Source organism: Orcinus orca, chromosome 4 (genome assembly GCF_937001465.1).
Source record: "Orcinus orca chromosome 4, mOrcOrc1.1, whole genome shotgun sequence".
Lineage (NCBI taxonomy): Eukaryota > Metazoa > Chordata > Mammalia > Artiodactyla > Delphinidae > Orcinus > Orcinus orca.
In genome coordinates this window covers 86,627,947-87,204,662 of record NC_064562.1, presented here as the reverse complement: position 1 = coordinate 87,204,662, position 576,716 = coordinate 86,627,947, and the positions used below count along the sequence as shown (strand labels likewise).

Below are 576,716 nucleotides of genomic sequence, written 5' to 3'. Positions count from 1 at the left end.
ACATCTAAAACATAATATGAAAGTTTTAAAGAGATGGGGAAATATGTGGCATAGAAATACTAGCCAGAAGAAATACCATGTGGCACATTAAGATTAGACAGTTTACATTTAAGATGTAAATAATTAATAAAGTAAGAAAACAATGTTTAAAGATATGTCTTCAATTTGAAGTGGTCCCACCACACTCTGAACAATGATGGAAAAAGACAAATCCTAATGATATTTAGGGTTTGTACAAACACTATGGAAACTTAGTGAGTTGGATCAATATTCAGCTAAACTATCAATTAAAGGGGCTCGATTAAAGGGGTTCAATAAAGCACGTGTTCACATACGTCTTTATTAAAATGTTATGTTAAAATATGTTCTAGTAAATTGAGGATAAACAGGAAAGAAGAAACGTGGGATCTAGGAAGTAATAGATCCAAGTATGAATACATACATATGAAACATTCACCCATGATATTAAAAATACATAGATACACACAAAGGAACGAAAGTTGAAAGCAGTGAATAAAAGAGAAGTGGAGGGATACAAGTGCTCACCATATATTTTCAAAATATGAGGAGTCAAGAGATGCTCTCTCAGGAATTCCCTGGTGGTCCAATGGTTAGGACTCTGTGCTTTCACTGCAGTGGGCTGGGGTTCGATCCCTGGTCTGGTCTGGGAACTAAGATCCCACAAGTCACGTAACATGGCCATAAAAGAAAAGAATGCTGTCTCAAGATTATGGCGGAATACACTTTGAATAAGTGTATTCTTCAAAATGAGAGAAGTATGCAATAAAGAAATTAAAATAATGGTACGTATTGTCGGAAGGGGAGAGGAAGAGTGTAGAAGTGTGCTTAATCTTAACCTACCAGAATAAAAAATCAGGAATCAAAAATAAAATAAAATAAAAATCAGGAATCGCTAAAGTTAATAAATCAAGAAAGAGCAATATCAGCATATTATTTAGAGGAATGCCAGTGAAAAAATAAGAATTAAAAGGATTAAAAGTGTTTGTTTAGTGTATGGGATTGGCGTAAGGGAGGAAACTGAAACTTTTCATCATAAACCTTCTGTGACCCTCTGAAAAAACTGAAAACAAAATCATTTTTTTAAAATCCCTCTCTATCAAAAATCTGTTTACAGTGTAAGACGGACACTTAGGATTCTTCTTGAAACTTATTTTTTTATATTATTTGAAATATGAAATTTTTTTCTTCTCAGCTAAATTACAGGATGATAATTTCTCAGAAAGAGAGATAAAATGATGTTTCTGGGAAGCACTAAACTTCCAGTCTTGGGTCAATAAAATGGCAGAGAAGGCAGCTACAATCAGAGGTTACGCTTGGAGAATGGAAGAGTGAAACTGCTCAAATGCTCCAGGGAAGATTAAAACAAATCGACTACTCTGGGAGCAAAAAAAAAAGGTAATTTTTAAGTTCTGGATAATGTGTCTGAAAAATGAAACCATGAACATGGAAATTAATAATACTTATAAGTTGTACTCTATTATTGTATGAGTAACGCTGAGAACATCATTGAAGAGTCAACAGAGGTAAGAAAAATTTCAGGACATCATCCCAAGAACGGGATCCAGGGAGAATCTCCAATGCGCTGGCTGGAGAAAGCTAACTTTAACAGAAAGGCATATGTGGGAATCTCTTGGATGACTATTGCATTGCAATGGTGAAAAGTTCTAGCCATCACACAGGTGCCATCTAGGATTTTTTTGAACATATTTTGTATTACTGATAAACACACGATACTTTCAATTTCACATTCCTAATAATATATGGTTGTTAACTGAATCTGGTATCCTCTGATATAATTCTACTATGCTATATTCTTCAGAGCAATGCTTTTATACAGGTAGCATAGTGTTATCAGCTTTGACTGAAATTGGATCTGAATTCAATGAGTATGGTGACTTTATGTCAAATAGTTAGTGTTTTGTCTTTGAGAAGGGAATGTGATCATTTTTATAGTATGTACTGGGAGACAATAAATTATGGAAGTGTGTAGCAATGCTGTGACCTTTTCAGTATTCAGTAGTTTGAATAGCTGATCTTTCTATCCTACTTGATTAAAGCTCCACAGATCATCAAGAAAGTTAATGCAAGATAAAACATTTTTTTAATGGCACAGCATTAATCCTTTCATATGGCAGAAGTTGGAATGGTAACAGTTAAGACAGTTGTAACAAATTTCAATGTCTCTGCTGTAGCAGCAAATCTTTAGACAGCAGCCATTGATTTTGGATGATGAAATTGTGACCTGGTAAAACCTCTATCCAGCACTTTTTAGAGTTATGGTATATTAAAAACGTGTTTGCCATACATAGAGAGTAGACACGACCTTGGAAATAACATAGATGTCTCCCTCTCCTGAGCATCACATACAAACTATCTCCTGAGAATCCTACTTGTAATTATATCCAATGACATCAATTTTATAATACCTTTCAGTAACCCACTGCAAATCATAAACCTCAGTGAAAGAGAGTTATTATTTACACTCAATGAAATACTTATAACAGATATAAATCTGTGTTTTACTGATAGGTAGTTTTTGCTGGCTATTCCATAAATTTATTAATTGAGGAGTAGCTAATGAAGAACAAAAATCTAATGTTGTAAGTATTGTAGGTTTTCATATATAGTCTTTTTTTAGGATTGTAGAAATTAATTCACTGACCAGTTTTATCCAAAATATTCAGAATTAAAGTAAGTTCATTTATACTTCAACACATTGGGAAAGAGTACAGTGTAAACAGATATTCCCTCCTTATTTTAGAGTATACTGTTTTATTTTAATTATCAATATGTAGGATTTGGGATTTTGTTACAGGATATACTCATTATATTTATTGCTTATAGCAAACTTTTAAATGACTGACACAGAGCAGGCACTCAACAAATGTATGGACAATATGTGACTGAAAGATGAATGAGAACATAAAGATAATTACATATGTTAAAATGTATTCACTGTTTTCATGATACTATTAAGTTAGTATGAAATTGCTTTTAGCTGTGTTATAGACTTGGGAAGTAGAAGGACCAATATTTACTGTTAAGAGATTATACAGATATATACATATAAACAATTATTCATAGGAGAGTTAGTTCATTAGTTAGTTTGCTAATGAGGTGAATGTTAATTACCTGTGGTTTTAATGAATGACCAGAGTTTGAAATGAATTGAAAGTAAACCAGATATCTCAGCTGAAAGTGTTGTTTTTCTTTACTTTAAGGTAGACGTAGTCCTTTTTCAAAGATTGGAGGTCATAACATTCCATTTTCTTAGTGAGATTTTTATCATTTTTAAGTATTTCAAAGAAATAGTTTTATCATTGTTTCTTAAAGCTATCTATAGTTAAAAAAATATTTTCCATTCTGTTTAAAATTTCTCAAATCAGAATTAATACTAGATTATCTAGCACTAACACTTGTTGCTTTTCCTGATCTCTATCGATTTTTAAATAAAAAATCTAAACGCTAATCCAAGTAAAATAAGTCTCACTATGGTTGAAAACTAAGCCTATATATCTGATATTTTTCTGCATGTCTATTGCAAGATAACAAAATTTTTCATAAGAGTACTTTCCATCTAATAGGTGCAAATACGTGTTTATTTAATGAAAAAATATTTTATGTATCTAGAATGTAGTATAATTCATTATCCACTGTTTTATTCAAAAAACATTTATGAGGTGTATAGTATGTGTCAAAGTTTCAGTAGATGCTAGAGACACTCTGTTAAAGAGAGCAGAAAACTGACCTGTTAATTTACATTCCAGTTGGTAAAATCAGAATGTAAACAAATACAAAAGTAATAAATAAGACAAACAATCTCAACAGATGAAAAGTTTATGAGGGCAACAAATGTAGACAATATTCAAGAAAATAATTGGGGTTTACTTTATTTCTGTCTTTTTTTCTGTACTTTATTTCTGCCTTTTTATTTAGCAAATTAAAAATAACTTTACTGTTCTTATTCTATAGATAAGGAAAATAATTGTAACAGAGTGTAAATCAGCAAGAGTTCATAAAAATGGCTTGCAATTGGATTTGCTGAAACTGGCATGTCCTCAACTGTTGGTCTTGTTAGATGTAATTTAGTGGTGCTCTTTGAGCATTGCTTTATACTTACAAATAATAATCCAATTTGCATTATAAATATTAAAGAAAAACACCAAGCTAGTGACTTCTCTGTCCAGAAGTAGGTTAATAATTTTATATGTATCCAGCCAGCAACGTTAGTTCAATCATAAAGGGTCTCTTCAATTTTATATTTTCTTCTCTTCTATTGATATACCAACAGATGTGATGTACCCATTTAAAATAGTTGAAGTGTGGATTAAAATTCCAGCCCAACGTGCCCTCCTCTAGATATCCATAATTACACTATCTGAAAAATATGGCTAAAAATATTAAATTCTAATAAAATTGCACAAATTTGGTAGTTAGCAGGATTCATCCATTTAAAGAGAAGGAAATAGTTATATTTTAAGAGAAATTCAAAATCCCCCAACAGATTTTTCTGTTTGTTCCAGATAGGGGTCATATGTAAAGTAAGGTGCTAGAGAATCTGCTATCCCTTTTTTCCTTGGACACCCTAGCATTCTGCTGAATCAAAATAGGGCTGAGGCAAAACTGGATTTTACTGTGAAAGTATTTGTGCAGAATTCACGTTAGAAAAACTCCTTTCTATCCCACGGATGCCAAATCACACTCATTATGGAGATCAGTTCCCAAGGGATCAACTCTAAACCAGAGATGGGGCTCTGATTAATTGTAAATAGGGAGATAACTGAATCCATATATTGGGATCACCCTCTTATTTCTATTGAATTCAGGATTATCTTGAGTGTTTTTCCTCAGGTGCACATTTATGAAAGCTGACAAAATTTAGAAGAGAATATTCCATAGTTAATGGCATTAGAAATGAGGGAGAGAAGAAGAAAAAGAGAGAAAGAAGAAGAGAGGGAGAAAGAGAGAGAGAGAGAGGAAACAGCTCTGTTATTCTCAAGATCGTTTTAGAAAGTTAATGAATCCATTCCTACTTACTTTTTATGTCTCTGATTAAGATTTTCTCTGGAAATGTAGGAATTTTCCCAGTTGGGAACTCAGTCTAAGTGGATGTTGTTGTCTTAAGTTGTGAAAACTGTCACTGAAAAGTTGAAAGAAATTTCTGTTTACTAAGAAACTCAAATTTATCTTTGTGCCATTTCCTCTTGGACAGTGAAAGATAAATCAGTCTGTAGAACCTTGTGAGTTAGGCAAGACCTTAATGCAGGGAATCAACTGAAAGGAAGAATTTATGACTTAAACATTTAAGAGTTATACTTAGTAATGTAAATTTACTGTTTGTTGTAGCAGATTTATATTCCTGCATAGGCTTCACTTAGATTAATGTTTTTCTCTAAAGAAGAATTTAAACTATCCTATGGCTTGTTCTTACAGAGTTGGGCATTCTGCTGTTCAAAGAGTTGCTCCTGGGGGATTTGAAATGCAGACCCTTAAAACAATAGGATTTCCAGAACTGATATGCTCTTCACCTTCTCTCATAGAGGAGTTGATGTAAACAAACAGGAACTAAGGATGCCAAGCACAGCCTGGCTCAGAATGACAACTTAGTAGGCTCAGAGGACACTGGTGCTATTATTTCTGACTGAATTTCTTACATAGTGGGAAAATGTACTATGTTGAATTATTGTTTTGATAACTCTGGCAAAACCATACCCATGCTGCTATGCACAGCTGTGCAATTCGTGCACCTTGAAAAAGCAGCCTGTCTTGGAACAGATGGAGATTGAAATGAAGCCTAGCACAGAACTGGTTCCCAACAGAAGAAGGAGCATTCTTGTTTTGTTTGTTTGTTTTTGTTTTGTATTGCTTACACAGAGTAGAATCTGCTCACAGAGCTGTGAACCATGTGGCTCTGATCCTCTGAGGGGCACATTTTCTCTTTGGCTGAACAAGATGCCTTTTTCCAATTCAAACATGAACCCTGGATATACTTGCAGAAGCCCTGACTGCAGTCTTGTGGGAGGTGAGATTTCTTTAAAAAGATTAGATTTCTCCATTGCAAATTAGCTGGGAAATCATCCAGGAAGTAAAGACTCAGGAGGTTGGGCTTCAACTAAAGTGAAAGTGCTTCATTTCTAAGTATTGGAGTCATTTTTTTTTTTTTTCTGGATTCTGAAACATGGCAACGTATAGATCCCTCCCAATGCCACATAGTTATGGTACAGGAGCAAGGCAGGGAGGTGACACATTAAGGATCTCTAAAAGCAGACAGTCTGCAGTAGTTACAAGATGTATTTACTTCCCCTTTAGAATTCTAGACCTGCATGAAATTCTTGTCAAATGTGATGACTAGAATTGACTGTCCTGTGAAGAATTAAGGAGACTGTGAATCCCTTGCTGGGAGTAAGGTTGAAAAAAAATCAACATTTCCTTCCTCTATAAATAAAATTGATTAATGCTTACTAGCTGAAATTAGTTTTTACATTTTTTTCTCTTCTATTAAGGTATTCAATTGCTCCTTTTGAATTATGGTGCATATTCAAACAATACAAAATTTTTTATCTCTTTTGAGATGTATCTTGGAAAGGATCATCAAGAAAATACACGATAATCTCAAAAGAGGAGTCAGAAGTTTTATTGATAGTTACAAAGAAATAGCTGAATTTAGAGCTGATAAATAATCAAGCAGAAGGCATTTGGAAAATGCTTTTTATATAAACTTTATATATGTGGAAGGTCATGTGTATGTAAAAAACACAAATTGTGAATAATTGCTTGTGGTAGCTATGGTTTTTGTGGGCCCTTTGTATAATTTTTTCTTCTCCTAGTTTTATTAATACACCTTGTTCTTTTGGACACAAAAATGAGTTTATACCTCTGTGAGCTAAACACAACTAATCTGTCTCCCACAGTGATTGGCTCAGAGAAGTATATACACTCAAGCAGGGACCCTCAGAGGCCTTGTATGATGTTACGTATACATGTTTCTGGGGGGAAATGCTGTCTTTCACTGGATTGGTTACTAACCTGGAATCTTACAGAATAGGGTGAGCATAGGTCTTATCTCCAGCCACATTAAAGAAAGCTTATCTCAAGTTAGAGAAACTAAGACCAACACACTGAGAGAAGCAGAGAAGAGATGGATATAGAGAGAAAAAGCATGCACAACTGTGTATGAGGTCTAGGCTCACAAAAAGACTAAAGTCAGCACTCTCTTCCTCTTGTGTGGTAAGCAAATTCCCTTTGCTTGAGTTGGGTTTCTAACATTAAGAATTCTCATTAAACAAGAGAAAGCTGTAGAAATACTGCTAGGTTGGCAAATTGGTAAATTTAAGTCCTGGACTTAGTTCTCCTATAGATCATTCTGTCTTTAAATGAGGCATTTATTCATTCTGAACTTATCTGATAATCTATTAAGTGAAGAAATACTACAAAATAATCTCATAATTTCTATTTTTATTCTAACAATCTCCATTTTAATGGCATATATTATCTGGCCTTCATTTTTACATTAAATGTAGAACTCTAACTCCAAGATAAGATATTAGAGAAACCATTTGCTCTCCTTATGTCACTGTTTTCCAAGCAGAAAAATCAGTGAAGTAGGGTTGCCTTGTATGAATGTTGAAAAATTGCTTGTGGTTGTCAATAATGCAGTACAGTTATACAACTCACTCATTCATTCAGTGACTATTTTATTGAGATATAAAATTGACATATAACATTTTATAATTGTAAGATGTAAACCATGTTGACTTGATGCAGTTATATATGACAGTATGATTACCAACACAGTGTAAGCATCACATATTTACCATTTTTTCATGTGGTGAGAACATTTAAGATCCAGTCTCTTAGCAACTTTCAAGTATATTATATGGTATTGGTAACTATAATCACGATGCTGTTAATTAGATCCTCTGAACATATTTACCTTCTAGTTGCATATTTGTATCCTTTGACCAACACCTCTACAGTTTCACCCCGCAGCCCCTGGTAACCACCATTCTACTCTCTGTTTCTATGAGTTTGGCTTTTTTAGATTCCACATACAAGGAATATCATACAGTAATTGTCTTTTTCTGACTTATTTCATTTAGCATAATGCCCTAAAGATCCATCCATGTTGTCCCAAACACCAGGATGTCCTTTCTCATGCATGAATTTGATATATATATATGACATGTACATATATATAGATATATAGATACAATTATAGATATAGATCATATCTTCTTTATCCAGTCATCTGTTGGTGAACCCTTAGGTTGTTTCTGAATCTTAGCTATGTGAATAATGCTGCAATAAACGTGGGAGTGCAAATATCTTTTCAATATATGTTTTTCATTTTCTTTGGATATATACCCAGTAGTGGAATTGCTGGATCATATGGTAATTCTATTTAAAAATTTTTGAGGAACCCCCACTGTTCTTCACAATGGCTGAACAAATTTACATTCCCAGCAACAGTGCACAAGCGTTCCCTTTTCTTCACATCCTTGCCAGCCCTTGTTATTTCTTGGCTTTTTGATCATAGCCCTTCTATTGTGAGGTGATAATCCCATTGCAGTTTTGATTTGCATTTCCCTGATGATTAGTGATGTTAAGCATCTTTTCATATACCAGTCATCCATTTGGATATCTTCTTTGGAAAATTATCTATTCAGTTCCTCTGCCCATTTTTAAATTGGATTATCTGTTTCTGTTGTTGTTGTTCTTATTGAGTTGTATGAGTTCTTCATATATTTTGGATATTAACCCCTTACCTGATATATGGCTTGAAAATAACTCTTCATTCCATACATTGCCATTTTATTTTGTTGATTGTTTTCTTTTACTGTGCAGAAACTTTTTATTTTGATGTAATCCCACTTGCTGATTTTTACTTTGTTGCTGGTGCTTTTGGTGTCATATCCAAAGACTTGTTGCCAATACCAATGTGAAAGAATGTTTCCCCATCTTTTCTTTCATGAGTTTTATAGTTTCAGATCCTATGTTTAAGACTTTAATCCAATTTCATTTTCCTGCATGTGGTTATCCAGTTTTCCCAATACCATTTATTAAAGAGACTATCCTTTCTCCCTTGAGTAATCTTGGTTCTCTTGCCAAATATTAGTTGCCCATATATGTGGGGGCTTATTTCTGGGTTTTCTAATTTGTTCCATCAACCTATGTGTCTATGCTTATGCCAGTACCATATTGTTTTAATTACTATAGATTTGTAGTATAGTTTGAAATAAGAAAGTGATGCCTTTAGGTTTGTTCTCTTTCTCAGGATTGCTTTGGCTATTTGGAATCTTTTGTGGTTCCACACCAATTTTAGGACTTTTTTCTTTTCTTTTTTTCTATATCTGTGAAAAATGCCATTGGAATTTTGATAGGGACTGCTTTGAGTATATAGATAGATGGCTTTGTGTGGTATTGATATTTTAACAATGTTAATTATTCTTATTCATGAACATGTAATTTCTTTCTATTTTTTGTGTCTTTTTCAATTTCTTTCATCATAGTCTTGAGGTTTTCATTATACAGATCTTTCATCTTCTTGGTTAAATTTATTACTAAATATTTTATTGCTATTAATGCTAATGAGCAGGATCATTTTCTTTATTTCTTTTTCACAGGAAATCAGTGTTAGTATATTAGAGATACAACTGATTTCTAACTGTTGAATTTATATCCTGCAACTTTACTGAATTGGATGCTTAGTTCTAATATTTTTTTATTCGGTCTTATGCCACCATAATGTTGACATCACTTTCCTCAATAACAATTTTTAAGAGAATTATTATGAATCAGATCAATTCTAGTTATAGGAATGCAACAATGAACAATAGAGACAGATCTCCCATGAAACTTAATTTCTCATGGGATTTTTATAATTAACATATAAACAAATAAATAAATTAGACAACTTCTAGTTAATACAAAGAAAGAAAGTTAACAAGGTAATGGAGTTTGACCCAAATAGGATATGGAATGAAGGTGCCCATTTAGCTAGATTGTTCAGGAAAAATACTTCAACACAGGGAATTTGGATATGAGACCTGAATGATATAAGAAAGCAATCATGTGATGATCTTGGGAAGAATAGAACAAGAAAGATTCCAGGAGTTTGAATGAAAAAGTATGCTAGATTTGGAATGACTACATAGTAATCATTAAGGAAATGAATTATTTATGCAGATTCTTGGTTCCCTACTCTTGAATATTCTGATTGAATAAATCTCAAGAAGTGAGAATCATTTATACTTCATTTCTACCCTCCTAATTTGTGTGTGTGTGTGTGGGTCTGCAGAGATAATAGAGTGGACATTCAAAATGGAGGCTTCTTTTTTATATAACTAAGATAGAGCAATTGGGTAATTAGGAGGAAAAATTATGGAAAGATGAAAAAGCTGTACCACCTTCAAATACCTACCTCTATCAATAGAAACAATTAGAATCAGTCATAGATGGAGCTGCCTTTTTAATTCATTCCAAAACAAATACTGCAGTTCTACAACTTTTCACATGTACCTGAGTACATAAAATATTTAGAAAATTCTATCTCAGCAAATTTGGAAAACCCAGTCAATCTTAACTATCTTCCTTTACTTTCAAACATTTAGAGTGCTTTTGAGAGACAGGAAAAAAGCTATAACTATATTCTAGATCAAGACAGGACCATTGAAATACCTGTCACCTTTATGATAAAAACAAAGATGAGCACAAACTGCTTATGTAGCTGAGAAACTATTGATTAGCACATTGACAGTATATTTAGATGCCTGATATTTCAAAAGACAAAAATTTTCCTAGAGAAAATATAAATACCTGTTTCCATTGCACTTATCTTAAATCCTTTCTGTCAGAACGTGAATGTTAACTGATAAAACAAACAGCAACATAAATTTCATCAATATCTTCTTAAGAAAGGTGTTATATTAGTTGGTTCATTTATTAAAATTGATATGAATAACATTTTCTTTCTCCCAATAATGTTCCTTCTCCCAATTTGCACCTATGTCCCATCACATATACAAATATAACTAAAAGCTACAACATGGATGGGGTACCTAATGGATCTAATATATTTCAACAAACCAGCCAATAAGTGTTCAAAGCCAGATGAGGCAAAGGCTGCCTGCTGGAAGAAAAAAGGCATCATTCATGAAACTGAAAAGTAACATCTACTTCTGACACTTTCAATAAGTAATTGTCAAGAAGTCACAAGTGCAATATATATTTTGTGCCTAGTGAGTTTTATTATGTCAAAGCACAGAGGCTGCTTTGCTAACAGGGGTCAACAGTTACTGATGACAAGAATGTAAAGAGCATGCATTTTGCTATGAAGAGCATGCCTTTGGAGTAAATTCAAAAGCCAGAATCTATGAACCATTTGTCCAGGGCTCTCTATCCTAAGACCTCAAATCTCAGGCCCGCTCCATGAAAATGTTAAACTTTAAGAAGGCCACTGTACAAATAGGCTTCAACATAGAAAGGCAGTTACTATGGTAGAAAATATAAAAATCTGAAATAAAATAATCAGGTTTAGTGTTGTGGATAGGATCAGCTTCAAGTACATGTGACCTTCCCAGGAACACATGCTCAGAAACCTGGGAGTTGATGCTCTGCAGTAGCTGTCTTGAAATTCTTAATAATTTTATCTTTGAATCTGTGTTTTGCAAGTGAAGTCTGATGAGACAATGGAGCATGTATGCCTTGGTGCCCACGTCCTACCTCCATGGCCACCCCACCCCCTTGCTTCTCCTGAGTAGGTTTTCTGCCACCTGCTACCACCACCCAGCAACTGCTGACACCCGCCACCCATGGAGTCGGGGAGGAGTGAGCGTGTCTAGACGTGTGACCTCCACACACTGTTACAGGGCGGGTGGCACTTTAAAGGTCTCCTGAACTTGCCTCATGAATATCCCCATGCCCTAAGGAGCTTGATATCAAATAGCAAATAAAAACCATCATGACAGCTGGAGAGACAAACTGGAAGAAAGGAAAAATCTTTTCTTTCTGATTTTTGAATAAGGGGCCTCACATTTTTATTTTCCACTGGGCCCCTCAAATTATTTCACAGCTGGCCCAGACCCCGGATCTACCGTTTTACTAGCTCTATGATCCTTGGCAAATCACTTCATCACTCTGTGTTTATTTCTTCATCTGTAAACTGTGGGTTATGTTTTCTGTTACACAATGGTGCCAACAGAAAGTACCATCATCTTGACTGGAACACACGGTAGCAGGAGGAAACAATGACATGCCTTTGAGTTGATTCATTCATGGTTACTTTTGGTTCTAAATCACTTTAAACATACAAATCTATAGATCATACAAATCTGTAGATCACCCACTGGAACTACCAATTCTAGATGTCTCACTGCCAAGTCAGGAGAAAAGATATGTTTTTCAAAGATCAGGTTAGAAATTGAGAATACATTTCATGGAATTAATTTTATAAATCTTAGGTTCTATAGTACTCTTTAGCCCCACTATTAAACTATATAGCAGATAAATTAGATTACGCTGCCTGGCTTAGAAAATTAATTGTCATTTTAACATTATAATGTTATTATATTTTCATAGGAAAATATATTTTGCATTTCAAAACACCCAGACAAACCAAAATGCACTTTGATAATCTAGCCTGTTTGTAGGCTGGAGGTGGACTGACAGTAATACATTTTGAAGAGATTTCAGTAGTGGCTGTTAGGGATGGACAAATTAAATAGTACTTACTCTACCCCTCTAGCTCTTCTCTGACCCATATTATTAATTAAAAACTCACAACCTAGAAGGAGAGTTAGAGCTAAGTTACCTTGAAGTCATGTACTGTATCTTCTCTCGTTCCCTTTCGGCCATTTGTCTCTGTGTGTTTTTCTTCACCAGTTCCATATCTTCACCTGTTGAAATTTAAATGCACCAATGCCGATGTCAATTTTCAAGTTAATAATGAAAAGGGGACTAAAGATTCATACGAAAATATTCTAGGACTGTTGGCAGTTTCCTATCTGGCTGTGTTACTGAGAAATACAGTACTTTAAATACTTAATACTCAGGAAATATTTAGCCCAGGATACAGAAAGATTATCTTCTTACGTAGAGTCAAAATAAGTACATATTGGAATCATGTTTCGAAAGCCTAATTTCACCGTGAAGTCAGAGTTATTAGAAGCACATCTTCCCTGCAAGGAGAATTTAAAATTTATAAACATACCAGATAACAGACTTGGTGGCACAGCAGCAACAAATACATAATTTAGTATTTGGGCTTATTCTGATTGCCCTACACACATCAATTATCTTTACTCCCAGACTGTGTATTAGGTTGACAGGCAGTATTTAAATTTAGGTCTGTAGTCACTGTTCCACTTTCTCATCACATGGGCTATTACAGATATGTCAAGTATATTGGGAAAATAAGGCACACATCTGACTGGGTAAGAATATTCTAAATTAAGTGTTTAAAAATTTACTGAAGATGATATAATTTTAACAGCAAAAGGGAAATTTTGCAGTTTTTCTCTCATGTATGAATATCATTTCAAGCTAAAATAATCAGATTATATATAGCAAAAATTGTTTTTAAATATTGAAGAAAACTAACAGGGAGTATATGGTTGAAAGGAGGAGACTTGAACACTATTTACATATAAATGGAGGCTCTAAAGGTCTTTGAGGCTTTCACTTTGAGAATATGAAGTAAGAAGATGTGTATATTTCACTGGGCTAAAAATAGACACCATTTCTTAACTAGGGCTCTGTAGTTAAATCTATGAGGCACTGATTTGATCTGCTCAGTCCTTTTATGAAATTTTCTCATCACATATTTACATATTCAAAATTCACTGTAAATCTTACATTGAGAATGACATAAATCACATCACTCAGTCTCCTAATCACTAAAGCTCTAATTGTTTTTTACTCCATAAACCCCTTCTCCAAACATTGTAACATTAATCATAACACAATTTTGGCATAGATTTGTTGCATTTTCCCTGATTCTACTTCCCTTTTCTTTCCCCAGATGTTCTTAAGCTTTTTTACTTAGATTTTTCTCTATTTTTAAATTTTCTCCCACTTAAAAAAATCATTTAATTCTTTCTTTAATTTAGTCACATTTATGTTAAATGTCTTAAAATTAGTCCATAGAAATACATGTCCTTAATAAATATATGTGCATTTGGAATGACATAAAATCATATTGTAGATATGTGAAGTCATATGCACACAACAGACAAACACTCATATTCTATTTCAACTCTTGTAAAGTTAACGAAATTCCATATGGTGATAATGCTTCAATCTTTTCCTACTGCTACATTTTGACTAGATAGAAGGTAATACATAATGATTTATATAATACAAAATTAATGTCCTGAGACAAAGATGACCTTCTAAAATTTTGTTATAAACTTATTTATTCTTAAAGTATTCAAAATATATTATACACCTTAAATAACATATATTAAGTGAATTGGCAGGTCTGTTTACTCTCAATTTGGTTTAAGAAATGTAATCACTAGCACTAGCCTGTTTTCACTGTTAAGTACAGCCTATTAAATATCCATCAATTCTGTTCACAGTGGACATGATACACTGAAAGCTAAACTTGTGGATTCTTTCTGCAATTTTACAAAACAAATATATATGTATAGCTTGTCATTAATGTGTTTTAGAAGGATAAATCATGCAAGTCACAGCATGCAGATACAAGATAATGTCATGATAAAATCCCAAGTTAAAAATGAACTTAATAAATACCCTCTAGCAACTGTCACAAGAAAGCAATTTCGGTGATTATTGCCAATGTTATTTTTCTGTTTTGTCATTTTATGAGTTTCACCTCAGGTAATGGTGATAGGGTACAGCTTGGGAAAGAATTGTTGATAGGAATTCTAAGTGTGCTTTTGGAAAAAAGAATGGGAATTATTCGATACTCGTATAGCTTCTGTCATAGGAGGAAAATACAGAGGCTAGCACTTAGCAGTCACTGACAATAATAAATGATATTGTACAGCACTTTCTCTTCCAAGACATTTCTCTAATTGATATATATCTATATCCATACCCACATCTCTATCTATGTGTATCCCTATCTATGTGTATCCTCATTTAAACCTCACAACTATTCTAAAAGGTACTCAAATTGTTGTCATTTAATAGTTGATGATAACAAGACCCAGAAAGGGTAAGTAACATGCCTAATTTTCTCTCCGGTAAATGGAAAAGATAGGATTTTATTCATGATTCTATGCCAGAATCTGGATTAATAACAATTGTTATTTAGATGGTCATTAAGCTTCTCAAACACATTATACACACACACACACACACAAGCACAGTTTATTTGTATGCATGTGTATTTACTTGAAAGTGTACGTGTTTGTGTATGATTTCCTACCTTCCTTGTGGGATTTCTTTTGGACCTGTAGATTGATGATCACTTATATGAAACAGAGGACCACTTAGTTGGGCTATCACTCAACTTAGTTAACCAGAAAGTCTCTACTTGTTTCTCCTTAGTTATGACCATTTGTTAGCTTTATGAAATATCACCTAATAAGATGTTTGAAATTTCTGCTGCATAAAGATTAAGCAGATTAGTCAGGAGAATGTTGATTGTTGACTGCAAGTAACAGAAACTGAACTCAACCTAGCATAGGGAATAAAGAGAAGCTATTGCATTACAGAGATCATGGAAGGGAAGGACAAACAAACTGTAAGGGTGGCAGAGAAGCAGTTGGGCTGTGGGAATAACTAGAGACAGGGACCAGAACCTTGACAGGACAACCTCTCTCTCCCAAGCACTCTCTCTCTCCATCTCTCTCTCTCTTTCTCCCTCCTTCCCTTTCTCTCTCTCTAAATGATGTCATTTTGGTTCTCCACATAGTGGGAAACACAGGTCCAAACAGTTTGAGAACCTCACATCCCATGGTTTCTGCCATCAGAAGGCTGACTCCTTTTTCTAGCTCCCAGCTTCACAGCCCCAGAGAGCAGCCATAATTGGTTTTTGGTAACTATACACCTCAGTCCCAGTCAAATGTGGCCAGAAAGTGGGTTGTGTGCATATTTGACGGTTTCCACTGGAGCAGCTGGGGAAAAAAAAGGAACAGCCCCTAAATGAAGAGGAAGGAGGGAAGACAAGAGAAAGAAAGTAACGCTGATCAGACAGAAACTGCATAAATATTTAAATGCCATAAAAATAATTCAAGGGCTACACAACAATAAATGGAAGGAAGCTGAACTTTTTTTTTTGCTTGTTTGCTTTAAAAGAAGAGGACAGTGGATTTTATGTTAATCAGAATAATAAATTACTATTATTATGAACCATTAACAATTTAGAGATACCCTTTGTTAATTCTAGTCCACAGATTGGGTGGTCTAATTGTTAATAACTTTATTCTACATTTATATTCTATACTAGCATTATGTAAGTGGTTCTAATACTTACAAAGATTCACGTTGCATGAAAAAAATCAATGTTGGATACAAGAGTGATAGGATTATAATTTCACTACTTGCCACAGAAATTTCCTCTCCCAGTGAACAGTAGATAAAGCCTGGCTTCCTGTGCACCCTCCTCTACCCATACATATATTCATATGTGTATTATATATATGTGACAAGTAGCTGATGGGTTTCCTAGGAAAGGCCCTGTCATATTCTGTCCAAATTTTTATTTTCTTTCCATTTTATTCATTAAGGGTACCATAATATGTTTAAACTGAAATTTTAATTAAAATACATTTGTAAATGAAAGTTCTAAGCACCTACCCTCATTCCACTAATAGCACATGTCATCTTACATGCATATTCTGGAATATGTTCCTGTATTTCTTGCTTAAATCCAAAGTATACTTCTAATTAAGAAATTTAGGATGTGAGAGATATTATTTTATTTATTTACTGGTTTGTTCATTTATATGCTAGTTTAAAGTCTTCGAATACCTCTCAAATACCTTTTTTTAGAGCGACCTCATAGATTGCCAGCGTTGGGAGGATGGTAAATTAGCACAAGATACAAGTTCTATTATTTAGGCTGATCCTTGAGATACAACAGAAGAAAACATGCCCAGGGTAAGGGACCAAAATAAAGTAAAGTGTTCTAAAACATCTATCTGTTTTTGTCTAAAGATCAAGATGTTGATAATTTTAAGAAACAAACAAGATAACGTGAACATGACTATGTGTCTTAGTAAGTGATAGATAATCTCACACACACACACACAATTTAATTTGACGGTATTATCTTTAAAACAGAAGAGAAAATTTTAGTCTAGCCAATGGGAGGAAAGATAGGACTAAAAACGATTTTTTAGTATAGTAAATAGAAATGAAATAAGACAGATGAAATATCCCAATATAATGTATTTGCAATATATATAAGTGGATTAAATACACTTACCAAACAGAGATGCTCAGGTTAATAGAAAACTTTTAAAACAGATCCAGCAATGTGTGCTATAGAAAGCATATAAAATGGTGAAGAAAGGATGAAAATAATGAGCAGAAAAAGATAACCAGGCAATTGTGAATCACAAGAAAGATAAAACTTTCACATCACATCAAATAAAATTTCAGGTAAAAGTATTATAAAGTATAAAAAATATTATATACTAGTAAAAGAACATAAAGCTTCATAGAATGTAGTGATCATACTATATGCACGTAACTACAGAACTTCAAAGTTAACAAATCAGCAACATATAGAACCTTTGGGAGAAATAGACAAATTAACATTTGTATTTAGATTTTTTAATGCATTCCTCTTAGAAGCTGAAAGATCATGCAGAAAAAATACTAAACAAAATTATACCAGACTTAGACATCACAATTAATAAACTCACTGTATACATGCATCTACTTTATGTGTGTGAATATATGTATATAAGCTTTACATACAGTTGATTAGGAAAGAACTCCAGATACATGTGTAACATAAGCAAAAATCATTGATGATCTAGTCCAAAAAGAAACTTTCATAAATGCTGAAATTTTAACAGAACACAGACATTGTATTCCAACCCTGTGTAATAAAACTTAAAATCAAAAATATTAACTAAAGAAATAAGTACACACTTTGCAAACTAATCAATAAACTTTTTATTGAATAGGAAATCAAAAGAAAATTACAAAACGCTCAGAAATGTATTAAAGCAAAAATACTCAAATTAAATGTATGGGATACATCTGAAGTAATCCTTACAGGTGTATTTACAGCTTTAAATTCATTTACCAGAAGACAAAGAAATAACAGAAAAGAAATGAATATTCAAGATGACAGTGAGAGAGCAACAAAGAAAAGCAGAAGAGTAGAAAGGAAATATTAGATGAGAGCAGAAATTAATTACATATATATTATATATTTTTATTTTGTTTATTGTTTTTTTGTCCACACCACACAGCTTGCGGGATCTTAGTTCCCTGACCGAGGATTGAACCCGCGCCCTTCGCAGTGAAAGCACGGAGTCCTAACCACTGGACCGCCAGGGAATTCCCAATTACGTATATTTTTAAACGAGGATAAAAAGGAAAATCTTTGGAAAAATCAATAACATAGAAAATCTTCTGGGAAAGAATAAAAATAAGAAGATGGAAGAAGAAAAAACAAATGAAAACCAGAAATAATACAGACTTTTAAGATGAAAAGAATTATGAATTGACATATTAATATTATACATCAGTGAGTTTATTAACATAGACCAGAGGAATGACTACTGGAGTCACTGTAAAATGCCAAACTTGAAAAAGTGGGAATCTTGAACAGACCAGCATTCTTAGTAAATTCAAATGATAGAAAACAGCATGAAGAAAACTACATACTCTATAAGGTTGGATACATATTTCAGAAAATACACTTTATAATACATTTATATATAATATGCATATTAAATAGAGTGTTATTGCACAGAGAAAATTAAAGGAGACCAGGGAAAAAGGAAAAATAACACAATACAATAATAAAATACAGTATATACAAAGAGAAATAGAATAAAGATTCTTTAGATAGATGATAACACTGTCCTAATTACTGGGGAGAAAAATAAATTGAGAAAGAAATGTCGTATTCTGGAGAGAATATTTTTATGTAACCAGGGGAGGAAGTAAACATGCACAACTGTTTACCAACCCTATGAAAAATGTTTCAGGGATGACAAATATAGATTCATCAATGCCGTACACTGACAGCAATTCTGTACACAGTATCAAGTGTCATATCTGAATACCCAAGTAAATGCCAAAGGTAAATGTACCATTGGTTAGTGTAGCATGGTGAATTTTACCTCTGCCTCACTCTAAAATGTTTTAGTTTGATCAGTTTTGGTTATGAAACCATTATAAAATAACATAAATAATGTATAGGTCCTCTCTATTTTGAGGAAATAGTCCAAAGAAAAACTTCTGCAAAGCGCTGTTCTGCTTGCAGTATGAACAGTGACTACTGCTGACCAAGAAGGCTGAGATGCCCCAACTTTTCTGAACGTAGATTTTCAAGGTTAGCTCAAATGTGGTTTCTTACTTCTCCTCCACTCTTGTTATATAAGCACACATGGCTAGGAATCTGGCCCTATGACTAACGTCTATATTTATGCGTGTTTATCTATAAACATGAGGGAAATATTCCTAGTAAAACTACTTACTACTGTAAACTAGGAAATGTAAACATTCTTCTATTATTTTCTACTTCTTTATAAGTATTTGACAAAGCTCTTAGAGTCATTTTAATAGTTGACTTTTCATTGGACTTAATTAAAGATGTCCTATATTTATTTTGAAAGCAAGACACTAGATCAGTGAAAACCACCTGTGAATGTTGTTTTCATCTTAGCAAACTGTCCACACTCACATACTTGCCAAATCACAGCAATTACCCATTTTAAATGATGCAATATAAGCAATTACCCATCCTAAATGATGAGGTGTTGTAATGACTTTGTAAATGAAGGCACTTTAGTTCATTAGTACCTTCAAATTGATTGTTATAAGATTATTATTTCTAAATCATTTATACTTAGTTCCAAGCCTCTCATACATCAAGTTAAAACATATAAAAAATTACAACTTCTACTGTATCAGATTGAATCAATACATTCTATTCAAGTTTCCTCAGTAATGCCTGTTTTAATGTTTTTGCTAAGAGTTATTTTGGAAACTTACTCATTTATTTGTTTATAATTCACACTCAGAAGAGGGCAATTGCTTGAAATATTTGTAATATTTGTATAACTTGTACATAAATCAAAAATAATACTGAGAATAATCCTGCTCTACAATTGGCAGAATTTTCTTTCTATAAAGCCAGATATAGTCAGAAGGCTATATTCCTAGATCATAACCCTCTGTAAGTCTCTAACACCATTTCTAAGACACAACACACACACACAACACACACAAACACAACCCACCCAACCATAATCCACCCATTTCTGCCACCCTTTCACCTTTTTCTCAGGCCTTTTCCTAGTGTATTTTCTCCCTTCTTTGCTTGCTATGATTTAACAATTTTACTAGTGAGCAAAGAAATGAACAGATGGCTGCAAGTGTGAAATGGAATATTATATCCTGAGTTTTTTACCTGGACTCATACAAAATATACCCTCATACTCTCTAGGCTAAATTATTTTTTCACCGTTTATGTATCTATGATGTGTAGAGTAATGTCTCCTTGCTCTACCAAACATGCCTTAAGACCCCAAATCTTTAAATACTTTAAATATACCTTATATGGCAAAAGGAACTTTGCAAATATGATTAAGTTCGAAAACTTCAGCTATGGAGATTATCCTGGATTGTTGAGTGGATCCAGTATAATCACAAGGGTCCTTCTAAGTGGAAGAAGAAGGTCAGAGTCAGAGAGACAAATTGAAGATATTACCTTGCAGCTTTGAAGATGATGAAGCCACAATCTAAGGAATGTAGGTGGCCTCTGGAACCTGAAAAGCACAAGGAAACAGATTCTTTCCTGAAGCTTCCAGAAGAAATGCAGCTTAATTTTAGGACCTCTGACCTCTAGAACATTGAGATAACGAATTTGTGTTAAGCCCCTACACTTGCAGTAATTTGTTACAGCATCAATGGAAAACTAATATGTCTATGAGCTCTTTTTATATCCTTCAAAATCATTTGTTTCTCCTTCTTCCCCATAAGATTTTCGTGAGTATCATGCTTCCTTGACAGGGAAATGAGAGCTTGCTATATTAGTTTTCCTCAAAAAGAGGTATTATGCTGTCAGTCAGATGTTTTTTCCCACCTATTTATTATCTGTTTTGAATTTTACCCTATATGTATAGATAGAGTAAATAAATATATCTGCATTTTTAATATGTTATCTAGAACTATTTTGGAGGAAGCAAGTGTATTATAATTGAAATATATGCATTACTTGACTAGAAAGTAGGACAACATTAGTTCAATCTCAGCAAAGTCACATAAAAAGAAATGTAAATATTACTCTAAGTATCTTGAAGAACACTGAAAATCACTCCTGTTGGTTAATTAAAAAGGCAATCCTGGGACACCAAATAGGAAATTTTACATCTAAAACATCACAGAAATTATCTGTAAACACTGACCTGCACCCTCGCTCAAATGTCCCCACTCATGACAACTGTTAAAATTTCACTCAACTTTTTCTGATCTCTCAAGTTGCTTCACTCTCTGTTCTCTCTTGTCCTGCTGCTCACCTCTCTCATCCAAGTTCTGGTGTATTCCCCGCCCCAAGAGACTTCATTGCCTCTTTTTTTTTTTTTTTGACAAGAATGAGACTTTAATCAGTTTTAAGTGGAGATTATAACACTAAGAGATAAAGGGTTGTAACAAATGGACATCTGATTGGTATGAGGCATTATCTTTTACATATATAATTTTTTGTGTATCCTCAGTGCATAGCGTTTACACACAGAGCCACTGCTGCACGGCACAAGATTATATGAAGAGGCTGAATCAGAGTAAGGCTGTTTTAACAGACCGAAATTTTTTAGTATATATAGTCTATATGAAAACCAATTGAACTTTTGAACTGACAGGGTAGAAGGCAACTCTGCCAAACACTGCAGTTAAAGCCCCCAATTTAGTGCACAGTTCCATCCCTTCCATCTGCATGCGTGACACATTAACAGTATTGAAAGGTAAACTAGCCACTTTGTGGCAACCACAGCCACTGTTATGAACATATTGCACAAATTTTCTAGAACTAAACAGTAAGTTGTACCCTACTTTTATTTTTTAAAGCTGAAACATTTGATGCTGCTGGTAAACTCCACTTAAGTCTATAACCTGTGCCACAGCAAAGAATGGTGATGCTATTTATTCAACTACCCTTTAATAATAATGGCAAAAAATGTTCAAGAGGAGCTACAATGTAGCTTCCAATAATTGGCAGCACAACCTCACTCTGGGATAGCTGCAGGACCAGACATCTCCATGCTCTCTCTCCTCCCTTTTACTGATGGCATTTTAAAAACTTATTATAAACCATAACTGGAGAATAGTATTTTCAAGCCCATTATATCAATATGAAGATAAAACCTAGCTAACTAAAGATAGGAGATTTTACACATGCATTTACCTTCACCTGTTCCAAAAGCTCCACTAAAGTAACAATAAATGGATGTTTAAAGTCATATATCCCCTAAGATCAAGAACATATAGCAACAATATTTTAGAATCTAGAAACAAAGGAAGCTGGTTGATATAACTAAGAAAAAGTTGAATTCTAAGCCAGTTTGGGAGAAATGAAAGAAAAAAGAAAAGTAACTTGATTCACAACTCAAAACCAGCAAGAGGCTCAGGATTCCAGAAGCCAGTTGTCCTTGAAAGCAGGGATGAAGGTAGATCTAACAATAGGTCTGATTGATATTTGCTTAATAGTTAAATTCACAGGCATCTGAGTTCTAAATAAGAGATGGGGAAAGGCCGGCAGGGAGAAGCAGCTGGACCCCCAGATCTCATTCGCTTCCTGCAAAGCAGGGGAAAAACTCTCTATACTAGAGACAGCGCAGCTGAAGCCTGAGGACTGGAGTCTCATAGGCTTTAATGAAAACCTGGCAGTAGACCAAAGGCTGAGTCATCCCCACACCCAGCTACCTCCATCCTCAACCTCCTCAATACTCAGTTCAGAAACTCACTAAACTGGTAGCTAAAATTTACTTATACCCTCTAAGGAGGAGATTGTAAATGTATTTTTGACTACGAAAGCAGACCATCCCAAAGTGTTAACATTTAAACAAACAAAAAGAACTAATGATACTGATATACCTACTCAGGTAACCCATAACAGTGAAGCCCATAGTCAATAAACCTCAACCCCACACACAAAGCTTATAACTTTTAGTTTTTCTCCCCAACTCTTACTTATTAGAAAACAGCCAAGGATCACCATATTTAAAGGAAAGCCTCAATGTTTAAAAATAGAGAACTAAAAGAAAAAAGCAGATAAGACAAAGATTATGCAGGAGGATATGAAAAGTCTCCCATACAAAAGTCATCCTCATAATTTTTGTAAATACACACCCATAAGGGCATAGTGTTATGAAATGAATGTTTGTGTCACCCCACCCCCCAAATTCATATGTTGACATCCTAATCCCAATGTGATGAAATATGGAGGTGGGGTTTTAGGGAGGTGATAAGATCATGAGGGTGAATCTTTCATGAATGGGATTAGTGCCCTTATGAGAAGAAGCCAGAGAGCTAGTTAGTTCTTTTTCTGCCACAAGAGAATACAATGAGAAGTTGGCAGTCTGCAACCTGAAAGAGGGCTCTCACCAGAACCTGATCATCTTAATACACTGATCTCTGACTTCCAGCCTCCAGAATCATGAGAAGTATGTTTCTGTTGTTGCTTAAGTCACGTAGGCTATGGTAATTTATCAGCATTAAGTGACTAAAACAGGTGGAGTAACTCCTTACTCCGTAAGTGTGAACTGTGCATAGTGACATCCTTCAATGAGTACAGTATGGAAAAAGGAGAAAAGAGTAACTTTACAATGGCAAAACCTCAGACTCAATCTCAGCACCTGACCACTACATAAATAAAAGATAAGGTGTCAGTGTTCCTATCTTAAAAACCTGTGAAAATCCTTTCAATCTTCTTTCTATGCTGCATTTTTTCCCAGAAAGTGTATTGACATAATTTTGGATAATATTTTAATTAAGAAGGCTTTTCTTTAAGCTGAAAAGAAAGGGCGATAATTAGTGACAAGAATACATAGAAAAGAACAAATGCCACTGGAAAGGTAAATGTATAGCAAAGGTAGTGGATTAATCACTTAAAAAGCTAATATGAGGTTAAAAGACAAAAGTAGTAAAAGTAACTATGATTACAATAACTATTGTTAAGGAATACACAAGATAAAAAGATGTAAGATGTGGCATCAAAAACATAAAACATTGGGTGGGGGGAGTAATAATATTGAACTTTACAGTGGAATCAAATTTAAGATGTTATCAACTTAAAATGACTGTTATAATTCGTTATGGGTAATCCGCATGGTAACCCAAATCAAAAACCTATGGTAAGTACACAAAAGTTAAAGAGAAAGAACATATAAGCATTCCACTAAAGGGTCATCAAACCACAAAGGAAGAGAGCAAGGGAAGAAGAAAGGAACAGAGAGAAACTACAAAAACATTCAGAAAACAATTAACAAAATGACAATAAGCACCTACTTATCAATAATTACTTTAAATGTAAAGAAATAAGTTCTCCAATTAAAAGACATAGATTGAGAACAGACTGATGGTTGCCAGAGGCAGGAGGTGGTAGGTGGGAGAATGGGTGAACTGTGGGGTTTTTTGAGTTTAAGTAAATTGAATTTTTAAAAAATATAGCAAATATTTTATAATAACTATAAATGGAGTATAACCTTTAAAAACTGTGAATCACTATATTGTACATGTGTAACATATAATATTGTATATCAACTATGCCTCAATAAAAAATATAAAAGCAAATAAAAAAATTTTGTAAGTAGTTGACAAAGTCAGAAATGCACATTAATCACAATATGTAAAATTTATATTCATAACACTACCTTGAATTTTAAATACCTTTCAATGAAAGCATGCCAAACTTAGGACATCTTAGAAAATTTACATATTCATCCAGTCTTCATCCAACATATATCCCAAAGGCGATGGAATATAATTTGTAAACCTAATCATAAAAATATATGGATTCAACTGATACCTGACCTTCAGTAAATATTGATTGAGCACTGAGTCACTACTCTAGATGTCAGAAATACAGCAGGGAACAAATCTTACCAAATGCCAGGCCTCAGACTGTTTACATTCCATTGGCATCATTTAATGTTTTAGGCCAATAGATTTCTTGATGAAATATAAAAATAGTGAAAGAAAGAATAAAAAGAGAAAAAGGTAGGTAAAGAAAGGAAAGCACACCAAAGCATAGAATATCTGTCCATGTCAACACAATGATTCACTTTACATTGTTTTGACATCTGAGTAGTAGGGGAACTCACAACAGGCATCCTTCACTGGGGAGAAAATACCCAGAGTTTAGTTTTGGACTGTTAAGTATGAGATGCCAGTGAGACATGCCAGAGGAGATGTAGAGTATCTCCTATATATGGGTATATGAGTCTAGAATTCATGAGAAACATTCCAGTTGGAGATAAATGTGGAGTCAACAGCATATAGATGATACAACATATAGCAAGTCTGATATGTATCACAATGAGATTTAAAAGTTTAAGCACCACTAATTTTTCAATCCTTCCTTCCTCCCCTTTTCCTCCTACCCCCTACTTCTTCCTCTTTCTCCTTCTTCTTCTTAATCTTTATAATTTTTTTGTATGTGTCTATCAGATGGGCCAGAGTTAAAGTGTAAATATATTCTTCTTTCTTTCCCTGTAGCTTCCTTTATAGCTGTTTAGCAAATAAGGCGAAGGCTAAGGAAGCTTAGTTCCTCCCACAGTTCAGCTGTATCCTCTGTTTTCACCCACCTACTACAACTGAAGCAGAATACATGTTTATATTTCTCCAGAGAATGTCCGGTTTAAGGGTAAAGTAGGCCAGGTCACAAAGGCAGGTTCAGATTTGATGCTCTTGGAGAGAGATGACTTAGATTTGACTCATTACTTTCACTTTGTCAAAAGCAATTCAAAATGTCTACAGTTAAGAATAAAAAGAGTACACAGAGCCCCTTAATGCCTCTTAATGTTTGTTAGGGAGGCACACCAATAATTGGACAGGCTTAGTATGGGCATAGAAGGGGGAATTGGCCCCATCACAGAAAAACAGGAATTTTATGCCACTTAACTAGAGTGCTGGAGCACATCAGCATTTAAAGACTCATGCTGTTTCCACAGAAGAAAATTCTTATCTGACCACAGTTACACATTTCTTTAATTCTATTTGTAATTTGTCTATTTGTAATTTCAATGCAACAGCCCTGGCCATGGCCTACCTGTGTGACAGAAAACAATTTATGTTTTACTATAGGTTTTCTAGAGGAAACCATGGAGGAGTATTACCATATGCACATATAATCTCATTTGATGTCCCTTTTCTCAAGCCCCTGCTGTCATTTATTTCATAACTTCCCCTCCCAAACCACTGGTAATTTTTCTCATTTGTTGTACAGAGTTGTTTCGGCTGTGCCCCACACACATCATACCATTCAGCAGAGTCCTTTGGAGTACACTATGATGAGAAAGGTTTCTGGGATTATAAATAACAGTATTTCCCAGCATTTAGTTGTTCAGGCAAAACACTGAGAACCAATCATGTGGTTCAATGGAGAAGTCTCCTCTGGCCTTTAAGATTATACCTGTAATGCTGTAAGAACCTTGTGTCTTAAAAACCTTCAAACAATCCAATTAGTAGTATTGAAGCATTTACTGGAAAACAATTTAAAGATTGTGGATATGCAGCACCTACATCGTGTGCAAGAGTTAAGGCATAATTAGAATTTTGCTTTTACATCTGTACTTAAAATAATCATTGCTCCTTTACTAATATTATGAACATTTTATGAACATAATTTATCTCTATTGCCCTTCGCTTAGTCTGTTTCTGTTGATGTATGACACACTTCAAATTGCTAGAAATAAGTTATTACAGTGAGAAATTCCTAATTATTTCCTCTGATTAAAGTTCAGATATGCCAAGGAACCTGATCCCACATGTTGCTGTTTGATGGAAGAAACTACTTTATAATTTATCTGAGCCATTTAAAAAATATATGAATAGGAGCTTACATTAATGCTTGTGAAATGCTTTAATATTTTTTATTTCTCATTTTCTTCTGATTTATTGGGGGATAAGTTACCAAAGCCATCATATCTTAGAAAAAAATAAAGTATTAGTATGATGAATATGAGTATCATATGCTCTATTTAGTATAAGGGTGAACACAGTTAAGCATCTGTCAGAAAAGTTTATAATCAGATGCAAACCTACATATTGGGCTTTCACTCATCCTTCCAGTTAGGCTTTTCTGCAGAAAAAAATTATTATTTCTCTGAGGCACTTATTTTTCCAACTATATTCTCCTATGAGCAAGGGTTTGATAGAGAGCTTTTTTTTTTTTTTTGCGGTACGCGGGCCTCTCACTGTGGTGGCCCCCGAGAGCTTAATTTTAACCACACTGAGAATTTTTAAAATTAATTTAAAAGATTGATAACTCATTAAAGTCTGACCAGAGCAGAAAAACAACCAGGAAGGGAAAATAATGGTTAATAATGTCTCCTAAAATATTACCAAAAGACAGTTTGGGATTTGAAATTAGTTGAAATGAACTTAAACTTTTTATTCTTCCTCTCTTTAGTAGTATAACCTTGGGGAAGTGGTTTAATTCATCAGAGACTGTTCATTTAGAGACAGTTTGGAGAGAACATCACTGATTACCAAGTGGTAATGTCAAGAACAAGTTCAATAATGTTTGTGACTATTCTTTGTAAACTTAAAAACATTATAGAACTGATAGAACTTCTTTTTCAATTATAATAAAAGGACACTAATTTTCCATGTATTTAACAGCTCATTGTCAAGAAGATACTTGATAGATTTATAAACTGTCAAGGAGAAACCAAATGTCCAGAGCCCTTGGGGAACAAATCTGTATCACTATAAAAATGATTTATTCAATAGGAAGAAAATATTAAGAAGTAAACCTCAGGGCTTCCCTGATGGCGCAGTGGTTGAGAGTCCACCTGCTGATGCAGGGGACACAGGTTCGTGCCCCAGTCCGGGAAGATCCCACATGCCACGGAGCAGCTGGGCCCGTGAGCCATGGCCACTGGGCCTGCGCGTCCAGAGCCTGTGCTCCACAACGGGAGAGGCCACAACAGTGAGAGGCCCGCGTATCGCCAAAAAAAAAAAAAAGTAAACCTCAAATAAATGGCTGTGTCATAAACATAACGGAATTGTAATAAATATTTAGTGATGCTAAACATTCCATCAATTAATGAGCATGTCAAATTAACTTAATTTAAAATAGTATTAGATGCAAAAATATTGCAATAAATATATAAAGCAAATATCACCAGACATAAAGGAAGAAACTGACAGTAACACAATAGTAGTAGGGCACTATATCACCCCATTTACACCAATGGACAGATCATTCAGACAGAAAGTCATTAAGAAAACACTGGCCTTAAATAACACATTAAACCAAATGGACTTTATATAGACTGATAAATAGATACATAGGGAGATAGAAGATAGATAGCTATAGATATAGATTTTATAGATAGATATTGTATATATAAAATCCATCCAAAAGCAGCAAAACACACATTCTTTTCAAGTCACATGGAACATTCTCCAGGATAGGTCACATGCTAGGTTACAAAACAAGTCTCAGTAAGTTTAAGAAGAATGAAACTGTATCTAGCATATTTTGCAACCACAACACTATGAGACTAGAAATCAACTAATGAAAAAAACTGCAAAAAATCACAAACACTTGAAGGCTAAGAAATATGCTACTAAACAACTGATGGATCACTGAAAAAGTCAAAGAAGAAATCAAAAAATACCTGGAGATAAAAGAAAACAAATACACAATGATCAAAAATCTTTGAGATACAGCAAAAGCGGTTCGAAGAGGAAAGCTTAAACTGATACAGACTTACCTGGAGAAATAAGAAAAATGTCAAATAAACAAATTAACTTTACACTAAAAGGAACTAGAAAAAAGAAGAAACATAACCCAAAGTTAGTAGCTGGAAAGAAATCATAAAGCTCACAGGATAAATAAATAAAATAGAGACTAAAAAAAATAGAAAAGATAATGAAACTAAGAGCAAATTCTTTGAAAAGATATAAAATTGATAAAGCTTTAGCCAAACTCATCACGAAAAAAAGGGAGAGAGGCCAAATCCATAAAATCAGAAATGAAAAAGAAGTTACAACCCACACCACAGAAATACAAAGAATCGTAACTATGAATAGTTATAAGCCAATAAACTGGACAACCTAGAAGAAATGGACAAATTCCTAGAAATGTACAACACCCCAAGACTGAAACAGGAAGAAAATTTGAACAGACCAATTACCAGTAATGAAATTCAATCAATAATATTAAAAAAACTCCCAACAAACAAAAGTCCAGGGCCAGATGGCTTCACAGGTGAATTCTACCAAACATTTAAAGAAGAGTTAACACCTATTCTTCTCAAACTATTCCAAAATATTGCAGAGAAAGAAATGCTTCACAAAAAAAGAATATTATAGGCCAATTTCAGTTATGAACATAGATACAAAATCCTCAACAAAATATTAGCAAACCAAGTTCAACATTACATCAAAATGATCTTACACCATGAACAAGTGGGATTTATCCCAGAGATGCAAGGATGGTTCAAAATCCACAACTCAATCAATGTGATAAACCATATTAACAAATTGAAGAATAAAAATTATATGATAATCTCAATAGATGCAGAGAAAGCTTTTAACAAAATTCAACATCCATTTATGATAAAAAACTCTCAACAAATTTGGTATAGAAGAAACATACCTCAACATAATAAAGGTCATATATAATAAACCCATAGCTAACATTATACTCAACAGTGAAAAGAAGAAAACTTTTCCTCTAAGATCACTAAAAGGACAAGGGTGCCCACCCTGACCACTTTTATTCAACATAATATTGGAAGTCTTAACCACAACAATAAGACAAGAACAATAAATTTAAAAGATCCAAATTGGAAAGGAAGAAGTAAAACTGTTTGCAGATGACATGATACATAAAAATACATACATACGTAAAAAATCCTAAAGACACCACCAAAAAACTATCAGAGTTCATCAATGAATTCAGTAAGATTGCAGGATACAATATTAATAAGTATAAATCTGTTACATTTCTATACATTAATAATGAACTATCAGAAAGAAAGGCAACCCTTGTGCACTGTTGATAGGAATGTAATTTCATACAGCCACTATGGAAAACAGTATGGAAATTACTCAAAAAATTAAAAATAGAGCTACCATATGGTCTAGCAATTCTACTTCCGGGTATTTATTCAAAGAAAACAAAAATACTAATTAGAAAGGAAATATGCACCCCTATGTTCATTGCAGCATTATTTACACTAGCTAAGGTTTGGAGGCAACTTAAGTGCCCATCAAGAAATAGACGAATGGAGAAGATGTGGCACATATATACAATGGAATATTACTCAGACTTGAAAAAGAATGAAATCTTTTGTGACAACATGGAATGGACCTAGAGTGTATAATGCTAAGTGAAGTAAGTCAGGCAGAGAAAGACAAATACTGCATGATTCCACTTATATGTGGCATCTTAATAAACAAAACAAACATAACAAAACGGAAAGAGAGTTATAGATACAGAGAACAAACGGCTTGTTGCCAAAGTTGTGAGGCATGGTGGAGAGTAAAGGAATAGGTGATGATATTTAGAGGAACAAACTTCCAGTTGCAAAATAAATGAGTCATAGGTATGAAATGAACAGTGTGGAGAATACATAGTCATTAAGTAATATCTTTGTATGGTGACATATCATAACTAGACTTAACGTGGTGATCAGTTTGAAATGTACAAAAATATTGAATCACTATGTTGTGTACCTGGAACTAATATAATGTTATAGATCCTTTATACTTCCAAAACAAACTCATAGGAAAGAGATCAGATTCATCACTACCAGAGGGAGGGCAGAGGGATTGGATGAAGGCAGTCAAAAGGTACAAATTTCCAGTTATAAGTACTAGGGACATAATGTACAACATTAATATAATGAGCACTGCTGTATGTTATATATGAAAGTTGGTAAGATAGTAAATCCTAAGAGTTCTCATCACAAGGAAAAAGGTTTGTTTCTATGTCTTTAATTTTATATCTATATGAAATGATGAATGTTCACCACACTTATTGTGATAATCACTTCATGATATATTTAAATTAAATCATGCTGTACACCTTAAACTTATACAGTGCTGTATGTCAATTATATCTCAATAAAACTGGAAGAAGAAAAATTTATTGACCACAGTCAAATGTACCTCGGTCAGGGCTTCCCTGGTGGCTCAGTGGTTGAGAGTCCGCCTGCCGATGCAGAGGACACGGGTTCGTGCCCCGGTCCGGGAAGATCCCACATGCCGTGGAGCGGCTGGGCCCGTGAGCCATGGCCGCTGAGCCTGCGCGTCCAGAGCCTGTGCTCCGCAATGGGAGAGGCCACAACAGTGAGAGGCCCGCGTACCGCAAAAAAAAAAAATGTACCTCGGTCAGCTCTGAGGACTACGAATTTGAACAAAACACATCATCTTCATTTTGGTATTTGTGCAGGTACCAAGTTCTAAACTTTAAAAGACAACGTACAGGGCTTCCCTGGTGGCACAGTGGTTGAGAGTCCGCCTGCCGATGCAGGGGACACGGGTTAGTGCCCCGGTCCGGGAAGATCCCATGTGCCGCGGAGCAGCTGGGCCCGTGAGCCATGGCCACTGAGCCTGCACGTCCAGAGCCTATGCTCCACAATGGGAGAGGCCACAGCAGTGAGGGGCTCGCGTACCACAAAAGAAAAAAAAAAAAGACAATGGACACGGAGAGAGTAAAAACAAAGTATCAGTCTTAAAACACTGATAATAACAATAGATTCCTCCTTTGTTTACTTCACCCTATAACTGCGATGAAGACATAGACTTATGTTCAGCATAAGTGGAAAGGGAAAATAAAATAATAAAGGACAACCATTTGGAAACAAAATTATTATAACTAAAGCTATGTTTTTGTTTAGGAAACTGTTATCCTTATTTAAATTATTCTGTTTTTCACTTCCTGGGATCAATATATTATTCAACCAGAAACTACAGTTTCAGACTAAAAATAATTTCTTCCTTGGAGTTATAATCATTCTTTAATGTTAAATATTTGACAACCAAAAGGAGAGCAAAGTTCAGGTGATAAGTCTGTGGGAATTTAGGAGTGACAGTGACTCAGAGTAAGCAAGTAAAAATTAATGGTCCTTTTTTAAAGAGGGGATTAAATTGTGTGCTAAGGTCTGTATACTCAAGAGGAGGCTGGCTCAGAGAAAAGAGTTAAAGGAGAGGAGGAGCTTCAAGATGGCAGAAGAGTAAGAAGCGGAGATCACCTTCCTCCCCACAAATACATCAGAAATACATCTACATGTGGAACAGCTCCTACAGAACACCTACTGAACGCTGGCAGAAGACCTCAGACCTCCCAAAAGGCAAGAAACTCCCCACGTACCTGGGTAGGGCAAAAGAAAAAAGAAAAAAACCGAGACAAAGAATAGGGACGGTACCTGCACCAGTGGGAGGGAGCTGTGAAGGAGGAAAGATTTCCACACATTAGGAAGCCCCTTTGTGGGCGGAGACTGTGGGTGGTGGAGAGGGGAAGCTTCGGAGCCACGGAGGAGAGAGCAGCAACAGGGGTGCGGAGGGCAAAGCGGGGAGAGATTCCCGCACAGAGGATCCGGGCCGACCAGCACTCATTAGCCCGAGAGGCTTGTCTGCTCACCTGCCGGGACGGGCGGGGGCTGGGAGCTGAGGCTCGGGCTTCGGTTGGATCCCAGGGAGCGGACTGGGGTTAGCGGTGTGAACACAGCCTGAAGGGGGCTAGTGCACCACGTCTAGCCGGGAGGGAGTCCAGGGAAAAGTCCGGAACTGCCGAAGAGGCAACAGACATTTTCTTGCCTCTTTGTTTCCTCGTGCACGAGGAGAGGGGATTAAGAGCACTGCTTAAAGGAGCTCCAGAGACGGGCGTGAGCTTGCGGCTAACAGCGCGGACCCCAGAGACGGGCATGAGACACTAAGGCTGCTGCGGTCACCACCAAGAAGCCTGTGTGCAAGCACAGGTCACTCTCCACACCTCCACTCCCGGGAGCCTGTGCAGCCCGCCACTGCCAGCGTCCCGGGATCCAGGGACAACTTCCCCGTGAGAATGCACGGTGCGCCTCAGGCTGGTGCAATGTCACACTGGCCTCTGCCGCCGCAGGCGCGCCCGGCATCCGTACCCCTCCCTCCCCCTGGCCTGAGTGAGCCAGAGCCCCCGAAGCAGCTGCTCCTTTAACCCCGTTCTGTCTGGGCGGGGAACAGATGCCCTCAGGTGACCTACACGCAGAGGCGGGGACAAATCCAAAGCTGAGCCCCTGGGAGCTGTGAGAACAAAGAAGAGAAAGGGAAATTTCTCCCAGCAGCCTCAGGGGCAGCATATTAAATTTCCACAGTCAATTTGATGTACGCTGCATGGGTGGAATACCTGAATGGACAACGAATCATCCCAAATTGAGGAGGTGGACGTTGGGAGCAATGATATATATATTTTTTTCCCTTTTTCTCTTTTTGTGAGTGTGTATGTATATGCTTCTGCGTTTGATTTTGTCTGTATAGCTTTGCTTTTACCATTTGTCCTAGGGTTCTGTCTGTCCGTTTTTGTTTTATTACATAAAAAAATTTTTTTTCTTAATTTTTTATTTTAATAACTTTATTTTATTTTATCTCCTTCTTTCTTTCTTTCTTTGCTCCCTTTTATTCTGAGCCATGTGGAGGACAGGCTATTGATGCTCAAGCAAGGCATCAGGGATGTGCCACTGAGGTGGGAGAGCCAAGTTCAGGACACTGGTACATAAGAGACCTCCCAGCTCCACATAATATCAAATCGCGAAAATATCCCAGAGATCTCCATCTCAATGCCAAGACCCAGCTCCACTCAACGACCAGCAAGCTACAGTGCAGGACACCCTATGCCAAACAACTAGCAAGACAGGAGCACAACCCCATCCATTAGCACAGAGGCAGCCTAAAATTATAATACGGCCACAAACACCCCAAAACACACCACCAGAAAGACAAGATCCAGCCTCATCCACCAGAACACAGGCACTAGTCCCCTCCACAAGGAGGCCTGCACAACTGACTGAACCAACTTTAGTCATTGAGGACAGACACCAAAAACAACAGAAACTACGAACCTGCAGCCTGTGAAAAGGAGACCCAAAACACAGTAAGTTAAGCAAAATGAGAAGGCAGAGAAACACACAGCAGATGAAGGAGCAAGGCAAAAACACACCAGACCTAACAAATGAAGAGGAAATAGGCCATCTACCTGCAAAAGAATTCAGAATAAGGATAGTAAAGCTATCCAAAATCTTGGAAATAGAATGGAGAAAATACAAGAAACGTTTAACAGGAACCTAGAAGAACTAAAGAGCAAACAAACAGTGATGAACAACACAATAAATGAAATTAAAAATTCTCTAGAAGGGAATAGCAGAATAACTGAGGCAGAAGAACGGATAAGTGACCTGGAAGATAAAATAGTAGAAATAAAAACTGCAGAGCAGAATAAAGAAAAAAGAATGAAAAGAATGCAGGACAGTCTCAGAGACCTCTGGGACAACATTAAACCTAACAACATTCGAATTATAGGGGTTCCAGAAGAAGAGGAGAAAAAGAAAGGGACTGAGAAAATATTTGAAGAGATTATAGATGAAAACTTCCCTAATAAGGGAAAGGAAATAGTTAATCAAGTCCAGGAAGCACAGAGAGTCTCATACAGGATAAATCCAAGGAGAAACATGCCAAGACACATATTAATCAAACTATCAAAAATTAAATACAAAGAACAAATATTAAAAGCAGCAAGGGAAAAACAGCAAATAACACATAAGGGAATCCCCATAAGGTGAACAGCTGATCTTTCAGCAGAAACTCTGCAAGCCAGAAGGGAGTGGCAGGACATATTTAAAGTGAAGAAGGAGAAAAACCTACAATCAAGATTACTCTACCCAGCAAGGATCTCATTCAGATTTGATGGAGAAATTAAAAGCTTTACAGACAAGCAAAAACTAAGAGAATTCAGCACCACCAAACCAGCTTTACAACAAATGCTGAAGGAAATTCTCTAGGCAGGAAACACAAGAAAAGGAAAAGACCTAAATAATAAGCCCAAAACAATTAAGAAAATGGTAATAGGAACATACATATTGATAATTACCATAAATGTAAATGGATTAAATGCTCCAACCAAAAGACATAGACTGGCTGAATGGGTCCAAAAACAAGACCCGTATATATGCTGTCTACAAGAGACCCACTTCAGACCTAGGGACACATACAGACTGAAAGTGAGGAAATGGAAAAAGATATTCCATGCAAGTGGAAATCAAAAGAAAGCTGGAGTAGCAATTCTCATATCAGACAAAATAGACTTTAAAACAAAGACTACTACAAGAGACAGAGAAGGACACTACATAATGATCAAGGGATCAATCCAAGAAGAAGATATAACAATTGTAAATATTTATGCACCCAACATAGGAGCACCTCAATATATAAGGCAAATATTAACAGCCTTAAAAGGGGAAATTGACAGTAACACAATCATAATAGGGGACTTTAACACCCCACTTTCACCAATGGACAGATCATCCAAAATGAAAATAAGTAAGGAAAAACAAGCTTTAAATGATACATTAAACAAAATGGACTTATTTGATATTTATAGGACATTACATCCAGAAACAACAGAATACACATTCTTCTCAAGTGCTCATGGAACATTCTCAGGATAGATCATATCTTGGGTCACAAATCAAGCCTTGGTAAATTTAAGAAAATTGAAATCGTATCAAGTATCTTTTCTGACCACAACGCTGTGAGACTAGATACCAATTACACGAAAAAATCTGTAAGAAATACAAACACATGGAGGCTAAACAACACAGTACTTAATAACCAAGAGATCACTCAAGAAATCAAAAAGGAAATCAAAAAATACCTAGAAACAAATGACAATGAAAACACAATGACCCAAAACCTATGGGATGCAGCAAAAGCAGTTCTCAGAGGGAAGTTTATAGCAAAACAATCCTACCTTAAGAAACAAGAAACATCTCAAATAAACAACCTAACCTTACACCTAAAGCAATCAGAGAAAGAATAAAAGAACCCCAAAGTTAGTAGAAGGAAAGAAATCATAAAGATCTGATCAAAAAATAAATGAAAAAGAAGTGAAGAAAACAATAGCAAAGATAAATAAAACTAAAAGTTGGTTCTTTGAGAAGATAAAGAAAACTGATAAACCATTAACAAGACTTATCAAGAAAAAAAGGAGAAGATTCAAATCAGTAGAAATAGAAATGAAAACGGAGAAGTAACAACTGACACTGCAGAAATACAAAGGATCGTGAGAGATTACTACAAGCAACTATATGTCAATAAAATGGACAACCTGGAAGAAATGGACAAATTCTTAGGAATGCACAACCTTCTGAGACTGAACCAGGAAGAAATAGAAAATATGAACAGACCAATCACAAGCACTGAAATTGAAACTGTGATTAAAATGTTCCAACAAACAAAAGCCCAGGACCAGATGGCTTCACAAGCGAATTCTATGAAACATTTAGAGAAGAGCTAACACCTATCCTTCTCAAACTCTTCCAAAATATAGCAGAGGGAGGAACACTCCCAAACTCATTCTACGATGCCACCATCTCTCTGATAAGAAAACCAAAGATGTCACAAAGAAAGAAATCTACAGGCCAACATCACTGATGAACATAGATGTAAAAATCCTCAACAAAATACTAGCAAACAGAATCCAACAGCATATTAAAAGGATCATACACTATGACCAAGTGGGGTTTAACCCAGGAATGCAAGGATTCTTCAATATACACAAATCAATCAATGTGATATACCATATTAACAAATTGAAGGAGAAAAACCATATGATCATCTCAATAGATGCAGACAAAGTTTTCGACAAAATTCAACACCCATTTATGATAAAAACCCTCCAGAAAGTAGGCATAGAGGGAACTTTCCTCAACATAATAAAGGCCATATATGACAAACCCACAGTCAACATTGTCCTCAATGTTGAAAAACTGAAACCATTTCTACAAAGATCAGGAACAAGACAAGGCTGCCCACTCTCACCACTATTATTCAACATAGTTTTGGAAGTTTTAGCCACAGCAATCAGAGAAGAAAAAGGAATAAAAGGAATCCAAATTGGAAAAGAAGAAGTAAAGCTGTCACTGTTTGCAGATGACATGATATTATACATAGAGAATCCTAAAGATGCTACCAGAGAACTACTAGAGCTAATCAATGAATTTGGTAAAGTAGCAGGATACAAAATTAATGCACAGAAATCTCTTGCATTCCTATACATTAATGATGAAAAATCTGAAAGTGAAATTAAGAAAACACTCCCATTTACCACTGCAACAAAAAGAATAAAATATTTAGGAATAAACCTACATAAGGAGACAAAAGACCTGTATGCAGAAAATTATAAGGCACTGATGAAAATAATTAAAGATGATACAAATAGATGGAGAGATATACCATGTTCTTGGGTTGGAAGAATTAACATTGTGAAAATGACTCTACTACCCAAAGCAATCTACAGATTCAATGCAATCCCTATCAAACTACCACTGGCATTTTTCACAGAACTAGAACAAAAAAATTGCACAATTTGTATGGAAACACAAAAGACCCCGAATAGCCAAAGCAATCTTGAGAAAGAAAAACGTAGCTGGAGGAATCAGGCTCCCTGACTTCAGACTATACTACAAAACTACAGTAATCAAGAGAGTATGGCACTGGCTCAAAAACAGAAATATAGATCAATGGAACAGGGTAGAAAACCCAGAGGTAAACCCATGCACATATGGTTACCTTATGTTTGATAAAGGAGGCAAGAATATACAGTGGAGAAAAGACAGCCTCTTCAATAAGTGGTGCTGGGAAAACTGGACAGCTACATGTAAAGAATGAAATTAGAACACTCCCTAACACCATACACAAAAATAAATTCAAAATGGATTAAAGACCTAAGTGTAAGGCCAGACACCATCAACTTCTTAGAGCAAAACATAGGCATAACACTCTATGACATAAATCACAGCGAGATCCTTTCTTGACCCACCTCCTAGAGAAATGGAAATAAAAACAAAAATAAACAAATGGGACCTAATGAAACTTTAAAGCTTTTGCACAGCAAAGGAAACCATAAACAAGGTGTAAAGACACCCTCAGAATTGGAGAAAATATTTGAAAATGAAGCAACTGACAAAGGATTAATCTCCAAAGCATACAAGCAACTCACGCAGCTCAATATCTGAAAAACAAACAACCCAATCCAAAAATGGGAAGAAGACCTAAATAGATATTTCTCTAAAGAAGTTATACAAATCGCCAACAAACACATGAAAGGATGTTCAACATCATTAATCATTAGAGAAATGCAAATCAAAACTACAATGAGATATCATCTCACACCAATCAGAATGGCCATCATCAAAAAATCTACAAACAACAAATGCTGGAGAGAGTGTGGAGAAAAGGGAACCCTCTTTCACTGTTGGTGGGAATGTACATTGATACAGTCACTAGGGAGAACAGTATGGAGGTTCCTTAAAAAACTAAAAACAGAACTACCATATGACCTAGCAATCCCAATACTGGGCATATACCCTAAGAAAACCATAATTCAAAAAGAGTCATGTACCAAAATGTTCACTGCAGCTCTATTTACAGTAGCCAGGACATGGAAGCAACCTAAGTGTCCATCAACAGATGAATGGATAAAGAAGATGTGGCACATATATACAATGGAATATTACTCAGCTATAAAAGGAATGAAACTGAGTTATTTGTAGTGAGGTGGATGGACCTAGAGACTGTCATACAGAGTGAAGTAAGTCAGAAAAAGAAAAACAAATACCGTATGCTAGCACATATATATGGAATCTAAAAAAAAAGAAAAAAAATGGTCAGAAGAACTTAGGGGCAATACGGGAATAAAGATGCAGACCTACTGGACAATGGACTTGAGGATACGGGGAGGGGGAAGGGTAAACTGGGACAAAGTGAGAGAGTGGCATGGACATATATACACTACCAAATGTAAAATAGCTAATGGGAAGCAGCCGCATAGCAGAGGGAGATCAGCTCGGTGCTTTGTGACCATCTAGAGGGGTGGGATAGGGAGGGTGGGAGGGAGGGAGATGCAAGAGGGAAGATGTATGGGGACATATGTATATGTATAACTGATTCACTTTGTTATAAGGCAGAAACTAACACACCATTGTAAAGCAATTATACTCCAATAAAGATGTTAAAAAAAAAGAGCTAAAGGAAATTTTACTTATTTATTTAGTAAATAATGTTTGACCATTTACTATTTGCCAGGCTGTGATTGAGGCACAAAGACAGTGGGAAACAAGAACAAGAATTTGTACTTATGGAACTTACATTCTATTTAAGGAGAATGACAAGTAATCACATTTGCAAACAAAAAATACACATATAAAATATAAAATTCTTCCTAAAGAGGAATTTCTAAGAGTTATGAAGACAAAGAAAGCAGAATAAGAGACAGAGTATATATGTTTCCTATGCTATTTAGATGGGATTATCAGGTATAGTCTCTTAGAAAAGATGGCACTAGAGAAGAAAAGCAAATGTAAATTCTACAAAGCAGGCTTAGTGCTCAAGAAACAGCTAAACATTCAGTGAGTTTGGGAGTGAGTGAACCAAGAGAATTCAGAGGAGACCAGGTCTCTCAAATAGTCACAGTTCAGATGACAGAGGATCTTTTAGGCTGGGAAAAAGACTTTCAATTATCCCAAATGCTATAGAAATCATTGGAGGGATTTGAGTTTAATGTGCTCTGATGAACATTTTTAACCTATGTGGAGAATGGACTTGAGGGTGAGGGTGGTTGGGAGGGCGCGTGTGAGGAGGGGAGGGATGGAAGGAATGAGACCAGTTGGGAGATGTCACAGTGCTCTCAGTAGACATCATGGTCACTTGAACAAAGTAGCAGTGATGGAGGCAGTGAAAAGTGATTCGATTCTGGATATATTTTGAAGTACCCTAGCAGGACTTGTTGACAGATTGGACTTGGGGTATTAAAGAAAAAGAAAAACAAACATGAGCCTAGACTTTTGACCAGAGCTCCTGGTGAAAAGTAATGGTGAAGACTCAGGGGAAGGAAGTGAGTTTGGTGATACAGATCAGGAGTTCTGTTTTGAACATGTTAAAATGTCTGTGACATGATAAGTAGGTAATCAAATAGAGGAGTTTAGAACCAAGGGAGAATCTGGGTTGGCAATATTTATTTGGTGATCATAGGATAAGGATGGTATTTATGGCCATAGGCATAATTAAAATTATCCAAAGTACAAGTATGGATGAAGAAGAGATGAAACACAAGAAGTGAGCTCTGAGAAATGCTGATAGCTCAGTGTCAAAAGGAAGGGGAAGGGCCAAAAGAAGAGAATGAGCAGTGTGCAGAGTAGGAGGAAACACAGATCTCGTAGGAAATAATACATTCAGAGTTTCGGGAAATCGATTCCCGCTATCACATCAAGGGTTGGATGTGGGTTGTTAATATTGGAATAAAATGTGACAGTAGTCTGTATTTTAGCTAAAAATGAAATATATACAGTCACATCATGGATTAGGTACAAAAGACTGACAGAGATATTGACCGTGTAGAGATTCAACTAAACCCACCCACCTATCTTAGAATCTGTGTAATTCTATGTATGATATATGATTTTCTGAGACTCCGATCAGTGACCATCAGGGCCTCAGTGGTTCCATTCAAAACACAGACATGGTTTTTCTCTGGTCTATAATGGAACTTTAGTTTTGAATCTTTGAAGTGTCTCTGTTTTTCAGAAGCTAATCAGGGTGGGCTAATCCTGACAGCATTTGTCTTTCTTGTAAACGATTCTATATAAAAATTATATTTTGCCTTCTCTCAGCAGACAGTTGCAATCATTGTCAGAGGAAATCAAGACAAACAAAATGGGGCTGCCGTGCACAAGGCTGTGTGAAAGAATTCCCACAATAGCTGTTTGCTAAGGGCAATGTTTTATAGTTTTAATTATAACACTGCTGGAAAATCATGGAATGTATATACGAATTCATTTACCTCATTTGTTTTTTACCCTTAGGTGCAATATTTTAAACAACTGCATTTGAAATCCGAAACAGAGATTCATTTCCCATCAGTGTTTATTTATTCCCAGTAAAATGGACTTCCTTCAAGCAGCATGTCATTTTGTATAATACTCTGGCAAGCCAGAGTTTTAATTTCATTAAATGGCACATTTTTATGGCTCCAAATGCTTTTTTGCCATCATTTATTGTGAAGAACTTAGTAATTATTTTAAAATATGAACTCCTGCTTATTGAGAAGATATTTTTGTTAAGTAATTCACTAATTACAACCACCATAAAAATTAACACAAATGAACAGAAAACAAGTTTTCAGGAATGCTATCACATTTTTTTTAATCACTAAGTGAGATCTAGTCATCTCTGAGAAGTAGATCTTCCATTATTTTGAGTGGAGCAAAAGAAAGTAAATAAAGCATCTTATGATGGATATAATGAAGTCTAACTAGAAAACTAGACTGATTAATATATTTTTCCTTCCTGACTTTCCTATCTCTGGAAATTTTAAACAATCCCATCATTACATATTAAATTCCTCATTGCCCATATTCCAAATGAAGATGTAATAGCAGAAGGGATATGAATGTGTTGGTAAAAGATAGCTTTGGGTGATCCAGGTTCAAAGTCACAGAGAGGATGGTGATTCCACTAACTACTTGAGTGGGTCTGGAAAAGTTTGTTCTGTTCTACATCCCTTCTTTGTCTTGCATCTGTAAGGAAGTTATGGTTCAGCTAAAGCCAAACTCTTCTGGGAGAAGAGATCTAACTGGCTGCCTCTCCAAGGGTGTGTCCATTCTTCAAACTGAACTGCCTACACTTTGTTGGTTTCCATAATTCATTTTTAGGAGACAGATGAAATTGTCTGGTGAGATTATTTTATCAGTTAGTGTTCTACACAGTAAATAGGAAACACAAAAGCACCCTGCATTCATTTAGAAAGGGATTTAAGTGCCCATAAAATCATTGGAAGGGTTGGAGAAGTGCAATTTAGTCTGGGAAATCAGGAGTAATTTCCAAACCATGAGAACTTGCCAGCCAGGGGAGCTCCTACCATTAAAATGAAAGCTCCACCACTGAAACAATTGAGATGAAGATGACACAGCTGCCATGGTTGTATTCCAGACATCAGGAAGCCAACACTATCACAAATGTCTCCCAACACACAAAACTGGTGCTTGGATCCTGGAAAATGATAACAACTTCTATAACCAGGAAGCTGGCAAAGAGAAACTGGAACACTGCTGCAAAAAACTTTCATATCTCCATGACCCTGCCTACCAGCAGAAAATAGTCAAAAGGGCAAGAAGATGTCTTTATTCCCACTTGGGATTTCCAACTCTCACATGGATGGCTCTTCTTGGTGGGAATCAATTAGCATCCAGAACCTTAGCAACAAAGGAATATTGAAAACGTAATTTTTAATTCTCCAACATCTGCATTAGAAGGATACTAGAAGATTGATGGAATGAAGGAGGAGCTAAGCAAACAGCAACACTTACCACAAGTGCGATTTTAGAACAAATATTATTAATTTCAAATAAAGGTAATATAAGAAAAGCCTTTTAATTTTAGATTGTGTAGTGCTCATATGCTGAAAATGTTTGTCAAACCTTTCCAGATCCCCATACTTCTCTAAGGTTTACCAGAAATGTATGCTACAGCAGAGTTGCAGTAAAGTAACATGACATCATAGTGTGTTTCTTCCAATTCATAAATCTTTGATAAATGTAATGTATGCTACACTGGTGACTTATTTTCACATACTACGTGACAAGCATAAAGACAAGCCATTCAGTCATGTGTATTTAAACTTCAAGCAGTGACAGCATAAGTTATGAAAATTGATTTTTTTATTTGGTTAATAAGTTTCTTTTGGGTACTTCCAGCAACAGCAATTAATCTGACTTTCCCAGACAATAAGGAATTGTCATAGTCCATCAATATGCCTTCATCTCATGTGATCTATTAAACTCAATTTAGCATTTTCGTTTTTGATCTATCAGTAAATTTCCTTTGAAATAATGTAATGAATTTACATTTAAAGTGGGTTTTTTCATTCACTTAATTTCCTTATATAACAATATCAAGGCCTTGAGTTTTATTAATATTGTACCTAATATTTTTGCATGTAGATAAATAAAACTTTCATTTTCGTTAAAATTATCAGTTACCTGAGTTTAATTCTGAATACGACACTGGCAAAGATACCATAATGCTTACTTATGGGCAAAGGTCTCTTGGGGATAAACAAAAAGGCAAACATACTATTGTTCTAAGTATTTCATAAATTGTCATTAGTGAGATGCAAGGAACAACTATTACCGTTCATCTTTTTTTCTACTAGAAAAATACGTATTTGAATAACAGAACCTAATGCAACTTTTCCCACCTTCTAACTATGACTATTATGTCAAATTTTGACAGAGTCTAGAAGGAATTTCTTCTTCCTACAGAGTCAATGGAACTGGCCTTAGATAAATACTACAATGCACATTTGTGAGGTTTTTTGCTTGGTTTTGTTTCAGTTTATTTTTATTTTGCCTCCCCACCTCAGACCTCCTTTCTATGATTGTGAAAGTCTTCATCCATTACTGAGGACAGATGCTTGCAAGTTCAGCATCTCGTTTGCCTTTCTGCATATTACGTCATGGAAAAGTGATCTGGGCTAGGTTAATCCAACATGACCCCTTAAGACTGAATTTGCATGTCATGATGCCAAGAACCAGGGAGAGAGACTTCATCATGGCTGTGGCAGAAGCATCTACAGTGTCCAGGAGCCAGGAAGCAGGGGCAGCAGGAGTAGTGGTGTTATGCAGGGTCCAGGGCAGCTGAAGAGGGACATATCTTCAGTCTGGTGCCCAATAGCTGTGGCAGCTCGGGGCCCTGATTTGGACTGTTTTTGACTGACCAGACTGCCACTCATTTTCTATCCATTTTCTGAGCTTCATCCCCAAGCCTTCACAGGGATCCCGTGAGTGTTCTACATCTTCAATAAATTACTGCTTTTTTTAAATTCAGAAAGAAGCAGTTTTGCATTTTTTTCTTCCAACTAAAATTCCTGACTTGTACAGAAATAGATAAAATCAGAATAGTGCACATAACTCTGGCAAATAAAGAAAATTGTAATTTGTAACTGTATTAGTTTCTTAGGGCTGCTGTAACAAATTATCACAGAGTTGGTGGCTTAAAACAACAAAACTTTATTCTCTCACAGTTCCGGAGGCCAGAAGGCTGAAATCAAGGTACGGCAGAGTCATACTCCCTCCAACGGCTCTATGGGAGAATCTTTCCTTGCTTCTTCCAGTTTCTGCTGGCTCCTGGTATTTCTTGGCTTGTGGCAACAAAACTCCAATGCCTGCCTCTATCTTCACATGACCTCTGTATCTCTGTGTGTCCTTTTCTCTCTCTTATAAGGACACTCTCACTGGATTCAGGCTCATTCTAATTTAGTATGATCTAATCTCTATCATTCCTTAATTACATCTGTAAAGGCCCTATTTCCAAATAAGGTCACATTCTGAGGTTCCAGGTGGATGTGAATTTCTGGGGGACATTATTCAACCAACTACAGTGATTGTATTTAATTTGCTGAAGTGTTAGAGTGAAAATCCACTAACGGGGTATAGTAACCTGAAACCCCATGGTGTATGATGATAAAACAGTTAAATTATCTCCCTAAAATGATGGCCAGGCTTTAGGGTTTGCATTGCTACTTCTAAATATAAAGTCTATTAGGAAATCAAAGACTGTGGGATGAGGTAGCTGCCTTTACAGCACTGAGTGGCTTAAGAAAAGAGAATGACAAAATAGCTATAATTTTGGTTCAAGGCACAGATGGAAGCCTTGAGAGTATAATGATGTTAAAAGAATTGCCACACTTTCGATATCAAAGATGACTATATCGCAAAATTAAAAAGCACACTTTTTTATCCTACAGATTGACAAAGTTTGACATCAAGTGAATTCACAGTTATTTCAGGATTATTGTTTGAAGACTCTGACACCACTAGGGAAGGAAGAAGCCAGAATTGGGATAAATTTGTATGGGAGAATTCCGAGGATTCAGCATGTCATGTACCCACAAACCCAATCAGCCAAAAGAGTCGTTTCTCTTGTTTCCTCTGAAGTATTCTTATACGCAGCTGACCCTGTCATCATATAAGAGGAAGCCACTTCTCTCTGGGCTCCATCCTTGCCTTCCCTATTATCACCAGATCCATAATCACAGTCATATCACAGCTGAATCCTTGAATGATAAGGAAGCAGTTGAAAAGCCAGCCCGCCAAAACTAAGAGGTGCATGCCAAAATTTTTTAAACTTTTCCAATTTTATATCAGCAAGAATTTGGGTAATCAGAAGGGGAATTAATTTAAAGACTCTAGAAAGAGGGGGGGAATAAAATGTCAGCTGAGGTATAATTTTAATGAGGGCAACTGAAATCTTTACTAAAGAGTCGTCCTGGCTAAACTGAGTTGAGATGCCAAAGAAACATCTTGGTATGATTTAAAGAAGGAATCCAAATGCTCTGTGAAATAGGAAGGTTAGAGTGGATTTGTCAGTTATCGCCCACTCAGCTATCTTCTATTTCCCAGAAAGCAAAGTATGCCTTAATTATATTGAGAAATGCATTGTTGCCAGAGTACTATAGCTTTCAAAGTCTTTGAGAGAATGTGTGATTTTTGTTGAGCTAGGATGCTGAGTAGAGATGCTTCCATGCTATGGTTGAAATGGACTCCCTGATTCCTACGGGCAGAAAGTTACCAAGTGGGTGAGTCAAAGGAGTAACATAAATACCACAAGCAGATTTTCAGTGATAACCATTCCAGGCAGCCGAACATCATTATTATCAAAATCACTTAATCCCCAGTGACCTCTGTGGCAAGCTTTGACCACAACATTAATATAGAATGTGCACTATGACCATACTTGATTTATACAAATGGAAAAAAATCTCCAAATGAGATGGGCAGAAGTCCACAGCTAGTCATTTCAGTGGAGAGTCATAACTTCTCATTGAACTTTCAGAACTAAATCCCTTAACAGACCCAGTATCCTTGAATTCAGAGGATGTTAGGTATTTATGATGAAACATCTTATAATGAAAATCATAAACAGATACTAATATATACCTCCTGGCTTTCTCCAAAAGATCCTGCAAAACTTAATATTGATCACTGACTGAATTGATGCTACTTCATGGGCAAACACACAAAGGTGTTGTTGAGGATCAAATTTAAAAATGCAATTTTGGCCTATATCCACTTCACTGTATACCCAGTAGGACACGTGTGTTTGGCTCTCCCAGTTCCAGGGTTTCTGGTTTGTGGAAATAATGTAAGCAGTTGGCAGGATCCTGAGTAAGAGTTATTATAGAAGGAGGAGCCAAGCTATTATAGTTCATCCTGTCTAAGAAAATAGTAAATAAAAAGCAATAATTGTATCACTAGAAAATTCAAAGAAATAAGTACTACAACCAAGGACTCTAAAGATGCTAATGATTTATATCACAGCCCATTTAACTCTAGATTTGACTACTTTCAAAGACAGATGGGTCTTTGAGAATGACTGAATTATTGTAAGCTTAGTTAGGTGGGGTATCTGATTGCAGCTGCTATTCCAGATGTGGAACTGTAGCAAATCAGTAGAGTAGAAAAGGGCAGGTAAAAGTTGATATTTACCCACTACAATGAAGTTCTTCTAGTATATCCTGTTGTCTCTTTTACAAGATGGAGGGATATGCTGAAGTAAAAATATGCACTAATTTCTGGTCAGTTGCTAACAGATTATCTGGGTTTTTTGGAACTCGGCAGGAGCAAGATTGAAGTTCTGGGGGCAAGAAGTTTTGACAGAATTGTAGAAAGATATATAGCTTAGGAATGAGTCCAAACTATGGGAATAATTATTTCCCACATGAACACTTACTAAGGATCTCACTGCAGAGAAAGCTGTCAATATTCAGGTGTTCAAAAAGACTCAGTCAGAGTTAGTGTGGCTATCCTCTGCCACTCCAGCGCTTATTTGCTGGCTTAAAAATACAGTCCCAGGCTTCCCTGGTGGTGCAGTGGTTGAGAGTCCGCCTGCTGATGCAGGGGATACGGGTTCGTGCCCCGGTCCGGGAAGATCCCACATGCCGCGGAGCGGCTGGGCCCGTGAGCCGTGGCCGCTGAGCCTGCGCGTCCGGAGCCTGTGCTCTGCAACGGGAGAGGCCACAACAGTGAGAGGCCCACGTACCGCAAAAAGAAAAAAAAAAAAAAAACAATACCTATGGGAGAGTATCTAGACCCTGAATGACAGATTTTAATTCATTTAAAATCTTCCTTGCATTCCCTGCCCTGATCCTAAAAATTATATTTTCTAAGATTCCCTGATAATTAGCTTCCAGTTAGAGCTGATCAATGGGAAGCACTGTGGGATATTGGAGGCCAGGAGGAAAGGAAAAACTGGAGTATTTCTCTCTTTCTCCACTTCCAGTGGAATCAACATTAACAGATTCTTCTCTACAGTGGTTTCAGCTCCTGCCAGGCAGCCCCAGTTCCTAAAGTCTAATAGCCACTTTTTCCCTATGTCCCCCCTTTCCTAAGGATGGTGGTGACTAACTCCTGGTTTCCTCACTAATAACCCTGTCCGGCTTTCAGGCTCTTCCAAATCCTTCATACGGGCTCTCTGTTTTGCTATATGGTTCCTAATTGACACACCCGGCTTCTAGGAACCATAGTGGAACTAGGTGCTGACTTCAGTCTCAATAGTTTCAATTTCAATGGTTCCTCTTTACTCACTGGACCATATCTGTGTTTGAAATATTAACTTCCCATCTTCACTTTTTAAAGATATTTTCTGAACCTTGTTCTCCAACTCAGTACCACATCCATCTTGTTGAAATTCTGTTGGCTCAAAATCTATCCTTAAACGTTGTATATTCAAAACCTGATTTGTCAGCACACCAAGAATGCATCTGCTTCTTAAGTCTAGGCTTAAATCAAAAGCTCATAAGAATGATATACAAATAGAGAAAGTTAACTAATTAGGTTACATTGATGCTAACTTCTGAAGCTACCATGCTTGTGTCCACTTTTCTGCCTTAAGAAAGATTCTCATGGGAACTCAAACCAAAGAACCCTTATTTTCTACTTGAATGTGTTCCCTTTTCACAGTGCTCAGATAAATCATTATAGTTCCTTAACTTTAACCAGCTTTTTTTTTTTTTTTTACATGGGTAGCTATAGAATAACTACATAAGGTAGCATTTGACTCTGTTCAAATCCTGGTTTATAACATTATAAGGGCAACCATAGTCAATGTCATTAACTCTTGCTTTGTAATCTGAGACATGGCAACAGTTCCTATTTTTTCTAAAAAAATTATATATCTTGGGAGGAGGTGGAATTAATTTTGTTACTTTTGAAATAAAATTATTTAGAACTTCCTCCATTACATGATTTTTAAGATTGATTTACATCTTCTCCATCCCAAAAACCTACTAAATTACAAAGAAGGATAAACCCCACAAAGATAAGGAGAAAAAAGTGAGAAAAGTAAAGCAGATGGGTAAATGATAACTAATGTGCCAACCCTGATAAAGCTGAAATTCAGTTATGCGATGTGCTAAGCAAAAACAAGCTGATATCCTTTAGAAATCCAGAAGGATTAAGAAATTGGAAGAACCTCATAACTCTGAAAGTAGGAGTAGAAGTAAGGCTAAAAATAAGAGGAGTGGTTGGAAGTCTATATAAATAGTTATTAGATTTCAGGATTCCCTTTCTGGAGATATTAAGCTAGAAGAACTAGGCCTTGGAGGAAACCAGGCACAGGTGAGAGTAGATCAGACACATCTAGCTCTCTTCTCTTAGCTTCAGAAATGTTGTCAGCCAGATATATATTTCCCAGCTAGCAGACAAGGTGATTTCATTTTCAAGAAAAATGGTCCCAAGAGAACAGACCCTGAGTTATGTGGCTCTCCAATAGGCTGAGATCACTTTACTATGAATCCTATCAGGTAACAAGTCTCCTTTCCCCAAAAACACATACAAAGATTCTGAAGATTTAGTGTATCAGTACTAAATAGAAACATTTAACCAAGGATCAATAGACAATTCAAAAAAGGCTTTGAAGTGAGAGACTAAAACAGACAGTAAAAAGAAAGTTAGAGGAACCAGGGAGAGCAAAGAGGATGGGAAGACTCCAAAAAGCTTTATTTGATATCCTAAGGTACAAAAAATATATATTGCAACTCTGAAACAAGCACAGACAACTACTAATAGAGGAACATGAAAAGAAGAAAAGAGATTTAAGAAATTAAAAATATAATAGTAAAACGAAAATCCTTTACAAGGATAAAAAGATGAATTTGAAGACATCGTCTAGAAAATAGATAAAAAGACAAAGTAGGAAAGAAAAGTTTGGAAGATTAGCACAAAGTCTATACAAAAATCATACCGATTTTAAAATAGAAGAACAAAGAGAAAGGAGTTATCAAATAAATAATACATCAAAACATTATGGACCCAAAGGAACCAGCATCCAGCTGTATAGTTTTGCTGCCCAGCACAATGGATGGAGAAAGACCCACATCAAAGCAATTACTAGAATTTAAGAATACCACGTTCAAAAGGAGATATCAAAAAATAAATAAATAAAAGCACACCAATGTTCAGAAATCAGACTAGCTTTAGATTTCTCAATGATGGCACTGGTAGTTAGAAAACAATAGAGCATCAAATTTGGGGGAAAAACTAATTCCATCATCTAACTCTGAAGTTTGATAGTAAAAAAAATATACTTCCAGACAATCAAAAATCCCTTCTCAGATAGTGACTTGAAGATGTGCTGCAGCTAAATGAGAAATTAAACCAAGAAAAATGGAAATGTGGGACCTCCAACATAAGAGGGATGACACCAAGAAAAGAGGTGAAGTAATCGACAGGCTGATGGTGTATGCAGCTTCCAGTGCCAGGACAGTGTTGCCCAGTGGACCCAGACAACAGCCAGATTGGAACTAATGAAGGGAAGATTCCAGCAGTGAGATTAAAGAAGATAAAATTAATAGTGTACTTGATTTTTTTTTTTAATACACTAAGATGAGACGTACTTGGGAGAACAGTTGTGGTAGATACATTAAAATGGCTGAATAATTAAAAAAGAAAGTGAGAAGTAAATTCATTAATGAAATAACCTCCAAGAAAAAGACCGTAGAAGAAAGGAAATTGCATCACTATCCTGCAGAGTGAATGCTGAGGAAGGAAGAGTTTGTTGTTGCTGTTGCTATTGTTATAGTACATTTCTCAGCTGTTAATATTTTCATATCATAATAACAACTGAATAGTGATATACAAACAAAATCATAATATAACTGTACTGGAGGATAAGTGCCTGTGGTATGGTTAGGTATGGAGAGCTAAATCAACAACATCAATAGGAAGTTAACATATAACATACCAAGATGAAAATAAGAAATAGCAATGTAAACTAATGTGGATATAAATGCCAAAAGAACCAGCAAGAAAGTCAGATGAAGAGGGGTGCAGAGTTAGGATTTGCTGGAAGCTGGATGAAAGGAAGATGGTAAAAATGCTACTGCCTTTTGTAAAATGCTCTGCATAGATATCTGGCTTTGAAGTAGCACTTTTCTCCTAAATCATATAATCTCTCTTTAGATATATTAATACATTAATCCTGTTACAGAAAATATTCCAGGTGAGGAAGTCACTCTGTCTCTAAGGGGTAATTTTTTGCAAGTGTGTGCTCTAATCCCTATGTGACGATTACCATACTTTAACTTTCTCATTTTATTTACTTAACTTCAACTTCCTGAAATATGTTTAACCCTACCCCCTCAAAACAGAAAGTTTGCCAACCCTGATTCAAATGCTATATCCTTATTTATCATTATGATTACTTATTAACACCCTGTTTTAAACACATTAATTCATGTTTAGAGGTCTATACTCTTTGGAGGTATGTGTCACAATGCACTGAACTTCTATTCAGAGTAGAAGCTAATTGACAATTTTTAAGTATATTTTTATGGGCATCTGCTTAATGATTAATACATTAATGATTAATGATTAACACATTAAATTGGCAGCAGACAGTATTAAATAGCGTTGGGGTTTATTATCTACAAATATCATTTCCCTTATACCATTAAGCGTGTAAAACATTATTAGCTAGGCGCTCTATTGAAATGTACTCTTTAAGAATTAAATGGATTTTTAAAATAATGTTGATAAAAATTTGACCTTAGAGCTCAATTAATTTTAATCTTATTTCAAGGGCAATAAACACAATCATATGAAGATATAGTAAGACAGATTTTGTATTTCTTGCTAGCTCAGTCAGTTCTGAAGGTACCAACAGGAAAAAGCTTACACAAATCAATGATTTCACCCTTTGTGGAATTGGACACTCCGTATTTCTTTTCAGCACTAATGCTCACACTGTAGAATTTCTTGACAAATGCTGAACAAATCTATTAGCAGTAAGTTTATCTATGAACAGACTTCAAGATCAACACTAATATAACATTCCCCCCCGCCCCCAAATTGAGATACATGTGCTTTTACCAAGATTTTAGGACAGTTTTGAGACCACACAAAGGATACGTTCGTTGGATAGCACATATTTTTAATAATATAAAATTACTCCACATGAAAACAGGGCATGTTTCAGATCCTTTTCATCAATAAATCAAAATATCTATTTAGTGTTTTTATTAAATAAAAAAATTCACAATGTATATAGTTTTTGTTTGGACTCTTGCTTTGGATTTAGAGATTATCTTCCAGAGTGAATTGGGAAGGTCACAATTTGATTCTTTAGGTCAAACAATCCTAAATTACCTAGTAATTAGCCATAAAATATGGTTGCTTTTATTGTTTTTTTAAGTGTTAACATAGGGATCCTGGGTTATTTACCAATGAGAGTGATTGTGAGACAGGCTGGGACCTAGCACCCTTTGCTGCAATGTTGCAATGCTTGCACCTGGACAAACATCTCCTCGAGCTACAAAATACAAAGAAACTATAAGGGACTAAAAATAACTGCATACATGCACAATTGGGGCAAATTCTGGACAAAAGATATAAAAAGACCAAAAAAGCCCAACTGCCACTTTCTGAAGAGCCAGGAGCAAAAGCAGGGTGTCAGGAGGAAAAGCAGGGTATTGCACATGCTCCCTGCGCACAACACCACAAAGGGGTGGGCAAACCACCAAGCCACCCCTCCAGTGCGACCCCCTGGACACACTCCTACCCTTGTGCCCATATAAGAAACGAGCTCGCATCCCCTTCCCGGGAGTGATCAAGGAAACCTGTTAATTGTTCTCGCTCCCCCCCTCCTACAGCAGGGGCCCCAGTAAAGCCTTGTCTGAATTTCTTGTCTGGCCTCTGATCAATTTCTATTGATTAAGGAGACCAAGAACCTTGGTCAGTAAAAAAATGGAAGAAATAAAAAGCTAAAAGAAAGTACCAAGATTATTCAAAAAGGGAGAAACACTAGATATATCTAATGAATTCCCTACAAAATGAGAAGTCCTCTTGAAAGATGTTTTCAGGTCTCTGCCTGAATAATTTCAGGGAAATGACAACCACAAGTCAGTATATATGTGATTTGACCAAATCCAATCTTTTCTTTAGGTAACACTGCAGTATTGAGTCTATGATATTGTTTCTACCTTCTGCTTCTAAAGGAAAACACAGTATTTGAAGACTGATATTATGATCCTTGCTGGTCTAGTCTTCCACAGTATAAATATTCCCAATTTCTCATTTGTTTTCTTTTGAGGCATGGTCTCTTAATCCTTTGCCAAATGGAGGTCTAATTCTAAATGGATCCGGGGTCAATAGCGAGTCTCTTAATATGCATTTTCAAGAATAGAAGAGAGTATTCTGAAAGTGGGACTCTGCTTATCTAAACCAATGATCTCAAGATTTAAAGCCTCTCTCTCCCATGAAAGGTTTGGAGTTGATAGATTGATTGATTGATTTACTTATACTGAATTATAATTAACATACAATATTACATTTCAGGTGTACAACATTGTGATACTGTATTTTAATACATTATGAAACAATCACTTCAATAAGACCAGTTACCAACAGTTACCATAAAAAGTTTTTAAAAACTTATTGACTATATTCACAATGCTGTAGATTATATCCCCATGACTTATTTATTTTAGAGTTGGAAGTTTGTACTTAATCCCCTTCACCCATTTCATCCTTCCCTCGACCTCTCTGCCTTCTGGTGATACCAGTTTGTTCTCTGCATCTGATTCCATTTCTATTTCGTTTTGCTTATTGATTTCCTTTTTTTTAAGATTGCACATATAAGTGAAATCATGCAGTATTTGTTTTTCTGTCTGACTTACTTCACTTAGCATTGGAACACTTACTTTAAATACATTTCCCCAGAAATTGGTAGATCTGGATTGAATATGAATATTTAAGAAAAATTGCAAAGAATTCTGAGCTGAATTGTCTATAAACCATGCTTGGAGAAGCCCTAATCTAGACTTTTTAGCAAAAAAATAATATCATATCATTCCCTATTTTCTATTGGTACCCATTTAGCTTAAAGTAAACTCAATCTGAGTTTTTGTTAAGCCAGGTGTCCCAGTCCTGTAATTCTGCAATTGATATTTTCATTGTATATTTGGAATTTCTATTTTTTTTCTAAGATTCTTGTTAATTTGGGTCTACCAGTTAATTCTGTTGGGTAAAACAGTTGAACCTTGATTCTATCACCTGAAACATTTGCTTCCCTTGCCAACACTGTGTCATTAACAAATCTGATAAACTTCCTTTCATTCAAGTCACTGATGAAAATTTATAAGGCTAAATAGAGAATCTTATGACATGCCACAAGATACCTCCCTCCAAGGTGACAATCACTTACTAAACAATACATTTGGGGGTAGCTATGCATTTATTGAGCTGCTCTATCACTTAACATATTTCTCTATTTTATCTACAAGGGTGTCATACCCAAGAGAATTTACAAAGTGCTTTACTGGAATTCTGATAAACTGTGTCAACATTTTTCTCTACTCTCAAAGATCTAGTAGAGACAGTTCTGGCGGGGAAAGCAGTGGACATTTATTGAGCATTTAAGCCTTCAAACTGCATCATCTCATTTATGACCACTGTCTAGGATTACCTTTTTAATCTCCCACAGATAAAGGCACAAAGGCCTAGGGAAGTTATGTAAGTACATGATGTCACAAAAGGAAAGAAGTTCAAGGGCTTTTTTGTATCTCATCATTTATTAGCCCCGTGGCATTAAGCAAGTTTCTTAATATCTCTGCAGTACACCTATTTCAAGATGTATATTCAGGGCTTCCCTGGTGGCGCAGTGGTTGGGAGTCCTCCTACCGATGCGGGGGGACACGGGTGCGTGCCCCGGTCCGGGAGGATCCCACATGCCGCAGAGCAGCTGGGCCTGTGGGCCATGGCTGCTGGGCCTGCGCATCTGGAGCCTGTGCTCCGCAGTGGGAGAGGCCACAACAGAGAGAGGCCCACGTACTGCTAAAAAAAAATAAATAAATAAAAAATGTATATTCAGCTTTGAAAAAATGGTTATGCCCTAAATTCTGTCAACTAATTCACAGTATATGCAACAGAGAACCAGAATAAAAATGCTTAAAATATAATAGAAAGTTATGTCACTTAAAAGTTCAAGAAAGGAAGTCTAAAGCTAGTATGGTTGCTCTGTTTCATGCAATTCTCAAGATCCCAGGTTCTTTCTATCTTGTTTCTTCCTTGTGCATAGCCTCTAATCTCAAGATCAACTAATTATTCATGATAGCTGCTGCAAGCTCCAACTATTACACCCACATTTCAGGCAGCAGAAAAGAGGAAGGGCAAAGAAAAATAGATAATGCAAATTCATCTTAGGAAAGGATTCTGGCAGCTGCTACGTGAAATTCCATGTATATCTCATTGTCCAAAAGTTAGTCAGATAGTCATATCTTGCTGCAAGGAAAGCTAGAAAGTGCATTTTAAAAAATTCTGTGTGCTCATGTGCCCAATAAAAATTAGGTATTCTATTACTATGGAATAAGGAAAATGGATTTGGGAGACAGCTATGTCTCTGTGACATTTATGCTATAAATATAAATTAGTTCAAATTCATATACTTGTTTTTAGTGAACCCCACTGATTCCTCAAATGTGAACTTTTTGTATTGCTTTTAATTTGTTCCAGAAATGTCCTAAGATTTACACATTTGTTTATTAATTTATTCATTCAGTCAACAGACATTACTAAAGGGGCCCAGGCACCACACGAGACATTGGAGTCTCAAGAATCAATACAAGACACAGTCCCTGTCCTCAAGGAATAAAAATTGTATTTTTTTGTGAAAAAATATTGTGAAGGATATAGACTTTTAAAGAAGTGTCATAACTTTCATAACAGAATTATATACAGAGGAACTCAGGAGAAGAGTAAGATTAAATTAACCAAACCTTGAAGATTTGAGAAAGGCTTCAAAAAAGTAATAATTAAACTGGATTTTGAAGAACAAATGAATTTTTTATCAGAAAAAAAAGAGTGAGAAAAGTATTCTGGTCAAAATAATAATATATGCTAAGGCATAAAGAAGCAAAAAAAAAAAAAAAGAACCATGCTGTTAGAGCAACATGCATAATTGCATGTAAGTACAATGAACAACTGACAGGAGTGGGGTAGAAGGAAATGACGCTGGAAATGTAAATTGGGTGCAATTTGGTAAAAGTCATGCATCCCATTCCAAATCTATTCTATAAGAATGAAGGTCATTAAAGACTTTAAATAGAGAGTGACATAATACCATCTGTGGAGTTTCTTATTGGGTGAGTGTTGGCAGCATGAATGGAACATTGGAACCAGTGGCAGACCACCTGCCTGGTGGTTATTGCACCAATCAATAATTCTAATGAGAGACAGTGAGACCCTAATATGGCAAAGGGAGAAGATGACCCTCAGAGGTCATTGATCCTCCTATTAGCTCCTCATTTATCACTGGCATCAAAGTTCTCTTTACTATTTACTTTGTTCCTTCCAGTTTTGAAATCATTCTTTTTTTGAGAGGACAGAGACTAAATAGAAGTTATGTATTCTTCCAATGTTTCTATCATTTGTTACTCCACTTGCTCAAAAAAAAAAAAATTAGCATTGTCCCCCCAGTCTTTATTTATTTATTTATTTATTTTGCTTATAACAATAGCTTCAACTACTGGAAATTATCAAAGCTAATTATATGCAAGGCATTATGTCAAGAGCTACATATAAATTATATAGCCTTACCTATAAATACCATCTATGAGGCAGGTACTATTACTAAGAGAGATTAAGTAACTTTTCCAAGAGCACCCAGTTGGTAAGTAGTAGAGCTTAGATATAAAACCAACTCTATCCATCAACAACTGATAACAAGTCAATCTATCAACATGCAGATAGTTTGATTATTTACTAATGGATAACAAACAGACATCAGCCCATTCTATTTATGAGCTTTTGGGGTAAGCCTATCATTCATCTGTGATTCCCTTCATGTGTGTGTTTATGTGTATTTGTGTATGTGTGTGCGCACGTGTGGTTGTTTCTATTGGACCACGTGTCCCTTCTTCCACTTCTCTTGTACATCAAGAGGATTCACCAAGAGGAAATTCCTTGTCTCAGAGAATGGAAGCTTACATTCACTCACACAAAGTTTGTTTCTTCTTAAATAAGACATTAGCATAACTTATAAAGAAGACAATTTGTCTTGTACACAGAAAACCAGCCAACCTGAATCAGAGCATTTTTAATAAAGACCACTTTCTGAATTTTGTTAAGATTTATGGAATTTACTACATTTTTAGTTGAAATATATTTGAAATATAACATTGTGTAAATTTAATGTATTAAATTAATTAATGCTTTGATGTATTAAATTAATTAGTATGGTTGCCATTGTTGTGATAATTAGCATCTCTATCACCTCCCATAATTATAATTTCTTTTTAGTGGTTAGAATAATTAAGATCTAGTCTCTTAGCAAGCTTGATGATTATAACACAGTATTGTTGTCTATACTCACTATACCATACATTAGATCTCTAAGATCTCTAAGACTTACTACCCATTGCAAGTTTGTACACTTTAACAACTGTCCTATACACCATTACCCACATTCCCTGGTAACCACCATTTTATTCACTGTTTTTATGAGTTTGGCTTTTTTAGATTCTACATATAAGTGATATCATACAGTATTTGTCTTTGACTTATCTCAGTTAGGATAATGTCTTTGAGATCCATCCATGTTGTTGGAAATGGCAAGATATCCCTCACTCTCATGACTGAATAACATTCCGTTTTGTGACATATATATGTATGCCCCATCTTTTATCTCTCCTTCTTTTGACAAGCACTTAGGTTGTTTCCATATCTTGGGTATTGTGAATAATGCTGCAAAAAAACGTTGAGTGTGCATATATCTCTTCAATATACTGTCTTTATTTCCTTTGCGTATATACCCAGAAGTGGAATTGCTGGATCTACACCATCTTTTATATTCCTTTGCTATCTTAATCTTCCCTGTACCAGCTTCCAACTTCACCCCCAAATGCAAAGCTTAGTATTAACTAATGGTTTTATAGTTATTCTTAATTTCATTCAGCTTTCTTGAGAGTAGTTTGTTAGCAGTAAATAAAATTGGGTTTTCTAGGACAGATTACTATAGAACATAATTTTTAAATTCTGTCAAAATTATAATTATACCACTGATATTAATTTATAGCATATAAAAAGGTTTAAAAAATCAATCATTTAGCTAATAAGTACAATTCTTTTTAGAAAATATTAGTTCTCCAATTTTTATGACTGGATCAGACACTTTACTTGATCTTCTGACATTCATTTCTCTCCCTTAGGAGCACTATGGTAATAGTAGATAGAAACAAAAACATTTGGAGTCAGGAAGACCCAGTTACACGTTGAAAACCCTACTACTTACATACTAGCTGTATTTCCCTGTGCAAGTCACTTAACTTCACTGATCTTTAGTTTCCTATCTGTAAAATACAGATAATACCACCTATATATGAGATTGAATATTAAATGTGGTCTCATATATGAAATGTCTAGTACAATGCCTAAAACAAAGGCAGTTAAGACTGTTAGCCTCATTACAGATTCAAGTGGAACAAAATTTGATCTGCCAGAAAACTCTTGGAGATAATCTAATTCAACTTAATTATTTAACAGATAATGTCATTGAATCCCAAGGAGGTGAAGTGATTTGCTCCAAGTTACATAGCAAATTGAGACAGAGCAGAGATCATATCAATCTTATATCACCTTTTTCCAGTTAAGCCTTTACCCACTACTTCATATCATTTCATCCAGAGGAAAAACTATCTTCAAATCCAATACAAAAGCATTTGTGTATTTTTCATCAAGTAGAAAAGGAAAGAATTAACACAAAATAATATGTGAAAGACCATTACTGTAGAAATCAAATGTACTACCATGTTGATAAGAAGAAAACTGGGCTTTTGAAATCTACTTAACTGTCCTGACCATAAGAGCATAGTTTTCAGAAAATGGAATGAGAATAAGAGAAAGACGTTAATAGAAAAGAAATTGAGTTCAAGGAAATCTACTTACCTCTGATTCATGATAATAGAAAAATATAGACTTTAAAACAGTAAAGTGAGGACATTAGAAATAGCATTTTAAAGTTATAGAAACCAAAGTAGATTTAAGTAGAAAAAATAGTAAAAGCTACTTCGTATAACAAATAGTTCTGATGTAATAACGATAATAGCAACCATTTATAACACAAAGAATGTATGTTAAACACTGTTTTAATAATTTATGTATAATCCTAAAGGTAAATATTTTTTGTAACCTTTCAGTAGGTTCAAATATAGGAAAATGTGACAAAGACTTTTAAAAATGACAAATTCATCTGACTCTGAAACCCATCACTCTTCTATTACAGAGTTCTTGCTGCCAAATACAAAACCAATACCTCCTCCCCAATTCCTAACTTGTGAATGAGTATGGAGCAACATTACAATATTGCTGTGGCTTTTCAATCCTGATATTCTTTTTGTTTCCAGGGGAGCTTCTCCTACCTTCCGTTGATTCAGAGATAGCCACTGTCCCAAGGAAGGAGTAATACAGCATAGCTGGAAAACAATGACATCACATTTTTACATTTATATTCAAGAGCCTCAATTTATGTTAAGAGACAGAAAAGTGAGACTTGTACTGGACTCTACTAGACTTGTCTACTAATGTAGACTAGGCTAGATGTACTGGATTTTACTAGACTTGTCTACCCAACCCCACTCCAGATTAAATAAGATTCTTTGAGAAAAGGAAGAAAGGAGTTGTGAAGTCGGCCACAAGAAACGTGAAAGTAGTGGAGGGCCATGCATTCTGACCCTAAATCAAGGTTTCATCTGGAATCCCTTTAAGATATGTATGCATCTGGGAGAACAGAAAACTTCTGCCTAGCTTCTTCTGTTAAGGCCAAGGAAATATCAAATGCTGGAACTTATATATTGCTGGAACTCTGGGGAGATAGCTTGTCTCATGCTAACCTGAACTCCAACCTCTGCCCTCTGAATAAGAGGTGAGAAGGCTCTGTGAGGAAGGGAAGAAAGCCTGATGAAAGCTGCAAGCCCCGGAAGGTTCCAGCCAAGTGGCACAGAGCAGGGGAAACTTCCTCCTGCCTTCTGGGCATCCCAGATGTGACTTAGTTTAAACCAAAAACGATTTATAAAACCCAAACTGACTTATAAAATTTGACATTTGCTAGATTACTTTTTCTGCCAGCATGCAGAATGTGATCTTGAGACAGAAATTACATTCAGCTTTATAGAAATGAAGCAAGTCTCCCTTCTTGGGATACCTTTGTTTGCAACTTTGAAAATACATTTCAATAAATGGTAAAATTAAAGGACAAATATTACAAATAAAATAACCTAATAGAGGTCTTAAACACAGGGCTCTCTTAACTGGCCATTGTTTTCTGTTTTTAAAGAACTGAATTATTGGCACACGGCAGCCCATTTGTATGGAAAAGAGCATAATAATTAAATCATATGGAAATCAGTACCATAAGAAAGCCAAGGCTATTTGTCCTACATGTGAAATAATGAACGTGTCTTTCTGCAGCCTTTGTCGTTATAATGTTATTATACAACCATTTAACTGAAGCTCTTATTTCACTGCCAAAACAACTGATCAATGTCAATTTCCATCCTCTGATGATTGGAGTCAAATGATATTATTGTAAACGAGCCACAGACAGGTAATGATCCTTTTGCACTGATATTTTTAAGGCAATTTCCTGAAGCTTCTAATTTCCTTAAGGAATGGGACAAATTATCAAATTTCTCCCTGCAGGTGAGAAAATGTGCTTTAACATCCTCTGTCCTCTGTAGCAATATATTAACATTTGAGACAGAACACTGAGAGAACAAATTCTCCTACTGAATTGCTCCTTACTACTCTCTCTGGAACGAACCCCACTGAGGAAGTTCCATTTCATTTCTAAGTTGAGGAAAAACGCATTCTAATGAGCGAGATGATACATGAGCCCTGTAAGGCTGATTTACTGATAGTTCCTGGGTTTTGAGCTCATTCTGAAATAAATATATTTCTTGTTATCAATGACATGTGATTTACATGGAAAGTTTAAGTTCCATTCTTTAAAAGAGGTGATAATAGGAGGACAGAAACACAGCATTGGAGGGAAAAAAACAGATATTACAGCACTTTTACTTCAAAGGGGGGAATCTTTGAAGATTTTACTTCAAAAGGGGGAATCTGCTGATCTTTCAGCAGAAACTCTGCAAGTCAGAAGGGAGTGGCAGGACATATTTTAAGTGATGAAAGGGGAAAACCTACAATCAAGATTACTCTATCCAGCAAGGATTTCACTCAGATTTGATGGAGAAATTAAAACCTTTAAAGATAAACAAAAGTTAAGAGAATTCAGCACCACAATTCCAGCTTTACAACAAATGCTGAAGGAAATTCTCTAGGCAGGAAACACAAGAGAAGGAAAAGACCTACAATAACAAACCCAAAATAATTAAGAAAATGGTAATAGGAACATACATATCGATAATTACCTTAAATGTAAATGGATTAAATGCTCCAACCAAAAGACACAGACTCACTGAATGTATACAAAAAGAAAACCCATATATATGCTGTCTACAAGAGACCCACTTCAGACCTAGGGACACATACAGGCTGAAAATGAGGGGATGGAACGAGACATTCCATGCAAAAGGAAATCAAAAGAAAACTGGAGTAGCAATTCTCATATCAGACAAAACAGACTTTAAAATAAAGACTATTACGCGAGAGAAAGGACACTACATGTGATCAAGGGATCATCCAAGAAAAAGATAAAACAATTGTAAATATTTATGCACCCAACATAGGACCACCTCAATACATAAGGCAAATGCTAACAGCTATAAAAGGGAAAATTGACAGTAACACAATCAAGGTAGGGGACATTAACACCCCACTTTCACCAATGGACAGATCCTCCAAAATGAAAATAAATAAGGAAACACAAGCTTTAAATGATACATTAAACAAGATGGACTTAATTGATATTTATAGGACATTCCATCCAAAAAGAACAGAATACACTTTCTTCTCAAGTGCTCATGGAACATTCTCCAGGATAGATCATATCTTGGGTCACAAATCAAGCCTTGGTAAATTTAAGAAAATTGAAATCGCATCAAGTATCTTTTCCGACCACAACGCCATGAGACTAGATATCAATTACAGGAAAAAATCTGTAAGAAATACAAACACATGGAGCTAAACAACACACTACTTAATAACCAAGAGATCACTGAAGAAATCAAAGAGGAAATCAAAAAATTCCTAGAAACAAATGACAATGAAACACAACGACCCAGAACCTATGGGATGCAGCAAAAGCAGTTCTAAGAGGGAAGTTTATAGCAATACAATACTACCTTAAGAAACAAGAAACATCTCAAATAAACAACCTAACCTTACACCTAAAGCAATTAGAGAAAGAAGAACAAAAAAGCCCCAAAGTTAGCAGAAGGAAAGAAATCATCAAGATCACATCAGAAATAAATGGAAAAGAAATGAAGGAAACAATAGAAAAGATCAATAAAACTAAAAGCTGGTTCTTTGAGAAGATAAACAAAATTGATAAACCATTAGCCAGACTCATCAAGAAAAAAAGGAGAAGAATCAAATGAATAGAATTTGAAATGGAAAAGGGGAAGTAACAACTGACACTGCAGAAATACAAAAGATCATGAGAGATTACTACAAGCAACTATAGGCCAATAAAATGGACAACCTGGAAGAAATGGACAAAACCTTAGAAAAGCACAATCTTCCAAGACTGAACAAGGAAGAAATAGAAAATATAAACTGACCAATCACAAACACTGAAATTGAAACTGTGATTAAAAATCTTCCAACAAACAAAAGCCCAGGACCACATGGATTCACAGGTGAATTCTTTCAAACATTTAGAGAAGAGCTAACACCTATCCTTCTCAAACTCTTCCAAACTATAGCAGAGGGAGGAACACTCCCAAAATCATTCTACAAGGCCAACACTACCCTGATACCAAAACCAGACAATGATGTCACAAAAAAAGAAAACGACACACCAATATCACTGATGAACATAGATGCAAATATCCTCAACAAAATACTAGTAAACTGAATCCAACAGCACATTAAAAGAATCATACACCATGATCAAATGTGGTTTATCCCAGGAATTCAAGGATTCATCAATATACGCAAATAAATCAATGTGATACACCATATTAGCAAATTGAAGGAGAAAAAACATTTGATTATCTCAATAGATACACAGAAAGCTATCAACAAAATTCAGCACCCATTTATGATAAAAACTCTCCAGAAAGTAGGCATAGAGGGAACTTACCTCAACATAATAAAGGCCATATATGACAAACCCACAGTAAACATCATTCTCAATGGTGAAAATCTGAAACCATTTCCTCTAAGATCAGGAGCAAGACAAGATTGTCCACTCTCACCACTATTATTCAACACAGTTTTGGAAGTTTTAGCCACAGCAATCAGAAAAGAAAAGGAAATAAACGGAATCCAAATGGGAAAAGAAGAAGTAAAGCTGTCACTGTTTGCAGATGACATGATACTATATATAGAATATCCGAAAGATGCTACCAGAAAACTACTACAGTTAACCAATGAATGGGGTAAAGTAGCAGGGTACAAAATTAATGCACAGAAATCTCTCGCATTCCCATACACTAATGAGGAAAAATCTGAAAGAGAAATTAAAGAAACACTCCCATTTACCACTGCAACAAAAAGAATAAAATACCTAGGAATAAACCTACCTAAGGACACCAAAGACCTGCATGCAACAAATTATAAGACACTGATGAAAGAAATTAAAGATGATACAAACACATGGAGAGATATACCATGTTCTTGGATTGGAAGAATCAACAGTGTGACAATGAGTCTACTACCCAAAGCAATCTACAGATTCAATGCAATCCCTATCAAACTACCACTGGCATTTTTCACAGAACTAGAACAAAAAATTTCACAATTTTTATGGAAACACAAAAGACCGCAAATAACCAAAGCAATCTTGAGAAAGAAAAACGGAGCTGGAGGAATCAGGCTCCCGGACTTCAGACAATAGTACAAAGCTAGTAATCAAGACAGTATGGTACTGGCACAAAATCAGAAATAAAGATCAATGGAACAGGATAGAAAGCCCAGAGATAAACCCACGCACATATGGTTACCTTATCTTTGATAAAGGAGGCAAGAATATACAACGGAGAAAAGACAGCCTCTTTAATAAGTGGTCCTGGGAAAACTGGACAGCTACATGAAAAAGAATGAAATTATAACACTCCCTAACACCATACACAAAAACAAACTCAAAATGGTTTAAAGATCTAAATGTAAGGCCGGACACTTTCAAACTCTTAGAGGAAAACATAGGTAGAACATTCTATGATCTAAATCAGAGCAAGATCCTTTTTGACCCACCTCCTAGAGAAATGGAAATAAAAACAAAAATAAACAAATGGGACCTAATGAAATTTAAAAGCTTTTGCACAGCAAAGGAAACCATAAACAAGACGAAAAGACAACCCTTAGAATGGGAGAAAATATTTGCAAATGAAGCAACTGACAAAGGATTAATCACCAAAATTTATAAGCAGCTCATGCAGCTCAGTATCAAAAAAACAAACAACCCAATCCAAAAATGGGCAGAAGACCTAAACAGACATTTCTCCAAAGAAGATATACAGATTGCCACCAAACACATGAAAGAATGCTCAACATCATTAATCATTAGAGAAATGGAAATCAAAACTGCCATGCGATATCATCTCACACCGGTCAGAATGGCCATCACCAAAAAATCTACAAACAATAAATGCTGAAGAGGGTGTGGAGCAAAGGGAACCCTCATACAGTGCTGGTGGGAATGTAAATTGATACAGCCACTATGGAGAACTGTATGGAGGTTCCTTAAAAAACTAAAAATAGAACTATCATAGGACCCAGCAATTCCACTACTGGGCATATACCCTAAGAACACCATAATTCAAATATACTCATGTACCACAATGTTCATTGTAACACTATTTACAGTAGCCAGGACATGGAAGCAACCTAAGTGTCCATCAACAGATGAATGGATAAAGAAGATGTGGCACACATATACAATGGAATATTGCTCAGCCATAAAAAGAAACGAAATTGAGTTACTTGTAGTGAGGTAGATGGACCTAGAGTCTGTTATACAGAATGAAGTAAGTCAGAAAGAGAAAAATAAATACCATATGCTAACACATATATATGGAATCTAAAAAAAAAAAAAAAGTTCATGAAGAACCTGGGGCAAGACAGGAATAAAGACTCAGACCTACTAGCAAATGAACTTGAGGACACGGGGAGGAGGAAGGGTAAGCTGGGACAAAGTGAGAGAGTGGTAGTGTATATATGGACATATATACACTACCAAATGGAAAATATATAGCTAGTGGGAAGCAGTCGCTTAGCACAGGGAGATCAGCTCAGTGCTTTGTGACCAGCTGTGAGGGTGGGAGAGAGGGAGACACAAGAGGGAAGAGATATGGGAATATATGTATATGTCTAACTGATTCACTTTGTTATAAAGCAGAAACTAACAGAACAATGTAACGCAATTATAGTCCAATAAAGATGTTAAAAAAAAAATGTAGTACTTCATCACCATATTTGTGTCCCTTTCCCCAAAACTATAAAATGAATCATTTAAAAAAATTTTTATTGTATAGTATAAGCAGTTAAAATAGAAGCTTTGAAATTTCAACTTATAAAGAAAAATTAAATATGCTTGCTATTATCTCATTTCTATAAACATAATTTATCCAAAAGTATGGAGAAATGTTTTTATTTCTATTTCATCTCTGATCTGCCATTAGACCGATGTGGCTCCTAGTGGCATCTGACTGCTTCACAAGCTAAGTTTTAATTAATTCAATTTGATAAAGGTTTACTTAGTCTCTAGATGTTTAAGTTCTGTGCTAGACCAGAACACCCCTCTTCCCCAAAAAAAAGATGAAAACTAGGCCTGTGAAGAGCAAACTTATTAAGTTAAATTATAAACCTCTTTGCACTTCTAGACATGCAGCAGTTATATAATGACTGAGAATATAATTAATTATTTTCCATAATATGAGATTAATCAAAGGATAAAAATTTCAAAGGGCATGGCTAACAATGGATAGAATTATATGTTCATATTTAGAGTAAGGAGCTTGGTTAAACATACAGTTTAAAATTGATTGAGCTACAATGAAGATTTTTCATAATGAATTTCACCCTGTCTTGGAAATACCTAAATTAAAGATGAAAACTAACTATTGCTTTATATAGGCAATACCCTGGGGGACCAGCCAGATTGTTCTTTACAATTTAATGTCTTTGATTTTGTACAGTCTAACTCCATATGTTTCTGACAGTGGGGTTTCCACAATGTCCTTTGCAAAAGGCAATCTTGGCACAATTGATCTTACTTTCAGGAAATCTTTGAAGATATTCTGAATAATTTCCTCATTCTCTTAATCATATACCCATGACAATTCACAATTTAGAGTCACGCAGTAAATAAATAATGGTAATAACAAAAGACCACCATGTTCTTTTTTTAATAGTCAGTGGACTAAAACGTTATTAACAGGTGAACCCACCATAAGCACCATTGCCTCTATCTGTCATCAGAGAGTTAAGAGAGAAATTCACTCCTATAAATTACATTCATTCCATTTAATTAAGATTTGTTTGTCTTAAAGAAACAACTCACTTAGCAGTGTTCTGGATTGTCCTCAATTCAGAACTAATTACACAGTTTAAACTGTGGCAACTAAATTATTTAGATCAGGGTTAGAAAACCACAGTCCATAAACAATATCTACCCTGACATACATGTTTTGTGTGGCCTCCCAGTGTTTCTTTTTTTATAGTTAATTGACATCATTGAAAATTGGGAGACTATGAATAAAATCTGACTTAATAACTTCTTTCCAAAAAATGGAAACAAAAAAGAAAAGAAAAAGAGGAAAAAGTAGGAGAGGGTAAGGGGAGAATTGAGAGAAGAGAAGAGGAAAGAGAGCAAAGGATCAGAGAGAAGAGAAGAGAGAAGGGGAGAGGAGAGGACAGCAGAGATGAGAAGACAGTAAGGGAGAAAAATAGTACCACCTCTGGGCCAACGTTGCCTCTTTGTAACCATAGGCTCCTTCTGAGTAGCGAATATTCTCTTAAGAAGGCATCTCTACTCCTTAAGTTTGCTATAATCCTCTATTTTCTCTATTCTTTAACATTTTACTTTTTTAAAAACCTACTCTAGCGCCTGTTGTCTTTACTTTGTGGCCCTTAAATTAGATTTCAAGCTCTTTAAGGCAAACCCAGTGCCTAATATGGTGTTACATGCACAATACGAGTTATTTGGGCTGATATGAATTGTGTACAGAGTGGAAGTCTTATCATATCACATTGATTTCCATATCAATTTCCATTAGATATAGTACTTAATGTCTTTTTATTCATTTTTCTTTCATTTCCCATTGTCAGTATCAAATAGCATCTTTATTTTGCACCCATGCTCCTAGCCTCATCTCCACCTACCAATGATTGTAGTTGTCTCCTTTCAAGGATGCCATATCCTCTGAGGTCCCTTCCTGATGCCAGTAGCTGTCAGTCTCCCAAACCAGAATATGGTTCATCCTAAATGAGAAATAGAAAAGAAATAATATCATCATAAAGTAACTCTGGATGCAAATCTGCTGTTCTCCGTCATTACTTAAGGCAGACAAGTTTTACCCCAAAAGTTGCATTATGAAATCTTTATTAAAGAGTTGTGAACCAACACTTATCTATCATTCTGCTAAGTAAGACTTAGTCTCATCCAAATTAATCAGTTCTAAGCAATTTGAGGCCTTAAAATATAATTAGACTCTTCTCTCATTACTTTATTTTAAACTTACAACCTTCAACCATGTTTAGAACTTATGTTGTAATCCTCATTAAACTTAAAATAAAATGTCCTAGCTTCTCATATCCAAATAGTATTATAAATCAAAATATTGTGTATTATAAATCAAAACACTATGAATGTGTTACTGTCGATTTCCCCTTTTATGGCTGTTAGTATTTGCCTTATGTATTGAGGTGCTCCTATGTTGGGTGCATAAATATTTACAATTGTTATATCTTCTTCTTGGATTGATCCCTTGATCATTATGTAGTGTCCTTCTTTGTCTCTTCTAATAGTCTTTATTTTAAAGTCTATTTTGTCTGATATGAGAACTGCTACTCCAGCTTTCTTTTGGTTTCCATTTGCATGAAATATCTTTTTCCATCCCCTTACTTTCAGTCTGTATCTCTAGGTCTGAAGTGGGTCTCTTGTAGACAGCAAATATATGGGTCTTGTTTTTGTATCTATTCAGCCAATCTGTGTCTTTTGGAGGAAGCATTTAGTCCACTTACATTTAAGGTAATTATCGATATGTATGTTCCTATTCCCATTTTCTTAATTGTTTTGGGTTCGTTATTGTAGGTCTTTTCCTTCTCTTGTGTTTCTTGCCTAGAGAAGATCTTTTAGCAGTTGTTGTAAAGCTGGTTTGGTGGTGCTGAACTCTCTCAGCTTTTGCTTGTCTGTAAAGGTTTTAATTTCTCCATCAAATCTGAATGAGATCCTTACTGGGTAGAGTAACCTTGGTTGCAGGTTATTCTCCTTCATCACTTTAAATATGTCCTGCCACTCCGTCTGGCTTGCAGAGTTTCTGCTGAAAGATCAGCTGTTAACCTTATGGGGATTCCCTTGCGTGTTATTTGTTTTTCCCTTGCTGCTTTTAATGTTTTCTTTGTATTTAATTTTTGACAGTTTGATTAATATGTGTCCTGGCGTATTTCTCCTTGGATTTATCCTGTATGGGACTCTCTGTGCTTCCTGGACTTGATTAACTATTTTCTTTTCCCATATTAGGGAAGTTTTCAACTATAATCTCTTCAAATATTTTCTCAGTCCCTTTCTTTTTCTCCTCTTCTTCTGGAATCCTTACAATTCAAATGTTGGTGTGTTTAATGTTGTCCCAGTGGTCTCTGAGACTGTCCTCAGTTCTTTTCATTCTTTTTTCTTTATTCTGCTCTGCAGTAGTTATTTCCACTATTTTATGTTCCAGGTCACTTATCCGTTCTTCTGCCTCAGTTATTCTGCTATTGATCCCATCTAGACTATTTTTCATTTCATTTATTGTGTTGTTCATCGTTGTTTGTTTCATCTTTAGTTCTTCTAGGTCCTTGTTAAATGTTTCTTGCATTTTGTCTATTCTATTTCCAAGATTTTGGATCATCTTTACTATCATTATTCTGAATTCTTTTTCAGGTAGACTGCCTATTTCCTCATTTGTTAGGTCTGGTGGGTTTTTATCTTTCTCCTTCATCTGCTATGTGTTTTTCTGTCTTCTCATTTTGCTTATCTTACTGTGTTTGGGGTCTCCTCTTTGCAGGCTGCAGGTTTGTAGTTCCCATTGTTTTTGGTGTCTGTCCCCAGTGGCTAAGGTTGGTTCAGTGGGTTGTGTAGGCTTCCTGGTGGAGGGGACTAGTGCCTGTGTTCTGGTGGATGAGGCTGGATCTTGTCCTTCTGGTGGGCAGGTCCACATCTGGTGGTGTGTTTTAGAGTGTCTGTGGACTTATTATGATTTTAGGCTGCCTCTCTGCTAATGTGTGGGGTTGTGTTCCTGTCTAGCTAGTTGTTTGGCATAGGATGTCCAGCACTGTAGCTTGCTGGTCGTTGAGTGAAGCTGGGTGCTGGTGTTGAGATGGAGATCTCTGGGAGATTTTCGCCGTTTGATATTATGTGGAGCTGGGAGGTCTCTTGTGGACCAGTGTCCTGAAGTTGGCTCTCCCACCTCAGAGGCACAGCACTGACTCCTAGCTGCAGCAAAAAGAGCCTTTCATCCACACAGCTCAGAATAAAAGGGAGAAAAAGTAGAAAGAAAGAATTAGTAGAAGAAGAAAGAAAGAAGGGAGGAGGGAGGTCAGGAGGGAGGAAGGAAGGAAGGAAGGAGGGAAGGAAGGAAAAAAAGAAAGAAGATAAAGTAAAATAAAGTAATATAAAATATAATAAAGTTATTAAAATAAAAAACTACTAAGAAAAAAAACGGACGGATAGAACTCTAGGACAAATGGCGGAAGCAAAGCTATATAGACAAAATCTCACACAGAAGCATACACATTCACAAAAAGAGGAAAAGGGGAAAAATTCATAAATCTTGCTCTCAAAATCCACCTCCTCAATTTGGGATGATTCGTTGTCTATTCATGTATTCCACAGATGCAGGGTACATCAAGTTGATTGTGGAGCTTTAATCCGCTGCTCCTGAGGCTGCTGGGAGAGATTTCCCTTTCTGTTCTTCGTTCTCACAGCTCCCAGGGGCTCAGCTTTGGATTTGGCCCCACCTCTGCATGTAGGTCGCCAGAGGGCGTCTGTTCTTCGCTCAGACAGGACGGGGTTAAAGGAGCCGCTGATTCGGAGGCTCTGGCTCACTCAGGCCGCGGGGAGGGAGTACGGAGTGCGGGGCGGGCCTGTGCCGGCAGAGGCCGGCGTGACGTTGCACCAGCCTGAGGCGCGCCGTGCGTTCGCCCGGGGTAGTTGTTCCTGGATCCCGGGACCCTGGCAGTGGCGGGCTGCACAGGCTCCCCGGAAGGGGTGTGTGGATAGTGACCTGTGCTCACATACAGGCTTCTTGGTGGCGGCGGCAGCAGCCTTAGCGGCTCACGCCCATCTCTGGGGTCCGCGCTTTTAGCCGCGTCTCGCGCCCGTCTCTGGAGCTCCTTTAAGCAGCGCTCTTAATCCCCTCTCCTCGCGCACCAGGAAACAAAAACGGAAGAAAAAGTCTCTTGCCTCTTCGGCAGTTCCAGACTTTTCCCTGGACTCCCTCCCGGCTAGCCGTGGCGCACTAACCCCTTTAGGCTGTGTTTACACCGCCAGCCCCAGTCCTCTCCCTGCGCTCCGACCGAAACCGAAACCCGAGCCTCAGCTCCCAGCCCCGCCCGCCCCGGCGGGTGAGCAGACAAGCCTCGCGGGCTGGTGAGTGCTGGTCGGCACCGATCCTCTGTGCAGGAATCTCTCCTCTTTGCCCTCCGCACCCCTGTTGCTGTGCTCTCCCCCGTGGCTCCGAAGCTTCCCCCCTCCGCTACCCACAGTCTCCGCCCGCGAAGGGGCTTCCTAGTGTGGGGAAACCTTGCCTCCTTCACAGCTCCCTCCCACTGGTGCAGGCCCCGTCCCTATTCTTTTGTCTCTGTTTATTCTTTTTTCTTTTGCCCTACCCAGGTACGTGGGGGGGTTTCTTGCCTTTTGGGAGGTCTGAGGTCTTCTAACAGCGTTCAGTAGGTGTTCTGTAGGAGTTGTTCCACGTGTAGATGCATTTCTGGTGTATCTGTGGGGAGGAAGGTGATCTCCGCGTCTTACTCTTCCGCCATCTTCCCGGAAGCCTCGACATTCAATTTCTTAAAGTGCATTCGTCCTTTCACTGCTAAGCTTTTATCTTAATTGGATGAACATCAAGATTTATGTGCATTTTCTTTTAAAGCACCTTCTTATTTTTCATATCTCTTTTTATCTTAACATGTTACTTTTTGCCTTAACATGTTACTTTTTGCCGTGATCTCTTCTTAAAATGTATTTTAAAGATAAGTATAAAAGAGAATTAAGCTAGGAGCTATTAGACATTTTAGAACCAATATTATTTTCATGCCTGTCATTTATTTCTTGTCTAGTGTTTCTCTTTGCTTAATATCACTGTAAAAGCCCTACTTATTCTGTATAATTCCCATGGCTACAATTGTTGCTTTTAGTTTTACTTTTGAAAAATCATTTTTTTCCTTGAAAGTTTTAACTCATAAAATATCATGTAGTCTCTAACCCCTAGTTTCCTTTCTAAGCACTGGCTTGATTGGTTTGGAAGCCCATTTTAGCCATGTGTGTATATATATATATATATATATATATATATATATATATATATATATATATATATATATAAAATTTTTTTTTTCTCCTTTACCTTGCCTTTCCAGAACACACATACTGCTGTTTGTCTCATTGATTCAGTTTAAGAGTATTGGATGTTGTCATTAATTTTTTATTCTATTTAGCAAGCTAGAGTTATTTCTGGTTGAGGGAGTAAATGCATTATATAATTATAGTTGATCAAATGTTTTATAATAAAATTGTAAGAAATGCTTAATTAATATAAACTCAACCACCACCCCCACCCCACCCCCATTAGATTGACACTAGTAACATTTCTACCACACATCATTTTCCATTCTGGCAAACAGTGAAAGGACTTAGAATGACTCTGGGTCACCCTAATATATAGAGTAAGATAACATAGAAGGAAAGAGTAGGGGCTACATATTTTCTACTAAGCTATATGATTTACTTTTTAAAAGTAATAATTACATCAAAATTTGTTCTCTAAACCTGAGAAATTTATCAGCTTACTATATAATCTTAACAAACCATTTCTTTATTGTAAACTTTATTTACAATAGACACATTGTTGATAGCTTTGAAACTAAAATTTGGAACAAGTCTAACAAGTCTTACAAATAGAATTGTATTTACAGAGAGATTAAGACAAGATCATTGAAATCGGGGTTGCATCTTAAATCCCAGAATGGAACGGCCCCCACCATAGAGAAAGCTCGCCAAGTAGAGTAGATGAATGTCTCTGGCAGCATGGATGGGCCCAGCTGGCTTGGCTCTTCCTTTCATGCTGATGTGAGCAGGTACCTCTTCTATGCTACTTTAATTTTTTAAAGGATAATGGGGAACAAACATCACACTGTTTCCCCCCCCCCAAAAAAAATGGAACTTCAGACTCTTTATTTTCAAGCTTGGCTAGATACTCCCATACTTGCTTCACGTAACATATACAATACCTCACATAATACTGTATTTGTCAGCTCACAATTAACGCTATTCACTTGAAAGATAAGAAATATGAACACAGGCATATCTCGGAGATATTTTGAGTTTGGTTCCAGACTAATGCAAATAAAGCAGATATCACAATACAGTGAGTGACACAAATTTTTTGATTTCCTAGTGCATGTAAAAGTTATGTTTACATTATACAATAGTTTACTGAATATGCAATCACATTATATTTAAAAAACAATGTACATACCCTAAATAAAAATACTTTATTGCTAAAAAAATGTTAACCATCATCAGAGTCTTCAAAGATGATTTATCAGAAATCTCCATAACAAATATAATAATAATGAAAAAGTTTGAGATATGATCAGAGCTACCAAAATTTGACACAGGGACACAAAGTGCACGAATGCTGCTGGAAAAAATGGCACCAATAGACTTGCTTGATGCAGGGTTGCTAAAAACCTTCAGTTTGTAAAAACCACAGCATCTGTGAAGTGCAGTAAAGTGAAGCAGAATAAAACAAGGTATGTCTATACTCTGTTTCCAAACTCTTTAACCAGTTATTTGCATAAGTTTATTTTTTAAACTATCCACTATTGTAGAAGAGGGCCAATGATAAAACAAATACTTAAAATGTTCAGATGCTTCATCATATTTTGAGGGTTTTTTTTGGGAAACAAGTTTAGAGAATAATATATAAATATCCTTGTGCTTACTACATGAAATAGGCAAATATTAACAATTTCATATATTTGTCTTATATCTTTAAATAAATGAAATAAAATTTACCAATAAAGTTGAAGCCCATTTACTTTATTACTTCATCTCACCTCCACACCAGAGAAAAGTATATCATAAATTGATGTCTATTCTTTAGTGCATATTTTAACAAAAAGAAGAAGGAGGGGAAGGAGGAGGAACAAAAGGAAGATTTTTAAAGTATTGACTTTTTATTTTTGTTAAACATTCACTCTGAAGCAGGGACTCTTCTAAGTGTTTCTAAGTGCTTTTCACATGTTAACTCATTTAATATTGAAACAAATGATTTTATAGATGAGAAAATTAAGGTACAGAGAGTTTAACTAAATTGCACAAGGTCACACAGATTATAAATTCTACAAACAGAATATAAACCTAGCCATTGTACAGCATACACAGGCATATGTATATTTTAATTATGTTTAATATCATTAAATTATGCTCAGTATCATTTTAGTATCATTTTCTATGTTTTAATACTTGTTTGTAATTCCATGTTTTATTTTTGAGGTGCATTCTTTTTTGGTTTTGTTTTGTCAAAACAAGCAAATTGTTGTAAATACTTATAAGAAATTCTTCTTATATATATCTAATAACAGAATTTCTGGATCTAGTGAATACATATTTCTGTTTTTAGCAAAGATTATTAAATTGTTTTCCACTATGGTTATATTTACAGGTCCATCAAATTTCAGAATTTTCTATTTATTCCAGATACTTTCTAGCACTTTATGCTGTCAGACTTATTTCCTTTCCATTCAGATATGTGTGAAATGGTAATTTAAAAAATTTATTTTCCTTGTTGTGAGAGAGATGGAATATTTTGTTTTTTTTCAGAAATTTTCCTAGTTCTCTATTTTTCTCAATTATGTTTAGAGTTATTGGTCTCTTCATTAATATGTAAAACCTGCAATAAATTCTGGATGCAAACCCTTTGTCTATTGCAAATATATTCTCCCAGTTTGTCACAAGTTTTTTAAATCAGTTTTTTATGTTTCTCATATATTTACTATTTTGCTATTTTAATATTAATCTATTAGTCTTGCTTTTATAATTTGTACCTTTTTAAAACCGTTCTCCCACAGGTGATAGAACTACTTTTCTATATTTCAGTAATTTCAGTGTTCTGTGAATTTTGTGTGTGTAGTATGAGATATATCTAATTTTATCAGTTTTCATATTTTAAAAAACCCAAGGGTTTCATTACCATTTAATGAATATCTTATCCTTTTCTTGCTGACTTATAATGCTAACTTGGAGTCAGTGGCTCATGGGGAACAAATGGGAAAGCTATTTTGTGACTAATCTGAACTGCTTGTTACAGCTCTATATAGCATGTTCCAAGAGAGAGTTATTTTAAAAGTAGAAATGAAAGAAAATAAAGTCCAAAAATCTGGGAACTTCAGTGTAGAAAAGCAGTTGTGGAAGATTATATTGGGTTGGCCAAAAACATCGTTCGGGTTTTTCTGTAAGATGTTACAGAAAAACCAGAATGACCTTTATGGCCAACCCAATGTTTTCCAAATATGTCACCAACGATACCTCCCACCTCATATGCTCTTCTGCAGTTTGACTTTGCCACTCCCCATAAAGATGTGGAGATAGTTTCTCCCCCTTCTTGAATCTAGATGAGCCTTCAGACTGTTTTGACCAAGAAAATAAGGCACAAGTGACCTGTGCCATTTTCTGGCTCAGGTTTTAAATAACTCAGCAGCTTTCTCTGTCTTTTGGTAACAACTGTAAGAAGGGCAATTGCCCTGAGACCACCACGTCATCAGAAGCCTGATCCACTTAAGGAAACTTGGAGGCTCATTTGCCACGTGGGAAACAGTGAAAGGATGGAGCACCAAGGTACCAGTTATGTAAGTGAAGAAACTACCTGAGAAGCAAATTTCCTGGCCCTAGACACCTCTACTGACATTATGTGTATCAGAGACAAAATCACCAGCTCAGCCCTTCAGGAATTCCATAGAATTTCCATAGAATTCCATAGATTTCCATAGAATCCTGAGCAAAATAAAATCACGGTCTTAAGGCATTACACTTTGGCATATTTTGTTATACAGGAGTACATAACCTAAGCAGTGCACTACTTGTAGACCTCAAACCATAAGAAATAAGATGGATAAAAAAGCTTAGATTCATCAAGTCACTTACAGGATATTAGCAACTATCTCTACTGCAAAGATCAGCTGAGAATAATTCCTTCTAATCAAGCCCACCCAGATTCTCTAGGCTAATCTTATTTACTTAAAGGAAATTTACTATAGATGTGAATCAATCGGCATAATCCCTTCATAGCAATACCTAGATTAATGTTTGAATTGAATAACTGGGCAAATTGACACATAACACTGACCATCAATCATATCACATAAATCTCTCATTTCAGATGACCTCAAGATACTCATTAAATGTGTTGTAGAAGGGCAAATATGGATCAGTTAGCAAAGAAATAAGGCAGACAGAGGGTTATGTCTAGTAAAGAATTTTGAGTATGGCTACTGACACACCAAAGAGATCAAGGACCTGCTAAGTTTTTGTTGAGGGAAAAACCGTAGGCTTGGTCCAATAACACTTTGTCTGTAACATATGTTGTAAAATAACTCTTAGCACACTCATTTGCCAGGCAGGAATTTTTCCACAAACAAGGAGAAAAGGTTATACTTCAAAAGTCCCCGTCATAAATTCCCAAGGAGAATAATGGATGAAAAACTTTCCAGATGGTAGAACAAACAGCATGGGTGACTATGAACAAGGAAGATTTACCTAAACTGCAGCAAAAAGGAACTTCCTCATTCCAGGTGTTGGTCTTCAAAATGCCTACCCTTGAGGAATGCTTCATTGCTATAAACTATTATCTTTCTTATTATTCCAAGACCCTAAATGGACATTATTTTTTCTACATCTTTGTTTAGTGGATGTGCATGTAAGGAATGAGAAGATAATTAGTATTTTAGTTGACAGACTGCAGCCTATGAGCCATATTCAAAACTGATGGAGAAGACTGCAAATCACCTGGAGATTTTGGTTGCTTCTCTCAGGGATGGATGCATTGGTTCTATGGGCGAAAATAAGAATGTGCATGGATATTTTGTTGGCCAATCAGGAGAACTATAGCAGAATTACAAATCATTCACCAAAATGTGTGGCACTCCCCCTCCTTATTCCATAATACAAAGTTCATTCTTGGATGTGGTTGTGTAGTCATGGAACAAATATTCTCAGTTGCTTATATCTAACTGAGATTGTGTGAGTAGTCATCACCAATGTAAGTAATATGAATAGGTGATGTTGTCATATCCAAGCCACAATAGTTAAGATGTGAATTTACCTATCTCATTGTCTCATTTGCCTTTCCCTCTGATGCAAGGGCACCCATGGCAGTAGAGATAGTGTGGCCAGGCACTAGAGATAGTGTGGCCATAAGAAAGAAAATGCCTGGGCTCCTTTATCAACTCCTATTCTTACAGCAAAAATAGCAACCAACGAGGAAATCAGCATTGAACTGTCGTATGAGTAAGGAAAAACAAACAAACAAACATGTTAATCCATGGAAAGTTTTGGATTTATTGGTTATAGAAGTTAGTTTACCCAGAAAATGCAACCAAAATGCCAGTACAATGATAAATAATAAATAGCTGAGATATCACTATCCTTTAGCGGTAATGCTGCTAAAACCTCCACTTAGTGAACATTCACTTCCAAAGATTCTGCTATAATAAATATTTTGGTCAACCTCCAGCTTATATCTCTCTTCCGGATGCCAGACCAATATGTTCAATTCCCTACTGGATATTTCCTTTTAGATGATCCACAAATTCAATACATTTAAAATTGAAGGAATTATATGCCACCACTCTATTGTCATTTCTATCATACTTGTTCTCTCTCTCTCTCTCTCTCTCTTTCTCACACACACACACACACACACACACACCCCACACACACATCTCTGTCTCTTCTCTAGTTCCATCACTTTACGTTTATCTTATCTTTTAAAATGGCCCCAGCTCCACATCAATCCTTAAGTAAGAATTTTGGGAAGAATTGTTGATTGTTTGTCTCACTCTACTAATCCAATTGCTTTCCAAATCTAGTAAATGCTACCAAGTAAATCTTTCTTTAAAATGTCCTTCTATACATTTTTGCTGCCTTAAAAATTGTAGCAGTGTCATATCTGTAGGAGTAGCTGTTCTTACTATTTATTTGTCTCAAGTTTTGTCTAATCACTTTGTGTAGATTATCACATTTAATTCACACATTAATCTTGTAAAATAGGTTCTGAATTATCTTCACTTTATAGAATGTCATTCATCTAGTACATGGTACAGTCACGATTCTAACTGCAAGCATCCAACACCAGAACCTTTATTCTCAGACACTTCAGGCTGTATGTTTTCTCACCCCAATTTCTTTTTTTTTCTTTTTTTGGCCACCCCGCACAGCATGCAGAGTCTTAGTTCCCCAGCCAGGCATCAAATCTGCCCAGGCAGTGGCAGCATGGAGTCCCAGCCACGGGACCACCAGGGAAGTTCCTCTCACCTCAGTTTCTGTAGTAGCTCTTTAACTGCTTTCTTCCTCCTGCACTGACATCCTCCAAACTTTTGTACATATTGAAGTCAAGTCTAAATCATATTATTCTACTTCCTAAAATCCCACAATGCTTTCACATTTCTTAATGTATAAAATTTATCATCTTTTCTGGGTCAATGGGGTCCATCATGCTCTGGGTCTTCTCAATTCAACCTCTTATCTTGCCATATTTTCCTTCATATTTTCTGCTCCAGTGACAATGAACTACTTGAGTTACCCTCTTCGACAGGAGTGTCTTTCTTAATCCTATAGCATCAATATAGTTGGACCACACTAAACTACTAGAGCAAAGAGATCTAAAAAGATAGTGTCATGGCTCAAACACAATAATAGCTTTTCTTTTTCATGCAATAATCCAGGATAGTACAGGGAGATGGAAGGATGGAGCTATTCTCTGCACAGTTATTCCAAGTCCAAAGCTGATGATGGCTCTGCCATTGACACGTAGCTTCCAAGGTTGCTGACAGCATCACCATTCCAGTCCATGGGACATAGAAGGTTGTGGAAGAGTTTCATGGACAATACCTGGAAGTAGCATGCATGACTTCTGCTCATTCTCCTTTGGCTGGAGCTTAATCATATGATGTCATGTCTCTGTCTGAAGGGCTGAAGTCTATAGTCCTTGACTAGGCAACTGTACACCAGATGCAACTACTTTGCCGTGGAAGAAAATAAATGTAGATAAGGTGAACAGATTTGTCACATATGGTTAACTCTTATTTGTCCTTAAGAACTCATATCATATGCCATCTACCCCAAAACATCTTTCCAGACCCCATTAATTGTGGTGCAGCATCCCTCTCATAGCCTACTGCCTACTGATATATCATCCTCCCAATTATATAGTGAGTTTCTTGATGGGAAAGACCTATTATTGATCTCAATATTCTCAACACATAACAGTTGTTAACCACATAATAATGTAGTTCTCTGGAATATAAATTGGATTGAATTGAATTAAATTAAAATGAAATAATATGGAATATACCAAGATTGAAAAAAAGAGAAAAGAAAAAGACTGAAAACTGTGAGAGGTCGGTGTTACAGAAGCCAAGTGAAGGAACGGCTGTGTCAAATACTTCAGAAAAACTAATTATGCTTGAAAAAAGATTTGTTAGTTTCAGCTGTTGAACAGAGGTAAACACATAGAGGTAGTGAAGAAAAGGTGAGATAAAAAGTGACACTAGGTGACCAAAAAAGTCGAAGGAGGATTTTGTTTTGTTTTGAAGATAGGAAGTCATGAATTTCCCAAAGGGTATCATAGGATATGGAAAATAAACAGCTTGCTCTATAATTGTTCTCGAGTGTCTAGACTTGAGTTCAATTATTTTATACTAAGCACAAATAGCATATGCCCTCAGGCATTCAAGGTTAATGATGTCCAATTTTTGTTTTTTTCAATTGTCAAAGAAGTATACTTTCTAAAATAGCTGAGCAGGTATATAATTAAACAAGCATAGTTTATTACTGGAATCAGGGTATTTTGAGAGACTAGAGTTTTCAAATGTGTTCCAATTCTCAAAAGTTTATTTCCCCAAAAGTTGTATTTCTTTTTGCATTCCTAAGCTAATTGTGAATATATTTCAAAAAGAAAATTTAATTTTTTATCTTTGTTAGAAATTCAATGTATATATCTCTTTGTTAGCATCAGTGCACTATAAACCATATGAGTAATATTTGCCTCTGCTCCAACAAAGTTGTCTTCTCATGTGTCCAAAATAAACACATTATACTTTTTTATAGCTCTTTTGTAACTCAAAAATGAATACCCTCTGCAATACTCTGCATATACTTTCTTCTTTCCCTCTCATTCTGGCCTCCCAAGCTCCCAGGAGTGTACAAGTAAATCCTGCTGAGTAAGATAAGGTCATCAGAAGATTACAAGATTTTGACAAAGTAGAATACCCAGCTCTGGAGTATCTCCCTTCTTACTGTCTAGGTATCACTATATTGAAGAACAGAAACTTCCAGAAAGAGTGAAGAGATTCTTTGAATAGCAGATACTTTGGAGTAAAGAAGACCTTGGAATAGTCCAACACTGCAGATTTTTTTTTTTCTTTCTCCAGTGTTCTTTGAACCTGGTTATGCACTCCCTCAGCCAGGGTTAAGATCCTATAAGATCCTGGGTTATGTATTCCCTCAGCCTGAGTTAATATCCATAGAAACTTGCATTAATCATGAAATATCGCATAATACATTTTACTGGAATTCTCCATGGGACCCCTTTGGCCCAATTTATGTCAGGTGTCTACCCCATGACAGTAAATACATACGGCTGCCTGGGTGGGATTAGAATTCTTAGGAAAAGGTTATCATGGACTAGGGAGGTGTTTACTATAGGGACAGAGTTTTAGTCAGGATTGAAGAACACATATTAGGATTGTGATCTTCACAGATTTTGCTTTCTTTAAGATATGACATCTCAGAGTTATATGAATTGAGGATGGTAAGAGAACACGACACAGCTTGAGAAATGAATTGGGAATACCCTAGAACAGAACCCCCAAGGTGAAAAGTTGTGCTTTCTGTCAACCTAAAAAATGACTCTCTCCCTTTTTTTTTAATGCAGCAAATCTTACTGAAATGAATAGATGTCACTTCAATAAAGCCCCAAACCCAGTTTCTAATTAGCTGTCTATGTTTCAGAGAGATGAGTAAAAGAATTTCATGAATAATAATTAGCAAGAGATAAAATTAAGCTATGAGTTTTTAATTATGAAAAGAGATTTTTCCCATTATTTGTTTACAAAGATGTTGTAGGTTTATAATTATACTTCAAAGTTTTATTACAATCTTTCTTCAAAGTAAATGGCCTCAAACATACCAAGTCAAGTAGTTTTCATTTTTAACAACTTTACTGAAATATAAATCACATACCATAAAACTCGCCTTTATAGGGTCACAATTTACTGGGTTTTAGTATATTCACAAAGTTATGCAAGCCTCACCACTATGTATTTTTAGAACATTTTCATCACTCCCAAAAGAAACTTTGTAACCATTAGCAGTGGTTTCCCTTTTATCATTCTCACATACCTGGACCCAGTTCTAGGCAGCTACTAATGTACTTTATGTCTCTATAGATTTGCCTATTCTGGACATTTCATATAAATGGAATCATACCATATGTGGTCATTTGTGACTGGTTTCTTTCTTGAAAACCTAATGTTTTCAAGGTTCACTTAAGTTGTAACATATGCTAATACTTTATTTTTGTTGCTAAGGAATTTCCCATTGTATGGATATACCACATTCTGTTTACACACTCATTAGTTGATGGATATTTGGCTGTCTCCACTTTTTGGCTATTATGAATAATATTGTTATGAACATTTGTGCGTAAGCTTTTGTGTGGACATAACTTTTTTTTTTCTTTCTTTTTTTTTTGCGGTACACGGGCCTCTCACTGTTGTGGCCTCTCCCATTGCGGTGCACAGGCTCTGGACACGCAGGCTCTGCGGCCATGGCCCTTCAGGAACTGCCAAACTCTTTTCCTAAGCAGCTGCACCATTTGCATTCCTACCAGAGACGTATGAGGGTTCCAGTTTCTCCACATCCTCACTAATACTGTTATTGTACATCTTTTCTTTATTATTATAATCATACTAGTGAGTATGAAGTGAGTTTTATTGTGGTTTTGATTTGCATTTCTCTGATGACTAATTATTTTGAGCAACATTTTTATGTGTTTGCCATTTGTATCTTGGAGAAATGTCTGTTCAGATCCTTTGCCCATTTTTAAACTGGGTTATTTGACTTTGTATTGTTGAGTTATATGAATTCTTTATGTATTCTAGATACAAGTTCCTTAAAAGATATGTTTTGAAAACATTTCCTCCCACTTCGTGAGTTTTTCTCTCTTGATAGTGCCCTGCCCTTTGAAACACAAAAGATTTTAATTTCACAGACATCCAGTTTTCTATTTTTATTTTGGTTACTTGTACTTTTGATAACATGTCTAAGAAACCATTGCCTAAACTAAGGTCACAAAGATTTATGCCTCTTTTCTTCTGAGAGTTTCATAATTTTAGCTTTTACATTTAAGTCTATGATCAATTTAGAGTTAATTTTTGTATATGGTGTGAGATAAGGCTCCAACTTTAATTCTTTGCATGTGAGTATTCAGTTGTCCTGAGACCATTCATTGAAAGAATATTTATCTCTTAGCTGAGATATTTGTGGAAAGAATTTTAAAAATTGACAGAGTTGATAATTAGAGAAACTATTGTTAGAATTCATAGGAAAAGAAAGAAATATCTGGATAAATGTTATTAGACTCTTGTCTGGTAGTCCTCTGGATGCCTAGGTTACTACTCTCCTAAAACAATCAGTCTCACTAATTTTCCTCTGAAATTATTTATGAATTTCATCAGAAACACTATTTGCTTCCAAGAAGGTGGTTATCAGATGCCTCACTAAAATAGTTTACTTTTCAGTTCAAGTTTTAAACATTTTTTAAATAGGTCCTAGCAAAAGGGAGATACCAGAGTTCCAAGAAATCTACATGTTTTTCTAATAAAAGTTCTGATAAAATTTTCTTTTTGCTACAGGAAGATATAGAACTTAATAAATTAATGTAACACTTACACTTAGTCCAGTTTCAAATGCTAAAGGAAAATTTATTATAGCAAACAAGGGTGAATCCTTTTCCAAAAAACTACAAGAAATATTTTCAGTCATTCAAATGATCACTGGCAAAGTTACCAAGGTCCATCTTCCACTTTTTTTGGTAGTCCAGATAGGTTAGAATCCTGGGGTGGCTTAAAGGAACAGACATCAAGCATTTGAAAAATCTGAGAGATTTGTTGTTTTTCTTATTGTTGTTTTGTTTATTATTGTTGCTGTTGTTGTGTATTTTTTCTGAATCAATTGTCACAGTCCAATATAGACTCCATAAACCTGAGTTCACAAGGATTGCATAAACCAAAATATTATAATGTTTAAACAATTCTATATTTTCTAGATCAGACAGACTGATGTTTAACAGACCAATGATGTAAATAACAGGAATATTCTAAATCCATTTACTAGATAAAAAAGGAAAACAGAGAAGCCATTATGCAAATGATGTCCATGCAAAGGCTAGCCAATCTGCCTAGAGGTTATAATATATAAAATGGTGGAAAGGGGAAAACCAAAATGGATTTGGCTCATTTGATTTCAAGTTAATGTTTGTTTTCTGAAGAGATATTAATTAATCATCCTCTTAGTCACCTGTTTGGTATATTTGTACTTCTGATCATTATTCCCATATTTTTAGGAAAAGAATTTTCACTTATTAAAAGAATATAAGTTTCAGGAATGATGAGATGTTTTCAGTTTTGTTTGCAGCTATATTCCACTGTTCTTATTCTAGAACAGTGTCTGGCACATAGGAGATACACAATAGGAATTTTTTACTGAACTTTGAACGAGTCTATTCTACTTAGAAATAATGGGGTCAATTTCCCTGCTACACATTGGGAAATGGCAGGGAGAGAAGAAAAGAGTTTGCAACAAGTTTATGAATGTTTTGTGTATGGAAATCTATGTGATATGCCTTTGTACATTTACAACCTAAAACCTTCCAAGAACAAATACAAAATTATTAAACATAAAAGGTAATAAATATTGTTGATGGAATTGCTTCCAGCAGTCCATTCCCAAAGATGACATATTATAGGATTTTGAGTGCCTTCACTTGTGTACACTCAAAAAATCCAATTCAATGGATAGTTCCTTCATTCCATGTCTTCCTCAAAGGTCTCCAAGAGAGAATAAAACCATTCAAGCAATAGTAGTTTTAGAACAAGTTTTGCTCACTATTTTATAGTCTAGAAAACCAACTAACCCTTCTCCAGAGAAGGAGTCTACTGTAAGAGCCCCACTGCATTTAGGAAATAGATGTTAGTTTGATTATGATTATTCCCCATTAGGAAATAAAGCTTGACTTGACTTTACCTCAGTCACAGAACAGTTCTTGCAAAGCAAAATGATTTAAAATCTTTATTTACTGAATGAATAGCAATGTTAGTAGAGTAAACCTCGCCATAAGAGAATAGGTAGGGGAATTGAGCCGTGAAATTTCATTACACACAATTCAAGGGTCACTTTCATTTGACTTCAAGATATCCATTCTGTATCCTTATTTAATTATAGGCCTACATAAATTTTGTGGCAGTTCGGTGTAGGTGAAAGATTTCTGATGCTAAAGCGTCAATACCTGGGTCCAAAACCTAGGTCTCTCACTTATTAGCTGGATGATTTTGGAAGTTTAGTATCTTATTTGTAAAACTTAAACAACAACAACAGCAACAAAAACCTTCTCCATCTACCTCTCAGGTGTTATTTTAAAAGTCTAGTGAGATGAGATCTCTGTTAAAACAGAGACTTTTAGGTTTAGCAATTTGCATGACACTGGAATAAAAGTCTGAATAAGGTGTGGTCTTGCCCTCACACTACTTTGCCAATAGAGGAAAAAGCCCCATAAATAGGAAAAGTTCTGTAAAAAAGGATAGTCCTCAGCAAGACAATATAGAAACACAATTCCATAGGAGCCTAGAACTGCTCTAAATTTTCTCTTCAACCCCCTTACTCAACAGTTTCTTGAGATCAACTTTCTGAAGTCCTTTTTAACTCTGAGAATGGACAAGTCTATTTTTGAAAGATATTTTCTTTTTAATCCTGTCTAGAGTGAGTAGCATCAGTTCCAAAGGCGTGGCATATCCCTTGAATCGAAGAGAAAATTGAAGATGGAAATATATATGTATATATTATTTTTGGTTGCTATTCTCATTATAAATGGAAAGCAGTTTCACCTGAATCATTTGAATTTTGGAAGTCATGAAAAAGCTATAGCTTATGACTATTCCAAAAGCAACTGAGAGCTTTTATTAAGCCTAAATCACTAATTTCTATGATGCTTTCTTTATTTCTTATCACTCTGTGACCTTAGGCAAGTTATTTAGATTTTCTAAATCTCAGTTATTCCAAATGTGAATTGGAGATAATAATAACAACTGCCTCATAAAGCAGTTGAGAGGGTGCCATTTGAATACTGAACACAGAAGCATATAACAAAGAATCAATACATTTTAGCCCTTATTGTTATTATCACAGAGGTTATAAGGGCAACTTCATAAACGACCTTCCCAGTCATTTATGCTGTGCTCTGAAATTCCAAACCAGTTCCACAAATAGTCAGCTTCCTCTGGCTTTCTTCCAATGGACCAGCAAAGGTGCTGTGGTAGCATTACCTTGGCCAGGCAAAGGACCTGAAGGGGAAAGACAACTTCATTGTGAAAAGATGAAGCTGTTGTTCGAGTTTCCAAGGAAAGCATGTTGAACTAAATAGAAGGAAACACTCTTCAGTGAAGTTCAGTGGGAGATACGAAGTGGGGAATAAGTGATAGCTGAGGGAAGATTCAAAGAGATCTACAGAGCTGAGATTAAAAACTCAGGTTTAATTACTTACTGTTATTTTAACAAGAAGAGTAATAAGTTTCTCAGCAATTCTCCTGGCTTTATTTATTTTATGTTGGCTTCTTCCTGAGACTGGCTTCATTAATTGCAAAATATTTTCCAACAGCTATAACAGAATACAGCTACAGATTTTCCCATTTACACTAATGTGGCAGGAATGTAGCCTTCTGTACCATCAAATAAAAGTTCTGAATTTTAATTCGATTGGACCAACATGGGCCAATAACTGTGACCAGAGCACATACTACATAGTCATTGATTTCGGCTTGGGTTATTGTTTACCCTTCAACCCATGATTGTGCCACCCGGGATTGTGATTGTGTTGATTTGCCCACATCAATCAGTATGCGCCCATGGAGCTAGAGGTGGGGCTAGCACCCACCCATATTATATGACTGCCACACAGAAAAAGAGAAATACTCTAAGAGATGTGAAATTCCCAAGAACAAATCTGCGGTTTGCTAAAAAGAGGTAACGAGGAGGAAATGACTGCTTAGGGAGACAACTGACTAATGATACCCCAGACTCAAACAAAAAGTCACTTTTAGTTCAGTTGGTAAACACCATCTCTTTTATTGAAAAACGGGCAAAAACGGAGAGATAATGGCTACCATGTATTGCCACGCACTCTCTACCTGCAATGTTCAAAATATCTTCTGTAAGCCTTGAAACACATTCGGTACAAAAGCAAAGTTTTAATTTCCTCATTTGACAGATCTCAGAATGATGACTCAGGGAATTTGAGAGACTTGCTCCATGGGCACAAATCTAGCACGTTACAGAACAAGAATTCAAGGCCAGTTGTATTTGACTCCAAAGCTTTTGCTCTCTTTCCACCACTTTTCACTACCTCCTCCTGATCTTGAAAACCCAGCAGTAACAAAGATTTACAGAGCAGAATGTAACATATTTAAGACTCTGCTGGAGGCAGGGATGAAAATCAAGTTGTCATTTAAGATGTAATAAACTTCCATAAAATAAATACAAGTATAAATTAACATGAACGTTTTGGAGGGGAGCATCATAGTATGCACCAAAACTTAAATTACATACACTTTTTTTTTTTTTTTTTTTTTTTTTTTTGCGGTACGCGGACCTCTCACTGTTGTGGCCTCTCCCGTTGCGGAGCACAGGCTCCGGACGCGCAGGCTCAGCGGCCATGGCTCACTGGCCTAGCCGCTCCGCGGCATGTAGGATCTTCCCGAACCGGGTCACGAACCCGTGTCCCCTGCATCGGCAGGCGGACTCTCAACCACTGCGCCACCAGGGAAGCCCTAATTACATATACTTTTTGATCTATCAGTTTAACTGTTAGAGGATACAATTTTAAGTTTGAAAAGATATGGGTACAAGGATATTAATTGCAGTAGTTGGTGGGATAAGATAGGAAATAACCAAAATCATAAGTGTTAGAGGATGGTGGGAGAGAGATGCAGTATTAAAGACAATGGTGAGGAAGGACCTTCCCAGGAAGGAGAGATTTGAAACTTAGAGAAGTAAGGAAGAGCATTCCAGAACGTGGAACAATTTAGAGCAGAATACTTGGAAGGGAATACACTTAGCAAATTTAAGAAATGGCAGGGAGGCCAACACGGCTAGAACAGTATGAACCAGGGTGAAAGTCGGAGATGAAGGCAGAGGTAAGCTCAACGGAAGACCATGTAAGACATTACAGGCCTTGAAGACACCTTTACTCATACACACTGGTGTACCCTGGCCTCTTTCAACATGTGCTGCACACTTAGATTGTGTGTGTATGTATATACTCGATTGTGAGAACAACCCGTCTAAGGATTGAGGAGCTGAAATAGGGGAGAGTGAGTTCAGGAGGCTGAGGAAGTGACAATTTTGAGAAGATGATGAGTTAATTAATTTTATTTATGTCCTTCATTGATGAAGGACAAATGATGGCATAATTTGAGAGAGACAGAGAGCAAGAATGCTGATTCTCCTTCCTGGCTATAGGAGTAGAAGGCTATATTGATTAGAGGGAGGTTGGGGGAAAACTGGTATCTAGTAGCTCAGTTCATATGATGTGATGAGATTGAGGTGATGTTTGAGAAAAATTCTGAAGAAACATAATTACTTGTCACAAAAAAGCAAGGATACAAAAACCACTTTGAAAAGGAGCATAGGAAATGTGATTCTCCAAATAATTTGGAGACTCAATAAAAAATAGATTTTTTTCTTTTTGAGATTTTCTTTTTTAAACATGGATTAATTACTCCCCTAAATTATCCCAAGAAAAATTAAGTATTATACTTAATTAGGCTCTTTCTCCATAAAATCAATGTGCTTATTTTAACATCACTTTAAATTACAGAAATTCCACTGAAATGCATAAGAATAAATTGCTAACAGTGTATATGAATTCTATTTTCTATTTTTATTGCAATATATTTAGCAACTTGGGAAAAGTTGGTTCTTAATCACTTTAGGTAATTGTGTCTGTCCTGATTACATCACCAAATAATTTATTATAGAGAGAATCAAGTGGCTATTGATCACAGCTCTATGAATTTCCTAATTAATTTTAAGATTTTAAAATCTAAATCTTAGTTATGTTTTGGATTTTTTGTCCTATTCTTTTTGCCTTTTATTATATACCACTCCAGTTGCAGCCAAGGTAGTCCTGGAGAATGGCCCAGGGATAAAATGGAAAAACAGAACTGAGTAAGATTAGGACAACATACAACCAAAGAGGACCCGAGAGAAGATGAGGATGGCAGATGGAAGGAAATTCAGAAGACCTTACAAGGGAAATGGAAAGGGAAGCTTTTAAGGCTGCCGGATATTTTAGCCACATCAGAGTCAGGTAAACAAGTAATGTGAGACAAGAATACACAGTTCACATAGTATGATAATCATACTAACTGAAGTAAGTCAGAAAGAGAAAGACAAATACCATATGATATCACTTATATGTGGCATCTAAAATATGACACAAATGAACTTATCTACAAAACAGAAACAGACACAGACATAGAGAACAGACTTGTGGTTGCCGAGGGGTGGGAGAGGGATGGATTGGGAGTTTGGGATTAGCAGGTGCAAACTATTATATATAGAATGGATAAACAACAAGGTCCTACTGTATAGCACAGGGAACAATATTCAATATCCTCTGATAAACAATAATGGAAAATAATGTATATATGTATAACTGAATGACTTTGTTGTACAGTTGAAATTAACACAACATTGTAAATCAACTATACTTCAATAAAATAAATTTTAATTCAGCTTCTACCTGTAAAAAAAAAAATGTATTTTTTGTTTGAATAGATACAACTACCTTATCACTTGAAAAATAAATTTAAAAGTGCTTCCTTCCCAGACATATTAATTTGATACAATTTCTAATTAACCACTGAAGTGGATAATGAAAAAAATCTGCAGCAGTTTGGGGGACGATTGTCTTTAATTTAACTTCATAAAAAGAAATTAATATATGTACACGTAGTTATTTCCCCAATAGAATTATTTTCTTGACATATATGATCAAGAATGAGACACAGCTACTAACATCAGGAGAAGCAGCATTTAAAATATGACAATCTTGCAGATAGGTGATGTAATTCTTTTATAATTATTGCTAATTGGCTGTGGTGACATTCTATTCCTGCATCTAGTTTCTCCTCTTAGCTCACTCTCCATTTCTCCTCAGTCTCCTTGCTCATTCCAACTCTTCAACTTGACTTGACATTTTTTTTGTGTCCTGGAACTTATCCTTGCAACTCCTCTCTTTTCTAACTTCATGGACTTTCTAGGTAAATTATCAGTTCAAGGCCCTAAATACTGTATAAATGCTGATTTCTCCTTTAATCAATTCTCCTATTTAAACTTCAGGTTTATATTTATTTGTATTATAGTTATATTTATTTATATCAGACCCATCAAACCTGAGCTTTTGAATTTCTCCCAGAGCCTTCTCGATCCCCAATATTCTTCATCCTCAGTAATGACAACGTCATCATTTCATTTTCTCACGTCAAAAACATGAGCCAAGGACTTTCCTGGTGGCACAGTGGTTAGGAATCTGCCTGCCAATGCAGGGGACACAGGTTCGAGTCCTGGTCCAAGAAGACCCCACATGCCGCGGAGCAACTGAGCCCGTGTGCCACAACTGCTGAGCCTGTGCTCTGAAGCCCATGAGCCACAACTACTGAGCCGCATGCCACAACTACTGAAACCCGTGCACCTGGAGCCCATGTTCTGCAACAAGAGAAGCAACGGCAATGAGAAGCCTGTGCACCGCAACGAAGAGAAGCCCCCGCTCGCCACAACTAGAGAAAGCCCACGCACAGCAGCGAAGACCCAACACAGCCAAAAATAAATAAATAAATAAATTTATTAAAAAAATCAAAGAGCCATTCTTGACTTCTCTTTTTCCCGCATATCATAAAACAATGTTGGGTCCTTCAAAAGAGATTCAGAATTGGTATTTATCACCATCTTTTATGCGACTATCCTGGTCCTGGCCTCATTCATCCCTCACCAGGTCTTCTGCTCTTACTCTTGACCTTTTAAGTCTATTTTCAAATGTGCAGTGAAAGTGATGGATCCCTTTAACACATAAATGCAATTGTGTCTCTCTTCTGCTTTTAACTCTCCAGTGGGATCTCATCTTACACAGAATTAAATACGTAATTTTTGCAATGAACTACAAGTTTCTCAAAAGATCCTTCACCTTCTTATGTCTCTTCCCTCAAGCACTACCACCGTTGTACATACAATACTTCCCCAGACCCACACTGGATACTTGAATAAACCATGTACGCTTCATGCATACTCTTGTGGTTCGTTCTTCTTAGAACATTCTTCCCCCAGATTTCTGCTTGGCTAGTGTTTTCACCTTCTTCAAGTTACCTTCTCCATGCAGCTTTACATACTCTGAATTTAAAGTTACAACTCTTCCCCCAACATTTCCTTTTCCACTTCCCTGCTTTTTTTCTCTCTGTAGCACTCATTATCATCTGAAATACCATGCAGCTGGCAAAGGTCATTAGACTTTGTACAATTAACACTTTGTTTTCAGTTCAATTTTCTAACTTTAGATTTCATATATGCTACATATAGAAGATGAATTTTAATTTAAATGAGATTAAATATGCATTCTACATTTCTCTTTTCCAAGATTTATAAACATTAGAAAATTTATAAGACTAGGCCACTATATTAGTTTGTCAAGATTCTCATAAAAGTACCACATACTATGTGGCTTAAACAACAGAAATTTATTTTCTCATAGTTCTATAGACCAGAAGTCCAAGACCAAGGTGTAAGCAGGTTTGATTGTTTCTGAAAGAAGGATCTGTTCCAGGCTTCTCTCCTTGGCTTTTAGGTGGCCATCCTCCCCCTGTGTTTTTATACCATCTCTCTTTCTATGTCTATATCCAAACTTCCTCTTCTTATAAAGACACTAATCATATTAGATTAAAACCCATACCACTTACCTCATTTTAACTTGATAACCTCTGTTAAGATCTTATCTCAAAGATGGTCACATTCTGCATTGCTGGGAATTAGAACTTCAACATAAAAATTTGGGCAGGGTTGAGGGTGAAGAGATACAATTCAGCCCACAACATTCATCAAGTTAGATTCAGTATCATGAATCTGAAATTTAACTGACTCTGAATTAAACTACAGATACTGTGAATTAGTTTCTGCCGGTGGGAGGTTAAGGAGAAAACATGAAAGAGTGAATTAATAAACAAAATACGTTAGATTTGGACATTCACTCACCATTCAGGTCCTGGGAGATTTTTCATATCCACTGATATGAAAGCCTGATCCACTGAGTAGAATATTGTTAAAACAAAAGCTTTTGCATACCTCTCCAAAGGATGTCTAACTTGTAACTTAAACCTAGACCTTAGACCTAGAATCATAGAGTTGATTGTTATGCATTGAAAGTTAGAGCCATCCAAGTTGTACCACTTGTAGTTAAGCTCTCAGCCTTGCTATTTTGTAAAATAAATTAGCTTCAAATGCTGAATTGAAAATGTTGTCTTGATTATTCATCTCTTGGGCCTTAGGCTTTTTGATTTTCCCTGACCACTGAAGTCTGAATAAATGCCTGAAAGCATGCACACCCACAAAAAAATTGCTGTCATATTTGTTTATCAACTGATTTTTTTAAAAGGCCACTTAGGAGACTTCAACCTGGTGCACACAGAAAATAGGTTGTTGTTGGGTTTTGTTGGGTTTTGAATCCTCAAATCTCAGCTACAATATTTATCTTAGAAATGAGTTTAGTTCAAATGGTTAATTTTTATAAAAATTCAAGATGAAGAAATGGGCATTTTAAACATTCTGTGTTTGCCAACATTTGCTTCAGTGGGCTTATCTGGAAATTAGACAACTACATTAAAATAAATTATAATCATTTCTAAGCCTGCCTGCGGGGGAATCTGTGTCAGGATAGAATTCAGTTTATGACAGGTTTCTAATATCAAGTTCATGGTGAATGATCCTGGAGCTAATTTGTCCACTCTTTTGCTTCTAACATTTCTCTAATCCTCTGGCTACCAGTTCAGGTACAGAATTCAGGTACAGAATCTGGGGAATTATTCATTCTGACTCCTGAAAAATTTGAGAGGAATGGCTGATCCCCTCAATATGTTAGAACTCACAGAAATATCCTTCTAGAAGTTTATGAAAAATGGGCAGATGATTGTTGAAAACCCCCTCAGGGGTCAACACTAGGCATTTCAAAGAAGTTTAGCAGTACTGTCCACTGACCAAGAGCAGGGTGGTTATAGAAACAATTAATAATAGGTACAAAGTGAACACTGGTCAGTCAGGACTGGGCACCTAGCAATCAGTCACAAATGGCTCTAGTCATAAAAGGACAAAATAACCCTTCTGGTGCATATTAACTACTGGGTTTGTTTATAATTCTAGCAGAAATGGTTTCAAATATTCATCCTGCTGTGTGACTTTTAGAAATTCTTTAAATTCTTTGAACTGTTGTTTTGTTGTCTTTCTGTGTCCTATATCCTGGAAATAATACTACCTACTTCCTGAAATTGTTGTAGGATTAAAATATAAATAGGTAGTTAAACAAGGTAATATCTCTCAAGCTCTCAACACTTAAGCATGCATAAGTGCACATATATGTTTGCAAATATGTACATTAGAAGTTTCCCAAATGTTTTCTCATTTGATTTGGAGTTTGTTATTTCAAAAAGGATATTTAGGGTGACTAAGTATAAAAGAGAATAGATAATTCTAAATGATGTGAAGATATTAAGTATTTTCTTCTTTGAATTATTTTCCCAGATCGTGCTTAATTGCTTAAGAAGAGCCAGGCGTTATGAGATATCACAAGAAAGAAAAATGAAAACCAGAGTTTCATTATTATGACTTAGTGTTTGGCTGACTTAGGGAATACGTATTTTGAAAGCTTTATTTGATAGCGATGATGATAAAAATAACAATATTAGTACTATTAATAACAACCAACTATGTAGTTATTACAATGTTCCAGACATTGTTTTAAGTGATTTCCATACATTAACTGAATTAGTCCTGACTGTGGGGTAGTTATTATCATTGTTCCCATTTTAAAGATAGGAAACCAAGGAACAAAAATCAAGGCATTGAGACAAAGATCATATCTCTCGTAAATGATAAGAGATGGGTCTTGAACCCAAGTAGTCGTCTGATTACAGTCTATGCGCTTGACAACTTCACTTTTCCCTTATGTGTTCCCATGTGCCAGAAACTTTGGCAAGTTCTTTCATTTATCATATAACATTAACACTTAGATGGGATTCCTATCCCAATTATGTGGGATAAGACTCAAAGATGTTTAATGATTTGAAAGTCAAGCTCCTAAGAAGTGACAGATACATCATTTTCACTTAGGACTCCAAATCCCATGTTCTATGCAACAGGTGTCAGTACTGTATTGAACATTTTACAACATTTTGAACTGTCATTGTTTAATTAATTTTAGGTTGGGAAAGGTATTCATTTTCTTTACTCAAGTTAATTTGTCTGGCTGAGGCTGTAAATGTAATCTGAAAGCAGGTCTGGTAGATATAACATCTGAAGCAAACAGCAGAATAAACTGTGATTGTAGTGGTAGGTTCTGATTTACAGTCACTGAAATCAAATTGCACTATTTCAGAGACTGCCAGTTTTCACTTGTGAGGCATCTGATTACTCCTCTAAAACATCTCAAATAATGGCTAATAAAAGATATTGATAATTGAGAACTCCAAATGGAAGGTCTAAATTGTCAAACATGGTAGGGAAAAAAATCCACTGAGTCCACAGTTTTCTACTTTCAAGGTAAAATGTGTTCCCCCCGTAAAGAGAAATGAACATGAGGGTGTCACTATAAAGGGCTGTGATTGATTTCCTGGGTGACTAGTAGTAATCAGTCTCTTCCTTCTGAATCACACCTCATATGTCACAACTCAAAGAGCCTTAATACCGGCTAATGTCTGCACCCAGGAAGAACAAGTAATGAATTCATGGAATGCCTTTCTTTCTATACTTCATTTAAGAAAGCTAATTGTTTAGGGAATAGACTCTCCCTGGCTCATTGGTTTAATAATATAGGAAACTCTTGAAATTCCACAAATCTTGCATTTCACGGTAGGAAGCCAAACTCAGCCTAAATGAACATTTCTCTCTTAAATCATACTTGTGATAAAAGCAGACTGCCTTACTTATTAAAATGTAAATAGATAATGAATGAATTTACTAACTATGCTTTCCTGCTGGGGCATTTAGCCTTTGGGTAGCTTTTAGCTCTAAAATATAAATAAAGTACATCCTCATTAATCTGAAACAAAAGATCACAAATTAAAACATTTTGTTCACCAAAATCGATCTTTTAGCTCAACAGACCTCCACTGCAAGAATGTCTCCAGATCACTCATGAGAAATGTCACCGGTATCTTATTATTTTACTATTTTTTGCATTAATTAACATGGATTCCACGTAGCCTTACAATAATATCATACTCATGAATTTGCTTTCTGTAATGCAAATTCAGAATAAGAGAGAAAGTTTTGAAGTTGTAGGTAACCAGAATTGCTTATAATCCTAGGTATATCCAGGGAAATATGTTTCATTTGTAAATGTCATCAGTTATGTGTTTTCAGAAATAAAATAGTTTGAGAACAACTGATTTAGTTGGTTAATATTTTAAGTTTAAGTTAAAGAAAGTATCAATCCTAATAGTCAAAATTATACATAAGGGGGCTTCTCTGGTGGCGCAGTGGTTGAGAGTCCGCCTGCCGATGCAGGGGACACGGGTTGGGGACACGGGTTGGGGACACGCGGAGCGGCTGGGCCCGTAAGCCATGGCCTCTGAGCCTGCGCGTCCGGAGCCTGTGCTCCGCAACGGGAGAGGCCACAACAGTGAGAGGCCCGCATACCAAAAAAAAAAAAAAAAAATTATACATAAGGAGCACAAACTAACAAATACCCAATCCTTGTGCTCTGAGATTTATGTTACAAGGTAAGACTGCTATCACAGACTAATAAGTAATGTACTCATGTATGACAAAGTAAAATAATAATAATAATAATAGTACTAATAATGTCTATAATACCTGGAGTTTTTGCTATATAACAGATACTATATATTTATATCAGATACTACATTTGGTACCTTATATTCCCCCCAACAGTGCATGAAGATGATGTTATTTCCCCATTTTTAGAGGAGAAATATGAGGCTCAGAGAGGTTAAATAACTTACTACTGTAGCCAATAAATAGTGAAGGCAAGATTTAAACCTAGGGATTACTCAAAATCATGTGTGTATGCTTTTCCCATCTGCCATTAAAATATGTCAACACCCACTATGGGTTAGGTTTCTGTCTGATATTTAGTCAAGGTCAAAGATGAGTGAGATTAGAGTAGAGAAATAGGAAAGGACTGAGGAGGATATTGTTAAAATTCTAAGATGGTTCCCAATGACCCTTGTCCTTGTATAATCTCCTCCCCTTGGGTGTGGGTGGGATAGATGAGTATGATGAGATATCTTAATTCACATGGAAAAACTGGAGGGACTCTTTAGATATAATTAAGGGCTCTAATCAGTGGATTTTGAGTTAATCAAAAGGAAATTCTCCTGGATTTTGAAGGTGAGCACTTCAGTAGGAGACTTATGGGCTCTCCTGCTGACCTTGAAAAAGTAAACTGCCAGGTTGTGAGAGGGAGTGTGAAAGGGGCCACATGGCAAAGACCTAAGGCCACTTCTAACAGCTAACAGTGGTCCCTGACCTAGAGCCATCAAATAACAAAACAAGATGTGTTTCTAATCATTCTGGTTGGAGGAATTCAGAAATCAACACTACATGATGCTCTGATATATATATATATATATATATATATATATATATATATATATATATATATATAACTAGAAGGAAATTTGTAAATGGGCATTTGGAGAAATCTAATTAATAAGTGACACTCAATATAATGCCTAAATGCTAAAATTTCCAAATAGCATTGGCAAAAGAAAGGAAAAAGTAAGTTGAATTCTTTAATAAGAAAATAGTGCCTTGTATATAAAAAATAACACCTCATTTTGACCAAAAATTTACATCTTGAAAATTTATTTCATGTCTAGGCTGAATGCAAAAAACCACCTTTTGCTTGTCTCATTTGTATTTCTGAAGCTTTACAATCTTTCCTTTTCTGATTTCGGAAAGCTTAATCAAGGTCTCCCGAGCAGCATCAGAATTTGAGAGATAGAGATTGTGACATCTGCATTGGCTTTAAATTGTAGAGGGAAATAAGAGATCACACCGAAGCTGGGATCATGGAAAATATATGGCAAGCTGAGTAATTAAATGAAGACAGTACATGATGATGATGTTACATCCATAAAGTGAAATACTATATAGCTATTACAAATTTTGCCTTCAAAATATGTAATGACTTCAGAAAACATTAGTAGTGGATTAAATAGAAAAGTAGGGTCTTAGTCTGAGGACTATTCTGTTAAAAGAAATTTCAGACAGAAGACACGAAAAAATAGACCGATGTTTGAATGAATTTTATTATTTTTAGAATCAGAAAAAGAAATCAAGTTGGGGGAAATTGAGCTTCACAGTAAAGCATTAGAATCTGAAGTGACCTAAGTGGTCTATAAAAAGTGAACAAAATGCAACCATTAAACCCCTTCCAGCTTTCAGATGCCCTGATTCTAAGTTCACATAGGGACATATGCAAAGAGAGGAACATTTTTTGGCATTTAACCAATGTCTATAGTTCACAATGTATTATAAATGAAATATTACTCATTTCCTTAACTATAAAAAAGCGTAGCCAAACCAGATGATGAGTGCCATGATCTTTTCAAGCTATAATATTCTATAGTTCCATATCCTGTGATTCACTGGTACAGAATTCTTACACCTTTTCAGATTTGTGTCGTGTTTAGAAATTTCATTTTGTTTAAAAAAATATAAACTAGGGCTTCCCTGGTGGCGCAGTGGTTGAGAGTCCGCCTGCCAATGCAGAGGATGCGGGTTCGTGCCCCGGTCCGGGAAGATCCCACATGCCGCGGAGCGGCTGGGCCCGTGAGCCATGGCCGCTGAGCCTGCGCGTCCGGAGCCTGTGCTCCGCAGCGGGAGAGGCCACAGCAGTGAGAGGCCCGCGTACCGCAAAAAAAAAAAAATAAAAAAATAAACTGAAAACATGCAGCCTTAGAATCTATTATATCATGAAGAAGCTGGGTGCAAGCAGAGAGACAGTGCAGCATGGCATTGACAAGGCCATGGGCACTGGAGCCAGATTGGCTATGGTTGAATCACGTCACTGACACATATTAGGTGTGTGACTTGAGGCAAGTTACTTAACCTCTCTGTGTTTCAATTTGTTCATCTTGGGTTAAGTGCTGAACTCATAGGGTTGAAGATTAAATTAATTAATAGGTGTCACATGTTTAGAACAGTGTCTGGCACGTGTTAAATACATATTAGTTATTATTATTTTCTCACCTGCTAAAGTAGGAAGAAAAAAATAAGACAAAAATGGAAAACAACCCAAGGGAATTGGAGCAATGTATTCTGTGTTAGAAAAGGGCTGGGGGGACCTCTAAAATTTCTCAGTCAAAGCAACCTTATTAACTTGCATGATTGCTTCTCCTATAAAACCTGGTATTTTACCTTTAGAGGAAGAATTATGTGGGCATATTGCTAAAGATAGTAAAATAACTGAGATTCTAGCTCAGAAGAAATAAGATTCTGAATATAACCTGGTTTGCCAATTTAATTTTTACCTTTCCTCCAAGGCCACTCTCAAATGCCATTTTCTCTGTTAAGTTTTTCTGTTCATCAAAAATAGAAATGCTCCCCATCTCATCTGTTAAAGTCCTTCCTTGTGTCAGCACACACATGACACTTTTTAAAGAATCTTATTTCATAAAGAAGTATAAATATTGTATATTCTCCAGCAAAATGCATTACATTTATTCAATAAACATTTATATAGTGCTTACTGTGTTCCAAGCTCTGCTCTAAGCACTTTGCAAATATTATCTCATTTAATCCTTGTGGGAGATTCCAAAATATGGCCAGGATTCCTCCCATCTGCGTTTGTACACCTGTTTGTAAAGTGACTTTGCCATACCTCCCAAGTGTATTTCTCCATCCCCTTTTTTTTTTTTTTTTTTTTTTTTGCGGTACGCAGGCCTCTCACTGTTGTGGCCTCTCCTGTTGCGGAGGACAGGCTCCGGACGCGCAGGCTCAGCGGTCATGGCTCACGGGCCCAGCCGCTCCGCGGTATGTGGGATCTTCCCGGACCGGGGCACGAACCCGTGTCCCCTGCATCGGCAGGCGGACTCTCAACCACTGCGCCACCAGGGAAGCCCCCTCCATCCCCTTTTGACAGTAGAATGCATCAGAAGTGACATTTTGTGACTTGAGAGATTATACTGAACGAAGTCATACAGCTTTTGCTCTGGCTTTCTTGCTGCCCTGAGATTGCCAGGTAAAGGGACACTAGCCTCTTTGAGGATAAGCAATCACAGGGACAGACATGCAAGACAATGACTAGTACCACCTACTAGACAATGGGTAAAGTTCTTAGATCAACTATCCCCAGTGAAATCACCAGATGACTGTACCTGCATGAGTGACCAAAGCAAGAGCAGCAGAAGAATCACCCAGCTGATTTTGGTTGCTAAATTTGGGGAGATTTGTTTTGCAGCCAAGGCTAACAGATACACTTCCCATAATATTAATATGAACTCAATATAATTCCATTTCCATTTTATAAAGGAGGAAGCTGAGATACTTAAATAAATTGTTCAAGTTTCCAGAGCTAGAATATGGCAAACCTAAGATTCAAACTTAGAATGTGGTCCTAACCATCACACTAAGCTGACTTCCTTAAATTAGTATTCCAGTATATAGCTTCTTCAACTACACAAACATTTATGAAGCATCCTTGCCCTCAGTTAAGCACTACAGTTTCTACTGACATTCTCATTTGCATTATTTTGTTTGAATATCCCAACTATCCTCTGGGGTAGGCAGGCCAAGTGTCAACATTTTCATGCCACAGATTTGACATGGAGACTCCTAGAGGTAAGCATAATGACCAAAGTCATACAAGGAAGAGGGAAGAATATAAAATATGTTCTCTTTTTTACACATATTGCCTAATGCAAAGGAACCAAGTTTTCCTCAAGTTGCACATATTAGAGTGTCTTGTATGGAGTAAGTTCCAATGAACATTTACTGTAATTAAATGCAGTGGAGGTACATCATTTAGCCCTTGCTTAATTTGTTTTCCCTTCTTTTGTAAATGAGGTCATTCATATTTCTTATTTATATTTCTTCATTGCAGATTCTGTATGCCACACAATATGACAAAGAACAGCCCTCATAGCCATCAAGAGTGATGACAATAAAGCAGTAATACCCAGAGAGAAATGAATCTCTCTTATTGCTCTCTTCTACATGTTTCAATTCAGTACCTAGGGACTCCAAGTGACAATCACCTTGAATTGTGACAGCTCGTCAAAGGAGCAGATAGAGCTGGTAAAAAGCATATAGACAGAATGATAGGGCATAGATTCAGGGACAATAGTTTTTTTGCATAAATATATGGCAGAAAAAGGAGGTTATATAATGGCAACCACTCCGTAAAATCGTGGATTTGACCTCTATAGAGCAAAGTTACATGTTCTTCATTCTGTTCTTATAAAAAATTTATAGATATATAATATATATTATAGCTGTTATATATTATGCCTATTTTACTGCCTTTTATGCCTATCTTTTAAGACTATTATATAAAGATATACAAATATACCTTTACTGCTTGAATAGCACATATGGTAGCTATTTTATTTAAGAATGGAAACTTTGGATTACATGTAAACTTCAAATGCTGATAACAGCCCAACCACTTTGATTTATAATTAAATGAATAAATATCACAAATCCTTGGCACACTAAACATCAGGACTCCTGACCTATACAGATGCTAATGTCTCACCGAAGTCCTCTGTCCGTCGCCTTAGGAAAATAGGACTTATGGGAGAATCATTAATGCCATCCCCAGGAGGCTGAACTTTAAGAACTAATGCAAACAACCAACCGGAAAGGCAAGAACTGTTTAAGCAGAGAGGATGTACTGAACGGATAATATAAATATAAATGTGCTGTTCTTCTTTCCTCTTCCCTTTCCTCCCACAGCTGCGTCTTCTGGGAAACTGTAGACAAGAGGAGGCTTGTCAATTTAGTGAAGTGAATTCACTGCCAAACTTGAGAAAAAGTAGGAAGCAAATTAATAGTATAACGAGATAATTTAAAATTTGTCTAGTGCAAGAAAACTTCACACTCCAGACAGAATCTGTGCTACTCTGGGTTGAACTTAATTTTAGATGTTGCACATCTAAACCGTATTAATTTTCACTGGAGTTTATTTTATGCTAAGAAATCCAGAAACCTAAGGGTAGAAGCAGGAGGGGGAGAATAGGAGACAAACAGACAACATATTTTTATAGAAGTTTGAAGCAACATATTTAAGAAAATAGAAGATGTGGTTTGCACCTTTTTTATTATTTCTTTCTTGTCTTTTTCTTTTCCTTTCATTCAAAGGGATCATAATTATAAAAATCTTTAAATTCTAAGATCTGGACTTAGAATTGGAATATATTCAATACTGATACAGTGAGTAAAAGTAATGTACATATGATATATCCAAATCTAGGTATGAAATAATCTGGATATAGAATAGTGCTAATAATTCGCGCAAAGACTGTTCATCTTCTAACTTCCTGCTTTGACAATAGTTTTATTTCTCAAAAAATGCAAGGATTTATTTCAAATTTCAGAGATTTCGCATATTTATGCCTTCTCCCCTATGGTGTTTAACTAATTTAAGAAATCGCACAAAAATTAACATGAAGATTAAAGAATAACATAAGCTTTGTTACTTCAAAATGTGAGACACTGTTTAAGTCTTGACATTGTTAAAGAAATCGTTTGTCTAGATCCAAAGTGGAACTGCTTCTACCTTTCCTTTCCTATACTTCTAAAAATGCCCCTAACCTAGATTCTGAACAAAGTTTAGATCAGGAGGATTTTATGTGCGAGAAGGCTGTTTTCAGAGCAAACTCTGTACCTATATGTAGCCAGTGAAATGAGAGGTTGAGCCTGTTTCACATTCCAAATGCAAGATATGCAACACAAGAAGAGGAAGGAGACAAACCAGCACTGCTTCTTCAAGTAATTATTCACCTTAATGTGTCCCATAGCACCAGTCTGGTGAGACTCCTCTTCCTGCCATGAGCAATGAGTGTGGGGAGTTCAGAAAGGGTTTGCAAATTCTTTAACACTGCTTCCTCTGGGGAGTGGGATGGACATCCCTTAGCAAATTATGAAGATGAGGCAGGAAAAGCCCCCTTCCTCCTAATGAAGAGAAGCAGGAGTTGCTCCTTTCAACTCAAAATGAACCAATAAGGGGCTTCCCTGGTGGCGCAGTGGTTGAGAATCCGCCTGCCAATGCAGGGAACACCAGTTCGAGCCCTGGTCTGGGAAGATCCCACATGCCGCGGAGCAACTAGGCCCGTGAGCCACAATTACTGAGCCTGCGCATCTGGAGCCTGTGCTCCTCAACAAGAGAGGCCACGATAGTGGGAGGCCCGCGTACCGCGATGAAGAGTGGCCCCCGCTTGCTGCAACTAGAGAAAGCCCTCGCACAGAAACGAAGACCCAGCACAGCTATAAATAAATAAATAAATAAATAAAATTTAAAAAAAAAATGAACTGATAAGGCAAATGCCTAAAGTAGATTCATGAAAGACAAGAACTTTACACCCTAGCTCATTACTGCTTTAATAACACAGTTTTGGACAAAGAATAGTAGGGGACTAGATATTCTTTGGCTAAAGGAGGGAAGGAGGAAGAAAGGAGGGAAAGGAAGGAAGAAGGGAGGAAGGGGAAAAGGGGGATAAATCACGAAAAAAAAACCTATTATTATAATTTCATAATGGGAAAACAAGATAGAGAGTAGTCAGAGATTTACCCCATCCACTTAAGAATTAAGAAAGACAAATTATTATTTTTTTTTAAATCAGTAAAACATTTTCAAAGCAAAAATTGCACTGGACAAAGATAAATAAGCAAAGAAGATTTTATTCAAGGCTATTGCAGTAGGGAATAGGGAAGAGGGAAGACAGGCCAGAACTCATTCTGAGCTCAAATCTTATATAAAGGGTGGAGAGTTTTAAGAGCTGGATGGGAGAGATTGTAGACTCTGTGTTTAAGTGTTGTTATCCAAAGAAAAAGTAAACTTAGGAGGTAATTTTACAACTTGGAGTAAGGCTCCCCCTTAAATTAGTCTCTTATTTTCCCACAAAAACTGGAAAATAGGGGTGTAACTTCCTTGATGATTACATTTTGAGGAGATAATTTCCTGGTCCTTGAGAAAGACATTCTTGAGCTGTAACCTGGCAAGAGGCTTTTTAAAAGATTTATAGCTCAAAGAGGTAAAGAAAGAATTTACAATTACAAGTGTTCTAAAGTAAATGCTCTAGGAGAAGGGAGGTCAGAAGCCCACTAAGGTATAAAACCTGTCTAAAGTTTACTCAAGCTGAAGGGAATATTAAAGGTCTGTCTTGGTCAATATCATAAATAAGAATTCTAATAAAAACAGATAGAGGACATTTAAGAAATCTGATTAAACAAATACTAATGATTCAAATAAAGCATAAAAAAGGAGTTGGCTGGCAGGTAATGTGGCTGTTCAGCGAGCTTTGCTGAAGAGCACAGGTTTACAGAAAACATATGAATGAAAAAATTATGAGATATATAGTTAAGACTGAACATTAAAAGGATAATGTTATAAAATAATGTCTAAGATATGAAAACCAACAATGTGCCAATGATTCATAGAGGCTTAACTTGGCACTAATATTTTTGGCTACCTCCAATTTTAGAATAATGAAAACTCGAGATCTATATATATTTTTTAAATGAGATATTAAAATGAAGTGAGAAGACAGCTATTTGAGTCAAGTATTTTACTGTTAGTAGAAAGAAGACAGGGCCATCCAACCTTGGAATTCTTAACCAAGGAGACTGATTTCAAAATGGGATGTGTTAAAACAAACATCATTAAAAAGAAATTAAGCCTCAGTAAAAAAATTTATAGCAAGAGTACTCAGACATTTAGGATAAATGTAAGTCTCCAGGCCCCAAAAAGACTTTAAAGTACCTAGATCCCCAGAAGACAGTTTTCAGCTCAGCTCTTTGACATACTAAGAGGTCTGAATACTCGTGGATGGGAGTGCAAAAACTATTCTAGTAATTTTTGAGAAACCATAGAAAACAAGGAATATGCTGAAAGATGTTTTATTTAAAGGGTACAAAAGGGAACACTTTCTTTAAAATTTCATAAGCCAAACACATATTTGCTGTATGGTTCATCTGCAGCCTTGACATTTATTTTAGTCGACATGTTGAAAGGACTGCTGATTACACATGTATAAAAAGAACCAATTTCTTAGATTTTTTTTTCAATTTAAGATTTATAATGGTTCCAAATATAAGACAATTTTGAAAGGATAAAGATGAGCTAGAGCTATTGTCTGACCTCTCACAGAAAATACCCTTGTGGAAAATCTTTTCATGTAAATATGAAATATGCATGAAATACATAACATATATTACATAACATATAATTTACCAAGACGTAGATTAGAAAATCTTTTTTGTGTGTTTCAAAAAATATTTAAATGTTTTAATAAAATATTATTGATATCCATTTTTACTTAAAAACTCTGGTTTTACATGTAATTGTAAAATGGGAGAAACCACACCCAAATATTCTCTGTCATCTTCATGTTGCTACTAAATTTTACATAATAAGCAAACCTGAGATAGGATTTACTATCAAAGTTTTATCTAATAATTTAGGATTTCTCTCATAAGCAGTATCTAAGAATATTATATAAGTAAAGATTGAATTCAGAATCCCATTGTTTCTTTCATCTTTTTTTTTCCCCATCCTGGTCATTTCTCACTTTCATTATTAAAATATGTCCTCAAGAAAGATTCTGATACTAGTAACTTACATTTGATTATAAATTTAATTTCTTGCCTTCTCCAAAGGTAATTGCATTTAAATAGTTAATTCACCCACACTGTACCCTTTAGGTTTTCCCGTCATTCTCTAAAGCATGAAACAAGTTAGATATCACAACATGGATCCTTAAGGCATTAATTTATTTACTATAATGGTTATCAATCCAGTAGGCAATTCAATAGGTCTGCCTATCTCAAGAAGTTTCATACAATTTCACTGATCCAGTCCAAGACCATCCCAGAATGATCTTATTCTTTAACTTAAAAAAAAAAAATCAATGTAGATTTTCCTGTGTTTTCTGTTATATTAATTTATATATATATTTTCACCATAATATTATTGACCTGTGGTTGGAGTCACTGCAAGTGCAGTAGTGGGCAGTTTGGGCTCAGTCAGACCTGCCCTTTTATTTGCTCAATTTATCACTTTGTTATTGGTTCATCTCATTCTCTTATCACCTAAATGCAAGCATTCTGTTGTCTTCTCCTTTGTAAGCTCCCCTGAGTTTTCATAAGGTTGTGGTGATCTGTGCATGCTCCCCTAAATTCACTGACTTAATGCTTTCCTATTTCTACTAGCTAAACCTCATTACTGTCTTCATCCAGATCAATAGATTTCTATTCCAATAGACTTTCTGGAATGAATTTACTCATCAGATGGTAAAAGTATTGCAGACAAAAGGAAACAGTAAAGCATGTATGTTCCTGAAATATGCCTTCTCAAATGTCTTTGAAAAGGCTTTGATTTGGTATATTTGGTTGTATATTATTATATAGATATAAAGGAGGAAATCTACGGTGTTTTCACAAATGCATCCCCTTCATTCTCTCTCTGCAATTGCTTTAGGTCTTGTCTCACCATTCGTCACTGGCTTACTGCCTCAGCCCCTTAACTGGCCTCTGCATCTCCAATATGTGCCTCCTAGATTCTAGCCACCATGATGTTGCCTATTAAAAATTCAGAACTGATCATGACACTCTCCTGCTTAAAATATTTTAAAGGCTTTCTGTAACAGACAAGTACTTCATGACCTTTACTTTGTCTTCTCAGGCCTCATTATCCCACTCTTTCTGCATTTATCCTATGGTAATTTTTAAAAATCAGATCTACCTTTATTGACATGACTCAGAAGTGTGGTGGGGGGTGGATTGGCAAGGCTCTCCAGGATGCATGTGTAAGGGATGCCCCACCAGGAGCTGCCAGTGCAGAGGAGTCAACCATGACTATGAAAAGTCAACTAACAACTTTTACTTTCCAGAATACACTCACCATTCTCTTTCAATGCCTCCTTGCCTTTGCCATTGCAGTTCTTCTGCTTAGAATACTTGTCATCTTTCTTCTTCTCCAGGCTGAATTCTTACAGGTCTTCACTGGTTATCTCCCTAAGAAAGCTTCCATGTCCCTTTGCCTTTCTGCTGTGCTGTGCTGCTGTAGTAGCTTATGAATAACTCCATAAGAGCACTCCATACAGGATAACAAGTTTTGGTCTGTTTTTATATCTCTTTTACCAAACTATGAGTCCCTTGAACTTAACACACAGAGTCCCTTTAAGTACTGTATACACACAGTTTTTCTCAATGTATTTTAACAAAATTTGTGGGCGGGAGATGATTCTTCTTTATGTGAAATGTTCTTAACATAAAATACTTTGCATTGGTGACCTCAACCAAACGTTTTTAAGTCCCCAGGTCAAATTTCCAAATGCCCATTAAGTGAGTGATGCTATTCTTGGTTAAGAACTATTATTTCATAGCCCTGATATGAGTTATAAAGAAGGCACTCAGAGGGCTTCCCTGGTGGTGTAGTGGTTGAGAGTCTGCCTGCCGATGCAGGGGACACGGGTTTGTGCCCCGGTCTGGGAAGATCCCACATGCCGCGGAGCGGCTGGGCCTGTGAACCATGGCCACTGAGCTTGCGCATCCAGAGCCTGTGCTCCGCAACAGGAGAGGCCACAACAGTGGTGAGAGGCCCGCGTACAGCAAAAAAAAAAAAAAAAAAGACACTCAAATATATGTTGAATAAATAAAAGAATGGGTGAATGAATGGATGAATGAATACCTTTGACTTAAAATGAACAAGAATTTTCTTGTCGTTTCCAACAAATTCTAAATGCTTTAGTTGTTTTCCCTCAAATATCTCCAATTACTCTGAACCAATTTTTCCTTTAGGCAATTTCTAAGTGACAACTTCTTAAGTGAAGTTGATGCTATTAACACAGATAATATCTCAATTATTTTAATTTCATAGTCAGATCATTTAGCTCTTTTGATTTTTCTGCTGGTATTGAATCTTAGCCTAATAAACTCACAACTTTTATAAATAGAAATTGTTTTCCTTTCTTATAACAAATACTGCATAACACAGCTATTATTAAATTATGGCCATTCCATGAAGTACAATATATGCCAGCATTTGTTTCTAGATGTGTGATTATGGTTGAAAAATTATTACAAATTCCAACAGATTCATCCCTAAGATTGGTAAGTATACATTGTTTTGGCAGAATAAAGATAATGCATTATAATTTAGGCTTTTGTCAATATTAGAGCTTCAGACCATGTCTTTTAGATTGCACAAAAATATGTAGCTTTTACATGTGTAGAAATAGTAGTTATCTAGTCAGTAGAAAATTTTTTTCTAGCAGTCTCTCACCATAAAAATAAGAAGTTTATGCATTGTCTGTTATAAGAGAGAAAAAGAATTTCTAACCCTGAAAGTTGTGAGTATGCATAGTCTGCCTTCAAACTTAGAAAACCTATCTAAAATTATACATTATGTGGAAAAGAAATAAACACACACACACACGCACACATATATACTTGCATTGCAAATACAAACTTTACCTCTCCTTAATTGCTTTAAAATATACACTAAAAATACCTGGAAAGTTCCAATAAAGAAACATCCCTAAAAGTCTAGCAAAAGCATTACATAAACAATCAATGCCATTCCCACTCTCCACCTCTGAACTCTATGGGCTTCTACAAGAATATGTTTTCCTCTATAACCACTATGTTAGCTATATTCACTCAAGTTTCTCACCTGTTAACTCTGCCGTGACTCAGAATCCCACACCAAATCTGGAAACTCAAAAATGGAAGTGGGTTACAAGAAAGAGCATAAAAATTTAAAGTCAGAAGACTAATATGTGTCATTTGCTAAATGACAGATCTTTGAGCAGGCTACTTAGCTTCTCTCAGTCTGTTCCTTCATCCATAAAACAAAGATAAATGTAACTTTATCTTAGAAATCTAGAAAACGTTAGTCATGTTCAAATAACTAAACTATGCCTAAAATATTACGTTGTCACAGGAAAGTTTGCAAATTTGCTCTTTGTCTTCCAATATTTTAACACTGAGCTGGACAACAGTCCATGATCAAGATACATTCAGGTTGACTTAGTTATCTCCCTTCTTAGACCTTGACCACCTACCTTCATGTTTCTTCACCATGGGAGGTAAGAAATTTCTACCTTGTTGATATCACAATTTTGGTGGGGGTGGGGGGAGTTTCCATTACATATTCTTCTGAATTTTATTGTACTTCATAGTGAATTTTTTAATTGTAGGTACCTAGACTCCATCTTTTAAAAAAATTAGCTTATTATATTTACCTCCAAACTTGATCATTGTTATGTATTCCTGATCTCAGTTAATAAAACATTCCTGTTTACCAAGTTACCCAGTATGGGAACCCAGAGGTCATCCTGGATTTCTCCATCTTTTCCTTCACTTCGTTGTCCCACTAGAAACTTAAATTAAATATGCTCAAAATTAAACTCATTATTCTGCCCCCCAAATCTACCTTTCCTCTATTGCTTGTTCTGTTCCTCATCTACCCAGTTACCCTTAGTCAGCAACTGACAATGATCCTAAGATCCTTAATCTATTTTAATGACTCATATATAATCAGTGACCAAATCTTAGTACTTCTTTTTTCTTATTCCTTCTTCTCTTAACTCACTAATACAAGTTTTCCTTATACCTCTCAATAGGACTCTCCCAATAGCCTCCACCAATCTAACCCTCATTGTGTTGTATTAACAAAATGACCTTCCTAAAATGTGAATTTAATTATATTTTCAAGTTCTCCTTACTGTCTACAGTATGGACATTTTGTTTACATCCTGATCATGTCCTCTTCCTTCTTCCCCAAATCTCCCAGCTTTGACTCTTCATGTCATCAAATCATACTACCTACTACTCTTTTGTAACATCCCCAGATGTTAAGACAATTTACTTTCATTTTTTGAATATTTAAGTTTTTGGCTCAAGGCTATTTTCCCAGCATAACTGTTGTCTTTGTTCTTGACAATTTCAGTATTCATGTGGATGACACTTCTAATATCCAGGCCCATCATTCCTCCTTAGCATATTGATTAAACTTCTTTTTAAACTTTCAAGTGATTGCCTTAGAGTTTCTTATATATATTTACAACTAATCCTAATCTACTTTTAAATAATACTATACTGCTTCACAGATAGTGCAAGTACCTTATAATAAACAAAGTGTTCCAAATTCCTCCCTCCCTTTAGCTCCAGGAGCTCTACCAGATTTTCACAGTGAAGACTGAAGAAAAATACCCTCATGCTTCTGCAAGAGGGAGAAGAATACTGGCCAGAACATACAATTCTTCAGCAGTCCTGCCCTCAAGAGAAACTATTTTACTGTCATTCATTTTATTTATATATAAACTATAATCATTAAATACATTGTTGTTACTATTATTTTGAATGAACCATTATCTGTTATATCAATTAAGAATAATAAAAATAAGTTTTTATTTTAACTTCACTTATTCTTTCCCTAATGCCCTTTCATTCTTTATATAGATCTGAATTTCTGACCTATATCATTTTCATTCTCTCTGAAGAACTTCATTTCACATTTCTTGGAAGACAGGTCTACTGGCAAAAAATTCTTTCAATTTTTGTTTGTCTGAAAAAGTTTTTATTTCTCCTTCACTTTTAAAAGGTAATTTCACAGCACGTAGATTCTAGACTGGTGGTTTTTTTCCCTCTCAACTCTTTAAATATTTCACTCTACTCTCTTCTTGTTTGCATGGTTTCTGAGAAGTTGATGTAACCCTTAACTTTGCTCCTCTATAAGTAAAATGTCCCCCTGCCTCTGGCTTCTTTCAAGATTTTTTCTTTCTCATTGATTTTTTGCAGTCTGACTATGATATGAGTAGGTGTAGTTTTTTCTTTTTCTTATTTTTTTTTCTTTTTCTTTTTTTAAAATGGCCATTTATCTTGCTGATGTTCTCTGAGCTTCCAGGATCAGTAGTTTGGCATGTGACATTAATTTGAGAAAATTCTCAGTCATTATTGTTTCAAATATTTCTTCTGTTTTCTTCCCTCTTCATCTTCCTTCTAGTTTTCCATTATACACATGCTGCAATTTTTGTAGTTGTTCCACAATTCTTGGATATTCTATTCCATTTTTTCAGTCTTTTTTTCCTCTTTGCTTTTTACTTTTGAAAGTTTCTATTCACATATCTTCATGCTCAGAGGTTCTTTCTTCAGAGGTGTTCAGCCTACTAGTGAGCCCATGAAAGATAGTCTTGATGTTTATTTTAGTCTCACAGTTTATTTTACCTCTGGCATTTCTTTTTGATTCTTTCTTAGAATTTCTGCTTACATTATTCATACATGCTTTCATGTTGTCTACTTTTTCCATTAGAGCCCTTAACGTATTAATCATAGTTTTTTTAACTTGGTACTCTGATCATTCCAACACTCCTGCCATATCTAACTCTGGTTTTGATGCTTGCTGTGTCTCCTCAAACTCTGTTTTTATTGTTTCTGTTTTTGCTTTTGTTTTTGTTCTTTTGCTTTTTAGTATGCCTCATAATTTTTGTTGAAAGTGTACATGATGTACTGGGTAGAAGGATCTGTAATGAATAAGCTTTTAGTAGTGTGGTGGTAAAGTGTTGGGAGAAGGGAAGCATCCTAAAATCCTATGATTAAGTCTCAGCCTTTTAGTGAGCCTGTGCCCATGGATGGTGAAGTTCACAAGTGTTCTCGGATTCCCATTCTCCCTTAGATGGGACAGAATGGCTAGAAGGGGCTGGTAAAACCCCAATAGGTAAACCTCTGGTAAAATCGTTTCTCTTGAGGGTAGTCCTGCTGAAAAGCAGAATGCTCTGGACACTTTTCTGCTCCCTCTGGCAGAAGCATGAGGGTATTTTTCTCTAATCTTCACTGTGAGAATCCAGTAGAGCTCCTGGAGCTAAAACTCACAAAAGTGTAGGCATACCTCCTTAAGACTGGGCCCCACTGGAGTTTTTTAACTCTTAGATTTATCCACACTGAGCTTCAAACAATTCAATTACAGTTCAGATGTTCCTATCCCACTACTGGATCCCATGGAGATTTCTGCTAATGGGTCTCTGGTCTAAGTTGTAGTTCTTTGTACCTGCCTGTGTGTCTCTCCAGTTTGGAGGGCAGCCGTTTGCTCTGTGACCTTAATTCTCTGAGAGATTAAAGAAGAGTTGCTAGTTTTCAGTTTGTTCAGCTTTTTACTTTTTGTTAGGATGGAGTGACAACTTCCAAGCCCCTTACGTGCCAGGCCAAATAACCCCCATCAGTTCTTTGACCTCTTCCATGACTTGTCCTCCATCTCACCTCAGCCAGTTGCCACCATGGCTTGTCTTAGACTTTGTCAATATCAAAACAGAAAACGTTCTAAAAATCTCAATTTAAAGTATTCCACTTCAGATTATTACTTTTTTTCTTTCTAGTACTTTCTCTCTACTACACCAACTCCAAAAATATCTTAACTTTACCAGGGCCTAAAATTAATTGACTATACCATTTTTCTCTGTCTCTCATCACTGACATATACCCAATTTCTGGTTTACTGTTTAATACATGGTCTATCCCTATAATCACACTTTTGCATATCCACACAATATTCATGCCCCTCTCTCATTTCTCCAAGTCATCTGAAAAAATTACAACTCTAATTAAATCTAATTCTTTGTGTTCTCTATTTCTGTACCTAAGTAGTCGGATGTTGTTGAAGAAAGTACTCATCTGTGATGACTGGTCTCATTTCTGCTTATGACCACAAATTTCAAGTGGATCTTTAGTGCACACCTGCATTATTCTATTTTTACTCACTTATACTCCCACTTACTCCTAGATAAGTATTTCATATTTTCTTCCTGGTCTTCAAACTTCCAACTACTTCTACTTCATCCTCAGTGACTTTGCTTCCTGTTTCACTGAAAAAAATAAGAGCAATCAGAAGATAACTCACAAATTTCTACTATAACATTTCTCCATATCGTTGCATCCATCATTGTATATTCTGTATTCCTTCCTGTTACTACTGATAACTGACCATAGCAAAGACCAACTCTTCCGCTTGTGCACTAATAATCTTGAACCTACTCAACGACATCATTTAAGTCATTTTTTCCTCTTCAATCTAAAAAATAAAAAGTCAAATCCTCCCTTGACTCCATATCATTCTACAGCTACTATCTCACTTTTACATTATAGCAAAACTCCTTTGAAATGTTGTGTACCCACAATATCCTTATTTCCTTCAATTCTTATTCTTTCTTGAACTCAATACAATCAGAACTTGTATTGAGTTCAAGTTGATTGAACTCAACTCCATCCCAACACAACTGTAAAACTATCCATGTTCAAGGTCACTGATGGCTTTCATGTAGCTAAAATCAATAGGAAACACCCCATCCCCTCTTTGACCCATCAGCAGCATTTCACATAAATATTTATTCCGTTCTCCTTGGAATAATTTATTTATTTAATTTCTGGAGAACTTGTGACTTTTCTCCTGTCTCATTAGCTCCTTCTGAGTACCTTTTCCTGTTTTTTTCTTTTCTACCTGACCTCTAAATGCTGATATGCCCTATTTAGTGCTTAAATCTCTTTCCTACCTATATACTTCCAGTCTCAGAACTTCAAATACTGACTACACTGGACAACTTCCAAATTTATGTTGCTTGTTAGACTTCTACCTAGAATTGAACATACAAGTGCCTATTCAGTATCTCCATTGTCATGTCTATTAGGTATCTCAAGTTAATCACAATCAAAAGAGAATTCCTTCTCTTGTCATTCAATGTACTGTCTTCACATTTTCCCAATCTTTGTAAAGCTTCACTCTATCCTTCCAGTTGCTCAGGTCAAAAGTACTGGTATAAATGTACAAATAGCCTCCATTTTTCTTCAGGACTATTTCAATAGCCTTTTGACTAGCCTACCCACTTCTACCCTTGTCCTGAACAGTATATTCAGTACTGAATCCAACATGATCCATTTAAAATTTAACACAGTTTATGTCACTCTTCTGCTAAAAATCCTTAATGGCTCCCCATCTCATTCAGAAAAGCCAAGGTCTTCATACCCACCTATGTAATGTGATGCCATTACTGCTCCAACCTCATTTGTTACCAGTCTTTCATTCCCAAACTCTGCTGCAGTCATATTGGCCTCCTCACTCTTTCTTAACATGTTGGCATGTTCCTGCTTCAGGGTCTTTGTATTTGCTTTTCCCTTTGACTAGAACTCTCTTGTCCTAGCTATCCAAATGGTTTTTTCCATAACTTAAAAAAACACTTTATTTTTAGAGCAGTTTTAGGTTTACATAAAAATTGATGACCCCACACTGGCCCAATATTTCCCTCATGTTTTCCCCTGTATCATTAAGACAACTTAAGAATAATTCTATTTTTTTAAATTTTATTAGCTAAATTATCTAAAAACCTGTTAAGTCCTGAGTTTGACATTTTGGTATGCATGTGGCCCCAAATTTGCTACTAAACAAAGACTCTTATGTAATATCAAATTGACACCTGAGGTATTATTCCACTCAAACAAATTCTTCTTCATTTTCAGCTTATAAAAGTAATACAATGTATATATAAAGTTATGCTCATTTCTATATTTTGTTAAAGGAGGAAAAAATAAACAACAAAACATCTATTTTTATAACTGTGGTTCAGAGCATCTCTTAACTCACTGTGCCTTGAGAGTGAAGCAATCACATTATGTTTCATTGTTCAGTGTGCCAGGGCCACTGCAATTTTTCTTTGAGTGAGTTAGTGGCAGGCTTGCAGTCTTAATTCTTAGTTGCCTTTCTTTAATTCATTTGTTACAATATTGCTAGGATTTTTATGTTTTTAATATTTAATAATAGGAAATCTTCCTTTCTTTTTTCTTTTTTTTTTCTGCTCATTCTCTTCAGATAGCTGCCTGGCTCTTCTAAGTAGAGTATATAATAATTGTGCATACTGTTGGTTCATACTACCAAATGCATCCTTGGAGATATCAAGTAAATAAGTCATCCTGTGAAAACCAAAAGAAATGATGCTACAGAATTCTGAAAGCTTAAAAGGAGATCCAGAAGTATTAAATAAAGTGCTTAGTTTAGAATCAATCCACATGATATCTTAGGGCATACCCTCTTACAAAAGCAAAAATAAATAAGTAATATGAAATAAAACAATGATTGTATAGCTTTCTTTAAAAATGATTGTGCCCATTTACAACAAGAATGAAAGTATAATATACATCCCAACTTCAGTGGCCAAGTTAGGGGGATAAGGTAGAAGATATAAGTTCCTTTAGTTTTGAGGTTCATATCACTGTTTATTTTGTAATTTCAGAGCTAGCATCATCACTACTATATAGTGGAGGTCCAATAACCATGAGTTAAGAGGCAATATAACAAAGTAGAGAAGCTTGCAGACTTAGGTTAAAATTCCAGTAATGGAACCTACCAGTTGTGTGACCTTGGACAAATTATGTAACTTCTGAGCTTCATATTTATATCTATAAAATGGGGATACTAACACATCCTTGTTACCTTCATCATATTCATCATCACAATGAGTATCTTTTGAGCTTTGTTCATCCACTATGTGGCAAAGACTGTACTAAGCATTTTCTGTATATCATCTCATACAACCTGAAGAGAAATACCATAAAGTGTGTCTATAGATGAGAACTGAGACCAAGAAATGTTACATCATGTGCTCAAAGGTCACACAGCTAGAAAGAAGCAAAACCTAGGTTGGAACCAGGTGTGTCTGAATTCAAAATCTTTCCACCCATGCAAGCTAGAGATTAAATAAAAAGAATGCATATTAAACTTTTGGCACCAACCAAAGGTCATAGAGTAAATGTTATGCCAGATGTTTCTAGGGCAAGTCCCTAAACTCAGATTTTTATGGAGCCTTCAGAAAAAAGGAGGGGGCAAGAGGAAGCACCCACAACTGGTTCTTCCTTCATTTTCTTTAGTGATTCACACCTTGAGTGACTCCCAGATTGTTTTAGAACTGAGAGACCCCCAAACCACAAATAAGCATATGTTGAGGAGAGAAAAAAATAAACTCTACCTGAGATAAATATTGGATAAGTGAATCAGTGCCCTGGAGGAGCCAACCAAATAACCAAACAAAAACAGAGCACTAAATTTCTCCTTAACCCTAAGGTAATTTTACTGGTCTTTGGAATAGAATGTAATTGTCTGGAAGTGTGAATTCATTCTGAATTGGCTGCAAATAATGCATGGCTCCCCACTTGCTAATCTTCTAAATATTTTCCTTCATTCAACTTGTCCATGCTCCTTTTGGCATTGCTAAAACCTAGCCCACTTTGTTCCATTTATGGACTCAAACCAGACACAGCAAAGTTTTGAGTCATATCTAAACCCTGAATTAAGGTGTTCCTGGATTCCTAAATCAGTGTTCTATTCCCACCATGTTTGTTTTTCTTAACTCACTCTGTGGCATATGTAGCCCTTTTACAAATATTTCCCCACCCACAGTTTCGATGAATGAAAATTTATCCTATTGGTGAAAAAATTGACTGTCAGTTAAACATAGTGTCTGGTCAATACTTCTAAGAAAGATATTGAACAAGAATTTCAGATGTGTAGTTTCCACATGGATTTAGGCATTACAAGGTGTATGAGTTTGTTAGGGCTGCCATATCAGAGTACCGCAGACTGGGTGGCTTCAACAAAAAAATTTATTTTTCTTACAGTGCTGGAGGCTAGAAGTCCTAGATCAAGGTGTAGGCAGAGTTGGTTTCTTCTGAGGTGTCTCCTCTTGGCTTGGAGATGGTCAGGACTCTTGCTGTATCCTCACATTGTCTTCCCTCTCTCACTATCTGTGTCCTTATATCTTCCTATAAGGACAACAGTCACATTGGATTAGGGCTTACAAAGATTGTCTCCTTGACCAAACTCTGCTTAAGCTTACCTGAACTCTCTTCTCAACTAGCCTGTGACTTTTGGGTTTCTGTGTTCCTGCCTGAGTTGTCCAATTTTAGTGAGAATCCTGCATCCGGCTAAGTCAGTTTAGCCCGAATCCCCCAACCTTGATATCTGATCACCCTGGATATCTGATGGTGTTTCTCATTCTCTGTCATCCCCCAGATGGTGCCTGATCATTCTGTCCTGCCTTCAACAAGAATCCTACTAGGTCAGTTTAGCCAGAATCCACCCTTATCCCATATTTTTCCTATTAGTAATTTTTATCTGCTAACACCTTCACCCCAACCCTAATGACATCAGGTTAACTTAATTTCCTCCAAAGACCCTATCAGTCACATTCTGAGATACTGGGGTTAGGACTTCAACATAAGAATTTGAGGGAGAACACAATCTAGCCTATAACAAAGGGTATTGGTGTGCACAAGGCATTTCAGAACTGGTGCCAAAGGCTTAAACTTAGAGTTTCCCTCTCTTCACTTCTTCCTGACTCCCTTTGATCTAGGATTTAGGCCAGTTATTAAGAGTTTCCCCAGGGAAATAGCCAGCTAGCAGGCAAGTAGAGTGGGCTGCATTTCTGAACTACTTTCCTTGGTTTGAAGTTGTCTCATTTTTCAACTGTTCGTGAAAGAATAGTATGACTTACTCAAACCAGTAATTTGCCTTATTTTATGAATTTCCTTTGCCCTGAAAAGATTTTAGAAGTCTACTGAACTATTGATACATTTAAACAGTTAGCAAAGTTAGTATGGTGCTCAGTGAAGTGAGCTATGCTGAACCAACAGGCATAAACTCACTCCCTGCAAATATCTGAGGGACTAAGAAGAGTAAAACAGAAATTAGATTTCTGTTTTCATGGTTCTTCCTTCTGCCCAGCAGCCATTTGCTCCAGCCCAAAGGGGACAGGCAGCCAGCCCTGTGGCGACTGCAGCAGCTGGTTCTTGTGGCAGGCAGAGGAAAAGGATTTGGGCAATCACCTCATCACATATCAACCCACCCTCCATCATTCATAGAGGACCCAGGTGTCTGAGAGGCAGAATTCAAATTTACATGCCTTTGTTCACCAGTCCTGATGGCAGGCACAAGGCCATTCCACATGTAACATCTCCTGTATCAGCACCAGGAGGACTCCATCTGGTTTTACAAGTACTTTTTTCCTGGAAAGTATAGGCTTTTGTGCTTGTTTGTGTATGTGTTTATCTTCCTTACAATTTCCAGTGCTAAGACAGAATAGCTGAGATTCTTTTTAATGGCTTTCAAAAAAATATGTCCTGAGGCTGGGGGAATGAGTGCATTGTGTGAATTCAATAATAAATAAACAGATTTGGCAAAGAGGAAAATGATACGTTGTTCTTTGGAAGTGCTCCTAAGGGCTCAGCTACGGGCACATTTTACAAATCAGTGATTTTGAAAGTGCTTCTGTTGAAATAAATTAAAATCTCGGGTGAGTGTGTGTCAGCAAAGCTTTTCTCCCTTGTTTCTTGTCAGAGGCAACATCCAGAGAGCTGGGCTCCTTCTGGACTTGCTCTAGAGCTACTTTGACAGATTTTGCTTTTATTCTTTGTACAGTCATTGTTTTTGCCTTAATTATTTTTCCACCACTGAGGCTTAGTATTTCTTCTTGCAACACAGAAAACAAGTTTGCAGAAAGAACGGCCCATTAATCACATTGATCCTAAGTCATTAGCAAGTATTAATTATATAACAACAAAAAACCTTAAATGCATCTTATAACTAATCATAAAACCTCTGCAACACTTTCTCTGGCCATTGAAACTTCCTTTGTTTTTGTCATTATAAAGATGTCTTATATGGTATTTGTGAAATAATTTAAGCTCTAGATCCCAGCCTTCACTGAAATAAATGGTTTCTATTTCTCCTGTGGGCTGTGCTCTTTCATGAATCGTTTTGCATTTGACTATTAATATTATAGAGGCTACAGACAGTTATTCCCTGATAAAACAAATTTTAATTTTAATAGCACAGGTTTCACTCTATTGGAAAAACTTAATTAATCATTTAATTGTTTCAAATCAGGCAGGTTTCTCTTTTCAAAACCTCAAACTGTGGAATTGAAATGAATATTAATCTCTGCTTTCTTCTGTGTTAACTCCTTGAGAAAATTCCAATTAAGTAATCATTTTGTCAAATACAAAGAAATAACTAACTACTACTAGTGGAAGCAGCCTTGACTCTATAAATACATATACACATACACACACTATACATGCACACAAATGAAATAGTGGGAGAATCAAGAAAAATGACAATTTTTTCTTCATAAAAAGCATAAGTTGCATAGTTTGCACTTTGTTTATTTTTTCCATATGTAATGTCTTCAAGTATACTGGATCTTTCAGTTTATATATAAATTCAAATAAATAGGATTGGCTATTATATCATTTTTCCATTTGTATCCGGTTAGAACACATTTGATTTGATACACTCAATATTTCATCTGTTCTTTGCTTCTTTTCTCCTTCTTATTTTTCTTCTCTACTTTTTCTATTATTTACTTATTTATTTATTATTTTGGCTGCCACACACAGCATGCGGGATCTTAGTTCCCTGACCAGGGATGGAACCCATGCCCCTTGCAGTGGAAGCATGGAGTCTTAACCACTGAACCACCAGGGAAGGCCCTTACTCTTTCTACTATTTATTTTTTCTGTTTATTTTTCTTTCACTTTTTGTTCTTTTATTTTTTTCTACTCTTCTCATTCTCCTCCTTAAACTATTCTCTTTTGCATTTACCTTTTTTTTTCATTTTTCCCTTTTGCACTTCCTCTGTTGTACTATCTTTTCTTGACAATTTCTTTTTTTCTAGTGCTTTCTACATTTTGCTGACTTCCCCTCTCACTCTTCTGTTTCTATCATCCTATAATATAAAATGGCACCTTGGTTTTCTTTGCTCTAGCCTCACCATAATGCTTTATTATTGTCCCTTCTTTCTTTCTCTCTTTCTCTCTCTCTCTCTCTCTCTCTCTCTCTGCCCTTAAATAATTATTTTTGTACCAGATTTTACAATTCATTGCCTAGGAATATAGAATTCTAATAGGCAGGGATAGTATCATTAGTAAAGTCTGTGTAATGTTCAGAATGTCATGAGTGGAGAATAAGTTGTGAACAGCTTAACAAGGGATCTCCCTGTTGCCACCACCACCAATCAGAGCAAAAGATGAATTTACCAGAAATATTTTTTCTAGGCTTCATTTTATAATTGATGTTCAATTAATTAAATTGATATTAATTCAATGAATTAAATTGAATTTCACCTTGGGACAGGGTCTTCTAAAATTCTTTTGTTTTCAGACTCCTCTTTTCCCTGCTCCATGAACCATGTAGTAACAAAATGAAAGCCATAGAGGAGTCTCTTACAACTCAGGCACCAGCTTTTCTGCAAAACAAGGAAGCCAGTTTTATAAAAGAAAGGAAAGAAAAAATGAAAGAAAGAAAGAAAGAAAGAAAGAAGGAAAGAGAGAAAGAAAAAAGAAAGAGGAAGGAAGAGAAATTAGTGTCTATGAAGTAATGAAGAATTAAACTCTTTGTTAAAATTGAGATATCTATATCTAGAAACCTCTGAATTAGGGAAATAAGTCCACTTCTTATGAATATGAATAGGTATTAAACATTACTGCTAGGTAGATTGTGGCCAACAGGAACCAGGTCAAAATAATGGAATCTGCAGGAAGGCTAAGCCTGTGTTTCCTGCATCTCTCTGAACAGCACATTAGTTTTCTTGGATTTTTTTAGATGTCCATAATCAAGATAGGGTGAAAATAGTAGAAACTGCCAAAACCACTTGCATTAAATACTATTAAAACACACCTCTGGGAAATACAGTGATGGCATTGCATCTTAAGTTCTGCGAAGCCTGGGACTTGTGACGTTGAGGATTCCAAACATGCATGGAAGATGGTGGTCCTATCTATCATAGGAATAAGTGGAATTTTCCTCTAGTGCCAAAATTTTAATGAAGGCTGAAACCTGATGATAAAATGCTCCAAGCATTCCCATATTCTAGGCAGGCAGGTCTTTCTGGGATGCACGAATAGGACAAACACCTCCTCTCCATCTCCACCTATTCAGTTACCCAAAAACAGGACTACAGAGGAGAAGTTTAGGCTATGGAGAAATACAGCATCATAAAGACAATCTATTCTCTTCCCTCTCTCTCTTCTCTCTAGGGCAAAAGTACGTGATGAGGACTTGAAGAGAATCACCCATTAACATCTGGGATCCTGGCAAGAAGGAGACATCAAAACCTCTTTCTCTGGCTGAATACTGACCTATGGTAGCCACACTCTTCTTGTGCCTCTATTTGAAAAGACAAGGAGACAATTGTTGGGAAAGTGGTATAAAAGGCCTAGGGGAGAAGTTTGTGGGTGTACTTGAACACAAAGACTACGATTTCTTATCTAGCTATTTCTCACACTAGGAAGCCTGCTGGATTCTGTTGCCCACAAGAGCCGGGAGAACACCAGTCTGGTGTCATCAGCCTGGAAGGAAGACGGGAACCATCTCACACCAGGCCATTCATAAGAAGTTGTACAGTGTGGATCAAAGGACTTGTGGTACCTGCGGATTCACTGAAAGGGCTCAGAGGTTTACAGAGGAATGGAAGCTGTGGCACTGTCCATCTGAGAACAAGCCATGAAAGTATAAGGGTGAGAGTACGTGTGGAGGAATAGAACTGGAGTATCGAGGAAACTCAAGTAAATCTACCACTTAAGAGGTGGGCAGAAGAGGAGGCCAAGAGAATTGGTCTATGTGGTAGATAGAAAGTAGGAACTAAATCAATGTTTGCAAATCACTTAATTATTACAATTTATTTTGGTCACATGTTCCAGCATAATGTGGCTTTGGATTATGCAGTTCTCTGATGTTAACATTCCACCACAAATGCAATGTTAACAATTATTAAAGTGGAAGAACTTTCAAATTTCTTAAAGACAAGACAAACAATCAAAGAAAATAAAGCATTCCCTGAAATACCCAAGCAGATCATTTAAATGACATAACAAAATTATGTAACAATATCAAAATTAATTAAATATTAGAAATTTCTAGAATGTAAGATATAAACTATAAAAATTTCTAGTTGTTAGGAGAACAAAATTAAAAGTCTACTTGATTAAAGAATGGCTTCTTATTTCTACCTTACATGAGATATAAAAATAAATATTTTCATGGAAGATAAAAATTCCTTTAAGAAAAAAAAAAAAAAAGGAAGGTCAGGTTGAAATAGAAAATCTAAATAAGAGTCCTAAGAGAAAGGGTCAGTGGAAGTAACTGAAGATTTTCAGCTCTAGGTAATTGAAGATTTTCTTTTCAAAGATGAGTTACATGCTTTTGTCTTCTTAAATTCACATGTGCTGGCCAGAAGCATTTCGAAATTCTTTGAAGTTTTATTACATAATCCTGATCTTCTAGCAAGATTTTGCGTGTAAGAGAACTTACTAGAAGTCTTTTTTTTTCTCATTTTCCCCTATTTTCTAAATGTAATTTCAGGTATTAATTACTATTGTATAAGCATTTTAGATGGAAATGATGAATTTTGGTAGCTTAGAATGTGGAAATGATCCAAAAGAGAGAACATAGAAAAAAATTTAGAGAAAACATGTTGTTAAGGAGATGATTTAACATTGTATCTATAAAACCACTCAGTGATTGACAGGATTTTTCACACTTTAACCATGACTGCAATTTTTACATTGTATAGATGCAACCAGGTGTTTTATGCCTCCAGCCAACACCAGTACCAGCATCCATTCCAACTGCTGGGGGCTCATGACAGTGCTTTGCTATCCTCCCTGGACAAAACTTTGATTTTTCTCATAAAATTTATCCTGTCTACATTCACATTCTGTAAAAGTAACTCTAAAAACTAAGATCTATCAGCTGTAGCAGAAAAGAGGAAGAGTTTTAGGAATTTTTGTTAGACAATTTTTAAAGAATACAAGATAATAGAGGTACAATGCTGATTTTAATAGGTAGTGTTCAAAGAAATTATTTTCTTATTTTATATATATCAAATAAAGTCTAATAATCCTGGTGTCAACAAGGGTAAATGAAATCAAGCATGCAATGATAAATAGGTTTTCATTTAATATTACTCAGACGGGGCTTCCCTGGTGGTGCAGTGGTTAAGAATCCACCTGCCGATGCTGGAGACACGGGTTCGATCCCTGGTCTGAGAAGATCCCACATGCCGCGGAGCAACTAAGCCCGTGTGCCACAACTACTGAGCCCGTGCGCCTAGAGCCCATGCTCTGCAACAAGAGAAGCCACCGCAATGAGAAGCCCACATGCAGCAACAAAGACCCAATGAAGCCAAAAGATAAATTAAAAAAAATAAATTATTCAGACACACAAAAGTTGACAGGGCATGTGATGTGGGAGGAAAGAGTTATTGACTCTAAGAGGCAAAGCACAGAAGAAGACAGATTAAAATAAAATTAAATGGAGAGTATTTGTGATATATAATGTGATTGTCTACATTTAATGTATTTGTGCACAAATACTGGAGATAAAATAGAATTACTGTCTAAAACGTGTGATGCTTTAAAGCAACAATGAATGTTTATATTGCTGAATAAATAAATAAATAAATACATGTATATAATTTAAAAATTACAACACAACTAAAAATGAACATATAATTTTATAAAATTTAGGTCATGTAAATACATACATTTCAAATGCAATGTATAAGTGTTTTAGACATGTGCAAAGATTACAATCTTGGAAATTATACTTTGTCAATTATTTATTTTTCTATAACCCTTGACAAATTAGGGCAGAATAGTTGGTATAGAAATAATGATACTCCAAGAGATCATTTTCTAAGTTGGTCAGGTAAACAAGCCTCCAATTTCATAGAAATCATGTACACAGAATTATGCTTTGGACACTGTGATATATAAGAAAAATACAAAGTAAGCACTTCTCCACACCACCATCTCTTTGAAGATGCACAAAATGAAATTATAATGTCACTGATTATGTAAATGCATTTTTTAATTTGAATATTAGGTAAGAGATCATAAAGCCTTAACTCACATAGACATTGCAAAGTATTGAAAAAATAGCGGCTGAGATAGAAAGAATACTACTTATGGCCTGGGGCAAAAAGAGTGGGGAAATGGAAATATGTGTGCTGAGTCACTATGTTAAAGACAAATTTTAATTAATACAGTAATGGACATGAAAATTAAAATGCTATGGAATATATTTACCATCATATTAGAAACAAAATTTTATATATTAGCAATATCACATATTGATAATCAGTAGAGAAACAGATACAATTAAGCAACAATCATAAGCTCCATGAAAATTAATTTAGCAAGATACATTAAAATTGTAATTACATATACCAATTGACCAGAAATCCCACATCTAAGAAACTATCCCAAGAAATAAAATTTGACAATATTGTTACCTACACACAAGGATATTCATATCAGTATTCTTTGCAGCAAATCTGGAGGTAGGCTAGATATTCATCAGTAACCTACGATACAGTACAAATTATAGAATATGACACAGTCATTAAGAACACATTTTTACTTACTGATATAGAGAGATATTCATTAAACTGCTAAAAGAAAAAAGTTACAAACTAATGTATATACGTGATTTCAGTTTAGTAAAAATAAAATATATAAGTGTGCATATGTATGCATCCATAGATATTTATACAAACATAAAATGTGTGGAAAGATGTGCACATAGCAGGAACTCAATAAATGTGTATTGAACTTATTTAAATTTATGTAACCTTAGTTTTCTTCCAAACTTAATTCCTGATACTGTGAATTAAGTCTGCTAGTGGTAGTGATGTATAGTTGCTGCTTTTGCTTTTATTTTTCATTTTAATATCCTCTCAAAGATAATTCATTTACTGAGTTCCTTCTTGTTCATCCTTCACTTCAATTTACTATTTATTAACCGTTCTATTATATCAAGTATAAATATATATACATATGTATACACACAGGCATAGTTGGTGCTAACATGGACACAGAGTCAATAAGGAAGCCCATTATTGGGCTTTTAGAAACATTACATATCAAGAGAGGAATAAGTACATAAATGACTATTAATACAAAGCGTTACTAATCTGTAATTACAGAGTTATAAACCAAGTTCTGTGGGTATTCACATTAGGGACAGATTAGGTCTTGCTTTGTCAATCAGGAGGAAGAATTTGAGACAAATTTGAAAGAACAGTTAACTTTTTATGGGTGCAGAAGGAAATTCCTGGTGGGAAAATAGCTTAAGCAATGACACAACTAGAAAACCTTGGGTTCTTTGTGAAATAATCAATCTTGTTTGGCAATAGTGTGAGGTATATAAAAATGGTAAGTGTGGGAGCTGAAAAAGGACAAGGGGTCATACTGGGAAATAAAGCTGTTCTGTCTAGCCAGAGGTAACTTCAATCAGGAATCCATTAAGCGTCTTATATTAGGAGAAGAATATGTGTTGTCTTTATGCTGAGGCCAACCAAAGTGATTGTTCTATACTGATCAATTGTCAATCTCAGAACCACTAAAATGTGAGGTCTGTGATTCTGCTAGGCAAAAGAGAAAAATTAACATATAAAACCAATAATGTAGAGATTAATACTATCTCTGTGGCTATTTGGATTTTAATTTCTCCAAAGCATGCAAAACTGGAAGGAGAACATTTCATAGGTTTCCTGAGAAAAGAGCAAGTGGTTTTATCTTATGTGTGATAATGGATGTCCTGAGAAATACTCTGTGACAAAACTACTAATGATTAACTAGAGATGAAATGGATCATGCTGTAGAAATATAAAGAAATCGTGTAAATTTCTGAAATAGAGTAGCATACAATTTCTTTAGGTGAAAATTTTGAAAAGAAATAAAGGTATTGAAAGAAATATGAAATAAATGTACTTAGCACATAATAATTATTTTAGGATTTTTTCCCAAGATCAGGGAAGACTTTCTTGTCCTGATGAGGCCTCACATTAATTAGTTTTTAATGAGGCACTGAATGGAAGGTTCACATATCCAAGCCATAGACATCATTTTAAGGAATTTGTCAGAAAATTCCCTTTATTATCTATTTGCAATAACACTAAGTAATGATCAAATATTGCCTATTTTTTTTTCAGAACTCTGCCAGGGAATTCTATTTTAAACAATTACAAAAGCCCAAGCCTACCCTCCACAGGCAAAGTCAAGGGACATGGCTTAGTCACTGTTCTTTCCTTTTCAGTGACTTGCTTCCTTCTTTTATTTCCAGAATAACATTGATAATCTCTAGTTATACTTTTTCTTTTATTATTTGGTGTATGAATATATGGGATCCTTCTATTTGCTAACAGATATTATAGAGCGCAAGCAAACAAAATTGTCTTTTGACAGTGAAAGATGGAAACACTGGATGAAATATCATACTTTATTGTGTTTTTTTCCCCCGTTATAAATTATATAAATTATTTACGGGAAATGGCATGGCCTAGGCCATATATTCAATGGGCTCATAGGAACAGTTTGCTGAGTCCAAGTGTTCACATTGGAAGGAAACATTGTTATGTGGCAAATGTCCAAGAAGCTCTCTCAGCATGCCCAGGATGGATTGTTTGAGGACCCTTTGGCACAATGATTCAAGCTATAAATATAATCTGAAATGAAACAAGGAGAATGCAGGACATGATTTTACTCAACTTTAAGATCATAGGTTAACTGAAGAAGCTATTAAAACTCCACTGGTAGATTGGAGATATTATACAGGGAAGACTAAAATGGCTGTGGTGTCCTCATTGGGATTATTTTTTTTTTTAAAACTTGAGTCCAGACCTAGACTGCTGTCATTGGGATAGGCAATGACATAGGCATTGATAGGCAATCATTTTATGGAAAGGTGATGCAGATTTGAAGTCAGACTGGCACCAGGAAAGACTGTAAAACAGATCAAGTGTCTTTTAGGAGCACTTCAACTCCTATTCTTCATTTCAGCCCTTAACCTCCATAACACATGTCCAGTATTCTATAACTACCCCTTTCCTTTAGAAGGAAAATTGACCCAGGCCACTCACACCTTATGGTAAAACAGTTTAATTCCCTTTACCTACTCGAGAATTATCTACACATTTAAAGAGATAAGAAGCACTAATAAAGTTAAAAGAAATGAGAATGGTTCCTACTAGGAAAATTCCAGACACTGGTAACAGAATAGGTGGCTATTAACATATTATGGTAGTGTGGTCCTCATATCATGCCATACAAAAAAACAAAGTACCTTTGCTCTTCACAGCAGAAGGACTCAAGGTTCATTGTGTGCAAAGAGGACAAAATAGTAACTGTATAAAGACTTTTATGAATACCTATTTGAACTAACAAGGAAAACAGGTAGTAAATTAACCATACTTTTCAATATGTGCCATAAATGTTCAACTGAGTATCCTAGCGTGTCTTATAGATCTATATATGTAGCCAAAATTGTAAGGGTGTTAAAGCTGAAGCAAGATCCTCACTCATGAGAAAGTGGGTCAATCCTGTTCTAACATTCTTGTTGATTCAGAAAAGTAGATACGTATGACTTCTTTAAAAACACCCCCCCCAATTTAGCAATAAAGTTTAAAATGAAAGTTAACTTAGCTCAGTTCATCAATACCTCAAATTCATTGAGAATGCAAGATAATGAAACATTTCCATAAGATAGGTCCCGGAATTCTTTTTTATCTACATGCTATCATTTACTTAGCAAGATTCAGATTTCTTTAGTTCTGATAGTCTGAAGAAAAGTTCTGCAGAAATTGAATAGTTATGGTTGTCTGGAAATAAAACCAGAAATCACATTTAAGGACAAGTCAAATCAGTATAAAGGAGAGCAGATTTAATCAGGGTGTCCAGGAGACAAGGGAGTAAGATTCTACCAAATAGCTTTCATTAGTTGCTCTTTTTTGTTAATTAAAAAAATTTTGTTAACATCTTTATTGGAGTATAATTGCTTTACAATGGTGTGTTAATTTCTGCTCTATAACAAAGTGAATCAGCTATACATATACATATATCCCCAAATCCCCTCCCTCTTGCGTCTCCCTCCCACCCTCCCTATCCCACCCCTCCAGGTGGTCACAAAGCACTGATCTCCCTGTGCTATGTAGCTGCTTCCCACTAGCTATCTATTTTACATTTGGTAGTGTATATACGTCAATGCTACTCTCTCACTTCGTCCCAGCTTACCCTCCCCTCTCCCCAAGGCTTCCAGTCCATTCTCTACATCTGTATCTTTATTCCTGTCAAGCCCCTAGGTTCATCAGAACCTTTTTTTTTTTTTTTTAGATTCCATATATGTGTGTTAGCATATGGTATTTGTTTTTCTCTTTCTGACGTACTTCACTCCGTATGACAGACTCTAGGTCCATCCACCTCACTACAAATAACTCAATTTCATTTCTGTTTATGGCTGAGTAATACTCCATTATATATGTGCCACATCTTCTTTATCCATTCATCTGTCGATGGACACTTAGGTTGCTTCCATGTCCTGGCTATTGTAAATAGAGCTGCAATGAATATTGTGGTATATGAATCTTTTTGAATTTTGGTTTTCTCAGGGTATATGCCCAGTCGTGGGATTGCTGGGTCGTATGGTAGTTCCATTTTTAGTTTTTTTAAGGAACCTCCATACTGTTCTCCATAGTGGCTATATCAATTTACATTCCCACCAACAGTGCAAGAGGGTTCCCTTTCACCCACACCCTCTCCAGCATTTATTGTTTGTAGACATTTTGATGATGGCCATTCTGACCAGTGTGAGGTGATACCTCATTGTCCTTTTGATTTACATTTCAATAATGATTAGTGATGTTGAGCATCCTTTCATGTGTTTCTTGGCAATCTATATATCTTCTTGGAGAAATGTCTATTTAGGTCCTTTGCCCATTTTTGGATTGGGTTGTTTGCTTTTATGATATTGAGCTGCATGAGCTGCTTGTAAATTTTGGAGATTAATCCTTTGTCATTTACTTCACTTGCAAATATTTTCTCCCATTCTGAGGGTTGCTTTTTCATCTTGTTTATGATTTCCTTTGCTCTGCAAAAGCTTTTAAGTTTCATTAGACCCCATTTGTTTATTTTTCTTTTAATTTACATTTCTCTAGGAGGTGGGTCAAAAAGGATCTTGCTGTGATTTATGTCATAAACAGAGTGTTCTGCCTATGTTTTCCTCTAAGAGTTTTATAGTGTCTGTTCTCACATTTAGGTCTTTAATCCATTTTATTTTTGTGTATGGTGTTAGGGAGTGTTCTAATTTCATTCTTTTACATGTAGCTGTCCAGTTTTCCCAGCATCACTTATTGAAGAGGCTGTCTTTTCTCCATTGTATATTCTTGCCTCCATTATCAAAGATAAGGTGACCATGTGTGTGTGGGTTTATCTCTAGGCTTTCTATCCTGTTCCACTGATCTCTATTTCTGTTTTTGTGCCAGTACCATACTGTCTTCATTATTGTAGTTTTGTAGTATAGTCTGAAGTCAGGGAGCCTGATTCCCCCAGCTCCATTTTTCTTTCTCAAGACTGCTTTGGCTGTTTGGGTTCTTCTGTGTTTCCATACAAATTGTGAAATTTTTTGTTCTAGTTCTGTGAAAAATGCCATTGGTTGTTTGATAGGGATTGCATTGAATCTGTAGATTGCTTTGGGTAGTATAGTAATTTTCACAATGTAGATTTTTCCAATCCAAGAACATGGTATATCTCTTTATCTGTTTGTATCATCTTTAATTTCTTTCATCAGTGTCTTATAGTTTTCTGCATACAAGTCTTTTGTCTCCTTAGGTAGGTTTATTCATAGGTATTTTAGTCTTTATGTTTTAATGGTAAATGAGAGTGTTTCCTTAATTTCACTTTCAGATTTTTCATCATCAGTGAATGCAAGAGATTTCTGTGCATTAATTTTGTATCCTGCAGCTTTACCAAATTCATTCATTAGCTCAAGTAGTTTTCTGGTGGCATCTTAGGTTTCTCTATGTATAATATCATGTCATCTGCAAACAGTGACAGTTCTACTTCTTCTTTTCTGATTTGGATTCCTTTTATTTATTTTCTTCTCTGATTGCTGTGGCTAAAACTTCCAAAACTATGTTGAAGAATACTGGTGAGAGTGGGCAACCTTGTCTTGTTCCTGATCTTAATGGAAATGGTTTCAGTTTTTCCCCATTGAGGATGATGTTTGCTGTGGGTTTGTCATATAGGGCCTTTATGATGTTGAGGTAAGCTCCCTCAATGCCCACTCTCTGGAGGGTTTTTATCATAACCAGTTGTTGAATTGTGTTGAAAGCTTTTTCTGCAACTATTGAGATGATCATGTGGTTTTTATCCTTCAATTTGTTATTATGGTGTATCACATTGATTGATTTGCATATATTGAAGAATCCTTGCATTCCTGGAATGTCCTATAAATATCAGTTAAGTCCATCTTGTTTAATGTATCATTTAAAGCTTGTGTTTCCTTATATATTTTCATTTTGGATGATCTGTCCATGAGTGAAAGTGGGGTGTTAATGTCCCCTACTATGATTGTGTTACTGTTGATTTCCCCTTTTATGGCTGTTAGCATTTGCCTTATGCATTGAGGTGCTCCTGTGTTGGGTGCATAAATATTTACAATTGTTATATCTTTTTCTTGGATTGATCCCTTGATCATTATATAGTGTCCTTCTTTGTCTCTTGTAATAGACTTTATTTTAAAGTCTATTTTGTCTGATATGAGAATTGCTACTCCAGCTTTCTTTTGATATCCATTTGCATGGAATGTCTTTTCCCATCCCCTCACTTTCAGTCTGTATGTGTCCCTAGGTCTGAAGAGGGTCTCTGTAGACAGCATATATACGGGTCTTGTTTTTTATTGATTCAGCCAGTCTATGTCTTTTGGTTGGAGCATTTAATCCATTTACATTTAAGGTAATTATCGATATGTATGTTCCTGTTACCATTTTCTTAATTGTTTCGGGTTTGTTATTGTAGGTCTTTTCCTTCTCTTGTGTTTCCTGCCTAGAGAAGTTCCTTTAGCATTTGTTGTAAACCTGGTTTGGTGGTGCTGAATTCTCTCAGCTTTTGCTTGTCTGTAAAGTTTTTTTTCCCCCATCGAATCTGAGATCCTTGCTGGGTAGAGTAATCTTGGTTGTAGGTTTTTCCCCTTCATCACTTTAAATATGTCCTGCCACACCCTTCTGACTTGCAGAGTTTCTGCTGAGAAATCAGTTATTAACCTTATGGGGATTCCCTTGTATGTTATTTGTTGCTTTTCCCTTGCTGCTTTTATTTTTTTTCTTTGTATTTAATTTTTGGTAGTTTGATTAATATATTCTTATCGTGTTCCTCCTTGGATTTATCCTGTGTTTCCTGGACTTGATTGACTATTTTGTTTCCCATATTAGGGAAGTTTTCAACCATAATCTCTTCAAATATTTTCTCAGTCTCTTTCTTTTTCTCTTCTTCTTTTGTGACCCCTATAATTCGAATGTTGTTGTGTTTAATGTTGTCCTAGAAGTCTCTGAGACTGTCCTCAATTCTTTTCATTCTTTTTTCTTTATTCTGCTCTGCGGTAGTTATTTACACTATTTTATCTTCTTGGTTGCTTATCGTTCTTCTGCCTCAGTTATTCTGCTATTGATTCCTTCTAGAGTATTTTTAATTTCATTTATTGTGTTGTTCATTACTGTTTGTTTGCTCTTTAGTTCTTCTAGGTCCTTGTTAAATGTTTATTGTGTTTTCTCCATTCTATTTCTGAGATTTTGGATCATCTTTACTATCATTACCCTGAATTCTTTTTCAGGTAGTCTGCCTATTTCCTCTTCATTTATTTGGTCTGGTGGGTTTTTACCTTGCTCTTTCAACTGCTGCATATTTCTCTGTCTTCTCATTTTGTTTAACTTGCTGTGTTTGGGGTCTCCTTTTCTCAGGCTGCAGGTTCATAGTTCCTGTTGTTTTTGGCATCTGCCCCCCATGGGTGTGGTTGATTCAGTGGCTTGTGTAGGCTTCCTGGTGGAGGGAACTGGTGCCTGTGTTCTGGTGGGCAGGGCCATGTCTGGTGCTGTGTTTTGGAATATCTGTGAACTTAGTATGATTTTAGTCAGCCTCTTTGCTAATGGGTGGGTTTGTGTTCCTGTCTTGCTAGTTGTTTGGTATGGGGTGTCCAGCACTGGAGCTTGCTGTTCGTTTAGTGGAGCTGGGTCTTAGTGTTGAGATGGAGATCTCTGGGAGAGTTTCACCGATTGGTATTACCTGGGGCCAGGAAGTCTCTGGTGGTCCCACATCCTGAATTCAGCTCTCCCACCTCAGAGGCTAAGGCCTGACACCCAGCCTGAGCACCAAGATCCTGTCAGCCACACGACTCCAAACTCTGGAGCGCCACACTCCAGAGGCCCTCCATTCAACGTGCTGCCTCTCCCCTTCTGCCTCATTAGTTGCTTTTTGTGCTAGAGAATGTTAGTCAAACATTGTTAAGCTTGGCAATGATGCCTCATGGATATAGAGCTAGGAATAAAGAGAAAAGTGTTGCCAGATGGACTAAAGGTGACCATGAATAATGTAGCAGAATCAGGCAGGGAAGGAAAAGTAAACACATGGAAAAACTCCTTAACAACTATGTCCAGTGACATTAATTGATACATTTTTAGGATCAAATGCATGTCTGACTTTAGCCTATGACTTAAAGGATTGCTGGCTGAAGCAAATGCACAAGGCTCCAGCCAGAATGATATAAATTTTTGGTGACAAAATAAAGAGTAGCTTCCATGCATAACCTGACACTCCATACCTAACACTACTACTTTTGAAATTTATCCAATGAATAGATTTAATTTATCCAAATCCAGAGAAACACTCCAGCGGTCTTATCTTCTCAAATAATCGGAAGATATTTGTATGTGGCCATTTAGAATTACTCTTGCAGCAAAGAGCAATTTAAATGAGAATATTTAAAGCCAGTTCATAATTATTTAGGTTATTTCCTAATAGGGAACTCAGAAAACATGGATTCATGCCAGGAAATTATAGAGTCATTTAATTTAGAGGCAATTGTTATTTTCTGTCATTATCAAAGTTATATGAACATTGCCAGTAAACAAAAATATGAGACATATGCTTACTAACTAGGAATACTTGGAGCACTGAATGTGCATTTTTATGGCTCTGGAGATATACATGATATAAATGACATATATGCTATAGATACAGCAGCTGGACAGTGCTGGGTCAGCTTTCTGGTGGTCTTCATAGGAGGGGGAAGAAATGTTGTAATGTTCACAAAATATGCAGTAGAAAAAGATATTGGCATTATAGTTGCAAAGCTAGCCCCTAAGCTGTTTTCTGCAGGCTAATTGGATTCCTGCAGATATTTGATGTGACAAATAGATGAAACAGTCAACAGGCTGTGACTTAGAATGTGTAATCGAGTATTAAACTTCTCCTTTCCAAATGTCTCTTTAATAATAATTTATTCCCCATCTCTATGCACTTATCTTGTTCCAGGTACAGAAGTATTGCTGCTAACCTACTTGAATTTAAATTCTGTTAATAATAGCAATATTTCTATTTGTGGTTTATAAAGTACTTTGAGTATGTATTATCTGATAGATATTGTGGGTTTCCACTATATAGCCAACGAAGAGCTAATTCCAAAAGGTTAAGTGACTTGCCAGTCGGTAGTGAATAACTGCAGTGGAATTCCATTTGCATCTGTTGCTCTTTTCACTTAAAGTTTTAATTAACACTAAAAGTTGTTATAATGGATATAAAGCTTTATAAAAGGGTTAAGCCCACTAGACACATTTGTACAGATGTGCAATATATTCGTTACAGCCCTGGGTCTTTCCAATTACTTCACTTCTATCCATATCCAGGATTTACCACCCTGTTTAAATAGATAATCTCTACCCTGGGTTATTGTGATAGAATTCCAACTGGTGGTACATAAACTCTTACCTTCCTTCCTCTGCAACCACAGTGATAGTCTAAGAGCTTTTTGTTCATGGACTCTAAAGTTTCCAAACTTTTATTGGCTTCTCGATGTCCCTAGGAAAAATCTAGAGTCTTCGATATGGCTTAAAAGGCTCAGGTCTCCACTGACATCTGCAGCTTCCTCCCTCTACATTCTGCCTTCTGGGTTTCTTTTCCTTCCCATTCTTGCAAGCCTCTCTCTTGAATTTGAAAATACTATTCCCTCTACAAAATCATGTGTAATCCCCTTCACTTCCTGCCTAGAAAATTCCAACTAATTCTTTAAATGTAGGCCAAATGTCTTCTGGTAGACCTCCCTTTTACTCTCAGATCCCTTGAGATCTACATGTGCTCTTATGGCATCTGTGCTTCTATTTGTCAGCTTTCTTTACACTCAGAATCATTTACTGAGGAAAAATTCTGTGAGTTCACCATGTCTTTGTTACTCATGATTGTAGTGTCAATATTTAACTTGGTTGTCAAATAAAAAAAACAGAAACAAAAGGAAAACAAAAAATCAACAATGGGTGAATGAATGAACAGATATAGAAATAAAATGGTGGGTACAGATAGGAACAAAAAAACTAATGGTTCTTTAGCTAGGTTTCCATTTAGCTTTTTAAAAAGTTACCCAATTAAAAAAACTCCCAAACTTCAAAAACCAATATGACAAGCCAACCTATGGGATATTTTTTACATTAATAGTGGTTAACGGAATGACTATTTAACATAAGAGATACTACATTTTGCAAATAGAGAACAGACAAACCGACATAGTGATGGAGGTAGTGAAAACACACACCATAACAGTGTAGGAAACTTTGCTTGTTTGAATCAAAAGTTCAACGATGCCCTTAACTGTGCTACAAACACATCTGTTTCAGTATTTAGATGCTGACGATAGCACAAGTGAAATGGAAATCTTACCCTAATTTGAAGACAGATCCAGTCTGCTCTCCATCTGCAGGTGATTTCCACTATCAAATGGAAGAATCTAGGAAGAAAAAAAAAAACAATTAAAAAAAAACAGTTTAAGGTTTTTCAGTTAAACATTTACAGCATTAAATGATTTAACAATATTTTGTTCTTTTCAATTCTAGAAACAATAACCTACATATTTCCTTGAGATAATAAATATTCTTTACATAGGACTGTAGTGATGATTATTATAAGCAACATTGCTGCATAGAAAATAATGTATTTATGGCACACTTCGTTTTCTTCATGTCCTTACGTCGCAAGAAATAGCATTTTCAGTGACAATTTATTTGCTATTAGGAAGATTCTAGTTTGAGATGGGATCGATTTAATGTGTGTGTTTTGTGTTATGGGTAGATTCAGAATTTTATGCTGAAATATTGCTAACACAGTTTATGAGCAGTTCTATGTGATTATGAAATGGCTGCTTTATCTCTCTGCTTGTCCTGTCTCCATTTCAAACAGGAAGAAGCCTGAGGTCGTTCAAATTATGAGGGGGTGTGAGAACCTATTAAATACACTGAGTTAATTGGATTGAGGGTTTATTACTGTGATATCAAAAACATTCAGTTTGGCTTTCAAATTGAAAAGGACTATTTAAAAATAAAAAGGTTCTCGGGCTTCCCTGGTGGTGCAGTGGTTAAGATTCCGCCTGCCAATGAGGGGGACACGGGTTCGATCCCTGGTCTGGGAAGATCCCACATGCCGTGGAGCAACTAAGCCCCTGCACCACAGCTACTGAGCCTGTGCTCTAGAGCCCGCGAGCCACAACTACTGAAGTCCATGTGCCTAGAGCCTGTGCTCTGCAACAAGAGAAGCCACAGCAATGAGAAGCCCGTGCACCGAAACCAAGAGTAGCCCCAGTTCACTCTCTAGCAGCAGCTAGAGAAAGCCCACGCACAGCAACGAAGACCAAAAGCAGCCAAAAATAAATAAATAAAATAAATAAGTTTAAAAAATAAATAAATAAAAAGAGCTAGGCTAGGATTGATATAGTTCAAAAAATAAAAAAAAATAAAAAGGTTCTAAAAGGCCATTATACTATCCTGTTACAAGCCAGTCTGTACACAGGCATACACTCCCTGTTCAAGGTGAATCAGGTCCTCATCCATAAACCAAGGCTTTGAATCTGCACCTCCATGGGCAACTGGTGATTTTGTTTCCAATAGAACTTTCCAAGCTACATAATTCCTCCACTGACAAGTGTTTTGAGAAAGGTGACTATTCTAAACAGCAAGCTTTTTACTACAGTCTGATCTAATCAAGACGAAGACATGAGCTCCTTTGAAGTGATTGGATTTATTACACTTGGTAATAAATCCAATCACTTACCAGCTTCTGGCTTGGCCTCTTTTCAAGCAGGCATATGATTTCTAGGTACAGAGGGAAGTGATTATTATGCTGTTTAGAATGCAGGGAACACTAGAACAATGGATATAGTTATGAAAAATTGATTTTTTGTCAATCACTATCATTTAGTGTCCAGGAAAGCAAATCTAGATACAACAGTCAGTGCTTTTATTATCATTAGATCAGAACTGCTAGTATTTTTAGCTATGAGAAATATAACTTTTAACATATCACATATTCTTTGATTTATGTTATTGCACCACAGTCCTAGTTTGCATGGTGCATAATTCATCATAGAATTATAATATAATCTCAGAGTGATAAAATCAAGAAGCAAGAATAAAGGAAAATGCCCTGTGGTCTCTGTTCCATACTCTGCTCCATAAGAGTTGAATTATGTTGAATTTGAACTGGGGATTCTGAGAAGACAATGGAGGGAATAGTTTTACCCAGTAAGATTCTATGCAATACCATTGGATGAGCACAGATTTTCTGTGCCTAGAAAATATTTGATTTCCTATTTGTGAAAAAATTTCCCCAGAAGAGGACAAACATTAAAATTATATTAAATTTCAAAACACTGATAAGACAAGAATGGATAAAAACCTCCAAAAATTCACTCCTCCGTAAAAGCAATGAGACTGGCAACAGTGGTCAAAATCAACGTTTTCAAAAATTCTGGAAATTAACCAAACACTTGCAACAATTTGGGTAGTCTTTATTCAAGACTTTATGGAATCTTAGTTTAAAAAAAGTGAGTTTTATGGCATTTCAATATTTCCTAATATCAGGTCCCTCTCTACTAGTTCTGTGGTAGCCTTGAGAACCAACAGCCCATAGTCAAAGTGAAAACCAGCAACCTAGCATCTTCTGAAAAGAGTGAAATGGAGCTGGTTTCTCCAGGTTTCCTGGAAAATCCCACTGTCAGAACTTGTTTTATTTGACCTGACTCAGACCTCTCACAGGGTGAACAGTCTTTTCCTGAGGGTGTTGTTGAAAATAATCAGTAGCCATTATGTATCATCACAGCTACCTGAAGCAGTAAGAATTGGGGCAAGTAAAAAAACGGACCAAAACAATTTAAATGAAAAGCTGGGGAATGAGACACCCATAGGGGACTTTGAAAGCACCAATGTTTTTCTGGAAATCTACAAGGCCACATGCATGTGTAGAATTGTGTGAAATCCTAGGAGAGGCATGTACAGGGCTGTGTATATGCCTAGGACAGACCTAAGAATGTCCTAAACTGTCACTGCTGGCTGACTTTCAAGCCCTGTGAAAACAGTAAATGAAGGCCAAAATGGTGTAACGATCTATCTCTGTGTTGAAGGCAGGCCCTAACATGCACAAGAAACCTCTTAGCAAAGACTAGGAGACATTGGTGAAAACATTCAAAAACAAAAAACCTTAAAGTCCTTTATCTGATAAGGATTTAGTATTCAGAACATATTAAAAACTCTTACAATCTAACTATAAAAAGACAAACAATCTAATTTAAAAATGAGCAAAGAACTTGATAAACATTTTCCTAAGGAAGATGCACAAATGGCCAAAAACCTCAAAAAAGGGTGCTCAACATCATTAGTCATTAGGGAAATCAAAAGCACAACCACAACAAAATACCACTTCATACCTACAGGATGGCTATAATCAAGACAGACAATATCAAATGTTATCTAGGATGTGGAGATGCGAGCCCTCATAGACTGCTAGTAGGAATGCAGAATGTTGAAACCATTTTGAACATGAGTTGGGGAGCTCCTCAAAAAGTTAAACATAGAGTTACCTTATGACCCAGTAATTCTACTCCTAAGTATATACCCAACAGAACTGAAAATATATATTTACTCAAAAAATGGTATGCAAATGTTTATAGCAGCATTATTTATAATAGCCAAAGATTAAGAACAACCCAATTTCCATCAACTGATGAATGGATAAACAAAATGTCCTATATCCATCTTCAGCCTTGAAAAGAAAAATGAAATACTGATTCATGATGCAACATCCATAGACTTTGAAAATGAAAGTGAAAACTGAAACATGCTAAATGAAAAGAGCTCCATACAAAAGGCGACATATTGTATGATTCCATACACATGAAACGTCCTGAACGGGCAAGTTCATAGAAACTGAAAGAAGATTAGTAAAAAGTAGATTAACCAAGGGGCTGGGATTTGGTGGGGGGGGGAGGGCATTGGGAAGTGACTACTAATGGGTATGGGCTTTCTTTACGGGATGATAAAAATGTTCTTGAATCAGGTAATGGTGATGGTTTTGCCACCTTGTGAATGTATAGATGATCACTCAGTTGTATACTGTAAACGAATGATTTTTATGGTGTTGAATTATATCTTAATAAAAAAACTGATAACATGTATTCACTAATGAAAAAGAGAAGAAATTCACCTTGATGTCAATATTTGTATACATTCAAACTAATCAGATAATGAAATATTGCAATATTAAATCAAAGTTAGGGGAAATATTACTTTTGGAACAACAGCGACCCCCAAAAAGTTCTTTAGCAGAATCTCAAAGTATATTTGCATTCAGATAATTCAGTTTTACTACCTTAATATAGATGGATTTGAATCTTAGATAATTATGGCAAATATTTACATGGATAAGCATCTAAAATATCAACACTAATTTGTGCCCATGTTTAATATATTTCCTTGGTATATAGATGAGATATATGAAGTTTAGCTATATATTTTTTTAAGTTTTCTGAATAGACTTTTTAATTGAAGTATAAGTGATTGAAACCTCTGTAAAATAGCACATTTCCTCAAAAGTTTGTGGAATAAATTAAGTTTACTAACAAACAAGGGGCAACTATAAGGATGAAAAATAGATATGCTTTGGTTTTCTGAATCAGAAAGGTGATGAATAATTAATGGTGGGGCATAACTCAGGAGTCTTAAGGTTGAAGCCTGAGTGAAAAATTAGCATCTTGTAGAACAGGCTGGGAATTTGAGAGCATTCATTTCTCCTGAAGTTTCACTTTGCAAATTCATGCTACTTTGTTTAATCTCTCTTTCATTTATTCACTGATTCATTAATATATTTATTCACTTATTTTATTTAATTTAGATATTTGATATTCAATCATATGCATTTATTAAGTAGCTAATGATGTAAAATATTGCTTAAATGTAATGAATACAAGACTAGTGCAGATTATAAATCATCTTTCATGTAATTACAGAATGAACTTAAGGTCACATGTGGAAATATTTTGAGGTATAACAATTACATATCTCTAATAAAGGAATTGAAACAAGGAAATACCATCATGGCAAGAAGGTCTTTTTATAAGTGTTGAAAAAGTTTTTGAACAATGCTAAACATTGTTTAAAGTGCCTTACATATATTAAGTCCTCACTACAACCCTTAAAGTGGCACTATTGTTATCAACATGTTTAGATGGCTACTATGTGGTGGAGATAGGATCTGAACCCGGGCAACATTTGCTATGATGTGTTTACCTGGACTTTGATGGGATTATCGTTTTGGTATGAAAAATCTTAGGGAGAAAGGGAATTCTAAGTTTGGAGAATAAAAAGAACTGAAAAGAAAAAACAGGAAGAGGATACATCTGATTGGAACTGAGGCTGATGGGAATTAGTGATTGGGAAGGTGAAATGAACAGAGCGTGGATAGTTAAGAGAGAACTGGGAACGACAGACTGAGAATTTTGGAAGTTATCTGGAGAAAGAGAGAGACGGAGAGTTTTGAGTGAAGGAGTGGAATCATGAAAGCAGTGTTTTGTGAACAGTAATCTTGCCTGGGTTGGGTTATTTGCTTGAGATACCTCTGAGGGAGTGGTTAATCAATCATGCAGTAAGGTCAGAATTATGGAAGTCAAATCCTTAGCCAAGAAAGTTGGAATAAGTAGATTCAAGTGATTTGGGCCCTTCTAGATTCTCTTTAAAATTTAAACTGTTAAAATCAATTAAAAGAAGAGCTTTCTGTGACCACACCCTCCATTCCCTCCACTTTGCATATACAACCACTCTTTCTGAGGTCATGCTTTGATTCATGAGATTTCCAGCCTAGTGACCAGTCCATTATCCACCCCCCAATGTACTGCTTTATTTTCCATTCTCTTATTTTTTTTTTACATCTTTATTGAGGTATAATTGCTTTACGTTGTTCTTGGTTGCTACTGTATAACAAAGTGAATCAGCTATATGTATACCTATATCCCCATATCGCCTCCCTCTTGTGTTTCCCTCCCACCCTTCTAGGTGGTCACAAAGCACCCTCCCTGTGCTATGTGGCTACTTCCCACTAGCTATCTATTTTACATTTGGTAGTGTATATATGTCCATGCCACTCTCTCACTTTGTCTAGGCTTACCATTCCCCCTCCCCGTGTCCTCAAGTCCATTCTCTACATCTGCGTATTTATTCCTGTCCTGCTCCTAGGGTCTTCAGAACCTTTTTTTTTTTAAATTCCATATATATGTGTTAGCATACGGTATTTGTTTTTCTCTTTCTGACTTACTTCACTCTGTATGACAGACTCTAGGTCCATCTACCTCACTACAAATAACTCAGTTTCCTTTCTATTTTTGGCTGAGTAATATTCCACTGTATATATGTGCCACATCTTCTTCAGCCATCTGTCGATGGACACTTAGGTTGCTTCCATGTCCTGGCTATTGTAAATGAACATTGTGGTACATGGCTCTTTTGAATTATAGTTTTCTCTGCGTATATGCTCCCTAGTGGGATTGCTGGGTCCTATGGTAGTTCTAGTTTTAGTTTTTTTAAGGAACCTCCATACTGTTCTCCATAGTGGCTGTATCAATTTACATTCCCACCAACAGTGCAAGAGGGTTCCGTTTCACCCACACCCTCTACAGCATTTGTTGTTTGTAGATTTTCTGATGATGCTCATTCTAACTGGTGTGAGGTGATACCTCATTGTAGTTTTGATTTGCATTTCTCTAATGGTTAGTGATGTTGAGCATCTTTTTATGTGTTTGTTGGCAATCTGTATATCTTCTTTGGAGAAATGTCTATTTAGGTCTTCTGCCCATTTTTGGATTGGTTTTTTTTTTTTTTTTTTTTTTTTGCAGTACGTGGGCCTCTCACTGTTGTGGCCTCTCCCGCTGCAGAGCACAGGCTCTGTGCTCACAGGACGTGCAGGCTCAGCAGCCATGGCTCACGGGCCCAGCTGGTCTGCGGCATGTGGGATCTTCCCAGACCGGGACATGAACCTGTGTCCCCTGCATCGGCAGGCAGACTCTCAACCACTACGCCACCAGGGAAGCCCAGGTTGTTTGTTTTTTTGATATTGAGCTGCATAGCTGCTTGTATATTTTGGAGATTAATCCTTTGTCAGTTGCTTTGTTTGCAAATATTTTCTTCCATTCTGAGGGTTGTCTTTTCATCTTGTTTATGGTCTCCTTTGCTGTGCAAAAGCTTTTACGTTTCACTAGGTCCCATTTGTTCATTTTTGTTTTTATTTCCATTTCTCTAGGAGTTGGATCAAAAAGGATCTTGCTGTGATTTATGTCTTACAGTGTTCTGCCTATGTTTTCTTCTAAGAGTTTTATAGTGTCTGGCCTTACATTTAGGTCTTTAATCCATTTTTTTTGTGTGGTGTTAGGGAGTGTTCTAATTTTATTCTTTTACATGTAGCTGTCCAGTTTTCCCAGCACCACTTGTTGAAGAGGCTGTCTTTTCTCCATTGCATTTAATTTTGTAAAATCCAGTTGAGTTTGTAAGGTCCAACTTTTCACTAGGATCCCCACCAATACTCTGATCTCCCTTGCTTCTCTGTATTTCATCATAAAACTCTAATGGATAAAAAACCAAACACATAGATAATTATTTTTGTACAAATTCTCTGTGCTCTCACCCCAATCTCCCACCTAAGAAGTCTAATACTGCTTGAGTCACACAATGGGATAAATTGATGTCACTAAAAATTCTTGTTCACTAACCTCAAAAGTGTTTTCAAACTTTGCCCCAAACTCCTGTTATTCATTGAGTCAACAGTCTCCCACTTCTCAAAATGTTTTTTACAAATTATATTTATTTTTGTTTTATCTTAAAGCATGCATAAAATTGAAGAGAAACCATGACTATCTGTCATTTGCTTCAACAATTATCAGTGCAGCCAAACTTGCTTCATGTAGTTCAACACACAGCTCCTACCCTATGTATTATTTTGAAGGTAAACTTGGACATCTTATTGTTTTATCCATCAATAATTCAGAGACTATCTCTAAAAGATATAAGCATTATTTTCAACATATTCACAATATCACTGTTAAAATAATGATAATTTCTTATCATTAAACATTTATCTTAAAGCTATTTGATGATGATGATGATTTTTACAGTTGGTTTGGTTGGAGTCAGGATAAAAACAATATCCCCACATAGCATGTATAGGATATATCTTTTAATTAAAGGTCCTTCACGCTTCATCTTTGTTTTCCCTTGCCATTTTATTATTGAAGCAGAAACTAACACACCATTGTAAAGCAATTATACTCCAATAAAGATGTTAAAAATAAATAAATAACCAAAAAAAAAGGAATCAGGTAATTTGTTATGTGAAATCTCCATCCTTTTAAAAATTACTAACTGCATCATTTTATTGTCTTTTTTTTTGAGGGGGGGGGGTCAAGCCATTTTGTTGAGGGGCTTCAGGGGAGGGTTGAAGGGCTAGGAGGACAATGAGATCTGACATTCTTTTCCTGGCTGGGATTCTCCAGATTCACAGTCACTGAAAGCTACTGTCTTTTTTTTTTTTTTTTAATTTGATTGGATTATAGTTGATTTACAATATTGTTTTAGCTTCAGGTGTACAGCAAACTGATTCAGTTATACATATACATATATTCATTCTTTTTTCAGATTCTTTTCTCATATAGGTTATCACTGAATGTTGAGTTGGTTATCTATATATAGTAGTGTGTATATGTTAATCCCCAGATCCTGATTTATCCCTCCCCCCAACATCTCCTCTTTGGTAACCATAAGTTTGTTTTTGATATCTGTAAGTCTGTTTCAGTTTTGTAAATAAGTTCATTTGTATCATTTTTAAAATTAGATTCCACATATGAGTGATATCATATGATATTTGTCTGACTTCACTTTGTATAATAATCTCTAGGTCCATCCATGTTGCTGCAAATAGCATTATATCATTCTTTCTTATGGCTGAGTAATACTCCATTGTACATATGTATCACATCTTCTTTTAAAAAGTTTCTTTATCCCCCGTTTTCCCAGCAAACTGGCAGTTAGATCTAGAGACCTGTCAGATTCGGCTCTAATGATTTTGGTAAGAATACATCATAGCTGGTGCTGTGCTGTCTCTGTAAACATTATGATAAGATTTGGATCAGATACTATTAGCCTGATTCACCCATTATACAGTTTTTCATTATCCTTTCATAAATAATTTTAGCAGCCATGGATGACTACTGTTTACATCCATTATTTCATTAAGGTTTGCAAAATGGTGATATTTTATTTTTATTATTTATTCTGCCATGAAAACAAAGCTAGGAGGAAAGAGAAAAAATGTTCTAGGAATGGGGTATGTGCTGTGTTTCTTGTATTCACAATCTCTTTTATTCTATATCACCAAATATGTGTGGACTGAACTGGAAAATCTTCATCTTTGGGAGAGGCAGAGGGAGGAACATTCACACAAGTTAACAAATTTTGTCCCTGCCATAATAAATATTACAATTGTGGGCACAAAGAAAGAAGCGGCAAATTCTTCTTGGGAGTTAGAAGTAGTTAGATGGAAAAAATAATGTGTGTTTGCGTGTGTGTGCATTTATACATGTGGGAACATGATGATAAAACTGGAGAAAAGGAGGAGGCAGAAAATGGTGGACTTTAATAATCATATAAAGTAAATTTTTTTCCTAATAGGCAGAGAGATAAAAAGTTTTAAGTAAGACAATATGAAAAATTTGTGTTGTAGAAAGATCACATTTCTAGCAGCATGAAGAATGGACTGACAGGGAAAGATTGAAGGCAGACCAGTGTAGTCCTTATTCCTGTAGCTGAAATGAAAAGGATGAAGGTGTGAACCTTTAGTTGCAGTAGAGAGAGTCCTTTATACCCCTAGCTCAGCACCTGTTAAACTATACTGTAATTTCTAGTCTGTCTTCTGCATTTAACTGCAATGAATATTAAACAGGTGATGGGAGCAGTTTGCCCCAGGTGCAGGCAATAAAAGTAGATAATTTTAAAATGCCAATAAAACGACTATAAATTAATCTCCTTTTTATTATTACAATGCACTGGCAATGCTAAACAACATTAGTATTAAAATACTCCTCACCGAGGGCTTCCCTGGTGGCACAGTGGTTGAGAGTCCGCCTGCCGATGCAGGGAACACAGGTTCATAACCCTGGTCCGAAAATATCCCACATGCCGCGGAGCGGCTAGGCCCGTGAGCCATGGCCGCTGAGCTTGCGCGTCCGGAGCCTGTGCTCCACAACGGGAGAGGTCACAACAGTGCTCCACAACAGGAGAGGCCACAACAGTGAGAGGCCCGCGTACCGCAAAAAAAAGCCAAAAACTCCTCCCCGATAAAAAACATTTTGTTGGTCTAAGTTCTGATTTTTCTTTTCATTAGTTTTAACTAATCAGTTTCCATTTGGTCTCTTAACAGCATTTTAAAGAAAACTTAATTTGCATCTACCTTAGTGCCTGCGGCTGCAATCGGAGACTAGGGGCCAAAGAGAAAAAGAAAGTAGGTGGGTATAACAAGAATTTACTCATGAGAATATAATCCTGAACAAGGAGATTCTTATTAAAATATTCTTCATTTAATATATTCTTCAACAGAAGAATGAAATATTCATTTTAAAAAGTTGTATTTGGAAGTATCTACAATAATATTTTTATAAATATTTTTCTGGAATATCTTCATCTGCTCCAGTCTTCTTACATATTTAAACTTATAGACGTTTGTCTTTCCTTATACAGTTCCATTTTCAACATCCTTATAGGTACAAATCCAAATTCCTTTTCAAGTCCCAGTTCAAATTCCATTTCTACTGTAAAGCTGTTTCTTTCCTCTAAACTTATGTAGCAATATTTATGCCTTTATGTGTAAAGGCAATATAGCCCACCCACTGCCTACCCTTAATCAAGGGTCATTGTGTACACATTGCAAAATTGAAATTAAATCCATTTTTATTATTGTTTATTCACTGCTGTATATTTAACACATCTGATAAAGTGCTTTGCCCATAGTAGGCCCACTAGAAACAGGCATAGATTACTTTGAATTCATTTAAGATTTTTAAGATTTTTTAAAATCTTAAATTTTAAGATTTTTAAAACTTTTAAGATTCTTTCAACCCTGCAGTTGTGTGATTCTTTTAACCTCTGTATGTTATGCTTCAAAGTGAATACTTTGGGGACTGTAGAATAGAGAGGGAGAAAAAAATTGAAAAAAAATAGATTTATGTTTAAGGGTTTTATAAGAAACTCTTCCAAATTATATCCATTTTTAATGAACATAATACTTTGGTAATATTTGCTTAACTAATCTGTACTAAAAACACTAATATACAAGGTCACAGGTTACGTTTATGGCAAACAGAGGTAAACACTGTGGAGGAGAAGACATAATTTTAAGGCCTGGTGATTGCATCTCTAGCAAGAGATGCTTAAATCACATTCATCCAAATTGGAACAAACTATGAAATATTTTAAAAAATAGTCTTTTGATTCATCTCTCATGAGAGATTAGGAATGTAGGACCAATGAGTGGGATTTGGCCTGAAAACATTGTAAAATAGCTTTTAGCAAGCCTAGTGAGGCAGGAAGAGTACCTACCAAGGACTGTTAAGGAAATTCTTACATTGAAAAGGATGTTTACTTGTTTGCCAAAATCATTCATACCTACTGTGTGCCAGAAGCTGTCTACTTAATTGTGTCCCCTCATACAAAGAAAAGTAAGAGCTTAACGTATATGAAAAATACTTCAGAACAATGGAAAATACAAATGTATATCATTACTCTTATATACTATAGAACATAAATAATATGTAGAGCAAAAGAGGATGTTTTTAAAGTGCTCTGATATTTCTGAGAATGGAATGATTAATAATTCTGTCCTTAAGGATTAAAGAAAGCTTTGGAAAGTAGGTGGTAGTTGAACTGAAACATGCAGTATGGGAAACATTTCAAATGTGAATGAAGAAGTTTGTGTGCATTTTGTGGGGGGATGGTGACTTCCGGGTGCAGTAGAGTCTTAGCAAGTCACTAGTAACTGGTGTGCAGTTTGCTTCTGGTTGTGAATCTGCAAAGGATGGATTGGTTCTATAGTAGATTACAAATGGCCACAAATCCTTTGCTGCTCCTCCCATTAAGAGGTATAGTGTATTTCCATATCCCTTGAATTTGAAATGACTTGCTTTGACCAAAAGAACGCAGGGTAAGTGATGTTGTATGAGTTTGGAGCCAGGCCTCGAGATCCTTGCAACCTCCTGTCTTACATTCTTGGAACAACCAAGTGTGAACAAATCTCAGTCAGATATCTGGAAAGGATATGTAGAGACTTGAGGCACCTTGATTGAAACCTGTCAATGCCAAATATGGAGTGAGACCATTATAGTTTATTTGACCACTGACAAATTATCAGTAGATTGTCCAGATGAGTAAGCCCAGGTGAGATCAGTCCAGATTGCCGATTCTCAGAATCATGAGCTGATAAATGTTTGTTGTTTTTTTAAGCCACTAAGTTTTGGAAGTGGTCTATTGTCACACAAAGGTAAATTGATATGAAGCCACTGTATTGAGGGCCTATAATGTGATACCAAAATTTTTGGATTTTATTTTCAAAAAGTGGGGGACTTTGATATACTATCAATGAACAGGGGAATTTGAAATTAAAAACACACTACCATTAACATTAGCACTCCCTAAAATGAAAAGCTTAGGTATAAATCTAATAGAATATGTACAAGCTCTGTATGAGGAAAACTACAAAACTCTGATGAACTGAATCAAATAAGAACAAAATAAATGGAGAGATATTTCATGCCCATGGATAGGAAGAGTCTACATTGTCAAGATATCAGTTCTTCTCAACTTGTTCTGTAGATTCAATGCAATCCCAATAAAAATCCCAGCAAGTTTTTTTGTGGATATCAACAAACTGTTTCTAAAGTTTATATAAAGAGAGAAAAGACTCAAAATAGCCAACACAATATGGAAAGAGAAGAACAAAGTTAGAGGACTGATGTGATCCAACTTCCAGACTTACCATAAAGCTACAGTAATCAGGAAAATGTGGTATTGTTAAAAAAAAAAAAAGACAAATAGATCAATTAAACAAAATAGAGATCCCCCAAATAGACCCATATAAATATAGTCAGCTGATCTCTGACAAAGAAGAAAAGGCAACACAGTGGAGCAAATGGTTTTAAAACAACTGGATGTCCACATGCGAAAAATGAATCTGAACACAGACCTTACACCCATCACAAAAATTAATTCAAAATTGATCACAGACCTGAATGGAGAATGCAAAACTATAAATCTCCTAGAAGATAACACAGGAGAAATCTTGGGTATGACAATGACTTTTTTAATATAACACCAAAAACGCAATCCATGAAAGAAATAACTGGTGAGCCAGACTTGATTAAATTAAAACCTTCTACCTGTGAAAGACAATGTCAAGAGAATGAGAAAACAAGCTACAGAGTAGGAGAAAACGTTTGCAAAAGAAATATCAGATGAATGACTGTTATGCAAAATACATAAAGAATGCTTAAAATTTAACAATAAGAAAACAAATAACTGGATTAAAAAATGGGTCAAAGACATTAACAGGCATCTCACCAAAGAAGACATATAGGTGAGAGAAAAACATATGAAAAGATGCTCCACATTATGCATCATCAGGGAAGTGTGAATTAAAATGATGAGATACTACTACAAACCAATTAGAATGGCCCAAATCTGGAACATTGACAATACCAAAGGCTGATGAAGATGTGAAGGAACAAGAACTCTCATTCACTGCTGGTGGGAATGCAAAATGGTATAGCCACTTTGGAAGACAGTCTGGCAGTTCTTTACAAAACTAAATATCCACTTACCACATGATCTAGTAATCATACTCTTTGGTATATACCCAAAGGAGTTGAAAACTACATCCAAACAAAAATCTATATATGGATGTTTATGGCAGCTTTATTCATAGCTGCCATAACTTGGAAGGAACCAAGTTGTCCTTCAGTAGGTGAATGGATAAATAAACTGTGATAAATCCAGACAGTGGAATATTATTCAGCACTAAAAAAGAAAAAGAGCTATCAAGCCATGAAAAGACATGGAGGAACCTTAAATGCCTATTACTAAGTGAAAGAAGCCAAATCTGGAAATGCTATGTACTGTATGATTCCAATTATATAACATTCTGAAAAAGACAACCCTATGCAGACAGTAAAAAGAACAGCAGTGGCCAGTGGTTGGGGGAAGAGTGAGGAATGAATAAACAGAGCACAGATGATTAGGGGGGCAGTGAAAATACTCTGTGTGATACTATAACGATGGGTATGTGTCATTATGCATCTATCCAAACCCCCAGAATGTAAAATACTAAGCGTGAACAATAATGTAAACTATGGACTTTGGGTGATAACGATGCATCAGTGTAGGTTCATCAATTATAACCATGTACAATTCTGATGGGGGATGTTGATAATGGAGGAGGCTGTGCATATTGGAGGGTAAGGGGTACACGGGAAATTTCAGTACCTTCCTCTCAATTTTGCTGTGAAACTAAAATTGCTAAGTTCTTTAAAAAAAGTAGGGAGCCTTAAAATGACTATGCAATACAATTATGTCTACCTACCTGCAACCTGACACAGCACAGCAGCTGTTCTATAAATGTTTTCTGTCTTGCTAAGTTGCACCTTTCCTGGTCCTTTGGCTAGAGAGAGCAGGATTTTGTTGGGCCTTGCTTCTTCTGCACCTGTTAGTATTGCTGTGTTACCAGCTTCAGCGATATATAGACAAAAAGAAAACCCAAGAAATTCCGTCACCATGCTGTTTTTTGATCCCAATGCTTCTAGCCAGCTTTCCTTCTTTTATCAGCCTTTCAGAGCCTCTTAAGTGTGTTTGTATATAATGTCCAGGGTTTTCAGTTATACTTAGTGGGAGAAATAAGGAAAAGTATATCTACTCCATTTTTCCAAAATTGAAAATCTCACAATTTCAATTTTGTTTCCTTTTCTCATCTTAGTTAGTACTCAATTTATGTTTCCACTTGAACTAATAATAAAACACCAGGTCACAAGTTAAGTAAATACTGTATATCAAACAAAAGGTATTCTCCAAAAATACTCAACTTCAATGACTTTCCAGCTCTTTTGACTTATGGTGATCCGCCAGATTTTATCTCCTGATTCTTTGGAAAAGAAGTTTTATACAGCAGTTCTAGTCTAACTCATCTTTAAATTTTGGAGTCTCCTTTTCTTCAGGGAAGAGTCCTCATTCTAGCTTCCTCCCTTGATTCTATGGTAAACCCAATTGGGACCAGCCATGATCTAGCCTCTGGTGAATGTGTAATGATTTGGGAGAATCAGACCATAAGCTTCTTCCCAAGGGCAATAGCTAGTAATTTGTATTTCTTGAATATGTTGTTAACCTTTGAGCCAAATATTTGGTGTATGGTAAGTGCTCAATAGACTGATAGACAAATTCTTACCATTGCAATTCTATTTGAAGTTTTGTGTTGGGAAAAAATAGAGTAGGATGTGAAGTGTTCTTCAGATCTATTCCCTGCCTTGCACTGCTAGGCTTTGTATCACAGGAGGATCATCTCTATTAAATTAATTTTCCTAGGCTCCTTTGCGAACTGCTTCTACGTATATTGGGACAATGGAAAGTGTTCGTGGGGAATTGGAATGTGGGAAGGTAGGATAATTTCTCCCCTCTCTCTTTGTTTTGGGAGGTATCTTTGGAAATGATTCTGACTCCTTAGTAGACATAGCTCTTTTTTTTCCTAATCTTTTTTTTTTTTAAATTGGAGTATAATTGCTTTACAATGTTTAGTTTCTGCTGTACAATGAAGTGAATCAGCTATATTTTACATATATCCCCTCCCTCTTGGATCTCCCTCCTAAACCGCCCCCCCAATCCCACCCATCTAGTTCATCTCAGAGCATGGAGCTGAGCTCCCTGTGCTATACCGCAGGTTCCCACTAGCTACCTATTTTACACATGGTAGTGTATATATGTCAATCCTAATCTCCCAGTTCATCCCACCCTCCCCTTCCCACAATGTCCGCATGTCTGTTCTCTATGTCTGCGTCTTTATTCCTGCCCTGCAAATAGGTTCATCTGTACCATTATTTTAGATTCCACATGTATGCATTAATATGTGATATTTGTTTTTCTCTTTCTGACTCACTTCACTCTGTAGGACAGACTCTAGGTCCATCCACATTTCTACAAATGACCCAATTTCATTCCTTTGGATGGCTAATAGTCCATTGTATATATGTATCACATCTTCTTTATCCATTCATCTGTCGATGGACATTTAGTTTGCTTCCATGTCCTGGAAGCAAGTCTCTAGCTTGTCAACATTAAGGTTGAACATATCATTCTCCAGTTTGGGATTTTAAAGGCAAATTGAAGACAATATAACAACTGAATATTTTAAAAGAAGAGTCAATAGAGATCAAGGAATTCTAATATATTTTCCTTTTTTTAAACAAATACATAAAGCTTTTTACCATTTCCCGCAATTATTTTGATTAACATTATAGTCAGATCTTTCAGAGCATCATTATACCAATTTTCACAGCGTGATGTAAGGACTCATTTCACAGAAATAACCATGACTAGCATTAATAGATGAATGTCAGTGTCATAACACAAGATTATAAGGCATATTTACATCATCTTAACATACATACAGAACACCATACACATACACAAAAAAATCACAGATCCAGAACAAATAAGATTCAATCTCCTAGACAGCTTACATTTATAGGCTTTGCCTGAACCTTTCTTTTTTTTTTTTTTTTTTTTGCTATTTTTTCATTATTTTTTCTTTCCAAGCAGCAAACAAATCTTCCCTACGTCTTGTGAATTATTTGTAACCTTGTGCTCATGCAAACATAATACTTGTTTTATTGCATTAACATTTAAACAGTTTTGGATTTGGGTCCCCAAACCATGATCTAACATTTTACTTGATGTGGCTTCATCCATATTGTCACTTTACTTGGAGTGATATGACGATTTTGTTTTTGGTGAGTTACAAGATGACAAACATGACCACAGTTCGAAAATCAAGATTCTAAGCTTCTTGGTCATGCACATTTTGCTTTCATTCTTGCAAAACGGTTTGAATCAGGAACACCATCTGATTCAACAGGTACGAGTTTTCTTTTTTAAAAATCATATTTCTAAAAACAACAACAACAACAAAAAGAATGAAAGAAAATACTGTCCCACATCCACTGTTCACGAAAAGGAAGAGCAGCAAGAATCACACTGACCATTGTTAGTACACAGTCAGGTGGTGACACCGTAGTAAACACTGAACGTCACTGAAGTACTGCAGGAATGTGATAATTACTATAACCCATACTTCTGTAACAGTTCAGACTGCCACTGGCGTTTGCGCTCTGGAAAATAATCTGGGATGTGGATTTTTTTAAAATCCTGAATACACTTTTTCATTTCTTCTTCCACACTTAGCTTCTCACAGACTTTCTTTTTGGAAAGATTGGTTTCCCGGGATTTGCTGATGAGTGTCTGAAAGAGTTCACTGTTTCTGCGTTTGTCTGGTGGGGGCATCCATTGCACAGGTGCTTTTTTGGAAGGACGATCCAATGTTAAGGTGTTAGGTTGGTGAGCTGTCGCCTGCTGGGCACTGGGTGGGTTGTCCTGGGGAGTGCTTGCCTCTGAGTGGCTGTCACAACTGGAAGTGGAGAGCTCATTACAGGAAGTCCCACTCTCACTTCCTTTATCTGTGACTTTGTCATGTTTTCTGTCTTCATGCTCTTGTTTAGGTGACACTATTTTCTGAGATGGTCCTAAAAAGGAAAAAAGGAGTAGGAAAACTGAGTAAGAAGTGGGAAGGTCAAATTAAGCAAGCTTTATATTTTTTATATTAAACCAAGAACATTTAAGAAAAATGCCGTTTGTTGCACTAGTTTATATTTGAAGGATTAAATACAACACCTGGTGTTGTTAATGTATATTGAAACCTGCAACATGGTGATTAATTATTTATAACAATAAAATTCGGGAGTTTTGCTTGATGAGCATTTATGCCATAAAAGATTTTCAGTAACTTTATGCCAAAAGAGATTCTTGTTATTTCAGTTACTAGTTCCTAAAATCTGAAAAAGATATCATATATAAATATTTTGCTAGTCCCATAACTATTTCACTAGACAGTTCAGTTCTGTTTTAGCGAATGGCATTAGTTGTCCTTTGCATATATATTTCACCATTATAAAAGCAGAAAGTGGGCTTCCCTGGTGGCGCAGTGGTTTAGAGTGCGCCTGCCGATGCAGGGAACACGGGTTTGTGCCCCGGTCCGGGAAGATCGCACATGCCGCGGAGCGGCTGGGCCCGTGAGCCATGGCCGCTGAGCCTGCGCGTCCGGAGCCTGTGCTCTGCAACGGGAGAGGCCACAACAGTGAGAGGCCCGCGTACCGCAAAAAAAAAAAAAAAAAAAAAAGCAGCAAGTACCATTGCTCTGTTTTACAAAGTAGCAGCATTCTCCAGGCCCAGAAGTGCAATAGCATCATTTGTGCTTCTAAGAGAGAGGCTGGTTTAAATCTTATCCTCCATCTCTTAATCTTGCTTCCTGTCTATTTCCTTGGAGAGAATTATGAAAGTGATATAAAATATATATGTGCCTAATATTATGCTGAAAAACAGGGTTGAAATATAGTATTCTCTTAAATTAAAAGGCTTACCATTTGAGGTAAATTACCTAGGAGGACAATTTTCAGAAAGTGATAGTTTGCCAAGACAATTATTTCAAATACACAAACAGTTTATTTCCAAGAGGGAGCATATATTATTCTCTTTGACTCTGCTGTGGGATTAGGACCTCCATCTAACATTTATTGAATACCACCACATACCCAGAACTATAATAAAACCTTGATTTAACTGGAGCCCAACCATTCAGAAATATAAGTTACCCAAATCTTATTTTTTTCTTGTAGTCAACTTTTATGAACAAGTTATATAAATCAGAATTGAAGGGAAAAGCATCAATATTTTAAGCAATTGCCTAGGGGATTCTGCTGTGCAGCCAGAATTGAGAACAACTGATCTAATTCAGAGGTTTCAACTTTAGCCACATATGGAATTACTTGGAAAGCTTAGATTATTGATGCCTTGGTCTTAACCCCAGACATCCTGCTTTAATGAAATGCTACCTGACCATCAGGTCATTTAATAAATTCAGGTGATTTCAACACGCAGTCAAGATTATGAGCCTTTCCTCAGTCTAACATACATGAATTGAGTTAATAACCAATATGAATAGTTTATATAAGTCAGAAGGTGGGGAAACAAACCAACAAAAATACTTTTCATAATAGCACTTACTAAGTACTACCCACTGTTGGATGTTATCACCAATTTTCCTATTTAAAATCAGAAGAAAAAAACATTGATACCAGACATTTAGTTGAGTGGGATTAAAGATTTTTAAAAGCTTTAGAACCTTTTGGAGTGATGAAAATATTCTATATCTTGACTGTAGAGTTAAATACAGGACTGTATACATTTGTGAAAACACAGAATTGCAGAGCTAAAATGGATGGGTTTTTCTGTATGTAAACTATATCTGAATTAACCTAACCAAAAACATACAAAAAATCCAAAAAGCTTTAAAGAATGTGTACTTATTTGAGAGACGGTGTTAACCAATATTTCATACTTCCTTTGTCCACAATACAGTAAAAGCAGAACAAATGCAGATGCTTATGAAAGGTTAGTAAGAAAGTGCACTAATACATTTCAGAAGCATTTGCAACCATGGATTAAAGAAAACAGACACAAACAGTTGTTTCCTTTAAGTCTCTGCCATTTTCATTTATGGTAAGAGAGAAAGGGGGTGAATCTGAGGGATGGGGGTGGAGAAGATACACTTCCTAATACTCCTTGCTGACTTACCCACATCCATTCTGTACCCTCCACTGTCTTTAGTGGCTCATATGGGCACAAACCATGTCCTTAGGCTCCCCTGCCTTGCGGTTTTCAGTTGGATTCAGCCAGCGATAAAGACTGGCAAGATCATGCGCTACCTGACCTCACCCCCAGGATTTCTGTGATCTGGTTTCATCTTTGGACCAAAAGGCACAGCCCTGTCTGGCAGCTCTCTCCACTTCTCTCACCTTCCCCCCCTCCCTCTGCCACCCCTCTTTCTGGATTCCATTAAACTAGGCTCACATCTTCAGGCCTACAGGTATCAACCATTTCCACTGTAACTGGCATGAAGGTATTGCCTACACTGTTACAAACTGACAATATTCAACTGTGCTCAAATTACTCAACTGGATATGCCTTCTCTTTCTTCTGGGACCTTGACTGATAGACCCATACCGGTCATTAACCATCCATTGACTAGAAGGGTGTTATTTGTAGGATCAGTTTTTTTTTAGTGGCATCAGGTTTTAGTGGCAATAATATTGAAAAGGGAGTGAGTTTGAAGTCCTACTGAACTGGAATCAAATTCCAGCTCTCTGGCAAATAGTCTTGTGGCCTTGAGCAAGATACTTAGCTTCCCTAAGTCTCAATTTCCTTATCTATAAAATGGTAGTACTAGGACTTCCCTCATAGGGTTATTTTGAGATTAAATAAAATACCATACAAAAGGGCCTAGTACAGTAATTCTCAACATTGAGAGTATATCATTGTAATTTTTTAAGAAATGTACATATGTTCAGTCCCATCTCTGAAGATTTTAAGTTTGCTGAAGGGTTTGTGTGTATGTATTTATATGGAGGTCAGAGTGGTGAAGGAGGTATAGCATCTGCTTATCTAATTATCTTAATGGCAGAATGCGATCCTAAGCTGGCATGATGCCCACAAGCCTAGTAAAATGTAGGATATAAATAAATGGTTTTTACCCTTTCTGTCAATCTTCTGCATTTCTTTAACCAGAAATCTCCATAGAGGAATCTAAGATTTTCATTCCCAATAATGACTAAAGGATTAAATTGCAAATACCTGGGAAAACCAATTTATGTTTAAGGATAAATGATTGATGAGAATTTTTTTCCTGTTAATAGGCAGGGGAATAGAGCATTAGATAAAGATACCCAGGCAGAAAAGTAATAACATCAGAGAGGAAGACAGTACAGAAAGAGGATACTAGGTACCTCCAAAGCAAATGGTTCATTCTGTTTTTATTCACTGGGGAAAAACTGTTTAATGAGCTAGGCTAGCTGTTTATATACAGAGCTATATAAAGTCCATGTGTTAACTAAATAAATTACATATATACAGTTATTATGCCTAATGGCATTATAATTTATTCATGGAAATAAGACTCTTCCCCGTCCCCTCCCCAAAATACACACAAGCAAATGCAGACTCCACAATACAGTAGGATGCAACATATGTATGATGGAAATGGATTGCTCTTGTTTGTAGTATAAGATGGAATCTCAAGGAAGACTTCTTTGAAGAAGGCATTGATCAGTTTAGCCAACAGAATTTTATTGAGCACCACTACGTTCCAGGCACTGTGCTGGGATCTAAAGGAAGCACATAATGGGTGCTCCAGTGAAGTTCACAGACTATTTTATGGTATTTTATAACATAAAGTGTTTAAAATGTATGCTGCACTGTAGAATATCTTCCACTATAGACTTTAAACTCTATGAAAAAAAATGGAGGTGGGAACCCGAATTTTCTATGGTCTTAAAAGCACCTTTTTTTTTTTTCCAAAAAAGAACTTGGAATAGGTACAGATATTAACAAGAATTAATAAATTTACACCTTTATTTCTCAGCCCTCCTACTTCTTAAGTTATCTTTGGCAAGACGGACTCCCAATCAAGAGACCAAATAGGTTCAGATGTTTACTTAAGAGAAAATGCATAACTTAATTTTGTCCACAATTTTTGGTTTGTTTTTGAAGTGTAATTGGTCTACAGAGCTATGTTAGTTCCTGCTACACAACATAGTGATTTAATATTTCTATACATTCCAAAGTAGTCACCACAATAAGTCTATTTATGTCACCATACAAAGATATTACATAGTTATTGACTATATTCCCCACATTGTACATTTCATACCTGTGAGTCATTTATTTTGCAACTGGAAGTTTGTACCTCTTAATCTCCCTCACCTATTTCCTATATATATATAGGATATATATATATATATCACATCTTCTTTAGCCATTCATGTATTGATTGGCACTTAGATTCCTTCCCCATCTTGGCTATTGCAAATAATGCTGCAATGAATATAGAGGTGCATGCATCTTTTCTAGTAAGTATTTTCATTTTCTTTGGGTAAATATCTAGGAGTGGAATTGCTGGATCATATGTTAGTTCTATTTTTAATTTTTTGAAGAACCCACTTTTTTTTTTTTTTTTCGGTACGCGGGCCTCTCACTGTTGTGGCCTCTCCTATTGCGGAGCACAGGCTCCAGACGCGCAGGCTCAGCGGCCATGGCTCACGGGCCCAGCCGCTCCGTGGCATGTGGAATCTTCCCGGACCGGGGCACGAACCCGTGTCCCCCACATCGGCAGGCAGACTCTCAACCACTGCGCCACCAGGGAAGCCCAAGAACCCACTTTTGAATGTATAGAATACTATGATAGTTCTTTGTATAAATCATTAAGGGTAATAGTCTCCTTTTGATTTATGTCAGAATTTTTGATGAGGCATAATATATTATATATTATAAATGCTATTTGATTAAGCATACTTTAAATCATTACTGATAACAGTGGATTGAAATTGGGACAAAGATATAACAATAAAATGATTTATGTGTTTTTTATGACATGAAATGTAAGAAAAATAAATGAATTAAGAGGAAATAATCATTTACTCTGGCTGCTTAGTTTTCTGTGGATGCCTGCTAATTGTAGGCTTCCAGGGATAGTTTAACACTTGACGTCATTCCATTCAATGATCCGAAGCCGCTTGAAATGCCTTAGCACAACATGAATAATAATTTAAATAGCACTAAGTCCTGTATATATGGGAACAGCACGATGGTCAGAAACTTCTCTGTGTTTCTTCCAATAATAATATAATCAAATATATATCTAAGTGATCTTCCTAAAAGCATTTTGCCCTCTGAGTTGCAGCACCAATCAGACAGCATAAGAAAAGAAAATGAAGTATGATTTGGTGGCTTAATCAGCTGGGCTTTCTTCCATCACATAAAGAGACTAATGAATAATTATTAGAATAGGCAACAAATCAGTGAACAAGCAAATCTCACACCTATTTAAGATTTAATTTTAAAAAGGAATTAGTTATTTAAAAGTCCAATATATATGTGCAGCTAGAAACTTTCCAAAAAGTATTTGGAAAATTAAATCTTCCACTTTTCATTTGGCTATGTGCCATTACATAGACTAGGATTTTCATCCAGGAGTTGATTGTCTTTCAGGGGGATTTATAGCCTTACCTAGGAGACCTGCAAGCCAGCTACCTAGGTCATGCTGCTCCACAACTAATTTTTAAAAGAACAGTCAGTACACACATGCACACACACGTAACATACATTCTGTTCCTTTATTATGCTCACACCTTTCTTCACTGTGGGAAAAGCCTTGGAAGAGCTGAGTCTGAGTTTGTCTCAGCCTCTCTAGGCAAGTACTTTGTGCTGGTCATATCACCTCTCTAATATTTGGTCTTGCTGGTTAAAATTTTTGGCTTGGCCCTTAGATTCATGTATGTTATAAAGTTCTATAATTCTAAATTATATAATGAATAGGAAAGACTTTTCCATGTAATAAAATTCTAATCAAATATTAAATATAAAACATGAAAGAGTCTCCGTTAATAGAAATTACCTCTTAGAATGGAGAAACAAATTCAATTTCAACTTAAGTACTTCACAGAATTACAGGGTTCAAGGATAACTTTCTTCCACGTTCATTGATAGGAAGGGTAGTTCTATAAGAGATTATCAACTTACATTTGTTTCATTAAATCTATCCTTGTCACTGAAACGCCAGCAATGAGAATAATGCTTAAGGCAACACAGCGCAGATTGGCTGAGCTCACATCCTAGTTCAAGGACTTACTAGGTGTGCTGTTCTGGCCAGGTTACTTACTTTCTTTGGGCCTCTGTTTTCTCATGTTTAAACTTCACTGAGTTGCAGCAAGGATTCAGTGAGCTAGCACATGTGAAGTACTCAGGATGTGCCCGGCAAGTGTAAATGCTCATTATTATTATTATACAGAATAAACATCCAGTGCTATTTGGCTATAGTATGGAATAGCCGTTTATCTGAATATTGACAGTACTGAATGAGGAATCCAAATATTTCCATTCTAATTTTGGTCCACACGTAGAACCCATGAACATATGAATTTCAGGCAAGTCACTTACTTCTCTAAGCCTGAGTTTTTTTTAGTCTATTAAAAATGAAATAAGAATAGTAATTCCATGGCTTCCCTGGTGGAACAGTGGTTGATAGTCCGCCTGCCGATGCAGGGGACACGGGTTCGTGCCCCGGTCCGGGAGGATCCCACGTGCCCCGGAGCGGCTGGGCCCGTGGGCCATGGCCGCTGGGCCTGAGCGTCCGGGGCCTGTGCTCCGCAACGGGAGAGGCCACAACAGTGAGAGGCCCGTGTACCGCAAAAACAAAAACAAAAACAAAAACAAAAACAAGAATAGTAATTCCTAGTCATATAGCCATATAAGAAAGGAGATAATAGATGTCAAAGCAGTTTTGCTGTAAAATTCTCTATAAGTGATTTGAGAGGCTATTAAGTATTGAATTCTCATGTCCAAAAAGGAACTTATTTGAGAAAATAAAACACAAATGCTCTCTTTTGAGTTATTAAAATGTGTGAATTAAAAGTAATAGTAAAAACATTACATTAAACAAAATATACTACATTGAAGATATCACAGTGGGCCAAAACTTGTAAAACTGGGCAAAATGGGGTTTTCAATTAATTACATTGGGTTTTATTATACTTATAGAAAAAGGAGGAAATGATAGCTTTTCTAAGTCACTTGGGTGAATAGTGTCATACAGAAATTAATCATTAATATTTTTATCTTTAAAAAAGGCATGTGACTACTGGGTAGTGCTGGGTGTAGACACATTCAGTACTAGTACTTCTTTATTTTTTTCTCAGAATACACAGGGATTTCCAAGTAAGGTCTATGTGGATAACTGCACACTTGAAAAAACCTTTTATTTTAATCTCTTTACCTGCCTAGTGATGATAAAAAAGACTGAATATGTAAAATGTGTCTTCCACAGGCACAATTCCCAGAAGGGAAATTACCCTTTAATAGTACTAAACTCAATGGTGTGTGAATGGTTATGTGGTACTTGAACAGAATGAACCAATCTGTCTTAAATATTAGCACCACATGCCTCTAAGTATTAAGCAGTTTAGTCAAAAAGGGAAAAAGTCCATTTCAATTTGATAAACATTTGTTGAGCAGCTACTATGTACCAGGCCTCACAGTGTTAGTTTCAAGAGGAAGGACACACACACACACACCACACCACACACACACACACACACACACACACACACACACACAGAGTCCCTGGAATCAAGTAGTCCAGGCTTAGTGTGACAAGCACAGTAATGCAGCTATATCTAAAGTGTGAATGGGACAGGAAGGAGAGAGCAGGAGTAAATGGTGATTGGAATGAGCTAAGGAAAGGGGATCATTTTTAATTCATCAGTTAAAATCTGCATATAAACTATAGTCAGCCCTCCTCTGTATCTGTGGTTCCCCCCTTAGCTGAAGTATTGAAAACTAAATTGAAATTTAAAGATCATATGGGAGATGCATTCATCTTAGAGTAAAAAGGCTATTTGAATGAATAAAAACTAATTTTTATTTATTTAATTTTTTTTTATTATTTTTTAAGTTTTTTTGTTAGTTATCTATTTAATACATGTGTATATATGTCAATCCCAATCTCCCAGTTCATCCCACCACCACCACCACCCCACCACTTAAAAACTAATTTTTATATGAGAAAAATTAAACTCATTTCTTTATGTTTTTTATAATCTCTACTATCATTACTTGACCACTTCTATGAATGAAAGTGAATAGGAAAGAAAAGTAAAGAAGGGTAATTTGAAAAGAGAAACATTTTGTGGTATTCTTTCTTCCACACTGACATGATTGGCCACTAACCCACTCTTCTGATTCTTCTTGTACCTGTTAACTTTTTACTCTATCTTTTTATTTACAGTGTATCTCCCTGTCCTTAAATTGTAAATGCCTTGAAGACAGAAGCTGTGCCTTTGTAGCCTATCATGAATCCTTCATCAGAGTAATTGCTTAACCAAATTAATAAAATGAAAATGATCTTCACTCCTTTGAATTTCTATAGTACCTACTACTGACTGAATTTCTATAGTATCTACTACTGACTATATCATTTGTTTGGTACTTAGCATTCACTACCTTTTATGTTACTAAATATTCACCTAAATGACCACTGAGTAGTAATGATACTCCCATAATCCACACACAAATGTCCGTTCCAATGTCACATATCCAGTGTCCTATCTTCCTCAAAAAGGTTATACAGTTGACCCTTGAACAACATGGAGGTTAGGGACACCCTCTGTGCAGTGAACAATCTGAGTATAAGTTACAGTCAGCCCTCCATACCTGTGGCTCCTCCGTATTTATGGTTCTGTATCCTCAGATTCAACCAACCGTGGATCGTGTAGTACTGTAGTATTTACTATTGAAAAAATTTGCATATAAGTGGACCCACACAGTTGGAACCCATGTTGTTCAAGGGTCAACTGTAATTTCCATGAGGTCAGAGACTGTGTCTTAAGTTTCCTTGTATCACTCAGTTCAAGAGGATGATTTGTTTTATCATTGAATCAAAGATACTAATAAGTGAATAAGAAAAAGTAATGTAGCACTAGGAAAAAATATACGAGAAAATATACATTTAATGGAACGTATTTTGGAGGAAGTTTTAAAAGTAATCTTATTGCCTTCCTCCCATTCTATAAATCTGTATCTTCCTGTTAGTTATTTCTATAGATTATACCCAAGTCACCTTTGACTACCCAATGGATTCCTCTTTTATTTCCAATTATTTTCCAAGTGTTTTTAATTCTACTCTTACACTGGCACTTGAATCTACCCCTTCATTTCTATTCCCATTTTCACCGCTTATAACTGGTTTCTCATTATTTCCTACTGTCTCTTAACCAGTTCTCTGACTCCATTTTAGTTTGATTTCAAACTATTCCCTACATCATTGCTAAATAAATATTCCTAAAGTCTAATTCCATGTACAGAAACCTTCTAAATAGTTCCTTTGCACATAGAATGAAAACTCTGTGCCACATTTTGGCACTGAAAACTGTCCTCAGTGTGACCCAAATGATTATTGCAGCCTATCTTGTAATGTTCCCCATATATCAGCCAAAATACACTTATTGTTCCTGGTAAATGCCTTGCTTTATCCATGCTATTTCCCTCCTTCTGGATTGTATACCTTCCTTGCTCCAAAGGACAGTAACACTTTCAAAGCCTGCTCCAAATGGTGCTTTCAGCATCAAACCATCCATTCTCACATTTGGATGTGATTTCTTGCTCTCTAATGACCCACTGCACTTTGTTTGAGTCTACCAAGTATTGAGCTTATCTTGTCTCAAATAATAGTTATTTTTATACTAACTTTAACTTGCATCCCTGAGTTCTGCCCCACAAGACACACACACAAACACTCATACAATCTCTGTTAGTCATTATTGAACAGAGATTTTATTTTATCTTTGTATTTCCTGGAGCTCCACCCTCATGACAAGGCTCATAATTATTTAGTAACTATTGAACTGAATAAAGTGAAATTAGTATAATCTACAAAAGAATGTCTAAGCACATAGGGAATTTTTTATCCCCAAAGAAGTTTTGTTTTGTTTTGTTTTAACTAAAAGATATAAACCCAACTATAACTAAGCTCATAGGGTATAACAAAAACAAACAAAAAATAAGGGTGAAGATATGAACTTTCAGCAGTGATCTATAAGAAGGACCTCACAGTCTCTCTAGTAAGTGAAAATATTCTTTCGAGAAAGTCCCTATGTTATCTCCTTCAGGTTACAAAAGAGAAGTGAAAAGTTTTGGGGAACCACATATAGTAATGAAAGACATTTTTCTTTGTTGTACAGAGAATTCTACATCACTTATGTGATTGTACCTGATGCTTGCACATAAATATGCCTAGGAGAAAAGGTATTAAGTGTTCACTTGTCCATTCAGAATCCCTGTCACATGCAAAATGTTTACCAACACCTTGCAAGAAGTCTACATTTAAAACTGGTCTTCATATTCACTCACGGGAGCTAAGATTCTGTGGCACATGTACCCATTTTGTATTAAAAAATAAAAATAATAAACAAGAACTCCAGAAAGATGCCCTGGCTTCTTTTGAATCTTGAAATTAAGATCTGCTCATTCCTAGGTTCCCAGATTTGAATTCACCACACCTTATTATTGATGGATGTCTGACATTTTCCCCATGTGCCTAAGTAGCCATCTTCTAATGACCTCCTTTATCACAGGCACATACTGTATAAGAGGGATAATTTACCCGGCTTTCAAATTTGTGAACACAAGCCCACTCATGCTTGTTCCATATCTGTAACTTGTGGATCTTAATACCTACATGGTGCTTGGCAAGGATTGAGAGGTTGTATCCACAGCACATCTGATGGCCGTGGGAGGATAAAAAGGAGCCCTGTAACTATAGGTTGGGGTGCACTTAGGGTGTGCTGTGTATAACAAATTGAAATGAACAAAAACCCATGCTGGTTGTAAATTATCCTTGCCTGTTACAAACTGCTAAAAGAAAAAACCTGATGACAACAGAGGAAGCAGAGTTTGTGAGGAGGCAAAAATAAAACAAAACAAAAGGAAACAAACAAACAAAACCAGGCTAATACTCTTGGGTCCCAGGAGCAGCAGTGATTGCCGGCAGAAAGTCATAGCTAAGGGGATTTGCTTGTCAGATCTCTTCAGAATCTGAGTGCCTTCCTACCAATAAACATTTCCAAGTACTTCCAACAATGGCCAGCGAGATGACACTTCTTACAGCTGCCATACTGTTTAATGTGAGTGCCACCTCTTTTCCCTTTGAGATGTATAAAAGTGTACCTGTTATAGAAGCAGCTATACAGTGAATGGAAAAAGGAAACATAAATGTTTACAGCAAGGTTTAATTTCATGTTGTGTGACAACGAAAAACTGCTCAGCCTTTGAAAACAGCAAGACAGTGTTTGAAGTAAAGTTCTGAAACCTACTAGCTATGTGCCAAAATGTTTCTTTGAGATTCATTTTCCAATTTTGCTTAAGAAGGATTAAAACTATGGTACCTCCCTCCTAGAACTGCTTTAAGGAAGGCTATGTAAGAGGAAGAGCCTAACAGTAGGCTGCAAAGTGGCCCCAGAAAAGACATCCCGTCCTAATCCTTGGAACCTGTAAATGTCACCTCATATGACAAAGTCTTAGCAGTTGTGATGAAGGATTTGGGGTTGGTGAAATTATTCTGGATTTTCCGGTTGGACTCTAAATTAATTACAGGTATCCTAGCAAGAAGGAGTTAGAGGGAGATTTCATACACATACAGGAGGAGGATGCAATGTGGTCACAGAGTCAGAGATTGGAGTGATTTGGCTGGATCAAGGAATGCTGGCAACCACCAGAAGCTGGAAGGGGCAATTTTCCCCTGGAACCTCTGGAGGCAGTGTGGCACTGCTGTCACCTTGATTTCAGCCTGGTGAAAATGATTTTGCCCTTCACCCTTCTGGAACTATGAGACAATAAATTTCTGTTGTTTTAAGCCACCAAATTTATGGTAATTTGTTACAACAGCCATTGGAAACTAACACAAGTCTATTTAGTCTAATGTCTGGCCCTTGGTCAATGCTGAGTTATGGCATTTATATAAGTGAACATGGTATTATCCTTAATAATGGATGATATTGGATCTGAATTATAGGATCTTAGTTTCTCGACTAAAACACAATCTCTTGCAATCTCTGCCAAAATGCCATCCTGTATCTTTTCCAAATAATAGCCCTTAAGATTTTGGAAAACAGTTATCATGTCTAGTGTAAGTTTTCCCCAATTATGTAAATCAACTATTATTTGCATAATGAATTTTACAGTTCCCTAACGATGTCACATCTGTTCCCACAATACACTCTTCTCTTTCTACACACACACACACACACACACACACACACACACACACTCACCTTCCCCACCCTACATACACACATTATATATATACATATATCACAAACTGTCTCTCATCTATAACTGATTCCATACACATCTCTAGCGCCCGACCATTCTTTGACATACTAGCAACTAGATTTTACTGCTTTCTGGACATCTAAACTTCAAACACCATATGCCAAAAAATGACGAATGACCTCACTATTCTTTCCCCTATAAACCAGTTCCTCCTCTAACGTTTTCTATTTTTCTTTTTTATAAAAGCACAACAATCTTCTGAATCTCATAGGTTTGAAATCTTAGTCATCTTCATTATTCCTGTTCCTACCCCTCTATTGATCCCTTCCTCATATGAACAGTTACCTAACCCTATTGAGTGCACTTTGATAGCATCTCAATCATTTCCCTCATTCCAGTTGTCACCCTCAGAATTATGATCCTCGTTAATCTTTTGTAATGACCTTTTAACCTCTTACTGAATCTACTGAAATGACATTCTAGAGATTTTTTCATCTCTAATATCTACCTCCTGTTATCCACGCTGAGAACCTAGATACATATCACTGAAACATAGCTCTTCTTATAGTATCTGTTCTCTGAGAATGACAATGGCTTTCAAAACAAATCCAAATTTCTTACCACACAAACAAGACTTCCCATGACATGGTCCCAGTTTAAACTCCAAAACTCATTTTCTATTACCAACCTATTCAAGCCAAATTAGAGATAATTAGTATTATCCTAAACACCATATGTATTTTTGTCTTTAATTCTTCACCTATGCAAATGATAGGTTGATCTCTGTTTTGTATCATACTTATACATATGGAGTAAATTCTTTATTGCCTGTGTGTGTATGTGTGTCTGAAAATATATGTGGCGCCCCTAACCATCTATGTAATAGACTCTGAGCCCAAGAAGTATATTTATAACCTAGACTGGGACAACCATAATACCTTACCTACTCAGCCCCATATTCTAAGGCGAAGATGACAGATAGAAGGCAAGCAACCTGGGTAGTTCAATAGCAGGAAATCCCTGGGATATTTTAAACTGTTGATGGGGGGAAAGAAAGAGAAGACCTTTACATGTCTGGTGAAATGCTCTTGGATGTGACTTCAGATGACTAAGTGCCCAGCCCGCAACTAGAGTAGAAGAGAATGAGAGAGGAAAGGAAGCCTTAACAGTGTTGGGGGTGTCTGACTCAGTGATCCCTCTAGCCAGTTCCACCTGTTGGACAAGTATTTTAGACAGAATAAAATATTAATCTCACCAGAAAAATCATTTTTATAAACCTGTTTAGATATTTTATTAGATGCAAACAGCCTTGAAATATAACTGAAATCTCTCTTCTTGAAGCAAGTTGAGTGACATGGTTGTATTCGTCATTGGAAAACTCTGATGCTTAATGCTTAATGCATAAACAAATATTTTATGTTACTGGTCAGAAAAGTTGGGGAAATTTAGAATGAGTTAGGCAGAAATAAATATATAATCAGTGTGTATTTATGAACAAATCATTTCAAAAGTAATACATACAACTGAAAGCCTGTCAAGGACTTACTTTTATTCTACTAACGGGACCATGGGCCCCCCATCCCTGTGTTAAAACCTGTGACCAGGGTGGGGAAGCCACTGCTATTGTTCCAGACCTATCCTCATCCATTCCTTAGTCCTGGGGGAAAAGGTCTGTTTCAAGAAGGAGACTGGGGTGCAAAGTAAACACAAAGATATACACACACACAAAGTTGATATTGCTTTATTATGTAAATGTGCTTAAATTAAAAAATCATGACGTTTTGGAGTAAAGTAACTGTATCGCACCATCCCATAGCAACACATCACCGTGTGTCATGTTTTTCTGTGTGTCACTAGTAAAGGAGATGAGCTGAAGCAAACATAATAATACAAGCAGGGCAGTTTTATACTTAGTTCATATTTTACCAAGTGAGTCAAAGGTTGTACTGATACTGAACATTTATTGAATGCTTACTATGGACCAGGCACCATGCTAAGTGCAATATGCTAGCATTGTACCTACAACTCACAATAACTTTATAAAGGAAGCACCTATTATGACTATTTTACACATGAGGAAAGCGAGGCATAGAGAGGTTATATTACCTGATGGGTCACATTTGGAAGTGGCAGAAACAGGAGTCAGAGGCAGATGTCTGACTTCAGAGCTTATGCTGAGTTAGGCTCTGAGATGCATTGCCTCAAAAACCCTGAAAACATTGTTAAAGCCATGAAATCCTAAACTAGATCTACAACTAGTCATGAATTTCAAGCCCTGAAAAGATTAAACTCAGATGCACATCTGTGAAAATTTTGGGATAAAAGTGTCTAACTCTACTTGACTATGATAATTTCTGTAGATCATTTGTAATATTCAATTATGTTATAACATGTCTATTTAAAAAAAAACAATTAAAAAGTCTAAATGTGTAAAAATGCAGATTGTGCTTTCTAACTCAGTTCCTTGAGATTATTACTGGGACCAAAACACTTTAACCAGGAAATCTGTAACAAATGTAAGATTTTCCCATTTTGAAACAAATGCTTATGTTGTTATATCTTCTGAAACACATATTTTTGTAAATTTAGACCTATAAAAAAGGCTCTTTTACATTAACTGGATAGGCACAGATCAAGAAACCAGTACGGTTTAAATGAAAATTATATATTTAAATGTGAATTCCACTTTAAACTTTACAGAGTGAAAATAATTAAGAAAGAGATAAGAAGATGTAGAATTATAGCAGAAAAGAAACAGAGAGGATGAGGGAATTATCTCAGGACTCATGATTTGCCAAATTCTATAATATATTCCAAAATATCAGAATTAGATTTGTATAATACGGCATCTTTAAGACTGAACCTTTCAATGATGTGTGTCTCTTGATCAGGAAAGGTTCTGACAAAGGCCAGATGTGTTTGCTAAGAGCTTTTGGAGCCTAATTAAATAATGAGTAGATTCTGTCAGGGTTGAGATGCCTTGAACTTTTCATGTCACTTCATAGTGCACTTTAGTCTAAACCTAATATTTCAATAACAGCAGTAACATCAATCTTCCTTTCTGACATTAAAGCCTTACAGATGAAAAGATTGTGAGGTGGTACTTGTGAAACTATTACAAGATAAAAAGGTGTACTGGTAGCGCCTTCTATGTAGATCAATCAATATGGTTATGTAAAGGGAGAATTTGCACTGGGAATACATTGGGAAAACCATGTTTAATTACAAGATATATTAATGATTATTCATTAAAAGCTTGAAGATAGCACTTTTTAAATATAGGCAGCATAACTAAAAGAGTATGCCCCCAGTGTGATGCATATTGAATAACTCTTCATGAAGTGCTGAGAACACAGGATTCACAGAAATGAGTAGTCTGCTTTGACTTTATGTAGTTCAGTGAAAGTGATCTGGGGTGGTCATTCTTTGTTCACGTTATAAAACTTACTTAAACAAACTATGTACAATTTGAATGAAAAATTCAAATATATGCATTCCTTTTAGGGTAAAAATTTCCATAACAAGGAGCTAAACTAGAGCTACAATTACTCAATAATAAGAACTATATGTAAAGATCATTACTTAGTTAGAAATTATGATTTACATTATAATTGATTTTAGTACAACTATGACTGTATGTCAGCATTAGAGAAGTACAAAAAAAAAAGTGAAATCAATGATTAAAGACTCACAGCTCCTTTGCTTGAATGACTGGGTGCTCCATGTGCCTTTAATAAACAGTGAAATACTTTGCAAGCAACACTGCAAAGGCTAAAGGTCACATAGAACACAGAAGATTCTGATTTTGTAGATCAAAGAGCAAATGAGAATGGTTAATGTTTGTCTTTATTGGTTTAATTCTATCAATTTCTATCATTTTTGTTTACAACAGCAAAAACATGCATATAATTAGAAAAAAAACTTTATAATGGAAATCTCAAATAAACAACCTAACTTTAAACCTAAATCAATTAGAGAAAGAAGAACAAAAAACCCCCAAATTTAGCAGAAGGAAAGAAATCGTAAAGATCAGAACAGAAATAAATGAGAAAGAAATGAAGGAAACGATAGCAAAGATCAATAAATGGTACATAGACCAGGCTGAGATGATCACGCTTGACCTATTTGGTGACATAAGAAGTTCAGGTAGAATTCAAGAAACCAGTATTGAAAGAAGCCCCAGGAAATGGTGATAGGCTAAGAAATCCTGTGGCCATTACAGAGTTTTACTCTTTGAGTATAAAAGGTGAACACAGCCTTTAAGAAGAGGTTCCACTCAGCTTTCTTAGAAAGAAAATTTCTCAATTACCCCAGCAATTATCCCTGTACTATTCACTCATATTCTCTGTGAAAACAGTTCCTAATCATTGCCATAACTGTAATACAGTAATTGCATTCAGTGTTTAACCAAAGGCACTGTTGCTAATTATTTTTACAACGGTTTTACTGAGTCAATACCGATCAGTGTCATCTCTCATATTTGCCCTGTGTTTCCTGCCAGCTGCTAGCAGGGGAAGTAATTACCTGGGAGCAGAGCCACAGGGATCTTCAGAGAACTGCACCACCACCAGAATACATCTTAATGAGTAGCCTTTGAATCTGTACTTCCACCTCTTATTCCTACTTCCATAAAATGATGCATTCCTTAAGTAGGATCATCATATCAGGTCTCAAGATAGAATTACAAAGTATATTGAAAACTGTAAAGTAACCCTAAATAAGAAGTTTGGTATGCTCCAAAAATACAATGTATGCAAATTTTTCATCCGAAAAGACAAAAATCTTGTCTAGGATTGGAATAATTGGGCTGCAGTTATTGTAGCCTTGTGTCTCTCAACTCTAACTGATATATTGTCCTGCCCTTTCACTCATTTATCCTCATAAAATTCAACTGGAGTCTCCCCCACTTATAGATACTGCAACTACTGAGGAAAGCAAAGCCTACATCATCATATTAGAAATTAGAAATAAAACTAGGGAGGATATGTTTATTTTTACTGCGCTTGCCAGCTCTGACTTGATAACTTATGTCAAGATATAAAATTTCAAATTAGGTGAAGGTCCACCTCTAATCCACCAGCTAAATCTCTAGGCCATATGGGAAGGATTTTATTCATTTGTTTGTTTATTTGTCTGTTTATTAAGAGGTATTCAGTTTCCTTGCATGTGGATTTTATTTGGGGGGGGTGGTTATTTTAGAAATAGCATGCACTTTCTGTTTAAGTATCCTAATAGAAAAATTAAAACAAAAGAATAAAAATGTGTTTGTTCTGGAATCTTGGATTTTTACTCCCTCACAAACAATAATATTTAATGATCTGTTAAAAAGGGATTTTTCTAAAGGGTTTTTATTATGCATACACAGCAGGGTTTGTTTTTAAAATGGCTTGCTTTTATTGCAATGAGAAACAGAGAAAAGAGACGTGATGGGCCAGAGAACTTAATAAAAGAATATGAGATTCAGAATTCCTGTTCAAAGACAAGATACCAACTAGGGAATATAGGTTCAAATATGATTTTCATCTTTTTGAGTTCACTCTTTAAGCTAGTAAACATTTTATTTAACAGACTTTAGGAAAAGGGTTGTCCTTCCTTCTTTCACCTACGTAAAATAAAAACATATGATTATGTATGAAAAGCAAAAAATAAATGTATGAGCACAGGCACATTAAAGAGCCTGGACAGACTGGGCCGTAAAAATATCAAGTTGGATGGTGACAGAAAATTTACACTACAGAAACCAAGGAGATTATGCAATTCTAGCTAAATAAATAACTCCAAGAGTTGAAAGCAGCAGTGAGTTCTAGAGTGAAGGAATTGTACAAAAAACCCCAGTGAAAACAGAAAGACCAGAAGGCAAATTGACCTCTCTAAGCTCAGTCTGAGACCTATTGGAATGCCCAACATATATTTTTTTCTCAGCATTGTATCAATACTGCAACAATCAGATAGCTGTTATCTCTTATCTTTTCTTCACAATTCTTTCCTTGAGACTGCTTTCCTCCCTCTATAAAACGTTAAAGCATCCTCAGTGAATCTGAATCCTTTAAGAGTTTTGAGAATGGGGAGTTGCTGTTCAATGGGTATAAAGTTTAGTTACATAAGATGACTAAGTTTTGGAGGTCTGCTGTACACACAATGATTATAGTGAACCATCTATACTGTACACTTAAACATTTGTAAGAGGTTGGATCTCATGTTATCTGTTCATACAACAATTTTTTTTATTTTTATTTTGGCTCCCAGGTCTGTGGCTGTGTTATCCAGGGACCTCCCTCTGCTCTGGTCCTGGGAATTCCTTTTGCCCTTCTGTGATTTACATTCCCTATTTCTAGGATTTTTCATCTTCTTCTTTTTTTAAAAGAGGGGTTTTAGGGCTTCCCTGGTGGCGCAGTGGTTGAGAGTCCGCCTGCTGATGCAGGGGACACGGGATCGTGCCCCGGTCCGGGAAGATCCCACATGCCGCGGAGCGGCTGGGCCCGTGAGCCATAGTCGCTGAGCCTGCACGTCCGGAGCCTGTGCTCCGCAATGGGAGAGGCCACAACAGTGAGAGGCCCACGTACCGCAAAAAAAAAAAAAAAAAAAAAAGAGGGGTTATAGGCCCTCCTACACTGTTGGTAGGAATGTAAATTGGCACAGCCACTATGGAGAACAGTATGGCGGTTCCTTAAAAAATGAAAAATAGAACTACCATATGATCCAGCAATCCCACTCCTGGACATATATCCAGACAAAATTCTAATTAGAAAAGATACATGCACCCCAATGTCCATAGTAGCACTATTCACAATAGCCAAGGCATGGACACAACCTAAATGTCCATTGATAGATGAATGGATAAAGAAGATGTGGTACATATATACAATGGAATATTAGTCAGCCATAAAAAGGAATGAAATAATGCCATTTGCAGCTACATGGATGGACCTAGAGATTATCATATTAAGCAAAGTAAGTCAGAAAAAGAAAGAAAAATACCATATGATATCACTCATATATGAAATCTAAAATGTGACACAAATGAACTTATCTACAAAACAGAAACAGACTATCAGACATAGAGAAGAGACCTGTGGTTGCCAAGGTAGGGGGAGGGGGAGGAGGAGGAGGGATGGGAGTTTGGGATTAGCAGATGCCAATGATTATATATAGGATGGATGAATGACAAGGTCCTATTGTATAGTACAGGGAATTATATTGAATATCCTGTGATAAACCATAATGGAAAAGAAAAAAAAGAAGTTTTAGGAAGTCAGATGACCACCGTAATGAGCCTTCCCAATTCTCTAATTCTCTGGGTGTACTTGTGGCAATGAAAAAAACTGCTGGAGCATTTTTCTTTATCTTATATATTTATCCCCTATTAGTCATAGTAATTTTTTTAATAAATCTTTATTGGAGTCTAATTGCTTCACAACACTGTGTTAGTTTCTGTTGCACAACAAAGAGAATCAGCCATATGCATACACATGTCCCCATATCCCCTCCCTCTTGTGTCTCCCTCCTACCCTCCCTATCCCACCCCTCTAGGTGGTCACAAAGCACCGAGCTGATCTCCCTGTGCTATGCGGCTGCTTCCCACTAGTTATCTATTTTACATTTGGTAGTGTATATATGTCAATGCTACTCTCACTTTGCCCCAGCTTCTCCCTCCCGCCCCATGTCCTCAAGGCCATTCTCTAAGTCTACCTCTTTATTCCTGCCCTGCAACTAGGTTCATCAGTACCATTTTTTTTTAGATTCCATACATATGCGTTAGCATATGGTATTTGTTTTTCTCTTTCGGACTTACTTCACTCTGTGTGACAGACTCTAGGTCCATCCACCTGATTACAAATAACTCAATTTCATTTTTTCTTATGGCTGAGTAATATTCCATTGTATATATTGCCACAACTTCTTTATCCATTCATCTGTTGATGGACATTTAGGTAGATTCCATGTCCTGGCTATTGTAAATAGTGCTGAAATGAACATTGTGGTACATGGCTCTTTTTGAATTATGGTTTTCTCAGGGTATATGCCCAGTAGTGGGATTGCTGGGTCATATGGAAGTTCTATTTTTAGTTTTTTAAGGAACCTCCATACTGTTTTCCATAGTGGTTGTATCAATTTACATTCCCACCAACAGTGCAGGAAGGTTCCCCTTTCACCACACCCTTTCCAGCATTTATTGTTTCTAGATTTTTTGATGATGGTCATTCTGACTGGTGTGAGGTGATACCTCATTGTAGTTTTGATTTGCATGTCTCTAATAATTAGTGATGTTGAGCAACTTTTCATGTGCCTCTTGGCCATCTGTATGTCTTCCTTGGTGAAATGACTATTTAGGCTTTCCGCCCATAACTGGATTGTTTGTTTTTTTGATATTGAGCTCTATGAGCTGTTTGTATATTTTGGAGATTAAACCTTTGTTTGTTGTTTCATTTGCAAATATCTTCTCCCATTCTGAGGGTTGTCTTTTTGTATTGTTTATGGTTTCCTTTGCTGTGCAAAAGCTTTAAGTTTAATTAACTCCCATTTGTTTATTTTTGTTTTTATTTCCGTTACTCTAGGAGGTGGGTCAAAAAAGATCCTGCTGTGGTTTAAGGTCAAAGAGTGTTTTTCCTATGTTTTCCTCTGAGTTGTATAGTGTCTGGTCTTACGTTTAAGTCTTTAATCCATCTGGAATTTATTTTTGTGTATGGTGTTATGTAGTGTTCTAATTTCATTCTTTTACATGTAGCTGTCCAGTTTTCCCAGCACCACTTATTGAAGAGGCTGTCTTTTCTCCAGGGAGGCAAGTAATTTTGTTTTGAAAACAAGAAGATGATATGGAAAATGTTTTTATAAAATAATCAAGAAAAAAGTCTCATCAAATGAGGACATATATGTAAGTGATTAGGAAATTTTAAAGCAGTTCGCTATAAAAACAAGTGCTTCTCTGCTGGTGGGAATGTGAATTGGTACAGCCACTATGGAGAACAGTATGGAGGTTCCTTAAAAAACTACAAGTAGAACTACCATATGACCCAGCAATCCCACTACTGGGCATATACCCTGAGAAAACCATAATTCGAAAAGAGTCATGTACCACAATGTTCATTGCAGCTCTATATACAATAGCCTGGAGATGGAAACAACCTAAGTGTCTATCATCAGATGAATGGATAAAGAAGATGTGGCACATATATACAATGGAATATTACTCAGCCATAAAAGGAAATGAAATTGAGCTATTTGTAATGAGGTGGATGGACCTAGAGTCTGTCATACAGAGTGAAGTAAGTCAGAAAGAGAAAGACAAATACCGTGTGCTAACACATATATGTGGAATTTAAGAAAAAAAAATGTCATGAAGAACCTAGGGGTAAGACAGGAATAAAGACACAGACCTACTAGAGAACGGACTTGAGGATATGGGGAGGGGGAAGGGTAAGCTGTGACAAAGCGAGAGAGTGGCATGGACATATATACACTACCAAACGTAAAATAGATAGCTAGTGGGAAGCAGCCGCATAGCACAGGGAGATCAGCTCAGTGTTTGTGACCACCTAGAAGGGTGGGATTGTGGGGTGGTGGGGTGGGAGGGAGGGAGACGCAAGAGGGAAGAGATATGGGAACATATGTATATATATAACTGATTCACTTTGTTATAAAGCAGAAACTAACACACCATTTTAAAGCAATTATACTCCAATAAAGATGTAAAAAAAAAAAAACAAGTGCTTCTTTTATTACTGTTATTTCATTATTATTATCTGCCTCAAAGAGCATCTATCCACTGTTTGTTCTGGTAATCACATAGGAAAAAATTTTTCCTAAAAGCCATTGGGTTTCAATTAAATCTGATAAACAAATGCTGGAAGGAGGGCATACATTCAATTAGGGGATAAAATAAATTTGTTATAGGAATATGGAGATGGGGCTCAACCCATCTCTGATAGGAAGACAGGAAGGAGGGGGAAAACTTTTCCTCTTTTAAGATGTGCCCGGAGGCTGGGATCTGCAGCTGGGCATTAAGCAGTTCAGTTTCTAGGAGAGTTTCCATTTCCAGTTAAAGGAGAAAAGTAGGGAAGCTTGCTCTCTGGAGGTGGGTAGAGAGTCAGTGTCACCATCAATGGAACTAACAGCAGGACTAGGCAAGCGGCAAGTTGGGACTGTAGCAGAGACACAGCTCACCAGTCATCTAGTGGCAGAAATGCATTTATTATGATTTTGCCTAATGTTTGTAAATAATAATATTATATTTGACCAGGAGATCTCTCCTTTCACTAGATTTATCCTTAACATATCTTTAAAATACCATTATAATAAGGAAAATAATATTAGGCTCATTGTAATTTTTTTTGGATTACTAACATCTTACTTCTTAATTTTTATTTTGTTCTCATTTTTCCTTTTCATCTATATTTCTTTTTTCTTTTTTTATTGACTGAAAGTTTTAATTTATACTTTTATTCTGTTTCATATTTTTCCACAACTAATTTGAGATCTATAAACTTTTGTTTTTATTCTTTTAGTAGGTATGAAAACTTACTATGGAATTTAATATTTTTAGACCTCAAGCCTAGGTTAATCAAAAGGTTAATCAATATTTTAGCCATCCTCTTGAAAAAAAAAATACAAGAAACTAGGTACTTGAACTCTGACCACCACCCTCTTTAGTTATATGCTATTTGTTGGCCAGTATTGACTTCTGTTTTATTTTAAATTTTTTGTAGTTGCATAATTTAGACACTATCATTATTATTATATTTGGAAAATATATCATTTTTTGTGTAGGTATATTAATTTCTGTTTCTGAGTTTTTCTGCTAGAGTGACTGTCATTTGAATATTTATTTTATAGAATGTTTCTGAGGATCTGTTGATGGTGAATTTTCTGCTTTTGCTTATCTATTTTTTTATTTTTTTGCGGTACGCGGGCCTCTCACTGCTGTGGTCTCTCCCACTGCGGAGCACAGGCTCCGGATGCACAGGCTCAGCAGCCATGGCTCACGGGCCCAGCCGCTCGGTGGCATGCGGGATCCTCCTGGACCGGGGCGCGAACCCATGTCCCCTGCATCGGCAGGCGGACTCACAACCACTGCACCACCAGGGAAGCCCTTGCTTATCTATTTTTAAAAGTTTGTTCTTATTCCAAAAAGACAATATTGCTGAGGACATACTGTAAACTTTTCTTAGCAATTTAAAGATATTTGTCCAATGTTTTCTGACTCCATTATAGCTATTGAGAAATTTGTTGTCATTTAGGTGATCTTTCTTTTGTTTCTAGGTCCTTTTAACAGAGATTGGGAAACTACACCTAATGGCCTGTCTCCTGTTCTTATATGGCTCTCAAGCTAAGAATGGTTCTTATATTTTTAAAGGATGAAAAAAGAATAATATGAGACAGTAATCCTACATGGCACACAACGCCTAAAACATTTACTCTCTGGCCCTTTTCAGAAAAAGTTTGCTGAACCTTGTCCCTGTTTGCCTATTATAAGGATATTTTCGTTTTATCTTTCTCTCATTAAATTTAATCATTCATTTTTCTTCCTTCTTTCCTTCCTTCCTTTCTTCCTACCTTCCTTCTTTCCGTTCTTTCCCTTCCTCCCTCCCTCCCTTCGTTCCTTCCCTCCCTCCCTCCATTCTTTTTCCCTTCCTTCCTCCCATTTCCTCTTCCTCTTCCGTCCTTTCATGAGCTCTCTCTCTCTCTCCTTTCTTCCTCTTTTTTCTTTTTGTTTGCTTCTTTTGCAGTTTCTCTACAATATTGTAGGTGCCAATTTATTTTTGTTTGTTCTACTTTATATAACTTGTAAACTGTGTGCCGGTGAACTCATAGGTTTGGTTTACTTAAAAATAAATACTAACATTGTCTTTCATGTATTATCTCTCTCATACTTTTTCTACTGATGAAACTTGTCACTCTGTGTTCCACGTCTATTAAACTCTTTCATAATTTCCATCTCCTTTTTCTTAAGAAGCAACTCATGAGTCATTTTTCCAGCTCTATTTTCACTTTCATGAATTCTCTTTTCATCTGTGTCTAAACTGCTATATATATATATATATATATGTATATGTATATATATATATATATGTATATATATATATATATAACTCATATCTTGAATTTGTCTTGCCGATGATTATGTTTTTAATTTTTAAAAGTTGTACTTTGATTTCTAAAAGTTATACTTTGTTCTAATTTTATTTCTAAGCATTATATTTTGTTCTTTGCCAACAAGTTTTTGGCAATTTTTTGTCATTCCTGATTTTTAAAATTTTGCATTTTACTTATGCATATTTATTTTATCTTCTGAATCTGATAATTAGCAAATCTTAAGTATTTATGTGTTAAGTATATTTTTTATATTAATTCTCACTCATGGTGTTTAACATACTTAAATGTTAGCTTTTTTTTTTTATTGTAGCCACATATTTGGTTTAGGTTAATATATGAGGATCCTTAGGACTTAAATCCTCTTGTAAAGAGGATTTGGATCTACTTGTACTTGGGTCAAGACTGCCACCGAATTAAAACTCCTCACTTTAATTGCTCTAGAATAATGCGGAACATCAGGTTGGCTTCTCCACCTTGTGACAATGCAGGCTTACCTTTCCTATCTGATCTCAGCTATCTCAACTCCCTTATTGATGTTTGCTTCCATATAGGCCTTAGTTACACTTGGGGGTACTATTCAAATTCTCTTCTTCATCTTCTACTGCTCCTTCTCATCCTTCTTTTTCTGACCCTTGGGGATTTCCCTGGAAGCTCAAGACTCTTTAAATATAATTTATGGTAGTTTATCAATGATCTGCTTGTAGACAGATTATTCTTTAGACCATATAGTCATTTTTGCTGCTGTAAAAAAGGAGTCCTCTAACTTACAGATAAGAAAACTAGAAATTGGAAAGAGTATGCAATTTTTCTCAAGCAACATAGGTAAAAAGTGGCAGAGGTAGCATTATAACTTATAATTTCTAGTTCTTATGCCAATAATTCTTCCATTTTTTACAATATTACAACTGACTCTCAGGGATGAAGTCCATCATTACTGACTCCTTTGAATTCAAAGGAACATATAGGGCTTCCCTGGTGGCGCAGTGGTTGAGAGTCCGCCTGCCGATACAGGGGATGCGGGTTCGTGCCCCAGTCTGGGAAGATCCCACATGCTGCGGAGTGGCTGGGCCCGTGAGCCATGGCCGCTGGGCCTGTGCGTCCGGAGCCTGTGCTCGGCAATGGGAGAGGCCACAACAGTGAGAGGCCCGCGTACCGCAAAACAAAACAAAACAAAGTGACATATAATATGAACTACCCAATTCATCATCTCTTACTTTATACTCATTTATATGGTTCATTTATTTTAATGTATATCAGTTTTGTCTCCATATGTAGACTGAAAAATCCCTGATGTCAGGCAACATATCTGTCCTCATACCTTTATCCCTTTATCCTTTGAATATCTAAGTGAATATCTAAATTCTAAGCACCAACACTTGTTTACTGATTGTTTATGAATTAATATAATCCATGTAACATTTTAGCTCCTACTTTCTTTACTTTGTCTCTCCTTCTCTCTTTCTGTTTTATTTCAAGTATACGAAAATGCAATCTTCTTCATATCAAAGGTCTTGTCAATTCTGCTTAAAAGGGAAATCATGCATATTAATGACCTGTACACATAGTAACATGAGCAATGCTATATAGCTTAGTATTTTACCTGTCTAAAACTGAATCTATAGCAAAGTATTTATCAAATAAAATAATAAAACAATATAACCCAGAAAGAAAATTAAGTTTTATTTTAATAATTTTTAATTAAAAATATAGATAAGTGGTAATTCAATTTTAAATAAAATGTATGTGAAGTCATATAATTCTTCATTTACTTAAATTTTAATAACACTTTTAAATAGTTTATAATTTTTATATGGAAACAATTAATTTTAATTGAATACTAAGGACAATAAATTTTACATTTCTATATTCTGATTATGATATTTAATTAGGAGATCAATAAATTAAACTTTAATTCAGAAGTTACTTCTCCTTAGAGAAGTAACAGAAAATGATGCATGGAACTGATGATAAATTTCAGCTAAGATCTGTTTTAGGATCTCGTTACATTCTCAAGTTGCAATGCTTCATTAACTTTATATAGAGATTTAATGACTCCAGAATTATATAATACAAAAGGGGGTTTTGAAAAGGAGTGGACCAATATTAAGCTGTCTAGTTCTCCTGAAAGGAAAGAACCCACAAATGGGAAAAGAGCGGGGTTTCTGCCTAAACTGATATGTCTTTCTGAGAATACAAAACCAGAAACAGGGTCCCTGTTCAGGGTCATGTCTTATTAGCAGCTTAAAAAAGTCCTCAAAGCCTGATAATATGGGAGTGTACAGACAGAGGCAACTGTTAACGTTCACTGCAGCCAAAAGCACTTTCAATTTTTATCTAGATATACTCTGAATGAAAGAAAATGCACAGAACCGGAAATCAGTATTTTTGAAAACTGGCTCTGCTATTAAATTTTTATGAATGGCTATCCTAGAGTTTTTGACAAAATAGAGAATTCCTTACGCTATAAACATTATCAGTTTTGCAATTTCACAATTTAGTTTTCTTATTCTTCTTAGCTAAAGTGGCTTTTAAATTCATAGATATCAGGTCCAATCACCCAAAGCATCATTTCCCCAAGAATCTCTAAGACTTCTGGATTAAAATGAAGCAATCTCTTGGAAAAACAGGCCACAAGGATTATGATTCTTGACCCAAAATTAAAGGAGACTGACTGCGAAAGCATAAGGATTGTTAAATTTATCTACAGGAAAATTTCACTGGCTAAAAGAGGAATACTTGTGGAAGCAACAATGAAGCATTTGCACTGACATGGAAATGTGTAAGAGACATTCAAACTGGTTTCAAAAGATAAGATATATGGAGTGCCACAATATCTGTATTTAGTAATTGTTGCTAAGTCAAGGGCCTTCTCAATATTCCTTCCTCAATCCCATCTTCCACTCTTCCTGGGTCAGTGTAGCTTCATGAAACAAGAGTTAGAGATACACAACATAAAGTGAGATTCTGAGCTAAATAATGATTACAGAATCCTTCTCTGCTTCATAAAACCAGAGCCCCATGGTCACTTATTTTAATAACACTGGGATTGTGTTTTCCTAAGTGTACCCGGAGAAGCAATTTCATTCTCTTCTATTCACAAGGCTGTGGTTTAATGTTTCATATTGTAGGACATGGACTCATGTTTTCTTGGCTCATCCTCTATCAATCATCCTTTCATACACCTAATACAAATTATTTTCGGCCACTACAAAAAGTGTTACAAAGGAACCAAATTTAAAATCTCCTTGATGAATAATGCTATAATATAATGAATTTCAATTTTATTTCTGATTTTAGGCCCAATCCACAATTTTGGCAATTAATTTTATAGACAAATTTTTTAAAATGTTGCATGTTAAATTTTGATCATTTTAAGCAAAAAGAAGACAGTATGAAGCAAAGAACCAACTAACAAATATTAATTTTCAGTTGCTTTATGTTGTGGGTTGAATTGTGTACCCAGAAAGATATGTTCAAGTTCTATTACCCTGTACCTTGAATGTGGCCTTATTTAGAAATAGGGTCTTTGTCAATGTAATCAAGTTAAGATGTGGTCATATTAGATTAGGATGAGTTCTAATCCAATGACCAGTGTCCTTATATGATGGGGGAAATTTGGGAACAGAGACACAAAGGGAAGAATGACATATAAAGATGGAGGCAGAAACTGGAGTTATAACAGCTACAACTCAAGGAATGCCAAAGGTTGAAAGCCACCACCAGAAGCTAAAAAGAGGCAAGGGAAGATTCTACCCAGAGTCTCAGAGGGAGCATGGCTTCTTGATTTCAGATTTCCAGAGTCCAGAACTGTGAAAGAATAAATTTCTGTTAAGTTACCCAGCTGTGGTGATTTGTTATGGCAGCCCTAGGAAACATATCATTTTATTATTAAATATTTGTCATGGTGGTCACTATTAGAAATAATTTTTGGTCACTACATCTGCATATAAATAAAATTTATAATCACTGTTCCAAAGAGTGACTTATATCTGTGAGAATAGTTGGGATAATTTAAACATTTTACCAAAGGCAAATTATCTATAAGATTCAGACCACAACAATGTATAATTTATGAATATAAAAGTGTTAAGTCCTTTATTTTCTGTAAGTGAAAACCATTATTTGAGTGCTTATGTAACCAAAATTCATCAGGACAAAGTGATATGAGAGGTACAAAAAATTGTAAGAACTGGTTTCCATATTCATTTTGAAGGAAGTCACAATTTTTTTACATATATGGATTAAAGCAGCACATCAAAATGTAACCATGAATTATTCCACTGACTTTACTGCCCATTTTTTGATGTTGGGCCTTCAACCTTACTTTTGGATTGAAGGTGATTTAAGAAGTTTATTACTTTAGGTTGAAGGGTTTATTTTCTTTTGACCACATTATCATTCTGAGCCTAGCTCATGAGGGTCCTGGCTCCTACTTATTGTATTTTGGAAGACGTAAGATGGATTTTAGACCTAAAGATCAATAACCAGTTGTACACCCACACACATTTACATATAACTGAATAAACAGAACAAATCCATCACCTTGGTATGAGCTAGCAATGTATATCGTCATCACTGCTTAATACTTGACTTAGAAGGGTACAAATGGGGAAATATCATTGGCAAAAATCCATGATTATCCTTGGAATGCTACTAATACTAAATAAAGAACTCTGTAAAGCAGTTTTCAATTTACTGTCTCCCAGCTCCAAATTCACCCTTCAGTACCTTCTCGGCTTCAATGGACTGGGCTCCTTAAGTATTTCAAGCATTTCTCCTTTACAGTGAGCATGATGTTAAGTACTGACAGCAGAGGGCGGTGGTGGAACACTGCAGGAGGAATGAGGTGGCTCTTGTTCTGCTGTGCTGTGTTTTGCTTTTTCTTTGCTTCTTTTGCATGGTCCATCGTGTGTGTGTGTGTGTGTGTGTGTGTGTGTGGTGTGTGTGTGTGTGTGTGTGTGTGTGTGTGTGTGTGTGTGTGTGTGTGCAGGGACATCCAGTGGTGCTTTGCCTTAGCCATGTGCCAGAGGGGCAGTCCCTTGGGGATCTCGTAGACCTGGCATGGTCCAGTGATGACACTGCTCTTGCCCTCTCAACACAAACACTGTCTGATTCAGGACTCATGCCCCGATCAGTGTCCCAACCTCCTCTCCACTCAGTAGCTTCTGCTCACCTATGCCACAGAGGGCTGTATCCTGAGCAGCTTCTCCATCCTGTGGGCTGCAACTTCACCTTCTCCAGTGAGGTCTGATTTCAGATTTCAGGAGTCTAGTAGTTTCCTAGGGCTACTCTAACAAAGCACCACAAACTGAGTGACTTAAAACAACAGAAATGTATTGTCTCACAATTCTGGAGGCTGGAAATTTGAAATCAAGGTGTTGGCAGGTCAATGCTCCCTCTGAAACCAGTAGGGAAATTCTTCCTTGACTCTTCCTAACTTCTGACGGTTTGGCGTGCCTTGGCTTGCAGCTGCTTCACTCCAATCTCTGCTTTCCTTGTCACATGGCATTCTTCTTGTATATCTCTGTCTTCATATGGTGGTCTTCTTATAAGGACACCGGTCGTGCTAGATTAGGCATCCACTCCAGTTCAGTATGACTTCATCTTAACTGATTATATCTCAGCAACTCTATGCCAGACAAGGTCATCCATTCTGAGATACTGGGGATTAGAACTTCAACATATTGGTGGACACAATTTGCCCCATAACAGGGAGGAAAGTCTTCTTCCAAGTTTGTCCCCCCTCAAACACTCTCCCTCAGCCTTAGGATACGTTTCAGAGTTCTTGTTATGTCTTCATATTTACTCTTCTACCATAGTCTAATCAAACTTTATATTAAACCTCTCTGTTTAAATTGATGTGTGGTTTCTGTCTCTTGATTGGACTCAGACTAATAAAGACTGTGCAGAACACACTACAATTGAAATAATTTTTGGAAGACTTCAGTTTTGGGCTGGATGTTCTGATTGGAGAGTGAGATTTATGTCTCATCAATGAGGAATTTTCCAAAAATCCCTAGCGAAATAACTTGCTGTTTTAAAAATTAAGCCTCAATATAGGCCCATTTTCTTAATAAACTGGAATTCTTTGTAAAGGGGCAAAGAGATAGCATGTTAGAAACACTAGACTATAACTGGGAGACTGGGAAATAAGCAGGACACAAGATATAAAGCATTTTCTAAGAGGAATTGTTAAATCTATATCAGGATATTATTTCAGGTTGGCAAAAAGGGACTGTGAATAGGAACACAGATAAATGAATAGGCATAGAGTGGAGGATTGTTGTCATCTGTGTATAAGCCAGAAAGGTTCATCCTAAGTTATAAGCAAAGATCCTGTGCAGAACTGCCTCATGGGCCTTGATCATGTGTATGTAAGAGAACACAGGTCTTGGGTTTATATTCTAAATTTCTAACCTTGGATCTGTGAAATCTATGCTAGGCTTTCATGTTTGAACTGGAAGATGAGTTATAATATCCTATCCTTCATAGATGGAGCCTAAAGACCTAGAAGCAGGTAAACTGAATTCATAAGGAAGCAATATATAATCAGAAATTAATAAAGATTATCTGACTTCATTTATAATCCAAGAAATCAACCAGAATCTCACTTTAACTCATCTAACAATGACTGAGAAGAAGAGGCAAATAAAACAGGAGAAGAACTGAGTTGATAAGGAAGGAAAATTTAGTAATTCAGAAGTGCTACACATCTGATTCCCCTGCTAGGAAATGGATCTCTGACAGATGAAGTCATAGAAGGTGAAGAAATATGGGTTCTGCAATCCTAGTTAAGGGGAGCTCTTGGCAATGCCTGGTGACATAATTGTTTGGCATAATTATGGTCAGAGGTGCTACCAGCAGCTAGTGGATACAGGCCAAGGATGGAACTAAACATCTGCACTCACAGGACATCCTCTCTCCTTCCCCCACTTCCACAACACACAAAAAGGGATTATATGCCCCAAATCGTCAATAGTGGTAGGTTAAGAAATCTTGATTTAGGCTGACAAGTTACATTATCTAGAATTCCTTTCTCTCCTTCTAAATCTGAGAAGACTGGCACTTGAGGCAAACCTTTGTAACACGTGATACAGCAAGACAAACTCTAGATTAGCATGTTCAACTAGGCAGATCACACTCTATCCAGCCCACTTATCTCCCAGGACATGCTGCTTTCCCAGTAAAGGACCAAGCTGGGTTATACAATGGCCTTAGAATTCCTGAAGCCAATGAAGGTTTCGCACAGGGTGAGGTTCCTAACCAATGGTGGACTTCCAGTCTTGAGTGCTCAAGTAGAAGCTGCCGCCATTTTGACTGCAGCAGGAAAAGAGAAAGGCTTTGTTGAGAGGTTCTACTTAATCTCAGAAAAAAGAGGCCTCACTATCAAGTCCAGAGTATCTGACATTGTGCTTAATATTGTGATTTAGACCAAAGCAGAAGTGACAGGTTGTGAATGAATGTGAGCTGGTCACAGCATGTGATTATCACTATAGACATTTAATGCAGATCCTGTGATGCAGCTGTCCTCAATATACTTATTTACCTCAAGTAAAGTGAAAATTGTAGAAGGGGGGGAGTACAATCTGTTCATATTTACTGCCAAAATAAAATGTATCAAATAGAATGAAGGCCACTAATTGAGTTCCTAAACTGTATTAGCTAATATCTTAAAAATTCAAATGTCTTATTAATGATATCTTTTCTCATTATTATAAATGAAAGCCGATAGATAAATAAGTAGGTAGATGATGAATAAATAGATCAGTAGATACGTAGATAGACAGATATGCTATTTGACGTTGGCAGGGTCTTCACTGATCCTTGGCAACCATTTTATTTATATCTTCATTGAATTACAATGTTTTTGCAAACATTTTTAATTTGTCTCTAGCTCAGATCCCTATTTAATTTCTTACCATTATCCCTACACTCAAAAGATGCCACATTAATTAAACAAATATTTATTAATTGTCTCGGTATACCAGGCAATGTGATACATCCTAGAGATACACTGTTCAACAAGACAAACAAATTACTGGCCTCATAGATCTTGCTTTCTAGTGGGGCAAAGAGAGAGTCAACAATAAAATAAATAACCATAGCTGTGATAGATACTATGAAATAAATGTAATAGAGAGGATCTATTTTAGGTGAGGAATCAGGAGTAACCTCTTTAAAACCTCTTTAAGAATTGATATTTTTGCTAAAATCTAAGTTGGGATTCACTCAGATAACTAGCATTGCTATGAGAGTATAGAATAAGGAATTTATTATAGGATTTAGTCCTCATGGAAATGTGAGAGCCAACGGGAGAGTCTGGGCAGCCTACTGCCTCTGTTTGCAGGGTTGAGCCTGATATTGCTGTAGAATCATGAAGACCAGAAGTCGTGAAGGAAAGGAAAGCTGAATGTGGACAAGAGCAAGGACAAACTGAAGCCTGCAGGGAAAAACTGGAAACCACAAGGACTGATTACTGAAACTGCATCTGTCTTTCAAGAACTCTAACCTTGACCTTGTGGTGACCTGCAGGAATAGCTAGCCCCTTCTCCACAGCTGCACACATGTGTCTCTGACCCAGAGAAGCCAAAGTTGGAGATCTGATCAGAGCTGGAGGAGCTGTGTGTCGGGATGAGCTACCACAACAGTGAGATGCTGTAGTTCCTGGTGCTCTGCATTATCATTCAGAGAGTTTAAAAATGTGACCGCTGCTTCACTTCCACTTTTCAAATCTCATGCAAAATATATCTTGTATTTAAGGCTTACCCCAAACTATACACTGAAGGGAATTCTGGGAACTCTAGGTTCGCACATCAAGCATAAAGCCACCATACCTGCCTAATATGCAAAGAGAAGGGGAAAGAACCAGGCCGAAAGAAGGAAAGCAAAATTACCTGGAAACAAAAAAAAGCTTGAGAATTTTTAGGAAATGACAGCAACAATGACTGGCCGATATTGGTTAAGGTGGAGACTGGCCTTGACACTAGATTGGAGATGTGGATAAGAGACTAATTTTAGATGTCCTTGTAGGTCATGATGTGGAGTATGGATTTATTCCAAATTCAATGGGAAATCATGGAACAGTTTTAACCAGAAAATTAACTGACTTAACAATTATGTAGAGAATCTAAGGAGGGTATCAATACTGGAAGCAGGGATGTTCTGTAGCAGTCCATATGAAAAATGATAATGGAGAGAAATAGATTTTTTAAAAACTTTACTCAAGAGTGGGATCCACAAGCATGTCTGAAAACTTAGATTTTTTTCCCCAAATTGTACTCCTCTAAGGAAGAGAACAAGAATGGCTCATAGGATTTGTTTTTAGTGACTGGATAAATGGTAAAGTCACTGATGAAGATGGAAGCACTGTAAGATTAGATTTTGAGGTGGAGGAGGAAAGGAAATCAAATATGGCATTTTATACCTGCTAATTTTGAGATGCCTTTGGGACATCCAGGTGTGGAAGGGTTAGATAACTTGTTCAAAGTCAAGAATATTTCTAATAATGGCACAACTATTTTCCATTAATTCAAGCTTAACAAACAGTCTGAAACACCTTGGGTCTTTGTTCATTTTTTCTCATTCTCCATATTCAACAAGTTACAAATTTTCCAGTTAGTTAAATATTTCACTGAGTACTTACCATGTTTTCAATATGAAAATGAATACAATTTAGCCTTTCTTTCATGGAGCTCCTAGTCTAGCAGCAGAGAAACATGGACGCTGATATTAGAGTCACCATGGAAAGTGCTACACTATATCAGCAAGTTCTGTTTGATTGATGTCTATGTGTTGCATTCCTTTCCTCCTTTGTCCTTCCACCTTCTACCCACCAGTCTCATAGTTGAAGTCTTGTTGCTCTGCATCTAAACCAGGGGTGGGCAAACTAAAGCCCACAGGCTATTAAACTGTTTTTATAAATAAAGTCTTATCGGAGCATAGCCATGCCTATTCATTTAAGTATAGTCTATGACTGCTTTCATATTATAAAGGCAGAGTTGAGCAGCTGTGGCCTGCAAGCCTGAAATATTATCTGGCCCTTAAGAAACATTTGTAGATCCCTGATTTAGATCGAAGTATCTTTTATATGAGCTCCTTGTTTCCTCTTTCCTTCAATCCAATCCTTCTTATACATCACTACTATATTAATATCTCAAAAGTTGTTATAATCCTTTCTTCAAAGAGACATGGTATACTTAAATAAATATGAAAAAACATGCTAAAAATGCCTTTGAATATATTATAGCCTGCTCATAATCCTTCAAGAGCTCTCCACTGCCTTATGAATTAAATATGAACACTCATTCTGACATTCAAAAGCCTCCATTATATGATCAAGACCTAATTTTTTAGGCTTACCTCCAATTACACACCAGTAGAGGTGCTTCAGCCAAACTGGTTTCCTTCCTATTTCTGTGATTTCTTCTCCTACCATAAAATCCCTCTTTCTACCATTCTCTTAGCAGTTTCAGTGATATCCATCTGCATTTGTTAGGATAATGTTAGCTTCTAAAAGAGACAAACTCCTAAATTCCTGGCTTAATACAATAGAAGTAAATTTTTACCCACACAATAGTTCAATGCCTATGTTCTTGGTCATTAGTGTGAGGTGACATGTGGTGAGTGTGGTAGTCTACTCCACAAAGTCATTCGAGATTGCCATTTTCAACACAAGTCTTTTAAGGTCAACTTGGATTTCTCTTGGATACCTTTAGAGAAAGGATATTGTTTCCTAAGCCCAAAGAAGTCACACACATTGCTTCTGCCTACATTTCATTAATGAGAACTAGTCATATGGCCCCACATAATTCCAAGGGAATTTGAGAAGTTGTGGTCCCTGATGAAGCATCTACTCAGCAACAAGTCTACGTGATCAGTGGGGAGCGTGAATCTGTGATGGGCAGCTAGAATTCTCTGCCAAGCTATCTTTCATTGCACATCTCCATACTACCTTCCTTTTCAGATAAGTTCTGTTCCCTAGTCAACCTTGTAGCACTTCATTTTTATCTATTATTGGGTTCTAACATGGACTATCAGGTATTTCTTATATGTCTATTTATATTACTATTTTGTAACTTGATTTATCTTTGGCATTACTTTCCTGACAATACCCTTTGTATCCACTGTGATGATGAGTGAAAAACTCTTGTGTTGAATTTCATTTTGAATTTGTTGTTCAGGAAATAATTTTTATGAGCAAGGAATTCAGAATTTTTCCTCTCCCTGTACTACCAAGATTGATATTTGAATGATGCAGGAGGTAATAGACTCAGTGAATGTTTCCTGAGAGACAATATCCCTGAGGTGAAAGGGAGATTCATAGATAATCCCTGCTACAAATACATGATAGTTTCAGAAACTAACTGTTACAGGTTGAATTGTGCTCCCCCTCCCCCAGCCAAAAAGAAGAGGTATGTTGAAGTCCTAACCCCCAGTACTTTAGAATGTGACCTTATTTGGGAAGAGGGTGTTTACAGAGATAATCAAATTAAAAAGAGGTCCTTGTAGTGGGCTTTACACCAATATGACTGGTGACATTATAAACAAGGAAAAGTTCAGACACAGACTCGCACAGAGGAAAGATGATGTGAAGACGCACAGGGAGAGTGAAGTGAAAATGGATCAGAGACTGGAGTTATGCTGCCATTAGCCAAGGAACACCTGGAGAAGCAGAATCTGGAAGAGGTTAGGAAGAGTCTTTCCTCTTGGGTTTCAGAGGGAGCATGGCCCTGCTGACATGTTGGGTTTGGACATCTAGCCTCCAGAACTGTGAGACAACATTTTTTTGCTCTTTGCATGTCTGTTTTTTCTCTCTCTTTCATTGTCATTGCCAGCTCCTCAGAGAGGTCTTCTCTGGCCAAAAAATCTAAAGCATGACTACTGCCCACTGTTCTCCCATCATAAACTAACTGAGCATATTTATTGTCTACGTCCCTCCTTGAAATGTACCCTATGGGGCAGGGTACTTGTCTCACTCTTTTGTTGCTTTAATCCCTCTGTGCTTAGCACAGTGACTCAAACATCATAGAGCCTCAATAAACAATTGGTGAATGAATGAATGATTGTTCCTTTTGCTTATATAAAGTAGGAAACTTATTCAGATAAATCATCAAATTTTTTCAAACTTTTGGCCATATTTTGGATTTAAAATACACAGATTCTGAAGCCAAACTTACTGGGTTTAGAACCCAGCCTTGCCATTTCATAGCTCTGACTTAGGGCAAGTTGAATATCCTCTTTGTTATTAATTTTCACATCTGCAAAATGGAGGTAATATCTATACCTAAGGCACTGGATTGTTATTGTGATTGAATGAAAATGCTGTTTCTGGATCACAGACTGAATGAAGCATTTAATACATATTCTACATACATATTAATACATTCTAAATACATAAAGTATTTAGAACTAAACACAGCACATGGTAAATGCTATATTAACATTTGCTGTTATTATTGTTATTACTATAGATATGCAAAGTACAGTTTATTAGTTATAGTTGATAAAAAGAGATTAAGGCCCTTTTTTTTTCTGGCTACAAGGACTTTACTATATAGCCAGGTAAACTGTATAAGTTATTCAAATGAAATTCAACTTACCAATTTAAAGCAAATGATATAATACAAATACAAAATATATAATATTTGAGGTAATAAATATGGTGAAAATGAATATAATTAACATGATTATGCATTATATAGTTATTGCCAAGTGAATTGTATTGCTTAGGACTGATTTTACCATCTCTCATCACCTGGATGACAAAGCTGGGTTCCAAGAAGCATTATTCACAAGGGATTTCACTAGAAGTTACAAATTAACTTCTCCTCAAGAATTTCTAAAGGAAGTTCTTTAATGATGTGAAGATACCCAGTGACTGGCAAAAATCTACAGCAAAATATAGGATGTCTTAGGGTCTCTCACAGCAGGCGCCCCCACATCTGGGATCACTGTGCAGCTTATACGTGAGTGTTCTTTCTCATGGAGGAATGCTTGAGGGACTTTCAGTTCAGCTTGCTATTAAAATCTCTTAATATTCAAAGCTTGTCTTCAGGATCTAGAGATCTTGTTAGTACACACCATTTTCAACAACTGCAAATTGGGAATATCCAGACTCTCGAGCATAATGGACAAAAAAGAGTGTGGTTTCCAAGCCCATCTAGCCATCTGTGCTAGGCAGTTCCAAGCAAACACCCTGAAAAAATTGATTTTGCTTGCAAATTTATAAATTTGGTCATAAATTCTCTGTGTTTGTTTAGTGTTCCTGCACTGGGCAGCAGAGATGCTAAGTGGTAATGACAGACTCAGATATGCACATTTAGGTGATTATCTTGGATTCCAAACACCTGCGCCAAGAGTTGGTCGGTATTCAATAATCCCAGTTATCCTCCAGCTGCCGTGGGACTTGTTTCATACACAGGCTAGGAAAAGATCATACATCTCACCCTACTTCCCCCCACACAGGCCCTATCTCTGATTTTCAGGTCTTTCTATAATTGCTTCAATCAATGCTATAACACATTAAGTGGATATTTATGGAAAATCAATTCAGAACACCATAATTAGCAAGCACTATAAGCCTGGAAATGTTGATGCAAAGCATTCAGCTCCAGGAAGGGATTTATCTATAATAAAATTTGTATAAAATTACCTATGACGTTTACCAATACTGTCTTGGTTAATGCTTAAATCTTGGTTTTTAGCTTATTTATTTGAGATACTACATATCATGGCCTTTATCTTATTTTCTCAAACAATGATGATAAGCTATATTTGAACAAAATGGAATGTTATTTTTGAATATATAGTTTAAGTATTTTCAGAATTGTGTTAGGAGAGGTAAAAAGCCAATTTTGTACTCCACTGATAAAATTATTTTAATGTTCTTAATATATGAAAAAGGCATACTAAAAAATTAACTACATATATTTTTAAATTTAACTTTTCATTAAAAATTTTTCTTGGAATGAATCAACCTCTTCTCTTCTCTTATTTTCTCTTCTCTTCTCTCTCTGATTCTCTGTTTCTCTCTGTCTGTCTGTTGATGGAATAACAAGTTGTTACCTGGTTGATTCTAGCCAGTGACTCCAGAAAGGATATCACAGTGGCTGTTCTAAAGTTAAGTTCCGAAATGCAAACCTTTTCTGTATCTTTAGGTATGTATATAATGAATAAATAGTTCAAAATAGGATAATATTGTCACTATCATTAGTTCCCAGGCTTTTATTTCTACCAGAATCATCTGAGGAAAAGGTGTGCTGGTTAAAATGCAAATTTCTAGGCCCCAACCGTAGAAATTCTGACTTAATAGATCTCTAGTGAGACCTATGTTTTAAAAACACTTAGGTGAGTCTTAAGTGGTCACTTAAGTGATCCAGAAACAGCATTTTCAGAAACAACAATTTCTAGACTAAAAGCCTCTTCCATATTGTTCAAACATTCCTTCCTAGCTTTCTCACTGATTAATTTCTCAAGATCTTATCTTTATTTTTCCCAGGGCCAAAATCTCACCCCTCCTTTATTAACGATTGGAGTGCTTATAGAAGCTGTCAGAAAATTCACTGTTGGAGCAGAGACTCAAACCCATCCTTCTGCCCCACTCTTTTCATCATGCCCCCCTGCTTCATTATAGACCCAGTCTGCCTAGGATGGTGTCTGATTGACTGATGTTTGAAGGTAGCTGCATAGCTAGAGAATGAAGTGGGCCATAACATTCCACTCAATTTACGGATAAAACGGAATTCAACAGTGTTTACCCTTTTATAGCAGAAGAATTGACTTTGTATCAACTTTACCTCCTAAAATGTGATGACTAAATAAATAGATGGAGCTATTACAATAGCTTAATAAAAATAATAAACAACAAATTCAGGATAGTGGTTTCCTTTGGGAAAGGGCAGTCCAACTGTGGCTGGCGTGTTTTCCTTCTAATTTGGGACATAGGTTCATTACATTATTATTTATACCTATTTGATTTAATTAGGTATTTAAATAAAATTGTATTATACATTTATCTAGAAACATGGAGGTAAATGATGAAATAAATAAATAAAGAAATAGAAAATGGTTGCCTCTTAGGAGCTAAAGTTGGGAGTGGGAAAGTGGAGGAAGGTACGGGGACTCGATTATTGTTACAAATTCTATAGTACTAGTTGACCTTTTAAACTATACAGTGCAATATTCAATAAATCCAAAACTTCAATAAAATATTTAAAAGCCAGTAGCTTAACTAGTGTTTTATTTGTTTAGTTTTGCATTTTTAATTTGCTGTTTTGTTGTTTTTTATAAGCAAGCTAATTTAGGTGATTACCTTATGGAACTCTTTCTAGAGATAAAGTAAATAAGAAATGTGTGTTTTCCTTACTATTCATTTTAGTTGTTATAGTACACTATTCTGATCTGAGTTCTTTATTTTGTGAGATTTTGGCTTCCCTGAATATTTTCAGTGTCTTCCAAAGCCTCAAAATATTTCTATTAAAGATCAATTCTTTTACCATTTTTATCTTTCATTTCAATTCAGAGTGTTTCTGTTTCTGTAAATCTAATAGTCACAAAAGTAATTTGTTCTTTTTCAAGTAGCTTCCTAATTTATCTCAATGCTGCACGGCATTCCAGTTCCACTGGGTTTGTTTACCACCTCAGCATTCTGTACAACATTTGAATCTGTCAATCCCTGATTTCATTAAGATTAAACTTGCTTTAACGTAGGAAATACAGTTGCCCCAGGTTTAGGTGCAATGAACTGAAGAATAGAAACCAGGTTGCTGTCATATAGAACTGTCAGGCATATTCTGTTGCTTTGTCCTTGTTCTATTTTTTTTAATATAAATTCTGTATCTCAGGGGAATATCAAAGGTTACCAACATTTAAATTAAGAATGTGATTTATAAGAAGTCTATTCTCTAAAAAAGGAAAAGCATACTTTATATAGTCCCTAAGAAGTTTAAGTATTTTTTCTAAGAATCAGGGTTTCTTTAAAATCATGTATTATTGACACAAACACTATGTAGAACATTCCAATAAAGAGATAGTGCTACTCTCTCACTTCGTCCCAGCTTACCCTTCCCCCTCCCCGTGTGCTCAAGTCCATTCTCTAGGACTGCATCTTTATTCCTGTCCTGCCCCTAGGTTCTTCAGAACCATTTTTTCTTTTTTTTATTTCGTCTGTATGTATGTGTTAGCATATTGACATATATACACTACTAAATGTAAAATAAACAGCTAGTGGGAAGCAGCTGCATCACATGGGGGGTTCAGCTCGGTGCTTTGTGACCACCTAGAGGGGTGGATAGGGAGGCTGGGAGAGAGACGCAAGAGGGAGGAGATATGGGGATATATGTATACATATAGCTGATTCACTTTGTTACACAGCAGAAACTAACACAACATTGTAAAGCAATTATACTCCAATAAAGAGGTTAAAAAAAATAAAGAAATTGTTTGTAAATATGGTGGTTTCAGATATTTTCCCATTCATTTACATATTATTTCCTACTAGCTGCATGACCTTGGGGAAATTGCTTAACCTCTCTGTGCCTTAGTTTTCTCTTCTGTAAAGTACTATCAACATTATAATTTAATAATAAAGTTTATAATAATAATAATTTAATAATAAAGCTAACACGCATATTTACCATATGTCAGGCACTGTTTTAAGCCTCTTATGTGTAATTATTATTTAATCCTCAAAACAACTCATGGGAGAGTTACTCTTATCAACATCTTAATTTTATAGATTAGGAAAGTGATGCTGGGCAATTGAGATAGGACAGTGGTGTCTATGACCTACAACAAGCATGGTTTCTATTCTTAGGGATCTTATATAGAATATAAGCTTTTACAGAATATAGAAGACAGTTAAAATCAAGTGTGATTAGTGTTTAGGCATAAGCACATAGGAGGGGGTAGGAGACAACAGGGGGCTCCAGTATGCTCTAGAGGGTGAAGGAAAACCCTTCAGGACACAGCTCTCCCCATTTGACAAAGTAGTAAAAGCCAAGCTCCATAAGAGTTCTGAAGATGACATCAAGGATGGTCTCAGTAGGTGTCCTTTGGTAGATGGGTATCAAAGGAGAGGACTGAAGAGAGGATTTTTAGGATGAATGGAGGAAAGTTATAGCTATTTTTTTTTCTCTAGTATTATTCATAAGAGCCAACTGGATGGGGAAAGTTACCAGAGAGGAGTCTAGCACTGTCAAGGGCAGTCACCAGGGTGTGACTAGGCTTTGCATCTCTCTGCTTTGACTCTCAGAGGGAGAGAGCAGAATAGAAAACCTCTCTTCTGGCCCGCCCGCCCCACCTCCTTTTAGTCAATGAACACATAAGACATCAGCCCAGGCCCTGCTGAGAAATAGCAGGGATATTGCGGATACAATGTGTGCCCTTAGGGCTTTCACATTGCCATGTGAACCTAACAAAAGTAAAGACTTCACTACTGAAATCATCACTCTCCTACAGGGAAAAAAAAAAATTAAAAAGTAATATTCTAGAATAGGCAGACTCAGGCTCCGTTCTAATTGACATTTCCTTTAATGCCAGGATTGGTAGATGAGCTTAACCTTGAGCAACACTGTAAAGAATAATCAGAATATATGAAGAATTGTGAGGCAGAAGGTGGTGTTTGCTTGTCCAACTCTAATAAGAAATCAAGGTCATAAAATCATTAACTAAACTCATAAATCAACATTGACCACTGTTGAGCAATAATAGTGATAATGACGATAATGATATATTAGTAAAAATAACAGAAAAATGATTGAGTGCTTAAAACTTGTCAGGCAATGTGCTAAATTTTCTGTATTCAGTATCTCACTCAACCCTCAAAACCTTTTGTACATGAGAAACCCGAGACTTGGAAGAGTTAAATGACCTGTCCAAAGTCACCCAGCAAGTGAGAGGCAAAACTGAGATTTAAATCCTTACTTGTTCTGAGTCTTGTTTTGGATGTCATTAAAACTAGGATAAATTGAGAATAGTTTGGGTGAAATCCAATCACTAAGCAGGGACGAAGCAAATAGCTTTCATTCTACCAATAAAATTGTTTTATTTTAGTATTTTATTATGCTATTTTAAGTAGTGCACAGAATTTAATATCATACATCTCTCAATTGTGTGGCACTCTCTGTGTTTATTCAGAGATTCTCCCCCAGAATATACCATAATGCCATAGATATTCTAGGCTTTGATTTTACACACAGTTCATCACTTTTATGACAAGGACTTCCCATACCAATCAAGGTCATGGCAGGAAAAAGAACTCAAAGATGTTGATGGAGTAGAAGTTAAGAAAGGACAAAGGGTGAGTGAGGATGAGGGGAGCCCAACAAGAGATGCTAAACCACCATAGGCCTAGCAACACAGGGGAATCCTTATTGTATCTGCAGAACTGAAGGGCAAGAGGCTACCCCAACCCGGAAAGAGTGTCTACAACCTAGCTGAGAGCTGCCCAGCAGGGGCTTTGGCCCCAGGTCCAGGAACTCAGCCACTGCCACCTGCAGCCATGAAAGAAAGAGCCCAGGAAATCGACATCCCGACCTTATTATTCTCCTGTTCCCGACATCTTGCAGTGCTTCCCACTGCCTGAACCCTATCTGAAGTTCGAGTGTAAGTAAGCATGATTGATGCAGTACAGAAAGCCTCCTGGAGTCTGGAGGGTGAGGTACAGGTAGAAGTCCAGGTAGGTTCCATGGTTTCTGGCTACCCAGTGGACAGTGGCTGTGGCACTCACTCTAAAAGGGATGGAGAAGAGAAAGACGAGTTCATTTTGCAACCAAGTGTGTTACTTTAAAACGAGTTCCATTTTGGAAGAAATGTGCATTTCTTTATTTATTTATCCCTTTTAGAGTTTTTAAAAATTGTGAGTTGATTGTATTTAATGCTTACGTATGTAAGCATGTGATTTTGAAGCTATATTAACAAAAAGAAAAAAGCAAGCATCCTTCTCCACCTGGGACGCTGTGTATTAATTTGCCTGAAATGTACACACAGATATATACATATGTCTACATGGCAGACGAGTAGAAATGGCCAGATCCTTTGGAAAAGATACTGAAGAAACAAAATAAAACAAACAAAAGTGAAAATATAGCTAAATAGCTATGGAGGAGTGTAGACATATATTTACCCTCTCTTGTTTCTATAATAGGGAAGAAATGTCCACTACACTCCTAAGAGGAACAATGTGGGAAGAAGACTTTATGCCTCTTTCTTCATATCTTCTCACCCCTCCCTAGGGAGGGAAGAGTGAAATCTGACAGGTGAATGATTCTAGAGTCTCTCTCCCTCCTCCCTTCTCTCTTTCTTTCCATTTTCCTCTGCAAGATACACAAGAGTTCCTGTTTCTCTGCAGGCTGAGTTTATTAGGACAGAATTTGACTCTGCAGTTTGCTGTTGGGGAAGTGGGAGTCGACCTGATGGGATGGAGTGGCCTATAGTTATGGGTAAAATTAATTCATGGAACACTGCGAGGAAGACCAGTTGTGACCTGGATGTAAGTTGTATTCTCCAACTCAGATTCACCAATAGTAAAGCAAGCATTTTGATCTGCATCTGTCTAACTCACACATCACCTCAACTGGTTTGCAATTCAGGAGGAAAAGAAAGGAATGGTCTTCATACTCCACCCTGTAAAGAAGCCCAGCAGCTACTATCTTGAAGAATGAACTCATATAAGAAATCTCCCTTTCCTGATTCTCTATTTAACCGTGAGCTTATGCACGTTTTGTAAGATCTTTAATATGCCCACTTGGTTTGAATAGGCACATCATAGGAGTGAGATGACTCATTAAATAAATCTCAGGTGTTGGAGGGGAGGAACACTGCTGAAAGATTATGCAGTAACCAAAGAAACAGCTGAGATCCACATGTCACAGTTTTCAGTCGTGTGTATATAACATCCAGATCTGCTTGTCATTCAAAACAACACTAAAAAAATAAACAAAAACAAAAAAACACAGAAACCCTCCAATATCTTCCACTGCTGTCAGGATGAAGTCTGAAATCTGACGGGATCAGAGCTCTGGCCTCTTCTCCCACTCATGATTCCTCTTGTACCACAATCTCCCCAAATCTCTATGCTCTCTACTCCTCAAACCCAACATTCTCCCTTCTGCCACAGGACCTTTGTGTATGCTGTGAGCTCCACTTGGAATGTTCTCTATTCATCATTCGTATTTTAGCTTAAGCTTCTCTTCTTCAGGAAAGCTTCCTTGACCCTCTAGCTTAGGTTATTGATACAGTTATATGCTCTCATAGTTTCAGCTACCCTCAGTCCCTCTGTCTCTGTCTCTCTCTTGATTTATACCTAGTTGTGATGTTTTATTTACTGATGGGATTATTTAACTAATGAACTATTTCAATCCAGACTGTAGCTTCATGAAGGTAGAGACCATGGGTAATTTTGTTCCCCTATCATCTAAAATAGAGCTTAGCAGAGTCTTAATACCTGTGGGTTGAATTAATGAATAAAAGAAAGAATGCAAATTAATAAAAACTATAGTCACCCATGTGTATATATGCAGAAATACTGATTAAATAGATTTTATGGGTCTTAAGATATAAGATCTTAGTGTATCCGAAGAGAATATTCCATACTGAAGAATAAATTGATTTCCACATTAGATTTTAGTAGTTTGTTTTTTGTTTCTTAAAAATATGTTCATTTCATTTTAGTGGCATAAAGTTTTAAAATCTCTGCTGTGATACAGTGAAGTTATTTCTTTATTATTCACACAGTTATCCCATTTTTAAAATCTATATAATTCATATAAATGGTAGCATTATTATGTATTATCTTAACTATCAAGGCACTCCATTGAATTTTCTAAAATTATAAATTGGTCCCAAAAAAATAAATGTTTCACATTCAAGTCTTATATTAGCCTTGATTTATAAAAGAAAATCATAAGATGCTCAGAAGCAGAATAGGAGAAGCTGATTGCTTTGGGGGAAAAAAAGTAGAGCCCTTGGGTTCTAGTTCATCCCACAAATTGCAAGCCATGTGCAGGAGTAAATTTAAACAACCTGAACATCTGTGTGACTGAGGAAAATGCTGCCTGCTCTGTCTTTACCAGGGGAGGATTACACAAAATAATATGGTCTCACCTCTTGGTAAAATCTAAAGTACAATTCAAATCAAAGATAATCATAGGCAATCCCTATGCTGGGAAATTTCAGAGAAAATTTTGATGCTGTTGTGGACTCTGAAGCTATGTCATACTTGTCCAAAGCCTAGAAGTGTTGGGATTAAGAACAAAGAAAAGCCTCAGTGTTCATAGGCAGTAGTTCCTTCATACCAGTCTTGGCACTGATTTTTTTTTAATCTGACACCAAAAAGTAAAAGCAACAAATACAAAAATAAACAAATGGACTACAGCAAAGTAAAAAGCTTCTGCAGAGCAAAGGAAACCATCAACAAAATGAAAAGGCAACCTAAAAAATGGGAGAAATTACTTGCAAATCGTGTATCTGATAAGGGGCTAATATTCAAAATATATAAAGAACTCATATAACTCAACAGCAAAATAATAATAATAATAATCTGATTAAAAAGCAGGCAGAAGATCTGAATAAACAGTTTTCCAAAGAAGACATACAGATGGCCAACAGGTACATGAAAAGATGCTCTACATCATTAATCATAAGGGAAATGAAAATCAAAAGTACAAGGAAATATCACCTCACACCTGTTAAAGTGGCTACTATCAAAAAGATGTTGGCGAGGATGTGAAGAAAAGGGAACCCTCATGCACTGCTGGTGGGAATGTAAATTGATGCAGCCACTGTGGAAAACAGTATAGCGTTTCCTCAAAAAAATTAAAAATGAAACTACCATATGATCCAGCAATTCTAATTCTGAGTACTTATCCAAAGAAAATGAAAACACTAACTTGAAAAAAACATGCACCCCCATTTTCATTGCAGTACTATTTACAATAGCCAAGATAGGAAAATAAGTGTCCATTAATGGATCAATGGATAAAGAAGATGTGAGATATATATATATATATATATATGCACACACATACATACACAATGGAATATTAATCAGCCATAAAAAAGAATGAAATCTTGCCGCTTGCAACAACATGGATGGATTTGAGGGATGGATGTGATATATATATGGATGTGAGATATATATATGGATATATATATGGATGTGAGATATATATATATATATGCACACACATACATACACAATGGAATATTAATCAGCCATAAAAAAGAATGAAATCTTGCCGCTTGCAACAACATGGATGGATTTGAGGGATGGATGTGATATATATATGGATGTGAGATATATATATGGATATATATATGGATGTGAGATATATATATATATATGCACACACATACATACACAATGGAATATTAATCAGCCATAAAAAAGAATGAAATCTTGCCGCTTGCAACAACATGGATGGATTTGGATTATGCTTAGTGAAATAAGTCGGACAGAGAAAGACATGCATTATAATCTCTCTTACATGTGGCATCTAAAAGCAAAAAAAAAAAAAGCTCATAAATACAGAGAACAGATTGGTAGTTGCCAGAGTTAGGGGACTAGGCATGGGAGAAATGGGTAAACGGTTTTTTGTTTCTTTTAGTTTAAATAAATTAAAATATGCTTGGCGTTTTAAAGTCTCAGGCACTTACAAGCTGCTTTCTGGAGCAGTCCCATGGTACTCAATCTTTCAGCTAACATGTGTATTGAACAGCTACTATATTCTCAGCAATGTGAATCAACTTACGTGAACATGTGAACAGCAATATAAATAAGAGAAAAAAGAAAAAAAAAAAAAAAACAGAACACGGCATTTAGAGCCAGAAGGCTGGCCTCAAATTCCAGCTTCCTCACTTACTGGCTATGTGTCCTCAGGCAAGTTACTTAATCTCTATGTGCCTGTTTCCTCAGTAATGTGAAGGCAATAGTAGCATATATCACATGCAGTGCTATCATGCAGATGAAATGAGGTAGTATATGAAAAGTCTGAAGAACAGTGCCCAGCACAATTATTCACAAGGACTGGTGCTATGTAAGAATTCATTGTCTGATCTATGGGTTCCTTATATTGATGGTGTGGGTGGTGGCAGTCTATTAATCCCTTCACCACATGCGTCTGCAGCCTTTTGGGTGGGAAAAAAAAATACTCTGTCCATTTAACACTTTGGAGATATTTTATCAAGGGGGATATAAAGAGATATTTTATCAAGGGGAATATAACTTTGCCAATTGGAATTTAATTGAAAGACATTTATCATTTTTAATTTACTGCTTATCTCTACTGCCTTTGGTTTCACTTATACTCGGTCTTTCCTTCTCCCACAATGGGATGTGTGTTTTCTTTTGATTGGTTTGCACTTTCATCTCTCAGACTAGGCCTCCAAATTTTCCAAAGTAGTTTGGCCTCTAACCTTGCTACCTGGTTTCTCTCTGTCTTGAGGGTTCTTCACTTCAAGATTTGTTAAGCTCCCTTCTCCATTTCATGCCAATTGCCTCCCTACGTAGATTTAACAATAAAGAAATTGCAGAGGCAACCAAATATGAACTCCTGCAGAAACCACTGGAACTTCCCAAAGTGCCTTTTAAGATGACCCCACTGCCAGGCTCAATTATGTGCAGCAGGGTCACTTTGAAGCCCATTTAAATCAATTCTGTAAAACTGCCTGAGACACTAACAAATGATTTACTGAAATTGAGATATAACTCTTGCCTCCTTGGCAGCCACAAATGGTGTCCTTCTACCAAAAGAGCAATCAAGTGAGTTTTGCATGATTTGCTTTTAAGAGAACCACGGCCTTCACTGTTCACGTTCATTTCATCCTCTAGATGCTAGCAGCTCCTTTTCCTATTCCCTTACCTTGTGGAGACTAAAGAGACATTTGAGAGTCGGTGATTGCCGGGGGCAGGCAGTGCAGCTCTCTCCACATGGTCATCACCGTCTTGTATTGCTCCCGTCATATTTTTAATGTATGTCTTTAACCCCACCGATGGATCAGAATTATTATCAGCCACAGGATTTTATTCTAGCTTGTGTTCATGAATGATTTTGTTGTCCTCCCAAGAGCCGTGACAGGAATCCGGTATCTCCAGGAGCCTTGAGCGAAACACATGCCTTACAGTGGCTTTTAAAACATGTCTAAGACTGACATTATTACAGTTCTAAAGATCAGCTGGCCATGGTCAAAATCGTATATTTATCTGTTCTTTAAAAAAGTAAAAAAATACACATATTTATGGATGTGCAGAGTCTACATAGCCCCAGAGGCTGCTGTTCAACTGTAGTGAAATAAACAGGAATTTCTGTTAGTTTACATTACTCACCTGTCAGAAGGCATTCAGAGGAACACGTGCAACAAGGTCTTCACCCTTTACTCCCTCCTCCATGATCTCAGGCAGGACATATCTCTTGAGATCAAAACCCACACCTCATTTTCCTATAGTTTCCACCAACCCAATTCTTTCTTTCCCCCATTTTGAAGCTCAATGTCACCTTGTTCTCATTTTGCCAACTGCAAATCCCTAATCTATATTATGGTTATTTTCTGCTAGGTGAGGTGCCAAGCACTGGTTATGAAATTTGTATGCATTTTCTCTTTTTATCCAGGAAAAGGAAAACTATTCATGTTTATAACACAGGTGCACCTCACGAAAGGTCAAAAATATGTAGGGCTATAGGTGTCTAAAAAATAGATTTATCTTGTGAATTTATATCATAATTCTGAAAGAAAATTAGGAGTTGTATTTAATATGTAACAATAAATAATATGTATATATGTACGTATAATTTATATACACACACACTCACTTTGTCCTTCCCCAAATCTCTATGATTATCCTCATTTCACAAAATGAAACTGTTGCAAAGAACAATTAAGTAACTTCCAAAGGTGAAACAGCTGAATAAATGATAGAGTCAGGTTTTGGACCCAGGTGGTCTGGTTCCAAAACTAATTCAAGAAATACTTAAGGAGTACATACTATGGGCAGGATACAAAGTAAATATTATTTATATAATCTGTTTTGTTTGAAAAACTCCACTCATATAAAAGCAAATAAATATCTTGTATCATACTGAATTCTCAGTTCAATAAAGTAGACAAGAATCACAGGTCATAGCCACCAAGTAACCTATCCCTTGAATGGCAGGTAGACTAACCAGATCCCTGGTGAAAGGTAACCAAACCTCTGAAAGTATAAGCCCAGAAGTCCAGACCATGTAAAGCAACCTGGTTACGAATACTGTTTCTGAGTTATACAAAAGAGGGGGCACAAGATACCTGCCTGCTCTTTATGCCTCTAATGAAAGCACAATGCTGGACTGTGCCGCTCGGTTAAGGTTTTATGATTCTAGAGGTAGGCTTCCACCCAAGGAGATATTGTTATTCTCTGCATTAGTCGGTGCCTTGACTGAATCCCCTGATGCCTCTCAGGTTCGCTTCGGCTGCCAATCTCCAGGCCACTGACTACTCAGTGTGCAGAGGATGGAGAGTACAGGCTTATTTCCTTGTGAAGCAAAACCTGTATTAATACAACATTCAAATGTTTTAACTCTATTATAGTATTTAGTTCTTGTATCAACTCTATGTGATAGGTTCAGCCCAGCCCCCCTTTTCTCATATGAGGATACCAAAACACACGGAAGTTAAATAACTTATCCAGAGTTACCTGACTAGCAGATAAGTGAATAAAGAGCTATTTTAGAGAGTGTAAGATTATATGGTCTTAACTGAACCACAAAGACACAGAGTCACAGGGAAAAGAACAAACAAAGAAGATTGGAAGGGAGCTGATGATTTTAAAGTCAAGAAGGGCAACTTTTATTTTGTAGGTTCAGCAAAATAAAATTGAGAGATGCTAAATCAGCAGTTAAAAATCTTGCTGTCATTTTACATTTAATAAATTAAAACCCATGCACCCATGTGTTCTTACGAGCTGATCCTATTGCTATCTCCAGAATGGTTACGGCTTTTGTATTTACAGGATCATTTCTGTATTAATAAAAATTACAAATTTAGAGTACACTACTACAGAGACTTGAGTTCACAGTTCTAAGACAAATATCTTCCATTAATTCCTCTACCTGTGTGACTATCTGTAAAAAATCTCAGAGACAATTCTCAAAGGCTTAATGCAGGGGCCTTCATAAAAGTGAGGCTTGGCCAGGTGGCCCTTCTGGATTCCCAGTCATGGGTCCTTTTACCTGGGATGGCCCACACCCTGATCCGAGCGCTTTAAGAAATCATTTGATCTTCACAACAACATTTTCATTTTTATAGGCTAGGACAAATGTGACTCAGAGATGTTAATTAACCTAAGGACCGTCAACTTATAAGAAGTGACAGGATTAAAACCTAAATCTGTCTATTTCCAAAGCCACGTACTGCTTTGTCATTCAACAGCAAAAGAATAAGAAGAGAATGAGAATAGTTGGTGGTAGAAACACTCCTGTCTGTCATCTCATTTCATTCCCCTCAGTTCTTTCTCATAGGCTACCATCACTTGCCATCTAACAACAGTCTCCAACAGGACACCTGTCTACTATATGTTTTCCTCCCAAAGAGTCTAGCCTCCCTCCTCCTCCTGGCTTTCAATAATGGGCTTCAGAAGACGGCTTTGCTCTATTCCCCTTTGATCACCCACATTCTGACTATTCCCAGGTAGAGCTGCCAGATAAAATACAAGATGCCCATGCAATATTTGGGACAGCCCGATACTTTAAATCACTCAACATGTTTATCTGGAATTCAAACTTGACTGGACAATCTGTATTTTTTTAATTGAAGTACAGTTGCTGTGCAATATTATGTAAGTTACAGGTGTATAATATAGTGATTCACAATTTTAAAGGTTATACTCCATTTATAGTTATTATAAAATATTGGCTATATCCCTCATGTTGTACAATATATCCTTGTAGCTTATTTTATACCTAATAGATCATATCTCTTAATCCCCTACCCTTTTATTGCCCCTCCCCCCTTCCCTCTCCCCACTGGTAACCACTAGTTTGTTCTCTGTATCTGTGAGTCTGCCTTTTTTTTTTTTTTAATATAAGGGCAATCTGTATTTTTATTTGCTAAATCTGACAACCTTATTACCAGGAGACATTAATTTAGGCAAGATGTTCACATTCTATTATCAACACTTCAGGTCTCAGTACTCTAAACTTTCTTCCTTTTCCTTAGGCTTCCTTTCCATATTCAAACACAAAGGTATTTGTAGAGACTGAGTTTTTATCCTCTTTTCTTGTGATTCTGAAATTTGATTGCAGACAACTTTTTTAGCATCCACATTTTTTTCCAGTTTTTCTTAGAGTAAAATAACATAAACAACCTGTACCTCTTTCCTCTAGCAATTCAGTAAAGTAGCAAAAAAAAGTGCAAACTTTTGAATTCATGACTTCGAGACTCTATAAGACATGTCCAAAAAGGAGGATAATGATAATAAGGAATATTAGAGCCAGCTGGTTTTCTGGGGAAGAAAAGGGAATAGGGAGACTGGAAATGAGTCTAATAGTCCTCAGAACGTCTTAATATATAAAAATATTAGTATCACTGTACTAAGACTGAAAATATAGGATATATCATACTCAAAAGAGGCTAAGAGGGCTTCACTGGTGGCGCAGTGGTTGAGAGTCCGCCTGCCGATGCAGGGGACACGGGTTCGTGCCCCGGTCCAGGAAGATCCCACATGCCGCGGAGCAGCTGGGTCCCGTGAGCCATGGCCGCTGAGCCTGCGCTTCTGGAGCCTGTGTTCCACAACGGGAGAGGCCACAACAGTGAGAGACCCGCGTACCGCAAAAAAAAAAAAGAGGCTAAGATTGGCAGCTAACTATAAAAATGTATGTATTTGTTCAGGTTTGGAAACCTCAGAAAATAATATGACAGAAAAAACCAACAAACTCTTACAGTTAGTTAACAAAATACATAGGGTCTGGGTTAACATTCATGTAGGTTCTTATACGTGTTATGGCTTTTATAGTAGTATGTTAATTTTTTCTTTAATTTTCTTTGGAAGAAAAAAACCATTTTTAATATATCAGTAGAAAAGAAAGATAAGATTAATCTCATAATTCAATAAAGTGATAGACTATCAAGAAAATGAGATTGAGTGTAGTCTATCTGATGTTAAAATGTCAGTATTCCAATAACCGTACGCCAGCACTAAAGTCAAATTAATTAGTATTTTTTTCTTATCAAGCAATAAATCAAGTAGAAGACTGCAGAAAAATCAGCTGACTTATGAAACATTCTGGCATTAGTTTTCTAAAACTAAGATGCCTTCAGATAATCAGAAAATGCTTGAAATGATTTGAATAATTTAAGAATTCAGAAAATAATATGTAACATGTATAATCCTTGTGCTTTTTACATATGCTTCTAATACTTTAGTTTTTCAAACATTTTTAATACTGAGAAGACAGTAAACACTAGAGTGAGCAAACAAAAAACACATTTTCTTGTTAGGGGCAGTATTAGCAAGAAGAATGTGATGATTTCCCCCCAAAATTGATGACTTGGAGTTATAACAGATTCCAATATAGAAAGACATTTGGACAATATACTTATTTTTGTCACATGGGAAATCCTTCTAATCTATCATACCATCCCACTGGCCCAAACTACTTACAAATCAATCCAAACCTTTATAACAATCCTCAAATATACCAACTTCAAAAGCTTTCATTCCTGGCAAATGACTCTGTCTCTTACTTTAAAAGGAATAAGTCATTGGGTATGAACTACTAGTCTCCAAACAATCGAACTCATCTAGCTCTTATCCTATTTTTCTCCCCATCTTTCAGGATGCAGTATCTCTCCTCTTGTTTCAAGAGAGTCAACCCACTTATAATTTTTAACCTTTTGTTTTCCATTTCTTCAAGGAACATGATCTATTGATCATATCTAATTTCTCTGAGATCTTTAATCTACAAACATCCTACTTTCAAAAGAAGCAGGCTTAAGTTTCTCTTATGAAAATCAAAATCCTTCCTTTGGCTTACTTTCTAACTATTTCTCTTCCTCTTTCTCAGTTTCCCCATTTTATCTTCTTTAAAGAGCCATCTACTCTCCATGTTTATAATCCTTCACTTCTCTTTCACTCTTGGTCATCTATTTTACTTCATCCTCCCATCTTTACCCCGCATACCTTCCCCTGGAAATACTGTTACTAAAACCCAACTATGCAGACTGTTGCCAAATCCAGTGGCAATTTCTTAGTCATTATCACATTTCCCTGTGGCCTTTGATATGTTGAACACATATTTGGCCTTCTTGACATCTACTGCTCCTGTTTCTCCTACTCTTTGCTATTCCATGTTGATCACAGTTGCATCTTCTTACTCTGATGTCCTTAAATCATAGCACTCCATAGAATCATACCACAGGCCCCCATTTTTTTTAACTTGACAATTCTCATTATTTGTAGTATTATTTGAGGGTGGTGATTTCCAATTTCTATCTATAGTCCAGACATCTCGCAGGAATTTCAAAACAGTACATATATCTGCCAAGTGGTCATCACCACCTGAGCACCTTGTAAATCACTGAAACCAACCTGCCCAAACTTTACCATCTTATGCCTCCCCCAATGCCTCTGCTTCTCACCTCCCTAAAAATGCCCCCCAATTCTTATTCTTTGCCTCTCTTTATGGTATCAGTGGTTATAAATGGGGACAAAATAGTCTTAGATCCATTTTTAGTGATCCATGCTCCCGTCATTCAATTACTCATTCACTCCTGCGAAGTTATAACTGCGAAGTTATAACTCCAGTTATAACTTCTAATTATTTCCTGATTGTTTTCCTTTTTACTATCAATACTGTTTTGGTCACTATTATTCTCTTTTTTTCCCCTAAAAGCTCTTTAGTGGGCTTTTACAAATTTTTAAAATTAATTAATTAATTTATTTTTTGGCTGCACCACACAGCTTTTGGGATCTTAGTTCCCGGACCAGGGATCAAACCTGTGTCTCCCATGGTGGACGCACGGAGTCTTAACTACTGCACCACCAGGGAAGTCCCCTACTCTTGAAATTTATAAAATTAATTTTTTTGGAGTATAGTTGATTTACAAGGTTGTGTTAGTTCTGCTGTACAGCAAAGTGAATCAGTTATACTTGTATATCTTGTATATATCTTGTATACTTGTATATCCGCTCTTTTATAGATTCCATTCCCATATAGGCCATTACATTGACTGGAGTTCTCTGTGCTATACAGTAGGTCCTTATTAGTTATCTATTTTATGTATAGTAGTGTGTACGTGTCAATCCCAATCTCCCAATTTATCCCTCCCCCCCTTTTCTTCCTTGGTAACCGTAAGTTTGTTTTCTACATCTGTGACTCTATTTCTGTTTTGTAAATAGGTCCATTCATACAATTTTTTTAGATTCTAACTGTAAGCAATATCATATCAGTCTGACTTAGTTCACTCAGTATGACAATCTCTAGGTGCATCCATGTTGCTGCAATGGCATTATTTCATTTTTTTTTAATTACTGAGTAATATTCCATTCTATGTATGTACCACATCTTCTTTATCCATTCCTCTGTTGATGAATATTTAGGTTGCTTCCATGTCCTGGCTATTGTAAATAGTGCTGCAATGAACATTGGGCTACATGTATCTTTTCAAATTATGGTTTTCTCCAGATATGTGCCCAGGAGTGGGATTGTAGGATCATATGGTAGCTCTATTTGTAGTATTTTAAGGAACCTCCATACTGTTCACCGTAGTGGCTGTACCAATTTACGTTCTCACCAACAGTGTAGGAGTGTTCCTTTTTCTCCACACCCTCTCCATCATTTATTGTTTGTAGATATTTTGATGGTGGCCATACTGACCAGTGTGAGGTGATACCTCATTGGCGTTTTGATTTGCATTTCTCTAATAATTAGTGATGTGGAACATCTTTTCATGTGCCTCTTGGCCCTCTGTATGTCTTCTTTGGAGAAATGTCTATTTAGATCTTCCACCCATTTTTTTTGATTGTGTTGTTTGATTTTTGGTGTCAAGCTGCATGAGCTGTTTGTATATTTTGGATATTACTCCCTTGTCAGTTGCTTTGTTTGCAAATATTTTCTCCCATTCTGTGGGTTGTCTTTTCGTTTTGTTTATGGTTTCCTTTGCTGTGCAAAAGCTTTTAAGTTTCATTAGGTCCCATTTGTTTATTTTTGTTTTCATTTCCATTACTCTAGGAGATGGATCCAAAGATACCTGATAAGAACACTTAACAAGAGATCTACGCTTCTAACAAAATTTTCAGTGCACAATACAGTAGTGTTAACTGTAAGCATAATGTTGTACAGCCAATCTCTGGAACTTACTCATCTTGCACAACTGAAACTTTATACCTGTTCCACAGCAATTCCCCATTTCACCCTGCCTCTAACCCCAGGCAACCATCATTTTACTCTCTGCTTCTATGAGTTTGACTACTTTAGATATCTCATATGAGGAGACTCATACAGTATTTGTCCTCCTGTGTCTGGCTTATTTCACATAGCACACTGTCCTCCAGGTTCATCCATGTTGTCACATCTTACAGAATTTACTTCTTTTTAAGGCTCAATATTATTCTATTGTACATATATACCACATCTTCTTTATTCATTCATCCATCAGTGGACATTTAGGTTGTTTCCGTATTCTGACTATTGTGAATAAAGCTGCAATGAACATGGGGGGGGGCGTTCCTCAAAAAATTAAAAGTAGAACTATCATATGATCCAGCAATCCCATTTCTAAGTATACATCCAAAAGAATTGAAACCAGTATCTCAAAGAGATACAATAGTTTTTTTTTTTACAGTTTTTTCCTCTTCCTCTGGAGTTAACTTCTTCAATCTAGATTCCTTTATGCTGTCTGCATGACTTTCATTAATGTTCACATGACCATAACTTTCATATGCTCTACTCAAAACCTTTAAAGGCTCATTATTACCCATCAGAATGAATGTAAGCTTTTTAGCATGGCTTGAAAGAATTTCATGATATGTACCATTACTGGATTTATCAAATTAAATTATTGCACAGGACATACCTTCAGTCAGTATTTACCGAAATTCAATTTGAATCAGGCATGCTGTATTTTTCTGGCAACCCCCATGATAGGAGACTTGATTATTACTGCTCTAGTTCATTCCTTCTGTGCTCTACCCACATGACTACTCCCCACCCTGTACTTGATTATCTAACCCCCCACCCTAAGAAAAAGAAAAACCTACAGGTCTACTTTACTCTTCCTTCTAGTCTTTTGAAACACTATACTTTCTTGCCTGTAATGTCTTATCTTTATCTGTGGTTGCTCTCTTTCTCTTTAATAGCGGTGCATAGGTATGCCCAGCTAGGCCACACTTCTAGAATGCATTTGAAGTTAGATGAGGCCATATGATCAAATTATCTCCAATGAAATGGACTAAATTCGATTTGTGCCTAAATCTAGCCCTGTTTCATAATACCTCCAAAGAGTGCCCGTCAATGCTCTTTGGGATGATGACACAGAGAGGGACCTTAAGTCCATGTATGGATGATAACTAAGCTGCCATCAGCCTGGGTCCCTGAAAAACTGGGTCCTTGAAATGTCTCTCCATCCTCCTGGAGCACCTGCCTCAGTTTTTGTAAATAAAACAAAATGAATCAAAGTTCTATTGTGTTTGAGCCATTACACCCAGGGTCTAATTATCCTATCTTACTAATTCACTACCTTCCCTTATATTCAGGTCTCAGCTAAATAAATATTATCTCATACAGAAATGTTTTTCTGCCTCCCAAATACTGAATTGCAGAAGGATAGGAAGAGTAGATGAAGGAAATTTGATGATTCTGAAGATTAAGAGCTGCAGTGAGAAAAGTATGACTTTCCTTACATTTTATTTGAGACATGAATTATAATACAAGAAGCCTGTATCCTCATTATTTCTTATGAACAAAGAAATATAGGTTAATGATTTTTTTCTTATGACTAAATTTAGGCTTTTCTGACTTTCACCTTTGAAAACATTTAAAACTTACCAAGTTACATTCAACAAGGCTTTGCATAAAATCACTCCAAAAGTCAATTCCCTTTACAAGTCACTACATTCTAATGCATATTTTTTAAAGTTTAAAATACTTTGTATGGGAAAAGCACACATTGTACTCTATACCAAGTGTATTTTTTTCTATAAAGGGTCATATAAGAAATATTTTAGAATTTGTAGACTACACGGTCTCTGTCAGTTATTCACCTCTGCCACTAAAAGGCAAAAGCCGCCATAGATGACATATCAACAAATGAGCATAGTTATATTCCAATAAAACTTTATTTACACAAACAGGTGACAGGCAGGATTTGGTCCATAGGTTGTATTTTGCCAACCCTCTGATCTATACCCAAATACAAAGTACCTATAAAAACAACACAGAAATGATAAGCATATTAATATTTTGCATTATTCTGTCTCTCCAAATTCTACTTTCCTCCTCCTCCTCCTTTCCCTCCGCCTTCTCTCTCTCTCTCTAACAAAGTACCTATAAAAACAACACAGAAATGATAAGCATATTAATATTTTGCATTATTCTGTCTCTCCAAATTCTACTTTCCTCCTCCTCCTTTCCCTCCGCCTTCTCTCTCTCTCTCTTTACTTCTAAATGAAATGTTACAGATACAGCGACCCCCGCTTCCTTCTACCTTGCCACGCAGGTTGTTATCTGACTTATAAATTTTTGTCTATTTGATGAGTATTAAATGAAATTCTCTTATTGTTTTAATAGTAATTGCTTAGATTTAAGAAATGCTTAGGTCAAGCTTGATCAAAATGATTAATATGTCTTAAGACAATCATATGAGGAAAGATTATTTTCATCTCTGTCATACAACTGAGATAACAGAGGCTCAAAAGTGTAAAGTAACTTTCCCGGGGTCACTTGGCTACTCAATGATAAAATCAGAATTTCAACTCAGGTAATGTAAATCCAAAATCCATGTTATTTACCAATGAAACTAATAATTCTCTCTCTAGGTCTGACTTTGCTTTTCTCTGACTGTGAGTAAGCCATGTCTTTTTAGTAAGTCTTCCCATCTAGTGTGGTCAATTTTCTCTCACACCCATGAAAATACTAAGACTTGGGTATTTTCATCCCTTCAGCTTTTCATGTAAATTCTAGGATCAGTTTGACAAATGCAAAAAAAAAAAAAAAAAAAAGAAGAAGAAGAAGAAAGGCCAACTGGTTGGATTGGGAATAACTTGAATATACGGATTAATTTAGGAAGAACTGATATCTTTATTTTACTGAGTCTTTGCAAACATGAGCATGGCAAATCTCTTAATCTATTTGTGTCTTTTTTTATATCTTTCTTTGAGGTTTAATATATTTTTTCCATAAAAGTTCCATATAACTTTTGTTAGATTTATTCTTAAGCACCTTATTTTTGTTGTTATTATAACTAACACTTAAAGATAGATTTTCTAATTATTTATTGCTGACATTTATGAAAGATATACATTTTTGTGATAGTAGTCTTTCTCATTTTGTTCTTCTTTAAAATAAAATGTCTCTAACATTTCTCCATTAAACATAATATATATTATAGGTTTTGGATGATAACTTTTGCGGCGTTAAGGACATTCTTTTCTATTCCTAATTTACCAAGATTTTTTTTCTTTTAAAATCATGACTAGGTGTGGAACTTTTCAAATGCTTTTTTGTATGTGCTGAGAGGTTATTTCCCCTTTATTGTTTACTGTGGAAAATTTCAATAATAGATTTTTCTGATGTTAAACCACTCTTGCTTTACTGAAATAAATCCTATCTTGTCTCAATGTAATTTTTTCAAAGTATACTCCTGGATTGATACTGCTAATATTTTATTTAATATTTTTACCTCTACAACAACATATGGCTTCTGGTTTTCTTTTCATAGAAAGATACTTACAAATTTTATTGAGTTATATAGCAGTCTCACAAATTGAAAAGAGGTACTTTCCCTGTTTTCTGGAATGCTTGCATCTTATAGGCAGTAACAATTTGAAGGTTTATCATAATCTAACCTTTAAAACCTCCTCAGCCTCGTGTTTAGCTTTGTGTTTGAAGGTAGCCTTTAATGTATTGATTCTGTTCATTTAGTGGATAAAAGTTGTTTCAGATATTCCATTTTTGTCTTGCATCAGATTATCAAAGTACCATAAAGAGTAGAATAAAGTTATGCATAATAAAGCATTATGTGTTTTATTTTTAATATTCTTATATTTTAAAATTAATGATTTTTCTTCTTGTTTAATCTCACTAGAGGTTTTATAGTCTTTTCAAAGAATAAGTTTTGCTTTTGTTGACCTTCTTTATTTCTTCTTTCATAAAATCTACCAGTGGAATCATCTAGATCTGTGGTTTTCTTCATGGAAAGGTTTTTTTTATAAATTTAATTTTTTAGTAGATACAGGCTACTCGTATTTTTAATTTGTCCTTTCTTCAGTTTTAATAACTCATACTTTTGAAAGAATGTGTCTCTGGTGGATTAAAAGTGGCCATAAATCATTGTCACTACCCTGTTTAAGTGAAATTTGTGTCCTCTTCTTTAAACGTGGGCTGTTTTTGCCAAATAGAACCCAGAACATGGTGAGAGTGATGTCATGCCAGTTCTAGACCCAGCCTTTAGGAGGGCTCACAGTTTCCACTTAATATCGTTCTTATTCTTGAAGTCCAGATGCTATGTAAAGAAGCTACCCTCAGGCTTCCCTGGTGGCGCAGTGGTTAAGAATCCGCCTGCCGACGCTGGGGACACGGGTTTGATCCCTGTCCCGGGAAGATCCCACATGCTGCAGAGCAACTCAGCCTGTGCACCACAACTACTGAGACCGTATGCTACAACTACTGAAGCCCACGTACCTAGAGCCTGTGCTCCCTAACAAGAGAAGCCACAACAATGAGAAGCCCTTGCATGGCAATGAAGAGTAGGCCCCGCTCACAGCAACTATAGAAAGCCTGTGCACAGCAATGAAGACCCAACACAGCCAAAAATAAAAACAAATAAATAAATAAATTTATTAAAAAAAAAAAAGAAAAAGAAACTACTCATGGTGAGTCCAAAGAGACAGATAGAGGTACCACCCTTTCTTTGTTAGTACCTTCTAGTTCTCCAGTCATACATGTGAGTGAAACCATCTTGGCTCGTTTAGCTCTATATGCCCTCGATTTCAGCCACATGAATGACACCAAGTGAGACCAATGGAATAACTACTTGGTCAAACCAGAAATTCATGAGATAATAAATGGATTATTTTTTTACTTTGTCACTGAGTTTTGGAGTTTTTGTTAGATAGCAATAAGTAGCCAAAACAGGAATGTACAAGTGGGGTGAGACTATAATAAAACCTTAAAATATGTGCTACTGGAGGTGGAGGTGGGCAGAAGCAAGAAGGGCTTGGAGAAAATGGTTAGTGAATAGTGGAAGGACAGTGAAGAAATTTTATTACCAGGATTAAAAAAGACAACCTGTGTTATGCAGTGGTAGAAAATGTGGCAACACTGTCACCTACAGTAACATGAAAAATAGAAAATATATCTAGTGAATTTGTGGATTTGGCTAAGAAGAGTTCCACGCAGAATACTGAAAATACTGTTTCTTTTTGCTGTATATGCTAAGGCATAGAGAGAGATAGATGAACTAAATAACAAATTGTTCCATTATTAAGCAGAATCTAGAGGAAATATTTCCGGCCCAACACTTACAAATATAAAGGTATTTCTGATTCCCAATCTCTCCCAGCAAAAGATTTTCAAAATAAGTAATGGTCTTAGGAAAAAGTCAAATTCAGGTCCTGATAGGAAAACATAGTCTGAGGATCAAGATGCCAATGACTCCTTGTTCTGCTTAGCTCTGATACTTGTATCCAGTTTCCAGCCTGTAGCCTCTAGTCACTACTAGATGTTACAGAAGCTTATCCAGCAGATATACAGCCCAGCCAGAGGCCAAGGGTCTATGGTGAACACAAACATAGACTTCGAGTTTCTCCCAGTGCAAAGTTTCTCTTCTCCAGTTCTCTTCGGAAAAATTCAAACAATTTAGCAACCCTGAATTCTGATCTACATCTCAGCTCCACAGGTCGCCTCTCAACTTGTGCATTTCTCCTCTGCACTGTGGTAAAAAAGTACTCCCATTCAGAGAGCCTGGGTAAATATGAGGCTCACTTCATGTACTTTCTCTGTCTCAAGAACCTCAGCATCTCCGCCTATAGTCCAATGCCTGAAGACAGTTTAGTTAATTATCTTGTACCGTTTTGTAGTTGTTATGGTAGGAGAGGAAGTCTGGTCCCACTCACTCTGTCATGTCTCCATTTAAGAATATTCTATAATTTGGGTGGGTGAAAATCCCCCCCAAGCAATTTCGTACTTGTTTTTGCCAGTATCCTAGAGGTTTCACCATGCCAGAAATAATTTTCATGCTGAGGAGTAAAATTCGAAACTTAAAATCTATATGAGTGCAATAAGTGCACAGAGATTTTTATTTTTTTATTTTATTTTTTTGTAACCCAGAGCCCAGGCACAAAAAATATAACACCATCTTACCTGTGATGGTAAACAGCTTTTTTTTTCCTAAATCACCTTTGCACTATTGCAGCCTTTCTTGGCTAATGGAGAATTTGCAGTTCCAACACCTCAAATCAGGCAGAATCTATGCTATTCCTTCTGTTTGGCTGTAGGTGCTAAAACCTACCAAAGCTCGAAAGCCTAAAATCCTCAATCCCCAGCCGTCTCATTCTTTCCTCAAGGAACCAGCAATATGCCCATTTTGGGCATCTGATCTCCAGACTGTAGATAATAAATTTATATCATTTTAAGCTACTAAGTTTGTGGTAATTTGTTACAGGAACAATATAAAATTCACCCTATGAGAGGCTATTTCTTTCTTCAGTAGACCCTTTACAGGGAATGCATTCATTAAGAGAGGTACTATAATATTCACAGCAGCACTACTTGCAATACTGAAAGCAGCACTACTTGCAATACTGAAAGCTACAAACCAGTGGCCTATCAATAGCAGAATGGACAAATAAATTGTAATATATTCACACAAAGGGATATTATGTAGAGATGAGGATAAACCATCTATAAATACATGAAATGATATGAATAATGTCACAAACAATGTTGACAGATAGAGGCTCAACACATAAAAGTAAATGCTGTATAATCTAATTTGCATAACATTTAAAAATTAATAGAAATGTAAATAGTGGCTACACCTGGGTGCAGCATAGAGTCTACATGGGCACTAAACAGGCATATTTTGGTGCTGTTAATGTCAGTTCCTTAGTCTGGGTGATGGCTGTGAGGGTGTTCAGTTTGTGAAAATCCATCACTTTCTCTACATACACTTTTCTGTAAGTATTTGACATTTTAATAAAAAGTTAAAATGTAAATTTAAAATGTGACCCAGAAATTTCTTTTGATCAACAACAAGGAAGATTAAAATCTATGGAACTTTTAAAACATTTAAAAAAATTAAAATGATTTAAAAAGTCACTTTGGATAAATCCATCAAAAATATTAACCAAGGTCTTTTTGAGGTCTTATCTAAAAATTGAAACATTCTCTCAAGGCTGAAGGCTTAGCCTGAGGCCGGGACTGTCCCTAGAGCACTGTCATGAGGTCATGCACATTTAATTGAATAGTTGATTGAAATATACATAGAAAAAAAATTTTCCCAAATATGACACAATGGCAATGTTTTCCTATCTAGTTATTTGTTCCAATGTCCCGATCGAGACTAAAATCTTAATATAGGCTGCACTTTTAGTTACAGTCACTTCTAGTTAGATGTCTTTCAATTCCTAGTAAGGCTTTTGTACTACTTCTCCTTACTAGACACAGTGCCATTAGTGCCAGGGGCTCTCTGCTTAGAGAGTAGGTGGATGAGGATGCAATGCAACCATGATCCAGGTTTTAAAAGTGAGTTGTGAGTAACGGACAAGGCCCCTACTTTCCCTCTTTACCTTTATATAAAGAAAAAGGATTCCACTGTCAAGGTACAAAAGCCTTGATCCGCTGACCTGAATACCCCGTTTTTAACGATCCAAGTAGCTAGACAGGCTATCGATAGCCATGGGTAAACTCATCTTCAATAGGAAGAAAGCTACTTTCCTTAATCGTGCCTTCCTAAATTCCTTGCAGTTCACTAATTCCTTTCAGTTAAAGTAATATACTTTGAGTTGACTACTGGTACAAAGTGCTGTTTTAAGAAACTGAGGGGGTCACGAGAATGAGTTAGAAAGTCTTTGCCCTCAAATAAACCAGATTCTTATAGGAAAGGTAAGCCATGATTTACGCACACAAGTACATTTATGCACACAAGTATATTAGTATGGTATCTCTCCAATTCATTTCAAGGTTTTAAGTTTAAGGGAATATCTGGAATATTCAGTATAAGAAGATTTGAATTGGGAGTTAAAACACTGAAGAATCAGTAAATTCAGAATATATATTGATATATGTGTATATATATGAAATCTGTTTACTTACAGACACATCATCATTGTACATCATCTATATCATAATGTATAGCATCTATATTAAAGCAACTGTACGATCCTACATGCTAAATGTTAATGCAAACAACCCTTGAGTTGCAACATAGCAGAATCAAACAAAGGTCACTACTCTCTGTAATTTAGCTTGAGATAAATTTCTCAGTTTGAGTTCTGAAGCTAGAGTAGACACTATGTAACCTTTTGTAATTTCTCTATGTCTCCATGATGAAATAAAGCAGTGATGTCCAGGATTCTGCTCTTTGTCCCCTATCCCCCCATTACTGTAGTGCATTCTATGAAGCATTAGGAGTTTGCTTTGCACAGTACCTTTCCTCAAGAAAATTACCCACCCTAGCCTTCGTTCAAGGAGCCATTCTAGACTAGTTCATTCACATAAGCCAACAAATCACCTCAGTGACAGGTGACTGGACCAGAAAGAGGCACCTAGACCTGAGATAGCCAATCTTAGAAACTCTCTTAAGGAATTTGTAAATTTGAGACCTAGAAACTAAAATCAGAAGTCAGGAGCATGTAGGGGAAGACTAGCAGTGACTATGAGGCAGAGGGAACCATGAGAGACATGACCAGAAAGAGGTTATTAATCTGAGGAAGCAGAAATCAACAGATACAAGAAGTAGAGTCTTAGGAGGAGGCAGCTGGAATGGTAGATGTAAAACAAGGATAGGCTGTTACACATTGGAAGCAGAGCGTACTCACAGAATGGGAAACAAATATTTGCGAATCATGTGTCTGAAAGGCACTTGTATCTAGTATATACAGATCTCTATAGTGAAAAGACAAGTACCCCAATTAAAAATGAGTAAAGGATCTGAATAGACATTTCTCCAAAGAAAATATACAAATGGCCAGTAAGCACACGAAAAGATGCTCAACATCATTAGTCATTAGGAGAATGCAAATCAAAATAACAATGAAATACCACTTCACATCCACTAAGATGGCTTTAATCAAAAGCCAGACACTAAATATGTGTTGACAAGGTTGTGGAGAAAGTGGAACACTCATTCATTTCTAGTGGGAATGTAATGTTTAGTCACTTTGAAAAATAGCTCGGCATTTACTAAATTGCTATACATAGATTTACCATACGACCCAGCGATTCCATTCCTAGGTATATATGCAAGTGAGATAAAAACACATCCACCAAAAACTTGTACATAAATGTTCATAGCAGGATTATTCATAATTGCCAAGTGTAAACAACCTATATGTCCATAAAGTGATGAATGTATAAACAAAATATGTATAGTCTTACACTGAAATGTTATTCTGCCATAAAAAGGAATGAAGTACTGATACCTGCTACAACATGGATGGATCTTGAAAACATTAAGCTAAGTAAAAGAAGCCTGTCATAAAAGACTATATATTGTATAATTGCATTAATATGAAATGTCCAGGCAAATCAATAGAGATGTAAAATATAGATTAGTGGTTACCCAGGTAAGGGAGAGGGGAGAACAAGGAGTGAGTGTTAATAGGTACAGGGATTATTTTAGGAGTGATGAAAATGTTCTAAGCTGAGATTGTGCTGAAGGTTGTTTAGCTCTGTCCATATACTTAAAAATATTTAAAATTGTATTCCTTAAATGGGTCAATTTTATTATATGTGGATTGTATCTCAATAAAGACTTTTTTTTAAAGCGAAGGGCTAGGGAAGGAAATTCATGTATCTGGGGAGAGAGGAAGTGAAGGCCAGAACTGAACTGTGTTTCCTCTTTCCAAAGCCCAGCCAGAATATTTGTGAGTGTTCATAATTTTTGGTTGTGTGGCTATTTGTATATTTGCAAATTGAAGTGATTTCACTCCCTTAATGTCACATATGCTTTTATTGTAAAACATCCCAAACTTTAAGTAACCGGAATAAGATTATTTTCCTTAAAACCCAAATAGGATATTTAAAACACTTCCCTGGATAATACCTCACTCCATTTTCATACTGGCTTCACATCCTTTAACCCAAAATGATTATGAGGATTGTCTTTGATATCTATATTGACATATGAGTCAAGTATTTTAAAATGTGGGCTCTCTAGCTATAGCACTTGGATACCAATTTGGTTCCACAACTTACAAACTGTGTGATCTTGGAAAAGTTCTTAAGCTCTTTGTGTCTCAGTTTCTTCATCTGTAAAATGGGAATAATAATGATACCTACAATGTAAAATTGGTGTGACGTACCTGACACATAGTGAGCACTCACAAATATTAACTATTTTGTATCATTTAGAGCCAATATATTTCTAAATATGTGGTTTCCACAATTAATGAACTGAGTTAGGAAACTCTTGGGGGAAGATAAAGCAACCTTTTCAAAATTCCCAAATACCAAATACCAAAAACACTTAAACTTTTAGCTAAAGGCTCTGTACTGGGTTTGGAATAGTGCCTCCAGGAACTTTATTTGTTTTTTAAAAAGGATATTATTTGGTTTAGTTTTGTCTGTGTTGTCCATTTATTTATTTTTTGTTTGTTTTGTTTTCAGAGTGATAGTACATGATTTTCTATATGTAGCAGTTTGAGTAGAGAGATGGTAATTACATGTTTCTTTCCTACACCTTGAGGAAATTATCAAATATCATCAGCAGGTCCCTATTATAAGTCAAGTATAAACATGTCACACTGTATGCAAATATCAAATATTATGTTGAACACCTGAAACTAATATAATGTAATATGTCAATTATACCTCAATTAAAAATAAATTAAATTTAAAAAAAATATGTCACACTAACACTTTGAATCTGGCAAATAAAGTTTCTACTACTTTTTCAAGTATAAAAGGTCATACGATTATAGAAACAGATTCAATAGAGCAGGAATAATTGTAAGATTTATTTTATTCATTCTCCTCTATTCAAGCACCTATTCCCAAAAGTAACAGTTACTTTATTCTCCAAAACCTCTTGAGATGGAAATGTATTTTTCTTGGCAACCTCTTCCAGTGTCTTATAATCTGTACAGCCAAATAGTTCTTTATAAAGCAAGTTCAGAGTAAAGAAAAAAATTGAACACACTTTTATTTCTGATTCTTTCTCTATACATGATTTTTTTCCATAGAAGCTGCCTGAATTTTATTATCACTTTTGTGAGATGTTTGAAGCCATTAATGCTAGAATATTTTAACAGGAGCAAAAAAGTCTAAAGGCAAATTGTTCTTCATGTTTTCATTGAGGTATACTGAGGTTTTCATGGTTTCTCTCACCGCCCCCCTAAAATTCTTAAATGTGTTGCTCTAATTGTTGTAAATCAAACATTTTGAACATATCAATTCCATATCTTAGGTATAAATTTGACAGGAAGGTTCAATACCGTATCTGAGGCACAAATTTGACAGGAAGATAGAAATAGATATAGATAGATATAGAAATTGATTTCTATATATACTTCAGCTTTCCACAAGTTATTTAGTTGTTAGGAAGCCAGCCCAAAAAGAAACAGCATGCATTACTAGTGTCTGAAACTCTGAAAAGGCTAACCTGGTAGCACAAAAATGGAGATACCATCAAATGGAAAATAAACAGTTTACATTAAAATGTAAAAACAATTATTAAACAAATAAGAGAAATGACTGGTAGAAAAGTAACTAGGATAAAATTAGAAAATATCTTGAGTTAAATAGGAAAGTAGGGGGAACATGCAAGTGATATTCATCATTTACTCAGCATATGTGATCTGAGCACGTACTATGTTCCAGGCACTGAAGATTCAGCATTGAGCAAAACAGAAAACACGTTCACCTTCATGGGACTTACCTTCCAAGCAGGAAGATTAAAAACAACAAATTATTAAACAAAGTTATAGAAAACATAATGTCAGGGATTGATAAGCACTTTGAAGAAAAAATAAAGCAGGTTAAAGGAAGAGAGGGAGGAAAGGTAGCGCTCAAGATAGGGTGGTAGGGAATGTCTTTTGAGGTGCTGTAATTTTAGCAAAAGTCAGAATACAGTGAGAGTTGAACCACACAAACATGTGCAAGGAAAGTATTCCAGCTCAGGAACCTCCAAGAGCAAAGAGTCTTGGAGGTCCTGTCCTCATATTTAGAATTTTCAAAGAACAGAAAGACCACTGTGGGGACTTCCCTGGCGGTCCAGGGGTTAAGACTTCACCTTCTAATGCAGGGGGTGTGGGTTCGGTCCCTGGTCGGGTAGCTAACGTCCCACATGCCTTGCGGCCAAAAAACCAAAACATAAAACAGAAGCAACACTGTAACAAATTCAATAAAGACTTTAAAAATGGTTCACATCAAAAAATATCATTAAAAAACAAAGAAAGACCAGTGTGGCAGGAGCTAATGAGTAAGGAGAAGAGTGATGGAAATGAGTTATGAGAAGCTGGATGACACAGGTGATGACATACAGGCCAAGGACTTAGGAAGGTCAAGAACAGGTGCGTAACATGGCATGTATTTTGTTTTACAAAGGATCACTCTTGTTGCCACGGGATGAACAGACTTCAGTGAAGTAAGACTGGAAGCAGACCAGTTAGTGCCTATCAAGTTAAAACATGAAAGAGATTAAAGTGGTTTAGACTAGGTTCTTGGTGGCGAGGATTAGAAGTGGTAAGATTTGGGTCCTCTTTTGAAGACACAGCTAGTAGAATTTCTACTGGTTGTATAGGAGATAGACGAGAAAGAAGGAAGAGGACTCAAGGAAGGTGCCAAGATTTTTGACCTGAGCAATTGATGAATTAATGGTGGTCTTCACTGAGTTGGGGAACACTAGAGAAGGAAAGTGTTTGGAAAGAAAAATCAAATGTTAAGTTTGAAATAAATATGAGATATTGAGAAAAATGTCAGTAAGTTGAACACACAAGTCTAGACTTCAGCAGCAAATGTGGTCCTGTAATTCAAAATTTAGCCATTATCAGAGTACAGATGTTATTTAAAATCATGAGAATGGATGAGGTCACCAAAGAAGTTCATATAAACAGAGAAGAGAAGAGGTCTCAGAATTGAGCCCTAAGCCCTAGAGCACTTGAAAACCTCAACATTGGAAAATAAGCCAGTAACAGAGATTGAGAAAGAGTAATATTGAGACAGAAGGTCTGGGAGAGTACACTCTCCTAGAAACGAAGGGAAGAAAGTACTTAAAAAAGAAAAAAGTGAACAGTTCTGTCAAACGCTTCTAAAAGAATAAGTTGTGAACAAGTATTCACTGGGTTTGACAATGAGAAAGTCATTGGTGACATTGACAAGTTCTTGACTAGACTTTCAGTGGAGTGATGGGGAAGAAGAGAGAATAGAAGATGAGGAAGTACAGATTTCAAAATATTTTTCTCTTTCCATTGCTGCCAAGGGGGATATAAGATCAAATATAAGATCAAGGTACCTATCTATCAATCTATCTATCATCTATCAATCATCTATTAATCAATGATCTAGGAGAGAAGAGAGAATTGATGATAAAGAAGAGAGAGGGAATAGCTGCATGAGTGAAATCTTTGAAAAAGAAATATGGGGTAGAGTTCACATTCATTATATAAAGACATTGTTTACATACATACAAATGTGTCTTACAGTAAGTCACTTGTGCCTTAAGGTATATAAAAAGGCATTTATTCTTTACATTAATGTTAAGGAGTGATTTTATTTTGCTTTTAATGAGAAAACCTCTAGAAAGTGTGTATTAAATTTTATTTGAATCACCGCTTTTGTCAATGTCTTATGGTAGATGAAACAACTGATACAGCCCTAAAAGAAAATGGTTTCTATAATGGTTACACTTTCCCCTCTTGGGTTTTTAAAAAAATATTAAGTAAGTGAGACAAGGGTTGCACACAAGTAGAATGATGAAACATGGCCTGGTACTTTATTCTCAATCAAAAATGTAACAGCTTGTTCAAAAATTAATATTCAATATTCTCAAGGGTTTCTTTCAAACTTCAAAGCAAGACTTTCTGATGTTTTAGTTTGTATGAAAACTTGAGCAAAGTAGAACAGCTGGGTATAACGAAATTCATTCAATTACTGTAATAAGAGATAAGTTTAGGGCAAGAGGCTGCTTGCTATATGAGATTTTTGTGTAGTTGTTTTCACTCTGCCCATGATGATTCTAAATTTCACTCTGACATGTTCTTTCTTCTGCCACTGAAGCAATGGGAAGCACACAGTAGTTTTTCTTTAGGTTGTATTTTGATAATCTTTATTTTGTCACATTTCAGGCATAACAAGTAACATGAAAATCTGCTTCTTTTCCTCTCTCAAACATGAACTTATGCACTGAAAATCTAGGTAGATGAGGAAATGAAGTTGTTTTATTTTTCAAAGCATACAGGTTCACGAACCATGTCTGTATTTCTGGATTCTTTCAAAGAGAATAATGGAACACCAATGTTACCATGACCTCAAATCCATATTAATAGAGTTGACTTTGTGTGAATCCACTGATGTTTTGGACCCTAAACATGGTTAATTCTTAATTGTTTGCTGTAGCTTCAAGCCTTTCAAACCCAGGTATAAACACTGTGCATACTTACTGTCTACAGATAGATTAATATACAATTTATTATTTTATTTTACTTTGGTATTAGAAAGAACAGAGAGTAGTAAAACTAGAAGGAAAGACAAAGGAAAGGGACGAGAAAGAAAGGGAAGAGAAAAGAAGGCAATACCCATTTTGGGGGAAATGGCTTAAAAATACTGAAAAGTGCTATTAAGATTACTGATGTCTTAAAATGTATCCCTGGTCAACAGCCTTCAAATGGCATAAGAAGTTGGATCTGCCACCAAGACAGGAAGTAGAATCATTTATCCATCGACATGTTTGCTTGCAATATCCAAATGTAGCTACACTCATTTCCTTAGTAGAAACTGAAGGCATTCCAAAGAAGGCTCTCTGTGTCCCTGATAGTGTGACATCAACTGACATTATTTTTCTTTTCAAGAAACTGTCTCCAATCTCTCCCACTGTCGGCAAGTGATTGCCACAATTGACTGTTTCCCAAAGACACTAATTCAGAGCAGTGACTTTTCTTCATTTGCCTATATTTTCTCATCTATAAAACTAGAAAAACATCAAACTAAAACTACAATGAGTTATCACCTCACTCCGGTCAGACTGGCCATCATCAAAATGTCTACAAATAATAAATGCTGAAGAGGGTGTGGAGAAAAAGGAACCCTCCTACACTGTTGGTGGGAATGTAAATTGGTACAGCCACTATGGAAAACAGTATGAAGGTTCCTTAAAAAACTAAAAATAGAGTTACCATATGATCCTGCAATTCCACTCCTGGGCTATATCTGGAGAAAACTATAATTCGAAAAGATACATGCATCCCAATGTTCATTGCAGCATTATTTACAATAGCCAAAACATGGAAGCAACCTAGATGTCCATCAACAGATGAATGGATAAAGAAGATGTGGTATAAATATACAATGGAATATTACTCATCCACAAAAAAGAAGGAAATTATGCCACTTGCAGGAATATGGATGGACCTAGAGATCATCATACTAAGTGAGGTAAGCCAGACAGAGAAAGACAAATATCGTGATATCGCTTATATGTGGAATCTAGAAAAATGTTAGATGAACTTATTTACAAAAAACAGAAATAGACCCACAGACATAGAAAACAAACTTATGGTTGTCATAGGGGAAGGGGAAGAGAGATAAATTAGGAGGATGGGATTAACATATACACATACCACTATATATAAAATAGAAAACCAACAACGACCTACTGTACAGCACAGGGAACTATACTCAGTATTTTGTAATAACCTATAAGGGAAGGTAATCTGAAAAAGAATATATATACATATATATGTATCTAACTGAATCACTGTGCTGTACACCTGAAACTAACAGAACATTGTAAATCAACTATACTTCAATATAAAAAAAAATTTAAAAAATAAAACCCTAAAAAACAAAACTGGGATAATATCAATTTCCATCTCAATGGGTTATTATGGAAATTAAGTGAATGAAAAAGGTAAAGTGCTTTAAACTGTATCTACAACATTTTAAACACTAAATAAATGTTATTATTAATATTACTATTAGTCCTAAAATAACGAAGAGCAACTCCTTTTCACTCTTTAAGTTCAAAATTTGAACTTATTCAAAGCTTATCCTAGGATTTGAGCCAGAATTCAGTATTTGGCCCCTTTATTACTTAATCAATATAAAATCTAAACCAATTATTAGTACTTCCATAAGTAGGTGTCAAATTTTCTTATTTTCTTTGGATTAGGGTGTTTGTCAAGCCTCATCACCGTACCTGTATTAAATTATAAAATCTTAGTAGCAGTTTTAGGCCTTTGTTGGAAATTTTCATATACTTATTATGCCCTAGCACTTGGGTTTAACAGATGCTTTGGGACAATGCTGTTGCAGAAAATATAAGTGGTATATTCTACATAGGGAGAAACTTCTGAAAGCACAAACAGTTTGTTGGCAACCATATTTTCATTAATAACTTTGTTTTATAAGAAATGTGTTTATATATACATGAATGCTTGTTTCATTCCACATGATTTCCATGTCAACATTAGACCTTTTTCTTCAAAACTGTGCTACCTTTGAATAAGAAGAGTTCTTTTAAAATCCACTTATTCTCAGAATACAATTTCTCTTTTCCAAAATGTCAATCCCAACCTTTTTCTTCTTTCATTCACACTCTTAAAGTGTGAAAACAGCCCACCTGTTGACTATATGTAATATGAAAGATTGCACACTATAGAACCCCCTCTATTAAAGGCATGAACTTAGGAGCCAAATTGAGGCTAAAATCCATAAAGAATAAGGGCAAGTTATAAAAGTGTTCACCCTGACATTATTGATTAAAATGTTAATTTATTATAACCATTATTGCCTGTCGGAAGAAGTAATGTACTTCAAAGACTTTTCATTTGGAGTTCATCCTCAATCAATATTTACATGGAATTCCAGTCCTCTAGAAGGAATATTCAGCTTAATGAATAGCAATCAATCATTAGAGGAATATATTGAGTACACCAGATAATTAATATGCCAATAATAGTTTCACTGTGGGAGACAGAATGGACTAATAAAGAGTCTACAGGTTTGGATTCCAACTTCTAACGTTCAAATCCCAGAGCCACAGTTTACTGAGTGTGTTAATTCCTGTACCAAATAAAGGTAATACAATTACTTAAACCTCATGGGGGTTGTTGTTGGTATGAAATAAGAAGACACACACTGAGTGCCCATACATAGTTATGTCCATCGATAAACACCCATCATATTACTAACATGGATATATGTTAGGCTGAGCCACAAGTAACTGTAATATTTCGTATCTGTCAAATATTGGAAGGATAATATAGTTCAATCTAAGAAATGCACACACAGAGTGACTCTCCAGAAGCTTCAAAAAAAACCCCACAAAAGTTAACAGCAGGCTTCCCTGGTGGCGCAGTGGTTGAGGGTCCGCCTGCTGATGCAGGGGACGCGGGTTTATGCCCCGGTCCACATGCTGCGGAGCGGCTGGGCCCGTGAGCCGTGGCCGCTGGGCCTGCGCGTCCGGAGCCTGTGCCCCACAACGGGAGAGGCCACAGCAGTGAGAGGCCCACGTAACGCAAAAAAAAAAAAAAAGTTAACAGCAAGAACAGTATTCCCCACAAAGTCTTCCAGAAAGACAAATGAACAAATAATCCAAACTAAAAAGAAATTAAGGCTACTTCTAGAATATGTAGGATCAGCATAAATTTTCCCATCTCTCATTTTCATGTCTAAAGTAACGTACAATGACAACTGAAAATGAAGCCCCTTATGTACTTGAGGAACCTTAAGTCATTAGATGCTTAAAATATGTGTAGAATAAAGTATATTCCCATCTACTTATGTTCTTTAAAAAATGATATTCTATACAGGATCATGTTCTAGATAATCAGTATATGAAACTAACACTTTAAGAATTCTTAAAGGGTTTGTGTTACTATAAGCTCACATACATATGTGGACTGTGTGCATATGAATTGCATTAATGGTAACATATAGCATTACATATGTGTTACATAGCATTGTGCATTTTGATTCATACATTAATCCAACAGATCCATTTTCATGTCAAGCATGCATCAGGCACGTTGTCAGGTACTGGGGACACAATGGTGAGTGAGACAGGCAGAGTCCCTGCTCTCAGCTAGGCACAAATTATTGGAACTGTTGAAATCTAGTTTTTACTGCAGTGCCACCAAAACAGAAAATCAAAAATTCTTCACATACAAAAACTCAAATTCTGGGCTTCCCTGGTGGCGCAGTGGTTGAGAGTCTGCCTGCTGATGCAGGGGACACGGCTTCGTGCCCCGGTCCGGGAAGATCCCACATGCCGCAGAGCGGCTGGGCCCGTGAGCCATGGCCGCTGAGCCTGCGCGTCCAGAGCCTGTGCTCCGGAACGGGAGAGGTCACAGCAGTGAGAGGCCCGTGTATCGCAAAAAAAAAAAAAAAAAAATTCTGTTGGAGTTGGAAAACCCATCACACCCACGTTGATCAACAGAATTCAGGTTGAAATGAAAGGGGCCTGAAATCAGAAATGATGAGAGTTAACAGTGACCTGTTTCAGAGTCAATCCAAGGCCTCATTTCCATTCTGTTCTCATCTTTTCTGACCTCTCAACCATGACTCAAAGCATTGACCACTCTGTCTCCAAGTTTCCTCAGCCGTGCAGACGACAGACTCCACCGGCTACCAAAACCTTCTCCTCACTTTCCCCAACGTTTTCTTTATGGATATGCTGTGGCTCATTCCCAAACTCTCTGATCTCTATTCTTGTTCCTTGAACTCTTAAATTTGGGGAGACTCGCCTCTCAGAATCTGTCGGGTAGGTACTGACTAGTGGAAAGAGCACAGGTTTGGGGATCAAGGACTCTTGGGTCTTAGTCCCCATTACACACATCAGCTGTGTCACCTAGGATGAGTTGTCTATACCTTTAAGCCTTAGTTTTATCTGTGAAATGGAGATGCTGATATCTGTATCTAGGCATATTCATTTTCTCTTGCTGCCATAACAAACTACCACAAACTTACTAGTTTAAAATAGCACCCACTTATTATCTCACAGTTTTCGTGGGTCAGAAGCTTAGATACAATGTGACCGGTGAGGTTCTCTGGTTAGGTCTCATAAGGTTGAAATCAAGGTATGGCAATGCTGTGTGCCATAATGGAGGCTTGAGGGGAAAATACATCCAAGTTCATTCAGGACACTGAAAAATTCAGTTCCTTCCCACGATTTGCATGTGGTCCCCTCTGTCTTAAGGCAGTCCTTAGAATCCTCTCATGCTTCAAATCTCACTGACTTTCTCTTTCTGCCCTCAGCTGAGAGAAAGATCCCCTTTTAAGAGTTCGTGCGATGACATTGGCTACACCAGAATAACACAGATAATCTATCTTATAGTCAATTTATTAATAACTAATTACATCTGGAAAGTCATTTTTGCCCTGTAACATAACATATTTTTGAGTATGATGCCAGGAGGCAAAGGTCACGGGGGTCAAAATTCTGCCTCCTTCAAAGGATTAATGTGAAGATCAAAGAAATAAACACATGCAGGGCGAAGATCTCCATGGTGCAAGATACATAACCTGTTCTAAATAAATATTTTCTCATCTGTGCTCACCCCACACAACACACACACACACACACACACACACACACACACACACACACCTCTTAGCCTTGATATGTTGGCTTCTATCTGTCCTTAAAAGATTAAATAGATGTACGAAGATGAAATGTAACATGTTATCCCAATCTCATTCAAGATGTGGCACATATATACAATGGAATATTACTCAGCCATAAAAAGAAACGAAATTGAGCTATTTGTAATGAGGTGGATAGACCTAGAGTCTGTCTTACAGAGTGAAGTAAGTCAGAAAGAAAAAGACAAATACCGTATGCTAACACATATATATGGAATTTAAGAAAAAAAAATGTCATGAAAAACCTAGGGGTAAGGCAGGAATAAAGACGCAGACCTCCTAGAGAACGGACTTGAGGTTATGGGGAGGGGGAAGGGTGAGCTGTGACAGGGCGAGAGAGAGTCATGGACATATATACACTAACAAACGTAGTAAGGTAGATAGCTAGTGGGAAGCAGCCGCATGGCACAGGGATATTGGCTCGGTGCTTTGTGACAGCCTGGAGGGGTGGGATAGGGAGGGTGGGAGGGAGGGAGACGCAAGAGGGAAGACATATGGGAACATATGTTTATGTATGACTGATTCACTTTGTTATAAAGCAGAAACTAACACACCATTGTAAAGCAATTATACCCCAATAAAGATGTTAAAAAATAAAAAAAATAAAAAACAACCATAAATGTTCATTATTTTTCCTTCGTCTTTTAGGATCAACTTGTGTCTAAACCCTTAGCTCATATTTTTACCTGGGACTGAAAAATGTTTGGAGAATTTTCAATCACCTTGGACAAAACTCTGTGAAACATAAAATTCCTGACCTAGAGAATTGCTAGTGGACAAGAACTGCTGAGGAATCACATTTATTTTATCTTTCTGAGGAACTAAGAAATTTCAAAAAGCATGCTGAGGCCAAAGCACACCTATGTTAGGACTATGTTAAACGGAAGGAGACAGGCTTTTCTTCTCCACTGAAACAGGTAAGAGCCATTGGGCAATAGACAACTGATACTGCCAGCCTTTGGGCATCTTTCTGCTTCACTAATACAAGTTTTAAAGCAACTGAGGCTATCTTCCCCTCTCCCCAAACACTCAACTTGTCCATCACCATTGAGAGTAGCATCCTTTCCTCAGATTTAGGACCACCCAGGTACTCAAACTTCATTGATGACAAGTACTAATCCCACTACTGAGGATCAAGAAGGGGTCAAGGCCTTCATTTTATGCCCTCCCTCACAGCTACCTTGGGCTAGGGCGACTATCACAGGGAGTCAAGTGGTGGAAGGAGACAGATCCATGTGCTACAAGCACTCCTTTCATTATGATCCCATAGCTCCTGCCAAATCTAGATGACATTCTCACCCTTGCTACTGAAATGTTGCCCTTGGTTTTCTTCTTAGGTTCCCCGGGTTCATGGACATCATTTCAGTATGACTTTAAATCAAGATAAAAAGGAATTGTGGTTGCAGTGTTTCGTAAAGGAGTAATGTGGATAGTGAAATGGTATTTCTAGGGGTAGCTTGGAGTATTTCTCCAAGAAAACTGTCATTTTTATAAGGATGATAGAGTTCAGAGCTATGAGACTCAAAATTACCTAATCCAACTATGTTGTTATAAAAATTAGTAAATTGAGGTTCTTCCCCGGAGGTCCAGGGATTAAGACTCCACGCTTTCACTGCAGGGGGCAGTGGGTTCAATCCCTGGTAGGAGAACTAAGATCCCGCAGGCTGCACGGAGTGACCAAAAAAAAAAAAAAAGAAGAAGAAAAAACAGTAGTAAATTGAGGCTAAGAGAAGCTAAGTGATTTGCTTAAAGTCGCACAGTTTAATCAGGGCTAGTGAGGATCTCCACAAGGAGGGTAATCGGATGTGATTCCCACTATGCTACACTCCCTTCAAAATTCCACTAACCTCAGTCAATTTGTGAAACTGTCTCTAGGTATCTGCACCCAAATTAACCAGTGCCGATCACTTTCCCATTCCTGGTTTTTGAAGATTTACTGATTGCAACAGATTTAAAGTTATGGGTTGCTCTTTCATACAGAATGTATCTCAATGGTTTCAATTTCATAAAGTGTATACATTTTCCTACTTAGATTTAGAAGGAATATGTGTCCTGCTCTCTCCCTTCTCTATATTAAATTGTAAATGGTTCAAGTGGCAGAGATACCTGATTTCAGCAACTTCTCCTGGGCACTACTCTGAACAAACTGATGTATACACTCATTAAATACTGGGCTTTGACTGATAAGGATTTTCCATGTGCCTTCTTCTGTCTAATGATATTAAGACAGAGTTCCCAATTTGTACCTGTGGTGATTTACTGTTCCTGCTCCAACACTAATGATGGAAAATGCTTTTCCACTATCATTTAATTAGCCCAGAATCCTAGTAGAAATTAGTCTTTAAAATGTACCAGCAGAGAAAAGACTGAGAGCAGCTGTAAAGAACCTTGCACCAAGACAGGACAACTTTAATAGCACAGCATTGGTATTAAACACTATTAATAATGGGAGCAATCCCTTACCATAAAAGAGTTAGAAGCAGACATCCTTAGCTTTTGGGGACTTGCACTCCGTATCTGTATAAAGAGGCTGGGCTAGCACATTTGAAATATTCGTCCCCAAAATGATGTCCTAAAATAAAGAGGCCCTGAGGATGAATACCATGTTAATAAATATTCTAAAATGAATGAGAAGTAATTCCAAGACAATGAAGTAAATCTGGCTTGCTTAACTACATACGTCGTGTCACACTATAGCTTAATTCTTATAAGTCCTCATGTGCCCAGCAAAGTACTACTACTTTAAGAAATATCTACTCCCTTAAGAAATATCAATTATATTTGTGATTGTTCTCCTGCATTTCAGATAGCAAATATAAACTCATCTGGAATCGTTAAGAAATTATGGTAACAGCTCAGGATTGATATGTCCTTACAACTAAACATGAGTTACAATATTTAAAGTACAATAAAATGCCAAATATTGAGGCCATAGTGAATGAAACAGATACTCTCATAGGCTTTAGAACTGCATAGTGATTTTGAGTTATGTTATACCAAAAAAAAAAAAAACTTGATAAATTATAGTTCTTTGAGCTTTCCAGCTGACTATGTAAGTGAGGATAACCCTAGGAAAAGAATAATGTCAAGAAAATAAAACAGGATTTGCTTTTCTAAGAATCTGGCAGTCAAAATATGTTGACTTCTTTATAAGAAAAAACTGGCTTTTGCTTTTACGTTCTTTAGTTTTCAGTAAAGTGAAAAATTAGAGTCACATCAGATATCACACAAAGGATATGGTGTATCAATTACATCTCTGCTTCTCAGGTATGTAAATGCTAAAATACAAACACATTTCAATACCAGATTCATCATAATGCCTTCAATTTTGATTTCTTAAAAATCTGAAGTCGATCATGATAGATTCAACTATAAGAATGCACAAGCCACATATCTAAAATTATGTGAAAAATCATTTTATCACAGCACATTGAAGTAGAAGGTTTTATATTTTTAACTACATGAATACCTGATTCACAGAGAACTTAAGAAATATAAGTGGTTCATAATGATTTTTTTCCTTTAAAAAACTGCAGAAACTTGAAGAAAGTCTATGGAAAGCAAGGAAAAAGTAAAATGTATTTCTGACTAAATTAAACTTCACATATATACGAAGAGACAAATCAATTTCAAAATTTTATCATAGAGAGGAGTTATTACTCTCTATATCTAGCAAGGCAATAATGCCAGACTTTTAAAATAATAGTTCCAGTGTACTTCGTAAATTTCTTAATTTCAAGAATGAAAGATACTTTTAGTCTGAGAGTATTTTCTAGAAACTGTTATGGAGAGCAATTTTTTTTACTTGTCAATCAATCAAACACCTAAATTTTATAATTTAAGGTATTTTGACATTTGTTCATTTTACAGCAATGGAAGAATATCACAGTGCTTAAAATTTTCCATTTAAAGACATAAGACTAGAAAGAGAATCATTAAAATATATTACCTATAACTGTATAGAAGACTTGAGTTGGCAAAACATTTTCTTACCTTTTCTCATTTAATCCTTTCTGAAATCCTCCCTTTTTACAGAAGAGAAGATTGAGTCAGCAAATGGTTTTGCTTTCTATTTCACTGAAAGAACTAAAAATATATATATATGGAAGAACTCCCATAGAATTCCACATCATTCCATGTCTACCCACCTATAAGTAACTGCACCCACTTTCTCTGCCTTCTTATGAATGAGCCACTCATGGCCTCTCTAAAGACATTCTCTCTACTTGGATAGGAAATCCTGTTCCCTCTCACAAACTCACATACCTTTCTCAAGCACCTGTCAGCTCTCTTCCATATTCAACTTTTTGCTTTCTACATGTACACTTCCATCAACACAAAAATAATACAAATGTGATGTAACTCTTCCATCTAAAACAAAGCAAACAGCACTTGACTTTACTCCATTTCCTGCTCCAGCCACAACCCACATCATTTCTTTACCTGTGCAGAAAAACTCCTTGAAAGAGATATTTATATTTGCTGTCTCCAATTCCTCTCCCCTTATTCTCTCCTAACCTACTTTCACCTCCACCACTCCACTAGAACTGCTCTTGTCAAGGTCATCAAGGAACTACTTGTCAGATCCAATGGTCAATTCTCAGCGCTCATCTTACTTGACTGGTTAGCACCATTTGACATGGCTAATCTTTCCCATTTCTTGTTACGTGTTCTTCACTAGACTTTTTGAACACCACACTCACTGGTCACTCCTTCTCAGTAACCTTTGCAGATTTCTTCTCTTTTTCTAAAACATGTTAATATTCTAGGGCTGTCTAGTTCAGTTCTTTCCCCCTTCTCATTTTTGTCTACATTCAGTCCCTTGGTAAACATAAGAAGTCTCGTGACTTTAACCACCAAGTACATTCCAACAACTCACAGAACTTTAATTTAGCCCAGACCTCCCTTCTCAACTCCAGGCTCCTATATCCAACTCCTAGACATCTCAAATTCAACATCTCCAAAACTGAATTCCTGATCTTCTCTTCCAAATATCCCCTAAACTTAGCCTCTCCCGTTTTAATTGATGGCAACTCTATCCTTCCAGCTGGTCAGGCTGAAAACCTCAGAGTCATCCCTGAATCCTCTGTCACAATATACCTGTCAGGAATTGCTGTTGGTGTTATCTTCAAAATGCATCCATAACTGACTACTCCTCATCTCCAATACTACTACCCTTGTTTTTCACTTATAATAATGCAATAGTCTCCCAACAGATAAAAAGTCCAGTGTGGCTGGAGTGAGGAAAAGAGGGGATGGGATATCAGAGAGAAAGGCCACAGGTAGATTCCTGTAGAGCTTTTTAGGTAAATGCAAGAAGCTTAGATTTTTATGCTACTACGATAGGAAACTGCGGGAGTAGTTTAAGTAGGAAACTGACATGATCTGATCTGTTTTAAGAAAGATGACACTGCGGGCTTCCCTGGTGGCGCAGTGGTTGAGAGTCCGCCTGCCAAGGCAGGGGACACGGGTTCGTGCCCCACTCCGGGAAGATCCCCCGTGCCGCGGAGCGGCTGGGCCCGTGAGCCATGGCCGCTGAGCCTGCGCGTCCGGAGCCTGTGCTCCGCAACGGGAGAGGCCACAGCAGTGAGAGGCCCGCAAAAAGAATAAAAAAGAAGAAAGATGACACTGCTCCTGGAGGGAGAGTAAATGGTATAGGAGCAATGGTAAAAACAAAGGCATCAAGCAGGAGGCATTTCAGTAGAACAGAGAGAGATGATGATGAGAGTGACTATGGAAAGAAGAGGGCAGATTCAGAATTGGGGTAGAGACCACAGGGTGCATTGAAAGACTGGATGAAGGAAGGTGGGAAAGAGAAATGAATGTAACTCCTGGACTTTTAGCTTAAGCAACCTGGTATATGGTAACATTATTTACTAAGGGGAGATTCATTTACTATAGTTTCATGGCATCTTCAAACTTATAACCCAAGAACTGTTTATTCTCACTTTAAATGATATAAACCTGCATAAGTTCGATGAAAACTGAAATTCTAAAAATTATTTCATATATATAATAATGCTTCTCTGCTTTAAAATGAACTCCTTAACCATATCTTGGTCATATGGATAAACTACTTCCTACAAGCTTAGAATCATAAAGCAGAAAGTGTCTATAATGCCTACTATTACTCAAATGTGTGGCTAACTTATGTGCTAAAAATTCCAGGGAAAGGAAATTCATCCATCCCAGGGACTCTAGCACAATTTTTAAACTTATCTAATCATTAAGGCACTTTTCTCTATATTGAGCCAAAATCTACCTCCTAGGATATTTATCTAATAGTCCTTATTCTGGTTACATAAACAGCACCTAATCTAGGATGAACAGTATTTGCCACTTTGGGCGCCCCTTTTTGTTCTCCAATTCAGAGCAGACGTTGTTAATTTGATCAATGTACCCTTTCTTGCTGATCCAACAGTGGCTTCAGAATCACTTTCGACACAGTACTGTTGGCAGCCACTACAAATCAACAGAAGATAAATCGAATTCCTCCAAATCAAAAAATGTTTATTGAGTGATTATTATGTTTCTGCACTTGAGGAATTCACAGTCTAGACTTGTAGGCAGATGATTATAAAACAACCTCATAAATACCGTAGAAAAGGAAATACAGAATACTATGAAAGCACAGAAAAGGTCACCTGTCCCAGATTGAACAGGATAAAGAAGAGCTATCTTCCTGCTAACAGCCCTTTAATTAGATAGATATTACATATCTCTCATTTTCTTTCTCCAGGGTAAATGTCCTTAGCATCCTCAAACTCACGTGCTAAAATAAAATGTTAAAACATATTAGGGAAAGATTTCCAACCCTTTTCTATGTACAAGGCACTAATGACATTAGAAGGCACATTAGAAGGTACAAGGCACATAATTAACATTAGAAGACAGTTGAGAAATGACTGCACAGTTCTAATGTGAAAATATAAATCAAGGATGGTACACTTATCCAAGTGTCCCTTCATCTATAATCAAAAGAGAAGCAAGAGATTAGGTATTTTAGCCCATGGAAGCTCTTCTTTAAAAACACATAGACATACAAACGGACAATGAAATCTAACCAAACAAGAGATTAATCCGGATAGGTCAATAATGGAAAATAATGATAAATTAAAAATATCCAATGGTGAGTACCAAATCTAGTTAAATACAGAAATTAAGCATGTACAAGCTTTGTGAGGTGATAATTTCCTCTTCTTTCCTAGCAGGGAGTCAGTGGATACTTTGCATATTTGAAACAGTACAAAACATATCAATGTCAAGCAACATAGGTGTCTCTTTAGAGGTATACAGGTAACTTTATCTTTTTATGAAGAAACATTCAAGTTTCTTTCAGTTTTACTTCTGTTCTTTTTATTTCAGTTGCGTTGAAGTAAAAATTAAATCAGTGTTTTCTATCTTTAAGTGAAAATGTATTGTATCATCCCATCTCCAAAAATCATTTCTTTCTTAGTAACCATCTAACCTTCCCTCTTCTTTTTTGCGTATATGTTGAGAAATGTAGATGTAGAATATATTCAGAGAAGACGAGTAATGATTATTTGTGGTAAGTCATATTTTGAGCCTTATTCAAATGTCTCTTATAAATATATATCATTTTTATAAAAAATAAAGAATACTTAAAAAAACAATAGTTTAAAAACCTATATTTTAATTTTAGATTTATTTATTGTTCTGAATATCAGAATTCTCATCTGTAAAAAAAGGGATACTGTCGGGGTTTCCCTGGCAGTCCAGTGCTTAAGACTGCACACTCCCAATGCAGGGGGTGTGGGTTCGATCCTTGGTCGGGGAACTAGGATCCCACACGCTGCATGGCGTGGCCAAAAATATAAATAAATAAAATAAAAATAAAGACTTTAAAGAAAAAAGGATACTGTCTACTCACAGATTGTTGTGAGCTTTAAACAAATTGATCTATATAAATGCTCTCTGAACTGTTCAGTGTTTCATAATTATACATACATACAGCATATACAAATATGTATATTATATAATATACAATATAATTATATATTAACAGAAGATTATATATTAATATAGTACTATGTATTAATATAATTATATATTAATATAGCATAGCAATACTATTATATGGGAACTACACCTCAGTAGCAATAATCTCTCACAATATATTAATAATAATTACGTGGGCAAAAATAATCACAGACCAAAGTATAAGAAAAAATTAAATACAAGCCAAAATACAAAATTGGTATAATTGCTTTTAGATAAAACAAAACTGATCCTACTTATCCATCATTGAAATACAGTTGGATGGTGATGTATATTTTTCTTTAGCAACTATCAGGTTTAGGTATATTGGGGGGGAAAATCCAAGAAGTAAGATTTAGTCTTCATTAATAGTTCCCTAGAAGGGCCTACATTTTCCTAATCATTCTATAGCTTTCTACAGGATTAAATTTTATCTCAGAAATACCAGTAGTTCCCAAATAATTTTTTAATTATAATTTTTAATTCTAAAGCACTGCAACTGATTTCGACTATGTGTTTACATAGGGACTAGGAGAAATAATTTTTCTGCATCTTCTATGGTTGAAATCTTTTTCAAGCCTCCTTGAAAACAAATTTCTAATTATTAAGAGACGGTAGATAGTCATTGTAGATCATTAAGAAATGCTAAAAAAATACTGCAAAGAAAATAAAAATTTCAGCTGGTTAAAAAAAAAAAACAATCTAAACAGATGGAAACCTTACTTAAGCACAGGATTATTATGGACACCAACACCTCTGTTTTTCTAATTTGTTTTCCATATAATGTAACTTTCTTTTGAAAACTATTTTAAGAGTTTTTTTCTTCTTAATTGGTGGCCTTTTGCCATTCAGAGTTATTAGATATAATCTACCAAATTATTATCATTATTTTTTTTAGGTTTAAGAAAAAAAATTTAATTATTTTGTTTATATGTTCCTTTTTTGATTGCTCAAAAATAATATAATTAAATATGTCAAATTTAAAATCCCTTTCAACTTCCTTAAATATAATATAAAAACTAAGTGGTAATACACTGTGTAAGGAATTTTTCTATACCTCAGTTTTGATGCTCTTTGGGCTGGTGTGTTATGACTGCCTTTGTTTGTCAAAACTTGCAGTACTAAACATTAAACTAAGTTGTTTCTTTTTAAACAGCTTTATTGGAGTATAATTGCTTCACAATGTTGTGTTAGTTTCTGTTGTGTAACAAAGTGAATCAGCTATACGTATACATATATCCCCAAATCCCCTCCCTCTTGCGTCTTCCTCCCACTCTCCCTATCCCACAGCTCTAGGTGGTGACAAAGTACTGAGCATATCTCCCTATGCTATGCAGCTGCTTCCCACTAGCTATCTATTTTACATTTGGTAGTGTATATATGTCAGTGCTATGCTCTCACTTCGTCCCAGTTTACCCTTCCCCTTCCCCGTGTCCTGAAGTCCATTCTCTATGTCTGCGTCTTTATTACTGTCCTGCCTCTAGGCTTATCAGAACCATTATTTTTGTTTTTTTTAGATTGCATGTATATGTGTTAGAATACGGTATTTGTTTTTCTCTTTCTGATTTACTTCACTCTGTGTGACAGACTCTAGGTCCATCCACCTCAATACAAATAACTCAGTTTCATTTCTTTTTATGGCTGAGTAATATTCCATTGTATATATGTGCCACATCTTCTTTATCCATTCATCTGTCGATGGACACTTAGGTTGCTTCCATATCCTGGCTATTGTAAATAGTGCTGCAATGAACATTGTGGTACATGTCTCTTTTTGAATTATGGTTTTCTCTGGGTATATGCCCAGTAGTGGGATTGCTGGGTCATATGGTAATTCCATTTTTAGTTTTTTAAGGAACCTCCATACTGTTCTCCATGGTGGCTGTATCAATTTACATTCCCACCAACAGTGCAAGAGGGTTCCCTTTTCTCCACACCTCTCTAGCATTTATTGTTTATAGATTTTTTGATGATGGCCATTCTGACTGGTGTGACGTGATACCTCATTGTAGTTTTGATTTGCATTTCTCTAATGAGTAGTGATGTTGAGCATCCTTTCATGTGTTTGTTGGCAATCTGTATATATTCTTTGGAGGATTGTCTATTTAGGTCTTCTGCCCATTTTTGGACTGGGTTTTGTTTTTTTTTTTGATATTGAGCTGCATGAGCTGCTTGTATATTTTGGAGATTAACGCTTTGTTAGTTGCTTCGTTTGCAAATATTTTCTCCCATTCTAAGGGTTGTCTTTTCGTCTTCGTTATGGTTTCCTTTGCTGTGCAAAAGCTTTTAAGTTTCATTAGGTCCCATTTGTTTATTTTTGTTTTTATTTCCATTTCTCTAGGAGGTGGGTCAAAAAGGATCTTGCTGTGATTTATGTCAAAAAGTATTCTTCCTACGTTTTCCTCTAAGAGCTCTACCAAATTATTGAGCTCAAATTATTTCCAAAAGCAAAGTTCAGCTTGCCTAAATTTGAAACCAGATTAATTTATCCCCCATACTGACTGGAGAAAAATAACATTAACTGCTGCCAAGATTCTGAACTCAGTTCTGCATCCTGATTTACGTTTGATGTGGGCAAAAAATCATTAGTAGCTATAGACTGAAGCATGGAAACCATGAAGGTGTAATTGCTAGAAGTAGCACACAAAGGACATAAAGAAATCTGATTCCTAAAAGAAAATTTCAGGGAAAAGCAAATGATATTTATTACTTAATAAGGTAGACTGTCAGTCTCCTAGGAATCTGATGTGGTACGTTTTCCTAGGAAACTGATGTGGTAGCTTGGTTGATAATATTTTACTCAATTGTTTGTTGACTCAAGGGAAAGAAAAAGACCCAAGAACCTTTTTAACACTGGCCCAAAGTGGAGCAAAATGTTGAAGATATTGGAACATAGCTACTTGAAAATTCTTTCAGCATTCCGTAGCTAAAGAACAAGATATAGCATCAAATATTGTCAGACAGCCTATGGAACACCAACCCCAAAGAGAATTCCTTATCTGAAATGTTTTAAAAAAATTATTGCATTGAGAGTGAGATAAGTCTGTTTATTCATTTGTTCAACAATCTTCATGGACATATACTTTTATTAACTTCATCATCAATGCAAAAAATTTCACATGACTAATAATTAAAATTTAAATTAATGCAACCCCATGCATTTTTACCTAAAAACTGACAAAAGATAATGCTCATGGTTAGCAAGGGTTTGATAAAATTAACATTCAAAAAATTAAGACGTAAATGATACCATGTTACTGTAGATCTAAATCACAGAAATGACTTGACACATGTAAGTTCCATATAACTATACAGAAGGAAAAATTAACAATTACATTACTGCTTCCTGAACATCCCTCTTCTTAGTATATCTGGATCCCTGGAGTCCTGTGGTAATGTAGGAAAAATGAAAGCCAATATGACACTTAGAAACTTAGTAGATTTTATGAGTTTCACTTGCCCACTGGTACCCAGGAGCCATCAAAGCACTCTCAAGATCAAAATGTAGGAACACATTCTGACCAAAGTTTTTATAAATCAAAGCCAGATTTTCTCATTGTAATGAGAGAAAATGTTTTCTTTAAAAAAAAATCTACTCTTTTCTCATGCCATCCAGTTCAAATTCATTTCCTTATCACCCTCTAGCACCACAGCAACTGGTAAGATTATCTGGTTTTGATTTACAGTAGGATTGGCTCACTGTGAAACAGACTGCCTATTTATGAATATTGAAAAATTTCCTGATGGAACTTGATTTTCTTGACAACTTATCCCCTAAGATTTCACTTGGGACCTCACCAAATACCATCATCAATAGAATGGAAGAATGCTGATTCTGCACAACATCCTTTATATCAATTTTTGCACAAATTTTCTAACTTAAATTTTAAAGTTGGACTTGTTTTCCTAAGTGAATCTTATGCAGAGCCCAATATACAGAGCAGATGAAAGTGGAGCTGACTTGTTAAAAGAGGGAGAAACCATCACCCTTCATGTTTAAGGTCCCACTTTTCTCTGGTAAAATCCTGAGGCATGTCTATTGAATCTTAAGGCCAAGGAGAACTCAGGGAATACACCACAGAACTAGGGGAAAAGGTAAGACAAATTGTTCTAGGACAAGAGGAGATAAGATGCTATCAGAGACAGAGAAACTAGATTGTGATACAGATGTCCTCCAACGGGGCCTTCTAGAACTAAGATGCTGGGAATCATAGATTTGGCCATGGGCTCAATAGCTTTTAAGTGTAAGACCCAGGAAAGCCCTCCTTTCAGGTCCTTTGATGTCATCCTTATTTAATTGACAGTTTCTGGGGAAGGGAAGGAAAGCAAAGAAAAAAAAAATTTTTATGTTAAATGTTGCAGATAAACATATATTTTATTTGTACCTGAATATATTCATATTCTTTGTTTTCCTATAAGTATTACCTTTTCCTTTATCTTGATATGCAATTATTAATATTAGTGATCCATTAAATATTAATTCAGTTTTAATAGTTTTTCCTTTTGTAACTTAGTCTGGTCATTTGGTAGACAAATTTAAAATTATAAGTCCCTAGATAATTAAAACTACTCTACCCATTCCTCTTTAATCACCTACCATCAATAATGATTTTTCTTGATTTAGGTATTTCCAATTCTTAACCTATCATGTTTGTTATTAAAAGCAATTTTGCAGCAGAACAAGGAATGTTAAGATTCTGTTAACAATAAATGCTGGAGAGGGTGTGGAGAAAAGGGAACTCTCTTGCACTGCTGGTGGGAATGTGAATTGGTACAGCCACTATGGAGAACAGTATGGAGGTTCCTAAAAAAACTACAAATAGAACTACCATATGACCCAGCAATACGACTACTGGGCATATACCCTGAGAAAACCATAATTCAAAAAGAGTCATGTACCAAAATGTTCATTGCAGCTCTATTTACAATAACCCGGAGATGGAAACAACCTAAGGGTCCATCATCGGATGAATGGATAAAGAAGATGTGGCACATATAAACAATGGAATATTACTCAGCCATAAAAAGAAACGAAATTGAGCTATTTGTAATGAGGTGGATAGACCTAGAGTCTGTCGTACAGAGTGAAGTAAGTCAGAAAGTGAAAGACAAATACCGTATGCTAACACATATATATGGAATTTAAGAAAAAAAATGTCATGAAGAACCTAGGGGTAAGACAGGAATAAAGACACAGAACTACTAGAGAATGGACTTGAGGATATGGGGAGGGGGAAGGGTAAGCTGTGACAAAGTGAGAGAGTGGCATTGACATATATACACTACCAAAGGTAAAATAGATAGCTAGTGGGAAGCAGCCACATAGCACAGGGAGATCAGCTCCATGCTTTGTGACCGCCTGGAGGGATGGGATAGGGAGGGTGGGAGGGAGGGAGATGCAGGAGGGAAGAGATATGGGAACATATGTATATGTATAACTGATTCACTTTGTTATAAAGCAGAAACTAACACACCATTGTAAAGCAATTATACTCCAATAAAGATAAAAACATATATAAAATAAATAAATGGCAGCAAATGCAAATAGACATTAGGAAAGCATTTTTTAAATACCTAGATACATATTACATGAAAGGATTAAAATTTTCCTTTGTTGGGCAAGCAAGAGATAAGTCTTCCCTCATTTTTCTGACCTTATGACTAAGTCAATTTCTCTACCTTTCTTCCCATTCTAGCCAAAATGAATTCCCTCCTAGCTGTAATAGCCAATACGAGAAAAGGCTGTGGGAAATCCTAGTTCCCCTCTACTAGAAGACCTGTGTTTGATCTTGGAAATGACTTTCCCATGGAATTAATGACATAAATGGTGTTAGTCTCAACAGTCCCATAACAGTGCCACATAGTTTAACGAGACATTTGTAAGCAAGATTAGGGATCCAACAATCATTTATAATGCTACTATAATATGTTTCAAATTGATATGTTAATGACTTATGAAGCTTTATAATGTACAAATCATTTCTAATTGTTTGTTACGAAAAGAATATCTCAGGCACCAATATAATCTGTAGACTATTTTCTTGAGCTCTAACAAGTTCACAAGATTACTTGACTCCTCTGAGAACACAGTGATAAATGGTTATCACTTAGGTTCCATTAATATTTTTCTCCTGAATTCTCATAAAGACACCAGAAAGCTTTGGGTTTTTTTTCTCAAATATTTAGTTTCTGTGAGTTTTCTGAAAAATTATTTTCAATATTTCCCACCGTGATAACCTAAAATCAAAGGATACAAATTGTCTCTGAAAAAATTCAAGAAGAATGAGAGCCCAAAGTTTATTCTATCCTCAGCGTCACATAGTCCAAGTTACATAGGGATAATCTGAAATCTTCCAGTAGACAGTGGAAAATGATATCTTTCTATTTTCTTTTACTTCAGTAAAAGACATATTATATTAGGCTTCCCACCAATGAAATATACTATACTAAAAAGAAATGAACTATCAAGCTATGAAAAGACATGGTGGAAGCTTAAGTGCATACTACTAAGTGAAAGAAGCCAATCTGAAAAGGCTACGTACTGTGTGACTCCAACTACATGACAGTCTGGAACAGGTAAAACTCTGGAGACGGTAAAAGATGAGTGCTGACTTAATTGATATTTATAGGACACTCCATCCAAAAACAACAGAATACACATTTTTCTCAAGTGCTCATGGAACATTCTCCAGGATAGATCATATCTTAGGTCACAAATCAAGCCTTGGTAAATTTAAGAAAATTGAAATTGTATCAAGTATCTTTTCTGACTGCAACGCCATGAGACTAGATATCAATTACAGGAAAAGATCTGTAAAAAATACAAACACATGGAGGCTAAACAATACACTACTTAATAATGAAGTGATCACTGAAGAAATCAAAGAGGAAATCAAAAAATATCTAGAAACAAATGACAATGGAGACACAACGACCCAAAACCTGTGGGATGCAGCAAAAGCAGTTCTAAGGGGGAAGTTTATAGCAATACAAGCCCACCTTAAGAAGCAGGAAACATCTCAAATAAACAACCTAACCTTGCACCTCAAGCAATTAGAGAAAGAAGAACAAAAAAACCCCAAAGCTAGCAGAAGGAAAGAAATCATAAAACTCAGATCAGAAATAAATGAAAAAGAAATGAAGGAAACAATAGCAAAGATCAATAAAACTAAAAGCTGGTTCTTTGAGAAGATAAACAAAATAGATAAACCACTAGCCAGACTCATCAAGAAAAAAAGGGAGAAGACTCAAATCAATAGAATTAGAAATGAAAAAGGAGAGGTAACAACTGACACTGCAGAAATAAAAGAGATCATGAGAGATTACTACAAGCAACTCTATGCCAATAAAATGGACAATCTGGAAGAAATGGACAAATTCTTAGAAATGCACAACCTGCCAAGACTGAATCAGGAAGAAATAGAAAATATGAACAGACCAATCACAAGCACTGAAATGGAAACTGTGATTAAAAATCTTCCAACAAAGAAAAGCCCAGGACCAGATGGCTTCACAGGCGAATTCTATCAAACATTTAGAGAAGAGCTAACACCTATCCTTCTCAAACTCTTCCACAATATAGCAGAGGGAGGAACACTCCCAAACTCCTTCTACGAGGCCACCATCACCTTGATACCAAAACCAGACAAGGATGTCACAAAGAAAGAAAACTACAGGCCAATATCACTGATGAACATAGATGCAAAAATCCTCAACAAAATACTAGCAAACAGAATCCAACAGCACATTAAAAGGATCATACACCATGATCAAGTGGGGTTTATCCCAGGAATGCAAGGATTCTTCAATATATGCAAATCTACCAATGTGATAAACCATATTAACAAATTGAAGGAGAAAAACCACATGATCATCTCAACAGATGCAGAGAAAGCTTTTGACAAAATTCAACACCCATTTATGATAAAAACCCTGCAGAAAGTAGGCATAGAGGGAACTTTCCTCAACATAATAAAGGCCATATATGACAAGCCCACAGCAAACATCATCCTCAATGGTGAAAAACTGAAAGCATTTCCACTAAGATCAGGAACAAGACAAGGTTGCCCACTCTCACCACTCTTATTCAACATAGTTTTGGAAGTTTTAGCCACAGCAATCAGAGAAGAAAAGGAAATAAAAGGAATCCAAATCGGAAAAGAAGAAGTAAAGCTGTCACTGTTTGCAGATGACATGATCCTATACATAGAGAACCCTAAAGATGCTACCAGAAAACTACTAGAGCTAATCAATGAATTTGGTAAAGTGGCAGGATACAAAATTAATGCACAGAAATCTCTGGCATTCCTATATACTAATGATGAAAAATCTGGAAGTGAAATCAAGAAAACACTCCCATTTACCATTGTAACAAAAAGAATAAAATATCTATGAATAAACGTACCTAAGGAGACAAAAGACCTGTATGCAGAAAATTATAAGACACTGATGAAAGAAATTAAAGATGATACAAATAGATGGAGAGATATACCATGTTCTTGGATTGGAAGAATCAACATTGTGAAAATGACTCTACTACCCAAAGCAATCTATAGATTCAATGCAATCCCTATCAAACTACCACTGGCATTTTTCACAGAACTAGAACAAAAAATTTTGCAATTTGTATGGAAACACAAAAGACCCCGAATAGCCAAAGCAATCTTGAGAACGAAAGAAGGAACCGGAGGAATCAGGCTCCCTGACTTCAGACTATACTACAAAGCTACAGTTATCAAGACGGTATGGTACTGGCACAAAAACAGAAAGATAGATCAATGGAACAGGATAGAAAGCCCAGAGATAAACCCATGCACATATGGACACCTTATCTTTGATAAAGGTGGCAGTAATGTACAGTGGAGAAAGGACAGCCTCTCCAATAAGTGGTGCTGGGAAAACTGGACAGGTACATGTAAAAGTATGAGATTAGATCACTCCCTAACACCATACACAAAAATAAGCTCAAAATGGATTAAAGACCTAAATGTAAGGCCAGAAACTATCAAACTCTTAGAGGAAAACATAGGCAGAACACTCTATGACATAAATCACAGCAAGATCCTTTCTGACCCACCTCCTAGAGTAATGGAAATAAAAACAAAAATAAACAAATGGGACCTAATGAAACTTCAAAGCTTTTGCACAGCAAAGGAAACCATAAACAAGACAAAAAGACAACCCTCAGAATGGGAGAAAATATTTGCAAATGAAGCAACCGACAAAGGATTAATCTCCAAAATTTACAAGCAGCTCATGCAGCTCAATAACAAGAAAACAAACAACCCAATCCAAAAATGGGCAGAAGACCTAAATAGACATTTCTCCAAAGAAGGTATACAGACTGCCAACAAACACATGAAAGAATGCTCAACATCACTAATCATTAGAGAAATGCAAATCAAAACTACAATGAGATATCATCTCACACCAGTCAGAATGGCCATCATCAAAAAATCTAGAAACAATAAATGCTGGAGAGGGTGTGGAGAAAAGGGAACACTTTTGCACTGCTGGTGGGAATGTGAATTGGTTCAGCCACTGTGGAGAACAGTATGGAGGTTCCTTAAAAAACTAAAAATAGAACTACCATATGACCCAGCAATCCCACTACTGGGCATATACCCTTAAAAAAAGCAAAATTCAAAAAGAGTCATGTACCACAATGTTCATTGCAGCTCTATTTACAATAGCCCGGAGATGGAAACAACCTAAGTGCCCATCATCGGATGAATGGATAAAGAAGATGTGGCACATATATACAATGGAATATTACTCAGCCATAAAAAGAAACGAAATTGAGCTATTTTTAATGAGATGGATAGACCTAGAGTCTGTCATACAGAGTGAAGTAAGTCAGAAAGAAAAAGACAAATACCATATGCTAACACATATATATGGAATTTAAGAAAAAAAATGTCATGAAGAACCTAGGGGTAAAGCAGGAATAAAGATGCAGACCTCCTAGAAAACGGACTTGAGGTTATGGGGAGGGGGAAGGGTGAGCTGTGACAGGGCGAGAGAGAGTCATGGGCATATACACACTAACAAACGTAGTAAGGTAGATAGCTAGTGGGAAGCAGCCGCATGGCACAGGGGTATTGGCTCGGTGCTTTGTGACAGCCTGGAGGGGTGGGATAGGGAGGGTGGGAGGGAGCGAGACGCAAGAGGGAAGACATATGGGAACATATGTTTATGTATGACTGATTCACTTTGTTATAAAGCAGAAACTAACACACCATTGTAAAGCAATTATACCCCAATAAAGATGTTAAAAAAAAAAAAAAAAAAGATGAGTGCTGCCAGGGATTTACGAAGGGGAAGAGATGAATAGGTAGAGGATTTTTAGGGAAGTGAAAATATTCTGAATGATGCCGTAATGTTGGCTACGTACCATTATACATTTTTCGAAACCCCTAAAAAGAATCTACAACACCAAGAGTGGACTACGGGTGATTATTATGTGTCACTGTAGGTTCAATTACTACAAATATACCTCTCTGGTGAAGAATGTTGATAATGAGGGAGGCTATGCATGTGTTGGGGCAAGGGTTATATGTGAAATCTCTGTACCCTTCCCTAAATTTTGCTGTGAACCTGAAACTGCTCTAAAATTATAAAGTTTTAATAAAAATAAAAATGACCCTCCTATATGGCTACCATAAAGCATCCTGAATAAAGATCGTATTTATTAATAATGTATAAACAGAACACTATACCTTCTTCTTCCTAGACAAAGTTTTCCAGATTCTAATAGGAATATGGTATGTCTTAGACTCGTTATAGTCCAAGGGAATATATTTATCATATATATGTAAACATAAGAAAAGTCCAATTCTCCACAATGCATTTGAGACTTCCATGGAACACAGCACTTGTGCAATGCCTTTTAAACACATCTGAGTAATTCCAAAGAAAAACCTATGATTGTTTAAGGAATATTTTTTACATCTGGCAATTAGAGGTCGGTCCTGGTAGGTTCAACAGCCCTCATCCCTTTATAATGTAACTGGTGTATCCATATGTGAGCCTGCCATTAGACTGAACTAGTTGCAGTACAGAACCATCTTAAGTTATCTCTTTCCTGTCACAAAGAGCACTGTGTCTGGTATAGAGTACATCAGTGTCAAGAAGACGTGTGGAATGAGAGTTATAATGGAAAATACATACCAGAAGATGTGTATACAAGAAATATACATGAAGATGCTGCAGGAATACTAAAATGACGCTGGGTCTAACATTTCTCATTCTCTGTGCTCAGACGGAGATTTATAGTAGTCCTTCCACAACCACTGACGCTGAAGACCTCTTTGTTTCCCACAAATAGTCTGTCAGGGCTTCTTCTGTTTTGGAATTAGAAGATGATATGTTCAGTCATACATATCACCCAGAGTGGACCCGGATCCCTGCAGGGAAATGGCAAAGTCTCTACCTTTTTTTCACAGAACTCCTTCTCTGATGACCTGCCATCTCCTTTATTTTTTATAAAACAAAATTCACAAAAATAAATTAGGGTAAAAAGCATCACAACCATCACTGACTTTGCCTACATGTTTGTTTTGTTTTAGCAGCAATAAGGTATAAATATATATTAAAATCACCTCAGGGGAAGAACTGACAGCTCCACAGTAGGAAATAGCTCCCTGGAGAATTTCCCTAGAACTTGCTTCCTGACAGTCATCCTGACAGCCCCAATGTGAAACAAACTTCCTCAACTGACTGAACTTTTTTTAAAGTATTGAGAATGACTATCAGTTTGGAGTTCATACCAACTGGGTCTGTATCCAAGTGATAAAATACTACCTTCTTAAAGACAGGTGACATTTCTGGTCTGAATAACCCTCACTGGATCCAGAAGAACACAATACAACACCAAAGTTAGACATGAAATAAATATTTATAAAATGACATCAAATAAAGTAACAAGTGAATGGACCTTTTGAAAAAGGCATTTATCGCATGTAAATGGACAGCCTATTAAGGTGAAAACATGGTAAAGCACATATAATTGTAAAAATTCCAAATTTTGAATGGCAATAAAATCTAACTAATTTACTTATTATTCTAAGCCTCTTTGAAAACTGCCATGCAGCGAGGTTAAAGATGTAAACATCGCTGAAATTTATTTTAACGTACGTTAGTTAGGTGTCATTTTCCCCATTACAGATGTAAATAAACACATGCTTGTGGGCATTTATAAAGACCAGAAAAGTATGAAAGGATATCAAGTGGCTAATAACTGCATCACCTAAAGATGAGCACTGCAAAAATTCTTACCTAACACTGGAACAGATGTTTGCAAAAGGCCTCTCAGTCTCATTTTCCGAGAGAAATTCTTCCTTATTTCTCTTTAAGAACCAAGCATGTCATCATGCTTTGCTGCCCATCAGGTCTTTCATGTAGCAACATTCTCACATGATGATGTGATTATTTCCTCTAAAAGTTTAAAGTGAGACAGCAAACTGGAGTGTGTTCCTTTCTTCTCGCACAAAAATGTAGTGGGTATTTTTTTTTTAAAACAACTGACTCATCTATTTTTAATATGTAACAGAAATTCCGAATTTTCTAAAATGACCTATAGAGGTGTAGAGTAACATTGTTTTACATTATTAGGTCTTCCCACTATGCATAAATTAGAAAAGATTATAGTACTCTGAAGGTCTGGTATTTATTAGAGACATAGTTTCTGTTTCAGTTTCCTATTCATGATTTTTATTGCTAGTAATATAAGATAATAATAAATGTAAAGAACCTTCCAAATTGGATCTAATTGCAATCATGCTATCAGAAAAAAATTATATTCACATATTTTATGAGAAAATTATTTTCTATATTACCATCTCTTTTTTTTTTTGCCATACGCGGGCCTCTCACTGTTGTGGCGTCTCCCGTTGCGGAGCACAGGCTCCGGACACGCAGGCTCAGCGGCCATGGCTCACGGGCCCAGCTGCTCCGCGGCACGTGGGATCTTCCCGGACCGGGGCACGAACCCGTGTCCCCTGCATCGGCAGGCGGACTCTCAACCACTGCACCACCAGGAAAGCCCTACCATCTCTTTTTAAATGAAAACTTTGAAAGAGTCTACTAAAGGATTGCAGAAGAGTAATCAGTTTTACAATCTGATTGCAACAAGGGAAAATACTATCATATGTGATAACTGGGGAAAAAACTATACACTTTTATGGTATGTTTTTTAAATGCTCAGTTCAAACTAATTCTACACTACTAAGATTATCAACAACTCCTAAATGTTTTTAAAATTTTCTTAAATAGGCCAAAAGAATGCAAAAGTTCTTTAAATTAGCAAATTATTAGTAGAAAGAGTATAGTGCTCCAAAATCTTGGCTGCAAGACAAACACAAATTCAGGTTACAAATCAATAATGTAACATGTATGAAGTCACACTGAATCTTAACAAAAGACACTGCTAAACATGTTTCATCTAAACAAACATTGACTATGTAAAACAATATTAACAATATGTTAATTGTAGAGTATAATGAACACTAAAAAAAATTCTAAAAAAATTCTGGAATCAATAGCAAATACACCTGGTGGGAAATGTTTTAAGCTAAAATGTTGTAAGATTATTTTATTGTTTGAGAATAGAATAAAGAAATTGATAGATCACATGCTTTATTCAAGTACATAAATATCATATTAAAATAACTAGAATGTACCCTAAAAGAAGAGAATAAAGTATGTATATTACAGTCTAGAAGAAAAAAAACTGAATTCATAAAAATTAATGCTTACTTACTACAAAGGAAGGAGTAGAAAGAAACTATATGGCATGGATAAAATTAATAAAATATGTGATATAAAATAATCAAAGTATATAAAATATCAAATTAATTATAAATGGAATAAATTCTCAAGTTAAAAGAAAAAAATTATAATTCTGAGTAGTAAAATCTGGTGAATTACTAACCACAAAAAATTCCTAAATTTAATGACACATAAACACAGAAAAGGAATATTTGAAGAAGTGCACCAGATATGTGAAACCAAGAGGGTGCAGCCAAATTCATATTAAATTTTTTAAAAAATAAAAGGCATTATCAAAGATAAATATTGAATAGAATCACTTCATGATAATGAAACAATTAAATTCAGTAGGGTAATCTAAACTCATACACATTTAATAACATAATATCAAAATATATAAACAAAAAAATGAGAGTTACAAACCAATTATCACACTGGGTAATTTTATATTTCCCTAAGCTAAGAAGACATCAAGCAGATGAGAACAATTCAGTGAATCAGCAAGGCTATAGATTTGAATAATACAATTAATATGACTAATTGAATATATTCATGCATGTTTATAGCTCTTTACCGCAAAATGAAAAATATGAATGTTTACGGGCTTCCCTGGTGGTGCAGTGGTTGAGAGTCTGCCTGCTGATGCAGGGGACACGGGTTCGTGCCCTGGTCCGGGAAGATCCCACATGCCGCAGAGCGGCTGGGCCCGTGAGCCATGGCCGCTGAGCCTGCACGTCTGGAGCCTGTACTCCGCAGCGGGAGAGGCCACAACAGTGAGAGGCCCATATACCGCAAAAAAAAAAAAAAAAAAAAAAGAATGTTTTCAAGTATATATTAGACATGTATAAAAACTGACCTTTTATTTATTATATCAAAAACTTTCAAATATTTACTATCAAAAAAAATCCTACCACATTTTCTGACCCTGAAGCAGTGAAATTAGTAATTAATAACAAAAAAATTTTAATGTTTAGAAATTAAAACCAATAAAAACATTTTTAATTAAATCATTTGTCAAATATCTAAGGATAGAAATTAGAAAATACTTAAAGTTGAATAAAAATGTTGCATATCAAAATCATTTAGAGGGAAATTCTAAAATAAAATGTTTATATTAGAAAAGGTAAAAGGTTAAAAATTAATACACTAGGTATTCAACTTAAGTAGTAAAGAATATAAGAATAAACTAAAAGAAAGTGAAAGGAATGAAATAATAAATATAAAACCAAAAAATTGTAAGTAGAAAATGAAGATATAATAGATAAAATGTTAGTTTAAAAGAAGGAGAGGAAATAATAGTTGTTAAGTCTCTAATATGCAATAGGTATCATGCTATCTGCTTCTTAGTATGATACTATTATTTAATATTAAGATAAGCCAAATATTATATCTTCATTTTCCTGTTAAATAACTTGCCAAAGATTACATGAATAATAAGTTAGGTATTAAAATACATGTTTCCCCAGATCCAAAGCCTTTGGCTTTTTCAATATACTTTTATATATAAATAGGGGTATAATTGATGAACAATGTTGTGTTAATTTCAGGTGTACAGCAAAGTGATTCAGTTATATATACATACATGTATCTATTCATTTAAGAGTTAATACCTATCCTTCTGAAACTATTTCAAAAAAATTGCAGAAGAAAAACCCCTGAACTCATTCTATGAGGCCACCATCACCCTGATACCAAAACCAGAAAAAATACCACAAAAAAAAGAAAATTACAGGCCAATATCATTGATGAACATAGATGCAGAACCCCTCAATAAAATACTAGCAAACCAAATCCAACAGTGCATTAAATGGATCATACACCATGACCAAGTGGGATTTATTCCAGGGAGGCAAGGATTTTTCAATATCCACAAATCAATCAGTGTGATACACCACATCAACAAATTGAAGAATAAAAACCATATGATCATCTCAACAGATGCAGAAAAAGCTTTTGACAAAATTCAACACCGATTTATGATAAAAACTCTCCAGAAAGTGGGCATAGAGGGAACATACCTCAACATAGTAAAGGCCATACATGACAAACCTACAGCTAACATCATACTCAATGGTGAAAAGCTGAAAGCATTTCCTCTAAGATCAGCAACAAGACAGGATGTCCACTCTCACCACTTTTATTCAACATAGTTTTGGAAATCCTAGCCATGGCAATCAGAGAAGAAAAAGAAATAAAGAGAATCTAAATTGGAAAAGAAGTAAAACTGTTACTGCTTGCAGATGACATGATACTATATCAGGAAAATCCTAAAGATGCAACAGAAAACTACTAGAGCTCATCAGTGAATTTGGTAAAGTTACAGGATACAAAATTAGTACACAGAAATCTGTTGCATTTCTATACACTAACAACAAGATAACAGAAAGAGAGATTAAAGAAACAACCCCATTTACCATCGCATCAAAAAGAGTAAAATACCTAGGAATAAACTAACGCAAGGAGGCAAAAGACCTGTACTCCGAAAACTGTAAGATGCTGATGAGAGAATACAAAAATGACACAAACAGATGGAGAGATATAACATGTTCTTGGATTGGAAGAATCAATACTGTCAAAATGACTATACTAAGCAAGGCAATCTATAGATTCAATGCAATCCCTATCAAATCACCAACAGTGTTTTTCACAGAAATAGAACAAAAAAAATCTTAAAATTTGTAAGGAGACACAAAAGACCACAAATAGCCAAAGCACTCTTGAGAAAGAAAAATGGAACTGGAGGAATCAGGCTCCCTGACTTCAGACTGTACTACAAAGCTACAGTCATCAAAACAGTATCATACGGGCACAAAAACAGAAATATAGATCAATGGAACAAGATAGAAAGCCCAGAAATAAATCCACCTACCTATGGTCAATTAATCTATGACAAAGGAGGCAAGACTATATGATGGAGAAAACACAGTCTCCTCAATAAATGGTGCTGGGAAAACTGGACAGCCACATGTAAAAAAGTGAAACTAGAACATTCTTTAACACCATACACAAAAATAAACTCAAAATGGATTAAAGACCTAAATGTAAAACCGGATATTATAAATCTCTTAGAGGAAAACATAGGCAGAATACTCTTTGACATAAATCACGACAATATCTTTTTCTATCTATCTGCCAGAGTAATGCAAATAAAAATGAAAATAAACAAATGGGACCCATTAAACTCAAAAGCTTTTGCACAGCAAAGGAAAACATAAGCAAAACAAAAAGACAGCCCACAGAATGGGAGAAAATATTTGCAAATGATGTGACCAACAAGGGATTAATCTCCAAAATTTACAAACAGCTCATGCAGCTCAATATCAGAAAAACAAACAACCCAATCAAAAAATGGGCAAAAGACCTAAATATACATTTCTCCAAAGAAGACATACAGATGGCCAACAGGTACATGGAAAGGTGTTCAACATCACTAATTATTAGAGAAATGCAAATCAAAATTACAGTGAGATATCACCTCACACCAGTCAGAATGACCATCATCAAAAAGTCTACTAACAATAAATGCTGGAGAGGGTGTGGAGAAAAGTGAACCCTCCTACATTGTTGGTGGGAATGTAAATTGATACAGACACTATGGAGAACAGTATGTAGGTTCCTTAAGAATCTAATATACTTTAAACATCTTCATGTTAGTTCATGCTTTGCCAGCTGCACAGATCATATGTCAATATAAAAAATTTTAAAAAATCAGTTTTTGTGTCTTCACAAATTGTAATATGGAGGCCCAAATCATAAAGTTATCCATATTCCTATTATTCAAAGTGTAATCCATGGACCACTATTACCTGGAAGCTTGTTAAAAATGCAGAATCTCAGGTCCACCCTAAACCTATGCATCAGAAACTGCACTTTAACAAGATGACCAGGTAATTCATAGGCACATTAAATTTTACGAACATTGCTATGTATAATTCATTATTCACCTACTGTCATATCTACATGAAGAATCATGTGTAATATTCACATCAAATGATCAGGACATACACTGTTGGGAGAAATTAACATAATAGAGAATGGAATTAAGATTGCCAAAGGTCTGGGTAGGCTGACTCAAGACCTGACTCAAGAACAATAAATGTATGTTTTCTATGAAATGGCCTACTATGTGCTGTTCACAGTACTATGGGTTTTTTTGTTGTTGTTGTGTTTTTTAATCTCACAAAAAGCTAATGAAGTGATGGTTACAACCCTATTTTATAGATGACAAAAAAATGAGGGGCATCTAACCCAATATTGTAAATCATCTATACTTCAATTTAAAAGAAAAATGAAATGAGAGGCAAAGAATTTAAGAAAAATAGGCCCAAAATTTAGTTCTGTTTGACTCCAAGAGCTCTGTGTTTTCCCTCTGTGGTACATCTTGTATTTTAAATTTTAAAAATCATATCTGTATAGTAGAAGACAAAGCTGAATCGTGGTTCATGTAAAAAAAAAAAAAAGTACCTGAGAATTGTAAGGGACAATAAATGTAACCTAAGCACATAGTGTACTGTATCACTTAAAATTATATATGCACCCTTAGAAGTACCATGCCCCCATTTTGGCATGATCACCAAATTAGGCTATGTCTTCAGCATTACCTTAGTTCCAGAGCTATATTTTTTAAAAATGTATTAGACATTGAGTTTGGCTATATGTAACAAAAACCCTAACAGTAGCTTAAACAAGTTAGTGAATTCTTTTTCTCTCACAAGAGCAATTTAGAGATAGGCAATTCAAAGGTGGTATGCCAGTTCTACAATGTCATCTTGTAAATGATGCAACATGGGGTTTGGCTGCTCGCTGCTCAAGGGCCAATAAAGAGGCAAGGTTGGTGGAAAGGAAAGTTTGCTTATCTTGGATGCCAGCAATGGGGGGTGGGGGTGGATGGGAGGGCAGACTCCTGCCCAAAGGCCGACACCCCCCCAACCCGTGGGCAAGAGCTTTTATAGGCAGAGGGAGGGGGGCTACATGCAGAAACAGCACACTCAGCTCTGACAGTCATCTTGAAATTGGTCATGCAGTGGTCTGATCAGCATCTTCTTGATTGTTTTAAGTACAATTAATCTTCAGTTCCAGGGTCGGTTTGTTCCCATATCTTTGAGGCCAATTCTCGGAATTGCGGCAGCTTATGTCATGGCTACAGTTTGGTCATCGTGTACGTAACTTCTTCCACCTGGTGGGTGTTTCAGTATCTACAGGACAGCTCAAAGGATATGGCTCAGAATATTATCTATAGCCCTTGAGAACTAAAGGTCCTTGACTTTGCTTAATGACTAAACTATTATTATTTAGTCTTGTTGGACTGTTATCCTTTGCTTCTATATTTTCTCACTGCTCTGATTAAACTTATTCTTTGGCTAAAGTTTCTCCACAGACAAAAGGCAGGTGGAGGACATGGCGGGGAAGGACCACAGGGCCCTGCTCCATTTCAATCTGAGATCTACTGACCTTCAATATTCCTGTTCAGCCACTCTTAGCGAGTGCTTATTGCCTCATTAGCACAAGATGATGGATCCACCTCTTTTTTACTGACTTACAGTCAGAAAGAAGAAAGGTAAAATAAAAGGTCCATCAATGTGAGTCAATACCCCTGTAAAGGCATTTTTAGGGAGAATATAGCCAACATTTTGTACTTAAATATGATTGGTCAGAAAATATGTGAATGGCCATCTTGGGGAGCTAAGAAATTATGAATTTTTATTGAATGTGTCTCCAATAAAACTGGCGTTCTGTTAGTAAAGAAGAAAAAATGTATTTTAATAGGTAACTAGCACTCTCTGCCACAGATCATTAAAAAAGGAAGAAAAGAAAGAAAAGGAAAAAGACAAGCCTCTAATTAACAAATTGGATTATCTTCAGTAGAAGGCAAGCACCAGAATGCCTAGGGTGTCTGAAAAACCAAAAGATATAAAGAATGGTTAAAGATATCAGAGACATTTCAACTGGAGAGAGTGGCTTGACAGCTGTCTTCAAATACATAATGAATTATTTAACCAAAACAGCCACAAACAGGAACACTAATAAAAAGTTATAAAGGAACAAAATTGAGCTCAATATAAGAAATGATATTTTTATTAAGAGTTATCCAATCAAAGCTAGTGGAGAAGTTCCTCATTCCTAAAGAATTTTACCACAATCTGGTGAATGTTTGTTAGGGATATTGTAGAGGGCTATTAGTCTAAGTGGAAGATCAGATTAGGAGAAACTCAAGAGGCCTTCCAAGCCCATGTTCAGGTTCTAGTAATGATGATCACATACTTTCTTTGCAATAGTGCCCAGAATTAATCAAACTTACAGTTAGAATTAAGCCAGCTCATCTATATCTGTTGTTTAAAACTGATCTGTTATATTATGGGAAATGCCCAAACACTTTCACATTGTGAAGTCATCCTATATTTGTTTATACATTATTATTCTCAAGAGGAATATCATTTTTAGAAAATAGTGCAATACTAGATATATATATTTTCAATGTTTTGTCTAATGACACATATTTATTGAAGGTCAATATACCATCATTGTGATGTCAGATTACAAACACAATGTGAACCTTTATTTAAAAAAATAATAGAACACTGGGTATAACACAGATTATTTCCACTGTAACTTATTTTCCAATTAATTGCATAATTAATTTCTAACCCTAAGAGAAAACATTCTGATTCAAGCTGCTTTTCATTATATCAACTGACATGACGAGCAAAGTAGAAATTATTATTAAATAGGCCACAGAGTGTACATAAATTTTTTCACAATGCAGTCTTATCACTCATAAATCTATATACCTAAATAAAAATCTTTAGTCAAAAATCATAATATTAAAATAGTGTAGAAGTTCAGTGTATAATAGTTTAAAGAGACCCAGACAGAAGACAGATTTATTAATTACAAAAAGGTTAATATCACTTCCTTAAGCAACTTACAAATATGCGAATACAGCCAACTGTTATAGTCACTATTGCTTATTTCTGTATACTGAAATACATCCCTTGTATGTTTTTCATATTTAATTGCTATTATATGTAGATACAAAATTGTCCCATTATATGCAGGTGCTCCTTTATATATAATTCAGTGATCTACATTTATAAATTAAATAAAACCTTCTACAGGTCAAGATGAAAAAGAGAACATTTAAGTGTATGTGATGTCTCATGTCTGGATATGGCAACAAAGTTTTCAAACTGATATTAGTGTAGTACAATCAATCATTTAATCAATCAATCAGTCAATCATTTAATCAATCAATTGACAAGTGCTAGTTAAGCGCTTAATCTATGCCCATGGTAGAGATCAAATTACAACAAAACCTCTTCTTTTCCTCTAAAAAAGTAAAACATGTTCGAAATTCAGACAGTTCATTAAGAAAATTACGTAAATCTCATTTTTCTGGTTTAATAGATTGTATACTAATCATAACCCAGCAGAAAGAGTAATACGTAAATTGAAAAGAAGTAGGAAAAACAATATGGAATTTGATCCATTCTTTGTTTAATGTACATATGATTTGATATTACAATATTTCATTATGTATGTAGTTTAGTTTGAAATTATGGATGCATGTTTTGAGAAGGTTGTGATATTTACAAGGATTAAATATACTATTAAAGGAAAGTAAATATGCTTACATTTATGCCCATATTGTGTGTAATGCTTAGGGCCTCTTCCTTACAAAGTGAAAGATAAAAATAATGAAACGTGGATTGCAATTTAAATGTAAAGTAATATACTAATCAATAAAAAAAATGCAGACTATCAAATAACATTCACTATAACACAGAGTTTTCTTAAATAAAATATGAAGAGATAAATGTTGAATCCTTTATATTATTTTCATATAGGTCTGAATTTCAGGCTTGGAGATTTCTCTTAAGGTAAATAATTTTCTAAGATCCAGTTAGGGCTTCAAATTCTTCCATAAATAATGTTCCAACCAATCTTTTAAATTACAGACATGAATAGCCTTTAGTTCGAATATCCTTTCTCCATCATTTTCCTCCTCCAAAATTTTCAAAAGTATTTTATATTCACATCTTAAATGACAACAAAGACAATATCTACAATAAACTCCCTTTCTCTCCATTACTTTCCTATCTTACATAGTGTTACCAGCAATCTCCAAATAATTTTCCATGTTAATAGGAGGAGCTTCTTTCACCACAAAGGTAGATAATCTTCCTGTCTATACGTTGCATCCAAATCAGTCAAATGAAAATGAAAATTGCTCACTCAACCTCAAACCATATTTACATATAGCAAATAAAGCTACCCACTTTGGCTTTATTTTAAAGCAGTTAGATTTTGAAATCCAAGAGTCACCAACAAATACCATAGTATGTCCATCGCAATGGACACTAGGAACACCATCCCCTTTGCCAGTCAGATGGAAAGCCCGTCATTACAATGCTGGGACCCAGGAGAAAACATACAGTATTTAACATTCAACAAACCATGGCATTACCAAGCAAATCCAAAGGGAGGGGATAAAAAAAACGAATGCGCTTTATGGTATGAAACTGAAATGCAAGTAATTCAGAATCTGCAAAACAAAAGACCAAAATAATTTATTTGCATCTCTAAATCCCTAACTTGAATTTTAAAAGCTGAATACTATATTTTTATTCTTCTCGGTTTCCTCATTGTCATTATGTAATCTCACGTCATCATCGCAAAGGATACTTAACTGGGCTGATCTAAGTGAAGAAACTGAAGGAGACCTGTGGTTATAACCAGAGTGCCCACAGGGATCCTATCAGAGATAAAGGGTCATAATTATTCTCTTATCACTTTCCCCTCTCAGTTCCAAAATCCACTTCTCTTTTGAATTTCAGGTGTCTTGATATGTAATTTTTAAAGTTTGATAAAATGTGACTGTGGGGAGAGGTATATTTTCAGATTTTGAAGTAGTTAAATGTTGGAAAATGTTCTCTAGAGATTTTTCAAATGACATATTTTGCTCTTTGGGAGCTCTTTGAGAGTGGAGGGGGTATTTTATTTATCTTTTTTTTTCAATATACATTTAGGTTCTCAACAAGTGGCGGGGGTGTTCTAAGCCAGATAACTCACTAGACTTTCTAATTGCATTTACAAACAGAAAGGCCATTCAAGTCAGGACTTGAATCACTAGAGATCAATGATTGGTTATTTTTTTAGAGTACAGTAAATACATATGGTTAATATTGATTATGTCTTTTTCTCCTTTTAATGGTTCACTCATTTTTTAATGTAATAGTAAATGAAAATTATCTAAGGTATAAAATCTAAAAAAAAATAGCAATAGAGAAGACACAACTACATATGACTACAGACCTAACTCCTAAGTGCATTTTGATGCACCTAGAAAGTGAAGTTAAACTTAAAACCTTTTGCACAGCAAAGGAAAGCATAAACAAGATGAAAAGACAACCCTCAGAATGGGAGAAAATATTTGCAAATGAAGCAACTGATGAAGGATTAATCTCCAAAATATGCAAACAGCTCATGCAGCTGAATATAAAAAAACAAACAACCCAATCAAAAAATGGGCAGAAGGCATAAATAGACATTTCTCCAAAGAAGACAGATGGCCAAGAGGCACATGAAAAGATGCTCAATATCACTAATTACTAGAGAAATGCAAATCGAAACTACAATGAGGTATCACCTCACACCAGTCAGAATGGCCATCATCAAAATATCTACAAACAATAAATGCTGGAGAGGATGTGGAGAAAAGGGAACCCTCTTGCACTACTGGTGGGAATGTAAATCAACACAGTCAGTATGGCGGTTCCCTAAAAAAACTAAAAATAGAACTACCATATGACCCAGCAATCCCACTACTGGGCATATATCCTGAGAAAACCATAATTCAAAAAGATACATGTACCCAATGTTCATCGCAGCACTATTTACAGTAGCCAGGACATGGAAGCAACCTAAATGTCCATCGACAGAGGAATGGATAAAGAAAATGTGGTATATATATATACAATGGCATATTACTCAGCCTTAAAAAGGAACGAAATTGGGACATTTGCAGATGTGGATGGACCTAGAGTCTGTCATACAGAGTGAAGTCAGAAAGAGAAAAACAAATATCATATATTAACACATTTATGTGGAATCTAGAAAAGTGGTACAGATAAAGCTATTTGCAGGGCAGGAATAGAGATGCAAACATAGAGAATGGACATGTGGACACAGAGGGGGAATGGGAGGGTGGGATGAATTGGGAGATTAGGATTGACATATATACACTACTATGTGTAAAATTGATAGCTAGTGGGAACCTGCTGTATAGCACAGGGAGTACAACTCAGTGCTCTGTGATGACCTAGATGGGTGGGATGTATTGGGGGGTGGGAAGGAAGTCCATGAGGAAGGGGATACAGGTATACATATAGCTGATTCACTTTGTTGTGCAGCAGAAACTAACAGAACACTGTAAAACAATTATACTCCAATAAAAAAATAAAAGAAAAAAATTTACGTAGATGCATGAAGAAAGCATTCTTATACCCTATCCTCTGCCACCTTTAAGACTGAAGTTTGCTATGCATTCCTTCACAGCTTTCTTTATGCATAAATACGTGTTTCTATACACACACAGCATAGAACTCATTATTTGATTCTTTTGCTTATTGTTGCTATTCTGTATATGCAATAATGTTTGTGGGAAGACAAACAGGTTTGTTCAATGAATAATCCAGATACTCTCCTGAATTTGCCTGGTAATGAGCCAGCTGGGATCAGGGTTTTCCTCCTCTCCCAACAAGGGGTGCTGTGCAAAATCTTCATTTTACCCAAAGCCTCCACTTGGCAGGCAGCTGGCATTCTCACTCCCTGATATTCTGTTTCAGACTATATATCCAAACTCAGACTGTTTTCTCCCAGTTTTGAGGTCACTTTCAGATTCATCTCACATAAAATGAGAGCAGCAGGATGGTGGGTCACTTTCTTGTAACACAGTGCTGTGGTGTGCACAGCTATGCCTAGCCCAAGCATACTTTCTGCAGAATTCTAAGAAAACTGGAGACATATGTATCTGTGACCTGCCCATGAGCTCCAATCAGTGAATGGTAACACCTTCTTAGTGTGTGCTCCCCCAATCTCTGTGCATCAGTGGCATCAAATGTGGGGTGAGCACCATTTGGTGCATGTGAGTTAAAAAGCATTTAAGTGAGCACACCAACAGACAGAGATATATCTCTAGAGTTACAGCAGGTCATAATAAACATGATGGCCATGTGGTCATGTGGCCCCTGGGCTACAAATATCCTGAAGCAGGTCAGTCATTTGGCCTTGGTAGGGTACCTATAATCTTAAATGAAATTGGTCTCTAATTTGGTACTTTGTTTAATTTGAAGCAACAGTATTTCCTAGCTCACAATAAACTCAATGAAAATTTTCTCCTCCTTGTTAATCCTTAGCAATGAGTTGGTTTGTCATTTATTTGTTCCATCTGTAAGTCAGATTCTGTCTAGAAGAATGACATATATCATTGATTAATCCATTTAATACAAAATTGTTATTGTTTATAGTTTACCAGGCACTGGTTTAGGTAATGAAGATATGCTAGGAGATGTAGATAAATAAATACCTATGAGACAAAGAGGGATAGACACAGGATCCTTTGGAACAGATATCTAATTTCTGACCTGAAAAGTATATCAGTTGTTTGCCTGGCAGAGATGTGAGGAAAGAAATTCCAATACAAAAACAACACCTGCAAAAGCCTGCAAGGAAACCTGCCAAAGTTAGGGAAATAAAGGTAGCTTCTCCTTCACGAAACAGAACGAACAAGGAAGGAGTCATGATAGATAGATAGGGCTGATGAAATAAACCAATGGCGAGATAAAAATGGTCATGTAAAATATGGTAAGCATTTTGGCCTAAATCAAACTGGGTTGTAGAAGAAAGAAAAATTTATAAATTCAAGAGAGCAGAAGATTAAATGGATAGGATCTAGTGTTTGATTGGATATAGTCAGTCGTGAAGATGGAGAATTAGTGATGTCATCCCAAGGTCTAGCTTGGGCACCCGGTGGGATGGAGTTCTCATTCATAATAAAGAAAGGCAAACTAGACAACAGTACCGGTTGCTTTGGGTTGGTGAGGTAAAGCACAGAGATTGTACATTCTATTTTGGAAATGTGTGTCTCAGATGATGTGAGACATACAAGTAGATGCAGCTGGTGGTAGTTAAGATATATTAGGCTGAAGTTCCAGAAGATATCTGGGTTGTTAATTCAGATTTGTAACCAGCAGAATATAGCTGAGATATGAAGCAGTCTGAGAAAGAATGGACAGAAAAGTAGTAAGAAAAAATGCAATGTCGTGGAAGTCAAGTAATAGGTTTTATTTTCTTAATTACATAAGTTATATGTTCCTTATAATCTGATCCAAGCAGTGAAGTGTGCATTAAGTAAGAAGTAAGTCCCATTTCCTTCACCAATGCAATCTCAATCCTCAGAAGCCTTTGGTGTGCATTACACCAGACGTTCATTACACCAGACATTCACCAGACATTCATATATATATTAGATTGTGCATATATTTCACTATCAGTTCATAGAGATATATGCTATTCTTTTTAATGACATCATATTCCATTGTATGAATATATCATGAGTAAATCATTTAAATTTTATATTTAAATGCTTATAATAGAAATAATTCAAGGACACTATGAAAAAAGTAATAAAAAATAAAACTAAAAACTTAAAATCTTCCTTCTCTACAACAGAATCGACCCCTGTTAGTTTTTTAGGCTATCTGGAGGTTGTTGCCAAGGATTACATTTAAAATTGTATTTTATAATCCACCAACTTTAGATTTCTATTACTCCTCACCTATAAAAGATGAAACATTTAGGAAATTTTTGCAACCTCTCATTTCTCTTCCCCTCTACATCTAAATCTTTGTTAGTTAATAATTTTAATTTCTTCTAGGGTTTGCATTTTTTATTTATTTATGTAACAGATTGTAATCTATTTTTCTTGAGTTACTTATCATTTTTAATATCATTTATTTTCCCTTAAATTACAAAAAGAGAAAATTAGCTACTTAGCTTTTCTTCCATTTCTCAAAAAATTTTGGCATAAATTATTTTAGGTTCCTACCTTTTGCATTCTCTTCTATAAATATAAATTCTAAAAGTAATTTTATTTATTTCTATAGCTTAATACTAAAAATGTTTAACCACTGTACAGAATTTAATATATGATTATGTAAACTTTATATACCATAGACTCAAAATGTGGGATCGAACTCATAGTGATGTAAGATTATGTTATTTTAACTATTGTTTGTAGTTGCCTTTCCAACTTCTTTATAAGTATTTTTGTATTCCATATTGCCCTCCCTGCCCCCATTTTCGGTGGAGGTTTTTCTTTTTATTTCCCGGAATACTTCCTCCAGTGATTTTGTTTTTCACAAAGTAAATATGTATAGTGAAATTTCTGAGTCATTCTACTCCTGCAAAAGTGTGTATTTTAACTTCACATTTGATCAATAATATATTCAGATACAGAACTCTAGGTTCACAACATTTTCCCTCAGACTTGGAAAGCCATTGTTCTAGGTTCTGATGTTTCTCATGAGAAGTCTGATGTCTATCTGAGTGCCAATTCTTTGAAATCAACATATATTAACATAATTGCTTTGTTTCATTTCTTTTTGGATAAGTTTAGGATTTTCTCTTTAACCCTGATATTCTAAAGTTTTGCTCTTTTGGTTCTTTTCATTCATCTCGCTTAGTAATTAAAAACTTGTTTTTACCCATGTATTCAGAACATCAGATAAGGCAAATCAGTGTCTCTCTATTCTCCCTCTAAAATTCCTTTTAGACATGCACTGGGCTTTTCTGATTTACTTTTCTTAATTATCCTCATAATTTTCATCTGTTTCTTTTTTGTCTAAATTCTGTCAGATTTCCTGATTTTTTTTCCTGGATGATTTGTTGCTCTTTTATAAGATAATTTCTTCCACCAGTACACCTTAACTATGTTCATTTTTACCACTCAGACTTTGTCTTTTTTTTATTTCCACAGTCATTTTTATAATTTATAAATAATCATTCGAATAGTTTAATTTACACCTAAATCTTAATAAGGACAATTACATTTAACTTTAAGTTTTCTTTCATTCTCTGAATTATCTCTAATCCTCCAGAGCTGATTTTTCTTTTAGTTTATCTTGGTTCTTGTCTTCTCTTTGGTGATGTTAATTTTTTTTCAGATGTCACATGTTCATTTATAAGTATAAGTGAAATACTATCTTAGCTAGTATAGTGGCTTAAATCTTTTTCTCACCAGTTATATATGTCTCTTCTAGGTGATAGCTCTCTTCAACTGGAAGATCAACTGCAATTGTCAGTATAAATATTTGGGCATGTCAACAGGTAATCTTCCTATAGGCTGCACAGATAAGAAACAGGACGTCAGACATCTACACTGCCAGAGGAAGGAGTAAGCAATTTGGCAGTGGAGACAGTCATTTTACTACTTGATGAAACTATATTTCTTTTCATTTCTCTCCTTGGTCTTTTGTGGATCTAGAGCAGAGGTTGACACAAGTAACACGATTTTAATGGAACTCAGCCGTGCTCATTGGTTTAGGTACTATTTATGGTTGCTTTCATGCCAAGACAGAACTGAGTAGTTGCAACAGATTATATGGCCTGAAAGACTTGACTTACTATCAAGTCTTTTGTTAAGAAAAGTTTGGCAACTCCTTGTCTAGGGTATCCTTAAGCTCCATGATACTTCTTTCTCATCCTCAATGCACACTAGTAACTGTGCTCAGGTAGATCACTTTCTGTGTTTAAGAAAGAAATTCCAGTACTTATCTTTATGTTAAAAATACCAGTTGTTAGATACTTAGTTTACAATAGGAAGGGGGAAGAAAGTCATCTGTCTCAGGTATTCTAAAGGTGTTTACTTAATAAATTATCTGGTTGATTCCCAGTGGTCTTTGAATTTGTTGACTCTGAACCTGGAGCATCTCTGGACTTCCTTGGGAAGTCCTTGCTTATCCCTGATATCTACAGGATATTCTACATTTATCTTATGCTATCTTCTTTCTATATCCCAACTTTATGAAATTTCTGATTCATTACTGACATAAATTATTTCTTGTTATTATTGTAACTGTATTTAACTTCTGTTTTTGTGAAATTTCTGACTGATTTATAAAAGCTTTTGAAATAAGTGAGCTAGATTCTGGTGCTCAAGCTGTCATCTGGTACATGAAACTCCAAAGAAGAAAGTTTTACAAGAAGTAATAATCAATATTGCTAAATACTGCTGAGAATTCAAGTGAGATGTGGGGGAAAAGTGGCTCTAGACATAGAAACAAGGAGGTCATTGGTTACCTTGTAGATAGTAGGTTAAGTAGAATAGTGGGGGAAGAGGGCAGAGAGCAGTAGCTTGGGGAATGATTGAGATTTGAAGAAGTAGATACACATACAACTTCCTGGTGTTTGATTGTAAGGGAGAGGAGAGATATAGGTCAGTGTGTGACCAGGAAAGTATGATTAAATTGTGGACTCAGGTTTGCTTCTTTATGGTTATGGTTTATGTTTATGGCTGCTTTTCCTTTTTAAGATTAAAGTGAATACATCATCTTTAAAATCCAGTGAAAAAAAGTTTGAAACAGAAAAACATTTTATTTGAAGAAAGAAAAAGGAAAGGAGGGGGTTTAATTTATGAAATGTGTCCTTGAACAGGCAGAAAAGAGTAGAATCCTGGGTAGAGATGCAGGAATTCACTTTAGATAAGATGGTAGACAGAAGGAGAGGAGGGAAGAGCAGTGTGATACAGTCTAGAAATCGATAGCAGTAAGTCACAAAGGTTTTCATCCTTATTACTTTTAGTTTCTATGTGAGGAACCAGCTGGGAATGTGTGTTATGTGTTAGCTAGCCCTGGAAATTCAGAGAGGGTTGGAATAGCTGCCATAGATAATGAAGAGAGAAGAACTCAAAGAACACTGAACTACTGAGGAAGCATTAGGATCCAACTGAGGGTGGGCACCACTCTTTTAATACAAGCTTCAGTTTGTAATTTTCTATAACAGCTTTCAGCACTCTGAATAAGGGTGCAGAAGAAGCACACAGCTAGATTTATCCAGAGTCAGGGTTTTACCCAGTAAAGAACCAGGAGATTTGCAAAACACTAACTGAAATTTCACCACGATGCTTAAGATGAATAGGAAGGAAGTAAAAATAGGAGGTGACTGATATGGAGAAAACGTAGAGGATTTAGGGACTGCATACTTTTGTGGTTAAAAATCCATGACAGTGTAAAAACATGGAGTGAGAGAGTTGCAGGGAAAGATGCTGTGACTACAGAGTCAATTTTTAAATTTAAAATAATAGCGGCTACAAAAGACAACGGCTGCAGCGCTCCAGGCGGAACTTTCTAGAACGCTCGGTGAAAAAGCGGAGGAGCGGCGGCTGCCCGAGCTGCGCACGGCAACGCGCTCCTTCCCGCTCCCCCACACCAGCATTGTCCCTCTCACCGGCTGTAGGAAATGGTGAAAGAAACCACTTATTATGATGTTTTGGGGGTCAAACCCAATGCCACCCAAGAAGAATTGAAAAAGGCTTACAGGAAACTGGCCTTGAAGTACCACCCTGATAAGAATCCAAATGAAGGAAAGAAGTTTAAACAGATTTCTCAAGCTTATGAAGTGCTCTCTGATGCAAAGAAAAGGGAATTATATGACAAAGGAGGAGAGTAGGCAATTAAAGAAGGTGGAGCAGGTGGCGGTTTGGGCTCCCCCATGGACATCTTCAATATGTGTTTTGGAGGAGGAGGCAGGATGCAGAGAGAAAGGAGAGCCAAAAATGTTGTGCATCAACTCACAGTAACCTTAGAAGATTTATATAGTTTTATATACAAGAAAACTAGCTCTGCAAAAGAATGTGATTTGTGACAAATGTGAAGGCCGAGGTGGTAAGAAAGGAGCAGTAGAGTGCTGTCCCAATTGCCGAGGTACTGAAATGCAAATAAGAATTCATCAGATAGGACCTGGAATGGTTCAGCAAATTCAGTCTGTCTGCATAGAGTGCCAGGACCATGGGGAGCGGATCAGTCCTAAAGATAGATGTAAAAGCTGCAATGGAAGGAAGATAGTTGGAGAGAAGAAAATTCTAGAAGTTCATATTGACAAAGGCATGAAAGATGGCCAGAAGATAACATTCCATGGTGAAGGAGACCAAGAACCAGGACTGGAGCCAGGAGATATTATCATCGTTTTAGATCAGAAGGACCATGCTGTTTTTACTCGACAAGGAGAAGACATTTTCATGTGTCTGGACATACAGCTGGTTGAGGCATTGTGTGGCTTCCAAAAGCCAATATCTACTCTTGACAACCAAACCATAGTCATCACTTCTCATCCAGGTCAGATTGTCAAGCATGGAGATATCAAGTGTGTGCTAAATGAAGGCATGCCAATTTATCATAGACCAATGAAAAGGGTCGCCTAATCATTGAATTTAAGGTAAACTTTCCTGAGAATGGCTTTCTCTCCCCGGATAAACTCTCTTTGCTGGAAAAACTCCTACCTGAGAGGAAGGAAGTAGAAGAGACTGATGAAATGGACCAGGTAGAACTAGTGGACTTCGATCCAAATCAGGAAAGATGGCACCATTAAAATGGAGAAGCACATGGGGATGGTGAACATCATCCTCGGGGTGGTGTTCAGTGTCAGACCTCCTAATGGGGCCAGTGAATAACACTCACTGCTGGCATTTTATTTGCAGTAGTGACTGAGTGAAGGACTAGAATCATAATATGCTCACTACTTGCTATTGTTTGTTTTAATATTCAACTATAGTAGTGTTTTAAAAGTTAAATGAAGAATAAACTCAAATATAAAAGCTCTGACTTTGCCCTGTATGTATGATGACTTCAGTGTGCAAGATAAGTTTAATACTTGTAAAAACTACTTTAAAAAATTTCCCCTAGCATTTGTTAGGCCATACTTTGTAACTGATTTCAGCTATGTACATGGAATAGCTTAGACTGAAATGCCAGGTATATGTATTGGCTTCAGTGTATGACCCTTAATTGCTAAGCTATGAAGTTAAAATTGTATTTAACTGGCAGTCAGACAAAGAATTTGTAGAAAAGTGTTGGTCTGTATAGTGGTATTAAGTGGGATTCATTGTGATGCCTCTGCATTTATTCTATTGCCTCAACTGTTACTTGAAGATGGCATGCTATATAATTTAGCCTGTGGTATCAGTGATAGAAATGATACCTTTCTAAAGAAGGGGTTTATCACATAACATGCTGCTTCTTGAGGGCTTGCACTTGTAGGATTGCATTCCCTTCTGCTGTGCCATCTTTTTTTTAATATATCTAGCTATTGGTCCTGGTTACTTTTTTTTTTCTTCCTTCTCTTTGGACCACAGTAAGCCTTAGAGTAGTCACTTCTGGAGCAGGGTAACTTAGAGGTTAGAGTAATGAGAAGTAATTTGCATGTATGAGTTAGGAAGGTGTTTTGCAGGTATGTTACAGGCTTACTTTAAACCATTTAACTTATGCTCCAAAGTAAATGTAATTTAATGTTGGTAGAATAGCAAATTATGAATAGCTTTAATTCTATGTTTAAAGTCATATGTTCACAAGCTTAACTCTGGATATCAGAATTTAAGCAATTCTTGAAATGTATGAATGTCTCCTTAATATACTGATTCAAAAGCAAAAAATAAATAAATAAGATAAAATAATAGAGATAATGCACTCCTGTGCCATGATCTTCTTATAGATAAATTTCTAGTTAAATTCTCACTTCAAATTGAAGACCTATTATTTAATTCCTCTCAGAGATGAGAAAATCAAGTATAAGAACAGTAACTTGCAAAGGTTTACACAATGCCAAAAACTGATGGACCTGAAATGTGAAAAGTATAGCTGTTTGTAAAATCAATCCTATATTCTTCACGTTCTCCCTGTGTCTCAATATTTCCAATGAGAAGTGGACCAGTAGAGAATGACACTCCTATGCCCTGTTCCCAAAGAGCATCAAGTCCTGCAGCAAGTTACTCTTATCCGCTCCTATATTTTATGTCTATCCTTTCATATACAATTTCACATAAAGAAAATGATCCCTTTGTGAAAATGTTTGGGCACTCCAGATCTGGAGGGAATTTTTTATTTGCAACTAAGTTTTTTTAAAAGGCACTTAGAAAAGGATATTTCAGAATTTTCTTCAGTAGAAATCCACTTTAGATTCTGGTATTGCCTTAAATTATAAGAATACATGTTATGATTCAGATATATAGCTATGCCTAGTCACTGGTACCTTTTCCCTATAAATATTATGAAATAAGACTTCATACATTTTGGTGGTGTAGAGAGAATCACTGAAAAATAGACCTCACCCAATAAAGTATTTTTATTTTGGAAGCATAATTACAGCCTTAGAAAACTCTGCTAGAATTCATTTTCAGGAAAAGTTTTGCAATTGAAAGACTGGATGCACAACAGTAAAGCAGCAGTTGTGTGTGAGAAAATGGAGCCAAGGTTATTGAATCTATAATAAATCCCTATGCAATGGTGACTAGAAGAATGGAAGAGAGAGAAATGAAACAAAATCCATTATTCCTGATTCTAAGAAAAGCCCATCAATACCTCCTCTTTTCTAATGTACCTTGTTTAAGACATTTTAAGAAGGCAAGCAAAAGGACAAGATTAGAGTGACAGGAGAAGCCTGATAGTGGAAGCAGGGGCCTCACAAAATGGCATTTCCAGATGGATCTGCACATGCTGTTCTTCATGCCTAGAATCTACTCCTTGCAATGCCCATGCTCCATTTCTTCCATTTGTGTTCCAGAAGTGCCATGTGCTCACAGCAGCCTTCATCAACCTCCCTGGGTAAACACTTCCTACCCTGTCTTGCCTATCACTTCACTCTGTACCGATTTCCTTCAAAGTATTTATCATAATACCTGTTTTACTTGTACTTTTTATTCTCACTTTCTGTCCTCTCTTTAACCCCTATTTTTTTACTGTATGAGCGATTAGATCAGGATCAAGGCTGTTTTATGCACAATTTCCCACCATGAACCTTGTATACAGTATGTACTTGATTATCTTTTGCTGATTTAATTAATTAATCTGCCATCCTCATCTTTATGACAACAGTCTTCCAAAGGCTTACTGTAAGATTCACTGCATCACTCAGGTTTGTATTTGAGTGCAGGCAACAGAGACTTTACAGTGGCTTGTCCAAAGGATATAGCTGTTTCACTTTATTTTTTCACATAACAAAGTGCTCAGAGGTAAGTAGTAGTTCAGGAAAGGTGTGACAACTCCATACTACCATTTTCCTAAAATCCTTTGATTTTTCTGTTTTCCCAGCCTTAGCATCCTGCAAGAGGGATTGGAAAATGTGTTTTTTGCTTGTTGGGAATATTGTAAAAAATATCAGTGTTCTGTTCATAAGAAATAAGTCTGAGAGAAGAATTAATAGTCCCTTTATACACACTAGAATGCCTCCTGGTTGATATATAACAACAACAAAAAATCATCATCACATGATCTATATCACCCCAGCAGGCATAATCAGCTATAGAGACTGTTCTATACAGGAAACAAAATCTTTATCAGAGACGGTCTAGAGAATACTGAGTTAAAATGAAGAGAGGTAGATAAATGAGATAACAATGGAATGGAAGGATAAGACAGCCTGATGTATACATATTCACTTTAGGGATGGCTTGTCCAATGAGATAGGAATATTCAAAGTTTGTTGAAAAAGGCACCTTCTTCTCTAGACCATATTCGAATTGACACAGTCAAATCAATTCTGGGACCCTCTCTTTTCTATACTTCATTTTCTGACTAAATCCTTTCTTAAGGGCATATTCTTTCTTTTGATATTTTAGTATATGAAATTAAATTAAATTTAGTCTTATAATTCAAGAAGTTGGTATTTCTCTTTAGGGCAACTTTGTATATCTCTGAGCTGATCTACTATGTGTTGACTTCAAAGTTTAACTCTCAGAAAACAATTTCATTCTCATTTTTTTCCCAAGTGCTCCTGAGACATTTCAGCATAGTCATAAAATATTGACAACGGATATATGTAGTAGACAATACCTAGTGTGCAATCTTAAAATTGAGTAATAAATATTCATCATAAAATATCTTTCAAAGTTTGCTTAATTAACTATTCCTTCAATTGCCCCTTAGGCTGGATAATTGTCCCCAATAGTATTTTAGGAATAAAGATTCTTCTGCTAATGTCCAATATTGATACTGGTTTCCCCTTGGAGACTTTTGGTAAATATATTATTTTCTTAACCTAAGAATTGTTAACATTTCTGAATGTGTGATTGCTTAACAGTTTACCAATTTATTCTCTTTTTAAGTGTAAGGGTTTGGAATCTGAATGGTTCAATTTGAGGCTGGCTTTACAATACTAACTGTGATTTTAGGCAACTCACTTGACATCCCTGAACTTGATTTTCTCCATCCAGTGATACATCTGCCAAGCTATCATACAAAATTGTTTAAAAAATCAGATTACATAGGCATGAGAAAAAAGTAGGATGGAAGGAACGATCTTGGTTAAGGCAAGAATTTCTAAGTGTTGCTTAACTAAATTTCTACAATTCTGGAAGAAAGAACTTTAAATACAATTGTCTGTCTGAATATAGCCAATGCAGATCTCTAGCCACAATTGCCTCTTTGGAGGGTTGCAAAGAGTTTGGATATATAAGCTGAGATACCTCAGATGTGTGTATGTAAGGCCCCTGAAAATACAGAAGGAATTCAAGGTAAAGAGAATAGTTCAAAAACTGTAGGGGGGAGGGTGTGAGGGCAAGCTCTCCTAGCACGGCCATCTTCTAGAATAGAACTCTGAGGCGTCTAATAATTATAAATTGAAACCTGGCATTCTAGTTTTTATGAAAATATATTAGTCAAGGTACAAAGGTAAAACCTGTTTTATTTAATAATTTACTAATTCGATATACAATTTAAAATATTCATACATATAGTATATATTCTTGTCCCATACCTGCAAATGTTATTAGCAGCTGGCTTAAATCTTAATCTCTCCCTATACTTAAGAAATATTTATAAATAGCCCTACAGAAGGAGGTGTATCTTCATCTCCTTAATTCATGCAGTATATAGTCAATCCAGTGTTACATGGCACGAGACATCTAAAACAGGGCAGAAAGAAACTTGCAGAGATATAAGATATACATTTCATCTGCTTCAAACACTGGTGAGGTGGGAAAAATCTAGACTCAAGGCATAACTTCTCAAAATACAATCTCTAAATATACAGGAAAAACAAATGTGAACAAGGCAACCACTGTGCAAATGACCAGGCAGGAGATGTGCTCTAAAGTATTCAGTTTGAAATGCATATCCCTTGTATGCCATTGCTTCCTCTGCTATGTTCACAACTTTATATTGTTCTGGGGTTTTGTGTGTTCGGTTCATTGAGTAAATTGGGCATATTCTATGTGTGATGAGCCTTTTGTATATTTTTAACATTCGACACTTCCTATTTTGGGTCATTTTTACCCTCAGGAACAACAGCATAGCACCAATCACACTACGATTAAACATGATTTTGTATGTGTGTGTGTGCGCACGTGTGTGTGTGTGTGTGTGTGTTTCAGTAGCTGTCTATCACCTAAATTAATTTTTTCTAAAAATACAGGATTCTATTTTGTGCGATATGTCTTTAACCTCTATGGGTTTAGAATTACGATTAAACCAGTCTGATTTGATGAAAGTGATTACTTAAATCCCTCAGAATATAAAAACCTCAGGCCTATTCCCATACATTTTACTTACAGGGTTTGGGACCTGAATTACCGAGATAATTGCCTTCACTCTTCACTGTATTTGTCTAAACAATTTAAAACTTAAGCATCATTTTATTTTTCACATTTTAGTTAATCTTATTTTTTTTTTTGTATAAAACAGGTTGTGTCTTTCTTCCTCAGCTTTATGCCCTATTTGTTTGTCTAGTTACTTTTCTCCCTACTTGTTATTTACTACGGATGGCCATGGATGATACTCCTATCTTTCTAATATCTGAACATTTTAAAGCAGGCTTTTTTCCAGAAAGATTCCCGTGCATGAGTAACAAGTATTCTGACAGTGAAATTAAATACCTCATATTCTTCATCCCTTTATTCTTCCAAATGAGAAAACTAACCTTGTTATGTAAGAAGTCATTACTTCATCTACTCATCAGCTGTTTCTGACATGCTCCAGTTGGCTCTCAGTTTGCAAATAAAATTACACAAGAATGAAAATGAAGACTGTTTCAGAGCATTTTCAAGGAAGATTTGTTCCTTTAATGGGCTCTTTGCTGAAAGATATGGTTTTAATTTGTGAGAAAATAAACGTGCAGTTCAAACAAGTGAAGCATACAAAGTCAGGGGTCAAAAGACTTTCTTATTTTTTATAGGAAGACGTTCAACCTCCATATGAAGTGAAATCACAAGCACAACTTTTGCTGTGATTTATCTCTTAACAGTTCGGGCAATTCATCGAAAAACAATTTAAAATTTAGTCTGGTTTATATCAGTTTTTCATACATATTAGTTTCAGAATCCAATATTTTTTCCAAGTAAAGTATTAAGCACATTAAGTTCAGCCTCACCATTTCTATTTTCTCGTAATTATAGGTCTCTGTTTTACTTTTTCTGGCAAATAAAATATTTCCTAATTAATACGCCAGGTTGATAAAGAATGTTTGCATAATGTGCTCCACAGTAGCTCTGGTTGCAAGAGATTTTACAAATATTTGAGCTGAGAGCAAACCCTAAGGATACAGTGAAATAATCAAGGCTCAGAAAGAACACAAGAGTCTGAGATAAAGTTACTTATTATTATCATTAATATTATAATTAGTATTATTTTATTTAAATACTTACAGAGGTAGGAATTAAGAAAACACAGTCTCCGGAGACAGACTTTCTGTACTCACATGCCAGCTTCACCACTACCCAGCTGTTTAGCTGTGCAATCCTGGGCAGTTACTCAGCATATCTATGCCTTGATAGCCTCATGTGTTGAATGGGGCCAGGGTTGGGGAGCGGTAAATAAAGTAGGTCGTAACTCATATAGGCGTTGTGAAGATTTAATGATTCATTACAAACTGTAATCATTTCCTGAACACTGGCTTTGCTTCAGACGCTATTCTAAGCAATTTATAATCCCCAAAGTTTGTAACTTTAAGTTTTAAAATATTAATTTTGAAAGCTCATTGGCAATTTATACACTCCTTCAGGGATATTTCTTTTATAGGAAAATAAAGTAATGCCACTATCTCATATCAACTAATAATTTAACAGTTTTACTAATATTTAACTGTCCTATGTATTGTCTTCATTTTCAAATACAAATACAAAAAAAATAGATTTATTGGTTGTAGATGGCACTCTGCACAAAGCATCAACATAAAAATAAACCACATAGTTGCTAAATTTGTTGATGACAATGGCAACCATGTTGTAATTGACTTATCTTTAAAGGAGTTTTCCTAACATCTACTAAATGTCTTATTCTGACTCCAGCAAACATATTTGAATTAGAGAGAGATCTTTGCACAACTGAGAATTGCGTGACCACTTTGTTAATATATACTCTGGTAAATCCAATGATATGGTCCTACTACATGATTCTTCTCTTAGCTTCTAGCAATTTTCTCATGGAAGGCATCCATAAAATATATTGATATTATTATGCATAGTAAGAACTCATTAAAAATAAATTTAGATGATTTTCCATTAACTATTCTGTGCTAGCAAAGACCATGAGAATCAAGCTGCTAAATAATCAGTGGCATCCTGAGAGTTGCTTTTAAGCTTCAACAAATAGTAGATGTGGCTGAACTCAGCTAGGGGAAATAGTTCCAGCTTTTATTCAGTCTAATCTTAACTACCCGCAAGTTACTTTGGAAAATCCATTAATCTTCAGAGAGCTCTGAGATTTACTTCATTACTGACTGTCAGTAGAAACTGAGTTCGCCCATCACTCCCTGGCAGCTAAGGAGTAAAGAAAAAAGAGAACTGGGTTCTCGTCCCCATCCTATAGCCACTTAGTTGATATATTGTACAAGTCACTTATGGTCCCAGGGCTTTTGTATTTCCATCTACATATTGACACTGAAATATCTCTCTTAAAATCTTGCTAACTGTTTGGATACTGCGTAGGTACCATAAGAACCAGAGTGTTCCTTTTGGAACATTACATCAGATAAGTAAATATTACTTTAAGGTCTTATGCTAATTAATGGGTTTCAATAGTTTTAAGGATAAATTCTCTACTTTTTGTTTTTCAAGATAGAAAACAATTTTGCTATTTTTTCTTCTAAAATCTGTCTTATTTAAAACATGTGTAGATACCAAAAATGTCATTCACAAATTAATTGCATTTCTGGCAAAGATGAAGTTTTGTAGGTAATATTCTGAAAACTTTGAGAAAAAGTCACCTCTCCCATTTTACATGTTTCTTTCTTTCTTTTTTTTTTTTTTTCGGTACGCGGGCCTCTCACTGTTGTGGCCTCTCCCGTTGCGGAGCACAGGCTCCGGACGCGCAGGCTCAGCGGCCATGGCTCACGGGCCCAGCCGCTCCGCGGCATGTGGGATCTTCTTGGACCGGGGCACGAACCCATGTTCCCTGCATCGGCAGGCGTACTCTCAACCACCGAACCATCAGGGAAGCCCCTCACTGCCATTTTTGAGTAGAAAAATTCACTGTTCATCTTTCATCTTCCTTGTTGATTTGGAGATAGCAATTTACAGAAGCAAACTACAGAAATATATATATATATATATATATATATATATAGAGAGAGAGAGAGAGAGAGAGAGAGAGAGAGAGAGAGAGAAAGACTGACAGACAGAAAGACAGAGACAGAGAGGGGTGGAGAGAGAAAAGGCAACCCTACAAGAATCCATGCAAATAACTTTCATTCTGAGACCGATTTTTCAAAAGCCTGAAATAAGTCACAAATGATAAAGAGTTATTATACAGTTACTCCACAGAAACTAATGGATACCCTCAAGTAAAACAGGCCAAATTTCTCTCAGATCATCATGCTTTGACAGGTATAAAGTTTAATGCAATATGTGAAAAGAAACACTCTAAGGAGTCAGAAGACCTAAATTTCACTGACTGTTCAATTAATTTCTAGCTACACAATCTCCAGTAAGTCACATCTTCTAAATTTCAATATTCTTTTTTTTGGAGTATAATTGCTTTACAATGTTGTGTTAGTTTCTGCTATACAATGAAGTGAATCAGCTATATGTACACCTATATTCCCTCCTTCTTGGACCTCCCTCCCACCCCCTCATCCTGCCCATCTAGGTCATCACAGAGCACCGAGCTGAGCTTCCTGTGCTTTATTGCATGTTTCCGCTAGCTATCTATTTTACGCATGGTAGTGTATATATGTCAATCCTAATCTCCCAATTCGTCCTACCCTCCCCTTCCCACCCTACGTCCACATGTCCGTTCTCTACATCTGCATCTCTATTCCTGCCCTGCAAAAAGGTTGATCTGTACCATTTTTCTAGATTCCACATATATGCATTAATATGTGATATTTGTTTTTCTCTTTCTGACTTACTTTACTCTATGAAAGACTCTAGGTCCATTGACATCTCTACAAATGACCCAATTTCATTCCTTTTTAAGGCTGAGTAATATTCCATTGTATATATGTACCACATCTTCTTTATTCATTCATCTGTCATTGGACATTTAGGTTGTTTGCATGTCCTGGCTATTGTAACTAGTGCTGCAATGAACATTGGGGTACATGTGTTCTTTTGAATTATGGTTTTCTCAGGGTATATGCCCAGTAGTGGGATTGCTGGGTCACATGGTAGTTCTATTTTTAGTTTTTTAAGGAACCTCCATACTGTTCTAGAAGGACTTGGAGTAGATCAACTAGAGTTTTTCGAACTAGTCTTCTTAACAGTCGACTTTTTCAAACACAGTCTGCACAGTACATGTCTAACAGATGACAGTGGATCTGCTCTGTTGGAATGAAGATGAGAGAAACATGGTCCAGTAACTTCAGCCTCATCTGTCACACATGGCTATTATACAAATACCTTAAACATTGTTTCAAATCAATTATCTCCACTTCTAAAAGTTATTCATCACAAGTCTATGAATTTCAGTCTTTGAACACAGAAGAGAATGGAATATTAGTCAATAGTTTTATTCTCAGTGGAATCACACAGCATAGGTGCTTAACAAATGGTTATTGACTTGAATGCCTTTATCTGCAATTCTACCTTATATTTATGTACTATTTTACTTCTTACAAAGAACTTCCACAGTTTCTCATTCTCTCACTTGCTTTTGCCACTTATGAAGTAGGCAAGACAAGTATAAATAAAAGAGGAGATTCTTTCTTACTGTATTCATCTTTCTCTTTAAAAAAATCTCAGTAGTTAGGAAAAGACAAATCCATCATACTAATTCCATCTTGAATGATTATATTTTTATCAGACCACACAGCACACATATCCCATATTCATATCACTCTTTCAAAAATGCCTTTTGTTTTATATGAGAGGCCAGCGATTCTCTTCCTTGGCACTATTGACATTTGGGGTTGGATAATTCTTTGTTGAGGGATGCTATCCTGTGAACTATAGCATGTTTACTGGCATCCCTGGTCTTTACCCTCTACATACTTTTTAAATTTCCCCAGTTGCTACAACTGAAAATGTCTTCAGATGTTGTCAAATATTCCCTAGGAAGCAAAATCATCTCCAGTAGAGAGCCACTTGGTAGACAAACACTGAGACTAAATGTAATGATGGATTCATTTCAATATGCCTGCCATATTTTCAACTATTTGCACAACTGAATAGAGAACAATGCCATTCTTTGTTGTTGTTGTTGTGGTTAAATGGCCCAAATAACCAACTGAATCCACTGAAGCCTTCTCATTTTACCCATATGGAGACAGTGGAATGAGTACCTCATAAGACATGTGGGTAATTTATTAGACCTTGGAAGACACTGTATCTCTTCATTGATATTGAAGATAGAGACAGGAAATTTAATACAGAGACCAGGAAAGATGTGAGTCCTAAAATGAATATTATGACTCTAATTATATAGAACAGCAGACTGTATAGAAAATATCATGTGCTTAAATAAGTCACCAGTAAATTAAGGGAAGCCTTTTATTGGAAATATTCTGAATAAAAACCTGTGCTACTGTATTAAAGACATAACTCAATACTTCTCAAATACTGTGCTTTACCCATATCCTCCCAGGGACGCACAGCAGTAATTCAATTGTCAAAGGTAGAGCTGAGCACAAGCTGGGTGTAACTAAGGTCAAGTGTTCAGTTAATACTTAAGGACAATACATAACTGACAGTCCTTCAAGGAAGACCATGATGACTACTCGAAACTGACCCCATCACTCATCCACTTCTCCACACATTTATTAAATGATCACTTTATCTGATAATATGTAAGAGATTAGAAAATAAAGATAATATAGCAGCTGAGCTAAAGATGTGATGTATGGAGGTGAATGACACTGATGATATGGAGATGGACAGTCGTTTGACAGAAAAGTTTTAAAAATAAAATGCAAAAACATAAGGCAAGTCCAAATGTAAAAAGAGTAGCGGCTATATTATTAATTGCCAAAGAAATTAAAGGAAAGAAGGTCGATCACTTTATATATTTAAAAATTAATATGCATAGAAAGATCTAATATTCATAATCCTTTATACACTAAAAAGATATCATCAAAATATATGGTGCAAAGACTATTAGAAGTATGAGAAAAACTGAAAAAAATGCAACTCTAAATAGCACTACCAATTTATTGTCAATTAAGAAGGCAGAAATTAGGGCAGAATTTGAAGAATAGAATTAATACAGTTGAGTTAACAGCTACAGTGTATTCAACTTAGCACTCTACAGAGAGATATTATACTTTTTATTCCAATAAGCCACTGAACATTTTTAAAAAGTCACTCAATACATTAGGTGTCTACTACCTGCCAGGCACTCTCCTAGTAACTGGAATACAGCAAAGAACAAAAGGAAAAATTCGCTTCATCATGAAGCATACATTTTGTTGCACTAAGCCACCAAGAAACCTTCAATAAATTCCAAAGTAGAAATTGTACAAGACATTTTCTAACCACAGCATAGTATAAGAAGAAATTAAATTCGACATGTTCAAACAAAACCCTCACCAGGCTTTTTGTTCTTTTTTTGTATTAAATGTTCATGTTCATGACAATTTTACCTAGTAATACAAGTTCTAGAAGTTTATCCTAAGAAAATAATGAGATATGGGCACACAGTTTTATTTGCAAGGATATTTGCCAAGGCATTAACTATATTAATGAAAGCCATAGGGTTTGAATTGTAAATTTATGGAAAAAATTTCAATCAACCATATGATGTAATAATATGCAAACTTTTAAAATATAGGTTTGAGGAGAATATACAATAATATGAGAAAATTCTTAAACATAAGAATTTTAAAAATCCAGAATGTACTCTAATGTATACAGTCTGATCACAAAAGAATAAAACATCAAAATGAAAACCATAAATATTTGGAACTGGGGGCATGAAATAAATAAATACACATTGGAAATTTTGAAATACTTTGCTCAATTGCTTTATAATCAAAGTGAAATCCAAATATACAACTGCAGATTACCCAGAATACAACCAAAATGAGGATAACATATATCAAAAATTTTTAAACACTAACACATAATAGGCAAATTAGAAAAATGATTAATTTTTCATCAGCCAAGGGATAATACCATGAAAATAAGGTTTTAGATAACAAAAGTATTCAAATGGACAATTAAATACAATAATTGGTTCTGGCAAAAGATTTTTTAATGCTCTATCTAGAAAGCACAAATAAAGTTCGCAATAAAAATGTACATATAACACATATGAACTATTGATATTTGAAAAATATGATATTATGTACCAGTCTATGCTAACAGAGTTGATTATCTCAATGAAATGGAAAATTATTTTTAAGTGAAATACTTAACAAGAACAAGTAAGCAAACATAAATTCTGAAAACCATGAAAAGACCACTAGTCACAGAAGACATTTTAAAAATAAGAAAGGATCTTCTGCAAGAATGACAGTTCTATTAGTGAATTGAGAATTATTAGTGAATTTGTTATGCTTTCCAGACCAGACAGTACTTGTTACAGGTGCAATGTAGATATAGATACAAGAAAAATGATAGTCTTTTAGAGAATGGAAAAGAAGGAAAGCATCTCCTGATTCAATGAGAAGATTATAACCTCAAAGGACCTCTGAACACAACAGAAGAAATTACTGAAGATTTATAAAACAAAATTTTAAATGTTTGAATAAAGTATTAGTGAATTGAATTGAATATTAAAACAATAATGAAAAATACCAATAAGGATTCATCTCACAAATATGAAATGGCTTAATATTAGACTCTAATAAACTAACATATCAATAAAACAAACAAGAAAAAATATCATCTTCATAGAATTGAAAATTTATCTGGTAATTTTCATTATTACTCAATTACACAATCAGTAACAAAAACATACCTCCTTAAAGTAAAGAAGCATGTCATACTTAAATAAAGAGCATTTTATTTATTTCCATTTATGGTGAGTCAATGAAGGCACACACACCAAAATCAAAACCCCCAAACTGTTGTTGTTTCTGGGCTATAAAACAACAACAAAACATGAAACATAAATAAAAATTATAATTATAAGAGAAAGTATGACTATTTACAAAATATCAACTAAAAATTAGAGATACAACATTCAAATGGCTGAGAAGATAGAAGTGAAAAACTACATTCTGTTACAGCAGGAAAAGAAAATATATAAACAGTCATAACATCATAAAATTAAAATATCCCAAGCAATAAATGTGTGACATCTACTTGGAGAAATCTACATAAGTTAATTAGGAGATATAAAAAGAACTGATGAGCACTTTGCTAAAAAAAAAAGAATAAAATTATATGTCCAAGCCTAAACTTTGCAAGCCAGAAGGGAGTGGCAGGACATATTTAAAGTGATGAAGGGAAAAACTTACAACCAAGATTACTCTACCCAGCAAGGATCTCATTCAAATTCAATGGAGAAATTAAAACCTTTACAGACAAGCAAAAGTTAAGAGACTTCAGCACCACAAAACCAGCTTTACAACAAATGCTAAAGGAATTTCTCTAGGCTGGAAACACAAGAGAAGGAAAAGACCTACAAAAACAAACCCAAAACAATTAAGAAAATGGTAATACGAACATACATATTGTTAATGACCTTAAATGTAAATGGATTAAATGCTCCAATCAAAAGACATAGACTGGCTGAATGGATACAAAAACAAGACCCATACATATGCTGTCTACAAGAGACCCACTTCACAACTATGGGCACATACAGACTGAAAGCGAGGGGATAGAAAAATATATTCCATGCAAATGAGATCACAAGAAAGCTGGGGGGGGGAGCTTCCCTGGTGGCGCAATGGTTGAGATTCCGCCTGCCGATGCAGGGGACGCGGGTTCGTGCCCCAGTCTGGGAGGATCCCACGTGCCACGGAGTGGCTGGTCCTGTGAGCCATGGCCGCTGAGCCTGCGCATCCGGAGCCTGTGCTCCGCAATGGGAGAGACCACAACAGTGAGAGGCCCGCATACAGCAAAAAAAAAAAAGAAAAAGAAAGCTGGAGTAGCAATTCTCCTATCACACAAAATAGACTTTAAAATAAAGACTATTACAAGAGACAAAGAAGGACACTACATAATGATCAAGGGATCAATCCAAGAAGAATATATAATAATTGTAAATATTTATGCTCCCAACATAGGAGCACTTTAACACATAGGGCAAATGCTAACAGCCATAAAAGGAGAAATTGACAGTAACACAATAATAGTAGGGGATTTTAACACCCCACTTTCACCAATGGACAGATCAACCAAAATGAAAATAAATAAGGAAACACAAGCTTTAAATGACACAGTAAACAAGATGGACTTAATTGATATTTATAGGACATTCCATCCAAAAACAACAGAATACACTTTCTTCTCAAGTGCTCATGGAACATTCTCCAGGATAGATCATATCTTGGGCCATAAATCAAGGCTTGGTAAATTTAAGAAAATTGAAATTGTATCAAGTATCTTCTCTGACAACAATGCTATGAGACTAGATATCAATTACAGGAAAAAATCTGTAAAAAATACAAACACATGGAGGCTAAATAATACACTACTAAATAACCAAAATATCACTGAAGAAATGAAAGAGTAAATCAAAAAATACATAGAAACCAATGACAATGAAAACACGACGACCTAAAACCTATGGGATGCAGCAAAAGGGAGTTCTAAGAGGGAAGTTTATAACAATACAATCCTACCTCAATAAACAAGAAACATCTCAAATAAGCAACTTAACCTTACACCTAAAGCAATTAGAGAAAGAAGAACAAACAAACCCCAAAGTTAACAGAAGGAAAGAAATTATAAAGATCAGATCAGAAATAAACAAAAAAGAAATGAAGGAAACAGTAGCAAAGATCAATAAAACTAAAAGCTGGTTCTTTGAGAAGATAAAATTGATAAACCACTACCAGACTCATCAAGAAAAAAAAGGGAGAAGACTCAAATGAATAGAATTAGAAATGAAAAAGGAGAAGTAACAACTGACACTGCAGAAGTACAAAGAATCATGAGGGATTACTACAAGCAACTATATGCCAATAAAATGGAAAGCCTGGAAAACTAGACAAATTCTTAGAAAAGCACAACCTTCTGAGACTGAACCAGGAAGAAACAAAATATAAACAGACCAACCACAAGCACTGAAAATGAGATTGTGATTAAAAATTTTCCAACAAAGAAGAGGCCAGGACCAGATGGCTTAACAGGCAAATTCTATCAAACATTTAGAGAAGAGCTAACACCTATCCTTCTCAAACTCTTCCAAAATATAGCAGAGGGAGGAACACTCCCAAACTCATTCTATGAGGCCACCACCACCCTGATACAAAAACCAGACAAAGATATCACAAAAAAAGAAAACTACAGACCAATATGACTGATGAAATACATGCAAGAATCCTCAATAAAATACTAGCAAACAGAATCTAACAGCACATTAAAAGGATCATACAATCATGATCAAGTGGGGTTTATCCCAGGAATGCAAAGATTCTTCAATATATGCAAATCAATCAATGTGATACACCATATTACCAAACTGAAGGAGAAAAACTACATGATCATCTCAACAGATGCAGAAAAAGCTTTCAACAAAATTCAAAACCCATTTATGATAAAAACTCTCCAGAAAGTAGGCATAGAGGGAACTTACCTCAACATAATAAAGGCCATATATGACAAACCCACAGTAAACATCATTCTCAATGGTGAAAATCTGAAACCATTTCCTCTAAGATCAGGAGCAAGACAAGATTGTCCACTCTCACCACTATTATTCAACACAGTTTTGGAAGTTTTAGCCACAGCAATCAGAAAAGAAAAGGAAATAAACGGAATCCAAATGGGAAAAGAAGAAGTAAAGCTGTCACTGTTTGCAGATGACATGATACTATATATAGAATATCCGAAAGATGCTACCAGAAAACTACTACAGTTAACCAATGAATGGGGTAAAGTAGCAGGGTACAAAATTAATGCACAGAAATCTCTCACATTCCCATACACTAATGAGGAAAAATCTGAAAGAGAAATTAAAGAAACACTCCCATTTACCACTGCAACAAAAAGAATAAAATACCTAGGAATAAACCTACCTAAGGGGGAAAAAGACCTGTAAGCAGCAAACTAAAAGACACTGATGAAAGAAATTAAAGATGATACAAACAGATGGAGAGATATACCATGTTCTTGGATTGGAAGAATCAACATTGTGAAAATGACTATACTACCCAAAGCAATCTACACTTTCAATGCAATCCCTATCAAACTACCAATGGCATTTTTCACAGAACTAGAACAAAAAAATTTCACAATATGTATGGAAAAACAAAAAACCCCGAATAGCCAAAGCAATCTTGAGAAAGAAAAACGGAGCTGGAGGAATCAGACTCCCTCACTTCAGACTATATTACAAAGCTATAGTAATCAAGACAGTATGGTACTGGCACAAAAACAGAACTATAGATCAATGGAACAGGATAGAAAGCCCAGAGATAAACCCACGCACATATGGTCACCTTATCTTTGATAAAGGAGGCAAGAATATACAATGGAGAAAAGGTAGCCTCTTCAATAAGTGGTGCTGGGAAAACTAGACAGCTACATGTAAAAGAATGAAATTAGAACACTTCCTAACATCATACACAAAAATTAACTCAAAATGGATTAAAGACCTAAATGTAAGGCCAGACACTATAAAACCCTTAGAGAAAAGCCTAGGAAGAACACTCTTTGAGAAAAATCACAACAAGATCCTCTTTGACCCACCTCCCAGAGAAATGGAAATAAAAATAAAAGTAAACAAATAGGACCTAATGAAACCTAAAAGCTTTTGCACAGCAAAGGAAACCATAAACAAGACAAAAAGACAACCCTCAGAATGGGAGAAAATATTTGCAAATGAAGCAACTGAGAAAGGATTAATCTCCAAAATATACAAGCAGCTCATGCAGCTCAATATCAAAAAAAAACAAACAACCCAATCCAAAAATGAGCAGAAGACCTAAATAGACAATCCTCCAAAGAAGATATACAGATTGCCAACAAACACATGAAAGGATGCTCAACATCACTACTCATTAGAGAAATGCAAATCAAAACTACAATGAGGTATCACGTCACACCCATCAGAATGGCCGTCATCAAAAAATCTACAAACAATAAATGCTGGAGAGGTGTGGAGAAAATGGAACCCTCTTGCACTGTTGGTGGGAATGTAAATTGATACAGCCACTATGGAGAAAGGTATGGAAGTTCCTTAAAAGACTAAAAATAGAACTACCATGTGACCCAGCAATCCTACTACTGGGCATATACCCTGAGAAAACCATAATTCAAAAAGAGTCATGTACCACAATGTTCATTGCAGCACTATTTACAATAGCTTGGACATGGAAGCAACATAAGTGTCCTTTGATCGATGAATGGACAAAGAGTATGTGGCACATATATACAATGGAATATTACTCAGCCATAAAAAGAAATGAAATTGTTATTTGTTGTGAGGTGGATGGACCTAGAGTCTGTCATACAGAGTGAAGTAAGTCAGAAAGAGAAAAAGAAATATGCTAACACATATACATGGAATCTAAATAAGAAAAAAAATGTTTCCGATGAACCTAGGGGCAGGACAGGAATAAAGATGCAGACGTAGAGAATGGACTTGAGGACTTGGGGAGGGGGAAGGGTAAGCTGGGATGAAGTGAGAGAGTAGCATTGACATATATACACTACCAAACGTAAAATAGATAGCTAGTGGGAAGCAGCTACATTGCACAGGGAGATCAGCTTTGTGCTTTGTGACCACCTAGAGGGGTGGGATAGGGAGGACGGGAGGGAGATGCAAGAGGGAGGGGATATGAGGATATCTGTAGACATATAGCTGATTCACTTTTTTATACAGCAGAAACTAACACAACATTGTAAAGCAATTATACCCCAATAAAGATTAAAAAATATTATATGTCCACTCTGTATATCAAAAGAAACTTAAAAACTTAAAATAAATGGTACATAAATCTCTAAATAAGAAGTGTTTTTATCTTTAAAAAGGATTGAAGAAATGATAATTGAAAACCAATTCAATAAAATGACAAAAGGGAAAATATTTAGAGTAATGATGCCAAAATATGAATTAATTTAGGAAAGGATCTGAACTAAAATGTCATAAAGAAGAAACACACATAAGAAATACAAACTTCTAAAATGTTCAATATAACTAATAATAAATTATAAAGGAAAGCAAATTACAGATTAATTAACCTAACTTTAATGAACTAATCACAGGGATTTTTTAAAGTATACATTTTGAATAGGATTTTTAGTGCAAGGAAACGCAGAGAAGATGGTTAAGCAAATAATTTTTACTTATAATATAAAAATCTCTCTTCATAAGACCTTAAATACTCACAAGAAAACAAAGCAGAGAAATAGCTATCTGAGGCCTTTTTTGAATAAGGAAGCACATTCTGAATTTAAATGAGGAAAAATGGGATTTTTTCCTATTTTTAACTCCCTTGCATGGCAGGGAAATTTAGATTTTGAAGGCAAGGAAACAGGTTAGAATCTTGAATCTATAGTTTAAATGCTGGGTAACATTGAACCTCATTGACTTTATCTCCAAAAGGGAGATATTACCTGCCCAATTTACCTAGCGGGATTGTTTTAAGACCAAGTATAATGTAGAAATGTATAGCTAACGAAGTGATTACTAGTTGTGATACAGTCTTCTTTAAAATTTTCAAAGGTTATTTTTTTTAAATTTGAAGTATATTTACTATAATTCATGTTTTATTTATTGAGGAAAGAAGAAACACAACCTATCAATACATACACAAGAAGAGCTTTGGGGATTCATGTTGGGTGTCTAGTGGAAAGATCCCTCAAATTGAAAAAGGAATTTTAAAGGTTGTATTAATGATTATTCCAGAGTGTTTAGGATCCCTAACAAAATACCCAAACATTTAAGAACAAGAGAAAAAACTCTTTTAAATGTACCAGTATTTCAATCAGGGTGAAAACTGGATCAACTCAAAGAGTATGTGTGTGTATGAATCATTTTACCCAAATCTACAGAAGGAGAAAAAAAGATTAAGTAGCTATAATAAGATCACACACACACAAATCAAATGCTTTGGCATTCTTTACACATATGTCTTCCTTCTTATTTTGTTAGTTCAATCCCATATCTGTTCTTTTTTCTCCCCCACCTCTCACTACACAGTAACAACCGCTCAGCCAACATTTGATATAACAAAGGTCAGAAAATTATTGGTTCCTCTAACGCCTCTAAAGGGCATCAATTAGCACTTCAAATTGTAATGGATATTAAAAAGCAAAGTCTATCATCTTTGAGGTGCTATGCCTTATATGTGGGTCCTGAACTAACAGAGATTTCATAAAGGATTTCTTAGAATCTGTGGTAGGATGAATAATACTTCTCTCCCTGCAAAAAGATTTAAAAAAAGAAAAGTCCTAGACCCACCTAACCCCCAGATCCTGTGGCTATGCTACCTTCAATGAGAACAAGGGACTCTGCTAATAATGATAGGTTTAAGGGCCTAGAGTTGTGGAGATGATGCTGGATTATCTGGGTGGGCCCAATCTAATCAAATGGGTTCTTAAAGTTGAAGACAGTAGGAGAGTAGATCAGAAAGACCCAATGTGAGGACTCAGTCTACTGTTGCAGGCCTTAAACACTGAGAAAGGGGGCTAGAAGCCAATGAATGCCAGCAGTCTCTAGAAGCTGGAAATGGCCCTCAGTTTACAGCCAAAGAGAAAATGAGGTCCTTGGTTCTACAACCATAAGAAACTTAATTCTGCCAAAAACCCAAAGGAGCAATAAATGGATTCTCCTTTAGAGCCACCAGAAAGGACTGCAGGCCTGCCAACACCTTGATTTTAGCTCTGTGAAACCCTTACTGAGCTTCTGATCTGCGGGCCTGTAATATATTTATGTTGTCTAAGCCACTAAATCTGTGATAATTTGTTATGGCAATAATAGAAAACTAATACAGAATCATATACTCAGAGAAAATGTTAAAAGTCATTTGGAAGAAAAAAGGACAATTGTAAAATACTCATGTTCTGTCAAATACTATCAGAGCACTAACTGATCATAAAGCATTTATACTAATTATTTACTAAGTATCATCAACTAATATAATCTAAAAAATATAATTACCACTACTACTAACAATAACTTATGTACACAGAATGTGAAGTGTTATCCTAAATACGTGACTAATATTATCTTACTTAACCCTCAGAAAGCCCTATGGTAGATTTGATTTTTATCCCTATCTTACAGATAAACAAACTGAGGCTTAGAGAAATAAAGTAAATTCCCTAAAGTCACTCAGATAGTAAAAGGGAGAGATGAAACTCAAACCCTAATCTCTGGTAACAAACCTTGTGATTTTAATACTATGATAAATGTTATATATTACCCATTAATGTAGTTGGCAAATTTGGCTTTGTGTCATTTGCATGTTTCGGAGGATCTCTGCTCCAACTATTTTACTGTATTTCTCAAAGACCCAGAAACAGAACTTTCACAGAATAATTAATACCCTCTAAAGTTTGCAAAATATAGCAGCATATGAATTTTTTTAATAAATAAAAATATCACAAAACACTTCAAACATTGACATTTACAAATAAGAATGAAACGATACAAATAAGAAGTCAAATTAAAAATAAATATTCTTCAATTTCTTATAAAAATATTTTTGAGAGCAAGCTATGTGTCACCCACTCTTATAGGTAACTGTGCATATTGCCCAGGTGTTTATCTAAAAGAAATGAAAATTTATATTAACAAAGCAATCTGTACATGAATATCTATAGTCTGCTTATTCATAACCACTAAAAGTTGTTAATAGCCCTACTGTATTTTACCCAAGGGATGACTAAACAAACTCTGATAGTACTCAGCAATAAAAAGGAAGGAGCTATCAATACATACAACAGTATGACTCTCAGATGCATTTTTCAAAGTGAAAGAGTCAGACTCAAAAGGCTATATACTATATATTTCATTTATATCATATTCTGAAAAATTCAGCACTACAGCAATAGAGAACAGATCAATGCTTAACTGGGGATGGGTGTGGGAGGAATGGTTGTTTATAAAGGGAGTTAATAGAGCATTCTATATATGTTCTATATGTTGATTATGGTGATAGACACAATTCCATTCTTTTTTAAAACCTACATAACTGTAAACCAAAAAGAATAAGTTTTACTATGTAAATTAAAAATATATAAAAAGGCAATGTTTACAAAACAGAAATAGAGTCACAGATGTAAAAAAATAAACTTATGGATACGGGGGGAAAGGGGGTGGGAAGGATAAATTGGGAGATTGGGATTGACATATACACACTACTACATATAAAATACATAACTAATAAGGACCTACTGTATGGCACAGGGAACCCTACTCAATACTCTGTAATGACGTATATGGGAAAAGAATCTAAAAAAGAGTGGATATATGTATAACTGTTTCACTTTGCTGTACAGCAGAAGCTAACACAACATGGTAAATCAACTGTACTCCAATAAAAAAAAATTGTTTAAAGTGAAAAAAAAAAAAGCCAACAGAGTATATATTATGGAATGCTGAAAGCTACTCAGGAGACCACAGGATTGAAGGGTCAGAGATACAAAAATCAAATGACACAAGTAGGAAAAAACCCCAGCAAAATAGGCTTACAAACAACTATATCAATCATTACATTAATCATAAACTTATTAATACTTTAATTAAAAGGAACAATTATCAGGGTGGATAAAAAACCAAAAACTAAGTATATGCTATCTTAATCACATATTAAACGTAAACACGTAGATGGCTTAAAAGTAGGTAGATGGCCAAAGATACAGCTTGATAACACTAATCCTTGGAAAATTGTAGTGGTTTATCAGAAAAAGTAATCTCCAGTTAAGGAGTACCATCGAAAATAAACAGATATGACCATTATTATTTATTTATTTTTTTAGCTTTGTGAACACCTAGAAGGGTGGGATAGGGAGGGTAGGAGGGAGGGAGATGCAAGAGGGAAGAGATATGGAGATATATGTATATGTATAACTGACTCAATTTGTTATAAAGCAGAAACTAACACACCATTGTAAAGCAATTATACGCCAATAAAGATGTTAAAAAAAAGAAAGAAAAGAAACAGATATAATTCAAATGATAAAAGGATCAATTCATCAGGAAGATGAAATTCCAAATACATATGCACCTAAAAATGGAGCTTCAAAATACATAAAACAAAATGATACAACTGAAGTGAGAAATAGTTCCACAATTATAGTTGAAGGATGTAAGCCTCCTTGCTCAGTAACTGATAAAACAAGGAGGCAAAAAATCCACAAGGATATATAAGATTTTAAAAACACCATCAATCAACTTAAAGTAACTGACAATTTAGAACATTACAACAAAATACTGAGAGGGAGCATATTCCAAGAGAGACCAGTACTTTGAAAGAATTTAAATCACATAAAATAGAGGGCTCTGATCACAGTATTAAATTAAAAACAAATAACAAATATATTTCAGATAATTGCCAAATACTTGGAAATTAAACATCCAATAATTGTCTCATAATTGCCTGATGAAATATTTGTACAAAATATAAAAGCATTTTTCAAATAAATAAAAGACAAAACCTAATGGAGAAACAACTTGAAAAGACACTTCAAAAGTAAAACACACAGACAGTCAATAATTACATAAAGGGTGTTCAATATCATTAGTCATCAAGGAAATATAAAATAAACCACAGGATACCACACAAACTCACTAAACTAGCTAAATTTAAAGACTGACAGCACCAAAAATTTTGAAAGGACATCGAGAAACTGGAGCTCTCTGTATTGCTGATGAGAGTGAAAATGGTACAGCCACTTTGGAAACTTGTTTTGCACTTTTATAAAATTAAATAACTCAGCATTTGATACAATAATTCTACTTCTAGATTTACAAAAGTGAAATAAAACATGTCTGCATAAAGAAATATATAAGAATGTTAGCAACTTTATTCATAACAAGCAAAAGTTGGAGGCAACCTAAATGTCCACCTAAAAATCGATGTATTAAAAAATTGTGGCAGGGCTTTCCTGGTGGCGCAGTGGTTAAGAATCCACCTGCCAACACAGGGGACACAGGTTCAAGCCCTGGCCCAGGAAGATCCCACATGCCGCGGAGCAAGTAAGCCCGTGCGCTGCAACTACTGAGCCTGCGCTCTAGAGCCCATGAGCCACAACTACTGAGCCCACGTGCTGCAACTACTGAAGCCCGTGCGCCTAGAGCCCGTGCTCCACAACAAGAGAAGCCACCGCAACGAGGAGCCTGCGCACCGCAACGAAGAGTAGCCCCCACTTGCCACAACCAGAGAAAGCCCATGCACAGCAACAAAGACCCAATGCAGCCAAAATAAATAAATTTATTAAAAAAATAAAAATTGTGGCATATTCAAGCAATGGAATACTATTCAGCAATAAAAGAACTGAACTCCAGCAAGTTATTCTGTGGGTACAAACAAATTATTCTAAAGCTTATCAAAAGAGACAAAAGACACAGAATACCCAATAAAATATTGAAAGAGAAGAAAACGTTGGATGTCTGAAACTACCCAACTTCAAGATTACTATAAAGCTACAGTAATCAAGAATGTGGTAATGGCAAAGAATAGACAAATAGATCAACATTATTCCCTTCTTACTTGTTTCTGTGTTCTTTCATTGAGTTCCAAGAAAAAATTTCACTGTCTTTCCTATATCTTTTAGGACACACTGTAATTGAAACTACTTCAGCATGTTTCTCAGGTCTGGATAGTTTAGACAGTTTCTACTTTCTTTACTTTATGTTTTATTCATTTCCAGTAATTCAGGATTTAGTTTGAGAATATTTTATTAAGTACTAAGAACAATAAATTAGCATTTAATTTCTAATTTACAATAGAAATTATTTTTAACATTCAAAAAACCCTATTTTTACTATAAAGAATTTTCATGAATATTAAATGCAAAAGACAAATGAATATCAGATATATTCAAACATAGTAAAGAAAACTGGAAATTTTCTCAAACATGCTCTTGGCAGATTAGAATAAAACGCCCTAAGGAAATGGTTTCAAAAGTACTCTGGTTAGATTTATACAAAGTGAAATAAAGAACTAACAATTAAATGATAAATTCTAGAGGTATATTCAAACAATATGGATAGTTTAAACAAAAACATACCATTGGTCCTAGCTATCTAAGTGACCACTTATATACCCCTAATTTACCATATAGTGTTCACAAAACATTAAATTAGAGACCTAGCATCATCACGATCAGTTTAATTTACTATAAGAAATAGAAAATTTTAGGTATTTAGTGTACATACTGATCAAGTTTTCACCTTTTTATTATGCCCGAAACACAAGCATACTCTCCTATGGTCAAAAGGGTTTCATGTTTTTTGCTTGTTTGGTTTTGGTTTGGGTTTTTGTTGTTTGTTTGCTTCTTTCTTATCACCACAACTAGACTAGACTCTATTCTCAAGTACCAGATTGTCCACAAAGCAGAGGACTGGGGAGAAAACACACTATGTGTTACTAAAATTAAAACTGCTTTATATGTTACCTAGATAAAAAACAAAACAGACTTTTTAGCAATTGTGTATCATGAGTAAACTTTCAAAAATACATTCAAAAGGCTGAATACGGGGAGCCAAGACAAAGACAATGAAAGAAATATAAGAATAATTAGAGATGCTTATATCCTACTAAGTGGAGATGTCAATCAAATTGAGGAGCTCATAAACTATGTGACAGTGCTTTAATATTAACACTTTGCTACCATATTAAAGAAAAGTTATGAACATTAGCTAGATCTGCATTTGAATAGCTGAGCAGAATCAGATCTCGATAAGACCCTACTTGAGAATTCTATGGTAGCTTGCAAGCTCTTTTTCAAATGATTATATACACATTTATATACCTCAAAGATTTGGTTTTGTCAAAATGACTTTAGGATTGCAATATCATTCTGTCCAGGGTCTTAACTGACACCTGTAACCAGAAGCTCTGGTCCTCATTCCAAAGATACTTACTGAGGAGGTGTCAGAGCAAACTACAAGAATGGGCAAATTTTATATCCCTACATCCATTACATTCTGTAGCCATTTTAAATTCCAACTCCCAAACCTCCTTGTGGTGCTAATAAAAGTGACAAATTCAACCAGTCACACACTTTCTCTATATCTTAGGCCCAGCCACTAACTGATTTCATCAGCTTCCTACTGGTGGCTTGTTAGTCACCCAGAGTAACTATATCACATGATTGAACTAATTAATAAACAAGTGACCAGAGGTCATTTTTAGTGATAGACCTCAAGTTCCAGAGAAAGAATGAAAATATGTCAAACCAAAAATGTATACAGATACAAATGTCACACCACCTCCTGGCTGCATGAAATAAACGGGATATTGGAACACAAATGACTGTGTAGGAGTGGCACAAAAAGAAACCTGTAATGCTGGCCAGCCCTCCTTAGTTCTCCAAGTCACCATAAACCGGGACTCTCATTGAGCTTGTGCTCTTCTTAACAAAATATACAACCTTTTAATTAAAAGAAAGAGACCTCTTCACGTTTAGTAGGAGGGATTGGGATTGTAACCTTGGTTTTATAAACACAAAAAGCGAAGAACATATTTGAAGGGAAAGAACAAGATTACTAAAACCTGGACTGAATCTCTCATGAGTTCAGCAGGAAATGGGGAAATAAAACCAGTGTACCAAATTGCTCTCTAGGGTTCTTCAGATTTATATTCCTCAGAACACATTATCTAGGATGATTCTATAGCCCACAACATTAAATACAGCAATGTTGTGATTGGGGATGTCCAAGTGGAGGCTGCTGCTCAAATGCTGTGAATAAAGATGTAGTTCTAGCTCTTCTTAAAGTGAACATAATGTCAACCAGTGGAAATAAGCAATTGTTCATATTATTTTAAAGATTCAATCAAACCTTATTAAACATGGTAACATCATCATTAGGTACATCTAATGAAGGAAGGGCCATCTAAATTCCTCTGATCAAGGCCCATAACAATCATGGCTGGAACAAAGGCTTTGGACCACAGATGGCTCAGGCCAGTTCTTCAATATCACCAATGGCAGCATGAAGCAGAGAGGATGGCAAGTGACTCAGCTTTTTCTCAGTGCTAATTGGTGGCAACTAAAGCACTAGGATCAGAAGGCACTCCTGAAGACAACAGCAGAAGGCTACTGGCCAGTGGAGACTTTCTAACCTCCATCTTCAAGATCTGATCCTGGAGAAATCTCTTTGTTTGCTCCTATTAATTCCCCAATGTTTAATGCAGTATTCCTGAGCTTTTTCAACTAAGCATGCTTAGTTAGCACTAAAATCCTTAGGAAATGACTAATAAGTAAGATATTTTATGTCCCAATTTTTGTATTTGTCCTTAGTAGAATTAATGAGAAAATTATATTAGATAAAAATACATCAGCATTATCAACACTCCGACATTCATGATCAACAAAAGAACTTTATATAAAACTCTTCAGCTATATGATTTTTAAAATTAGTTTTAAATATAATAATATTATGTGTATAAGCCAGAATCATGCTAATGGTAATGCAGGCAACCACATATTTCTCCTGGTACCAGTAAAGAAATAATTAGATCAATACTTTTATTAAAAAAAAAAAAGCCATTATTATCCCTGTAGGGCATAATCTTGGCCTTTCACTTAAGATAAGATGACAAGTTTCCTTCATGATAAATAATGTAATCTTAATATCACAGTTGGAGAACTGTTCTCTGAATACCCACAGCAGGTACAGGAATTACAGCCCAATTTTACTTGGAAATACACCACTTCTTCCTAATGAGTATGTCTAGATTCAAACAAAGTAGAAGGACAGAGTTAAGACCATAATTAAAGTGATTGTATTTCATTAAGAAGCACACAACTTTGCATAATAAAGACTGTAGGTCAGCTGTGAAAATGACTAAAGAAAATGACACAGGAAAACCATTATTCAAAGCCCTATTTTTCTACTTCCCTTTTCTTAACATAGTTTTAACTAACTGCAATAATGCAGATGACATGTGTAACACCAATCTGAAAGACACACTCTAGAAAATAAAGGTGTAAACCAACTAAGGAGATATTATGTTTACTTCCATTTGCTTCAACCAGGGTGGAAAATGAATGCAAACTAGGTAGAACCACGAAGACAAATGCAAATGAAATGTGTGAGTGTGTATCTTCAAAGTTTATTCTTACGATCAATAGTATTCATTCTAATAATGAATATGTGTGTCTTAACAACAGTTGATTATGATTCTTATATCAATTCCTTATCAAAAATACTTATAAAAAATATCTATTGCTTCACTGGGGAAGTGGTATTTCCTTAGGGTTAAGTTCTAGACCTAAGGTTCTAGGAGATTAGTGACCCCTCTTTGTCCTTGTTGCTTATAGACATTTATGCTCACATTGAAGAACAGAGTCACATTTCAGAAACAAAAACCAGGTAACATGACCTTTCTGCTGTGCTGACCCTCCTTGACAGTTTGGCAGTGTTTATGGTATTGATTCCCTTGTCCTCACTGAAACTCCCTTCTCTGTTGGCACAGTTCTCCTCTTACTATCCTTAAGCTTCCTTTTTTTTCTGACTTTTTCTCTCTTTCTTAGATTCCACCTCTTTGGATACATTGGCAGTTCTAGAAACTGCACACTTATAAACTGTATTTCTGGATAAGATGCTAAAAAAATTAAGTGATGCAAAGGTCAAATTATCCTCATCGGGCTTCCCTGGTGGCACAGTGGTTGAGAGTCCGCCTGCCGATGCAGGGGACACGGGTTTGTGCCCCGGTCCCGGAAGATCCCACATGTCGCTGAGCGGCTGGGCCCATGAGCCATGGCAGCTGAGCCTGAGCGTCCGGAGCCTGTGCTCCGCAACGGGAGAGGCCACAACAGTGAGAGGCCCGTGTACCGCAAAAAAAAAAAAAAAAAAAAAATTATCCTCATCATCCAGCATCAGCTCTAGCATTTGTCTTCACTTTCGGATTTTCACACTTTAATTACCCCCAGATGAACATTTTTGAGATAGAGATAGGAGCACATGAGATTTGTTGGGGATGATACCTGTGAAAGATAAAAAAGGTGAAGAAGGAAGATTGGGTGGGGAAATCCTTCAGACCGCGATACAGATCTGAAAAATATTTAAGACAAGGACTTAGGGGAAGGAGAGAAGCAGAATTGGCAGAGAGAGCCTCAAGCCACAGTAAAGATCTAACAAAGTTTTGCCTAACCCAGTGGGGTGCTCTGGAGCAAGGACTTCCCATTACAGGAGTCCTGCATTGGGCAGAAATGGCCAGACTCTAGGGCCCCTGACATGCTCAGTCATCACTGATACAGAAATGCCCAGGAAAAAGCATGACCTCGGTCCAAAACCAATGTGAATCCTGAAAGCACTAAACAGCAGGAATCTGTCCACTAGCTGTACAACTTGCAGCTGACCAGCAGGCTGTTTCTGAAAGGGAGAGCCAAGCAGCGCATCTCTATGGCTGCCATACTCTTAATAACTTCAGCTTACATGAATACATTTGACTTAGGCTTGGTGTGTTCTAATCCTATTTCTCCATACCAATCAGTTCTAGACTCAGCCATCAGATTAATTTTCCAAAGCACAACTCTGATTGTACCAATGTTTATTCAAAAAGACTTTGATATTATTTAATATTATTTATTATGTATTTATTATTCAATAAATGAAGTTGAAATTATTTAACTCAGTATCAAAGGTTAACCAAAATCTGGGCCCAATGATTCTTTACGGACTTACCTAAGAGACAGTGAAGTCCAGTAGAAAAGACACTTCGGAGCAAGAGAGATAAGATTCTATCCACCACTCAGTAGGTATACAACTTGTTTTCCATCTTAATTTCCTCGCTAGTAAAATAGGAATATGTGGGGTAGATTTTTGAAAGTTTATTGAGATAATTTTAGGGCATAAAAAACACAACATGTTTTAATTCCCTTTACTGTTTATTTCTCCTCTCTGTATCCAATTGTATTTTAAGTACCCTATCAGATCATTTACCATGCCTTGAATATGACTCATGCTTTCTTGCCTATGCCTTACCTCTGACCCTTTTTTAAACTCTTTCTCTGCACCATACCATTTCCACAGTACCTTCTCAGCTATTAAAATCCTACCCATCATCTGAAGTCTTACAGTCCAACACTTCTGATCACCCCAGTCAGATGCAGCTCCATAATTTAGACCAAAACAAAAACAAAACAAAACAATGAAATTTGGGGGAACCTGCATGGACTGCAATGTATTCTTTATTTCTACACTCATATGTTTTCATTTATTCCTAGGATAAGTGGATCATGAGGTCAAGGTCAGTATATGCACACATATTATACATAAATACATGCATATACAGCTTTTGCACTAGTAGATTCTCAATAAATATTTCAATACAACATCATCTGGTTGTATGTAGTCTAACAGCTTCATAACAGTATTTAGTAATATTCGAAGGATATCTGCTTACGTATGATGGCACCACAAAAGATGTATGTTGGCAAAGTGAGTAAAAATATTTCATTGTTTAGAAAAAAATTTGATAGCCCCTAATCTATGAAATGTCATCAAGGTAAAATGACATTATAATGAATCAGAAAAACTAGACCATCCTTTCCATCATTTATTTGACAAATATTGATTTTCTGCCCTAATTCGAAGTCCTTGAAAGAACTGTCAATACCTCCTCTCTTCCCATCCTCTTATCCACTGCAATCAAACTTCTGTCACCGTTTCATGAATACAAGCATTATCGCAGTCACCAATGAACTCCATGTTGGCTCTCTGGAACACTCACAGGGTAGATTCTAATTCACCCAATACCTCAATTTCATTCAGATCTCTGTCCAAGTATAGCTCCTCAGCTTCCCTGACCCCCTATTTAAGAAAGAATTTTCCCCCATTTATTTTATTCTCTTTCTGTGCTTTTCCTCACATACTTATAATTACCTGACATAATTTATATATTGACTCTTTAAAATGGTCAAAATTTCTGTCTCCTTTCTGGGAATGCAAATTTAATAAGGACATAGACTTTGTGTTATTCACTGTTTTACCATCAGCACTTAGAAAATCTCCTGGCTATCAGTAAATAACTGTGCCATGCATTAATAAATGATGGTCTGAGAACAGCATTATGGGTTAGATGATCTGATATTTTCACCAGAGGACTGAAATTAGTATGATTTTTAGTTATTAAAGAAAAAGATTTTTGTGCATTAAAAGTACCCAAACACAATTTAGTTAGTATCAAAACCAAGATTTCCATATTATTTTGGCTATATTTCTTTAGAAAAAAATAATATAGATTGCTGAAAAATTATCTTTGTCATTGATTTTCAGGTTGTGTGATTCTGGACCATAAAGTTCAGAGGAAGTCTGGGGATCTCAGCAAGAACCCTAGACCTCTGTGGAATTTTCTGGAGTGAGTGAGACACTGAGTTCTGAGTTTCAAGTGTTTCAGGCTCATACTCCCTCCCATCCAACTGCCTTTTTTCTTTAATTTCATGCATTGAAGGCCCACACAGTATTTCCTTTGGTTAGGGTGGTGTAAAAAATGTGGTTTTATTACTTTAACAATGAGATGATCCAGGAAATATCATTAATGTAAAGTATCAATATGCTATAATAGGACAAAGGGATCATAACATCCTTGAAATCATGAACCTGACCTTTCAGTAACTTTATATTATCTCTCTACCTAGAAAACTACTGAGTACAGAGGGCTGGCACCCATGAGAGCTATTTGAGATGAATATTCATTTATTCTTTATTATTATTCTTTATTCAACATTTTAGCTTCAATTTATTCAGGCAAATTCAAGCTCCAGTAAATGTCCATTCATCTTTGCTTATACAGGCATAGTCTAAATAGAAGAAAACAATAAAATAGTTTACATATTTTAAGGAAGAAAATGGGCCTAGGGATCTGAAAAACTTCTTGCCTGGTCATTACCAAGGACACAGACATTCTCTTTTCATTCCATGAATCCTAAAATTTTTGCTCACTTATCTTGGAATACCACCCTGGATATAGGCCAGGATTCATTAAAATGAAGCCAGCTTCCTAAAAATGAAGGCCTTGTTAGCCTCACTCAACATTTTTTTCAGCTTACACTGACATCTCACACATTTATCAATGAACTCATTACCTCTGAAGCAGCAAGATGCTGACTTGTGGTTAAGTGGGTGACATATGTGATGATGGTTAGAAAAGGCATAGCTCCCTTGAATAGACAGGGACAGGAAATTCTGTAATAAAAAGATTAGAAAGGCATCAGATTAACTGCTATTAATCCAATCCATTGAATTTTCAATTTAGATATTTTATATTTCAGCTGTCGGTCCCATTTAATTCTCTTTCATATCTTCTATTTCTATTATTATTCTGTTCATGGTTTTCTTTAAATCTTCAGCATGTTTATAACAAATGATTTAAACTATTTTCTGCTATTTTCATCATCTCTGTAATTTCTGCATTCATTTTCTATTATCATATTTTTTCCTGAAGAGATTAGGCATTACATTGGTTTTGCATATCTCACTTTTTTTTGGTTTTGGTTTCTGGACATTGTGAATGTTGTTATTGAGTACTGAATTGTGTTGAATTTTTCAAAAAGGTATCTGACTTTTCTTCTGACAAGCAGTCATGTGCAGACCAGCTTGATCCTTTTTAGACTTGTTTTAGGTTTTGTGTGTGTGTTGATTTTTTACTGGGGAGAGGGGGAGGGTCTTGTGTAGCCTTTACTCTAAGCTAAATTTACATCTGTTTCTAAGGTGTGATCTTATGTGGTCTCTTCTCTCTGTGATCACAATCCTGCATTTCTCATTGCCCAATGTTCAAAAACATTTGTTCAACTTATTTTATCCAGTATTCTATTGTTTACTGAGACACAGCTACTTTAGCCCCAGGTATGGTGTCATGGTTGGAAAACCTGCTTTGGGTTATTCCAAAGCATTGTTATTGCTCACCTTGCAACCAACATTAGAAAAACTCTAGTAGATACTCAATTTAAACAAAAGTTAATTTTCTAAAATCCATCCATGACTCCTTCTTTGCCATTCTTATTATCACTAACCTACTTTGTTTGCTAGCTGTTTTTTTTTTTTCAATAACATACAACATGTCTCTTTTCCTCCAATCTCTTTTTAAAAAAACACACTAAATATATTAATTTTCTAAGATAAAATTTTAATCATATCAGCTTCTAGGCTTAATGTATTTTTTTTGTAATTTCTAAATTAAGTAAAAAACTTCTCAGATTGGCCTAGCAGCCCTTCCACTCTCTGACCCCAGCATAATGTTTCTAGATAGTTCGATCCTATTCCTTCATGCTTATTTTCCATACCAGTGAAACTGGATCACTCTTCCCTAAATATGACACACAGTCCCATCTGTGAGCCATGGCTCTCTCCATCTGAAACAGCTGCCTCTTCCAGAGTGTTGCCTTCTCCACTTATCAAAATCACATCTTTCATGTCCATCTCAGATTCTGTATTTTTCATTGAGCCTAAAGAATATAGATGTAACTTCCTTCTTCTGAACCATTATAGTATACTCTTATTTTATCAATTTACTGAGCACTTAGTATGTGCCACTTACTTTTCTAAGTGTTCATGCAAATTAAAATAAGTTGTCTACAAACTACAGTACTTGTAAGCACCATGCTGTGTTGTTTTACTTAGCACATCCTTACAGTATCATAGATATATTCGATATTATGAGCCCCACGAGGGCAGTGGCTTTGCAAATACCCTGAATAGCTCAGGCATAGCACAGTAAGTATTTGTACCTCCTCTGGGAGGCAGGAAGAGTGAAAAGTAATTGCCATGAAATGTAATTCTTTTTTAAAAGTTGATTTAATTTGGGGAAAATGACAAAAGCACAGGAATTAGCAAGTAGGCAATAAATAATAGTTTTAGCTGCCTTGACACTTTATTTGCATAATTGTTCTATTAAAACGAAAAACTGAAGTAGAAAACTTTATGAAAATTGAGTCAATTGAGAAGAATTCAGTAACTACTAGTTCTAATGGAAATTCTGTTTCCAGATAAAGTTTACCCTTTATGTAATAAAATTTTATTTTAAACTTATTATTATTGAGAAAATTCTTGAAACATATATGCTTTCCTCTGTCTTTTAAAACAGGGGATACCAAAGCACTACTTATCCTTTCTCTGATAATATAGTCATCAAAAATATTGATTACTAAAATATGCAGTTATAAGGTCATGCCTTCAGTACTTAAACGAGATCGATGAAGACATTTGCTTTATTGCTGGGCACGTTGCTTCTTGCGTCTTCTTCCTTACTAGGAACCATGATACAGTGTTTCCACTTTAAGTAACCCTAATCCATGCTGTTAGTATTTTGTGATGTCAAATTTACTAAATTAGACAACATAACTTTACACATATTTTTAAAAATATTCTCTGCCATAGTGGGTTTTCTAATTCTATCGTAATCCGCTATGGACTTTGCAGTGTTTTCCCTTAAGAAATTGTTTTCATTTATTTCTTAGTGAATTTGTTTAGATTTTTAGAGTCGTCAAAATATGACTTCTACACAAATAGAGTATCTATATAAATAGAATAAATTACCATCCAGTGTCTTAATGAAACTTATTTGGTCTGCATATTGAGGACATGGACACAATCAATTGAGAAATCCGGATTAGCAAACTTCTCCATTCCATAATATTAATCTCCAGCTAAAAATGCAACTTATTTATCTTTGCTTTCTATATGGTGCAGTGTAGTTACTTAAAATGTTTAGTAAATGAACAAAGCTACTGTAAGAGTAAAATCTAATCATTAAATAAAATTCACAGAAGTATAAAAAGTAATCAATACAATTTACAGCAAAAGTTATACAAAATCTGAGTATTATCATCAGAAATCATTTGCAAAATTATCACTATCTAAACTTGGAACATATTTACACAAACACACGATATGTAGATACACGATACGTAAGTTCTTCATCCTAACTAGGCTTTGCTCCTCATGCTTAAGTAGTATATATACATCCTTCTAACTTAGTCTGAATCTTACATAGTCTTCAGGTTTCAACTACAGCTTAAGAGTGTTTAACTTTGTGTCAAGTCTCTTTTTTTTACTACCTCTCACTCAACTTTAATATTTACCTACTTTACCTAACATTTACTAAGATCCTGAAGATCCCAAGAAGTCTGCTGTGAGTTTAAAATGATGGATGTATCCTTATCCTCTCTCCTTATATTTCTGTGCATTGTTTCTTCTTTTATGGTAAAATAAAAAAGAAAGGAAAGACTAAGCCTTATTAGTTGACAGTTATAAAAAAGTAATTGCTTCTATCCATAGATCTCATCGCATGTTCTTAAAGCCCTGTTTTTTCTACCTCCTATCAGGCGTCTAGATCCTGGGCAAGGTAGTATCAAATGAAAAGAGCAGTGTACTAGAATTTATGTAATCCATATTTCATTCCATCTCAGCTGCTTGCTATTTGTGTACTTGGAATAAAAGACTTAGTTTGTATGAGGATATCAATGACTGTGATAACTCTGACCTAAAACGGTCATAAGACTCAATAATCCATGTTCAGAACAATATTTTGAAAATCTAAGCAGCATAAAATTATTAAATATTCTTTTTGTAGACAATCCTCCTTTGTAAGATGTCATGCCATTTTTCACAGAACTCAATTTAAAGGTAATTATTGCAAAAAGGTATTTAAAACAAAAAATAATCTTCAAAACAAAGATATAAAATAGTCAACGGTTACATTACATGAATTAATCCATACCTCTTCCTCTAACACGCCATTCTGTCCTACTTTTAAAGATGAGGAAAGTGAGAAACAAAGAGATTAAATAATTTGACAAATGTCACACTAGTAAAGTGGTGGAACTCAGGCAGCCTGACCCCAGACACAAAGCTCTGGATTCAACTTTTGTTCTTTCTTCCCCAGTCTACCCTTTCTCCTTCTCTCTCCTCTCCTCCATCATTACCAAACCACTGGCACAGAGAAAGAGGAATACATATTTCAATGAATGAATGCATGCAGCATTCTTCCTCTGTTGATTAAGATTAATCCAAGAGACAGAAAATTCCATAAAATAACTACATTGGCTCTCAATACAGAAAAGCAAACAGCTGAAGTCTATTACAAGAATATTTAAGACTGAGTAGGGGGTCAATTAACACCACTATTTAATGGCAGACTATTTGCCTCCTAAAGCTAATTCCCCAGCAAAAAGTAACAAAGAATATAAGTAACAGTCCATGAGAAACTCTGCTCAAAGGAATCACCAGAGTTGGATATATCATTCAGAGGAAATAAGTAGGAGCACTACATATAATGGTCACCATTCTGTAACTTACCTAAAATTGAAAGAGAAAAAAAAGTCAACTCTGTATATACTTTTAAGTAGATATTTTATTTTATACATTTACTTTCTGTTTGAATAAATGCTATACTCTGGTATTGTCAAAATAAAAGGAAATATGAAGTTAAAGACTAATTATATCCAGCATAAGTCAGATATTTTCTAAATATATAGATATTCTTTAATTAGATGTTCCAGATTTCACCTATTCTATTTGTTTGTTTCTATTTCATAGTATAGTAAAAAAAAAATGTGAGGTAAAAGAAACACTGCTGGAAATATTTTCTTACGGTAACCTTGAATGCTATTAAAGTCTCTAAATATAGAAAGTGAAACTGAGTTGGAAATTTCTACCAAACCCATAGAGGAAGGACTTCACAAGGTCAGGGGAGGGTTTTCTTCCCCTCTCTTGAAGCTATACACTTCTTGCAATTGAATATGAACATAAACATGTTACTTAAAATATCAAGGTAGGGTCACTGCTTAATTAGCAGTTTAAAAATTGTTTCTTTCAAGGCCATTACAGTATAATGGATATGCAGTAGAATAACTGGAGGTAGTGGAAAGTATACTGATTTAGAAGCAGGCGAACTGCGTTCTGTTCCCAGAACCACTACAGAATGACATTTTCACATCACTTTCCTCTATGAATCTCTTTTTCTTCTTTGATAAAAATAAAGTGATTGTTTCAGATGATCCCTATGGTGTGTTAGATTGAGTTGCTGTCTTTTTTCTTAAGAAGAGGTTTTTGTTGTTTTGTTTTTCTATCAAAAACAGAATGACCTCTGTTCCTCCAAAGCTACCCTTCGATTCAACATAGTTTTGATGTTTCAGAGAGAGGTAAGGAGGACTTCCAAAACTAAAATCTTCCTGCTCTAGAACCTGTGAATTTTATCACCAAGAGTTTCTAATTTCTGAACTATACAATTTGTTTTCTACTTGCATGATATAATGGTTTGTTTCCTTTTGCTTTCTCAAGTTAATGTACAACTTCCTTCATTCTGCATTTCATATTAAAGGAAGAAGCACTTAAATTTTACCATATTTGCTACAGACTTCAACACAGTGCTAGAAGTAAAAAGATATTAAAATATCATTCTTAAGTAAACCTATTGGTATTAGTGAATAATTAATTATGGTTTACTGAACAGGTTAAAGAGGCAGACTGTGGAGGGTTGATTCCTGTCTCACAACCTACCTGCTGAGTGACATCTGATAAATTTCTTAATCTCTCTGTGCTTCAGTGCCCTTATCTACCAAATAATAAAAGCCTACTTTATCAGATAGTTTTGAAGATTAAATAAATGAGAAATGTGAAAACCTTAGGAAATTGCTGGCCACAGAGTAAGCACCAAGTAATATATATTAGTAATTATTATGTTGTATTTTTTCCTATTTTTGGCATCCAGTTAAAAAGAAACATTTTCAATAAGAGAAATATTGAATGATAGTTTATATTCATTGGGTAGAAAAGGCTGCTCTAACCATGACAGAAAATGATGAGCTATAAAGATCAAAAGATTAAAAGTAGAAAAAAAATCATTGTATAAAAATAGCTCCATAAACAAAGTTAAAGACTAAATACCACACTGGAATAAGTATTTGCATCATAGGTGATAGACAAAGCATAAGAACCCTAATTTTAAAAGGGTTCCAATAAATCAATAATAAAAAGGCAACCCAATTAAAAATGAGAAAAGGGGTATATAATCAAAATGGTGGCATAGGAAGACCCTGAACTCACCTCTCCCATGAACACACCAAAATTACAACTACTTACAGAGCAACTATTTATGAGAATGACCTGAAGACTAGCAGAAAAGATTTTCCACAACTAAAGATATAAAGAAGGAACCACACAAGGCAGGTAAGAATGGGGGAGATGCAGTATAATCAGGACCCAAATCCTCGAGTCCACAAACCACATACAGGAGGAATATCACAATTGCAGAGGTACTCCCTGAGGAGCAAGAGGTTCAAGCCCCACATTGGGCTTCCAAGCTCAGAGGTCCTGAAATGGAAAGACAAGCTTCTGGAATGTCTGATTTTAAAAAAACAACAGGGCTTACATTTGGTCAAGTTGGAGGGTTATAGGAAACAGACTCCTCTCTTAAAGGGTGTACACAAAATCTCACATGCTGCAAGTCCCAGCAGAAAGGCAGTAATTTGAAAGAAGCCTGGGTCAAACACACTTGCTGACCTGGGAGATCCTCCCAGAGAGGCAGCAGGCAACTGGGACTCTGCTGTGGACAGAGATGCTGGCGACAACCACTGTGGGAGCTAATTCTACCAGGAGGACATTGATGTCGGCAAGTGCCATTTAAAAGTCAGCCCTCCCTCTAGCCTATTAGTATCAAGGGCTTACACATCAACCAGCAGGGCTGCTCCAGCACTGTGGCACCCCAGTCCTCACAACAAGCCATCTGGGGACCCAGTGCTACCTACCAGCAGGCCAGCATCAGCCCCAAAGCTCCTCAGCCTGGGCAGCCAGACACTCAAGGACAGAGTCCTGCCCTCCAGAGGGCCAGCACCAACCTTGCAGCTCCCTGGTCCGCACAGCCAACCATGAGGGGACACAGCCGCACACCCTATAGCAGGCCTGCAGCCACCACAAAAAGAAGGGCCTCACAGATAACCAGGGACCAGCCACACTGACCAGCATGCCCATAGTGGCCAGCAATGTCACAATAGAAGGTGGCACTCTACCCAGATAGGGTGTACCCCTAGAGCATATAGTTCTGTTGACCAGAAGAAAGCATGCTGCTGGGTCTCACAGGACATGTCCTAAACACAGACAGTTCTCCAAGATCAGGAAATGTAACTGACTTACCTAATACATAAAAATAAGCTCAGATAATTAGGTAAAATGAGGATATAGAGAAATACATTCCAAACAAAGGAGCAAAACCTCAGAAAAAGAATTAAACTAAGGGGAGATAAGCAATCTCTCCAATAAAGAGTTCAAGATAATGATCATAAAGATGCTCAACAAATTCAGGAGAAGAATGAATGAACACAGTGAGAATATCAACAAAGAGTTAGAAAATATAATGAAGAACTAAACAGAGAGAAATACAATAACTAAAATTAAATACAATAACTAAAATATAATAACTAAAATACAATAACTAAAATTTAAAAATACACTAAAAGGATTCAGCAGTAAATTAGATGATATAAAGGAACAGATCAGTGATCTGGAAGACAGTCACCCAAGCTGAACAGATAAAAAGAAAAAAAAATGTAAAAGAAATGAGGATAATTTAAGAGATCTCTGGGACAACGTAAAGCATACTAATATTTGCACTATACCAGTCAAGAAGGAGAAAAGAGAGATAAACGAGCAGAGACTTATTTGATAAAATGATAGCTGAAAACTTTCCAAACCTGGGAAAGGAAACAGGCATCCAGATTCAAGTAGCATAAAGAGTTCCAATAAGATGAACCAAAGAGGTCTACATCAAGACACAGTATAATTAAAATAACAAAAATTAAAGATAAAGGAAGTACCATAAAAGCAGCCAGAGAAAAGCAACCAGTTGCATACAAGAAAACTGCCATAGGATAATCAGCTGACTTTTCAGCAGAACATTGCAGGCCAGAAGGGAGAGGCATGATATATTCACTGAAGAAAGGAAATCTACAAGCAAGAATACTCTACCTGGCAAGGATATCATTCAGACTTCAAGAAGAGATAAAGAGTTTTACAGACCAAAAAAAAAAAAAAAAAATGAAAAAAGATAAAAGATTTCAGCACCACTGAACTGGCATTATGAGAAATGTTAGAAGGATTTCTTTAAGCAGAAAAGAAAAAGGCAATAGCTAGAAACATAAAAATTATGAAAGGGAAAATGTCACTGGTAAAGGCAAACATGCAATAAAAGTAGTAGATCAACCAATTATAAAGCTAGTAGAAAGATTAAAAGACAAAAGTAGTAGAATCATCTATATGCACAACAAGTATTTAAGGGATACACAAAACAAAAACATGTAAATATGATGTCAAAAACATTAAATATGGGGATGAGGAATAAAATTGTAGGGTTATAAGAATGTGTTTGAACTTAAGAGATCAACTTAAAACAATCACATAATGCTAAAGATGGTCATCAAATCTCAAGAGAAGAAAAAAGGAACAAAAATGAACTGTAAAACAACCAGAAAACAGTCAACAAAATGGCATAAGCAAATGCCTATCAATAATTACTTTAAATGTTAAGTGGACTAAATGCTCCGATTAAAAGACAAAGAGTAGGGGCTTCCCTGGTGGCGCAGTGGTTGAGAATCCGCCTGCCGATGCAGGGGACACGGGTTCATGCCCCGGTCTGGGAAGATCCCACATGCAGCTGGGCCCGTGAGCCTGGGCCCGTGAGCTATGGCCGCTAAGCCTGTGCGTCCAGAGCCTGTGCTCCTCAATGGGAGAGGCCACAACAGTGAGCGGCCCGCGTATCGCAAAAAAAAAAAAAAAAAAAAAAGACAAAGAGTAGCTGAATGGATGAGAACAAAACCCATCTATATGTTGCCTACAAGAGACACACTTCAGATATAAAGATACACACAGCCTGAAAATGAGGTGATGGAGAAAGGTATTCCATGGAATGGAAACAAAAAGAAAGCTGAGGCAGCAATACTCATGTCAGACAAATTGACTTTAAAATGAAAACTTTAACGAGAGACAAAAAAAGACATTATATAATGATAAAAGGATTTTTCCAACAAGAAGATATAGCAATTGTCAATGTATATGTACCCAGCATAGGAGCATTTAAATATATAAAGCAAATATTAACAACATAATTGGAGAAATTTACAATAATGCAATAATGTTATGGGACTTTAACACCCTACTTACATCAATAGACAGATCAAATATACAGAAAATCAATAAGGCAACACTGGCCTTAAATGACACATTAGACCAATGGACTTAATAGATATATATAGCACATTCTAGCAAAAGCAGCAGAAAACACACTGTTTTCAAATGCACATAAAACATTCTCCAGGATAGATAACATGCTAGGCCACAAAAAAAAGACTCAACAAATTTAAAAAGACTAAAATAATATCAAGCATCTTTTCATAAAGGTATGAGACTAGAAATCAACTACAAGAAAAAAACTACAAAAATCACAAACATGTAGAGGCTAAACAATATGCTACTAAACAACCAATGGGTCACTGAAGAAATCAAAGAGGAAATTTCAAAAAAACACCTGAGACAAATGAGAATAGAAGCACAACCATCCAAAATCTGGGACACAGCAAAAGTGGTTCTAAGAGGAAAGGTTATAGTGATACAAGCTTACCTCAGGGAACAAAAAAACAATCCAACCTTACACCTAAAGGAAGTAAGTAAAGAAGAACAACAACCACACCTGCCCCCCCCAAAAAAACAAAGTCAGTAGAAGAAAAGTAAAGATCAGACTGGAAATAAATGAAACAGAGACTGAAAAAAAAAAAAAAACAGAAAAGATCAACAAAACTAAGAGCTGGATTTTTTAAAAGATAGACAAAATTGATAAACTTTAAGCAGACTCATCAAGAAAAAAAGAGGGTTCAAATTAATAAAATCAGAGTGAAAGAAAAGAAGTTACAACACAGAAACACAAAGAATGCTAAGAGATTACTGTCAGCAATTATATGCCAATAAAGACAGCCTAGAAGAAATGGATAAATTCCTGGGAACATAATCTCCCAAGACTGAATCAGGAAGAAATAGAAAATATGAACAAAACGATTACCCTTAAAGAAATTGAATCAGTAATTTAAAAAAAAAACACCCAAATTCAAAAAATTCAAAAGTCCAGGACCAGATAGCTTCATAGGTGAATTCTATCAAACATTTAATGAAGAGTTAATGCCTATATTTCTCAAACTATTCTGAAAAATTGAACAGGAAGGAAGGAATGCCTCTGAACTGATTCTATGAGGTCATTATCACCTTGACACCAAAACCAGACAAAGACACCACAGAAAAAAAATTACAGGCCAATATCACTGATGAACATAGATGCAAAAAATCCTCAACAAAATACTAGCAAACGAAATTCAACAATATATTAAAAGGATCATACACCAAGTTCGAGTGGGATATATCCCAGTGATGCAAGGATGTGGTACACAACAAATCAATCAATGTGATACGCCACAATAAGAAATAGAAGAATAAAAATCATACAATCACCTCAATAGATATAGAAAAAGCTTTAGAAAAAACTTCAACATTCATTCACGATAAAAACTGTCAACAAAGTGATATAGAGGGAACATACCTCAACATAATAAAGTCCATATATGACAAGCCTACAGCCAACATCATACTCAACAGTGAAAACCTGAAAGCATTTCCTCTAAGATCAAGGAACAAGACAAGAATACCCTCTCACTACTTTTATTCAACATAGTATCGGATGTCCTTGCCACAGCAATCAGATAAGAAAAATAAAAGGAATTCAAACTGGAAAGGAAGAAGTAAAACTGTTTCTATTTGCAGATGACATGATACAATGTAGAGAAAACCTTAAAGATACCACCAAAAGACTACTAGAACTAATAAATGAATTCAGTAAAGTTGCAGAATATAAGATTAATATACAGAAATCTATTGTATTTCTCTACTTTAACAACCAGCAAACAGAAGGAGAAATTAAGAAAACAGTTCCATTTACAACTGCATTGAAAGAAATAAAATACAAGGAATAAATCTAACCAAGGAGATAAAAATACATGTACTCTGAAAAGTATAAGATACTGATGAAATAAACTGAAGATTATATAAACATATGGGAAGATATACTATGTGCATGGATTGAAAGAATTAATATTCTTAAAATGACCATACTCTCCAAGGCAATCTACAGATTCAATGCAAACTGTATCAAAATACCAATGACATTTTTGACAGAAGTAGAACAAATAAATTCTGAAATCTGTACAGAAACACAAAAGACTCCAAATAGCCAAAGCAACCTTGAGAAAGAAGAACAAAGGTGGAGGTATAATGTCCCCTTACTTCAAACTATACTACAAAACTACAGTGTATTACTGGCACAAAAACAGACACATAGATCAATGGAACAGAATAGACAGCCCATAAATAAATTCACACTTATCTGGTCAGTTAATCTGTGACAAAGGAGGCAAGAATATGCAATGAGGAAAAGAGAGCCTCTTCAGTAAATGGTGAAAATGGTGCAAATGCAAAAGAATGTTACTGGACTACTTTTTAACATCATATATAAAAACAAAATCAAAATAGACATCCAATTCTATGTTTAAATACTTAAAAGTAAGGCCTGAAACTAAAAAAATCCTAGAAGAAAACATAAGCAGTATACTCTTTGTCATCAATCTTAGCAATTTTTTTTTCTTTTGGATCTGTCTCCTCAGGCAAGGGAGAAAAAAAGTAAAAATAAACACATGGCACATATCAATCTAAAACACATTTACACAGTAAAGCAAACCATCAATGAAATGAAAAATCAGCCTACTGAATGGGAGAAGATATTTGCAAATGATAAATCTGATAAGGGGTTAATATACAAAGAACGCATAAAACTCAACATCAAAACAAACAATTTAAAAAATGAGCAGAAGACTAGACATTTTTCCAAAGAAGACATACAGATGGCCAAAAGACACATGAAATTATGCTCAACATTACTAATTTTCAAGGATATGCAAATTAAAACCACAATGAGATAGCACCTCACACCTGTCAGAATGGTTATCATCTAAAAGACAACAAATAAGTTTTGGTGAGAATGTGGGTAAAAGGGAATTCTCATGCACTGTTGGTGGAGCCACTATGGAAAACAGCATGTAGGTTCCTCAAAAAATTATAAATATAATTGCCATATGATCCAGAAATTTCATTTCTGTGTATTTACCCAAAGAAAACAAAAGCACCTATTCTAAAAGATATATTCACCCTAAAGTTCGTTGCAGCATTATTTACAATAGTTAAGATATGGAAGAAACCTAAGTGTCCATTGATAGATGAATAGACAAAGAAACTGCAGTACATACATATGCAATGGAATATTCCTCAGCCATAAAAGATGAAATCTTGCCATTTGGGACAACATGGATGGATCTAGAGTGTATTATACTAATTGAAACAAGTCACACACAGAAAAACAAATTTCTTATTATCTCCTTATATATGGAATCTAAAAAACAAAACAAACAAAACAAAACAATCATAGATATAGAAAACAAACATGTGGTTGCCAAAATGAAGGGGGTGGGGTAATGGACAAAGTAGATGAAGATTATTAAAAGGTACAAACCTACAGTTATAAAATAATCCATGGTATGTCATTTACAGCAGAAAGAATATGGTCAATAATATAACTTTGTACCAGAACAGATGGTTATTAGACTTGTGGTGATCATTTCATAATGTATGTAAATGTCAAATAACTATGTAGTACACCAGAAACTAACATAATATTGTACATCAACTATATTTCAATTTTTAAAAAGAGGAAAGGATATTCCCAGGAAGATATATTCAAATGGTCCCAAATTACAACCTACTTAAAAAATTGAAAATTGAAATGAGATGTCATTTTTGGATATCAATTTGTCCAAAAAATAATTGTGATTATTATTTGGTTTTTGAGAGAATGTGAGGTTAGTGCTCCAAAACAACATGCTTGATGTGAGTGGAAATCACATTATTAGACAGCAATTTTACATATTATGTCAAAAATTGAAATCACATACTCTGAACCCAGCAATTCCAGTTAAGGGATCTATTACAGAAATAGTCACATACATTTTCAAAGAAGTTCTTTACAACATTATCTGTTATAAATAATTTAAAAACTTATACACTCATTAAAAGGGGTATGGATAAATTAATTTTTAGAACATCCAAGCTATGAAATAAGTAGTTATTTAAAAAAAAATAGATCTATTAATAAAATATGCATTACTGTTAAAAAAACATTGCTGAGTAATTATATATTATAATCATTTTCTTCCAAATTATACAAGTTGGGGGAGATATTACTAAATATATCTCAATGACACAGCTATGTGCTTAAGTTAATTTTTTTCTGCATTCTATTGCTGTTAAGTCCTCTCAATAAGAACCTCTTTCTTAGAAAACTTGATAATATTAGCAATTCTTTGGATGGAAACTAGCTTACATGCATGTGACCTTGAAATGACACTTTTATTCATTAGCAAGATGATGCACATACTGACATGGGCACTTTAAAAATCTTTCAATGCACTGATTTTACAAATTAATGCTTTCTTTGACTTTTATTTTATCAGAAGGAGGGTTATGATAACCAGTTCCATTATCAAGAAATTCTTAACATTATAGACACATAACATTTCGATGACAAAATGATGTTTCTATCAAATCCCTATTCACAAAACAAAAATGCCATTTCTGTATACTCTCCTGACAGGCATTCATATTGAGGTTTTATGCAAAAATTCAGTAATAGCTAAAACATAATTCAGAATGTCAAGTCCGTAGATTCAGTGTTGCCCTGAATTTTAGAAATAAATTCAAATTGCACAAATGTCATACAAATATTACTATGGAAGCATATTAAGCAATTTCATTTTCTCTTTTAAAGCTGTCTTGTACATACCTAAAACATTTAACAATTGAAAATAGATGGCACAGTAAGACAGAAAAAAAAAAACAAACACTTAACGAGGTCAAGTTAGCTGTTAAGTTAGCTGTTAAACACTTAATGAGGTCAAGTTAGCTGTTAAGACACCTGCAGTGTTGTCACATGAAGAGTAGACAGACACACATTCTCTTGCTCCAGTGGCTGAACTTAGTCAGATGTGTGGAAATAGCATAGAAGAAGAATTACTTTAGCAGTATAAAAAACTTCTAAGCTTTCACTTTTTATTTCATACAATTCTCTCCTACCTGCATGTTTTTTAAAGAATCATGTATTATTTTTAGAATAAAAAACGACATTTAGAAAAAAAAAAAGTAGAGAAAAATAAGTAGAATCATGAATTCTTAAAGAATTGATATAGAAAGGGACTATAGTATTGTCCAATAATGAAGAAGGTTGCCTCAAAGAATACCATTCTTCATCCTGGGAAGCTTTCCAATAGATAGTATGCAATTAAATTCCAGAGATATGTAGGCCAACTTCCTTCTTTAGTTTGAATGAAAAGATCTCTGAAGTCTCTTTGAAATACAATAGATTAACCTAGCATTATAACATTTAGTCCTGCACATATATAAACATTACTCTAAATGTAATTAATCTCCAGAAGCATAACACATCTGGAAACAACTGGAGTACAGGAAGTGACTCATTTTGTGAGTAACACAGTTGAAGTTTGAGGCATCCCTGGAATGAAAAAAGGTTAAATATCAACCCTAACTGAACTTCAGTGCTCTGCCAAAAATAATGTTATACATCTTATTTTAACTCCTGGAAAAATTAAGTTATAGGGTAGATTTCTCTTCACATAATAATACAGTTTCTATGGAAAAATATTAAAAATAGTTATACCAAGACTTGACTCCTAATTCTCTAATCTTCTGTTTCACTAAACCTTTTTTTAATAAATTATCATGTTTTGACAAATTAAAATCAATAAGGGATAATAGAATATACACTATATATATATATTTTTGACAGATTAAAATCAATAAGGGGTAATAGTGGAAAATATATATATGAGAGAGAAAGAAAAGAATATGGTGGCTCCAGAAATCCTATTACAGTATATATCCATATTTAGCAAAGCATTTGCTACTAAACCTTAGAGAGAACTGCCTGATGGGCACCAGGCTGTCATCTATGACCTTCCTCTAAGGAGGAGTTACTATTAGTTTTTCTCTCCAGCATTCATGTCCTCTCTTAAAAGCATTCAGTTTTCCTTAAGGAATTATACCCTGCTCTTTTTCCCATTGTGTGTAGCATTGGTGCAAAGATAATTTTCAGCAACCATTTTCTACTGAAAAAGACCAAAGACACAATTTTCCCTCTCTTTATATAAGGAGAGTCAGGAAGTGATCTAAGTTTGGTAAATTAAATGCTCTGTGCTATGAATAATACACTTGAGGAAAAGATGCAAGAATAAGCAAGAACATAGAAAAGTTGTCACAGAGGAAACATGCTTTCAAACTTCAGTTCATGATCTTAGGACCTTGGCATTGACTTGGTTCTCACTTGTTTTCAAAACAGATTCCCAGAAACCCAGATATCTTTTCTCTCACCTGTATTCTCTTTTAAGTTCTCCTTTGCATAAATTAGCCAAAATCAGTTTCTGTTGCTGGCAACCAAAATCCATAGATTTTCAGAGGGCAATGACAAAGTTATTGTATTGAATTGAGATACACAGCGAGCATTACTAACCCTGATATAAAATAATTTTAGAAAGATTTACACGGATGCCAGAGACATAGTTTTACAAGGGTTCTAGATACATAGTAGCTTGAAAAACATGCTATTTATGACAGTAGGAAAACCAATCAAATACTAGGATTAAATCTCATAAAAGACATGAAGGTCTCTTCACAAAAAAAATATGACATTTTATTGAAAGAAAACACAAAAGATGTAAAAATCTGGAGAGATACATCATGTTCATGGATTTGAAGTGTCAACATTTTAAGATGTTAATTCTCCCTAAATTCCTCTAAGGGTTGAATGAAATACAAAAAAAAAAAAATCACAACTTTGTGTGACATGTGTGTGTTTGTATCCTTGTAACTTGACAAGTTGCTACTAAATGTGGAAGTGCAAAGAGCCAAGAATAGCTAAGACACTACTGAGGAAGAACAAGGTAAAAAGACTTGCTCTATGGGATATCAGGAGTTATTATAAAAATACAATTATTAAAACAACGTTGTATGGGCACAAGGACAGACGAGAAAAACAAATGGAACGAAATGGAGAGTTCATTACCACATGTATGCACATATGGACAATTGATTTTTAACAAAGTTAGCACTTTATACAGTGGGGAAAGGACAGTCTCTTTCAATAAACAATTCTAGGACAATTTAATATCCACATGGAATAAAATGAAACTTATCATCTATCTCACATAATACATGAAGATCAATTCCAGGTAAACTATTTAGCAAAATGTGAGAGGTAAAACAATAAAGCTTCTAGAATACAATGCAAGAAAGTATCTTCATGATAGGGCAGGGAAAGATTTCTTAAACAGGGCACAATAAGCAATAACTATGGAGAAAAAGACAGGCCAACTGGACCACGTAAGAATTAATTATTTTTGTTTCCAGCAGACAGCATTAAGAAAACAAAAAGGTAAACTGCACACTGGGAGAAGATATTTACAACAAATATAACCAACACAGGAATTTTATACTGTGAGTGTGTGTGTGTATTAATCACACAAATCCATAGAGAGGAAAAACAGATAACACAATAGAAAAATATGGCAAGAGATTTAAATAAAACCTTCACAAATGGCCAAACAGAACTCAACTAATTGGTCAGCTATGCAAATTAAAAGTACCCTAAGATACTACAACACATCCATCAGAGTAACTAGAATTTTAAAACCAAAGAAATTACAAAGGTTGGTAAGGACGTGAATTAATGGGGAAATATCAAATGGGAGTGCATAGTTATACCACGTGGGAAACAGTTTAGCAATACCCACTAGACCTGAAGTTACACATTCCTAGCAATTCCACACTTATGTATACACCCAAGAGTCATGAAGATAAAAACTAGAAACGACTCAAATGTCCATGAACAGTAGAATGGATTTTAAAAGTGTAAAAGAGCCACACAAAAAAGACAATACGGCAATGTAAATGAACAAAGTACAGCTACACACAACATGGCTAAATATCACAAATACCAATTTAGGAGAAAGAAGCCAGGCATGAAAGGATGCATAGTGCGTGATTCCATTTCTCCAACAAATGGTGAACTAAACATGGTTAGGGATGTGCATTTCATAGTAAAAACTATTAAAGAAAAGCAAGGCAATTAATAACATTAAATCAGTAACCTTAAAATTAGCATAAAAGTTAACTTGGGAGGCTAAGGCACAGACAGTGAATAAGAGGGCAAAGATCTATTTCCTGTCCTGCATGTGGTTGCACAGGTGTTGGCTTTGCAATAGAAATAAAGCGTATAATTTTGCTTTAGAGGTTTTTCAGAATATATATTGTAGCAATAGAAATTCAAAATTAAAAAAAGAAAAAGAAATAAAAACAAATGTTACTCTCCAAATGATAATTTTTAAAAAGCAAAAGCCCCACATATACTAATAAAAAAGCACTGGGAATTTTGTTTTGTTTTATTAGTTTATTATTTTTTTCCTGCCTGGATTCATGTATTTAGCAAGATTTTAATACATTGTTCCCTCTTCTACTAACTGGCTTTCCCTAACATATCAAATTATATGATTATATTACTCTATTGATATTTTATTGAAATTAATGGCAGGATAAAGTTTGTAATAGGAATAAAATTAGATAAATTTTGAACATATCATTTACAAAATTTATTGATCATCCAAGTCATCAATTATTTGTAGACTGGACAGGTAGCACACCTCAGAGACCGAGAAGGAAATAAAATATGTAGGAAATACTAGTGGAACTGTTTCTTACGTACTTTCTCTTATACTGAGGTAATATAATATTCAAAACCCTCAACACAGTTAATTCATTTTACACAAATATCATTGGTTTCTTTAGTTATTGAACTCTGTTATTTGGCTCTTGCTGCTTGTGAGGCTTAATTAAAAGTTTAAACCCATGTAGAACATTTATCTTTTCTCTAGTTTTAAACAAAATTTCTAGCAACAAAGACCATTTTGAATAAATTCAACATTGATCTGTTTGAGATCAGATAAGACCAGCCTGAGAACAGAGAAGAAATTTATTATTAAAAATCTGTGGGGGCTTCCCTGGTGGCGCAGTGGTTGAGAGTCCGCCTGCCGATACAGGGGACACAGGTTCGTGCCCCGGTCCGGGAAGATCTCACATGCCGTGGAGCGGCTGGGCCCATGAGCCACAGCCGCTGAGCCTGCGCGTCCGGAGCCTGTGCTCCGCAACGGGAGAGGCCACAACAGTGAGAGGCCCGCGTACCGCAAAAAAAAAAAAAAAAAAAAAAAAAAAAAATCTGCATGTAGCTCTCCCCTAAATATTTTTGAGATGGTACAGCTTAACAAAACCATACATTTTTATTCTAATTGTGTTGCACAATGAATAGATGTACATGTGACATTTAAAAAAATAAGGAATAATGCATTATTCCAGCAGGGTTAAAGCACAGTAAATGTTTACATTAAAAGTATATATACAGGAGCAAAACTATTTACCCTTAGCAAACCAACACCTAAATATGTTTTATTTTATAAAAAAATATTTTATTCACAAAAAGGAATGTTTGGAACATATAAATTGTAAATGTAATATAATGAAAAAGTAGATTATCCAGATTGCTTCATACACACCATCCAAATTCTCTAAGAAGCTACAAAATTTTTATATGGTTTATCTATTCCTGGCCTTAAAGAAAAGATAAATTGTTAAAAGCCCTGCTCCCTGTTATGCTTTTCGCACTTACTGCTTGTGACTCTCTTTCTACCAGTGCCATCCAGAACTATACAGTTCTCTTTCATGGACAATTTCATAAAATTCTTAAAGAAAAGTTAGATGCCATCAATAGAATCGAAGCTGCCATAAGGAACACAACAACAATACTCTGGATGGTTTTAATTATCCTTACAGCTGCTGGAAGTCTGAAGAGGTAGACCAACGAACAAGTGTTTTCTTTATTAAATGAATTGAGTATTCTTTTTCAAACAGCCAGGAGTATCAAGGGGACAGAATGGAATGGAAATCCTTGCATTTGTTAAAACTAACCAAAGTGGAAACAGAGATATCCTTGAGGGATCCTTTTAGGAAAGCAATAATAAAAATTTAGTATTTAAAGTCTTAAAATTTTTTTAAAGATTAACAAGTCAGTATTAAATGCAGAGCAAACAGTTTTTTAAACTTCATACTGACAGACATTAAGTATGTCTTAAAGATGCAATCTAGAAAAGCCTCCTATTTGGGGCCCTACTGCGCTTTTTATACTTCATTGACTTATGGGTATATTTCTTTCCACATGGCTTTGTTCCGTTAAATTCCCAATATTTCTTCTTCAGTTTTCTCAAATGCTCTTTTATTTTCCTCTCCCCTTCCATCAAAGTCCATTATCATCTCCTGACTCTCCATCTCAAAGCAGAATTTTCCTTAGAGACATCATTAAAAGCCTTCATATATGCTTTATGCTTACCTGATCTCACGCAAAGTGAGATTTTTCTTCCTTGATTTTACTCATTCCAAGTTTTTCACTGACATAATTCATCTATCACTGCAATAGCTCTAGGGTTCATTTATCACATTCTTTTGTGAAGGTCCTTATTTTATAAGGGAGGCTATGAAATCATCTTCCCTTGGGATAATTAAGACTAGAAGAGTTGTCTTCCTGTCAGAAATGGTTTAGGTAAAACTTGCCTGAAAATACGGAAAATGTATTAGACAGGTTAAGAAGCTTTTTTTAGTCTTATGGTGTATAATGAGATATTATGTGATTATCTGGGGCATTTTTTAACATGCTCTTCTGAACAAAAGGACACTCATTTAGTAATACAATAGAATCTTATGTGTTCTGATGGTTTGGGGTCAGAAATAAACTAGATATTCTAAAAATACAAAGTATCAACTAAAAATGCCTTCAGTTCTCTCCTTAATGGGAATAGATTTGTCAAACTTTGATATATCAGGGGACATTTCTGCTGTTATAGCCAACTTGAGCTAATTTTCTAGATAATAATAAATATACTCAAGGTGATATGCACTCTGCATTGCTGAAATCATCTAAGAAGTCCTCCGGAGCCAACACAGGAAAAAAATTATCCCAAATTTTGTCCATTTTTAATGTTTTAATGAGAAAAAAAATATCTCTATGAGAAATAATCCTGAAATAGTGGGATGATTATAGATATTAAAAAGGTAAATTATACCTTAATTCACCAAATGGTTTTTGTTTTTGTTTTTTTTTTTGTGGTACGCGGGCCTCTCACTGTTGTGGCCTCTCCCGTTGCGGAGCACAGGCTCCGGACGTGCAGGCTCAGCGGCCATGGCTCACGGGCCCAGCCGCTCTGCGGCATGTGGGATTTTCCCGGAACGGGGCACGAACCCGCGTCCCCTGCATCGGCAGGCGGACTCTCAACCACTGTGCCACCAGGGAAGCCCCACCAAATGGTTATTGAAAACTTTGTGTCTGATACAGTTCTAAGTGCCATGAGCTTGCATGACTATAACACTGGCCTTGCTATTGTGTACCTTAAGGTCTCTTAGAAAAGACCTTTATACAAGTAACTACTATTCAAAGCAGTTAAGTGTTAGGTGTCATAAGAAAGTAAAAATCAGTGCCCTACAAATATCAGGGGAAAAGGGGTCATTCATCTTAGTCTGGTTACATTTGATCAGGAATTTGAAGATGCCTTGTCAGGTTGCATTAATGAACTGGGAGCATTTCAATAAGTGATGAAGATAGAGGAAAGAAATTCCAGGCAGCAGAAATATAAAAGAGGTGGAGGTACAGGAAGAGAGAAGCCAAGGATGGAACATAGGGGTTCTGAATGGGCTTTGGCTAAAATGTTGGCCATGTACGGATGAGTTAATGTGTTGAGAGGTGGTCTGAGCTCAAACTCTGGTTGATTTTGTATGCCAAGTTAAGAATTTTGGACTTTCTTCAATAGACAGATGAGAAGTATTAATAAAATAAGCATTAGTTTCATTTAATCATAATTCCAACTTTTACGAGTTTGTTGAAAAAGCCCCATTTTATAATTAAGGACACTGAAACTTAGAGAGATTAAAGACTGCGTCCAAAATTCCAGAAATAGTAAGTGGTCTTTATTGCAAAACCCATACTCTTTTCTACATCACAATGCAGAAGTTACTATAATAATATGAGCAGTATAGTGTTTGTGGAAGATCCAATAGTGGGTAGAGTATGGGACAAAACAGTGAAGGGAAAGACTGAAGTCAGAGACATCATGAAGTTGTTATAAAAATAGTCCAGGTGATTTTCTCAGGGTATATGCCCAGTAGTGGGATTGCTGGGTCGTATGGTAGTTCTATTTTTAGTTTTTTAAGGAACATCCATACTGTTCTCCATAGTGGCTGTATCAATTTACATTCCCACCAACAGTGCAAGAGGGTTCCCTTTTCTCCACACCCTCTGCAGTACTTATTGTTTGTAGATTTTTTGAGATGGTGTGAGATGATACCTCATTGTAGAGTGGCATTGTCATATATACACTACCAGATGTAAAACAGATAGCTAGTGGGAAGCAGCCACATAGCACAGGGAGATCAGCTCCGTCCTTTGTTTCCACATAGAGGAGCGGGATAGGGAGGGTGGGAGGGAGACACAACAGGGAGGAGATAGGTGGATATATATGTATAGCTGATTCACTTTGTTATAAAGCAGAAACTAACACACCATCGTAAAGCAATTATACTCCAATAAATATGTTTAAAAAAAAATACTCCAGGTGAGATGAAATGGAAACCTGCAGTAATTGTAGTAGGAAAGTAATGGAAAAGAAATATTTCAAATGATACTGCAAAGAATTTACACACCTTCTTCACTGAATTGTAAAGGAATACCACAATAACTTCAAGTGATTATTTCTTTCTATGTTAAAGGTGAATTTTTAAAAAAATTCTTTAAAACATTAACCCGGTTAACACCCCCCCAAAATTAAGAAATAGCAGATATTTAAATACTAAGAAATAGCTCATCAATTCCAAACATAATTCTCTAAATACCAAAGTGTTATAAGATGTATTTATAATATTTAAACCATCTGCTTACTTTTTTTGTTTCTATAATTTGGGTTAAAATAATCTGGTAAAACTAGACAAAAATAAGCATGGTGTTATATGGAATAAAATAATTCTTGAAATCGATATTTTCAATTCATTTACGCCAGGAATGAGCTTGTATGCAAGATGGTAATTTAATCAAGAAGCTAGAGGAATTAAAAATACATTCTTTTTTCAAATCAACTGAAAGCATCATTAATTCTAAGTATTTCCTTGATGCCTGTCACCATGGTATCAAATCACAGAACTATTAAAAGAGAAACATTAAAAGGAACTGAAACTTTGACATCTTTTTATTCCATTGTAGGTCATATCAAAGCTTAGGAACTAAAAGAAATAGTTCCAAGTTATTTATTCCGAGGTTAAAGAGGGACATTTAAAAAAATGTGTCTTTGATATATTCCTGCACATTTTAATATTGAGACTAGAGCCAGTCTCCAGGAGTGTGGATCAGGAGCTTGGGCATCTACTGAAAACTCTCTGCCTCTGGCATCAGTGAATGAAGTTCACTGACAAACAACAAAGACAAAGGTTACAGACTTAAGTAAGATGAGAAGCAGTAAGAAGGACCAGGGCGGAGAGGGGAGATGTTAGAAAACATAATTTCTCCTCTAGGCAACACGTATAATTTTGCACCAACTTTTGAATAGTCCTTTGTGTGTTACTAAACAACATACCAGTTCTATTAAAATGGGACATTATGGAAGTGTTTCTGCCAGTGAATTCATCTTAAAGAGTCTTAGAATAAGTAGAAGTCACTTTAATGGCTTCCAAGCAGACCATTCAGAAGTAGCAAATATTCAGATCTATAAATCTATAGCCACATTTATATCTTAGTATCAATAACACAGGGATGTTTCAGGGTTCCAAGCATGGACAAAAAGACATCTGTGGTGCTTGAACAACTGGACATCTACACCAAAAAAAAGTGAATATAAACCCAGCCCTTACACCTTTCACAAAAATCAGCTCAAAATGGATCATAGACCTAAAAGTAAAACACGAAACTATGAAATTCCTAGAAAATAACATAGGAGAAAATTTAGATGACCTTGGTTTTAGAGATGACTTTGTAGATACAAAAATAAAAACACTAATGATGAAAGAAAAATTGATAAACTTGACTTTATTAAAATTAAAAATGTCTGCTCTGTGAAAGACACTGATGAGAGAATGAAAAGTCAAGCCATAGAAAATATTTGCAAAACATATATTGGATAAAAGACTTGTATCTAAAATATACAAAGAACTCTGAAAATTCAACAATAAGAAACAAACAACCCATTTAAAAAACGGTAAAAATTTTGAACAGACACCACATTAAAAAAGATGTGCAGATGGCAAATAAGCAAATGAAAATTTGCTCAACATATATCATAGGAAATTAAAACAATGTGATACTACTGTACATCTATTAGAATGGCAAAATTAGAAAACACTGACAACTACAAATGCTAGTGAGGATGTAGAGCAACAGGAACTCTCATTTATTGGTTGTGAGAAAACAAAATGGTACAGCCATTCTGGAAGACAGTCTAACAGCATCTTACAAAGCTAATCATAGTCTTACCATATGATCCAGCAATTATGCTTTACCCACATGTGTTGAAAACATGTCCACACAAAAGCATGCACATGAATGTTTACAGCAACTTCGTTCATAATTTCCAAAAATTATGGAAGTAGCTATAATAATAGGTAAACAAACTCTGATTTGGAACAGTATTCAGCAATAAGAAAAAGTAAGCTATCACGCCACTGAAAGACATGGAGTAACCTTAAATACACACTGCTAAGTGAAAGAACCCAATCTGCAAAGGCTGCATACTATATGATTCCAACTATATGACATTCTGGAAAAGACAAAACTATAAAGACAGTAAAAATGTCAATAGCTTCCAGGGGTTCAGGCAAAGAAGTGAGGGAAGGGAGGAGAGACGAACAAGTGGAGCACAGGGATGTTTAGGGCAGTAAAACTATTCCACATGCACATTTAATATAGATACATGACATCATACATTTTCCCAAATCCATAGAAAGTATAACACAATATGATTTATGGACTGTAGTTAATAATAATGCATCAATATCGGCTCATCAACTGTGACAAATGTACCACACTCATGCAAGATATTAATAATAGGGGAAACTGCAGGAAGGGTTGTGGGCATATGGGAACTCTGTATTTTCTATACATTTTTTCTGTAAACCTATAACTGTTCTAAAAAATAGAGTCTATTAATTTTTTAAAAAATTAGGAAAAATATCTGTGAACCATTTAGTCTTTAGAAAAATAGGGCTTTGCATAATGGCATCAAGAAAAATGTGTCTTTATAATGTTAATTTTACCTGGTTCCACCAGATACTATCCCTGAACTAAAAGAGATGACTCCAAAGTCTAAAAAGAAAAGGATATGTTATATTAAGCACTAAAATATTTTAAGGACATTTAATGATATCAAAAGAATTCCTAAAAATGAAATTAATACACCAAAACGTGATACAGAGCTGTTGAGAAAAATAACATTAATTTCAAAATAGTCAATGAAAACTGTAAAATGTATCATCTGTAACCTATCAGAAAGGCAAAAAACAATAATCTGAATAAAAACGCATCTATCCAGGCTTGACAAAGACATAGTAAAATGGACATTATTTCCAAAACTGATAAAGATTAAATTGTTTCAAACTTTTTGGAGGGCAGAGAATCCATCAACATATTGAAATTTTAAATGTTTATACCAACTGATCCAGTAATTTCATCTGGAAATTTATCCTAAGAAGATAATCAAAGATAAAAAGATTTATTTCCTAGGATACTCATTCAGTCTTGCATAATAGGAAAAATTGGAAGTAGCACACATGTTCATCAAAAGGAAAATTTTTAAATTCTGGTCACTCCCTACAATAGGTTACTATCAAAGTGGAGCTTCTATATGTCTCATTGACAAGGAAATATCTTGCTTAAAAATTGAGTTTGAAAAGCAGTTTGTAAAATTATACTTCTAATACAATTTATATAAAATTATATACAGGCTGCCTGCATGTATACATTTATATGTGTTTCATTGCGTGTGCGTGTGTGTGTACCAAGAGGGAGGGCTAAGAAGGAATCTTTGTTTTTATTTTTATATCTTAACTTCTTAAAAATGTGGACGTAGAAAAAAAATAATTAAAACAAGTAGGGCTTCCCTGGTGGCGCAGTGGTTGAGAGTCCACCTGCCGATGCAGGGGACACAGGTTCGTGCCCCAGTCCGGGAAGATCCCACATGCCGCGGAGTGGCTGGGCCCGGGAGCCATGGCTGCTGAGTCTGCACGTCCAGAGCCTGTGCTCCGCAACGGGAGAGGCCACAACAGTGAGAGGCCCACGTACCGCCAAAAAAAAACCCAAGTAGGCAAGCAAGCAAACAAACAAAAACAAAACCAGAGAGCTTATTTAGGAACACTTCCATGAGGGGAGACTTGGCTGTATGGATTAGCTTACAACACTGACTAATAGTTATCATCATAATAAACTTGCATCCATAATTCATTGTAATGGGATTTGGAATTACAAACAATCTTGCTCAATTTTTGGAAACCCAATTAAGTAACCCAGTCTTCCTTTTACTGCCCTTTGGTCATTTGTAAAGTCCTAGAAAGCCCTAACCACATGGTGGGTATACACTCCCCATTCTCCATTTCTTTCCACACTCACATTTCTTTCCACCTGAGCGGTCTTTTTAGAATAAGAATTTTTATCATATTATAATGTGTCTTACCCTGCTCTCTGAATCACCTATTTTAAAATCCTTTAATGAATTCCCATTGCTCTTAAGATGAAGATAAAACACTTGAGGACCCTGCTTGATGGCTCTTCCCCCCGTTCCAGCCTCACAGTGAGCTACATTCCATTCTACACTCCAGCCAGCCCTGTCTTCCTTCAGCCCCTCAGACTTGCAGGGCTCCCTTCTACCACAGACACTTTGTCCTCTTCCTCTACTCAACTCTTCCCTTACTTAACTTGTCCCCTTCCCCTCTTTAACTCCTGCTTCTCCTCCACACATCAGTTCAAGCATGGCCCTCACCAAAGGCCTCCTTGACCTCCCTGACTAGGTGAAATCTTCCATTATGCTATCACATAATATCATGTACTTCTTCTGTTGCTTTTATCACAGCTGTAATGTATGATAAGTCTGATTAATGCCTCTCTCCCCTACTTCACAGCAAGCTCCAAGAGTACAGGGGGGAACATGTCTATTTTTGCCTACTATTGCATTGCCAGCCAACAGCTTGATACCCAGAAGGAACTCAATAAATCATTCACTGAATGAATAAATAAATGAATCAATCAATCAATATTAAAGCTAACAGAATTCTTAGAGGTTCATCCCTCATTAGTGAATCCAGTTTAGCACATCAGGCTGCAATGTTTACACTGTACATTAAGTTTACAACAAGGAATCATATGAACAGACTATCACTGACCTTATAAAGAAGTATTTTTAGAATACTCCTAAAAAGAAAAAAAAATTAAGAAATATTTTTAAATACCAGTAAAATATATTTTCTCTCAATATTCAACTTTTTTTGTGTGCGGGGGGAAGGGGCTCAGCATACTTGAAATTAGAAATAATGCTACAATCTATTCAACTAACTAAATTAGCATTACTGAAAATCTCTGAGATGGCTACAGAAAAAAATGATGGTGGTGTTTCTTTTTTACTGGCTGTAAGTTTGATGATCTAAGGCGGATAATCTTTTCAATACCTTTCCAGCTATTGGGTGTATAAAATACAGCAAATGAAATGACAGAAACCATCCAAAGATATTCAAGATTTCATACAATCTTTAAAGCTAATACCGTAGGTTGCTATCTTAAATTATGATAGAGACCCAAGGGAGGAAAATGAACTGACAAAGTAGGAGAAAAATCTTTTCTTCAGAAAATCTTTTGGTTGCTTTATCAAGATTGCTTTGAACTGAAATCCTCTGATATGGGCATTCATGTACAGTCTTTGAGATTAAAGATAAAATCAGGATTTCACAGACATCACCTGGAGTTTCTTGAACAGTTTCATCAGTGTCTGGTTTGTATCTTTCCTAAAGGCAAATCGGATTCTGCGAGCCATACTCTGTAATTTAGCCAATGACTACTAAAACTCAGTGACACTAAAGTAACAGCAGGATGTCTAATCATAAAATTAATTTTTGGTGAGATTAAGTGGAGCACTACCTTTAGTGTATCAAAAAAAACCCTATAAATATGGATAGAACAAGCTATGCTTTAGATCCCTTGACTGTTCAAATTAGCAGCAGAAAGATAAATATGGATTTTGGCACCCAGAAAGGGAACAGGTTTTTTGAGGAGAAGAGCTGTTATGTAAACTAAAAGGTAAAGAGGTAAGCTTAGAGACAGCAAACGATAAACCCTATTAGACGCCTCTTTACCCCAACAGTATTTTCAAAATCACTGGCCCCAGAGAAAGCAACATAAATCCAGAGTCATAGTTAACTATGAAGGGCAAATGATGATATTTTGAGAAAGGATTAAAGCTTCATAATCATTAAGAAAACACACTTTCTAGAAATCTTACCTTCTGGCACATTTCAGTATCTGGGCTGGGCTGCTTCTAACTTGATTTTACACTTGACTGGACTTCAGTGAGTCACCAGCATAGACACTGCTCAGCTCCTTCTGTCCTTTTTTTGCAAAGTTACATGCAAGCTGGTCGTCCAGGTTTTCTACTCAAGTAGTAGCTGAGTGTACACCAGTGTAAGGAAGACATAAAATGAAAATATTCCTTTCTGGTTAAGAGGGGAAAAGTGGGGCATGCACTGGCATAAAAGAACTCTATACTAGAATAGAAATGCATTGAAGAGGGAGAAGTATTTATTCCCTTAGCATAGTCTTCTGTCATTGATTGGAGAGAGATTATTTTTAAGCTCCGTGAAGATTACCTATACTTCTAATTAGGTCATGTTTAGCGTTCAAGAAAACAATTCCAGAAGAAAAGGTTTTTTGCCTTCTATGTAGGAGAGCGGAACATAATGACTAGTTCAATATATGCTCATAGTTCAAAACAAGATAACAGTACATTTAAGAAAGAATAACCATAGCAACCTGCTGGCAGGATTTACATATTTTATGTGAAGGAGTTTGCAAACTGCAGAGCACGTCTACATGTGAAGATGTGAAGTTTTCTGAGTTTTGCTTAACTTAGTAGATAACCACTTCTTTTTTAGTAAAAGGGATAGAGATGATAACAGATGAGCACAGTTACTTTTATGGGCATTTCTTTTCTGAGTACTTGCAGGTTTTTTGTTTGTTTATTTTAATAAACAATATCATACCTACTGACTGGAATTTCCCTGGAATTTACACAAATCCTCAACACATTTTCTGGGTTAAAAATTACCCAGATATTTCAGAATAATGAAGAAAACACAAGTTAGATGAGAACAAGTGTCTCCTGACACTGCAGTTCTTTCTGTTTCTGCATCTTAGAAATAAAGATTGGGTTCTCTTTTCACCTACAGTGTATACACAAGGAAACATTCTCTGTTTTAAAAAGGCTCCTGGGCATTAGTGTTCTACTATTTCTCTCTGAATCCTGCTCTCTCATAGAAAGCTGATGGGTTTATTTTATGCACTCAAATATACCTTTACTATCATTGAAAAGATACAATGAGTTGAAAATGTACAGTTAAGAAATACCAGTCATTTGAATTGGATGCTATCAGATATTTGGGATTATAAAATGTTTTAAACCTTCAAGATGTAAATATGGCCAAAATGCATCCAATGTCATACCCTTATACTCAAAAATTATACATCAAGAAGTTAATCTTATCGGAATAATTAGAAATGGGTTCAATATTTTGCATATGATATTATTTATTATAGCATAATTTGAAAACTGGAAAAAGTGTAAAATAATCTAAAGACACCGAAACAGCAGGTTGGCTGAATAATAGGTAACAATAGGACTCTATGTAGCTGCAAATCACAGAAAATCTGACTTGATAATGCAGACTTGATAATATGAGTTAATTTTCCTCACTTAATAAGTCTATGGTAAGTAGTGGCTCACACTGCTTTTGGTGCTCAACAACACCACTTGGATTTTTCTGTATTTCTGATCTAACCATCCTTAGAATGTTGCCTGCATTCTCATAGTTGAAAGACGTCAGGCATAGCTCAGATATCACCTTTCAAGGTAGAAAGAAGGGGATAGTGGTCAAAAATCTCAACATATCAGTCCTTTTTATCAAAAAAGCAAAACCTTCCCAGAAATCCAGGAAGAGACTTCTCCTTAAATCCTATAGGCCTTACATAGGTTACATGCCTTCCCTAACTGGAAGACAAGTGAGAAAGCCAAGTATTTCTTTTCCAGCCTCAACTCCTGGAAGCAGAGAGAAGGAGGTGTAAATGAAAACTGAGTTAGCCAACCAACAGTAGTGGCCACACAAATTACATCTTTGAAATAGTTACATGAGAACAGGAACTTTATCTCTTGCCTTGTGTAGCCCTGGGGTACAGTCCACTGCTTGGCACACAGTAATATTCAATGAGTGGTTGATGAATGAATGGATTGATAACTGAATGGAATACAGGCGGTCATAAAAGTATATTTTCGAGGGATATTAAGAGAACTGGAGATTGCTCCCAACAAAATATGATATGAAGAAAGCAGAATACAAACCTATATTTTCTGTGATCCCAATCCTGAGCACACACATAACAAACAAGTGTGACTACAAATTCCATACTCTTAAAGTGGTTCTCTCTTGTTAGTATTACTCTGAGTTACAACTCTGCTGTGCCTTAGTAGCTACACTGTAAAACTGGTAACATCCCAAGTTCGTTATGATAATGAAATGAAATGAGTATAATCTAAGTTGTTGTTTATCCAAAAGAATGTGCTTTCTTCCCTTTCCTATTTTTTCATTTCTTGAAATGAATTAAATGTATTAAAATTTTGTTTGAGCTTTGTTTTCCTGCCTGATTTTCTCAATTTCTGCTCCAGATACCTTAGGTGGTGCTTATAGCTACATTCTGCTGATTCTCTATTTGAGATCAATCTTGACAATGAAATGGTTAAAAAAAAAGGACCAACTGGTGAACACTGAGGACAATCTTTGTATTTCTAGGGAGCCACGCATTTCCTTTTTCTGATCGAAATAGCATTATTCCCCACTTGATAATATTTTAGTAGTGTTAGATGATTCAGACTTTTAATAAGTACAATATGTCATGCAGTCCATTAGAATGAATATAATAAAGTCCCTACTCTCCAGGGGCTCACAGTCCAGTGAAAGACAAACAGAGGTACTAAGAATTATAAGTACATGAGGCAGATGCACTGATGATACTAAAGCTACAGTGAGGGTACGGGTACAAGAATGGAGGAAGGTCACAGGATCAACTAGGGCAGGAGGGATGAAGACAGCTTTGTGGAGGAGGTGATACCAGAGCACAGTCATATTACACAAACAGGTGGACTTTGAAGGGGAGGGAAGGGAGGTAAAGCATTCAGGAACAATAAAAAGAGAACATATTTTAAAGGATTATTCATTTCTATGAAAAGAAGCCTGGGGCATTTTTTCCTTCAGTCACTTTACTCACTTCCAGATCCAGTGAGTTTCTGCTTAATAAACATCCTTCATTGTGTCAGAAAGGAAAGGTCTTAAAACCAATAACAGGATGCCTTTCCAGGTACAGATTTGTGTCTTAATGTATGCTTCTCAAAATCAGGCTGCATTTCAGAGACACTGCTTCAATTATTTTAAAAACTTGGGACACTATTACAAGGTTCACGCTTGGTGCAGAGAAATAGCTCCATATTATCTTTCGTTACAGCACAACTATAATTAAAATCCGAGCTTTATCAGTGGTTTTGTAAGTCCATCCATATGATAGGTTTTAGCAGCTCATAAAATATGGAGGGACGCTTCTCTATGCAATAATATAGAATGATGTATCAGTTGCAAATACTATTTATTTTGTATAAAGTAAATTGCAAATACTATTTATTTTGTATAAAGTAAATGCAAAATCTTTCCCTTTACCAATGGAGCTCACCTTCCCTTGAGCTTCCCTCTTCCTCCCCTCATGTGGCTGACCTCCACTATCAGCAGGCATAAACCTCACCTTCTCTGGAATCCTTTGCTAACTCTGGAACCCTGGGAGAGAAGTCTTTCCTGTCGGCTTCCTTATCTTCTTATGTGCTTCATCCCAACACGTCTATTCATTGTCCCTGTCCTTTACCACACTTCCAGTGCCCATGGACTATAGACCCTCAAGAAGGCTCAGTACAAGGTTGTAGTTAAAAGCAAGGGCTCCAGAGTGGGGCGACTTGGGATCAAATCCCAGCTCTGTCACTCAGTAGCTCTATGATTGTATGTACTTAACCTGTTTATTCCTCAGTTTCCTCATTTGTAAAATGGGAAACATAACAATATTTATTTCATAGGGTTGTTATGAAGATAAAATAATATCATATTTTAAAGCATTTATTCTAGGGCTTGACCCATAGTAAGTACTATACAAGTTTAGCTATTATTTTTATTATTTAAATCATTAGTGTTTGCCCAGGACTAACATCATTCCTGGCCCCGAACTGGTAATAAATATGTGTTGAATAAAGGAATGGAAAAACATTATGGACCAGACTTTCTCCTCCCATCTCATTCTTCCTGCTCTTCCTGCCTCCTTCATTCCTTCTTCCCAAGCCCCAGTCTCTTTTCCTTCTCTCTTATTCTTTCTCCCTCTCTCACTCACATTTCAGATACCCAGTCAATAGTCCAAGATATTATAAAACCCTTGGATTAGAAACTATGAAATTTCACACACCTCATTTGCTGCACTGAAAGGTCAGGCTTGATTAAAAATATCTAAATCTATTTCTCCCGAAGTACTATCCTTTAGAAATAACACAAAATAGTTCAGACAGCTATACAACAAGGTAAGTGAAGATTACAGTCTTCTCAGAAGAACTGGGGCAATCCTCAAAACCAGTCTTTCACGTATATAATGCTCAATATGTGTTAGCCTAGAGTATCTATAATGTTCTAGACGATCACAGGGGTTTTTACTATACACGGATGGGGAGGCCCAAATTCTAAGTGAAGACTAATGCAAAAAAGTATACAAAGGTGCTCCTGGAGGAGAAAGGACAGTCAACATGAAAAGGAGTGCTGGCATGCATAGGAAGAATTTTGCGCACTTCCCTGGTGGTCCAGTGGTTAAGACTCCATGCTTCCATTGCAGGGGGCACAGGTTCAATCCCTGGTCTAGGTACTAAGATCCTGCATGCCGCACGGCATGGCCAAAAAATAAATAAGTAAATAAAAATACAAATTGATGCAAAAAAATCCATGAAGAACAAAAAAATCAAAATTAAAAAAAGAAGAAGAATTTTGCGTATATTTTAGCAGAACTTGAGGCTGTAGAAAAAGGTCCAAATGCCTTCACTCCTGAGGTAAGATTGAAGCTCTCCTCTCATATTCCCTGGCATTCTCTAGCTCATCCACTAAAAGGAACAAAAATGAACAAACACTAAAAGGAACAAAGGGAGCACCGATCGGTAAATGGTTCACTGTGACCAGGGGAGGTTGGAAATAACTTTTGTTCTGGGTCTTCAAGAATATGTGTCAGGTTCTTAGATAAAAAAGTTGAAAAGGGTAATTTTGGGAGAGGAGGTAATACATGCAAAAGCATCAAGTAGCATAGAAGGCTGAGAAATCTGTAAGGCACTAGATATGTCTGGAGCACGTGGAATGAGTGAAAAACAGGGGGAAATAATCTTGGAGAAAAGACTTGACACTTACATTTGCAGGACCCAGAGTAAAAATATAAATGAAGCCTGCATACCATATGTCTAAATATTTAAAATGTGTAAGTCAAGATAACCCAATGTTAAATAGAATATGCTAGCCTCCTACGTTTACAAATAGATAGTTTTAACAACATGAAGGCCAGAATGAAATCTAGACTTCTTGTATTTCTTGAGGTTTCACATCAGAGCCTGGTGGTGTGTGGGAGACAGCCACCATACTTTGGTCAGTCCCTCCTCTCTCCCCACCCTTAGCTCTTTCCCTTAATGTGAGGGGATTCTCACACACATGAATTGGGACAAGTTCCATCCATGCTCACTGGAACAGTGGTCATCCCTCATGCCAACAGGAAAGCACATTGACAAAGAGCCTACTCTTGGAAGGGCAGACATATTGAGGAGGCCCAGGGATACCCTGGAAGCAGGCTCAAGGTCAATTTCGAGGGAAATTATGGGGCCCTGAGTACCTCACTCATGGTCTAAAAGAAGGAGGCACAGCTCCAGGGTGGGCACCAATTCTTGGGCCCACAGACAACATATGCTGTGGAGAATTGTCTGGAGAAAGACCACAGGGGGTCCAGCCAAACACAGGACTGACAAGAGTTGCTGCTGCTTGAGTCTCAAGACAGTCCTACCGTAGAAGGAAGGAAGGAGAAAGGTCATAAAGGGTTTTATACCTTTTATCCTCAGCTCATTATCCTATAGGTAATATGGTGACATGGAAGGAAGTCACATGATCAGACAGGCCTTGATGGAAGGAGTGTAGACTTGCTAACTCAAGGACCCATAGCTTTGCCTGTGCTACGTTATGTCTTCTTTTTTCCCTTCCCCCTTCCTCCTATGAAGCTTTTATTGAGCCCCAGGATCAGGAAACTTAAATCACTTCTTACTCTACCTTCCCAGAGAACTCTTCATAATTCTGTTTGGAATATAGAGGCAAGTTAGCTGTATAGATATCTGCTTTCCTCCATAGACTGTGAAATGCTTTATAACTGAGATCTCCTATGTATAAAGTCAACTATTTGTAAGATGGGATTCTCTTTGTGAGCTGAATCTATTACTTGCCATATTATTAAGAAATGATAATATTATTGAAATAAAGTTCATGCCACTGCTCTAGAGCAATAATTAAGAATAAACCTAGTCATATCTATTTCTCCTTGGAATTAAAAAAATACAATGAAACGTATGTGGGAACAGTCTATACTTCACATCTGAGTTATATTAGGGTGTGAGGTCATGGAAGGCCACCTATATATTATCTACTGCTATTTGAAAAATTACCCCACAACACAGTAACTTAAAATAACAACATTTGTTATCTTTTAGTTCTATGGATTAGTAATGCAGGCACAGCTTACATGGATGCTTTAGCTCAAGATCTCTCATAAGGTTACAACCGAACTGTCCGCTGGAGCTGTGACCTCATTTGGAGGCTTGACTAGGAGAAAATATGCTTCTGAGATCACTCACATGGCAGGTTTCTTGATAACTACTGGACCTATAACCTCAGTTCATCATAGCTATAGCTTTGGCCAGAGATTTCCATTTCCATCAGTTCCTTGCCATGTGAGCACCTCCATAGGGCAGCTTACAACATAGCAGTTGGCTTCTCTCAGAGAGAATGAGTAAGAGCTCAAGAGTGAACACGTAAGATGAAAGTCATTGTCCTTTTATAACCTAACCCTAGAAGTGATACCCCGTCACTTTTACTGCATTCCATTCATTTGAAGGGAGTCACTAGGTCCAGCCCACACTCTAGGAAAGGGTATTACACAAGAGCATGAATACCAGGAAGCAGGATCAATGGGGTACCATCTTAGAGGCTTCCTACAACAGACCACATGTAGATAACAATTACAATCTAACACCCTTCTTTATATGTATAACACAGAACACACAGACACACGTGTCTGTGTATACAACAATGAATGAACAAGTGTTAGGATAATAATGTTCATGTATCCTTGATTTAAAATAGTTTTGAATTAACTATTAGTGACTGCAGTGAACAATGTAATGATTATTTTTTTACTAATAGAGCAATCACAAAGAAATTCCCATAAATATTTTGGGGTTGAATTAGCTTCCTACAGCTGCTGTTAATTTCCTCAGACTGCAAATCATCACAAATTTGACAGCTTAAAACAACACAAATTTTTTATCTTATGGTTCTAGAAGCAAGAAGCTCAAAATCAGTTTTTGTGGACTAAAATCAAGGTGTCAGCAAGGTTGGTTCTTTCTAGAAGTTTTAGGGGAGAATCTGTTTCCTTGCCTTTTCTAACTTCTAGGGGCTGCCTGCATTACTTAGCTCATGGCCCCATCTTCCATCTTCACCACCAGCAGCACAGTATTGTCCAATATCTTTTTTAAACTCTGAAACTCTTGCCTCTTACAGGGACCCTTGTGATTACATTGGACCCACCTGGACAATCCAAGATAATCTTCCCATTTCAAAATCCTTAACTTGATCGCATATGCAAACTTCATCCAAAGTAACATACTTTCAGGTCCCTAGGATTAGGACATGGACCATCTTTGAAGGGTTAGGATGTGGACATCTTTGGGAAGGATTAGGACATAGATATCTTGGTGGAAGAGCACTCAATGATTGGTATAAATAACCAAAATAATACTCTTTGTGAATGTAAAAGTCACCTACTCTTTGGCCATGCAATTTAAATGAAAATAAAAAGATCAAATTACATCAAATTGTTTAGAACTGTCCCTAATCTTCTGAAGTGAGCACACCTTGGGATTATACTCGATAAACTGTTGAGACCTACTGTTAGGTTTCACATGAGGACTAAACATTAACACACTTTATATTAGGTCTTTGACAAATCCTGTGATTAGTCCATGAAAACTAAAATAGAAGCTGCAAAGCAGAATAAAAGCAGGTGTGTGTGTGTGTGTGTGTGTGTGTGTGTGTGTGTGTGTGTGGTCTGTCTGCCTTCTGTATATATCTGTGTGCATGCTTACACATGTATTCATGCTAGAGATAAAGGAGTGTTGACACCATGTAATGGATAAATTGGTTAAGAATCAAAACACCATGTTCTTCATATTTTATTGTAAAATGTCCTCTGTGAGATAGCACACTGCAAAGGATATCAACTATCTAATTTGATTAAAACACCATATTAAGCTAGGTAATGGAATTATATATTGTTGCCATGTAAAATTACATTAATTTTTATAGTGCTAAAATTTTTATTGCATGACCATCACATACACTATGGAAATCTAGCATTTACACAGAACTTGACTTAAATTTTAAATTCGAAGTCTAAAATTTTTATTAGTTCATTTTGTAATTCCCTGAGGTAGCTAGGCATTTCCTTTCAATTAAATAAAACCTATTATAATACAGCACAGTTATCTTTTATATCAATGATAAATATAGCATTGTCTGATAAAGGAACAAATTTCCTAGCATATATTGTTTTGTTTCCTAAAGTGTCATACTTGAATGTACTTGAATGTATCAATTGCTGTGAGCCTAAGGACCAGTCCTAGACAAACTGTAAAGTAAATAAAATTTACCTTTTCCCTTTTATTGTTCTATCATGGGACACATCATATACACCATCCTCAACCTTCCTCATAGCACCCCCTTTCTTTTAATGTTCAACAACATCATCAAATTTAGCTACTCTGGCTTCTAGTCTTGGAGCTCACTTCTGTAACACAGTTAAACACACCTATCCACATAAGATAGAAGTAAACCAACTGCAAAATTTGGCCAATGCTGAATGAGGGCTGTTAAAATTCAATATTTGGTCAAGATAAAAAAAGACCAAAATGAATATTTTAACTCTATAGTGAATGTATGTGATACAGTAATAAATCTGAGGTTTTATTAAGCAATTTAGCAATTTAATATAATTTTATTACTAAAATTTTTAATGGTAAATTAAAAGTTCAACATTATAATCCAGGAAGGATAATTTCTTAGCATAGAGAGTTACCACATTGCTCCTGAGATCACCCAATTTCACATCTGTAATCCTAAACAGATTCTCACTTTGCAGTGACAAAAAAATAAATAAATAAATAAAAGATATTTAGAGCATACCTCAATTTTCTCTATAACTGTGTTCTTTTCTTCATACCTTTTTATATTCCTTATAATATCTGGATTGAAGAGAATTAATCACAAATCTTCTATGTGATTTGGAAGGCTTCCCTCCTTGTGAAATGTTGAAGTGCAAATTTGATATTCTTTGTCATATTTGCTTAAAAGAGGTAAAGACTTTCAAAGTGAAATCTTCATGTTTAATTTTTTAAAAATTAGAATTATGAAATCACATATATTGAAATCTCTATATTCTGCCTTTTACTATTTTTAAAATTATATAAACATTTGTGGGCTCAAAAAGAATATAATGTATTCCTAAGCTAATTAATTAATGCAATTACTCCTAATAGACCTGTTATATTTCAATGTACTTCCAAATTTATTTGGAAATTTTTAATAAATATTTTTGTTAATAAAATTAGAAACCTTCACAATTTGCCTTATTGTAGCATTTTATGCTTACACTAATATACATGTATACATCAAAGTATAAATCACATGAGACTTTTCAGTCTAAGTTAGCTCTAAAATATTTACCTGTTTTTAAAAATGAATGTTCAGCTACAAAAAAATCCTCTTAGAACAAATAATGAATTCAGCAATGTTGCATGATACAAAATCAACACTCAAAAAGCAATTGCATTTCTACACACTAGCAATGAATAATCTGAAAGGAAAATTAAGAAAACAATTCAATTTACAATAGACCAAAAAGAATAAAACACTTAGCAATAAGTTTAACCAACAAGGCAAAAGACTTGTACACTGGAAACTACAAAACACTAAAAGAAATTAAAGAAGACACATCATGTGGGCTTCCCTGGTGGCACAGTGGTTGAGAGTCCACCTGCCGATGCAGGGGACATGGGTTTGTGCCCCAGTCCGGGAAGATCCCACATACCACGGAGCGGCTGGGCCCGTGAGCCATGGCCACTGAGCCTGTGCGTCCGGAGCCTGTGCTCTGCAACGGGAGAGGCCACAACAGTGAGAGGCCCACATACCGCAAAAAAAAAAAGACACATCATGTGTGTATGATTGGAAGACTTAATATTATTAAAATGTCAATACTACCCAAAGTGATCTACAGATTAATGCAATCTCTATCAAAATCCCAATGTCATTTTTTGTAGAAATAGACAATTCCATTTTAAATTCATATGGAATCTTAAGAAATTCTGAATAGTCAAAACAGTTTTGAAAAAGAAATAGTTGGAAGTCTCACACATCCCAACTTTAAAACTTATTACAAAGCTACAGTAATCAAAACAGAGTGGTAACGGCATAAAGCAAGATATATAGAATGATGGAATATAATAGAGAGCTCAGAAATAAACCTATATGGTCAAGTGTTTTTTGACAAATGTGCCAAGATTATACAATGGAGAGAGGACAGTCTTTTTAACAAATAGTATTGAGAAAACTAGATATCCATATGCGAAAGAATAAAGAATGAAGAAAACTGGATATCAATATTCATATGCAAAACAATTAATAAAGAATGCAAGAATGAGAATTAAGTTGAACACTTGTATTGCATCATATGCAAAGATTAACACATAATTGATCAAAGACCTAAACATAAGAGTGAAAACTATAAAACTCTTAGAGGAAAACATAGAGGAAAAGCTTCATGACATGGAATTTGGCAATGATTTCATGGATATGACACTAAAATCATAGGCAACAATGAAAACAAAAAATAAATAAGCTGGACTACATCAAACTTTAAAACTTCTGTGCATCAAGAGACACAATCAACAAAATAAAAAGGCAACCCACAGAATGGGAAATAATATTTATATATCATATATCTAATAAGGAGTTAATATCCAGAATATGTAAAGAACTCTTATAAATCAACAACAGAAAAACAATCAACCTGATTAAAAATGGGCAAAGGACTTGAAAAGACATTTCTCCAAAGAAGATAAATAAATGGCCAACAAGCAGAAGAAAAAATGCTCAACATCAATAGTCATTAGAGAAATGCAAATCCAAACTATAATAAGATACTACATCACACACATTAGGATGGCTACTATATTAAAAGAAAAAGAAAACAGAAAATAACAACCATTGGCAAGGATATGGAGAAATTGGAAACTTGTGTATTGTTAGATTAGAATGTAAAATGATGCAGTGGCTACAGAAAACAATATGGCAGTTCATCAAAAATTTAAAAATAGAATTACCATATGATTCAGCAATTCCACTTCTGGGTGTACACCCAAAAGAATTCAAAGCAGTGAGTTTTTCAAAGAGATATTTTTACATGCATGTTCATAGCAGCATTATTCACAACAGCTAAAATGTGAAGCAACCCAAGTGTCCAGCCACAGAAGAATGGATAAATAAAATGTGGTATAAACATATAATGTAATATAATTAAACCTAAAAAAAGGAAGGAAATTCTATCACATGCTACAATATGGATGAACCTTGAGGACATTATGCTAAATGAAATAAGCCATTCAAAAAAAATCCTGCAAATACTGTCATTCTATTTACATGAGGTACCCAGAGTAGTCAAATTCTTTGAGACAAAAGTAGAATGGTGGTTGCCAGAGACAAGAGGAAGAGAAGATAAGGAGTTGTTTAATGAGTATGGAGTTTCAGTTTTGCAAGATGAAAAGCGTTCTGGAGATTGGTTGCTGCTATGATCTGAAATTCCTATGTTGAAACCTGATGCTCAATGTGATAATATTAGGAGGTAGAACTTTGGGAAGCATAATTAGGTCATAAGGGTGGAGGCCATATGAATGGATTAGTGCCCTTCTAAAAGTGGACCAAGAGAGACATCCTGCTCCTTTCACCATGTGAGGACAGAGCACAAAGGCACAAAGGCAGTCTATGAACCAGGAAGTGGGTCCTCATAAGACATTGAATCTGCCTGTGGTTTGATCTTGTACTTCCCAGCCTCCAGAACTGTAAGAAATAAATTTCTGTTGTTTATTAGTCACTCAGCCTATGATATTTTGTTATAGCAGCCCAAATGGACTAAGGTAGTTGTACAACAATGTAAGTGTACTTAACATTACTGAACTGTACACATAATGGTTAAGACAGTAAATTTTATGTTACGTATATTTTACTGCAATTAAAAACTTAAAATAATAAACATATGTTCAGATTTTCATAATCAAAACAAATGGCATACTTTGTATTACTGTTAAATTGATTAGGTGTACCATAATATGATGGTAATCCAAGTAATTCCACACAAGTTCAAGGTTGCCAGAAATGACACAGAAATGGCATTCAGCAAATTAATCTTCCTGAGCCTGATGCTAAAACCAAACAGCAGGTGTAGTCTAAATTTCAAGGCCTATGCCAAATCTCAGTACAAGCTGAAATGAAGACTCTTACAAGAGTCTTGCCAACTGTGAAAATTTCAGAAACTTTGGCAGACAGGTTGAGAACAAATTTTTGGTCAAGCAACCCTATTTGCCTTCCTTCAACCTACATAGATCTTACTATTTAGATGAGTGCTCATTCCCTTAATCACAGAATCAGATCCATAGGTTTGTACTGTCCCTAAAACTTAAATAAACCTCTTCCTTATTTTAAGTTGGTCCTAAGAAAGGCCATTAAGGTTTATGGAAGGAAAGAGAGTTGGTCCTCTGAGTGGGTATATCGTGTGGCCCTTTCCCATCTCGGCAGTGTTAGAGGAGCTTTCTACAGTGTACGTAGTCTTCTGCAAAACAAGGCTTTAAATATATATTAAATAACACATTTATTGACTGTACCTTTTGAATCCTAAAAAATAACAAGTTGAACTTCTGGGCTGGGATTTTAATTGTCATCATATTGTTTCAACTATTACTGAGTCAGATTACTCACAACATCATAGTCAAATCTTAGTTAAATGGTTTGGGTGTGCTTGGAAAGGACTTTGCATTGCTCCAAACCATCTTGGTTTCCCTGCCAATAATCATGAGCATTCAAAGGTTAGAGGCTGATTCACTCATATAAAGTACCATTAAAAAAAGATGCTTACTAAGTATTTTTCATCAAGCTGCTGACGAAAACTTCTGGAGCTAAGAATAGTCAGGTGAGATAATCCCAAATGGTGGATACAACTTCCCCTCCAAGGTTAAATAAGGAAAAGTATAACATGGTGAGATTTGGTTTTCAGGCAGAGAATGGTTTCAATTCATCATAATTTCTTCCTTGAACATTGCAATATAAAGTTTATTATAAACTATAGCTCTGTACAGCTGAAAAACATCTATTTTTACTAAACACCAAAAATATCACCAAATGATATTCATGAGATAAACCTAAATATATCAAATTGTCAGAACAGATAAGGACAAAGAAGCACTTTTCTCCCAGCCTACAAAGCAAGAATACTGATCACTGCTAAGTCATAGTTGGGAAAAGTGCTGACACTAAATTCCAATTCCTGCTGGAAATATTTATGCCCCACAATGTGGGAAAGATGCAATATTGTGACAATGGAAGAATTACACTCCTTCCATATTTAAGCATTGACTGTAGTGAGCACAGTTCTGTGGCTTTAAATGAGTATGGTATTTTTAGGAGCATTATAATAGCAAACTATAGCTTTGCTGGCTTGTCAAAAGGAGGATCAGATTTCAGTAAGACATGGTTGGGACAAAAACAAAGGTTACACTATTTTCCTAAAGTTATAAAGAAAGTTCAAAGAAGAATACAGATTTGGTCTTGCAATAATATATTCCTTATAAATTAGTGTCAAAAAATTTCTAAAACTATACCACGGTTATTCATACACCAGTGTGGCTAGAAGTATGTAATTAAACAAAAGAATTAGGAGATTAAAATTATGCCAATGATGTTAGTAAATGTACTATCTCTTCAAAACAGAGTCGCTACTGATGGTCACTGAAAAAAATACATGAAAAAAAGCCTATTTTAAAACTCAATATAAAAAAATCAGTCATAAAATTCAAATGAGCATTCTTAGAAAACTACCCTTCATCAACAATGGAGTTTCTGGATAGTAACTGGAAGAACATTAAAGTGTCTTAAAGAATTATTAATGTAATGGTATTTCATATGCCAGTATTATGTTTATAGCTCTCCAACTACTTTGAATTTGATAATCTATGTAACATGGTTTTGGTCAATGAGAATATAGAGTTCAAGAGAACATATTTCCCAACCATTCAGTATGTTTAGTTTATTGTCACTTCTTTACTTTCTCTTAAGTCATTAGAAAGTATCAAAAGTAATCTTTATTTAAAAATATGGAACATTCACTCTAAAACATAATTATAAGTAGCAAACACAAATGAATCAGAAGAAAAAGTAACATCTACTGATTGTCCAATAGCATGCCAAGGACTAGGAGTTTTCATGTGCATCGTCTTATTTAGTTGAGGATAAGTGCTACTATGCCCTTTAATGAAGGCAAAGAAACAGAGGGTCAGAAAGATCAAATAACGAGCCCAAGTTCACAATTAATAGAAGTGGGATGTGAGTATTCGTCTTCTTTGAGTTGCCTAATTCCATGATCCCAATGCAAAATGAATGTGTCTCAGAAAACTTAAACTCAGAAAGGAAAAGATAAATCCTGTCTTTGTTGAAGTACTCCAGGAGAAAGCCAAGGTTTGTGTAATATGTAATCCCATATTATGGTATTTAATGTCACAAAATAACCATGATGTAGTCATTATTATTCCTATTTTAAATTTAATTCCTCAAGATTAAATCCTGGCTTCAAACTCAAGTCTCTCTGACAACATAAAACCACACAGAGTTCAAATCAGGTAACCTGAATACACACTTCTATGTATCTCATGCATGGTACAGACAGATGAAGCATTCCCCCTAGGGGCTTTTAATTACAACTCCAAACCAAGCCAAAGTCTCAAAAACAAAAGAACCTTAATTTGAGTCAGTGAAGAAATGGATACTGCATAACTTGAGTGTTTACCAGAAAATAAGGAAAATCTTACAGTGACAAATATTTTCTCATATTAACAAGGCATTTAGGTTCTAACATAGGCCTTGGTCCAGTGACTCAACCATGTTAGGGCTCAGCTCTGTGGTTACCTAGGCTTTTCCTTCATTCATGGTCCCTCGTGTTCTCAAGATGGCTGCTCAGGTTTCCAACATCAGAGCTGTGCTTACGGCAAAATGAGAAAGGAGTTTTCTCTTTTATAGTGAGAAAGCAAAGCTTTCTTGGGCACATTCCTAGCAAACTTCTTCCTATGTCTAGTGGCCAGAACTGTGCAAGCTTTCCAGCCATACCAGCAAGAAAGATGGGGAAACAGTGTTCAGCTTTCCAAACTCTATAGAAAAGACAGAAAGAAGTGTAGGCAGAGGGAAAGAGGCATTGTGTCAACCAACTACAGTGTCTGCCTCAAGAACTACAAGGGAGGTTTTTTAAATGCTTCAGATTAAAAGATACTTGCAATTTTGTTTATCCTCAAAATCAGCTCACAGAAAGCTAAAACAACCTCATCAACTTTTTTTTGTCGATCTGCTCATAACATGAAACTTCTGAAGAAATATATAAAACCAACGAAAAGAATAATTCGATCTCCACCTAAGAAAAAAATCAAGTTGATCTTTGCCAGAAACTACTAGGGAAATATCTGTGGCAGAGTCCACTACTAGCATACTCACTATCTTTTCTCCACTTCTTCTTTACTAAGAGAATCACCTTCCTTAGCATCCAGGAATGACCTCACGACACATTTCAAACCCATGCAATGTAAATTGGTGGAAGGAGTTTTAAAGTTCCTCAAAAGAAAACAACCGATTCAGCTGATGTGTCCCATTTTGCCCTTCGTCTTCCTTTTACTTACAGATTGAAATGCAAACCTGGTGGCTGAACTCCAGCAGACAATTTGCAAACTTGAACAGTACCATACTCTAAGAAGAGAGTTTGAGAAAGCTCAGAGGGGTCTGAATTCTGGGGACACAGTAGGGCCTCCATAACATTCTAGACTGCCTCCATCGAGACACTTTCTCGCAAATGAAAGAGAACCCCTTAATTTGTTTAACCCAGAGTTTTTTCAGTTCTGTTAGTCAGATTATGAACTGCTATTAATTGGAAATAAAATAAAGATAGCATAACAAATCTAAATGAATCAGTTTACATAAAAATGGGAACCACAAAAATGTTAAAAATCAATAGTCCCTTTTATAGATCACATGCCAATTAGTGAAACTATTTTTATTAATTTGTAAGCATCTTGCCCATAAGTAGCACATATGCACATATTAAGCCCATCTCTCTAATATTTTTATATACATTTAAAACACATATACATATATTTATGCACATTGATATATATGTACATAGAAAGTTTGTGTGTGTCTGTGTGTGTGTGTGTGTGTATGCACTCGCACATATGCCTATAAATATAATATATATACACAGAACACAACATTCAGTTGGTAAATAGGAGTTTATGTTATGGCTCAAAATAAGTTAATTCAAGTCTTATATAAAGAGATAACTAGGGCTTCTCTGGTGGCACAGTGGTTGAGAGTCCGCCTGCCAATGCAGGGGACATGGGTTCGCGCCCCGGTCTGGGAAGATCCCACATGCCGCAGGGCGGCTGGGCCCGTGAGCCATGGCCGCTGAGCCTGCACGTTCGGAGCCTGTGCTCTGCAACGGGAGAGGCCACAACAGTGAGAGGCCCGTGTACCGCAAAAGAAAAAAGAGATAACTAGAGGGTCATCTGCATAATATTGGTAATAGTATTTTCTGGGAGATTTTTTTTTTTTTTTTTCTGGTACATGGGTCTCTCACTGTTGTGGCCTCTCCCATTGCAGAGCACAGGCTCCGGACGCGCAGGCTCAGCGGCCATGGCTCACGGGCCCAGCCGCTCCACAGCATGTGGGATCTTCCCGGACCGGGGCACGAACCCGTGTCCCCTGCATCGGCAGGTGGACTCTCAACCACTGTGCCACCAGGGACGCCCTGGGAGGTTACATTTGAATAACTATTTTATTATTATTCTTAAATGTTTCTGTATTGCTTATCTATTCTTTTAATAATGAGCTTGTATCTTTTTCTTACAAAAAGAATGAAATCATTCTTTAGAAAAAAAGAAGTTAGGATTTATTGTTGCTAATTTATTAAAACTAAAATACACTGGCAAATGTTTTTACTATGTGAGGAAATATTATAAGAATTTTGAACTGTTTTTTTTCCCAATAATATAAATTTTATTATTATTGTTTTTAACATCTTTATTGGGGTTGAACTGTTTTTTCAAGCACAATTCTTTGCAGTCATGGTATCTAACATATAGAATTAATTTATTTGTGGTTACAAAGCAGTTGTAGCATAATGAATTACAGTTAAATCTCTATATATATTTTGTTTGTTTGTTCTTTTTTTTTTAACATCTTTATTGGGGTATAATTGCTTTACAATGGTGTGTTAGTTTCTGCTTTATAACAAAGTGAATCAGTTATACATATACATATGTTCCCATATGTCTTCCCTCTTGCGTCTCCCTCCCTCCCACCCTCCCTATCCCACCCCTCCAGGCTGTCACAAAGCACCGAGCCAATATCCCTGTGCCATGCGGCTGCTTCCCACTAGCTATCTACCTTACGTTTGTTAGTGTGTATATGTCCATGACTCTTCCTTTTGCTTAGATGTATTTTTTTAATGCAATGAACTCATTTTACAGCCTGTTCCTGTAGGAAAATCACTGATAGAAAATTGAAATATTTATTCTTGGGTTCAAACAATGAAACTCAGAAATGTATTTTACTTTATTTTATAAGACAGTCATAGAAAATATTTTAAATAACATATGTCAGGTAAATAACTAGAATATATATAGCTATATGCCTTTAGAGGTCAAAGCCTTTTATCTGTTTTCCTTATTGCCTAAAAGTTATTCCTTGGAAGTAAGTTTAAAAAGTCAACTATTGCAGTCCCTTAAATCAGACATGCAAGAAAATGGTGCCCAGTTGTATGAGTTAATGTGTCCTCTTTAACACTTGTTACTTCTGTTCCTGAAAGGATTAGATTCTCTATGTCACTTCTCACCAGAAATAAAAGAGCAAAACTGAAGAACAGACATGAAAGATGAAGTACAAAGAGAGGTGACTTATCCTAAGTCACACAATGATAACTGATTTATTCATTAAGCATCCACTGTGCATCAACTATATTCTAGTTGTCAAGGACACAAAGTTGATGAAGGGAATATTTGAAGGTATTTTGTTCTATGGCCATTAGAGCAGCCTTTCAACTCTATCATCTTAGGTCATTTATGTCTATCACCAAATTAAAGATTCAAAACAACCTCTAGAGGACACCTAGTACAAGCTTATTTTTTTATATAGGTTATTTCACTGGGCAGCAAGAAAGCAGACCTATTTTTTATAAGGCAGTCATTTAAAATTACACCTGAAAAAAGAGTCACACACGTGAAGAGCAAGGTATAGTAAATACTAAGCACACATGGAGGAAACAGCATGTGTGGTTCTTGGAACCGAAGAAAGGCCAGAGTGACTGGAGTATATTGATGCCAAAGAAGAGAAGTATGAGTTGAGGTCAGAAAGTAAGCCAGGACCAGAACAGGCAGATTCCTGGGGTCTACGGTTAGGAGATTGGATTTAATTTTAAATTAACAAACAAATTAGAGAAGAGATGTGATAATAAAACCTTCAGGAATGACTTCATACATTTGGTACAGAGGAGAAGGAAAAGGAATGAGCAAGGTTGGGTACTATGAAGATAACCAAGACAGGACTATGTCACAGAAGCCAAAGACGGAGAGAGTTCTGGGGAGGGTGGGGGGAACTGATCAATATTGCCAAACATTACAGGCACAACATGGAGGTTATTCCATTTGTCCATTAGATGAGAACAGTTTCAATAAAATATTGAAAAGGCAGAAGCCAGATTGTGGGGGAGTAAAAAATAATTGACTACTGAGAGAATTCAGGAAACTCAATTTTGTAAGTGAAGGGAATAAGAGAAGTCAGTGAAGACAGACCACTCATATGGAAGTAATAATGGTGAAAAAAAAATTGTTGGAATGTGGAAATTCTGGTTTCAATGCAGGTAGAGGCAAAGAGCCAGTGGAACTGGGAGAAACTAAGGATGTGAACAAGATCAGAGAGAAGGCAGGAGGGGATGGGATCTGAATCAGAGGTGAAAGAGTTGCCCTAGGCAAAGGGTCAAGCAAAGAAGAGATCAATGGCCATTTTTATTGGATTAGAAAAAGCTAGTACAATCCATAAGTGATGGTCCCTCAGCAGGATAAAGGGTATCAAATAAAGCAACAGTGAGTGTATGGCTTGGGGACTTGAGGAAAAAGTAAAATTGGGAGAACATACTCTGTTAAATGTCAAAGGCATCCTCAAAAGATGAAAAATAGCAATCAAGTCATAGTAAGGGTCTCATTAAGGTTGGAGAGCATTAATCACACAACAGAAGAAAAAGGCCCAAACGTAACTAGGAGTATCTTTACTTCTCTCCAACTGTAATGGAGATAAATCTGTTACTGAGCATCTACTCTAGATGGTATTGAAAATAAATATAGTCTTTTTAGATAAGCCAACTCATCACATTTTCAGCTGGCCTCTGAAACAACCTTGAATTTCCCACTATCATTCTTTAATTTCGCATTATCTTCTGTGATAAAAGGATACCTCACACTAGTTAGAGACTAGATAATTTACAATTGATACCAACTCTACTGTTCACAGTACATTTTAGAATTGTGTACCTGACATTTCAATTGCCTTTCTCTGTTCAAATAAATCTGCATTATTTTATTACTAGGAGAAGGCAGGCTCAGTCATATTTAATTTCTGATAACAAGTCTCTGTAAAGTTCCTTCAAAATTCCTCTGTAAAATAATGGCCTGTATTGCCTCCCCATAGCAAATGTTTAGTGTTTGAAGTATAGAATTTCACCTACTTTCCCACTGCTTCAGTGAGATAGTGATGTCAGGCAAAAACCATGATATTCCTGTCTCCTAGTTTCCATCTTCTCTAGAATGCTGTTACTATGCTCAGACTGGAGAGAAGAGAAAAAAAAAAAAACAGACATCAAAAAGCACCTCTTTTAGCCTGCATGTACCCTTCTTGCTTAAGCACTGCTCCCCTCTGGGGCTAGGGTCATGGTGGAGGGGAGGGGAAAGCACACATTTAAAAGGAACAGAGCCAGCTCAGACCCAACCCTCAGGACCTCTGCCCCAGCAACTTGGGATCTGACCCCACCTCCAAAAGAGCAGTGATGACCAATGAGCAGAGGGGAAGCCCTTCTTCACACCTGGCTCCAGCCCTAGCCCCTCCATCTCCAGTCCACTTCCTACTAAGGTGATAACTGCTAGCATACCCTGAGGAAAGAAGTGACTTGCTTCCATGTCAAATTGGGCTCTCCAACCAAAAGCACTGAGCACACATGGTCCATGCAGGAATGCTTGCACATAAGGACATCACTTCAATACTGCAATAGGTAATTGTTTCACCGAAATTCATAGAGATAAAGACATTAAGCAGACTGAGAAAGCAGAAGAACTGGTCTCAACTGAAAGAGCAAGGGAAAACCCCTGAAAAAATAATGAAACAGAGATAAACAATTTACCAGATAAAAAATTCAAAACATTAGTAAATAAGAATGCTAACTGAATTAGGAAAAGAATAGATGAACACAGTCAGTGAGAATTTTAACAAGGGACAAGAAAATATAAAGGAAACCCAATCAGAAATGAAGATTCAATAACTGACATAAAAAACACACTAGAGGGGCTTCCCTGGTGGCGCAGTGGTTGAGAGTCCACCTGCCGATGCAGGGGACATGGGTTCATGCCCCGGTCCGGGAAGATCTCACATGCCGCAGAGCAGCTGGGCCCATGAGCCATGGCCGCTGAGCCTGCGCATTCGGAGCCTGTGCACCGCAACGGAAGAGGCCACAATGGTGAGAGGCCCGCGTACTGCAAAAAAAAAAAAAAAAAAAAAACACTAGAAGGAATGAATAGCAGACCAAGTGATACCAAAGAACACATAAGTGATCTGGAAGATAGAATAATGAAAATCACTCAATCAGAAGAGCAAAAAGAAAAAATATTTTTTTAAATGAAAACAACTTAAGAGATTTGGGGGATAACATCAAGCATACCAACATCTGCATGATAGGAGTTCCAGAAGGAGAGGAGAAGGATAAGGGGCTTGAAATTGTATTTGATAAAATTGTGGCTGAAAACTTCCAAAACCTAAAGAAGGAAACAGATATCCACGTACAGGAAGCACAGAGTGTCCCAAACAAGATGAACCCAAACAGACCCACACCAAGACATATCATAATTAAAATAGCAAAATTTAAAGATAAAGAGAGAATTCTAAAGGCAGCAAAAGAGAAACAGAGTCATGTATGAGAGAACCTCCATAAAGCTATCAGCTGATTTTTGTGCAGAAACTTTGCAGGCCAGAAGGGATGGAAAGATATATTCAAAGGGCTGAAAGGGAGAAATATGCAACCTAAGATATTCTACCCAACAGAAACTTTGCAGGCCAGAGAGGTGGAAAGATATATTCAAAGGGCTGAAAGGGAAAAATATGCAACCTAAGGTATTCTACCCAACAAGACTATCACTTAGATTCAAAGGATAGATAAAGAACTTCTCAAACAAGCAAAAACCAAAAGAGTTCATCAATACTAAACCACCCCTAAAAGAAATGTTAAAAGGTATTCTCTAAGTGGAAAAGAAGTAAGCATCTACAAGAAAGGTAAAATCCCACTAGAAAATGCAAATATATTGTAAGGGCTAAGGATCAAACCCTTAAATAAGCTAGAACAAAGATTAAAAGACAAAAATTATAAAAGCAACTATAATCACCATAAACACTTAAGGGATAAACATGTATATGTAAAACAGGATGTCAAAAACACAAAAAGTGGAGGAGGAGAGCAATAAATATAGAGCTTTTAGACTGTATTTGAACTTAAATGACTACCAGTTTAAAACAAGAAGATATAGTTATAGGTCAACATATATGAACTCCATGGTAATGACATATAAAAAATCTACAATAGATACACAAAAACTAAAAAGAAAGGAACACAAGCATACTACTAAAGAAAATCATCAAAACACAAAGAAAGAAATATAAAAATAAAAAGAAGAAATGAACAGAGAATAACTATAAAAACAACTGGAAAACAATTAATAAAATGGAAATAAGTACCTACCTATCAATAATTGCTTTAAATGCTAAAAAGCTAAATGCTCTGATCAAAAGACACAGAGTGGTTGATTGGTTAAAAAAATAAGACCCATCTATTTGCTGCCTACAAAAGACTCACTTCAGAGCTAAAGATACACACAGATTGAAAGTTAGAGGATGGGAAAAGATATTTCATGCAAATGGGAATACCAAGAAAGCGGGGGTAGCAATACTCATATCAGACAAAAAAAAAAAGACTTTAAAACAAAGGTTATAACAAAGACAAAGAAGGGCATTACATAATGTAAAGGAAACAGTACAAGAAAAGGACATTATACTCATTAACATATATGCACCCAATACAGGAGCACCTAAATATAGAAAGCAAATATTAACAGACATAAAGGGAGAAACTGACAATAACACATAATAGTATGGGGCTTTAATGCATCACTGACATCAATGGACAGATCATCCAGACACAAAATCAATAAGGCAACAGTATCTTAAATGACACAATAGACCAGTAGGACTTAAAAGAGATCTAGAGGACATTCCATCCAAAAACAGCTGAATCCACATTATTTTCAGATGCACATGGAACATTCTCCAGGACAGATCAAATGCTAGGGCACAAAACAAGTCTCAACAAATTTAAGAGGACAGAAATCATGACAAGCATTTTTTTCAACCACAAAGGTATGAAACTACAAATCAATTACAGAAAGAAAAGTGGGAGAAGCACAAACACATAGAGGCTAAACATGCTACTTAAAAACCAATGGGTCTATAAAGAAGTCAAAGAGGAAATCAGAAAATACCTTGAGACAGATGAAAATGGCAACACAACACACCAAAATCTATGGGATGCAGCAAAAGCAGTTCTAAGAAGGAAGTTTAAAGTGACATAGACCTTCCTCAAGAAACAATAAAAAGGGCTTCCCTGCTGGTGCAGTGGTTGAGAGTCCGCCTGCCTATGCAGGGGACACGGGTTCGTGCCCCGGTCTGGGAAGATCCCACATGCTGCAGAGCGGCTGGGCCCATGAGCCATGGCCGCGAGTCTGTGCATCCGGAACCTGTGTTACGCAACGGGAGAGGACACAGCAGTGAAAGGCCCAAGTACAGAAAAAAAAAAAAAAGAAACAATAAAAATCTCAAAAAAAACCAACCTAAGCTACCAGCTAAAAGAACTAGAAACAGAACAAACAAAGCCCAAAGTCAGCAGAAACATAGGAACAATAGAGATCAGAGAGGAAATAATACAGACCAAAAAAAAAAAAAAAAAAAAAAATCAGTGAAACCAAGAGCTGGTTTTTTGAAAAGATATACAAAACCTTTAGCTAGGTTTATAATGAAGAAAAATTAGAGGACCCACTAAACAAAATAAATGAAAAAAGAGAAACAACAACTGATGCAAGAGAGATATAAAAATTAATAAGCAGGAATACTAGAGACAGTTATATGTGAACAAATTGGACAATCTAGAAGAAATGGACAAATTTATAGAAACATACAACATGCCAAGACTGAATCAGGAAGAAACAGACAATTTGAACAGACTGATCACTAGAAGTAAAATTGAATTTATAATAAAAAAAACTTCCAGCAAACAAAAGTGCAGGACCAGTCAGTTTCACATAGAAATTCTACCAAAAATATAAAGAAGAAAAAATACCTATCCTTCTCAAAATATTTCCAAAACACTGAAGTGGACAGAACACTCCCGAATTCATTTTACAAGGCCACCATTACACTGATGCCAAAACCAGACAAAGACACCACAAAAAAAGAAAATTTCAGGCCAATATCTTGATAAATATAGTTGTAAAAATTCTCAACAAAATATTAGCAAACTGAACTCAACAGTATATGAGAAGGATAATACACTATGATCAAGTGGGATTTACTCCAGGGACACAAGGATGTTTGAATATTTGCAAATCAATCAGTGTGATACACCACATAAACAACAACAACAAAAAAGATAAAAATCACATGATCATACCAATAGATGTAGGAAAAGCAATGGAAAAACTTCAGTATCCGTTTATGATAAAAACTCTCATCAAAGTTGGCATGAAAGGAACACACTGTAAAATAATCAAGCCATTTATGACATACCCACAGCTAACATCATACTCAATGGTGAAAGCTGAAAGCCTTTCCTCTAAAATCAGGAACAAGACAAGGATGCCTGCTCCTCTCTCTACTTCTTTTTAATATATAATAGTATTGGAAGTCCTAGCCACAGTAATCAGACAAGAAAAAGAAAATAATGTATCGAATTTGGAAAGGAAAAATTAAAACAGTCACTATCTGTAGATGACATGATACTCTATATAGAGAACCCTGAAGTCTCCACACAAAACTATTAGAACTATTAAATGATTTCAACAGGGCAGCAGGATACAACATTAATATATAGAAATCTCTTGAATATCTATACACTAATAATGAAATATAAGAAAGCAAAAGTAAAAAAAATAATTATTTAAAATTGTATCAAAAAAAATACTTGGGAATAAACTTAACCAAGGAGGTGAAAGACCTATTCTCTGAAAGCTGTAAAACACTGATGAAAGGTATTTAAGATGATAAAAAGAAAGGGAAGATATCCCATGTTCTTAGATTGGAATAATTAATGTTAAAATGTTCATACTACCCAAAGCAGTCTATATATTTAATGCAATCCCTTTCAAAACACCCACGACATTTTCCACAGAACAGGAACAATCCTAAAATTTATATGGAATCATAAAAAACCCCAAATTGCCAAAGCAATCTTGAGGAAAAACAATGCTGGAGGTACCAAGCTCCCTGACTGTAGACTCTACTACAAAGCTACAGTAATAAAACAGAATGGTACTGCCACAAAAACATACACATAGATGAAAGGAACAGGCTAGAAAGCCTGGAAATAAACCCACACACTGATGGCCAATTAATCTGTGACAAAGGAGGCAAGAATATATAATGGATAAAAGACAGAGAATGCAAAAGAATGAGATTAGAACATTTCCTCACACCATGTACAAAAATAAGCTCAAAATTTTTTAAAGACCTAAATGTAACACCTGAAACCATAAAACTCTTAGAAGAGAACATGCACAGAACACTCTTTGATATAAATCATAGGAATTTTTTTGGATCTGTCTCCTAGGACAAAAGAAATAAAAGTAAAAATAAACAAATGGGACCTAATTAAAAGCTTTTGCACAGCAAAGGAAACTATTGACAAAATGAAAGGACAACCTATGGAAAATATTTGCAAGTGATCTATTTACTATCCAAATATATAATAGTATAATATTTACTATCCAAAATATATAAACAGCTCATACAACTCAACAATAAAAAACAAATAAACTGATTAAAAATTTGACAGAGACCTAAATAGACATTTTTCCAAAGAAGACAAACAGATGGCTAACAGGCACATGAGAAAATGCTCACCTTGTTAATTATTAGAGAAATGCAAATCAAAACCACAATAAGATATCACCTCACACCTGTCAAAATGGCTCACCAAAAAGTCCACAAATAACAAATGTTGGTGAATATGTAGAGAAAAGAGAACCCTAGTGCACTGTTGGTGGGATTGTAAATTAGTGCAGCCACTGTGGAAAACAGTATGGAGGTCCTTCAAAAAATTAAAAATAGAACTACCATATGATCCAGCAATTCCACTGCTGGGTATACATCCAGAAAGAACAAAAACACTAATTCAAAAATATACATGTACCCCAATGTCCATAGCAGCACTATGTACAATAGCCAAGATATGGAAGCAACCCATCAGACAAATGGATAAAAAAGATGTGGTATATATATATATATACAGTGGAATACTAGCCGTAAAAAAGAATGAAATTCTGCCATTTGCAGCAATGTGGATGGACCTTGAGAATATTATGCTTAGTGAAATAAGTCAGAGAAAGACAAATACTGTATGATATCACTTATATGGGGAATCTGAAAAATAAAGCATATGAATGTACATAGCAAAACAAACAGACTCACAGATATAGATAACAAACTAGTGCTTACCAGAGGGGAGACGGAAGAAAGGGCGAAACGGGAGTAGGGGATCAGGAGATAGAAACTACTATGCATAAAATAGATAAAAAAACAAGGATATATTTTTATCCTTGTACAGCACAGGGAATTATAGCCATTGTTCTGTAATGACTTTATATGGAGTATAATATATAAAAATACAGAATCTCTATGCTGTACACCTGAAACTAAAATAATATTGTATATCAACTGTACTTCAAAAACAAGATTTAAAAAGCAGCTCTTTTAGTACCTTCAATTCTGCAGGCTCAATCAATCTCATGGGAATTCACTATACGGCTGTTTTGTTTCAGTTCAATATGGGTAAATTTCATGATTTTGTTTTGATCATGAGTTTCTTAAGATGCAGTTTGGTATGATAAATAAATGCTGCAGACTTACGGTGCTAAGTGCTTTCAAACAAGACTTTACAATTCACACATTCAGTACTTTTCCTCTAATCACCATATCAGAAGCAAGAATCCTTTAGAACTCTCTGAAATGACTGAAGTTTTCAGCCTTGTTTTTTTCAGTGTGTTCCTCTTGTGTGCATCTTCTTATAGCTGTCACTGACTCACTGCCAAAGAAAGTGGGGCAGTACAGGCCAAAGGTTAGGTATTTGGGCTTTCAAGTCAGAATCCTGTGGTATAAGCCACATTTGTGCAAGTTACTTTACCTCTCTGAGCCTTGATCTCCTCATCTATCAAATGAGAAGGAAATATTGCTTATGTTGCAGTTATGTTAAGGAGTAAATGAGTTAAGACATGTAAAACATTTAACACAGGACACAGTACACACTAAATCTTAACTAATGGCATTAGTTACTACTCTATTTAGGCATCCCCTCTTATTGCCATTTCCTTAATATTCTCTCTAAGCCTCAAAATACCTACACTGCTCCCTCCAGAAGCTACAACATTATTATGGTATTGAATAAATGAATCTGTTTTTTACACTGCCAGGAGCAGCATAGCCCTCCCAAAATAATCTTACACAAAGGACCATGAATTTCCACAAACTGAAATATATGATGAAGCATAAGGTAATTCAACAAAGATTCCCTTAGTTATATCAAGCTCTCAAATTAAAAAAAAATCCTAAATTTTTGAATGAAAATCTATTTTCTAGGTCAAAAATTGAATTTACAAAGGTAAAGTACACCTGGCACTTGAATATACAGTGAGAAAGATTTAACCAGAGAACAACAAAATAAAGGCTAATTCAGGGAGTCACATTTTTAACTTCTTAGATTTTAGTCATGCTGCTACCTGCTTTTTCATTTTAGTATCTCTGAATTTAAGCCTGTCAACCTCAAATGCATATTTTCTCTTTTATGCACAGCCCTTAGCTCAACAGAGTAATGAATATGAACAATAATCTATTAATGCAAATATTCTAAGACTCTACTTCCTCTTGGCATTAGAATCCTTAACAGAATATCAGTATTTAATTACTATTTAAGTGAAACTGTCATATGACATTTAAATATATTAGAAAGAATAAAAATGCATAAATCCATGCTTTAGAAAAGAAAAATAAAACTACATAGAGAAACAGACCTCAATAGTGCCACCATTAACCGCTGTGTGAATTTAAGCAAAACTCTTGAGTCACAGAAGCCAGCTTACCCAGAAGCTACTAACGCTTAAGCTTCAAGGATCCCTCCCAGGCCCTAGGAGGAACCCTAGCAATGGATTTACACTTAGATCTTCATAAAATTTGCAAAAGATATCTTAACTGCAATTGATTCTAATTGCTGTCTTTTCCTATGTTGATTTCTGTCACACTGAAGTGTTTGTGAGCACTTCAGGAATCTGGCTAAGGGGAATTTGAATTAGGAATGCATGCTGTCTGATACACTGAAATTTTAAGTAGCTTCCATTATATTACCCATTCCAGAGTACAAATGGCTTCTAAGAACACTTCTACTGTCCACCAGCACAACTTACTCAGCTTTGAAACACAAAGGCATAGACTGAAGATTATATCATGATATAATTGTGTCCTTTGCCACCCACTATTAAAAGTAAGTGGTCAGTGAAGGAGAAACAAGATTGTCAATGAGTGGAGCCAGAAGCTAATCTGTGAGAAATTCTTTCACTTATCGAACATTTTAATGTAAAAATGAAAATGGAAAATTTATCAACACAGTTAAAATGGAAGGTATCTCTTGTCAAGATATTCAACAATGAGCATATGTAAGCATAAAAGCATATTTGGGCAGGTTTCGAGTTGAGCAAAATAGAATTTATCAGAATTACTCTGTTTGCTGATCATAATGTGAGTACATCTGTGTGTAAAGTCACATGGTTTATGCATCTCAATGATAAAAATGTATATTTCAATTTCAGTCATACAAAAGGAAAAGCGGAATTTTCTCTCATTTTTCCTATAGAAAATATTACAAAACCCTTTCAGTAGGTAGAAGGTAGAGGCATTCTATTAGTTTGCTAGGGCTGCTACAGTAAATATCGCAGACTGGGTGGATTAAACAAAAGAAATTTATTTTCTTGTGGTTCTAGAGGCTGGAAGTCCAAAATCAAGGTGTCAGCAGGTTTGGTGTTTCCTTGGGTCTCCCTCCTTGCCTTGCAGATGGCAACCTTGTGATTGAGTCTTCACATGGTCCTTTCTCTGTGAGCACACATTCCTGGTGTCCCTTTGTGTGTCCTAATCTCTTCTTCAAAGGATACCAATCAGATTGGATTACGTCCCACCCTACAGGCCTCATTTTAACTCGAAGGCCCTATCTTCATTCTGAGATAACTAGGGGTGAGGGTCTCAACACACAAATTTTGGGGGAACACAATTCAGCCCATAACAGACACTAAGAGTATGCAGCCATAAAATGTAATTAAAAAGTAACTTTTGTAAACAATTAACAATTTTTTAACATCTTTATTGGAGTATAATTACTTTACAATGGTGTGTTAGTTTCTGCTTTATAACAAAGTGAATCAGCTATACATATACATACATCCCCATATCTCCTCCCTCTTGCTTCTCCCTTCCACCCTCCCTATCCCACCCCTCTAGGTGGTCACAAAGCACCAAGCTGATCTCCCTGTGCTATGCAGCTGGTTCCCACTAGATATCTATTTTACATTTGGTAGTGTAACCACCAATGTTCATGTCACTCTCTCACTTCGGATTTTGGGATGTTTTCAACATTTGTCATCTTTTTTAAATGTGCAATTTGTTGCAATTTATTTTCTCATGTGAAAGATACATTCACTTTTGTACTGAGTTTTTTATTCATAATTTGCTTTGTATTCCTTCAAGAGAGCTGCTTGCCCTCCATATTGCACTGGATTCGGTTGTTACAAAAAGGAGGATCCATTCCCATCTCATAGATTCAATATCTTTATAGGTTCAATTGATTAATCTCTAAAATAGAAATCATTTTATTGATGTTGAAAAATGTGTAGTTTCCATTTCAATACAAGATATCTGCATTTTGCAAAGAAATGGTCATCTCTGAAATGTCATATATTGAAATTGTTTCCTAGAAGGCCATAAATAAAGTGCATTTTTCCTAATATACAACTGTCCTTAAATCCAGACATTAAATTCCTTGCCATGTTATTATATTTCATGTCTTGTTCCTACCTCTCTATATAAAAGTCATAAGTAGAAAAACGTTTCAATACCAATGAAGGAAATGTTGCCTAGTGACACCAGCAGTATCTACATGAGCCTGCCCTTGCCAAGAGGACAAACGTATGAAATTTTACATTTCTATATTATAGTCTATACATCATTCTTTCATGAGGTACTAATTGTGTAAACCTGTATAGAGTTTCTCCTGGATCATCAGCATGCCCTTGAGTATGATCTAAGTTTTGCCTTAGGTCTAAAGAGATAGAATCCAGAAGAGGAAATAGACTGAATGACCTCAAGAGCTGGCCTGTTTGACAGCTAAGCAGGGCAGTAGTGAGAGAGAGAAATTGGGAAGTTGATTCATAAAATCCTCATATTTTGCATTTCAAGAAATCTAACTCACACTCATTCACGATTCTATCATTTTATGTTTAATTTCATGTTTGAAGTCACATAAAAGTAATGAAGCTTGTCAAGCAATCTCACTTTAAACAAGTAAGAAGAATTTAGGTCAGATTTCAGGTGCTAAATGCCTCTCTTGTTGCATAATAATCACGGTTCACCTTCAAGTGGCAAGGTTGGAAGTAAAATATTTTGGGTTTTTTAGGACAAAGCTGCTTTGAAAAGCCTAAAGAAAGTACAGTTCAAAGTAAATAACCACAATTTTATTTTTCAAAATTTAAATTTCATGAGCTTCTTAATTTAGGTCTGGATTTCTACATTCTAGGATCTAAAATTAATGATATTTACCAGCTTTTGTTCCAACCAAAACAATAGCAGAAAAAGGATTTAAAACACTCATGCATGGTCTTAGGTCAAAAAATAATTGCAAAATGTGCTCCTATTAAGGGTAAAAGATCTGATTAGCCAGGTCGTTAAAATCAAGCAAGAGTAGAATAGGGCATGGTCATAATTCGTGTCACTCTTCTACTTGTCTTGTTTCGTCCTCTGGAACTCTACTCAAATAGCCCCACATAGCAAGAAAAAAAGTATTATCCATTCTTCTCTTAACCCAAGCTAAAAACCAAAAAGTTTCTTAATGGTGGTCAGTGTTAACTTGGGGATGAATTAACCAATCATCTCTCTAGTTATGAGTATTTTTTTTAGCTAAAGAACATTTATTTGTTTTTCACTAAGACTTTTTCTTGAGGACATAACTAAACCACATCACCACCCCCCACCCCAATGTGAAGAAGGGCTAGTACAGTGAATGTTATAAAGCAGATAGGAACAGTTTGAAGGACTGGAACCAACATTAACTGGCAAAAACCAACTTCCATCTAAATCATAATAAAAATGTTTAAGTAAAAAAAAGGAGGGGACGGGGGGAAAGGGGGTTTCAGATTGAACAAGATCCTCACATTTCATCTAATACATTCAATCCTGGCTAGAGTGCACCAAAATGGAAACAGGGTTACTATAATACAAAACTTCCACTGCAGCGCACTGTACACAGCTGTGTTCCAAGCCCACCCCGTCCCCCTAATGCTTCCAAACTCAACTCTTTCCTGGCCTGTTGTGCCTGTCGACAAAGGAGCACCTGGATCTTCTCTTTAATCCAGTCTTTGTTATAAGGCTGGTTTGTCTGGGTATCAGCTCAGTAAACAAGGCAGCTGAGGTCTGCCAGGTCATCAACAGAATCAAACAACTGACTGATATCATATGTGATAGAGGGGCTGTTGGATTCATTCTCTTCAGATGTTCTTCATACATTTTACAAACACCTTCCATGCATTCATTTACAGATTCATAGTCAGCATAAGTTCTGCCTTCTGGCCTCTTGGTAGGCTGTTACCAGCAAAATGGTGTGAGACATCGCACCAAACTCTTTCTCTGCAGCCACTCCTGACTCGGCCGCTGCACCTAGTTATGACTATTTTGAAGAGCTTGCCCAGTTTCCTCCAGAGAACAACCAATAGTACAGTTCTTCTCATTCCAAAGCACATCTTTATACTCCGAGCCATTCTGCGCACAAGTTTTAGAGGGAACTAAACAAGAGTAGAAGAGATGGGTGGCTACGCTAGAAAATGAGCATGATATTTTGACAGCCCTGCTTTCTTTGAGATCAACTTATATTTTGCACTTCTTGGTGAGGTTATAGTCAATAGAAAAATATAATACATCTCATCTAGATTGAGACATTTCTGCTTTCTTCATTATATTCTGGATACCCTCTTCCCCTCCCCACACTGGGATAGCATCCAAGGATGAGGAGGTGAAAATACAGTGGATATCAGTTCTGAGATTAAGATAGAAAATGGACAAATATTTGGTAGTCAGCATAGCATGCAAAGGATATACTGGATATCTTTCAAGAGCAAAATATAGTCTGGATAGTTAACTTCAAAGCATAATTTTATGCACTGAAAGATATGGCTCTTCTCTTTACTTAACTCAAACATGATCTATAAAATATCAAATGTAAGAAAAGGATTTAGGAGAATAAATATCTATGGCAATGACAGATTTGACCAAAAAGAAAAAAAGTTGAAGTAAAATTTTTGAAAAAAATTCAAGTGATTCAAGTGCATCCCATCTGTGCTTCTTGTCACATTATTTTTATCCTCAAATTTACATATTGTATTTACAAATGTTTCTGTTCTCAGGTTAATTTTAAGAGCTCAAGTTGGGTATTTAAATGTTTGAATTAAGCATAACAACTAAATAAATATGAGAACACAAATCTTGGATGTTAAATGCATATAGAAGACTATCAAATTTGTCTTCTTAATCCTCAGCCAACACTTGAGTTCAGTTCCATCTAATAATCCACTAGAGATTCCACTGTATTGTCCAACCATCAACCCACAATTCTCTAAATACATTACTTTTTCTTCCTCAGCAAAGTACTGCTTTACATTGTTTCCTTACTTCAATCAATATTATCAACATTCTTTCAATTATTTAAAATACAAATTTCAGCATCTTCATTTTCTCTTTCATCTCTTTCATCTCCAAATAAGTTCTAAAGACACTGCCTTCCAAAATCTCCTCTTTTATTAACTTAGGCAAGGTTTTCATCATTCTCGTCTCAACTACTATAATAAACTCCTAATTCATTTTAATGTTCAAACACTACCTCTTTCTAGTTACCCTGACATAGACATCACATCAATTTTTTTTTAATTCACTATTTTCACCATGACATTCCATCACCCTGGATCAAATCCTTCAATAATTATTTACCACCTACTCTAACAATTTTAAGCTTTCTAGTCTGTTACCTACTTTCTCACACTGCCTACCAAATTCTCATACTTCAAGAGTTAATCTGGTCTTACCTCTTCTCTGATTTTTCTTTACCCTGTGTCATTAGAAGCAGTATGGTAGAGTAGGAAACATTTACTCTGAGGCTTCAGGTGACTGTGAGATGAAATCCCAGCCCTGTCATCTATCCACTGGGAAGAACAAGTTAAACCCTTGAAGCTTGGCTTCATTATATGCAATACACGAGATAATAAAGCCAAATTCCTACGTCCAATGAAAGATTAAATGAAACAGTGTATGTAAAGTACTAGCAAGGACAAATGATTTTACTTGGCAGATTATTAAATACTAATCCATATTGCTAAATATAACTGTAAAGTGTTGTTAACATTATGACCTTGACTCACCAAATGATGCCTAAACATTTATTAAACAAAAAAGAAATATCTGTAGCAAACTCTTATTACTACCATACATTCTTGTTCTATGAGCCCTTTGAAAATTGATAATATATACCTGGTGTATGTCCTTCATTTAACTAGAATTCTTTATTAACAAAAAAATAAATAAATAATAATTCCCTCAAATGACATATCCACAAACAGCCAGACAAAACTTAATATATTTAATGGTTAAGGAATGAGTGTGAAGATTTTTTGAATTTAGAAAGACCTGAATGGAAAATTTCTAACCATCCTTTTAGAATTATGATTCTTCTGAGTGAAATGACTGACGAAGAAGAAAGTGACATTTTTAAATATCCAAGGGAGACCCCAAGCAAAATCTGCAACTCTTCCAAGAAAGAACTGTCATACAATATCAAGTTGTGCTGGCAGAGCAGTCCATATCCTCTAAGAGGCAGGAGGACAAGCTGGTGACTCAAGTGGTCTAGCTGTAAGAAGCATGCTGGTAGCGAGCGGAGAGATTATAAGGAACTGATGGGGTAAGAGGGACATTCAGAAACTAAGAAATAATAGTGAAATGGTAGCTGGGTGCTTATCTTTAGCTTATACAAAAATAATCATTTTAAGGGACATAATTCAGTAACATTTTACCAACTTGGTAGAGATTATGAAGCTAGCAATTTCAACCATGTAGAAAAATATACTCAAAAATCTGTAGAAGAAAAAAAAAAGCTTTCAGCCATCTTTATTATTTTGGAAAGAACTGAATGACTCTCATTATCAGCTTTCCAGTTTATAGTGTATTTTAAAAGAACAAGGGTTGAAATAAGTGATAGAATACAGCACCTAGGAAACAGAAAAAAAGAAATTGGCAACTAAATACCTGACATAAAGGACAAAGGGAGAAAACACACAAAAATCCAAAGCACAGCATTCCGAGGCTTTTATTACAAGTTCTCTCAGCCTTATATTTTTCAATTGCTCCAGGGGCTTCACTTAACTTTTTAACAGTACAGTGACTAGTATTCTGAATGAAGAACCTTCTTAATTTTACTCATCCTCTGAAAAACTCTCCCTAAAATATATTGCATAATTTCCTCCATTATTATACATATTATGTAGATTCTAATATAATATTTTTTCTTGAGATATTGCTGTAAAAAGCTAAAATACTTAAATACTCTGAGAATAAAATATATGTTCTCTTTACTCTGTGAATTATATAGAAATTGTGTTCAAGCTAATAAGTATGGTCCTCTTGTTTGATGGATCTCAACATCACTCTGGATTAATGCCTAGTGACAAATATTGACTAAATATAAGACTAAATCACATTAATGATAAACATGCATTGAATACTTTTTATGGTCCAATACTGGGTCATACTCTTTGCCTGTTTTACCTTACTTAATAGTCTCAATCATTTTTATGCTATAACTGTAATTATTCTTATTTTACAGTTGAGAAAACTGATGCATACAAACGTAAATTAATCTTTCCATATTCCTAATGAAAAGGGACAATAGTATATATGCTGTGATTCCCTGATTTGTCACTTTCCAAAACAGTTGTACAAAGTACTGTGTTAACATAATTAAGAATTTCCGACATCTAACACATTTGGGAAACTTAAGGTTAGGTTCAATATATTTCACACAGGACTTTTGAATGATTTTAATATCTTAAGGGGTACTAGGTCTCCAAGAAGGGTACATAAAATGTAGACTAACATTCAGTTAAACTCACCATTATTTGTTCATGCACTCCACTTTTCTTAGAGCATCTTGAAAAACTAGTTTTTCTTGGGACAAACTTAGAAAACAGCTTATTTATAAAAAGTACAATAATTGTTTTCATACAATCATCAGTTCTTTGATACAAAGTTGAGAATGTAATGCCAAAAAAACACAATTCATAGGGCTTCCCTGGTGGCTCAGTGGTTGAGAGGCCACCTGCCGATGCAGGGGACACGCGTTCATGCCCTGGTCTGGGAAGATCCCACATGCCGTGGAGTGGCTGGGCCCGTGAGCCATGGCCACTGAGCCTGCGAGTCCAGAGCCTATGCTCTGCAACAAGAGAGGCCACAACAGTGAGAGGCCCGCATACCGCAAAAAAAAAAAAAAAAAAAAAAAACCACAATTAATAAAAATAATTCTGTTTTTCCAAATATAGTACACATGGTGTTATGGGTTGAATTGTGTCCCCCAAAGAAGGTATGTTGAAATTCTAACCCCCAGGTCTTCAGAATATTACCTTATTTGAAACTAGAGTTGTAACCCATGTAATTAGTTCAGATGGGGTCATACTGGAGTAGGGTAGGTCCTTATTCTGATATGACTGGTGTCACAGACACACTGGGAAAATGCCATGTGATGACACAGGTGGCGGTTGCAAGCCAAGCAACAGACTGACAGCCACCAACAAACAGGCAAGGAAGGAGTCTACTAAGTGTCTTGGTGGAGCATGGCCCCGCAGATACCTAGATTTTGAACTTCTCCAGAACTGTAAGATAATAAATTTCAATTCTCTTAAGTCACCCAGTATATGGCACTTTCTTACAGCAACCCTAAGGAAACCAATATGCATGGGTTACAAGTACACAAAATATTGATATCTTGAACATGGGATAAAATATAGAATATTTAGCGCTTCCCTAGTGGCGCAGCAGTTGAGAGTCTGCCTGCCGATGCAGGGGACACGGGTTCGTGCCCCAGTCCGGGAAGATCCCACATGTCACGGAACAGCTAGGCCCGTGAACCATGGCCGCTGAGCCTGCGTGTCTGGAGCTTGTGCTCTGCAACGGGTGAGGCCACAACAGCAAGAGGTCCGCGTACCGCAAAAAAAAAAAAAAAAAAAAAGAAAGCTGGAGTAGCAATATTCATATCAGATAAAATAGACTTTAAAATAAAGAATGTTACAAGAGACAAGGAAGAACACTACATAATGATCAAGGAATCAATCCAAGAAGAAGATATTACAATTATAAATATATATGCACCCAACATAGGAGCACCTCAATACATAAGGCAACTGCTAACAGCTATAAAAGAGGAAATCGACAGTAACACAATAATAGTGGGGGACTTTAACACCTCACTTACACCAATGAACAGATGATCCAAACAGAAAATTAAGAAGGAAACAGAAGCTTTAAATGACACAACAGACCAGATACATTTAATTGATATTTATAGGACATTCCATCCAAAAACAGCAGATTACACTTTATTCTCAAGTGCACACGGAACATTCTCCAGGATAGATCACATATTGGGTCACAAATAAAGCCTCAGTACATTTAAGAAAATTGAAATCATATCAAGCATCTTTTCTGACCACAAGGCTATGAGATTAGAAATCAATTACAGGGGAAAAAAACGTAAAAAAACAAACACATGGAGGTTAAACAATACGTTACTAAATAACCAAGAGATCACTGAAGAAATCAAAGAAGTCAAAAAATACCTAGAGACAAATTACAATGAAAACACAATTCAAAACCTATGGGATGCAGCAAAAGCAGTTCTAAGAGGGTAGTTTATAGCAATACATACAAGCCTACCTCAAGAAACAAGAAAAACCTCAAATAAACAATCTAACCTTACACTTAAAGGAACTAGAGAAAGAAGAAAAAGCAAAACCCAAAGTTAGTAGAAGGAAAGAAATCATAAAGATCAGAGCAGAAATAAATGAAATAGAAACAAAGAAAACAATAGCGAAGATCAATAAAACTAAAAGCTGGTTCTTTGAGAAGATAAAAAAATTGATAAATCTTTGGCGAGACTCATCAAGAAAAAGAGGCAGAGGACTCAAACCAATAAAATTAGAAATGAAAAAGAAGAAGTTACAATGGACACTGCAGGAATACAAAGCATCGTAAGAGACTACTAAAAGCAACTCTATGCCAATAAAGTGGACAACCTGGAAGAAATGGACAAATTCTTAGAAAGGTATAACCTTCCAAGACTGAACCAGAAATAAATAGAAAATATGAGCAGACCGATCACAAGTAATGAAATTGAAACTGTGATTAAAAATCTTCCAACAAACAAAAGTCCAGAACAAGATGGCTTCACAGTAGAATTCTATCAAACATTTAGAGAAGAGATAGCACCCATCCTTCTCAAACTCTTCCAAAAAATGGCAGAGGAGGGAACACTCCCAAACTCATTCTAGGAGGCTACCATCACCCTGATACCAAAACCAGAGAGAAATACTACAAAAAAGAAAATTACAGGGCTTCCCTGGAGGCACAGTGGTTGAGAATCTACCCGCTAATGCAGGAGACACAGGTTCAAGCCCTGGTCTGGGAAGATCCCACATGCCATGAAGCACTAAGCCCACATGCCAGAGCTACTGAGCCTGTGCTCTAGAGCCCACGAGCCACAGCTACTGAAGCTCGCACGTCTAGAGTCCATGCTCCGCAACAAGAGAAGCCACCACAATGAGAAGCCCACAAACCGTATGAAAAGTATGCCCAGCTCTCTGCAACTAGAGGAAGCCCACGTGCAACAACGAAGACCCAACGCAGCCAAAATAAATAAATAAATAAATTTTTGAAAATAAAAAAAAGAGAAAATTACAGACCAATATCACTGATGAATATAGATGCAAAAATCCTCAACAAAATACTAGCAAACAGAATCCAACAACACATTAAAAGGATCATACACCATGATCAAGTGGGATTTTCCCAGGGATGCAAGGATTCTTCAACATACGCAAACCAATCAATGTGATACACCACATTAACAAACTGAAGGATAAAAACCATGTGGTATTCTCAATAGATGCTGAAAAAGCTTTTGACAAAATTCAACACCCATGTATGATAAAAACTCTCCAGAAAGTGGGCACAGAGGGAACCTACCTCAACATAATAAAGGCCATATATGACAAACTCACAGCAAACATCATTCTCAATGGTGAAAAACTGAAAGCATTTCCTCTAAGATCAGGAACAAGACAAGGATGTCCACTCTTGCCAGTATTATTCAAAATAGTTTTGGAAGTCCTAGCCATGGCAATCAGAGAAGAAAAAGAAATAAAAGGAATCCAAATTGGGAAAGAAGTAAAACTGTTTGTAGATGACATGATACTATACATAGGTAACCCTAAAGATGTCACCAGAAAGCTACTAGAGCTAATTAATGAATTTGGTAAAGCTGCAGGATACAAAATTAATGCACAGAAATCTCTTGCATTCCTGTACACTAACAACAAAAAGTCTGAAAGAGAAATTAAGGAAACACTCCCATTTACCACTGCAATAAAAAGAATAAAATACCTAGGAATAAACCTAAGGAGACAAAAGCCCTGTATGCAGACAACTATAAGACACTGATGAAAGAAATTAAAGATGATACAAACAGATTGAGAGATATACCACGTTCTTGGATTGGAAGAATCAACATTGTGAAAACGACTATACTACCCAAAGCAATGACTACAGATTCAATGCAATCTCTATCAAACTACTGCTGGCATTTTTCACAGAACTAGAACAAAAAATTTCACAATTTGTATGGAAACACAAAAGACCCCGAATAGCCAAAGCAATCTTGAGAAAGAAAAACAGAGCTGAAGGAATCAGGATCCCAGACTTAAGACTATACTACAAAGCTACAGTAATCAAGACAGTATGGTATTGGCACACAACCAGAAATATAGATCAATGGAACAGTATAGAAAGCCCAGAGATAAACCCAAGCACCTATGGTCAACTAATCTATGACAAAGGAGGCAAGGATATACAATGGAGAAAAGACAGTCTCTTCAATAAGTGGTGCTGGGAAAACTATGCAGCTACCTGTAAAAGAATGAAATTAGAACACTTACTAACACCATACACGAAAATAAACTCCAAATGGATTAAAGACTTAAATGTAAGACAGGACACTATAAAAATCTCAGAGGAAAACATAACATAAATCACAGAAAGATCTTTTTTGACCCACCTCCTAGAGTAATGGAAATAAAAACAAAAATAAATAAATGGGACCTAATGAAACTTATAAGCTTTTGCACAACAAAGGAAACCATAAACAAGATGAAAAGACAACCCTCAGAATGGGAGAAAATATTTGCAAACGAATCAATGGACAAAGGATTAATCTCAAAAATACATAAACAGCTCATGAAGCTCAGTATTAAAAAAACAAACAACCCAATCAAAAAATGGGCAGAAGACCTAAATAGACATCTCTCCAAAGAAGACATACAGATGGCCAAGAGACACATGAAAAGCTTCTCAACATCACTAATTATTAGAGAAATGGAAGTCAAAACTACAATGAGGGGGCTTGCCTGGTGGTGCAGTGGGTGAGAGTCCTCCTGCCGATGCAGGGGACACAGGTTCGTGCCCCGGTCTGGGAAGATCCCACATGCCACGGAGCGGCTAGGCCTGTGATCCATGGCCGCTGAGCCTGCACGTCCAGAGCCTGTGCTCTGCAACGGGAGAGGCCACAACAGTGAGAGGCCCGTGTACCACACACACACACAAAAAAAACTACAATGAGGTATCACCTAACACCAGTTAGAATGGGAATCATCAGCAAATCTACAAACAACAAATGCTGGAGAGGGTGTGGAAAAAAGGGAACCCTCTTGCACTGTTGGTGGGAATGTAAATTGATATAGCCACTACGGAGAACAGTATGGAGGTTTCTTAAAAAACTAAAAATAGAATTACCATATGACCCAGAAATCCCACTACTGGGCATATACCAGAGAAAACCATAATTCAAAAAGACACATGCACCCCAATGTTCATTGCAGCACTGTTTACAATAGCCAGGTCATGGAAGCAACCTAAATGCCCATCAACAGACAAATGGATAAAGAAGATGGTGTACATACATACAATGGAGTACTACTGAGCCATAAAAAGGAACGAAATTGGGTCATTTGTAGAGACGTGGATGGACCTAGAGACTGTCATACAGAGTGAAGTAAGTCAGAAAGAGAAAAACAAATATTGTATATTAACACATATATGTGGAATCTAGAAAATTCGTACAGATGAACTGGTTTGCAAGGCAGAAATAGAGACACAGATGTAGAGAACAAACGTATGGACAGCAAGGGTTTGGAAAGTGGGTGGGGGGTGGTGGTGGGATGAATTGGAAGATTGGGATTGACATATATACACTAATATGTATAAAATAGATAACTAATAAGAACCTGCTATATAAAAAATAAATCTAAAAAAATAAAACTGTTAACATTTTAAAAAGTAGATTGCAAAAAAAATAATCAAATGTATCACATTTATTTTTAAAAAAGGGTACTATAAATAGGTCCCCAAGTTATAATTTTTCAAACTTGGTATCCATAAGATACCAAGTACATTAGCTTAATTGGTTCAGAAGACTTAGTACAACTTCTAAAAGCAATACATATATATTAGAAGACAGCATCAAGACATATACCTTTGAAAATTTGCCTTCTATGAAAGGAATTCCTATAACATTTGCTTTTTTGATAGACTTGGAGGCAGACCTTGGCCTAAGATTACACATTTTTAGAGTATTTAATTGGACAGAATAGCCCCCAGGTACATAACACAATGAAAAAGGAAGCACTTACAACGATGACACTCAAAATACAATTTAAAATTAATGCTATCATTTTTCTAGCCACATTGTCAATTAGTTAAATTATTTAATATGATGTAAAGCTATTTGCCTGAGATTTCATATAGGTAATTTTTATTTATTTGGAGGGCTGGTCCAAAGCACAAGAATACCCTTCTTTCTTCTCAGTCCTTCCTCCCAGTTATTTTCACCTTGTCTGATCATGCTTTCCTGCTACTGCAATTTAGTCATTAGTTCAGAACTTATAAAATGAATAGACAGCACAATAAAATATTGCCTGTATTCCATCTAGAAGTCACTCCCAGGTAAAAGATTCTTATTCTGTCCTTATATTTTGCTGTTTAATACAGTAAATCCTATAATAACAGTACCTATTACATCTCATCAAGTCAATGCAGACATATAGATAGCATCAATATATGGAAGGCCCTCAAAAAGGAAAATTCATTGTATAATTTACCTAAACTGACAGTGAAAAGCATAAGCACATCTAAAAAAGTCAGATTAAAGTAATTATTAAAATTTTTAAAACTACTATTATGATACATTAATATTTAACTGAATTAGCATCCTTAGAAAAACAGCAATTCCATGGAAATAAATTTCCCAAGTAACTGAAACTTTTAACTTCATTTTTCTTTTTTGAAGTATAGTTGATTTACAATATTACATTAGTTTCAGATATACAGCATAGTGATTCAGTATTTTTACAGATTTATACTCCATTGAAAGTTACTACAAGATAATGGCTATAATCCCTTGTGCCATACAATATAACCTCATTGCTTATTTTGTACATAGTTGTTTGTACCTCTTAATCCGCTACCCCTGTAGTTCCCCTCGCCTCTTCCTTCTCCTCAATAATAACCACTAGTTTGTTTTCTATATCTGTGAGAATTTCATTCTTTTTTATAGCTGAGTAATACTTCACTTTATATATATACAACTTCATTACCCATTCATCTATTGATGGACACTGGGTTGCTTCCACATCTTGGCTATTGTAAATAGTGCTTCTATGAACACCTGGGTGTTTGTATCTTTTCAAATTAGTGGTGGGTTTTTTTTCTGGATATATACCCAGCAGTGCAATTGCTGGATCATATGGTAGTTCTATTTTTAGTTTTTGGAGGGATGAAACTTGCAACTTTAAAAGATAAACTTTGGAAAAGAAGTCCTCACCCCTACAGGTAGAAATTTCTAAATATATGACCTACATCCTTGCGACTTCTAGTAGGTAACTAAGAAGTACTTGAACGTCAATTAACATTAGCCTGTAAGAGTTGAACCAGTAAATTTAACACATAAGGAATAAAATGAGCTATTACAGAAACCTGCCTAAAGGACCAGATTTCTCGTAAATCAGTGCTTAAAGAGCAGTCTGGAAATATAACTGCACCATTGTTAAATGTGAAAAATGTAAGTATCTGATCAACAGTGTTACAACACCCACAGAAAGACTATCTAGATGGCTGTGGTAGGCAGAATAATGCCCTGTAAACTGTGCAGCCCCCAATCCTCAGAACCTGTGAGTATGTCACTTTATTTGGCAAAAGAGATCTTGCACATGTGATTAAGTTAAGGATCTTGAGACGGGGAGATAAGTATTACCCAGGTGGACCCTGAGTCATTATAAATGAAAGAGAGTGGCAGGAGAACCAGAGACATAGATTTGAAATATTACTCTGATGGCTTTGAAGATGGAAGGGACCCAGGAACTAAGCAATACAGGCAGGGTTCTAGAAGCTGGAAGAAGCAAGGAAACACATTGTCCACTAGAGCCTCCTGAAGAAACACAGCCCTGTTGACACTTAAATTTTAGCCTGATGGACCCTTTCCAGACTTCTGACCTCCAGAACTGTAAAACGTACGTTGTTTTAAGCCACTAACTTTGTGGTAATTTGTTACAGCAGCTATAGATAACTAATATGGTGGGCTTCATAGAGTACTGAAAACATACTGAAAAAGAACAAAATATCGGAAAGATGTTTTTATTCAGCATTACCAAAGGAGAAAGACTCTGAAGTGCACTAGTTATTGGAAAGGTATACTCTTTTTGGTCAGAAGACTTTAATGGGTTTTTAAGCAACTTGGATAAAAAAATTCCCAAAACAGTGCAATTCTCTTTGATTTGCTTCAGTGCTCCTCATGAAAACTTCTAGTGACCAAATTGGCATCTAGGATATAAAATAAGAAGAAAGTGCTCAGAGTAGTGAATTGTACTATAAAAATGGCATTGTCTCCACTACAAATGAGCCAAAAGTAGGAGCATCTCCTGATCCTTTTGAGTCCATTTAAAAAGATGCATCTCAACAAATTATCTGCCCTCCCGCCCACTGACCATAGCTGAGGATTAGATTGATGACCATTCTTTCAGAGGTCTGGGTGTCTTGCCATGATTCCTTCATTGACATCTTTATCTCACTTTTTAATTTTGACACTTACTTGAATATATATATATACTGTAAATTATATGAAATATTTTAAAATATTCAATATTTAATAATTAGATAATTAAATAAATATTTAAATAATTCTGGGGAATTATTGCAGTAACTACAAATATTATAGTAAATATATTTTGAGGGCTTACTATGTACCAGGCACTATACCATGAACTGTTAAAACCATAATCTCTTTAATCCTCAAAATAATTTCTGAAGCATCGCACAGTGAAGAAATGATACTTAGAATAGCTAAGTAACTTGTCCAAAGTCACATAATAAGGATCCAGAAGTTGAATCCCCGTGTGTCTGACTGCAAAGCCCCAAGCTCTGAACTATAATCACTGTAATATAACAATGCTATCGGGGGTTACTTATGGCTTTTTGCTCACAGCAAATTGTCCCCAAGAGCTAGATTTTTGAAATTCTTGAATGATGTCTCTACTGGTTTTTCCTAGCTTGTTATCAGAATCTAATTCAGATCTCCCACAGAACTTAGAAAGCAAAGCTTATTAAAAACTATGACCAAATTATAGCTCATCGGCTATTACTCTAGGAGAGCACTTTATCTACAAGTTGTCTTTGGTGAAACCTTAGCCTTGAAAATTACTTTAAGATAAAATAATACTATCTATTCTAGTAAATTACTAACTCAAAAGAATTTGTCACACTGTTTTATAATCACTGGCAAAATGTTTTCCTAGTTACAGTATATCCTACCTGGGATAAAGAACCAGGCATTACTTGGATTTGTATCCCTGTCTATGGCAGATCCTTGAGAAAAATCTCCTCCATGAAGCCTGAAAAACACACCACCAACACCCACTCGAAACAAGTCTCCCTTCTTGTGGGAAGCTGGAGGCATTAGCAGACTGTATATATTGTAACTGCTGTCCCAAACAAGCTGCCTTAAGGTCTTTGTGCCATTTTCCAAAACTAGATACTGCATACTGCAATAAGGAAGGAGAACACCAAATACCCTCTAGTTACCTAGAAATTTTTTGCTCCATATTTCTATTTAAAAATAGAGATAAATTTTCTCTGAAGCATCAAAACTGAGGTAAGAAAATTATGCTTGAATGTCATCCAAAGACCCATAAGTTCTCCCCTGAGATGAAGGAGCCAGAAATCACCCCTTTGCAAGAGTTATTTAAAAGAATAATGATAACTTGGAACCTAGACCCACTAGGACAAGTGAATAATTTCACCTTTAGGCAGAGGACCAGAAATAGTTCAACCAACTTCTGAATATTGTTTAAGATTGAATTTGATCAGAAAATAAATGAATAGTAAAACCATTTTTTCTAGTCTATGTCTCTTGATGTCCTGAAATTTCTGTCTCATTGTAATTTAAAAAATCAAAGCAGAGTGTTTTCCAGAAAGGTCCATTACCCCTGACTTGGGCAAATACTAGACCTATCTAGAGATGACAGGTATTAGCTTTGAATATATCTGTGATTTATTAAATGAGTGAATGAATAAATGAATGATGGAAATGTAGGTTGATAAAGCATGTGAGGTTGGAGAAAAAAATCAATCTGAATAAGGTTTTACAAGGGCAGTGTTTAATTTATCTTTAAAATTCTATTTGTTTAAATGAATATAAACCACTAGACCCAAGAACAGGAAAAGCTGATTATAAATGTTAATTAAAAATATTTAATTTTCTGGGCATGATGAGCCACATGAAGAAATACTATTCACACTCAGATAATTCTCAGAGAACTGCCAAGCAAAGAAAAAAATTTTGTGGCAAATATAAGTATAAACAACTGCTGTCTGCCTGTCTAGCCATGCTGATTTAAGTACAGTTTTGAACATATGTTATTAGATAAGTAATAACAGAAAGGCAAAGTAAGTATGCAATTGTTAAGTATTTGTTTTCTAATCAAGAAGTTAGACTTATAACTAGCAATATAAGCTCACGGATACTAATTGGGTTCATCTAATAAAACTGATTTAAGTAACTGCTGTGTTCCAGACACTGTCGAGACTCTGGAGTTACGAAGATGAGTAAAGTATATCCCACTCCTTGGTCAACTCGGAGTCTAGGAGATCAGACAGGTTCACAAAAACTCACCTAAACATGCTCTGAGGAATGAATGTTATGATAAAGATCCTTTCCAATGACTGTGCGAGGACCATTAAGGAACCATAAATTCTGCCTCTGCATTGGTGGAAACTAGGGAACGCTTCATAGAACTGGCCACCTAAGCATCTGGCTTTAAAGGATGGCAATGGAAAAAGGACATCCATGAAGAGATGGCAGCAGTGAGAGTGGATGAAACTAAATGGCAGCACTACAGAAAGTGACCAGATGGATGTGGCTAGTACACAGGATTTGTAATGGGCAGTCATTGGAAGCAGGAAAGAATAAGCATGAACCAATAATGGTGGAATAGTTGAAATTTCTTCTGGGGAATAAAATGTGGACTGTAACATTATCCATTCATTCATATATCTTTATGACCAATGAGAACTTATAATAGATGTTTTAACGTTTTTCATTTTGGATTCTTACAATTAAGCAAGGGATCAGATTGATGTCAGCAGGCAAGGAGGAAGCTGTGCAAGGATCAGGGGAGTATTTTTAGAAGCTTTTACAGAAGATTAAGGCAGGGGGTAAGGAAACGGAAAGAAGAGAAAGGAATAAAAATAGGCCTTGCTGAACAACTCCAAGTGTATTACAGTCTTCCAGGCATGGCCTTTGCACTCAGACTTGCTTTGTTAGAATTCCAGCTCCCCAATTACTAGTTGTGTTACCTTGTGCAAATCATGCTTAACCTCTTCAAGCCTCAGTCCCCTTATCTGTAAAACGGTAAAAACAAATACTACGTATGTCCTAAGGTTAATTCAGACAATGCACACAGAAAATAATCAAAACAGAGCAGTTATCATTATTATAACTTTTAAATGCATGCATTACCAGTTTGCTCACCTGACAACCACCTTGCATATACCCAAATGTGACCCTGTTTAATAAAAACTCAAATTATTTTATTATTATTCTTCTCAAATATTGTAACATACTACATTCAAATAAACTTAACTGATCAAAAAAATTGAGTCAGGAATTCTGCAAAAATGGTGGCAACCATGGAAACATAATTTTGAATCCTCTGAATCTCCATATAAAAACATAAAAAGGCACTACACTGCAAAACTAAGAGCTCACGGACAACATTTACCAGAGACAGGCGACAAGATGCTCTGCACAGCCTCAAGGTAAACGTGAGTGGTTTCAAATCACTAACAGCCACAAGACCTGCTAGGTATCATCACTTTGTGAAAAGAAACAGAGAGAATCAACAGTGCCACTGAAGATCTGAGAACAAAAGAATCCCAAAGTAGCCACTGGGTAGTCGCTGAAAAGTGCCAATGAAAAGTTTTAAGAACTGCAACTGAATAGAAGGGGTTTTCCCCACTCCAATAGTGTCCCATGGTGAGGGCTGACGGAGCTGGACTAGTTTAATGCATATGACTTCTAAACAAGGACCTTCCAAGCTGCCTTCCTGAACAGAACTCCACAGCAAGGAAGAACTATGGGGAATGGCATCAAAATACAGTAGAATAGAGACAAGAGGGAGGAGGAAATGAGAAAACTCAGAAAAGAGAGTTTAGGAACCAAACCAGGAAATCTCAGAAAGTAAGGTGCCATATTATTTAATGCTACACACACACAAAAAAAAAAAAAAAAAAAAAAAAGCAGACTGTGGGAAAATCTACCAAACTACCCAGATTCTTTAAGAGATAAATTAATTGTAAGTGGAAAAAAAAAAAAGGAGGGGAGGGAAGATGACAATTTTGGGGTATCACTTGGAGATATAGAGAGCTGAAAAGCCTTCACTCCCAACTTAAAACAAAAATGATATTATGGATGTCTTAGTTCATTTGGGCTGCAATAATGGAATACCATAGACTGGGTGGCTTATAGCCAACAGAAATTTATTTCTCGCAGGTGTGGAGGCTGGGAAGTCCAAGATCAAGGTTCTGACAGATTCAATATCTGGTAAGGATCTGCTTCCTGGTTCACAGATACCACTGTGTCCTCGCATGCTAGAAGGGGCATGGGAGCTCCCTTGGGTCTCTTTTATAAGGGCACTAATCCCATTCATGAGAGCTCCACCTTTATGACCTAATCACCTCCCAAAGGTCCCCAGCTCCTAATACCATCACATTGTGCATTAGGATTTAATACAAAAATTTTAAGGGCACACAAATATTCAGTCTATAGCAATAAACAAACAGCAAGTTGACAACTTGAACTTAACTGAACTGCTAAGGTCACAGGACAACCAAGGGGCCCAAAATATATAAGAAGAGTCAGGTGCCTGCAAGAAGAGACTAGAGGCGAACAGGGATTTAACTGGCCAAGATACATCTGGACACTGATAAGAAGAGATCAAGGGTCGGCAAAATTTTTCTTCATGGGGCCAGATAGTAAATATTTTCAGCTTTGGAGGCCACACAGACTGGATCACAAATACTCAGCTATGTAAAAAACAGACATAGCTAATAGGTAAATGAATGGGCATGGATGTATCCCAATAGAAGCTTATTTAGAAAAAAATTCACAGCGACCATGGTTTGGTGCCCCTGAGCTGGACGTGTGGGCAGTTGCTTGAGACTGAGTGTGCCCTGGCAAGAGAGTAAAGCCCCCAGGAACTGCAAATACAGAAAGAGTTTGCATTCTCTTCCTGGGCTTCTCCCCAGGTATTCAGAGAAAAGATCAGGAAAATCATGAGAAAGTCTTTCTCATGAAATAAAATAATAATTCCTAACAATCCAGGTAATATCTTAAAGAGTTATAAGGAGAAATTATAAGGCTGTCAGGAACCTAATTAAAAGAAGTCAGAAAATGAAGGCTCTAAAAAACTACAATTAAATAGTTTAAAATAGAGTAAGGTTAGTGGTCTTCAGTCTCTAGGATGACTCAGAGACAAATATAAGCTGCTTTTTAGGAGAGGATGGGGGAAAAAATTATAGGCAGTGAATTTCCAACAGAAAGGCAAGGAACTTATAGAACCCCTTCCTGAAGATGTTTTTAAAATTGTTTTCTTTTTCTTTTTTTTCATTTTATTGTTTTGTTAATTCAGACAACAGATATAGCATAAGTGGGTTTTCCTGAGAGCAAATGTTTTTTCATGCCCTCTGGTTTTATAATATTTACTAAGTACGACATTTAATATATATGTCTTTCCAAAGAATGGAATAAATTTCTCAAGATTAGACTTTGGAGAGCACCTATCCAAGCAGATTCACAGAAGTTTAATACAACATATGCATGATAGGGGTATTAAATGACTTCCTATCCCTCCCTACCTACCATTTGAAATAAATAAAATCCTTGAAAATTATGGAAAAAACATGCAACATCTGTTTCAGATGTTTTGGTGTTTAATGTAGCTACTATTGGGAGAAAGCCCAGAATTCTTATAATATGGGAAAAAATGTCACAATGGCTTGTTCATAATGATGTTTATTGTTTCCAATTTTAACTATGGATCCCCTTTTTTTCTTTATATAAATTATTCTGTGTTTAACAGCAATTACATAATCTGAGCATGGGCATTAATTAACTGTTCCTAAAATATGTGCCATTCATTCTTATTTCTGTTACTTAGCAATATCTTTCTAAATGTCTACGCTTAGTGTAATACACTGTGCTTCTTAGCAATAAAATAGAAATCTCAAACTTGACATTTATATCTTTAACTTAGAATTTTACCCCTCCTTAGTTTTTCTATCTACATGTTAGCCATCTGGTTGGGTTATTAGCCATAACCCCTCTCTCCAAGAAAACAATAAAAGTACTAAAGTTAAGTGTATCAAACTTTGTTATTAGAAAGAAGGTCTTGTAATTTAGGAATTAATGTGCTTGTAATACGAAATGTTTTTCTCCATTATCAATTGTTGGAGTGAATACCTTTGAGATACATGAATCAGTGTGATTTTCAATCTGGGTACATAGAAGGGAGGTGAGAAGACAGGACCAACCTCATGGCCAAGAAAGAATATTCTAATACTTTGGAGAATAGGTACAGTTTAAAGGAGCTCCCTCCAAATTTTTGTTTGGAGATGGGTCTGACTAGGTTTCATCCTAACTGCATCATCTATCAGATATTTGACCCTGGGCAGGTAGCTTAATCACCTTTAGCCTCAATTCACAGGGGAGTAGAATGAGAAAAACAATGTTCTCTTCATAGGGCTTTGAGGAGGAATAAATGAAACAACATAAAGGGCCTAGGATAGTCCTTGGTACTTGGTTTGTATCCAGCAAATGTTCCTTTCCTTCTCCTTAGCCCAAGGGCAGTAGCTGTCGTTGTTATTGTCATCGTTGTTGCTGTTGTTTCTGACTAGGAAAGAGATCGACCCTTCCACAACTCTATTTTACCAACCAGAAAGTTGACTGCTTCAGTTTCTAGGGTAAATTTGAACATTGATCTAAGTCAGTGGTTCTCAGCGAGGGCAATTTTGCCCCCCACCTGAGGATATTTGGCAGTATCTGGGGACATTTTTAATTGTCACAACTGGGAGAGTGGAACAGGTAGGGTACACTAGTGGCATCTATTAGATAGAGGCCAGGAATCTACTAAACAGCCTACACAAGAAGTACTGGACCCAAAATGTCAAAAGTACTAAAGTTGAGAAACCCTGACCTGGATTAGTAAAGTTGGCACACTTACACTGTTTCTTCAGTGAATACCCATTACACAGATCAGGGTACATGCTTTTCCACTCTTTAGCAATATTTGAAGTCTGCTATCACAACACTCTGAACACAAAATATTCCATTAGTAAAACAGCTATGCTGTTAATTATTTTGTGAATTGTCAAGACATCAGTGAAACAAGAGCTTCTCTGCAGTTCATTAACTGACACAGCTGTGATTCCAGAGAATGTCTACAGGTCTTATCTGCTTAATAAAAACTGACCCAATTCCTCTGTTAATTTAAGCTGTAAAAAGTTCTTGAGAATGGTCCACAAGAGACAATGAACTTCATCTCCCTTTAAAGGCAAAACAAGAATTCTAAAGCTAAGAGACACTAGAAAGTTAGCAGGGGAAACAAGTAAATAATACATGTACCATGAGATTATTATTTACATGAGTCAACAGTGATGGAGAAATTATAAGCTTTATAATCCCACTGAGTCATGAACAGAAGGTGAGCTGCTTACAACATAAAAAGAAAAGCACTTTAATCAGCAGATCCATACACCTTCTACACATTCTGAAGTTTCATCCTAAAGAAAAGTTTGATTTCTTCCATAAGTATTTAATGAGATTTCTGAATAATCCTTGTGGCTTAATTTAATAGTTAAATTCATTCAGAGAGAGCTTACACACTTTCAGGTGCTGATGATAAAAATAATATATAAATGATATCATAATGTCATACTGAACTATATCCAATAAAGTAGTACTGAGTAGATAGTCTCTATAGGCTTTTTCTAACACAACCCATCTTTAAACCAGCCAAATGGGTTCTAGTTTGATTTTATGCAATAAACATTGTCCACCTTTCAGATCCAGAAAGACTCTATTAACCAGTATGGGTTGACCAGTCTTTTCTAAAGACATATCTATGGCCTTAAGGAGACTCTCCTGGGTTTCCCACCAACTCCCCCAACACTTTCCCTGGTCATCCACCGGTCTGGCCATTTACCTATACTTGTTTCAACACGTAGTAGAAGCTCCTAGAGTCTTACTTGACTGTCCTCACTCCCAGCCCATCATTCTCAGGGTTCTTTCCACTACATGACCCTGCTTTTCTACATAATTCGATAGATTTCCACATATACACACAATGTAAGTAGCCATTCTCTCTTCTTTGTCAATCAATTTTGCCTATATGCTTACAAGCAAAAATTAGTACAAAAGAATGGGAAATTTGGAACAGAATAACACGTATAAAAAAAGTTAAAGACTCTTAAATACTGTTCAGGAAATATAAGTTGAAAGCAATCCTGTCTGACATAATTGTGTGAGGCTGTCCCTCTGTAATTCAGGTTTGTCCACCAAAAATAAGTTTAGTAATTGCTTCTAACATTAGCCCTGAAAAGCTTAAACACATAGTCGTATTACTTTAAATACTCCGAAAAAATCAACTCCAAAGTTAACTTATGGAAATATCTAGTTCTACTAATTTAATCATAGAGAATATCTACCAGTAACATTTGTTATAATAATATTAAGAAACACTTCATTGTTACATACTTCCCACAGTTATGGACTGAATTGTATCCCCCAAAAATTCATATGATGAAGTCCTAACCAATACCTCAGAATGTAACTATATTTGGAGATAAGGTTTTTGAAGAGATAATTAAAGTCAAAAAAAATAAATAAGGTGTTTATCATATCAGACTGGTGTCCTCATTAGAAGAGGAGATTAGGACACAGACATACCAGGGGGAAGACCATATGAAGAAACTAGAAGCCAGCCATCAACAAGCCAAGGAGAGAGGCCTTGGAAGAAACCAACGCTGCCACCACCTTGATCTCAGAATTCTAGCCTCCAGAATTGAAAATAAATTTCTGTTGTTTAAGCCACCCAGTCTGGTACTTTGCTATGGCAGCCCCAGCAAACAAATACACTCAGGTAGCCTAAACATTCTGATTTTTGAAAAATGTTTAAAATGGAAGAAAAAGTTCCCATGTAACATGGATTATTTCCATAATTAAATGTGATTTACCAATTTTGGCCTATCTGCATCTCACAGAACAAAAGGAAATGGAGCAGATAATGCAGTCAGCCAGTCCTCTGCTTCTCTGGACACTGAGTATCACATATTTATGCTTACATTAAGTCTGACCAATCAGTTAGTTTTGCATTAATAAATGTATAGCTATATTTCATTTTGGCTTGGGAAAAAAAAGGTTTTATCAATAAAAGTGTAAGGGGGTTAGCGTGTCTTTTTCACCACTTAATCCTCAGCACCTAGAACTATTCTGGACATTGTCATTGCTTAATCAATAGTTATTGAATGCTGAAATAGTCAATGAATAGAAAATACTAGTAGCTTCTGGTTCCTGAGAAGATAGCAAACTAGCACAGGCTGCTGCTTCTTCCCCTAAAATTCATCCTTTGGACAAAAGACAGAGAGAACTATAGATCTGAGGAATCAATGTAAAAGCTATGAGAATCCAATAAAGATGTTAAATTTTGAAAAACTAAAACAAAAAAATTAAAAGAAAAATAAAAACTGTGAGAAAACTGTTGTGGCAGAGCATGGCTAGGCACAGAATCAGAGGATAGTTTTGGGAGGGACCCTGCTCTCGCCTCTCCTAACCATTGTCTTAAAAGAATCACTGTCTGTCCCACACTATTTGCCAGATAGGAGTAACAATATATCTATATCAAAGTTATCTGACCCAAAGCAATATAAGCGACCAATAAAAGAAAGGAAATGAAAATATGTGTCTAGAACCAAGTAAAACAATGCTAAATAACATATACTAAAAAAGAAAAGAGAAATGAAAGAATATAAACTGAATAATGCATATAAACATGTATACGACACTTTAAAGTATCATTTAAATGAAGATTTATTTTAAGTACATTCATCAAGAAAGAAAAAGTGTTGGAAAAAATGAGCCAATCCTTGAACTTGGAAAGTGGGAAAAAAGGGCAACATAACAAACCCAGAGAAACAAGGAAGAAGAAAATAATAAAGACACTAACAGAAATTAATACATAGGGAACAAATCCACCCAAAAAATGAGGAAAAACAAGTAAGTAAAAGCTTTTAGGACATTAATAGATAAATAGACTCTGGCAATTAGTTTTGGGAGTGAGAAGGAGGGAGAGAAAGAGAGGAAGAGAGAGACAGAGGGAGAAGAATGGGGAAGACAAACACAGGGACAGGGAGAAGATATAAATAGAAAAACAGAAGTGAGGAAGGAATAACTACAGACACGGAAGGATATTAAATTGGTAAAAGAATATTATGAGCTCCCATATGGTACCAAATTTGCAAACGCAGACAAACATTTATTTCTGGAAAAATACAAAATGTGAAATTAATATGAAAGGAAATAAAAAACTTGAATAGATTAATAAGTACTAAAGAAATTTAAAAGGCAACTTCTCTTCCTCCACAAAATCCCCTGGTCTTGCTGATTTTTAGGTGCACTCCACCAAACTATCAAAGAACAGAGAATTCTTATCTTTCAAGGAAAAGCAGAAAGAAAGAAAGGTGTCCATTTTATGAGGCTGGTGTAATTTTTATTCCAAAATTAGATAAAGGTTGTGCAAAAAGAAAATTATAGGACTACTCAATTACAAATAGTGCAAATGCCAAACATAAATATTAGCCAAATGAAAAGGAATATTAAAAGAAAATTCAATCTGACTAAGTAGGATTTATCCCAGCATTGGGAGAAAATTTTAGTACAAAAAAAAAAAAAAAAAAGCAGCAATATAATTCACCATGTCATTACATAAACATATAATAAAGAAAGCATATAATTATTTCAAGAGATGGAGGAAGATGGATTGGGTAAAACCTAAAACATATTTATAATTAAAAAAGAAATCTACTCCTAGAAAACTAGGAATAGAAGAAAATAGACTAAAATTGATTATGGTTATGAACTAAATACTAAAGCAAATATTATGCTTAAAAACTTCATTTAAGGGAAAATTTTAGACACTTTTTTTACAATCAAGATAGGCATTTATAAAAAATTGTATATTGCATTTTGGGGGACTTACAGAATTGCAAGAGGTCCAAGAAACTGCAAGATTATATATGCTTTAGATAGTACTATAAATCCTGGCAAGTGCTCTAAAAAAAGAGAGATATAAAAGTACTAACATTGGAAGGGGAGCAATAAAACTGTCCTTTAGGTAATATGATGGTCTACAACAGAAAAAATGATAGAATTAGACAAACTATTAAAATGAACAAAAAGAGTTTTATCAAATACAAGATCAATTTCTAAAAATATGAACATTTCTCTACACTAGAAGTAACCAAATAGCCTGCTATATATGAGAAATAAAATACCCTTCATAATAGAAATCATAGAAAAAGAAAATCTAAGGCTTCCCTGGTGGCGCGGTGGTTGAGAGTCTGCCTGCCGATGCAGGGGATATGGGTTCATGCCCCGGTCTGGGAAGATCCCACATGCTGCGGAGCGGCTGGGCCCGTGAGCCATGGCCGCTGAGCCTGCGCGTCTGGAGCCTGTGCTCTGCAACGGGAGAGGCCACAACAGTGAGAGGCCCGCGTACCGCAAAAAAAAAAAAAAAGAGTACTCCAGATGGTTAAAAAAAACCTCAATATAAAAAGTAAAACTGAAGTTAATAAAAGAAATAATCTTGTTTAATGTTTCCCTTGTTATTTTTGACATCCTGTGATAGTAGTACAGGCCTAATTGTTACTCTGAACAGTAAAATAGGCCTAGGGAATTGGGCTGGGTGATATTATAATCATAAGTCAGAGGCAGATCAGGGCACATGAAACGTAATGGAAATTAAGTTGTACAAACAAGTTAAAAAGAAGCTCATTTTATCATACCTTTTTAAAATACAAATATAAAATTTGATGAAAATACCACATGTTTTTATTTTGCATATAAACATAACCTATTTGAGTTTGAAATAAATTATAAACAGGGAATTTTCCTATGCCGATGCGCAGCAAAGAACAAGTATGTTCAGGCTTACATTACTATCAGTGCAGTTTCATTTAGGATAAGAAGTGATGATCTCTACTGAAAATAATTTGATTGTGACCATTAAATGTGTTAATAGGAAAAGAGTAGTGTCTGGCCTGGAAGTCAGGGGCCTGGGTTTGAGTTCCTTCTTTGGCTCTAGCCAGAAGTATGATTCTGCCAAAGTCACTTAACCTCTCTGGGTTTCAGTTTCCTCATTCATGAGCGAGGAAGTTAATCAAAATATTGATTAGTCTTATCAATATTTTCTTGGATTCTGGACCCTTCTGAGAATCTCATGAGTACTAGGTATCTCTCTCCTAAAAATGCTCAGATGATTATGCACAGAAAATTGTGAATCAAACGTTCAAGGATTCACAGATCTGCAAGGGGCCCCTGCACCTCAGATTAAATACTTGTAAACTAGCAAATAGCTAAAATTCCTTTTAACTCTAAAAGAAAAACAAGCAGAGATATATGTCAAGGAAGAATACTAGATTTCTGGCTTCTGTAACAGAATGCATGAAATGGCCATTGACTGAAAAAGACAACACTGAAACTGAAATAAGTATTGGTAGGAGTGGGAGAGGAGAGAGACTATGAATTTTGGACTTGTTAACTCGGACATAATAAGTCAGACATGTCACTCACATATTTGCATGGAAACGTTGAATAGAAGCTGGGTTACCAGTAGGTATGGCACTCAAAGGAAAAGTTTATGCTGTGGACATAAATTTGGGAGCCATTAGCATATACATGAGCATACATCAGCATATACATCATGGTGATGAGAGCCCCCAGTGACAAGGGAATGGTAAGAAAGGACATAGAACAAAACTTAAGTAACTCTAATATTTAAATGCTAGGTAGAGAGTGATGACCCTACAAATGAAACAAAAGGAAGAGCCAAAGAGTTAACCATACTCTGTGTCATAAACTTCAGAACCCTGAAAGTATACCTTATAAATTGGTGAATAGAAAAACATCTCCTCTTTCCTCTGGGTCTGACACTGGCCCATGATTTTGCACAAGGTTTGGATAGAGGGTCAGACATTAGATTTTATTCCCTCAGTCCTTTAAGCATAAGCTGAACGGCCAGATGCACAGAAGCCAAGAGAAGGTGTTCCAAGACAGAACAGTCAACAATGGCAAATGCTGATAAGAAGTGGAAGAAAAGATAGATAGCTACTGAATTGAATGGCATGGATGGAAAACCAGAGACCTTTAAAGGAGCTGTTTTAAAGGCATGTTGAGGACAAAAAGTCTGATTTGGGTGTACTGAGATGTAAGCACAAATTGAAAAAATGGAAATATTGGCATCAAAATACAGACCGTTCTCTCAAAAAGTTCAGTTGTGTAAAGTGGTAATTGGTTAGATATAAGGAATAACTTTCAAAAAATTCAGCTATGTAATGGAGTAGTTGGATAAAAATAAGAAATAACTTTGGGGACATTTCATTATTGTTTTCATGGAAAGAACTCTAGCAAGTTTGAAAGCCAAAGGGAAGGATACAGTTGAGAGAGAGAGGTTGAATGCTAAAAACTAAAGGTAATAATAATGAATGCAATATTCTTAGTAATGGAAGGATGGAATGGAATGGCAGTGATAGGACCCAGAGCATAGAGTGGAAGAACTGTCCCAGGAGAGAAGAGATAGTTCCTCTATCAGCAGGTAAGGTAGATAAGATGGTTTCGGTTGTGGATAGTTGCATGATTGGCAGCAGAAACATGAATGAGCAGGAAGATGAATGAATGTAATGGCTTCCATTTTCTCTATAAAGAAACAGATAAGGACATTTGCTAAGAGTGATGATCAAGAATAGGTGAGGTAATTGGAGGTTTAAAGAAAAGTTATAATAAAAATGTACTGTGACAATTAGAAGGGTTTACCAGAGAAGCATGGGAGATTTGGCAGGCAGTGCTGATGGTTTATTTAAAACTGGTGTTCATGGATTTTTAGTAGAAATGATCTTCTCTGCTGTGTGGTTTTCTCTGGAAGTTCTATGTTACTTGATTATAGCAGGGAAAAGGTGTTAGTTAGGTCCACTCAAAGCCGCCAAAGGGATTAGGAAAAAACAAAAAAAGATGGAAGAACAAGAGTATTTAGGATATTTCCAGGAGAGTCACTGCAATTACAAACCTGTAACCTAAATAGATAATGAGGGCAGTGAACTAAAGAAGGCTAATGAATGGAGGGGAAAAGGTTATAATAGAGAATGATGACACAAGGTGGCAGGAGAGGATGTTATAATGAGATTTTGAATTAATAGTTTTGAAGATGGAGCAACTATGCCTATACAGCATATGGTTTACCTTCGTTGTCCTGAGTTAGCGACCAGAAAAATACAAAATTTGTCCCAAACTTTTTGTCTCCCCCGGTGATCTTTCTATCTAGGAAGTTTACTGGTAATCTTCTTTCCGTGAAGGCACGTTTTGAACAGGGCAGAAGTACAAACTCTTACAGATATGGTTATGACTATAATGACCATCTTGATTAAAATGAACTAGACTCATTATTTTCCTCCTGCCCCTAAATCTGTCCTTCCTCTCATCTTCCATAGTCCTGTGAGTTCTTCTAGGTACCAAGTACTGAAGCATGAGAGTCACCTTTGACTCTACCTCGTACCTCCCTTGGACTCAATAAGCAGTCCACAGCCCGAATAATTATTTCTTCACAATGTGTTTAATATCTATCCCCTCTTCTCCATTCAAGTTATCATCAGCTCCGTTCAAGCTAGGCCCATCTCATGCCTGGACTCTTGCAGTCACCTCCCAAAGGCCTGTGTTGCTATAATTTACGCCCTTCATGCTTTCTTTGGCTTCAATACCTTTAATATTTGCCATTATCTTCAGGATAAAGATCTCATTTGTTTTGTATAAAAATACCACCTATATTGTTAGTCCCTGAAGTTAAGGATATTTATGATTTATATATTTTGATATTCCTCGTTAAACAGTCCAGCCTCTAATAATTACTTAATAAACATTTATGAATTTGACACACTCACTTGGCTCTGACACTACTGTGTATGACACCAGCTTTGTCAAAAACCTAACACACAAAAAATTCCTTGGTTTAAGTCTTCCAAGGAATATACTGCCTTCATGTACTCATTTTCTATCAGGATAGCTGTAGACAGATATATGCCTAGGTGACCAGTAATCTATGGCAGATTTCAGCCACTTCTCTAAGATGACCTTCGAGATTTTCCGAACACAGCTGGATTCATGACTTCGGGCTTCTTTCAGACTGATGTTCCCTCCACATCACTGTACTGATTCTACAAAGTGATCTGTAAGTTTTTTTCCATGACACTTGGACAGTTTAGGTCTTGATCAAAAACGTGGGTAGAAGCTGAGAGTCTGAATATCTGTAATCTTAAGAGTGTTAGAGGATAGGCCACCCTCATCAAAATTATGATGTACATGGAATTTGTTTTTCGCACACAAAGCTCTGCTTTTACTCCATGTTCCTCTCGGTATCTTTCCCTCTATACCTTATTCAGGTATGAAATGTCTTTAATGTTCTTTCTTCCTTCTATCTTTATTAAAACATTTTCTTTAAGACAGTATCCTACCTGTATCTATAATCTAGTACATAGAAATAAATCATTTATTAGCTACCAATTTTTAATAATCGTAATTTATTTTTCATTATAAAAATACAAGCTGAAAATAAAAGGTGTACAAAAATAAAAGTTATTTAAAAATCCTACGATCTAGAAATAACTAAGTTATTTTAAAGCCTTCCAGGCTTTTTAAATGCTTGATCATTGACTTGCATCTTTTTTAATATAATTATCAGCATTCTATGCATACAGATCTCTGTCCTATTTTTTAACTTAATATTCTAGCAAGACCTTAATTATTCTCAGTACCCACTTGTTTATAATTAGGGAAATTCTTAAACATTAATCTGGAAAACTGCTTAAAGAAGAATATGCTCAGGCACCCAGAGATTCTAAGTCAGTATAAAACAAATAATGAAGTTTGAGCAACATCTGAGGTTCTACTACTACAAGTTCCTTAGACTATCACAACTTTACTGATTTCTTTACCCACCCTGGAGGAAGCAACTAGTTGTACCAACTACTCATTTATCAGTATTTTTTCTTTTTTTTTTTTTTGCGGTACGCGGGCCTCTCTCACTGTCGTGGCCTCTCCCGTTGCGGAGCACAGGCTCCGGACGCGCAGGCTCAGCGGCCATGGCTCACGGGCCCAGCCGCTCCGCGGCATGTGGGATCCTCCCGGACCGGGGCACGAACCCGTGTCCCCTGCATGGGCAGGCGGACTCTCAACCACTGTGATACCAGGGAAGCCCTATCAGTATTCTTAAACTAGCTCTGCTCTGCTCTTCAGAGCACCCACACTAAAATCCACAAGCCTGGATGAATCCCATTATCTACCCTCTCTACTTCTGTATCCACATCAGAGACCATCCCCGTCATGCAATTCGTTACCACTACAAATTTATAATTTTCTTTAATTACCTCTAAAATCAGTAATGAGCTCCTAATTGGTAAATCTAATTGATGTTTTCAGTCTTAATCGATGGTCAACCCTGCAGCATTTATACTGTTCTGCTTAAAACTCGCTTCTTTGTGCTTAAAACTTGTTTTTCCCATAAATTCCACAACCACTTCTCTCTTCTGACACTTCCAATGTCCCACGGGCCCTTCTCAGTGTCATTCACGGGCTCCTCTTTGTTCACCTATTCCTTCAACAGCTTCAGCACAGTCTTTCTCTCCATGATCTCTTTCTGATCATTCATGTGATATCCAGTACCTGCATTTTGAGACATATCCACCTGAAAATTACACAGATATCTCAGATTTAACAGATCTAAAACTGACCTTATCATCCTCTCCTTAGGGATGGGGGCAGGGCCTCACTCATCCAGTATGCCTTCTCTCAGTTACAGCCATCACCAACTGGAGTCATCCTCTATATCTCTTTCTCCCTATTCCCTACATTCACTAGGTCAAAATGTTTGAACTAACACACAAGATCAGATGGTCACATTGGACACCCATGAAACAGATCAGAGTATCAAGTGTCACCAACAATTTAAAGAAGAGAGGCACAGATGAAACCAGGAGTGGTCTGGGACATCCCACATGACTCCCTAGTTCCTTCCTTCCCACACAGGACATTCACTCTCTGGCCCAGAATGATCAATGAGGGATTCAAGGGAAGTTTTATGGGGTTCCCCACACAGACAAAGACATATAAGTTATAAAACTTCTACATGTTATATATCCAGAGAAATGAATAGTTCATATGGTATCCTCCAGGGATATGCCTTATAGATTCTTATATGCCTTATAGATTCTGTACTTATTTACTGTAAGTCATCCTTTAACCAGGGTCATTTGGAAAAGACGTTCACTAATTAAGATCTCTTCTTCCTATAAACAGCATTCATCTATTTACTTGGAGAGCCAGTTGACAAGGAGAATAGACCAAGTCACCTGCCTCCTTTTCTTTCTCCCAAGGTATCCTCCTGTGAAGGGAATAAATGAATCATCGGTCAGCTGCCAGATGCTTTAATTCCTTCTTCCCAAAGTTCAACTGACTATACCACCTACATAGCATCAGAATATATCCCTTACTTCCTATCTCTACTGGAGCACATCAGCTCATCTCTGGCCTGAAGCTTTCCCATAACTACCAACTAACCAAGTAACTTCAGTTTCCCCAAGTACATGTCTCACTCTGCTGCCATAGATGCTTCTTGAAAATGCACATGTAACCATATCCTTTTCTGGTTCAAAATCCTTTGGCCAATATAAAATGTACTTCATCAGCTTTCCCCCGCTTACATTTCCAGATTTTTTCCCCCAACACGTTCCCTGATATCCAGCCAGACCAACCTATTCTCTAACACTCCATGCCTAGCAAAGCCCCCAAGGTCTCACACGGATGCCCACGTTCAGCCAATACTTTGCAATGTCATCTTTTCTTGAATGCCTTCCCTGAACCCCCACATTCAGTTCAGGCAATAATCACATCCTCTGTATTGCCACTGTTCCTTGTAAATAATAAGTAAAATAGTTCACTTTAGAAAACATTGACTTTGAATAAGATGTTGTGCCGAGTTTTCTATTTGCCTCATACAATTTAATCCTCAGAGCACCCTCTGAAATATGTACTGTTATTCTGATAATTTACAAAAGAGGAAACCATGGCTTGGATACAATACATGACTTACCCAGAGTCACACAGTTATTAATGAAAAAGGTTAGGATATGAATGTAGCCCTGTTTTACTCCAGAGCCCTCCTCCTTAAACTCAGTCATAGTATGTCTCTACTCACCCATTACACAGCTTCCCTAATTAAATCAACAAACATTTGTTAAATGACAATTTGGTGCCAGGCACAGTGTGAGGCTTCACTGAGTAAGGCATGGAGAGTAAATCTAATTTAAAAAGTCACCCTCTCTAATTAAAGAAATCACCAGTTTTAATTTCACTTAAAAAATCAAACTAGTATATACCACCCCTTACTGCTTCAATCAAGAATTAGAGTGTCAGACACAGTGTGAGATTTCATTCCATAAGGAAGGGAGAGTAGATCCAATGTGAAATTATATCCTTAACTTGATTAGCAAAAAAATCTGCATCAGGTTTAGCAGTGAATTTCTCTGGGGATTTAAAGTTACCTAGAAATTGCTGTCATTCATGGGCTTTTGTGGGATCATTTATTACATTGCACAGGCATTACCGTTGCCGGTACTTTTTTTTACATCTGCCCTATATCTTGCACTTCAGTGACTTAAACTCACATTCCCTTGCCAGACAAAAGATATTCATCTGGCACACAGTTGGGGTAGAACCCTCAGCTTGTATCTCACCTGTGACAGAGAATGAGATAGCATCTTAACCAGCTTCTTCCTCATAGTTTACCTCAAAGCAATTTATATGTTGTTACTATTGGTTCAATTTATATATGACAATTCAACTGAGGCGCTAAAAACACCTGACATGTATCATCTCATCCATGCTCAAATCATTCTTAAGATGAGAGATGGGGAAATAATCTCAAAGTATTTAAGGGATTTTCGTGAAATCAATAAGTAGAAAGTGACAGAAGCAAAAGGTTAGCCAAGATCCTCTGATTTTCTCTAATCTTTGCCACAATCCATATACACTTTAGCATTACTACAACGATAGATGTCTAACAACTTAGCAGATTTTCATTTATCCTAGACTCTAACATGCATATTTTGAAACTACATTCTTCTAGTATATATATACTTCCACTATATACTTCTAGTATATACTACATACTTCTAGTATATACATACTTCCACTACATACTTCTAGTATATACATACTTCCACTATATACATATATGTATGTGTGTGTGTATATATATATATATATATATATATATATATATATATATTCCTCAGGTAATTTTTTTATTATCCAGGCTGAGATCCTACTTCCTACATTGTTCCTCATTGATACCTTGCACTGAAATGATGCCATTAAAATTACTAGTCTCATTTCTACTATACACACATTAGTACATAAAAGAATTCCCATAAAGGGATTTATACAATGATGTCTTTGTAGAAATGAGATGTGTGTGACTATGAATATATTTGCAGGCATTTTAATAAAAATTATTGTCTTTTTGAGATGTTCTTCTTGAAGTTAATTGAGGCACAGGGTGTGCAGAATATAGAGCATGGGCCTGCTGTTTACTAGCAGGAAGAGGCTAGATAGCTGAAAACCAGATTTCCTGATTCCACTGAGATGGGCTTCTGGATGTAACCCGTGTTGCATGAATCAGCTGTCCTCCTACAGACTTTCATTCAGAATTCAGAGGCGGCAGGGAGCATGATGGTTTTGCAGGGGAAGTCCTCTGTGGCTATGCTGGTCGATTCTTATTCTGAGTCCCCTGTTTGTGACAAAGGCAGCAGCCCCATCAGGGGCCAGTTCTCCAGAGTGCTTTAACATCCTCCTTCCTAGGGTCTATTTCTTCATTCCTTCCTATGATTCTATGAGATATGTACATCCTTAATAAATCCCTTTCCGCTTAAACTAACTAGAGTTCGTTTGGTTTTATGCAGCTAATGAATACAACTTAGACTAGAGAATGTGGCTCTTGCTGTGATAACAAACCTAAAGTAGGGCACTGGTTGAATGTAGCAGGGAAGCAGTCCAGTGGTTGGCCACAGGATAAGGATGTCATAGCTGAAAACACAGACAACAATTATTATGTGACAGTGACCATATGGTCAAATTATGATCCTTAGAAGGTAGACATATGCCAACTACCTTAGAAGGTAGACATATGCCAACTAAAGCTATAGCATGAGATAAAATGCTAGGAAATTTCAAAATATTAGTGTGTAGTATTGGTTTCCTGCCTCTTTCAGCATCATCTTATAAGAAAGACCCACCTAGAAAACCTTCCAGAAGAGATAGAAAAGAGCACAGCTCCTCTAAAGGAGGCACTCTTTTCTCCCTTTCCCTGTAAGAGGAGTTGAAGGAGAGTCCTACAATTTGGAAAAGTATGAAGTTGACAAATCCAGCTATTTCTATACCACAAACCAAGGCAGTTAAAAGTTGTAGCTGCATAATACCAAGTAACCTACCAAGGACTTAATAGGCTGTGTCAAAAGAGCACATAGTCTCTCCCTGGTCAAAGACCAAACAGTTTGAACATCCTAAATAATACATGCAATTGACTGAAATGCTGAAACATATAAAATATCCATGATTCCACAGCTACACTTGAGAGAGACAGAGACATTGAGAAAAGCAGCAGCAGCAGAGGGGAGGAAGAGGAGAACAAAGATGATAACTGCCATAAATGACTGCCATAACAGGGAAGTAGGAAGGAAAGCACCAGAATACCAAACAATAGCAGCAACTTACCGAGTACCATTGGAAGTTACAAGGGAACAAACTCCTCACTGTCAAAACGGCAAGAAATAAGATTTATGCATTTGCCCTGTCTTTCCTCAATGAACTATATTTTAAGTAACTCATGAGAGAAAGTTCTTCATTACAAGACTCCACATAACAAATGTGAAAGAAATGATAAAATTGGAAAATCATGATTTTGCAACCCGTAATGTAGTATCTGCATCAGGCAATGGTCATCGATGATAAAACTATTAGGTAAACATTTGATGGGAACTTATAATGAAGAAATAGGACTGAGCCCACTCACCTCTACCATTTAATTATTATAAAAATAGTCTTGCCCTCCAAAAAAGCAGCAGCAGAATCTAATCAAGGTTGACTTAATGTTCACTTACAGAAAATATAAGAACAAAGGAACAATTTAAAAAACATCAGAAGAAAGAAAGCAGGCACAATCAGAACAACAGACCTTATTTCTGTAAACAAATTGATGTCACTACATGTAAAGAGATATAGACAAGGATAGAAAATTAGAATGAGAAATAGGCAGAGGAGGAACTATTCTACATTAAGAGAGAAGGCACATAAAAATAAAATAAACAATCGAGTTAAAAAAGAAACAACTAAAATTTTTTTGAGACAATCTTGGAAATAGGATTATGGATTATGGTTCAGATATTATACAAAATATTATCTGCCTTGTTAGAGTTGATAATGGAGGCTGGTTATATAAGAAAATAGCCATTTTTGTTTTAGATACTAAAATATGTAGGGGTGAAATAATATTTGGGGTTGGCTTTAAGATGCTTTAACAAAAAATTCAGAGATGAAGTGATATTTTGATTATTGTTGAATCTAGGAGATGAATACAGGGGAGGATTTTTTTTTTAACAATTCTTTTGTTTTCATTATGTTGAAAATTTTCGTAATATAAAAAAGTTGTGTTTAAAAGGCAACATCAACAACAAAATCTAACTACAAAATTGCAGCCTTAGCAGGAGCTACTCTTTCACACAAGGGTGCCTGCCCCACTGAAAAAGTTGGCACCATCCACGTAGACCATCAATTTAAGAGAGGGGGAAGCGAGTGATTCACAGAGGCCACAAAATAAAGAGTCTTCAGGCCTAAAAATGACACTACACAAGATTTTTGTTGCTCTTAATTCACGCATGAAACTGACCAGAAGTGCAGTACAATTTTGAAGAAATTCTTCTGCCAAAGAAACTGCAAGACTAGCCATCCGTAGCCTAGGCTATTTAACCCTAAAGCAATCCGCAAGGAAGGGAATTTTACTCAATGACAGAACCAAGTGCTGTCAGGTAGGTTTAACAAGGAATTTTTTCTGTTGCCAGTAAAGGGAGTCTCTGCTGTCTGCAAGGTGGGATTTGCTATAGACCTGTGGTGCTGTATGTTTCCTATTTTCCCATTTTTGGAACAAAATCTTTCACTGAAGTCATCCTGCTCCTATTTGACACTGTTTATTGAATGCACTGAGGGCAAATAACTTACACATTAATATATTAACTCATAGGTGACCATTCCACAAGGAATCACACTTGGACCTCATACAGTGTACTGTACACCACCCTTAGGAGCCCTATTCTATGGTGTCTAGGAGTCATTCCGGGAAGCTCAGACCTCCCAAGTAATCTGTGAGCTATCGACATTATACTTAATAAGTGTTTTCCAGTCTAAATTATCTAGAATGGAATCTGTCGTCTGCAACTAAGACCTCTGAAAAATTCAGGGAGTTTTAAAACCACTGCCTTTCAAGCTTTTCCCAGATTTGTTACAAGATAAAGAGTTTGAAACGACTTTTGTACTTTGCTAGAGCTGCCATAACAAAGTACCAGAAACTGGGTGGCTTAAACAACAAAAATGTATTACCTCACAGTTCTCACAGCTAGACGTCCAAGGTCAAGGTGTTGGAAGGTCTGGTTCTCCCTGAGGGATATGAGAAAAAATCTGTTCCATGCTTCTCTCCTCACTTCTGTCGGTTTGCTGATAATCTTTAGCATTCCTTTTCTTGTAGATGCAGCAGTGTGATCTCCACCTTCATGCTCACGTGGTGTTCTCTTGGTGTGCACATGCATCTACATCTCTACATCCAAAATTTCTCCTTTTTATAAGGACACCAGTCATATCGGATTAGACCCACTCTCATGACCTCATTCTAAATTAATTACCTCTGTAAAGACCCTGTTTCCATATAAGGTCACATTCTGAAGTACTGGGGGTTAGGGCATCAAAATATCTTTGGGGGGGCACAATTTCAGTTCATAAGATATTGTGTACAGTTTAACAAAAATTATAGCCATTAGTCTTTAGACCCTGGTGTTTGTACTAAAACTGTGAAGTAAATCTTTCATCCTTTTTTTTAGTTTTACCAAATACTGGGTAAAACTGAGCTTCACAGTATGAATGCTAAGTACCAAATTATAATAATGATAAATATGGCTTGATAGAGTCAGCTACAAAACATCTTGAAATGACTAAGTTTACTTTACAATCCAAACATGTTAACACAGAAAGCAAAAGCTGAAATATTTTAATGGTTCTTGCATGCCTTAGAAACACATCAGTCCAGCAGAGGAGATGTAAATGATTATATAAAGCTAGAGAAATTTCAATGCTGGACTTCCTAGCATATTTATTCATGGTTCCATTTCCCAGCAACATTAAGAATTGTTAACAAGTTCCATACTTCTTGCTACAGAGCAAATATATATCTTTTTACCACTGTCTGTGAAACATGCTAAATCAACCCATCACATGTCTGCTTAACTGAAATGAAAAGGAATACCTCATAACCACTTCAAATTCAAATTTAATCTCAATTATAGAATACCTATCAAAGGTAGCCAGCAGAAGTCTTCATTTTAATTTGACTTTAGGATTTCTTCATGGAGAATAGGCAACATCTATATAAGCAGTAGAGCAAAATCTAGATTCCTGAATAGACTTCAAGAGATAAAATTTCTCAAAAAGGGAGTGAGGTATGATGTAGAAACCAGAAAAATTTTCATATTCAATACTGAGTTTATATCTAAATAAGCAATTTCAACAAAAGGTCAAGGTTAATAATAGTGTCACATTTTTCTAAAACAAACTGGTCATTATTCAACCACAATTCAGAGGGCAAAAGTTTTTTCATTGCCAGCAGTGGTCATGGAGTCATACTGATGCTCTCCCTAAACACACTCATGTGCACACACACACACAGGCACACACACACACACACACACACACACACTCATGCCTAGATTCCTGTGGTCAGAAGTTAGAGATATAACTAACTAACTTTGGCCATTGGTCTTTAGCCATGAGTAGGACCATTACTCAAAGGCTCACAAGTGGTGCATTGCACATCTACAATACACAACCTATTGTATTGCTATATACCTAGACCCAGTAAATGAAATCTAGAGTTAAGCAATGTACAAACTGCACATCTGTATGTCATGGTCCTGATCATGAAAGGCAGGAAATGTGTTCACCATTGTTTACCACCACATCTTCATCACCTAACAGGCTGTTTTGTATATAATACTGATTATGAATGCATGAATAAATATAAATAAGCTAAATAAGACATATGACTCAGTAGCTTAAAATTAATCTAATCTGGATTTCTCTTAGTTTAGTAGTCTTTATATTTCTGAATGTTTCTTTAAACATCATTAAATTCTTTTCTATTTTGGTTTATCACAGGATATTGAGTATAGTTCCCTGTGCTATACATTAGGACGCTGTTGTTTATCCATTCTAAATGTAATAGTTTGCATCTACCAATCCCACCCTTATTGCTTTTATTTAAAAAAAAAATTTTTAACATCTTTATTGGAGTATAATTGCTTTACACTGTTGTGTTAGTTTCTGCTGTATAATAAAGTGAATCAGCTATACATTAAATAAGATAGTACATGAAAAGGTTTCACCCTAAATAAATGTTTTGTTAACATCAATATACTCAACACATTCTCTTTAAGAAATGACAATCTGACACACTAAAACAAGAACAATATCCTATTTTTATTCAGCACAGATTACTTGGAACATTCTACTTATGGAATTCCATGGAGGTAATATGAAAAAAAAAGATCAACTTCTACCATTTTCTACATGAAAAATGAAGCACAGAAAAGGAAAGTTAGCACAAAATAAAACAAATATGCATATTAATGAAGGTTAAGATGATAGTCCGAAGACTTCTATTGCCAGCTCTTTCTTTTGTCTTCTAAAAGTCAGGATCAACTTTAGAAGATTCATTCCAAAAATCACAATGTAGATTAAACCAATAATTTGTAATCACCATGCTTGCTTCCTCCTGCCACTCACTATAAAGTTGCCACGGTAGCAACTTTTCCTTGACAAAAACAGAAGTCACTTTAGAATTATATGAATGAGTCCTTACCCTCTACCTGCAAAGAGATGCAGTCTTTGCCAACCAGAAGAAAGAGGTCAAAATATTGGAGAATTATCTCTGAATGGCTGCCAGCATCTCCCTTAGATCTCTATGCTTTCTTCAAATATCTGGACTTTTAGCAACTAAAAAACATACTCAAAATGTGTAGAGTAGTTTCAATAGGAGCTGATTGAGTTGAAAGCTAACATAGTTTTCCTAAAATTGTGGAGATAAGTATTTAATCCAAAACCTAGCCTGAAATTTTTTGGCCAAATGCCCAAACTCTAAGCAATGTTTGAGTCCCTGGCCCTGTGACAATGCGTTCTCTTGCATAAAACTGCTGAAAATCAAAGCTAAAAGCCTTCAACAGAAATATAAATATAGAATGTGATTAAGAGGTGCTCTGCCTCAATACACCCCATCGTTAGAAACAATAACTGCTGCATACCAGTATTCCTGTTAATTGTGTCAAAATTGACCAGTGACCAGCGCTAGACCTGGAAGAACGCATTTTTTTCCTAGACAATGAAGAACTAGAATAAACTTATTTTAATAATATGTTACAATTAATTTTATACTTAGTAGGTCAAGTTTTTTTTTAATTTCACTAATTTTAATGGGACCTTTTCAGAGCAATTCTGAATAGGTATTGCTATCAATTTCCTCAAAAAAAAAAATAAAATAAATTTGGTACTATGAATTGATAATGTAGAGAAGTGGGAATATATAGATAGATATATGTTTTGAGGATATTAAGTTAGTAAGTGACACTAACTGACATATATTGAGCAATTAATTTTTACCTGTCTGATAGTCTTCTAAGTGTTTTATATGGATTACTTCATTTAATCCTCATAATAAACCTACAAGATGAGTATTATTGTTTCCCTCACTCTTCCTTCAGGAGGGAGATTAAATTATTTTTCCAAGCTCTCAAAGCTAGAGCCAGAATTTTTCAAGGAATCTGACTAAAAAGTAGAAAATCATTCATAGTGTTCAAGCTTTTTGCTTGTTGGGAGTGGGGACCAAGAGATCCTGGTATTGTCTCTTTCTAAGCACAGTATTCTTCTCCCTAGTCTCCTTGTATCAGAAATTAAACATGTCTAATTATACAAGATGAAAGGAAATGGCAATATACTGTGGATTCCATCTATGCTCAAGGGTTTTGTTATTATAACTGGTGCAAGAAATGGAACTAGCATAACTGAATGGTGAAATCACCATTCTGGTGAGCTGGAAATCAACACTACGTATATATTTTTATTCTTTTGTTGTATTTAACTCATATTCCCCCATGTAAGTAGGATTTAATAAGAGAATGATTAAAATATGGTAGAAATTATATTCCACGTTTACACTGCACCTGCTGAACAAGCATTGAACTAAGTTTAACTGGTGAATGAAGCTATGTGCTGTTATTACCAGCAAAGTTGGTTTGTTTTAATGAACTACCTTGACACAAGGTTAATAAGTAAAATTGATAGTGTAATATGGATCATGAAACAGCAATACCTCTTAAGTGTATTTCAAGATACCTTTTAAAAACTAGGAGTAGAGATAACAAAATAGTTCACTGGATCCTCACATTTGCAAACACCTACCAGTACACCCAGATACTTCCTGAACTTACGTTACACCACAGTAGGCCCTGACCATGTCTGGAGGCAGCAGTCACTACACATTCTAAGATGTTCTGAAAGACAAGTGGTTGCAGGTAGGCTGCAGCTCAGAGCATTTGCCTGACATCTTTCATACATTAAAAAAAAAAAAGGTCAGCTAAATTTTGATGCCTTGTACCTTCTACTCTACCAGTCATTTAAGTATAAATAAATAAATAATTGTGTGTGTGTCTCTGTGTATATTTTTACCATCCTAACAACTTCATTTATAACATTATTTGAAGCTGTCCCGTGTTTTAGTTAACATTTCAGTTATTTTCATTCTTTATAGGTGCCTGTGCAACAGCCTCTCATGCCATTACTCTGTCTCTTGTTAATACACCAAATAACCCCTCTATAACATAATTCAATATTACATAAAGCTTACTGTGATCACCTTAAACGCAAGGTCTCTGTCATTCACATTGGCATGTCTTGTCCCAAGCTATAGCCTGGTAATTGCTCAATAGGTGCAATTTAAATTGAAGTGAAACTAAATCTCAACTCAATAACTACGTTGGTACAACCAGCAAGATCGCTGGTTCATTTGTTAATTTATACTTTCATTCAAAAAAGAAATATTTACTGAGTTCTTAATGTGACAGTAGCCACTGCTCTGGGGGATGAAAAGACAAAAGTGAGACTCGGTGCCAACTCTCAAGGAGAAAGTAGGCCAGTGTGGAAGGTCAATATGAAAAGAGATAATTATATGATCCAGAAATCCCACTTCTGGATATATATCCAAAGGAAATAAAAACAGGATGTCTAAAAGATATCTGTACTCCCATGTTTATTGCAGCATTATCCACAATAGCCAAGATATGGAAACAACCCAAGTGTCTGTCAGCGAATGAATGACTAAAGATGTGGTGTATATATACAATGGACTAATAGCCATAATAAAGAAGGAAGAAGATGGATGGGCCATGGGGCAGTATGCTGGTGAAAAAAAAGTCAGACAGAGAAAGACAAATGCTGTATGATATCACTTATAAGTGGAATCTTAAAAAAAGCCGAACTCATAGAAACAGAGTAAAATGGTAGTTACCAGGGGGCTGAGGGGGGTGGAGGAAATGAGATATTGGTCAAAGGGTACAAACTTCCAGTTATCAGATAAATCAGTTCTGGGGATCTAACTCACCGCATTGTGATTATAGCCAAAAATACTGTACTATATACTTGAAAGTTGCTAAGAGAATAGATCTTAAATGTTCCCACCATAAAAAAAGAACTAGTAATTATGTGAGGAGATGGACGTGTTAGCTGACACTAGAGTGGTAATCAAATTGCAATATACACGTGTATCAAATCAACATGTTAACTTACAAAATGTTATATGTCAATTATATCTCAGTAAAGCTAGGAAAAAAATAGGATACAACAAGAAAAAAGAGAGAGATAGTTACATGCTTAGGAAATGCAATGAAGGCCCTATACGTAGTGTACTAGGAAGAGACAGGGAAGCGTGGAAGCTAAATGCAGAAGGATTCTACAGCAAGAGGTCACTCAGTTACGACATGACTATGGTACCGGGGGTGCACTAAAAAACCAATGAGTCAAGAAAGAAACTTGTAAACAGTATAAACTCAGTATAAAATACTCATATATTTTGCTTTTGAAAGTGCAAAATACAACTAACCTTACAGGATAATTAGGTTTCATGCTCCCTCGCAGAAACAAATGATGAGAAGTATACAGATGCTAGGCACAGGACACCTTAGATTCAAGTCAGCAGCTGGAGGTTCACCATTACCCTTAGAACTTATAGTTAACTTACCTATGGGAGTGACTTTGAAAACCTGTGAATAAAGTTATTCTCATCTTTAGGTAAGTCTTTGCAAAACCTTTTAGAATCATCTCCATTAGAGAAGCTGCCAGCTTGTCTTGCAGGATTGTGGCTGCTAAGTGCTGACAATACCCTGAAGTTAATTCAAAAGAGGCTTTAAAAACGATAAGTGTAATGAAACATAGATTGAAGGGTTACCTGAAACACTACTTTCCAATTACTTCAAATGTATAGATATACTTCACAATACTTTAAGCCTTCAAAAACACCAAAAGCCAATAATTCCAATACCCAGGAGATATTTGATACTTTTTTGGACCTAATTATAGCAAGTATATAATTTAAAGGCATTAACCAATAGTTAAGGCCAATAAACTTTACGTAATTAACAAAATTGATTTCAACCAAAATACCTTCTTCATTTTGTCACCTTCTAAGAACATACATAAAACGTGTTATATTACACAAGGTAAAATGAATTTTCTGCAGAAGACTACCTTAACACTGTTTAAAATTGGTCAGTCTATCAAACCTACAGATACTACTTGTTCCCCCAAAAGACTGGTAAACTGAGTCAAATGGTTTATTTTCTTTAATTTTAAAAATATCCATTAATGTGGTAGCCTTAATCGTTAAAAGTTAACCCTTTCATCAAGTAAAGACATAAAACATATACAATTGACTCTTGAACAATGCAGGGGCTAGGGGGTGCCCACCCCTGCTCAGTAGAAAATCTGCTTATAACTTTATAGTTGGTCCTTGTATTGGAGGTTCTGCATCCTCAGATTCAACAAACCTCAATACATATTATTCGAACCAAAATCTGCTTACAGATAGACCCTCGCAGTTGTTCAAGGGTCAACTGCATTTACTGTATTCTTAAGGAAATTTAAATTAGATTAAGAAAAATTAGGTTCATTCATATACAGCTCACACTACCCATTTTTGCTTAAAGAGCTAAGTTCTAGGTACTCAGTAGACATTGAAATATATTTACAAAATTGATTGCATGAAACAGGGCTTACTTTTAAATATTCAAGAGTAAGGGCTTCGCAGTAAGGCAGAACTATTCTAGTTCCAGCTCAGCCGCATACCAGCTCTGTGAACTAAGGATGTTAACTTAACCTCTCCAAATCATAGTTTTCTAACTGAAGTATTAGGGAACTAATGCCAAGCTAATGGAATGCTAAAAAAGTAAAAGTAATGGCTATAAAACATTGATCACAAATCTAGGTACATAGTAAATGTTCTTTTTATTACACATACTGTACTTTGAAAAAATCAACTATTTTCTAAGCTTACAGGGAAAATATTCAACACCAATATTTATTTACAATACCGTCTGTGGCAAAGGACATGTATTATGCTTTTATCTAAGATGTCAATGAAAAAATTCAATGTCTTGTGGGAAACTTCACTAAATGTATAACTGCATTAAATGTATAAAGCAAAACAAAGTAAAGATGGCATATAAACCATCTACATAGTGTCACCATAACTTTCAAAAAGTATGTCTGTCATCTTCACAGGCTTAGAACAAAGACTGGAAGGAAATGAGTCAAGATTTTTATTAGCAGTTACTGGTGGCAATTTTTTTAAATTTTACTTCTCTTTTATAAAATTCCTAAAACTGCACATATTACTTCCATTATCCAAAAAGGGCTGCATTTGAATAAGCTGACAATCATTTTCACATTTTAAACTAATTGACCCAATAACTTATAACAATAGAATAGATAATAATTGTTGCTAATTTCATACATATTATTTCTCTTTTCCCAAAGAGATTTTTTTTTCTTTTTAACTAAGGCACACAAACACACTCATTGTGAGTTCTTCTACTCTAAGCTACAAAAGAGAAAGAACTTGCCAAATGAGGCTTGGAGTGCCATTGTCTTTTTGCTTTATTATATGCTTCAGGATTGACCCACATAAAGCTGTAGAAAGGGTGGCAGAGAAAACTAAAGCCATAACATAATTTTAAAAGATCAAATTTAGAGACAGTACTATGCCAGACATAAAAGTTTAATGCCCTTAAACAGTAACCAATGCCATGGCATGGCTTCCAAACATTTTGCACTCCAAGGTTTTTGTCATTTTCTGTCTGCTTTATTACTGCAAATATTGTATTTGCATGAAATAAGAATCTTGGTGTTTTACAAAGTTATCTGTTCCCTGTCGATTCAAAAGTCATTCAGCCATGTGGTTGCAGAAGAAATTTTTCCATGATAATTATAAAAATGACTAGTAAGTCTCCAAGAAGAAAAGAACCAACTTTAAAAAAAAAAATAAGAAGGAACAAAGTTATTTTCCATAAAACAGTGTTTGTTGATAAAAGTAGAAGTATTTTTGGACTAGAAAATAATATATAATTTTAAAGGTATGCATCTAAATAGAATGACTTTTTAAAGACGTTTCTTAGAAAGCTTTTAATGCAACAGGCCTGCTAACATAGGATTGAATAGCTGTTTGAATATTTTCAACTTAGCTAGCTTTCTTCAACCAAACACAGTGAAATAAATCAGAATGTATTTGAAAGAGTGTATATAAAAATCCATTAAGACAGATTAGGATTCACAGTCCAGTTCAGTAATAGCATTAGGTCCTATATCGGGCATTCTCATACATCACAACAAAAAAGACTGTACCAAATTTAAGGAATATCAAATGCACCTAGAGGAATGTATACTTTCATACCACGTATTATTCAACCAACACAGAATGCAAAACTCAAAGCACTATAAGAGAAGAGCAGTGAATCAGTACTACCTTTCTGTAAACACACTGTTTATGAGAAATAAAGGATATATATAATGCTCATTTTAATTATGGGTAGTCTACATATCACATTCCAAGCAGATAGCTACTGTCTATGTAATACAATGCCAACACAAAATGCCTTTTTTCGTCTCTGAGATATTGCTAAAAAGAGCCACAATTACACTTAACAGACACCCCCCAAAAAACAGAAAACACAGTAAATCACTGTTTTCCTTCAAGAAAGGACAATCCATCTTTAGTACTAGTAGAGTAATATGGAATTTAATAGTACTAGTATATGTTGCAGAGTCTAAAATCTTGATAAAACTATGAGTTATGACTGATAATAGATCAAAGTGTCCATGTAGCCAAATGAAGCCGATATTAAATCTTTAATAGCCTGTATATAACCTTGAGTATTAGAACCCAGTGATGTGGATACAAGTACTTAAGGAGACATGAATCTAGCTCAGAGTCTGTGAGAAAATACTGCCAAAGTTTCAACTCCTAATGGAGAGTATTAAAACACTTCTTGGCCCTGAATCAGAAAAAGGTTCTGTTGGAGTTGATCCAAAAGAACTAACTGGAGTCTGATTGGCAAACCTACGTGACTCGAACTTGGCCTGAAAAATCCAAGTTCCAGGGAAGAATCTGGTTATTAAATTGGTAGTTTCAAACTTCTGAAAGTTTATTATGCTATCATTTAATTGCAAAATAATTTTCTAATTAACTTTACAAGTAAATCAACTATACTTACTAAAAACAAAATTTAAATTTAATACTGACAAGAAAAAGTCTTTACTATAATTGTAACAGCTAACATTTTTTAAGCTTTTATTATAGGTCAAGCACTGGTCCAAGCACTTTACATGTATTCTCAAATTCAATAAAATTCGTACTATAATAATCTCCATTGCACAGGTGAGGAAACTAAAATAATTTAGTCAAGATCACGCATTTGGCAAATAGCAGTGTCTGGGATTACTGAACCATTTGCCACTCTCCTCCCATCTCTACAGAAACTCAGGGGGAAGTTGGGTGCAAGGGCGGGGGGAGTGAAGAGCTGAAATTGATGTTCAAGTGTATAAACCAATTCTACACTTCTTAGAGCAGCTTCAAACTACTAAGTTCACCTTTAAAAGGTGTTAAAATGACTGATACATGTTATACATTAAAAAAAATGTTTTGAAAGAATTGTGTCAAAGGAGAAATAAAAGATAAGGCCCTCTGCATCTGAAACGGTGGACAAACAAGTTCATCTAATGATTTTGTTTTTATGAGTAACACTGGTAGTCTTTTAAAAATAGAGATTGCTAAACAAGATAACTACACTGAATAGTTAACATTATTACCTTCACTAAATAGGATGGAAATACAGTGAATTTTCATTCACCAATTTAAATGGAATCCCATACAAAATAATTTGTGAAAATGTGCTGCAAGCTATACAAAACATAAAATAAATGTATATATAACAGTGTTCGAGATAAATTTTATATGACAAATAAAAAGCGGCAACCACACTTGGTTGGTCAACTGGAATACCACTTCAAAAGAACCATATTTAATCTGGAATTGTGTATTTTCCCCCGCAGGATAATCAATGAAAAAGGCTTTGAGTTGCTTCCTTAGATTTCTGGGACTTTTATCAATGAATCTCAGAACTCATTTGTTATGTGAATACTCTGCAAGTCATTATTCATAATATAAATATTTTATTTTCTTTCACTTCCTCTAGCTCCAGAAGTGAAATATCCTGAATTCTAAGCATCTCTCAAATCATCTTATGACTTAAATTGGCTGAGTTTCCAACTTCAGTACACTATTTTATGAGCATTTTTCATAATTTAAAGACAACCTGTATTATTTCTTCATAATCAAAGTAACGGGCATTTTCAAGTCCGCAAGTTTCTAGGGGGAAAAGAAAGACCAAAACTGCAAAAGAATCCAAAATTCAAGAACCTTAACTGCAGAACACTTATGCTTACACCTTCTCTAACAAAAATCACTAACCACTAAAAATCACTAGAAGAAGTCAAAAGTTCATTTCTTCTCATCTTCTGAAATGCTTGGAAATATATCTATTATATAAATGACATAAATGTTTAAGGTCTGAAGTGTCAATAAAGGTCCCTTCCTTTGAGTGGCTTTTCTGACTATTGTGATCTTTTTACTGTGTAACAAATAATACTTTCATATAATTAAGAATAAAAAATCTTATTAGTTTTTTTATTGAAATATAATTGATTTACATTATTGTGTTAGTTTCAGGTGCACAGAAAAGTGATTCAGTTATATATATTTTTTTCAGATTATTTTCCATTACAGGTTATTACAAGATATTGAATATAGTTGCCTGTGCTGTACAGTAAATCCTTGTTGCTTATCTACTTTATGTATAGTTATTGGTATCTGTTAATCCCAAACTCCTAATTTATTCCTCCCCCCTTTCCCCTTTGGTAACCATAAGCTTTTTTTTCTATGTCTGTGAGTCTGTTTCTGTTTTGTATATAGATTCATTTGTATTATTTTTTAGATTCCACATACAAGTGATATACTATTTGTCTTTCTCTAAGAAAATTAGATTTTTATCTACCACTTCAATGGACACTTTCTTTGCTTCTCTGTTGAAATGGTTTTCTTAGGAAAACCAGCACTATTAAAAAAGACAATCTAACACTAAGTGTGCTGTGTTTTGTCACCCTTACCTCCAAGGTTACTAGAATACACAATGAACAACTTCCAATCAATGTCACGCCTGTGCAAAGAGAGGTCCTTTCCACTTCCCTAGTCAAAATAAAGTGCAAAAAATTGCCTGGATCCCAAACAGTTAGTGAATTACTTAATAAATAAATGCAATTAAAGCTGGGCTTATACATAGGCTGTCAGTGCTACTCTCCCTAACACTACAGGCAAGTTTTCAATCTTCTTGTGTCTTGAGAAAGAAAAAACATTTGCCAAATGATGTTCCTGCTCCCATCCCAGATGGCTTTCCATTTGTCCACATAGCTCTCTAGTTGCGGTCCTCCTCACTTTATAAACGTCACTGCGAATTGTCCCCGCCCCGGTTCCCCATCCCCCAAGCCTCAGTGCTAGTCAGTGGAGTTCTTGAACTTGACCCACAGAACCCGCCCCCCCACCGCCCCCGCCAAAGTGCACTACAAAAGGCATTGCGCCAGATGCTTTCCAATCCACTCCCTCGTTCTCTCAGTTCAGAAAATCACTACGTTTATTCCCCCTGGGAAAGTGGATTCAATCCCTCATTCGCACTGGAGGCGCCCAGAAAGGAAACACAATCACACACACGCGCGCGCGCACACACACAGGCGCATACACACCACTTCCCTTCCTCATGTCCAACTCTGACAGCACTCAGACCACCAAAGCCCGTTCCCTCCACCCTTCTCTGTTCAAAACCCCTAACAGTTACAGAAGACAACTGGCGCGTGAGAAATCTGAGGTTTTTATGGGTCAATGGAAACCTCTTTCCCCCCGGGCCCTTGAGGGGCTTTGGAGGCACAATCGCCACTTCTCTTGTTGCCCCTTTCCGCAACCACCCATAATTGAATGCTCCAGCGCCGACCCGCACCAACCGGAGGTAAACCCGGCGTGCGCCGCGGTACCTTGATGCCAACCCGCCCTCTGGAGGGACACCACTGGGACCCACTTAAGTTGACCCCCGTGAGTCCCACGGAGACAGAGGGAAGGAAGGGGACCTACGCGCCCAGCCTTGTGCCCCTGTCTTTTCCCGGCCCTCGGTAGTAGAAGGGTGTCCAGAGGCTCCAAGAGCTGGGCGGGGCGAGAGGGCAAGATCAATAAAGTTAAGAAAGAGGACTGCTTGGGAATTGCGTGCTCCTGAGTTCCTGAAGAGAGGAGCCAAAAGGGAGATCGCAAGGCACGAAACCGTAAATCGTGTCTGCCGCGATAGGGGAGGCACACAACGACACCAGACAAGCTGGAACCCGCCGCGGGTCGGCGAGGGGGCGGGAGAACTGGGAAATTCGGAGACCACGAACTTACGGAAGAAGATGTACTCCGTGTAGCTGCTCCAGATCTTGTCTTCGCGGTACTGGTTGACGAAGGCGGCGGTGCCCGAGGAGTTACACGCCACCATGTGGAAGCCGGCCTCAGACAGGCGATCGAACGCCTGCTCCAAGTAGGTGAACTTGAGGTAGAAGCGGGACGTGTACTTCTCGGGCGGCCGGTCAGGGTCGCGGCTCTCGTTGAGCGTGTCTCCGAACACCTCCTTGGCCAGCGCGATGCGTCCACACACCATGATGCGCGCCACGCGCCGGAACTTGGCGTCCGCCTGGTTGTCACGCACCGTGGTGTAGGAGCCTCGGTAGCCGAGCGTGAGGAAGCCGGAGCGCTTGTCCGGTGCGCCGCCACCCCCGTGCGCTCCGGGACCCGAGGGCGCTGCGGCCGCCGCCCCGCGCAGCAGCGCCTCGCTGCTGCCCTGCGAGACGTTGTCCTCCAGGTCGCTCTGGCAGCCCTCGTCGTTGAGCGAGTTCTGCTTGATGACCTTGGGCGACAGCAGCTTGACCAGGTCGGTGAGCTGGAAGTACTCGGCCTCGCGCAGGAGCCGCTCCTTCTCGGGGAAGTGCTCCGGCAGCGCGAGCTGCTTGTCCCGCAGATAATCCAGCACGTATCTGAAGAGGAAGCCGTCCCGGTCGATGAAGAAGCGCGCCCGGCTGTCCCTGGGCAGCTCGCCCCGGCGTCGGGCGCCGCCCCGGGGGCTAGAGGGCGAGAACATACTGGCCAGAGTGCTATCCGGGACGCTGAGCAGCGTCGAGTGCTTGGTCACATAGACCTGGCCCCCTACGTTCAGCTCCACCACCTCGGGGAAGGGCGAGGGCGCGCAGGGCCCCGGGGCGGCGGCTGCCGACGCGCCGGGCGAGCTAGACGAGGAGACCATCTCGCTAATGGGCAGGATGGTGCCGCCGCCGCTGCCCGTGTCCTTCAAAGCCATGGTCCCCCCCCCGCCGCTGGCCAAGTGACCCTGGCTGGAGAGCAGCACTTTCTCCTTCCCGAAACCCGCGCCTTGCACCCCCAGTGGCGTGCCCCTGATGCGCCCTCGGGCCGGGCGGCACGTTTCTCCGGCCGAGGAGGCCCGGTTCAGGGCTCGGGGCAGCGGCGGCGGCGCCCGGGCTCCATCGGGGGAGCGATGTGCAGGAGAGGAGCTCTGCGGACGCGGCGGCGGCGGCGGCGGCGGCGGCGCGAGGAGGAGCGGCTGCTCCTTTGGGGGCGACGGCGGGGAAGTGTGAGAGACTTGCGAGAGGCTCTTAAGCTGCCGCTCGGCTCTCCGCGGGGAGGGCGGGAGGAGGGGCGGGAGCAAAGAAAACTCGCCGCCCCAGCAGCTTGCGAGCGCGCCGCGAGCCCCGAGCGCGGACTGTGGCGCAAACTACTCCTCGTAGCCGGGGAGGCGGCGCTGACGTCAAGCCCGGGACTGGGACCCGAGCCACAGCTGTCATTTAAAGAGATAGGTGCCAGCCTCCGGCTGCGGGGCTCCGACGCTAGGGGGAAGGACCGAGGGCCGAGCCTGGAGGTGATGCTACTTGACAGCGAGCGTGGAGATGGGAAGAAGAGGGCAGGGAACCGAAAACAAACGGGAAAAAGGACAGCATCGCTCCTTCATCCATTTCATTCCCCCCTTCCGTCCGTCCGTCCGTCCCTTCCTTCCTCCCTTGCCCTTGTTCGCCCAGTAAAACTTTTTTTTTTTTTTTAATCTTGCATTAAGGTGGGAAGTGGGGTAGCGGGTTGGGTTATAACAGAAATGCTAGGGTGCCAATCTGAAATTACTACAAATGTTGGCGTGAGGACTTTGATTGCCAAAAAAACTACATAGGGGGTGAATCTCTTGTAGTGGTTTTAGCATAGTTTTTGAAGTGAAGGGCGAAATGCCGGAACCTCAATTACATTCAGACGTCCTGATTGCATATTTAACTGCATGTGCTACAAATAGTTGAAAATTTTTAAAACTGAAATCTGTTTTTCAGTTCAAAAAACTAATAAAAGATTGTGGTAACGTGACGGTTCTCTCCTTTCATCCCTTCAGTATTTGATTCATAGTAGATGCTTAATAGATATTTTTGGAGGAAGGGACAAAGCCAAGGAGGGAACTTACTCTATTTGCTCCTAGTTTCCGATCCTGCTCTAACCTCTGATTAATCTCTTCATTTCCCTTTCAGCTTTCAGGGCAAGAGAAATGGCTTATGTTTTATTAGTAATCTAACCATAAGAGTCAGGGCATAAATGAAAATTATATGAATTTAAGTTCACTTTAATTTCCATTTGTACACAGCACAGGTACAGGCCGTAAGATCAGCATTATTTGTGATAGTGAGGATAGAGATGCAAATGAGGAACTCCGTTCTTGTGGCTATTCATCCTGGGACATCCTTTTGTGTTCAGAAACATAAAGAATCATTGATTTATAAAGTACAAAGGTGAAAAGACTACACTGCTATACAAGTAGTTTGCTTCAAAAATTATCATAGTATTATAGATGAACCTTATCCATTAACAAAATAATGTACAGATTTTCACATCTTTTTAAAAATTCTAAATGCCTACTTAAGATTCCTTCACTCTGAATCAACCACACACATACACACACACACACACACACACACACACACACAAGTACTGGATTTGAGATAACAGTTGTAACCTCTAATTTTTATAAATAATTAATAAATTGTTATTTGGAGTATTAAAAACTATATTTAATTCATTGATCCTTATAAGCCACATCCCCAGAAAATGTTATATCAGTTTTGAAGTTAGATTACCTGAGACTGAAAATGCACAAATGAAAGAATACAATATATTTACCAAAGTTCTAAGACTTAAAACCTGGTGTACATTATGCATCTTCATGCAATCCTCGTATTCAAACCTATTGCCTCCCCCCAAATTTATAAACTGATTAAGAAGTAGAATTGATTTTAGCCTTCTTCACTTAAAAGCTACCATCAGAAAATATCTGAAATGAAAAGTAATAGTTTCTGAAAAATGAATTAATAGATTTATAATCTCTATAGATGAATAAATAATGAAGCCTTGAACCACTACTAATGAAGCCCGTTTATCATGAGGTAAGTGTCCCTAATGATAAGTATGTTATAGACCATAGAATCATAATGAAGTGGATGTATAATACATATGCATTCATATACATATGAATATAAGGTCTCCAATGTTATCAGGTTGAAATCCGTTTTATTCTTTTTAATTACATAAAGTATGCTCATGAGACAAAATGGTCTAAAAGGTGTACTCTAAATGAATCATCTTAGAAATTCTTAGTGAATTTCTCTGTGTGATGTATTGCTTTTTAAAATAATTCTTTCAACAATGATTGAATATTTTTCCTTAATCCCTTCCATCCCCATACTCCTCTTACTCTCACCTCCTCCCCCCACTATACCCTCCAAACTCCAAACTAAAATTGCAGGTCCAGAATGTCTTTACCTGTTGTTCTCTCAGCTAGGAATGCCTTTCCTTTTCCACCAGTCCCCTAATCCTTTCTCCTTGTTTACTGCTTCCCTGATGTTTCAGCTTAAATAGTACTTCCTCTGGAAATCTTTCAGATTTTTACCGGTCCAGGTGTTCCCACAGCACCCTATGCTTATACAAGGGCAGGGTTTGTCACACTAGTATGTCATTGTTTCCCATCAGATTGTAAGTATGGCATACAACCATATGCACTATTCTATCCCCAGCATCGTGCCTAGCCCTTAAAAGATAGTCAATTTCTATTTCTTGAATCTTTACTGCATAGAAATGTGTTCACATCACAAATGGATGACAAAGCATCAACTAACTGCTAGACACTGGGCTAAGCAATGATTGCAGAGATGAATAAGACTCAGTCCTTCACAATTAAAATCAGGAAAAGTGAGAACAGAATCTGATTAAAACAAAATCAGATCTAAAGGAGAAGGGAAAGCAAGAAAGAGATAGACACTATTGGAGCAATCATTTTGGTGAACTGAAGAATTAACACCAAATACTATAATTAGAACCATCTTGTTCTAAGCCACAGACACCATTAATGTTCCCTAGGCCAATGTGATCACAAAGGTGGGTCCTTAAGCTCTTCTGTTGCTGTGCAAAGACAAGACATGAAACTTCTCTGCCTACAAACTACACTAGGTCACTTCACATTCCCAGAAGTTTTAAATAATACAGTCAAAACTGTGTCTCTAAAGGTACAGCAAACTAACCAAAAAGGATAAAGTCCAATTTGTAATAAATAATTTGTAATTTAAAATAACAAATTAAATATTTCTTCACTAGTCTAAGAGTTACTTAAAGGCAGGAACTATATCCTCTTTGACAGGGGAGGACGAGCACAGAAGGTAACAGTGAGCTTTAAAGTCAGGTAGAACTGGCTTAAAAAAATCTACCTTTGTCTCTTCCTGGCTTTGTGATTTGAGCAAGTGACTTAACTGCTCTAAACCTTAGTGTCCTCATGGGTATAGCAGAAATAATAAAGACCAGAGACTTCTCTGGTCAAGAGACTTCTCTGGTCAAGATGGCCTTGACCATCTTCTGCGATCATGCGTCCAGTAACATGGCCATTCCAGTTTGATGGAGTTCATTGTATTTACTGTCTGTTTCACACCGCTGTTCTGAGGACTGAGAGCAGAGCCACACCCTAACTAGAAAGATCTGGGATTCCAAAGCAGATAACTGGTTACAGCAGCTCTACCTACCTTTCTTCCAATCGTCTCACCCCTAGGGTAACATGCAGTAGCCCAGCCCCTCCATCATGAACTTTCCCACACTACCCCCAGCATGTCCTTCCCTGTCTGCAGCCATGGTTGTTCCTCTCTTGTTGCACTTTATCATCCTAGACATTGATATAATTCCATTGATTTCAGTTACCTAGGTCCTGTTCTTTTCTTTCGTTTTTTTAACTTTATTCAGTCTTTTTACTGTGGTCTAATTATCCCTTTTAGCTTGTTTGTGAACAAGGCCAACTGCACTTCTAATTTTCAGGAACCCACCTGGTATCTGTTTATCTTGTTCAAGGCAGTTGAAAGTTTTACACACACACACCCCCAGAAAAAAAATCTTCAAGTATTTGTAATTCTAAGCAAAAAGCCTGAGATTCTTTCCTGTAGAGAAAGAGCCTGGCAGTTTTTAGAGCAGTGATGTCCTATAAAAATATGTGAACCACATTTCTAATTTTAAACGTTCTAATAACCACATTAAAAAAGTGAAAAATGAAATAGGTGAACTTATTCTAATAATATCATTTAGTTAGCCCAATGTATCCAAAATATTATCATTTCCAATGTAATCAATACAAAAATGTATTAATGACATAATTTATATTTTTTCCATCCTAGGTCTTCAAACTATGGCATGTATTTTACACTTATAGCACATCTCATTTTGAACTGTCCATATTTCATCTGCACAATAGCCACACGTGGCTAGTGGTTACTCTAATGTTCAGCACAGCTCTAGAGCATTTGCGACTAATATACTTGCTTGTTTTGAGGATTAGGTAAGATAACATGTCTTCTTAAAGATTTGATTACAGGACCTGTAATGAGATGAGTCTGTAATTCAACACTTGAGTAGAGTCATTAACACTTGGAATGGGGACCGTGAAGCAAAAGCCAAAAAAAAGAGGAAAATCTCTAAAAAAGAAGAAAGAAAATAATATATACTCTATCAGTGGAAGAATTTCGGTTTCCCTTTCACGCCCATCACACTCCCATAAAGGAAAAATATGGGCAAGTTTTGCTATACACATCAATATTGTGAAAAGCAGGCCAACGCAAGGGCCGATGGCTTCTTGCAAGGTAAGAAGTGTAAGCATTGCTGCCAGAACAGGGTCAACATGGGTAGGTACAAAACAATATAAGATGAGAAGGACCATCTTCAAATTCAACAGTTGCTGGGGAAACTTAGAAAGCAGAGTATAAAAACTAGCTCACCCCAAAAATCTCACCTATCGGTTTTGAGAATTTCAATGATGCTGTGAAACAAAAAAACTTTGCAAATGAAGTATTTAGGAAACTCAGGATATCAGTGTTTGATGCATTTGTTATATAGCATATTCCAGCAATTTAGATACCTTACTGTAAATTCATGAGAGTTCTAGGTCTATATTATAAATTATAGGAGCACCACTAAAGGTTAGGGTAACAGTTGGTAAAACTCTATTAAATTAATACCCAAAGATATTAATGAAATTTTGTATAGATCATGATTCAGTATATCTAAGCACTTAATATAATGCCTGTTAAATAAAAAGTGCTCAGTAGATATTTATGAATAAAATAATTTGTCAGCCATTTTCATATTAACTTACATCATGTAAAGGTCATGTTTTTGGATGTGGCTGTGTAATTTAATATATAGTATGTGTGTGGGAATGTATGTGTTGGGAGTAGTTTAGCAACAGATGGCCTTGTATTTCATCTTGCCCAGTTGGCTGCCTGCTTGAAACACTGATTAGCTCCTCAAACCTTGGAGGGAAAAGGCAACATAGCCTTAGGACATTCTGGATAAAAATTTTAGGCTGGGCAGTGGGGATAATATCCTGATCCAGGATGGAATCTGAGCCTCTTCAGATAACATAAACCAGGAGCCTAAAACTGGTTATGCATATATATTATATGCGTAATATAAGTTTTATCAATTCTGTGCTGCAATTAAAAAAAAGCTTCACTGATTAGAAGAAGATTCTGAAACATATGACAGGGTAATGTTAACTTCTGATGTCAGATTTTCCCTTGGAAATGCCCCCAAATTACAAACTTTCCTTATTATTTTAACCAATGACTGGCTATTAACTGATGAGTTTGACTCCATTACTAAAAAAACTAATCATAACAGGAATTCAAGTATTTCCTACACTTTTAAAGTTTTTGTCCTACCTCCTAGGTTTGTTAAGAGAATTATTTAAATAATGACTGTAAGGCACTTGATGCTCCTCAGAGGAAGTTACTATTGAAGCAAAATAGTGTTATTGTAAATTCTTTACCTCTCCTGTGATGCTTTTCTCCAGTGGGGACACAGGCTGAGTTGCATTTGTGAACTTAATCCTTCATTCTAAGGTTTCCAGTTAGTAAAATGCTTGATAACTATCTTAAATCTAAAAAGAAGCAATTAACATTTTAAAATAAATGCCCCCAGGTAATCTACTATTAAAAATTATGAATGCAGTGTGGATGGGATTGCTGTTAGCTTGATATACTACAATACAGTATATATTTTCTAGAAAATTCCTTCTCTTCTCATTGGGATTTTTTAAAAGGACGACTGGAAGGTATGTCAAATGACTAAAGTCCTTGGCAGGGGCTAGGTGCCTGAGCCTGGGACAGTATCTGCACCAAACTGATAGATGAGGGTGAACCACATGAAATAGCCAATTTTGTAAAAACTATCAAAACTCGGCAATTTAATATGGTTCAATTTAATAGTTTTCAGGAACAAGGACAATGAATCTAGCACCATGTCACTCAATGCTTAAATATTTAGAAATGTGTAATTCATAACTTGAGTTTTAAACATGCATATTTAAGTGTGCTAAATCTTTATAATTTTTCAGGAAAAAAGTTCTGTCTACCACTTTACTCTTGGTTCCCTCAGCACTTAAATATAGCTAGTACAAAAGACAGTTTGTTAATATTTGGCTTGAATGTATTCTGAATTATCCTTCATGTGTGTTTGTTTAGCATCTCTACCTAGATAACAAACTCTTTGCAAACAGGGACTATTCTCCAGTTGTTTCATTTCCAATTCAGTGTTCTGCATACAGGATGATTAAAATGATGATGGTGAGTTATTTGTCTACAGCATGACTCATTAGCAGTGAGACTACTCACAGATATTTGTGGTACTGTTTCATTTTTATGTGTACTGCTAAACAGGAAAATATTGATATTTGTATATCTCCAGACTCTATTTTAAGGAGCACATCAGTCAAATTTGACTTTAAAAATACAATTAAAGCACAATGCTTCTATCTGGGAGAACATTCTAATATAAGGTGCAAACTGAACTAATGAACACCTATTATAGAACACTATGTTATTCAGTAAAGAGCTTTCTAAAAATCTAGCTTTAAAGTACATTAAGTGTTATAACTTTTCATGCCAGTGAATGTTATGGTGTATTGTGTTTCCCCTCTCTCATAACTGAAGTGGACCAGAAGTCTGAACAGGAGCCAGAAATTGAATTTTAATCCCAGCCCTACCAATGACAGAGATTTACTAAGTGACCCAGAGCAAGTATCTTTCCTGTTCACTTTCCTAGATGGTCAGATATACACATCCTGATATATTTGGGGAACCTTTCTGATGATCTATTGCTGCACAAAACCACCCCAAAACTTAGTGGCGTAAACAGTAATCACTTTATCCCTATCTTTATGATTCTGGACTCAGCTGGGTGGTTCTTGCTCAGGCCTCTACAGGTTGCAGTCAGACAAGTGGCTGGGACTGGAATCACCCAGTGCCTGAGCTCTGAAGACTCAACCATCCGAGGACTGGAATAGGTGGGGCTTTTTGTTCTCTCTCTTTCTCTCTCTCTCTGTTTCTTTCTATGTGTTCTGTGCATATAGTCTCTCCATCATGGTGGCTCAGGGCTCCAAAGTTGCACAACCTAAGAAGATGGTGCCAAGCAGAAGCTGTATCATGTTTTATAACCTAACCTAAGAAGTCACAAAGTCTCACTTGTATCATATTTGATTAAGCAAGGCAGCCACAAAGGCCTTTCCAGTTTTAAGGGGAGAAAATATGGACTGTACTGCTTGAAGGGAGAGTGAAAACATTCTGGAAGAGCATGTGGGACCAGAAATATCATGGCCATTTCTGCAAAGCAAAATCTGCCACAAAGCTCTAAAAACCACGCATCATTATACCCTTTATGTTATTTATAGAGAGAAAGCTCTGTAAATAGAGCCCTAGCATTTCACTGTAGCACACATTTTATAGACTTTGCATACCTAATTGTGATGTATGGGGACCCACAAACACGAAGAGGCATACACACACGCCCAAGCAGCCAACTTAGTAGTATGGTTGTCTGAAATCTGAAGCCAATATTTAAAAGCATGAAAGGTCAGCCAGGCGTTTCCTTCACTTTTAATAAGAATCTCCATTTTTTTCACTTTGGTCATTTATTCTGCTCTAATAAATTGCTTCAGGCAATTTGCCTTTGCTCTAATTAATCCCGAACCCCACCCCACCGCCTCTTTCTTTTAACATCCTTTACAACATCTGCAAGTCTTCATTCTCCCTCAGTGAATCATCTCTTTTCATCTTTTAGATGCTGACCTAGTAAACACAAATACATCTGTGAACAGTTAAAAATTTACTTCTTATCCAGTTTTTCAACAATTTCCTCTACTCCGATCATTGTACAATGGATACAGCTCCACAGTCTAAATTTCAGTCTCTGTGTTCCAGAGTTTACTCTGCTCCCTACAGAAGTACTGGCTCTTTGTCTGGCTATGCTCACTTTTCTCACTATGCTTACTATGCTCATTTTTTCTATCACCCATGTTACTCTCACTTTATTCCATACTAATCATGTTATTTATTTATTCAAAGATCAGAAAGGCAGTAAATATAATATGGCTTGGTACATGGCCACCTATGAAACCAGAATTTAAAATTTTTCTGCCTAATCTTGGGGAAATTAATAAAAGGAAAACATTATTTTGGGGTCCAAATATCCAAAAATAGATGATATTTATGTTTGGGTTATACACGTAGTTTGAATAAATTTTGAGGTAGCTTTAAAGTCTAAGTTCACATCAAATTCATTTTAATAAAATTCAATGTGTATTTGTTGAATATCAATTACATGCTCTGCTAAGTGCACTGTGGGTTATAGAAATGACTAGAACATGTACCCTTGTCATTAAAAACTTACAACATGGGACAGGAGAATTAGAAAAGACCCAGAATAACCAGAGATTGAATTACACAGAGGAGTAAGATTAATGTTGCCACAGAAGAACACACAAAGTGATGTGAGGGTCAGCAGAAAGAGAGCACTTCTAGTCCAAGGATTAGAAAATGTTAAAAAGAGTAGGTAGAGGGTAGAATAGATTGGCTGTGCAAGATAGACATAATTTTCATAGGTTTGGATGACAGAAGATAGTATTTCAAGTCTAATGAACAAAACCAGGACTAGTTAGTAACAATACTTGTCTCACTGATCTATCTATCTACGCACCTACCTATTCAATTTTTCATCTACAAATCCTTACCCTGACATGTTTCACCAAGTGGCTTGTAGAAAAATATGAATAGAAGAAATCAGGGTAGGGAAAATATAGCATACACTATAGCATACACTATTGAGACCAATAAGAAAATTAGAACATAATTATCTATTTCATAGTATCCTAAGTTAGTAAAGTTGACCCAAATTTGGCTCATAAGGAATAAGAGCTTCCTAGAGGGAGCAAAAGTGATCAGTTATATGACGAAAAAAAAAGAAAAAACCCTTGGGAAAACATATTGATTTGTTAAACTTTTCTATTTGTAAGGCAGCTTGAGTATATAATAATAGTCAATATCACAAATAACATACCTGATATAAATGTAATAGCAGATTAAGGTTTGTAGCAAATTTACTTATCCTCACTAAGAGCTAAGGATGAAACATTAATGCATAACTTAGTAAAAGCAATTCTATAGGGAATGTTGGTAATATTATTCCTATTTTACAAAATAAGAAATAGAGATTCATGCATAGTAAGTTAGTCACCCAAGACTCACAGCTAATAGCTATTAGAGTTTGGATTTGGATTTGAATCCAGGTTTTGTGTCACTCTGGTGTTAAGATTCAAAGCTGATTAGAAAAGGATATAAAGTTGGTCAAGAGAAAGACTATAGGCAGAAATCATTCACAAAACGTGGCTATGATGAAAATAATTGAGATTATATTATCAGGATTAAAATAAAGCTCTTTGGGGACATGGAAAATATGGATGCCTGTTGGCTACAAGAAAGCAGCTTGTGGGAAAAAGTGAGAATGTTAAAGAGAGGCTGCTTAGTGGAACAGAGCCTAAAGAAAGATGGAATCAAGAGAAGTGATGAAGGGTTTAGCCTTGGCAGAGAGGTAGAACTAGTCTTCCTTGAACAAAATGTGAATAAAAGGAATGATATCACCCAAAGAACACAAGAAATGATCCAAGCAGTCTTCCAGCAGGTTTGGAAGCAAACTAGAGTTTGTTTAGATTTCTAGACTAAATTCCAAGTAAAATATCTTATGTTGCCCTTTGACCCCTAAAGGAACCAGCATTCAGGAGCAAAATAATAGGATACACTGTAGACATTTTTCTTATTTCACTCCATTTCCTGCTTATCTGAAATAAGTCATGTCTGGAAATGTGTATACTAGTCTGGGGATAAGAATGAAAAGATTTCCTTATTAGCCATGGACTTGCCACCAATTTAAGATTTGCCTGGCATTTGGAAAAATAAGTCCAGCTTCTAGATTATTCACTTTGGGCTACTTACTCATTCTTTTGGAGCCTCAATATCATCATATAAAAATTGAAATTTTAATATTTGCTATTTGAATTTTATTAAGGATTAAATGTACCCAGGATTATGTCTAGGATACACTAAACAATCAATAAATGTGAGTTTGTCCCTTCCTGTACCTTCAGTGGCACACAGTAAGATCTGACAGCCGGAAAAGATTCTTAATAGAAGAGCAGTAAGTGCTTCCTCATCTGGCGTTCTTTTATTATTTCATTTCCAATTCTTTCAATAAATATTTATGCAATGCCTTCTGTGTGACAAACACTCAGATATCCTTGAAAACAATGCATAATCTCAGGTTTGGTCAGCATTCTTCTTGTGTCTATTCTCTGGTTCTAACTGTTTTTTAGATGATTTGTCATTTTTCTTACATTGGTACTTAAATTCCTGTATCTTAATACAGACCTTGATCCCCTTTAAACTAAGCTGCTGGTTTCTGCTTCCTGCCTCACATCTCTTACTTAGGTTTTACGTCCTGTCTCAAGCTAATACTCTGTTCTGATGCCTGATAGCTCTTGGTCAGGATTAATGAGGTAACATATCAAATATGCTTTAAATGCCTTAAAGAAAAGGAAATGAGTAAGAACAAAATGTAAATTATTTCTTTTATCAGTAAAAGGAAAAGTAATAAAATTCATAATTTATATTCTGAATTATTTCCTATTCAATACTTTCAACCTAGAATTTCTCTCATTTAATCTCCTTTCTCAAAGAGCATTGTAAGCACTGTGTCACATGGGGTCTAAGCACAAAACTGATGGTACACATTCTTCTGTAACTTATAAGAGTTGGTGTGCATAGAGTTTAAGAAATGTGACAGAGGAAGCACTTGGACCATTAAGAACAGAAGGTCATTGCCATGTCTAAGTCTGAAGGGCAAGGGGAAGGAGCAGTTACTGGAACCTCAGAGACAGAGCTATCTGGAGAGGGCTATTTGACAGGGGTTATGACCTTTGGTAGAGAGGCATCAACCCAGAGCAATTCAGCAGGAAGGAAGCAAGGGAAACATAAACACTCCAATCTTATACTTTTTATTATTTTACTTTATTTGTTTGTTTGTTGCCAGTGATTATCACCTAGTTAAACCCAGCCAAAAGCAAAACAGCAAGGGAACCCACTGTTTATTCCATATGGGTCAACATTCTGGAGCCACACAGCAGACTATAGAAGGATGAAAAGTGGACCTGGAAGGACAAAAGGGATCTATCTAGAGCAGACAAATAATCCAATGTGAAAGTGCTAGAATAGCAATGTAAACAAAATGCTAAGGGAACAACAAGCCAAGAAAGAGAACTCTGGCCAGATTTTGATGACACGGAAGGCCAAAGTGGAAGACAAATGGAGGATTTGGGGCAAAAAAAAAAAAAAAGTAATATTCCCAGATGAGGGGTTAGTAAGAAAAGAAATATTTGCTGTTTTTAAAAGAATGTGAGTCAACCCATAGAAATGCGAGGAAAAAAAATAAAATTAAATTAAATTAAAAAAAAAAAAGAAATGCGAGGAAGTGAATGGAAATAACGGGGCCAAAGATAGGCTGGAATGCCAAATTAAGTAGTTTTGTGTTTATTGTGCAAATTATGGGGATGTATCAGAGTATTTTATGGAAAAGAGTTATGTAATCATCCTACTGGTGAAAAGAAGACAGGGGAAGAAACAGGAGGACTTTTCAAGACCATTTAATAAATTTGAAATGATCCAGGCAAGCAGAGAGAAAGACATGAACTAGTTCTGTGCAGAGAGATCTGAGTGTAAGAGACAGATTTGGAAGACCTTCATCAACAAAATCAATAGTCCTTAATGATTCACTGGAGGTAAGGCCTGAGTTAAAGAAAAGAATTGGTGATAATCAGGTAGATTGTGACACCACTTATGCAAGTCTTCCTATACCTGACAGCAACAATTCCTGTACACTTATTCCTGCATACCATGGGCCAGCAATGTTGTAAGCCCTGTTTTATAGTAAACCATTTAGTCCACACAAGAATCCCATGAGATAGGTACTGTATTACCTCTACCATTATTTAGAATTAAATTGAGGCACAGGAAGATTAGATAACTTGCCTACTTTCACATATCTGGCAAATGGTGGAGGTGAGGTTAATAACCAGGCAGTTTAGCTGCAGTGACAAGTAATCACTCCTTTATACTAACCCTAATTTCTGGCTCATTTGAAAGGTTGGTTTGTTTATTTGTTTTGTATAAGTTTGTATTTTGTTTATAAACAGAAAGAAGGATTTATATAAAGTTACAGCAGCCTCTTTGACCACTTTCCTTGCAACTCGCTGAAGTTTTTTTCTGAACATTTTCATGGATCAAACTCACTACATCTATAACACTCTGTTTCACCCAGATGATTAGAATCCAAGCAAATGTGTGTCCTTAAATAACTAACAGCCATTTAAATAATTGTTCCCTACATTTAGCTATGGTACCTCATGCTGTCTTATTCCACCTTTCCTGCTAGACACCAATTCTATCCCAGCCCTGTCCAAAAGAAATACAATGCAAGCCACAAATGTGAGACGTGTATACTTTTAAAAGTTCTAGTAGCCATGTTAAACAAAGTAAAGAGGTACGAATACAAAGTTCAGGAGCAGTCCAGAAGTTCATCCTTCTAACACCAACTGCAATGAGGGTCTTCAAGACCACCACACCTCTGACACCAACTGCAATTTCAGGATCTATAAGATCACTCTCAGTTTTGGTAATTTGCTAGAAGGGCTCATAGACCTCACTGAAATCCTTTATACTCATGGTTAGGGTTTACTACAGGGAAAGGACATGAGTTAAAATTAGCCAAGGAAAGAGTTGCAAGGGCAGAGTCCAGGAAAGTTCCACCCATGGAGCTTCCAGTTGTCTTCTCCCAGGAGAGTCATGGACAGTGCTAATTTTCCCAGCATCGATGTGGGCAACATGCATGGAGTATTGCCAACCAGGGACACTCACCTAAGACATGGTATCCAGAGTCTTTAATGGACCTCCATCGCATAGACATACATGGTTGACTGCCCACACGGTTAACCTCAGTCTCCAGCTCCTTCCAAGTTTGAGCTGATACCATTTGACTCAAAGCCCCTTCATACATACTGACCGTTATATGGTCTGCTGGTACCCAAGACTTCTAGGTAAACAGACACCCTTATCAAGAGGACATTCCAAGGGCTTAAAGATTACCTCCCAGGTAATGGGAGTTGCTGGCAAACACCAGACATTTTTTTAAGTAAGGTTAAATGCTCTACTACACAGGTGAAATTAATTTTAATAGTATATTTTATTTAGCTCGGTTTATCAAAAACATTATCATATTAACACATAATCAATATAAAATATTACTGAGCTATTTTACATTTTTTCCATATTAAGTCTTTGAAATCTTGTGTGTATTTTACATTTGCAGCACCTCTCAGTTTGGACGAGCCACATTTCAAGGGCCTTAAAGCCACATGTGGCTAGTGCAGCTGAATCCAAGTATTATATATTCTGTGGGCATAATTATCTGTGTGCTCTAATATTTTTAACCTATTGTTATAAATGTATTATTATTACAGAAGTTTTTCTATCACACAAAGGTGATGCTTAAGATACATATTTTTTTCAAGTACAAAAACAAAAGCAATATCAACAAATAACCTTCCCATCTGAAATCTCAATTGTTATTCCTTATGTAGGTAGTCACTCCTCCAGTGTACTTTGATTATTTTTAGATTGGTTTTCAACTTGGTCATAAAGTGACACTGTAGATGGTTAATGACCTACCTCTTGTCACTTATAATTCAAATTTCTATTTGCAGTGTGCCTGATTTTTGCAAGCATTTAATGCCCCTTCTCTTTCAATAGCATCTTTGATAATCAGTGCAGTAAGGGCAAGAGTTTAGAGAATCCCAAACTATTACTTTTTGTGTGCAAACCCTCCCCTTCCTAAAACGGATGTTTGATACAATTCATTTTTTTTTTTTTTTAACATCTTTATTGGGGTATAATTGCTTTACAATGGTGTGTTAGTTTCTGCTTTATAACAAAGTGAATCAGTCATACATAAACATATGTTCCCATATGTCTTCCCTGTTGCGTCTCCCTCCCTCCCACCCTCCCCATCCCACCCCTCCAGGCTGTCACAAAGCACCGAGCCAATATCCCTGTGCCATGCGGCTGCTTCCCACTAGCTATCTACCTTACTGCGTTTGTTAGTGTGTATATGCCCATGACTCTCTCTCGCCCTGTCACAGCTCACCCTTCCCCCTCCCCATAACCTCAAGTCCGTTCTCTAAGAGGTCTGCGTCTTTATTCCTGCTTTACCCCTAGGTTCTTCATGACATTTTTTTCTTAAATTCCATATATATGTGTTAGCATACGGTATTTGTCTTTTTCTTTCTGACTTACTTCACTCTGTATGACAGACTCTAGGTCTATCCACCTCATTACAAATAGCTCAATTTCGTTTCTTTTTATGGCTGAGTAATATTCCATTGTATATATGTGCCACATCTTCTTTATCCATTCATCTGATGACGGGCACTTAGGTTGTTTCCATCTCCGGGCTATTGTAAATAGAGCTGCAATGAACATTTTGGTACATGACTCTTTTTGAATTTTGGTTTTCTCAGGGTATATGCCCAGTAGTGGGATTGCTGGGTCATATGGTAGTTCTATTTGTAGTTTTTTAAGGAACCTCCATACTGTTCTCCATAGTGGCTGAACCAATTCACATTCCCACCAGCAGTGCAAGAGTGTTCCCTTTTCTCCACACCCTCTCCAGCATTTATTGTTTCTAGATTTTTTGATGATGGCCATTCTGACTGGTGTGAGATGATATCTCATTGTAGTTTTGATTTGCATTTCTCTAATGATTAATGATGTTGAGCATTCTTTCATGTGTTTGTTGGCAGTCTGTATATCTTCTTTGGAGAAATGTCTATTTAGGTCTTCTGCCCATTTTTGGATTGGGTTGTTTGTTTTCTTGTTATTGAGCTGCATGAGCTGCTTGTAAATTTTGGAGATTAATCCTTTGTCAGTTGCTTCATTTGCAAATATTTTCTCCCATTCTGAGGGTTGTCTTTTGGTCTTGTTTATGGTTTCCTTTGCTGTGCAAAAGCTTTGAAGTTTCATTAGGTCCCATTTGTTTATTTTTGTTTTTATTTCCATTACTCTAGGAGGTGGGTCAGAAAGGATCTTGCTGTGATTTATGTCATAGAGTGTTCTGCCTATGTTTTCCTCTAAGAGTTTGATAGTTTCTGGCCTTACATTTAGGTCTTTAATCCATTTTGAGCTTATTTTTGTGTATGGTGTTAGGGAGTGATCTAATCTCATACTTTTACATGTACCTGTCCAGTTTTCCCAGCACCACTTATTGAAGAGGCTGTCCTTTCTCCATTGTACATTACTGCCACCTTTATCAAAGATAAGGTGTCCATATGTGCATGGGTTTATCTCTGGGCTTTCTATCCTGTTCCATTGATCTATCTTTCTGTTTTTGTGCCAGTACCATACCGTCTTGATGACTGTAGCTTTGTAGTATAGTCTGAAGTCAGGGAACCTGATTCCTCCAGTTCCTTCTTTCGTTCTCAAGATTGCTTTGGCTATTCGGGGTCTTTTGTGTTCCCATACAAATTGTGAAATTTTTTGTTCTAGTTCTGTGAAAAATGCCAGTGGTAGTTTGATAGGGATTGCATTGAATCTATAGATTGCTTTGGGTAGTAGAGTCATTTTCACAATGTTGATTCTTCCAATCCAAGAACATGGTATATCTCTCCATCTATTTATATCATCTTTAATTTCTTTCATCAGTGTCTTATAATTTTCTGCATACAGGTCTTTTGTCTCCTTAGGTAGGTTTATTCCTAGATATTTTATTCTTTTTGTTGCAATGGTAAATGGGAGTGTTTTCTTGATTTCACTTTCGGATTTTTCATCATTAGTATATAGGAATGCCAGAGATTTCTGTGCATTAATTTTGTATCCTGCCACTTTACCAAATTCATTGATTAGCTCTAGTAGTTTTCTGGTAGCATCTTTAGGGTTCTCTATGTATAGGATCATGTCATCTGCAAACAGTGACAGCTTTACTTCTTCTTTTCCAATTTGGATTCCTTTTATTTCCTTTTCTTCTCTGATTGCTGTGGCTAAAACTTCCAAAACGATGTTGAATAAGAGTGGTGAGAGTGGGCAACCTTGTCTTGTTCCTGATCTTAGTGGAAATGCTTTCAGTTTTTCACCATTGAGGACGATGTTGGCTGTGGGTTTGTCATATATGGCCTTTATTATGTTGAGGAAAGTTCCCTCTATGCCTACTTTCTGCAGGGTTTTTATCATAAATGGGTGTTGAATTTTGTCAAAAGCTTTCTCTGCATCTATTGAGATGATCATATGGTTTTTCTCCTTCAATTTGTTAATATGGTTTATCACATTGATAGATTTGCGTATATTGAAGAATCCTTGCATTCCTGGAATAAACCCCACTTGATCATGGTGTATGATCCTTTTAATGTGCTGTTGGATTCTGTTTGCTAGTATTTTGTTGAGGATTTTTGCATCTATGTTCATCAGTGATATTGGCCTGTAGTTTTCTTTCTTTGTGACATCCTTGTCTGGTTTTGGTATCAAGGTGATGGTGGCCTCGTAGAAGGAGTTAGGGAGTGGTCCTCCCTCTGCTATATTTTGGAAGAGTTTGAGAAGGATAGGTGTTAGCTCTTCTCTAAATGTTTGATAGAATTCGCCTGTGAAGCCATCTGGTCCTGGGCTTTTCTTTGTTGGAAGATTTTTAATCACAGTTTCAATTTCAGTGCTTGTGATTGGTCTGTTCATATTTTCTATTTCTTCCTGATTCAGTCTTGGCAGGTTGTGCATTTCTAAGAATTTGTCCATTTCTTCCAGATTGTCCATTTTATTGGCATAGAGTTGCTTGTAGTAATCTCTCATGATCTCTTTTATCTCTGCAGTGTCAGTTGTTACCTCTCCTTTTTCATTTCTAATTCTATTGATTTGAGTCTTCTCCCTTTTTTTCTTGATGAGTCTGGCTAGTGGTTTATCTATTTTGTTTATCTTCTCAAAGAACCAGCTTTTAGTTTTATTGATCTTTGCTATTGTTTCCTTCATTTCTTTTTCATTTATTTCTGATCTGATTTTTATGATTTCTTTCCTTCTGCTAGCTTTGGGGTTTTTTTGTTCTTCTTTCTCTAATTGCTTGAGGTGCAAGGTTAGGTTGTTTATTCGAGATGTTTCCTGCTTGTTAAGGTGGGCTTGTATTGCTATAAACTTCCCCCTTAGAACTGCTTTTGCTGCATCCCACAGGTTTTGGGTCGTTGTGTCTCCATTGTCATTTGTTTCTAGGTATTTTTTGATTTCCTCTTTGATTTCTTCAGTGATCTCTTCATTATTAAGTAGTGTATTGTTTAGCCTCCATGTGTTTGTATTTTTTACAGATCTTTTCCTGTAATTGATATCTAGTCTCATGGCGTTGTGGTCAGAAAAGATACTTGATACAATTTCAATTTTCTTAAATTTACCAAGGCTTGATTTGTGACCTAAGATATGATCTATCCTGGAGAATGTTCCATGAGCACTTGAGAAAAATGTGTATTCTGTTGTTTTTGGATGGAGTGTCCTATAAATATCAATTAAGTCCATCTTGTTTAATGTATCATTTAAAGCTTGTGTTTCCTTATTTATTTTCATTTTGGATGATCTGTCCATGGGTGAAAGTGGGGTGTTTAAGTCCCCTACTATGAATGTGTTACTGTCAATTTCCCCTTTTATGGCTGTTAGTATTTGCCTTATGTATTGAGGTGCTCCTATGTTGGGTGCATAAATATTTACAATTGTTATATCTTCTTCTTGGATCGATCCCTTGATCATTATGTAGTGTCCTTCTTTGTCTCTTTTAATAGTCCTTATTTTAAAGTCTATTTTGTCTGATATGAGAATTGCTACTCCAGCTTTCTTTTGGCTTCCATTTGCATGAAATATCTTTTTCCATCCCCTTACTTTCAGTCTGTATGTGTCTCTAGGTCTGAAGTGGGTCTCTTGTAGGCAGCATATATAAGGGTCTTGTTTTTGTATCCATTCAGCTAATCTGTGTCTTTTGGTGGGAGCATTTAGTCCATTTACATTTAAGGTAATTATCGATATGTATGTTCCTATTCCCATTTTCTAAATTGTTTTGGGTTCGTTATTATAGGTCTTTTCCTTCTCTTATGTTTCTTGCCTAGAGAAGATCCTTTAGCATTTGTTGTAAAGCTGGTTTGGTGGTGCTGAACTCTCTCAGCTTTTGCTTGTCTGTAAAGGTTTTAATTTCTCCATCAAATCTGAATGAGATCCTTGCTGGGTAGAGTAGTCTTGGCTGCATGTTTCTCTCCTTCATCACTTTCAGTATGTCCTGCCACTCCCTTCTGGCTTGTAGGGTTTCTGCTGAGAGATCAGCTGTTAACCTTATGGGGATTCCCTTATGTGTTATTTGTTGTTTTTCCCTTGCTGCTTTTAATATGCTTTCTTTGTATTTAATTTTTGACAGTTTGATTAATATGTGTCTTGGCGTATTTCTCCTTGTATTTATCTTGTATGGGACTCTCTGTGCTTCCTGGACTTGATTTACTATTTCCTTTCCCATATTAGGGAAGTTTTCAACTATAATCTCTTCAAATATTTTCTCAGTCCCTTTCTTTTTCTCTTCTTCTTCTGGAACCCCTATAATTCGAATGTTGGTGCGTTTAATGTTGTCCCAGAGGTCTCTGAGACTGTCCTCAGTTCTTTTCATTCTTTTTTCTTTATTCTGCTCTGCAGTAGTTATTTCCACTATTTTATCTTCCAGGTCACTTATCCGTTCTTCTGCCTCAGTTATTCTGCTATTGATCCCATCTAGAGTACTTTTAATTTCATTTATTGTGTTGTTCATCGTTGCTTGTTTCATCTTTAGTTCTTCTAGGTCCTTGTTAACTGATTCTTGCATTTTGTCCAATCTATTGTCCATTCTATCTCCAAGATTTCGGATCAACCTTACTATCATTATTCTGAATTCTCTTTCAGGTAGACTGCCTATTTCCTCTTCATTTGTTAGGTCTGGTGCATTTTTATCTTGCTCCTTTATCTGCTGTGTGTTTTTCTGTCTTCTCATTTTGCTTATCTTACTGTGTTTGGGGTCTCCTTTTTGCAGGCTGCAGGTTTGTAGTTCCTCCTGTTTTTGATGTCTGTCTCCAGTGGCTAAGGTTGGTTCAGTGGGTTGTGTAGGCTTCCTGGTGGAGGGGGCTAGTGCCTGTGTTGTGGTGGATGAGGCTGGATCTTGTCTCTCTAGTGGGCAGGTTCACGTCTGGTGGTGTGTTTGGGGGTGTCTGTGGCCTTATTATGATTTTAGGCAGCCTCTCTGCTAATGGGTGGGGTTGTGTTCCTGTTTTGCTAGTTGTTTGGCATAGGTTTTCCAGCACTGTGGCTTGCTGGTCGTTGAGTGAAGCTGGGTGCTGGTGTTAAGATGGAGGTCTCTGGGAGATTTTCGCCGTTTGATATTATGTGGAGCTGGGAGGTCTCTTGTTGATCAGTGTCCTGAAGTTGGCTGTCCTACCTCAGAGGCAGAGCCCTGCCTCCTGGCTGGAGCACCAAAAGCTTTTCATCCACAGGCAAAATACTGAATAACATTCCAACAGCCTATTTGGCCTGTTCCGTGAGTGTGTTCTTCCAAAAAGGAGCACTGTCCCTTGCCTCCGCCGGCGATCCTCCGCTACACCAGGCGCTTCCCCCGCTGTTCTTCCTCTCCCGGCACTCGTGCCCGGGGCGAGCCGGCCACCCGGCCGCTGCCGCCGCAGTGCCTGTAGCGCGCTCGCGGGGACTGGAGCCACGAGCAGAGGCGCTCAGCGCTCGGGACGCCGCCGCCACTGCCGCCGCCGGGGCTCGCAGGCGGAGGAGCGGAGCTGGGACGAGGAGAACGGCAGCGGGAGGAGGGGGACGGTGGCTCGAGATCCCAATCCGCAGCCCAGATCACAGCGCAGCCTGCCGGGAGGAGCGCCGGCTCTCGTGTGTGCCCCGAGCTGCCGCCGCCGCCGCTACTGCTCGGCGCCTGGCTGCTCCCCGATACAATTCATTTTTATCTTAGACTGAAAATATTTCAAGAAGTCTGCAAAAGCCTTAAAAATATCTAGAGCCTACCTAAGTTATCATCAAAACTAATAGGAAGCACTATTAGCTATTAGAGAAATTATTTTTCAGCATTCTCTATTCCAGTTTCAGTCCAACACTTTAAAACTTATATTTAAACTACAGGGGAAAAAAAACACTTTATAGAATAATATGTATTATTTAGTTCGGCTTCTTTTCCTTATTTATAAACATACTAAAAAGGGGATGTTAAATGGTAGTGCTAATGGTGGCTATTGAAATGCTAAACTGTAAAGTCAAAGTCAGCCTACAAGTGCCTTCATTTTCCTTCTTGGACTCCTTCCTTTCTTCCGGTGTTGCATGACCCCCTGTGGTGGCAGGGCACGTCGTGGGCTGGTAGTTGGTCCAGGTATGCCTTGAGGATTTTAAATTCATTCCTTCTGCATTAAAACTGTACAATATTATTAGTCTCATGTAGTTCCTTTGTTTTTTCCCTTCAAGAATCTTAGAATCATACTATCTTCCACCCTCCATACTGGGCTCCTTTCCATCATAGCTACCATTTTATGTGCAGTTGTCTCTGTACATTTTCTGTTGTTTGCTGCTTTTATGCCCTTTTGTCTGTAATCTTGGCCCTTGTTTGTATTGACTAACTGTGAGATAGAAAGGTCTGATGTAATCAAGTGTTCTACAATGAAAGCACGCTTCCTACCTAAATATGGGAGGTTAATTTTCATTTTGGGACGGGGGTCATATGGATATTAGCACTTTTTGCCTAGAAAATTAGCACTTTAGGGGGGGCCACATTTCCTCTTGCACACATACTCACGTATGTATGTGTGTGTTTATCAATCGATATCCCAAGACTATTGTGACCTTTAAAATCCCTTTCCCATTTTCTTAACTGTTGACACATCTCTTGCCTCTTTAGTTAAAACTCTTAATCCCTTTCTCCTCTTATGAGCTGAAAATGCTGTGTCCTCTTCTCTTTGGTCCCTTGCCCTTGTAACATTTATGAACAGATAATTAGTGCTACTTGATATAGTTGGAAATCTTGTTCTTTCCTACTAAGATGGTTCTTTCTTTTTTAAATGTTACCTTAATATCTCCTCTCCTTTCTTCCTTTAAAGCATTATATCATTTATTGAACTGGAAATATTACTTCAAAATAAGCTGTGTTTTACTGTAAATTAGTGACCTATCAAAAGCCCTTACCACCAACTGAATCAATACCCTGACCACACTTATATGAAGCAGAGCTAGATGAATTTATGACTGATGCATCTTGTCTTAGTCAATCTGGGCTGCTATAGCAGAAAACCACAGACTGGGTGGCTTAAACAACATTTATTTCTCAGAGTTCTGGGGGCTGGGAAGTCCAAAATCAAGGTACTCGTAGATTCTGAGTCTGGTGAGAACCCACTTCCCGGTTCAAAGACAATCTTCTCTCTGTGTCCTCTGTGGTGGATGGAGCAAGAGAGCTCTCCAGGGTCTCATAATCCCAATCATGAGGGCTCCAATCTCATAACTTAATCTCCTCTCAAAGGCTCTACCTCGGGCTTCCCTGGTGGCGCAGTGGTTGAGAGTCCGCCTGCCGATGCATGGGACACGGGTTCGTGCCCCGGTCCGGGAGGATCCCACATGCCGCGGAGCCGCTGGGCCCGTGAGCCATGGCCGCTGAGCCTGCATGTCCAGAGCCTGTGCTCCGCAACAGGAGAGGCCACAACAGTGAGAGGCCTGTGTACAGCAAAAAAAAAAAAAAAAAAAAAAAGGCTCCACCTCCTAAAATGATCACATTGGGGATTAGCATCTCAAAATATGAATTTTGGGGCCACAAACATCCAGTCCACAAAACATCTCTAGGTACAAATATCCCTGGAAAACACACCTAATGTTATTGCACAATGTATTAATAATATATTCATTCAAAGAAATGAAAAGTGAATAAACAAAAGGGATCAATTACTAACTAGAAGATGTAGCCAAAATAAAAACTTTAAAACAAAAAAAATAGGAATTCTGTGTTGATGACTACTGTGGTGACATTGCTTTTATATCTCCCTGAGTCTATCCACAGGGATTTTAAAAAACAAACAAACAAAAAAAACACCTTAGCTAGGTTGCCAGATAAAATATAAGACATTTAGTTAAACTTGAGTAACTTTTTAGTACAAGTGTGTCCAAAATATTACATGAGACATAATTATACTGAAAACTATACATTGTTAATCTAAAATTCAAATTTAACTGGGTGTCCGGAATTCTTATTGGCTAAACCTGCAATTCTTTCTTGTTGCTAAATCTACAAATTCTACAGCTGTACCACATGTGTAGTATCAACATTTGTGACAGAGGACAGTAGTGAGGCAGCTCACAGATGTAAGAACAGGAAAAACCCTGAATTCCAGCAGTGCTCCCCAGAAAGAGCAGCAAACTTCAGGAGAACAACTGAAATCAGGCAGGTTTCCACATTCTCCAACTTTCAGATGAGTGCATGGGACCTGCAGTGAGGTTTAGAGAACTAGAGTAGGCTGGTGGACCAGGGTAGGCTCGCTTCAGAATGAAAGGAGAGCCCACTTGGAATAGAATCCAAAATTAGCAAAACAGGGACAATTGTTATTGGGTTGGCCAAAAAGTTCATTCAGGTTTTTCATAAGATGTTACGGAAAAACCTGAATGAACTTTTTGGCCAATGCAATGCAATGAAAAGGAAGGTCCAGAGTGTTAGGAATAACCACAAACTAGGATAACCCTAGGCCTTATGTTTGAACAATTCACAAAGACAATGGAAGAGGGAGCTGTAATGCCTGGAAGTTAGGAAATGTATACTGACCACTTTTCCCTTCTAAATGTCCATTATTTGGGGACAGATTGAATAAATAATAGTACATTCACATAATTAATTACAATGTGGTTATACAAAGAAAAAGAGAATATCTCCATGTACAACTATGGAAAGATTTCCAGGGTGTATTATTACCTGAAAAAAGTATATGTAAACAATAAACTAGATTAAGAACTACATTTTGTATTTGAATAAAATTTAGACATTATACTAGAAGGAAGTTATATAAGTTAAAGAATAAAAATCAATGTTGAGGGAATTTTTTTTGCTTATTTCTTAACTTTATCTCACTGTAGTAATAGAATAAGAGGACCAGTACTTTCAAGGAGAATTCTTCAGTTGTGTAAGCTTTTGCCTATAAAAATGAAGCTGCATGGTAATGATAAATTAAATAATAGTTTGAATCTAAGAATAATGTTAAATCTGACAAGTTTCACAGAGAGGGGAAATGAAAAATGAGCACAAGTTCAAATTTCAGCAGTATCTACAAAAATTATTTTCAGTTATTCTTCACAGACAAGGATACTATAAATAATGCCAAATTGTATTTTAAAAGACAATCAAGCATTGGAAACTGGATGGAATATATAGTAACAAACTCTCCCTAGCATTTTTTTTTTTTTTTTTTTTTTGCGGTAGGCACGCCTCTCACTGTTGTGGCCTCTCCCGTTGCGGAGCACAGGCTCCAGACGCGCAGGCTCAGCGGCCATGGCCCACAGGCCTAGCCGCTCCGCGGCATGTGGAATCTTCCCGCACCGGGGCACAAACCCATGTCCCCTGCATCGGCAGGCGGACTCTCAACCACTGCGCCACCAGGGAAGCCCACCCTAGCATTTGTAAACTGATGATTTTAGTCTAAGAGAAGTAAATTTTAAATTAAAAAGCTGGCAACAGTAAAAAAATGGCATAAAATAATATGCTGGTAATGTGAGTTTCAGAAATGCTGTTATATGTGACACTAATTCTCATACTGATGTGATAAAATTATTTTAAAAGCTCCTACATCTTATTTAGATATGTATTTTATATTCTTTAATTGAGCCCTGTCATCTACCAAAGGTCAATGATTTTGTCATCATCAAATCATTTAAATTATTTTTACCGACATCAGTAACCAACAGTGCTTGATGTGATGTTAAGGCCCGGTGTATTTTCTCTCATAATTGCCACAACGTGGTACTAGTATCCCCCCAGTTATATATGGAAGGGAGAATAACCCCTATTGTTTTTCATATATACTTTTAATAGTATATAAATGGCATGGTGGTGTAAATTGTGTTCTGTTTCTTAGTTTTTCCATTCAACATTGTTTTTGACATGCAATATATGTTGCTATATGCAAATCTAGGTTTTTACTTCTGATTAATATTCTATGATATGCATAACTGCATGTTATTTACCCATTCATATATGATAAACATGTGGGTTGCCTCCAACTTCTTACGCATACATTACTACCATAAATAGCCTCATGAGTGTCTCTTTGTGTACCTGAAGGCAAGTCTCTTGGGTATATATGTCCCAGAGTGAGTAGGTACTTACTAAGTTTTACTAAAATCTGCCAGTTTGCTCTCTAAAATGGACTTCACTAAATTACACTCTCAAAAATAGAGTACAAGATTCCCAAATCCTGCCATCTTTAACAGCCATGAGCTAACCAATTTTCTCATTTTTGCCAATTAAATGAGTATAAAATGACATCCACAGGTTTTTAATTTATATTTTCATTATGAATTAATGTAAGAATAATTTTCAGTGTCCTGGAACATAAAAATGATAATAGATTAAGGAAATGTGAATAAAGTAAATGAAAATTTACTATAAATTTTAATAAATGATATTATATCAGTGTGGATTCATTAGTTGTGGCAAAGGAATCATACAAATATAAGATGTTAACAATAAGGGGGATTGTCTAGAGAGTATGTATAAAATCTCTGTACTATCATTGCAACTTTCTGGTAAATACTAAACTTTTCTAAAATTAAAAGTTGACTTTTTTAATATTGCAAATATTTTCTCCCAGTCTATCAGCTGTTAATTTTGTCTCCGGTGACTTCACTGAACAGAAATCTAAACATGATGGTTGCTTGAACATAAGTGATAGTATAGAGGTGAAGAGAAGCGGAGAGATTTGGGAACTATTTCAGACAATGGTGAATTAGATGTAGGAAGCAAAAGGAAACAAGACATTGGGAATTAATTCTGAACTTTTTTACTTCAGGAATTGAGTGCTTAATTTCTAAAAGCTTCATAGTCCTTTTTTTTTCAGGCTCTGAACGCTCAGCGGCCATGGTTCAGGGGCCCAGCCGCTCAGCAGCATGTGGGATCTTCCCGGACCGGGGCACGAACCCTTGTCCCCCGCATCGGCAGGTGGATTCTCAACCACTGCGCCACCAGGGAAGCCCAAGCTTCATAGTCTTTATTGTGATTGTAAATAGTATCCTATTTTCTATTTCAATTTCTGCATGTTTATTGCTATTGCAAAGAAATGCTAATGATTTTTGCATATTGATCTTGTTATCTTAATAGGTCTAACAGTTTGCTAATTATATGGGGTTTTCTTTGCAAATAGTCAATTAATTACAAATACTGAACATCTGTCTTCTTCCTTTTAATTCACAGACATGTTTTTTTCTTTGTATTTAATTGGACAGAACTTCCAGTACTATGTTAAGCAGTAGTATATCAGAGTTTTTGCCTATTTCCTAATATTAAAAGGAAGCCTCTGAAATTCCATCATTAAATATAACATTTGGTATTGGTTTGTGTTTGTTATTTTGTTCGTTTTGCTTTATATTGCAATTGGGGATGGGTATCAGGAGAGGTGAGGAAAGATAGATTCTATCTGATTAAGGAGATTTCCTTTTATTCCTACTTTTTAAAGAACATTTTTTAAAAAATCTGAAATGAATTATGAGCATTATCAGAAGTTTTTTCTATGTATATTGAGATGATCATATAATGTTTCCCCTCCATCCATTAGTGTGATAAATTATGTTTTTACATGTTCTGATGTTGACTGTCCTTGCATTCCTGAGATAAATCCTCTTTGATTCATGGTGTGTTTTTAAAAATGTGCTGCTTATTTTGTTGGCTAATTAATACTTAGAAAAGTATAGTGTATGCTCAAAAAATAAATCGACTTACACATTCATTTTCTCAGTGTCTTCATCTAGTTTTGACATTCTGCTACATATTTTTTCATTTGTCCTTCTGAACTTATTCTCTATTCTTCTCCCTGCTCTGTATCATGGAACATGACTGAATGGTTTCCATCAATGGGCTCCTTTGCCCTCTGGCTTCTGATATCGTTGTCAACGACCTCCTTCTGGCAGGAGATTCAAGGGCAGGATATGAGTGAAGTCTGGGTATTTACTCCCCCAATGTCCTTTCTATTAGATTGCAGTTCGATGCATCCTTCTACCAAAGGTTCCAGCTCCACTCTGGATTTTGTAAATAATTCTATCAAATTACCCCTTTAGGTCAAAGAGTGATATTGGCTTCTTTTATTATAAGCCTTAATGCAAAACTATTCTCCATTGGTTTTCCTCAAGTCAGCCCAAACCATTATAAAGAGTCCCTTCATTAAAATCTCTTCTGTTCCCCAGTGTGAGTGTGCCAACCACTTCCTGCTGGGACCCTGACTGATGCAGATATCAAAGTTACACTCACATCAAAATATGGGTTGTATGTCTTTTCTGCTACAAGAAATAAATTGTGTAAAATAGACATATATTTTATGGAAGTGTGGTAGAATTCATTTATAAAACCATCTTTTTCGGGGCAAGGATTTATTGTAGTTATTAATCTATATAAATTTTATGTTTCAGTGTCAATTTTGGAGTATTATATTGTTAAAAATACCCATTAACTTAAGATTTCAAATTATCAGCATTTAGCAGTTCATAATATTCTTGAATAACTTTTAGATATCTTTCACACTGCAACTATTTTTCCTTTTCTTTGATTACAAATTAAATTGGAATCCTTGTGCATTGCTTTTGGGAACATAAAATGATGCACCCACTGTGGAAAATGGTTTGGTGATTCCTCAATAAGTTAAACATACAATTACCACATAACCCAGAAATTCCACTCCTGGATAGAACTAAAATCAGGTGTTCGAGCAAAAATGTGTGCCAGAATATTCATAACAGCAATATTCACAAAGGCTGAAGGGTGGAAACAACTCAAATGTCCATCAGCTGATGAATGGATAAACAAAATATGGTGTATCTATACAATAGAATATTTTTCCCACACAAAAAGGAATGAAATACTGATACATGCTACAATATGGATGAACCTTGAAACACTATGCTAAGTGAAAGAAACCAGTCACAAGAGACCACATATGCTTCAATTATATGAAATATCAAGAACAGGCAACTCCATAGGGACAGAAAAGAGATTAATGATTGCCACAAGCTAGGAGGAGAGGGGGATGAAGAGTATTTAAAAGAAAGAGTCTTCCTTTTGAGGTGATGATAATGTTCTGGAATTAGAGAGTGGTGATGGTTGCATAACCTTGAGAATGTACAAAATGTTACTTATACTGAGTGTTATGTTAGAGGTATTTTACCAAAATATATGAAAATAAGAATTAAATAAATAAAAATAAAAATGTATGCATTTATCTGACTCTATCCCACCTACTCTTTAAACTCCTGGCCCTTTCCTAAATGCTTACCAAATTATTACTGAGGGTCCCTGGGGTGGAGAAATGAGGGAAGGGTAAGTGAACCCTATGGTCTAATCCTCCTCAACAATTTCCTAGTGTTACTATTTTCTTCTCTTTCAGCACTTACTAGCTGTGATGATATCTCCTATAGCGACTAATGGCAAAAAAAAACAATCACAGATATGCACTGAAGGTGCTTGACTCAAATGCTGATGTCACTGATGTCCACTCCTAGGCTCAGAGGTTGCCTTTTTTGGCTGCCTTTTTTGTAGTTGTTTATTAATATACCTCATTCCAAAAAAACGGCTTGAGTTAATCAATGCCTAAGTCAAGAACACCAATGTCTGTGCCCATCATTGCCAAAACGTCCTACATAAATGTAGCGGATGCTTCACAGAGCAATTTCAGACAGATTTTAATAAAATACTCTAATTTGTATTTGTTCTGTTATTGGAGACTGTTGTCCTGGGACTCAGACCTGAAGCCTTTAAATGTCTGAGTGTTAGAAATGTCTATCTGTCCTTCCTGTTGGGACTGGGAGGACTTTCATTCAAGAGCTACTATCATATTGTCTGTTGGTCATGGCAGGAATGATGCCAGATTCTGCCCCAGGATTTTTCTCCAAGCCTGTCCCGCATAGAGAACCTCTCCACCCCCCTACTCTCCTTGCAATACCTCAGAATACTGGTAAGCTACAAAGGGAAGTGTTGGTGTTCAGAAGAAACCTTCTATCGTGTATATGCATGGACAATCTAATTGAGATTTCTCCTGAATCAATGCTGGGACTAAACATCCTTCTGTGATAGTACATTTGAAACAAAAAGGATTCTAGGATCTATTAATCTTTGGGTTTGAATCTGGAGAAATAAAACTTTAAAGGTTTTATATAAGAAGGCAAAATGTGGCTTTTCCCAGGGTAAATGAAAGTTCTATGAAGATAAAAATGGGGAAAGAAAACTGATTTTAAAAAATGATAATTTTAAAATGAAACTAAATACACTTGCTCAGAGAAATTCTCTGAATTAAGTAATATCCAGCATGACATTACAAACATCAATGATAACACTAAACTGAGTTACTTTTAAACCTCTAATACTTTAAGAGAGATCCATTTGAATAAGGATTTTTTAAAAGCTCTTCCATCTACCTAAAAGAAGTCTATGTATTATACATGGCTAGGTGCCTAAAAAATGTATTTTCAATGAATGAATAAAGAGCTAATATTGGAGATGATTAACTTTACAAAAAATTCCTTCAGAATTGCAAAACATTCATTTGCTACTAATTTTCTATAATGAAGTTTTATTTGTTAAATCTTTAAAACATGAGTATTATATTTCTTATACCACCATGGTGTTTTTGAAGGATATAAGAATATCATTCTGTCATGATGAACCAGATGATACATGAGGATAAAATGGAATTTGTTCAAGGTGATTAAACTTTTTTTGATAGAAGGAAGATTTATTTGGTGCTTAGAAATAATTTTATTAGAGGATTGAAGATTCAGAAAAAGGTGATAAAAAACTAGCTAAAAAGAAATCTCTAATAGAATTCCAATAAAACAAATTAAGTTAGAAGTTATTGACATTAAATAAAGGAATGTAAGCTCAATAATGGGAGGATGTGAAAAATATCTAGCCAGAATTAGAGAGTTCTTCATATGAAGCAAAAAAGTATGCTGCAGTCATAACTGTAAATTAGAATGAAAAGTGGAATAACTAGCATATATGTGATAAAGGATATCAATAGCTGATAAGCTGGAAAGAAAAATGAAAGAGTCTGGTAATATCTGACTACAAAAAGTTAGTAGTTATAAAGAAACTGACAAACTAAAAATTGTAATAATCATAATATTAATTCCTTCAGCAATCCTATTTTGAAAACCTGCCTTGTGCTGACCCTCTCTGTTAAATTCTGGGAACGCACAACTGAAGAGATGATTTTGCAGACCTCTAGGAGCTCTAAAGATAGAGAAGGATATGCAGGAGAAAAATATGATGTAATGCAATCTTTAAGTGCTTTTCTAGAGGCATGAATAAACTGTTTTAACTGCATAAAGGCAGGCAACTGTTGCTTCTCTCTGATAGAGTTGCCAAATACCTCTCTGAGTGGTGGTGGGTAAGCAGGATAGTTATGAGCTATTGACAGGGGAAGTGCTGGTGGGTCACAGGTGACGAGAGATGACTGTAGGTAAGAACATTGCAAACACAGGAGACAAAGGGACTGAAACAAATGCCAAGTATTTTAAAGCCAGATTCTCACCACTGTTAGTCATGGTTAAGGCAGCTGGCAAAGAAAGGAAGTGCGTACGAACAACACAACTTTGCTTCTCTGACTTTATCCCTATCATCTCCTATATTATGACATCCAAAGTTATACAAAGAATTTTTGCATATCTTGGCATAGACTGTAATATTTCCTTTTCCTCCTCTGCTCTGGCTTAATTACAGAGTTGATTTGGCCCTTTTCTCTAATGCTTTACTAATTACCTCTTTCCAACTTCCACCACAGGGGTGTGTGTGTGTGTGTGTGTGTGTGTGTGTGTGTGTGTGTGTGTGTGTGTGTGTGTGTGTGTGTTCTGATCACTGAATTAACAAAGAGACCAAGTTTGAAGTAGGCAAAATTTGTCTTTTTGTAGGTCACATTAAAGGCCCTTTCACCCCTTTAGGTACTCCTTCTTGGCCCTGGCATCCCCAGGTATTAAATATTAATAATAGCTTAGGTACAAAGCATTCCCCCTCCCAAGAAGTATTTGCATTCTAAAGGAGGTTAGAATAAAAATTCTCTGTAATGATATGATTTTAACATCTGTAGCAGGTGAGAGAGAAAAATACTTGAAGAGAGTGTGACTCTTCAGCATATATTCCATACTGTGGCATGTTTCTCCCTTGTGTAATGCAAACTTCAAATATAAATTCTCTCTAACTTATAAAAAAACTTTAGTTAATTTATCACCATCTTAGAAAGGAATAATATCACATTATTTTATTAATCAAGAATTTTACTCTTACAAAGCATTTTTACATGCCTGATTTTATTTAGACCCTAATAGAGCCATTGGTGTTATTTTTGCTACTACCCTCAATTTTAGAGATACAGCAACTGAGCCTCAGTGAGGAATTAAGTGGCTTGCTCCAGGTTATACAGCTAATAAGTGATGAATCCTGGGCACAATTCAAGCATTCCTTCTTTCAGTTTACTGCTTTTTGTCACTATACTACTTTTTCTCACTATGTTACTCTATCCCCTGCTCCCCTGCAAATTTCTCACCTAAGAGTTCAGGGCTCATCCACAGAGATGATAATTTTGTAGGTGTGGGTTCACAAATATGCATTCTCCATATCTCAGGTATTTCAGATGCAGGTAGGTCAAGTGTCATAACTTGAGAAACACAGCTCTAGAAACTATTTTGGGTGATTACGCAAGTGAGAGTAGGACAGAAGGGTTAACACTCCAATTAATCAGTCAACCCAAGGTAGAGGCAGGTCTTAGATAAAACAGATCTTTAGCCCTTCAGCTAGCCCCTTCACCTCTAGCACCTTCACTTGCTACCCTCCAGTCCAGGGAACCTTACAGGGAAAGCCTCTCTTGCTCTGTAGCACCCAACCAGCTTGGCCCTGAAGTGTTCTATGCTGCGTGCATTTGTATTTCCCCAGTTTAGAAGGAACATTGCTATTTGAACTACCTAGTGTTTTATCACCCCGGTGGTTTGTATTAGAAGAGAAACAGGAAGGTTTTTACCCCATGCAATGAATTTCATATCATAGAATTTCAAAGTAAAAAAGAAGACTGTGGAATGAAAGCAATCAGGACGGCAAAGGAATTTTTAAGTCATTCCAAAATTATTGCACAGAAATAGCCACATATTCTGAAAATACATAGGACTACTCTAGCATTGCAGAAGAGCTATTATTTTAGAGTCTTACTGTTTTATTCTGGTGGGGTTGGTTTGTTTTATAGAATCACACGCTGCCCAGAACTTCTACAAACTGTTTAAGATATACAGATTAGTACCCTTATTCAGAAGTTTTAACAAAGTGGATTAATGATCAGCCTTTCTGCCACAATAGTAAAGAGAGCCAGCTCTGCAGACAACCTGACTCAAATATCATACAATCACCCAGTAGCAGAGTGCCAATCATACCTCAATAGCTCATCTGTAGCTTGACTTGGAGGAAAATGAAACTAAACGATGAATGTAAACTACTAAGTCTTCAATAAAGAGTAATTATTGTTGAAGGGCAGTACAGTTGACCCTCACTATTCATGATAATTTTGTTCTATACAGTTGCTGTGAACAATAAATTAACCAATACTGAACAGTTGTTTCCAAAAGAAATACAGGGTTAAATTCCTGTGAACCTCTTGTCACATTTTTGTCAACTGATCAATAATACATAATCATGTTTTATGTGTGTGCTGTTTAAAGACACTTTATTTCATATATATGGTTCATTCATTGACATTGAACTCACAGACAACAGCACTATAACTCAAGCCTAAACGATGCTTATCTAAACACACATATTTTCTCCCTAATGCTTATGACAGCCTTTTTGCCTTTTGGAAAGCAAGACAGCACTTCACCTCTTCTGCTTGAGTGCCATTTTAAACAGAGAAATCCTCAACAAACATTACCAAAATGCAAAACCTGTGGCACTAAGTAGATCATGAGAAGAATACTTGCTTACAGTATGAAAGCCCCAACGATGACAGAGTATTGCCTTGTTGGACATCAGCTGGGAATGTGCATGTCTAGTGACTCAAATTTTTGGCTGCTCTGCACATGTCTGCAAATGACCACAAAAGTGCAGCAGGTATTGGTTTGGGAGTTAGAAATAAATTTCAGCAAGTAGGTGAATTCAAGAACATAGAATCCGGGAATATTGCAGATCAACTGTATAATGTTGTAGTGAAGGGCCTATAGTCTGTCACCATCAGTCTGCCCTAACTGCTCATCATCTGTGTAGTTTGGAGAAAGTGTCAGTTTCTTTACCTGTGAAATAAAAATAACCACAACTCCAACCTCTTATGTATGTGATGAGAATTAAATGAGAAACTGCGTGTAAGGTGGCACATGGCCAGTTATCAAAAATTACTAATGCAAGGAACACTAAATAAGGCAGCAAGAATTAACTTTAACATAGGTGGAATTTTCTTACTAACACTTCTCAAAATGCTGGGGAAAAAAGATCTGACTGAATAATTTACTTTTTCCTCTTATTTCCTATGTATGAGCAGAACCAATTTTTGTGACAGATGTAATGGTGTTATATTCGAATACAAAAATCATTTTGGTGAAGTATTATAAATCAATAGTGTCGTTTTAAGGATCTTAACTAAAGTATGCAGATGCTAAGTTTTAAATGGAGCCTTGTGCTAGAATTTCAATTAATGTAAATGGAAAGAAAGTTGAACTGTAAGTACTAATTTTATTTGCCTAGATTAAGCCAGGAAAAAATGAGCTCATGTCTCTAAGGATCTGATCTCAATGCTGAAAGATAAATGCACAGAAACATAGTCACATGACCTAAAATTTCATCTTTTTTGATATGTTTTAAATAGTTTCTATTTTAAATAAACACTAGCTTTTGCTGGAAATCCTAATATTTCCAAACTTTACCATCCATCTGTATATCTGTGATAACAAAAATTTAAAAATGAAAAACTGCCTTATTAGTTATTAAGCCAAGAATTCCTGCTCAAAAACAGTGGCCGGGCTTCCCTGGTGGCGCAGTGGTTGAGAGTCCGCCTGCTGATGCAGGGGACACGGGTTCGTGCCCCGGTCCGGGAAGATCCCACATGCCGTGGAGCGGCTGGGCCCGTGAGCCATGGCTTGCTGGGCCTGCGTGTCCGGAGCCTGTGCTCCGCAACGGGAGAGGCCGCAGCAGTGAGAGGCTCGTGTAGCGCAAAAAAAACCCCAGAAAACAGTGGCCACTTAATTCACTGAAAGGATACTTGAATTATGTCTCACTTTATTTCTATTAGGTGTATGCAATACTCAAAATTTCACCAGATAGTGCAAAACAGAATAATGAATGATGAAAACTGATGAAATCATAAGGAGAGCAAATGAGTGGGAAGTGGTTTTTTTGTGTGGTACGTTGTGATTATAGACTGCCAGGTAGCGGTGAAATAACAAACTTTTCAGGTTGACCACACTTCATTCAATTTAAAACGTTACCAAAATGATTTAGAAAAAAATATACTAAATAAGTATGGTTCTCGATCATTTTGGGACTGCTTCAAAAATCTAAAAAAAAAATACATAAACTAAAACTAAGGAACTTTCTCCCCAGAAAAGTTCACGATACATATACACACTTAAAAAAATACACATATGCATTTTTTATAATGTTAGTGTGCTTAAGGATGTACCCCAAGTTAATAATCTTCTCCAAAGTGATGGGAAAAAGTCACATTTAATTGCACATAAATTGATTTTCACGTATGAAGCTTTTGAAAATAATAAAAGATAATAATTTAAACCACTTTTAGGGAAGTCAAAATATATGTTTCTATTTCTATAGAATTTTGTAATTTCATTTCCCCCAACACTCTCCCATAGATATTAACTGAAAATGCTGCTTAGAATAAACAAAGCAACTTCACCTCTTTTTAGCCTTTTTGTACTGATAGAACTTTGTGGATTTTCATTAAATTGGTATAGACCTTCAGGGTCTTGTCCAGTGGAAAATCTGTACATACTGTTGATTTCAATAAGGAAGGCAAAATCGGCAAATTGTGAAGGAAAACAACTCGAAAACCAAGAAGTAAGAATACATCATTCCATTCTGTGATGTTTGATGGGTACTATTTGAAGAAATTATTCACTTCCTCCATAAGCCCATGGCCAAAAGCAAAATAATATCATCATTTGGGTCAACAAGTGCCCCATATTACCATTACCTATAATCTTGCATAGTTCACATTTCACTATGCTCCATAGACATATAAGGACTCATCTCAGTCATATTACAAAAACATTCAAAGACTGGAAGCAATTCATTTTTCAAAGATCCATTGGTCACATAACTGGGCTTTAACAGAAATATACAATTGTAGCTGATAATGCTATTTTACACACTATGATCCAGCGGTTCAACCTGACGCCCTTTGGTGCTCATCTTTGGCATCATCCAGAAGCTGTATCAGATGCCAAGCTTGGTCATGCAGAGAAAGTAAATTTAAAGAGCGATTTTCATTTATAACAAACAGACCCAGCTGGGAACACAGCTGTTAAATGGGAAGTCAAATCAAAATTTCCTGCTACCTGGAAGGGTCTAATTATAAAACCACCTAGACAAGTTTTCAAAAGCCATAGAGGAACTAGCCCACCCTCAATGTGGGTTTAACTTAAAAAGAGAAAAAAAAAAGAGAGACATTATCTGAATCACATATTACAGAAGTAATCAGGAGTATTTTATAAAGACCTAAGATCTATATATGTCTAAATTGAACCTGCCTTTGATTCTTAACATAGTTTCCCAGCTTCTCTATATTCAGACTTAAAATCTAAAGTTTGGAATAGTCCAGATAGAAAGAAATGTGAATTATAGCGTTTTAAAATTCTATCTCTCCCGTGTCCTTCACTAAATACACAAGAAAAGATCAGCAAGTACAGTACATGAAAACAAAATCTAGAATTTTGAATATAATAGCTAAGGTTCTTAATAGTCAAGGGAGTTAAATACATTTACATATAGAGTATCTGTCATTCCCTAACACTTTAGCAAGTTTTAGCAATCAAAAAATTTCATTGTCACTGTGGTATGTTGTTCACGGTTGTCCTTTTTGTAAATTGACCTTGGAAAATAAAGTGAGGTTTTTTTTTTCTTTTTTTTTTTTTTAACATCTTTATTGGAGTATAATTGCTTTACAATGGTGTGTTAGTTTCTGCTTTATAACAAAGTGAATCAGCTATACATACACATATATCCTCAGAGTTTTTAAGCATGATTTGACCCAACATCTTCACAGCTTAGTATCTCTTCCTTGGGCATCAGAGACCTCCCAATACAGCAATCTGGGACCCCCAGATGGCAGAGAGATCCTAAGGGGGGAAGAACTGCAGAGAGTGTTATTCCCTCCACCCATTGTCTCCTTTAGTCTCATTAACTTTCTGAAACACACCCAGTATTCCTGAGATACATGTATAACATATGTTAAGTATCTGTCCAGTAGTTACTAGTTAATAGATGATAAATTCTAAAGGGTTACACATGTTGGTCTCTGTGTACAGTATCAGTACTTCACAGTAAATAAGCAGATGTTTCACAGATGCTACTTTTAAATTAAACTTTGGATTCATTTCATTTATGATTTATCCCATACTAGGTTATCCATGAAGATTCATCTACCCTGTAATGAAACCCCAGCAGCAATTATGAATAGATTTGAGAAGCCATAGTTTTTAAGAGCATAAACTGAATTTGAGTTTTTAATTTTTATCACTTCTTTTTTGCCTGTTTAACACTTTGCTCCTTTGCATGGAAAAGAAAGATTTCATATTAACAATAAACTCTCATAAGATTTTTTTTAATGGAAATGTAATTTATGTAACAATATTGGATCTGGATTTTACCTAACAGATATCTGAGAAAATGAGACACATTTTAAAAATTATAGAAATCAAACTTGTACAACCTTGCCTCCAGTTGTACAGCATTTTGTCACATTCTTCTTAATTCTTTACTTTTTCACATTTCTGCATTTATGTTTAGACTTGGCACCTTTCCAACTGAGACCATCCTGTGGTTAAATAACCCTTCCTGCTTTATAGTGGTGATGAATGTTCAAATACTTCCTCCAACAAAATAATGTTAATATGTTAGTAAATTATATATTTCCAAAAGACCCTAAAAATTTGAGCACAAATGTGGTGCCCTTCAAAGAAACTTCCTCATGGAAGTAAGGAAGGAGTAAGAGAAGGAAAAGAGGGAGAAGGGAATAACATTAGTAATGGTTAGAATTTATGAAGTGTTTATTGTGTCGGGTATTACTCTAAGCCATAATATATTCATTTTCTCATGCAATCTTCACAACAATCTTAGGAAGTATTATTTTCCAGATAAGGACATTGGCAGGCACTAAAATTGAATTTATCTATTAAATTTACCTACTAAATTTGATATTTAGGTGATGTTTCTGGAATTATCTGTCCTGGGGTTCTCTGTAGTAGGGTTTGATGTCAGCTCAGGAAGAAGAGACTATATAACAGGGGTTCTTAACCTCAAAATTTTCTGGTGAGGGATCCGTGGTAGGACTCAATGTATTAATGAACCCCGTAGTATGCTGTTCAAAGCAGTATGAGAGCATACATGAATTTTTTTCACTATTGTGTTCATAGCTTTTACGAGATCCACAAAAAAAACCTCCAGAATAACACCACCAACAACAACCAAAAGTTTAAGAAGCAATGTTCTAAGGGGTGACATCAGTGAAAATGGTGGAGTGAAGATGTCTGAAACTTTCCCATTCAATAAAAGCAATAAAATAACTGGAAAAGAATATCAGAATCAATTTTTCACAACTCTGGAAATTAACCAAAAGCTTGCAAAAGTCCAGTTGAATCTCTATAAGAACAATGAGATTTGTGGCATTTTCTCCTACCCTAGTCCTATTCCCTCCCATCACTCCCCAGCATTACAGCAACCTTAAAAATAACATCCAGCATTCCAGTACCAGGCTGAGAAGAAAAGTGTTGGAACTATTTCAAGGCCTCATTCCCAAATAGGATTCATTATTTACCCCAATTAGTGGTTCCCTAGAAGACCCCCCTTGAAAGGCTTGCTTTTATTGACCTCAGTTGAACTTGCTCTGTGCTGAAAGCTTTTTCCCAGAGGCCATTTGTTGAATATTTTAACATCACTATTGCTTGAGGCAACAGATAAGAGTTGGAGCAACCGATATGCTAACCAAAAAGTTTACAAGGAAAAGTTGAGAAATGAGATGGCCATAGGGGCTTTTAAAAAGCTCCAACATATTCCTGTGAGTTTAGAATGCCACATTCAAGTGTGGAGCCTTGTGCATGCTTAGGAAAGATCTGAGAAGTCCCTACACTCTTACCTCTGATTGATATTGAGGCTCTGAAAGCAGGAAATAAAGGCTAAGGCAGTGCTGTAATCTAACTGACTTGAGTGTAGAAGGCAGATCCCAATACACACATAGAACCCTCAGAAAAATGGGAGATTTATTGATTCCAGACATGTAAAGAAATCTCTGTCCAATCATTAGCTGACCCTAAACTAAATGACTAGAGACTTCAGTGACAACATACAACAAAGATACAGAATTTACAACATTAGGTCAGAAAAGTCAATAAACAAATGACAACCAAAGCAGAAAGCAGCAACAACAAACCCTGGGAAGGGGGAGAATCTGATTTTCAGAGTTTCAAAATTATATTATTTGAAATCAGTTTTCAACATACAATTAGAAAACATGCAAAGAAATAACATAGTATGACCTATACACTCTATGGCAAAGTTCAGATCTCAGAATTACTAGAAAAAAATTTTAAATCGCCTATTTTAAATATGTTCAAAGACCTAAAGTAGCCACGTCTAAAGGGAACTATTATAACTAAGGGGAAATATTATAATTATGTCTCATTCTAATATTTAATGAATAGACTATTAATAAAGAGATAGAAATTATAAAAAGAAACCAAATAGAAATTCTAAAGTTGAAAAGTACAACTTAAATAAAAAATTTACTATAGAGGATAAACAGCAAATTCAATTAGATTAAAAAAAAGAAGCAGCAAACTTAAAGACAGGTCAATTGATGTTATCCAATCTGAGGAACAGAAGTATAAAAAAGTAAAGAAAAATGAACAGATCTTAAGAGATTTGTGGGATGCTATCAAGTTTACCAGCATACGGGGCTTCCCTGGTGGCGCAGTGGTTGACAGTCCGCCTGCCGGTGCAGGGGACGCGTGTTTGTGCCCCGGTCCGGGAGGATCCCACATACCGCAGAGAGGCTGGGCCCGTGAGCCATGGCCACTGAGCCTGCGCGTCCGGAGCCTGTGCTCTGCAACGGGAGAGGCCACAACAGTGAGAGGCCTGCATACCGCAAAGAAAAAAAAAAAAAAACAAAAACAAAAAGTTTACCAGCATACAAATAATGGGAGTTTCAGAAGGAGAGGAGAGAGAGAGAGAAAGGATCAGAAAGAATATCTGAAGAAATAATGGCTAAAAACTTCTCAAATTAAGTTTAAAAATTCATCTACTGAAAGAAAATGAAGTTGGAGGACTGATGCTACCTAACTTCAAGACTTAGTATTAAGCTACAGTAACCAAGACTGCATGGTATTGACAAAAGAATAGACAAATATCAATGGGACAGAATAGGGAGCCCAGTAATAGACCCACATATAGTCAACTGATCTTTGACAAAAGAGCAAGAGTAATACAATGGAGCAAAGATTGTCTTTCCAGCAAATTCTGGAACTGAATATCCACATGCAAAAAAATGAATCTAGATGCAGAAATTATACCTCACAAAAATTAACTCAAAATAGATTATAGACTTAAATGAAATTGCAAAACTGTAAAACTCTTAGAAGATAACATAGGGTAGATAACCTATATGACCTTGCTATTGTGATAACTTCTTAGATACAACACTGGATGCACAATTCATGAAAGAAATAATTAATAAGCTGGATTCATTAAAATTAAAAACTTCTGCTCTCTGAAAGACAATGTCAAGAGAATATGAGAACAAGTCACAAACAGGGAAAAAATATTTGCAAAACACACATATGATATAGGATTGTTATCAAAAATAACAAAGAACTCTTAAAACTCAATAATAAGAAAACAAACAACCTGATTTTAAAATGGGTCAAAGATTTTAACAGACACTTCACCAAAGAACATATGCAGATGGAAAACAAGCATATGAAAAGATGTCCTACATGACACATCATCAAGGAAATGCAAATTAAAACAGCATGAGATACCACTGTACACCTATTAGAATGGCCAAAGTCTGAAAGACTGACAAGGATGTGGAGCAACAGAAACTCTCATTCATTGCTGGTGAGAATACAAAATGGTACAGCTACTTAGAAGACAGATTGGAAATTTCTTACAAAACTAAGCATACTTTTATCATATGATGCAGCAATTGTGCTCCTTGGTATTTACCCAAAGGAGTTGAAAACTTATGTCCATACAAAAACCTGCACATGGATATTTGTCACAGCTTTATTCATAATTGCCAAAACTTGGAAGCAACCAATTGCCTTTCAGTAGGTGAATGGATAAATAAACTGTGTAACATCCAAACCATGAAATACTATTCAACACTACAAGAAATGTGCTATCAAGCCATGAAAAAACATGGAGTAAACTTAAATGTGCATTACTAAGTGAAAGAAAACAACTTGAAAAGGCTACATCCTATATATTTCCAACTGTATGACATTCAGGAAAAGGCAAAACTATGGAGGTAGTAAAAAGATCAGAGGTCAGGTTAGAAGGTGGAATGGGATGAAGAGTGGGAAAACAGAGGATTTTTTTTTAACATCTTTATTGGAGCATTATTTCTTTAAAATGTTGTGTTAGATTCTGCTATATAACAAAGTGAATCAGCTATATATATTCATATATCCCCATATTCCCTCCTTCTTGCATCTCCCTCTCACCCTCCCTATCCCACCCTTCTAGATGGTCACAAAGCACCGAGCTGATCTCCCTGTGTTCTGCGGCTGCTTCCCTCTAGCTATTTTACATTTGGTAGTGTATCTATATCAATGCTACTATCTCACTTCGCCCCAACTTACACTTCACCCTCCCCATGTCCTCATTCTCTACATCTGCATCTTTATTCCTGTCCTGCCCCTAGGTTCATCAGAACCTTTTTTTTCTTTTTTAGGTTCCATGTATGTGTGTTAGAAAATGGTATCTGTTTTTCTCTTTCTGGCTTGCTTCACTCTGTCTGACAGACTCTAGGTCCATCCACCTCACTAAAAATAACTCAATTTCGTCTCTTTTTATGGCTAATATTCCATTGTATAAATCTACCACATCTTCTTTATTCATTCATCTGTTGATGGACATTTAAGCTGATTCCATGTACGGGCTATTGTAAATAGAGCGTCAATGAACATTGTGGTACATGACTCTTTTTGAATTATGGTTTTCCCAGGGTATAGGCCCAGTAGTGGGATTGCTGGGTCATATGGTAGTTCTATTTTTAGTTTTTTAAGGAACCTCCGTACTGTTTTCCATAGTGGATGTAAATAGGTGCTGAATTTTGTCAAAAGCTTTTTCTGCATCTATTGAGATGATCATATGGCTTTTATCCTTCAATTTGTTAATATGGTGTATCACATTGATTTATTTGCATATATGAAGAATCTTTTCATTCCTGGGATAAACCCCACTTGATCATGGTGTATGATCCTTTTAATGTGTTGTTGGATTTTGTTTGCTAATATTGTGTTGAGATTTTTTGCATGTATGTTCATCAGTGATATTGGCCTGTAGTTTTCTTTGTGACATCATTGTCTGGTTTTGGTATCAGGGAGATGGTGACCTCATAGAATGAGTTTGGGAGTGTTCCTCCCTCTGCTATATTTTGGAAGATTTGGGAAGGATAGGTGTTAGCTCTTCTCTAAGTGTTTGCTAGAATTCGCCTATGAAGCCATCTGGTCCTGGGCTTCTGTTTGTTGGAAGATTTTTAATCACAGTCTCAATTTCAGTGCTTGTGATTGGTCTGTTTATATTTTCTATTTCTTCCTGGTTCAGTCTTGGAACGTTGTGCTTTTCTATGAATTTTTCCATTTGTTCCAGGTTGTCCATTTTACTAGCATATAGCTGCTTATAGTAATCTCTCACGATCCTTTGTATTTCTGCAGTGTTAGTTGTTACTTCTCCTTTTTCGTTTCTAATTCTGTTGATTTGAGTCTTCTCTTTTTTTCCTGATGAGTCTGGCTAGGTGTTTATCAATTTTGTTTATCTTCTCAAAGAGCCAGCTTTTAGTTTTACTGATCTTTGCTATTGTTTCCTTCATTTCTTTTTCACTTATTTCTGATCTGGTCTTTATGATTTCTTTCCTTCCGCTAACTTTGGGGGTTTTTTGTTCTTCTTTTGCTAATTGCTTTAGGTGTAAGGTTAGGTTGTTTATTTGAGACTTTTCTTGCTTTCTGAGGTAGGATTGTATTGCTATAAACTTCCCTCTTAGAACTGCTTTTGCTGCATCCAATAGGTTTTGGGTCATCGTGTTTTCATTTGTTTCTAGGTATTTTTTGATTTACTCTTTGATTTCTTCAGTGATCTCTTGGTTATTTAGTAGCGTATTGTTCAGCCTCCATGTGTTTGTATTTTTTACAGTTTTTTTCCTGTAATTGATATCTAATCTCATAGCGCTGTGGTCGGAAAAGATACTTGATGTGCTTTCAATTTTCTTAAATGTACCAAGGCTTGATTTGGTAATATCAAAGTGACCCAAGATATGATCTATCCTGGAGAATGTTTCATGATCATTAGAGAGGAAACTGCATTCTGTTGTTTTGGGATGGAATGTCCTATAAATATCAATTAAATCCACCTTGTTTAATGTGTATTTAAAGCTTGTGTTTCCTTATTTAGTTTCATTTTGGATGATCTGTCCATGGGTGAAAGTGGGGTGTTAAAGTCCCCTACTATTATTGTGTTACTGCCAATTTCCCCTTTTATGGCAGTTAGCATTTGCCTTATGTGTTGAGGTGTTTGTATGTGGGGTGCAGAAATATTTACAATTGTTATATCTTCTTGGATTGATCCCTTGATCATTATGTAGTGTCCTTCCTTGTCTCTTGTGATAGTCTTTATTTTAAAGTCTTTTCTCTGATGTGAGACTTGCTACTTCAGCTTTCTTTTGATTTCCATTTGCATGGAATATTTTTTCCATCCCCTCACTTTCAGTCTTTACGTGTTCCTAGGTCTGAAGTGCATCTCTTGTAGGCAGCATATATACAGGTCTTATTATTGTATCCATTCAGCCAGTCTATGCCTTTTGGTTGGAGGATTTAATCCATTTACATTTAAGGTAATTATGTATATGTATTTTCCTATTACCATTTTCTTAATTGTTTTGAGTTTGTAGGTCTTCTCCTTCTCTTGTGTTTCCTGCCTAGAGAAGTTCCTTTAGCATTTGTTGTAAAGCTGGTTTGGTGGTGCTGAATTCTCTTAACTTTTGCTTGTTTGTAAAGGTTTTAATTTCTCCATCGAATCTGAATGTGATCCTTGCTGGGTAGAGTAATCTTGGTTGTAGGTTCTTCCCTTTCATCACTTTAAATATATCCTGCCACTCCCTTCTGCCTTTTAGAGTTTCTGCTGAAAGATTAGCTGTTAACCTTATGGGGATTCCCTTGTATGCTATATGTTGCTTTTCCCTTGCTGCTTTTAATACTTTTTCTTTGTATTTAATTTTTGATAGTTTGATTAGTAAGTGTCTTGGCATATTTCTCCTTGGATTTATCCTGTATGGGACTCTCTGCGCTCCCTGGACTTGATTTACTATTTCCTTTCCCATGTTAGGGAAGTATTCAACTATAATCTCTTCAAATATTTTCTCAGACCCTTTCTTTTTCTCTTTTTCTTCTGGGACCCCTATAATTTGAATGTTGGTGCGTTTAATGTTGTCCCAGAAGTCTCTGAGACTGTCCTACAATCTTTTCATTCTTTTTTCTTTATTCTTCCCTGCAGTAGTTATTTCAACTATTTTATCTTCCAGGTCACCTATCCATTCTTCTGCTTCAGTATTCTGCTTTTGATTCCTTCTAGAGAATTTTAAATTTCATTTATTGTGTTGTTCATCATTGTTTGTTTGCTCTTTAGTTCTTCTAGGTCCTTGTTAAATGTTTCTTGTATTTTCTCCATTCTATTTCCAAGATTTTGGATCATCTTTACTATCATTACTCTGAATTCTTTTTCACATAGACTGCCTATTTCCTCTTCGTTTGTTTGGTCTGATGGGTTTTTACCTTGCTCCTTCATCTGCTGTGTGTTTCTCTGCCTTCTGATTTTTTTTTAACTTACTGTGTTTGGTGTCTCCTTTTTGCAGGCTGCAGGTTCATAGTTCTGGTTGTTTCTAGTGTCTGACCCCAGTGGGTAAGATTGGTTCAGTGGCTTGTGTAGGCTTCGTGGTGGAGGGGACTGGTGCCTGTGTTCTGGTGGGTGGGGCTGGATCTTTTCTTTCTGGTGGGCAGGGCCATGTCTGGTGTTGTGTTTTGGGGTGTCTGTGACTTTATTATGGTTTTAGCCAACCTGTCTGCTAATGAGTGGGGTTGTGCTCCTGTCTTGCTAGTTGTTTGGCATGGGTGCCCAGCGCTGGAGCTTGCTGGCCATTGGGTGGAGCTAGGTCTTAGCTTGAGACAGAGATCTCTGGGAGAGCTCTTGCCAATTGATATTATGTGGAGCTGGGAGGTCTCTGGTGGTCCAATGTCCTGAACTTGGCTCTCCCACCTCAGAGACTCAGGCTTGACATCAGGCTGATGTCAAGACCCTGTCAGCCACATGGCTCAGAAGAAAAAAATTACAATAAATAAAAAAAAATAAAATTATTAAAATAAATAAATTTTAAAAATTATTAAAATTATAAAAATTTTTTAAGGTAACAAAAAAAAGAAGATATCAACCAAGCCAATAAACAAATCCACTAATGATAACAAGCACTAAAAGCTATACTAAGATAATCATAAAAATCAGAAACAAGTCAGTCACAGACAGAAAATCCCAAGTCTACAGTTGCTCCCAATGTCCACCGACTCAAATTTGGGATGATTCATTTTCTATTCTGGTATTCCACAGATGCAGGGTACATCAAGTTCATTGTGGGGATTTAATCCACTGCTCCTGAGGCTGCAAGGAGAAATTTACCTTTCTCTTCTTTGTTCGCACAGCTCCTGTGGCTCACCTTTGGTTTTGGCCCCACCTCTGCATGTAGGTCACCCTCAGGCATCTGTTCCAGTCCAGACAGGACAGGGTTAAAGCAGCAGCTGATTAGGGGGCTCTATTCACTCATGCCAGTGGGGAGGGAGGGTTAGGTAGTTATAATTGGAATGCAGGGCAAACCAGCTGTGGCAGAGGCCGGCCTGACTTTGCAACAGCCTGAGGCGCGCCATGTGTTCTCCCAGGGAAGTTGTCCCTGGATCACGGGACCCTAGCAGTGGTGTGCTGCATAGCCTCTGGGTGGGGGTGGGGGGAGGGCGGGGCAGGCGTGTGGATAGTGACCTGTGCTTGCACACAGGATTCTTGGTGGCTGCAGAAGCAGCATTAGTGTTTCATGCCCATCTCTGTGTTCCGAGTTGATAGCCGTGGCTTGTGCCCATCTCTTAAGCTCGTTTAGGCAGTGCTCTGCCTTCTGTGGGCAGACAGGGAAGACATCCCCTCTCCTCACACACCCTGAAACAGTGGTCTCTTGCCTCTTAGGCAGGCCCAGACTTTTTCCCAGACTCCCTCCCGGCTAGCTGTGGCGCATTAACCCCCTTGAGGCTGTGTTCACACAGCCAACCCCAGTCCTCTCCCTGGGATTTGACTTCTTAAGCCTGAGCCTCAGCTCCCAGGCCCCACCAGCCCCAGCAGGTGAGCAGACAAGCCTCTCAGGCTGGTGAGTGCTGGTCGGCACTGATCTTCTGTAGAGGAATCTCTCTGCTTTGCCCTCTGCACCCGTTGCTGCGCTCTCCTCTGTGGCTCCGAAGCTTCCCCCCCGCCACCCCCCACCCCCGTCTCCACCAGTGAAGGGGCTTCCTAGTGTGTGGAAACTTTTCCTCCTTCACAGCTCCCTCCCAGAGGTGCAGGTCCTGTCCCTATTCTTTTGTCTCTGTTTTTTTCTTTTTTCTTTTGTCCTACCCAGGTATGTGGGGACTTTCTTGCCTTTTGGGAAGTCTGAGGTCTTCTGCCAGCATTCAGTAGGTGTTCTGTCGGAGTTGTTCCACATGTAGTTGTATTCTTTTTTTTTTTTTTTTTTTTTTTTTTTGGCACGTGGGCCTCTCACTGTTGTGGCCTCTCACGTTGTGAAACACAGGCTCCGGACGCGCAGGCTCAGCAACCATGGCTCACGGGCCCAGCCGCTCCGTAGCACGTGGGATCCTCCCGGACCTGGGCACGAACCCGCATCCCCTGCATCGGCAGGCAGACTCTCAACCACTGCATCACCAGGGAAGCCCCGTAGTTGTATTCTTGATGTATTTGTGGGGAGGAAGGTGATCTCCATGTCTTACTCTTCCACCATCTTGAAGAGTCCCCCAGACAGAGGATTTTTAAGGCAGAGAAAATATTCTGTATGACCCCACAATGAAGGATACATGTCAGACATTTGTCCCAACTCATAGAATATACAATACCAAGAATGAACTGTAATGTAAACTCTGGACTTTGGATGATAGTGATGTGTCAATGTAGGTCATCAGTTGTAACGAACATACTACTCTGGTGGGGGATATTGATAATGGGGGATGCTATGCTTGTGTGGGGACAGGAAGTATATGGGAAATCTCTATACTTCCTCTTAATTTAGGTGAACTTAAAACCCCTCTAACAAAACAAAGTCTTAATAAAAACAAATAGCAGCAGCAAAAAATACACTGGATTCAACCTCGGCATTAAATCAATCCAGCGATTTTATTAATTAATCAGGTTAAAAAAATTATCTATACATCCAAGATGCTCAACAAACCAAGCATGGAAAACTAAAAGAGATTTATATCTAGACACATCATAAACCAGCTTTTGAAACAAGACACAATGAGAGAATCTTGAAAGCAGCAAGCAAGGTGACTTATCATATACAAGATATCCTAAATAAGCTGATTTCTTGCCAAAAACTATGGAGGCCAGAAGACAATAGCATGATATATTCAAAATCCTTGAAGGAAAAAACTGTCAATCAAAGCAACCTTTAAAAAAGGAAAGAGAATTTAAGATATTTCCAGATTTTTAAATATTGAGATAATTTATTGTTATTTGACTTGCCTTACAAGAAATAATAAAGGTGGTCCTTCAAGCTGAAATGAAAGGATTTTAAGGAATAACTCACATCCAAATGAAGAAATAGAGAGTACTAGTAAAGGTAGCTACATTGGTAAGACATAGGTAAATTTATAAAACAGTATTAATGTATTTTTTGTTTTTTATCCTACATTATTTAAAATACAATTGCATAATGCAATCATTGTAAATCTCAGTTGATGGACACACAACATATGAAAATGTAATTTGTGAAAATAGCAGCATAAAGGAGCCAGGAAAACAAAGTTATATATAAGAGAAGAGTTTTATATATCATTCATACTAGGCTGCTATTAATCAGGACTAGATTGTTATAAATAAAGTGGTTAATGGTAATTCCAAGCCCAACCACTAAGAAAATAATTCAAAAAAATATAGTGAAAGACATGACAAAGCAATTAAAATCATATACTGGAACACCAAAAAAGGGTAGGAATGGAATAAATGAGAAACAAAAGGATATAGGACATATAGAAAATAACTAGCAAAATAGCAAGTATAAATCCTACCTAATCAGTAATTATATTAGATGTAAATAGATGAAACTATTCAATTAAAAGGCAGAGATTGATAAGATAGAAAAAGAACCCAGCATGATTCAACTATATGCTGTATAAAACAGAAACACTTTAGATTCAAAGACACAAAAATATTGAAAATGTAAGATAGAAAAAGTTATTCCATGCAAATGAGAACCAAAAGAGAGCTGGAGTACCTATACTAATATCAGACAAAACAGACTTTAAGGTAAAAGTTATTAGTAGAGATGAAGAACATTTTACAGTGATAAAATGCTCAATTCATGAATAATTTATACCAGTTATAAACATATATGCATCTAACAGCAGATCCTCAAAATACATGAAGCAAAGCTGAAAAAGAATTCAAAGTAGGAATAGATGATTCAAAACTAATAGTTGGAGACTTCAATACCCCACTGTCAATAATGGATAGAACAACTAGACAGAAGATCAGCAAAGAAACAGAATACTTGAACAACACTATAAACCAACTAGACCTAACAGACACATATAGAACACATCATCCAACAACTTCTTCTCAGGTGCACAATAAACATGTTCATAGCAGTATTATTCATGGTGATCAAAATATAGAAATAACCTGAATGTCCATCAACTGATGTGTGGATAAACAAAATATGTTATATATTGGGTTAGCCAAAAAATTTGTTCAGGTTTTTCCATAAAATCTCAGGGAAAAACCCAAACGAACTTTTTGGCCAACCCAATAGAAACAACGGAATATTACTCAACCATATAAAGGAATGAAGTACTAATATGTATGACAACATGGATAAACCATGAAAGCCTTATGTTTAGGGAAAGGAGCCAGACATATTGGGTAATCCTGGTTCCTACCATGGCTTCTACTACAGGGAAGACTCAGCACTGATCCACATGTTTTGGCTCTTGCCATGTGAGAACCCTAGGAGAGCCTAGAAGTAGAGCCAGCAAATTGATAGAGTGGTCAGGGACACTACTGTGGTGTTCACAGCAAAATGATTAACGGTTGGGTTGGGAGTCCAGTCAGGTACAAATCCCTATTTTGATGCTGTTTAATAGCTTGAGACCTTGGGCAAGTTACTTAGTTTGTCTCAAATTTTTCACCTGCAAAACATGGATGGGATCTATCTCATAGGATTTTTGTAAGGATTCTATAATAAAATGCCCAAATTTCTTAGCAAAAATCTTTGCTAATAATAAATGCTCAAGCATTGTTAGCAACTTTCATTATCACTCCAATGGAAAAGGGCAGTAAAAGCAAGACAGAGAAAAATAGATGACTGTATCCCTTTTACTAATTATGGCTGATTCACCAATTTTTTTAAAACTGCTTTCAGTTTAATCAAAGTAAAAATAAACAGACTTGTGAAAATATGGATTTAGTATTTCCACTATGTAAGTTGATGCTGTTGTTTAAAAGGTTTGCAAATTGTTTTTCAAGTTTTTAAAGCTCATCTTGATCTCTGAATAAGATATTCCTCCATTCGCAGGGTGCTAGTTTCTGCAGGGACCTCTCAGGTGGACTGCTAGCCATGTCTTAGTCTTACCATCCTGGGGATTTATCAGTTAAGTCAGGCCCATGATGGAATTCTCTGTATAATTTTCTAGAAGGCAAATTACATACAAACTGCTTGAGTTTGCCAGCATTAGTACATAGCCGAAGTCACCAGACACATACATATACCTTAAGCTGTCAGTAGTTAATACTGGAATATGGAGGAAAAGTGAGTAGGATATTTTGAAATGAATGTAAGAGGTCAGTCTGTGAGCTTGCTATTTTGTTTGCTGGAGGGAACAAGGCTGACTCCTAGCTGTAAACAAAGCTAACTAAGGTGTGGGATAGGGGGTGGTACTCCAAATATACAGGAGAGACAGAGAGGACTGAGAATTTTCCTCAGTGGGATATATTTGCCTCCTCTGTACTCCTTGAAGAAGAATCAGTGCCTGAGCTAAGGAAGACATTTTTATAAAGACCTACTAAATGTATCAGATTGTAGGAAAAATAAGAATGTAGTTATAGGAGCTGCAATCCTCAAAGAAATTTGGATTCTAGGGCAGCAAAATCTCCACTGAGTCAGCCAGCAGTCATTAAGAAGTGCTTCTGATTTTCCTGCACTTTGTAATACAGTCAGTGCCATTGATTGCCTGGTGTGCTACTGAGTTCTAGATTCCGTAATTCAGTGACTCTCAAAGTGAAGTTTTTGACCAGTAACATAACATCACCTGGGAGCTTTTTAGAAATGTAAATTTTCAACCCATACCTACAGATTTAGAAACTCTTTCATAACAAATCCTCTACGTGAGTCTGATGGACCCTCAAGTTTGAGAACCACAGATATAACCATATAGTTTATGGAGGGATTGTGGAGAATGACCATGAAGACCTCCAGGTCAGGTTAACCCAAGAACCCCAGAAGCAAAATGTGTGACAGAGGCAGGATTTGTAGTGGAATTTCATGGGAAAGTTAGAAAAAACTATAGTTCAAACTAAGACACCAAAAGTTCATGTGTGACCTTCCTGAGAGTAATGTGTTTGACTTTTTGCTTCTAGTTCTGTTTCTTACTGATGCAAGTTGATGTCTGAATTACAAAAAAAACATAAATGATGTAAGAATTCTTGCATAGGCTCTGCCTTTCTAGAAACAATAGACAAGATTCTAGACAGAAAAAAGATCCTGGAAGGAAGCCAGAAAGTCAAAGAAATTTAAGGTGGTGAAGGGGAATTAAAACTGGAGTCAAGAGGCTGAAAGTAGGACAATGTGATAAAAAGAGAAAAAGAAGAAAATACATTCAGGACCATCTTAGCTAAATAGAAGTTATGATCTGCTCTCAGACAGTATAAATCCAGTCCTTCTGATCCCACATCTAATACAACAATAAAGAAGATTCATATACACAATCAAATGTAATGCATCTTTTTAATAATCCTGAGAGGAGGACATGGGATGCTAAGAGTCATGCAAACCAGCAAAAGATGCTGCATTCTGAGTGTGACCAGAGACATATGGAAAGACCACCAAAACTCAAATCTCCTGACATTACTCTGTTCCTTTTAGTTCATGAAGGATTAGATAATTCAGCCAAAATAAACATGAACTCCATCTCCATTGATGTTGAAGCCTTCATAGGAAAGAGAATAATACAAAAGTTTTTTCTTTTCTTCTCAATTGAATACTGTCAGTTTGGAAGAGAATTTGGCAGAAGGTATGAATATAAAATTAAGAACAACTTGTTGAAGTACACTAGTTTCTTCATCATGATTGATATAAGAAAATTAGGTCAATGATGATATCATGAAGACCGAAGGTAACATTTTCACTTAGGGCATCATAATTTGGCCCAGTGAATTCCAAACAAAAACCCTCTAATGAAAAATAGATGTGATTACAGGAAAAAAAAGAACAACAGTAGTGGTGACTAAAAATCCTTAAAAGAACACAGGAAAGAGGGAAATAGCTTCAGATGTCTTTAGTTACAATGAATTTTAATAAAAACAAGCAGTTTTGGTCCCACAAAAATAACCATGTCCTGGTAGTAAGATACATGATTGCCAGGGAAATGGAAAGATAGACCTATTTAAACAAAGCATAGTGGGATTTACAACTATGTGCCAAGGAGATACTTGTATAAAATTCACAAGGCTGAGGACAAAGGGAGGTTGAGAGCAAGTGAATGAGTGTGAAAGGAGACACATTCTGGACTGTCTAGTCAGGGTCAGACAGGGTATGTTAGCTACTTGCCTAATATAGAGGGCAAAACTGGAGCAGAAGTTATTAGTGGTTGGGGACTTTAATTATCTGTATATCTGCTAGGTGTTTCATTCATCTGAGGCCAAAACAGCTGATAAAATATTGCTAAAAATTGTCACTCAGAAGAGATAGAATTATATCATGTACGTGCAGAAAAGATTTTCATGCGAGTCGAGTTCAATTCCCTCCCCTCAAATTTAAATCCAGGAAAGCCAAGACCTGGAGAAATGGCAGGGTTAATTATACATGAGACAGAAATAAAACACGAGTCCCATTTCATTCATTCACTCTTCAAATACAGAGTGCCTTCTATATGCCAGACACTGTCCTAGGTACTTAATATATGTTAGTGAATAAACAGACAAAAGTCTATGTATTCAGGGCTCTTATATTCCTGTATAATGGGACAACAGACAATAAATAACAAGTAGGTAGACTATCTAATAAAGCATTGTGTAATTTGGTAGCCACTAGTCACATGTGGCTATTTAAATTTAAATTAATTAAAAGATTAGCCTGGGTTTCCCCGGTGGCGCAGTGGTTGAGAGTTCACCTGCCGATGCAGGGGACGCAGGTTTGTGCCCCGGTCCGGAAGGATCCCACATGCCGCGGAGCGGCTGGGCCCGTGAGCCATGGCCGCTGAGCCTGCGCGTCTGGAGCCTGTGCTCCGCAACGGGAGAGGCCACAACAGTGAGAGGCCCGCGTACCGGCAGGCAGTGTTTGAGGTATAAGAGGCACAGCAATGAATAAAATAAACAGTGGAAAGACAGTGGAAAAGATAGAAGGCAATCAAATAAGCAAATCAAGATGTAATATGTTGGCTGATAGCAGTAAGCGTTATGAAGTAAAGTAAAGTAGGGGTGGGGCAGGGATAAAATGAATGGTATTAGGCTATTTTAGGTAGGGTGGTGCTGTTGGTTGGGAAGAAACCCAAAGGCAGTATCTCAGCAAGCCCTATAGTTATCAGAGGGAAAATTATCCCATGCAAATTGAACAGCAATTACAAAGGTTCTAAAGAAGGTGTACGTGCGGCATGTTCATAGAACACTAAGGAAGCCCAGGTGATTGGAACATAGGAAAAAAAGAGCAGAAAAGTAGGAGAAAGGCTGGAGAGGGAGTTTCGGGACCAGATCACATAGAGCCTTGTAAGTCAAAGTCTGGATTTCGGAACTTACTCTATGTGTAAAGGAATGCCCTTGGGGGAGATTCAAGGAGGGCAGTAACAAGATCAGATGTACATTGTAAAAGAATACTAAAGCTGCTGTACGGAAAATAGAATATAAAAGGGCAGGCACGAAGGAGGGAGACCAGTCGTTCTGTGGATAACCACATCTGCCAAGTCTATTTGGCCTGTAAGGTAACACATTCACAGTTTCTGGAGGTTAGCCCACCACAGAGTTCTTGGTTAACTACACATTTAAACAAAGTAAATAATGCAATTCAGCTATTAAAAGATTATATTCACAGAAATGACTAATTCTGTTTTAAGACCACAGGACACTCATAAAATCACATTCTCTTAGGATGCAGCTCTCATACCAGATCAGCAAAAGTTCTTCCACTCAATTCATCTTTTTTATTACTCCCCCCTTTCAGGAATTTGGCATTAGTTTCCAGATGGGCCTAGTCAAGACACAGATTGATAGTCTCAGGGCTGTACACACCTCCCTATTGACTCTGCCATCCCCCTCCCCTTGCTCTTTAGGGTTGCTAATCTCTGTCGCCCTGTCACTGTCAGGGATACAACATGAGAGATTAAAGGACTATCATTGTTCCAAACTGCTTGGAAGTCTTAGCTCTGTAGATTAGCCATCAAACCCAATGTGTTTGGTCAGTTTCTTTCTCCCATGAGTCTCCTTCCATTCTACCAAAAAAAGAATGTCTACAATCCACATTTCTTACCTGCACCAACCTACCTAAGGGTACCTGAATTTACAGTGGATACATATACAGATGAGACCTTCATTCACTAGGATCAACGAAGAGGAAGCTGTTTTGAGCCTGGGCCTGGCAGAGAGAATTTTGACAGGCATCCTGGGCCAAGTTAGGAGGAAAGAAATCCAACACCAAACGTGGAGTCACAAAAGTTAGAGGCATATTTAGGGAATAGCAAGAAATTCACTTAGGTTAGAACCTTATTCATATTTTCAGTGCTCCTGACATGAAATTAGACAATTTCATATTTGAATCTTAGCTAATAGGCTGTGATTTTTGTCACTGTGACTTTTGTATATTTATAAGCTTAACTGAAATACAAAGGTACTAAAATTATGCTTTATACAGAAAGAAGCATAATATCATTATTGTTGGAAAACTTACCTGCTGTGCTTATAATGCTCTTGTTGACTACCCCTGGGAAGTCCATTATGATAAATTGATTAAGTTTGTGGGCTCTTTGGTTCATAAATGAGAACCACTGCTGAATAAAGATATTCTATACGTTTTTCATAATGAAGCTATTTTTTTTTTTTTTTTGCCTATGTGCTGGTAACCCACTCATTAAAGAGAAGCTCATGACTTGTACAAGAAAAGCATATTTTTCTCACTTTCTTTTACATCAGGTTTGAAGCCAGTTCTTTCTCTCAGGTGATTTCTCTAAATTACGAAACAAATTAACAGATATCTAACTATAGGGACTTCCCTGGCGGTTCAGTGGTTAAGACTACAAGCTTCCAATGCAGGGGGTGTGGGTTCCATCCCTGGTCAGGGAAATAATATTGGGGACCTAAGATCCCACATGCCATGTGGCATGGCCAAAAAGTTAAAAAAAAATCTTTTTAAAGATGCCTAACTATAACTATATCTAGTAGATCATATTTCTCAAATGAGCCATTTAAAAGAGGTTTTAAAAATGTGTCTGGGGTGTCTGGCTTGCTAATATCAGTAATTAACATTGGTATTTGGAAATCTGTGATCTTTGACACAGATTTAAAAGTATCTCTATCAGAACTGGCAAACTGGAGGCCCATGGACCTAACCATTGCTAACTTAATTAAACAAGGAGGTCATTTGAGGTGGCACCATGCGTTCACTAAGGAAAACCAATCACAATCAACGAGCCTTTAAGCAATAGCTAATCAAATCATTTTCTTGCTTAGCTTCCCCACTTTCTCTCTTTAAGTTTTTCTCCTGGCTCCTGTCGGAGGAGTTTGGTGCTTGGGTTTGGTGCTACCCAGTTTGAATTGACTTATGCTCAAATGAACTCAAAAATTTTAATATGCCTCAGTTTATCTTTTAGCACCATGTTGGCTGACATGTTTGGTTTTGCCAATAAGTGTTTTAAAATGTTTATATTTCACAAAGTTTTAGGCTGTCTTCTATTGGATAACAGGCGGATTTTGCAACACTGAGCTGTGGTGTGCCATCAATTGGATTAAACCAATGAGTGACTCTCAGTTTGTACCAGGCTCCATGCTTCCCTCCACTATCTTCTGCCTGACCCTCTTCACTCCTTTATGTCTTTTTTTTTTTTTTTTTTTTGAGGTACGCGGGCCTCTCCCTGCTGTGGCCTCTCCCGCTGCGGAGCACAGGCCCCAGACGCACAGGCCCAGCAAGCCATGGCTCACGGGCCCAGCCGCTCCGCGGCATGTGGGATCTTCCCGGAACGGAGCACGAACCCGCATCCCCTGCATCGGCAGGTGGACCCTCAACCCCTGCACCACCAGCGAAGCCCAAGGTCTTGCTCCAGGCTTCTGTAAGCATTTGTGTTTGTTATCTAATTTCTTTGTCTGATACTTATTTTGGAATCTTATTGTTTAATATTTCTGCAACTTAAATCAGTCAAAATAAATGCCATATCCTTCATATTTTCCAAGGGAAGAAGTATCGAGTCAAGATCAATCCTTTGTAGACTTCTCAAAACCTTATAAGGATTTTCCACACCCTAGTCCATACATGGTGCTTAGCCAAACATTTCCTCTCAAACTTCTCACACAGTGGTAAGGAAATGTAGGAGGGCAAGATCTCCAGGAGTGCATATTTATTTGCTGATTGTATTCAGCTGAATAGAGAGAGCACCTGTCATGTTTCACTCAATTTCATAACACGCCTGGGGGGGAAAGAAAACCCCGTCCAATGAAAACCAATATTTTTTTTTGCTTTGAATCAAAAAGATAAAAAAGAAAACAAACAAAAATCCCCAATCTTCTCATTTTTCCCTTTTAAAAAAAACTCCTTTCATTATCATAATGGCATGACTGGTGGTGGGAGTTAAGAAGATCTTAATAAGTAGATCTTAATTTGACTCTTGGCATTATAATTTACTTAAGGTTAACTGAACCTTCTTTATATTCCGTTTCAGCAGTAAAGCGGGGCTGTTAATAGCTAAGCCATAGCATTGCTAATGAAGTTCCCAGGAAATGTATGCAAAACTGAGCACATTGGAAGTGAATAATTGGCACCATGTTATTATAATTTGAGCTAAATACCTTCATCTAACCTCTAACTTCTGTAGACAGAAACAGTTGCCAAGAACTGGATTTAGACATGTTGCAGTGTTAAAGGATGACTTCTGATTATTAACCCCAACCTTACGTGAACCTAACCATCTGCTTTCCCTACACCTGTGCCCATGAAGTGAGCACAGCTAGGGAAAAAAAAAAAATCATGTAATGGGGCAGATTTCACTGTATGTTTGGATTGCTAAATTTAAATAGGTACTGATCACTGTCTAGTTACCACTACCTGTAATCCCATCATTGTTTTCTCTTTCAGCTTGTTCTTCTGCAGAGATTAGTTCATTAACTTCTCACTTTTCAAATCCCTACCCTTGTTTTCCCCTTGTTTACAGCTGACGTTCATGCCTTATGCTTCATTGACAAAAGAAAACTAGTATGCCAGAAGCTGCTCATATTCTCATCAATAAATCACAGGGCACACATCCTTTCCACCCTCGCTTTTGCTCCAGTACGGGAAGTGTCACTACTCCCATCACAGGCTAATTCTGCCATTTGCTTCCTTGCTTTGTCCTGCTTTCTCAAGGACCTTACCCTTAGAAAATCTCTCTATATTCTCATCATCACTCTCCCTCTCATCTAGATGTAACCTTTATGCACACAAATGCACATCCTTCATCTTAAGCAACTTCTCTCTTGACCCTATATTCCCTTTCATCTACTGCCTCTATCTTCTGTTCTCATCTCATTCCAAATCACACTTCCATAATGAATTATTTACAAGCTGTGTTCACTCCTTAATCCTAACTGTTCTTCAGCCCATCTGGTTTCTATCCCACTACACTGAAATAGCCTTTCTCAACTCAGCCAAAGACCTCCATTTGGCTTACTCAAAAGTTAATTTTACGTCTGTTTCTAAAATTAAATATGCAGATGAATCACCTGGGCATCTTTTAAAAACGCAGATTCAGATTCAGTACATCTGAAGTGGTACCCAAGATTCTGCCTTGCTAACAAGGTCCCAGGTGATATTAATGCTGCTCATCTCTGGACCATGGTTGTGCAGCAAGTGCCTTCAGACTTTGTGTTTCTGTTTTTATAGTCATTTTTGGTTTTGTCTTTCTGTCTTCTTTTTCCCGTTTCCTCCTCCTCAAAAATTCTTCTTTCTTATGCTTTGCGTGTGGTATTCTTCTTATCTTTCAAATCTCAGGTAAAAATTGGCCTCCTCAAAAAGTCCTTACTAGACTACCCATCTAGAGGGGATGCTTGAAATTTTTTCCTAAATATATCAAGAAATATATAGATAGGTAGGTAGATAGATTTATTTAACAATAAAAGCACTCATTTTGTTACATATTTTCTGTTTCTTTTCCTGTTTTTTTGTTTTTGTTGTTGCTGACGTCCCCACTAGACTGTAAATTCCAGAGAATGGGGATCATGTCATGATTATTCACCACTCTAATCTAATGTAAAGCTAGACATATAGTAGGATTTTAGTAAACATTGACATAATAAATACCTGCAAGTTATAGGTAACCCTGCAAGTTTATGCTCTCTGAGTTCAATGTAATGTAAAGCTAGACATATCTAATGTAAAGCTAATCTAATGTAAAGCTAGACATATAGTAGGATTTTAGTAAACATTGACATAATAAATACCTGCAAGTTATAGGTAACCCTGCAAGTTTATGCTCTCTGAGTTCAAATTGAAGTTTGAAAACCTTCAAAAGTGCTTTTGCTGATCTTGGTGTTTTTTTTCCTACCCAAACCCATTGCCGTGCTGGATTCCTGCTCCTGTCTTCAAATATTTACCTCCCATTACCCTAGTCTCAGTTTCCATCTCGTGATGGTGTAAAGTCAAACCATAGTTAGGTCCTGACTCTTCTTAGAAAATCTCCCAACTAGTACTTTCCAGTGTCCTCTTGCTTGACAAGAAGCAAGCATTTCTTCCACTCATGGGAATTCAGTATATAATATTTTGAATAAGCCATCTTATCTTGGATTTATCATCTCCTTTCCTAAATGAATAGTAGTTTCCTAGAATTCAAGAACCATATCATAATAATGGTAACAATTTACTAAATACCAATTATATGCCAGTGGTTTACATAAATAATTTGCAGTCTTCAGAACAATTCTTTTGTAATTTTTATTGTGCCAATTTTATAAATTAGAAAATTATGGTCCAAAATGTTACTTTCCCGAGGTCTCCTTGGATAAAGATGGGCAAGTGTGAGCACAAAATCAATGTTCCTTCCACCACGATTCCTTTTGTTATCACCCCATATCTCCTTTTTCCTATGTATTGATCTCTAGCACCTAGAAAAACTCTCTCACATTATAACTGTTAGCAAAAATCCTGGCCCATATCCTCTCTGGATCCTGAACTAGAAAGAGACTAAAATGACTAGAAATTCCCATAGCCCATCCTTTCTCCCCAGAGGTACCTATGCTAAACAGGGTGTGACATAGGAACCTACTGATGTTCTTACCTTGTCTTTTTGCAATCCTGCTATTTAGACAGTGAAAGGAAACTCATGATACCTCTCTTTTGCAAAAACATATACTGAAAGTGCTCACAAGTTTTCTCACTTTTATGGCAGTTTTTATAGAATATTTATTGCTTGATAAGAGTAAAATCTTAGAGGAATTCAGGAATAAATATACAATAATCATTTTCTCCCTTAGAATTTCATAACTTTTGCCTTTGGGAATAAAAAGGAATGCTCTGAAATATGGGGCATAATGAGAAAAAGGGCATTCCTCCTCAGATAAGCAGGGAATGGATTTAGTCCCCAGCATGGGGGATGGAGGTAGAAACAGGGCTCACTCTGCTTTTCAATCCCTCGTGAGTGTTGTAAGGCTTTATTTAGTGGGGCAGGTAAACCCTCACACTTCTCAGCAAACTCTGAGATTAAGCACGTATTTGAGAAGTATATTCCACTCAGTCATAGCTGTCTTAAAAGTCTACAATTAAGCATACCCTAAAAGAGACGTGGGGGGCTTCCCTGGTGGCGCAGTGTTTGAGAGTCCGCCTGCCGATGCAGGGGACACGTGTTCGTGCCCCGGTGCGGGAAGATCCCTCATGCCACGGAGCGGCTGGGCCCGTGATCCATGGCCGCTGAGCCTGCGCGTCCGAAGCGTGTGCTCTGCAACGGGAGAGGCCACAACAGTGGAAGGCCCGCGTACCGCAAAAAAAAAAAAAAAAGAGATGATCAGTAGGAAGTATGTGGAGTCTAGCCTGAGGGGCGGCATTTCACAGGTCCTTGCGACTGGCCCTGGAAAGTCACACATGGAAAGCAAAGCCTGCTAGAATTAATATGTGAATTTTGACAGGATGACAATATATAAGGTTGATATAAGAAAGATTAATATACAACAATAAATTGTGTCTCTATATTCTAGCAGTGAACAACCAAAAGCTGGAATTTGAAAAATAGACTATTTACAATAGCAACAAAAATGTAAAATACTTAAGGATGAATTGAGTTTGACAAAATATGTGAAAGTCTTATATACTAAAACCTATATGGCATTACTGAAGAAAAAACAGAAAGCCAAAATAAATTGATGTGTCATATTCATGGGTTGAAAAACTCATTACTGTTAAGATGATAATGCTCCCCAAAATGATCTATATATTTAATGCAGTCCAAATAAAACCCTAGTAAGCTTATTGTATAAACTGGTGAACTACTTCTAACATTTATATGGAAAAGGAGAGGACCTAGGATAACCCAAACAGCTTTGAAAAAGGAAAGCAAAGTTGAAGGACTTATGCTACCTGACTTCAAGACCTATTATAAAGCCACAGTAAATGAGACAGTGTGGTATTGGAATAAAGATAAATAAATAGATCAATGCAATCCAATTGAAAGCTCAGAAATAGACCTACACGTTCATGATTAATTAATTTGCTAATTGATGTGAAGGCAATTCAATGAGAAAAGAGAGTTTTATCAACAAATGGTGCTGGAACAACTGGATAGCCAGAAATAGGATGACATTTTATCATAACTCACACCATATAATGTGAAACCTAAAACCAGACAACTTCTTGAAAAAGACTTAAGAGAAAATCTTTGTGTCTTTTCTTACATACAAAATCAACAGCATGATCCATACAAAAAATTGATAAATTGGACTTTATCAAAATTAAGAAATTCTGTAATTTGAAAAACTGTTGAGAATGGAAACATAAAACACAGACTAAAAGAAAATATTTGTCAGTCACATTTCTGATAAAAGACTTATACTCAGAATGTATTTTTTTAAACTGAAAATAAGGATGCAAAAAATCAGTAAAAACTGACAGATTTTAACAGACACTCCAACAAAGAAGGTATATAGATGACAATTAAGTACATGAAAAGATGCTCAACATCATTCACCATTAGGGAGATACAAAATAAAACCACAATAAGTTTTAATCACACTTATTAGAATGGCTAAAATGAAAGAGACTGGCTATATCAAAGACTGGCAAGATGTAGAGGAACTGGAACTCTCATATACTGATGGTGGGAAAGTGAAATTATACAATTTTGGAAAACAGTTTGGTATTTTTGTAAAATGTTAAACATACATCTACTATATGATCCATTTATTGTACCCAAGAAAAATGAATTTATATATCCATGCAAAGACTTATATGCAAATGTTCATAGAAGCTTCATTTTTGATAACCCAAAACTATAAACAATCCATATATTCATTGATCAGTAAATGAATAATCAAATTGTGGTGTATTCATTCAATTAAAAAGTACTTAGCAATAAAAAGATGACAACATGGATAATTTAAAATAATTATTCTGAGTGAAAAGGAAGCCAGACTAAAAGAGTTCATACTCTATATTCCATTTATTAAAAATCCTAGAAAATGGAAACTAACCTATAGACTGAAAAAGTAGTGATTGTCTGCGAATGGGATGGTGAAGAGGAGGGGGGTTGTATTACAGAAGATCTTGAGGAAACTTTTGGGGGTTATAGGTACATTCAAAATCAAGATGATATCTTGATTTTGGTGATGGTTCCATAGATGTATTCGTAAGTCAAAACTTAGAAAATTGTTTAAGTGGTGTGTACATTTTACTCTATGTGAATTATACCTCGAGAAAAATGGTTTTTAAAATTAGTGTAATTTGTTTATAATAATTGCATTTAAACTTACAGTGTACTATATTGAAGAAATTGTTCTATGTGCTTCATATACATTAATGTAAGCCTCATGAAGTGGGACAATTACAATTCCCAGTTTCTAGGTGATAAAACTGAGACACAGAGAGACCAACTAAGTTTCCCAAAGTCACACTTCCAGTAAGTAAAACAGCTGAGTTTTGATGCGAGGATGTCTGGGTTTCATAGTCTGTGGACTTGTCCACTATGCTACACTGATCCTTAGGAAGGGTTGAGTTGCTGTGCTGAAATTAGGTCACAAGCCTAAAATGAATAAGGTCCTGGTTACCACTGCATTTTGCATTTGTTTTTTGAGTTCAACAAGCCTGTGCTACCATGTTTCTTGTGTTGGCTCAAATCTTCCACCATTTTCTCTGCTGAACAATTTGTTTATCTAGTAAAGGATGACATCATTTTATTTTTTATGGAATCAACTCAATATTAAATTCACAGTTGTTCTTTTCTAATTGGTATATAATATATACAATGGAATACTACTCAGCCGCAAAAAAGAACTAAATAATGCCATCTGCAGCAACATGGATGCAACTGGAGATTATCCTACTAGGTGAAGTAAAATACCATATCACTTATATGTGGAATCTAAAATATGACACAAATGAACTTATCTACAAAGCAGAAGCAGACTCACAGACATAGAGAACAGGCTTGTGGTTGCCAAGGGAGAGGGGGTTGGGGGAGGGATGGACTGGGAGTTTGGGGTTAGTAGATGCAAACTATTACATATAGAATGGATGGACAACAAGGTCCTATTGTATAGCACAGGGAACTATATTCAGGTTCCTGGGATAAACCCTAATGGAAAAGAATATAAAAAAGAATAGATAGTTAGACTGATAGATAGATAGATAGAGATATATATAACAGAATCACTTTGCTGTACAGCAGAATAACACAACATTGTAAATCAACTAAACTTTCATTTTAAAAAGTTAAAGAAAATAATAATAATTAGATTAGTAGTATATGGCACTCATGACAATTATGAAAATATTGGCCATTACAAACACTGAAATGGCCAGTATTATTTGATTATAATGTAGTCATCCAGATGACCTGGAGTATGTTTAGGCTAATATTTTATTACCATCAAACTGAAAACAGGATAACTTGAGAGCCTCCAGAAGTATGTCTACCAACATCCAGAAATCTATGAAACCCAACTGGAGAAACATTGTTCTAGAAGTTGGAAGAGCTAAGCCAATTTTTTAGTCTCTCACCCTATAACCTGACAGCCAAGAACAATTCTCCACAGTTCTCATTAAATAATCACATTTAAGCTTTCTACCTTGTAACCATGAACCATTTAGTTTCAGCTGAGGTTCAGTTTTTTCATTTATTAAATAGATATCATAGTTTCTTGCTCCATAGATGTTTCTCTTCAAAATAGAATATATGTATAAAATGTTCTTTATATATATTTTAAGGTTGTAGTATGATTGAAGAGAATTTCCTTCTTAAACTGACTTCATATTTTATAACACTTGCATTTGTGCTCTATGTATTGCCTGCCACTTCCACAGTTCACTAGCAGTGTCATCCTGGCTAAGTCACTGAACAGAGGCTACCTTGGACTCCTTATGTATAAAATGGGTATAATAACAGACCTACCTCACAGATTGTTAGGAGGATTCAATGAGTTAAATCTTAGCTGTTGGAACAGTGCCTGGCCATGTAATTACTCAATAAGTATTAGCTTCTAAGAGGGTAGGATATTTTATAAGGATTACTCTATAAAAATGGAATGTTTCCCCCTGCTCTTTGACAAGCCATGTCTTATCTTTCCTCTTTAAATTTTTGCATAGAGTCATCTTTCCCATAATCAAATGCAATAAAGTTTTCTATTTTTTAGCAACAGAAATTGGTTAAAATTTACAAAATTGAAGAAGGATATATAATTCTTTTTTCAAATCTAAACTTTTCAAAATAACTGATGGAATATTTTTAAAAATGCTTTTAGGATATGTAAGAAGAAATACTCATATCATGTCATGCTGAGCAAACTATAGACTTCAATCACCTAAGCAATAATATAGAATAGGAAAATTTTTAGAAGTTTGAATAAATTTATCATGACATTACTGTAGTTAAGAGGTCAGATCAAAAGTTTGGAGATATTCTTCAAATTTTTCTTATATTTTAATCTTCTCAGGTTAAATTTACAGGTTTGAATTAAAATTTTTTTCTTTTTTTTTTCAGAACTTGGTAATGGGAGTAGTAGGAGGAGAAAGGGTCTTTCCCTTCTCCTCACTAGTAGTGCGAATCTTCAGTACCTTCTCTTGGTTGATTAAATTTTTCCCTACAGCTGTCAAATTAGAGGATATGAACCATCACAGTTCTGTAACATCAGGGCTATATTAAAAACAAGAATACTAAAGGTATGTTAGCTTATTTTACAGTAAACACAGTACATGAACACCCACACTCATTTAATCTTCACAACAATCTTATAATGAAAATATATACTAAAATTCAAATATTTTGCAAATGAAGCAACCAAGGTTTGCTTCTAGGTTTATAGCCTAGACCAATATCAAGTCTTCAGATTGCATTTCCAGAACACCTTCCCAGGTTTTTACTTTGTTCTTAATTCTTTTTTTTTATAATCCCTGGCACCGTATTGACTTTTCAGCCCTGAAAGCACATAGGACCACTGTCTTTAGGGTACCACCTATATCACTTCTTAAATGTTTCCTTGGTCTATACCAATTGCTCAGAATCCACTTTCATATAAGTATGGTTTAAGATCGCTCTCATGCCCCATCAATCAACCAGTACCTTACAAACCAAAAGAACCTAAAGTCAGCCCCAATATTGGAAAACTCGCTGCCATTTACCTACCTACAATTGTTTTATGGTCTATACTGTGTCTTATTTATCTTTATTTTATTTCATTTTACAAATGTTAATATAATGCTTACTATGTGCTGAGTCATGTTCTAAATGTTTTACAAATATTATTTTTTCAATCCTTATAAGTTAAGTACCATTATTACCCTCATTTTGGAGGTGGAGGATGGAGAGGCACTTGCCTAAGGGCACCAGGCTAGTATGTGGCAGAGCTTTACACAGTAACAATTATAAAAAACAGAGTCACAACAGCACCATAAGTCCAATTGGTGAAATTCTACAGTTTAGACTAAAATTTGAGCAGTCTCAGATGAAGACCTGTACATTAACAGTCTATCAGCTCTAACACTGAAATCAATAAATGACTGTGACTAATTCAGGGTCTAAAGTCGGCCTGGTAGATTAGAAGGCAGTGCAGAAATTCAATGAAAGAGGAGGAGCTAGATCAGAGCATTACCCGAGGCACTCCTGGCCAGGCTGTACACATATATGTGTATATACACACACAAACATATGTGTAGATAGGTAGGTAGATACACATGTTTATATGTATATATAACATTATATAATATACATATATATTACATTATATATATATATATTCAGTTAACTAAACTAAACATGGAAATTTCATTGCCATCACATAACTAGCCATGGAGCATTTCCTTGAGAGAATAAATTTCTTTGCTATTAATCCTTTTGTAATCTTTGCTTAGACTTAAAATAAATACTTCAGTTACTGTTAGGGAAAACTTTGATCTATGAGGTAGATCTAAATCACATTTACAGTCATTCTATTCTTGTCTAAAAATATACTACACTTAAACAACAGCAACAAAATGACTAAATTTATTTTTCACTGATAAATTGTCCCTACTGTTTCAAATGAACAATTGCTGTGAAGTTATTTGAGTATTTCTTAAAAAGAAAAATAATATTTAATAATTTGAGCGCTTAATTTGTGCCAGGCCCTTTTCTAAGAGCTTTACATGCTTACCTCACAGAATCCCCATAATAACCCTATGAAATAGATACCATTATGATTCCCATTTCGCACTTAAAGGAACTAAATTTACATAATTGGCCCAAGGTGATATAGCTAGTAGATGAAACAGATTTAAACTCCAAATGTCTGACTTCAGAACTTTTGCTCCTAACCACAATGATAGAAATAGTGGTCAGAATAACACGATTATAACTGAAGGCTTTAGATTCAGAAGCCTTGTCCCTATTCTTATTTTAATTTTTCAAAAGTCCCTAGAAAATGAGTGAATATCGTCTGCAGTTAGGAAACCAAAGTGAGATGGTTCCCAAATTCTCCAAGAAAAGAAATATGACTATCTTGTAAAAACTCCACTAATAAACATAACACATTGCTACCTGAGACTGAATGCCAATAGAAGTCATTTTAAAAGACTTGCCTCACTTGTGATCACTGCCCAGGCAAAAGATGAGGTCTTCTGCTGGATTCGTAGACCCTAACAATAGGCTAAGTTTTTGACCAACAGTTCCACATTACTAATTTTATGTATTTTTAAAACTCTTAATGGAGGTACTAACCATCTGATGATGTATCTATTTCCAGTTTGCAATTAGTTCTGAAATATCCTTTTTGCTTACCATAAATTTGATCTTTTAACTCTCTCATCACTGGCACATATTATATTAGATCCATGAAAATAGCAAATATAGTCAAAAATATTTATATAGCCTTATTATATGACACAGTACTAAGCATGTCACATATTTTAACTCATTTAATCCACACAACAACTTTATTAAATAAACACAGTTATTATCACCATTTCACACATAAAGAAACTGTGGCACTGAGAGGTTAAGCATCTTCAAGGTCACTTACTAGTGCAAATGATAGAGACTGGATCCAAACCAGATAGGCTGGCCAAAGAGACTATGTTCATAACCTATATGTTGCACTATCATGAGATAATCCAACTATTCTAAAAATGCCATTAGAGCCACAGACCTATCTCTTGGGCAACTTATCCCCAAATACTAACTCATTCACTAAACATTTATTGAGTACCAGTTTTCCTGACCTTCCAAATCTGGGAACACAATAATAAATAAGGCAGAGGAACTTTTAAGGAGAAGAGGAAGGCATATAAATGCTTAATTATAATAGGAGGGTTAAATGCCAGCATAGAGTATATAGAAAAGGCTGCAGAAGCATAAATGTGACTATACTTGGTCCAGAAGCCCTCATGGCGGGGAGGGGAAAAGGGAGAAGACATCTTTGTGGAGGAGAAAATGGAGTAAACCGCCTTCCCTAAAAAAAAAAAAAAACTAACAGTGAATTTTTAAAAATGGAACCTATTACTTTTAGATTTACCTCAAGGAAAAAAGGGTGATTAATAATGCTACAAGAATATGAATCAATTTATAGCCAGGATCCTTGCAGGACACATAAAAGTGATAACTGACACAGTTTAATGAAGGGACTGTTTACAGACTTGTGTGGAGGGTTAAATGCACCAGCTAGAGAAGGAGAAGCATTAGAAACTCCAATAGCCAGAAGCTGTTACCATCTCCAGTCCATAAGAGCAAAGCGGTGTTGCCGTCCCTGAAGCTGACAAGAGCTGCAATGGTGGGAGAGGGTCTGACCCAGTAAGAGCTGTGGCTCTGGGTAGAGGAACACAGCCACTACCAAACCACAGTCCAACAAATGGGTGGGGTAAATGCATACTGTGACCTCATTATCTCCCATCCACCAATCTCCAGCTGGTGTCTCCACTGGCTGAACAGAGGGCAGGGGAGTTTACATGATGCAGTCCACAGAAGTCAGAATCCTGCCCCCCAGAGCAGGATAAGGAGGCGAGAAGGGTCGGGTGCTGACCTGGTAGGACAGATAAATGGAGAATAACCAACACCCGTTTATTGCTCAAAAGACAGTACTTGGTACTTACTTCATCACCTTGGAGGAAAACGGATAGAAAGAGACACCTATATTGGGTGAAATGAAGACTTTTTTAGAAGAGCTACATAATTACTAAAATCAGCTACACCAACATGGACTTTGCAGAAATCTCGTGAGAAGATTTTTAAATACAAAATTTGCGTCACTTTTTCTGGGCTCAGTTCTCTCTCATGGTACTAACTACTTTAAAAAAATTTTTAATTGAGACAGTTCACCTACAGAACCCACGTTTCATGACTTCCCTTTTAGAGAACACTTTGTTTTTGTTCATTTGACCAGCAAAGATTAATGGTACCTCTAAACATCCCTGTATCTATTTCCTTTTCCCTTTTCCCACTGCTACTGTTTAGTTCAAGTTCTTATCAACCAACGCTACTATTGGCCCTGACTGCAGTGAACTCCAAGTTCCTGAAATGACAGGCTGCTCTCTGCTCAGAGTCCTGACTATTCTCCCTAAATACAACATAAAATAAACTCAGACAAACGCACCAGGAATTTCACAGAGAAAGATCCGTTACTGATTATGTTTCCCAATTTGCATGTAATCTGCAATAATTTTAACTGTGCAAAATTAGCATTTAATTACCATTTATTCTTTTTGGTTTCTTTTAGGGAGCCCCATTAATTAAGGTGCGAATTTAGATGAATCTGGTTCTGCTGAATAAGCAAAATTACTTTGATCTTTATGTAAAACTTAGGCATTCTAAAAATTCCATTAATCAGCATTAATGTTCCCTCTGGTCATGTTTAATTCTTGAGTGTTTAGTACTATTGGCCTTTACTAAACTTTCCTTTACAGTGCTCTCAACAAAGATTTAAATTGTGCAATATTTCTTATTTGTTAATCTTTTTCTTTGGTGAGCATGGAAAAATGGAACCAATTGTCAAAGCTGTCCTTGAGGGTAAAAAAGAAGGTAAGAGGGACTTCCCTGGTGGTGCAGTGGTTAAGAATGCACCTGCCAATGCAGGGGACACGGGTTCGATCCCTGGTCCAGGAAGATCCCACATGCCGCAGAGCAACTAAGTCCATGCGCCACAACTGTAAGCCTGCGCTCTAGAGACCGTGAGCCACAACTACTGAAGCCTGTGCACCTAGAGCCCATGCTCCGCAACAAAGAGAAGCCACTGCAATGAGAAGCCCACACACTGCAATGAAAAGCAACCCCCTCTCGCCACAACTACAGAAAGCCCGCATGCAGAAACGAAGACCCAAGGGCTTCCCTGGTGGCACAGTGGTTGAGAGTCCGCCTACCGATGCAGGGGAAACGGGTTCGTGTCCCGGTCCGGGAAGATCCCACATGCCGTGGAGCGGCTAGGCCCATGAGCCATGGCCGCTGAGCCTGTGCTCCGCAACGGGAGAGGCCACAACAGTGAGAGGCCCACGTACCGCAAAAAAAAAAAAAAAAAAATTCTGGTGAGAAACAAAGACCCAATGCAGCCAAAAATAAATAAATAAATTTATTTTTTTAAAAAAGGGTAAGAAGTGATGGAAAAGTAGCAAGTATAATGTCTTTCTTTTTCTCTTCCCATGATGCTGCAGAAAAAAAAAAAGGATTTGGAATGTATTAATGGATCAGGAAAGTGAAAAATAAAGAATGGGAGAAAGGGAGTGGTAATACTGTAAAACACAATTCTCATTACTTTAATATATGTATATATTATATATATTTATATGTATGCTTGTAATACATATTTTACATAAATATTTATAATATATACTTTTTTTCAGCTTTATATTGGGACAGCTGATGCCACATGAAACACATTCATCTGCTCTCTACACTACCTACAGAACTAAATTTAAGACCCTCATACACGTTATACTTAATCAAATGTATGTCAATAAATATTTGAATACTTAATCTCTGCCCAGTCCTCTTCTGAATGTTCTTAGGAGAACACAGACATTTAATATATGACTCTACAGCAAAAAAAAATTGTTAATAAAACTAAAACTTTTTAAAAAATAACAGTGAACACTGCCAACCCTCTATGATTAAAGGCAGTATCATCATTGTGAGAATTAAGACATATAAAACTCAGACTAGTTAGAATAGCCTTTATGGAACGGATAGGTTTGGAGGAGGTGGAGGGTTTAGTTAAGTAGTCAGAAGATGAAAGAGGGAAGAGGGAAGAAGGCAACAGCTAAGGCTGTCTACAGAGTTTCATATCTTTTAGGCTTAATTAAGGCTAGACAAAAAAAAAAAAAAAAGGCTAACACATTTATTGAATACCATTTATTTCCTAATTGACACTCATAACAAAGTAATGAGATAACATAATATTATGGTATAAGGGTAAGATATTGATCATAATATGGTGCAATGACCGTAAGTATATTATTTAAACTTGCCAAACTTAACAAAATTTAACTTCCTCATCTATGAATGGGGAAAACCATCAACATTACCTATTTCATTTGTGAAGTTTAAGTAAGATAATAGTTATAAATTACTTTGAACAGAGTTCAGTCTCTCAGAGCTAATAAATGGTAGAGCTCACAGCCCGACTCCTAGACAGAAACCTAACCCTGTGCTGTGGGTGTGAAAGGGGCACCGAAAGATAGAGAAGATCCAGGTCCACTTAGGCAATATTTCTCAAAGTGGTCCAGTCCTACCTCCATTGCAATCATTTTGACAACTTTTTAAAAAAAGTTTCATTCCACTGTTTAAGATGACAAACCCCACCCATGGGTTTATCTTCTACTTTTCTCCCTTCTCTCTCTAAAATGAAAAGAAAGGAAAAAAGAAACTTCTCTTTCCATACACAGTGAAGATAGAAATGAGGGAAGCTGACGATCAGTAAGAGATCTAGGCAGACTGACGGGAAAGCAAAGCGGGTGGGGCGATGTTGTGGCTTGCGGATACTCATGAAGCTGGGCAAAGTGACACAGGAAGAGCCTGCAGCAGGGAAGGTGGACTCTCCAGTTCAACGGAGGCTTGGAGTGAGTTGTAGTTTATTAGAAACAGGCTGTCTTTGAAAGTCCTTTTATGAAACAGTAGGCCTCCTCCACCCCTCTTCCCTATCCCAAAGCCCCCAAAACTTGGCAGTCGGGTGCTTTCACTCAAGGCAATAGAATTCCATTCTTCTCTAAAAAAGTTGAGCAAGTCAGCGTGACATAACATAGTGAGTTCGTACTAGCACTGCGGGGGAGCCCCTGAGGATGGTGGAAGGGCGAAGGGGAACTGAGATTTTGCCTTTTCTTTGCTTGTCAAACATTGTCATCCACACATAAAGGTCACCCACAGGAAGAGGGTGCACAGTGGATCTACCCAAAGGCCTTTTCTATTTTTATTAGTCTAAAGAAGTCTCCTTTTTCTATTTAATTTATCCAGAGCTGGTGCCTTTTTCTATCCTGTCTTCTCACAGAGGATGCCTTTTCTAGTTTCAACAGTGATGCAGTGCAGGTTAACAAGTTTAACAATGATGGAATTAGTGAGCAGAAACCTCCACATGCTGGCATCTAAGGGCCCCCTAACACTATCTTCTCTGCTAACACAAAAGCAAGGCATGCCTTTATTTAGCTAAAGGCATTACCCATTTACCCAGACCTCCATATTCAAGAGAGGTGGCTGATAGGAAGCCATTCTACCTCTACATTGAATGAGCCAATAAAGAGGGGGTCAGCACTCTGTGTTCTTGGACTAAATCCCACTTGCTACTTGTTTTTGTACAGCCTGTGAGCTAAAAATTTAATAATTTTTATGGTTGAATAAAGTCAAAAGAAGATTAATATTCTGTGCCTGTGTACACTGTATGAAATTCAAACTTCTGTGTCCATAAATAACATTTTTTTGGAACCTAGCCATGCTCATTAACTTATTATTGATGACTGCTTTGGTACAACAATGGCAGAGTTCAGTAGCTGTGATAGAGAGCATAGGGCTTAGAAATCCTAAGATATTTGCTCTCTCATCCTTTACAGAAAAAGTTTTTCAATCCCTACTCTAAAGTGTTTATTTTAAAAATGTTCCTTTCCTTGGGCTTCCCCGGTGGCGCAGTGGTTGAGAGTCCGCCTGCCGATGCAGGGGACACGGGTTCGTACCCCGGTCTGGGAAGATCCCACATGCCGCGGAGCGGCTGGGCCCGTGAGCCATGGCCGCTGGGCCTGCGCATCCGGAGCCTGTGCTCCACAACGGGAGAGGCCACAACAGTGCGAGGCCCGCGTACCGCAAAAAAAAAAAAAAAAAAATGTTCCTTTTCTTGATCGTTGGAGGGAATGGGTTGGAGGGCTGACATATTGTTATAGACTCTACACTTTCCTTCACTGCTTTTTTTTTTACTTGCTTTCTTTTGGGCTAGTCTATGCATAGCATCTTATATTTCACATTACTTGGTGCTTTCACCCTTGTTAAAAAGCTGAAAGTGGAACCACATAAGCAAGATCCATGTCCACCCTCTTGTTGTTGGAGGGAACCAATGCAAAGGGCACATTCTGAAAAAGTCAGGCTGAATTTGGGTATGTGTGAGGGAGTGGGGAAGTCAGGCCAAATCCTTCACCCCATCTTTAGGACCTAGAATTTCAAAGAGTTCTGTATAAACAGCCCCAGAGGACCAATGCTTAAGAACCGGTTGTCGTCCTTTTTAAAAATATTTTATTTATTTTTATTTATTTATTTTGGCTTACCATGTGGCATGTGGGTTCTTAGTTCCCTGACCAGGGATCAAATATGTGCCCCCTGCATTGGGAGAGTGGAGTCTTAACCACTGGACCACCAGAGAAGTCCCTCAGTTGTTGTCCTTTTATAAGAATCTTCTTTTGCCCTCCTGAACGTATGCAATAGTATTTTATTTGTATCTTTTCTCTGGAAACAGGTTTAAATCAAACTTTCACCACTGCCTGATTTCATGTTCCTACAGAATGGCCTTGTAATAGCTCTTTTCCTTAATATATGTGACTAGATGTTCTTTTATAGGTGCAGGAAATCAGCTCTCAGGTCCTGAAGAGGAGACAGGAGCTGAACCTGAATAAAGAAGAGAACCATTAGAGACCCCCTCAGAGCCAACATGGGGTTTTCCAAAGGACAACAGGTACGCCTTCATTTTCAGTTCCTGACATGTTATTGAGCTGCCCTGAAAGAGACACCACAAATCATTGACATTCTGAGAGCTAGGCAGAATTTTTGCAGTGTTATAATGCTTTCCTTTTATGTCCTAGATATACCTGAAATAATGTGAATTTCCCTTTGGGAATTTGTGTTCTTTCAGTGTTTTGACATAAGCGCATGAAGAAGCCAGAGGCACCTACAACATTAAAAGTGAAATCCAAAGAGACAGAATGAAGAACAAACACAGGGTTTGTCTGTGGATTACTTACTCCAGAATTCCCCAACCCGATAGCACCTAGACTACTTAGAAATGAGGTAACCTTAGAGGGCTTTGGGGTTGGAAACAGAACATTTAAGTGCGCAAGTCTAATTGGGGACCTAGTTATGCTTATGACATAATTCTAAAGCTAAAGGAAAATTAATATTTGATTTTGCAAATGTGTGCCCAATACCAATCACTGACTACAATGCTGTTCTTTAAAAGGGCAGTAATCTTATTTGTATTCATACAAAGCACATACTGAAGAAACATAAAGAAAATCTACTTAGAATGGTTGCCATTTGTCTTCTGGACATTACTAGAAAGGCTGCCAGTCTATTTACCTTCAAAAAGACAAAGACAAAACTCTCAAAAGCAAACTGGTCCTTGTAATGCTTTGGGATTTATTACCTAAACTCCAGTAAAGAAGATAATATACATACTCTGCAATGAATTTGTGAAAAGATAATGTGTCAAATTGAAATTATTATAATTATAATCATGTGCCATTAGGAAGACAGCCACTATATTTTACTCATGTAATGACTCTAGACAGAATTTAACATCAACATAACATTGTGCTATACAGCAATTATGGTAATAGTCATCTAATTCATTATTAGATGGATTCACAATTGTAATGAAGTAATTCCATGAATGCTTAATAAAACACATTAACCCCCATAGCACTATCAAATTCTGTACACTTTCTTCCAGAAAAGAATATTTTTATATTTATAAAATGTTAACTTTTAGCAAGATGGAGATATTTAGACTTTGTGGCATAAAAATATGTCCATTATTTTAGAATATACTGTTACAGTAGACATTACAAGAACAGAATTTGATACTCATTATATATAACAACTAAATTATACTGAGAGATGCTTTAAAACATATATATATATATATATATATATATATATATATATATATATATATATTAGCCTGCTCAAGCTGCCATAAAAGAATACCAGAGACTAGGTGGCTTAAACAATAGAAATTTTTTTTTCTCATAGCTGGAGGCTAAAAGTCCAAGATCAAGGTGCCAGCAATGTTGATTCCTGGTGAGGCCTCTCTTCTTTTCCTTTGTGTGTACATAGAGGCAGAGAGAGATCTCCGGTGCCTCTTCTTATTATTATAAGTTCACCAGTCCTATCAGATAAGGCTCCACCTTTATGATCTCATTTAACTTGAGTCACCTCCTTAACGGCCCTATCTCCAAATATAGTCACACTGAGGCTTAGGGCTTCAACATGTGAATTTTGAGGGGATACAATTCAGTCCATAACTATATAGACACAGGAAGTGCATTCCCCTTTTCACTCATTGTTTTAATTATTACAGAAAAATATATTACATTTTGAGCTTAGATCTCCTATTCATACCCTGTTAATAAGCCAGCAAAGAGCTAAAGGAAGTATGTTGATTCTTACCACAGGTGGTCTTTTTGGGGCACTGTGAAAATAATGGTAACCTAAAATGGTATCTTTTAGTTGTGAGAAAATTCACCAATTTTTTTAATGGAAAGCAAGTTAATCTGCTCATTTGAACATTTATTGTATTTTATGTACACTATTTCTGTGATACTCTTGTTTTAAAATATGGTATAATGAATGGAATTAAACATCTTGATTCTGATTTATTGAGACACCCAAGAACCTTTTTTAATCTTTGATATTCTTATTATTTTTAAACTTAGAAAATCCCTCCTCCAAAGTTCAAGAGCAGTAAGTAGCAACACTTGAATCCAGATCTTTTAGAAGAACTTATTTTTCCCTAATTCCTTGCTACACAGGGTGAGAATGCTGTATGACTTATGATTCCAAATAATGTTTGCTACCACTGTTATTGTTTTTTTATGACCTAAAGGCTGAAAGAAAGAAATGGTTTGGGTAATTCGTGGTAGATTAATGTTTACCTACTTTCATATTTTGGAATTGGAAAAAGTACCTTTAGTTCATATGAAGAAAGACCAAGCATCTTCATAGCCCAAGTGTGGGGAGAAGGATAACAAATATTAGGGAAAGTAGAGAGGTGAAACAGTGTGAATTAGCACTCCCCTCCTTAGGATATGTCAAACAGCAGAATGCAATATGCTACTGTTTATTAAACAATAGAATAGTAGTAGCCACCAGTCATCAAGTGGTAACTATGTGACAGCCAGTGTAACAGTGGACTTTTGATAATCTTTATTTCATTTAATCTTTATAACTCTATGCATAGCTACCATAATTTTTTCTTTTTTAACAGATGAGAAAGCTGAAGCTCAGAGAGGTTACTCAGCTAAGCCAAGGTTACACAGTAAGTGCCCAGGTCAAAATTCCTACCTAGGACTGCCTTCTGTATCCACGTATGTTCTATTTATGCTACAATTCACACCCATATGTCCAAAAAAGTATAATCTCAGTTTACAGAATGCTTTGTATTTCTAGATAGTATAAAAATAGGAAGTTAAAGGGTATCTTCCCCTCCAAATGGTATGAATAGAAGGAAATCACATAAATGGATGTGGTAATAAATACCATAAGCTATGAGTGCACTTGGCCAAATCTGACTGCCTATATGTGATGTACGTGATCCTTTATCTTGAAATAGCCCCTCCACATGCACCACCCTCATTCCTGCTTTTTTGCTTTCTTCATGTTTTCCAGCCATCCTGGAATTCTTTAACCTACCTAATTCCATGAATTCTTTAAGGAACAGCTAAAGTCTAACCCCTTCTAGGGACCTTTTGTCAGGTGTTTTAACCAAGTGATCCCACTGCTTTTATGGTCTTTACCCAGGTCTTAGCCCTTGATTATAAACTATAAGGTATTTTTCTCCACTTATTGTCCAAATTACAAGTGTTTTCAGTCCCTCTACAGCAAACTTTCAGCACATAACAAATGCTTAAAATCAGTTATTTGACTAATGAACTGTCAGATCACCTTATGTCTTTTAAATTATGTATGTAGTAATTGGTCCATTTATTAGAGTATGGAGTCAAAGGTACACATATATCCTGTCAAACCAATATGTTATTTTCCTAAAACTAAACTCTGTTCCAACTCTGGAGACCATTCCCAAACTCTAAATAGCCATTTCAGAGTAGAGAATATAGATGCCTCATATACTCAAACAGAAATTTATTAACTTCTCTGTCCTGAGTTCAACATAAGGGACTGAATGAGGTCCCCGTCCCTGATTGTAACAAATGTAGCAGTCTAGTACAGAGGACACAATTGTATAGACATATAAGTTAAAATATTCGGTGAATTTGCTGTTTCATAGGGACTTAGAAAGAAATAGCTGTGTCATCAGAGAAAAGCCAGCCAGCTGGACATCTGGAAGTCCCACAGATTAGCATCAACTTGGTAAAATAGAAACAATAAACTTCTTATTTAACTGGCCCAGAAATTTGGTCTTGATAACTCATAAAAAAGGTTATAGAGTCTTGAGGACAAATTTCCACAAAGGAAATCCTCTGCAGAGTGATGTTAGTGTGTTCATTTATAATTAAAAACGAGGTATTTAAGATAACCAACAAGGACCTACTGTATAGAACAGGGAACTCTGCTCAATATTCTGTAATAACCTAAATGGGAAAAGAATTTGAAAAGGAATAGATACATGTATATGTATAACTGAATCACTTTGCTGTACAACCAAAACAAACACAACATTGTTAATCAACTATACTCCAATATGAAATAAAAATTAGAAAAATAAAAAGTGAATAGATATCCTGTCCCATGACCCACTCATTCTTTCTCTGTAAGATATGGCAGCCAAACTGTAGCCAGGTTTTTGGTGAGCATTGAATCATAATAATTAGTTCTGTAATTACTACCATATGACCTTGGAAAATTAACCACTTTTTGTCTTAATTTACACATCTGAAAAATAGTGATCATGATGATACCTACCTCTAAGATTGCAGTAGGAGCCGAATGAGTTAATACATGTAAAATGTTTACAATAGTTTCTTGCACAAGTAGAAGCACAATAATAAAATAATATTATTGAAATATTTAATGATGTGGTTTATAACAGCCTGATGTACACAATACACAACAGAGTTATAGAAGCTAAGAGAATGGATTTATTCATTCATTTAATCATTCCTTGATATCTATGGAGCACCTAACATAAGTCATTCACTGTATTTGGTGTTCGTAATAGAATAGTCAACCAATCAAACTGATGTCTTCCCTTAACCAAACTTATATTCTAATAGTAAATATCAAATAATTACAATAAAATGTGATGGCCATTATTGTTGGGGATGGGGACTTAAATTCCTATTCCCAATATATCCTTCCATGTGGAGGAAGATAACGCTCTGAATTTTCTCTGTATCCTCACTCATTTGTCTCCCAGGTAGGAGGAGTAAATTCCCTAAAAGGTGAATTTTGGTTAAGAAAATTGGGCATGTATGGCTCCCTGTCCCTTTACTCTTCCTCACTAGCTCACCTACCTGATAAGAGCATGTGCTCTCTTCTGCAACATAGCCCATTTTTGCTCTTCAAGATCTTTAGAAATGTCAAAATAGCCAACCTTCATCTTAGGTTATATTCTCACTTTTTGTTATTGGAATGCTTTCAATAATCCATTTAAATTATTGCTCTTTTAGAAGTTAATTCTCCATCATTTATTATAATAATAGCTACAATTATTGAGTACTTGTCTGTCAGGGAGCATGCAAAGAACTTTATATACATGATCTCATTCGATCCTTGTAAAACCCTAATTGGGATGGTGTTACTATGCCCATATTCAGATAAGAAAATTAAGGCAGAAGAGGCTTGTCCCCAGATCACACAGTTAGTAAGTGGCAGAGTCAGGGTAGAAACCAATTACATAATTTTAACTCCAGTGTCTATCTCCAGTAATTTTTTATCTAATTCTCATTTTATTCAGAACTTAAGAGGGTAAGAGAGTTATTTGTTGGATATCTTGAACGCCATCTCCTAACAATCATACTTTACCTTCTTAAAAGCTAATGTTATTTCTAAATTTTGCATTACTTGTTTTATGCCCTGACTAATTATGACAAGACCATGCGAACAAACTTCTATAGGATGTCAGCAAGGAAAAAGGCACTGCATTGCATCCAGTCCCTTCCACTAGCAGACCAATCAAACTACAAGACCTTTTGATGCACAGTAAAATGGGTGGTTTGGGGTGGCAAACATGGTATTTTTTTTTCCTTTTTGATTCACTAAAACCCAAGCAGAATTAGCTTTAATGAGGTGTCATGTGATTCTGGAAATATATGTGCATATATATCAATGTACACTGTGATGCCTAAATTAATATGTTCCTTCCTGAGACTTTCTCATGAACAGTTTTTGAACTACAGAAATATATGTTTTGAATTAACTAAGTTAAATTCAACACAAATTTACTAAGCATTAGCAACCTGCAATTTTGCCAGGAGCAACAAAGAATACAAATTCTATCTTCAAGGATATCACAATGTCTGACATTGTGATTTCTTATTCTCATTTCTATTCACAGAAGTAATTTTATTATTTTCTAAGTGAACTTCCTGTTCTTCTTTTCCTATTTGTTTTGTTGTCCAATATAAATGAGAGATGGGTTCCTTCATAAACCATATTTTTATTGCTTTGCATCACAGCAAAGAAAAAAAACAGGTGAATAAGAATTTTCTGTTTCAAACTAAAATTTTAAATAGCACCTAGAACACTGTCATCATAAAAAATAATTGATTGTGGTGTCAATGCCAGCATTTATTTCCTTGGTACTTTATTTGACTGAAAACATTATAGTGAATGAGAGGCTTTACCCATTCTAAGTATCACAAATGGCTGACAAACATCCCCCTATATTCTGAAACCATTCTGAGACACGTACAGTTATCTGCTCCAAATTCACTACCACAGCTAAAAAACAATCGGCACAACACCTGCTCCCCAGGGGAAGAGAGTTTAGAAGGAAGGAGAGCCAACAGGAGGAATGAGAGCCTGCTTAGGAAAAATGCTTCCTGGCAGAAAGCAGGATTTATGAAAGGCTGTCTCCCCTCTAATAACCACCTACCTTTTTACAGAGGCAACTTATTGTAAGTTTCTGGAATGCAGGCTAGAAGTTTGCCCTATACTTCCTGGTATGTCATATTATAATCAAGGTATATACCCTATAGATGTTAAATGAGAATCACTTTATACATTGATGGATTCTGTATGCCTTCATCGTGGCCTGAGTCTTCCATGTTTCAATCTACACTGATAAGATGTTAATTTAAAGTGAAAATACAAGTGTTTTAAGGATGGTATGCAGAGAATGAGGAGGAGAAAAAGAGAGTCTTTTCAGCAGCACAGACAGTCTAGATTGGATAGAGAAAAATAAACAATGGCTCTCTGTATCAGCTTGTCTTTCTGTAATTACAACAATCACTTTTAAGAACTGTCTGGATATAAAAATGGTAAAACTAAAATCAATCTAATTATCCACAGTGAACCTTCCTTCCATCAATTTCCATTACAGAGGAAACAAAATTGGCCATTACTTACCACTTCAGTATTAATGCTGGCTGCAGCCCCACTGAGAGATACTTAGATGCACACCATTTTTTAGAAATCTGAAAGCGATCCCTTTGACTATTAGCATATGCACAGCAAGAGAGAAGAGACAGGGAGAAATTACTAACTCTTTTTTCTTTCATCAAATAGGCACTGGGCTTAGCCCCGGGACTATAAGCATATATAAGATGTTATTTCTTTATTCAAGGAATTCAGAGTCTGTTCGGGGAGTCAAACACATAAACAGATAATAATGAAACAATGAGGTAAGAGCAATGCTAGATTCAGACAATACTGAGAACCACTAACTAGCCAAGTCAGGATGTTTGTAAAAAAATAAGAAGAGGGATGTTAATCAGGGATGTGACTGAGCGTTTCTTGGGAGAAGTTGGAAAGAGGAAGACAGCACTTCCTCTAGAAGGAAAGGCCTCAACAAAAAACATGGAGGTAAAAAATAGTAAGAGCTGGGCTTCCCTGGTGGCGCAGTGGTTGAGATTCCGCCTGCCGATGCAGGGGACACGGGTTCGTGCCCCGGTCCGGGAAGATCCCACATGCCGCGGAGCGGCTGGGCCGTGAGCCATGGCCGCTGAGCCTGCATGTCCGGAGCCTGTGCTCCGCAACGGGAGAGGCCGCAGCAGTGAGAGGCCCGCATACCGCAAAAAAAAAAAAAAAAAAAAAAAAATACTAAGAGCTTAATATGGAACCACAAGCAACTTGCATTTCTAACCTGATAAGCAAGGCAGAGACTGCCAGACAAAGAGGCAATGGGGCAATAAAAATATTGTGTTTCTTTTTTTTTTTTAACATCTTTATTGGAGTATAATTGCTCCACAATGGTGCGTTAGCTTTTGCTGTAGAACAAAGTGAATCAGCTATACATATACACACATCCCTATATCTCCCCCCTCTTGTGTCTCCCTCCCACCCTCCCTATCCCACCCCTCTAGGTGGTCACAAAGCACCGAGCTGATCTCCCTGTGCTATGGGGCTGCTTCCCACTAGCTATCTATTTTACATTTGGTAGTGTATATATGTCCATGACACTCTCTCACTTTGTCCCAGCTTACCCTTCCCCCTCCCTGTGTTTCATTTTAAAGAACAGAAATTTAGCTAATAGGAGATGGGGGAGTCCAACTATTTATAAGCAATGGAGCTATGTTATAAGATCTGTGTGCTGGATTGTTCCACTACACTTCAAGAGCCATTCTCCACTTGTTTCAATTCTGTGCTCTGCCTTGGAGACTAACTGGTACAGATTACATCAAGGGGTTCTCATGCCTTCTGATATCTATTTGGGTTTCCCAACAGTGTCCCCAGTCAAAGATTGGAGGGAGGGTGGGATTGAGGACGCGGTATTTATCTGGTGTGATATGAACAAACTTTGGTCTGGGATGTCCCTTGAGTAATCAAAGATCTCTGCTTTTTTCAAATCAGACACTTTATTTTTCTGTGTTCTAGTAGCCACTCCCTCACGTCATCCCATGGGATGTAGAAGTGGTAACAGCTTGGCCAGACTATTACACCATCCGTTGTAGTTGTCCTATACCCAAACCTGTGGACATAATCTCTTTGTGAATAAAGCTTCCTTGAATTAATCTTATTTTGAAGGTGCCCATTGTTTCCTGCTGGGACTTGAACCTATACACTTTGCATTTAGATAAGCCAAACTGAAGTCTGTAAGGGAGATGGTTTAAAAAGAAGAGAGAGGAGAGCACCCAGCAGAGATATGGTGAAGAACTTAATTGTATCTATGATATTTGTATCAGGGAAGCAGGAAAAAGTTTGGGAAATACTTGAAGGTAAAATCTGTTGAATGCATTGATTGACTGGTTGAGGAGAAGGGGGAAGGAGAACGGGAAATAAAGTTTGTTTCCAATTTTCTAACTTTCAAGTTTTCAACTTCAGTGACTAGATTATAGATGACGGATGATGGTGCTACCGATGGAGACTACAGATGAAGGAGCAGGTTTATGGAGTAAGATAATAAGTTCACTTTTACATGTATTGGCTTTGAGGTGTCTGGGTCTGATGGATATATGAAAATAAATGGTCAGAACTGAAAATGATACCTTTGAAAGTTGTAAGCATATCAGTAGGTGGTACTTAAACCATGAGATTGAGAACAGTGAACTGGAAATGAAACCCTGGAAAGGGCTGACATGTAAGGAAATGTTCTCAAATTTTAATATTTGTGAAGTTCTACTCAGAAAGCTGGTTAAAATGCATCACCCAGGGACCCTAGTTTAGTGACTGATTCAATAGATAGAGTGGTGGATTCAGAGATGGTGTATCCCAAACACATATCCCAAGTGATCCTGATTACATAGTTTTCAGACCACACTTAGAGAGAAATACTTATTTAAAGAACGGAGGGAGGAAGAAATGCTCACAAAAGAGAAAAAATGGAATATCAAGGCTATATAGAGAACTCCTAAATCTCAACAACAACAAACAAACAACTCAATTCAAAAATGAGCAAGGGACTTAGACGTTTCTCCAAGGAAGGTATATAAATGGCTAAGTAGCATATAAAAAGTTGCTCAATATGACTAATCATTAGGGAAATGCAAAAAAAAAAAACACAGTGAGACAACACTTCACACATATTAGAAAATATCATAAAAGAGAAAATAAGTTTTGTTGAGGATGTGGAGAAATTGGAACACTTACACACTGTTGATGGGAAAGTAAAGTGGTACAGTCACATGGAAAACAACACGGCAGTTCTTCAAAAACTTAAAAATAAAATTATCATATGATCCAGCAATTCCATTTCTGGGTGTATATACAAAAGAACAGAAAGCAAAGTCCTAAAGAGACATTTGTCCACCCATGTTCTGCAGCATTATCCCTAAGAGCTAAAATGTGGAAGCAACCTAAATGTCCACTGACAGGTGAATGGATTAGAATGTGGTATATGCATACAATGGAATATTTTTTTAACTTATTATTTTATATTGGAGTATAGTTGATTAACAATGTTTTGATAGTTTCAGGTGTACAGCAAAGTGATTCAGTTATACCTATACATGTATCTATTCTTCTTCAAATTCTTTTCCCATTTAGGTTGTTAACATACTATTGAGCAGAGTTCCTGTGCTATACAGTAGGTCCTTGTTGGTTATCCATTTTAAATATAGTAGTGTGTACATGTCAATCCCAAACTCCCTAACTATCTGTTCCCCCAACCTGTCTGTACAATGGAATATTATTTAGCCTGAAAAAGGAAGGAGATTCTGACATATGCTACAACATAGATAAACCTTGAGGACGTTATGCTAAGTGAAATAAGTCAGTCACATAGAGACAAATACTGTATGATTTCACCTACATGAGGTACCTAGAGTAGTCAAAATCATAGATATAGGAAGTAAATGGTGGTTGCCGACGGCTGGGAGCAGGGAGAAATGGGGAGTTACTATTTAACAGGTATAGCATTCCAGTCTTAAAAGATGAAAAGAGTTCTGGAGAGGAAGGGTAGTGATGGTTACACAACATTATATATGTACTTAATACCACTGAATTGTATGTACACTTAAAATGGTTAAGACGGTAAATACTATGTTAAATGTATTTTATCAAAATACAATGTAAAATATAAAATAAAAATAAATTCACCATTTTATTCCAGAGAGGGAAAAGAGAGAGAAAAGTCATCAAAGTATGAAAAAAAGGAGAATTTCAAGATGGAGAGAGCAATCAACAATGTCAAATGAAGCAGACGACTATATGCTGCAAACAGCTTATTTCACCATAAATAGCAAGGAAATGTTGTCCCTAAATTTCAATACATTTTCTGTATATCTCTCAGCAAAATCTGGTGCCCTCCTTTGAGTAAGAATATAATGTTAAATATTGCATATGTTCTCTAGAATTAGATTTATCCACCAAGAAACTGAATCTCTCTTCTTTATGAATGAGGCATTCATTAATTTTAGAAATATGCATAGAAGAAACAATTTTTAATACAAAATAAAGCATTCAAACACAAGACAGCCTAAAGGTCACAGAATTCTGGCTGTTTGCTTACTCCACCAGGTCACATTTCCCCCAAGAAGAATATGAAAGTAACAAACAATAACCATAACATCAAAACCTTAGGCCTGTTTGCCAGAAACATACCAAGCTGGCATTAGGCAGATGTAGGTTCCGTAGTCTCTGAATATCTGAGAAGAACAAGGTTTCTTGAGAAACTTGCTGAGCTCTCACTTATTTCATATTAAGCACCCCCTAAATCCGCAGATTGGAACTGCCATTTCTCAGAATCAATATGAAGCATAGAAACACAATGTATCATTGGGAACATTTAGTTCTTTCAAAGGCACTTACCTTTCTGCATGTTCACAGATCCACTTCCTTTTGAGCCTTCGGGTGATAATTATCTGTGCTCTATGCAGCTTCATTTTTCCATCCCTCAAACATTTGAAAGTGACTACTCTTTGAAAATACATCTTGCCATTTTCAGTTTAAGATCCCATGTACCCAAACAAATAGCAAATATTAATTTTTAAAGGAGAATAATGGTGAGGATTATTCAAAAGATTGGTTATATCACATTAATTTTATTTCGTTTATGGTTTCAGGAAAGTACAAATTTATTTCCTTAACTGCGCTTACCCTGGACGTAAGTTAATGCTTATGCTGATTTCCCTTCCTGAAAACAAATGACACCTTCCTAAATCCACGACTTTTTCTACTTCTTTATTGATCCTGAAGTTGGATTTCTCTCATTGTGTACTTTGGTCCATTTCACACTGCATATTTTCACAGTTTATCTGTCCATTCTGACCTTACTCACTTATTCTCCCCAAGTCCTAAGGCTTGGACTGTCTCATTTTAAAGCTGTTTCCTAAGTAGCTTGACCACTTTGATATGCTCTTCTGCTACCATGTCAGTTTTGCTTCTTGGGGTAATTGCTGTGAATAACATACGTTGGTTGGATGCACTGCAAATTAAACTATATTTGTAATTTCAGAAGCAGTATAGATAGTGGTTAAGTGGACATGTGACATTTAAGCTGGGTTGTGCTAATCACCTGAACTCACCAAGTTGTGGTTGTCTCATCTATAAACCAGGGACAACAGAAGACCTCCATGTAGCTTCACAATTGTCTAAATCCAAATCTCTCTAGCCATCCTCCAAAACTATACAGATACATGAGCCACACAACTCCCTTTCTTTCCATATAACAAACACAAAATTACCTGTAAATTTAATAAAGTAAGATAACATACCTATTTATCAAGCCCCTGTTGCAAGTCTTTGCAGAGAGGCCCAGAGGTCCAGAAAAACTGTGCTAGAGAACAAAAGATTGAGATAAAATCTCCCAGAAAGGGAAAGTCTTCCTTACATGGAAAATTACTGAAGAAGAGTTCTGGTCCTTCAGAACACTGACTACAGAAAGGGGATTTAAAAACGTACATGAGGAGGCAGTCTTGGGAAGGTGATGCTACTGGGGAAACAAAGGTAAAAAGGAAGGGAGAGACACTTTTGTGTGGTTAAGTGTAAAAGAAGCAAGAGGAGAAGTTTTACAATCCCTCAAAACAGAAGTAAAGCAGAAATTTCAAGGTAAACAAACTTCTCCTAATTGAACAAAAAAGAAAAAGTCAAAAAAATAAATAAAAGAAAAAGTCATCCACTAAAGAGACTGCAATCATTTACTCTGACATGAAGTGTCCTTGAACTAAAATCACATAAGCATCCCAAACCACCACACACACCTGTCCAAGAAATATAGAGATGCAAGCAGTATTTATTATACAAAGCTACTAAAAAGAAAAAATTAAAAAATGGAAATTAAATATTTCTGCTACCATCCCCCCCCAAAAAAAGCAAAGAAGTACAATAAAACTGTAACAGAACACTCTACACTGAATCAAATAGCATTAAAAAAGCAAGTGGAGACATGAAACTAAAACACCTTGAATCATAAACTCAAAGTTTAAAAATAACTATACATATAGAAGCATGAATAAATGAAATGAGAAATGATTCAACTCAAGGAAGATGTGGAAGAAAAAGACAAAATGATATAATAAATGATGACAAAATTACAAGATTCCCAAAAGGAGAATAAACTCAAAGAAAATTTAATAAAAGTTATTTTAAAAAAGGAGGAAAGCAATCAAAAGGATGAAAGTGAAATAGTAAAATAAGTAAATAGAAAAAAAGAAAAAAGAGAAAGAGAAAAAAAGCAGGAAGATAGCAAAGAAAATTCAACAGATATATAATTATTGACCCTAGGCAAACAAAATGAAACAATTGAGCAAAACTAATATTTAGAATATAATCCAAGAAATCTTTCCAGAAATAAAAGAAGAGCTTACTCTACATATTGAAAGGGCCTACCAAGTTGCTGGGAAAATTTGCATGCAGCAATCAGCTCAGTGAAGTATACTATTAAAATATTTGACACTAAAAGATGAAAACAATCCTCAATGCCTCTGGGCAATGTCATCAAAGAATTTACAAGGGATAAGGAATTAGACTGGCATCAAACTTTCAAAGCAACATTCAAAACATGGTAACAATGGAATAGCATTTTCAAGAAACTCAAGGATAAAAAGTGTGAACCAAGGATTTTATACCCAGCTAATACCTCCTTCAAGTATCAAGGCTATTGAAAAACAATTTTAAACATTCAAGAGCTGGGAGATTTCTGTATCTCTGAACTGTACCCATTCCTCTTGAGAAATATAGTAGAGAATGACCTTCATCCATCCAGGAGATAATTGGAGAAACTTTAACAAAAGGACTGGTGGTGAAGAAATTATATATTATTTAATCAGATCTAAGAGGAAAACAAAGGTTGGAGACAATACTGAAAGAATAATATATAAATATTACATGTTTTGAAAAAGAAATATTGCAACTAAAAATGGGAAGAAAAGAAAAGGGAAACAGAAAAGTTGAATAAATTTATTGATTGTTGGATAGGCAATATATAGGTGTCACTAAAAACTGATACTAAATATCAATAACCCAGACACTTAATGGTCATATTAAGAAAACCTGATAAAGGACATTAAAAAGTATAAAGTGTAAAACTCCTGGAACAAAAATATAAAACTTCATTAAAGAGAAAATAATGTTTAAGAAAAGAAAAGGAAACACATCATGTAGAGAAAGAAAAAAGGTAAACATGATATAGCAATGTATAATATAAAATGATGTGACAGTCAAGTTCAAAAATATCAGTCATATCAATAAATGAGAATGGACTTAACTTACCTAGTAAAAGAAAAACATCTCGATTTGTCTCACAAGGCAATAATTATATGTTGTGTGCAAGAGACATACCTAAAACAAAGTGAATCAGAGAGGTTGAAAATAAAGCAAAAATTAGTTATACCAGTTGAATGAAAACAATAAAAAAACTGGAGTTTCAATATCTATATCAAGTAAACCAAATCAGAATCCAAGCCAAAAAGCATTCCTGACAAGGAAACTTTTTAATGCTGAAAACCACAATTCACTATGAATACATAACGTTATAAATATCTGTCTATCACACAATATAGCAACCACTTTGTAAAGCAGAAACACAAGAGATTCAAAGAGACATTGGGAGAAAAACTTACACTAGGAGAATTTACACACTACTTTCAGTCAAAACAGACCAAGTGGGCCAAAATTAATGAAAGATATGGACAATAACAACATAATCAATAAAGTAGATTTTATATGAAATCTACTAGTAGATTTCATATTTCATGTGAATGTATATTGAAATTTACATTCAAATAATTAAGAGCATATCCTCATCTCAAGTGTATACGGAACATTCACTAAGATCAATCTCATATTAGATCACAAAGAAAGCATTCGTAAGTTCCATAAAGTAGAATTGCTACGAACAGCACTTTCTGAATACAATACAATAAAACTAGAAATGAATGAATGAATGGACATATGGAAAATTTTGTACACAGGGATGATTAATACAAAATGATAGCAAGAAATCTTATGGACTGTGTAAAAACTTTAACAAGGGACTTCCCTGGTGGCTCAGTGGTTAAGAATCTGCCTGCCAATGCAGGGGACACGGGTTGGAGCCCTGGTCCGGGAAGATCCCACATGCTGCAGAGCAATTAAGCCCGTGCACCACAACTACTGAGTCTGTGCTCTAGAGCCCCTGAGCCACAATTACTGAGCCCGTGTGCTACAACGACTGAAGCCCACACGCTTAGAGCCTGTGCTCCGCAACAAGAGAAGCCACCGCGATGAGAAGCCTGCGCACTGCAATGAAGTGTAGTCCCCGCTCACTGCAACTAGAGAAAGCCCATGCACAGCAACAAAGGCCTAACACAGCCAAAAATAAAATTAATTAATTAATTTTTAAAAATTAACAAGGAAAGTGGCTATCAGATTTCAATTGTTTGGCAAATGAGAGAAGTGGGATAAGGGCTGAGCCAGGTGATTTCTTAAAGTCTCTCCTCTGATGCTTTAATAAATAGGTGATTTAAATAAAATAAAGTAGGCAGCTAGAAGACTAGACTATTTCTTTACACAGAATATATTCTAATTGTTCAACTTCTTTAAAGAAAGAAAAGGGGGGGGGCAAAATATCCAGAGCTGAATTGAGGACAGAGCAAGGAGTAATGAGGTTTTATAAGATCTGACAATTTCGAAGAAAGAGCTGAGCCTTCTCTCGATAACCCTGCCTAAAGACAAAGTACCTTAAGAGGAAACAGTTAAGGATGATTGGCAAGCATTCTATTTAAAGAGGGATCATATCTTATGTTCTGCAAACACCATCACATTCAGAATGATGGCAACAGCATCTTTATCATGAAACAGGAGAGATGGAGTAAATACAACAATAGCTGAGAGATATCATGTGTGCTTCCTTTTGGGACTGTTAAACTATTCTACACTGAGGGGAAAAAGGATCCTAAATCCAGCAGAAGGACAGTGAAGGACGGATGATAATAGCCTCAGTATTCTTCCTTTCAACAGTGTTGGCTACATCCTTCTAGTTGCACAAGAGAATATTATTTCGTGGAGATATACTTTTCACATGCTTCTGTAGTAATTATTATAACTCTTCAAATGTGTTTAATAACCTACTCACCCACAGCTCTTTGTGATGACTTAAGGTTTTGCTTAAATATCCCCAGGAAGTAGATTTTCCTTCCCTTTTTGTTATCAGCTATCAAAAGTATACAAGCTACCAGGAAAATTTCATTAACACTGCAAAATATTTCATACATCTGCTTCACAGTTTCTGCAAACCTGTAGTAATTGTTGAGCATGGTTACCTTTGATTCCAAAAGAAAGAAGGGCAGAGCAGATAGAACTTAGTGTATCTCTGTCAAAGAAACTAAGATCAGGGCTTCCCTGCTGGTGCAGTGGTTGAGAGTCCGCCTGCTGATGCAGGGGACACGGGTTCGTGCCCCGGTCCGGGAAGATCCCACATGCCGTGGAGCGGCTGGGCCCGTGAGCCATGGCCGCTGAGCCTGTGCGTCCGGAGCCTGTGCTCCACAATGGGAGAGGCCACAACAGTGAGAGGCCCGTGTACAGCACACACACAAAAAAGAAGCTAAGATCAATCACTAATCCCCTCCTTCTATTTTACCTCTGTCCTGTCCCTCATGGCCCTTTATGCAGCTGTGCAAGTTGTTCACTGTACACAGGTATCTTTACAAACAGGTAAGTGGAGGCTGAAATGTAAGTCACACTCCATTCACCAAGGCATGTGCTCCAACATAGGGCTGCATTTCATCAGCACAGCCACCTTTTTCAAATTCTCAAAGATACCCTGTGAGCTCACAACTGCTTTGCCTGTCTTTAACTCTTGGGGCATGGATGGAAATATTGACATAATGCTAGGCAGTGATCTCTCCTGCATGAGCAGAAAGGTCCCAACAGAAAACTACTAGTGAGTATCAAACATCCCTTTCTCCTTCCTCCTGAGAAAACCTCCTTTTATTCATGATGGCAATATGCCCAGTTGAAAACATTCAACTCCTTAGACTCCCTCAAACTAAGGAGTGTTCAAGCTACACAGTTGTGGCCATAAGATAGAAGCTGAAGCTTTCCAGGTAAGCTTTGCTCTTTCTGATATAAGTGCCAGCCCTTCCTGTTTCCTTTCCTTTTTCTTTTTGCTTGCAAAGCAGATATTGTGCTGAGGACACCTCAGCCATTTTGTGATTAGATGACAACATGAAGAAAAATATTCTTCCATGGAGAAGGGTGCACCACCAGGAAGATAAAACAATCCAGGAGAGTAACAGCATTATGAAGACACTTCCCCAATACAAACTTCCCACCTCCAGGCTGCTTGTTGTGTGCAAAAAATAAACTTTTTTGTTAAGCTACTATATACTGTCCCACACAGCAGAAAGAACTCTTAACTGACATGTCAATCTGGCCTCTACCTTGGAAGAGATGTGTGAAAAAGTTGTTGCTAGTTTTCATTTCCAGAATAGATTTTGTATATTAAATTCATCCAGTTCAAAAGTCTCCTCATTAATTACCAAGGAGAACCTAACTTACTGTTCCTACTACATAGACCAGTAATTTAAGTAGGTTTTAGTTAAACGGCACAGATATATTGCTAAAGACGAATCATGAAAAACACCAAAGTTAGCAGAAGGAAAGAAATCATAAAGATCACATCAGAAATAAATGAAAAAGAAATGAAGGAAATGATAGCAAAGATCAACAAAACTAAAAGCTGGTTCTTTGAGAAGATAAACAAAATTGATAAACCATTAGCCAGACTCATCAAGAAAAAAAGGTAGAAGACTCAAATCAGTAGAATTAGAAATGAAAAAGAAGTAGCAACTGACGCTGCAGAAATACAAAGGATCATGAAAGATTATTACAAGCAACTATATGCCAATGAAATGGACAACCTGGAAGAAATGGACAAATTCTTAGAAATGCACAACTTCTGAGACTGAACCAGGAAGAAATAGAAAATATGAACAGACCAATCACAAGCACTGAAATGGAAACTGTGATTAAAAATCTTCCAACAAACAAAATCCCAGGACCAGACGGCTTCACGGGAGAATTCCATCAAACATTTAGAGAAGAGCTAACACCTATCCTTCTCAAACTCTTCCAAAATATAGCACAGGGAGGAACACTCCCAAACTCATTCTACGAGGCCACCATCACCCTGATACCAAAACGAGCCAAAGATGTCACAAAGAAAGAAAACTACAGGCCAATATCACTGATGAACATAGATGCAAAAATCCTCAACAAAATACTAGCAAACAGAATCCAACAGCACATTAAAAGGATCATACACCATGATCAAGTGGGGTTTATCCCAGGAATGCAAGGATTCTTCAATATACACAAATCCATCAATGTGATACACCATATTAACAAACTGAAGGAGAAAAACCATATGATCATCTGAATAGATGAAGAGAAAGCTTTCGACAAAGTTCAACACTCATTTATGATAAAAACTCTCCAGAAAGTAGGCATAGAGGGAACTCACCTCACCATAATAAAGGCCATATATGACAAACCCACAGCCAACATCATCCTCAATGGTGAAAAACTGAAACCATTTCCACTAAGATCAGGAAAAAGACAAGGTTGCCCACTCTCACCACTATTATTCAATATAGTTTTGGAAGTTTTAGCCACAGCAATCAGAGAAGAAAAAGAAATAAAAGGAATCCAAATTGGAAAAAATGAAGTAAAGCTGTCACTGTTTGAAGATGACATGATACTATACACAGAGAATCCTAAAGATGCTACCAGAAAACTACTAGAGGCAAGCAATGAATTTGGTAAAGTAGCAGGACACAAAATTAATGCACAGAAATCTTTTGCATCCTATACACTAATGATGAAAAACCTGAAAGTGAAATTAAGAAAACACTCCCATTTACCAGTGCAACAAAAAGAATAAACTACCTAGGAATAAACCTACCTAAGGAGACAAAAGACCTGTATGAAGAAAATTATAAGACACTGATGAAAGAAATTAAACATGATACAAACAGATGGAGAGATATACCACGTTCTTGGATTGGAAGAATCAACATTGTGAAAATGACTATACTACCTAAAACAATGACTACAGATTCAATGCAATCTCTATCAAACTACCACTGGCATTTTTCACAGAACTAGAAGAAAAAATTTCACAATTTGTATGGAAACACAAAAGACCCCGAATAGCCAAAGCAATCTTGAGAACGAAAAATGGAGCTGGAGGAATCAGGCTCCCTGACTTCAGACTATACTGCAAAGCTACAGTAATCAAGACAGTATGGTACTGGCATAAAAACAGAACTACAGATCAATGGAACAGTATAGAAAGCCCAGAGATAAACCCACACACATATGGTCACCTTATCTTTGATAAAGGAGGCAAGAATATACAGTGGAGAAAAGACAGCATCTTCAATAAGTGGTGCTGGGAAAACTGGACAGCTACATGTAAAAGAATGAAATTAGAACACTCCCTAACACCATACACAAAGATAAACTCAAAATGGATTAAAGACCTAAATGTAAGGCCAGAAACTATCAAACTCCTAGCGGAAAACATAGGCAGAACACTCTATGACATAAATCACAGCAAGATCCTTTTTGACCCACCTACTAGAGAAATGGAAATAAAAACAAAAATAAACAAATGGGACCTAATGAAACTTTAAAGCTTTTGCACAGCAAAGGAAACCTTAAATAAGACGAAAAGGCAACCCTCGGAATGGGAGAAAATATTTGCAAATGCAGCAACTGACAAAGGATTAAACTCCAAAATTACAAGAAGCTCATGCAGCTCAATATCAAAAAAACAAACAACCCAATCCAAAAATGGGCAGAAGACTTAAATTAGACATTTCTCCAAAGAAGAGATACAGATTTCCAACAAGCACAGGAAAGAATGTTCAACATCATTAATCATTAGAGAAATGCAAATCAAAACTACAATGAGATATCATCTTACACGGGTCAGAATGGCCATCATCAAAAAATCCACAAACAAACAAAAAAAAATCCACAAACAGTAAATGCTGGAGAGGGTGTGGAGAAAAGGGAACCCTCTTGCACTGTTGGTGGAATGTAAATTCATACAGCCACTATGGAGAACAGTATGGAGGTTCCTTAAAAAACTAAAAAAAGAAATACCATATGGCCCAGCAATCCCACTACTGGGCATATACCTTGAGAAAACCATAATTCAAAAAGTGTCATGTACCAAAATGTTCATTGCAGCTCTATTTACAATAGCCAGGACATGGAAGCAACCTAAGTGTCCATCAACAGATGAATGGATAAAGAAGATGTGGCACATATATACAATGGAATATTACTCAGCCATAAAAAGAAACGAAATTGAGTTATTTGTAGTGAGGTGGATGGACCTAGAGTCTGTTATACAGAGTGAAGTAAGTCAGAAAGAGAAAAACAAATACCGTATGCTAACACATATATATGGGATCTAAAAAACAAACAAAAAAAATGGTTATGAAGAACCTAGGGGCAAGATGGGAATGAAGACGCAGATCTACTAGAGAATGGACTTGAGGATATGGGGAGGGGGAAGGGTAAGCTGGGACAAAGTGAGAGAGTGGCATGACATATATACACTACCAAACGTAAAATAGATAGCTAGTGGGAAGCAGCCGCATAGCACAGGGAGATCAGCTCAGTGCTTTGTGACCACCTAGAGGGGTGGGATAGGGAGGGTGGGAGGGAGGGAGACACAAGAGGGAAGAGATATGGGGATATATGTATAGGTATAACTGATTTACTTTGTTATAAAGCAGAAACTAACACACCATTGTAAAGCAATTATACTCCAATAAAGATGTTAAAAGAAAAAAAAAAAGACGAATTATGACTTTTCCTAAAGTCTTGGTAAGATTCCAAGGAAAGGGGAATAGCAGTTAACATTTAGCTGAGCTCTGCTGTTTTCTCTGTTTAATATGCTCAGCATATAGAATTTTTTAAAGATCTTGGCACATGGTCAGTAAATATTGAATAATGATTACAATGATGGCGATATATCAACTCTTTTAATTTCCAAAAGAATGGTTTATGCTATAGATAAAAACAGACTGGATAAATTATACATCCTGATGTTACAGCTCCTAAAAAGAACATCCCTCCATCCCAGAGGGCAAAGTGTCTTGCTATTTAAGAACTGTAAGGTTTCACTAAAAATTTACTCATAGTAAACTTTGATGAAAGTCTACATAATTATTTTCATGAAATAAGAACTTTTGTGAGTATCATTTAAAAGGAGAGTTCCAGAGAGTTGGTATAGATGCACAGTGTTTGTGCCCTGATGACTGGTACTACGTGTAAGATGAGAAATAATCATTTAGCAAACATCCTTTGTGCCTTATGTCCTCCTCAGAGTGTCAACTCCAGAGGGCACTGTTTTTCAGCCTCTGTAAGCTTGGATCTTAGAATATTACAATTCACCCCCTACTGAAACTTCTCTCTGTTGTTTTCCAGGCACCATGTCACTAGAGGTGAAAAAGTAGATTACTGTGTTCTCCTGGAAGTGTTCATGGTTTTTTGGTGGAAATATATCTATATTTATACCAAAATAAGGAGAATCTAGTAATTGAGGTGGGTAATCACCTTGCAATTGTAATATATGAATAAAAACTGCTAGAAATACAAAGGGAAACAGGAAAACATAGTACTAGTAGGATATTTTAAGACATGCCTTTCAGTCTTTGATACAACAAGCAAAAATAATCCTAGAAATAATAGAAATCTGAATAACAGATCTTTCAAACAGCTCTATAGAGAGGAAAACTTGTATCACATAAATAAATACTTTTTAAAATTGCTTATAGAAAATTTCAGACACTGACTCTTTATTTGGCCACAAAGAAAATATCAAGTAATTCCCCAAAGAATGCAAACAACATTCTCTGATGACTGTGAAATTAATCTACAAGTAAAAAAGATATAAACAGCCAATGTGCAACCGCTTAAAAATGTTAAGAAAACATATTTAAATAATATTGGGGCCAAGAAAAATTAAAAATCTTGCTTTCAAATTATTTAGAAAATAATCATTAAAAAATATTAAACATCAAAACACATAGGCTGTAGTTAATGCTATTTACAGAAAAATTTATAACTTTAGAAAGTTTCATTAATAATTAAGAAAAAATACAGATAAATTACTTAAACATTTATGAGTTAGCATAAAATCGTAGAATTAAATAATTCTCTCTTTAGTTAGGTTATGAAATATTTTTACCCAGCTTTGATTACTGGAAATCAGTTAAAGCAAAAATTCTTACCCTGGGCCCAGAGATACTTTTTTCTGTGTTCCTATGGTATAAAAGGCTTTTTTTTTTTAACTTGATGAGGAAACATATAAAACAAAAAGCTTAGAATAATTGTTTAATCAATCAAAGAAATTTCTCTGTAAGACTAGACTTAACTGTATCTTTACATGATATAGCAAGAGAAAAACTCCACGTGTGTATGTGTGTGTAATTTCCCTCCATTCAATATAAAGAGACAACTCTTGTGTTTTCCATATGTTACTAACTAAGCTTGTGAAATTTTGAAGATGGCTACCATGTATCATCATTTTCCTTTTGGAAAAGAGTTAATCAACAATATTTTTAGAAAAAAGTGCTTCTGGTGCTCAAAAAAACCTGTATGTAATATGGAGCTGATTTATTTCTCATTAAGAAAAAAAGGAGAATAAACCCAAGGAAGTGCAAGGGTAGAATTCAAATGATAACAGTGAATTAATAAATTAGAAAACCAAAAATCAAGGAAAATTATTTGTTATGTGGTTTTTGGGGAGAGGGAGAGGGATAAAACCCTAGGTATACTAACTAGAAAATTAAAAATTTTCTAGTTTTCGTATAAAAATTTTCACATTTTCATATAAAATATGAAAGGGCCATGTGTAATAAGTATAGATTAAAAGAAACTTGAATTGCTTATATGAGAATTCTGCATAATAACACCATAATGATAAATTTCATGTTAATGATACCACGCAATGATAAAGTAGACTATTGACTAAATGTATAAAAAAATTGATCTAAGAATAGGTCTGACAGAAGTTACAAATGAAAATACAAGATGCATAGTTAATTTGAATCTCAAAAAACAAATAATTTTTAATTAAAAATTCCCCATTCAACATTTAGGCCATATTACACTAAAGCATTATTCACAGTTTATTCAAAATTCAAATTTAACTGGGCATTTTGTGTTTTATCAGACAACCCTACTTAAGAAGAAAAATGGTTACCTTTGAAAATAGTACTGAAGGAAGTCTTTCAAACCTTTCAAAAGACATATTTACTTAGTATGTAAATGGTTCCTAATCATAGATATGTTTCCTTTTCCAAAAAAATCAATAAAGGCGATGTAACAAAGATAATACAATTTCACAAAAATAATACAAACAAAATTAACTATAAACCATTTAATTCTGTAAATAAAGAGGCAAAAGTTTTAAATAAAACATTCATAAATAATTACATCAATGTATTAAATTAATAGAACACCCTGAACTGTCCTTCATTCGAGTAACAGAAATATGGTTCAAATGGGAAAAGGTACAATTATAACAACCACTTCTATCTATCCTCAATGTCACCCTCTAGTTTTCCCCTTCGATATTCTAACAAATTGCAGTCTTTCTGCATCCATTCTTACCCTTTCAAACTCATTTTCCAACCTGCTAACAGAGTAATACTGTATTTTGAAAACACATATATTAACATTTCACACTCATTCTCAGAACACTTAAATCATCTATATATTATCTGTAGAATAAATCCCCAAACTCTTAACAAGGACATACAAAGCTCTCTCAAATCTACATCTGCATTATTTATTTTCTCTTTGTATATGCAAATATGTAAGATATATGTAAGCTATAATGCATAACGATGAAAGCTTAAGAACCCATTATGTAAATCAAGAACTAGAACATCACCAATAATGTGTTCTTTCCTCAGCATATCCTTCTACCTACTCACCCCCAACCAAATAACCACAATCCTGAGTTTTGTGATCATAATTCTTTCATTCTGTCTTTTTTTAAAAATAGATTTATTTATTTATTTATTTGTTTTATTTTTTGGCTGTGTTGGGTCTTCGTTGTTGTGCACGCGGACTTTCTCTAGTTGCAGCAAGCCGGGGTTACTCTTCGTTGCAGTGCACAGGTTTCTCATTGCCGTGGCTTCTCTTGCTGTGGAGCACAGGCTCTAGGCACACAGGCTTCAGTAGTTGTAGCACGTGGGCTCAGTAGTTGTGGCTCACAGGGTCATAGCACACAGGCCTAGTTGCTCCACAGTATGTGGGATCTTCCTGGACCAGGGCTCTAACCTGTGTCCCCTGCATTGGCAGGCGGATTCTTAACAACTGTGCCACCAGGGAAGTCCTCTGGTTTTTTTTTTAATGAATGAATTTTTAAGTAATAAAGTAATTGGTTTTACTTGTTCTTGAGATTCACAAACGTGGCCTCTTACTGCATAGTTTTCCAAGACCAGCATTTTCTTTCAACCTTGTTTTATTGATATTATTATCATTGCATGTATATGTGGGGATCTACTTTAAGCTGGGTTGGGGTTTTACCAGACTGGTATGATGGATGGAGAGAGACCAAGGAAGCTGAACATGTAAGCAAGGGTGTGATTATAATGATTGCCTATGGAATTTAAAGAAGATATTGATCACACAAGAGGGATGAGGAGCATGGAAAACATGACTTCATCAATGCTTTATAGGTCCTGGTGGGGATCAAAAGATTGTTAGAGTCAAACAACTAGTGGAAGTAAGTTAGAAAGATAGAAAGTGATATTGAGAGAATATATTTCAAATATTAATGAATATGAAAAGATCAAGAGAGCAAAACAAAGATGTGAACTTTTAACTAGATGCCAAAAAAGCCTATTTTTTTGAAATTATAGATAATTTTATAAAAGACTATAAAAAGGTATATTTCAAACCAACACCTAGCACTATATTTAAGGGTGATATCATGTCTATTAAAGGTAGGACTAAAACAGTCTTTTGCCTTATCATCAATGTTATTTAGTATTGTTCTGGAGGAATTACTCCAAAAAATTGAATTTTAGCTCCTGACTAAAAATATTCCTCTTCACTCCAAATTTCTGGCACCATTTTCAGTGATATCAACATTCTGCTCAGATACAATGACCTTTCTCTTTACTTCAGCAGACCTTTGCATCACCAGAGACCAAACACCTCCAAAATCTCAATTTCTTAAACTGTACCCTCTGAACAATTCCTTTGAGTTTTCCCACTCTCTTGCTCACGTATACTCCCTGTGACTATAAAGAGATTGAACAAATTTAAAAACAACAACAATAATACTGTGGGTTACTGGACTTAAAATTATTTCATTATTCTCAATTGTAATTTTGTTATTTTCATCACTTGTTTTACCATCAACGAACCACTTTTGACCCACTGATCTGTTGTAATACAACAGAAACCAATGAAGCGTGCAAACTTAATAAATGTAAACATTAATATGCAAATGCTATGAAAATAATTACTCTAGGAATTACACTCTCAATTTAATGTAAGTTGAGACAGTGACCAACATAGTCCTTAAGTATATGCACAAAACTTGAGAACATTAATTTTTATTAAGAACATAATAAGGTTACTATGAAAATTATAATCAGTCTTAGAGTTTAAATTTATTATATGTTTGAAAACAAATTAATTACATTTATTTTTCTTCTGCATATGCTAACCTGACCATGGAACCACAAGAGGTCCAAAGAACCCTCATTGTGTAACACTCCTATAGGTTTATTGATGTGGTAGGTTGTCTCTGGATACAGCCAATATCAGTTCTGTTCCTCCTTGTATTTGCATGTCACACCTACGTCAAATAGTTGAATCTAATTCCCTTCTTCTTGAATCAGGCCAGATTCTATTGTCTGACTAATAAAATTCTGTGGGAGTGATATTCAAGAATTTCTGAGGTTAAGTTTCTTCCTGCACCTCAGAATGCTCCTTCTTGAGACTTTCCCTCTTGGAACTCAGCTTTTATGCTGTGAGAAGACCAAACTACAAGATGAGTCTATGTGTAGGAGCTCTGGACTTGAGATCCCAGACAGTGTCACCTGCTGGCTTTGTGAATGAGCCATCTAGAATATCTAGCTTAGTCAAGCCTTTAATGACTCCAGTCTTACCTGTGAGAGACCTAACTTAGAACTGCCCCACTGGGGCCCAGTCAACCCCACAGAACTGTGAGAGATAACATTTTATTTTAAGGCATTATGTTTTGGGGTGATTTTTTACACAACAATAGATAACTGGAAAACACTCCATATTTTTGTAAATTAAAAAATGTATCTTTTGGGCTTCCCTGGTGGCGCAGTGGTTGGGAGTCTGCCTGCCGATGCAGGGGACATGGTTCGTGCCCCGGTCCGGGAAGATCCCACATGCCGCAGAGCGGCTAGGCCCGTGAGCCATGGCCACTGAGCCTGCGCGTCTGGAGGCTGTGCTCCGCAACGGGAGAGGCCAAAACAGTGAGAGGCCCACGTACTGCAAAAAAAAAAAAAAAAAAAGTATCTTTTAACGATTCTGGAATATACTTTTTGCTCAAGTATTTTTCTCAGATCCTTCAGATTTGCTGTTGAAATTCATCTTTTTTTTTTTTTTTTTGCAGGAAAGAGGACTGCAGGCTCTAGGGTCATTCTAGAAAGGTCCAGGCACAAAGATGCAGAAGGACACTGTGCTAACCTGTACTGGCAAGAAAGGGATGAGAAGGAATGTGATGTGTATGTGTGTTGGGAAAAGGAAGTGCACAAATTATAAATGGGATGACCTTTTACCTCTCCACACAACTTGGAAGTTTCTAATGTTTTCCATTATGTCTCAGCATATACATAGGAAATTTTCTGCCTTCTCCCACCAATCAAGGTTTTCAAAAGGTCCCTCATTCATTCATTCATTCAACAAGTATTTATTAAACAGCTGCTCTTTTCAATGCCCTAAGCTCGGCAGTGATGATACAGTGACAAACAAGACAGACAACTAAAATGCCTGGGATGTACAGAGGAGGCATCCCAAAATTCAGTTTTAAAGAACTTAACAGTAGGATGCTGATGCTATTTATGCAATGATTGAAGAAGTTTGGGTGAGGTACTAAGGCCTAGCCAGGACAATATACTTCAATAATATGATCAACATTCCTCAAAAATATTAAAAATAGAAATATTATTCAGCCATAAAAACAAGGAAATCTAGGGCTTCCCTGGTGGCGCAGTGGTTGAGAGTCCGCCTGCCGATGCAGGGGACGCGGATTCATGCCCCGGTCCGGGAGGATCCCACATGCCCCGGAGCGGCTGGGCCCGTGAGCCATGGCCGGTGAGCCTGTGCGTCTAGAGCCTGTGCTCCGCAACGGGAGAGGCCACAACAGTGAGAGGCCCGTGTACCGCAAAAAACAAACAAACAAACAAACAAGGAAATCTTGCCATTTGTGACAATCATGGATGGACATTGAGGGCATTATGCTAAGTGAAATAAGTCAGAAAGACAAACACTGTGTGATCTCACTTACATGTGGAATCCAAAAAACAAACTCAGAAAAAGAGATCAGATTTGTGGTTACCAGTTATAAGATAAATAAGTACTGTGGATGGAATGTACAACATGATAACTATAATTAACACTGCTATATGATATATATGGAAGTTATTGGGAATAAATCCTAATACTTCTCATCATAAGGAAAACAAATTTTTTCTTTTTTCTTTTGTACCTATCTGAGATGATGAATGTTAACTAACTTATTGTGGTAATCGTTTCATGATAACTAAGTCAAATCATTACACTGTACATAATATAGTGCTTTACGTCAATACAGTGCTTAAGCATATACAGTGCTGTCTCTCAATTATATCGCAATAAAACTGGGGGACAATTGTGATCAATAGCCTGATCGATCCAGGCAGGTTGCTCCAAGCCTCGGTGCTGGAACTGACTCTCTGGGCAATGCTGTTTCTGGGTACTTGGCTGAAGCAACTTTTAGGGAAACATTATCTCTCATCAGTTCTTCTGTGGCTCTACAGGCTCCAGCATTTTTATGACCACCGTTCATGCCTATGGGACCACCATCCTTGTTCTGACTCAGGAACCATCTCAGTCTCCCAGTACAGCATCCTTTTGCATTGTCCTTGCATTGTTCCTCATCCTTCTCCAAGTTTCCTTACCTCTAACCTCTTCTTCCTTAAACACTTATAAACCCAAACTTTATTCAGCTCCTTTTATTTGAAAATAAAGACCATTAAAAAGTTGCTATCAGAAATAATCTCTAGACCCTAGCAACATAAAATTGTCCTTTTCATTGAGTTCTAATCTGAATTTTATCTCACAGAGTAAGAAAATATGTAATAAAAGTTTAGTAATTTAGTTATAATACCCTGGTTAAAAAAATTATGTGTCAAGGTCTTTAGTTTTTGCAAAACACAAAGTTAAATAATTCTAGAAGAGGAAAACAACTACATAAAACTCAGAAGGAACACTGCTATAATAAAATATTTAAAACATCCATTATTTTTGAAGTAAATACAATTACTTTCTCCCTTTGTATACAACCATGGCTAGTCCACAGAAGAGGCAATGGGAGAATTATAATTTAGACAATACAGTCAATAAAGCTAACCTTACTGTCACTGAAAACCTCCCAATCCATTTAAAGTAAGGAAATAAAACACTCAGAGCTTTTGGCTATAGTTGCAAAGATAAATGAAGTAATGGAGTTACATTAAGTGGCTTAGGAAGAGAGCAAATCTAACCATGGGTGGGAAACTATAAAAATATATGAACTAATTTTTGTCCACATACTTGCAGATAGGAAAACAAAGAGAAGTAGATCCAGGCACTTTTATATGGAAAAATTATTTGCATAAATCTTCATCACTGAAGAAAGTCCTAATGACCATGGGACATTTTACCAAAGATTTTTTTATGTATTTATACTTAAGTTTAATGTACTTCCAAAGAATTACAAGAATCACAGACCAGTGCTAATCAAAGGAGATCTATATAGTACCAAAATAATTAAATTACAGTATTTCAATAAATAGAACTTGGGTCCTTAAAAATGATTGGAAATAAAAGTAGTAACCAAAATTCTGTTAGATTCTATTTTTTAAATACCATAGAGGATTTCTTCTTCCACAGTGTTACTCAGGGAAAATTATTTTATCTGTACAGAAACCCCCAGAAAGCTGCAAAACTCGAAAACAGCTAAGGTTCTATCCCTTGTGTGCTGGCTACAAAAAGAGAGCAAAGAAAAGGAAAAAAACAGAGTCCAGCGAAAGACAAACTGGGATTGAGAAATTTGTTGGGCAAACTCAGAGGTATGTTATATTATTTCTGGCTCACTAGCATGACAAAAATACCCAGGTTATAGAATTTTATTCAGATTCCCTTTTTTTTCTCTCTACCATGCCTGTTGTAAAGAGTGAGTTCAACTTGCTTTTGCAAATACATTATATGATATCAAGAATATATTTCCACACTTTTGAAGGCACGTAATTATATTAAGAGGAGGTAAACATTTATAATTATTGAGCAATTGGTTTATTTTTTAAGCTGCTTATATTTCTCTTTTGCAAATATGTCTATTTCCAAAGTCTAACCAACAGTTTTACTTTAAAAAAAATAGGCAATAAGACTTAAAAACATATACACTTTGATTGACAAAGATCTCTAGACATTACAATAAAATGGGCTAAGATATAGGAAGCACAACTTTTTTAAAAAAAACAAAATTAGAAAATAACAATATCACATGTTTTACAACAATAAGAAGGACTCATTAAACTGGAATCTCAAACTTCAGGTGATTATATGAACAAATCATTACAAACCATTAATATTACACTGAATCCAGGCTTCTAATGTATAAGAAATATCATGTTTTAAAAAAGCAAACACCTAATATTAGCAATTAAGGACTCGAATCAAGATAAATAACTACTCCTCATCTTTAAAAATTAAGAAGCAGTCACAGAAACCATGTAGTTTATCTGGTCCCTTCATTGAGAGCAGCAGGATCTTGGCATGCCTTTACTAATCCCATTCTCTGATTCCAGAATATTCCTCCATCCTTCACCCTGCTCCAGTCCCAATCATGTCTACCTCTCCCATTTGCAGAATACACTCTTACTCTTCTTCAATGTTCAGCTGTGGCATCACCTCCTGAGCAAGCCTCACCTGTCCCTCAGCCCTTGGTCCCTGCAACACTGAGGACTAGATAAAGTAACTTTATATCAATATTATCTCATTTTGTGCTACTTAGTTAACTGCCTTATGCTGTCTGGGTGTCTTCAGGTGTGAAGCAGCATCTTATTTACCTTTCTCACTAAGTCCTATGCCTGATGTTTATTAAGCCTTTGAGAAATATTTGCTCTACTAAACTGAATGGAATTTAATTTTTTCCTAGTCAGTTTAACAATCTCTGAAGCTCTATTAATTTGGGCCAAAAAAAAAAAGTTGAGAAGAATTGAATAAATATTATGGAATGAACTATGTAGCCTTAAGCATAACAATAATAGCAAATCTTTTAAAAATGGATAAGATTAGTGTCTGATTATTGTATGAATGACCAGCCCTTCCACTCTAAGACATAAAACTCTTAGTTAGGTGCCCCCAAGGGAATCTCTCTGTCCCAGATCTGGTCCAGATATGCTTCTACTATTTTTACCTTCTTTTTTTTTTTTTTTAAACCACCCACTAACCCTGTTCTGCTCCCAAACTGGTTCATGTCAGGCTAATTACTTCCTTTTTATAAGAGCTTCTATACAAATCTCAAAGACTTCTCAGTCTCTGCTATAATTGATCCAAGCTGACTTTAATGTAGAAACTTTCTCAACTCTATTCCTATAACCCTAACACAGATTTGTAAGTTGGCAAATTTTCCATAGATGTGATTCTTTTCCAAATCCACTTCTGTCAAATATTTTTCAGCAGCTGCCTGAGAATTCCCAGAGATAGTTTTTCTTTTTACTTCTGGAGGCCACTCTGATATTTAGGAGAAGACAATAACTTCTAAGCTAAATAAAACTCTTCTCCCAACATTAGAAAGAAGAATAACTCTATAGTTACATGGCATTTTAGCATCCAAAAATGCCTTATGTTTATTAATGTTCCAGGTACATTTATGCACATTGCAATTTGCAGTACCTACATAGTGTACACAACTCATTTACAATGAATCATAAGTCTCTATTTAGATATAAAATTTATTCAATATTGGAGTTTATTTTAATATGAGAATTTGGGATAAATTGTAGATATCAGCTAAAATAGGAGCCAACTCACATCATGCTTGAGTCTTCTGCAAACTTTTTCAAAACACAAAACCTTAAAAAATCTCATTTTTTTTTTTACAGAGACAGTAGTAGCAGCACTTAAAATAGCAATTACTTTCCACTTCCATCACAACTATTCATGTGGATATTCACAAGATATTGCTCTCAATGCACTTTAAGCAACAGTTAAAAGAAAGTATGTTCATGTCACATTCTAAAAGGCAAAGAGAAATGGAAAAGTATATGCACTAGAATATCTCAAAACAAACAGTAGAAAGATAATCTATAGGCAACTAAAGGAAGAAAAAAGTTAGAATTTTGAGGTGAGAATTTTATGTTAAAAAAACACATGATTAAAATAGGAAACAAAGATCTTTATGAAGCTTTATTTTTATTGGTGTAAAGCTCTTAGCCAGTTATATGTTCTTCTTTTAAAATGAACTCAAACTCTTGCATCAAATAAAAATAAATCTGTTAGATTGAATTTGCAAGTAAAACTATATTCAAGCACAGAGAATATTTGTCAGTAATAATATTGAGGAAATAACAACATTCATAATAATGGAAAAGCTAGGTTTCACACAATTTGATTTAAAGCTTTTCTGACTATAAAAATAATAGAAGCTTATTGTAGAAAATTTAAAAAGTCTCTAAATAAAAATACGTGTAATTCTATCTCTCAGAATTACATTTTCACATTTTTCTTTGCATACGCTTTACAACCTGAAATAATATTTGAAATTAAAAATTATGTGGGTTTTTACTATTTAATATTACTATTTAAGTATTATCTGTGTCTTTGATTTATTTGCAGAGAATTGAGACACAACTGAAAATGGCTTAAGCAAATAAAGGTAAATTTTAGCTGGTATGAATAAAAAGGTTACTGAAAAGGCCAGGAGTAAGCTTGCTTGGGCTTTTGTGCTCATATGAATTAATCAAAAATTCATCTCTATCCACCTCTTAGCAGTGGATTTTCCTGTGTTGATTTTATTCCCAATCAGTTCTTCCTACAAGATGGCAAAAGAATCCTGGAAGCTTTTCATTTAGAAACTCCCATGGAAATTTTCTGCCTCTTCAATAATACTCCCACGGAGGGTTCTCAATGGAGTCCTTCACTCTACCTAGGGGGATATAGCATTATTACTCAGCCCTTAATTGCCTGGGAAATTTGGGAGTCATTGGCATGAAGCTGAATCCAAAGTTCTGAGGCTGGATGATATGACTGCCGAGGGAACAAGTAGAGATCCAGAAGAGAAGAGTCCGCAAAATAAAACCTAGGTCACACAACTAGACTTGTAAGTAGATAAACATTTGATAAAGAGCAAGAGCAGTGGATTCTTTTTTGTATAAATTCCATAGTCTTGGTGAATAGTCAGAAAGGCCATGGACTAAAATGTTCATGTATTCTAACATATACCAATGTTAGTCCCAAGGTGACAGATTTTCAGAAGGAAGTATTTCAGTGAACATCACCAGAAAATCAATATCACAAAATCCAATTAAAATAGTACAATTAAAATTTACTACATGGGTTCAATGAAAGCCTACATTCAACTTTAAAGAAAAAATTCATTGCTCTGTACCTAACGACTATAAATTCCTTCATGGTCAAACAGTTGAATAAGACAGCCCAGCCTGCTCATCTTCAAAATCAAGTTCAACAATACCTGGGAAGCCATGACAAAAGACAAACTGTCACCCAATATTAACATATATTTTTTCACTTGATGTAAAACTGCCACTTCTAAGGGTATTCAATGTCTTTGAAAATTTTATCATCAAGACCAAACTGCATAAGACTAAAATTTTTTAAAGTAATTTATACTCTATAACAATTTGCAAAGAATTTGGCATAACAGAAAATAAAATACGAAGCTTTACTACTATGTTACGCTCATGTTATAATGAATAATTTGTAATATTTCCTTTAGAATCTTTAAATAATATAAAGTAAACTACATTAAAATTTTTATATGATATAAGTATATATAAATATCCTTATTAGCTTTTGAACATAGCATGGTACATAATCTACATTATTGCTGGAGGAATCCTAAATTGTACAAAAGAAACTATATTTCAATGTTTTGTTAGATTTCTCTGTTAAAATAAGAAATTATGGAATAAAGATGCAGACGTAGGGCTTCGCTGGTGGCGCAGTGGTTGAGAGTCCGCCTGCCGATGCAGGGGACACGGGTTCGTGCCCTGGTCTGGGAAGATCCCACATGCCGCTGAGCGGCTAGGCCCATGAGCCATGGCCGCTGAGCCTGCGCGTCCGGAGCCTGTGCTCCGCAACGGGAGAGGCCACAACAGGGAGAGGCCCGCGTACCGAAAAGAAAAAAAAAAAAAGATGCAGACGTAGAAAATGGGCTTGAGGACATGGGGAGGGGGAAGGGTAAGCTGGGATGAAGTGAGAGAGTAACATTGACATATATACACTACCAAATGTAAAATAGATAGCTAGTGGGAAGCAGCCGCATAGCACAGGGAGATCAGCTTGGTGCTTTGTGACCACCTAGAGGGGTGGGAGGGAGACACAAGAGGGAGGAGATATGCGGATATGTGTATATATATAGCCGATTCACTTTGTTATACAGCAGAAACTAACACAACATTATAAAGCAATTATACTCCAATAAAGATGTTAATTAAATTTAAAAAAGAAATTATTACATAAGTTTACAAATTAATTCTTGGTCTACAAGGTCATATAGTTCTAATTTGTAAGACAATCAAAACTTCACTGTGATAGAAAGCATGTTCTGAATAACTCAAAGCAAACTTATTAATAATATTCTTTATCCGCAAAGAAGAAATTAGAATATAACGTTCACATTTATTCTATATACTTCTGTTTTATAGGACTTTTTCAGATAATAATCTCTTTTTATAATTATTTAAAAGCAATTTGTAGTCTTAATGAAGTACTAGAAAAATATATCAACTATGTCAAATTGTAATATGCACAAGGATCAACTCTCTTTCCTAATTAAAAAAAAAAATACAGATTATTTGGGCCTCACCCTGAAAAAAAATCTAATAAAATAAGTCTGGAGTGGGGCATCTGGTTTCTACATTTTAAATAAGCAAACCCAGGTGATTCTGCACAGGTGCTCTGTAGACTACAATTCAGAAAAACACGGATAACGAGGAATAATTTCGTAATGCTATAGAGGAAGAGAACGTTCTGAGCCTGTTAGCAAAAGCAAAATCTAGGAAGAGGAGATAGACAGATCTGACAAATAAAAATTTAAGACTAAACTGTATCAGAAAACACTGATCAAAATTTAAAAGCAAATAATAATTTGTTAAAACTATCTTAAAATAAAAAATCACAGTTAACTCTGATATACTAAAATGTTTAAAAATCAATTAAAACAATGCACATCCTAATAGAAAAGCCCTATAAGATTCTATATCTCAAGAATTTTATGTGTTAAATACCAAAAAAAAGAATTAAGCAATTAACTGAAGAATATAGCTGTGAAGAAGAAGAAGCAGAAGAAGCCAGGAGGATTAGAAGGGGCCAAGAGGAGTTTAGGTTTGGGGGCACAAAGGGTCAGAGCAAGCTGAAGCTTTGAGGAAGTAGAGTTAGAAGGCAGAGTAGCGGAAAGACTACACAAGTCAATACAAAGAACACAGCACTGCTGTCAAGCTCCTGACAATTCATGAACCTCCGCTGCTGACATGATTAGTGCTTCCTTGGATCAGGTTCCATATGTATGATGGCCAGCTGTACTATGGTTTCCATTCTTGGAACCCTATTCCATCTCTGTCTCTCTAATTGCCCTAAATATTTCCTTACTATAAATCCCTCATTATTAAGACAACTTGAGTGAGTCTATGTTTCCTGCGACTAAAAGATTATAACTAGAACATCTGCTGAATTCTATCTAATGCAGCTATCTCGGTGAATATACTAATACACATTTGGCCTTGAAAGTCAGAAGAGTGTTCCTGATTTTTCCATAGTAACGGGTAGCAGCAAGGTCATGATACACTGTTATATTTCATACAACCAGCTAAATAATTACATTCTATATTTATAGGCAATAATCCATTACCTAGATTGTAAGCCTTTTATGGGGAGGAGCTGTGTGTTTTTCCTTTTAAGCCCCCAGCACATACATAGTACTGTATAGTCAACAGACTGTGTGCCTGGATTTATTGTGATCTCTCCATATTCTCTCTTGTCCTGTCTTCACTAGACTCAGAAACACACAAATTATGAAACTGAGATAAAAGATTTGTATAGTTACCTTTTCTCTTAAATAAACTACCGTTATTTCAAATTAATACTCTCATTTTAAAAATGTTTTTTAATGACATAATTAAAAGTAACTTGGTTCTATTACACCCATCTATTACATTGGTGACACTCTACTTCATAAACAATGTTCCAAAAAATTTCCAGCATGCCCATGTTTTCTTAAACAAGTTTAAAATATATATATATTTTTTTAACATACATTTATATTTTATATATACAAATTGCTATTGGTCGTTCATATCACATTATGTGGCTTTCATATCATGATGCTTTATAACCCTTCAGGGACTTCACTCTGTTCTTCAGTATATGACCTGGTAAAAGGATGAAACATAGCAGACCGACTGATAGATAGATGATAGATAGATAGATAGATAGATAGATAGATAGATAGATAGATGATAGGTAGACACACAGACTTTTACTTGCTGTTCTAAACAGTTGAACTCATATCCAGGAATTAAATCAGAAGCCACTTGAAAGTGTTATTTGAAGGAAGTGTTCAACTGACAAAAACAAAGAAACTGAAAGTTAACTGTACACAAGCTAGGACCCTCTCCTCATGAAAGCTCCTTTTAAGAATTATTTAAGGAAGTTTATAAAGTATTTTTCCCAAGTATTCCAAGTTAAATGCTTGGTGTAGTTTTATCTGCCTTAAAATCACTTGGTTGTTAAGATTTACTGATGAGGTTTATAGGGTAATGTTGATCCAGATAATCTTTTTTCTGATAATAAACATGATTTGGTCAAGTTCCACTATTAATTCACACAAACACAAACTTCTAGCAAGGAGAATAAAATCACATAAAAATAAAACTAGATTATAGAAAAAGATCAAACTGAATATTCTCTCCATTCTGGAATCTGAACAGAATCTGTGCTGAAAATAACAGTTTGGGGACATATTGAAGAGTTTAATATCAATTGATCTATTTCCTAAAATTCTATGTTAAGAGTCTCTCAGTCCATCTTAAGACAGATAGAATAAAAAACACTGAACAGAAACAAGCTGTTTTAATGTTTGTAGGTACAAGGTCCAAATATACATTGAGATTAGGCCTCATTACCATCTCTGCTTCATCTAGAACTGAAACTTTGATGCATACATGAACTATTGAAAGTATACTTCTTACCAGCACTATCTGGTATCAACAGTGTATAGAAGATATGAGAATCCTTTGGCAGGGGAGCACCATGGACACCAAACTGCAAATTCTGGGGGAGATGGCACTCTGTATCATCTCAACAAAACACCACATATGACCAAGCCAAATCCCACATTTGTAATAGCCCCACTGAAATGCAACTCAAAAATTAGGGAAGCAGTTTCTCATATAAGTACTATTCATAATTCAAAAATAGGGATACCTTGTAAACAGGGTCATCAGGACACAGGAAATGCACTCTCTAAAAGGTGTGCTAATGCATGCAGACACTTTAACTCTCATTCAGGCTTCAGAAGTTTCCATCAACATTCAGTTTGCTAACTCAGGGATATAGGTAGACATTCTGCATGAAAGAGAAACACCTAGACTGAATGTGGTAGTCAGAAAGTATCAATATAGCTTAAAAGTCAGAAAATATTATTGTTCACATAGCAGGGAAGTCCAGGAATTGATTGTTTTCAGAGAAGGGAAGATGGCTTAGGATATAATGGTATTTAAAATAGTGTTTACAGATAGTAATTACTGCAAAGTGGAGGTTAGTAGATGAATTTTTAAAATATTTCCTATAAATTTTAAGAATTTTTGTCAAAGTTGTTGAAACAAACTTTCTTTAAAATCACAACAATCGCAGAATTGATATTATTGTGAAATGTAATGTGGATTCAATTCCACTCAAAATAGGTTTATTGAGTCCTATTAAAGAAAACCCAGAACTGGACAGCAGTTAAAACAGTAAAAACATATTTTACTCAGGAACTACTGCAATAGAAGAAAGGAGACCTCATTTCCAAATACAACAAGAACAAGTAGGGATTGATAGCCAAGGATTGGGGTGGTGGTCAATGGATGGAAAATTACTGAGAGGAAACATCAGGGATAAGGAAGGATTCTGGCTAAACCAACTTAACAGGAATCTTGCTGAAGGCAGACCAGGCTGATCAGATATCACCTGGGAGATAGTGGGGGATGAGGAATTTGATCAGCTATTGAAGGTGATCAGATATGGAGGGTAAAGGTTCTGGCTAAACTGACAGCATGATTTTTGCTAAAACTTGGCAATGCAAAGAAAAACAAGGAAGCCCAAATGTTGGGACTAGTTGAGAAGATGACTCACAGGATCCTGTCTAAAATTTAGTCAAGGAGAGAATCTGTCAATACATACCAGATACAATGTAATAAAACAATTGCAGTAAGAGGTAAGAAGAAGAATAAGTTACGATTGCTGTACAAAAGAATCTAACACTGAAGCAGGGGAGATATGTCACTTATTTAAATATGGTCATTAGCTCTGGACAAAACTATCATTAAAATCATGTTGCCATGATGGTATAAATCATGAAGGTCCTAAAACCCCACCAAGTTGGATGGCAAGCTTGAGCATGACCCTCCAAGGATTTCTTCACCATTGTCTCTAGTGAGTCTCTACTAGAGGTGGTCCCTGCAGTTCATGAATCTACAGAGCCCCAGCATCAAATCTTTTACTGATGGCCTCCAGTAGTTCTGAGAGCACGTGATCTTCTTCAAGCCTCTATTATGGTCACTACCTAGCTTGGGAGGGGTGTGAAGAGTCTACACTTATATTCCCAGAGCAGAGCTCAGCTTAACATTTCGTGAGACTTCAAGGAAGCTTTAATACCAAATGTAGATATTCTCAAGCCCGCAAGCCCAGTATTCACACAGCACTTCCAGGCTTGGCTAAAGGCTGACTCCATGTGGCAGGGACCAGTGTAATTCTACCCCAGGTACACCTGCATGTACTAACATCTTTAGTGAAATGTCAGATCATACCTTCCACATTTATCCTTCCCACCTGAAGGTCTGCCTTCCAAGTCCTTATTTCTTCTCCTACCTTATGCTTTTTCCAGGAAAACTTACAGAGGACTTATTTGCTCTATTCAGGCAAAATTCCACCCCTCCCATCATCAGTAGTGTGTCCTGATTCTCTCTCTACAACTGGATAATTGCTTGAAAAAATGATTCAATTGTCCATTTTCCCAATGCTGATCTCCCTGTGCTATGCAGCTGCTTCCCACTAGCTATCTATCTTACATTTGGTAGTGTATATATGTCCCTGCCACTCTCTCACTTCGTTGAGGACACGGGGAGGGGAAAGAGTAAGCTGAGACTTAGGTTCTTAAACATGCCTGATATTAGCTGGTGTGGTATTTAATCCCTCTTAATATCCTTCACATCCCTGTGTTTTAATTTTGACATCATAACAGGCAAAAGTTGATTCTCGTGGTTATCAGTGACTCAGGCACTGCCAGAATGGAAAACTATGGTCTCTCCCTCCCTATCTCAATCACACTGTATACCTTAGAACTGGAACTCAGGTCCACCAGACCCAAAATCCATTTGTTATTTCCATAACTCCTTGTCATGTTACCTTGGCCTCACTTCCCAAAGATATTTCAGAAATATTCACAATGGGTCCGTAGGATCCCAGGTACACTGTTCTTCCTTCAGTTGTCCAAGCTCGTCAAGCTCTTTTCAGCTTCTTGGGCTTAGGGCCTAATGTTTTTCTCTCCCTGGAAATGCTCATCTCTCTACTCTGCACATAGCCACCTCCTCGTGACCTTCAGGTTTTTATTAGTCTACTTAGTTTACTGTAACAAAATACCACAGCCTAGAAGACTTAAACAACAGACATTTATCTACTCACAGTTCTGGAGGCTAGAAGTCCAAGATCAAGTTACCAGTAGGGTTGTTTTCTGGTTAAAAAAAAAAAATTCTCCTCAGCTTGAAATGGTGTCTTCTTGCTATGTCCTTGCATGGTCTTTTCTCGGTACACAGAGAGAAAACTTTGGTGTTTCTTTCTCTTTCTATAAGGACACCAATCCTATGCAGATAGGGCCCCTTTATGACCTCTTTTAACTTCAGTCACCACTTTAAAGGCCCTCCCTCCAAATACAGTCACATTAGAGGTCAGGGCTTCAACATATGAATGGAGGGTGGCACAGTTCTGTCCCTAACAAGATCTCCAGTTAAAACTTACCTGGCCAGAGAGTGCTGACCTGCCCCTGCCTCTCTAAATTTAATCTCTTCTATTTTTCTCTCACAGTTCCATGTTCATTTACTTCAGTGTGTTTGTGTGTGTCTCTGTGTGTCTATACACATGTACACATATACATGTAGATTTTATACTGTTCATTTACTGAGTCTGTCTTCACCACGATAGTATAGACTATATCATAAGGGTAAGAGACAAGCCCACAATATTCAGGATTATATGTTCAGCATATTAGCATAAGGCCTGGTACATACAGGGCAGGTAATACATACTGTGTGGTTTTCTCACTCATTTATTTATTGCCTGAGAACATTTTAAATCAAAATGCAAAAGAAGAATGATTCCTAACATTTACTGAACTCCTCTATATCCTGGCAGTGTTACATGCATTCTTTAAGCATTATCTCAAGTATTCTTCACAGCAATATAAGCTGTTGCCATTTTATCTTCCAGTCGGTAATGATAAACATTATCTGCATTTATGATCCACAAGAGTGGAATGACTGGGTCAAAACATATGAGCATTTTAAGGCTCTTGACAAATGTTGTTAAACTGATTTTTAGAGAAATTTGTAGTAATTTACACTACTACCACTGCACACCCACACAATTGTTAACATTCATTTTTATCTTTGCTAATTTTAGGGGTAGATGTAGGACAGTATGGCTATTTTAATTTGTTAAATGTAATTTATTTGGTTACCAATGAGTCTGAAGGCAAGGTCCTTGGCTATCTTCCCTGCGCATGTCTCGTCTCATATGCCTCCATATGCCCCTGCTTCTTCGCAGGAAGTTGCCAAGAAGCCTCCAAGAATTCGTGAGTGTTTCAGCAGCATGTTACAGAAAGATCTTAATTGTGATGGGTGCCTTAAAATTGCTCAGGAAACTCATTTTATTTTTGGTTAAAAATTTATTTGCGCAAAATTCTTCAATAACTCCTGATGACCTTCAAAAGCAAGCCCAGACTCCCTCTTACAGTACAGAAGTCACTACCTTTGCTGGCCACCACCTCACGTCCAGGGTCATCTCTCCCCATCCCTGCTTCACACTTTATGGTCCAACAACACCCAGCTGCCTGCAGGTCTCTACACGACAGTGCTCCTCATTCCTTTCTCTTGGCTGACGATCTCCCCTCTCCCTTGGCTATGTTAGCTTTCCTGCTTTTCCCTTTCTTATTTTCCTCAGCCTCGTTCCATCTGACAAGACCCCATTTCTATTCAGCATTATTCAACAAATTTTTATTGTACTATTTTTCTGGGCCAAGATATCACCCTCTCTGTAAGTACTTCACTAGTGACTAGATTGAGTGATCTTCCTTCCTCTGTTTCCCTATAGCAGCCTGTGATTACTTCTTAATTAATTATCCATCCGCTTGTGTCTCAATGTTAAGGCAATGAACTCCTTAAGGGCACAGACCAAGTCTTCATCTTGTATTCTCAGGAACACAGTACCAGTGATAATAACATGGTATAGATGTTTAATAAATATGTTTAAATAAATAGGTGAGTTAATGCCTGAGTAAATGAACAATTAACCTTGAGCAGGAAATATAACATTTCTCCCTGGGAAATGGAAGGGAAAGAAGAAATACTAAAAAAAACAAAACAAAACAAAGAAGAAGAAATACTAAGTATGATGAGTATCAGTGAAGTTTTGGAAGGAACAAAAGAAAAAACTCTCAGAATTTAATGTGGGAAGGGATTTAACACAGGGTATTAGATCCCAGAGAAACAAAGACTTGGGGGGTCGGGGTAGAGTCAAGCAATCAGGTGATCAATTAGGACAACAACCAAACTGAAAATAACTGTCAAGACTTTATTCACTTGCTGTGACAGTGTAAGCAAGGGACAAAACAAGACATTGGCTCCCCAATGTTTCCATTTTTTTCCCCATGGAATGGCACCAGCAGGGGTCAGGCATGGACAGCAGGGATCACATCACCACTGAGGAGTCCAGAACAAAAAGCTCATCCTTCTTTATGGGTCCATGAGCTGGCAGGAGGGACTCAGGGAAGAGGTCAAAGTCAAGTAGAGAAGTGCCTTAAGCAAAGTTCCTAATAAGGAACAGGAAGTGCCTTGAAGTGTGAAGACTCCAAAGCCCCTGATAAGGTGACCTGTGATATGTATATGAGTGTGGCTGGACCTGGGTCCTTTGCCTGTCACTCCCTACAGAGAGCTTCAAGGCCCTGGCTGTGCAACAAGTCTGTTGTGTAGAGTGCTTCCCCTTAGGAGGCCCACTGGGCAAAACCTTGTAGTTGCCTGGGGATCAGCCTGCAAGATCAGCTAGGATTCTGACCTGGAGCTGAACTCCTCTGAGGGAAGCCATTAGCATTCAAGAGTTCAGTATATCTGGAAATTGTAGGAAAATACAAATGCTAATCATTTGCCTGTAGTATCAAATTGGAAGATGGGTGAGAGAATATCCAGAAGGTGAAAAACCTCATATTTGCCTTCTGCCTAAGCCCTTGTTTGCCCACCACTTAGGAGGAATAATGGTTTCTGCTTCTCTTCCACCTGCTACCCCTTGCATGAAAGACTTACTGGAATCTTACTTGGAATTTTGGTAAATATAATTTCCAGGTTTCTATGCCATGTGATACAAAGTAGCACACAAAAGGAAAGAATGATTCTGAGTTGTCAATAAACAAACAAACACAGGGCAGAAGACAAAATGTTGGGATGGAGGAATATTATTGCAAGATAGACTCATCTGTTGTCAATTAGATAAGTATAGAAATAAAAGTTAGAATGGGTGACCGCTAGAGGACATTGAGAATTCAGAGTGACTGGGAGGAATGGGAGAGTGAGATGACCAGGAAAAGTCCAAGTGATCATTTCTAAAATGTGAATAGGAAATTCATAAAATAATAGATAACAGAAACTTATAAAGTGAAACATTTAATCTTATTAGTAATCAAAGAAATGAAATAGACACAAAATTTTTGGCCATTTAAACTTACAAAAGCTTGTAAATGCTATCAGTGATACTTTTATATAAGCTATTCAAGGTACCAAGTAAGTTATACTTACTTCCACTATTATTGGAATTTATTCTCAATTTTCTCAAAGATTATTTGTCAAAGTACATGCAGAACCTCAAAGCTTATTTTCTTTAGCTCCCAGGTTCTATCTTTATAAATTCACTCTCGAGAAAAAAAGTTTGAGTTGCTGGTCAGTAACAACCTAAATATCCAGCAATAAAGGAAAGTTAAAAATAAACTGTAATGTGTCTAAAAGTGGGAATGTTATGAAGCTACTAAAACTTAGGCATTGAAAATAAATTCCATGACGTGACTAATTTCGTAATAGTAAGGGGCATTTTCTAAAATTTTGTCTGTTATTTATAGAGAAATGAGATTAGAAGGAAAAGCACCAAAATCTTAATGACAGTTTTTTCTGTGATACTATAAGTGCCTTTTCCCCTCACACTGTTAGTTTTTGTTTGCTTTCATGAGTTCTATAATGAACATGTTTTACTTTTATAAAAATTGAGGTGCTTTAAGAACCCATTTGAGGAACTTCCGGGAAGATGCCGGAAGAGTAAGACGCGGAGATCGCCTTCCTCCCCACACATACACCAGAAATACATCTACACGTGGAAAACTCCTACAGAACACCTACTGAACGCTGGCAGAAGACCTCAGACCGCCCAAAAGGCAAGAAACCCCCCACGTACCTGGGTAGGGAAAAAGAAAAAAGAATAAACAGAGACAAAAGGATAGGGACGGGACCTGCACCAGTGGGAGGGAGCTATGAAGGAGAAAAGGTTACCACACACTAGGAGCCCCTTCGCGGGCGGAGACTGCGGGTGGTGGAGGGGGAAGCTTCGGAGCCACGGAGGAGAGCGCACCAACAGGGGTGTGGAGGGCAAAGCAGAGAGATTCCCGCACAGAAGTTCGGTGCCGACCGGCACTCACCAGCCCGAGAGGCTTGTCTGCTCACCCGCCGGGGCGGGCGGGGCTGCGAGCTGAGGCTCGGGTTTCGGTTTCGGTCGGAGCGCTGGGAGAGGACTGGGGTTGGCGGGCGAACACAGCCTGCAGGGGGTTAGTGTGCCACGGCTAGCCGGGAGGGAGTCTGGGGAAAAGTCTGGACCTGCCGAAGAGGCAAGAGACATTTTCTTCCCTCTTTGTTTCCTGGTGCGCGAGGAGAGGGGATTAAGAGCGCTGCTTAAAGGAGCTCCAGAGACGGGCGCGAGCCGCGGCTAAAAGCGCGGACCCCAGAGACGGGCATGAGACGCTAAGTCTGCTGCTGCCGCCACCAAGAAGCCTGTGTGTGAGCACAGGTCACTCTCCACACCCCTTTTCCGGGGAGCCTGTGCAGCCCGCCACTGCCAGGGTCCCGGAATCCAGGGACAACTTACCCGGGAGAACGCACGGCGCGCCTCAGCCTGCTGCAACGTCATGCCGGCCTCTGCCGCTGCAGGCCCGCCCCGCACTACGTGCCCCCCCCCCCCCCCCCCCGGGCCTGAGTGAGCCAGAGCCCGCGAATCAGCGGCTCCTTTAACCCCGTCCTGTCTGAGCAAAGAACAGACGCCCTCCAGCGACCTACACGCAGAGGCGGGGCCAAATCCAAAGCTGAGCCCCTGGGAGCTGTGAGAACAAAGAAGAGAAAGGGAAATCCCTCCCAGCAGCCTCAGAAGCAGCGGATTAAAGCACCACAATCAACTTGATGTACCCTGCATCTGTGGAATACACGAATAGACAACGAATCATCCCAAATTAAGGAGCTGGACTTTGAGAGCAAAATCTATGATTTTTTCCCCTTTTCCTCTTTTTGCCGTGTGGATGAAAGGCTCTTGGTGCTGCAGCCAGGAGTCAGTGCTGTGCCTCTGAGGTGGGAGAGCCAACTTCAGGACACTGGTCCACAAGAGACCTCCCAGCTCCACATAATATCAAACGGCGAAAATCGCCCAGAGATCCCCATCTCAACACCAGCACCCAGCTTCACTCAACGACCAGCAACCTACAGTGCTGGACATCCTATGCCAAACAACTAGCAAGACAGGAACACAACCCCACCCATTAGCAGAGAGGCTGCCCAAAATCATAATAAGTCCACAGTCACCCCCAAACACACCACCAGACGTGGACCTGCCCACCAGAAAGACAAGATCCAGCCTCATCCACCAGAACACGGGCACTAATCCCCTCCACCAGGAAGCCTACACAACCCACTGAACCAACCTTAGCCACTGGGGACAGACACCAAAAACAACGGGAACTATGAACCTGCAGCCTGCAAAAAGGAGACCCCAAACACAGTAAGATAAGCAAAATGAGAAGACAGAAAAACACACAGCAGATGAAGGAGCAAGATAAAAACCCACCAGACCTAACAAATGCAGAGGAAATAGGCAGTCTACCTGAAAAAGAATTCAGAATAATGATAGTAAAGATGATCCAAAATCTTGGAAATAGAATAGAGAAAATGCAAGAAACATGTAACAAGGACCTAGAAGAACTAAAGATGAAACAAACAATGATGAACAACACAATAAATGAAATGAAAAATACTCTAGATGGGATCAATAGCAGAATAACTGAGGCAGAAGAACGGATAAGTGACCTGGAAGATAAAATAGTGGAAATAACTACTGCAGAGCAGAACAAAGAAAAAAGAATGAAAAGAACTGAGGACAGTCTCAGAGACCTCTGGGACAACATTAAACGCACCAACATTCAAATTATAGGGGTTCCAGAAGAAGAAGAGAAAAAGAAAGGGACTGAGAAAATATTTGAAGAGATTATAGTTGAAAACTTCCCTAATATGGGAAAGGAAATAGTTAATCAAGTCCAGGAAGCACAGAGAGTCCCATACAGGATAAATCCAAGGAGAAATATGCCAAGACACATATTAATCAATCTGTCAAAAATTAAATACAAAGAAAGCATATTAAAAGCAGCAAGGGAAAAACAACAAATAACACACAAGGGAATCCCCATAAGGTTAACAGCTGATCTTTCAGCAGAAACTCTGCAAGCCAGAGGGGACTGGCAGGACATATTTAAAGTGATGAAGGAGAAAAACCTGCAACCAAGATTACCCAGCAAGGATCTCATTCAGATTTGATGGAGAAATTAAAACCTTTACAGACAAGCAAAAGCTGAGAGAGTTCAGCACCACCAAACCAGCTCTACAATAACTGCTAAAGGAACTTCTCTAAGCAAGAAACACAAGAGAAGGAAAAGACCTACAATAACAAACCTAAAACAATTAAGAAAATGGTAATAGGAACATACATATCGATAATTACCTTAAACGTGAATGGATTAAGTGCACCAACGAAAAGACACAGATTGGCTGAATGGATACAAAAACAAGACCCATATATTTGCTGTCTAAAAGAGACCCACTTCAGACCTAGAGACACATACAGACTGAAAGTAAGGGAATGGAAAAAGATGTTTCATGCAAATGGAAACCAAAAGAAAGCTGGAGTAACAATTCTCATATCAGACAAAATAGACTTTAAAATAAAGACTATTACAAGAGACAAAGAAGGACACTACATAATGATCAAGGGATCGATCCAAGAAAAAATATAACAATTGTAAATATTTATGCACCCAACATAGGAGCACCTCAATACATAAGGAAAATACTAACAGCCATAAAGGGGAAATTGACAGTAACACATTCATAGTAGGGGACTTTAACACCCCACTTTCACCAATGGACAGATCATCCAAAATGAAAACAAATAAGGAAACACAAGCTTTAAATGATACATTAAACAAGATGGACTTAATTGATATTTATAGGACATTCCATCCAAAAACAACAGAATACACATTTTTCTCAAGTGCTCATGGAACATTCTCCAGGATAGATCATATCTTGGGTCACAAATCAAGCCTTGGTAAATTTAAGAAAATTGAAATTGTATCAAGTATCTTTTCCGACCACAGCGCTATGAGATTAGATATCAATTACAGGAAAAGATCTGTAAACAATACAAACACATGGAGGCTAAACACTACTTAATAACGAAGTGATCACTGAAGAAATCAAAGAGGAAATCAAAAAATACCTAGAAACAAATGACAATGGAGACACGATGACCCAAAATCTATGGGATGCAGCAAAAGCAGTTCTAGGAGGGAAGTTTAGAGCAATACAATCCTACCTTAAGAAACAGGCAACATCTCAAATAAACAACCTAACCTTGCACCTAAAGCAATTAGAGAAAGAAGAACAAAAAAACCCCAAAGCTAGCAGAAGGAAAGAAATCATAAAAATCAGATCAGAAGTAAATGAAAAAGAAATGAAGGAAACGATAGCAAAGATCAATAAAACTAAAACCTGGTTCTTTGAGAAGATAAACAAAATTGATAAACCATTAGCCAGACTCATCAAGAAAAAAAGGGAGAAGACTCAAATCAATAGAATTAGAAATGAAAAAGGAGAAGTAACAACTGACACTACAGAAATACAAAAGGTCATGAGAGATTACTACAAGCAACTCCATGCCAATAAAATGGACAACCTGGAAGAAATGGACAAATGCTTAGAAAGGCACAAACTGCCAAGACTGAATCAGGAAGAAATAGAAAATATAAACAGACCGATCACAAGCACTGAAATTGAGACTGTGATTAAAAATCTTCCAACAAACAAAAGCCCAGGACCAGACGGCTTCACAGGCGAATTATATCAAACATTTAGAGAAGAGCTAACACCTATCCTTCTCAAACTCTTCCAAAATATAGCAGAGGGAGGAACACTCCCAAACTCATTCTACGAGGCCACCATCACCCTGATACCAAAACCAGACAAGGATGTCACAAAGAAAACTACAGGCCAATATCACTGATGAACATACATGCAAAAATTCTCAACAAAATACTAGCAAACAGAATCCAACAGCACATTAAACAGATCATACACCATGATCAAGTGGGGTTTATTCCAGGAATGCAAGGATTCTTCAATATACACAAATCCATCAATGTGATACACCATATTAACAAATTGAAGGAGAAAAACCATATGATCATCTCAATAGATACAGAGAAAGTTTTCGACAAAATCCAACACCCATTTATGATAAAAACCATGCCGAAAGTAGGCATAGAGGGAACTTTCCTCAACATAATAAAGGCCATATATGACAAACCCACAGCCAACATTGTCCTCAATGGTGAAAAACTGTAACCATTTCCACTAAGATCAGGAACAAGACAAGGTTGCCCACTCTCACCACTCTTATTCAACATAGTTTTGGATGTTTTAGCCACAGCAATCAGAGAAGAAAAGGAAATAAAGGGAATCCAAATTGGAAAAGAAGAAGTAAAGCTGTCACTGTTTGCAGATGACATGATACTATACATAGAGAATCCTAAAGATGCTACCAGAAAACTACTAGAGCTAATCAATGAATTTGGTAAAGTAGCAGGATACAGAATTAATGCACAGAAATCTCTGGCATTCCTATACACTAATGATGAAAAATCTGACAGTGAAATCAAGAAAACACTCCCATTTACCATTGCAACAAAAAGAATAAAATATCTAGGAATAAACCTACCTAAGGAGATAAAAGACCTGTATGCAGAAAATTATAAGACACTGATGAAAGAAATTAAACATGATACAAACAGATGGAGAGATATACCATGTTCTTGGATTGGAAGAATCAACATTGTGAAAATGACTCTACTACCCAAAGTAATCTACAGATTCAATGCAATCCCTATCAAACTACCACTGGCATTTTTCACAGAACTAGAACAAAAAATTTCACAATTTGTATGGAAACACAAAAGACCCCGAATAGCCAAAGCAATCTTGAGAATGAAAAATGGAGCTGGAAGAATCAGGCTCCCTGACTTCAGACTATACTACAAAGCTACAGTAATCAGGACAGTATGGTACTGGCACAAAAACAGAAATATAGATCAATGGAACAGGATAGAAAGCCTAGAGATAAACCCACGCACATATGGGCACCTTATGTTTGATAAAGGAGGTAGGAATGTACAGTGGAGAAAAGACAGCCTCTTCAATAAGTGGTGCTGGGGAAATTGGATAGGTACATGTAAAAGTATGAGATTAGATCACTCCCTAGCACCATACACAAAAATAAGCTCAAAATGGATTAAAGACCTAAATGTAAGGCCAGAAACTATCAAACTCTTAGAGGAAAACATAGGCAGGACACTCTATGACATAAATCACAGCAAGATCCTTTTTGACCCACCTCCTAGAGAAATGGAAATTAAAAAAATAAACAAATGGGACCTAATGAAACTTCAAAGCTTTTGCACAGCAAAAGAAACCATAAACAAGACCAAAAGACAACCCTCAGAATGGGAGAAAATATTTGCAAATGAAGCAACTGACAAAGGATTAATCTCCAGAATTTATAAGCAGCTCATGCAGCTTAATAACAAAAAAACAAACAACCCAATCCAAAAATGGGCAGAAGACCTAAATAGACATTTCTCCAAAGAAGATATACAGACTGCCAACAAACGCATGAAAGAATGCTCAACATCACTAATCATTAGAGAAATGCAAATCAAAACTACAATGAGATATCATCTCACACCAGTCAGAATGACCATCATCAAAAAATCTAGAAACAATAAATGCTGGAGAGGGTGTGGAGAACAGGGAACCCTCTTGCACTGTTGGTCACAAATCAGTGACCAGTGTAAATTGATACAGCCACTGTGGAGAACAGTATGGAGGTTCCTTAGAAAACTAAAAATAGCACTACCATATGACCCAGCAATCCCACTACTGGGCATATACCCTGAGAAAACCATAATTCAAAAAGTGTCATGTACCAAAATGTTCATTGCAGCTCTATTTACAATAGCCTGGAGATGGAAACAACCTAAGTGTCATCATTGGATAAATGAATAAAGAAGATGTGGCACATATATGGAATATTACTCAGCCATAAAAAGAAACGAAATTGAGCTATTTGTAATGAGGTGGATGGACCTAGAGTCTGTCATACAGAGTGAAGTAAGTCAGAAAGAGAGAGACAAATACTGTATGCTAACATATATGTATGGAATTTAAGAAAAAAAATGTCATGAAGAATCTAGGGGTAAAACAGGAATAAAGACACAGACCTACTAGAGAGTGGACTTGAGGATATGGGGAGAGGGAAGGGTAAGCTTTGACAAAGCGAGAGAGAGGCATGGACATATATACACTACCAAACGTAAGGTAGATAGCTAGTGGGAAGCAGCCACATAGCACAGGGAGATCAGCTCGGTGCTTTGTGACCACCTGGAGGGGTGGGATAGGGAGGGTGGGAGGGAGGGAGATGCAAGAGGGAAGAGATATGGGAACATATGTGTATATATATAACTGATTCATTTTGTTGTAAAGCAGAATCTAACACAGCATTGTAAAGCAATTATACTCCAATAAAGATGTTAAAAAGAAAAAAAAGAACCCATTTGATATTTTAGTTTATAAACTTGAAATCAAACAAATCAATATTGTTATATGATTCTCCAGTTTTCCACCAGCTCCCATCAGACCACGTATGAAATTAGGAAACCAGGAGTTTATATTAATCTGAGGTTATATGCAGTTTAGCAAAACAAGTTGGGAGAAAGGCAAAGGGCTTAGAGAGTTGAGAACGTGAGACACCATGATATCTGACCTGGATAGAAACAAAAGTTAAATGTCTTGGGGGTGGGAAAAGAATACTGGGGAAAAAGGAAAGAAATAACTGAGGAACTGAGAATACTAATGTTTTCTCTTGAGATGGATCAATTCTTGAAAACAGCAACGTCCAGAGTGTGGCTATGGTAGCAGAATGGGAATGGAGAAGAAATAAAAGCTGCTGCAGTCATCAAGGATCTCAGGATGGAGTGCAGGATGCACCATCCACACAGATAAGCAGGACCCTTGAGAAAACAGCAGGATACAGTAAGGACCCCATGTCCTCAATGGATCCAAAGGTGTTCCCTGGAGAAGGGGTGACAAGAAAGAGGGTACAGACATGGCCTGAGAAGCATGAGGAAGTGACAGTGGAGGAAAGATGAGAATTACAGCATTGCCTCCAAGTTTGAAGTTCTCAGAATGTTTCTTTTTTTAATTAAAAAAAAAGAAACTTTGATTTTTACCATTTTTAATTATCATCACTCCTCACAAAATGTGTTCAGATGTAACCAATTTTCCTGTGGTACCTTTATGATTACTTAGCTTCTGAAGGGGAAAAGGTTATAGTATCAGTTAATTTACTTCCCAGCTATCATTGCAGTGATTAATGACTGGCCACACAAAGAAGTGTGCTTTTAATTTTTTTTCTCATTAAAATTGTGCAAGGAATGTTGACAGTACCAATTGTACCTTAACAGGCATTTCAGATTCAAGAATAGTTGAGAATCATTCTGTGGATGGTTGCTCCAGTGAATAGATTTCAAATTATGTGAAATTGGTTTCATGTTAAAAGTGCAAGAGTTTGGCCTAAAAATACATTAATTTTATTAAATTGTTTAGTGGCTTGGAGTAGCGGCTTGAAGTTCCCTTTGGACAGAGCTAGATAAGGGTAAGGACGAATGAAAATACCGCTCTCACTGCCTACGCTATGTCCTGGGATAATGCAAAGGAATTCTCTAAGGTAGTGCTCCCCAACCTTTTTGGCACCAGGGACCAGTGTTATGGAAGACAGTTTTTCCACGGACCGTGGGGCGGAGCAGGAGGGCTGGGTGTTCAGGCGGTAATGTGAGCGATGGGAAGCAATGGGGAGCGGCAGATGAAGCTTCACCCGCTTGCCCGCCACTCACCTCCTGCTGTGTGGCCCAGTTCCCAACAGGCCGTGGACCGCTACCAGGCCGTGGACTGGTACCAGTCCGAGGCCCAGGGGTTGGGGACTCTGCTCCAAGGTTATGGTAAACTATCCATCCTCAAGGTGGTAAAATGGGAACAGGGTTTCACTGAAGCCAAAGGAGCATAAAGTTAGCTGATACTACTTCTAGTTAGAGTTCCCATCAACATATTCTCAGGTAGGAGCTCTCTATCCAAGACGTCTTCCTCACTAACATTTCTAGCCCCTCAGTGTTCCTCCGTGGGCTGTCTTATTGCAACCCAGGAGCCTAGACTTCTTACACAGTGGCTCAAGGCCTCAAAACCCAGGGAGCAGAAGCAGCCAGTCCTCTTAGAGGCTGGGCTCAGAACTGGCACAGTGTCATGTGCTGGCCAGATCAGTCAAAGCAGCCCAGATTCAAGGCAGGATGTAGACACTGTACAGAGAGGGAAGGAACTGTTGGCAGCAGCCATATTTCCTGGGAGTGGACATGGGAGGGTGGAGGCTATGTCATAAGGGGTATAGAAAATAGTTGTTCTTAGCAGATTGAGGAAGAAATTACAAAATTACTTGGAAAAACAGGTGGTATGATATAAACAAGCATTAACTCTGTGGTGAAGATATAAAAATGATTAGACATGAAGAGTGCTATGAACTGAATTGTGCTCTCCACCCCCCCTTCCAATTTATATGATGAAGTCCTAAACTCCAGTACTTCAGAATGTGACTGTATTTGTGTATAGGATCTTTAAAGAGGTAATTAAAGTAAAAATGAGGTCATTTAGGTGGGCCTAATCCATTATGACTGGTGTTCTTGTAAGAAGAGGAGATTAGAACGTAGAAGACACAGACTAAGGAAACAACATGAGAGGACACAGGGAGAAAGCAGCCACCTGCAAAACAAGGAGAGAGGTCTCAGAAGAACCATAATTTACTGACACCTTGACCTTGGACTTGTAGCCTTCAGAACTGTGAGAAAATAAATCTCTGTTGTTGAAGACACCCATTCTGAGGCAATCAGTATCAGTAATACAATCAGTATCCTCAAGATACTTAACTCCACTGAAGGTGTAGACAGATAAATAGGGGTAGACACACGATGCTATGGGAGCATATGAAATAGGCATTGTATTCTCTTGGTTTGTATTTTGTACTTGCAGAATGTCTCATTGCTTTTTCTGATAGTAAAATGAGACATTCTACATAAAACCCTGAAACATAATAGATGCCCACTATATATTGATATTAGTTCTTAGATACTTCCTTCATGCCTATTGTATAAACACATAATGTTTTTTCTCCTTCTACCCGTGGAAGGAAAAAAATGTAGAACGCAAGAGTGGAAGAGTCTAAAAAAAGAAATTCCATTGACCCACATCTCCTGGCTTTATACCCAGAGTATGGTGACCTGGCCTGGGCATGTCTGGCTCATGTAAGAGAGAAGCCTTTCACAACCAAATGGCTGCTAGTTCTGAAGTTCTATGAAACTGTGTGCATGATCCAGAATGATTCTGATGATAATCTTAAAATATTCTGGATTAGTTCATTCTGCTCAAGTTAAAAAGCACCTTCTCAAGATTAAACTATGAAAACAAATATTAGTAAATAGAATTTCTCATTATTTTTAAGTAATATGAAAATATAATGTTTAAGGAAATTCTAACGGCTATTTAAGGAATCTATTTCATCAAAGTTTATAAATGATGAAAGGTTTATTGAAAAGAGTTTATGCCGAAGGGAATTTATCCTGGGAAATCTTTCTGGAAGTGTTATATCTAATAAGATTAAGTAAGTATTAATGCATATTGTTCATCAAGGAGAAGTTATTTATATTTCTGATTTCTTGTTTTAATTTAACATTGTTTCTTAATAGTACTTATGACTCAGGGCAGATAAATAGGGTACAGGTTATAGGCATGCAAAATATCATACCAGGCTCAATGACTCCTTACAGAAGCACAGGCCCAGGGTCATGTCCAAAAAGATATAAAATAGATGCTTCTGTAGTCAGTGTTTACAAAAATTATGCTAGGAAAAAAATCCCTTGCATATTCTATATATTTTTGGACTTGCTCCAGCAATCTCTCTGGGCAAATGAAGACTATAAACACAGAAATGCTAAACAGCATTTTGAGGCCTCCACAAACAATCACACTCTGAGAAAATCCAAGGAACCTGAAAGAATTCTATAAAAGTTCCTCTAATACACTTTTGATCTAAGAAAAACATTGCTTGTACTCGTACTGGCTTCTCTCACCCCACCTATTCAATAAATTACCCCTCCAAGGGAAGTTCAGAATCGCTGTTTATCTACAAGTCCCACACTTTTTATTAAGTAAGAATGATTTCCCTAGTTACCACATTTTAAAAGGCAAGACAGGCTGAGGCGATGTGCACTCTTCACTGCTCAGTGAGAGGACTTTGGGCTGGTGTTGTTCCTCTCTCCTTCTGCCCCTGCCTGCATTCTGCCTCTAGGAAATATTTAACGTGGTCCTCTTCATGTTCTGCATCTATTCTAGCATGGCTCCTCCTTCTCTACCACATTACACACCATCACATACAGTCTCAGAAGGTTTGCTGGCAGGACAGATAAAATCCATGTTCTTAATTTATCCCCAGAGTTTGGGAATTATACTTTAGTTACCAAAATCCTCTCCTCAGATTATGTTCAGTTTCAAGTGCCATTTTTTTGGTATTGCTTTGTGTGATGATACCTCCACAATGACAGTTATGTGCTAAGTGTTCTACATGTGAGAGCTACATACAGTACAGTCATCTTCTTAGACAGTGTAGAGAGTACATTTATTTAAACCCTCCATACTATGATAACCTAATTTATACTCCAAAGGTTTGGTAATACTGGGAGGAAATACTCACTAGTTTACTAATTCCTTGGAGTTCTTGATTGCAAACAGCAGAAATCGACTCTGGTTAATATAAAAAGAGAATGGGATTTATAAGAAAGACATAGGATTGATCATAGAACCAATTTTAGGTCAAGAGAACCAAGCTCATGAAAAGAGCATAATTCAAAAGAGACCAGGCAGAGAACATAGCTCAGGTCTGGTCAGAGAGAAAGTCTAGTCTAGCAGGTATAACCCCAGCTACGTATTCCCTGCTTCTGTTTCCATGAGTATTTCTAAGTGTGCCTCTGTCCTTGCATCACTTTATCAGGATTCCAAGTACTGAACCAGAGGATCTAACTGGCTGACCTTTGTTCACATGCTACTAGTTTCCAAGAATCAACTGCCTACTTTGTTTTCTGCTTTGGGAGATAGAGAACACCTTCAATATAATAATGATGTTCAGATGCTTGGGAGCCAAATAATGAAACTTCAGCAAAGACCCTCTTTCAAATTCATAAAATTGTGTTAATATTGTAATAACACAAAAAATGTTTAGCTGGCTCTGACATGATCCCCTCACCAGTTATACTACTATGCTGAAAAAAATGTTTTCCACTAAGTATGTATATCAGTTAAGGTCATCATTCTTTAGTTATAATTTCATTCATGATATATGGAATAGCAAATAGTATTTCTTATAATCTCATTCCAGAGGATCTATTACAGCTGTGGTAACTTTCCATTTATTGAGTAACTACTATATTCCAGGCACTAGGCTAGGTAAGTTATCAGCAGCATCCTATTTAGTCCCCAAAAGGACTTTGCAAGCTCTGTATTACTCACTTCATTTTTTACATGAAGAAAATGAGAATCAGAAAGGTACATAATGGTCTCAAAGTCACCAAGCTCTTTACAAGTAGAGCCAGGACTAGAATCTGATGCTGAAAGCTCGACCTCTGTGCACTGGTGCCAAATCAAATCTTGGAGACAGTTTTGGGTGAAGCAGAAAAGAATAGCTTTATTGCTTTGCCAGGCAAAGGGGAACACAGCAGGTTCCTGCCCTGAAAAATTATGGGTCCCAACCTCGGAGGATTTGATGAGGAGTTTTATAGCAATAGTTCAAGGGTGGGGTTGCTGATAAGATTAAGGTGTGTGCAGGGCCTCCACTCCTCTAATCTGGTCTCAGGTAATCTTACTGATGAGCTTCTCTGCTTCCTTTAATGTAGCCTCAGGAGGTGGAACCAGGATCCTGCCCCAAGGCTGCACTACTGTTTCCTGGCTGCCCCTCCCTTGTCTCTGCATCCCTTCCCTTCTCAGATTAGTAACTGTTAGAATCTGCCCTTTGGAACTCAGGGAAGGTCATGGGGCCTGGAGTCAAGAAACAGAGGGGCAGAAAGGCTTCCACACCCAGGAGCCCCACAGGGTCCTGCTCGGTTTCAAACATAGAATTTCCTTCCTTCCTTCCTTCCTTCCTTCCTTCCACTTTTTCTTTCTCCTACATCAAAGTCCTTGTTCATGATATTTTCACTGCTTTGCAGTATAAAAGCCTGTGAATTCCACCTTCATGAAAGAAGTCCTTTTTTTTCCCTGAAAATATATATTTGGTTACCATAATCATGGTTACCATTACTGTTCTGCGGCCTGGTAGGAACCGGGCCACACAGCAGGAGGTGAGCAATGGGTGAGTGAGCAAAGCTGCATCTGCCGCTCCCCATCACTCCCCATCGCTGGCATTACCACCTGAACCATCCCCCACGCCCCCACTCCCATCTCTGGAAAAATTGTCTTCCACGATACTGGTCCCTGTTGCCAGAAAGTTTGGGGACCACTGGTGGACTGCACCCCACAGACCTACAAGCCCTGTGCTTGCCCAGCTCCAAGACTGAAGAAAGAGCCTAGAGTCCGCAATAGAGACATTAATGGTTTAATGAATCAGGGGAGCATTCATGTCCGAAGCAAGGTCGTGGAGCAACACCCCACCGTGTGAGGTGGACGGCAGGCAGGACATGGTGGCAGTTGTTGCTTCTGGGGGAAGGGGAGATTGCCAGTTACAGTGGGAATTGACATCAGGTTGGCTCATTGGTTACCAGGGAAACTAGCAGAGGGGCACACCCCTCACAGCGCCTTTAATAGGAACAATTACTAGCTGGGCCCTGGGGCAAGTATGTAGCAAGGTCAGTCATGTGATTGGGCTGTCAGTGAAGCAGGCACTGGTCGATCAGGGGATGTACAGAAAGCAAGAGAACAGCCATGTTGAGTGTCCTGACTATACATGTCTAGTCTGGTGGGCTTTTTAAACTTTAAAAAAATCTATATTGTGATTTATAAGATAGATAGAAGATAGATAGATAGATAGATAGATAGATTTGGTCTTCATCCCCATTTTTAACACAGAGCTCCTGAAACCTTTGGAATTTATGAGTGCAATAATAAAAAAAAAAAACTTTGGAAGTGATAAGTGCAATTTGTTATGCTAATTAGGTGACTTTTGGACCTCACCTAAGCTGGTTGCCAGGAGAACCAACCATGTAATTAGAAGGGTGTAGCTTTCAGTCCTACCCTCCCACTTCTGGGGAGGGGAGAGAGGCTGGAAGTTGAATCAATCTACAATGGTCAATGATTTAACCAACCATGCCTATGTAATAAAGACTCTATAAACACCCAAAAGGATGGGATTCAGAGAGCTTCTGAGGTGGTAAACACGTGGAGATTTGGAGAGAGTGGCACACTTGGAGAGAGCATGGAAGCTCCTTTTCACCGTACCTTGCCCTACACATCTCATCCATGTGGTATTTATCTGCATCCTTTATCATATTCTTTCACAATACACCAGTAAGCAAAATGTTTCTCTGAGTTCTGTGAGCCGCTCTGGTAAATTAATTAAACCCTAGGAGGGGGTCATGGAGCCTCTGATTTATAGCCACTTGGTTAGAAGTACAGGTAAGGACCTGGGCTTGGGGCTGGCATCTGAAGTAGGGGAAGGGGCAGTCGTATAAGACTGAACCTTTAGCCTGTGGAATCTGATGCTATCTCTGGGTAGATGGTGTCAGAATTGAGTTGAATTCTCAAACTCCCTGCAGATGTTCAAGAATTACTTGTTGGTGGGGTGGGAAACTACCCCTCCCTCCATACATAGAAATTTGGGTCCCAAATCACTCATTTAAAATCATTCCAGACTTCCACTCAGAAATAAAAACTGATTTGAAAAGCTATAGATCCTTCATTACGTCACTGAAAAACAGAACAGACCCCACTGTACTCTAAGAAAAAGTGGAGCAGGAGATTGTCCGTATGGTTTTATAGTTGGCTTTCTTTACTGTGAACCAGATCAGAGTAGAAAGGCATCTGTCATCAGACATCGCAAAGGCCACTGCCCTAGTTAAACTGTTGTGAACTGGAGCACTTGAGTCTCAGTAATTCAGGACTTTTTTTATTTTCAGCACATGTCCCCATTCATTCTTGTAGAAATGAAGGCCATCTCTTGACTCCAAATGTGCCATTTACCTTTCACATATAATCTGTAACTTTTGTCCAACCAGTAAAAACAGAAAAGTGAAAAAAATATTGCCTTCTCAGATAAAAGAAGTTGAAAGTGTTTGAGTAAAAGGGAAAGGGAGAAAGTTTGCTAGGGTCTATTCAACCAAAAAAAATACATTTCTAGTTGTGTACCCTAAATGGCTTCCTTTCACTTTATCATTTTTTCTGTAACGCATCCTACTGACCATAAACAGATATCACCATTAACAAAGGAAAATACCTCCATTCCATACAAATGCATATAATGCAAACACTACTTGCAATGAGGGAAAAAGCCTATATTTTGCAAGATTTTTCTATTCAAGTGCCAACTAGATCTGAATCGGCATAGCTTATTTCAACTAGAGTTCAGAAATGGACCCAGGATTCATGCAGGTATCTCTTTAGTCCTGTTAGATACTCTGGATTCATCTTCTATCTTATTATTGTATTATTTTTCCCTGGCAAGTAAAACTCTTTGCCTCTGTCCAGTACTGACTAAGGTCAAGGGAAAAGGATGATCTGAGTAGAAGAGGTAGTAGACGTGTTGACGGCCATGAGAAGAGGCAATTAAGTTTTTGCTCAGTAACAGGAGGCTTATGTTGTGGTTATGGACACTGGAATCCAGCTCTCCTGATTCAAATTCTGTTTTTTGTCTGAATAACCTTGGGCAAGTGATTTAGCTGATCTGTAACTAGTAGCCTCATTTGTAAAACAGAGGTGATGATAAGAGCACTTCATAGAGGTATTGTGAGGATTAAGTGAGTCAATAAAGTAAAGCATCTAGGTCAACCCCTAGTAAGTCTTGAGTAAATATCAAAATTATGCAAATTTCATGCATACATTTTCTCATATTATCATTCTTCCAAAATATTTTCATGTAGTTACCTAGCATTCAACCATAGAGATAAACAATAATTGATTTAACTTACTGCCTATAGTAATATATTTTTGGATTGTTTCAATTTTTCACAGTTACACCTTTGCCTATTTTTTCAGATTAACATTAAAGTCACTTTGTATTAAAGTATTTAAAGAAAACTACTCCTGGAATTTTAATTGGAATTAAGTCTATACATTTATTTGGGGCACAATATTTTACAAAGTCCAATTTTCTCATCCTGTGATATAGGATATCTGTCTACATATCTAGTCTTCTTTAAAAGTGCCTCTAATATTTTATAATTATTTTTATAGAGATCATCTATATTTATTTTTACATTAATACTTAGGTATTTCATAATTCTGCCATTATGAACTATTAAATGAATTTATTCCTATTTCTTACTCTTATGAAATATTTAGTATTTTGTTTATGGGGCTTTTTATACAGATGTTATAATTTTTCATAGTAAAAAAATCAAAACTTTTTTGGGTATAACTGTTTTTATGCACAGAAAAATAATGTCAACCTACATCCTGAATTTAGAGCAATATTTGCCTATACTTTTTTTTAATTAAAGAACTTTCTAAAAGCTAAAAATTTAAATCCATAATGTAAATGTACCTCTAAGAAATAGGACTATATACCATAGAGAAATCACTATAATAAACAGCATTCTTGCTTCATCTCCCTTAAGCAAAGGGTAAGAAGACCATCTTAGTCCAAATAGAAAGAGCAAGAACTTAAGGAAACTCCATGCTTTGTTAACAGGTTAATTAATGAATTATAAAGTACAGAAGTCTAACATTTACCACAGTGCTGCCTTCTTTTCAACATATTCCTCCTTAGCATTCTTCTCATACTTCTGTAATTATCTTGTTTATTTATTGTTTACTTGTTTATTGTCTATTTTTTTTTCCTACTCCCAAAGTAATTTCTATTAGGGCTGCAGCCATGGTTGTCTTATTTACTACAATTATCAACACCCACTGCACAGGAGGAAAAATTTTTCTTTCTTCCCTTCTAGGTTCTTTGGCTGACCAAATAATTAAATTGACATAAGATAGATTAACAGGAGAAAACAAATTTAATTTCATACATACAGGAGCCCCAAAGATATGAGACCTAAAGACAATTTGAACAATTGAGGCCTATATGCCATCTTGAGCTAAGGAATGGGATAGGGGTCTGGAGCTTCAAAGGGGAGGAGGTAATTCACAGGACAATCACAAGAGCAGATGTTTGGTAATTAGATATTTTCCTTGCCATATGGATAGGTCTTTCAAATAAAAAGTTATCTCTGATAATAACTCCATCACACATTCCCCCTTGTCACTGTCTCTTTTCTTCTCCACATCCAGCCCCTGCACCTGCATAACCAGTGTTTTCCTCTTGACCTATTATTCATAGCAGCACATAAATATCTTTCAATGTTTCTTACCTTAAAATAAAAATCCTTTGATTCAATATCACTCTTCAGTTATGGCCCATTTCTCTGGCTTTTATAGGGGGAATATGTGTGTGTGTGTGTGTGTGTGTGTGTGTGTGTATATGCACATATGCATACACACACGTCTTTATAGATATATACATGTATCTATAAAGATGCATGTAGGTTGATATATCTGGTGATGGGAAGACACACTTTTTCTAGATGTTTCTTTCAATAAAGTAAGAAAGGTCATCAACTAACAGTATGAAAGGAGTATTGGAGATTTGAGCAGTGAAGAAATGATGTGAAACAATCGTCTCAGAAAGTGTGAAAGTGAATTTATCAATAGTAGGGTAATGTAATAGGACTCAAAAGGTTGTACTGAGCAGCCATTTAAGATGTAGTCATATAATAAAATAGAAACAAGTGGCATTTCCTCCAGTCACATTCATCTATTCAGGGAGCAAAATGGCAAGGGTACTGAGGATATACATATTCAAGGGAGAAATTATAGTAATGAACCATGGCATCTAAACCAAGTAAGAAGGAAGTTAGTGCTTGAAAAAGTGGTGAGTGAATGCATTGTGCAAATGGGACCAAACAATAGTTGTGAAAGTAAATGAATGGAAAGGCAGGAGATTCTTTGACTCTCAGGTGAATCAAACCCTAAATAACACCTCCCCTGAAATTCTCCAAAGGTTCTGGACAGTGTGACTTAAACAACTTGTACACAGCTTGAACTGTCATGAAGATTTCTCAAAAGGCTCACTGTAGATTTCCTCTACCCAGTCAGCATATGATTTTATTTACTTACAATTTCTCAGAAATACATCCTTTGAGAAAAGCAGGGTCCATCAGTACAACAACTATATCCCTTTTTATTTTAAAGTATTTTAAATTGTTTTAATGCACCAACCAATAAGCAAATCATCATTAAAACCAAACAGCCTATTAGAGCCCCATCCTTAAGTGCTGTTTTGTCTCTCTGCTTATTATTCTCTCAACAGCGATAAAACAGAAATCATATGACCAAATGTGAATGCCAATACATTTCCAGGATAATCTGAGCGACAAACAAATAGAATCCTGTAATGCCATCTCAAATAATCTTCAGAAAACTGTTAGGAGGGCAAAAAGCCCATAAAGTAAGGCGCAAGGGTAGGCAATGAGAAGCTGCTGTCCTTCCATGGCCAAGGCTGAAGTGAAAATTTTGGAGGCTGAGAGACTACACCAGCCAATGATGACCAGTGCCAACACAGTTCCAAAGGTGCCCCTAGAGCAAAGACAAAGGAGATGGTTATCTTACACCAGGAGAAAAAGAGGTTATTGAATCACAGCTGCCTCTGAAATGTCCTTGGTACAATATTTATAACCACTTTCTCAATTTGTAAAAGGAGGTTGAGGAACCACAGGAACTCAAAGGCCTCAGCCATTTAGAAAATTTTTGAATCAAGTTCACCATTAGAAGCTAAATATTTTATAGGGTGGTAAAAACTCAGATTATTGGAAACAGAAGAATTGACCTGCCGTCACTCTCATGAGTCAACATTCAAATCCCAACTTCCGAAATTCTTTTATATAAGCTATGTTTAGAGACTTCTTTTACAGCTACAGATTTCTTTTCCCCACTTTCTTCCTAAATTTACCCCCAGTATGAGCAGAAAAATGACTGGACTCGCACTCCAGTGGGGTTCCTACTCCCCAGCGCTCCCAGGTCCATGTCCTGGGTTTTTGCCTAGGACACCAAAGCCTGACACAGCTCAGGGAGGGAACAGATACAGCAGTAAGGCACAGATGTGTGTGGCCTCCCACCTCATTGCTGAAGATCACTTTGGCAAATAAACGTGTGGATTTTTATAATATCAAAATGAATTTGTTCAAATTGGTATCTTCAAAAAGTAACTGTGGAGACAATTGGTTCTTTAGGAAGAAATGGGAGTGAAGTGACTTTAAAAAATTGCAAAGTGAAATGGTCATTAGGTCAAGTGCTGCTAACTACCAGCATATTGTTCTAGCCACTGTCAAACTATACTGCCTCACTTGATCCTGGCTGAATCCGAAATTGAGAATTGTGTTTATTATTTGTGAGAATGACAGAAATACCTACTTTTAATAATTGAACCAAAGCAAAATAAGTGAAAAAGTGTACAATATAGCTTATGATGCCTTAGATTATAAACAAACGAAAAATATTTTAAAACACTCTAGTAAATATTACATTTGTAGGTTTAGTTAATATCTATTAGAAATAAAATTTAGAGTGATTCAATTTACAGGTTTTGGTGAACAAAAATGTGAGATTATATATAATTCATTTGAATGTTATAGTAATATGCCCAAAAAGGCAATTTCAGTTTAATGGTCTTAGAGATCAGATAGCTTATTCCCCATTAATATAATTTAAAGGATTTCTAATTCATCCTTTACATTTCAGAATGAAAATCTAATGAAAAATGTCCAGACCTCTGATGATTCTCAAAATTCAAGAGTTGTAGTTTTTATTTTCTTTCCCTAATAATCTGGAGTCATTTAAGATACCCCAAAGCTAAACTTTGATGGAAATAATGTCTAAAACCTAGAATTTTTAAATGGTTGATCATTATAGTATTCTTTGGCAAAAGCATCTGACAAAATGGAAGTTGTAAAACTGAACTCTGTAGTAACTTGTCAAACATCTGTACCAAACAACATAGTAAACAGAACAGCTTGCTAAGGAACATGATATACAAAAAGTGGAATTTTTCCATGGACAAGACTCAATAAATACACCTTTAACTCACATTGTACTTATACATTCAAAGTTTCCATTTTCTGTTGTATTCCTCTCTTTTAAGTGTTAAGCACTTGCTGGTAAAGTAAGAGTTTGCTCTGTTATTCTCAAGACTATTACTTTCAAAATGAAACCATATTAAAACAAAAAAAGCATTTCCATCTATGTCATTCTCAATAACATTATGAAGAAAATATCTGAGATTATATCTAAACAAAAATATTAAAGTCTTTCTAAAATATTTATCTGGCATTGGCAAAATTGTAATATCCTATCCAGTATAGTGTTGATAACCTAAAACTTGGATCATCCAAGAAAAAAAAATGTGAATTGTGTCTCCTTTGGATGTGGAAGAATGAGCACTGATGGCAAATGTTTATTTCTAATTGGATTTGGAGCATGGCAGGTGACAAAGGACTACGTAATTACTTACTCTTCCCAACCAAAGTGGTAGTGATATGCACTGCCCTGGGAAAGTGCCCGACAGAAGCATATCTACTGAATCCTCATTAATATTTTTGAATTGCAAATACTATCTGCCCAGGAAGTAAAAAAGAAAAAAAATATTGACTGAGCATATATGCTATAAAGTTCTCTAGCAGTAATATCCTCATTAGGCTTCCTGGGAATTCTGCACTGCCAGGAGTCCAGCTGAGAAAGAATACTTGCTTCCCGCCTAGAAGGCAGAGTGCTTGGGAGCTGAAGCAATTTGTCAGTGTGCACCAGGCACTTACTCTTCTTAATTCAAACAAGTGAATTTTCTGTTGTTGGTTATATTACCCATGACGATAGTTCATACTGAAGGATGTGACAACTTACAAAGTGCCAATTTTAAACATAACTTCGTTTAATTTATTTTTTAAATCATCGAAATAGGAACAGCACCTGAGCCAAAACCGACCTACTTTCCTGAATCTGTATGTAGCTTTTAATAGCCAGTTTCCCCAATCCCACTACTAACATGATCAGAAAGAGGCTAACTGTTGTACTGGTGTGGCAAACCCTAGCGATGATTGTGCAGGTGGGGTCAATTAGCACACACAGACGCTTACTGCAGTGAAAAGAAGATGGCACAGCTGGACAGGATGACCATGGGTATCAGGCAGTAACCCAGAACACTCGCCACGCAGCCACAGGACACGCCTGAAGAGCTCATCAAGTTTAGTAAGGCGTGAATCCCTAAGCAGCCAATGGCACTCGTGCCATACACGTAACCAAACTGGACTTTTCCTGCCTGAAACAACGGGAAGAAAACGGTTTGAACATAGAACAAACATCAAGAAGAAATCAGATTGTCAACAAAGCAGAGAGTATTTTCGAATCAATCAGCTCAATGCTGCTCATGTCTTTGTAGTATAAGTCTCGAGACTGGGAGTTCTGGAAAAAATACTGCCTGTTATACGGATTCAGGTCATGAAAACAAACACCACCACCCCCCCTCCTTGAACTATACGTGAGATGGCACAAGCGTGCTTATATTTCCAGATTTATATTTTTTATCATAGATTGCCTATTGGGGTACTAGGCATAGGTAAGGATATATTTTTCTCCCCATATCTGTTGAACAATTAAATGGATGAATAAGTTAATGAAAACATTCCAATTTAGTCTTGGAGATTTACAAAACATATTAGTAATATTAGCAAATACCTGTCAGATTTACTATGTCCAGTCCTATTCTAAAGATTTCACATATATTAATTTATTTAATCCACACAACATAATTAGTTGGTACCATTGTTGTACCCATTATACACATGAGGAAACTGAGGTGCAGAGAGGTTAAGGAACTTGCCCAAGGTAAAATAATGGTAAGCAGTGGAGCTCAGTTTTGAATCCAGGCAGTCCAGCTCTAAAATTTAGGTCTTTAACACCTGCAGGAGCTCTAACAAGTCATAAACAAGGGGACTTATTTAACCTTATTTAAGCCAGTATACCCCAAACTTATCTGACCCCAGAATCCTTTGTTTTCATAATGCCTATTACCAGCTTAACTGAACAGACTTTATGAAAAACTGATTTATATAAACCAACTGATAGCAAATCACAAAAGAGGTATTGTTAAAGGAAGTCAGTAGTGTTCAGGATAGACCACTGACCTGAGGATTCATCAAAATAGCCATCACCCACAGAGCACTAGAGACTTGTTCCTGAGCCAGCACCGTTAAACTCATCCAGGGAAAGTCACAATCTACTACTGATTCAACAGAGGATATTTTAATGTTTGCTACCCGAGGATGCCAAAGCTCCAGTAAAGAATGCATGTCATTTTTATATATATACATTAAGCTGGTTAGAAATTCTAGATAAAGATTGAGGAGGCTGACTCCAGTTTTCATGGGAATTATTTGAAAACAACAGAGGATCTGGTAAGTTGATTCAGAGAGAGAGCTTTTTAGCTGTCCTTTTTTTCTGCTCCATAGCTGTCCTTATGTCTTACAGAATAAAGAGATATTTATTTTGTAATTAATTAATGGAGAATATCATGACTGTTTTAATGTTTAAAATTGTCCGGCTATTTTGAAGTTTTCTTCCTCTGCAGTTGGGGAAGTTGATCACTACAAAGTTCTTTCACAAAATGTCCCTGGGCTATGCTGCAGAATTCTTTGCTGCATTAGTCATAATAAGTCCTCCTGGCTATTTTGTGAAATAATGCCAATAATGCTAATGGGCATGCTAAAAGAAACACATCAGTTATGCACTGCTCTATTGGGTGAGTTTGCTCCACTTGGAAAATAGTGACAATTTCAAATCACTTTCACGTATTAGAGAAACATTCTACTTAATATTTTAATTGGGTGGGATAATTCTGAGGTAGGAATAGTTGTAATGGTGAAACACAACTTCCCTGTACCCAAAGGACACATAGCTGGTCCATGACCCTAACCAGTTTTGTGCATGGGGTAAATAGAGGGTGGATAAAACTAATTTGGTAGTAAAATTGTCCTTTTCCATATCAGTTACTGACCTCTCTCCTTATCTCTTACTCTTGTTAGTTTATCTAATTTGAGGTACAATTCCATCTGGCAGGGCCAGTCCCATTTTTTAAGTTGTTTCAAATTCTAACAAGAACTTGTAATTGAAATGGAAAATAAATGTTCAATTTCTTTTTAAATTCAAAATTTTTAGGTCAGCCTTGTACCACCCTTATTACTACATCTTTACTTGAAATACTTCTTATTCTTCTGATTATGCTTTTATATTGGCTGTGCATGTTCCTTTTCCAGATCACACTCTTAGCTCTACTAGAAAAATTAAATGGAGCCATAGCTTTAAAACACTTGTGTTCATGGTTTGGGGGGTGAAAATAATTTTAAGAGGAAGAATAAGTAAAGTTAAATTTGTGTTGAGTGTTTGAAGCAGTTCTTTTTAGTTTGCTTCCTTCAACATGAAGAAAGTCCACTAAAAGGTGTTGTGCCTTATATAATTATAAATCATAATAAGTGATGAGTATGTGACTATGAATCTTACGCCTCCAGAGATAATGAACAGATTTGAATATTGTTTCTGGATTTAGTTTTGCTTTCTCTAGTACAATGCATATACCAGCCCATAAAAATCATCTTTTACATTTTAATTTTAGATATCCAGGGCAGGGTTAACAGCCTCAAATGGACTCTGAGTTAAATTTGGCTTTATTAATATCCAGTGGAGTTTTTCGGTCCTTATTGTTCTACATGTATCAGAATCAATTCTGAAGTAACCACATCTAATGGTAAAGTTGAAGTGAAAATATTTGCCTAAAAAGTTTGAGAAAATACACACTTTTACACATTCCCTAAAATTTCACAACTGAAACGAACCTTAAGAACCACTTATATAAACCTCCTTTTTGATCTTCAAAATGAAAAAAATGAAGGCCAAGAAATAGGAAAACAAAAAAAAAGGTTCAGGATCACACCTGGAGGCAAAGTTAGGGGCAGATCCAATTTTTCCACTTTCAGTTGAGTTCTTTGCCTGTATTACTTTGCACTTAAAACAAAAGAGAGGATATTTAAATAATTCCAACTAACATTATGTACCCAAAAAAGATCTTAATGGGATTAATGCTTTCCTTTAAGAGGTGGTAATAGTAATATTTTCTACAGAAAAACAAAGAGCTGTTATATTACGAATTACCTGAAAAAGAAAGATGAGTTAATATATTAAATTGATTGTTTCTGACAATTTGATTAATTGACATGGTCTTACTTAGCAGCTTAATCTAAGATTATCAAATTACTATGACAAAGACAGAAGGGACGTTAGAGACTAAATTAAAACTCTGGTTGATATAGCGTTAGATTAGTTGAGTATTTGCATTTGCTGTAGTTCAAAGGAAGAAATAAGATGCTATAACTAAGTACTATTGTATTGGGTAAATATGATGTGATTATTGACCACACTACAATGCAGAAATTATATTTCTATCAGAATTTCGATTAGTATTATGTAATTAATAATGAAAAGTGAAGACTCATTTAGTTGCAAATACATTTTACAGCTATTTTTGAGAAGTATAGCTGCATTAGGGAAGTGGATAGCTGTAAGAAAGGAAAGTGAAATGAGTAGTTATTTTAAGGACTTTTCTTAGAATCTTTAATTTCCTATATTACCTCTCTTGCCAAATTTATCTCTTTGTGCCCTAATGAAACTGTACTTGTCAGACTGGCTTGACCATCTTGTTCATCCTCTGTTTTTAATGTATTGTCATTACCTCCTTAACACAAAATCATAGACCTTTCTCATTTCTTCTTTTTCTTCCCTTCTTTGGGTGGAGAAATCATTTTTCTAAACTATAAGCTAGAATACCTTCTAAACTTAACCTAGGTGGAAATATGTTTTTCTTTTTGGATGACTCTGAATATCATTACTCCCAGATTTAAAGAATGAAAGAGGCCCATACACAAGACAAATGGAGATGTCAGGGGAAAAATTGCCTTCATAAAAAACAGAAAACTAAAATGATACGGGAAATATACAGGTTGAATAAACAAATCACTGCTTATCGTTGCAAGTCAATTTATTCATAATAGCCTAACCAGAAACAAGGAGACTCATCTCATACCTAACAGAATATTTGAAATAGTCTAGAGATAGCTACACCCCAGCAATGAAAATGATGAGTAAATAGAGGGGATTTGTCCAATGTCACAACAGAAATCTCACAGAAAACAAGAAATAAAATTTCAGCCCTCTGTTTCCCAAATCCATGTGTTCCTCCAACTTTTTCAGATCGACAGTCTTTTCTAAACAACAAAAAAGACTTAAATTACAAGAAAATCATTTATATGATTTCCTGCTTTGTTGAAAATCTGTCTTGGTGATTTGATTTTTGAAATTCTATTTAAATTTACATTTTTTATCTGTTGTAATACATGATGGCAGTTTCTCTGTGTCATTATGGTTCTATTAAATATGTCTCTCTCACCAAAAAAAAATGTAGTTATGAATCAAACAATTTTCACTTCATAAAGTGATATACTTTCTTCCGTATTTACGAAGACCTCTTCAAAAATGACATTTGAAAGGACATGCATTAAAATCTGGTACTTGGCTGTGGTGTATGCAGAAGTAGAAATATAATGCTGAAAACATGAAACTTAGATAAACCAATGTTAGCTTAAAAAAAGGAAAATGTAGTGCTTGCTGCTGTCCATTACCAGAAGTAGGGAAGCTCCTAGGACCCCACAGAACAGGATGGGCCCAGTGAGGTCTGTTTCATTCATAATGCTGCCATCTGCTGGCTTCAGTGGGTTTAACACTGTCAATGTTTTTTGCCGTATGTGATCAAAATTAATTCCAAGTTCTATAAAGAAGAAGGGGGAGGAGATAATATAAATATAGAAAAATAAGCATGAGTAATATTCTTTAATTAAAGTTAACAAATATTATTAATTTACTTAGCACTTTAATCTGATTGTTATACCTTCATAGTTTAAAGTTCTACGTAATATATAGCAACCTTGAAACAAAAAAAAAGACTTTTTATTCCCACACAATGAGCTGAAAGATATATTTTAGAGAAATAATTCCATCAAGGAAAAATTTCCCTGCCTTCTGCAGCAAATAGAAGCTTAAAATGCAGCCAAAAATGAGGAAATGGACATTATACAGTAAAAACAAAATATAATGGTAGCTAACAAACGAAAAGTCCTATCTTAATGCCCACTGAGATATTTCTTTTTCCTGCATTTTCTATTGCTAACACTTCTGAAACTTGTCCTACCAAACATGCATAATTTTCAATTAGCAGTGTTATCTAATCTAAAGACACTTAGCCTAGGTCTGGGATTTTACTTATACTCCGCCTGATGAGAAGAGCAATACCATGCTAACTGCCTGAAACTCCACAGAGGAGAAAAGGCAATGGCTCATTCAGCAAGTAAAAGCAATCATGGCGTGCATACATATTTTAATAAGGTCAGTGCTCTGTGTTGTTGAGTCTGTGTATTCAGAGATTAAATTCTTGAGACAATTAACCTTTCCCTTTTATGAGTGGTGATGCTAGAATAAAATATCCAAAAGCAGTGGGCTCAGTGTCCATGAGTCTACACTCAATTAGTAATTTCTAATTATTTCTCCAATGCCTTGTTTTTCGAAGAATTCTGACTGCCCCTTTACAGACCCCGCTGCTAGATTCTGCTCCTCTTATATCTTTTTCATTAAAAAAAACAAAAAAACCAGCCATTTGACATCCACTGAATATAGAAATAAATGCCAACATCAACCAGTTACTTTCCTCACCACTCCTATAAAGATAAACTTTAAGATGCACCTGGAGTAGAAAAAAAAAGGACATTCACAAAGGAGAATATAACGTCACCACTTAGGAACCAGTAATCAAGCTGGTTACCCTCCTTCTCTCATTTTAAATTTGAATATGGGTGAGGTGGAGGTTAGGAAAAACTGGAGCTAAACTACTAGAAAGTACATACATTTGAGCTAAAAAGAGTGGAATTCTTTTTAACTGAATATTTTTACTGAATTTTGCTGTAAGCCTTACAAGATTTACATGTGTTGTTCTTACTGACGTGCATTGAGGCTGGTACTGTTATTTTATTCCTACTTTGTGCATCAGATGGCTGAGGTTTGGAGTGATGAACTTTTCCAAAGTCACAGAGCCAGTAATAGAAAACTAAATAAATAAAATAGTCCAATTAAAAAATGGACAGAAGAACTGAACAGAAATTTTTCCAAAGAAGACATACAAATGGCCAACAGGTACATAAAAATGTGCTCAACACCATTAATCATCAGGGAAATGCAAATCAAAACCACAATATCATCTCACACCTGTTAGAATGGCTAACATCAAAAAGACAAGAAATTAAGTGTTGGCAAGGATGTGGAGAAAAGGGAACATTTGTGCACTCTTCGTGGGAATGTTTATTGGTGCAGCCAGTATGGAGAACAGTATGGGGGTTCCTCAAAATGTTTTTTAAAAATAGAACTACTGGGCTTTCCTGGTGGCGCAGTGGTTGAGAGTCTGCCTGCCGATGCAGGGGACACGGTTTCGTGCCCCGGTCCGGGAAGATCCCACATGCTGAGGAGCGGCTGGGTCCGTGAGCCATGGCCTCTGAGCCTGCGCGTCCGGAGCCTGTGCTCCGCAGCGGGAGAGGCCACAACAGTGAGAGGCCCGCGTACCGCAAAGAAAAAAAAAAAAAAAAAGTAAATAAAAAATAAAACTACTGTATGATCCAGCCATGCCACTTCTGGGAATATATCTGAAGGAAACAAAAACAGGGTATCAAAGAGATATCTGCACCCCCGTGCTGAAAGCAGCAACTGCCAAGACATGGAAACCACCAAAGTGTACACTGCTGGATGAATGTGTAAAAAAGTTGTGGTATACATATATATATATATATATATATATATATATATATATATATATATATATATATATACATTGGAATACTATTCAGTCATAAAAAAGCAAGGAAATCCTGTCATTTGTGACAACATGAATGGCCCTTGAGAGCATTTTTCTAAGTGAAATAAGCCAGACAGAGAAAGTCAAATACTGCATGGTATCACTTGTATGTGGAGTCTAAAAAAATTCTAAGTCAAACTCATAGAGTTGGAGCAGAAAAGTGGTTGCCAGGGGCTAGGGATAGGGTACAAAACAAGAGGGTACAAAAGAAAAAAAGAACCCATGCTTTTAATCATATAGCTGTTGTTGAGTCAACATGCGTCTAATCTCATAAGGTTTGTAGTTTTTTGAAGTGAGCCCAGTTCTCCCATGTGAAGGATTGTCTCCCTAAATCATTGGTACCTGCCATTCAACTTCCCTTCCCAGAATTTAGTAACGCTCTTTGGTCAGAGACAGGGTATAATTCAACTTCTTTTATAGTTGTGTATACCACCTAAACACCTTGCAAAGCTGACATTCTACACACAGAATACTAGATGAACTTTCAATGATCGCCATGACATACAGGGACCTTGTTCTAACAGGGGCCTAGACATTTTTAGAAGGTCAGCCAGACATTGCCCGAACTAGGATAGAAAGTGTATCTTTCACTCTTTTCACATCCAGGTTGACAATTGCTAGCCAACCCAAGCTTGAAAAGAAAGAATTTGAATTTAATTTGAATTAAATAAATAGTGAGCAAATCATTTACATTTCAACTTCCCTTTTTAGTTTCACAGTGTATTTATATATTTCTTAATGAACATACACTTTGGAGTATATGAGTAGTTCACCAACTTAAAATAGGTTAGAATGTCCAATGCGATTTTTAAAATAGCAGAAGATTTTAAAAATTGAGAAATACTATAGTTTAAATGAATTTCACCTGAGGCTTATGTTGTCTTCAAACTTTATTTTCAATTTATATATTTACGTTAACAATATGTTTTCAGTATTCACCACAATAAAGTGGCCTTTAATTCAAAATGCCTTTCTTCTCTAAAAGCATAATCATTATTCCTGAAGAAACCAAGATGAAAATGCTTTATGAGACATTATTACTGATATCAGCCATTTATTTGATGGCATAATTAACTTTTGCATGTTTCAACATGGAGTCATGAAACAATGAATGAACATAGGACCTACTAAATATTTTCATAAGAAAAAATATTTTGTGTGTTTTTTACCAAAATACATCTCCATAATATTTTGTTTTCAAATTTATTATAAGGTATGCAAATGAGATACCTATTTATCAATTGTAGATACCCTAATATAACAACTTATTTTACAAGATAAAAAAAGATGAAACTGCTGTGAAATTTGAATGCAAAATTTATTGTTTTGCTGTCACCTAGTGGTAGTAAAGTATACAATATATATGTTATAAAAATGAATTAATATCTTTGTTTACTATGCAAATTGTGGCACTGGCCTTTCAAATGTAAACATCAGGCTATGCTGCAAATGTAAATATCACAGTAATTTTTCTAGTCTGACAGATTTGAATTGACTATTATTCTTCAAGTTGCATTTGTTAACATTGATTATACATGATCAAATAGCAAAGGTTATTATTCTTACATAAAATGAAACAAGTCTTTTAGACAACTAAGTGTTTAAGGAATAAATGAGTGCACTTTCAAATAACATGTTTTTGTGCAAGGGATGTTAATTATTATAACTTCATAATTTTATAGGTTGTTTTGGTGTACGCTCAATAAAAACTAGCAAATGTCTTTTATCATCTTATCCTAGAAATCCTGCCTATGGTCTTTTTATATCTTTTAGACAGATGAGGGTTGAGGCTTTCACAAAGTCACCCAGCCTGAAGAACATATTGGATCAGAGTCTAGAAATTTCATAGACTCAAAATGCAAAATTATATCAGATACTCTCTCTTCTACTATACAATATATTTGGTGGAGATAATCACAAAGAGAAAACAAAACAATCTAGGAATTTCTCTGAGATGTAGTAGGAGGGGAAATTTAGTATATTTCCTATTTGAAATTTAAGAAGACATCATGGGAGAATGTATTTGAGTTTAGAATATTAGAATGGAGGCATCTGAGACAAGTAGAAAAAATTATTTTCAGTAAATCTTACAGGAAAAATTGATTAATCATTAAAGAAAAAAAACAAAGTTAAATTCTACTTCATGTACTAACCTAAAACAATTTTCAATGAATCAAAAATTTAAGTGAAAAACAAAAAGATAATTTAAAAATTTAAGAATCTACAAGAGGATATAAGCAGTATCTAGAGCTGGAGAAATATATTCTAAACAAAAGAGCAACTGGAAAGAAAAGTTACCAAGAAAAATATTGTGGAGTTAAAAACATAAACATGATTAATAAAATGACTATATGCCCTAATATCCCACAAACAAATTAGATGGCAAACACAACCTAGGAAAAAAAAGCTTGAAATACATATTCCAGACAATAATTAATATCTTTACCATATAAATATCTCTATAAATAAAAAAGGAAAGGAAAAAATCTTAAGATTCCAATAGGAAATCTGGCAAAGAACTTGAAAAACAGAAAGAAGTAAAAACATGTAAAACAATAAACATACGAAAAAAACATATAAAACAGTCAATAAACATATGAAAAAAATGTCTAACTTTTCTAGTAACCAAGAAATAAAAAGTATTCTTTTTTGCCTTTTTGCCTATCAACTGAACAAAGACATTTCATATTCTACTATGGAGGTCTGTTGGCTCATTATTTTTCTAGATGAGCCTGACAGTATAAATGACTTTTGACCTAGTAATCCCAATGTTATAGTTCCATCCTAAGGACAGATTCTGTACAGGTCAAAGTTTTTACTATGATATTCACCAAAGCATTATTGATTATAAAGAATGACCTCTATGGTAGATTTAAATTATAGTACTTGTATATAGTAAAATATTATGAAGCCATTACATGTCATATTTTCAAATAACATTTAATGACTTTAAAGAATGCCTGTATAGAAATGCTTATGATATAAAGTAACTTTAAAAAATATAAAACTTTATGCCCATAGTATGATCCAACTTTTATTTTTAAGTATTTACCAATATATTCATAGTCAAAGAAATATAGTATTTCATTTTTTAGTGTATATATGTATATATTCATAGAAAAACAGAATAAAGGGTGGAAGAAATTACATCAAATTATTAATGATATGTCTCAGAGACAAAATTTTTGGTGATTTTTAAATATTTTTATTCATATGTTTCTATATTTTCCAAATTTCTATTTTGAATATAGATTAATTTTATAATTAGTCAATTGATAGTTTTTTTTATGTAGAGTTGTTGGTGGAGTCAAGGAAAATTCTTGATGAGAATGGCTTATAACTTTCAGGTGTTAGATATCAGATGCAGAGGCAAATTAGAATGAATTGGTTAAGCGTAATTGATCCAAAAACTTAACTGGCTTCTAAAGAGCCAACAAATCGATTATATAAATCTCTGTGCTTTTCTGAATGGTTTAAATCTTTCCTCTTTTCTTAATTTGAAGGCAAAGAGAGAAGAATGTTTTACTATCAGGGGGCTGGCTGTGTTCATAAGAAGCAAACAATGATCTTTTGATGTGAAATATTGGGAATTTTAGCCTATCCCTTTTCACTGGACTACATACAAAAGAGTTAGAGCAGTTAGCCTGTGAATATTTCTCCTTGGCTTCCAAATTTTTTTTTTTTTTTTTTTTTTTTTCCGGTGCGCGGACCTCTCACTGCTGTGGCCTCTCCCGTTGCGGAGCACAGGCTCCGGACGCGCAGACTCAGCGGCCATGGCTCACGGGCCCAGCCGCTCCGCGGCATGTGGGATCTTCCCAGACGGGGGCACAAAGCCGTGTCCCCTGCATCGGCAGGCGGACTCTCAACCACGGCACCACCAGGGAAGCCCGTTGGCTTCCAAATATAAATCTCCTTGAACTTTAGTTTTCTAGCATCATGTTGACATTCCTTAAGAACAAAAGTGGCAGATATAAATTGGCTGGATTAAAAAAAAAAATCAATGGATGGAAGATGCCTGAAATCTTTGGGGGCCACTTTTAACTGCAAGGGTCCCTAGGTTTCCTTGCCACCAACAGTGCTATTTACTGGAATCATATTCCTTCCCACTTAGTCGTATCTATCTGAGATGTGCGGGCTCACATGAGCCAGGAAGGGGAAAAAAACCTGTCTTTTCTCCATGACAACAGAAAAAGAGTACTGAGAAACTACCCACTTTGCTCCCAGGCAAACATAGCAGAAAATAGTAAGATATGCTTGTGGTTACTCTGATATAATCACTCTGCCAAAAGATGTCTTCACTGTTGTCTAGATATGGTCAGGGAGTCCACATTCAAGAAACAGTGAAGAAACATTTAAAAACTGCAAGACTAGCACAGCAATAGCTCGTATCTACTTCCAATTGTCCCCACACATACAGGAGACAAACTCCCAAAGGTTTAAGTGTGTTGGTCTGGCAGACTCTTGTTTATATGTGGAATAATCACATAAAACACTGTGTGCGGCATGCTGACAGCGCACATTAAGAGCTGATTATTGCTATTGTTCTTTGAGCTGTACACACATTAATAGCACTTCCTTAACTTATCTTCTAGTAAAGGAGGCTCTTCATCAAAACTGTCAATGTAAGAAGATGGTGAATAATAATCCTGGTTGGATGCTGGCTGAAAGAATTGTCCCGCATAACTGGATGACACGAGCATCTCTGGTGGGACGAAGGCAGCCTGAGGCTGCTCACTGGCTTGTTGTCTAGAAAAAGGAAAATACTGATATTTACACATCTAAGAAAGGGCTATTACGACAAATCAAGGAAGGAAACTACCATTTTCCTTTTATGATTTCTCCTAGTTTTTATGACTATTTACCCATGAAAGAATTAACTTGCTTGACGTTTAAATTTAATCAAAAAAAGTGACTAGTTGTGAGAAAACTCTCTAGAAGAATGATCCATATTGACTAACATGTATTGATAATTTACAACGTGCTGGCCACTCTCCTTCACATTTTCTCACGTAATTAAAACTCTGCAAGGTAAAAACCGTAGTTTTAACCCCATCTTACAGAAAAAGAAATACAGGTTCATGGAGACTGAATGACTTGCCTGGTAACACACAATAACATTCAGGTGCTGGACTGTGAACTGAAACTGTCTGAGCAGTGCCCTGATCCCTACACAATGCTGCTTTTTCACTGGTTTTCAGGGACAGTCACCAAACAGGACATTCCCTATAAATCTGTGGAGGCAGCAAGTAAAAAATCATAGTCATACTAAGTGAAGTCAGACAGACAGAGAAAGACAAATATCATATGCTATTGCTTATATGTAGAATCTAAAAAAAAAAAAAAGATACAAATGAACTTATTTACAAAACAGAAATAGACCCACAGACATAGAAAACAAACTTATGGTTACTAAAGGGGAAAGAGGGGGAGGGATAAATTAGGAGTTTGGAATTAACATATACACACTACTATGTTTAAAATAGATAATCAACAAGAACCTACTGTATAGCACAGGGAACTATACTCAATATCTTGTAGTAACCTGTAATGGAAGAGAATGTAAAAAAAGAATATATATATATATATATATATATATATATATGTATAACTGAATCACTTTGCTGTACACCTGAAACTAACACAACATTGTAAATCAACTATATTTCAATAAAAATTTTTAAAAATCAAAATTTTAATAGTAGTCAATTCATAGGAAAAAAAAAACACCTAAACTGACCGTTGTCCATCAAGGAGTAGACTTTTTAGCTCTGGCTATTCCCAGACAGTTATTGACAATCAAATTATCTTTGAGAACCTGACTTAAAAGTCTTCCATAGCTGGCTTCACTGTCCGTCTTTTGAAATGTGCAGTATAGTTTTGTTGAAACACCATATTACAATATTTCCTTGATTGTGCTTTTATTTGGTTTTTATTTCACCATTTGTGTGAGAAAGTTGGAAAGCAATCTTAGTAAATAACTTCTTGCAGGAAGAGAAAGGAAGGAAGAAGAAAGGGCTCATCCATGAGGTTATTTGGTCATTTCAAATTGTTTTTACCGAAAGGAAAGGAAAGGAAAGGGAAGGGAAGGGAAGGGAAGGGGAGGGGAGGGGAGGGGAGGAGACAAGAGGAGAGGAGAGGAGAGGAGAGGGAAGGAAAGGGAAGGGAAGGGAAGGGAAGGGAAGGGAAGGGAAGGGAAGGGAAGGGAAGGGAAAGGAACATAAAAAGTGCTCCTTGATTTCCTTGATTACAGAGCATCTTAATTAGCTCTTTGAGAAGGTAAATACTGAAATTTTGATGATTTCTAACTCAACACATTATTCCAAATTTCAACTGAATTAGACCAGAATAAACACTGGACTCTGGCTGCTAGGATTTAAATATTACCTTTGTTAACAGGCATCTCCTATTCCTGTAAAAATCATTTCAAACAACTGTGAAGTGAGTACAAAAGCCTCCTTTAGAATGACTGGCAACATTCTTGGTCATTTTCCCCTTCTTTTGCTTTCCAACTCTATGTATTATATTTCTGCCTGTAATGCTAGTCCCATGGTAGGATGTATCCTGAACCAAGTAGAGTGCTTAGCAAACAGGACTCCTGGAGTCTGACTGCCTGGGTTCAAATCCCAATTTTATAATCTTAGGCAAATCATTTCACATTCTGTGCCTCAGTTTCCTCATCTGTAATATGAAGACAATAATAGAACTCATAAGGTTATGATGAATTAAATTAGCTGAAATAAATAAAGCACTTAGGTTAGCGTGGGGCACACAAAAAGTGATCAATAAGCATTAGCTAAGTATCTGTATGCTCTTCTCTTCCCGAGACTGACACTGAAGCATTCTAGACACCTTCCTCACACCCTGAAACAGCATCTTCTCTATTTGCAAATTGTTGTCTCCCAGTCTGCCACTTCCTCAGAGAAAACAACATTAATAGGAAGTCAAGAGTTTGTATTCCTTCTGTGCTGATCATCTCTAGCTTTTTCCCATTTTGGTTTCCCTGGAACACCCAGACTGACTTTGACAACATCCCACCCACCCTTTGTTTTCCTACCAGGAGAATCTCCACTACACCCATGCCTGGCTTGGCTTTCCGTCTCTAAGCCATGAAGCAATGGCCACACCTGGTCCATATACAAACCCTCGGAATGCTCACTAATTCTTCAATATTCCCCTTCTCACCACGTATACATGGGGTTATACAGTTCCAACCAGCCTGAAGAGGCTTGTCTTTACTTAGATGATATTGTGTTAAGATACGGCATGGCCTCCAGCTTGGGAAAAATATTTAACTGTTTCTGAGACAACAGGACTTAACATTCACCTTCCAATGTAAATACAGAAGATCACTGTTAGAAGACTCAGTTATACTTTCTGTGGTTTCAGAATTATGTCTGTTGCACAGAGTCAGTTTTCTGTCGCATCACATAATCGATAGGTACGTATTTTATTAGAGGCTTTGTTTTTCCAAAACTGTATGGACTTCCATCATGAGGGTCAATTGATGTTCCTTTCCTTTTTCAGTCTGATCCCTGGGGGAATGGGCTTGTATGACATTCCCAGATCCTGGCTCAGCCAGCGGGTACACATAATGATGTGCCATTAACTATGCTTGAAACACTAAAGGAATCGCAGGTCTAGAGACTCAGAAAAGCTGATAATTCAGTATCTATCTGTTCAAGTCCTGCTGAAACATTCAAAGGGAGTTTTCCAGTTGTTGTCACCTTTCTGCAGAAACAGCTATTTCTTACTCTAAATAATTGGAATAGATTTCCCATTTCAAAAGCTGGAAACTGCAGTGGGAAAATACAGCCTAGAAAACTGGCTGCAGTCATTGGAAATAATGCCTATCTGAATGACTGGATAGTTAAGTTGTTTTTTTAATGAGAAAACTCCATCTTGTTCATCCTAAAATAAGAAAACTTGGTTAAAAATATAAATATCTTCATTCATAAGAAGTACATTCAACCAGCTTTCAGATCACTACACCATTCATTGAGCATAACAAGTGTTTTAAAATGAGCTCTCATACTGAGGAGGAGGGAATGGGGCAGGGGACAGGGAGAGAGAGACTAATTGATTATAACTAGCTACTGGATTCCTATGTCTTTTGCCAGTATGATGAACATCTTATTCTGATTTGGGGTACATTTTAATTGAACTATTCACTGTATGAATAAAAGATCAGGTTTCTGGAGTTATTTGATGCACACTTGTAAATCACTGACCTGACTCCATGTTTTATGTACCTCATAAAAGTACCACAGCTAATATGCCCTTTTCTAATTCCTGAGACTTGCAGTGTGGGTTGGAATTTACCACATCCAAATCAGGACTTGGATTTAAATGCTAAGCATCTGAAGTAGGCCAGGCCATCAACCTAATGCAATATAATCATAACTTGCCCTCACTTGGTTATATTAATTTCCATCTCCTTGTCATCTTGATTTCTGGTCAACATTGATATGTGCAGTCAAATGGAGAAAGAAAATTGGGTGGGCTGGGGTGGGGGGAGAAGGCTGTGGTTTGAGTCCCTGCTTAAGGAGACAGCTTTGTCTCTCTTTTACTGGACTTTTCAGTTTCGTTTAGTCTGAAAATGTGGATTGCGGATGCTGCCCAGGTGCTTATTCCATCTGGAGAAGAGAAGGGAGAAAAGAAACAGCAGACCACTGGATCCCTTCAATAAAACAGGAGCACAGAGCTGAAAAATCCTATTAGATAGCTTTCATGTGGATTATATATTTTGAGTTACCATCCTGTAATACCTTCATGCTCAAACTACTCCCTGGGCCATCATACACTTTTCTGTTTTTTCTCGACCTTCCAAACTGTAAATCATAAATGAAATAAAATTAACTTCTTTTTCTGTTGTTGGATTCAGCAATGATTGAGCCAATTCTAGACAGCTTTATCCTTTTCCCCCATTTTTCTTATAAATATTTTAAACACACTTAATTTGCCTGGTGATAATAGTCAGATAGATAGGTAGATAGAGGTATGGATTGCTTTTCATTTTAAGATGTTCTTATGGCAATTTGACTAATGCTAGACAACATAGACTAGGGGCATGAATGAGATAAAATTCCAGATATTTAATTTCTACAGTTTTAAAAACATTGGTTACCAATTCCTTTCCCTATCGCTTTAGAGCAGTGGTTCAGCACGAGTAGTAAGGATGTAGCTTGTGAAAACGGCACCTATCTGCCTGTGTCTGCAGGAGTCATCAGCCCATAAAAACAACATCCAAATTGTCTTGGGTGTAGTTGAAACGGAAGAGTCCCCACTGCCTGTTGTATTTATTCTGTTTTTTCCTCCTTATTCTGGAGTTTTCAAGGTACTTACCTGTGTTCGAAAAATAAACTTCAAGAATTAATAAATTTGAAGTATTTCTTATGTGGTTATTTGCCCTAAACTTGTTGGAATGGCACAGTAACCACACATCCCAGTTTGCCTAAGATGATCCAGTTTATTCTTATTGTACCAACATTGTTATTAATAGCACACATTTTACTCTAATAAATGTCTTGATTTTACAATAAATTATATGCCCCATAGTCTAATCCAACAACCTTGGACTAGTAGCCTAACCCCATTTTTTACGAGCTGTGTGACCTTGGAAAAATTCCTTAATTTCTCTGTCCCTTCTCACAGTTCACTAATGTAAAAGAACATCTAAAGAAGCAACTGTGTAACCAAATGCATGTTTAAGTGACTCGGCAATGGTGTCCATTGCTTCTGCAAACTATAGTTATATGAAAAAATAACATATATATTATAATGGTTTTACTTTAACACACACTTTCCTGCACGTTATCACAATTGTTCTTCAGACAATTCTCACGAAGCAGGTATTATTAACATCCTTATTTCTCAGTTTAACACACTCAGTTGGGGAAGTTGTCTTTCCCAATGTGACAAAAAACAAATACCAGAGCCAGATTGAACCAAATTCTTCTCATTCTAACTGCCCTATTTGGGGCACTAGTAGAGGGTAAATACTAAATTCTTAATCATTTTTAAATTTATTTTCAACTCAAGTTGAATTGTCAACTCAAATAACTAACACATTCTGAACTACATTTATCTCGATTTCAGTTAGGAATTGCCACACTGTATTATAATAGCATATTTAATTGTCCCCCTCTCCAACATAAATTTTTTAATTTTGTGAGGGAAAAGATTATAGATTTCTTCTTTATCTTTGGGTTTACAGTGCCTTTCTTAATTTCTGACACACATGCAGGCACTCAGTAAATGTTTAATAAGTTGAATAAAATCGGTTTCTTGAGCAGTATCCTGGGAAATATCAGGTAAAAGGAAAATGTTTTCTGTTTGTCCAGGGCCTGTGTTCATGCTCCCGGTTAAGTGATGTTTTGAAAAGAGGAGACAAGTCTTTCACCTGAGGCGACAAGTCTTTCACCTTGATCGCCTGAGGCGATCAAGGCCATTCATGGGAAACTGAATTCATTTCTCTGCCCTTTCCTAACATTTCTTCTTGGGCATTTTACTGAGATACAGTGGGGAGAGGTTTTGCTTCCCTCAAGGGAAACTCCCTACCTGAAACTCCCTGTCAAAATATTATGACTTCTTAAAATGAGAACATATTTTCTCAGTGTCAAGTACTTACTTTCTAGATCCATAAAGATTTCCATAGGCATTAGAATCATTATAACTCTGCTCCTGATTTTCAATGTTATAATTAGATTGGTAAAAGTCGGAGTCAAATTGTCCCAAGTTTGACATCCTGAAAAATAAGAGTGAAAAATGCAGAAGTTTAGGAGTCAATAAAGGTTCCCTTGAGGTATTTACGAGGATTAATAGATGCTGTGATTATGGCAGGATTCCTATTAGAGAACAAGGTAGTCTTTGAATGGGGGAAGGGTGTGGAAATGTATGCTAGAAAGTCATTTACAAAACCTATATCTTCAATTCACTTTTCTGAAGTTTTCACTCACTAGGACTGTGACTTTGACTAAATTGACTTTAACTGATCTGAAAAAAAAACATTCTTCACCTAATACCTTATTCTCAGCAGTTTAAGAGAAAAAGTTTAAAAGTTGGTATACATCTAGAAAGTTTTCCCTTAAACAATGTTAGTTCCCCACTATAAGAATATATATATAGAGAGATAGATATACATATATATACATATATATGTGTGTGTATCTATCTATCTATCTATCTATCTATATATATATCTTGTTGCAAGGCCAGAAAGCAAACAGCTAATAATAATAATGTTTGATTTTCTCATAGAGCTTTAAAGTGTGCTAACAGCCTCTCTTCTCCCCAAAACATAGACAAAACTCTAAAAACTAATCTCCTAGTTCTACTTTATAATTCCTAAAAGGTGTTTGAAACATTTTCCTTTTCTCTTGCCCTGCCTGCTGCACTTAGGCTTATGCTAAGTCAGAGGGAGAAAGGCTCAATTCTGCTACAGGAACAGAGTCTATCTTTCCATACACCATCTACATAGTTTTTATTCACTTCTGGGAATGAAGAGGAGTGCATGATCTTGATATAGACCTAACGGTTTAGAATAGCAGAGGGAAAAAGAAAGACTTGACAGGAGGAAAAGGTGGGGAAAGAAAACAATAGCAAAGTGGGTAATAGTGTCTCTTTGGACGAAAATTAGAGAATGGAGTAAAGAATCTTTTCAACCTGACAGATATGGTTTTCAACTCAACATTTTAACCTTTATTTTTTCTTTGAAAAGCTTTCTATTTCAAAAGAATGAATTTAAAAATCACTAACAGTAATCCATATAATTATAATAAATCTATGAAATACTACTTACAATAAATTTCAAATGAAACTGCATAAACAGCCTTAGCTCTAAGGGCCTCATTAATCAGAAATATGCAAGTAACTGTTGTCAAATATATCAAATTTTTTTCAGCTCAGTAAAAATACAGAAAGCTTTTCTAAAATTAGATTCATACATCTGATATAAGAAGTCAAGATTTTTCATTAGTAATGTGTATAAAAGTAACTATGATTATATAAACTAAAATCAGGACTAGGAGAGTGTTAAATCTTTTAACAACTTATAATTTAAAGAATTTAAAGTTTAAGAGCAGAACTTTCTCAGTCCATGAAAATATGTTATTATAAAGCATAGAGAGTAATTTTACTGGAAAATACAGTAAGTTTTCAGAACATGCAAAGCTTTATGTAATATGACTATAGGTATTAAAGTCCTTACATAACCCAGCTTTATATTTTGTTTAAATGCCAAATTTTTTAGAAGGATCAGACACATACCTTTATATTATTTTAGTCGAAAGATCCTCCAACAAATGTAGTTTTATCTGAGAAATTTTTAACAACAGCTCATGAAAAGATGACCTGCTGGCTATATATATAAGCTTCTAAATTTGTACTCTGACACTCTGAACAGATGCTACAGCCAAAAAAAAACAAACAAACAAACAAACAAAAACCTGCCAAAAGCCAAACACAGTATCTTGTAATACTTGTTAAAGTGTATAAACACAGTGAATGGTGTAAAGAAAATTTGATAAAGTAAATGGTGGATTCAGTTTCCTTCTGTGACTAATATACCCTTAAACAATGATTTAAAGTTACTTATTTGAGGCAAACAATAAAGAGGCCTTAACACTCCTTCTGCTTTTTAGCCTATGAGAGTAATTCACCCTAGACAAGATTTCCTAATAATATGCAGTAAAAATCAATATATGGTACATGATCTTAGCATGATGATCTTAGCAACAATCTGAAAATGAATGTTATCAATTTTATCCAAATATGAACCATTCAGTTTATATAAACAACGTTTAGGAAGACTACCCATGATCTACCTCTGATATTTTTCCTTACTTCTTACTTCTCCATCACAGCCCCAAATGGATATACTAATGTGATCTAGGAGAACTCCTCATTTATAGGGCATGTTCTCTCTCATTTTTGACCCAATCTTGACCACTGAAAGGCACATATGATATTGTGATTTATAAGAAAAATATATATATGGTCATCCAGTTGACCAAAATACATTTCTAATATATATATTTGGTCTTTGCTCATGGTTCCTCACTCATAACTCCCAAAACCCTTGGAATTTTCTAAGTGTTGAGAGTGACAAAGGTGTTTTGATATGTTAATGAGGTAATTTTGGGATGTCATCTATGGATGGGGGCTGGCTGCCAATGGAGCCAATAATGTGATTAGAGGGTTGGAACTGTCATTCCTATCCTAACCTCTGAGGAGGGAAGAGGTTCTAGATGTTGAATCAGTTGCCAATGGCCAATGATTTAATCAATCATGACTATATAATGAAGCTTTCATAAAACCCCAAAAGGATGGTGTTTGGAGAGCTTCTGGATTGGTAAACATGTGGAGGTGCTGGGAGAGTGACACCCTTGTGGAGAGGGCATGGAAACTCTGCACCCTTTCACCATACCTTGCCCTATGAATCTCTTCCATCTGGCTGTTCCTGAGTTATATCCTTTCAAAGTAAACTAATAGTCTAGTAAGTAAATTGTTTTCTCTGAGTTCTGGGAGCCACTCTTGCAAATAAATTGAATCAAAGGAGGAGATCGTGGTAACCTCTGATTTATAGCCCATGGGTCAGAAGTACAGGTAACAACCTGGTCTAGCTACTGGTATCTGATGGGGGTGGGGGAGACATTCTGTTGGGACTGAGCTCTTAACCTATGGAATCTGACGCTATCTCTAGGTAGATACTGTCAGATTGAGTTGAATTGTAGGACACCCACCTGGTGTCCCAAGAATTGCTTGGTGCTGCATGGGAACCACCCCCCTGCAACATGTTGGAATTGGTACCACAAATAATTTAGCATCACATTAATTTCCATCCCAGGAAACTGCCTGAATTTGTTCCCTTTACATCTGAAGTTTACTTCCAGGAGGTTTCTCCCTAGTTCTGACCCAGGTACCCTGGCTAATATTCCCAATACCTATCTGGATCTGGTGGTTTTGTCCTTAATATCAACATCATGCCTGGAGGTCAAGTTCCCCTGCTATCTGCTTCTTGCTGACTTTCCTTTATAGAATGTGAGACTCCCCATGTATCCAGATCTCAGTAACTGAAATCTACTGTTCAAGGGTAGATTATGTGGCATTTTGGAACTTTCAACCAGAGTCAACAGCAGAATGGTAAAGTAAATTTTTCCACATTATTTTAAAAGATTTGGAATTTGAATTTCTTTAATCAGAGGTATCTTTTGCCAGGTAACCAGTCAGGTAATAATGAGTCATGCAGTTTTTGAGGATCTATTGAATACCAGACTGTATTCTAGATGTCGTAATTACAGAAGTGGATGAACTAAATAGACCTGCATTTCAAGAGCTATATTTTAGCATCAATTCTACTATATCTACAATAAATAACAATGATTAGCCAGGTACTGTTCCATGAACTTAAGGTTTAAGTTATTTAACTTTTGCAACAACCTTATGAAGTATTATTATCCCATTTTACAGAAAAAGAAGTAGAGATTAAATAACTTGCCCAGGTGGAAGCTAGTTGGTGGAAAAGCCAGTGTTCACAACCTCGTAGGCTGAGTCCAGAATTCACAATTTATCCAAGACAATTTCATGAATTAACCAAAATCTATCAAGAAGTGATCATATACTGTTAAGATGGAGAGTGCAAAAGGGAGAAAATTGGAGTGTTCAGTGAAGTCCTCTTAAGAAGGTCATTTGATTTGAGACCTGGTTGATGAGAAGAAGCCACTTGAAAGACTATGTGAAGAGGATATAAAGCAAATGCTCTGAGATGGCAAGGAATTGGCAGTTTGTAGCTTAGGGAAAAAGCCACGTGGTTGTGATTTTGAATCAAAGAAAAGTTGAAGGAGATGAGGTAACAGACGTAGGCGGAGGCCAGATCATAAAGGCCATGGTAAGGAGTCTAGATTTTATTATGATTGAAATAAGATGCCACTGTAGGTTTTTAAGCATAGGATGATATGATCAATCTTGTGCAGAAATTGCAGAAGGAGACTTGTCAGGAGGATGTTGTGGCAGTAACACATGCATGATATACAGGTGGCTTGGACTAGGGTAGCAGTGGAAGTGGGAGAACTGGTAGAAAAGTCTTGGCAGCTGAGGGAAGTGAAATGGAGCAGGACCCTATGGCCCTCCCCACACCCCCTGTGTCCTGCCTGCTTTTTGTCTGTGGAAAAACTTTAGCCAAAGAATAAATTTAATCAGAGAAGTGAGAAAATGCAGAAGCAAAGGAAAACAGTCAAAAGAGACCAAATAATAATAATTTAGTCATTAAACATAGTCAAGGACTTCTAGTTCCTCCTCAGCGGCTGTAGATAATATTCTGAGCCATATCCTGTGAGCTGTCTTACAGATACTGAAACCCACACCCGGTGGAAGAAGTTAACTACATGATGACCAGATGGTAGCCATGACATAAGCTGCCACAATTCCAAGAATTGGCCTCAAAGAAATGAGAACAAACAGACCCTCAAACTGAAGACTAACTGTACCTAAAGCAATCAAGATGACGCTGGTTTGACCACTGCATGACCAATTTCAAGATGGCTGTCAGAGCTGAGTGTGCTGTTTCTGCAGGTAGCCCCTCCCTCTGATTGTCGGGGGTTGGGGGGGAATCCGCCTTTGGACGGGAGTGCCCCCTCCCTACCACCATGCCGGTTGCCGGCATCCAAAATAAAGCCGGCATCCAAAATAAAGACCATCAACCAGGTCTCTTTATTGGCTTTTGAGCAGCAAGAAGCAGGACTCCACTTTCAGTTACAGAGGGATGAATTGAAGGGGTCAGGACCAGAGCAGGTGCCGAAGTAAGGAAGAGAGTTCATTCCAGGGAAATGATGTGAAGTTGTCTGAACTGGGGAGGGTCCAGTGCAGGTGGAGAGGACTAAACAGGTACAAAAGATATGTGGAAAGAAGATTTTATAGGGTTTAATTTCTATTGCATAAGAGGGAGAAGAGAGGGATAATTATTGAAGATGATTTCTAGAATCCTGACAACTTCCCCATCCTAGTGTATCAACATTATGGAAAAAGGCCAAGTTGCTATACGGTAGCCAAATTTAGATCATCATGCTTTCTATTCCTCCTTTCAAAGTTTTTTATGTGAGAACGTAAATCTCTCCCTGTAACAGCAAGGACTCAGAGTGCATTCTTTTTTCTGATGTACAAAGTCATTGAAAAGTTTGCCAAAGATAATATTTTCAATCTTAGTCCATTTAGTTAAATTTTAAACTTACTTTGTGGTTTTGTACTTTTCAACTTAGTTTTTCTTCATGAAAAACCAGCTTGATTAAATGAATTGCAGAAAAATGAGAAGCAAAAATGGCATATAAAAATGCAATTAATCTAAGCCTCAAGTGAACTGTAAGGCATGAAACATTGAAGACCAAATGACTTCATTCTCCTGACAAGTGCTTTAATGGACCATTAATACATGCCAGAATACTTTGAAGCTACTCTTATACGTGTAACACTGTATATGTATAAAACATACATGTAAATATTTATTTCCATTAATGAATTACCCAGTTGTTATAATGTATAAGGACAGAGTTGAAATTGATATTATAGTCAGCCTGATCAATTGATTAATTTAGCTCATCTACTTAAATAATTATTTCTGGGTTCTGAATGATCAAAAAGACTGGATAATATGAATAAGGATTCTCACCCGATGTAAAGACCACCATGTTCTACTCACAGCCACTTTCCTTTTCTTTCCCTTTCTCCTTCCCGCCATCCTTTCCTCACTTTTCTCTGTCCTCTCTCTAAACTCTCTTCTGGGGTCATCTCATCCATTCCCCTGGCTTTATAGACCATCTATATAGAGAGAGTTCCTGAAGTCACATATGTAGCCCTCACATTTTTTCTCAGCTCCAAACTGTTTATATTATAGACAATTCAAACTTGACATAATCCAAACTGATTTTTTTTTTTAAATTTCTATCTTCCCCAACCCAACTCTCTCTTCTCCATTTCAGGAGATGGCATTACAAACCACTCATTCAAATCAAAAATCATCTAATCCTTCAGTGAATTGTATTGATTCTATCTGTAAAATATATCTCCCACTAACTCTCTCCATCTCAACTGCTGTCACCCTGGTGTGTGCTCCTGCGTTCTCCCACTTAGACTTTTGTTTGTAACTATTCAATAAAGTGAAATACTCTTTTTAAAGTAGCAGATCCAGTAGGTGGTCATACAAGTGTACGTAATAAAGACTGTAAAAATCATACCATTAATGGACAGTGACTTGCCAAATCAGGAAAAAGTTTCTTTTGTGGTTGCTGACTGCAATTTGCAGTGGGAATAAGAAGAATCCCCATCTGTAATTTCTTAATCTCCCTCTGGTGATCTGTCAAGTGTCAAAAGATTGTAAGTTGATCAACAGCTGTATCTGAAATAATTTGCCCTGTACCTGACAATTACGCATACATATTTATGTTAAATTAAAGGATTAGGGGTTAGATGGTTGGGTGAATAATCACTACTACTAATCTCGCCTACTCAGAAACCAGTATTTCAATTGTGTAAGGCTCTCTAAGAATCACATATGATTATGACATCCATTACTGTAACCATTCGATATAAAAATAGAGGCTCCAAGAGGCTGACTTCTGCACAGTCACACACCTAATATGTGACAGAACCTAATCTGGAAAATCAGTTCTCTCACTCAGCCCCATTTCCTTTCATAACTCAGACTGTTTCCCCAAAAACACTATTAATGGCTGTCTGAAACACTAGTTTTGGGATGTACCGGTTTGAAAATACTAAACGATATTTATTCACAATCTCCAACAAATTATTTTCAGCTGAATAGAGCTGCCAATGAACCAGGAGAAAAATATGTCATCATTTTCTACCTCTGCCGAAAGACAAATGGGTTGTTTGCTATCAATGTTTATGAAGTAATTATTTTGGCAGTCTGTATTGCAATTTAATGTGCATTATACTATAAATTACTATTAAGGCAGAAAAAATAATACATGTTGTGTTCCATTATTTTTTAAAATACATTTTGCTCAGTGTTCTCTACATGCTCCTTTTGTTAGTACCACATAAGATTTGTTCCTGATCATCTGCCCTTTAAAGACCATGCTGCTTCTATTTTATAAGCCTGAAACTGCAGCCCTGAATATTACACAGTCATATGAAAGTGGACATAAAATTCTGTTTCGTTGCATGCATCTTAAAGAGTTCAATGTGTCCTATGACAAGAAAAGAAAATTACAGGGTTTTCTTTCATTAATGCTAACATAATTATCCCTGACTTTTAATTTGGCTATTTCTTGTTAGCTTCCACTTTTGTCTTAGAAGAAAAAATTGGAATCTGGCAGAATTATTACTGAACACGTACAAGTTTTTAGTTTGATAGCAACTAACTGTTAGCAAAATATAATTTACACCTGAAATTATGAAAATTGATATGAGTAGTAATTTGTACATTCTTAGTAGCCGTATTATTATAATAATCATTTTTAAATATAATGAATTAAATTTACATACAATATAAATTTAGCATACTGATATAACTAATTTTATAGGAAAATTTTCCTAGGAATTACATAAGTTCCTCCACAGGTTATCTAACCACACAGATCCTCAGCTCCCTCATTCATAAAGCAAGAATAAAATTTTTTCCTACCTCGTAGCTACTATGTATTTTATCTTTATCTCATGAACTTAATTTTATTTTTCCCTGTGTTTCATAATATACCTAAATTATTAATCAATAGATACATATATATAATTTATATGTGTGTATACATGTACATGTATAAATAAATTTGTGTATAAAATATGGGGATTAAACAGGATTTTGAACAGGAACAATTAACACAGGCAGGGGCAAGTTGCAAATGCTCAATAAATGTTATCTGTTATGATTATGATGATTACACTTATCAACAACAACAACAAAAACACACAAAAAGCTGCAAATAAGAGAAAGTTTACTTGAGGTTTTAAGTATTGCAATTCAGGAGGCATAGATTGGAGTAGCAACTCAAAGATGCTCCAAGGTAAATGGAAAATGGCGGGAGTTTATAAAGGCAACTTACAAGACTTTCCACAGAAGGTTATTTTTACAGAACTATGATTGGTGTCGCAGGCATTCAGTCACTTGTTGGCAGCAGGTTGGTTGCTAAGCTGCCATCTCTAGAGAGTAAAGAAAACAAGTCCCAGGTGGTCTCAGGATGGCCTAATCAAAAGTTTATGTTGCATCCAGATGTGGACATGTGTAAGTTCCTATTCCCTAGTGGTCTCCCAGCTCCATTTTGACATAAGTGACTCCATTGTTTTTTGTTCATGGCCCATAACTTCTAGGTGGAAAAGAAGGTGGATCAATAGAAGGTGACTGTATTTACTCTTGTGTTCATTATTCACAGTCACTCAACACATAAATATTTTTAGCAAACTCTACTTTGATAGTATACAAATTTGTATGAAAAATCCATTTTACCCAGAAGATGGTGGTAGGTGGGAAGAGTACTTACACTGTCATGTAGACAGGTTGTGATTAGTATAGACATAAAACATCTCTTACATCTTATTACTATAGACATAAAACATCGTGCATCTCTTATTTTTTAATAAAGAAATAAGATTTCTAATAACAGAAAGGCTAAGAGTGAACTTTATTGCCAAGATACCCCTTATTATTTTGACTAAACTCCCTTAGGCACCAATCAGTAAAGACACAAGCATATACTGGCTATATTGCTTTCATCAGTGAAGGGCAAACTCTTTCCCAATGCTCTGCCATAATTATACCTTTGCAACTGTACCATTACTGAGATTTTTTCCAAGATATTCCAAGTTTAAACTGAATATTTTATTATAGTCACTGGGTGAAGGTAGTTACAGAATTTTTAAAAATTATCAGACATGGCCTATATCTAAATGTAACTGTCAATGTACAAATTCTATTTCATAAAACAATATCGCGACCTTCGTTTGGCATGAGGACCTCACAAACTACTTACAGCTTAGAGTTTTAACTTAATAGGACGTTTACTCAAACATTGCCTTGATACAGAGGAGCCCTATCATGGAAAACTCTCTTCTTTGCAGTATTTATATTTTCATTCACTGATATGAGCTGGGGAAAGTAGCGTACAGAGTAACAAAATAATATTTTGAATACAACTTTATTTTCTTTCAAAAAGATCTGGAGTCTCTTGTTTAAAATGGCACTAGGCTACAAAATTACTTCACAATTCCCAGCAGAATACCTATGGTGGTTTAGAAAAAAGATCAGTATTCCACTATCTGAAAATACTTGGAATCACCTGTTGCCGGAGTCTGGGCAAAATTTCTATGATAAAGCTGAGGACTCTGTAGTGAGAAAAATGTTATTTTTGGGTTTTTTTGCCCACACCGTGCGGCATGTGGGATCTTAGTTCCCAGACCAGGAATCGAACCCTGGCCACCTGCAGTGGGGCACAGAGTCCTGACCACTGGACCACCAGGGAATTCTCAAGAAAAATGATTTTAACCATTGAGGAACAAGTGCACAAGGACAGCCCACCCATAGAAATGACTTAGGAAGATTCCTGAGACCCTTGGAGATCTAGATTTTACACCAATGCTGTGGCTGGACTGGCCCTTGGCATTCTTATGTTGCCAGGTGCCCTCAGCAATAATCACAGGAAACTTTGAAAGAAACAAGGTTTATTACTTACAAGTTCTGGAAATTACATAGCACAACTGGGGCCGCACAGAGAGGTAGGAGAGAGAGAGAGAGAGAGAGAGAGAGAGAGAGAGAGGGAGAGAGAGAGAGAACGTGGGCCTGGGGTTCTACCTTTATTAGGATCAAGGGTGGGGGACTAAGGAGTCATGAGCCCACTTTTTATTGGTGAATTTAAAACATCAGAGCAGGACTTTAAAGTGTGGGAGGAGAAAAAAAACAAGTGGTCCACGTGGTCAGCTATCAAAACCAACTAAGGTCTCTGAAACAAAGGAGGGGACCAGGCATGGCCTGGCTCTTGAACTAATCCTGTGCCTGGCAATATGTTTCTTTGAGACAGCCATCTTTGACGTGGAGGCCTCTGCCTGCAAAGCTTAAGTCAGGCGCTTGCATTACAAAAAAGAAAAGACCCAAATGTCAGGGCTTACACTACAGTTATAGACCCTCTCAATTAAACTGTAGGGATTTTAGGAATGTTAATGTTCCACAGCAGCCACATGAGTGGCCCAAGCGATAAAAGGGACTGTAGTGGGAAGAAATATTGATTGTCGGGTTGTTTATAAATCGATCCATAAAAAACTCAAAAAGGGAGGCAGCATATTCACTCAGCAGATACTTCGCTGTTCTCTCAGTGGAAGTTGGTATAATTTTTGGACAGTAAGAATTCTTACACAAACTTTGCAACTAGTACATGTTCTTTTTGTTGCAATATGTATATTTGTAGTCGCTTATAAAAAGTGCATATGTGTCTTAGTGTCGTCCCCTTAATCCTAAATCTTTCACACCAGGGAGGAGATATCATTCATGAGAGGTGAGAATTACTGGGCTTCAAATCTTAAACTTCAAACCTGAAAAGGTACATTTGACCAAGAATGTTGCAGAGAAATCTATATGCAAGGCAGAAGATAATTGGAAGATTAGTTAGTGAGGTGGAATCAGAGCCTGGGGACTTTATTTCAGCTCTCTATGCTTCCACGTCTGGCCAGCAGATAAAGTTCTTGGTTCAAGGAACTCACAGCTGTGGACCCTGTAAGGGCACTGTCAACCTTTGCTTCTTGAACCCTTTCTTCTTTTTTTGTTTCTTGTTTATCTTCATTCTGATGGACACATGTTTTTCTTCAGCTATACTGAAACCATTTATTAAGTTATACCAACCATTCTGACCTGTACACCATTCCTTTTTCTTGAAGTGGTTTTGGATATTCATGATCTCATCTCTTACAGATAGATTTTAGGCTTTAAGAGAGCAATGTTTTCGCTCTGATTTCCAAAACTCGGAAGGAAACAACAGAACCACTATTGTGATCATCAAAGTGAGCACAGAATTTACTGACTGGCAAAGCAAGAGAACACACACCTGTGAAAAATTCAATGAATACTTTTCTGAGGGGAAACTGCAGGAAGCATTATGAGCTAGGGAAGTGGTGGGAGTTCATGGTGGTTATGTTAGATGAGGATTGGTGTTTATTTTCTGGATAAAGCACAGGGGTACGTAAGTCTCTACAAGTTTAGTTAAAAATAAGCCCCATGGTACATTGGTCAGGAAAGGGTCTTTCAGTTGTGCCCAGTGTTAAAGAGAAAACCCCAGGCCCAAAAGTATATCACTTGTGCTATAGCTGGTGAAAGTTCAATGTACCTGATGGCCTAATAGCTTCAGTTGGTTAGAAGCATTTGTGGTGAAACACAGAATTTAGGCTAAATATATCACAGGCAATTACTGCTATAAGTTGAAAATCTTCCTTTTACATATCTCATTACAGCCATAATTTACCACTTGCCATAATTATATCCAGGGCTTATATTCCATCCTGGGACAATAGTTTAGAGCTTATTTACATTTGTATTTCATCATAGTATATAGCACAGTACCTGGATATAGTCAATGCTCAATGAAAATTGTTGAATTAATGAAAACTAAATAAGGTAACTGAACCTTTTTGTATCATTTTTTAGAATTTTCTCAAGATTAATGTATATGCATTATGAATAAAAATTGTGTAACAGGATTTCTTAACATTTTATCAGAGTAACATACTCTAAAATATCACATACATAGTGAAATCCCCATCAATTTTAACTTTTCTCTTTTCTCAGTCATTTCCAATTTGCAGTTTATTAAAACTGTTTCACTTATATGTTTACTTCTCTGTGCTTCCAATTAACGGATAAATTGATTCAATGATAAGTTGAATATCCACTATTCTTGTTCACAGCATTTAACAAAGAAGACTAATAATGAATACACTCCCAAATTCATTTGACAGAATTGATTTTCAGGACTGACCATTTAAAATATATTTCTCACATCATGGAATGGCCTTTATAACTTACATGAGCGTGTTTTAGTATATATATATATATATATAAATATATATATATATATATATAATGTGATATATAGATCATGGAGTTAGAAACAGTAATAACTCATAGTAATTAGCAAAACTGATAAATTAATTGATAACAGCAAATATTAAAGACAAACATTTCTATTAAAAAATAGATGCATCACACTCCTTGGTATTTACCCAAAGGAGTTGAAAACTTATGTCTACACCAAAACCTGCACATTGATGTTTACAGCAGCTTTATTTGTAATTGCCCAAACTTGGAAGCAACCAAGATGTTCTTCAGTCTGTGAGAGGATAAATAACTGTGGTGTATCCACACAATGGAATATTATTCAGTGCTAAAAATAAATAAGTGATCAAACTATGCAAAGACATATAGAAATATTACATGCTTATTACTAAGTGAAAGAAGCCAGACAGAAAATGCTATATCCTGTATGTTTCCAACTATACGATATTTTGGAAAAGGCAAAACTAAGGAGACAGTAAAAAAACAGTCAGTGATTGCCAGGGGTTGGGAGGAGGAAGAATTAATTAATACGCAGCACACAGAGGATATGGGAAATCTCTGTACCTTACTCTCCATTTTGTTGTGACCCTAAAACTATTTTTTTTTTTTTTTTTGCGGTACGCGGGCCTCTCACTGTTGTGGCCTCTCCCGTTGCGGAGCACAGGCTCCGGACGCGCAGGCTCAGTGGCCATGGCTCACGGGCCCAGCCGCTCCGCGGCATGTGGGATCTTCCCGGACCGGGGCACGAACCTGCATCCCCTGCATCGGCAGGTGGACTCTCAACCACTGCACCACCAGGGAAGCCCATAAATCATTTATTTTGACAAAGAAGGGAAATAGACATTACATTCATCCAACGAAATGATACCAGAGGACCTACATCATCTTTTTCTGGAAGAACAGAATCAAGTTTCTCCACTAAGACAGCCACTGAGTTTCATTTCCGAGATTTCCCTAGCAATCATTTCTGCAAACCTGTAGCCTTGCATCCAGTAACACAAGCTGCCTTCTCCCCACTGTTTGACCTCAGCCAATTTAATTAGCTTCTTTGGATTTCAGTTTTCTCATCAATAGAATGAAGTTTTTGGACTATATGATGTATAAAAACATCTCCTATAACTACTGAGATATTGCAGGTAAGTGTACCTTAAAAAATAAATAAATAAAAGGCTACACTCTTAATGTAGCCACAGCAGAAGCTTCTGATGGCAGACTATTACCTGTGATGCAAAGCTGTTTGATATACAGCCTGAATGTGCCAACAATTTCTGCTCACATATTTTATTGCAAACTTAAATCTACTGCAATCTGCAGAGATGCTTTTCAGTAGAGCCCCTAGGCATTTTTTTTTCTGACAGTTGTTTACTTTTTTCATCTTCTTAGTGCAACTTTAAAAGGGTTTATTCTTCTTATTCTTTACTCTAGATGTGACAATTTCTTTCCTTGGGAGCAAGAAAGAAGTTCTACATCTGCCAAAGAGAAATAAGCACAAAATTTTGGAAATGATACTGTCTTTAAGGTAACTAACTCCCTTTCAAATAAATGAATATTTATGTGAAGAGTTTAATAAAACTAACATTAAGAATCAAAGCAATTAGAAGAGGCAAATTAATCAGCAAGTAATGATTCACAATGAAAGAATAAAAGATGTCAGAGAAGCAAAAAATAAAACAGGTAAGAACTAGATGCTAATGTGATTATCTAAGATGAAGTCACAGAAAAATTAATTCCCTTCAGGAATAAATATCTATTTTCCTTGGCATTTGTACACTTAGAAATGCACTTCGCTGGGTTGTTTACGAATCGTTTCATCCCTGTAATGAACTTTATTGTTCCCCAGTATCCATCTTCATTTTTCTCTCCTATCAGCACCTAGTTTTTCCTTTGAAGAAGACCCTGCTGACTTTGTGTGAAAGCCATGTGATTCTGACTAGAATGACAGTACACCTTCTGGTAGAAACATTGTAAGAGCTAATGTGTCTTTTATTGCTGTCTCTTATTTTGCTACTGTTGTACTTGTTGGGTTTGGATACTTTTCAGTTTAAACACTTCTAATCCTAATGCCTCCACCCATTTTATGAAGATAAAAATTATACACCAACATCCATATTAAATTACTTATAAGTAATTTACTTTTTTATAGCAAAATCCATCAAAACTCTTAATGAAGTCCTCTTAAATGAAACACAGTTGCTCACCGACATAGTTTTGGAAGAGGACATAACTTTCACCTTCTTCCTAGTGAAGCTGTGTGTGCCCAAACATACGACAGTCCAAAGAACATTGGGCTTTCCCTTGGGGTTATGGAAGTTAGTCGACTGAGAACCAAAGCTCTGGGCCATTCGTGTGTGACTTAACTTGATGCAGGAGCACCCCATCGTCTCAGCAGGTCAAAGACTTTAAACTGGGGCATAAAATAGGTTTCTATACACCCCAAACAGTAAGAGTAAGAATGCCAAAGACAAGTCATTTTAGTTATTTCTAAATCCCTGAATCAATTTTCCATTGAGAAATTTGTGGACTTTGCTTTTAAGGATCTTTTTAAACCATAAAGACCTATATCCCATGAAGTTAGAAAGTAATCGGGTTGGTTTTCATCTGACAAGACCACCATGAAAGTTTCAAAAGTGCAAAATTGAACGAAATGCTGCTTTTTCTCTTGTAGTCCTAGTGAATTTTTGAAACCAGTAGATAATACCTGTGATGAGTGGAAATCAGAGACCAGTTGATACATTTCAAGTGTGAAACACGGACAATTATACTAATCATAGGATTGTTTTGAAGATTAATTGAGGTAATATTTATAACATGCTTAGAAGAGTATGTGACAGATAGTTAGCTCTTTATAAATGTATATAAATAAATCATATCTATTTCATGTTTGCATCCTCATGGCTTAATACTGTATTCTTGGATACGTAAGGAAATTCCTGAACAATGTCAACACACACCATACAAGCTATTCTGTGACTGTAAAGCTTGTTTTTCTCATTTCACAAAAGGATACCCTAAGATATGGCAAGTGCTTTTCTCAACTATTTTATTTTCTACTCTCTGACCTCAAAAACTCACTCAATACCACTGTTTTTGTTTTATTACCTTTTTATATATGGTTCCAAAACTCTAGCCCTGAACTTTTTCCCAAGCTCCATTTACAACTACCTGTGAGACATTTAATATTTATGCTTCACATTTTGGTAAACAGCAATTACATTCTCCAATCTAGCAGAGTTAGAAAATTTGGATGCCTCCCTCTCTCTCTACATCAAATGAACTCAGTTAATTCTATCTCAGAATCTCTACCAATCACTCCTTCATCCCTATTCGCTCCAGTGACTCCTTCAGGCCCTTACTGTGTCTCACCTAGATTATAACATAGAAGACTCTCCTCTCTCTGCCTCTGTTTCTCTCTCATTACTTCATCCACTTTCCTCTTCAATTCATTTACACACCATTGTCATAGTAGGCTTCCTAAGGAAAACCTGTGTTATTTCCTTACAATCACTTCTGCACGGAATGATAGTGAAACAGTAAGTAGCAAAGACCCTATCCAAGGTCCTTCAGAAACTTGGCTGAAATTGTTCTTTCCATATATAACACCAGCCAATTTTTCTCCTCCTTTCCCCAGATACTTGCTATTTTCTGATATAAAATATTTATAAAGCCTTAATTTATGTGCACAATTTGAAAAACAATATGAAAATCAAAAAAAATAAGTCACAGAAGACTTAAAAAACTAACTGAAACGTGAATTCCAAGCTGTATTTTCCACTGTAGACATGTTGGGGCACCATTTTAGTTGGTTAATAGCAACTCTGGAGATCCAGATCCTTTGTTAACATCATGTTAAGTTGCTCTAAGTTTGTGTGTGTACCTGTGATAACTATTGAACTGATATTAAATATTTATTAATGGTATTACTGTTAAAAATGCTCCAACATATCAGTAACTCTGAAACAGAATTTAGAGGTCATAAAAATTATTGTTTATATATATAATTTTTAAATTTATGATTCCCTTTCTTATGGGCTGAATTGATATTTAAAGTTCACATGTTGAAGTCTTAACCCCGAGTACACCCCAAAATGTGACCATATTTAAAGATAAAGTCTTTAAAGAGGTAATTAAGTTAAAGACAGGTCATTAGAGTGGGCCCAAATCCAATATGACTGGTGTCCTTATCAGAAGAGGAGATTAGGACACAGACAGGTATTGAGAGAAGACCATATGGAGACACAGGGAGAAGATGGTCATCTATAAGCCAAGGAGGAAGGCCTCAGAAAAAACCAACACAGCTGACACCTTGATCTCGGACTTCTAGACTCCAGAACGGTGAGAAACAAATTTCTGTTTATGCCACCCCCTCTACTGTACTTTGTTCTTGCAGCCCTAGCAAATCAATAGACCCTTGAAATATGTTTAAAAACATAAATACAATAGTTGCAGATTACTGTACTATGCAAGAATGTAACTTCCCTATTATACATTCCCTTGTATGGGGAAATGAGCCTCCATTTATATGTTTTTAATTATGTGTGCTCTTCAGAAACCCTTGCCTCAAGTAAAACGCTGAGGTTCTAATCTTGGCCATTTTCCTCTTCTGAGCATTAACTCAATGTCATACCTTTTTACTCATTCACCCTCGCTCAGCAGAGTTTAATGGAGTGGTTAAGGGTGTAGACTCTGGAGCCAGTCCACCTGGGCTCACAGCCCACTTCATCACTAACTCTGTGACTTTTAGGCAGTTACTTAAAAAGCCTGGGCCACATTTTTCTCAGATATGTGTACAGTAGAAACAATCATAAGAGTACTTGCATTAGAGGGCTCTGTAAGAATTGAGTTGATATATACAAAGTGTGTAGAATAGTATTGGGAATATAGTAAGTACAATTATGCTAGCAATGATCCCTCTGCTTGATTAGGCTCCAGTTATCTCTTTCAGAAAACCTTTTTATCCTTCAAGGCCCAGAAAAAAAATGATACCTCAACTTTGAAACTTAGAGTGACTCCACTTCCCCTTTCTTCCCAGGTTGAATACTAAATGATCTTGTGTTGTCAAAGGTATTGTAGAGGTTTGAGCTTTGGTTTTTAATCTGAATTCAAATATAGATTTTTTTCCATTTACCTATTATACAATTTCAGACAATTTGCTTAATTTGTCTGAGTTTGCACATCTAGTACATTACATGACAGGCATGCTCAGTATTTTTCTAATAAATACATATTTCATCTTGGGTCTGGGAGGATAATGTCAACCACATAAGATATTACAGTATTCCCAAAGTGTGAGACTAATGGAGGTACCAAGATAATTTTAGGCTGAACATAGACATGGCCTTAAGGACACTGAATCATACAGAGAAAATTCTTCTTTCAATTTTACTTCAATACTGCTGATTAGGTCAAGAAGAATTATCTCAGTTTGGTGCTATGTTTTAAAATTCTTTAATGCTTATTCATCCCCATTTTTAATCAAGAGAGATTCTGAGCCTTTATCAGGTAACATTTATTTAGAATTGAATCACATTTATTATTAATTATACTTATTTTTACTTTGAAATTTAGGACAGGTCACAGTGCTTTTTCCATTTATAGAAAATGATACAAATTTTTCTTTTTAAAATAAACTCATTCAAGTATAAAAGGTAAGTTGATTTAAAGAAAAATATCACTTAATAATAGTGGTATGAGGACATGGTGAAAATCGAGGATAATATTAAAATTACTGAAATTTGGGCAACACTAACTTATATGAATTATTAGAAACGATTGTGTTCAATACATTTCAAGGTGGCTATTAAGTTCATTCTGTAAGATGACAGTAGCAATTAGTGATGTATCAAGTATTGTTTTACAGTAGTCCCCAAAAAAACTAGAAACAGTACAATGGTGAACTCAACACAGCTGCTGCTTTTCGTCTGTACCAGACCCTGGATATTGCATAAAAGCCCACGGGAGATAGTGGGAGACAGACACTAGATGTGGTATACAGGTCTCATTATCTCTTATCATTATCCTCCACCTTAGAGCTCTGCCTGCCCCACAAGGTAAACACTGTTGAAGTGGTAACCCGAAGGTGATAGAGACTGA

At 36.3% G+C, this 576,716-nt stretch overlaps 2 protein-coding genes and 2 pseudogenes across 3 annotated transcripts; 1 reads left to right on the top strand and 3 right to left on the bottom strand.

The window, feature by feature from the left end:
- Positions 1–149,640: 149,640 nt before the first annotated feature.
- On the bottom strand, positions 149,641–405,454 carry KCTD8 (potassium channel tetramerization domain containing 8). Of its 2 annotated transcripts, XR_007477203.1 has the most exons (3): positions 404,109–405,454; positions 297,495–297,594; positions 150,874–151,009 (listed from the first exon to the last, which is right to left on the bottom strand). XR_007477203.1 is itself a non-coding variant. In XM_004268311.3 (2 exons), the coding sequence occupies exons 1-2, from the start codon at positions 405,055–405,057 to the stop codon at positions 150,549–150,551; spliced, it is 1,410 nt and encodes a 469-aa protein (XP_004268359.1). In that variant the 5' UTR covers positions 405,058–405,413; the 3' UTR covers positions 149,641–150,548. The 2 variants fall into 2 exon arrangements, 1 of the variants encoding a protein (XP_004268359.1); XM_004268311.3 differs by lacking the exon at positions 297,495–297,594 and having other exon boundaries at positions 149,641–151,009; positions 404,109–405,413.
- LOC101280559 (dnaJ homolog subfamily A member 1-like) lies at positions 264,874–266,203 on the top strand (annotated as a pseudogene).
- LOC101280822 (enhancer of rudimentary homolog) lies at positions 356,655–357,103 on the bottom strand (annotated as a pseudogene).
- A 132,307-nt stretch (positions 405,455–537,761) lies between the features above and the next one.
- YIPF7 (Yip1 domain family member 7) lies at positions 537,762–559,989 on the bottom strand. Its single transcript, XM_033425505.2, has 6 exons — positions 559,853–559,989; positions 558,216–558,332; positions 552,176–552,334; positions 545,316–545,463; positions 540,726–540,907; positions 537,762–538,176 (listed from the first exon to the last, which is right to left on the bottom strand). Exons 2-6 carry the CDS (start codon positions 558,329–558,331, stop codon positions 538,014–538,016), a joined length of 768 nt encoding a protein of 255 aa, XP_033281396.1. The 5' UTR covers position 558,332; positions 559,853–559,989; the 3' UTR covers positions 537,762–538,013.
- Positions 559,990–576,716: the final 16,727 nt, after the last annotated feature.

Bases quoted from the DNA above. Each gene is read 5' to 3' on its own strand.
- KCTD8 (XM_004268311.3), bottom strand. From the start codon at position 405,057: ATGGCTTTGAAGGACACGGGCAGCGGCGGCGGCACCATCCTGCCCATT. The intron at 151,010-404,108 runs GTAAGTTCGTGG...TTTCCTTTTTAG, and splicing joins CACGGAGTACATCTTCTTCC to GACCATCTCAGAAAATAGTG.
- YIPF7 (XM_033425505.2), bottom strand. From the start codon at position 558,331: ATGTCAAACTTGGGACAATTTGACTCCGACTTTTACCAATCTAATTAT. The intron at 545,464-552,175 runs AGATAAGTTAAG...CTTCTTCTTTAT, and splicing joins GAAGAGCCTCCTTTACTAGA to AGAACTTGGAATTAATTTTG. The intron at 540,908-545,315 runs GTAATGGACAGC...CCGTTGTTTCAG, and splicing joins TAGGAGCTTCCCTACTTCTG to GCAGGAAAAGTCCAGTTTGG.